We start from the raw sequence: 576716 nt of genomic DNA on the forward strand, positions 1-576716 counted from the left end.
AGAGTTAATGGTTTTAAGCAGCCATCAATCTCCATGTTTTAATCAGAAAACAATAAGAGAAACATGCAGAATGCCATGTGGTAAGCAATGACTGAAAACTGCTTTTAGAAGCTGGTATATTTGGACACACCAATTAAATTTCTGACACCTTAAGTGATTTTATTGTGCATCTTTGTGTCGAAGAAGAAATTTTAAATGGAGACAGGAGGAGGCATAGCTATTTTACATGCAATTGCAGTTTGCTTAATTGCAGGTCTGGCTATGTGCTACAGTCAGCATATTTGTACCTGTCTATGCTCATTTGAATTTTACTGGCGTTAGTGGCTAGAAATGCCCAATTTTCATAAGTAGGTTGGTGCCTTCATTTTGAGCTGCAGAAACGATCTTGGTATGTTCTCACATCTCTTCAGTGTATGAGGTTTGACTTAAGGTGTTTATTGAAGAGTGCCACGAATGCTCGCATCTGCAATGAGCAGGGCAGGGTCCCAGCTACGGCAGGTTATGTTTTAATGCTGAACGTTTAGGAGACTAGATTTTAATCTGGCTCATGGGAGTTAAGGTTCTCTTTAGAATCCTTTGACACATTGTGGGATGCTGGATTCCAAGTCCATGATCGCATTAGCTCGCTCCTGTGGGAGACAGATTCCTTCCAGAGCTGTGGCAGCATTAGTAAGGATGACTGGGCGGTGGAGTAATAGTCTGCTCCTTTCAGCAGATAGACTTGTTTTTCTGAAGCTTTGGGAGGTAGGGGTAGTGGCAATGGTGTGGGAAGGTTGGATCGCCCTAACTCTCTCTCCTCCCCAAGACTGGGGTGTCATAAAACCTCAGCTAAACTGAGTAAACATGCAAACCTCTCAGCCTAGGCCATGATGACCAGGAGCAGAGAGCCTGAGGCATCCCTGGGGTGAACAACCACATGAATTGTGATTTCAGGGACCCCAAATTCTTTGAAACTCCTCTGAGCGAGGGTGAAGTTTCTCGATTACTGTGGGTTTGTGCCCCCTGCAACTAAGCCTAGTGTGGTGGAACAGAGAAGTCACTGACTTCCAGGCCTGGAAACTCTGCCTTGTTCTTTGGGACACCTACTGTCAGGATGTTCCCTCCCAACCCAGTGACACACCATGAGGAAGCTTAGAGGAAGTGGGGAGGCCTCAAGCTAGTGTTCCCAGTGTTTCCAGCCACAGTGAACCCCCAGCCTTGGTGCCATCCCACCCCAGGCTCCAGCCTCAGAGGGCTCTAGCATCAGTTGGGGGTGCCTACAGTGGGGACCAGAATTGGTGTCCATGCTGCTCTTTGCCCAAACTCTGACCCACAGCTCCTTTAGAACATGGCTGATGTTTTTAGTTGGAGCGGTCTGTCACAGTCAGGAACGCCCAGGACCCAGGCAGGTCTTCCTTCTCGCTGGGTGTAAGATCCAAGGCCAAGATAACAGGGGTCACAACAAACAAGCACGGAGCCACGCCCAGGTGCACACCTTCCTCCAAGCTCCTTAACAGCTGCTCACAACAGCCCAAGGCCCAGAGTCGGGGAGCTCTGGCTGCTCACGGTCCAGCTGTCACCATCTCCTTGGATGAAGCCCCATCTGCTGGGAAGGCTGAGCTGCCCTTTTCTGGGGCATGAGGGCTGTGATCAGTGCTTACATGAGGGAAGGAAATGACCACTGAGGAAGGAGTGAGGCTGCTCCATGAGGCCTCGCTGGTGTCCACACGGCCGAGTGTCCTTGTCCTTATTCCCAGTGGATAACCTGCATTTGCCTTGATCCATGTGTGTTTGTAGGAATGTTCTTTGCTCAAGACTTACTGGAGGCTCCTTCTTTGTCATGATAAGGGAGCTGCTGCTACTGTTTGAGGTTGACCCACCAGAGGCAGCAGAGTGGTACAGCAGGCTGTCTTCTGAGAAAAAGAACCGTGCCCAGTTCAGCGGTCAGTGCCAGCCTCCAGCTTTGTATCTACTTTTTCTTTAAATTAAGACTTTATTTTTCTTATAGCAGTTTTAGGTTCCCAGTAAATTGAGGGAAAGGTACAGAGATTTCACATATACCCCCTGCCCTGACACACACATTATCCCCCACTATCAACATCTCCACCAAGAGGGTACATTGTTATAATTGATGGCACATCATCATCATCCAGAGTCCGTAGCTTACATTAGGTTCACTCTTGCTGTTGTACATTCTATGGTTTTGGACAAATAAATAATGACATGTATCCACCATTATAGTATCATACAGAGTAGTTTCACTGCCCTAAAAACCTTCTGTGCTCCTCTTATCCACCTTTGGTGCAGTATTGATTCCGAGGTTACGCTAACCTTCCTGACCCGCCCTGCCCTTCAGACTGCTCCCATCTCTGCTTTTTTGGTGGTCAAACTTTTGAAAAATGTAGTGCACACGAATGTTTCTAACCTTTTTGGATCCATGGACCACTCTAAGAATCGAGAAAAGCTACAGAAACTCTTCTGTAAAAACAAACAAACAAACAAACAAAAACCATGCATACAGGCATATGCACGATTTCGTAGATAGCCTCCAAAGTTTGTAGGGATTCTGGGGGTACTTGTTCTACCTCTGTTTTCTCATCCCCAAACATTCTTCCCAGGTATCCCATTTTCCCAGTTACTTTAATATTCTTTTGACTTATTTTTTTTATCATAAACATAATACAATGCAGAAAAATATAATAAAAGAGAAAGTCTTAATTTGCCCACTTCCACTTGTATAATCCTCCCTCAGGAATTACTACTTACAGTCTGATATGGGTTCCCCTAGCTGTTTTCAATACCTTCAAAATTACGTGGGTGCACATGTGGGTGCGGGTGACTTCATGGAAGCATACATATATGCAAATAAATAATCACATGTTCACACTCTTTTTTAAAGCATATTTTGGATCATAACATACATCTTCTGCAATTTGTTTTTTCATGTGATAAATCATTGACATCTCATTAACTCACACATATTTTCCACATTGGTTTAGTCCATTCCACCATATTCCTTAGCATGAGCATACTTTAATTAAATAATGCCTTATTGATGGCCATTTAAGTTGTTTCAATAAGTGTCATTTCTACAAACAATACCACAATGAAAATATATATATATATATATATATATATTCAGTAGGACTGTATCTACCTTTCTAAATAATAGCAATATGTATATATTATATTCATCTATTATCGATCTGCCTAAGTGGGAGTATGTCTGTAGAATGGACTCTTAGAAGTAGAATTACTAGCTCAAAGGTATGTGTATTTAAATTTTTATAGTTATTGCCAAATTATTCTCCAACAAGACTGTACTAATTTACGCTTCCACCAATAGGGTCTTAGAGTGCTCATTTCCCCATGTCCTCTCTAATACTGGGTGTCAGCAATATTTTAAAAATATTACGAATGGAACAAAAAGAGCATATCATGGTTGCTTTATATTTAATGCTAGTGATCACTAGTGGAGTGAATGTTTTTTCACGTTTTTATTGCTAATGTTTTAATGCCAGTTATTTTCTATATTAGTCAGGCAGATTAAAACTAATTGCTCCAATAGACAGACTCTAAAATCCAGGGGCCTCACAAGATCTGGTTTATTTTCTACTTACTCAAAGCCGGCTCCATCTGGAAGCCAGGCTGGTGCGACGCCCCCTGCAGAGGGAAGGCACATGGGCCTTTAGCTCCTTCAGCTGGGAAGCAAGCCTGCCCTCCTTGGTGTCCCTGATCAGACTGGAGGTCTGTCAACAGCAGGGAGGCTGACAATACAGGGACCGCTCTGGCTGCTACCAGTAGTTTGTCTTTGTTGTACAAAGTTTTGCTTTACCCAGATTTTACTGGGCTTTTCACCTTTTTCTTATTTGTAAAAGCTTTTGATACATTATATATATCTACCCTTGTCATGGAAGTTTTAAACATTTTCTCCCGCTTAGCAGTTTTATTTTAAGACTGAGTTCTCATTCAACCTACAAATGCCTTTTGGTTCGTGGGCTCCTGAGTCTGCCTTCCTCTGAGGGCTTCCGGCTCTCTGGTTTTGCCTAGGAAGGTTATCCCTGTGCCAAGCTTATAACTATCTCCTCCCACATTGTGTATTAAATTCACAATTTTTAAAGCACATTTATGTATTTAATCCACAGGCGTTTATTTTCATGTGTGCATTGTGAGAACTTGGTTGTTTCCACTCTGCTCAACTGGCTGCAGGTGAGGGCACCTGGCTTCTGAGGACCCAGTCCAGAAGCTGCTGCAGTCTCTCAGCAGGGAGGCTGACAATAGAGGGACTGCTCTGGATGCGTCCATTCCTCCCTCACATGTCTGGGGCTTCATCCTCCCCTAATGGCTCTTCCCAAGAGTCCTCTCCTGGCTCCTCTGCTGCCCCTTCTGGCTTGTGCAAATCTCTGCTTGGCCCACTTTATCCTCTCTCCTCGGGCTCTAAGAACTCCTCTCTCGGGAGTCCCAGAGTCCCCTCTATCTTTCCTCCTCCTGCCTGCTCCCCGCATAGATGCCCACAGACCTTTCTTCCCCAACACCCGCCTCTTCTCTATACATGAGAGACCCCAGGGTTTCTGCATGCCATAATGACAAGTGCCTTCAGTCCTGACCTTGCTGGGTGTGACTTTCCAACTTCTGCCCCTACCAGTCCTCCCAGAGTGTCCCCTCTTCCCTTGGTCTGATTTTTACACCTTTGTGCCTTTGTAGAGGTATTCCATCTGCTCAGAACCCCCTTCCTCTATACCCCTGTCTGACAGAAGCCCGTGAGTCCTTCAGCCCCCAGTCTAACCCCATTCCCTTGCACGTATCTTCTGAGTTACCTGAGCACTAAACCTTCCTTTCTGTTCTCTTCTCCATTGGTCAGAGCCCCTGCATACCAGGCCTGGTCGTCGTACCCTGTGATACCGTTCCCAGTCTCTTGGTTAATAGGCCTTGAGGTCCCAGAGGCCAGAGACCAAATCCCGCCTTGGGGCCCCAGTGCCTGGAGCTCACAGGGCCAGGGCCTCCATGTGAACCAAGTGGTGGAGCAGATCATCTCTGGCAGGTACAGAGCTCAAGTACTTTGCCTGCAATAGGACAGGTGAGAATTTGGACCCAAGGAAGGAGAGATGCCTGTGCGGCCAGCCAAGGGACTCTAGCCAGCGGCTGGCTGGCCTACCCACTGTGAGTCTTGCTGTGGCTGGGAGAAGGTCGTGCTACCCTTGCACAGCCTTTATCAGTTCAGCTCAAGGGATTCAACAAATAAACTGTGATGGGATGCTGTCTGCCTATGTGCAATTTATTTTTAAAAGAATGCATGTTGTTCTTCAAATCTCAAAGCCTCGTGCAGCCCTGAAAAGACACTAGCTGTGAGTGGTCTGCCCAGCACCCTTCAAAGGAAAGGACAGGGCTAGATGTTGTCTCAGGACTGCAGTCTCTGGGCTGCATCTGACGCACAGTGTCACTCCGACACACATGCACATTTCTACATTTTCCCTTTGTCTCTGGAACGAAAACAGCACCGCGGCTCCTGCTCCTGCATGAGCTTTTGATTTTTGGGTCCTCTGAGGCTAGGGAGTTATCAGAGGGCTGGTCACTTGGCCAGAACACATGCCCTGGCTTGGTGAGAGGCACAGGTCTCTGCAGGCAGGGTCACTGTGGTCTTTTGTCCTTTCAGGGCAAAGTGACTGAGGAGGACCAGCTGTTTTTCAGCCTCAGATGTTAGCTAGAGCCCTGGTGGAAGTACTGCTTTCAATCTCTGGGACGTTTCCTATAATGTCTCTGCCTGTCCATCTGGAAGTCTTGCCCCATCCTTGACTTTCTATAAATGTAAATCTGGGATGGCCAAGTGTCAACCACACAAGCCACCATCACTGCCTCCTTCCACTTTGGCATATGTCTCCTAGGTAATCACAGTGGTGTCTGAATGTAGCCTAAGAGTCCTTCTCAATACTTGCCCAAAGCTGCTATGTCACATGAACTTTCTAGACCATTCATGTGGCTGGCTCAGTGAGGAGACGTCTTCTAAGTCAACTATTGGTGCTCAGCTATAAACATTAGCACGTGTCCACAATGACAACCACAGAAATCACCTAGCAGGGACTCTAGGGGCTTCTAGTTCACCTCTGGGACTGGGCTGAGATATGTGAGTGGAGGATGGCTGACTCACACCTGTATGAGTGGCGGGAGGTATGGGCCCATTTTGGAACGCTGGATTTTCGGTTTCCTTATGGGAATTATGTATAAGATGGATGTCGAAGGCTCCAACCAGTGTGACGGTGAGGAGCTTGGTGGCCTGGGTGTAGCCCCAAGTTTCTGAAGGCAGAGCACATGCTAGGAGCACTGCATGTGTGCAGGTGTACGTGTCCACGCTGGTCCTTGAGTCTGTTTCCCAGCAGAAGACACTGGAGCTCAGAAGGGTTAGAGGCTTGTCCAGGGCCCCTGGTCGGTAAATGCAGAGCAGGGCTAAGGCCAACTCTTCTGTTCCTTCCACGGGGATGTCTCTAATGGTGCTGAGTGTCAGTTGGTTTCTTTGAATCTGCTTTATCACCTTTGGGGCATTTCTACTTCTTAGAAAGAATGTCACAGTCTCAGGATCGAGGCTGAGGCCAGCGAGGTCACCCCCATGGGGTACAATAATGAAGACGGACCATCTAGTTGGAGTGGAAAATGGTTCCCCACTGAGGGCAACCCTGAAGCCTCAGACCTGTTAAACTCTGGTCCCTGCTAAAGCCTCAACAAGTGTTCGCTGAAATTCAACTATAACTAGTTAAAGTCAGATGTTTGCTAATAATACCTTTTTGCCTGGCTCGAGTCTTACACACATGTGAGTGTGTGAGCTGCATATATGCACATCAGACTTGTCACTGCAGCAGGGAGCTTTCCTTTCACAAGGCCTCATGTCCCTGATGCAGCATGGTAAGCCTGGCCCTGGTGTCACTGTCACCTCCTTGACTGTGCTTGGTGTCCATGGCAGATAGGGATGAGTTCATAGAGGGAGACTGAAAGTGAGACAAAGATTTCTGTACTGGAAATGCATTGCTGCGTACCCAGTACCCTGCGTTGAGAGGTTTAGAGCAGCCATCATTTTATTGTATGTCCTAATTTTGTGGGTCAGGAATTTGGGCAGGTTGAGACTTGGTGGGTCCCCAGCTCCTCTTGGAGCTGACTGAGGTCACTTGGTGATACCCGTCTGGTGGTGGGCTGGTCTAAGGCTTCACCGCTGCTTCACCCCCAAGCCCAGGGCATCAGTGGGGGCTGCCTGACTAGAGAACCCGGGTGTGGTCTTTCCATCATGGTTCTTGCAGGCTCCTCAGATTTCTGCCATGGCCGCTGGCCTTTCTCAGAGTGAGAAGATTCTGACAGGAAATGGAAGCTGCGAGGATGCTATGATCTAGTCCCAGACATACCAGAAAGTCTCTGCTGCTACATCCCATCATGAGGAAGTCACTTAAGGCAGCTTGGTTCCAGTGTGGGCAAACCCACTGCCATTTGCAATGGAGGAGCAGTAAATACTGTAGTCATCTTTCATGCTCCCCGGCATGTGTTTAGCCATCTGGAGTGCTGGGCACTGAGATAGATGTAGTGGACATCAGGAAAGGAGTGAGTCAACAGGCTGCATGGTCTCCTGTGTGGCCCCCAGAATCACTGCCTGACCTTCTCTGTGCCTGAGAGGCTGAGCCTGTTAGCAGTATCACCTGGGCCCTTGTACACCAGGAGGAGATGGGGGCCAGGAACTTATCTGCCTGGCCCCTTGCCCGGACCCTTCCCTGCCCTCTTGTGGTTTAGGAGTAGCTTGTCCCACTCCCATTTCCTGGCCACTTCCTGTACCCCTTCCCCATAGGACATTCCTGGACATTGGGCCTGCACACTGCACACTCCCTGCTGGTTCTCACCAGCTTCCTCTGGACATGTCTCCTCACTAATCCTTTTCTCCTTTGCTCTTTGCATTGCCATGTGTTTCCCAACAGGCGCCTGATCCATATGGCACATTTAACAACCATTTATTTGATCATATATTCATAATAAAAGAATGTGATAAAAATTTTATAACCTGTTAGTAATAAAACAACAAATACCTTGTGAGACTTGCCCTTTTTGGGAGTTCCTAAGAGGTTGCAGGGACCTTTGGGAAACTGAAGTCTATATACAGGTGGCTGGTTACTAATCCCACAGACATGGGCTGTTCCCGAGCCAAGTGCTCTTCACCGGCCTCAGAACTGTCGCCCTGGGTGTGGCTGGCGGGCAGTGGCTTCCGTTCAGGTGTCCTGGCGCCTGAAACCCATCCCCTTCCTTAAGATGAGGGGAGGATCTGAGTCCCACATTAGGAGAGGACCGTGAGGGTGGAGGGACCTAGTGGCCAGACCTGGTCGTTACTTCATGCTGCTGCACCCATTGTTCTGACTTGAACCTGTCAGAGGCCAGGCACAGGGCTGCCTGACCGCCTGCACCTCCAGTTCGCGGATCTGGCCCCTGAGATGAGGGTGTGAGGCTTCTTGCTCAAGGTCCCGAGGCTGATCTGGAGGTCCTCAGTGCTCACCTGCTGAGCCTTCTCCCCCTCCTTGCCATCCCCTGACCCACCTGCAATCCTGATGATACTGAGATACAGGTGGAGTATCTTGGAATGTGGAGAGGCTTGGGGTCAAGTGTCCTCTAGAGTCATCCTTAAGAAGAGGAAGTGAATGTGAACCCTTGCACCCCCTTCCTCCTTGAGCTTCTGGTGCCTAGGTGGACCACACATCTACAGATGTCCCTCCCGCTATGCTCCCCCAGAGCTGGCGTGGCCGCCCAGCTGCATCCAGCCATGGTGCACAGCCCACTCAGTTTCCTCAGCACTGGTGCTGAGCTGTTCCCAAACTATGAATACTGACATCTGCTGACTCGTCAGCGATGTCTGGAGGCACAGGCTGGGAGCAGGGCCACTGGTCAATGGGTCTGATTAAGATGTGCGAAGGAGCAGGAAGTCTTCTTCACAGAGTCATCTTTTCTAGCACAATCAGAGCTTTCCTCCTTGGAAGGGAATGAAATGGAGGCATTGACACTGTGCCTCAGTGCTGGTCCAGGTACCGGTCCACCCTCTCTAGGGAGTGCTCTACGCTCAGGCCTCTTGGCCTAAGAGCCCAGGTGATGTTGGCTGTGTCCACGTAAAAGTCTCCTCTCTTCAGGCCATGGCATCTGTCTTTTGTTCCTGTCCTGGCATGTCTGTCTCTGCTTTTACTTCTACTTCTCCAAGTATCTGACAAAGACCTGCCATTTACCCTAGAAGTTTCCGTGCCTCTTAGTACCATATCCCCAGGCTGTTTGGTGTGGAACTGAGTCCAGCTGTGTGAAAACTAGGACGAGAAGGCTTGGCCTCGTGTAAGTAACATGGTTGCTCTGGCCCTGGCCCACGCCTTGGGCCCACCTGGGTCTGAGTCAGGGCTTCACAATGGCTGGGCATAGGGATTGTGTGCTTACATAGGCTTCTCCCAACTTTGGCCTGCCACTCATAAGTGGGCAGCTGCCTCCAGAAAACATGATCCCTTCTGTGGGGTTGCCATGTTCTCCCTTCTGAAGAGTCCCCAGGAGGCCCCTGTTGAGTTCTGAGTCCTGTTGGAATCATTCCCTCACTCCTTTCTGACATCAGTTGCTCCTCTTTCGAGCTCTCTGGGCCTCTCACAGGGCAAGGTGGGGGGCGAGGTACAGCGCTCCTTAACCCTCCACACTGCAACTGGTGTTAGGAGATAAACGAAGGTCACTTTGTGTCGCCTCCGCTGGCTGACCTCCAGAAGGGAGAGTGGAGCCCGTGAAGGCAGGGTTAGAGGGGCAAGGAGAAACATCTCAGGATGAGTGTGACACTGAGAAAAGTTTAATGCATTTACATTCCACTTCTAAAAAGACTCCAGTGAGGCCCCCTTAATTCATTCATGTTTTTCAATCAGTTTTAGGCAAATCACATTGGTTATTCCTTTTTTCTTTTCTTTTTTTTTAAGTGAGGCAACCCTTGGTTGACCTCACAAATTGCAAGGACCTTGTCATCTTACAATCCCTTATTTATTTATTTTTTAAATTTTTTGATGCCTATAGCACTTAGTCTTCCTAGGTGGTCTCCCATCCAAGTACTAAGCAGGCCCGATCCTGCTTAGCTTCCGAGGTCAGATGGGATCGAGCGTGTTCAGGGTGGCATGGCTGTAGACTCACATTGGTTATTCTTTAATGAAATTATCCCCCAAATGAGATATTAATTAGATTGTGTTGTGTATCTGCAAAGCCTTGTCCTCTTTACAAAGACAATTTCTTTTTCAATAGAGACCCTTTTCATCCTTCCTGTACAGGAAAGCAAAGGCAGGAATGCTTAAACATCAGAACTACAGCCCGAGAAGATTGTGGCTGAGTGGGAGGCAACCTCTTTGTATTATTTTTTTAACGTCTCTGCAGTGCTTAGTGATGATATTTGGGTTCAAAGTACGTAGTTAATCTGAGCGTGTTCTAAAAGAAATTTCTAAGAGATATACCTCCCTTCTTTGGCAAGAATCCAGTGCCCTTCCTGTGTACCACAGAGGATGCAGGAGAAGGCTGCTTTCTCGGGGATGAGCCCTCTCAGAGGTGCCTGGTCCTGGCCTCTGGCTGCAGAGAAAAGACCTTGTATGTACTTACTGTCTTCTGCTTGTCACTGTGCTGAGGTTACCAAATGCTCTAACTCTGGTGCCCAGGGAGCTTTGCACACACATGCCAGAGGTAGGAAATCAGAACTGAATGAGACGTGTCCCCAAGAGGATGTGTGAGGGATGGAACCTGGCCTGGGTGGCGTGCCAATGCACAGCACGGGCCACTGCACTGGGCGGCATGTGCAGTGTGGAGCTGAGCCAGTCCTGGTCTTTCCTTTTGGTGACTCTCTTGTGTTCTGCAGGGGGAGGGTTGGCTGCTCCCAGGCACTCTTCCTCTCCTTGCCTTGGCTGAGCTAGCAAGCAGGCTCCGTCTGCCCCTGCTCTCGCTGGCAGAACACCATGTAATGACTTGCAGACCCTGATGGGCCTCTCCCTGTCATGACCCTTGTTTATCAGTCCCTGTGCTAAGCCTGATGTTGGCCGTCCAGCCACGGTGCTCACTTTCTGTTGCACATCTCAGCAGCTTGTTCACAAGTACCTGTCTCCTGCGCTCGGCCAGGGATCATCTCTGCTGGGCTAGGGACAACCCTTGAGCACCTCTGGACTTCTGCCCAGGGTGGGGCTGCGTCAGGGGCTGGAGTGCAGCCGAGAAAGACCAAGATCTCAGAAGAGGGACTGTGCCTGCCTGCTGAGTGGCTCCTTCATTGGACAAGAGCTCAGAAACAGCATCAATAACAGAGGGAAAACAGAGTCTCCACAACCCCTGCCCTCCTGTGGGTGGCCACCTCCTCATTAATTGGAAATGGAGAGGAGACAGTTGTGAAATTCAGCTCCTTTGCCATGCGTGCCTCCTGTGGGCTCCTCACTGTGTTTATGGACAAATGGTCACATGCTGTTGTCGGTCCGGCCTTGGAAAGGGTCCAGCAGGAGACAGCAGACGGAGGGAGGCCAGGAGCAAACACACATTGCACAACTCAGCATGGTCATCTGTCCCCTTTGCTGAGGGCTGCCTGGAGGCAGTCAGGTGATGTTGGACTGTAGGCCCCCTGCAAGCTGCCCCACAGAGGCCGAGCACTTTTGGCATGTAACCCAGCCTTGAAGGCGAATTCTGGGCACATCACTCACTGTTGCCAGCCTCAGTTTCCCCATCTGCTTGGAGTGCACGGAGGAAGTCAGCACATACTCTGCTAGGCAGGCCTTGGGTGTGGGATGTAACCCATTGTACAGGTGGGAGAACAGTGGGCTGTGCCTGTCTCACCCTCCTCAGGGCTTGCTCTGACTGGTGGCCTGGCTGCAAGGGAAATGCGGGAGGCCCAGCAGGCAGGGGTAGGGTGGCTGTGGGCAGTTGAGAAACGCATTCCAGGGGTAAGGTAGAGGTACTCGGGGACCTGCTCCTGTGTGGTGAGTTGGAGGGATGTGGCCAGGGCGGCATTGCCTGCTCCTGTTCCACTCGGCTCCCTCCAGCCAAGCGGAATCTGCCCAGGGTTGTGACATCAGGACCCTGTGGGCCCTGTCCCCTCAGCAAATGAACACCTTTAGCTCTGTGGGTGGCGTTTTCAGCTCCTGGTGGGAGGTCATGGCTTGGGGCTCTACATCTGTTAAAGTACTGATGTCACCCACAGAACTGCCACATGTCTGCAACCCAGGGGGTTGGGAAGAAAAAAAGAACTTGTACGGGATTCTTGAGGCAAAGGGAGACTTTCGAAAAAGCTTGAGATAGGCTGGGACTCCAGGACAAAGGACCAGGTCCCCTTCCTTAGAAGCCCGCTCTCCAAGTGGGGAGTGATGCACAGCTGACTTCAGGAAGGGCTTGAGTTGGGTCAAGTTCCCAAGGGTGAGTATCTTGGTGGACTCTGGTGCCACAGACAGGGCCTGGGAGGGGAGCCCCAGGGGCCAGCCTGTGAGGACACAGTAAACATAATAGACAGTGATGGAACAGAGACAGAAAGAGATGGCAAGTCTACATCATTGCATTTTGCTCCAGGACTTGGTTACATTTTAATGGTAAATGGCACAGGATGACATTCACTTGGCTGATGGGAATTTAAAAAGACTCCTCAGGCTTTGTTATGCAATGCTGTGGAGTGGGTAGGCTGAAATTCTGGGCTCCATGGACCAGCAGCTTCGGATTTCCTGGGAACCTCTGATCACCACAGATTCCTGGGACCCCCTGCAGAAATTCTGCTCAGGCCAAGGCCAGGCCATCTGCATTAAAATCCCCTTCCCAGATTTGGAACGCTGCTGCAGACAACTAAGGAAAAGAACAAGGCCAGGAGTTCAGCAATTTACAATCTAATTATTGGAGGCCCTGGTAGTGGGGTGCTCTGTGCAATCTGCACAGCCCTTTCTCAGGTGGAGCAAGTCATGGCTCCCAGATGCTGCTCTCCGAAAACAGGCGCAAAGGAGAAAGCCTCTGGCTTTTCTTCCCAGCCTCTCCTCCCCCTGCTCTGAGAACTTAGCCTGGTTTAACCTCTGCAGAGGCTGACTGTTCTCCTTCTCTGGATACTCCAGGTCATGCATGGGGACGTGCGAAGGATACAACACCCACACACACCTTTGTCAACTTCTGATGGCACACTGAGCTGGATGGTGCAGGCAGCCTGCCAGGATACTAGAGGGACGAAATGTTCTGCCTGCACATTGCTGCGCTCAGCTACCACTGGGAGAACCTGTTTGGCCACTCTCACTCAGGAAGGAGCCAGAGGGAGCTGGTGCAGTACAGCACCCCCTCTGGGTATAGTGGCCCTGCCCTCCACAGGTGAGCTCAGGTGAACCCCAAAGTTGTATTTGTAATGTGTGCCCATGGGAGTCTTACAGCCTGAGGAGGCCACAAGGTCGCAGAGCTTCCTGCCAGCCAGATCACCTCCTGAGTCACCTGATGCCTCCCCTTCTTAGCCTCCTTCCCCTCAGTGGGAAGGCTCCATTCCTGTCTTTCAAGGCTGAGAAACCAGGTCCAGAAGAGATGCAGGCAGGATTTCGCTTCCTCGTGTTCAGGATTCCATCGGCAGGGATTGGAACAGGTGATGAACCCGTAAGCCTGGCCATGAGCTTCAGCCGCTAGACCAGAGAACATGTCAGCTGGATTTCAGAGCCAGTTCTGATGGACCTTGTTTGCTGTAAATGTGTATCTAGAGACTTCAGCCTGATGTTTCTGCTACACATGTTAATATCACCAGCAGGTCGAAAAGGGGCGGTTTCTATGGTTCACTGGTGTAACTTACACTTGGTAGAAAACCCTGTTATCTCAGAATGTGGTGTTCCTGTACACATGGCTGGTCTCGTAGAGAAGTGATTTGAATGAGGTTAGAGAGGACAGAGAATCTTGTTTTGAATCCTGGCTCTCAGAGACGCTGTTTTATTTGTTCACAGCCACAGATAGGGCCCTAGAGCTGTGCCTCTCTCCTTACAAGATGCCGTCTTCACCTGCTAGATGAGACAACCTCTGGTTTCTCCATGACTGGTTGTGCCAGATCTCAGAGGCCATTGGCACATGTGGAGTGGTTTACTCCCGATGGCAGGAGATACTTTATGTCCTCGCCATTATTCAATTTGGGAACTCAAGGGCACCTCTAAGAGAAAGATGCTCAATGCTGAGCCATGTAGGCAGGGAAGTGAGAAAGGTCAGCAGAATTTGGTTAACAGTCCTGGGGAAGGCCCTGTGTCTTTGGGGTCTGACCCTGTAGATGGAAAGATGGATGAGGTCCTACAGAACCGTTAGAGGAAGGTCAAGCAAAGGCTTGGCTCTCGTCCCTTATGCTGTATGAGGGCTTCTCTCTACCCATGAACAACCGATGGGAAAGGCCTAGGAAGGGGGTGGCCCACTTCCATCATGCCCTCCCATATGCCTCGGTCCAGTGTGGCCTGCAGGACACAGATGGACCTTAAAGTCACAGCCCCAGGGAACATGAAGAGCAGGAGACAGAGACAGAGACTTCCATCTGATCCTGATTTGACTTACTGCCTGGTCATGCTTGGGGACACTTGAAGGATATCACGCCCACACATGCCTTTGTCAATTCCTGGGCTGAGTCATATGGCTCTGTCCAGCCTGCTCCATCACCTGTACACAGAGGTGACATTAGCTCACACTTGTCAAAGGCTCTGCCTATTCACTGGGCCTTGCTGTTCTCTGTCTTTACAGAAGCTCTCGAGCTGGGCCTGCATCCCTCCTTTAGTTTCCATGCAGGGAAAGTATGTCCTGCACAGGTTGGGAAAACTCTCCACGCCCATGGCAGGGCAACGGCAGAAGTGGTCTATCTCATCCAAGGACAAGCTTCGATTTGTTGACCCACCCACACCTGAGCTGGTGTAAGGGACGAAGAGTGATTGAGGAGCTGATGCGAAGTCTAGGGGCAGGCTTGGGCTGTTGGGGAAGAAGAACACTTCCTGGTTCAGAGCCCTGTCATCTAATGACTGGTTGTGCCAGATCTCATAGAATGTAACATACAAGGACCCAGGACTAATGTATAATTTACAGATTCTTTGCCAACATGTAAGTGTCCCTGGGCCCACAGGGGAGGGAGAGCATATTGGAGGCAGAGGCTAACAGATGGCCCTATTGGACCCCCACACTCAGAGGGTGTATGAACAGGACTTTTGTGATAGGCCTTCTTGCTGCACCAGTCCAGGCATTGACAAAGGGTGCTCAAAGGGTCCACAGAAGGCCCAGTGACTCAGGCTTCAATGCTCAAAGGACAGAGCCTTAGAAATTGTAATGGGATGTGCATAGAGCAAGGGCTGGACCTGTGGGCTGATTGCTGCCACTGGCACTGGTAGTCACAGTGGGAAGGGATCGGCAGTGGGTCTCTGGGGGCCATCCTGAGAATCTGAAGGGTATGTTATGGTTGAAACAATGATCAGTGGGACTACTGGTATTTTATGGTCAAGACCAGGGACACTGGAGCTTCTTCACAGTGGAGCAAGTCCCAAAACAGACAGAATGGCACTATGGCTTAAACTGTCCCCTCAGTGGCTGGTTTGAGACAAAGATCCACATGGGAAGAGGGTCTGGGTGTGGTACGCATCTCTGTGTTCTGTCAAACACCATGCCTTTCTCAAATGGTTGTGATATACAGGAACTTCTAAGAAATGTACCTACAACATATACTAAGTAAAGGTCAAGACTCCATTTTGCTCAGAGCTTTGTTTATAATTTCAGAAAACCACAGTAGCAACGGCGATGTTGTGCATGGGACTGGACTCAGCAAAGCAACACCCGCTATCAGGCTGGATCACACCTGCTGCTTCCTCAGAAATTTTATGTTAGATGCAAGTCTTGAAGGGCTTGATTGCATCATCTCAGGCAGTTGTGCCTGAATATTTACTATCGAAATAGAGATCATTATAACTTACTTTTCTTTTAGTTTTTTAAAATATTGTCATTAAGGCATTTAAAAATTTATCATCATCATCATCATCATCTTCATCTTCATCATCTATAGTCTGTCTGTCATCCATCCATCCATCCATCCATCCATCCATCTATCCATCCATCCATCCATCATGTGTCTATCATGCTATCACATTGTTGGGTATATGTATTTTATCCAGTAATTTTACTTCAGGGTAGTAAAGAGATTGTTAAAACTAATTGTTATGAAAGGGGATATTTGATTTGACCATCCATGCAGAAATTGCTGAGGAAACTGGACCTGCTGTCCTGCCCCCTTCTGTGAACCCTCCTCTTGGAACTATGCCTGAACCCGCACCAGGGGCCCACATAGATTTATCGCTGAATCTCAGGGGGGCTCATGGGCCCTTGGGTTCTGAGGGGGTCCCCCAGCCAGGGAGATGCATCTGCTCCCTCAGAGCCCCACAGCCAGCAAGTTCCCGGAGGTGGCAGAGTGTTTGTTTCTGGGACTTTTCAGTGGTATTTGAAATGTGTGTTGACATAGAGCGATAAGACGGTAAGATGGGAAATGGGAAAGGTGTGCTGGCACCACCCGGCGGGCAGCCAAAAGGCCTGCTGAATCCTCGGGCTCTTTCCAGTGTTTCAGAGCCACTTCCTGTGTGTTTCGGGGTCCCTCTCTTAGAGACGAAGGCTTTTATGTGTGATAAGAAACTGGCTGGTCTTAACCACTTAACCTCAGCAGTAATTGTTTCAGTTTTCTTACTGTGACAGCTATGGAATAAGTGAGCTTCCCTGCTGACTCTGTACCAGCTTTGAGAACAGTTTTAGGAGAGGGTTCCAATATTGTCTAAAGTAAAATCCTGGAAGTAAGCGTAGGGCCCTTACAGGAGACCCCTTTGCTGGACATCCTGCTGTTGGTTGTGCAAATTCTGGTGGGTTTGGGGAACGATGGGGAGACATGTAGACTCTTTCACTTGTAGTCACATCAGGTTTACCTTCTGGATGATTCTGAGGTGAGCAATGTGAGAACTATCTCTGGTTACCACAAAGTCCAGCAGAGAGTTGTTGTAGAGAAAACCTGCTTAGGAAGGGTGTGTGTATGCACATATGCATGCGTGTTCATGTGCATGTACACAGCATGTGCGGGTGTGCATGTGGGCCATCATTGCATGCATATGTGTGCAAGCATGTGTACTCAAGCATGCACGTATATACATGAGCATGTATGTGTTGTGGTTGTATGCCAGTGTGTGTGTGTGTCCATCCAGAGGATCACCAGATCCTCTAGGATGAGGAAGGTTGGGTCCCCCAGTGACCCTTGGCAGTATGTGACAATCGTCAGGATTTACAGGCCCTACTCCAGCCCTGAGAGGCATGTGGAAGCCTCCATCCATGTCTTCTAGAGTCTTCTGTCAAGCCTGTGGGCACATCTCCTCTTCCTGTTTGAAAGACAGTTTACAGCAAATATGAGTTGACCTGTTCCTGGTTCCCAATTCCCCGGTGGGTTTGCAGCTCTCCACATTGACCAGTGACAAAAATGGGGTGGTTGGGCAGTGAGATTTCCCAATATCTCCTGCTCTGTGCACATGGGCTGAGCTTCAGAACTGAGTTTTTCAGATATGTATATACCATAATCTGCATACAACCCCAGTGAAGTGTGGGGCAGTAAATGTGTTAATATTTGTAGTGAAATTAAGTGGTGTAAACAAAGTTTCAGTCCATTCGTCGGGTAGAACTGTAAATTTAAAAATCTATCATCATCATCATCATCATCATCATCATCATCATCGTCATCATCATCTTCATCATCTATAGTCTATCTGTCATCCATCCATCCATCCATCTATCCATCATGTATCTATCATGCTATCACATTGTTGGGTATATGCATTTTATCCAGTAATTTTACTTCAGGGTAATAAAGAGATTGTTAAAACTAATTGTTATGAAAGGGGATATTTGATTTGACCATCCATGCAGAAATTGCTGATGAAACTGGACCTGCTGTCCAGAACCAACTTTCAGTTCTCAGAGATTTTTGAATTTGGAATAACAGATAAGGAATTACAGACTGGCAAAAATAAACAAGCCCAGTTGACACAACTAAACTTGAAAGTCAGACCCTGGGCTTTTCAGGCACACAGTCTGATGTGTGAGCTTGCTCTAGGCTTTCGGATGGCAGTAAGGTCAAAAGTCACTCCTAGATTAGCCCCTTCCTCGGCCCCTGCTTAAAGCGGCCCAGCTGCCGCCCTGGCTCCTTAAGAGCAGATGGCCGCTTGCCCTGGGCAGGGCCAGGTTGGGGGCAGGGAGGCCAGCGCATGAAGCTCCCAGCTCTCAGGCTGCAGCCTTTTCCTCTCTTTCCTACTCACAACCCTGAGTGCCTGAAATAATCAACAGCTACTGAGAGGCGGCTTGGGGTGTGGGAAGCCCTTAGGTGGGAGGTGAGGTGGAGACAGGGGACATGCTGCAGCTGCTCTAGAGGAAGGAGAACAAGGAGGGGAGCCTTGCAGCTGCTAGGAAGGTGGCTCATCCCTTTGATAATCTGTAGGCAGGGTAAGGGCCGGGTGGGAGTGGGTGAGTGCACCTGTAAGGATGGCAAGGGCTTTGCTCAGAGGTGCTGTGTTGGGACTGGTATGGACACAAAGCTTTTAGGTGGTGTCTGCACAGGAGCGGGCATTGTGTGGGGGGTCAGAGAGGGGAGGCATATTGGTCACAGTGTCGTGCGGTGCTTATTTCCCTGAGGCCCCCAGACTGCCTTCTCCTCTCTGGGGCTGTGTTATCATGGATGATGGGGGCACCCTTGGCCCTGAAATAGGCTGTCCTCTATGCGGGGCCTGGGAAGTGGGGACCCACTGGCCCTGCATCCTGAGCTTGGGTGGGGAGTGGTCTGTAGGGCATCTGAGACATCACTTTTGATACCCCATGGCCCTGTGGGAGGGACCACTCAGGCCTTGGGGCTGCACGAGGCTAGATGAGTCCAAGACTGATTTTTACATCCCCTCAGACAGAGCTGGAGTTAGCTTTCAGTTAAACAAAATAGTGAGATGTGTTATTTTTTCACAAACCGAGATAAACAGTGAACATTACTTTGTAGGCCATTTAACCTGTTCTGAGGAGACAGAGGTGCCAGGGCTCAGAAAGTCATCTCAGGGGCAGGACTTGCTGGAAAAGCTCTGGGTTTAAGACTCCCTTGGGAGCATGGGAGACATGAGGGGGGAGGTTGAGGGGGAAGGGTACCACAGTAAAGGTTCACTGGCTCGGACCAAGAGTCTAGGAACTCCTTATCATTCCATCCTTTTTTTTCCCAGTTGGAGATCAACACGAACTTTTAAGACAATTCTGCAATACACTACACATACAAAAGGGTATATGTAACTAATATGTACCTGAGAGAGAACAGTAATAAAGACACGTTCATGAAGCTCCACCCAGATTAAGACAGACTGATATGCATACCTCTCAACAGTCCTAACACTTTCTCTTTCTTTTTCTCACTTTAACTGATTCTGCATTACTCGTTATCTCATCCTGTTTAAAGTTTTACTGTATATGAATATTTGCTAAGTGATAGATTGCTAAATTTTGTCAGTTTTTGAACTTTCGCAAACAAAATAATATTGTATAAATTCTGGGACTTGCTTTTCTCTCCTTATGAGATTTATGTATGTTGAAGCACAGACTTGTCAGTTAATCACTTTCACTGCTGTGTGGAATTCCACTGTAGGAATTATTTGGGTCATTTCCAGGTTTCTGCTATTGCAAACAAGGCCTATCAGAATACCCTTTAAAGGCACAGACCCCAGAGTATGGCTGCTTTGGTTCAAATCCTGGCTACCCAGTTCCACCTTGTGTGACCTTTAATGAGCCCTCTGTGTTTCAGGTTGCGCACCTGTAAAATGTAGATAATAATTGTATGTGGGCTAAAAGGCTGCATGAAGAATCAAGTGAGCTAATTCAGATAAAACACTTAAAATGGCATCTAGTATGGGGCCAGTTTAAAGGATAGATATGATAATGGTGATGATGATGATGGTGATGGTGATGGTGGTCATAGTAGTGATGAAGGTCTGGAGGGGATGGTGATAATGACAACTCCTTGGGCACATACAGAGAAAATCTTTTATACAATACCCTAGTCCCTCTTTTACAGAAACTTTCTTTGGGTTCTCTTCTTTGAGCAATATTAGCTTGTGACTTCTTTCTTACCCTCTATTTCTTGCCAGAATCTGGTCTTCTTCCTCAGTGCTGCTCCAAGCGAGGTTTTCCCTTGCGGGTATCTCTGGCCGAGCCCAACTGAGACTTGGGAGGGCCTGCGCAATAAGTTCTGGCAGCAAGCTACTCTTGGCATGATGCGGATTAGGTGCACCGAGGGTTTTGCCTGAGACACCAACAGCTTCATCTGCGTAGATGAGAACCTCGAAGTAGCAACTCAGCTGAGACAAACCTATAGGAAGAGGCCCAACAGGGCAGTGGAAGCTAAAGCCTGGAGATGTGATGTTTTGAAAATGGGGGTTTCCAGTGAGACACTTTTCAGAAGAATGGGGTGCATGCCCATCTGGTCGGACTGCTTAAGGCTTCTGCAAGTTTGTGAAGTTGTGGAAGGAAGGCAGGAGGTGGGATGGGCAGCAACACTGGGTGTCCCTCCCTTTAGTTTCCTTGCTAGCCCCACCAGCACCACCCTAGACACCGAGGGGAAAGCCACAGCGGGGTGCCCACATAGAGAGAAGGCCATGTGAAGATGAAGGCAGAGATTGGGGTGAAGCCTCTATAAGCCGAAGAAGAAACAGATTGCTCACCAACCACCTGGAGTGAGGAAAAAGGCCTAGAATAGATTCTCCTTCACAGCCTTAGAAGAAATCAGCCCTGCTGACACCTTGATCTCAAAATTCCAGCCTCTAGGACTTTGAGACAATTAATTTAACTTATTTAAGCTTTCCAGTATGTAGTACATTGTTACAGTAACACTAGGAATCTAATACAGATAATTAAAAAAAAATTCAAATAGAACAGGTTTTTATCCTCTTGAAGAGATTGATTTCTAAGATCTATTCTTTTGTGGTTATTAAATTTTTCTTTAAAGAATCCCTGCTATTTTAATACTCAATGTTGAAAGGGGGAAAACTAGACAAAATCTTTCTAGGCAGAATTTGAGGGCGCCAGCACTACAGAAATTCACGTAGCTTCCGTCAGCTCTGTGTAGCGGCTCTTGCGGTCACCATAATACAGATGAAATCTGCACATAGGACACTGCTCCCTGTTGCTTTGCTGAAGGGACTATGACATTGAAGGGGCACAAACAAGCTGTTTCCAGTACTGCATTTATCACAAAACCGCCCCCAGCATTAGTGGGCATATTGTTATGTGCACATAAGGGCAAGTTTATTGAATGAAAGATTATAAGGATCCCCCTGGAAAAAGCTGTAGTTGTTTAACTGTAACCTAGAAGAACTATCAACTCTGCCTGCAATCCTATGGCAGACCTCAGAGTGTGCTTAATATGTGTATTTATTGTGTATGACTGCTTGTTAAGCAATAGGCCAAATTAAACCTAGAAAATTCGAAGAAATATTTCCTCGAAATAATTTTTTTCCAGAACAGTGATGTGGAAGCTGATGAAGCAGCCAGGCTGGAGTCTTACCTACTTGGGAACAAAAGTGTAAAATGTGTCTCTGATGGGGCGTTTGGTCCTACAGACTCAGCAGACTGTGCTGGATTTTGGCCAAAGAGACTACACCCAAGCAGAAACTCATGAGTGCAACCAAACTACTGCAATTTTAGGAAGCAAAGATTACATTGGAGCCATCTGGCAGCAGGGGCTAACAGGAGGATTAAGGTTTGGTGTAGACAAGCAAGGAAGGGGAGAGGGCATCCCAGTCTTCTACACCGGCCCCAGAACCACTGCCCCCAAACGAGGGGTTTTTCCTAATGCAGGTGTAACATATGCCTTTCTGTGTGGAGCCTGATGCCCATGCCGTCGTCTACAGATGTCACAGGAACTGGAATGAGCACCCTCAGTGCGCACGTTCTCAGCATGCTCATCTTATAGTGTGTGTGTCTTTTGCCTACTTTTGCCAACATTTCCCAACACATCTTAGCAGGCTCTGCCTCTATGTGGACATGAAAATGACTTGGTGAATTGAAAGTACTTGTGTAAAGGTGAAAACAAAGCTTAGGGCAGAAGAATGGGGTACATGCCCTCCTCAGGTATCCTGCTCCTGTGTTTAGAGTGCTCAGTGCAGGGGAGACTCTTCTGGCCAGTGTCAGGGGAACTTAGCTAAGTGAAGATGCCCATGATCATGATGAAGACTCCTAGGAGTGGGCAAGGTGGTGCATGGGTTGATCAGAAACCAACATGTCAAGGACACAGCTTTTTCCTTCACTCCCAGTGCTTTAGGAGGAAGGGCAGCGCTTATGATAGAAGGGGTCTTCAGTGCCCACTGTCAATTCCTGCCTCCACCCCCCTCCCCTGCTAGGCAGCCAGGAGTTCTGCCCAGCAACCAGGCCACCCTCCATCTGCTGTCTGGAATAATGAGCACCCCCCCCCCACCCTCCACCCCCACCCTGCTACTGCTGGCACAAGCCAACTTTCCTTTTTCACTGGATTACCCTTTCAGCTTCCCATTGTTCTCTACTAATGGCCTTACAATGTGCTTGCCTGTTACCTCTCCTCCCCTGCTGGCGTCCAGGGAGGAAAGCCTCAATCTCTCCAGCTTGAAGGGCTGGGTGTGTGGTGGCAGGAATGCGGGCCTGCTGCTGGGGATGCGGGTCTCCCCTCCTGGCCTTCACTGCATCCTGGCCTCAAGTGTCACAATATTTTATGGGATGTTCCCTTCTCTAGTTGGGTCAACACATGGCCAAGAGTCTTCTGTGTCTTTTCAAGCCCCACCTCAATCCAGCACCTGGCTGTCCCTGTGCCTATGGCAGTTGACCCCAGGTGCCTGAGGTGGGTTAGAGGATGCATGGGGGTTCCCAATGCACCCTCAATTTCCTGTCACCCCTAAGAGAAGAGACAACCGGGCAGCAATGGTGAGCGACTGGAGTGCCCTGTGGCTGGATTAATTTTTAACTCTTTCTGGGCTGAGGGCCATGCTCTGCAGGGAGAGGAGCCATTGCATTGACCCTGTGTTCTTGGGCTTCTTATTATCGTCTTGTGCAGCTGGGGTCACAAAAGGTCAAGGGAGAGAGCAAAGCTCTTGTGGGCAGAAAAAGAACCACTTTTTCCTGGGAGCATTTGAAAGCTCAGGCGTGGTGTGCAATCACCACCATCAGGAATGAGGGTCATATATGGTAATGTTGCATATCCACGGCCATTGTCCTTATAGCTTAGCTGTAGAGATGAATCCAAAATAGAGGGATATATATATATATATATATATATATATATATATATATATACACACACACACACACATACATACATATATACATATATATGTGTGTGTATATATATATATACATACATATATATATATATATATATATATATATATATATATATAAAATCTGAGTAGGAGATGTCAAAGCATAGAAACTACTGGGATCCTGTCTTGAGTTATTAAATTGTTGGTAGTTTTCCTAGGGGAGATTCAGCATCTGTATCTGGGGCTGCAGAAAATAGGTCAGTGGCTGAAGTGCCAGCCACTGCCCTCTCAATAGCCAAGCTCTCTGATCTCCACAGGCTTCTAAGCCATGACATATGATTTGTGGGTAGCAGTTTCCTTCGGTGCGTGTGTGAGCACGTGTGCATGTCTGCCCCATGAAGGCCAGAGCACACGTCCCAGACGGCTGCCAGCTTTGTTGTCTGAGCATGTAACTTTCTCCAGATTTGCTGATCTTAAAAGCAGTGACATGACATGTCAGAACCGCCCATAGTCCAGGCACGTGGCCTCATCGAGTATGCAAATGAGTCTGACAGTTGCCTGTGGCCTGGGGCACTCGAGCCAGCCTCCCAGCGCCACTGAGAGGCCCAGCAGGTGCCTCACGAGGCAGGTGTGCAGCTCACCATATGCTCTGGCCAGGGTCGAGTTTCTGCTGGAGGCTTTCAATTCCCTACCAGGTGAGAGAGTGGATGGAGAGGGTCCACACCCCCTGGGGCTGTGCAAGTCACCTCTGGGCGTTGGTTTGCTGTGAACTGACAGTGTTTTATTTGTAACTTTGGAGTAGGACAGTCCTGAAACATCGCACATGGCAGGTAGAGAAGGGACGAAAGTTGAGAGGGGGTGCTGCAGCCGACTGTGAGAAGCCTCTCAACTGGGTAATTCTTCTTAATCCTCTGCATTTTAGAGAGCTCTGTTTATGGCTGAATTAGGAACATGTCTTCCAAATGCACCGTTCATCTCTGCAGAGCCCGGACTCTGGCTGCCAGGCCATTTAAGGCAAGCCTCCTACTTCGTTCTCCTTAGAACACCTTGGGAAGCCTGAAAGATCCCAATACTTAGGCTGTACCCAGAATGCAATGGACCCTCAGGGAGTAGGACCCAGGCATCTGTATTCTGCCTTTCTCATGGGATGTCATGTTTGAGAACCCACAGCTCTACTACTCAAGGCAGTAGCCACTGGCCGCATGTGGTCACTTACATTTAAGTTAATTGAAATAAAATGTAAAAATTAGTTTCTCAGTGCCCTGTGGCTGTAGTGACAGTGAAGAGAGAACATTTCATCATCGCAGGAAGTTTGAACGAACAGTGCTGCTGTGGAGAGTCCCACCAACCCTGCTCTCACAGTGGGGCACTGAGGCCCCAGCGAGGTTACCTGGTAGCTCAGGGCCTGGACAGGTCTCCTGAGCCCTCATTCCTCAGAGCCTCAGGCTGCTGGGGCACTGTGTGCCCAGAGAGAGGCCTCCAGAGAACGGAGCATGCAGAGGTGAGATGCCTTTGCAGAGCCCCTTTTGGAGTGCTGGGCTAGCTTTGGTGGGCCTCGGGGGCATGTGCTTCCAGGTGATCCTCTTTCACTCTGCTTACACATTCATGGGGGAATGTGGCCCCACTTTCGGGGAACCTGGCCCTACTTCAGACTTATTGCAGCGACTCCCAGAAAGCATTAATGTAATGAGCAGCCACGGGGATGCCTGCATGGGGCATGCTCAAAGCGGGCAGCCTCTGTCTGTCATCTGAGTCTCGCCCTGTAATTTATTAGATGATCATTTTTGCAGCAGCAAAGGGATAATGACACATGCCGGAGATCTCTAGAACGGGATGGTTTGGTTCTCATATGAGCCTAAGTGCAAACCAAAGGGTGTGGGGCAGGAACAGGTTTGGACAAAAGCAGAGTTGGGAGGGGGATCTTTCTAGCAGGGCAGCATTTCACAGCACGTGCTGCCAACTGTTGCAAAAAGAGAAACCACCACCCGGGAGAGGAAGAAAGAGAAGGGAGATGTACGTATTCCTGCAGGCTGTGGCCTCCCTTCTTCTCCGTCATTGTTCTCCCAGAGGCAGCAGGTCCACGACAGCTGGGTATCACTAACAGCTGCTTTTTCCTGGAGTGAAATTAAAAGATTAGGGGATATGGGCACGTGCTGGCCTCAGGAGCCCAAACAATGCTTGATTTAGGGTGAAACTTGTCTGGGGACGCTGACAAAGGAGGAGGCTCCGAGTTGGCCAGGGGTCAGAGTGGGGGGCTGGCTCTGCCTGAGACAAAAGGGCCAAGGAGGAGGAGGGGCAGAGGGCTTGGGGTGCCGGGCAGAGTGAAAAGAGGCCTCGGTAGCAGCTGCTCGGCTCCAGAAATTTGAGACGGGTCTTTTCACAAACACAAACGCTGGAGAAGAATAGGGGGCCATGCTTAGCTGAAATGACTCGTTTACAAATGAAAAGGAGATTGAGAGCCCTTGCGTTTTCCAAGTTTTCACCTAAGAGGATGGAAAATGATTAGTGCGCTGGAGAGCACGCGGCAGGCAAGAAGTGTGCCTCGGAGCAGATGGGGAGCCACCCGGCACTGTGCCTCTCTGTTTACATAACAATCGTGGGCCCTGGCGGTGGGTGCGGGAGCCCAGCCCCTCAGTGTCCAGTGCAGACGCCTGGCCATGGACTTCCATGACTGCAGATCCAGCCTGGGCCCCACGGGAGGACTTTATTGAAGCCTGTGTGGATGTGAATTTATGCGCCAGGCTAAATTAAATACCCTCCATAGCCAAAAAGCCACAAATGACTTCCCTGGGAGGCAAAACCCACTGAGGTGGGCACGCCAGTGGTTGTTGTCCCCAGGAGGGACATTTGACTTTCTGCTAGTTGTTTCTTCTGGGTGACTGATGATGGCCAGGATAGCCCATTAGAGGGGCTCCCTGGACTGCCCTGTGTGACGAGAAGTGTTTAAACATGAGAGTGCACACAGCCTAGCCCCAAAGACAAGGCCATGGGAAAGGCTCCTCCACTAGTGCCACCCCAAGAGCCATGTAGCGAGCCGGTGCAACTGCCAGGTGTCCCACACACCTCCAGGGGTCCAAGGGTGGGGCCCTTGGGTTTGGATTGCCTTGCTTCTGGAAGAGTCCTGCCGAACAGGCACAGCTTAGTCTCACTGTAAGGGAACGTCAGACAAACCACACTTGATGTACAGTTTACGAAATACCATGCCTACTCACGTCCAAAGAGAAAGAAATTCCAGAGACATGCTAGAGAAGTGGCTGGCGAGTGTGACCTACCCTGTGTGATTTTGCTATAAATGTATTCTTAAAAGAGCTGGCATAGTCTGAATGAAGGCTTCAGATTAGACATTGGGATTGAATCTGGGTTAATTTTCAGGTTTTTATGATTCTACTGTGGTTACATAAGAGAATCTTTTAGGAAACACATTAGGACAAAGGGCATCATTGCTATGATTCTCATATAGTTCAGAAAAAATATATGTGTGTGTGTGTGTGTATACACACACACACACAAAGAGACAGAAACAGAGACAGAGACAGAGAGAGACAGAGATAGAGACTGAGGGAGAGAGGAATAAAGTAAAATTGGTAAGGTATTCTTAACTGGGAAGTCCCGTTGGAGGTGTTTTGATAACATTGCACTATTGCAACTTTTCTCAAAGTGTGAGATTACATCAAAATACAGATGTTAAAGGGAAAAGACGGGGCAAGGTAGGCATAAAGCCTTGAGGAGTCACTCTTGTATCCTAACTGGGTTCACTTGCAAGTCCACAGTTCTGGGCCCTCTTGGTGCCTCACCTCGCCCAAGAGTCACGGGCCGAGTGTCCTGGGGGAAAGCCTGGCATACTTATCAGCTCCTAGTGCACTTGTGTGAGCACAATTTCTGCCACTTGGTGTCCTGTTGGCAATGCCACTGTTGGGCCAGTCTAGAGGAAGGGTGACTCTGGCTGTGGGAGGCTGTCAGGTCCCCAGTGGGAAGGTTTCCTGTGGGCCCAGGACAGGTGTCTACTGCTGACCTGATCATAGCTTTGGGGGAGGGTGGGGCTTCGCTGGGGGTAAGAGGGAGGAAGACCATTCCAGAGATGTCCCTGTGCACCCCAGGTGGCAGCCACCTACAAGGAGTCATTCCTGGGGATGCATATTTTTCACTCCATCCATTGAGTCATTGTTACATGTCAAATTCTATTAACCGCCCTCCCATTAAGTTTGTTTGAGCCCAGTTTAACTAATTTTGCTGTGTTTGTCCTCACTTCTGCGTACTCATTTGTGTCACCTGGAGAGTTTATTAAGAAATGCCCAGTCCTCCTCCTAGAACACCTCCATCAGAGTTCTAGAGGTTGGGGGAGCTGGGCATTCTTGTACTTTATTTAAAAAGTTACTTTAAGCGGTTCGAATGTGCGCTTAGCGTTGCAAAGGGCTGTGTGAAAGGTTGGCCTCAATGACCTGACTATGTTTTTAAAATGATCAGGGACATGGCTACCTCAGGGGTGATCTTGAGGTCAGACATAGGGTCATGCTGGCAGAGGCTTCATAACACAAAGGCTGATGTTGAGAGCCTGGCGTCGTTTAAATCCCCACCCCAACTCTTGCTCAGAGGCCAATGGAGTTTTCCCTGAGAAGGGCAAAGTGTGAAACCGTGTGATTTCAGACACCAGTGGTAGGAAGACTGGTCATCTATAGGGCACGGATCCTGATGGTGCAAAATCCAGGGTTTCCCCATGAGCCCCACTGGGCATGGCCCGTGGTTAGTGCTGGTGCAGAGCAAGAAGCTGAAAGAAGGCTGCATGGATCCTTTCCTGTCAATTTAAAGGAACTACTAAATTGATTTCAGTAGTCAAATTTTAGCTACTTCTTCCTGTTAGGATTTCTGGGGCATACATGTACTATCTTTGCTTTCATTTTAGCATGTGTCATTCGCTGTGTTTTTACACAATGTCAAAGGCGGTAGGATTGTTTCCACGACACAGAATGGAAGGAACTCAGGGGAATTTAGCTCCCCTATCAACTATTCTGCCCATGCTAATGGCCACGAGAGGTATGTGTGCCAGGCTCCACGGAGAGTGGAGGGGATGTCCAGGGGTGTCCGGAGGAGCCATAAGGCCGTGCCTTGAGGTGAATTATTTAGAGATGAATGCTTCCAAAGGCATCCACACAGGCTATCTGCCTGCTCTTGGACCTGTGGTCCGGCTCTGAAACTCACAGGAATGTGCTCTATCTGCGGGAAGGCAACAGAGGCACTGCCGTGAGATGCACAATGAATGGCAGGATGAGGGTAGAATGAGGTCCCTCGACTGGGCCTCAGGTTCCCTCTCAGTCTCACCATAGAACAGGTGGCTTGAACAGCAAACATTCATTCCTCACAGCTCTGGAAGCTGGAAGTCCGAGCGCAGGGGGCCACCATGGCCAGGTTCTGGTGAGGGCTCTCTTCCTGGCTTGTAGACAGTCGCCTTCTCACTGTCCCCACATGGCGGACAGAGCTCTGGTCTCTTTTTCTTTCTATGAGGCACTAATCCCACCATGGAGCGCCACTCTCATGACCTCATCTATACCTAATCACCTCCCAAAGGCCCCACCTCCAAATATTATACCATCCGGGGTTAGAGCTTCAACTTGTGAATGCATTATCAGTCCAGATGACCAAAAGGAGCTTGCTTTCCCAACGGCATCTCATGCCAAACTTAATCTCATATATATATGAAATACATTTGCAAAGGTTTATGGAGGGGTGAGTGCAGCTGAATGCCACGTCCAGAGATGCAGGGCAAAGTTAGGGAAACTGTTGGTTACCAACCCCCCACCAACCCCCCCAAATTAAGAAAAGTTATCAACTAGAAGAGAGTTATTTTGTTACTTTTTGATAAGGCCATTTTCAATTCTTTGGAGAGACTTCAATCCCTCAGTTCTCAATGCCACAGGACACGTTGCGTTTGTGTTTCTGTCTGTCGCTTCATCATCTCAGCCTCTCCAAACTCTCTTTCTTGCTGAGAGAAGCTGTGTGTCCCTGGCGACTTTAAGAAAAAGGAAGAGCCAGTGCAGAAAACACTTCCCTGCTCTTTCCGCCTCCTGAATGGGGTGGTTTTAGTGATAAGCAGGTTTTGGGGCGGTGCTGGTGGGGCAGCCCTGCTTGGTGGTGTTCCAGGTAACTTGGTACCGGCATCCTTCTCAGGGGTGCAGGGCATCAGGGGCTTTTGTGGGTCACAGAACACCAGGGACCTCCAGGGCAAAGGCCCAGCTGCTGGTGATAACATCTGCTGGAGAAAGGGCCTATTTGAGAGGTGCTGGCTTTTGATCTCCCTGGAGGCAGGTGAGGCAGGCTGGCCCCATGCTTACTGTATCCAGGGGTCTGCATGGAACCCAGTGTGGGGACCTGGGACAGAGCACCTGCCTCAATCCAGACGTGACCCGAAGGATTCTTAGAGGGACACATCCTTTCATTAAGGTCCCTCAGGTGAACTCTATGCATACCATTGTCTGTCTGAGTCCAAACTTTGACTTTGGTGTGCTGATAACCTTGGACTGTTCAAAATAAAAGTAGTAGCTGTAAGTCACAAAAGACAGAACTCATCAGCGGTTTTCATTTGTCCTGCCTAGTCAGCGGGGCAAGTGCCCCGAGGCCCGAGTCAGATTGACTTGGAGTCCTGGAGTTACACAGCCCAGCTCAGTTTCCTTGTCTGAGACCTGAGGATGGGAATTGTCCACCACTCTGCTGGGGCCACAATCCTAGCTGCCTGCTGGGTCCCTGCAACCATGCATGGCTCCCAGAGGCTGGGGGACACCCGTCTCTGCTGAGTATAAGAAAAGACACAAAAGGAATTAAGCTGCTCAGAAATGGTAGTCACCAACATATTGTGATATGCATGTGGTCTAGATGTGGTAAAGCCCTGTGCTCAGGACCCTGTGCAGAGAAGCCCCAAGTAAGCCAAAGTTACGGAGGCAATGTGTCATGTGCCACACCAAACCAGAGTGCAGCCAGCTCTGTGTGGCTTGTGGCTCATGGGCCAAAACTGGGCTCTCCTGCCTCCCACCTTCCCAGGAGATCTTAGAGAGTTGAATTGACAGATGTATTAGGAAGTGTTATCAAGCAGAGGTGGCCGTGGAGACAGAAATGTCTGTGGGGGAGGGCTGCGGAAAGATCATCTTCATCTTAGCATGGTTCCTGCATTTCGCTGTTGGCTCCGTGGATTCAGAGCTGGAAAAGCTGAGGTCTTTGCTCTGGGCCTCAAGTGACGAGAAGTGCTGGGAGAGGCCTTTGTGGGCAGGCAGGCTGGCTCTGGCGTGGTAGGGGGAGGGCTGCTTGCGAGTGTGTTCTGGCTTGGGCTACCTTAGGTACTGGGCCTCGAAGGCTGAGGAAGAGGCCCTAGGGATGTCCAGGGTGGACTGAGGCAGGAGCAGAGGCCTTGGCAGCCCCTAAAGAGGGCATAGACGCCTGGAAGCCCTCATCCGGGCTCTTGAGGAAGTGCAGGCTCATTTCTTTGTATGGTGCCCTCTCCGTACCCACATGGCATGCAGATCTCTTCATTCACCTTCACCCATCATCATACAACATTAAGTCCTCACAAACCAATCTAGCTTCTAAAGGTAATATTTTCCGCTGATTTAGCAAAAAGTATGGGTTTGAGAGTTGGAACTTAGAGCCTATTTTTTTTTTTAAATGAATAAGCACATATTGTGCTTTCCTCTTAGCCTCAGAGCCAGAGGCTAATTATACTCTAGTTTCCCATTGTTCCCAGGAAGGCCAAAGCTAAACAGGCTTCTGGCAGAGAACGAGGCCGCAGAGCCTGTTGGCAATCTCTTTCTCTCTGGTGCAGAGGTTCCAGCCAGCAGCTTGGCATATGCTTGGCCTGAGGGTGAGGGGCTGGTGGGTAAGGTCTGCCTGGCACTTTTTTTTCTCCAGCACTGCCTCTCCATAGAGGCACGCTCTGATGAGCAGCAGATGCTCTGGATAGCAAAAGACAAAATCTGCCTGACACGTGCCTGTCTACCTTCCAGTTATGGTTGGGGCCAGCAGACCTGTGCAGGCAATGGTGGGGGTGCGGCAGCTTTAAGATATGCCCATCTGTTCTGTGGTAGCCCTCCCACGGAGCAGTGAGGTTTCTGTCTGTCCCCTCCTCGAACTTGGGCCCACCTTTAGGCCTAGTGCTCCCTGGAGCCGTGAGCCAATACACAAGAAGTCCTCCCACCTTGCGTTGCCATGGTGAGAGGAACACGTAGTAGCCATTGGCATGAGCACAAGGAGACGCTTGAGAGAGCATGATGGGACACTAGCCAGTCCTCAGTTCTCCAGCCAGCCACTGCCTGGTGACACTGCTAAGGCCCTATACCAGAGCCACACAGCCGAGTGCTCCCCGAAACCATGAGAAATCAGAAAATGACTGTGGTTGATTTAAAATACTAAGTTTTGGGTTGCTGTGTTTGGGGTGCTCAACAGCAGTTGGGAACAGAACTTACGATGCTCCCTACTATGACTCTTTCTCTTCACATCCAGAGACCAAATGCTTCCCTGGACAGCCAGGGGACACTTAGACTAGGTGCCTGACTGCTCCTCTCCTGCCACTCCCCGCTCTCGGCTCTTACCAGGCCTCCTCAGGTGATGGAGCAGGATGCCAGGGCCGGTACTGCTTATTTGCAAGGGCCTCTTCCACAACATTTTATCTCTCCCTTGCTTTCGAGAAGGTTGTAGGTGCCTTGGCAGCTCATGCAAAAAGTTAAAATAAAATCAAGGAAATTGGGCAACTTTACTAGAAAGTGGGGGAAGTGAAATGAATACATCAGGAATCTGAGATAAAGTGGATGCTGGAATTGAGTTAATATTTAACTCTAATTTCTCGGCAGTTGAGGGTTTCCTAAAAGTACCAGTTCTTCATTAAAGGAGAGAAAAAAAACAAAAAACAAAAAACAAAAAACCAGAGCAGCTCTTCAGGAGAGACAAGTTACTTTCCTGGCACATATGTCCAGAAAAATCACATATTTAAACGTAAGGCCTAGGAAATAACATGACATTCAATGTTTCCTGCAGCATTTATTTTTTAAGAAGGAAAGTCTTTATCACGTGGAAGTTATTAGTGTTACATAACAAAGCCCTGGGTGAGAGGAGTAGTTCTCTGCTGAGCAGTGTATCTGTTGACATCTGGATAGGGCCCAGGAAGCCAGGGAGACAATACACCTGGGTGGGCATGTCCCTTGTGGGCCTTGGCAAGGACAGAATGGTATCCAGAATATGTCGGGGGCAGGTCCTCTGTGTTGTTGATTGAGGCCAGACCTCGTGTTTTAGAGCCCATCAGACAAAGCAAAATACTGACGTTCTGTTCTAGAAGTCTTGAAAGAGTACTGGCTCAGGCCAAGAGCAGGGGTAGGAGGGTGTCCTGAGGGCAGCGCTCAGCTTCTGCTTCTCCTTTAGAAGGTCTGAGGGGCTCCCTCTCTAGAGCATGAGACCATCTTAAATGGGCAGCCCCTTTAATCTGTGAGGAACCAAGCTCCTCAAGAGCCTTAGTTCTGCAGGCCCATGGAATAACTCAGACTGCCGCTCTCTTTCTGTAGGAGCTGAGCCAGGCCTCCCTTCTTATGCGCCAAAGAATGGCTTTGTGGTCTCTGTCACAGCAATAATGTGTTCACTCCACATACACATAGTGCACATGATTTTATGTGTTATTTCCCTGCACCAAACCCAATTTTTTGATCTGATCCGACCGGGGGATTTCATTGTGGAGTTAAACACATTTCTGCCTTGGTGACTTCCTTCTTCCTCCACATCTGACTATACCTACAGAAGGCACACGAGGCTCCTCCTGGACACCTGGTGTCTGTAAGGGCTTTGTGTGTCCCCTATCAGATCTTTTCTCTGTCCTTGGATGATACCAGGGGTTTAGGGGCATAGGGTCTAGACATTTTACCTTGGGCCTTCAGCATCCTCAGAATGCTCTGTCCAGCTGGGCAGAGCATTGGACATGGCAAGGGAGCCTGGGGGCCTGTGTATACAGGGACGTGGCGCCCTGTGGAACTCTGAGGGGTTTCTCTGATGACTTGGCCCTGTATGAAACATAAGAGCTCAGCCAAACTCTGGGCAGGGTGGGGAAGCCCTGGGACCACTGAGGTGGAGTTTCCCAGCTACCTGGGTCTAGCTCCTGATCTGCAAGGGAAAAGAGGTGTTCTGTTCTGCTCACTGAGATTCACGCCAGCCAGCCTCAAGAGCATTGTTGCTCTTTGATGCTCTTCCTCCTGCATCTAACTCCATGCAATCATTTTGATTCATACCGAGCCTGCTCTGAGCACAAGTTTATAGAACATCCCTGACTAGAGGCACCTTTTTCTGTGGGAACTCACCCTGGGGAGCAGTCACTCGCACCTGCCCCTTCTCTTCCTGGAAGGACCTTCCGGGAAGACTGGGCAATGGCAGGATGCATCCCAGGTAGGGAAGATGCAAGTTGTTCTGTGGTCTCTCCCTTATTCTTTGGGGACTGATTTATATTTGGAATTTTGATTCATGCCGCCTTTGTAGTCTGTGACTTCTGAATACAGGGTTTCCTTCGGGGAGCTCTTGGCCTTCCTGACTGCCACCTCTGGGGGCTCCTAAGGGCTGCTGCCTCTAGGGGCAGGTGTCAGGTGGGCAAGAGCGAGACACTGGGACTGTGGTTCTGACTGGGCACAGAAATGTATCTCAAGAGTTATTTCCCCCACAAGAGTTTTTCAAACCACTGCGTTTCTTTGAGCCCCACCTCACTTGGAAAATGAGGTCACAGATGCGGAGAACCTGGAACCATTACTATTACTGTATTGACATGTCTGGTACAGGAAACTGCCATGACCCTGGAATGCGCCCAAGGTCCCTCAAAGAGGGACTTGCTGCCACAGCTGCAGGAGAGGTGGTCAGAAACAATCAGCTGTCACTACCATAGCGAGTCTACTGCTGCTTCCATCACGCTCAATCAAGGCCATCCCCTTCTAGGTGTCTAGGCAGTCCTGTGTGGTGACTGGTGGAGGCAGGGGTGTGAGGCCTGACAAGAAAGGGTAGCGGGACGCCCCTGAACCCAACCCTGGGCCAACTCCGCCGCATATGCTGGGAGGAGAGATAGCTGAGTGTGCATTGGCCGGACTGTGGTCCCAGCCCTCTGCCTCTCCAGGGTGTCACTGAGAAAGACCTTGGAGGCACAGGGAGGGCAAGTGCCCTGGAGCCCATGACGTCCTGGAGAAGGAGGCCCCTGCTTATAGAATGAGGATCCTGTGTGCAGATCTCAGGCCCTTCTCTCTCTGCATAGCTCTCTGGAGAAGAGCCACCTTTCTGACCAGAACACAGCCCTGGCAACCCCATCTCCCAGGTAGAGTTCAGTGGAACTATATTCCTAAGGACCCTTGAATGACAAGGCCTGGGAAATAGACTTCCAGGTAAAAGAAGGGCCTGATAGAGGAGAAATTGTGATTCAGAGCCTGGAACAATTTTTGAGACTATAATCAGGTCAAATATCACAAGGAAAAAATAAACCAGGTAACTAAAAACAGAGAAAAACAAGCTCCTTGAGAAAGTTTTGGTGCAAATATAAAACACATTTAAAAGCAGCATTAAGTTAAGCCATAAAGAGCAAGAAGAAAGGAAAAATTGACCTTAGTGCCAGGAATATTGTCCCCAGCTGACAGCGTGTGGGGGGGAATCGTAGAGAAGGATGTCTCCCAAACATAGCACCACTGAGCATAGAACAAGCAATGTTTTATAGTTAAAATAATATAAACGATGCTCGTTTGTTTTCCATTGGTAGAAATAATAAATAAACAAGTGGTTTCTTGTTTGTTACTGAAGTAAAATGGTAACTGTTAACAACTTCGACAAAATTCAAGTAAAAACAGTCCCAAAAGGGGCCCGAGGAGAAGGTGGGAGAAATGTTATTCTCATCCTACATAGTATAATGTCAGGGGTTACTTTTGAAAGTTGATGATAAAAGAATAGATATTTAAGAATATTCTTAGGGTTCCAAAGGTAGCCATTAAAAGAACTAAGCTACTCAATATATAAACCAGACATTGGGACAAGAGGCCAGAACAGTTATAAGATTTTCCTTGAAGTGGGAGGGGTGTAGGACTGTTGACTTTTCATCATAAGCTCTTCTGTTTTTCTGATTATCAAGCGATGTATTACCTTGATAAAAATAAAAATTAAAAAAAATCTGTCTTTGTAGAATACTTAAAAATATAGAAAAGTATAAAGAGAAAAATAAAAAGTATTCATAATTCTAGTAAGAGATAAACTGTTACTATTGTTGGCATGTTTCATATTTTATAATGGTGATTTTTTCTTAGATAATTACTGTATATATATTTTTGATGTTTTCTCTTTTAAGTATTATTAACACTTACTGATGATGTAGATTCCTTTGTAAACAAGATTTTTAACAACTGTATTATACACCATCCTTTTATGTACCATGATTTATATAATAATCCCCTACTGTTGAATATTTGGATTGTTTCCAGCATGTGTTATTATGACAAATTCTGAGGTGAACTTTTAAAAATATAAATCTTATTATGCCCGATGATTTCCTTGGGATATATTTCTAGAGAGGGGATCACAAGGTCAACATATATAAGCATTTTTAAAGCTCTATGTTATAAAATTGCTTTCAAGTAAGATTCTACTTACTTTTTTTTTTTCCTTGGGAGATCTACTAGTCCACCCTTTGTCATCATTTGTGATTAAAGTTAGTCATATATTTATCTGGGATTTGAGATTTGACTGGGAGAAATTCCATGAGTGTGTGACATTGTTAGCATGCTGTAAATATTGACCTCTGTCGCTAGGTGTTAAACCACAGGATTTGTGAATTCAAACCACTAATGAGTTCTGAAAATAGCAACTCCAAGAACTGAGTTCAGGGTTGATACTATTGTGCTGATAATAGGAGGGAAATATTGCTGACTGGGTGGAAACTGTATTGGCTGGGACAAGCCAATGAATGGAGATAGGCCAAGATTAACCATGAATGTTACAAAATTATCTGCTTTCCTCTCCTCTCCTCTTCTCTTTCCTCTTCCTCTTTCCTCCCCCCATTTCTCCTTACCTTTTTTTTCTCTCTCCTCATGTATCCATGCACTCATCCATTCAACCACCCATCCCTCTATCTACCCATCTATCCATCTATTCATCTATATATCTATCCATTCATCCATTCTCCCATCCCCTCTTTCTTCAATCTATCCATCCATCCTACCAAGATTTTTAAAAGCTTCCTCAAATTATTATAGCAGCACATCTTTTTCAGTGCTTCCAACGGTCAGAAAAATTTCATCCTTGAACCCTGCGGGACTAAAGATCTCTACTCATGTAGCCACGAAAGACAGTTGTAGAAAACATGGCTCAGATAACCCAGGCACAGACTAACGGGAGGCTAAGAAACACTCCCCTACTTCTTTTTATCTACAGTGAAGAAAACAGAAAATGACAAAGGATAAAATTCAGATCCTGAGAGTTTAGTAGGTCTATGTAGACCAAACCCATTTTTTTTTTCCCTTTTGTACAGAATTCAAAGGACTCCAGAGTTTCCTGTTACTGCAAGTCAGAACTGACAAAGTGAAAAGACCTGATTGGAGTAGATCTTAAACTGCTTTTGCTAAATACTCTTCTGGTTTCGAACTCTCTCTTGTTTTAATGATGGCTCTACTGAGGCAGCTTCTTTTCTATCTAGAGAAGAGAGCATCTGCACCCTTGATGGTTCTTCTGGATCTTTCATTTCTCTTTGGTTTTGTGGTTCTATCAACCAGATGAGATATCGTGGGAGGATGCTGCCAAGGCCTGGCTTTACAGTAATTTTATGAATCCTCTTGAGTCATCCTCTGAAGTTGGTGTGGGCTCATCAAATATTTATAAAGTCAATACTTAATTCAACAGGCACCTTGCAATTTTACAGTGTGTTCCATGCTGTGCAGGATATGCCATAAATAATATGATTCTGGATGTTAGGATCTTCAAGTTCATCGAGGTGACGATATGCACTTAACAAAGAGTTAAGTAAAAATACGAATGAGTAGTAACATTATTACTTATTCAGCCTTTACTTTGGTAATAGTGGGCCACATTTAATATGAAGTGGCCAGACCACCTGAGGCCAAGGGGTCTAAAATTTTATCCTGGGTCAAATGGATATCACTGGGGCTTTTGTGTTGAAGAATATAATAAAATTTATGTCTAAAACTAGATTTAGAGTCACTTCTTTTCTAGATCGAGGTGTAATATCTGTCACAGAATACTCCCTGGAGAATAATTGATTTTCATCTCAGCAAACCTATTTATTAATACAGTCATATTGGTCATTAAACAAGGAAGACCAACATGTCAGCACTGGGGTGGCAGTTGAAGAATTTCTTTGGTCAGTTTCTTGAGCAGAAATTTATAGACAAAATGGCTGAAAAAAATTGTGACATCGAATGCATGGTGATACAGCTGGTGGCCTGATAACAATGGAGAGAGGAGCTACACTGAAAAACTATGAGTGAATAATGAGAAGCGTGGCTGGATTTTTAAAAAATGGAACAAATAATAGAAAATTGAAAAATGTGATAAATTTCAGTAGTGAAGTTGAAACTGTGCCAACTTCCTCATGATTCAGAGGATTAAGATTGGGAATGAAAGGCCAACCAGACTCTGGAGATGAGCAGAGAACTTAGACAGAAGGAGGACGGTGTGGAGAAAGAAAGTTGGGGGGAGGGAACGAAAGAAGGAAAGGAACAGAGCCAAGGGTGGACATGTGACTACTGAGAAGTGGGCTCTCTTTCACCTGCCCCCAGCTTCCAGGTGTCCAGTTTGAAAAACGTACAAGACAGGAATATGTTAAGTAGGCCCTGGAGGGTCTAACAGGTGGGAGATTAAAGCTGTGTCAGCAGGAGGAGAGAGATTTCTGGGTCCAGACCTGGCATCAGTTTGGGATAGAAAACGGGCCATTGGAAATAGCCACCGCGGCATCAATTTCCCTTTTCTTTTGGTTCTTGGAGGTGGATAGGGTGAGCTGGCACTATGAGCAGACAGTTCCCTTCCATCCTTTCCTATCTCCCATGACAGGGCTGGCGTACTGTTTCCCAGGTAGAAAAGGCTGTGAGCAGGGAGCAGGATGCGAAGGGGCTCGAGGAAAGGACTGTGTGGGGCAGGAGAAAATGTGCTTGCGGACTGAGAGAAGAAGAGCGTCCTTCGGCCGAGCGTGTAAAAAGAATTCAACACACGTGCTAGAGTTGGAGTCAAAAGGAAAGTTTACTAGAAAAGGGGTAACACTCCGCGGACAGAGTGTGGTCTCCTCTCAGAGACGGAGAGCGAGTGGGACAGTGAGGGACAGAGTAAAGGTACCGAAAGGGACAATGACAATAGGGAAATGGGGGCTGTGAGAGAAACAAGAGTAAAGGCACTGAGAGGGACCCAGAGTGTTCAGGGGATTCAGTTTATATGTCATTCTTTAGTTCCCATTTCTTTTGATATGAATATACAGTGAGGAAAGGGTAGAATATGTAGGGTGAAAGGCCTACTAGCAGTTCCCAGCCTTTAATCCTTAGGTTCCCCATGGTTTTAGCCATGTAGGAATGACTCTTGGTTCCTGTTTCTCCTTCACAGGTGTGGAGAATGGGTCATTAGTAATCCAGCAGAAGTCTGCCTTTGTTCTGAAGCTGTCCTCTGGGCCTGGCTGCAGAGCTGATCAATATGTTGCAGTGTCTGAATGTGGCTTGATTAACATTTTTAATTCTCTTGTCTCCTCCCTACATTAAACCTAAGAATCTGCAGATAAGCCAGGCTCCCTGCATTGCTTGCTTCATTCCAAGGTTCCTCACTTCAGAGGGCAAAAGTTACTGGAAGGCGATATGCAAATTTATGTAAACAAGAGGCAAATCAACCTCAGGTCCCAGTCAGGATCCTTTGGCTCTAGACTTTTTTCTATAGGACTCGATTCCTGGGCAGGAGAGAGCAGGCCCTTCCTTGGATTGTCTTAGTTTTTCTAATTTTGGCTATTTGTTAAATTGTGGGTAGGTCTTCCAATCTCCTTGAGACTATTTTGAAGTCACAACCAACCACAATGGGGTACTTAAAAAAAAAGAATTCATCAGATTTTACTTACATTTGTCCTTGAGTTTTATTAGGGTCTTGTGTGACATGTCATGGTGTTCTCTCAGCTCAGAAGAAACCTGTCAACCACTGTCCATATTCTAAATTCCGGGAACCCCGAAGCCTACCTTGTAGGCTTGTAGAGAAATTTGTCTCTTGCTTAGGTGGCTAAGAACCTGAGTCACTCTTCAGTAATGCCCAGCTCCTCAGAGCTGGCTCCTTCCTTTGAGTTGCTCCTTCCTTTCTGTCTCCTTGGTGACCTGTAATGGAACGGAGTGCAAATCTGGGACGTTGAGAGCAGAAGGAGCTGGCATCCTTCGGAGGCTGCAAGATGCCCGAAACTCCCCACTCATCGCTGCTGGAGGCGGGCCCATGTTACAGGGGAAAAGATGCTGAGAGAGAGAGAGCCAGAGAACTGGATCATACCACTGGCACATGGCAGAGAAGGCTAGGATATAACCAAGCTGTACCTCCCTTGCCACCACAGTTACCTGAAAGAAAGGGACCAGCTTCAACAGCTGGTGGTGTTATGGGTAGCAGCCATCAGGCTTCTTTGCCCAAGTTCCAGTCCTGGCTCCCCTGCTGATCAGGTGTATGAATGGTTGTGATAGTTAATTTTGAGTGTCAACTTGACTGGGTCACAGGGTGCCCAGATGTTTAACCAAACATTATTTTGCGTGTTTCTTTGAGGCTGTTTTTGGATGAGATTAATGCTTAAATTAATAGATGAAGTAAAGCAGATGCCCAATGTGGGTGGGCCTCATCTAATCAGTTGAGAGACTGAATAGAACAAAAAGGCTGACCTCTCCTGAGTAAGAGGGAATTCTCCAGTAGACAGTCTTCAGACTCCATCTGCACCAATGGCTCTCCTGGGCCTCCGACCTGCTAGCCTTCAATGCAAATTCTGGATTTCCAGCCTCCATAATTATATGAGCCAATTCCTTATAATACATCTCTTTCTCTCACTGTACATATTTTGGTTCTGTTTCTCTGGAGAATCCTGACTCTGATCCTCAGTTTATTTTCTGTACTCTGGGGTACAAGACACCTGAGTCACAAAAGTATGTGGATGATGAAAGGGACGATGAAAGCTGGTGGTCTTTTCACCTTAGCAAGATTTGCAACTGTTATGAGGCTTGTTAAAACTCAGACACTGGGCCTCAGCACAGGAAGTTCTGATTCAGCAGGTCTGGGGTTGGGCCCAGGAGTTTGCGTGTCTACTTGTCCACAGGTGATGTTGCTGCCCAGGGATACACTTTGAGAACCACTGATGTAGGGGATGGTTTGACTGGGCTTATTGGGTGTGGATGGGGTGCAGCTCACAGATGGTCTAAAATTCATGTGTACCTGGACTGGTTGACTGTGGGATGATTAGAGAAGAGCCTGGTGCCCTCATGCCCACCAACATCAGGATTGTGTGGTCCCGCCCCACCCACCCACAGATCGTAGCACTCAGGAACTGGATCCTCATGGGTGAGGGGGAGACTGCAGTGGCTTGGTTTCCAGAACACAGCACATGAGCAGCCGTCATACACTCTCAACTCCTCCCTCAAAACTCACATGCTCGTAGTCTTGAAATTAAGGGTGAATAAAGTTTAAGTGACTTCAGAGTCTTGGAATTTTTACATTCGGCACTTTAGGATAATCGAGTATACCTTAAAACTCTGGTCAAAAATTGTCACTGGTCTAAGTGATACTAGAATATACAGTTAAGGAAAGCGTGGGGAAATCAAGGAGGTTAATCTGAATTCCCGGGGTTTAGAGACCATGGTCAAAGGTCTCAAGTATGGACTAAATTATTTTGAGATGACATGTGTTATAGTAAAATTGTCTTTATCAAATTCAACAGAGCCCTGGAGCTAGCAACGGTACCCTCCCATCAGAAGCGAGCTGTGCGTGCTACGAGCCATTCAGGGTCCATCCTGTGGATCTGGGCCACCATGGGATCGGACTGACCATCTCCTCTCTCTCCTCTTTGCCTGTGGGTACCCCATTCAGCTGCCTGTGATTGCCAGACACCCACTGCCAGAACATATGTCATCGGTTTGCATTATTAGTCACGTACGTCCCGTCCCCACTGCAAACATAGAAGGGCATCCAGGAGCGGAATGGTAGGAGCATAGCTGACCTTTGCTTCATCACAGTCCACAACTGCCGGAGAGGAGCCTGTGAGTGTGTGGGCCTCCATGCTAGAAAAGGGCTGGCGGGAGCACGGCGTGGGGAGGGAGCTCACAGTGGTGCTAACACCACTGCTCAGGGCAACAGCTTTAACTCAAGGGTGTTCTCATTGAGCCCCAGAGTGGGTACTGCCAGGAGAGCCTTCTCTGCCCTCCCGTAAAGTGCCTGATCAATCGTGAACAGTCTTTGTGGGCGGCTGCATGCCAGCTTGGGAGCTCAGCGAGAGGGCCCTGTGGCAGGTGAAGCTGGACAGCCTTTGGGAGCAGGCACCTGCTTATGCTGTATCAGGTGATGCTGTGTCTACACACCACGCTCTGAGCGTGGTTCTGGTCTAGATGTTCTGGACATAGACAAAAGCCTACTTTTGAATTTTGGATGGAAATTGGAATAGGGAAGATTTCTAACTTGCATGGTTTTTATCCCCACATGGAAGATTCCTTAATGTCACTTGCAGTGTTGTATATGCAAAAATGTTGTAGAGCCATTAATTAATGACCAATTAAATGCATGAGGTCAAGGATGTGCCCATGGAAACATTTGTCACTCTGAGGCAGGCTTTACAAATGTTTGGTAAACGGAGAAGTAATGCTTTCATGTGAGACCACGAGGAGACTTCCAGCTTTCTCCCAGGTATGGGCTCTGGGTTCTTGGAACAGCTGTAGCCGAGGGTCCTATGAGCTTCCATTTCTCAGGGCTGCCCCGTAGGTTCTTCCAATATCTGAATATATCACAGACGTGTTTCATGTCATTTCCTTTAAAGGCATCGCTTGCTTCAGCCACTCACTCTCGATGGAAGCCAATGGTTTTGCTCTCAAATCCACATTTTCTTTCCATTTCCACCCTCTCCTCTCCAGGGACAATCCCATTCCTGCAGAATGGGGACCACTGTGACTGAATACTGTTAGGAGCAGCCTTTTCCTGCTTTTACCTCTCTTTCTTCTTGTGCTCGAAGATGTAATTGGCTCCACTCCCTCCACTTTGAATGACTTGAATCATAGTCTCATCTTTGTACACAGGATTCACCTTGTTCTCACACACAGTGCTTTGGAGTATGAATTGTCTCGTTACCTAACTTCCTCTAGCACTATCTGGTCCAGACTTCTCCTTTATCTAATTCCATTCAAGAGCTGCCATCTCTGGGTGGCCTTTCCAGGTGGCCAACAGTTCAGCTGTGGCACCCTTCTTTCTCTTCCCTGTGAACACCTGTCTTTTCAGTCAGAGCTGGATGTGGCCACTTTCCACATTGCTCTCACAGCTGCTGGGGCACATATCTTTTTACTGCTTTCTTCCTCAGCTGGGAGGTCCTTGGTATGCCCATATCACTCTCCAGAGACCTTCATCTCCTTACTGGCACTCACGGCACCAAGAGCAATCTCACAAAAGTTCTGTATGTTTACCTCTGGCTGTTTCTCCATGTGTGGCCACCTCAGTTCCAGAAATGATTCTTGTTTTGGACCCTGTTATGTCAAGATTTACAATAGAGCACAATTATTCTGTATCATTTACACGTTATATGGGCAAGAGAATATTTAAAAAAATTAAACTCACCTCTGGTTAGAAAACAAAGAGCTGCTCCTTTGTCAGAAAGGTGACCTTTAGAAAGCAATTTTGCAAATGATTGGGGACAAATTGAGGGACAATATTTAGCATTTACACTTTACACTGACTGTTAACTATAGGTCTTCTGCAATGGTGTGAGGATTTCATATCATTTGAAAGGGAATATGAGGCTTAAAATTCTGGAGTTGCTTTAGTAAACCCCTAAGGAGGCTCCCAGTATGTTTCTATCTCCCATAGCTTTGGGCTCTGGGCTAATGAATGGACCTTAGATATTCTGATGGTTGACTTTTACATGCACTGAATTGCATCTGAATGACTTTCTAACTCTTTTTACATATGAAGGTTAGAAATGGAAAGCACCGTTTAGGAGCGTTGGGTGGCCACTGTCTGGGGTCTTGCTTTCTTCTTTCTGCATTTCAGCCAAAGATGAAATGAAAGCAGCATTTTCTTGCTGCTGAAGGGAGCAGGAAGTGGTGAGAGGTGTGTGGTGAGCAGTCGGGATGGGGGGGGGTGCGGGGTGCGGGGTGGGGGGAGAGAAAACGCAAAGCTGTTAAAAGTTAAAAGTCAGTGTCACCCAGGAACTGCTCTGTAATTTCCCCAGGCAAAGCCCACCAGCTTTTCTTGGAAGAACTCTGAGAATGTCACTGCACTCAGGACTTACTTTGAAATTGGGACAGTCCCCATGAGGTTTATGAGGCTGGTTGGGTGGGATGACAGTCAGTCCTGAAGTCTCTAAGGAGGTGGCAGCTGCCCAAGTGCCAGGTGTGGGCGAGCACTGGGCCCTTTCATGCGTAGGTGTTCAGGCCTGATTGCCCATGAACTGTGGTCAAGGCTACCCCTCCAGATTAACCACCTGGAGGTCTAGCTTGTTCCCCCAGAGCTGGTGGGCAGGGGAGGCTAGTGAGGCCTTTGGTGAGATTACATGGGTTTACCTCCAGTGTGGCCACTCAGCTTGTTGCCTAGGTCTTGGACAGCTAAATACGAGCTAGAATTGACCCCACTTGGTGCAAAGTTCTGTCCCTGATTTTGTTGCACGCTGCAGGAATGATTTTGGTTCTAGATTGACCTAATGGATATCTACAAATGGTGACATGTATATGAATATTGTGAGTTCGGTATCAGTGAGTTTTCTATTTGGTTCTTCTTAGACAAAGTGGATGAGTCCAGGTTTTGCGGGCCTGATGTGTATATGATTTGGAGTGGGGGAGGGGAGGAGCTACTAGAGAAAATAATACAAACGTACAATGCAAACTGCCTATGGCACCGGCTAGGAGAGAGGTGGGATATGATGAGTCAGCATGTGTAGCCCGCTGCAGCTAAGACCCCTTATGTTGTCAAATTTAAGCGAAAACACCATGACGATTATCCATAGTTAAGGTTCCTCTAATATGTGGTGCCCTGTGAAGGCGAAGACTCTCAGACTTATTATCATTCAAATTCTGCAAAGTCCACACACAGCCAGTGATGTGGTTCTAGACCATTCCAGAAGCACCTGAAACATGCTCTGACCATAACATTTATTTAAAAATGACATTACCGCATGTGATAACATATGATAATACTAAAAGAGACCCATAATAGAAAAATATTCATAATTCCATCATTCTAACATAAGACTCTTCTCTTCTCAGTATGAATTCATGCTTTTAAATAGTTGTAACAATAAACTTTGAAGGAGGAAGTTTTTTCTGAGAAAGACACAAAACACGAAAATCATAAACAAGAAGATTGACACACATAAAAATAAACAATGAGAGAAATACACAGCATAAGCTAAATCAAAATGAAACACTGGGAAAATCTTTGCAACTCAAATTGTAGATAAAGAACTAATTTTCTTAATTTATAAAGAACTAATACAAATTAACAGCAAAAAGGCCCATAGCCCAAAAGGAAAAGTAGTAAAACACATTGATAAATTGTTCTTAGACAAGGAGTACAGTTTTTAAGCGCATGAAGTAGGACCCCATCTCACTGAAAATAAGAGACATACAAATTAGAGTTATATAGAAATATTTAAAAAGCAATTTTCCTCTCCTCTCCTCTCCTTTCTTTTTCTTTTTGGAACTTAAAAAACTGACTCTAAAATGTAGAAAATTCAAGGGGCCCAAGAAAAGGTCAATGTGATCTTGACGAAGAAGAATAAAACTAGAACAGTCACATCACCAGAGGGAAAGACCTGTGAGGAAGCTGGAGGGGCGAAGGCCGTGTGTCGTCTGCACAGAGATGGCAGACCAATACAACAGAATACATAGTCTCAAAACAGATTTATGCAAAAATAAATACCATAGTACAAAGGAATTCTTCCCCCCCAGAAAGTGGTACTTATTCAATTATACACATACACATGTATTAAAGAGAATTTAAGTTTTACCTTATTTTATACTCATAATGAATTGAAGACGAATTGCAGTTCTAAATGTGAAAGGCAAAAATAATAAGGCTTTAAACAAAAATAGGAGCACATCTTCATGACCTTCAGTAGGCAAATATTTCTTAAATAGGACGCAAAATGTGCAAAAAGAGGAACGTTAATAAATTAGACTCAACTAAGATTATGTATTTCTAGTCTTCGAAAGATAACATTACAAGGGTGAAAAGACTACTCACAAAATGGGAGAAGGTATTTGCAATATGTAGATTGGACAAGGGGTTTGTATCCCAAATGTATTAAGAGCTCCTATAATTCAATATGAAAAAGATCAAAAACTCAATAGAAAAATGGGTATTTTCCAAAATAGGAAACCCAGATGTCCATAAACACATGAAAAGGTGCTCAACTGCGTTAGTCACAGCCACCAAATTGGCAAAGGGAAAAAATCACTGACAAGGCCAAGTATTGGTGAGTGCGGAGCAACTGAACACCCATCAACTACTGATGGGAGTATATGTTGGGACGGCAAGGTAGGAGAACTGTTTTGTGGCAATAGCTAATGCTGAGCACATGCCCACACTAGCATTAGGACAGGGTCAACTTGGACCTGGTGGGCTGGGGGCAGCACTTGGAAGGGAGCAACAGTGTTATACTTTGTGAGTTCACTTTGCAAACACTTCAGCATGTGTGTTATACTTCAATAAAAAGTTAAAAAAATAGCAACATTAAAAATTAGATAACACTGAAGTTCCAGATATGAAAAAAATGTGATAACATTGATAGGGGAAATGAGACATTCCCATAATATTGCTGTTGGGAGTTTAAATTGATGCAAAATCTGAGAAGTCGGTCAGGCATTCTCTATCAAAACAAATGCAATTCTTTTTCTAGCTGCTACAGAGGGACTTGTGCAAAACGATGCCACATTGTATATAAAGCAAAACTTTGGCAACAACTTAGATGTCTCCATTAGACGGTGGTACATGGATCAGTGTGTGTCCACACAAACTGAGCAGGATGTGTGTGGTGTGTGTACACAAACGATCGCCAAGTCAACAGGGGAAGCTCCTTGCATAGTCCCCATGTCCTTCTTTGTCTTTTGCATTTGGAACCACATGACTTTATCACCTGTTGGAATACAGAGAAAATTAAAATAAATAACATTTGTAATCATAGACTAATGTAATTTGGTATATTTTTTTACTTGCAATATTCTGCGTGCTTTTCCAAGTTCATGGCCTTCCTGCTTATATCAAATTGTGGTTTCTTATAATTGTTATGGCATTAAATTGATGTATTGTTATTAACCCAAGTGTCCTTATGCACATGCAGATACTTTTTCACCTTTACTATTTATTTCAACTCGTGATTTATTTTCTGGAGACTGTTTTCTCTTATTAGACCCTGGGAGGCATGATCAAGCTCTGTTCCGGGCCCAGGACAAATTGCCCATGGCTTCCACCAGGGTCCATCCCTTGCTGAGACCTTGGCCAGGATAAGCACTCACAGGTTCAGCAAGCACAGGCCAGCAGCCTTCCCTAGCTCTGCCTTTTAGGGTGGCTGACAGGATCATGGTGATAAGAGGCCGAGTGGCCATTGCTCAGATGAACTTTGTGGGTAGGACAGAGGAGGTGGTACAGATCTTGTGATGCTCACAGGAGACTGGGAAAGGCCCCCCTACCCGGGCTCTGCCACAAGCTGCTCCCAGCAGGGGGCTGCAGGCCAGGCTTTCTTTTTGGCTAGTCCTTTCGGTATTGTAAAAACTTGTTGGAGTACAGGTTATGATAATCCTAACTCATACCACAAACGGCAGTTGAATATGGTAACTCTGTTCTTAACAGGGCAGGCCTGGTCCCTCTCATTCTACATGTGGTTGCTTAGGTCAATGGACTTTACGGTTTATGTAAATGTTAGCTCCCTTCTGAGAAGGAGTTGCTGTGCTGAAAGAGGAAACAATCCCACTGTGGTCTGGGTGAGCATCTCAGGTGCGGCACCTGCATCTCCCAGTCCCCCCACAGATCTCCATCTCCTAACCCCTAAGCTCCCCATCTGCATCATCTGCATCTCCCTTACCCAGGTGCCAGCTCTTCCAAGGACTTGCCATGGGAAACTGAATCCATTCAGCAACTCTTCACTTTGTCCCTTCATCGGGGGAGCACCTGGCCTTGTGTCTGTGTTTACATGTTTTTTGATAGATTTCTTATAATCTTAACTGTCTTTATCCTGAGTCCATCTTTCTTTAAAGTCTAGAGTAAATTTAGTGGAATAAATTTAGTGGAATAACAGCTGTTAGTGCATTAAAAACTTTTTCATGCTAAGAATTATGAAAATAGGTTAGTTTTATAAAAGAAAATATATAAGCCAAACTATTGGAAAGGAAGTATTTGAGAAATTTAACTCGTATGTGTATATTATGTGGTCAAAAAAATTTTTTTTCCTTTTTGTCAAATTAAATAGAGTTTTCAGAGATATAAAATATATTTTTTGAAATTCAAAAATTATTCTTGCATATATTTTGGTTGCAAGAATGTCAATTGTGTTTTGACTTTTTTAAAAGAATATAATCTGGGGAGCAACAGAATATTAGAAATGGCAGAAGAAGATCTGGAAAGCATTTAGCTAACATGCGTTTGCTGAATAGTCCCTGGGGGAAGATTTTGTGGGAAGCATTGCCTATAAATCTAGGAGGCAGTTAGTTTTTGCTGAAAAATTTAGTCTCAGTTGCCACATTGGAAATGTGTCTTTGGTGTTTCCTTATAATTTGAAAGTGGATGATGTTGGGTGAAATGCTCATTTTGCATGTGACAGTTCCCCGGGAAAGGTTGAATCATGAAAGGCAGAATTGAAAGAGACATGGCTCCTGATGTTCTGGGATGGTGGTGGCTCAGGCTTCAAGTGGGGTCAAGTGTGTGAGGTGGTGCAGGCCTCAGGAATCCCACTCTTCGTGCTTTTCCTTTTTGGTTGGACTGTACTGGCGTGTTCACTGGAGGAAGGACAACTCTATCTCCTTACTCCGTCCAGGGCCACAGGAGAGGGGACCATTGTCCCACTGGATAGTGACAGGCAGGTCAGGGCTCTGCAGCTGGGATGGGTCCAGGCTGCCGCCTTGAAGGTAGGAGGACTCCTTTCTCGGCTTCGGTCTTTGTCACTGGGACTTCTGGAACTGGCTTGTAAAACTTGTGGCTGAGAGCCCTGAGTGGGTTGTGATCAGCGTTTACGTTTCAGTGTGTGGAAGCGCAGGGCAGGGAAGCCTGTTCTGGGGACCTCTGGTCCCCGGTTGGGCTCACACGTGCATGGGTTGTCATGTAACACGGATTTCTCCAGGGTCACAGAGAAGTTTGAAAGTTACTATTCCAGAAAGAGGTCTCCAAAGCATTTTATTTAAGGAGATAAGTCCTTCTTGAGTGAACATAAGTGCAACCTCCTCCAGTTGTTGAGACCCTGAAGTCAGCTGTCAGTTTTGGACTTGATGAGCCCTTGGAAAATACAACTTGCTACTGCAGATTCCTCTGAAATCATTGTTTTTGTTTATTTATTTTCTTGCCCATCCCAATGGGTTGGATGCTCCAAGACAAGAGAAAGAGGGCCTCGTTTGATAGCTCACAACAGGGTCCCCGCATCTGACATCTATACTGAATGAAAAAAATGGAAATATTCCCTGTTGCTTCATGTCACTTTGATGAAAGTCCAAGGACACACATTTTCACAAAGAAAAGTAAAGCGCAAGTAACTGGGATTGCTACTAAATATTTAGAAAGTCTTTTACCCTCATTCATTCATTTATTCATTTAAAAAATGAACAGATATGAAAAGACATTTCTACCACATGCCATAAACAGCACTACATTCTAGGTATTGAAAATCATATAAAGGCCGTGCCCCCTGTGCTCTCGGCGAATTTCCATGTGGCCTCCCAGTAGTAATGCTACTTCCCATTGTGTGATTGGGCCCTGATCACCCTGCATGATTGTGTTATTGGCCCTTATTACCCTGTATAATTGTATGATTGGACACTTATCAGCCTATACGATTGTATAATTGGGCCCTGATCACCCTGTAATATTCTGTGATCAGGTCCTGCCCAGGTCACATATTCTTTGCTACCATTCTGGGCCATGCAGGCTATATCATCAGGGCTGGGAGAAAGGAAGTGAGCCAGGCCCAAAGGCTTGCTGGCAGGGTTCTGGAGGTTAGGCGGCCCAAGGAGAGTTCATCTTCTTTCAGTAGAAGAATATGAAAGTGAAGGTGGGCCCAGGACTATGAATTCAGCAGGATTTCAAGGTGTTACTATAGGACTCACCTGCTAAGTGCCAAGTTTGTTTATTCTTGGCTAAAAATGACTTCCTTTTTCTGGGAAGAGGGACCCACAGTAAACATAAAACATTTCTCACAAATAACTTTGAGTTGAGCTCAGGTCCAGCGACTCAAGCTCATTGGATTATGTTTCCTATAAAATGCTCCAGAGGTGAAAAATCAAGGGGAGATGTGTTGGAGAGGAGGATTTTGGGTGTGGGCTGCCCAGTGTAGATGGAGTCTTTTCCCATACTCCTTCCTGTGGAGATGAAGCATGGGCTGGGAGGTGGTCTGGATATGACCTATTTCCAATCAAGGCCAGTCATAGGTACTGGAGGTCGGGACTTGGACATTTTCTTTGGGTGGGGGAGCATAAGTCAACTCATAACAGTGATTGTTTTGAAGTTTTTCCTCTTTACCCAATCTCTTTCTGTTCTCCCCGTCCCCACTAAGAAACTATAGCCAAACGAATAAATCATGATAGGCTGAGCTGCTATAACAGAAGGACCACCCCCCACCAGTGCCTCTGACTAGGAATACCTTCTTTCCCTCACATGGAGTAGTGTAGAGGCAACAACCTGTGTGAGCAGGGAAGTTCACTCCATGGGGTCACCAGGGGACCCAGAATCTTCTGGTCTTTATCTGTCATCTCCTAAAGACATCTGTATCAAACTGCAGCCTGCCTCAGTGTCCCCCAGAGGCTGCCAAAACAGACTCTTGGGCCCCTCTTGACGTTCACATTATGTATTGCACCTATGACCCTTTGCAGAGAGCCAGAAGTTGTGGTCCTGTTACTGCCTCAAATCCTCAGGTCAAAGTTCAGGGGGTGAGCCAGCCTTGGGCTTTCTTTCCTGGCCCTTCCTGGCTACTCATTCTGCTCTAACTGTACTGAGAGAAGCATGGTATGACTGGAGCTTGGTCCTGGACCCCCTGCACGAGCTCACATGTGACAGAGCTACCATGGTGCTCAGTTCCTGGGTGTCTATGTCGCATAGAAGGCAAACGGGCTGGGCCAGGTTACTGGCACCTCTTGCTCTGTGCATTTCTCACTCATGGTCATACAAGTTTGCCATGCGGACTATTGCTTGAGGGCTAACTATGTGCTTAGAAAATGGCCTCAATCATGTCTAGGGAATACAAAGCCTTATCTCCTACTGGAGGCACTTTAGGAACCCTGGAGTGGGCAGAGACCCCTTGGTAGCCTCCAACTCCACAAGATGAAGGTCTGGCCCAGAACCCCAACTGGTTTTTTTAGGGTGCTATCTTGCTGTCTTAATCTCAGAAAACACAGCTTGAGGCCAAAGATCCCTGGTAGCAGAGAGTAGTACCTGCATAGCACAGAATGGTAGCATAGGACCTATGATCTGGGTGGGGCCTGATCATAGGATATTAGCACAAGCTTGGTAAGTGAAGTGAAGGAAGGGGCAGGAGGCAGGTTGGATAGAGAGCAAACATAAGATGAGGAACACACTGGCCTCAGCTTTACCATCAGCCTGTAGTTCCACAATCAGGAGCTGGGGACCACCAGGAGCCACTTCAGAAGCTGCCTGCCCTAGTCTGCTATTTGGTCCCAGTGATTCATGTTCCTCTTATAACATTCCCCACAGTCTCAGCATGTTACTACACCAGTGCAAAGTCAAGCATCTGGGGTGTATGTCTTCTTAGGTGTAGTTGTTTAGGTTTAGCTCCTCTGAATTTGAAGACTCATGAACTAAAGAGACAAGATATTTACACCTACACACCTTGCACACATTGGATGGGTTGTCATAGGGTAAATGGTATAGAGATTCCTGTTCAAAAAGGAGGTAAATGGGAGGCACTGGTCCATAGCAATTCTGAAATCCAGCTGGGCAAATGTTAGAAGTTCCTTGATAAGGTCTCAAGGCCTCGGAACGATCTTTGGCTCTTGGCCTCAACCTATTGGCCCTTGGTTCTGTCCTCTTGGTCATTCTTACTTTTTCATCGAAGACAGAAGGTGTCTACCTTTGAACATCCCTCGGTCTGCTTCCTGACAATAGAATTGTGGGGGTCCAATGTCCTCTTTTTATTTTGTACTCTCTGTCCCTTTTACCTCAAAGTGATAGTTTTTTTTTTTTTTTTTTTTTTTTTTTACTTGTATATTTTTCTCAAACACATTTTGGGGCTTCTGTGAATCTTATGGGGGCAATCTTCATTAGACAAAAGACATAGTCACAAATCTTTTTGAGATAAGCTGTTCTCTTCCTTGAGATTTTCTGAAACAGAAAAAGAACAATGCCCTTCAGCTTTTAAGAGACCCTAATGTTCAGTTGAAAGGAACTGCTGTGAGGTGCACACTTATTTCTTGAAAGGGTCCTTAGTGTGTGTAAATAGTCCTCTAATGCTTTGGTCATTTGGAGGCCTTAACAAAAGATCACACAGTCATGCTATTGGCTTTATTTCTCTCTCTCTCCGCTCACATTCTACTATAAGCAGCAAGAAGAAACCAGGAAGAACCTTCAATATTTTGCTTGAAAATATCCTAAGCTAGACCCTGCAGTTCATTAAATAAAAGCTCCACCTTCCACATAACTGTGGATGTCAGTGTTGCTAAGCTATCTGCCACTGTGTAGTAAGGATCCACCTTTCTCCAGCTGCCTTAAATGTGTCCCACAGTTTCCTTTGCATTCTTACTGGCTATGTCCTTAAAACCCAGATTCGTGCTAACAGTCTGTTCAAGGTAGTTTAGGTTTTTCTATCAAGCTTCCATCCAATGTTCATCTACTGCCCAGTTCTATGCCCACATCCACATTTTTAGGCATTTATTGTAGCAGCACTACACAGGCACTAAATTTTTTCTTAATTATTCATTGTTAAATACATATTAACCCACAATTGTGTCTTAAAACAATAACACTCATTACCTCAGTTTCTGTAGGTCAGGAATCTGGGCAAAACTCACCTGGGTCTCCTCTTCAGGGTCTTTCTCAGGCTTCAAGGCAGGTGTCAGCTGGGCCTTGGTTGTCTCGAGATGACTGGGGAAAGGCCTGCTCCAAGCTCATTTACATGGCTATTGATAGGATCTAGTTCCTCATGGGCTGTTGAACTGAGGCCTCAGTTCCTTGCCATGTGGGTTCTCCATCACAACAGCTTGTTCATCAAAGAAGAAAGCTGAGAAGGCAAGAGACAGTGAGAACAAGACTGAAGTCACAGGCCTCTGTAGCTCAGTCTTGGAAATGGCATCCTCTCATCTTTGTCGCATTTGTTTTCATTAGAAGTAGATCACTAGGTCCACACACACATCCCTGCACACACAGATACACACTCATGAACACACACATGAACACATACATACTCAGAAGCACACAGGCACACACATACAAAGTCACATACACATATACAGGCGTACATACATACAAACACACAAATATGAACACACGCTCACATACATATACATTCACACGTACATACATATATGCATATTCATGTACAAATATGCACACGCATATATACTTACAAACATATACACTCATACAATGCACAAATACACATACCCACACATATACACATACCCACATAATACTGATAATATACAGACACACCCATGTATGCATACATATACACAATGAAAAGCCATGACATTCACACACATGTATACTCACACACTCACATTACATGCACATATACATACTCAACCCCCCCACATAGATACTTACACACCCATATGCATGTACACATACATACACATACTCAAAACCCATAAATACGTACCTGTGCACATGTGCATGCACATGCACACACACAGATGCACACACAGAGGGAGGTATAAGTTCCAGGAGGTGGGAATCACTGAGAGCTGTCTCAGAAGCTGCCTAGCACTGGGACCAAGCCATGAGGAGGCCCTTCTTGACTGTGCACTGGAGTTTCTGAGGCAGGAAGCCTCTGCTTTCTCGGCCCATGTTACTGTGGGGAGCAGAGCTTTCCCCGGGCCTATAGTAACAGCTGGGGGCTTCACTTCCAGGATGGCACACCCCATGGCCACCAAGTTGGTCCTAGTCAAGTGGTCTCTCAGCCAGGTTTGTGGCCCAGGAATTCTCTCCCCATCCCTATCTGTGCTCTGGGCTTCCTCACAGCAGGGTGGCTGGCTTCTCAGAGCAAGCATGTGACAATGAGCCAAGAAAACAAGGTCTGTGAGACCTTGTTTGCTGAACACTTGATGGAGGCAGGCCTGGAGGTTATCTGCCCAGGTCGCGGAATGGACATGGGCAGATAAGTGAGTGGGGCAGGTGGGGGCGGGGGGGGGATGGCGTGTGTGAGATTATAGTAAGAATATCTGGAAGAGGACACTGCAAAGACCTTCTGTGAAAGTTACTCTTTCCTACTAGTCGCTCTGATGGTTTAATCCCACCCAGAGAGGGAGCTGTGAATTTGTTCTCTTTCCTCTCAGAGCATGCACGACCTAAGAGCTGGGCTGCAGACCTGGACTCACTGCAGTCTCTGGGGGCAGGAAGTCTGCTGAGGGAAGTGTCATGGTGGATACTTTCTGTGATATGTCTTTTCACATAGGAAAGTCAGAAGGACTTGGTCACCCCCTGCTCACATTTACCCCATTTCACTGCAGGTTACTGGCTCCCCTCCAAGACTTGCCTTTAGTCAAGATAAAGGGCGGTGGCTGAAATGAGGGGAAGTGCCTCAGGGGACACTTGTACCTCAGGGATAAGTAACCAGGTGGTGCTACCACTGGGCAATCCTGACCTTCCATGTCCTTTCCTGAATCCGGAGGTGGCAAAGCCATGCCCCTGCTGAAGGTGGGTGCTGAGCCTGCCTCTGAGGCCACACCCCTGGAGCATTGGGCACAGTCTCCTCTTGGGTGTGTAAGGAACATGGTTCTGTACCCTTTTTATGTGTTTTCCTCAGTATAGGGTGGTAGCCACATTGCAGGTTTGCAGACTCTATCAGGCATAATGTTGTGCCAGGGAGTCTCCACAGAAGCTCCTCACTGCCTGTAAGAAGCAATGATGACATTGTGATACCAGAGAGACGAGACCTGAGCAGACATTCCCAGACCAGATGTTGCTTCTATCCTAGATTCCCGGTCTGTAAATGAAGGGCTGTATCTCACTTTGGCTCTTTCTAAATTTTCACGGGCATTGGGGCCATTGTCTGGAGTGCAAATTATTAACAAAACATGCTAGGTTGCAAAAAGTTCATTCCTGAGCACTTTCATTGGCTCTGTCTGTGTTTCCCAATGTCTTCTCGCTGACTTCCTGCCTCCATCCCCTCTGTCTCCTCCAGCTCTAAGGGCTCCTTCTGCCACCAGTCTCCGGTGTCCCTCTTGGCAATAGTTCCCTCAAGAAAAACAACCAAACCTTTGTCTGCCATCAGGGAAGTTCAGGAAATTCCTTAAACCGGGTTAAGAGACAATTTTCTAATCATATCCTTTCCCTTAATTAGCTTAGTGTACTTAAATCTTAGAATCTCTCTGTGCTCTATTTTGCTCTCTAGCTATAGAGTTGCATGATCTATACTAAATATTCACTGATGGGTAAGCATTGTGCTAGAAGATTCAGCTATATGAGCCACATAATTCTCATAACAGGGAAACTAAGGCACAGGGAAACTAGCCCACGGTGGGCACTGAGAAATTCTTCCATTGCTCTAGAGTTTTAAAACCTATTTGCAAAAGGATATGCTTGCCACCCAGAGGTGGAGTATAATGTTCCTCCCCTTGAATATGGGCTGGCTTCAGTGATGGAAAGGACAGTGTGTGGCTTTGAGGTTGGATTAGGAAAGGTGACACAGCTTCTTCCTGATTCTCTCTCAGGGCTTCTGTTCTTGGATCCCGGCCACCATGTTGGGAGAAGGCCCAGCTGCCCCAGGAGAGGCCAAGGCAGCAGAGGTCCCAGTTGACAATCAGCATCAACTGGCCACCATGTGAGTGAGCAATCTTTCAGATGCTGAGTCACCCCAAGCTGTCCGCACTGAGCCCTGCCCAAATGGCAGATTTGTGAGCAAAATCATTGTGGTGGTGGTTTTCAGACATGACATTTGAGGTGGTTTGTTACACAAATAGATGACCAGAGTGCCATGTCTGTGTGTCTCCAGGGTCCCTGCCAAGTAGAGGAATAAAGTGAGGGATCTAACCATGTCCCTCTTCTTCTAGATCTGCTGCCCAGTTTTTATTCTGCCCACCCTTGTGAAGCCAGATCCCCAATAACATTGTTGATGAGGGCTGCCCTGGTGTTAACATTGTCATTTCCTGTGTTTGTTGTCATGCAGCCCCTGTGGCTCTCTGATCCCTGGCAGCCCAGGCCAGCCACTGAGCCATTTGGTTCAGTGGGTTTGACCCATCTTGTTAGCGGGGCAGAGGGGGTGGGGATGACTAAGGGCCTCCTGCCACATCTCAGGGCCACTAGGGTGGGTGTCTGGACTTGGAAGATGATGTTTTCTTTCTTGCCTTTGTGCCACTCATCAGAAGTCTTGACCTTCTCACAAGTATTTTGCCCTCATGTCCTCATGAGGGACAGGGCACAGCTGGACCTTGATGATATGCTGTTTCAGCCACGCTCTTTGTGGATGTAGCTGCAGAGACCTGGTTGAGTGCTGAAGACACCACAGACTGTCAGTGCAGAGCCCACTTCCAGTCCTCTTGGCCGTGCTCTGGGACCACCACCACCTAGAAGCTCAGGGACAGACATTTCACAAAATGGCTGAAGGGTGTTCTGGGTGCTGAATTCCACACCATCCGTACCCACATTTACAGAGGTGGAGTTCTTGGAACACGTAGTTTTAATTCTGAGACCCAGTGGACCCCAGGCACTGTTGAAGTCAAATATATACGTAATAAATTTTCAGTATACTTTTTTTTTATTGTGCTAAAAAGCACTTAACATAAAATTTATCATCTTAACCATCTTTAAGTGTACAGTTTAGTTGTGTTAAGTACATTCGTATTGTTGTGAAGCAGAGCTCCAGAACTTTTTCATTTTGTGAGCTGGAAACTGTTCCCATTAAAAAACTACTCCCCATTCTCCTTCCCCCAGCCTCTGGCACCTACCATTCTACTTTTCATCTCTATAAACTTGACTACTTGGGTACCTCACATAAGTGGAATCACACAGTATTTACCTTTTTGTGTCTGGCTTATTTCACTTGGCATGATGTCTTCAAGCTTTAAGCTTCATCCATGTTGTAGCATGTGTCAGAATTCTTTTCCGTTTTAAAGATGAATAATAATACTCTGCTGCAGGTATATACACTATTTTGTTTATCCATTCATCTGGTGGTGAACACTGGGTTGGTTCTACCTCCTGGCTATTGCATACAGTGCTGCTATGAACATGGGGGGTGCAATGCAATGCATCTTTGTGCGACTTGGGTCTGTGGTGATGACTCCTTTCCTTTTGGGGACCATGGAGCTACAGTGATTCATGAGGCCCAGGCTGTAGCTTGCCCTGCAAGTTCATTTACAGTAAAGACACTTATGTGGCCTGGCCTCCCTGGAAGGGTGTATTGCAGCAACCTGGGCAGAAATTGGCTTCAGCAGCTGTCAGATAGCCTCACGTTTAACAGGTCCAGGTGTCACCAGATGCAGCCCATGAATTACTCGTAACTAGTTTCCTGATAGCCATAGTCATAGTCCCACCTGTTGAATAATAAGAAAAAAAAAAGTCTCAGATTTCTTTGGCCAGGTCAGGTCTAAAAGTTTCCAGTGCCAGTGTATGTAAAGGCAATTGCAAGGCCTGTGGCTCTGGGCCCCCTGCTAGATTGTCTGCTGAATCTGCAGGGCAGACCCAGGAAGTTTGAGAAATCCTAATGGAGCAACCCAAGAGAACACTTAATGAAGCCAAGTTTTATTGCAGACAGATATTAAGCTGCCGACTGCTAGTCTGGCTGTGCAGCTGTGTAAAATTGTTCAGCAACCTGGACCAACAGATACTAAGCAGAGTGAAAAACTGGCTGTAAAATTTGATAGGCTGCTGGAGCTTGCAAGACAGATGGGTTGGGTGGGGGGAGGTGGGGGGAGGGAACTGGCCCAAAGGTTATGCTCTGGGTGGCTTTCAGACCTACAGGGCAGTCTAGGCATTAAGACATATGATAGCCACCCAGGAGCTCCTTCCAGAGCAAAAGTAAAAAAAGGACTGATTGCAGGCTGACCTCCATGATAAACGAGAGAGATAAAGGAGAGAGGGCCATAAATCATGGAGTTTAGGAGGTGTCAGGATACAAAGACCAGTGGGGAAGGGGGAAGAATCTGATTGCGTTTCACGTAAAATATTGGTTAGCTTTGAAATCCATCTCACATTGTATGTGATTGCTGCATACTTTTGAATACCAGATTTTGGGCAGTGCTCTGGGAAGGATCAGCAGCCTCAAACAATGATAAACATCTCAGAGACAATGACAATGCTATCAGGGCTAGAGGCCTGGAGACAAGGCGTGGTTCCACCCAGCCTGTGGAGATGTGAAGCTGTGTGAGCGGAGGCAGCTGCTCTCACCACCTCCTGCTCTCTCTACATGTATCTTCTAGCTTGCTTGCTTTGTGATGGCCCCACAGATGCAGATCTAGCTGTGGACTGAAGGCTGGGCACTCTCAGTAAGGATTACCAGGCTCAGCCTGGTGCATCTTAGAGCTAGGTGTCCTAGACAATACCCAAGCCCCGGTCCCATCCTGATGGCTCTGTGGCCACCATTTCCTCTTCTGTGAATACTGGTTTGGATTTAAACTTGTTTCAGCAAGAGAAGAACCAGCAGAGGAGCTGCAGTCCTGGCTTAGTTTCCCCAGAGTGTTGGATTTACACAGGTGATAAAATCAAAGCAAAACACATGATATTTAGAAGTCAACAGAAGGGCAGAACCATATAGCAGAGTTGAGTGTTTGGAGCCAGAGTGGCAATGGGAAGGAGATTTAGAATCTATAATTAATAAATAAGAAACACATATGATTGAGAAAATTTGAACCAAATACTAACCCATGAAGCCAGAAAAAGGCCAGCAAAGAAAACCTAAAGAGAAGGAAGGAAAGAAGGAAAATAAATACAGTACTTTTGGTAACATTAAATAAATGAGAGACAAACCTAGTAGATAAGATCCATGAAATGAAATCCAGATCTTGGAAAATAATCCTTCTATCCCCCAGCACTACACAAGTACTCCCAAAGGTCATACGGATCTGATCAAGTGAGAAAGAGAGTGGATACAGAGGAAGAGGTAGAAAGAAAACAATTAAAAGTGGCTAACATATAAATTTTATATCAACTAAATTGGAAATCCAGGTAAAATTGATGATTTTCTCAGAAAATAAAGCCAAACTACCTCAAGAATCAAAAGAATTCTGATAGATCAAAAATTACAGAAGAAATGGAAATGGAAGATGTCATCATGATTCCACCTTCATGAAAGGCGTCTTACTCACATGGTTTAAGAGACTCATGCATATAATCTTAGAGGGCCAGTCCATTCCCACATGATTTAATATGTTTTCCGGGGGATTGGAAAAAGAGAGAAAGTTTCGCATGTAATTCTACAAAGGTAGAAACGCATTTGATAGTAGAATTGGAGAGAACAAAAAATATATATGAAATAGACATATAGTATCATATTTAATGATGCTGTTTTGGAAGCATCTCCATTATTGTCAGGAAAAAATACTTGCATGGCTACTTTAAATATAGATATCCAACATAGCTAATGAGATCCCAGCAAAAATGGGGAAAAATATAGATATAAATATTTAAAAGGAAGAGATACAATTTTAACTATTTGCATGTAAAAAATTCAAGATAATAAATTGTACTAATTTGAACCAAGATAATTTACAAATTATCATTATTTTCTAAATGCTGGCAACAAGAAACTATAATTTTTTTTAAAAAAAGATTCTGTTTATACTATTATCAAAAACTGATAATATCATGTAATCTACTTAAAAAGATATGGATCCCTATTGTTATGAACTGGATTGTACCCACCTCCCTCCCCCAATATAGTTGTTGAAGTCCTAACAAAGCTACCTCAGAATGTGACTACCGTTAGTTATGACTGCACGAGTATAGTTATTGTAGTTGTAATTAGTTAAGATGAGGTCATACTGGAGAAGGGTGAGGCTCAATCCAAATGACTGGTAACTTTATAAAAAGGAGAAATTTGGAGACATATACACACAACGTGATGCTTCTACAGGCCAAGGAACACCAAACATTTTCAGCAAACCAGCAAAAGCTAGGTGACAGGCCTGGAACAGATTTTCTTTCTCAGACTTAGAAGGAACCCAAACTGCTGATACCTTGATTTTGGACTTCCTGTCTCCAAACCTGTGAGACAGGACACCACCGTTGTTTAAGCCACCTAGCCTGTGGGATTTTGTTTTGGCAGCCCTGACTAACACACCCATATACAGAGCACTAAAAGCCATTACCAAAAAGAGCCCAAAGAAGGCTTGAATGAATGGAGAAATGTATCATATTCTTGGGTGGAAGAAATTGTCTACGGGGAAGATGCCTCGTAGCCTTGGAGTTTCTCTCAGAGAAGGCTGTAGTTTCTTGGAGGATGGAAGAGGGAGCTGAATTGCTCCTGGAACCCTGCAGTGTTTGGGGAAATGGGACATGCTGGCCTCCATGATTCCTGGACCAGGGCAAAGCTGGCTGCTCCTTGCCTCTCTGCTCCTTCCCCCTTCCCATGGTACTCTCTCCAAGTCTTCTCCCTGCAAGGACACCTGCAGAGGAGGGGAGGCCCCTTCCATGCAGCAGGGAACTATCAGCTCATTTCCAGGAGGGGAGAACTGGGTCCACCATTTTGAGACACCCAGGTGATGAACAGACCTTTTGAGGCGTCAGGTGGAGGGAGAGTCTTGTTTGGGGGAGTTTCATTACATCGCCCAAATTATCAATCTCTCCCTTGACATGAGATTTTTGTCCAGTCACGAGGTGGGTCGTATGGGCTGGTGAGGGTCCCCTAGGGCTGTCCCAAGGCCCAGATAAGGCCTGCAGAGCCTTGGCCGGTGCTCAGCATGGACAAGCTTACCACAAAAGGTCCCTGACCTCATTACTGCCCAGCATTTTCCTGGCTTCCGGAATTGCCAAGACTAGTTACACTTTTTTCTCCCTCATTAGGAACCCTGATATTGCTTGAGATGGGAGCATTCTGTAAGTTTGTAATACCTGCATGCTTTGAGGCTCATAGTGAAAATTTCCAGATTAGTAACCTCATGGACCACTGGGAGAATTCAGAGATTGCCTGGCCCATGTAGGAAGCTGTGTGATATGCTCCTTGTTGTAATTGTCTGAAGTCCTTTCTCCCCCCAATCAAAAGAGTTTATAAAGTTTTGAAGCCTGGATCATCTAGAAGTGGCAAGTCTCACACTTCAGGGGTGGTTGTTAAAATACACATTTCTAGGCCCTGGCTCCTAACAATTCCAATACTCAGTGCATGTGTCTGTATCTGTGTGTATGTTTGTGTGCGTTTATGTGTGTGGTGTGTATATGTGCATATATGTGTGTGTACGTGTGGAGTCCGGAGTGTGTGTACGTGTGGTATCTGTAGTATGTGTATGTGCATATATGTGTATATGTGTGAGTCGAGTGTGTTTATGTGTGGTGTGTGTGGTGTGCACAGATGTGAGGAGGAGGCAGGAATCTTCATTTCTAACCAGTGATTTTGCTGTAGATGTTCTGGCAATCATTCTGCCTCCTAACCTGAGGTCAGGGCTTAGCCAACATGAATTTTCATTCATGGGTTTCATATTAAATACATTTAAAAAGTGAGGCAAACTAAAGCAGACTGGGTAGTCTTTAAAAATAAATAAACACCACGCTGGGTGGGATGCAGAGTTTAATAAACTTGGGCCGGTCTTACGTCCTGCAGTCTCCTGAGAAGGCTGAGGACAACCTGATCTCCAGCTTGCATCTGTTTATCCAGCGTACAGGGTTTGCACAGTTTGGTCAAGCAGCGGGAGTCTGCGTTCACACCCGCCCTCTTGGTCAGGGGCCTAGTGAGTGTCAGCGGGAAGGACATTGGTTAACCTGAACCTGCCTTTCTGTCAACACTGGGACATTTGTCTCCTGTTGCCCCTGGGAGCTGTTTACGGGAAGCCTTCCATGTTCCCCGAAGAATGAAACTTCTCGTGGCCCATACTGTGGATAGCTTCAGGGCCCTGCAGCTCCCTGTGGTTCTGCTTCCTCTCTGGCTTTGCTAACAACTCCAAGTCTAGTTTCGTTGAAAGAATATTTCTGGTTAATTTATAAAGCAACAGATTAGTAGTTGGATTATTTTATCTAAGAAAATTCTAATATTGGTGCTTTAAATACTTTAGTCTTTGGAAATCTTTTTAACCTTTATTGTGCAAATATGAATTCGTCGCATTTGGGTCCTAGTTCAAGACCTTCACGTGAGAGATTCTCTTTCATTATGATACATACATATATCTCTGTTTCTATCTCTGTCTCTATCTCTGTATCGTATATACTATGTTACACAACGGATAATGACAGAATAAGCCATTTTCCATCCCACCAGCTCACTCAGCTCATTTTCCCGTGACAATGTTGTCTTCATGTCAAGTGTTAAGAGGTTCTCAGTTGTCTCTCTAATCATGTGATAAGGCCTCAGTCCCCAGCTAGTTTCCTCAGTTTGTGATTGTGTGGCAGACATTGCTCTTGCTTTTTGGTGCTCATTCAGCCTTGTTCCTTGTACACACCCAGTCCACTGTGGGCCCTTGAGACAGGGGTCCCCTCTGGAAGCTGCTTGGCCCTGTAGGTTTGCTTCCTGTCCTCTGCGCCCACCTGCCATGTGGTGGCTTTCCTGACACCTAGCACAGTATCGGCCACATTTCCCACCTCGCGGTGCCTTTCTGGGTCATTTCTTTTGCCAGAATGAGATCGCTACTCATAAACGAAGGATCTGGAAGTTCTTCCCTGCCTTCTTCTGCCTCTAGGTCTCATTAGAACATGATCTTGCAGGCCCTTCTCTGTGGGCAGGCTGGGGCTAAAGGCTGCTCATGGCTGAGGGCGTTATTGTTGCTGCAAGCACCCAGGAGAATGGGAGAGAATGGTTATGTTCCTCTGAAAGCCTGAAGGGCCCCCTTGACCTACAACCTTGTGCCTTTCAAACTCCTGAGTCTCAGAAGAAGCAGCATTTAAATGGCCCAAGATGCACAACAGAGGAAGCCTGAGCCTGCACAGCCGCTGAGGTGAGCTGAGTGAGTCCTCATCTCCCAGGCGAGCTGGAGCAACAGGGAGGAGAGTTGCAGGACTTTGTCTCTAATAATTATACAAAGGGTTCCAGAATTTTCTTCCTTCTGAGGCATAAGGAAGCAACATTTGGATAACTTTTTAGTTGGAGAGGAAAGGATCCCTTTGTTAAAGTCTCTTTTGTACTTGTCTTTTCCTCTTCTCTGTGTTTTCAGGGAAGGTTGAAAAGGAAGAAATGATTCTGCTGTTCTGAGGAGCAGTTTTTGCTGTGTAGCTGGAGGATGGTCACAGCTCAAGAGACAGGCACATGTGTAACCAAAGCCTCTGGTCTACATATCTCCCTCCCCAGGCAGGACGTGGGCCGGGCAGCCGCCCCAGCACTTTGGAGGTTTGCAAATCCCATTTTGGTCATGGAAACATTGCAAAAGCAGCTTGTGATTCTTTCCTCTTTATTCCTACTTGGCCTTTTGAGAGAGAGCGGGCCACGCTTCCTAGGACACTAGTTCACAACTCACATCACTCCTGGATGGATCACCACTGTGTCTGGCCATTCTCGGAAGACAGATGAGGGAATGGAGTCCCTTCCATTAGCAAGTCCAGGCAGCTCGAGATCACATATAAACTGTGACTTTAGGGTTGCAATGTCTAGAAAATAATGCATGGGTGCTCTATACTAGTGGCTGCACAGTTTGGCATGTTTGTGGGCAGATGTGCTCATAACGACAGGAAAATGTTCTTCCCTTTAGAAAACAGTGGTTATTTATGGAGAAAGTGTATGTATACCTGTCTGGAAAGCTTAGGTCGAAGGCAGAAACATAAGAACATCCTTCTGCTCACCCACAAATGCGTTCATGGGAATTTATTTTCCAGATAAATGTGCTTTCCTCGGGGCTTTTGGAACAAGGAAATTCATTTAGTGCCTTCCAGAGACTTCTGTCCTTCCCTGGCTCTTGGCCACGGTCTGTTCACGTTTTCTTCCTCCGGTTCCACTCAGCAAGGATGGGGTGCTGGGAGAGGAGTCACAGAGGGACCCAGGACTTTAATTGTTGTGAGTGGGTGCTCGGGAGGGACTGTCACAGCTGGACTTGAGAAGGGACATGGGTCCTTGTTTTGTGGGGCTTTGTGAATTTTCCCTCTGATGGTACAGTGATGGTTGAGTCTGTCTAAAAGACTTGTCACATGGTCTGGTAGTTGAAAGATTGCATTGGGATTTCTTAATCCTGAGTCCACAGGCCTTTAGGGAACCCACCACGGCAGCATCTCGGGGTTTGTGGACATGGATGAGGAAACACTGCATCTTTAGTTTCGCCAGTGCTCACTGCGCTTCGGCATTTCTGGCAGCTGTGTTGACAGCACCATTGACCGCTCACAGGCAGAATCACAGCTAAAGTTCTTTGGGACAGTTGTTACAGACATGGTAACACTTCACTTATTACTACCTCAGTATGACCAAGCACTAGTTTGTTATTTAGTGTCTTCACGAAGAACATTCCAAATTAAAAGAAAATAGTTTTAAAGCTCTAGTTCACTGACTGGTTTCCTTTGTGAGCCTATGTATTTTATTGATTTAAAAATGCTGTTCTGGAAAGGGGTCCACGGGCCTCACCAGACTGCCTCAAGAATCCACACACAGAAGTTGGTCTAACCCCCGTGGGACAACATGTCCATGAATAGCGGGGGGAGGCATCAGCCACAGTGGGGGAGGATGTTTGGGCCCTGGGCAGGTGAGCCTTCTGCTGCCTTTCAAAGTAGTGTACGGAGTGGGGGTGGGGGCTTGGTTTGCTGTTATTATTGTTTTCCCTTACATACAGAATAAGGATATGATTACATGTGTGGAATGTACACAGAATTTTCGCCTTTCAAAATTAGTTTTCAGAGCAGTTTTCTTATTACTTAAAACTGAAAAGGTGAGTTTTTCACACTCAGGAAGAATAGAGGAAAAGAAACATAAATGGGTAGAAAGACAAACTCTAGTACCAAATAGGCTTTGAAAGTTCCTTTTGCTTTGACCTTCAATGGCAGTGAAGTGTGTAGTAAGTAATTCCTGATATTGTCGCTTTTGGAGCAGTCACTGATACTCAGTTGATGGCACTGCCAGAGAATTGCCATGTTCATGTCACATGCACCAGTGCACCTGTGGGAAGCACCGTGGTTCACAGTGGAGTTCCCCACAGCAGCGCCCCAGTGGACCCCAAGGGTGAGTACTGCGTGGCCACTGCTCACCTCCTGCCAAGTGTAGCCGGCGGCCTGCCAGGAAGCCGGGGCGTGGGCTTCCCGGTGGACTCTGCCCTCATGACAGCTGCAACTTCGGTTCCTGTGAAAAACAACACATCCAATCTTACTTTAGGTATAGATGATTGTACTTTCAAAATGTCATAATCAGAATACAAAATATCAGAAATACCAGAAACTTCCATGGAAACTGCAAGAGCGAAAGCTGTTCTACCTGCCAGTTACTTCTGCCAGCTGAAGCGAAGCTGTTTTGAAAAGAAATTAACATTTTCACTTATTGTTAGTTTCTTATGCTCGCTTTAGTTCCTTTCTGTGACTTTCTGAGCTGGACAGCTTCTTAGGAGGCACATCAGGCAGGTGAGGATTCTGTGGACTGTGCTTGCCTGTCAAACAGCCCCACTGCAAGGCAGTGTGGGACTGCTGCCCTTCACCCACTCCATCTGGGCTGTGGAGATGTGCACGCAGGCTGAGTGCCCCATCTTTCTTACCTTTGCTTCTGGAGATAGTCCTGTCTTTTGCCATCTGCTCAGACAGCTCTGGACAACAGTGGGGTTCACGTTGCCTGGGCAAACATTCACGGATTGTCGATTCTCACCAGGAGGGAAATCAAAAGTGCAGGATCTTACCATGCCTGCGCGTATTTGGTTTCGCGGATATTCTGCCTTATTGTGTATCTGATTGGTTTAATGTTGATGACTATGATGAAGGAGACATAAAGACCCCGTGGGTCAGGCAGTTCCTTACACATCCAAAGTGATGGGGGAAGGAGAGGGCTCTGGGTCTGTTCCCAGGGCCCTGCCTACCTTCTCAGGCAGTGGTGGAGGAAGAATGTGGTAGTGACATCCAGATGGGCTTGGGGGATGCAGGAATCTCTGGCTTGTTCTCCACTTCCTAGGGCACAGGCCCTCGAGTCTGGAGAAGCCGTGCTTCAACAGGGGCCCCCTTGGAGGTGACTGTGGAGCAGTAAAATGATGGGGGGTGGCCAAGGGTGAGCTGGGCAGGTTTGTCTCAAGGCATCTCCAGAGGTCTTCCACATTCTAGAGAGAGTTTTAGTCTCTGCTGGGACAGCAGTCTTTGTGGGGTTGCATGGACAGAAGGGCCCAGACTTGGTATTTGCACTGAATCTACCTAGCCAGGCAGGGACTGAACCTCTCATACATTAGCTTTCTGTTTCTGTATAACAGATGAATCATGTACACCAGCATCCATTTATTACATTACAGTTTTCCAGGGTCAGGAGTTTAGATTGGGCTCATCTGAGTCCTCTGCTTGAGGTCTTTAGCTCTCAGCAGGCTTTAGCTCTCATCTGGAGGCTGGAACGAAGAGTAATTATTTCTGAGGTCATTCATACTGGTGTCAGAGTTCAGCTGCCATCTTAGGACTGAAGTTCTCATGCTCTTGAGTGCTGCCAGGCCCTAGCCCTGCAGGACCCCCCACCCTCATCCCCAACACAGGGCGGTTCCCTTCTTCAAAGCCAGCAATGCAGAGAGGGCTTGTGACTCCAAAGAGGGTCCTTGTCCTTCTCTTAGGGGCTTTCATAGTATTAAGTACGGCCCTTCCAGAACCATCTCCTTTGATTACTCCATCTTTTTGACTTGAAGCCTTAATAACATCTGAACACCTCCTTCACCTTTGCCTTCTGCTAGTTAGAAGCAAATTTTAGGTCCAGCCGCCCTAAAGGGAGGAGATCCATGGGTGTGGACCTTGCAGGCAGAGGGTTATGGAGGCTTTCCTGATATGTCTTCCACACCCTTCTCGGGAGTTGCTAGGTTGGAGTTGTCCCCAATAGAAATTTGTGCAGGATGTGGGAGGTAGCAGTGAAGTTGGAGCCACTGGGCCCCTATAGTCAGTGTGGGCTGCCAGGGGCTGTATGCCATCTTCCAGTCGTGCAGGTCACCGTGAAGGACACCAGCAGCCCCTCTCCAGGTCTCCTGTGTGTTGTCAGGGTTGGAAGAGGTGAGATGGGTGTGGATCTCCATCTCCGTCTCCTCTCTGTAGGTCCTGCTCTCCTCTCCTCAAGCTGGCTGATTGGCCTACACCAGAGGCAGCACTCTTCCTTCCATCAGCCCTGCCCTTATGCAGGTGTGATCCCTCTGTGTCTTGTTCCCTTATTCCCTGCACTCTTGATGGATCTGCTTCTGATGGAATCATGATTGTGTCCAAAGTAAGCACGCATGGCCAGGGACCAGGGTGGCCAGGCCAAACACCGTGTCCTCATCAGACCACTCTGCTGTGGACATCCCGTTTCAAGAGCTGGTTCTTGGTTTGGCTGTTATAAGAGGATGTCAGGAGGCTATGTTTCACATATGGAGAAGCTTGAGAGTAGAGAAGTGAGGCTCCGTCACCCAGGCCAGGCAGGATGATTGGGATTTAGACTCATGGGCTGGTTTTGAAACCCTTTGGTGACCTCTGTGTGCAACACCCTGAAGCACAAATACTCATGGAGGTGCACTTCAAGCTTCCACCTGTGTGGCTGAAGCACCATAGGTCCCCTTCTGTCACCAGTGGAAAGGACCTCAGCATGAGGCTTTGGTAAGTAGCCCGAGGGCTTCCCTGCAAAGGCTCCCTGCCCCCATAGACTCGTGTCCCCTCTTCTCTGTGATCCTTGGTGCCCTGCATATATTGTGCACAAATGTCCATAGAGTCCTCTACACACTTTATGATAATTACTGGTTTGCATACTTATCTCCTGGCTAACCAGTGAGCTCTTTGAAGACAAGTAGCCACATCTTTTCATGTGTGCCCCCCAGCACTAAGTTCGTTTCTCGACATGTCCTGGGCATATGGAATATGTTTGTTAAGTGACTGAATGATGCAGATGGAGACACAGAGGCGTGAGTGGAATACCACTTGGGTCTCACTGTTGACCAAGTGAGTAGAAACTTTGTCACCTGTTACTCTTGGTCACCTCTATAAAAAGAGGGAGGCTCTGTCAGCACCAAATGATGAGAGTGAGCACCTCCCCAAGCCTCTTCTCAGACGTTATAGCTTCTTTCAAGATTCAGTCTAGATTTTTGCCAAAGATACAGGAGATTGTTTGAGCCAAATGCATAGACTGTGGATTTAACAAAACTGAGTCTAAATTCTCTTTTGTCACCAATTAAGCAGATATCGGACCCTAACCTGCCTGTTCCAGTTTCCTCATCTGTAAACGTGATGATAATCCCGGAGTTCAAGGTGGCTGTGAGTTTTAGTTCCCAGAGGACTGATGAGTGCTGCTGTTCTTTCGCTCATTCAGCAGACGTTCACTGCATCCTCACATGTACCTTGTGCTAGGCAGGTTCTCAATTCCGAGGACAAAGGCCTGTGAACGCTCAGCTGTGTAAGGAGGCCAGACATCGAAACAGAAGATTGGGACCCTGATAACAATGCTGCTGCGCCAGAGTGGTGTGGGCCAAGGGCCCACGTTAGGGTGGAAGTGATGGAAGGCTTAAATAAAAAGCAACCAAAAAGCTCGGCTGTAGTTGGGTCTTACAGATGGGGTCAAGGGTAAGGGTTCAATATACATCGGGTTTCTCTCCTTTCATTGTCATTTATTTATTTATGATCAAGTACAGCTAATCCCACACTTATGAAACTGTTCCATTCCAAAAGGTCTTTCTCAACTTGAACTTTGCATAAGAAGATTGCTTTGGATTTAAAGATATAGAACTCTTTATACATGCAGTCCTTTATATGTGTTTAATTCCTAAATACTTCTCCTCGACACAGAAGCAACGTGAGTTTGCATGCAGGGGAAAAAGGAACTCTGCATGTGCTATAGGGAAGAACCTGTGCATTCTCTTCCTTGTGCAGGAGAGTTACAGCACCAGAAAGACGTGGCCCTGTAGGTCCACCTGGCTCTCCAGCCCTGGCTGGGCACCTACTCTAGTCTCTTACCTTCTAGATTGCTCTGCTCACCTCTCTGCCTCTCTTCTCCCAAATGCCACATTTCTCCCTGTTTTGAAACGAATGTGTGTTTCCTGTCTCCAATTCGCATGTTGAAACCCTAACAGTTAATGGGGACGTATTGGGAAGTGGGGCCTCTGGGAGGTCATTGAGGTTTGGTGAGGTCATGAGAGTGGGGCTCTTGTGATGGCATTTGCGCCCTCTTTATGAGAAGAGACCAGAGCTCTCTCTACCATATGAGGACACAGCACTGTCTGCAAGCCAGGAAGAGAATCCTCACCAGAACCCAGCCATGCTGGCCCCATGATCTTGGATTTCCAGCTTACAGAACTGTGAGAAATCAGTGTCTGCTGTCTGAGCCCCAGTCTGTGGTGTTCTGACTGAAACTGCCTTCGCCCACAGCCAGGCTCCCACTTGTGGTTCCCCAGCAAGCCATCACGATGTCTGGCTCCTCCTTTGTTCAGGATCCTGCTCAGGACCACTGTGACTGCCTCTTGGACTCTCTCCATCTTGGGAACTCTGCATCGATGACACCTGCATGCCATTGGTTGGCGCCCTCTTGCATATGCCGTGTACAGCCTCTACTTCCGTATTCCCCAAATCTGTAGCTATTCCCGAAGTGTGTCGTGCAGTCACATTCCTGCTCCCTGGCGGGTATCTGTGACAGCAGAGACCCTTCCACCTTGCTCCCTGATGAATCCTCACAATCAAGGACAGTGTTTAATCTGTAGTGGGTGCTCAACAAGTACTTGCCGAGTGGGTGGCTGACTTTCTGTTTTGCTCCACAACGTCAGGTACTAGGTGACAGAAACCAAGGAGGTGGAAGTGTGCATGAGCTTACGTGAGTTCAGTTTCTCTGAATATGAGAGGTCCCCCCTTTCTCTTTCCTGGTCTTGGTGGCAAGCCCTGAGAAAGGGGAAAAAAGTCTGGTTCGGTGTACTTCTGAAGGGCTGTAGAAGTACCAGAGAGAAACAGAAAGCCAGATGGCTCCTGGCACTCTTGGCCAGACCATGCAGGACGGCAGACTCTTGTCCCATTGCCACTCATAGGACATCTTTCTGTGGGCTCTGGGAAATAGCCGAGTGCTTACATTTCATTCAGTTTGTGTTCCTCGATAATCTCCCAAGTGGAGACCACATCCTTTCTTTATCTGAGCTGTCTGAGAAGTTCATGGTGAGTAGTCTGAGTAGGAAGTCAGGGTTGAGAGGAAGAGCTTCCTGCTGACCTGTGCCCTGTACTGTTTAGTGACTTGCATGTGTCAGTCGGTTGGTATGCAGATTTTGAATCAGATGCGGCTTTCCTCCTCAATTTAGCAGACAGTTATCATGTGCATTGTTAAGAATGAGTGTTGACTCTTTTTTCAAATAAAATGAGAGTACAATTTCGAATTTTTGGTTATAAAAATGATTTGAATGGCCTTTTCTGACCAGGAAGAGCTGACGGTTATGTCTTGTGACTCTGGCTTCTGACAAGACAGCATCATTAAAAGCTCCACAGGCCCAGGGGAGGTAACTGGGGTGCTGGTGCTCACTTTGGAGAAAGGGAGCCTGTGTACTGTGGTTTTGGGGGTGGCGATGCAGAGGAACAGAGAGGGGGCCCTCCACAGAGTGCTAAAGAGACACGGTTTTTTAGGTGTGCCACTAGCCCACAGACCACTTGTCTAATCGAGGATCTGGACACTCAGGTGGGGTCCCAGGACCACAGTATTGGCGTGGCCTGTTACAGATGCAGTCTCAGCCCCACTCCTTGTGTCATCCCCAATTGCAAGTGCAGTACGACTTCTACAGCCATCCCTCCAGCCTCTCTTTCCTTCCCAAGGAAGCCCGAGGCCTGAACAATGAGTCGGTGGGGGTCATAGACACGTCACAGCATTTCCTGTGGTGCTCGTTATCGCTGTATTTCTGCATCTGTCCCTTGTTCTGCTGTGACCATCGCTGCTTGCCATTTGACAAGCATGTGGCTTTAGCAAGCTTCACACTTTCTCCCCCACCTTGGGTGGTAGAGTGGCTTAAATGTTCTGTCATCACACCATCCTGAAATCATCAGTGTCCAAGTTATCCTTCTCAGAAGGCCTGGAGGCATTTATGGCCACTGGTTGTTTAAATTATTGTTGTTATTTGTTGGCTAAATCTTTTGTAACTTAGATTTTTAAATCCAACAATATTTGCAGAATCTCCGACACATGCCACTGAAGCTTGTCTCCCCTACTCCATCTTATGGGAGTCTCTGGAGAAAAGATGTGGCCTTAAACAACAGCTGTTTTCATAATCAGTCCGCAGCCAGGGCTGGTGCATCCTTACAGAGCTGTTTCCAGGTTCAAAATAAAAGGCAGACAGCGTGTATAGTCCTGAGTCTGGCATGCAACCAACTCACAGTAAATGCTTTACATAATTATTCCTGGGTGCTTATTTTAATGATTGCAACATGCCCTCAAATATAAAGATACACTAGCGAGTGCATCCCGTGGTGCCCTGTCCTCAGCACAGCCTCTCAAGCCTCATGGCAATGCCAAAGAATCTGCATTCTAACATGACCACTGGTGACATTATTCAGCCAGTTAAGTGGCGCTTGGGAACAGGGTCTCTAGTCGGATCCACTGTGGGTTTGGCTTCAACGTGCTCATGACAAGTTGGGCAGTGTGTTGCCGACTTGACCTGAAGATAGATGGCTGTTAAGCGGCACCCCAAAATGTCTGACCTCGTCAAATGACCGGTGCTGCTTATGTGCTCCTCATGCTGCTCTCTGCCTTCAAAGAACAAGCGACAAACAGTTCCGGCAAGGACAACAATGGGCCTTCTTCAGGCCAAGAAACCCTTTTCTCAGCTTCCCAAATGTCAGAGGGGCTCAGAGCTGGGGAAGGCCCGAGGGCAGAGTCTTGGGTTGGAGCCTTCTCCCTGCCTCCCGCTCCCTTCTTGGTGTCTGACACTGTCTTTATGGGAGGGAAGTGACTGGCCAGTGGATATTGAAGAAAGCAAGAAAATCATAAAACTAGCCTTAAAAGGCACACTGGTGTCTGTGATCATTCTCACGTCACTGTGAAGGTGGACACCAGGCTTTGTGGTCAAAGGCTAGTTACCTGTTCTTCTTGCCACTAGAGACTGCAGTGCAAGAGGAAAACTCAAAGTGGACAGAGCGAGGACTCTCTGACGGTGTTTTAATCTGTGGCACAGGTGGGGAAGGCGCAGTGCAATCTGGTCTGCACTCACCAGTTCAACCCAGGCACGTGTCCAGGACTCTGATCAGTCTTATGTTTTGGGCATTTGAATAATAATCCTGTGTTAGCACAGGGCTCCAGGATACCACCTGCCCATGGGTCACCAGTGTCCTTAACCAGAGTTGTGCCACTAGACCCAGGTTATTGTCTGCTGTAGAGAAGAGAAGGCTGGGTGGTGGCTACTGGGATAGAAACAGGCTTCATACTCCTTTCAGCTAGGGGTGCCAGAGAAATGGAGCTGCATGAAGTTAGCCTAAACATATTCATCTAGTCGAGACTTTTGTGTTCCAACTCCTGATTTTGGTGTTACCTCCTTCCTCATTTCTGAAGAAAAACAAATTTTAGATTCTAACTGAGCTTAAAAATATATTTAGGCTGCTTGGAACTCAGGCACTTGTGCACCAATGTTCACAGCAGCAATATTTGCATGAGTTCAAAGGTGGAAACAACCAAAGTGTCCCTTGACAGACAAACAGATAAACAAAATGTGGTATGTACATACGTACTAGCCGTGTTTTTTTTATTTTAAGTGTTCTGATGCTTTGACATCTGGGACCTTGCTGAGCCTGGAGGGGACTGCCCCTCCTATTAGCCAATTCCTAGAGACAGTAAATGGCTTCTGCAAGTCCACCTTTCAAACGCAGAGCAACCAGTCGAGAGCCTGCACCCCAGTCATCTCTTGCAACAGGTTCTCACACGTGGGTCACTGTTCACTTGCCCTAGTCATCCCAGGACCATGTACAGATAACCAGGACAGCCCCTCTGCTCAAGGGCCCACTGAAATTATTCACATTGGCCAATCTTAAGCCTGCTTGCCCTGCCTCTCTTGGCCCTTCTCATGGAAACCCCTTGATAGGCTCTTGCCCATGTTTTGCTTTCCACTTCTGCCTTGTGGCTGTCCCTGACACTTGCCTATGTGGCCCTGCTGTCATGCTCTGCTTCCTGCTCTAGAGATCCATGAGGAGAAAGTCTTCCTTCATGACAGTCATTTCCATGTCCGTGTGTCTTAGCATATCTGATTAAAACAAATTCCGGGTGCATTTTAAAACAATGTACAATGGAATGCTATTCAGCCTTGAAAAGGAAGAAAATTCTGACACATGCTACAGCATGGATGGTCTCTGAGGACACTATGCAAAGTGAAATAAGGCAGTCACAAAAGGACAAATAGTGTATGATTCCACTTATATGAGGTCTCTAGAGTAGTCAAAGTCATAGAGACAGAAAGAAGAATGGTGAGCACCGGAAACCGCGGAAAGGGGATTAGGGAGTTAGTGTTTAATGGGGACAGAGTTTCAGTGTGGGGAGATGAACAGATTCAGGAGATGGATGGTGGAGATGGTTCCACAATAATGCGAATACATTTAATGCCACTCAACTGCACACTTGAAATGATTTAAATGGTAATTTTTTTTTATGTATAATTTACCACAACTTAAAAATCTAGGCTGCTGACAGAGGTATTCTTTAGTGCCCATGGATGATGGCTCCCTGAGGGCAGGACATGGTCATCTTATATCTCCCAGCACTTGGAAGGTGCCTGACCTCAGGGTGACCAGGTGTTGTTATCAAAGCAGAGCTCACCTCTCTCCAGTGCCCCACGGCATCCTCATGTCTAATCGGCTTCAGGAGGCTAGGTTGCCCAATGGCCTAGGGTCTTTGTCTTGACACCCTCACCCTGCTCCACTGGCTGAGAGGGTCTTCCTCTTACCAAACCAGGGCAAAAAAGCAACTGCTTAGCAAATTACCCATGAGAAATGGCAAGTTCCATGGGCATAGTACTTCTCTGGCTTGGAGGGGAGAATTTCCTCTGAAAAATGGATTGAGGTGGGAGTCCAGGCCTAGCTTGTTTGGGAGTTCCAAGCAGCCAGACTCTGCTGGTGGTTGTCTGCACCTGGCTTTCTGTCCCCTTTGCATTTTCATTTATCTGGAGGCATCCCTGCCTCACCAGGAACTCCCAGGGAAGAGGGGAAGGTTCAGAGTGGCAGGTGGCCATCACCTGTGATTTGATGCCAGAGCACCTGCCCCTTTGGTTTTGATAATTAGATTTTTAATGGAGTCAAATGAAACCACAGCCCAACCCCCAAGGAAATGCCCCAGCGCTGTGTCAACATCACGCTGATGCTGAGAACCCAGGGTTTTCTGAGGATCCCCCCACATCATAGGCTGGGAATGTGTGGCCTCTAGTCTTAGAGAGACTGTAGATGTGTGTCTGCTCTCTTTCAAGGCTTGAGGCTGCTTTGCCTCCCCTCCCCAGTCTTGCAGTTTCTTTTGAAAAACCCAGACTCTTGCTTTCAACTCTTTCCTCTGGTCTCTGATAAAAGGCAAATTAAGAATCACTTCTAACAGTCTGACTAAAAGCTAACGGGGCTTGTCTGCAAAGACAGAACATCAAAGCACAGAATTCACTGTGCCCCTGGCCTGAGACAATGGGAGGAGGGAGAGTCTGCACTGCCCTGGGTCTCAGCCACCGCTCTGCCTCAGTCCCTGGCCCCAGCTGCAAGGCCATAGCGTCTGTGCATAGACTCCTGACAGGCCTCTGAAATGTGACTACAGGCAAATCTGACTATGTGCAAACCCCACAAATAGCCCAGGTGCCTGAAAACAATGTTGTCAATGCCCCTTGAAGAGCAGTTTGGCTAGAGTCCCTTTCTGTTGATTTGAACTTCCCCCTTGAGATTCCTCCTGCTTTGTGTTTACAGTAGCTCCAAGATAATTTCAAGGTCTTTGGAGAGGAAGTCTGGCCAGGCCTCCTGCCTGCACTCTGGTCCCAGAGCCCAGGGCACCCTGTTTGTGGACAACCCCTCTCCTGCCTCAGATTGGTTCCAGCTCCTTCTTAATGAATCTGTGACCCTATCTCCAGCAAGATCAGAGCATCGACCATGAGACTGGGCTTGGGATCTCTGCTGGACCATGGGCTGCAGGAGGGCAGGGATGAGGGTGCATCTCTTGTTGCACTCAGGGCTGGGTTCTGGGGTGACAGGTTATTGTTGGTTTGTTTCCTTCTCGATTAAGGCTTCTTTGCAGAGAGAGAGGTATAGATTCACTGCTCCTTCCTCCTAAGTCATTAGCTGCCTATTCTTTACACACCAGGCACTCAGGCTTGGCTGCAGAATGTGGGAGGGTATGTGATGTCCTCTGGAGATGAGACACACATGATTCCAATGACCCAATGCTGAATCACCAACTGCCCCATACTTCGTGGCACAAAACAAGCCTTATGTCACTGAGCTCCTGGATCAAGGGTCAGGAGTTCCAGCAGGGGCCTCTGATCTAGAGCCTGGGCAGGGGTGGGGATGCTGACTGGGGTACCTCGTGTGGTGTGAGCTTCTTCCCAGCATGGTAGCTGGAGGGCATCACCCTTCTCCTGGGGTGGCTTGGTGCTTCAGGTGCAGGTGTCCATGTATGGGTAGAAGTTATGTGGCCCTCTGGACATGGCCCAGGCTCTTCCAGGGGAGGTAGGGGAGAACTACGCTCAGTGCCTCAGTGGGACAGGGCAGACAACACGTTGACTTGGGTGCTTCTCTCACAAGGAAAATGTTCCTATGATGAAAGACCTGCATTATGGGGTCTTGAATGAGGGTATGTGGAAGGCCACAAATACTCCAGGCTCAGTCTCTCTACCCTGTAGCCAGGGTGATGTGAGGTGAATGCATATCCACACCAAACCCTTTTCCCCCTGGCCCATGGGGTGCCAGTTGACTCTTCATGGCCCACCCCAGGCTTCTGTGTGCAGCAGAATCACTTCTGATTTCAGGGTGAGGAATGTACCAAGGCCTGGGTGGAGCTGGGGGGCTGCTGTGGAAAGCAGCTGCAGAGAAAGCCAACCCTGGACCTTTTTCAACTATGATGAGAATGTCAGCCTGTTCCTCTTTTGGCTGGAATGAAGAAATAGCCATTTTTAGCAGCCGTGTGGTCCAGCCTGGCCTTTGCCAAGCAGATGCGCTGGGTGGCTCTGGAATTTGCCTCGTTGGCTTGGGCTTCATGGAGAGGCAGGTGAGGGGATGGCTTAGGTTCTGCACATCCCTGAGTGGAGGGAGAACATGCCCTAAAGCCAGGACTCCTTTTGTGCAGTACAGGCAGGGTGGGGCATGTGTGCTTGTTCTGCAGCCATGTCAATCACCTTGAACGACTCCCAGGGTCTGTTCAGAGAGCCCAAGGACTGCAGAATGTGGGACGGCATCTCCATACTGTAGGAGGAAGGCCTGCCGCCCTGCCTACCTCACATACCACTGTCACACACACCTGACTGATGCAGATTGCAAGGACAAGCAGGAGAGGCTTTAAATGTGCAATTGGATGTCTGGCCACACTTCTGGCATGACACGATTTTATTGCTTTCCCTACTGTTGTCTGGGAATGGGCAGTGGAGACCCAGGGTTCTGGGAAAGGCAGCTCAGTGAGAGGGCAGAGCATTGGCTCAGATCCTGGCCAACATTTGTTGGCCACCTGGCAGTGACCCTCAGAGTCCTTACCTATGAATGAAGAGGGGACATCTCAACCCCATCCTCAGTCTGGAACCTTCAAGATGGTAGGATTGTATGTCTGGGGTCACCTGTAGGCCAAGCCCTCGGCAGAGAGAAGACAAGGAGAGACTGACTCCACAGAAAGCATTGCTTTCTTGCTGCCAGGGAAGCAAAGGGTTGACTGACCACTTATTCAGAGCACAAGGGGCTTGTGGGTTCCATAGTTCTCTCCTGAATTGCATAAGGGACACGGCAGCCCTGGGACCTGTGGGCTTTCACACCTCCTGGCCTTAGCATATGTTGACCCTTCTGGAATTCCCCTCACCCCATTCTCTACCTATCACATTATCGCTTTTCCTCCAAAACACCTCAGTAATCTCCATCCCTGAACCCACCCCCTGACCCCCCGCAGGAAGGGCTCCTTGTTGGAGCAGACACCGCAGAGCCCTGCATACCCACCCGGTGACTTGCTGTTCTGCTGTGTCTGCCTGCATTGGAATTTCTCTGCCTGGTGCCTTTTTTCCCAACTGCCAAAGACTGCTCAGTTTGAGATCACGCAGGGGTTAACAGTCGCAGGAACTTGGCACTTGGACTGGTCCAGCCTCTCAGAGTAAAGTGGAGTACTCCAAGTCCTTCACCCTCCTCGGCTGGGGAGACATGTGATTCACACCAGGGCGCCACAAAGCCTGGATGCGAGTGTGCAGAGTGGTGCTGTTACTGGGCCAACAAGAGTGAAGTGCAGAAATCGAGAGTAATTGCAAATTTTTGTCACAATGCGACCTGATGGCCACAATGAAACTCTTGATCTCTGTTCTAATCATTCATTTTACAAAACACATTTCACAAAAGCGCCTGTCTGCAATGATGTGGAATTAGAATAGAAAACATTAGTCCCTTGCCACGACGGGTGTTTGAGAACATTATTTCCTCATGTGTCCAGACGTCCACTCCAGGAGCAAGTGTCTGTGCACTGGCTGCCCTTGGGCCCCTGTGCATTTGCTGTCATGCCATCATCCCCTGGGTCTGGACATGGCTGAGCCCTCTGGGACCAGAACTTCTGTTTCCTTGTTGCCTGGCCTCGTCAGCACTCAGCGTGCCACGTAGTAGAAAGGTCAAGCCGAACGTTCTGAAAATCAATGGGTGCGTTGGTGCCCAGAAGCTTTCCAGGTTGGGCACGGGGCCTGAGGCAGCTGACCCATTCCTACTGCCCCTCAGCCTTCAGGGACTTGGCTGAACCAGGACAGAAGGGCCTGTGGGGTCCAGAAAGGAGAATGACTTGGGGGGAAAAGAGGTGGACACTGATTCTTATTTAGGGAGCAGGCTTCTTGTTTCTCATGGAAAAGTAGATGGAAGCACAGCTCCAGAGGCGAAGCAGATGGCCCACCAGCAGTGAGGTGGGCACTCTGTATGGTCAGGGACCCCCTTTGAGAGCCTGACGAGAGCTGCGTACTCCTTCCCTGGGTAACGCACAAGCACATGATGCACCCCATGTGCGCAATTTCCAAAGTGTGTTGACACCTAGAAGCTTGTTGGCGGTGTCCAGAGTCAAATCCTGTTTTAAAAGGCAAAGGAGTGGGGGATAAAGAAGGCTGCAAGAAAAAAAAGAAGACCACAGGAAGGAAATAAACAAATTTAAAAACTGCTATCGAATTAAAATGACAGGAAGTCTGTTCCACACACTCAATTTGCAAACTTGAGTTGCTGGTGACAGGCATGCTCCTCAGAAAATGACGTAGTCAGGCTGGAAGGAGCTCTCCCCCGATGCTTCCTCTTCAGCTTGAGCACTGAGTGCCTGAGAGTTTAGACTGCAGGCAGCTCAGATTTAGAGAGCATACCCCACACTTCAAGATGATGAACTCTTCTCCCTGTAAAGCAGGGCCTCAAGAAAACCTGCATACCCACCCCATCCTGGGCTGGAGAGACATTAGTCCCCAGAAAGAAAGGCTCATTGCCAGCTGGATCTGACCGTGCCTGGAGGGAAAGAGGTCCAATATTATCTCCCATCTCACCCTTCAAGGATGGAAACCCCAAGAGTCGGAGGGTGCTGTGAGGTATGCCACGGCACCTACTCTGTGTTGGAAGCTTCTTAACGACCATCATAGAGTGGCTGGGCTGAGACACAAAGCCTTTTGGAAGATTCTGGAGCCAGAACTAGGTCTCTGTGCCCCCAGGCCACTGCTGCTACTGCTGCCCGAGGAGGTCAGAAGGGACTCTGGAAAGTGCCTTCAATTTGGGGATCATTAAAAGCCTCTATCTGACCAGGTGGTCAGGGCTCCCTCTGGGCACAGGCTGGGGCACGGCCACATGGAGAGAGTCAGCACCTGTCAGCAGCCTGGGAAACACCTGCTCTGGGAGGCCAGCACTCAGGGGCCACACTTCATTCCCCAGGGTCTGGGAAGGGGGCCAGCTCCATGCCAGGCAAGGTTGGGCACGCTGCATAACCTGTTCTTTCAACCTTAGGAGCGTGGGGACATTCGAATTCTAGACCAGGTGGTCAGGCACCTCCCCATGTCCCTGGCCACCTCTCTGTGCCACTCCCTGAGGACCACCCAGCCCCTGGGTACTGAGGCTTGATGGGTGGAGGCTGGACAAAGTGTGGGGTGCTCATGGACATCTGAGTTACCATGGCCTTTGCTATGGGACCTGGAGCCTGTAGGAGGCTATGTCGAAGGGCTGGGGCTGCCCTAGGCAGGCTTTGGAAAGGATGCCTATCCTCCAGCCGTCTGCTCAGTGAAGGTGGCCGGGCCCTAGTTGCAGGTAGCTGTGGCAAAGGAGGTATCCGGATGAGCTTTATGGAGTCCCTCCATACTGTTGATGGATCAGAAACAGCTTCTCCTGGTAGGATGTGGGGGCTGCTGTGGGCCACGACGTGGGGGGCATGGCAACAAAGCATTATTAAAGGAACTGGCCCTGGGAGAGGGTCATGATGAGGCTGTAGGCTCAGAGGCTAGCCTCCACCCAGGAGATGGTGACCGTGGGCCATCGCCAGGCCTTTCTTGTCCTCCTTCCTTTGTGTGGAGACAGTTGCACATAGCTCTTAGGGTGGTTGTGAGAATTCATGTGTTGGCATGGCACTCAGGAGCCACCAGGAAGAGCTGGCAATTTTCAGAGCTGCTATCTAAAATTTGCCTGAATTTTATGTGGTTAGTGTAGCTGGCCAGTGGGGCATGCTGGGGGAAGGGGTGAGGGTGGAGCCAGGTTGGTTGGTGTTGAAAAAAGGATCTTTCCAAACTTTAGGATGCTGTCTCTCTGCTACCTCCCTTGTGTGGGCAAGAGGTGCTGGTAATGGGGACGTGGTGACCCACCCAGAAACTTTGCGGTTTTGCCCACAGGTCGTGTGGGTGAAAGCTTAGGGATAGCACAGTGGGGTCAACTCCTCTCTGCTCATGGCATCTGGGCGTCAGCTGGGAGACTTGAAGCCAGGGCCTGCACCACCTAAGTAATCATTCACTCACAAGTCTGACAATGTGGCTGCAGGGTGGGGACCACACAGGCTAGTTGGGCTTCTACACAGCATGGCGGCTGAGTGAGTCCTCAGAGAGTCTGAGAAAGCCATGTGCTATTGATGACCTCACCTCGGACATCACAGAGCACTGCTTCTGCCATGTTCTCCACGTATATATTGCCCAGGTTCGAGTGTAAGGGACCAAGACACCCCTCAGTGGGAGGGGAATATGTGGGATGGTTTTGCAGAAAGCTCAAACTATACACACATAGGAAGGCCATCTTTGCACAGTAACCATCTGTGCATTGTTTCTGTGAGGGTTCTTTAAAGATACCAGAACGTCAGCCCAACTATCATTCTTGCAGCTTTTTCTCTAAAGGTCCTCTGAACCAGTTTCACGGGTGTGAGAGTATAGGATTGCAGAAACCTGGAAAGAGGAGTCTCTTAGAATCCAGGCTTGGGATCTTACAAACAAGTTAGGGGAAGACCATGTAGGTGTAAGACAATATGACAAAACACTCACATCGAGACAATGAAAGAACCACATTAAAGTAAGATGCACTGAATTATGAAAATGTAGGGCTTAACATCTATCCAGAGTGTCCTCTTCTAGATCTAAGAGAGCAGTTTCATGCTCATTGAAAGGCAGGGGTGATCCTGGCTATTACTCAGGAATCACCTAGATTGGTTTGTTACTATTGAGTTTCAAAGAAATACCCATACTGTGTATAGAATTTAAAGTGATGATTTAGTTCTTTAATTTGACAAATAGAGCAAGCAAAACTAGACAAAAAAATAAAACATTATCTTTATGATTTTCCTTTTCTTTTTTAAAAATGAAATTCAAAAATTAAAAAAATGAATTATCCCAACAAGTTTAACTTCCTTCAAGGACAGCAGAGTAGGGAGTGAATGACAATAGCTCAGACGATTATGAAGCCGGAAATATCATAGGCCTGGATATACTCCCAGAGACATGGGCTTTTATCATTCTCTGACTTTTCTGTATCTAGTGATAATATTGGAATTTGTACCAGCATTTGTTGAGGGCTCCTGTGAGCAGAGTTATGAGAAATGTGATATGCGCAGAGCCCACTGAGACTTCACCACCACCCAGGGGGAGATGCCATCGTCACCCCACATGAGCTAGCTGAGGCATGCCACAGAGCCAGTAAGTGGAAGCAACTGAGGTCTGGACCCCAGGGACCGACGTCAGAGGTCAGGTGTCCAAGCTCTGGGCTTGTTGTTTCCTTGGAGGAGAATGGGGACTTCTGGGGGCCTTTAGGCCATGGCCATCTTCCAATGGAGCCCTGATATGGCGTCCTTACCTTTGGTCTCTCCTTTTGAAGGTGAGAATTTCCTAAACCCGTTCCATACTCAGTCTCCAGGTTTGAGTTGTTCTGTAGGTTAGCCTGATGGCTCCTTACAGGGCTTTCCCTTCAGTTATCCATGACTGGGGCTGTGGATTGGGTCAGCTGGGACTGCCCACACCCAGCGGGCACTTTGACAGAATACATGTGGGACATATCTGTGGTCCTGGGAGCAGGTGCCCTCCACAAAGACATCTGGAAAAGCACTTCTTTTAAAGAAGCAAAAATATCACATTGGAAAATCATACCAGCATGCAAGCTTTTAAATGCCAGTTGTCTTTGAAGTGGGTTTTCTTCAGACCACGGGTACTTCTTTGGGGATTCTTTTTTACATTTTAGAATTGATTTGCACATTCTCACCTTTGCCACTAAAGAGGAGAAATCTCACAGGGAGCCTAGAACATCTGAATCTACACTCAGTATCCTGGGGACATTTTTATCTTCAAACGACAGGTTAATTTTTCATTCTCTTCCTCCTCCTGAGTTGAACTTGGATTCCAGCCTATCTACTTACTGGGCATGCATCCTGGGTCAGGAGGCCAGGTTCTCCCGGTGGTTTGAACATTGCCTGGCAGGGTGTCCTGACTCGTCTGAAATAACGCGGGCCCTGCTGAGGACAGACAGCATTCCACCCACATGGATCTTGACCAAGAGGGAAGGGAGTACAGATAGTACAAAAGGGCCTTGCAAAAGGTCCTCAGCTGAAGCTGGTTTCAAGGGAAGAGGATGCTGCTTGTGGAGGCAGGAGCATTGTAGGGAGCCCCTGCCAGAAGGGCTCAGGGCAGCAGACAGCTGCGACAATGCCTCTCTTCCCAGCTCTGTCTCCCTGGGCTGTGCCTGGATCTTACAGGAAAAAAGATGCCTGCTTGTGTCCCAGCACTAGGTATTAAATTCCTGAGTGTGCCTTTCTCTTATTGTCTAGTAGATGACCACTAACAAAGCAAGGAGGACTCAAGGGCAGGTCAACTGTCCTATGAGACCCAGAGCTATCATGTCTACTGCTCGGAAGCGTGGTTCATACCTACCAGCAACCAGAAACCAGGCATCACCCTGACTCCCTGCCCTCATCTCCAGGGTACCTACACATTCTGTCTCTTGAAGACACACACATCTCAGTGGCCCTCCTCCTTAATTCGGGGTGTGCTTGGAGTATGGTGACAGTTTGTTAGCTACTGTGTTCTCAACCACTTTGCATGATGCCAGTCTGGCTCTTCATGAACCTTTCTCAACACCAGTGTGATCGAGTTACTCTAACTTTAGGCCCTTCCATGCCCCTGTTGCTGTATGTCAGGTCCTGGCATGGCGTTAGGATTCCTTTTCTCCTTAACATTTTATTGTGGTAACTTTTAAACATGCAGAACATTGACACAGTTTTATAACGAACACCCATCTTCCTACTTTTAGATTCCGCAATTTCCTCTATTGGTTCTCCATCCAGCTTATATTTTTGTGCATTGCACAGAAAGTTTCTGTTATCAATGAAGACTTCAGCATGTGCATCATTAACTAGAGTTCTGTATTTTTTTACAGTTCTTTTTGGGGGTTAAGGTTTACATTCAGTGAAATGTGCAGATGTTAGCAGTACAACTTGATGATCCCCTTGTGTAATCCAAACCCTATCATGATACAGAATGTTGCCATCGCTCTAGAAATTCCCTCATGAGCCTTTCTAGTCAATCCCAGGCCCCGGCTCCCTAAAGGCAACCACTGCCCAGTTTTTGTCACTTATTTTCTCTTCTAGAACTTCATCAAATGGAATCATGTAGCATACACTCTTCTGTGCAAGGCGTATTACAGTCAGCAGGATGTTTTTGAGATTTTTTTTTGTGTGGCTGTTGCATGTGTTAGCTGGTTCCTTTTTATTGCTGAGTTGTGTGCCATCATATGGATGTGCCACAGTGCTTCTGCTGATGGACACCTGGACTTTTTTTACAGGCTGGGCAACAATGACTAACAACAACAAAATCGTTACGTACCTTTCTGTACACGTCCCAGGACAGACATGTGCTTTTGTGATGCCTGGGTGGAACTACAGCATGTGCACTAGTGTCTTTGGAAAAAAACCTTTTCCTACTCCACTCACAGCTGGCTAAGGAGAAGAGCAGGGCCAGTTCTCAAATCCAGCCCACTCTTCCACACTCAGGGACTGAGTGTAGTGGGCCCATGACACGTCTGACACCTGCTCTTCTTTTGGATATTACCTCCTAGACAATTTGGATTCCTGAGTACAGACCTTGGATGGAGAATCTTCTTTTTTGGAGGCTGGTCCTGACAGCAAGTATGCTCCCTGGGGGATGAGGGGACAGGGGAGTGAGGCATTTACCCTTTGACCTCCCTGTTGCCCTCCTTTGACTGAGCTTTGCTCCCCAGGCAGACAGTCAGCTCTGAGCTCTTGGGCCTGCCCCAGGAATAGGCTGAGTGAGCCTGGGACAGCCTCAGGCACAGGGCACCAGCACTGTGCATGTCACCAAGGGCACATGCCCCTCCTCTCAAGAAGCTTTCCCCGACCCCCGCAGGTAGACTTGGCGTGCTCTTCTCCTCTCTGCTTTGATCGCACAGGTGCACACGCCTAATAGTGCTGGATCACAGCTCTTTACAATGGTCTGTTTAAGAGTTTTCTCTTGGTGACAAGAGGACTTCGGGACCCAGAATGGTCTGCATGCATGGATGCTCTACGGCCCCCCTGTTGTGACTCCAGTTGGTCTGACACTTAGATAGACACTACCTGCACTATCACAGGAATCTCTTCCATAATACCAGGTCACAAGGGATTGGCTGGGAGTGTTGGCATACACTCTGGCTCTTTGCCCCTCCTCCCTACCAGGCTGGGCCTGTGTGCTATTGTGTAAGCTCTCCCTAAGTTTGCTGTCTAAAGGTTAGGCTGACTGTGCTGGCTCGGCTGGAGGTGAGGTGAGGACAGTGTATGTTGGTGGCTGGTGGAGTTTTGCCAACTAGAGCAAGCTCAGGTTCACACCTTGGCTGAGCAAAGCTCTGTGAGGAGGCCCTACTTGGACGTGGAGCTTACTCAGAGGCGGGTCTTGGCCAGATGACAGATGCATCATGCCCTCATTAGTACACCTCCCCTAGATTGTCTTGGGTTAGGTGGTGGAGGGGGGTTGGAATCAGCACGGAGCTGGGCACATCCATCTAGACCCCTTAAGTCCTGTTTGCTTAAGGCTGAGAATCTCCTCCAGAGAGATTGTTGCAAGTGGGTCCTATTGGCACTGCCACTGGATCCCTTGGTGACCAATCAGTTATAGAAACTGGACCTATATTTGAAACTCTTAATTGATATAATTTGCCCATATGGACCAACATATGTGGCATAGAGCCATTTAGTTCTTAACTTCCTGGTGACTTCATTCACTCAACCAGGTAAGTCCTTTGAGGCCCTCAGGTGAGGATGGAGGGCAGGGTGTATCAGTCAGCATGATAAGCTTTCACCAACAACCCAGAAACACAGTGGTGTGCCACAATAAAGGAATTTCTTGCTTATATCACTGTCCCCTGAGAAAGGGCTGAGAGCTGGGAAGGGGTATGTGTCCACATAGTCACCCAGAGATTCATGCTCTCTCCATTACATGGCTCTGCCACCTTTGAGGGTTTTGGAGGTTTTCACCAGAGTCTCTGGATCCTGGAGGCAGAAGAGGAGAGCAAAAGAGGGTGGAGGACCCTGTGGAGCTATCAGACTTAAATGGAACATACATTGTTTCTGTCTACATCCTATACTCCAGAACAATCACAGAGCCCCATCTGACTGTTAAGGAGGCTGGGGTATAGAGGAGTGTGGCAATATGCCAAGGAAAAGGGACTTGGTGGAAACATAGCAGTGTTCCCACCACATATGGAAAGAGACAGGTGGTTAGAGAAGCACGTTAGCCACAGGTGGCTTGTGATTTAGTAAGGAAGATCTCCCCATAATGATAATACTACCTCAAAGTTTGAGCTGCCTGCAACACTACGGCTCCAGTTGCTGATACAAAGTTGCACTAATATTTTTTAGGATACATAGTTGGACTAATATTTTTTTCAGGATATATACTTGGACTAATATTTTTTCAGTATAGAAATTCTGATAAAACTCTGAAACTAAACCACCTGGTTTTATACGTGAAATATTTCTTCCCAAGTGGTATCCCATAGCATGATAGCATTGGAGAGCTTCCCAGGTAATTCCCTGCACAGCTGCTGTGTTGCTGAATCTGTCTGAGACACTCAGAGTTGAACAGCTAACCAAGGCTCTGTGCTGTGTCTGTTTACAGGAAGGATCGTAGGAGGCCATGTTTGGGGACAATGAGACATTTAATAAATGGAGTTATTATGTGCAATGTTCCCTAGTGCAGCTTGCAAAAAATATGGTTACAATTCATCTTTAATGAAAAAATCAAAATAATGAAATTGCATCAAGTCTGTCATTGAAAATCTGTGGCTTGAGGTTTCTGTCCCTATAACAGGAGAACATAGGAGGGATACGAGGAAGGAAATACAGGCCCTTTACAGGAGAGGGGCACTGGTCTGGGGTGAAAGAACATGGCAGATAGGGACGGCCTGTCACAGGGCTGTTGAGGACAAGAGCGAGCTCTGATTTAATCTTGAGGTTCAGAGACCTCACATCCTCCTGTCTCCCCTAAGGCTCTCTTATGGAGGAAGAGTTCAACCTCTTTCATATCTGAGGCATTTACTACCCTAGGATTCTCCCACACTTATGAAAATTCTAAGAGAGGTTTTATTAATTTAAATTGTTAATTTATCCAACATGACAAATAATGAAAAAGTGAGCAGAATAAAGGGCAGCAGTATACTGAAGTATTTTTGAGTAAATGACATTTCAGAAATTTCAGGTTGGACTATTTTGCTTCATAATGAAGGGAATTACAGGGAAACTTTAGATATACTAATTTACTAGTAGCTCTAGTTCTAGGCTAATCTCTTGAAAGATTTTATTTGAAAGACATTTGCAGCCTTTCCTGGGAAGTGCATAGGGTCCCTTGGCAAGCTGTTTGGCCTCAAGCTCCTGCTGAACTCACTTGCCTTGAAATCCAGCCTACGAGCATGTACAATCTTTGTAAGAACCTGCTCAGTTTTCACCTGAGGTTGATGTTTGTGCCTAGTCAAAAATCAAATTCTTGATTCACTAGTTATTGGGTTTCCAGCTTGTAGCTCTGCCAGAGTAGGAGATTTTGTTTGGGTGACAATTTCTCTTGTTTACCTGTTAATCACTCTCTCCATCCCTGTGTGCTCAAGGAACCAAAAATAGATCAGTAATAAGAGCAAAACTCCAGGCCAAGCAGACGAAATATTGCCATGTTTTCACAGTGGCGCTGTAATTATTATTTATCCTTCTTGACATTTAAGAAGAGACTGAAAGCTGTGTGTCCTCTTACTACTTTTACATGAGCTAATCGCTGGACTAACAGATAGGACAGAAATTGAAGCAAAGCGACAGTGGACCATCGTTGACATAGAACCATAAATATTTTTATTGCCATGGAGCCCTTTAGGAAACAAGATCTTGTTTATAGTGAAACACACTTGGTTTTATAGACATACAACAGTTTTATGTTGTCAACAAATGTTGAGAACGTAAAGAACCAAAATATTTCTGGAGACATGGATTTAAGGATGGAAATGACTAGGCAAGTCTCAGATAGCAGTGACATCTGAGGTGACCACCAGGCTTGTGTTGGGATCAGGAACAGGAACAGCGTGCTTGGGTGCTGGGTGACTCTTAAAGGCTGTGGAATGAGCAGTAGTGTTATCGATTGGGTAATGGCAACCTCTTTATTACTTACTATTATCTCTGAGGCAATGACAACAAGCCCTCCAGGCTGATAGGTCATCTGGAATTGGGTAACGTTGTGTATTGATTTGGGATCAGCCCAGGTCCAGGTTAATGAGTGTTTTGTTTCTTCCCCAAAGCAGCTGTCTTCATGCTTACGAAATAAAAATAACAGACCACCCTGTACCTGCAGCCTCGGCAGATGGCAGCTGCAAAGGGGTCACCATGATATTAACTCCAGAATTCTATGGTCCTCACAGGGCCCCTTACCTGCCCTGCTCCGCAGAGTTCTTTGTTGAACTAAGACCTCTGAGCTGCTCTTGAGTGTCCCCTCATGGATTTTCCGATCCATCATGCTAAGGGTACAGCCCCAGCTGCTGACTCCCAGTGTCCCTAAATGACAATTCGAACGTTGGTGTGGAGCAATTCTGGCTGAGACGGGGTTGGGGGTAGGTTTTTTTTTTTTTTTATCACACTTGTCCTCTTGTCATGGGGTGTGTGTGTGTGTGTGTGTGTGTATGCATATCGCAGAGTTTTTTTTAGACTTTAACAGAGAGAAATAGATGTTTTATAGATTCAAACTTTAAGAAGCACACACATAGCGACCTACCAAAATACAGTGTGTACAGTAGCTGTTAGACTCTGTATTTAGAAATAATATGGTTAATGTTTCATCCTGTAAACCAGTAAGTTGTTTAAATGTCATAGTTAGAATTTCAAGGGACTGAAATGACAACAATGCTAAGACTCACGGGTACTCGTCATTAAATCTCTTCTGCTCCATGAGATAATGTGCATTGAAACTTGTCCCTTATCTCCTCCATGGGCCAGAGGGCAAAGCCCGGTTTGTTCTCCTGCTGAGAACCTATTTCAAATATGCACAACTCTTTTTAATGAGAACTTTTCATGTAGTTACCTGATCTTGTCATTGCAACAGGTCTATGAGGTTGGTTTTGTTTTGTCCCAAGTGCTCCCCCAAAGCCCACCATAGCTGAGACTATGGAGACTTGAGGAGCTGTGTGCCTGAGCTCACACATCGTTGGCTTTAGGAGGCAGAGCTGGCCTTCACATGTCCATGCGCCTTCTCTTCCTCTCTAGTTTTTAATAAGTGACCACAAGTGGCTCTTTAAATAGAAGTCTTATGTAAGGAAAATATCTACTTCATAGAAAAGGAAATCTTATGTAATGAGAATACCTATTTCCTGGAAGAATTTTTGGCTTGGTCTCCTTTTATACTTCATCATTGTCTTATAGAGAGGAGGCAATAAGCCTTCAGGGTTTGAACAAGTTTTTAACTACTTCGATGGAAGCAGGAAGCCCATTTGTACTTGTGAAGAATCTTTCAAGCCTCTTGAAGGTGTTATATTCGTAAATTTTGAAAATATTAGAAAACAGTTTGTTTACCTACTGACCGTTTCCCTGTCTTTGATCTTGAATTCTAGATTTAGGACTGAGGCTGTTCGAATATTTGAATGTGAGGATGTATCTCTTCTCACTGCTGCTCCTGGAAGCTTAGATGGTAACCCTCTATTTCGTGGAGCCTTATGATGCCTTCCCCGTATGACAATAGTCAACGCCAAGGCCTTTACCTGGTGTCTAAGTAGAGATCCCGATGTTTCTTAGTTTTTATCCACACTCAACATGCACCAGTAAGGTCTGAGGCCCATCCAAATAATCCAACAAATGCTGAGTCCCTACTGAATGCCAGGAACTAGGCAAACACTGCGGTCCAGTTGTCACTGACATAAACACATTGGCGCCCTCCCTGGTGAACCACAGAGTCTGTGCAGAGGATATGTTAGAAGAAACAACATCAATCGACAACAAACATTATAATTTCATAGGTACAGTGAACCCTTGAGCAATGTGGGTTTGAACTGCATGGGTCCACTTATACACAATTTTTTTTTTCAATAAATACCTGTACTATTTTCAATCAGCAGTTGGGAGTTCATGGATGCAGAGCCGACTGACTGTATGCATTGGTCTATGCTATATTATATAGGGGAACTAAGCATCTTCAGATTGGATATTTGTGCGGGGCAGAATGGAGGGCTGGAACAAATCCCTTGCAGATACTGAGAGACAATTATGTAGTTGAATTTTGGGGAAGTCAAAATTATATGTGGATTTTCTACTGCATGGGGGTCAGTGCCCTTATCTCATTGTTCAAGGGTCAACTGTTTTGAGAAGAAACTGACCCAAGGGCTGAGAAGGTCAAGATGGGGGATGAAGAGAGGGACCTTGTTATTGTTGCATGGGGTCAGAGGAGGCCTGTCTGAGGAGCGGCATTGAAACTGAGATAGCAGCCATGTGAGAAATGGGAGGGACATGCTAAGCAGAAGGGACAGCTTGTGCAGAAGGAAGGAAGTGAAGGAAGGGGTCTGTGGTATAAGATGTGGCTGGAGGGCCAGGAGTGGCTTCATCATGTGGGGCTTAGAGGTCATGATAAGGAGTCTGGTTTTATTTAAGGTCAAGAAAAAACCATTGAAGTATTTCAAGTAGGGATGACAAAATATGATGTAAATGTTAAGAGAATCATTAGCTGTTGAGTGGAGAATTGATTGGGGAAAGGAAAGAATAAGAAAGAAGGGAGACAAATTAAGGAGCAATGGACTGTTTCAGGGGAGATGATGGTTGCCTGAGCCAGGCAGCTGCAATGTAGAAATATATTAGGAATGTGTGTCTGTGTGGGGGCAGAGGTAAAGGATTAATGAGAAGAAGGAATCTGGTTTTGAGGCACAATCACCTGGGAGAATAGTGGTTTCATTTACTGAAAGATGGGGTTAATGGGGTTAAACAGGTTTGGAGAGGAAAACCAAGAGATATGATACAGATATCCTATCAGTTATTTATTGCTGCATAAAAAAATATACGCTCAAAACTTATTGGCTTATAACAGCAGCAATTATTTGGATTGACTGGGAAGAACTGGATGGTTTCTTGGCTGTTTTTATCGGGGTCTTTCATGCAACTACAGTCTGCTCGTAGCTGGGGCTGGGACATCCAAGATGGCTTTAGTCACATGTCTGGTGCTTTTGTTGGGACAGCTGGAGACTGAGTTTGGCTGGGACAATGGTGTGTCTGGGTCTGTTTCTCTGTGAAGTCTCAGGACCACTACATATGGTCTCCATTGGAGGGTAGTCGGACTACCTATGTGGTAACTCAGGGCTCCCTAAAGTGACAAGGCAGGAGCTCCAGTTTCACTCCTACACGTTCTATTGGTCAAATTCACTCCCTGGTCCAGCCCAGATTCAATGAGGGAGGAGATAACATAGGGCTGCTTTTGGGGGCTGGCAACCCGGATGCAGATGTTCAGTTGGCATTTGAGTATATGAGTCTGGTGCTTGAGGTGAAGTCTGGACAGAAGATATAAATTTGAAGTTGTCAGTACGTAGATTGCACTTCAAGTTATAGGAACAAGAATTAATGGGATCCCTCAGGCAGAATGTGTAAATGAGGGAGCTCTAAGGAACACCATCATTTTGGAGCTGTGAAGAGCTGAATGAGTTGAAAGGAGAGTTGGACATCCTGCAGTGGGTGCTGAGGATGAAGGACCACTGGGAGAAGGAAAATTCAAGGTAGTATAGTTAAAATCCAAGAGAGAAAAGTCTTCAAGAAGGAAGATGTGGTTGACACTACCTAATGCAAGCAAGGGTCAAATAAGATGAGACGAATAAGACTGAGCCCCCCAACAGGAGTCCTCTTAGAGCGGTGGTAGGCATGCACAACCAGATGATGCAGACAGCAGAAAAGAGTGCCGAATAAGAAAAGACAGCTGATGAGACAATTCTTCCCAGAAGTTTGGCTGTTGGAAAGCCCAGAAAGGACATGCCCCACAATGCCTGTCACAAATGCAGAAGCCATGGAGCGCTTCTCTCAGTTGTTCCCCCTGCTCCCTGCTCTCATTGTTTTTTTTTTTTTTTTTAACATGCACTTGACACTTGACAAATGATACCTTTTGGTGGTATTATTTCTCAGAGACTGGTCTGAGTCCTTGGTACTGCCTTAGTCACCAGCTAACCACGTGTACCTGGGCTGGCAGCTTCTTCGAGGAGGAGGTCAGGAGATGGTCTTGAGTTCTTCCTAGTCTGACAAGTGAGTGCTTGGTCACAGAGGAGGGGAGAAACAAGGCAAGGGCACACTGACGCCAGAGGGCTGAAGAAGCAGAAGGTGGATGGATCGCCAGGGACTTGTATTCTATACGTTGCACTTTTCCAGCTGGATTGTAAATGTTTTATAATGGTGGTGTTGCTATTTTTATCGACAGAACCATTACTTCAGACAAAATTCCATGACAAAGCCTGATAACACGGCAGGTGCAAGTCGGCTGCTCTGCTGAATTGTCCTGGTGAGTGGCGCCAGCCCTGGAAAGGCTGCCTGCAGGTTCTCCAGATTCCAACCTGCTCAGTTGCCCCTGCCCTCCAACATCTAATGCCCAGGCCCTGGGGACCCCGGCCCCTGTGTAGGGAACCTTTACCTTGTTCTTTCTTTATGCTTTCTGAAGAGAAACAGCTCACAGCAGAATAGCTTTCATTCCTTTAATGAATTCTGAAATTCCATAATCAGTAAGGGTTTCTCTGAGTTTAGATGTAGAGATGGAGACCTCTTGGAATGCACCTTCCCACAATGAGCTCTTATACTTGCTTCATTCCAAATCTTCTAAGCTAACCACTTTTACGGCCTGCTGTAATTGTGTTTGTATCATAAATGCCTAGTGATGTTTAGTTTAATGTCCATCAGTAGCTGGGATAGAGATAATATTTCGAACGCCCAAAAAGAATTGGGCATTTTTCAAAACTTAAAATTTATATAAACTTAAATAATAAAAACAGAACAAATTCCATTGAAAGGAAGAGAGAGGAATTAATTTTTATTCTTCCGGACATCCTTCAGTGGTCCCATTAGAATCAGTTCTGGATGTCCTGGTGAGAAGAGAAATGGCTTTTACCTTGTGAATAAATCTATCAGTCCTGCTATCTAATGAAAAATAGAACTTCATGTACAGAAGAACATGTTACTTCTGGGTGGGACTTACTTAAAGCACCTTGAGTAACATGTCTTTATGGTTTTGCAAAAGACATAGAAATATTTAATATTAAAAAATGAATGAATCTTAAAAATGAATGATTCTTAAACAGTCACCCCATAAAAGCCAAGAGAATAATATTAAATATATGTAGAGTGAACCCATTTCTTGGGGTGCCAAGATAATCTGGCTCAGGTATGTAGCTCTCTGAAAATTTAATCCAATATAAGGACAGTTAATGTGTCCTGTAGACTACCCTCTCAGATGTCCTATGTCTTGAGTCATCTCTCAGCAGCGTGAGGTCACAGTACTCACAGTGAGCTCTCAGAGGAGAGCCTAAAGTGCTGGTGTTGAGGGTGGATTATTAGGGGGGACCCCCAGCATCAGACAATGGAAGGGCAGGCAGCAGAATGCACACTCGGGACCAGTTTATGAGTCTGGCTTGTGTTCTCACTGAGAGAGACCATATATTTATTGCTTGTGGCTCTATTGGTTATATAGATCTATATATCTATATAGATCTATATAAAGATATATATATATATATGGATATATATATCTTTAACTTGAGATGTTAAAAAATAGACATATTATATTTATCGAAGTATAATTTGAAACCATAAAGTTTACCCATTTTAAGTGTATGATTCAGTGGTTTTTAGTAAATGTACTAGTTTGGTGAGCATCACAACAATGTTGTCTCAGAAGACTTCTTTCCCTCCATAAAGATCCTTCATGACCTTTCTCAGGCAGTTTCTGCTTCCTCCCTCTCCTACCCCAGACACCCACTAATTTGCTTTGTGTCTCTACAGATTTTCCTGTTCTGGTTATGTCATATAACTGGAGTCATACACACTGTGGTCTTTTGTGTCTGGTTTCTTTTGCTCAGAATGAAATTTTCAAGGTTCATTTGTGTTACCCATGTGTAGGTGCCTCATTGCTTTTTATTGCTGAATACTATTCCATTGTATGTATATATAGCATTTTGTTTGCCTAGTCACTCTTTTATGGACACTTGGGTTGTTTCCACTTTTGGGTTATTGTGATTTATGTTGCTGAATTGGGTTGATATTTATAATTTCTACTTCATGGTTCACCTACTTATCTGTGGCTGCATTTCTTATTGTGGCTCTTAGAAAATTCAAGAGCCGATGGCTAAACTGGAAATACCAGAACTCAGTCCTGTATTTACTCATTTGATCTTGGGACTAATTACTGCCATTTTCCCTGCAGATGCTTCATGTATAGGCACAACTCACAAGGAGAACAGTAGCATCCATTGAATGAGCCAGCTGATGTGTTAATTAGGCTGGATTTTTTTCTTAATTGTAGAAATACATTTTTTTTTTAGCTGTGGTAAAATACACATAACATTAAATTGACCATCTTAGATGTTTCTAAGTGTACAGGTCGATAGCATTAGTACATTTGCATTGTTGTGCAACCATCACCACCCTCCATCTCCAGAACTTATTCATCCTTCAAAACTGAAACTCTGTCTCAATTAAAAATGAACTCCTTTCCCCACCCCGCTGGCACTCACTGTTCTTTCTGTCTCTATGAAACTGACTCCTATAGGTCCCTCATAAAAGTGGAACCACAAGGTATTTGTCCATTTGTGTCTAGCTTATTTCACTTACATAATGTCCTCAAGGTTCATCCATGTTGTAGCATGTGATGGAATTCTCTTCTCTTAAAGTTGAATCATATTCCATTGTACGTATATACCACTTTTTGTTTATTCATTCATCTGGTCAATGCACCCTTGGGTTGTTGTAAATAAAGCTGCTGTGAACATGAGTATTCAATAAATTCTTTGAGACCCTGCTTTCAATTCTTTTGGGTAGTTACCCAGAAGTGGAATTGCTGGTTCATATGGCAATTCCTTTTTTTAATCTTTGGAGGAACTGGGTTAGGACGGATTTTAAATGGGCCTTCATTTCTTTCTTTCTTTTTTTTCTTTTTTGATAATGAAGAGAGGAAGGAGGAAGGAGTACTTCATGAGGAAGGAAGGACGGAGAAGAAAGAAACAAGAAAAAACGAAAGAACAATCCCTCCCTCCTCCACCTCCTTCTTCCTTTTTCTTTTTTTTCTTTCTTTCTTTCTTTCTTTCTTTCTTTCTTTCTTTCTTTCTTTCTTTCTTTCTTTCTTTCTTTTTCTTTCTTTCTTAGGAGAGGCAACCCTTGACTGACCTCACATATGGCAAGGAACGAGTCAGCTTACAGTCCCTTATTTTTTAAAACTTTTTACGCCTATAGCACCTGTTCTTCCTAGGTGGGCTCCCATCCAAGTACTAACCAGGCCTGACCCTGCTTAGCTTCCGAGATCAGGTGGGATCAGGCTTGTTCAGGGTGGCATGGCCGTAGCCTGGGCCTTCATTTCTGATTGCATTTTTCTTTTTAAGTTGTTTCCTTCCTATAGCATGTGTTCATCAGTATAAATATTTAAATTTAATATTTAGAGGGGCAAGGAATCTTTTGACCACTGTTCTTTGTACTGAAAAAGAAATTTTGGCGACAAGGACTGGTGTGATAACTCAGAGTGCCTGACTATTTTGCAACAGAAATTGATTAAGAAATTTCCTTCTTTTGGGGTTAAGAAAACATGAGATTTTTATTGATTGGTCATATTGTCTGCCCTGTGGAGCTTACCAGAGGGAAGTCTAACTTGGGCCTTGGCCTCAGTGGCTCTGGAAATGTTTTAGGTCCTCAGGAGGCATGGGGGGCACAATGGGTACCTCAGTATTTACTTGTGGAGATTGCAATGCTTGGACTTGTCAGAAATGCTTCCTGGAAGTAGAAATTTGGTAGGATACTGAGGCACAAGTTTTTTTTGAAACTGGGTGGGGGAGCTACTAGACAAGATGTCACTACGTCTCAGGCAGCTACCGTGATCGAACAGGAATGATTTCGTGAACCGTTCGTTCCCAGGCAGTTAAGCAATAGCAGCTGATAACATCTTTTCTGTTTTGATGGTGGGAAGAAGCCCAGGAAGAGCACCCCTGGGAAAAGATGAGGTGACAGACCCGCAAGTTTACAGAAGCTGTCTGCCTATGGCCCTTGGCTTCATGAGCAGAAGCAGACATCCTCAGTGTGACCAGAGTGTGGCCATGCATATCGCCTCCATCTGGGGCTGTTCGTGTCCAGGGCTCTGGGGGGTGAAGGTCACCTGTACTATATAAGGAGCAGGCCAGTGTCTCATGCTGTTGATAGCCCTTCTCTTGGATTGCTGTGAGAGTAAAGTGAGGTGAGGTGATAAGGTGCCTGGGACATGGCACCTTTTCCAGAAATGGTATCAGGCATGATTATTCTCTGAGGGTGAAAGCATCCAGGCAGCTGAGCATGGTCGGGTGGGAGGGAGCTGGCACGAGGGAATGGATGTTTTTTTCAGTGACCACTTGACCTCTTCTATCTGGTGGTGGACAATTTAGGATCATTCGGCAGATTCAAAGAGCACCAGTATCACAGAGAAAGGGTGGGAGCTAGGGCTGTTTCAAGCAGGCCCCACTGCTCTGTGGTTGGCTTTTAGGCTCAGGGGTGGCTCTGTTCAGGTGTGTGTGTTGCTGTAGGTTATGCATGTATTTGCCTGCACTATACCTGTGTGTTGGTGTTCATGTGTTATCTGTATGTGTATTTGCATGTGTGTGTATTTGTGCGTGTGTCTTCATTTGGGCTGACTGAGATGAAGGAGTAAGCAGAGGCCACAGGCTCACCATGTCCCTGGATACAGTAAATCTCAGGGGAAGTGTTGAGTGTCTGAGTCAAGGCCAAGTGAAGGACAGGGAGCAGGGCTTGTAGCGGTCAAGCTGTGGTGGAAGATGGGGAGTTGCAGACTGGAGAGGGCTGGTGTGCAGGACCAGGCCTTGCTCCAGGCCTTCCGCTGCTGGGGTAGGGGTGGTACAGGCCTTGAGGGCCTGAGGAGGATAGTGGGGCAAGGGTCAGGCCCACAGCACTTGTGAGTCCCATGGAACTCTCTGGTACAGCATTACTCTGGGGGTGGCCACCCGAGGTGGGTGAGCCTGGGTTTGGTCACCTGAAGGAGTCCACCTTTGTACCTGTGTTCAGCGGGAGACTGTGCAGGGAGCATGTCACTCACTTTAGAAAAGAAACACGTTCACGCAGAGGATAGTTGTAGCCTTGAGAACTGTGTGTTCAAATAGCTCAATTATACTTCCCCCAGATTCATCCACAGGCCCCTTCGCTGTGCGTTTTATGTCGGAGACCTGAAGATCTCATTTTAAAGCTGAAAGCCTTATTGAACTTGAAAGCCAGAGATCACTGCCCAACTTATTTTCGTTGGCACCTGGATTTCAGGAACACGAGTAGCACCATCAGTGACCTGAGCCATCTCAGAGTCTGATTAACTTTAGTTGGGAGGTGAGGAAACTTGTTGGTGTTAAGGAGCTCCTAAAATCCTAAAACAAAAAAGATGTGAACGTCCATAATCTCACCTCCCAGATCACTTCTGTTGAAACAAACTCTAATCCACATGCACAGTTAGAAAGCTCCAACAAAGGCAGCTGTGGTGAGCAGGAACCTTGCTGCCCTCCACTAGACCCTCTTCCCAAGGACGACTGCCTCTATCTATTTCTTCTCATGCCTCCCAGGAGAAAGTACTCCTTCTGCTCTACCCTCATTTGGTCACTCCTCCTCTACAAATTGTTCCTTTGGCCTCTACTCTCTTATTTTTCCTCCTCTGAGCCCTAGAGCTATCCCCTTAGTCCCTTTGCTCAGCTGCCTTCTTTCTTCCCGCACATCTATGCCCTAAACACAGGTAGACATGTCTATTTGCTCCCTCTTCAGCCAGTGGATGTCTAGTCATGCCTAACTCTAAAGAGAGGCAGTAGCTGCTGGGTGCAGAGGCTGCAGCAGCAGCTCTGGTGCAGTGTGCTCCAAGAAGTTCACAGTCCCTTCCAAGGCTTTTGGCCATGTGCCCAAGCCACTCTGCCTGACAAGACTGGTGAGTTCAGCCCAAGTGATGTCATGTGCCTCATGAGCCAGGTTTTATGGGGTCTTGGCAGCATGAGTCTTTGCCCCTGGGCTGCTGCCCTGTTGGTGGGAAAGGCACCCTTAGGGAGATCTGAGATGTGCTGCCCAAGAACCAAAAGCAAAGCCTACGTGTGAGTGGGGCCACTTGGATCCTCCAACCTTAGCTGAGGAGCCCTCCTGGACCCACACGGAGCAGGGACGGCTGTTTAGACAAACTTCATGCCAGGTCTTGTGCCGTAGCACAGTGAGCCAAGAAGCTCCATTTTGGAGTGGTTCGTTATAAAGCAACAGACAACTGAAACAACAGCGCAAAGAATCTATTCAACCATCGGTAGGTAGCCTGATCCTAAACCTCAGACCATGTGTGTAAGTCGCCCATCGTGTAGCAGGCAGGCGACAGCCAGACAGGCCCTGGCAAAAGGAGGTATCATTAGTTCCACTAAGGCTGACATCAGCTAACAGAATTAGTGTCTATCTCTAGTGTCTGTCTATCTCTGCTCTTTGAAGTAACCAAAGACAAGTTCTTACAAGTAAAACATTTCAAAAACATGTTGTGGTGAGTTTACTATTTAGTGTATTCTGCTTAGTCCAGATTAGAGGTAAAAACAGCTAGGGACTGTGCTGGGCAAATCATATTAATCCCCACAACAACCCACTGTAAGTAATGACTGTTCTTCCCACTTTACAGATGAGAAAAATGAGACTTAGGTCAATGAAGTTGTGCTCCATTTTACATAGCTGGGAAGTGGTGGAGGGAACTGTACTCAGATTTCTTACTCTAGATATCTAGCATGCATGCTGTGATCATCATCAAAGATCTGCCAGTTAACTTGCAATTGGTCCTCTACAAAAGAACTGTTTATTCCACTGCCTTAAATTATTCTCTAAACTTACCCAAGTGTCAGTGGGTAGATTTCTCCCTGACTGAAATCTGTGGGCCTAAGGAATTTGATTTTATTATGAGTAAGTTTTTTCTTGGTTTGCTGAAGGGTTTCTATGCCAAGGAGAGATTCGTTCTGTGGAATCATTATTGTGGAATAAGAGAATGCCATTAACATGGTCACTGTTAGGGGAAACATTTGAGTCTCAGTTCTGGGGTTCCACTCAGGATTCCTCATGTGGAGAAGGCATCCTTTCAACTGAATAGAGTTGTGGAACACACACAGAGTTGACAGAGGAAGGGCCTCAACCTGGCCACTTCTGTAGCAGACCAAACTCTGTTGCTCAATTTGGAGACACAGGTCCTCAAAGCCTCAATCCCAACTGATATGATCTAAATGTCATGTCTGGATGCCCCTTACGTCACACTTCCAGAACCTGTCTCTTTCCTATTATGCCAACGTGGATGGCTCTGGTTATTTGGGGAGTTTTCATTCTGATTTCTTCTTTAACTTTCCATTTTAAAAAGACAGGGATGGGTAAAGCAGATGGTTTATTCATCTCTGCTGTGCTCCTTATCTGGATGTCACCGAGTTTGAAATATGTGCTCAAATCTGTATCTGGCGGAAAAACATAGTCATGCAGGGCTCGATCCTGTGGGACCTGGGAGTCGCGGGGAAGACCTGACAGTAGCTGCTGCTGGAGCAGGCCTAGCTGGGAGGCCAAGGAGGGGAGTGAGCACTGACACAGCCAGGCTGTGGCTTTATGACAAATAATGTTTCAAGATCCCATTTCTGAAGGCATTGTTTCAAGTAGGAAGCGATGTAAATCCTGTTGGCTGGCTTGTTATTTGCCAGGGGTAGCTGGAACCCCCCCAGGTATAAGGCTAGAAGAAGATTCCATGCCACAGTGCGGAGCTTGGTGACTGCGAGATCACTGTAAGGAGCTGAGGAACCAAGTCTGAGCCGTGCTGTTCTGAAAGGAAAGGAGTTGTGGTACAGACACCTGTGGATCCCTTCTGGTCTTCTTTGTGGGATCTTGGAGTTCAAGTTCTGGAATTGCCTGCTCTTGAGTTCCCCCTAGCTCTCAGAGATAAGATCTGCTCTTCCTGTCCCCTGACCACACTGCCCAGGCCTGATTCCTTTCTCAAGAGACTGTCTTCCACCTGAAGCTCCCACACCTTCCCCTCAGCCAGCCCTCTGCTCCCAAGGGGATCCCACCTTGATGTGGCACTCACCTCTGTCCAACGGCTCTCCCAGCAGCATAGCACCCAAAAGAAAGAGCATCCAGGTCCTAGGGGCTCCTCATGCAGTTTCTGAATTCCAAATAACAGCAGCCATCCAGGCTGAGCTGCTGGCTGGGGGTGATGGAGCAAGTCAGCAGAAGGGCAGTCTAGAGGTGTTCTGAGGAAGAGGTTAAAATCCTGGGCTCTGGGTTCAAATTCTGGCTCTTCTTAGCCTCTTTAACACTCAGTCTTATCATGGGCACAACAAGAATGATTGCAGTAAGTGTCTTCTCATGGCTCCTCAAAGATACAGCATATTTCCCAGGGGTGGGAAGCTCTCCTCGTGCTCCTGCCCACAATGTAGGGCACCTGTCAGTTTGGGACCGTCAGGTTCCCCTCACCACTGGCCCTCCCCCAACCCCCAGCATGGGCGCCCACTTAGAATGTAATTCCTTATGTTCACATAATTATAGTTCATTCCCATCATATCATTGTCGTGTGAGTCTTGCGGTTTCAAGGAATTCAGCTGTCCGAGCTGCTCCTCAGCAAAGGGTGAGGCCAGCCACTGTTCCATCCCCTCAGAAGGCTATGTGCACAAGATTTTACAGCTCTAAGGATGACTTTGAGCTGGTGACAACAGCCCAGGACTGAAATGGCCCAAGTGAGACCTACACCCATGCTGGCCTGTGTGGCAGCCTCTCTAGTCTTCCCAACAGCATTTGGTCTCTCTCAGACAATGTTCCCTGACAGGCATGGCTTTCTGAAGCTAACCTAATCATAGAGCTGCAGAAGGAGCAGAGGGAGTTGCAGATCTCGCCAAGTCCTTCGAGGACACACTGTGGATGATCCCTGGGGAAGATTTTATCCCCTCATCAGTTCTTTCTCTGTCCCTAGGAACGTAGTGTGTGTGGGAGTGCTAGATAGAAATCCAGCCAGCACATGTCCACAGAGAGTAGCCTTCTCTCAGCTGGCACAAAGCCTAGGAAAGGGCTGACGTGGTGCCCAGTTGGGATCCTTGAAGCTCAGCTCCTGGTGGGAGGGTGGGCCAGTCACTCTTTTAGACGTGAGCTGTTCCTAAACCCTGGTTGATTCTGAGTATTTCAGGAAGCCACTGAGTCTAAAGTTGGTTCTTCTGTCAGTAAGACTGTTCCAAAAGGAGAACTCAGGACATGTGGCCAACCCAGCTAGCAGCTCCATGGACATGATGGGCAGACACCTGGCCTCTGTACTCATACCAGCAGTCCCTGGAACTGACCTGGCACCAGCATCTGCATGTAAAGGCAATTTCTACAGAATGTGCTGAGCCCAATTTGAGTCCCCAGGTTCCTCCCACTCTTCCTAGCCTCTATGGAAGTAAATTAGGCACTTGGAAATAGAAAGTGGCCAATGTATACTGTGTGGTTTTGGGCAACTGAAGCCCTGGACATGCATGGCTTTGACACATGGGACTTGCAGAAAGAGAAGTGAGCACAGTGAACCCCTTGGCCTAGGCCATGCTCAATATGCAGGTAGTCAGCATCATGTCAGGTGTTTTTCTCTTTTCAAGGTTAAGATCAACCCATGGGCTAAGTGTGACAGGCTCACCCAGGTTTCTAGTATGCTGTCATCAGTTGTGACAACAGGAAAGGGGGAAAGGGGCCAGCAAAGGGTCATGAGAGGACAGAATGAAGGTCAAGGGGTGTGGGAAGGAAGACTGAAATAGGGAAATTTAAGCATAATATTTACTTAAAAAAAACCCCAAAAATAACAAAGCCCATTATCATCTAAGAATAAAGGTTGTGAGTTAAACCATCATTGATCATAGTGTCATAATATCACAAGTGATGTGTATCAGTTATGCATGTATACTCAATGAATAATAAATATGCTCAGTAAGTACATAAGTGACATAATGACATCAATAACAGTAACAGAAAGCGTGTGTATGCTGCCCTTGTATGGGCAGGTGCTAGTGATTTTGCATTCTTCAATCCCCCCTGGTCTTCTGGGAGGCCCCCCTGGCTCTAGGGATTCGCTCCACTTGGAACCTTCCTCTCATCTTTGTGTTGCTGACTCCTTCCTGCTGCTTGGTTCTCCCCCAACTCTCAGCCATGCTCTGTTTTAAACTTCTCCTTATTATCCGTGATAAACTTATCAAATATCTTATCAGTCATTCTACCACCTTTTGTCACTCCCACTGAAGTGCAGGCTGTATCATGAACACAGGATCTACCGGCCCCTTCACTTCTGAATCTCCAGAGCCTGGAACAGTGCCTGGCACCTAGTCGGGATAATCCAAAAATCTTCCCTATGGCTCTATTCACATCCCTCCTTAGTGTTCATCTGAGGCTCTGTCTTTCTCTATTTTTTTTTCTCCCTGACATGTTCACTGTGCTGAACTAGTTCATGGTCTCTGACACTCCAATCTTGGCTCCTGACGAAGCCCGCTGGCCTGGGGTGGTCCCACCTGGCCTCCTCCCCACCTTACCTAACTGGATTCTCCTTGGCCTGTTGGTTTTAGCACAGACAACACTGCTTCTGATCTAGGCAGGGTTGGCCACATCCTGGAATGTCACACCCAATACTAGGGAGCATCAGGGTAGACACACAAATCTCTTCCTCCTAGCTCCTGGGACAAGCTGTGCCTGGGCCAGGTGCTGCTGGACACACTGGGTCTGCTCTCTAGGACAGCCAAACAGCCCCTGTTGCTCTCCTGGTTTACAGGGCAAATGAGAGAGCAGCTTTGCCAGGAGGGCAAAAAGAACCTGAGTTTCCACACCCAATGGTATGTACCTAGGTGCTTGTCCTAGGGGAGACTGAGGATGCCCAGGGGAAGAGGAGCCAGAGGTCTCACCTCCAGGTCACTCCACTATGGCTCCTGGTGCAATTCTTCAGGCAACTTGCTTGATGTTATCCTCCTTTCAGCCATTATCATACTGGCTGTTTACTTGTCTCTTCAAGTAGTCTGAGGAATTTTTAAGACTGGAGACTTTATCTTATTGACCATTGTGTCTCCAGCAGTAGCCAGACTTTAGGTACTTCGAAGCCTTTGAATAAGCTCATGAATGAGTGATGTGCTGTCTGAAATTACAGGAGAAGGAGCTGCCCTTTCCCCTTACTTAATAGGCTCCTACTGTTTACATGTGTTGACTGAGCCTCTAAAAGAGGCTCACACACCTCCCTAAGAGCTCAAAGAGAAAAATCTCCTAGTTAGCGAGATTCCTTGGTACTATCGGAATGGAGAAGCATCTTCCTTTCACTCCTTAATTCCCACGTGTGTTTGTGTGTGTGTGCGTGCGCGTGCATGTGTGTGTGTGTGTGTGTGTGTGTGTGTGTGTGTGTGTGTGATTCTGCATGGGTTTGGTCATATCACAAACAAGGAAAAAGCACTTGTATTGGAAATCAAAGTGAAAGCAGATTGGGAGGTGGCACACCGCAAACATAGTCTCCAGAGGTGTAAAGGTAATCTAAAACATTGGTGAACATAATGGAATGAAACTTTGCTCAAATGAGCTCAAAACTCTTTTTGGACTTCCCGCCTTTTAGGGAACATACTTTTGACTTTCAGGATGTTTGCTAAATGAGTGGTAACCATGGCAACAGTGTTTATTTGAGAGCAGCAGCATCAAGATTCTGAACAGTCCTTCCCTCATTATCCTGAAAGTGCCTGCCAGTCCTACTTCCCTTCCTTCTGGGTAGAGCAGAACAGCACACCCCTAAGTGATGCAGAAGGAGTTGCTCTGACCTCTTGCCATTCCCTCTCATTCCTGTGAACTCGAGACCCCTTAATTTGCCAACAGACAATTCAAGGGCTATTTCTGATGAAAAGAAGGATGGATCTACAGTAACCCTTGGTATCTAAACAGTGAGGACTTAAAGTTGTTTCTCAACTGGGGCAAGGGTTGAATGTCAAGGTCCACCTGTAAAAGAGAGATCCAGCCTACTTCCTCTGAATACAGGACCTAAAAGGGAATGTTTGATTTCGTTCTCTCTTGAGAAAGGACGAATTGGATATACTTACAATTGTACTTAGTGGGAAAAACATTCAGTTAAAAAATGAATTAAATTTATATTGTATTTTTTAAAAAGTATGTAATCGCTTCTTGAACTCATTTGCTTTCGAACTGAAAATTAATGTCATTATTCTTCAATCCTAGATGAGTCATTCTCACAGAAATCTCCTGCCTTCATTAGCTGGATGGACTCGCAGTTGCAAAAGGGCTGATTTCCATGATGTGGATCTTAACACCAACCTACCCGAACCACCTGACATCCACTGTTTTCCTTGGGAAAGACACGTGTTATTCATCACAAACATGTGGATGAGATCAAGTTGCCAAGTGTGAGCGCCCTGGACATGAAGGGCTCAGATGGCAATGGCTTGAAGTACTGCTCTATGCGATTTGTTAAATGTCTAAGAAGCTAATGTAGAGGCACATCCAGAGGATATAAAATTATATTGTGGCCTGTGTGTGGGGCATCTGCCTGGCCATGCTCATTCACATTGCCCATTGGGCTGGAGGTGCAGAGAGTGGTTTGACCAGAAAGCTGCTCTTCATCCCAGATATTTGAAAGAGAAGGTGGCCAGAAGTCACTTACTCACAGAATTCTTAGAGTTTAGTCATGCTTCATACAGGTCATTATGAAAAATATCTTCCAGGAAGACTGGTATAACATTTGAACAGCACAGGAATAATTTTGCAACCACAGGAGTTAGACTATTTACATTCCCCCTCCACCCCCCACCCCCAAAATCAGAGAAATGAGACAGGGAAATGAAAACTTGATCATTTTGAAAACAGATCACTTAAGTGTCTCTGCTTTTGGAAAATTAAAGAGTAATTTATCCCCAAAAGAATTAATTTGTCTGTAGATTTTCAAAGCTCCATAGAATCAAGTAGATGAGTCTATGCTAGGATTAATTTTTTGAAATCCAATTGATGTTGATGTTTTCTCTGTTTGGGTCTTTCTGCTAGGAGTATGAATAGGTCATCTGTCTTCTCACAAGAGGGGCAGAGGGGGAATGTGTCCTGTGCTCAGGTTTCCCTTGCTTGAGGAGCAACTAACAGCTTAATGTACTTTAGGGCTGAATAGACAGGGAATTTTCCAAGACCCAGGAAAGGACCCCAAGCAGGGTTTGTTTAAAAGAGCACTGAGAGGCAGGCCAATGCAGACTTGCAGTCTGGCTTACTCTGGGATGGGGTGGTGCTGCTCCTTTAAGGGGAATGGGGTGTGGCGTCTCTACCCATTTTTCTGGACAGTGTTACATTGAACCACACAAGGGATGTGAATGGAGCCTGAGACGGGACTGATGTTAGCCCTCCCCCTGGGTGAGTGAGGGCTTGAAGCCACATCTGATTCACTTTAGAAATGATAAAATATTTCTCTCATGTCAATAGGCTCAGTGCCTTATTTGGGTTTTTTATCCAATGAATGCATTAAAACACATCCCATACCACGCTATGTAACTGACTGGAAACGACAAAGTTTTCTAGATGAAGGGCAGAAGTAGGAAGGGGTTCACCCTGCGGCATCTGCACTTTCCTTCCTTCCCACGAACAGGTCTGGAGTTATTCTGTGTGGCCAGGACCCACTAAGGCATGTTTCCAAGCTGTGCTTGCCGTCCGTGTGGGCCTATGATGGGAGAATAGCTCTATGGCTGGCACTGCAGCAGCCTCTGTGGAACATGAGGTGAGGATAGCAGCCTCAGCTTACTGGAGACTGAAGCAAAGGGCAGCAGCCTGGGTCCCTGATGGCTGTGGAGAACTTGCCTTACTGGAGAACTGTGAGATAAGAATGTGCTTTTGCCTGGGCCTGCCATAAAACAAGCTCAGCTGACCCTAGGGATGACAGAGCCAAGTTGTATCCAGTATGGTGTGACTGCGAATGTATCTGGGTCAAAACAGAATAAATATTCCTTCCCTGAGCTTGCAGAGAGGCACCTCATGGTGTTAGCTCACTGTTTACCCCACCACTGAGCACGGTGCTCCCTGAGAAGAGTAAATCACAGCTCATGGAACAATAAAAGACAATATTTGGGCTTTGGAAAGCTGTTGGTCCTAATGATCTTGGCGCTCATTGTGACTAAGTGGACACTGGATTCCCCTCCCCATTTAAAGAGTGTATAAATACAGCTCAAAGCACAAATTCTGTGTGTGTTGTCTGCAGTTTTGCTGAGCTAGGCTTGCCTTTCTGAGAGAAAACAGAATGGAGCCCATTCAGACCACAATTTATAATGATTTACAAAGCGTTGTTCTCTATCCCCAGAGAATGCTGTTGTCCCTTCTGCTTTTGCCCTCGCCTTCTCCCCGCCCCCCTCCTTGCTATCTTACTCTGTAACCTTCCTCAAATCTTTCCACAATCGTATGAGGTTGTGGTCACACCTCGCAATGACCTTGGCCCCACATCCCTGCCTTGGGCTCCTCTTGGCTGCCTCCCAAGCGCACGGTGAACAGTCATCACGTGGCTCTGGTCTCTTCTCTCCAGTTCCTTGACTGTGTGCATAATGCATCGGTTTGTATCATTCATCTTGTAATTGAAACTCCCCTTGGTTAAATTCAGTCTCTGAGTCTCCTTGAACAGGGCATTCTTTCAGACCCTTTGAAAGAACAGGTGAGTCTCCTTGATCTTTAAGTCTTGTATCATTCCACAACTTCTTTGATCCTTCAAGCTGCTTTCAGATCCGCCAGCTGGGGAGGTGGGGCTGGAGGGCAGATGCTAGGGACTCTGATACATTCTCAGGACAGCTGGGCTGCTAAGGGAGGAGGGACAGTTTCAAGCTGTAAGATGTGGTAACGATGTTATCAGGGTTATACTATTTGATAAAATATAATCAAATAATAGCACTGCTACTAGCTAGCATGTGACAGATTCTGCACTGTAGCCCTTACTCTAGGCCTCACTGGTGATCCCTAAATGAACAGGTGCCCCAAAACATCGACAGTGAGGAAATGGTAAGAAAGGATTGCTTCCTTCTCCTCTTCTGTTTCTCTTCCCAGTGGGAGAATAACATTAACATACCAAAGTTAAGCCGTTGGTGCAGCCAACAGTCCCAGTGAGAACTATTTGCTTTGCACAAAGCCCAGAGCTTATAACACCACTTAGAGTTGATATCTTGGGGGGTGGGGGGCAGTGCTTCTACATGGAAGTCGGGGTGGGGCTAAGTGTAAGACTGAGAAGATAATTTGGAAGTAGAGGAGGGAGGAGGCTGGAGGGAGAAAGAATGTCGTTAAATATGGCTGTTCCTCTCATGAGTTAGCAACTCCTTTCTCCTGTCCTCTCCACAGAAACAATTTCTCAAGATCTGCTCAATTTTTCAGAGATATCTAACTCTTCCCTTCAGCTTGGTACAGAAGGCTCCAGGCAAGCCACCCCAATGCAGTCCAATACACCTCTGGAAGCCCTGTTCCAAAGAGGTTGTTCCATCTCATCTGCTTTTCGAAGTCTTTGTTCAGGAATGCAGGCTCCTGCTGATTAAATGAGGCTCTTTCCCCGTGTTTTACACACCATCCCACTGGAATAGGTAATATAGATTATTATCTCATGTGATTGTCCCAATACTCAGTGAGGTTGACACCAATGAGAAAGCCAAGGCTCAGAGAAATTAATTATTGCGTCTAAACTCACTCAGGTAAACATGGCAGAGCTAGACTTGAAGGATACAACTGAGTCCGATCACCTCTTCCATAGGTTTATCTCTCAATTGACACTGTGGGCTTCACTTTGTTTTCTATGCGCAGAGTTTGTTTTGTACTTAGCACCATCTGGCTATGCGTGTTTTGGGGTCCAATCTCAAATTATACCAACTGAAATTAAAAAATTTCGTGCCATGTGTAGAACATGACTTATTGTAGCAATATACCATTTTGGTGCTATATAGATGAACCAGGACTTTGAGCTGGAAAATGATTTGATTCAATTAGAAAAAAAATTAAGAATCATTTTTACATTCCATCTGTCATCTCAGTCTAGATGCAAATGTGTTTGGGAGGCCCAATAATGCTATGGTTATGGTAATCACTCCCCTTTCCCCCGCCCCATTTTAAAGCACTTTAAAGTTAGTTTTAGCAATGCTTTTGAAGGGAACCAAAATTTTGCCACCCTGAAGCTACCTTTTGGAATATTGATTTTGAGCTGGTTGTTAAGAAACAAGACTAAGAAAGAACCTTTGACCCTCCCTGCTTTCCTGCCTAAGAGATTCAGATGGAAAGGCCTAGCCAGGAAGGGAATCCTAGCACATTCATGTTAGCCTAATCTGAATTGAATATGGTAGATGGGCTGGTGTCAAGCAGGGGCTTTTAGCTAGATTCCCCCTGTGTCTCATTGTTTCTGAGTTGTGTAACAAGAATTTGCCTGTTACATGTGTTCTACTTTTCCATCAACTACCTGTAAATCACCCATTGTCACTTCTGAAATCTAATACTCCTTCCCCCCTCGTCTACGTTCCCCAAAATTCTTATATACCCAATGGCACCTCACTATCTTTGGAATTTTCATTCTTATGTGAATTCCCCATGCACATGTATTAAATTTGATTTTCTCCTGTTAATCTGTCTCTGCTAATTTGATTATTGGCCCAGCTAGAAAAACTTAGACGGTGGGAGGAAAACTATTAATTTTTTTTGTTCCCATACATTCATATGCACTATTTCAAGTTGATTTTGCATCTTGTGGCAACCCTATGACATAGGAAAGTTTGGTACTGCCAGTACCATTTCTACAGCTGACAGTCACACGCATTGAGAAAGCTACTTAATGTCCTAGCAACCAAGAATGCAATCCCAAACTCACAGCTGCATTTGTGTACTTTAACTCCAATACTTTTATTTTTTTTCCATTTATCATACTTTCATGTTTTCTACTGTTTCCAGAGACTGTACTAGGCATCAGTTAAAACAAAGCTGAGTAAGACACAGCCTCATCTTTCAAATAGTTGGCATTCTAGAGAAAAGAAAGACTGGTGGCAAGATGCATAATATAGTATACCAGGGGCCAGGATGGTTATTTGCAAGTAATTGAGGAAGAACAGAACACACATAGCAAGTAACGCAGAAATAGTGAGATACAGGAGATAATCCAGAAAACATACCCCTGCTAGATGCTCTCCCATCCACCCTACTTTATTCAAAGTAGGCTAAGGTGACTACCCCAGAGTTCCTTCCTTGAAGCAGGCCTCTCACCTGAATCTGTTAGCTAGGAGAGGGGAGAGGGCCAAAGTCTCCCTCTGAATCCCCTTTTTCTCAACAATCGGTTTAAAATCAACATTCCAAAAGGCAGCCTAAGGGTGGAAGAACTTTGGTCCCCTTAAGAACACACTTAAATAATTAAGATAAGAATAACAAGAATGATGTGGTATAATTTGGAACAACACTAAAGATGCAAGAATATTATTTTTTCTTAGAAAGAGATGTAATTATTTCTAAGATTTGGAAGCAAGTAAGGGAAACAACAGAGGCTATGATCAGAAGAGTTTTAATACCGAACGATATTTTAGTTAGAGATGGAGTGTTGATGACAATGTGGGCAACACATAGGGAGGGAAGCTGAGGGGCAGGAGACTAGCTAAGAGGCTGACACCGGGGTGAGGCTGGGAGAACACCTACAACTCACAAGCATTTCTGCAACAGAATAGATCACATTTGTGACCGGGTGAGTGTATGGGTGATACTGAGGTAGATGTATTCAGGACTGTAGAGATTTTAAGGTCATCGACTCTCTATATAGCAATATAACTTACCAGGATTGAGAACTGAAAATAGGGCACATGTTAGGTAAAGCTACTAAATATAGTTTTGTACATTTTGTTTTTCCAATAGGATATAGATCTTCTCCTCTCTCTCCTCTCTTCTCTTCTCCTTTCTTCTTATTCTTCTTCTTGTTCTTCTCTCTCTCTCTCTCTCTCTCTCTCTCTCTCTCTCTCTCTCACACACACACACACACACACACACACACACACCCCAAATATCACCTAGTTGAGAAGGTAAGGAGATAAAGAATGATGAAGGATAAATTGGGTGCGCCTAAGTCCTTTTCAGTTCTAACATTCCTTATGTGATTCTGTGTTGTTGAGATAATATTATTAACAGGTTTTCCTCCTTTTGATCATTTGCATGAACAGCATGGTATATTTTCTGTCAGGTCTTTGCTTAAAGTAGTACTTTAATAACTTTCAGTTAAAAGTTAGCCACAAGATAGTTCTGGTTCCAGCTAAGATGGGGGAAAACACACTCTATTCTTTCTTTCCCACTGGATGGAACTAAAATGCCAGACAGAATGTACAGAGCAGATTTCTGAAGATTGTGAAAAGTTAACAGTATCAGGCATACTGGGGATGTGAACCAGATGGTTCTAAGTATAGTTGATCTGGTGTGAGCTTCCTGTTTGTTTTTTGTGTGTGTATGTATGTATGTATGTATGTATGTATGTATGTATGTATGTATTTTTCTCCTGTATCTACCAACCTGGACCTCAAAACAATGTGAATCCTGGAATAATGCACTGGACAGAAACCTCCAAGGGAAGGCTGTCATTCTGGTATGAGGAATGGGAAAAAACAGAGAGACAAAGAAGCCCCTGCTCCCCAGCAGGCCCCGTGCCTGCCGCAGCAGCCCTGTGACAGTGGTGGGGAGGGTGATGGGTAGACTCTGAAACCTCAAGGAAGAGACTTTTCTCTTTCATCGGAGGGATGTGTCTGAAGTGCTGGGTCAGATTGTCATCACGGTCTTCCTTTTTCTACCCTCAGATAGACAGACACTCTTGCAGCAGGTGCCTGGTAGAACAAGACGACGGGTGCTCTGCCTGCCTGTGCCCACCTGGTAAGGAAGGTGAGCTTGGAGGCTGCCTCACTGACACCAGCGGGCCTCCTGGGTGAGTGGACAGGCAAGTGCTCACACAGCTTCTGCAGAAGCTTTTGCTCTAGAACCGGGTAACATACATGCCCACTTTGACCACAGCCAGTCACGTGGGCACAGGTCTGCTCTGGCATGTGAGGACCACAGACTCCAGATTTCTGCGATGTGGAGAAAAAGAAAACCCTAGAAAGGCTGGGCAGGTGTCTGGCAGATCCAAACTCAAGGCCACCAGCCTCCTCGGAATGCTTTACCCAAGGAGGCATTTGCTCAGTGGGTATGCTGGGGAGATATGGGTTTACCCCTCTGGTGTTTTGGGGGCTGAAGACTCCTCACAGGGAGCCAAACTTGGCTTTTCTCTTTGGGAATCTTCATGTTCCTTAGGACAGGGGTCCCCAACCCCTGGGCCATGGCGGTCCATGGCCTGTTAAGAATCAGCCGCATAATCGGTGGTGAATGGCAGGCGGGTGAGCGAAGCTCCATTTGTATATGCAGCCACTCCCCAGCATTAGCATCCCCACCTCAGCTCCACCTCGAATCATCAGATATTAGATTCTCATAGGAGCACCAGTCCCTGGTGCCAAAAAGATGGGGGACTGCTGCCTTAGGATCATACACAGGCTTATTTCATACCAGGGATGTAGGGGTGTTGCCCACAAGGCTGGGATAAAGTTCAAGGGCACGAACCTCCAAATATACTCTGCTTCCACTCCCTAAATGCACTGTGTAATTTTTAAGAGAGAAACATCATTTAGCCTGAGGGAAGTGGACTGGAAGTTGAATAAGCAAAGGGTCAAGGAAAGGAGCCTGTCAGTGTACTGTGGCTCTAAGGCTGTTGGAGGAAGGAGTCTGAGAAGCTGGGAATCTGATACCGCCCTAGGAAGGACTCTGAGTTTCCTCTAGCCTAAGGCTCTAGACAACCCCTGCTGGCTTCCTATCTGCTCAGCACAAGCTGAGAGCAGGGTGGGGCCTCCAGGAAACCCCAGAACTCTCACTATCTTTTGCCACCCTGAATAGGCCTGAGCAACTTGTAGTCCTTCTTGGGGCATCTAGAAAGTAGAGGGTGATGCCAGGAGGTCAGGCCAGTGCTTCTCTAAGTGTGGGCCCTGGACCAGCCGCTTTGCTTTGCACCCTTCCCCCCACCTCCCACCCCCAGAACTGGTTAGAAGTGCAGGCCCTGGGGCACCACTCTGACCTACTGGCGTGCATTAGCAAGCTCTCCCGACCAGCTCTGGGACAGCTGCAGTTTGCGTATCACTTGGTTCAACTTTTGGGGGTCAGTTTGGGCTGGGATTCCTCCCCTAGACTGAGAAGCTGAGCAGTGCAAGACACTCTAGTCCCTCAGCAATTCCTAGCCTGTCTGTCTGCCTCTGCTCCCCATCAGTGCCTGCTGGCATGGCTGTGGGCTGGTCTACGGCCACACTGCCAGACACACCCATTGCAAGAGCACTTTTTTCCAGCTTTGGCCTCCCTGGCTGCCCTACTCAGACTGCCCACCAAAGGAGACACAAGTTACAGTCTGGGATCTGGTGCAATCTCCCAAGAGGTCAGCCACAGCAGAAAACTTTTTTCTTTTTTGAGGTTTTGTTCACTCTCAAGTGTGGGCACATTTCCAATACTCTTTTCCATATATAGGCTTGCATGTTTTGATATAGAAGTAACTCTCTCCTTGATTTATGGTCTTGGGATGGCACTCAGGCCCTGTGCTGCTCTTCTGGAGTAAGGGTGGTCTTGGGAGGGGTGTCCCTTAAGCCAAGCTGATGTCTCCCCCACCCTTACAGAGCCGCTTCTGCTCGGGGGTGTCAGCACCAGCTACTCCTACCAGGATATGGAATGAGTATCTCTGAGGAGTAGATTCCTTCTAAAGACTCTTATATTGGTCAATTCTCAAACTCCCATAAGATTTTCCTCGTTTACAAGTAGGGACCATGCAGAGCTCGGGTGGAACCCTATCTGAGATCCTAGCAAAGAATTCACACTTTACAGGGGACTCAGCTCAGAGTCACAGGCACCATGCCGAGGATCCTCCAGTTGACCTTAACCTGGTCCTTAGGGTGAGTTGCTAGAAAGAGCATGGCATCCCTGTAGAGTGTGTTACAAATCCACATCCTTAGTCTCTTCCCCTAATGAGTCAAGAAATCTGGGGTGGACTGCTAGGGGATTCCCCTGCATGCTCAAGGTTGAGAACCATGGGCTTATACCAAACCCTTCATGTTTACTTTCTCCTGATGTTAACTGTGCAGATGTGTGGCTCTTCTCTCCTTCCAGGGAACAACCCTGCAGGGTTACACTTGGGGCTCCTGATTCACTCAGAAATGGTCTCTTGAACAACCAGACCCCTTCCCATCCAGGGGCTTGTGGTCAGGGCTACCTTTCTAAAAAACCGGGAAAGAAGCACCATATAGAAGTAAGTGTAAGTGATGGAAGAGGAGAAAATAGAACCCCTAAAGCAAGCGAACCTGGAAAAGCATCTTGGGGAAAGTTTTCCAGTCACAGTGGACTGAAAACACGCATTCTGAGGAGCTGTCTTCAGAAAGAGGCTGAGAGCCACACGTAGCACTGGAACTTCAGCTGCAGTTGTCCTCCAAGAAGAGTCCCACCACATCTGTCTGTGCTCCCTGAACTGACATGGCTGCTTCCAACCTGGTGACTGAGCATGTGCACCACACACACGGACACACAGACACACAGACACATGGAAACAGACAGACAGACATGCACAGACACAGAATGACAGACAGACACATACGGACACACAGACACAGACACATAGAAACAGACAGACATGCACAGACAGACAGATACACACAGACACACAGACACCCACAGATACACAGGGATGCATACAGACCCACACAAAGACACACATACAGACACATGCGAGCATGCGCACACTGTAGATACAATAACAGGTGGGCAAAGACTGGCTTTGGCTGCCTTTCCGACTCAGCTGAGCTGCCTTTATCAGAGCGAGTGCTCTATCCCTCTTGTCCTTCAGTCTCTGCCCAGGTTCCCTACCACACAAGGGCAACGTGGGTTCGGGGTCCATAAGGGAAAACCGCCATTGTGTCCACTGTCTCTTGGTGGCCACACACCGCGCAGGTATGATGACAGTGGCCAGCTACTGCTGGGACATAGGAGGTGGTAGGAAAGGTGACTGGTATGGGATAAGGCAATTGAGTCCTTTGGGGAGTGAGAAATCCAACCCTGGGAACTCTGGGCTTCCAAATGGATCCCCAGTGAGAAAAAAGCCACCTAGCTTGAGCTAAAACAAATGGGTTTAATATTAATCGGTGAAACTTAAACTCCCATAACGTTTCTTTGGGGTGCAGTTGTTTGCAGCAAGTGACTATGACAACACTATGATGTAGGATCTGTGTGTAAGAATGCGTCTTCATTTCTGAGAGTTTTGCTCCTCACCCCTTTGGGGCAGGGATCTTGCAGGGGCAGGGCAGGCCCCTGGGCATCACTGTGACCCTGTTGGCATGGCTAGGACTGGTGGGGACCCAGCTGTGAAGGCTGAGGGTTGGTGCACACAGCAAGGCCAAGATTTTGAGGCCAAGGGGTTTTTCTTTCTACTGAAGTGCAGTCTTGGGAGACGTTTCTGGAATGGACAAGAAAGTTTTTAACATCTCCTTAAGCTAGAGAAGACAGTGGAAGAGTAAAGTCTCTCAGCTAAGGAGGTCTTGGTTCTCAGAAACCTAGGATCTCAGTGTGTCCATAGCTGTGCTGCTCCATGTCTGAGACAGCTTCCAGCATCTTCTATTCTCCCACTTTGTGCTCCTACAAACAGCAATGCTCCCAGAAGCCCAACAGCCCCAGCACTTTCTGATGACTTAGTGTGCGTACCACACACACACACACACACACACGCACACATACAAATACACACACACATACAAACACACACACACACATGGAATCACAGAAACATAGAAACAGACAGACATACACAGACAGATAGACATGTACAGACAGACGCACGTGCAGTGTCGGACTGCATGACAGCAGTTCCGGGCCGTCTGGAAGTAGACAGTGATCTTATTCTGGTCTTTTTCCAAAACTTCTTTTCAGACAACTGTCTGAGGAGTTAGGAGTAAGAATGATGACCCTGGAGAGCTCTGGAGTGCCCTGAATTTCAGTTTTTATGGACTCGGGGGATGGTTCCTGCCTCATTCTGTGGTTGGAACATAAACAGTGGATTGTATGAACCTGACTTCTTTGGCTGGAGTCCTCCAGGGTCCGTATGGTGGGGAGCAGGAGGAAGAAGCAGGCTGGCTTCAGAGAGCAGGAATAGTCATTCTTCAAGATGAGGGGATGCTTGACAGCTGACGACCCATCCAGGTGGGTGTCTTGCTGGATGGAACGAAGGACCTCAGGCCCTTTACAGGAGAGGAGGTCCACATGGGGCAGTAGGCCTGGTCTGGGGGTCTCAGAACTAATTCCCCCTTCAGGTCACTTCAAAGTCTAAGGCAGAATTTGATGTCTGTAAACTGCTGAGGAGCAGGCCTGCCAGACACTGTGGGTCTCATTGAGTGGTGGGCAGAGTGTGGGCATCACTCAGTGGGCATTAGGGAATAGTGAAAATGGGGAGGTGTGCTCAGCAGTCCGGTGGAAACCCTGATGGGCGTCCCTAGGCTGGGGTCTGTAGACTGAGAAGCTCGTTCTGTCCTCTCTTTGGAAGCGGGTTTTTCTCTGGCTGCCAGGCCCAGGCTGTCACCCCAGAGACCTCCCTGTGCTGGGCTGGGAAGTTGAGTGTACAAGTCCACTTGGATTGCTGTGACAAGGTACTGCCGACGATGCCTTAAACAACAGAAATGTATTTCCTCAGTTCTGGAGGCTAGAACCCTGAGATCAAGGTGTCAACAGGGCTGGTTTCTCCTGCAGCCTCTTTCCTTGGCTCGTCAATGGTCATCTTCTCTCTGTGTCCTCACATGGGATTTCCTCTGTGCATATCTGTATCCTAATCTCTTATAGTCAGATTGGATTAAGACTCACTACAATCCAATTTTATAATAATGTTACATTAATTTCCTCTTTAAAGGCTTTATCTCCAAAAACAATCCCATTCTGGGGTACTGGAGGTTAGTACTGCAACATGTGAATTTGGGAGGGGGACACCATTCAGCCCTTAAAAGCGAGTAGAGCTGTCTGAGAGGGCTCTTGTCCCCTACCTCCTCCAGCACCCAGCTCTGTCCTCACTTGCATCCACGAGCATTCAGTCCTGCTCTCACAAAGTGCTTGACCTACATTTTCTGAGAGAGAGACAGAGACAGAGAGAGAGATGGAGAGAGGGACAGAGAGAGGCCTCTAGTTTCCACTGCTGTGTGCTCAAGCAGGGAGCCTTTTTAAAAGAAACAGATGCTCCCTGACCTACGGAGCCAACACAGTCTATATAATGTAGTTGACCTTGGATTTGCCTCGGCCAGTGCTGTGCACGCCCACCCTGAGTCACCTGCCTGTGGTAGAGATTCCTACCACTCTGATAGTCCCTCGGAGGGTCCCCATGTGGTGGCTCTAACCTGCTCCTTTACGTCCAATTCACGGCCTTTTGCCATCCCCTCTCACTTTCTTCACTTCTCCACTTTTCCTCCCAGTTAATCCACCAGCATTCAGACTCATGTCTAGGAAGGTTTGGGAAACTCAAACCAAGTGAGAGCTAAACCAGACAGGAATTGTATAATATGCTCACAGCATTTATATGTTTATGAACCCAAAACAAATCAACAAATTAATAGCAAACAAACTTTAAAACAAATGAAACTGAAATTGACAGCTTTAATCTTTGTGACAGATGAGTCATTAGTTGCCACTTGGGGTGGGCAGCAGGGAGGCCTTGGTGCCATTTGCCGTATAGTCCCAAGCTGATGGGGCTGGACTGCAGGTGACTTTCAGCCCTCAGCAATACCATTGCTTGGCCTTTGCTTGGCCTCGCCATGTCACACCCTGCTAAGCATTCCTTTCCATCGAGGGCAGCTAGAGTGGGGCTTCCTGGTACTAACTGGAGCATCAACTCAAATGTGATTCTCAGGGGAACTGCCCAGAAAGGCCCACTCACGAGGTGATCCAGAATGTATTGTTTTTTGTTTTCTAACCTAGTTTTTTTTTTTTTTTTTAAACAGTGATAAAATACACACAGCATAAAATTTATTGTCTTAACCACTTTCAAGTGCAGTTTGGTGGCATTAGGCACATTCATGTTGTTGTGCAGCTATCCCCATCGCCATCTTCAGAACTCTTTATTTTGTGAAACTGAAACTATTCCCATCAAACGCTAACCTCCCAGTGTACCCCCCGGTCCTGGCACCCACCACTCTCCTTTCTGTGTCTCTGAGTTTGACTGCACTAGGGACCTCGTCTAGGTAAAATCACACAGTATTTGTCTTTTTGTGACTGGCTCATTTCACTTAACATAGTGTCCTCAAGATTCATCCATGTTGTAGCGTGTGTCCGGATTTCCTTCCTTTTGAAGGCTGAATAATATTCCTTTGTACATATATAGCACATTTTGTTTATCTGTTTGTATATTGATGAACATTTAACTGTGTCTACCTTTTGGCTATTGGGAATAATGTGACCATGAATCTGGTCATGCAAATATCTCTTTGAGCTTCTGTTTTTAATTTTTGGATAAATATCTAGAAATGGAATTAAAGGGTCATGTAGCAGAATGTGTTTTCGATTATATTTTAAAGATGATCCTAGAGAAGCAAATATTAATGTGAACGATCCCTGTTGGTCTCCACGATACATTTTCAGACCAAAGGATCTGTGTACATCGGCTTGAGGAAAGCCATTGACCTAGTTCGAGTTTCTTACAGAAGCATAACCAAGACTATGATTCGGGTGAAGGAGATTATTTGGGATGTGACGCTGAAAAAGACTTTGAGACATCTCTCATCGTTCTTAGAGGTTCTTTAGGTGCTGGCTGTCACTAACACGTCTTCTATGGCCCCTGAGGTGTAGCTGACCTATGGGATCACAGGCTCTTCCCCCAGTGTGGAGAACTGATCCTCCCTTGCTCCCTTGCAGGTTTCCCTTGGCTTACCAGACCTAGGCCACAATGTCTTGACTGTATGGAACACTTGTCATGCTGTTGGAGGGGACCCTTTCTGCCTGGGGTCCAGCAGCATCACTACCCCCCACCACACACACCTGTATACTCTTCCACAGGCCAAAGCCTTCCAGAGAGATGGCTCCCTGTTTGGAGTGACTGAGGCCGTGTGATGGTTGTGCGCCAGCTTTATTGCTGTACACTTGAGTATTTGGTGTAGGTGGTGGTGTCTTCAAGCCTGGGTGTCTCATATCTGTTCTATCTTGATGTCTGGGTTGAATACTTAGGTTTTAATAACCTCTTGATATTGGAGGGACATGTAGCTATATGTGAACGATCCAGGGTGGATAATGGCTGCTGCCCTGAAGGCATGAGGACAGAGGTGGGAACATCTGGCTGGCCTTGGGGATGGTGGGCCCTGGACACACAGCTGTACAAGGAGGGACTGTCAGACAGATGTAGGAACTGAGAACATTGGAAGCACAAGCACCAGGCCTCTGCGTCTGAGGCTGAGGCGGGTGGCTGCAGAGGGTCCTCAGTGACTCAGGGATGACGGCCCCAGATGGAAAAGGATAAATAGGCAGAGAGAGGCCTGCCTGTCTTCTCCATGTCAATGTTTGGCCGCACATTTCCTAATGGAATGATGTCCATGACCCCAGCTTTCATTTTTTGAAAATTCCCCAAATAGTTGGAGCTCTTTGGAGCAAAGAGGTTACATAAGCCATGAATATAAAATATTTGGTTTTTATTATATGAGTAAAATAGGTTGGAGACATCCATGTGTAGACACTGCAAGGAACATTGGATCTGACTTCCACTATTTTAATAAGGTGAAGCATTTTGGAAAACAAACAAACAAAAAGCTAACCTTGATCTCCCCCTACCCCCCTACATTTTATTCATTTAACATTTCTTTTTTGAAATGGCTTTGAAGTGCCCTAGAGACTGGAGGTGGGAAGGGGGTGGAATTCCTCTGACTGGGAGCAGCAAGCTTCTCTGAAGAGTGCAGATGGGTTTGGGCACGGGCAACAATAGCAACAAATGTAGCGAGTCCTTTCCTTTGATGTAGGAAGATTAAACATCATGTCAAGTGAGCGCCAGGAGCTTGACTGAAATGTGATAATATGGAAGCCTGATACCTTCAAGGCCAAAGCCCTATAAAGATAAAGATCAGATTATTAATGACAGTTTCCAGTTTTTTTTAAAAAGAGAATTTAAGATGTGTTTGATCAGCAGGTCCCATGCAGACACTCCTGCTTGCAAACACATGCAGACCACATGCTTGCAAATGGAAAGACTCCATTTGGAAAGCAAATGTGTCGGGAGCCCCAGATCCTCATAGTCTCAGCAGGAGGCTCTGTATGAAACCAGCCCTGCTCCTCTGGGCTTCTCTCTTTCCGATGCCCTGCTCGGTTTCCAGCTGCTGAGGAACCCCACATGCTGAGGTCCCAGTCCGGTTGCCGCCCCTTGCCCTGGAAGCTGTGGGGGTGGGAAGACTCTCTCAATTGGTGGGAAATGGGCTGCAGAACCAGCTACTCCTCTTGTATTGGGGAAGGAGGCCAGGGGAAGGGGTGCCAGTGCCCTAGCAGACTTATCTGGGGATGGAAGGGAAGAAGGAGATTTGAAGGGTCCCCAAAGGCATTCCACTGGCTTCCCTGGACCCAGAGCTGCTGTCCACAATGCATTGTTGAGAGGCATTGTCCTTTCTTCATACAAGATGGTTTAAGCCAGGTAATATATAAGGCATATAGGAAAATGTCACTCAAACTATTTTGGGTAGGGTGAATCCTAGGCTGGGTGAGGCTCCAGCTGGGCATATGACTAGGGCCTCAGTTTCCTCAACTGTAGTTGTAGAGGGAGGACTCATGTGATGACTGTGAACCCTTGCAGCTCTGATTCCTGCTATCTGTCATTAATACCTCAGCACAAGGTAGTCCATCCGTTCACCTTTGGTGGGGAGTACACTCGGTACAGACACTCAGATTAAAGAAAGGGATGGAAAAGGAAGTTTCCAAGAGCAAGGATCTGCCTGGACTAGGGCTTTTGAAGAACCCTGGTCAGGTAGCAAGAGGAAGTTGGCATAGGGGTAGAGAGGTGCTAGAAGGAAAGTACAGGTGTGTGGAGTGGCAGAGGTGGGCTCCAGGTGTTAGTGTCCCCACCAGCCTCTGTGGGGGTATTTCCTCATTGTAGACATCCCAGAGTCTCAGGGATGTGCAGGCCCATCTCATTGTCTTGAATGAGGCTCACCGAGGATGGATACACTGAATTGAGATTTGAATCCCAGCTTCTTGACTCCAAGCCAGGTCTTCTGACCACCGAACATTTAATTTGTCCCTTGGGTCAATCCAACTGCAAAGCCCACCTCTGGTATTGGCCACTGGCTGCCTCTCTCACCCTTTGTCATGTGCAAAGACAGCCTGGCCAATTGAGGGATTTACCAGGTTCCTGACCAATCCACTCAGTCAGATTAGATGGTGTACACCTGTGAAGGCCATCTGCTGGATGTCAGGGCCCATAATGCTAGTTGAGAATAGAATAGAATGCTAGTGTAGGCATCAGTGGACCAAACTTAGAGCCCAATCCCCGGGGCTCAACCAGGTCTCCACTTCTCTGTCCCTTCACTGCTGACCAGTGGAGGTTGGGGCCACACCTCCTCTGGAGTTACTGGAAGGCTCAAGCCAATATTTGAACACTGTATCATGTCCCTGCACTCAGGATGTGTTCAATTGAATGGTGGCAGTTTGTGTGTGGGCTTCCTGAAAAGCAGAGAGCAGAGCTGTGGGTATTTGATTAAATGCTTCCTGAGCACGAGGGCAGGGCCAAGCCCTTAAAGGTGCTTTATATAGCATTCCATTATTCTCAGGTGAGTCTGATGATGACAGGCGGTAGGTGATGGGTGTACCCACATAGGGTCATCCTTAGGGGCAGAGCAGAGCAGGCTTGTGTAGAAGGGATCTCCAGCCATCGCCTACGCCTATGTGTCACAGGAGGATGGCCTTCTGAGGATGTGGGAGGGCAAGTAGGGAATAGAGTGTCACTAGGCAATGATGACTCATCTGAAGAATAAAAGTACTGGAGGTTTGAGGGCCGGACATGTCTGTCATCTGCTTCCTCCAGGTTTGAAAGTAAGTGATGAGAGTTTGCCTGCTCATGCATTTACAAGTTGTCCTCTTCTGTAAAGTAACCTTGTAGGTGAGAAGAGCAGATCTCAGTGCCCCACAGGGCAATCCCGGTATGAGCAAGCTTGAGAACTTCTGCTTCAAATATTGATATTCCAAGTTATGAAGAAATAAATATTGACTCAGTTCTTCCAGTCACCTATCATACTGAGTCCCCTCATGCCCTTCTATACCTAAAGCCCTCAAGGACTTCAATCCACTTGCAAACTTGAACCTAGGACCTTGAAAAGCCCATCCTTTTCAAAGGTCTGGGGCTCCTACACTGGTCCCCGGCTTGCCCCCACCCCATCCTGCTTCCTTAGGCAGTGTTGCCCATTTCTGGCTAGTGGCGAGATCATACCTTTTTATTTAGGCAGATGGACTGCCCTGCATTTCATGTTAAAGTGAGATTCTGGCTTTGGCTAGGCGAGGCTTTGTTACTGCTCTGTTGTGTGATGTTGACTTATGGGGAGAAAATTTTCTGTATCTTTCTCCAAAGTGTGTTAAGATTGTCCCCACACTCTGATGTTGCCTTATCTCCACAAACACGGAGATTCATGGCTAGGCATCAGCTTTGCAAGACCTGCATCATCCCCTCTACCACCCTGATGCTTTCAAGGAGGTGGGGGTCACAGCCCAGACCCTGGACCACCTTTGAGTAGATAGGGCAGGAGGCATCTCTGACTCTCAGCTCTGCCTGCCTCTGGTTCATCATGTTTAATCTGCAGCCAAGCCTCTTTGTATGTCAAAAAGGACTACAAAATGACAGCTACATTGTCACAACATATGTCTTCCATAGATGTAGGCCAGGCCATGGGGCCAGGTGAGTAGGACTACAAACCAGAGTCACCTCACCCACACTGGTGCAACAACTGCCCCTAGTTGATGGTCACATGCCAAGACTGAATCACCTCCCACCTCACCCTATAGGACACTTCCTCCCATCGAGTTGCTTCCTGCAAGTTACGTTTTTGCCTTGGAAAAATTGTGCCTCATCTAAAAAAGTGAATTCCAAAGTGCAGTTCTGATTGGGGCCATTTTGGACTCAGACATAGTCTAAAAATGTGTTTAAGAATGCATAAAACACTATGTTCCTTGACTAAATCTCTGTCCAGCCAAGCCACCCATAGGATGTCCAAAAATCAGAAGGTGCTTCCTGGGCCAGATCCACACTGAATCCTCTGCAGACATTTTATTCCTACTGTGGTTGTCTCTTCTTCTCTGATATGAACCTGGTGGGTTAGTCTCATGACCAATATCGGCCCCCACTTGTTCCGAAACTGAAATAACACACCTGCCCCCAACTATAAGAAGTCAAGTGGAGTGTCACTTAATTACTACCACCGTAATTCTGGTTTAAAATTTTCTGACTTTGACATGGAATAGTATTTGATATCAGCTATGGAACATACAAAAATAGCAGCATTTATTTTTTCAACCCATGTTTCCAGCCAAATATGGAAAGAGAGGTCTACTTTGCCAAAGCTGGTTTGGACCTTTGAATAAGGCAATTTCCTGTAATGAGCCCTGGTAAGAACACATTCTTCTGTTTGACTGTGTGCCCTATTTCACATCTGCACAAGTCTTTCATCTCTGAGGTCATAGAAGCACTTGGCAAACGTCCTCTACACTGTGATTGCAGTCGGGTTTCCCAGGTGAATGAGAGTCGAGAGAGGGGCTGTCTTGTAGCCAGAGATATCAGACATGGAAGAAGGGGAAAGAAGTGGGACCAGAGTAAGTTTTCTTCCCATTGGCACCATTCTCCCTCTGCCTGGGCTCTTTGGGGTGTCAGGAGGCAGCTTGACTCTGGTGAAGTAGCGTGATACTGGGTGGAGATAGAGGGTAACATCTGGGCTTGAGTGCAGAGTATTGTCTGCCAAGCCTGGGTGGTCACTCTGCATCTCTCTCCACTGGGCAGAGCTTTCTTTCAAAGCTCGTTGAAGACATTGCTCCCTCTGAAAGGCACAGAAACACTTCATGTGCTGTTTTCAGTTTGCCCACGGTGTTACACCAAAGGGCTTGTAACTACCAGAGGGTGTGCTTATGAAATGGGAGGCATCTCCTGGAGTGTGTTTCTGGGGACAGCAGCTCACTGAGTTTGGGATGCAGAAGTTTGGGGTGCAGATGACAGGGCACAGTTTTCAGTTCTCAGCTTGGCTCTGCATCTGAATGCATGTGCACCCTATTCCAGGAGAAGTAGGAAGGTCCATTTCACTATTTTGATGTTGCTTTTAAAAATGGGGGAAATCAAATACAGCCTTCTGAAATATTAACTATCTTGGGTTTTTATTGCATTGTTTTTTGAGTTTTGGAAAGATGGCACGAGAAGCCCTGGGATATGTCTATCCCTCCCTGTAAGATGATTAACATCTCTATTCTCCCCTTTCTCCCTCTTCTCTAGACAGCCAGGCAGGTGTCTCTGCTGCCTTGTGGCTGGGAAGTCCTGGGAGGTGCCACAGCTGTGGCTGTGAGTTCGACTGACCATTGTGATTAATGGAGGCCCCCAGCCTCTCCTCCCCTGAGGCCTTGGTTGAAGAGAGCATTGGGTACTTATGTGAGTGATGGGGGAGCTTCAGGTGTGTCTGCTTACCTTGGCATCCTCACACTCCAGCCTCATCTTGCCTGTGTGAGAACACAAGCTTCTGTCTGTTTTCACTCTCAGTGTTTGCTCCCATCTGCTTACCTCTTTTGGGGAAGCAAGTTCCGCTGTTCGTATTGACCTCATATAGACATCTTTGTGTTGGCTAAGTAGCACAGGGTCCTTCCCATGACCGGCATGTGACTTGGTTTTCTATAAATTGCATCATGATTTGGAGGCACAGGGTGAGCCTGGGACTGAAAGGGGTGATGTCCTGGAAAAAGGTTCATAGCAGTTGCTTCTGCATTAAGATTCTTTTAAGGTCATTCCCAGTTTGCATCAGAAAAAGGCTGTGCCCTAAAGCGGGGGCAGGTGAACTTGCTGAGTGTTATCATCTGTTAGGAAGGTTGTAACCTCCAAGGTGATCACAAAGACTTTGGGTCTTAGGGGACACCAGCTAGGGAGGGTGACTCCAATAACATGCCTCAGGATGTCTATAGGCTGTCGAGTGGACAAGGCAATCAGAATCAGAACACAGGAGCCCAGCACAGAGAAGACCATGGAGCCAGCTACGCAGAAGCACACACAGCATATGGGTTGGACAGATGGACAGACAGACGCCAGTCTCAGCCAAGATGGTGCTCACAGCTGAGCAATGTCACATGGCTGTGCTCTGGGCAGAAAAGGACTTTCTTTTAGTAAAAATAGTCTTAACTAAGATAGCTGCATTTGTTTTAGAAAGACTGCCATTTTTACAGCCCCTATCTCCATATCTGGGCCCTCACCAGAGACCCAGCATCAATGAGAGAAGGCCGTCTCACTCTTGGCTCTTTTGGCACCAGGACAGCTCTTGAGGATCCCCAGACTAGAGACCTGGTATCCTTACCTTGTCTATACCTGCACTTTGACCCCAGAGCCCATGTGTTTCATTGCTCCACTCAACTATCTTATTTATTTCAATGTCTGTGTTGAGTGTGGGACCAGCTGCCCAAGTAATGTGAACAGAGAAGACTGGCTATTTTCATGGAGAAATATGCATTGAAAAATAAATGTTGTCTTTATCAATGGTTATTGTTTCTTTATCTTTACACCGAGTTATGCATTTTGTATTTGTTTCCTTTGATTGTACAGCTGACCTGTGTGTGCAGTAGGCATTTTTATTAAACCTATTTAATTGATAAGGAAAGTGAGACACAGAGAGGTAGGCTTCATCTATGGTCTGTCTCATACCTAGTTCCTGGAAGAATCTGCATTTTAATCAAGTGCCCATTCCACATATCACAGGCTGAGAGGCAAAAAAGAGATACAACTCTAAAATTCTGAATGTCCTTTCAAATGTGCCCTGTAACTGAAAACAAAGTTCAAAGTTTCTCCCTATGCATTTGGTACTTTAATTATAGAACGATATCTCAAGGCCCCGATTCTTGAATTTGCAGCAACACAGAGAGTATAAGAAATCCACCAGCAAGAATCCCAGTGAACTGAGATGACCTGTGTTCAGCCATCATTTTTTGAAAGACAATGAAGAGTAAAGAAGGAAGATGATTCAAGAGACTTATTAAACACAAAGAAGAGAATTTCCAGGGATGTCCCAGTCTGGTCACCCACCCTGTGTCTTCTGGTGCTTCTATGGTTACAGAATGGGGATTTTTTTCTTTTTCTTTTTAATCCAGTGAGGATTTCCTAGGTCATTGATGTCTCAGGAAATGCATTTAGGCTCAGGACACTTCATTCTGGCATATTGGAGAGTTACTTTCAACGACAAAGGTTGAAACAGAAGGGGTTTCTGCATTATTTTTAATTAAAAAGATAATTCATTGCCCAAGTCAGTAATGGTTTATAATTCTAATCAGATCAGTATCGGTTCTTGGAGCACAGCTTTCCGGAGTGAAGTACAGGAATTGCACATATTCTGAGTGTCACTTCTTCCAGAGACTGTCCTGACTGTTGTGCTACTGTTCTATTCCCTGGGAGCCTAGACTACCTGGGACATGGAGGATTCCCCAGGCTGGGTCTGTGTCACTGAAATCTGCTCATGGTAGGTGCCCTGGAAGCAGAGTTGGCTGTGATGCCAAGATTTGCTGGAGAATTTATAAAGCCATATCTCATTTCTGATTGATGATGACAGACTTGAGATGTTGGCACATCTTTTCTATTTCATGTCAAAGATTCATGGTACAAAATATGTTAAAAAGATCTCTCTAAAGGATGGGGGAAGTATCAAAAAAAAAAAAAAAGGAACTTAAACACCCACCAAAATAACTATTAATCGAACTCAAGGATCCCATTATTTGCCCATCCTATTATCTGGTCCTGCATAATGAGGCATGAGGGTCACCTGGTGGGCTGCTCATTGCTAGAAGAAAGTGTTGAGTGAGCTTATAATCACACTCTCAGTTTAAACCCTCAGAGGGTTCAGTCAGACCCTCTGGTTTTTTCAGTAATGGAATGGGATTCTGCTCTCTTGTCTGATGGAGATGCTTAATTGTGACATATGGCAAGACCATAGCCAACTGAGAATAAATTAATCAATACCTCCACAAATGAATACATAGAAAAGACACATAACTCAAACCTTCTGTCAAATCTTATGGGTGAAATCAAGCTTTTATTTTATTTTTTGAAAGTGACCGTAAATTCGTCTACTTTGCATTTATTTATAGGGAGAAATATTCACATGGTTCCAAAAAGACTGGAAGTTTTATGAGAATAAAAAGATGAGATTGTCTATAATGAAAAACCAGCTGCAAATTCAGCACCATCAATATAGAAGGTACTTCTCTAAGAAGGGAGGTTGCAGTGCATGTAAAGTTACCCTTTTGTGCCTACATAGACAGAGTTATACATGAAGCTCAGCCTCCTGTGGAGAGTCCAGGTTGTGAATGAAGACTGCCAAGTGAGTGAGGAAGACCTGTCCCTCAGTGGCTGGGTGAGAGAGGTCCAGAAATTTACCCCGAGGAGAAAGGCACTTGAGAAAGCCTTGAAGAGTGGGTGGGATACAGAGGACCAGAGACAACCCTTTCCAGGAAGAAAGACTACAGGGTGCGGGGGGAGCGGGAGCGGGGAGAGGAAAAGTGACAAATGCATGAGTAGCTGGGTTGTGACTGATCATGAGACTCTCAAAGTGACTAAGACTGAGGGCATGAGTCCCAAGCTGATATTCAGGTAGTAGCAGGCCTGATTCAGGGTTTCATAGATGATCTCAAGGGTGGCTGTAGGAGTAGAAAGTAAGGGACAGGGAGACATAAATGACATTAAAGACAGGTGTCAGGATTGCTGGAACAGCCTCAAAGGCGGCTGGCACCAAGGAAGCGGGGGCAATCCAGGTCGAGGTCTTTCTTCTTAGTGGTCATAGATGGGTCGTAAGCGAAGGAGAAGAGTTTAACATCTGAGATACTGAGTGGAGACTTGAACTTTGTTGTATAACATCCTTTGAAAAGGATGGCCTTTGTCCTTGATTGCTGGGAAGTACCCCCCAAATCCCTGAAATTTCCTGTGTCAGGTGTCTTTGTTTTGCCTAGGTGGGCCTTGTAACCACATCTAAGTTTACGCTAATAAGAGGACTTTAGAGGGAGACTAGTTACACCTGAAAGACCAAAGGTGGGATTAGGGGCTGGGGCATTGAGCCTCATGATAGCAGCCTGACCTCTGGGAGAGGAGGCGAATGGAGACTGGGTTCGACTTTGTGGCCAAAGACTCAATCAATCATGCCTGTGTAAGGAGACTCCAGTAGAAACTGCACACCTGAAACTCGATCATACTCCAAGTGCCAGGGGGATGTGGCATAGTCTGAATCCTGATGAGGTACTGGTTGTCAAATCAGATTGCATGGGAAGCCTGAGCGAGGGAACACACGTTTGTTGCTGGGGCCTCTTGGGGTCAAGCAACCATGGTCAAAATCTGCCTCTTCGAATGGCCTTCATCAGGTTATTAAGTCTATAGGTTAAATTGATAGAGACGGTAAGTACTTACATTAAGAGAAACACAGAGCTGATAGTGTCTATAAGATGTTGGCAAGCCTCTTATTCTAAGATAAGGGCTAGGGGCCCTTGGCACAGAATTTAGCATGTACTTGGCTCTCTGAATTGGATTTTGTTATCTTCCTTCTAGAGCTCCTCCTGCACTTCATTTATTCCTGTGTTAGAACACTTGTCACAAGTTATGTACACATCTTTCTTCTCTCCTAGACTATTCCTGTAGAGGGTGGAGGGCAGCTTTTGTTAATTTTGCAGCCCCTGTAACACTTAGTGCATTGGATGTAGGAAGGTTTGGTCCTGTGAAGACCCCCACCAACAGCCCAGTTTGCCTGGAGAGAAGAAATAAATCTCACTTGGTACCGAAACTAAACACAGTGTCAGGCAGTTTGCTGACCATTAGTGTGTGCTGCTGGGACCCTGCAAGGATCTCAGTACCCACATCCGGGAGCTCAGTGAACTCAAGGCAGGTGGAGTCAGGTCCCGGCAGTCTCCTGCCTCCGTCCCTGGATGACATTTTTCTGCAATTAAGCTGCTTGGTCACTTCCTGACAGAGGAATCACAGGGAGCTTTTTGTCGCTCTGGGTCATTGTTCAAAGTCTTTTAAAGAAAAGAGTGGTTCAGCCTCATCTTTGACTCCCACATTCCTGTCCTCTTTATTTCTGTTCCTAGTCAGCATCCTGCAGAAGCTGACAATTAAGGAAAAGTGATGATTATATAGAAGTGTTTTTTCTGCTAATGCCTCCTGGGAAACGTGCACAAATATCCTCTGCAGGATGACCTCCCTTCTCTTGCTTTTGACTGCTTTCCACTATCAAATGTTCCCCCAGCTGTGGCAGCTGGAGTTCAAAGCTGTCCCCCTGTAATAGAGTGTGTCCTTGGTGGGTTTTCTGTAGAGCTGATATAAGTCTGGCAGCATTTGGTTTCCTTAGGCAGCAGCCCTGTGCTGTGTTCTTCAAGGTAAACAAGAATCTGCCAGAAAGAGTGAGACATCCTCCTCAGCACTGGGTCTTGGAGACATGCTTCTGCAGAGTGAGAGAGTCAAATAATGTGAACGTTTGTGCACCCAGAATCATGCCTTTGTGATAACCTGACCGAGTGCCACGTGCAGTCTGCACTGTTCCAGACAGAGACAGAAAGCCTGCAGCCCAGGGCTCCAACCTTGTATTAGAGCTGGGGGATACCATGTAGCTGTCAGAATGGAATTTTGGAATTGTGGCCAGACTCAGCCATCCAGAAAAACTGCAATTAGTGGGAGAACAGAAAAGCCTTGTCACTTGGAACCAGGCTCTTCCAGGATCAGCTGGGCTGTGCCCAACGCGCATCAAGTATCACAGGATATGGGCCTGGTACCTTCCATCATGCCTTCCATCCAACCCTCCCGATCCATGCTGGGAGGGATGGTGGGTGGCCATCTGAGCTCTGGCTGATGGTGGGGTAGCTGGACAGAATAGCTCAGCCCAGAGCCAGTTCCTGCCCTGCAACAGAGGCCACTCTGGCTGGTCACCACTGGCCTCTCTGGCCCCGAGCTCTTGATGATCATCTTCTCTGAGCAGTCTGGAGTGTGGTAAAGCAACATGCCAGCAGTCACTCATGATAGCTCTTGCCGAGATCTTGCAGGAATTTCAATTTACGGTCAGTAGTCATGAGCCCAGAGATTGTTGGTAATGATTCAGAGGGGCCACCTGGAAGTCTTGATTATTTTTCTTTTTTTAAAAAATTTTTATTCTGGATCTGAATCTTATTGAACACACAAAGGCAGTCCCAGGAGAGCCCAGGAGAAGTGTTCTTAATTAGGTAGATCAGCTATGGGATGTTTTCATAACTCAGAGCTGGGCTCCCTAACTGGACCCTGAGGAGAAACTGAGAAGAGCTGACGGCACTGGGGCCACGTGGCATTGACTGCAGGGGATGACATCCTTGTTAGGTGTCTACTTGGCCATCGCTGTGGTAGATCGTAGTTTCCAGAGATGCTCACACCTGTCTCCCTTACATCCTCCACACCACACCCTTCTTTCAATAGGACACTGGGCTCTGTCACTGGAGGAGGCTCTGTGCTTTCTCTCTCTGGATATAACTGCCTCCCAGTGGAGCATGGCGACAGTGGGGCTGAAACCCGAGCATAAAGGTCATGGCAACCTTGGTCTTGGTCTCTTGGCTCTTATGTTCTCAGACACTGACTTTAGAAATCCAACCACATGTGAGAGGAGGCAGGGGGCACATGCAGAGGCCATATGTGGGTGTTCCAGCTGAAAGCCCAGATGGATCTGTGGCTGACAGCCTGCATGGACCCCTGGGCTTATGATAGGACTGCCTTCTGGTGGTCCTGCTCTACATCGAGTTCCCAGCAGAGGCCTCAGACATCATGGGAAAGACACCAGCCACGCCGATGTTTCCTGTTGGAAATACAATCCACAAAAATGAGGAAGATAATAAAGAATTCTTGTTGTTTAAAGTCACTGGTGTTGGATAACTTGTTAGACTAACTCAACCATCTTATCTAAAGCAGTGGGTGCTGACTGGCCATGGATCCTAGTGTGACCTCTTCTCCTCTGATTTTAAAGGCCAATGATTGAAGCCCAGGATGTGGTGGGAACTCCCAGAGCAGAAATTGCTTGATCATCACCAAGACCAGCAGGGAGACTTTCCCAGGCACTGCTTCTCTCTTCTTGTTTTAGCTCCACAGTGACTTGTCAAAACTGTGTAAGGCAGCTGTTAGGCTGCCTCTAGAAATAACAAAGGAAAAGCAAAGAGCAGGGAGTGGGAAATCTTTGGTGAAACACAGATGCATGAGTTGGTAACGATTCAAAGGAATAAAGGGATCAACAAAACCCCCATCGCTCAATCAACTTTTCTAGGCCCCAAGTATTTCTTGGCTTATTATATCCATTACCACATTTCCAGGCATTATTGTTGTTTTTGCTTCCCCAAGATAAAGATTGGAATGCTCCAGCTTTCCAAGGCAGGGCTTGGCTGCCTGTTCTCGGTGCAGCACGTGGCATGAGCGCGCCAGGGGTTTCCTCGGAGTGCGTCCTGGAAATGTGAGGAAGCATGCAAGGCATCTGACACCCCATTACCTAGAATTGAACATTTTGATGACATTTGCCCAGCTGTACCTTTATATAGTCATAGGGTATAGATATGATGTGGGTTCAAAGAGACTAAGCTTTCTTCCCCAACCAGCTGCTGGGGAATGAGGTCTGGCATATGGATGGTGGATAGAATTACCAACTCTGAAGTATGCTGGAAACCTGTCTTTATTTTAGTTTTTTTTTAGTAAGGAGCTCAGATCATCGGCCATGCATTGGGACGGGATGGCAGGCGTCTGGAAGCAATGCCCCACATGTGGCGCCGTCCAGGCTGATCTGGGAGAAGGGAGTCCGTCTAGTCAGCCACTTTAGTGTCTCCAGCCAGGTGAAGGGCCCCCTGTTCCCCAGAATTGGAGACATAGTTTGAATCCCTATCAGAGACCCATTGCTTTGCTGGAGAGTAACAGAGAGAGCAAAACAGAAGAACCGGTGCAGGGAGCCCTGTGCCTCCCGAGTGTGGAGCCTTGGGCATTCAGACACCTTGCCTGGCCCTAGGTACCCTCCTCTGGGTTGCTCAGTGAAATGTGGAACTCAGGTGTGTTTTCCGATGGGATTGCCACCTGAAAAATCTCAAGTTGCTCCTGTCTACCAGGGTGGGAAAATTGGGGGGTAGACTGTGGGCCTGGTCTCTAGGGAAGGAGGGTTCTGCGGGCACATGGCCTTGCCCTAAAAGGTGGCCAGGAGCTGCGCAGAAGCTGGACCAGGACAGATTTCCAGGTTGGCTTGAGATGTCAGGACCAATTCTAGGCTTTGGGGAAGGGGCGGACAGGGCAAGAGGCCCTTCTTCTGAAGGCAACCAGTGGTGACCGCCACAGAGGTTGGGTGTCCTTCTCACCAGAGTCCTTGACCACAGAGTGCACATGAGTCCTGGCTGCTGGTGACAAGTATCTGAGATGTGGGCATGAGCAGCCTTTATTCTTCAACAGTTCTGCCTTGTGGCTGGTGGTGAACTGAGTAGTATGGGGTGGAGTGGAGTAGATGGGAGGTGGGGGAGATGAGGGTGTGGGGAAAATGGTTGGGGGAGGGGAGATGAAGAGAAATGGCAGAGGGGTTGAGATGGAGGAGGGAGAGTGGGAGGTGAGATGAGACTCAGTGGGGTCTCAGGGCACATGGCTAATGCATTCAGTATTCTCCATCACTGAGACCCATGGCCCTTGTGCCTCCTCCCTACTGGGACTGGGGTTAAAGATGCAAAGCTGCCCCTGTGCTCAGGCATTAGGATGGGACAGGACTGGTTACTCCATAACAGGCAGCAGCTTTGCATGGGCACGCAACGCAGCAGTCAGAGGGAAGGCCGAAATCTGTTCCATATCCAGCTGGATCAAGATGAAAGCCCTGTGCATTTTTGTGCCCCAGACCTGTGGCTTTGCCACCAGTACTCAGAGCAGAGGCCCCATCCTCAGAGTGCCCTCCCATCCTCCCATGGGGGCCCTTCGTTCACTCTCACTGACCAAGAGCTAAAATACCTCCCTTCCTTGAAACATAATGAGAGGGAAGCACGACTTTGGCCTTGGTTATGCCCTTCCGGCTGCTTCCTCTAATCACCGAAAAAGCTTCTATTTCGTGTGGCCGATGGTTCCTGCTGCCAGCTGAGTCCCACTAAATAGTTTATGAGAAATGGCTATTTTTATATGAGGAGAAAAGGCCAGTTCCTGGAAAGCTGGGGCAGCCCTGAATGCCCAGGTGGATGAAACAATCACTCTGGGAGGCTGATGTTCTCCTAGGGCCAGTCCTCACAACATGTTCTCCTGTGTCCACTGAAGCCACTGGACTTATCATCATTCGTATTCATTTTATACATTAACTTCATTGATTCTCCCCTAGAAGTTCATCCCCTAGAAGCTTCCAGGGCAGCAGGGCTCTGTCACTCAGCTGCCAGTATTTGTCTAGTACCCCATATCATGCCAGGCACAGATTGAGGGGCTTACATTTTTGAATATGAATGCACATGTGAACTTTCTTAGTTCTTCATTCAATTTTTGGACATAGAATCTGCTTCAGAGAGCTGTGGACAAGTTGATGAAAGGCAGTGCCTATAAGTCACCTAGCTACTGTCAATATTAGAGATGTCTAAGAGCTCGTGGTCCTCTATTTTATCACAGGCAGAAACAAAAGCAGTGTGAAAAAGAGCAGACTGTATCCCTCAGGGCCCTGTAGTCTTCGTCCCATCCTTAGGGAATTGCAGGCACAAACCTTGGGTTACTGTAAAGCACTGGATTTGCAAGCTCAGAGAAGGAAGTTTTGATCCTTAACCTAGCGCTTCCGAGGTTGCCCCTAGGGTGATTCCGTGAACCACTCTGACCTTCTGTTTTCTCTTTCATGAAACAGGGTAATAAAAATGTCTCCCTCTCTTGGTCATGAAACATAAGCAAAATGTTATGTTAAAGCCACATACCTGTTGGCAGTAAAGGAACATTGGCTCCAAATTATGTGCTACAAAGTGAAAGTGTCAGGATTCTAGAAGGAAGTAGGCCTATAAGCTGACATCCAAGACAGAGCTTGAAGACCAAGGAGGGTTTGGATAAGGGGGGCAGTGAAGAAGAAAAAGGCACAAAACATATAGGAGGAGCAACTTGCACAAAGCCAGAATTTGGCCGGAAGTATGCTGTAGGCAGAGATTGGGCAATAGGAGTGTCAGCCTTCTGGATGACTGGGTACATGTCAGGGAAGTTGGAAAGACACAGGTCTCAGAGGGACACTGGGGCCATGCGTAGTGCTCTACTTTATGGGGAGGGCAGAGATCTGCAGAAGTTTGGTCAAGGGCACCAGTATGATGTGGACCTGCTGCAGAGAGGGGAGACATGCCAGGGAGAGCTATGGGGGATTCGGTCTGGCAGATGCAGTCTTGGTGAAGCAGTGGGAACACTGAAGGAGAGTCATCAGAGAGTCCTTTTAGGGAAATAATGGACAGACCTCAGTGTCTGTGGAAGCAGGAGGAGGAAGGCCAGCTTCAGCAATGTCAGGGACTGCCCGGAATGAAGACCCCAGAGGCTGACCTCAGGCCCTTGGGACGCTGACGATTGGAGCAATTTGGGACTTGTGCCGACATCAAAGGTGGCTGCGTCATTGTCAGCTACCTGCAGATAGTTGGAAATTTGAGATTGAATTACAAGAAAAAATCATGGTTAGTAATGGAGAATTCTGGAATATCTTGCACTGAATACACACTTTAGTTTGGAGGAGAATTGTCGTAGTAACAACATTTGAATCTTCTGGCCCAAGAATCTTGTATATCTCTCCATTTATTTAGATTTTTAAATTTTTTTCTCAGTAATATTTTGTAGTTTCAATGTTAATTTAAAAATACTATGTAATATATTAATTTGATAAAATAAAATGTTACGTGTATTTATACAGATGGAAGCAATAGTGCATATTGTTTTGCGCTCTGCATTTTTTTTTTTATATCACAACATATTCTGGACACGATTCCACATCAGCACATGCAGATTTGCCTAGTTTTTAAAGTGACCACAGTGTATCCCATGGCACAGATTATGATTTAATTACTCAGTCTTCTGTGGCTAGATGGCTACTTGCCTCCAGCAGAAATGTTATATATTTGACAATAAGAGCACAAAGCTACATTGAAGTAAGGAAATTTCATTAGATGGTAACTCAAATTCACAGACACAAATGAAGAAACCAGAAGCGGAAAATAGAAGGTTAATCAAACAAACTCCATTAATATATACTTGTTCTCTATCTTTAGGCCCTTTCCTCATTTGTTAATTGATTGTTTAAACATATGAAGAGACGTTCAACATCATTAGCCAATAGGGACAGGCAAATCAAAAACGTGATGAGATATCACTTCACGCTAACTAGAATGGCTATCATCAAAAAGACAGATAATAACAAATGTAAGTGGGCATAGCGAGAAATTGGACTCCGCACACATACCCTGCTGGTGGGAATGTGAAATTGTGCAGCTGCTTTGAAAACAGTCCGAGAGTTCCTTCAGAGGTTAAACATAGAGTTAATATGTGACAAGTTTACTTCTAGATTATACCCAAGAGAACTAAAAACATACGTCCACACAAGAATGTGTATACTCGTGTTCATGGCAGTATTATTCAAAATAACCAAAAAATGGAAGTGACCCAGATGTCTACCACTGATGAACAAGTAAAATATGATATTCCCATATAATGGAAAATTATTCAACAATAAAAATTAATGAATTACTGACAACATGCTACAGTATGGATGAACCTTGAAATCATCATGCTAAGTGAAAAAAGTCAGCTCAAAAAGGTCACATATTGGATAATTCAGCTTATGCAAAATATCCAGAGTAGGAGAATCTAAAGAGACAGAAAACAGAGTAATGATTGTCCAGGGGTGGGATAAGAGAGTTTGGGGGCAAAATGGGGAGCAGCTGCTGCTCATGGTTATGGAATTTCTCTTTGGGGATGATGAAAATGTTCTAAAGGAAATTGTAATAATATTTGCACAAGTCTGTAAATGGTAAAAACCATCGAATTGTTCAATGAATACGTGTGAATTATTTGGTATGTGAATATCTCAATAAACCAGTATGTATATGTATATATTAATAATAATAAACTGATCTTTCTATCATCTATCATCTACCTAGCTATCTATCCTAAGTCAATATTGGCCTCATGACTAGTTGCTGAAATTAAGACAGTCTCTTGTACATATTTGCTCACTGTTTGGTTGGTTTATATGTATGTATGTTAACCAGTTTTCCTCCCATTTTTGTCATTTTATTGAGGGTTTGCTCTTGGTGGTAAACACTGTGATGTAGCCCTCAGATTATTACAGATTACTGAGCCTGGATTTCTATGGAACATGATGAGGAGTGAACATCACTCAGTGATAGATTTGGGGACAGATGGGTCCGTGGGTCTTCACTTCTGGGGAGATACAGGGAGGGTTGCACTCAGTAGGAGGAGAAGATCAGTGCTATTGTTTGGAGCATGATTGCTGTGGGAATGGCTCATAAGGATGTTGAGAAGCCATGGGTGGCCGGGATAGAGATGATAACTCAATGCTCCGATGCGCCTCCGTATCCATGTACCCACACCCATCCTACAAGTCTGTCCTCCTCCCTAGCAGAGATAGGAGAGCTCAAATGCACACTTCTGAGATTCCTTTCCTTTCTGGCTTCTGCACTCAATTTAGTTTTAAACGTCAACTACCTTGGTGTGAAATTTGCAAGGCAGAGTGTGGTGAAGGCTTCATGTCTGCTGCATACGCTGTTTCTGCTGACAAATAAGCTGGGGAGACACTGACGTGCTGGGAACGGATGAGAGGAGCAGGGTCCTGTCTCCGGGATTATGAAGACTGACAGCAAGGACTCAGGGAACACATTAGACTGGTGACAGCAGGGTAATGTGATCCTAGAGCTGGCCGCAGAAAGTCTTTTGAGTCAGACCATTTCCCAGTTATAGTGGTGTTCTGATGGAGGCATGTTATGGCCACGTTGTTCTCCATCTTGGCAGCGCTAGTGTGGTCCTGAAGACTTTCTGATTGCAGAGGGGTCAGCAGCCCCTCCTCGGCTGAGTCAATGATGCTGCTTTGGGAGCTCTTCCCAAAAGCTCATCCTTGTGTCTGCTTCTTTAGTTCTCACTGAGCTTCTGTGAGCCACTTTATACCCTGCAATTAATTGGTCCCTTTCTGCTTTAGATCAGCTAGAGAGGATTCTGATTTTTGTCACTGAACCCTGATCGATATATTAAATCACCTGAGAGATTTTAACACTGAACCATTTTTGCATTTCTGGAAAAAACTCAACTTGGTTAGAGTGTATTCTCCTTCTAAAATACCACTGAATTATATTTGCTAGTACTTTATTAAGGTTTTGACATTGCTTTCTTATGTAAAATTGTTCTATTTCTATTCAGTTTAGTTAAATTTAAGTATCATTATTTTGCTGGCCTTGAAAAAAAGAATCTGAAAGCTTTCCTTCTTGCTATATTCTAGAAAAGTTTGTTATTCCTTGAAAACGTTCAAGATTTTGCACACTAAATTATCTGAATAAAGAATTTTTTTTGACATCAGTGTAGCTTTTAGATAGCTTCTTTGATTTCTTCCATAGAAAAAACTTAATTTATTAAGTTTTTAACTTTTTTAAAATTTTACAAATATATGTTTACCTAACTAATGTTCTATTCTAGAATAAAATGGTCTATCTCATAAAAATTATTATGTCTTGCTTACTAATATATCTATGAATGAGTTTATCTTACATTTACTGACATAGTTAAATTTGGCCTTAATTTTATCTTATGTTCATTTTTATTTCAACAGTTTGTAGTGAGTTCCTTTGCTTTTTGTCTTTTGTTATTTAATCTTTTTGTTTTTCTTTTAGTTTACTTTGGTAATTTAAAGTACTTTAAAATTTTGCTTATCTCTAAGTATTTAATTGTTGAAATGTCTAAATATTGAATTTTCATTGTCAACAGCAACAATTAACAGTATTAATTGACCCTTCACTAGAAAAAAAATGTGCAAATTCGTTCAGTTTTGCTTCCTCTTGTCTTCATTTCTCTGTCTTCATTTATCACCTTTGTCCCTGTCCAGTGTAGATGTGTATAATGTGGGTAAGTGATTGATTTTTGTGTATTAGCCTTATATCCTACAACTTTGTTGTTTTGACTTGTTCGTTCTAAGAGTTTTTTGTTGTTGTTGTTGGTTCGTTGTGATTTTCTACGTAGTCAATCATTTTATCTGTGAATAAAGACATTTTTATTTCTTTCCTCCAAATCTGTGTACCTTTTCTTCTTTTTTCTTGTCCTATTGCACTAGCTAGGACTTCCCATACAATATAGTGGTAAGAGGGAACACTTTAGCCTTCTCTCAAATCTTAGCAGGGAAGCACTCAGTTTCTCATCATTAAGTATGATGTTAACAGTAAGGTTATATTTTTATTTTTGTAGATGTTCTTTACCAAGTTGAGAAAGTTCCATTCTCTGTCCACTTTGCTGAGTTTTATAATAAATGGATTTTTTTGAAAGTTCTTTTCCTGCATGTACTGATATGATCATCTGATTCTTCTTTTTTTATTGATTTGGTGGGTTAATATTAATTGATTTTCAAATGTTAAACTAATCTTGCATACTTTGTAATCTCACTTGTTCATGGTATATAATTTTTAAATTTTTATCAATTGCTTGAATGATTATTCAAATAGATACTTATATTAGAAAAGATTGCCATGTCTCATAATTCTCTTTTGATCTATAGTTCCTTCTTTACCTTTCTCTCTTGCTCTCTCAAATTCAATTATTTAACTTATAGAACTCCCAACAATTTGGATTTTGTTGACTTCTTTCTCATATTTTTATTTAACCTGTTTCTCTGCCTTCTGTATTTCCCGTAGACTAGTGATTGGATTCAGAGGCTAATTTTGCATTCAGATTTAATTGATTGATTGAATAGTTTGGGGCAAGACTCCTTTACAGAGGGTGTTGTGTACTTCCATCAGACAGTACATAATGTCTGCTTGTCTTACTTTGCAATGTTAGAAGACATTGGTGTTTATTCCCCCCGATACACTAATTCACTGAAGGTGCAAAATTGTAATGTTTTATTTTTAGAATTCCTTCGTCGTTCATTAGCTATATTATTTCTATAAAAATAAAATTTCCTCTCATTAGCTATTTGATACACAGTTAAAGAGTTTTTATAGGAAAGGCAGGATATTCTATTCTTTCCCTTTATTTACCAGTCTTTAAAATAATTAGTTAATTCCTATAATAAGATATTTAAAATACCATTATGTATTTAAGAATTTAAACATCTTGTTGTGTTTTAATCTATTGTCCTTATGAGCCTTGTTGCTCCTCTTATTGTCCTTTCTAGGGCCAATGGGAGCCCATCTTAGGGAGCTTTTTTTCCTTTTGACATGACCCTTGCTGTCAGACATGAGCCATTGTTTTCAATGCTTCTAGTACACTTGTTGCCTCAGACCTGGAATCAGCCATTCCTCAAGGAGACCTGGTTCCTTTGGTGGGAAACACAGAGATTTCAATTTGTGTGCTTAGTAGAGTTTTAACAAGAAAATGGAAGTGGCATGCAGAGACCAAGCCTGAGTACACGCACATGCACACCTAAAGAGGATATGCCACCTGTGGGAGGCCTGCGTCACATGTGTCCTGGGCTGCAAAAATGTTCCCACAGAGTGGTTTTGTTTTCCTTTTGTTGGAGGGCCAGGGTTTCACCTACCCAGGACAAGTTTTTACATTCATTTGTTGGCTCAAGATTCCCTGAACTACATTAATAGTGCAAGTTTAGAGTCTTTACGTGCATGTGGTATACAGCTTGAGGTTTTGATTTCTCACGGGAAAACATTTCCCTCCTATTCAGAGCCCCAGGCAAATGGCAATCTTTCTTGACACATTCCTGGACTGGCAGCTGGAGTTCCTCTAACTTCTTTTTTTCACAGAGTGGGATGGTGTTCTCTAGATTGCCCTTCATTCTCCTAGCTAGATGATGGGGTCTTGGTTCTCTCTGTGGGTCCGTGTTCCATTTACTACCCAGAATGGGGATAAATGCCAGTGCTGTCACTGGGCCTATATCCAGAAGGTGGGGCAATGGGAGCATGGTTTTTGCTCCTGTTTGGGTCTCTGCTTCATTTCTGGCACTGAAGAATCTTCCCTTTTGTCTTCTGAGCTTGCCAGAGGTTTTTAAGACAGTCATATTCAGTGTTTTTTAGTCTGTTCCCTTTTCTGCCTTCTTACCAACTAGGGAACCGTAAAATTATATGTTCTCTGAAACTTTTCTGTTTCTGATGAGGTTAAAAGTTGTCCATGGAAGTGGAGATTGTGGAGCATGTCCTTCTGGATGCTCCTTCCAAACCCGATTTCCTCCAAACTATGTGTTTGGAAGATATCTACAAATTTAGCTTTTAATTTCTGTGGCATTTTAACACATCAGGTGCACGTAGTCTTCTGCCTCTAGAAAGTTGAGTGGGTGCCATGTGTCTGTTCCTCAGATACCTAACTCTGAGGGTGGCTTGGGCTCCTGTTGTGTTGCATCATTTCAAAGAGCGAGAGCTGTGCCCTCACCCAGCACTTGTAAGGTGTCGTAGTCTATGTCTCCTCTGCCATCTCCCCATCCTTTACCAAATAACTTTTTTTTAAAAGGTGTTTTTAGGAACATTACTGCTAAATATCTCATGCTTTCTTTCTGTGTTTTCTTCCAAGAAAACACAGACACTGTCTTCAGAGAGATCAGTGCCAAGCAGTGCCTAGGGCACTTGGAGTAACACTTGACCTACCTGGGAGCCTGGGTGAATGAAGCAATGATGCTCCCTGGGATTATTCCCAAGATATGAACACAAAGGTTTATATTCTTTTCCTTTCAATGCATATTGTTTCTTCTGACTTGTTTTATTACTGATTGGGGACTGATGAGTCCCTATGTTCTTAGTTCAAAGTTGCTGTTTGTAAACATTCCACCTCTGATTTTTTTTTTCTCCAGAATCAAAAAAAGCAGAGACAATGGAGGACTAACTCAAGGTCTCATACCAGGTTCATACTTCCTCCTGGGAGCAAGACCTACTGAAGAAGGACTTTGGTTCATCACATTTTCCTCTAATTTTAATAGTACAGAAGATGTCCACAAGTAGGTGTAATGTAGCAATGGCACAGGCACACCTAGAGAGGATGTTGGTGTTTCCTGCGGCCTCACACAGTGTATGGTTTCTAAGGAGCTAGCTGGGAATGTGCTCATCATGTTTACTTAGAAGGTACCTATGCAAGAAAATGCAAACAACTTTCTGGCTTAGTAACTGTTGCTTAGAGACTATTCACAAGACCTAGAATTCAGGAAAGGACATCAGTGAAATGGAAGAAGTACTAGACCTGGTTACAAAAGTTCTGAGTGAAAGTCCTAGTCCCATTATTGGGGTGTGGTCTCTATAAATTTGTTTTAATTTTGCATAACCTGGCATCCTCAGTAGGCCAAATCAGGATACAGCTATGCCTACTTCCTGGGAATGCTCTAAGGATTATGTGACATCCCTGGGAGAAGAGGTGGGAATGTGCTTAGCATACAGCCCTGGGAGACTTTGATGAACATGACAACAGGCAGACCTCCCAGGATGGCTGTGGAGAAGACACACTCTGTGGCCCCCTGCCCTGTGGTCCTTGAACCACCAGCCCCACCCTACTGGCTCTTTCAGAGACTCATCTTGGCTTCCTCTCTGCCAGCACCCTGTGCAACCCCTGCTGGGTTCTCATGGGCCAGCAGAGGATTTGATGTGAAATAAGACTATGGCTGGCCTGATTTGACCACTTTCTGTTTCATGTAAGAATCATGCTGCATTGGAGCTAAAGATACATTAATCAATGAAGACAAGCAAGCAGACACCTCTGGATTGAATTCTTTTTTCTTCCTGAGCATCCACACCTGTGCTTTTCATTCAATACAGACAGCTGTTTCCCTTAGGGGCCAACCATAGATACTTGGTTCCTGCTTCGATGCTGACATTTTGATGGTGGGGGACATTCTGTACTGACTTTTTACTACTTGCTGGACATTTATCTTGGTGCTGGGAATAGGGAGGAGAACACAAAAGAGAGGTCTCAAGTCTCCTGGAGCTGGAGCTTAAAACTTCCTAGCAATACTCTGGGGGCCCTGCAGGAATATGGGGTGGCAGTCTCCTTTGGAAAGGGATGCACACAACGAATTTATTTTGTGTCAAGCTGGCTTTTTGACCATGATGAAAAGAATGTTGAATTTGGACTCCGAATGAACAAATGATAATTTGTATTAACTGTGTGGCCCAGACAAGCCCCTTAAGTTGTTTGAGCTTCAGCTTCCTCATCTGTGAGCTGAGAATGAAAATGTATCCCTGACAAGACTGCTTGCTGGGTTTACTGAAATGATGGAACTTAGCAAGGGTAGCCCATCTTACCCCTTCTTTCTCCTCCCTTCTGCAGTCGAGTTGACACCATATGGATTTTGCCACAGCTGCCCAGCTTCATCGAAATGCCATTTCTATAGAACAGAAAGCTTGGGCCATCTTTCAAATTTTCCTTTTCAGTTCAGGTCTAAGACACTTAGAGAAATTTTTTTCAGTTCTCATTGTATGGGAACTGAATACAATTTAGTGGAGACTTCATTTATTATATTTGACCAGAAATCTCCCAATTCTCAAATCAAGGATTTGTAGTAAAAACTGTCAAGAGATTTGAACTTCAAATCCAGAAACAGTTAAATCAATAAGCATAATACTGGCTACACTTTATCCCAGAAGTTCGAATGTCACAGGCTTCAGAGTTTGTATGCGTATAGCATGTAACTAAGTCAGCAGAGAAGGAATGTAAGTGCCAGTTAATTGTTTGAATCTTTTTCTCTTTCCTTCTTCTAAATGTACTTCAATGGGCTTTTACCAGGAATTCATTCTCCCCCTCAGAGCACTGGCTATCTGAGATGTTTCTGCAGTGGTCTGTGCATCCATGGGGTATGCAAAGCCCCAGAGCATGCATGCCCTCCCCACCTTTTCCTCTCACCCAGGCTGGAGTATTTGTCCTACAACGGGGATTGACATAAGTGTGGGTTTAACTGCCTGTGAATACAAGGAATTTGCTCCTTGTGGCTTCCTTGGAAACGTGTCCTTCCTGGTAGGACTATGGAGCTACTGTGTCTGTTTACAGCTCTCTCTCTTTTACTAGTTCCTCAGAAATCACGTAGGCAATGCTGACATCGACCAAACAGGGTTGGTGATTTGTTTAGCACTGCTTTGTAAGGGTAGTCTGAATTTAAATCCCGGTTACATGCTTATAAGTGTGAGTTCATTGTATTATATATCAGTACATATTATAAACGCCTTGTAATTTCTTAAAATTCTAGATGAGGCACCCTAATTCATTGAATGTGTGCCTTGCCTCTGGTAGGTACCCGAAATTGAGCCGGCTGGTTCCCTAACAACTGCCCACTTTCTCCTCCTCCTTAACAGCAGGAACCCAAGTTGTAGCTGGGTTCATGAGGGCAGGCAGTGAAAGGCCACATTTTCCTACTTGGCAGCAGGTGTGGCTGTGCACCTGTGTTCCTTCTATGAGAGGCAGTCCAGAGCTTTGCGTGAACTCTAGAGGCACACCAGCTTAGCCTCAGTTTCGCTAGGAAACAGCTGGCAAAGCAGAAATACTGAGGCTTTATTGGGAAATGTCATCCCAGGGCAGCTAGGGGAAGGGAGAGGAACTCTGTGGCAGAGCACAGAATGTAAACATGGGAGATGCCTCACTGAGCTGGGAAACCCTGCAGGTCACTGGGTCACATGGAACTTCTCTCCAACAGCACAGTCCATTGAGGGAAGGAGGGAGAGCAGCGTTATCTACCAGTCCTGTCTCAAACCTCTTTCTGGTCAAATTTTGACCCCTGGTTTATGAACCCCCCACCTACCTCAGTTGTACCATTCAGCCCTGAGGTAGCCTTGAGGAAAGCCAGGTCCCATTCCCTATGGTGCAGGGCTTCATCTGACCCAGAAGTAGGGGAGTTGTCAGAGACTGCATGGATACCAGAGTTGCTATCATCCTTTTTGGTGGGAGCGATAGAGGCTGTGAGGCAGCTTGTACTTTCTCCAGAGATGGTCGAGATAACTGGTTTGTGAGGACTGGTGATAGTGTAGCCACTGAGCTCTAGCGAATCTAGGGAATGGCAAAAACTGGGTTTAGTACAGCTCTTTAAAGGGAGAGAGTGTGCCCTGGAATGCGGATGTAATGGTTGGAGCTCTGGTAGCCATTTTGAAGCTTGCAGAAGAGGGGAAAATGCTAATAGTGATAGAGTGGAATCTAGAACAAAGTATGTGTTCTTGATGGCATTTTAAGGCTGTCATACTAGTTAACTGAACCACTAATCTCAAGACTTCTTTTACTAGTGTTGCTGTCTTTTACATGAAAGAGAAACAAACTTCTATTTCATTTACAACTAATGTTGTATATAAAGCCAAAACTAATTTTAACTACTAAAGCACATAATAATTATTTGTTACATGAATAAAATATACCCTGTTTCACCAAAGCATGTCCTCTATTCAGAAGAGTAGATTTAATGCAATATACTTGACACCAACATTTGTCTTCTGCATCTGAGCCAATACTACCGTCCTTAAGGCTGTGGAAGTTCCTGCCTCTGAGTTCTCCTGACCCAGCACATGTTGATCTTGCCATTCGCTGCATTATAACACTTGATCCCCCCCCCATTTCTATGTTTTCCCACATCCTCTTTCCTTAAAACTAACCTTATCCCTCATTCTGCATCCATTCAGCAAGTTCCTCCTCTTCTTTTAAAGATTCCCTATAGATGTCACTTCCTCATGAAGTCCTCCTGTATCCTGACTAACAGAAAGTTCTTGCCACAAATGTGTTCCTACAGCACTTGGTTACCACTCTGTAGTGTAATGGAAGTTTTGTGTCTGGTATTATCTCTGCTCCCTATTGCCGTCTGCCCCCCAGGATCCAAAGCACACAGAACACGGTCCCCTTGGACATACAAGGCTGCCTGTGATCCCCTTTGCTTTCCTGCCTCATTCATCCCTTCTCTGTCTTCACATCTTTCACCTTTCCCCCTCTTCACTCTATTGGAAACAAGACTTAAAACTTCCCCTAAGAAAATGCATACTTCTAAATGAAAACCTACGCCAGCTCCCCTACCACACCAGCCAAGCTCCATTTATAGCCATGGATGCTGTCCTCTCTTTTAGGTGAGGTCTCAGCCTTCTCTGGGGTGAGGGCAGGCTTCATCATCAGGGTGCACCATCAAGTTCCCACATAAAGGCCAAAGTCTCTATCATCTTTTTAATTGCTTAGTCTCTTTAACTTTGCTGTAGCAATTTTCCCTTTTCTCTTTCATCATCAGTTTCCCTGTCTCTACAGAATCATTCTCATTAGCATATAAACATGCCGTAATAAATCTCTCATCTTAAAAAAAACCCTCCTTTGCACCCCTTTCAGCTGCTGCTTCATTTCTCTACTTCCTTTACATCGAAACTCCTTGAATGATCCTCCTCTGCCTGCACTTCTCTTCCCACTCTCTCTTGAGTCCATTCCAGTGAGATTGATCTTTTCCCCTCCAAGGTCACTGTTGACCTTGACATAGCTAATCCAGTGGTCAATCTTCAGTGCTGACACCAGTTATCTATTCCTACATGACAAGGCATCCCACATTTATATAACCGTATATTGCAATATATCACAATTTTATTGGTTGACTATGCCTAACTGGGTGGTTCTAGAAGGGTTTTTCCTATAGTTGTGGTCAGATGGCAGCTGGGGCTGATGTCACCTGAAGCCTCGACTGGTTGGCATGTTCAAGATAGTACGTTCATACGGTAGCAGTCAGTGCTGCTTGTGGGCTTGGAACTTAGTGTGGACCCTTGACCATACACATGGTCTCTCCATGTGGCTTGGGCTTCTCATCACATGGTATTGGGTCCCACAGAAGAGTATTTGTTCATGAGCATTCCACAAGTTAAGCAGTCAGGCCACTTCTAGGATCCATTCAGAGTAGGCCTAGGATTATTCTGCAGTATTCCAGTGGTCAAAATAATCACAGAATCCATCCAGATTCAGGGGGTGGGTGAGAAATGAACTCCACCTCTCAATGAGTGAATGGCCAGGTGACATTGTATGTGGTGTGGTGGGTCTCTCCCTCCTCTTTTTGGTGCCTTCCCAGATAGCACTTGCTGCATCTCCATTTTCACTAGCTGCTTGTTCTCAGTGCTATTCCTCGATCCTTCTACAGCTGCTCAGTCTCTACACATAAGAGCTCTGCAGGGTGTGATCCTGAGCTTCTTCTTTTCTGTCTATAGCTTTTCCTAGGTCATCTGATTTACACTGTGGCTCAGATTGATGTGTGGCTGTCCAGGCCTGGACAGGTCGGGTTTTGGGCAGAACTGTCATGAGGTATGGTTATAGTGAATGAACCTAGAAGTAACTATCTGGAGTGCAGAAGAATGAGGCTCCTTCCCTAAAAGAGCTCAGAGGATGCTGCACCCCAGTGTGGTGTCTCTAAAGTTAAAGAGCAATGGAATGGCCACGGCAGAGATTCTGTGGTTCACTGACACAGATCTCCGTAGTTGCCTGTGAGAATGGTACCTCCTGGCCCCTTGAGTTAACTGTGAATGAAACAGGAACAGAAGTGATGTGTTCCTTTTAACATACAAGTTAAAAATATGTATTTACCAAATGATTGCCTCCCTGCCTCCCTGATTGAGAAAATATTGTTAACCTAAAAATAAAAAGCCTTTCAAAGTGAGAGGCAACAAGTGTGTGTTTGAGATAAAAAGAATAAGTATTTAGGAAACACTGGTTCAGGCAGAAGCCCAAATGATGTTCCCATTGGGAGACAAAGGCAAGGAGTATTTAAGAGAAAGGGAAGGGGAAAATTACATCAGTAGAAGATAGGCATTTCTATCAGTAGAAATAACACAACATAATGGTGTGTTACTTCTAAAGAATATTTTTAATTTGTATCTAATAGTCATCAGCTGATAGTCATAACATCTGTTTTGTTGTCATCTTTGTAAACAGTTCTTTGGGACACATGATTGCTTTGGGCCCAACTCAAAGGTCATTTTGCCCAGTTTTAATATCCCGAAGGTTGAGGAGTAAGAAGTGCAAGGCAGTTCCTCTGGGATGGCAGCACTAGCTCCATTTTAAAGTGGGTCTGTTTATTACTTTTCTTTTTCTTTTTCTTCTTCTTCTTCTTTTTTTCTTTTTATAGCATATGGTGATATGGAAACTTCGTGCGTGGCTCTGGGAGCCAGCTCCCCATGCAGAGAAATGCCTGGGTCTCTGGCGGATGTGGGATGACTGACGAACTCTGGCTGTGCTAAGCCACTGAAGTTCTACAGTTTGATTAGTCTGTCATGCCCGGTATAACCCTTAAGAAAGTGTTCTGGAAAATAGGGCAAAGATTTTTCCCCCTCAGTCTAAGTAATAGGATCCTCCCCATACTATCACATCCCAGGTCCCTACGTATGGAATGACAGGGAATTAAGATTCTGAGATCCTGACCATTCTGTATGTGCCCTGTAAAGCACTAAAAATTCACTAACGTTTGATTGTGTCTGGCAATATCTAGCGTGCATCTGACATGTTCCTCATCAGGGAGGCTGATTATGGAGATCCAAGGCCCACCCCAGCCCTTCTTCTAGCTGAGCTAAGACAAACTCACCCAAAGCAGTCACATATGCAGTTGTGTAATTGCTGCTCACAAACAAATCCAAGCATTTATGCACTACTCATCCACAGGCTGACCACTTGAATATGAATGAAATAGTGCCTGATTTCTAGGAATTCATGTTATGATGGCTGTGTGAATGGCTGTGTGATGTGTTAGTCATTCATTCATCAGGTGTTCATTACATGCTCCATTCTGGGAACCTGGGAGACCCCGGGCAACAGAATCTATGAAATAAAATCCCCATACTGAGCTCCTACAGTACACAGCATACACTGATGAGAGTTATGAGGAAGAGCAACAAGGGAAAGGAGAATCAGAGATGCCTCGTGACAGGGAGATGTTTGAGAAGAGACCAGAAGTAAAGTGAATGAGACAGCCATATGGGCTTCTTGGGAGGGAGTTTTCCAGGTGAGGGCAGGAGCTCATTTGACATATTGGAGAAACAGAGAGTTTCTCAAAGACTCTAGAAGGAAGCAGAAAGGGTCTGAGGCCACTGTATGGACTTTGGATAACAGTTCAGCTTGTCAACATTGCTCTGCGGACATCCTCTCAGGGGTGCACACGCTGTCTGGTCTATACACTCAGGAGGCCAATGGCAGCAGGCACTGTAATAGGAAAAGTGTTCATCAGTTCTTTGAAAATGTTTGTAATACAGACATCAGAATACCAGGTAAAAATGGAAGAAAAGCTTCCTCTCTTTGAAAGTGTCTCAAAAGTTGCAGTGTTATATCATAATCTCAATTATTTAAACAGAGATTGGAGATTTAAATGTACTTTTTCTTCTTCTTAGAGCATCCAGGATCTGCTAGTTCCTGCTTTGCACAGGTGGAGCTGTTCTGTTGAAATATTTTTTTCTCTGACTTCCTGGAATGGGTTTGCTTAAGGGAATGGGTTTGAGGAGTTTTACCTTTAACCCTGGCCTGCTTGTGGGAACCTCGTGAGGAAAGCAGTATGTCCTATGAGTAGTAGAGCTACCGGGCTGCAATTCTGACCCCAGGACCGCTGGCCTCTCTGAGTGAACCTGGTTTGAGAAGTGCTACGGGCACCCATAGCTACGATCTGGCTCTGAGGGAGGACAGAGGCAAGTATCCAAGGATTCAGAACAAAATAATAATTCGAAAAAGACATATGCACCAGAGACCAGTTCCCAATTCCCGAGGCTATGGCTGTTACTTTAAATTGGATTTTTCTCTGAGGACGTGGTATTTAAGATCAAATCACCATCCTTGTCATTTTTTGTGGGAGCTCCTGGATCCTCCCAGTGATATTTGAACAGATGAAAAAATAGAGTGAGGAGCAGATGGGCCCATTTTCCAATTTGGGTTCACATAGGTCTTAAGGAAAAGTACAAGGACAATGAAACAAGATCTAAAACGTCATCTCCAGAATACGCTCTGGTTTCCATGAAAAGTGCTCACTTTCCTTTGTAATTACATTCTTGGGGTGAAATGGAGCTCAATTTGGGTTGTGGAAAGGTCATGAGGGCATCTCCTGTGGTGCTATGGACTGAATTGTGTCCCCCGTCAATTAGTATTTTGGAGCCCTAATTTGACTAGATTTGGAGGTGGGGCCTGTGAAGAGGTAATATGAGGATTAAATGAGGTCATAAGCTTGGGACCCTGATCCATTAGGACTGGTGGCTTTATTAGAAGAGACAGAGCGTGCTCTCTCTCTCTCTCTCTCTCTCTCTCTCTCTCTCTCTCTTTCTCTGTCTCTGTCTCTCTCTCTTTCTCTCTCTCTCTTTCTGCCTAGGCACAGAGGAAAAGTCAGGTGAGGATACAATGAGAAGGCGGCTGTCTGCAAGCCAGGAAGAGGGCTTTCATCAGGAACCTGCTTTTCTGCTTAACAATAACCCACAACCTTTGGACCAACTAGGAACCTGCTTTTCTGGCATCTTGATCTAGGACTTCCAGCTTCTAGAACTGTGTGAAGTAAACATTTACTGTTTAAGCCCTTGAATCCATATTGTTTTGTCACAGCAAGCTAAGCTAACACTTGGAATCAAATATTGATGTCAAAGAAGAGGAGAGTGGCTATGAGGGGATTCACTGCCACCCCCCACCCCACCCCCTTACCAGTGGCTTGACATCCACAGGAAACAGGTGCTCCTGTTCTGGCCAAGGTGGCCAGGATGCCCAGATGTTGCAAACCTGGTGAACTAGGGCAGAACTGCCCTCTGGGCTCACAATTGATGAAGAACTTACACAACCTGCTCCAGGGTGCAGCAGCAAGCTGCTACTGTTCACCCTGTGTTCTCTCTGCTGTCAGGGCTTTCCTCCTGTGCAAGAAATATTTCCACCCATTCAATTCCCATTCACTTACTTGCTCATGAATCCATTCAAATCAGCCAAGCAGACCTGTTGAGTGCTGCAAAGAGCCAGGACCTAGGTGCCACAAACTGAGTATAAAGGAAATCCATGGTCTGTTGTTTGTTTGGTGTTGGGAGAGAGCAATCAAAGACATTTTAAGGGCTAAAATTATTAACTATTTGAGAAATTAGCCAATACGGTAAGGCACATGGCAGTCAGGATATTGGCATTATAAATGATAAAGCTAAGTAATACCTAGGGCAAGAAATGCTGGTCCCAAACTCCCAGGGATGGACCCACCCATCTGAGACCAAGCCTCACTATGTACAAACTGTCCCTGAAACACTTGTGAAAGGGTGAAGAGCAGGTAATGGGCCCTCTGTGGATGGGGTGGACTCCTGGAAAGAACTGCTCCTAGCTCTTCTTCCAATGAAAGCGCTTCATTTTCCTCTGGAAGGAGTAAGTCCAGGAGAGATAGAAAGTGGCCAAGAACCTTGCACTGATGCATCAGAGAAGGAAATGAAGAGCAGAGAGCAGGTTTGAGGCGTGGTTTGGAGGTAGAGCTGGCAGGCTTTGCTGATCCACTTTGCATATGGAGAAGGAGTGGGTAAGGGCCAGGGAAGAGTGGTGATGGAGTCATGCACATCTGGTTCTGGGAGCCATTCTCATGAACGATGGCCACCACATCTCGAAGATGATCAATGGGGCGCAGAAGAATTACATAGGTAATGACTGCAGGAACTTCCTTTGAAATCCAGAGAGTCTGAAACTGAGGGTTTTTAAAATTTGTTTGAGTGGAGGCTAGTGGCCAGGGTGGTGGGAAGGTCAAATAGAGGGAACCCAAATGGTGTCTCGGTTCCGAGTTCATCTTTTTGGTGTCTCCACTTACTGCTCTGCGTGGATTCAGAGAGTGATTCATGTCTTAGGACCATTACGAAATATTAATAGATATACTATTTTTCCCCCATTTTCTTTTCTGGAAATATCTATTTTAAGGAGGGCTTGAGAGGCTTCCAAGTCCATGGAAATCTGGTCCTTCCTTAATCTGCTGAGCAGGTGCCTTCCGAGCAGCTGCAGAAAAAGTGCTTCCACAGTGCCTGCCAGCTGGTCCTGTCATCGAGGAGATGAGCACTCCGAGGACCTGCTAGAGATTTTTCCCAGTCCATTTTTTGCTTTTTTTTCTCCATGTGGAACATCAAATGCCAGGAGATTAAAGTGCACACTTTTACATCTAGCAGGAGTACATGAAGGTTTTTAAGGAAAATAGTGATTTTCCCCAAAATGTGTAAGTGGATCAAAACCACTTTTTAAAAAATTTGATATCTATCTGGCACAGTTGACTGTATAATTCCCCGTCCCCTAAAAGATGAACATATCCTAATACCTGGAGCATGTGAATACGTTACATTAGCAAAAGTTCCTCTGAAGGTGAAATTAATTTAAGGATCTTGAAATTAATTTAAGAATCTTGGATCTTGAAATTAATTTAAGGATCTTAAGGGATAATTCTGCATTATCTGGGTGAGCCTTAATCACCAGAACCATTATCAGAGAGGGGCAGAAAGTCAAAGCTGGAGCTAGAGAGAAAAGAATAAGGACAGAGGCAGAGGCTGAGTGATGCACTTTGAAGGAGTGCAACCACGGCCAGAATTCGCCTCTGGAAGCTGGAAAAGAAAGGAGACACGTCTTTCTCTGGAGTCTCAGAAGGAACACAGGCCAGTCGGCATCTTGATTTTAGCTGAGCAAAATGGATTTAGGGCTTCTGACTTACAGAGTGATAAGATAATTTGTTATAGCAGCAAGAGCAAACTGAGATGCCTTGCACATTGGGTCTTAATGATCTCACGACAGAGTATGAACGTTTAACCATGAATTCTCATAGAACCCCCTGCTCTGTGTCATCCTATATCTCTCTTTTTGGTTCATTTGGGCTGACTTTGATACTTGCTCAGATTGATGTCCTTTCCTCCAGCAGACTAAGAGGATCTTAGCTGATTTCTGTTGTTTGGAAAAGCCTTGAACTTAGCTTCTAAAATTACCTTGTTACCTAGATATCTACAGGGTGATCATACAGTCTAGAAATAACAATATTATTTTATCTTGAAACATAACATGAATAAACTCTTGAGTATATATTTGTCTATGGTCCCAGAGGTGGTGACCACTTTGTGGAACCCGTGGTCCCAGAGGCTGCTCCACTGCAGTCTATGTATACAAGGCTGAAGATTATTGATGGATTTTATCACTCTACTGAGTCAGTAAATTATATTCATAAGGCATTAATTAGACATCAGTGACTTCTATTGCTGTTGTTAACTGTTTCGATAACCTTATATGAAATTCATTTATTCCTTCCACTCATATTTACTGAATGTCCGGTATATACTGAGCAAGGTATTCAGACCATGGGGAATTTAGAATGATCAAATAGACATAGCTCTTGATCTCATGAGGTTTCTAGTCTAATGGAGTCACACACACAGAGCACACAGCAGCTGGGAGGAGTGACGTGAAGGAGGAAAGAACCAGGTAGCCTAGAATGGGGTTCAGAGCTTCCTAGCAGAGGCAGGAGTCGAGCTGGGATCTGACATGGAGGCACTAACCAGTGGAGGCAGGGTGCTGTCAGCAGAGGGAAAGCCTGTTTGGGCCCCATGCCAGTGAATACAGGACAATCCTGGCAACCGGGCAAGGCTGTGTGATGGTGGTGGTACACGGGATGGCACAGAGAGAGTGATGAGCTTGAATGTCCAACTTTGGCAGGTGTCTCTGTTCATCTTCAGGGCAGGGAGTGTCTGGTTGAAGGCCCAGAAGCAGCCTAAGATGGGGATCCTTGTGAAGGCACCTTCTTGAGGGAGTCTCCTAAGGGGACAGAAGAGGGCAGGGAGGCATGGAGTGAGACATGGCCCTACGGCTGTGGGCTGTGAGCAAGAATGGTACTGGAGTTGCTCATCTTGAGTGAGGAGGGTGGTTTTTCTCCCCTACATCAGACAAAAATTGCTGTGCGGAGCCCCTGGGGACAGGCATATAACCTCCTGTGCCTTCCAAGGCCAGGTAACACCCTTGGCCAAGGGAATGCTGTAGATGTGGCCCTGACAGCAGGGTCATAAGAAGATAGGTTGCACCAGCAACATTGACTGTGGGAAGAGTTTGGGGGCTGGCAGCTGGGTGGTGGACTATCTGTAATTTGAGAAAATACTTCTGGCCAGAGTAAAATGGGTAGAGCAGCCAGATTCATGATGGCAGATGTTATAAGAGGCCTGTCAGGAGCATACTCTGCATTGGGGGAGGTCGAGGTGGGAAGAATGACTTCGAGTAGGTCTCGCGACAGATTGGTTATGTTGGGCGAGGGCAGCAAGTCTCAGAGTGACTCCTAGAGTCTAGACTCACTAAGAGTAAACAGTGTGAATGGACCAGGGAATGAGTCTTGGAAGAAACCGCATGTGTGTGATGGACAGTTTGAATTTTTAGGTATTACTTTATTGCATTGCGAGAGTGTCTCTGTTCTAGGTAGTTGTCAGCTCTGAATATATATCCAGGCCCTGACCTCTTTCCTACTTGCATGGCTACCATCCTGGGCAAGCCGCCTCTATGTCCTGCTTGACTCAGGGTAATGGCCTCCTAACGGGCTCCCAGGTTCCAATCTTGCTCACCTACTGCCAAGTTTTCATGCAGCACTCAGAACGAGCCTTTGGTACCTAAGATAATCATGTCACCCACCTTGGCTCAAAATTCTTCAAGGCCTTCATTTACCTCCAAGCAAAGACACATCCTTACAATTGTTCAGAGTACCTGACTGGGGCTTTCAAATCCTGCCCTTTTTCTTCCTGACCTCACCTGCTGTCACTTTCCTCATGATCACCTAACTCCAGCCACTCTGACCTGCAGGATCTTTTTCCAGCGTGTCAAGCTAAGCCTTGAGCCCTTTGCACTTGCCATTCCCTCTATCTGGGACACACAGCTCCTTCCCACCTCTTTGGATAAAGTGTCAGATCTCTGCTACTCAAAAATGTCTGCTCTAATCATATGATCAAAAACTGTGATCCACCCCCAACCTCCCATTTCCTATCTTCCTCCCTTACATCTCTTTATAGTAGTTGTCACCATACACAGCACTATATGTGTGTCTGTGAATGTATGAATGTGTGAGTGTGAGGGTGTGTCTGGTTCACCCTGTAGAGTATTCCTTCTATGATCTTCAGTTTCTTATCTTTGGTCTATATCTGGTTCACAGCCCCTGGACCCTGGCTCAGGGAATTGACTTTAGGACTCAGCATGTTGGGATTATGGCCCAATGAACAGGAGGGAGGCCTTTACCCAGTCATTAGTGTGAATGGTTTGTCCTCCCATTTTTCAGGTTGTTTTGTCCACTTTTAATTGAAAGGCTTCTCTCCACACCTCTGGTACTCCCAGTGAATCCTGGACAGTCATGTCCAAGCACTGTACACCATGACCACCTCCATCTGCTCCCTTTCTGCTCCTCCAGGCATCATGTCAGGAGGTTACCCAAGACTGTATCTGGTTTCTTAGCTCCTTGGGCACTTTCCCAGCAGATACTCTCCCCCTCCTGGAAGGCGGGCTGTTGCATTGTGATGTCATAAGCCACTAGAATCTAAGCAATTAAGGTTTTTCCACCAGACCACATGCTTCATAAGGATGGAGACAATGTGTGTCTCCCTTACTGCTGTATCTTCACAGTGAAGCCCAATTCTTGGCTGTCCTCCTTATATCCTTGATCATCAAAAATTCTTGGTGGGAGCTGGGCAGAGTGCTTGGCCTGTAGAAGACACAAGCTCACAAGCAGTCTGGGCTGAGACAGAAGCTAGCACAAGGCCCAGGGTGCAAAGAGCCTGGAGTTTTGAGAAGTGGAAAGGAGGCCAGGGTCATGTGGGTGTTGGCTAAAGTGTGCAGAGAATACTTGGAGATGACATAGAAATGGACAGCGGCCAGAGCAGGGGGCTTGGATAGGACAAAGAAGAAAGTGAATTTTATTTTAAATTCAATGAGAGTCCTATGCATGCTACAGTGCAGTGGAGTTTGACTTATATGTGTGAAAGATCTCTTGGTGTGGAGTGGGTGGTGGGCTGTGAACAACCGCTATGGGAGGCTGGAGGCTGGTGAGGAGGTGAGGCTGTGGTCCAGCAAGGAGAGGGCAGAAAAGGGAGATACAGAGGGGTTGGAGTGTATTTTGGAAAGAGAGCAGATGAGACTTGCTAAGGATTAAACAAAAAGTGGAGAAGAATCAAGGGTGCTGTCCGAATTGTTGACGAAAAACCTACAAGAGAAGTGTTTTCAGGGAAAGGTAAACTCGGGTGAGGGATGGGCCATTTTGAGCTGGAACACGAAGCCTCAAAGTTATTAATAATCCTTGTAGCAGCATCGCTATGGGATAGGCTTTCCTTGTATTTGTTTTATTGAAATTAAAATCCAGAAATATTGCATATAATAGGAGCTTGAGGCGATGGCTTCCTGCTCTAAACCCAATATTGGCAAATTAGTTTCAGCAAAATGACATCACCTGTCACATTAAATTAATGCAGTCGATTTGTATTTTATTGGGTCTGCAGTTTCATAGTACTTGATTTGAAAATTATTTTGGTTTATAGTTATATAAGAGCTGTAAACAGGAGATTTAGACTGACTTTTATGTTGCTATATACTTAAGTTGCACTGCAATAATTAAGTCAAGACAGGAGATCCATGATGAATTTATTTTTCTTTTAAAGGGAATGGACATGGTTTTCAGGTTGGTGCCCTGCTGAAAAATGCTGTTGTAGATGTGTTGTGGGTACACAAAGAAAGCTCCACTGGTCTATGTATGTGGAGAGGACTGGCTTTTGCTGAGTGATGTGGATCCCCTGTCTTTGTCCCTATTGAGACCCACTGCACACATTTGTAGGGTGGTGACCATCACTGAGAAAGAGCTGCAGCTCCTGCCTTTGGCTACACACAGTAGTCACCTGGGGAGTTTATGGAATATATGCTAACTGTACAGATTCAGATTTAATTCATTTGGGGTGAGGCCTATGTGTTGGAGGTTTAAAAGCCTGCCCAGGTGTTTGGAATGTGCAGCCAGGTTGGGATACAAGTGAGCAGAGCAAAACTGCCTAGGCCTGTGACGGGGCTGATGGTCACATCTCACTAACAGCAGTTGGTTGCTTTGAAAGAGACAGGTGTCATTAAATTCAGCAGGAGACCATCTCCTGGAAGAGAAGCTGGATATCCCTCTGGTAGTACAGAGACACAATCTCTCCATGGCATGTGTTTTGACTGTGGAAAATGTCATATAAGGAGTTTTAAAACAGACAAGAAATAGGAAATTCACCTTCCTGGCTCTAAAATCTCAGGTCAAGAGTGAACGAAGTGTATTTCTGAGAAGATGACAAAGCAAACAGGCCATTGCCATCCCTTTAGGCCTGAATGCAGATTACCAGTGACACGGAGTGACAGGGTGGCTTCTGAGCTGATGGTGGGGCTCATTCAGAAGTCTTATTGATCAGTATTACCAGCACATTCACATCTGGTCCAGGCTGCAAGTTGGGCTTCCCTAAACATCTTCTATTTCACCTCTTAATGGAATTAAACAGTAATTCCTACTCCTGGTGTCTTGCTTGCATCTTTCACTCTGTGCTCATATTTTCCTGAGCACATTTACTTACATTCTCCCTCCCTCATAGACTAGGGATCCTCAGATCATCATTACTCTCTAAACCTTTAATCTTTTGTCCAGTGCACACCAAACTGTCCAAAGTCTTATTTTTATCCCAGGCAATAGAGAGCTTCTGCTTTGGCTTCCATTCTTCTATGTTAGAGTTGTTAGCATGGGTGATGGTTGACTCTCCTAGAGGATAGTCATGAAAACTGGCCATCTTTGAAGCCATTAGGAGGCTGGAAGATGTGTACAGTTGGGCGGGGCGGGTCCTGCACAAAGAGACTCTGAGCTTTCTGGAACTGGGCACAGCAGATATAGCTGAAATTGGAGGTGGTGGACAAAAAGTGGCTCAGGGTTTTAAGAAGGTTTCCTAATGTCTCATACCCTCTGCTTCAGCAGCTGTCACATGGGTAGCTTGGAGCAGACTATCCTCAGAGTGGGACTCTCTTAAGTGAGGTGGTAGGACCAGCAGCTGATGGCCCCACAGGACCTACTGAATCAGAAATCTTGTCTTTTTAACAAGCTCTCAAGGGGATTTTGATACACACTACAGTTTGAGAACCACTGATCTAGACTTTTTTCCATTCTTATTATTCTATTATCTGCATTTAATTTTGGGGTATGTATTTATTAAGCATCCACTGTGAGAGTGGAACTGTGCTGTTCACAACTCACCACTTTGATGTAAGTGTCATACAGCAGTCTCTGGAGGAGGGGTCAGTTGAGCAGAGCTTTGGAAACTGAAGAGACGTTATCCTGGAGATCCGGGGCAGGGCCAGGAGTGAGTGGCATGGGCGTGGAGGAGTGAGGAAGAGCAAGACTACCAGTGTTTTATTGGGTCACAGGAGACTGTGTGTGAATGTGAAATAAACTTCCATTGTATCTAGCCATAGCGAGTTGGGTGTTGTTTGGTAAAAAGTTAGCTTAGTCTGAAGGTTACAAGTATGTATGAAATACATGTTAGTGTCACTGTGCCCAAGACCGGCTCTTAGAAACTTAAGAACCCAAACTGGTTTCTCTTTTAGATAGAGCCAGAGATCTATCTAAAAGAAGTAGCACATAGATCCATGGAACATTAATTCAGAAGTAAGGTCTGGGGTGAAACCTAGGACTGGAAGTTGTGAGCATCTAGACAGGGAAACTGTCTAGGAAAAAAGAGTTTAGAAATAAGCCTCAAGGTACCTGTGTTTAATGAAACACAAAAACAGAAATAAGAGAAACCAGAGAGCCACACAGTCAGAAAAGCGAGAGCTTTCTGGAGAAGCCTACAGTCAACACTGTTAAATGCTAGGCAAGGAGAATAGGAAGGACTTAAAACTTGCCCTTGGTTTATATATAGGAATGTCTTATGGGTGCATTTTGGGGATAATCAAGGGTAAAGCTAGAAGATGAAGTCAAAGCACGTCTGAAGTGCGGGTGGCTGATGCCAGTTTGTGTGTATGTGTCATGCTGTCTTTGAAGGGACAAGTTGTTAAACATTGAAAGCATAGCTGTGTGACCGGAGCTCAAATCAGGATCCACAACTTAACAGATGTGCAGCCCTAGGATATTGCTTAAACTTTCTATGCCTCAGTAAATTGAATGGTAATCATCAGATGAATCTCACAGGTACATGAAAGATTAAATGAGTTAATATATAACTAGTGCACGGAAGAGTGTCTGGCATGCAGCAAGTGGGAAAGGATGTAGATATTATTCTTTTATCTAGTAGAATTTCGTTAAATGTGGGAGATACTAACATCATCTCTATTTCTTGAAAACTCCAGCGGTAACCCACATATTAAACAGGGGCCTAAGGTACATTATCTTTCAAAGTTGCCTGGTTAAGAATCACCTAGGACACTTGCTAATGACAGAAAATCCTGGGTTCTACCTGAGACATCCTGACCCAGATTCTCAAAGAGATAATTCTGGGAATCTGTTTACAGCAAGTCCCCAGGGATTCTCTTACTCAGTTAAGGAAGAGAAATTTTTCTGAAATAAAATGGGGCATGTATTGGAGACATGCATAAGGCTCTAGGGGTGAGACAGAGAAGACTAAATTTCAGAGGGAGAAATAGGGCAGTATTTGATTTCGTAAAAGTGGAGGCCCATAGGAGTGATATCAGCAAGATATTGGACTAGGAAACTCCAAGTACTTACTTACTTTATGGAAACATCAAATAAATAACAGCATACAGACCAAAGAAACTTTGTGGGAATTCTAGAAACCAGTTAAGAATCTGTAGCAATCAAGAAAACTCTCAATCAAGAAAAAGCCACACTCAAAACAGTAGAAAATGTTGTGCCATTTTTGGTTCATTTTTGTACCATACCCTCCCTGGTACAGCACAATGCAGTTAAGCTGCCCAATTCCTGGTTCCTCCCTTAAAAAGTTGTACTTTGTCTGGGGCCTCAAATGGTTCTGTCTCACCCGGCTTAGAGTATGGCTGGAAATGGTAGTAGAGTTTGGATATCAGGTAGGATACCACTGAAAACAGTGCCAAGTGCCAAGTGCCATGACACAGGGCTGTAACAGTCAGACCATGAATGCCTGTGGCAAGAGGTTATGGGCAAAGAAATACTAGATATCAATACAGATAGACATCAATAGAACATCAAAGTCCCAAGAAGAAGGAAAAATGAAGGAGAAATGAAGACATTTCCAAGCAAACAAAAGTTTAGAGAGTTCATTACCACTAGATCTATGCTACAAGAAATCCTAAAGGGAGTCAAGAGACTCACTTTAGACTTAAGGCCATGCATAGTTTGGAAGTAAAAGGATGGAAAAAGATATTCTATGTAAATACTATCCAAATGAAGTGTGTATGAGGGGAGGCTATACTAATACAGGGCAAAATAGTCTTTAATTCAAAAACTATTATAGGTGACAAAGAAGGACATTATTTAATGACAAAAAGGTTAATTCACCAAAAAGATATAACAATTATAAATGTATGCTCCACACACCTGAATATAGTAACCATTGACAGAATTGAATGGAGAAATAGATAGTTCTATAATAATAGTAAGACACTTCAATCTCCATTTTAAATAATAAAAAGAACCAGAGAGAAGATCAATAAGGAAATGGAGGCACTGGTAACACTCATAGAAAATGTACACGTACAAAACACTTCACCGAAAATAAAGGTGAATTGTCACGCATTTCTTAAGTGCATATGGAACAGTCACTTGGATAGACCATATGTTACCAGCGGTTCCTCACCTTTTTGGCACCAGAGACCGGTGCTCCTATGAGAACCTAATTCCTGACAATCTCAGGTGGGGCTGAGGTGGTGATGCTGGCGCTGGGGAACAGCTGCAAATACAGATGAAACTTTGTTCTCTTGCCCACAGCTCACCTCTTTCTACACAGCCCGGTTCCTAACTGGCCATGAATTGGTACCAGTCTGCAGCCTGGGGCTTGGGCACCCCCGTGTTAGAGCACAGTGGAATGAAACTAAGCATCAGCAGCAGAAGGAAAACTGGAAAATCACAAACGTGTGGAAATTAAACAACATACTCTGAAACAAACAATGGATCAAAGAAGAAATCAAGGGAAAATTAAAAAATATCTTGAGATAAATAAAAATAAAAACACACATACCAAAACTTAAGGAATATGGATAAAACAGTACTAAAAGGAAAATTTATAACTGTAAATTTTAAAAGAAGAAAGATCTCATAGCATACATTTTAAAAGAAGAAAGATCTCATAGCCATGACCTAACTTTACACCCTAAGAAAACAGAAAAAGGGCAAACTAAAGCTAAAGCTAGCAGAAAGAAGGAACTAATAAAGATTAAAGTGGAGAAAACAAGATAAAAAGAAAAGAGAAAAATCGATGAAATCAAGAGCCAGTTATTCAAAGAGATCAACAAAGTTGACAAACTTTTAGCTAGGAAAAAAGAAGACTAAATAACTAAAAATGGGACATTACAATTAATTTTACAAAAATAAAAAAGATTTAAGAGCAAATTATTGTATGGCAACAAACTGGGTAACCTAGATAAAATGGACAAATTCCTAGAAACACACAATCTACCATGATTGAATTAAAAAGAAATAGAAAATCTGAATAAACTGATTGAGTTAGTAATCACAAACCCCCCCACGTAGAAAAGTCCAGGACCAGATGGCTTCACTGGTGAAGTCTGCCAAACATTTAAAGAAGAATTAACACCAATCTTCCTTAAACTCTTCCAAAAAATTCAAGAGAAAAGAACATTTCTATGAGGTCAGAATTACCCAAATATCAAAGCCAGACAAATATTGAAGAGAATATCCTCACCAAAATATTAGTGAACAGAACTCAAAAACACATTAAAGGGATTATACATCATGACCAGGTAGAATTTATTCTTGGAATGGAGAGATACTTTAACTATGAAAATCAATCAATGTAACACACTGCTTTAACAGATGGAGGGAAAGAAAAACATAATTACCTTAACTGATGCAGAACAAGCATTTGACAAAGTTCTACACCCTTTCATGAATTAAACGCACACACACCCATATACGCAGCCACCCACCCTCACACACATATACCCAGCAAACTAAGAATAGAAGAAAACTATCTCAAAATAATAAAGACCCTATATGAAAAGCCCATGACTAATGTATTCAATGATGAAAGACTGAAAGTTTTTTTCTCTAAGATCAGGAACAAGACAAGGATGTCTGCTTTCACCACTTCTGTTCAACATAGTATTAGAAGTTGTGGCCATACCAATCGGACGAGAAAAAGACATAAAAGACATCCAAATTGAAAAGGAAAAAGTAAAATACTGTTCTCAGGTGACTTAGAGGTGTAAAATATTGCACTTATATGTGAAAAATCTTAAAAATTTCACATGAAAAAACTCAGAACTGATAAATTTAGCAAAGTGTAAGGATATAAAATCACACTAAAAAGTCAGCTGTATTTCTAAATACTAACAATAAATAATCTGAAAAGAAAGTTAATAAAACTACATTTTATAACGTTACAAAGAATAAATTATTTTGACTCAACAACAACAAAAAACACCAACTTAAAACATGGGCAAAGGACCTGAATAGACATTTCCTCAAAGAAGATATATAAACGGCAAAATGTTCAACATCTCTAATCATTGTGGACATACAAATCAATGAGATACATGTTATGCCAATTAGGAGGGCTAGTCTTAATAAAAACAAATAGAAAATAAGTGTTGATGAGGATGTGGAAAAACTGAAACCCTTGTGCATTGCTGATGGAGATGAAACTCCTATTGAAAACATTATGATGGGTCCTCAAAAAATTAAAATAGAATTACCACATAATACAGTAATTTCACTTCTGGATATATAACTAAAAGAATTAAAGCAGAATCTCAGTATGATTGTGTTCAAAATAGTATTTTTCATAATAGCCAAAAATTGGAAGCGACCCAAGTGCCCATCATTAGATGAATGGGTAAATAAACTGCGGTCTATACATGCAATGGAGTATTATGCAGCCTAAGAAAGGAAGGAAATCTGACACATGCTACAACATGGATGGACCTTGAGGACACTATACTAAGTGAAACAGCCAGTCACAAGAAGGCATATTGTCTGACTCCACTCATATGAGAGACCTAAAGTCGTCTAATTTATAGAGACAGAAAGTAGCATGGTAGTTGCCAGAGGATGGGGGAGGGGAATGGGGACAGAGTTTCAGCTTCACATGATGAAAGAAGTCCTGGAGATGAATGGTGTCTACAGTTACACAACAATGTGCGTGTACTTACGATTACCTAAGTGAACACTTAAAAATAGTTAAAATGGTAAATTTGTTATGTGTTTTAACCACAATTAAAAAAAAAATGAAAGGCCATGAAAACCACAGGAATGAGGGAATTTATCAAAGAAGCAATGGAAGGGCCTCCAGAACCCTGTGAAAGGGTGACCTGGACGCTGAGATTTTGGAGTGGTGATTCTGTGTGCGTAGAAAACTTAGGTTGAAGGAAGGAATCTCTGGTGACAGGGATCCAGTTAGGATTTAGCCTGGAGCCTGTGGTTCTCTAGCATTCAGGGGCATCAGAATGGCTGGGAGCTGACTAGGGCACAGGTGAAGGGGGTTCCCACAGTGTTGCATTCAGTGGGTCTAGGGAGTACCTGAGAATGTGCCTTTCTAACAAGCTCACAGATGATGCCCATGCTGCTGGCCTGGGACCCCACTTCTAGCATCCCTATTCCACAGAGAAGGCACAGGGTTATCAAGAGGTGCTGGAAGCAAAGTGGGTAGCCATCCTGTGGCAAACAGGGTGATGTCTGTGTCCACTTCCAAGGTCTGGACACCTGGTCTGGTCTGTTTACACTAGGTTTACAAGAACACCGAGGTGGATTTACTACTCACTCACAAGAACAGCATTGTTGCATAAACAATCCCAAATGATTCATTTCCTGGATTTCCTCTCCCCACCTACCCCAGGTTTAACAAGATGAAACCACCTGCCTCTATGAGAAAGACTTCCTATACTTTACTATCCACTTTTATGGGCCTGGTGATACGCATTTTGACCTTGCTGATTGTGCTCTCGTCTATCACGTGACCTGGTAAGGTAGTGGTCTACACACTGTGGGCTCCATGCTTTGATGCTTTTTATAGCTAAATATAAGCTGCTGCTTTTAAAAACACAGAGTTAATGATTTTCTAAGCAGGAGCCAGGATTTTCACTCTGGGAAGGGTTGACTTTGTGTTGGAAAGTCTGCCTCAACATCTGGCCCCTGGCGGAGTTTCCAGAAGATGCAGGCAGCTGCCGCTTCCTTCTTTCCCACTCTGGAAAAATGCTACAGTTCTAATGATCTCCACAGCTGCTGGGAAGATAGTAGAACCCGGGATCTTCTACCCTCAGAGCACACTCTGGACAAGGTATTGGTGTTGGTGTTCTGGGGCCAGCTGTACCTCATCTTTGATCTGGTATCCTGAACATATCAGTTCCCTTCTCTGAGCATCTATCAAGTTTTTAGAGGGAGAGCTCTGGCTCACAGGTTTGTGTGTAGCAGATACTTTTGCCTCTCAGCATTGGGGAACTTGCAGATATAACCTATCTCCCCAGCTGAAGTCATCTTGTTAGTAGCTGATCATGAGGTCTAGACATCCAGACAGCAGTGTAAAGTGCCTTTTGATGCTGGCCAGCAGTGGCCTCCTGGTTCCTATGGACTTGGCTTTGAGCTTCTAGGGGCCCAAGGGACCCTTCTCCCCAGTTTCCTTCTTGTTTTCCCACCCCGTCTGGCTCTCTGTGGCCAATGCCCCTCATGCCATTCCCTGGTGGTGAGTCTTCCTGTTCCTGGTGGCACATTCTCTGCCTGACGAATGTGTCTTCTTTGGTCCTCTGCTGGGTGTGGGCTCCAGCAAGGCAAGAGAATGGATATTGAGTGTGTGAGCTATGGGTGAGGCAGCATGTGAGTGGACCCAGATCTAGGAAGCACCTTAAACATATGACTCTCTTCCTCTGAACAGCATCTCCCCTCTAAGGAAGAGCCCCCAGTGCCTGGATTACTGTAGGCATTCAAAAAAATGTCCATTGTTATCACCATCATGACACCATAGCCTTGGATGTCATGTTCTTCCCATCCTCCTCCCAGATCTTTGCAGGGCTAGAATGTCCTCCATGCCTGTGAGGACATTAGTGGGAGAAACAATGGCCTTGGGTCCTCCAAGGAGAAACCAGGATGCTCCTCATGCTGGATCATTATGGGAATGAAGTTAGGGGCTCAGGAGGAGAGGAGGGTGGCTATACTTCCTGGGAAGAGTTTTCCATTCCCTGACGGCACCAGGAAAACAGTGTTAATACTTCTTGGCAAGAGACAAACAATGTTTAGCCATGGGAAAGTTGGCTGGAAGAGAGGGTGCCTGCTCCAGCGATTGCAATTTGAAAAGAACAGGCTTTCTCAGCTGACACCAAATCAAACATGATGAAATACGATGCTTCTGGCACTGTCTCTGCATGGAAACTGTGCTACTTCTGGGGAGATGGAAAATGGATGACAAAGCCATGGAAAGAGGACTCAGGTGTCCTAAATTCTGGACTCTGTTTCCAGACCCAGAAGTCTCCATGTGGACAAGGACATGCTGTATGGTGCATGGCCTTGGGCACTGTGACAGATGGCACACCACTGCTAACTGCCTCTATCTGAGGTGAACTCGGGACTGACCAGCTTGGGTGGGGAAGTAAAGTCAGGACCATCTCCGGAGTGATGAGGAGGCCAGGTCTCTGAAAGAATTGCCATGGTGATTGAGGGTACATTTCAGGGTGCTCCCTGCCTCTTTTTCCTGGCTGGTGGGGAGGGGCTGCGTAAGGGTGTACGGCAGTATAAGGAACATAGTGAAGAGGAGTTGTCATGTATTGATCACGGCAAATTCAGTCTTCTGTTGTCATTGAGATGGAAACTCCTCAAATGTTTACTAGGGATATAAAAACTGCACACTGGGGATGATGCTTTAATACATGAATGTATAATTATACAGATACGTGTGGAAAGGTATTTTCAATAAATGTATATCCTGGAAATGCTCTATATCTAAATCATGAATACATAAATAATCAATACTGTAAACAAAATCATAAAAATTCTTTTGATGATTTTAGATTATTGAGCAAGGCTCCATTTTTATTTGAAATTTCATAGTTCATTTTGGATCATTTTAGGGTTCACTGTGTAAGTAAATTTTGGGTTTTGAAATCAGCTTTGTATTTATTTCTAAAAGAGGAGTAGCCTGAAAGCAACAAGAGTAGCCTCATTAGTTTAGGTACCTCTGTCTAGAGAACCCCCTATTTAGAAAACCATGGAACCATATCACACAGTGATGGAATGATCAACAAGATTCCTCCTTAAATAATATCCTCAAGTCAGGGATCAAGTTCTGTTCAGCAAATGGTAGATAAGAGAAATTAAGATAAACAAACAGAGGAAATAGCCCCAGAGTTCCACAGAGAGAATCTAGTCTGGCCATTAAGAGCTTTGTGACAATGACGTGTGGAGACTGGCTGATAAAGAATCTGTGACAAGGGTTTGGGCAGCTTTCTCTTGTCCGAACACCGACAAGGACAAACCTGGAGAAGATTGGCATGTGATTGCCCTGCTTGGCTGGCCACCTGCACTGCACTGTCCTTTAGGAGTGTGGCTCAGCTGTCACTTCCCCAGTCTCCTCTGGACCGAGATAGGGAGCCAATATATACTTCCTTCATCTTCTCCATGTAGCCCCACAGCTATGCTTGCATGTGGCACCATGACTTCTTCCTGATGTTCCTGCGTGCATGAGCCTGCGTGACATAGATATTCACTATTTCTTTCTTTTGGCTCCCAGGAGCTGAGGCTTCTCCCTCTCAGCATAGTTCACCAGTAATAAAGGCATAAGTGTTCCTCCACTGCTGGGTAGGTGATGCTACTTGGTTGGGTGTTATATGTCAGATGAAAAAGAAATATTGATGCAAAAGATGTTCCTAAGTTTTTGTTTTCACCACCCAGAGGCAAGTAGAGCTCAGCAAGTTGGTTGGGTGGGGCAGAGGTTCTGGCCTCCATTCCTATGACTGCAGGGTCTGCGGTCCCACCACTTTTAAATGTGATCAGAGTCTCCTTTTAAAATAAAACAATCCCTATTTTCACCTTGCCTGTCCCATGTCTACCCCACCATCTCTTTCTCTCTCGTTACCATTGTTTCCTGAGAGATGGGCCTTTCTCAATGTTCCCTCTCCAGCCCATCCCCACTGTCCCTGCTACACCCCCAAGAGAGGACTCAGCTAATACTCAGGTCATCTGGGACTTCACGCAACTACATCTAAATAGTCATCTTCAGGGTGGTCCCCAGGATACACTTCCTTCTGGGAACTTTCTAGCACCTCCCTGGTGGGTAAATATTTGTCAAACAATCAAATCATTCTCAGGTCCTATAGGTGTTTGCAGCAGGGAGGACAGTTTTTCACAACTTGCATCTACCCAGGACAGGATGGGAACTATTGTTGTTGCTACAAATTTGACCTGTGTGAGCTTGGCATCGTCTGTACTCCCTTTCCTTGATTTCCCCTTCTGAGGAATGGTGACACCAGTCAAGGATTTGCTGAGAGAGAAGGGCCCCAGTTTTTCCCCACCTACATTGGAGTGGTCTCACTGAAAGCACCAAGCATGCACTGCAGCCTGGGAACTGGTAGCACTTGCTCGGAGGCCTGAACATGCCAGCATCTGAGCCGAGGCACTGGTTTTGGTCACTTCCTCTCCCAGCATCTGTGTCCTCACTCACAACTCAAAGGTGCAGGCAGAAAAGAGAAAGGTTTGCAGTGGGTGAGTGTAGGGTACCTCCCTGCCTTGGCTATACTCAGAGTGGAGGACAGGAGGTCACCAGGAATTCCTCTCCCTCTAGGACCACACACAAAAAGGAAATAGATATTAATTGGGCAGATGTTTCCCGAGGCTTCAACAGAAGGAATAAACTGCATGAAATCTGGCTTGCTGCTGTTGCAAATTCTAGTGTCGCGCGCGTGTGTGTGTGTGTGTGTGTGTGTGTGTTGACGGGTGCTTCCTTCTAGTAAAGTCAAACGCCAGAGGGCAGAAGTTCCCAAATTAGCAATTTTGCGCCCAGGGAACATTTGGCTGTATGACGACTCACTTGGTTGTCACAACCAGGAGAGGTTGGTAAATGTCCTACAGTGCACAGGACAGCCCCATGACAGTCACCAGGTTCCAGATGTCCATGGTGCTGAGGTTGGGAAACTTGTCCTGAGCCACCACCTGGAGGGCTGGTTCTCCTTAGTGGACCGGGTGAAGTTCCATGTGACCAGGACCCAAGACAAAGTTTCCTAGGAGGAGAGGAGAAGAGAAGGAGAGCTCTCAGAGTTCCACCAAGAGCCTAGGGGAGGCTCACTGGCCACAGTCACTGCCTTTCTTCTTGCAGCTTCTGACGCTCTCCCCAGGGCTCGAGCCCAAGTGCCAAGTGCCCAGAACTTCAGGCAGTCTGGATGTGCAGGTCTCTATCAGAAGGTGGGGAGGGGGACTCTTCTACTCTAAAATGGGAAATAAAGACCTCATGTTCAGTCCAGTGAGCTGGAAATAGTGTTAGAAAGACATCAAGGTGGAGCATCAGGGTCTCTCTTGCTTCACCTGGTTATCTGATGGATGACATAACCTCAGAACTCAGTGACTTGAGACAATTTGTTAGATCTCACAATTATTGTGGATCAGAGATTTGAGTGGGGCATGGCTGAGCAGTTTTTAGGCTCCAGGGAGCCAGGATGAGCTAACTTGGTGGTAGCAAGTTGATGAATGGGTCTGCAGGTCCAGGCTGTTTATTCTCATATGTGGCACGTTGGCAAGTGGCTACAGATTGGACTTGGCCAGGACTGTGGCCCAGAGAGTTTTAGAGCAGAGCCTGAGTGTGGCAAGCTTCCTGAGGATGCTTCAGGATTCCCTAAGATGATCGCATGAGATGGGAAGAGAATGCACAGTTTGGGCCCAGAATCTGGCATCATGTCTTGTCACTTCTGCCATGCTTCACCGGCCAAAATAAGTGCAGAACCACCCAGATTCAAAGGAGAGGAAAGCAGCTCCCACCCCTCAATGGGGGTTTATGTCAAAGAACCCATAGCCATCTTCGATCCCCCACACTCCAGCCTCATTCCAGAGAGAAAGTTCAGTGTATTGGGGTAGTGAGGCTCAGAAACTGAGCCAGATGTGCTCTCTCCTTTTCTGGGACAGCCTAGCTTTGAGGAAGGTCATGCCAGGACATCCGTAGGGCAGGAGGGTCCCTGGCAAATAAGCAGCTTAGCTCAGCATCAAATGATTGTCCATGGCTGGGTGGTCTAATTGTTCCTTTTTTCTAAGTGGTCACCCTCTTCTCCTCACCCTACATTAGTGCATGATGTCCTGACTACAGAATAGCTAACAAAGCCAGAACTGGTCTTTACATTTCCCCAATAATGTGACTCCCTGGCCCAGACCATGTCCACCAAGTGTGAACTTGGTAGGAATGCCTGCCTGAGTCCCAGATGGAGAGTGTGGAGGAGGAGCCTCTTCGAGAAGAAGTGAGCCCTGAACCTGCAGCTTCTGCTTCCTCGAGCTGGGGGCGTTTCATGGCAAAAGGGTTGTTTAGAAGACTCTTGGGGACTTTGTAATGTGCCTGATGGGAAAGCCAATGGTAACGGGGAGGGCCCTGGAAGAGAGCAGGGTTGGTATCACCATTACCATTATTTTGGTATAAATGTAGATGGGAAGGCCTTCGGTTCCTGTTTAACCCTAAGTGTGGAATGTGCAGCAGAGTTTGAAGGATGTTAATGTGAATGCTCCTTTGAGGAGGGGTCTGCAGCCCTCTTGCTTCTCCCACACCTAAGGTGTCCTTAGGGCTCTGCTGGTGACATAGGTCTCTGCGCTGGGGGCTCCTATCCTTTCTTTTTCCCCTCACCAGCCTTACTTGTGTTCCTATATAATCTGTATTCTCCTTACAGACCCATATTTCTGGCCATTAAAACACTACCAATGACAGCCAATGGACACCTGCTTGCACAGCGGTTGCAGGAAAGGGACCTGCAGAACTAGTTGTAGCTTTCAGAGTTGTTAGCAGTCATTTAGGAGATGCTGAGATGTGTGGGGATGGCTGGAGAAAGGCATCCTTATAGAAGTTATTTCAAATGTAATGATGGTAAAGACTTAATGCTGCACATTGAAAAGAGTCAATACATTTCAGCTATTTTTTTTTAAAAGATATTCTTCATGTTTTCTTTGATGATTGCATTTTGTAACTTTATCAGCAGTTCAGCTTCAGATCTGATCTGTAACATTTGGTTCAGACTTCCACCTGGCACAGGCAACCCTTGAAGAAATGCCCCTGGCCGGGTAAGCAGGTAGCTGGTTTGAAGATTGTCTGTGGCTGAAGACCCTTAATGAATGTTAGCTGGTGCCCAAGAAATGTACTTCTGGTTTGGAAACCAACCTGGTACAATCCTTTAGATGGTTAAAAAGTTAAAGCCAAAAATAAATTATCCTTTCCTTTGCCTTGGATTCATTTTGGAAGAGAGGGAGCCTGGGCTCTGGTATCCTGGACCCCCATTTCCTGCTGTGTTGATCTGAGGCTCAGGAAGTGTTGTTTGAATACCTTTTCTTTAACCAGATCATGAACAGTGGACTGGTGGCATTGGCCTAGGATTATCCACCTCCATCCCACCCTTTACCTTTTTGTAGGTGACAAACTGGTCCCACTTGTGTCTGTTTGCTGGGTGTGTAGGGTTGGTCCTGCATGTGTCAAACATCAAAGAAGGAGAAAACAGTTCTCTAACTGCCTTAAGACCACCCCATGTCCTGTTGCTTTTACATGCAGGCAACATACAGCCCACTTAGTGTTTTCCATGCTGGAGTGACACATGACTGTGATTTGGCAAAAAGTGGTGCATGGACGTGCCTGCCTTACTCCTGAACTTGTATCCTATGGCAGATGCTGTATTTACTCAGCTATTTCTCTCCCCAGTGGAAAGTACACAGGAGGCTGTTAATTTATTTGCTTAAGGTCTACCAAAGAATTGCGTAGAAAACGCCTTGCATTGTGTGCAATCTGGTGTGTTTAGTATGCCTATTTCCTGGGAATATATGTTCTATTGAAAGGGGAATCTGAGAATTGGACCCTCAGGAAATATGAGGAAATGAAAATGACCTGTACATTCTCAAACCTGAACAGAGGGAGGAGGGCTCTTGTTCCTGCAGGACTTCCTCGGGAGGGTCTCGATTGCCCTCACCTGGGTGGGCAGGTGCCTGCCTCTGCTGGCACAGTGCATTACTGTGTGGGTGCACAGTGTGGATGTCCACTGGCTGCCTCAGAGCCACCCCATAAAGCTACACATAGCAAGGGAAAGGCAACGGGAGGTGGTGGAGCCTGTCTAGCCCTCCAGGGTCACATTCGAGTCACCTTTCCCTGGGAAAGGCCTCCTACTACAAGGTGCTGTGCTGAAGGGCAGTCTTTGGAGAGGGCCCTGTAGTAGGCCTGGGAGGTGGACATTAGGCTGATGTGTTGACTCTTCAAGGCTTCGGTGGCAGCGAGTGAGGTTGGCGAAAGCTTTTCTGTTTTCAGGCTTACAGTGGAGAGGCCACCTGCCTGCTTAAAGGATTAATTAAGGATACCAGCAGGATAAGGCCAGCAGGCTAGAGCAAGGGGGGAGTTCAGTGATTCTAAGTCCTGACCATATTAAATTCAATCCCAACCTCCGGACTGAGCCTGGGTGTCCTCATTCAAATTTTCAAAGTGATGCACAAGTGCTTTCAGGCTTAAGGACCTCTGCCTACAGCCTGGGTGCCAGGATGGAGGTGATGTGCATAAGCCCGTGGGTTAAGGCTGTCAGGTTGGCCGTTGGAGACCTCTTCTTGGTCTTTTGGGGGTTGGGTGAGTTCATATCTGACTGGCCACTAAGGAAACACAAGGGGTGACGATGTGGTGGGACTATTTGTGTGTATGTTAATCTGAACTTTGTTCTCCTGTCCCTTCCCACAGAAAAATACAACACAACACAGCACAGCACAATAGCACACAGCACAATAGAATAAAGCATGACACAACACGATACAACATGACTCAACACAACACAGCACAGTACAACACAACAGAATACATAGTACGATACAAGATGGTACAACACAACATAGCATAATACGGTACGGCATGGCATAACACAACACAACATGATGTAAAACAGCACAGCACAACACAGCACAGCACGAAACATGGCACAGTACAACACGACACAACACAACACGGTATAACACAGCACGACACAATTAAATAAACGCGGAGAGAGGGCCGAGGCTTTGCACTCCTCCATCTCCCAGGGTGTGTGTTACTGAGCCCCAGAACAGCCCTGCTCCGCTTTGTCAGGAAAGGTCTGAGCTCTGTAGAGCCCTGCTCATCCATCCTGAAGGAGCCAGGAGAACAGGGGGTGATGACCTCTGCTTTGGGGCAGACTAGGGAGGATAGAGGGGACAGAGAGAGAGCCCAGGGTTAGGAGGGGAGGGTTACTTTTGAAGTCTCATGGGTTTCAAGGACTGTACCCCAAGACACCAAGGGGACCCAGAAGGGGAAGGACTTCAGAAAGTAATAGTTCCATGGGTTCAGGAAGTTCAGGCAGTTGGACTGCAGGCTCCTCACTGGGGCCCATGGCTTTCCCCACCCAGACTTGGACATTAAAATAGGAAAGGGGTCAGCTTACCTAAAAGAAAATGACAAAAAAAATGCATAATTAGAAGTAAGGGGACTAGCAAGCAGATAGAAGCAGAGGAGTGCAACCCTTACTAAGAACAGGACATTATGAGCTTAAATTATAAGAAGAGATTTGCTATAACAAGATAGTGGGCACACTAGGGCTGACTGCACTCGTAGCACCCACCCGTAACCTTCCCAGTTGCTTAGGACCCCAGGAACTGTGTATTCCCGGGGCAAAGCTGTCCGGCTGTGTCTAAGGGTAATGCAACACTAATACAAGCACTCCATGACGCAGCTTCTTGTTCCTTGATACATAACTTGAGAGAAGTGAGCAAACATGTCCTCCAAGGACTAGGAATAAAAAAAAAGTACCTGTAGCAAAACAAATTGTAGTCCATCCACTCAATGGAATAGTGTTCGTCCATGAAAAGGAGTGAAACACTGGTGCATGCTACAATGCAGGTGAACCTTAGAAATATGCCGCTCAGTGGAAGAAGCCAGACATAAAAGGTCACATATTCTATGATTCTATTTATGTGAACTATCTAGAATAGGTAAGTTCATAGAGACAGACATAGATTGGTGGTTGCCAAAGGCTGTGGGGAGTTGGGGGTGGTGGAGAGTGTCGGAGAAACTACTTAATGTGTAGGGGTTTTTATTTAGCATGATGACAATGTTTTGGAGAGAGGTTGTGATTATATAACATTGCAAATGTACTAACTGCCACTGAATTGTTTGCTTTAAAATGATTGGTTCTATGTTATATGAATTTCACCCCAATAAATTTAATTTTTTTTTAAAGGTTTAAACTGCCCATAGCAGCTTTATTCATAGTAGTTCAAAACTGGCAATGATCCAAATGTCCACCAATCTTAGAACAAAGTGTCCTTCATTCACACGCTGGCATTCTGCACAGCGAGGACAATGATGTATATGCCACCATGATGGGGTCTCACAGACCACGTGCTGGGATACAGCTCACTTACACCTTGTATGTTCATTCAGATGAAAGTCAGAATACGCTCAACCAGCCTATGACAGTGGAAGTCAGAGGAGTGGCCATCTCTGGAGGAAATTTCTGGGTGGCAAAATGTCCCATACATTGATGTGGGGGTTGTGACATGGGTGTATACAACTCTCAACTAATCAGACTTCACCCTTAAGATTAGTGGTCTGTGCTATATGTAAATTATGGTTTAACAAAAATAATTCCAAGAAAGGGGAAAGATAGATTTAGAGAAATAGAAATGTTAACCGTTAGTATATGGACCCACCAACCCCAGCTGGCCAGATGCCCATATGGGGCTGGTCACCTGGATTGTCCTTCTCTGTGGGCTGGCAACACCTGAGTCCAGCCTAGTACCGCTGCTTCCACATCGCTTTGTCATTACCTGCTTTGTGCATCTGTCTGCTGCAGGCCCGGGAGCCTTTGAGGAGAGGGCGGGGTCTCACCCCTCGTGGGGCTCCTGGCCTGGGGCAGCAGAGTCTTTATGAAGTGCTGAAGATGGATTTGGGAGTCTCCCTGGGGGTGCAGGGTCAGCAATGCAGGAGGCTCCCCGTGGTCACCTTGACCTCAGGTGTTTCAGCCAGTGATGGTGGACGTCCATGGTACTATTTGTCACCTTCCTACATGCTGATGGGAACCCTGAGGAGGTGTCTGGATCAGACCCTCAGTATCCTCTGTCCAGGGGTGATGACTCCCAGGCTTCATTCAGCCAATGGCATCCATTCTCGGTCCCTTATGACAGCAGAAGTCTCCTCACCGATAGCTTCCCTATGTGCTGAGATGTTGACCTAAGGAAGACTCCCACAGGACTCTCCACTCGGCCCCAGCTTTGGAGTAGGCCTCTTGAAGCCTACAAGCGGGGCTCCTCAGACTTTTCTGACACTTAGGCGGATTACGACTCAGGGTCTGGGGGGTGGGTAATGCTATTGCTCTGGTCCATGGGCTACACTCTGAGTAGGAGAGTTGGAAGGCTTGGCAGGAAAGAAAGCATTTGATCAAATATGATGGATGTGTATATTTATATATGTAGTAAGCCAGCTCATACATACAGGAACATCCCTAAACCTGAATAAAGAATTTAAAGGACCATCAACAGTGAATCCTAGGCTAAATGAGGGAGGCTCATACCCTAAGGCCCAGAGCACTTTCTCCCTGACCACCCATTCCACCTCCCCTGGATTTTTTACATGTCTCTGTCTCTGCAGGTCTCCTGGGGTTCAGATGCAGACAAGGCAGCTTTCCCCTCTGGGGTGGAGGCTACATGGGAAACTTCCTGCCCAGCCAGGCCAGGAACTTTCCCATGCAACTCCCCACAGTTTCCGCAGAGCTATTTTTAGAATCCTATTTTTGCCCTGTTTGAAGTTAATGCTGACTTCACTGCCTAATTAGAAAGGGCACCTCCCTGGAATTGTCTGTCCTGTGCTCCACCCTGTGGACTGTGTACAGAACAGAGGAGATGAAATACACCCCAGTGGGGCCATGTGTGGAGTCCGTTCTCCAGGGCCCACGCAGTGTCCATGGAGACGGTTCTCGGTTTGCAGTCTCACCTATGTTGACCTATTCAGGTCACCAGGTTTCCCCAAATGCCAGGGCGAGGCTGAGGAAGAGGTTTGCGTGAGACCTGAGCTGGCTGCACCTTTCCATTTTAGGAGTGCTCTGCACCCCAGCACAGTGGGGTGTGTTGACTGTCCCTCCAGAGCCTCTGCCCATCTTACCTGGAGAGGTGCCATAGCTATTGCAGAGCTTGAGACCACAGTCTCGAATTTAGTAGGTCTGGTCGAGCCTGGGGTTTACATGCCTCGCCTGATGCTGCAGGACTAGAGGCTATGCTTTCAGAACCACTGTCTGTGCCAGCGGGACTCAGAGTCCATTGGGGAAATTTCAGGTCTCCCAGCAGCCACAGGCCCCACTGTGTCCTCCAGGAGGGCAGAGTGTGAACTATGATCCCAGAGAAGCTTGGACTCTAGTCCCCCATCCAGTCTTTTCAGTGTGATGACAGTTGTTCACTTAATTCCACTAAACCTCAGTTTTCCCCTGTGTAAAATGGGTTAACATTTCTCATGTCATAGGGACCTGGCTGCGTAGAAACCAGAGGACCTCCCAGTGTGTTCCCTGGAGCTCCTTCCTGACTGTGGTGTCAGCCGAGCGTGTCTCTTTGGTCCAGAGCCTTCATGAGCGTGGTTGCGAACCCTTTGGCATGGGCCTCTGAACCTCACCTCTGCCCTGAGCCTCAATTTCTGTGAAATGGGGGGAAATCCTTTTTAGTGCTTGTGCTGCTCAGAAGCCCTGGAGGTGGTAAACTGAGCGACTGTGTGTGAGGGCCTTTCTATGACAGCCCTGAGAAAGCCCATGAAGTCTGATGCCCCTTCCCCAGGCACCGGTACAGCTCTACTCAAACCACAGGAATCAGGACACCCCAGTCCTGCCTGAGTGCTCTGCAGACCTCTGGGAATGAGTCTTGCAGATTGGCCCACTGCTGGCCTGCAGGTGACCAGTTTGAGAACCATCTGAGTTTGCCTTGGCACTTGGGACAGCTTGGGTTGGCTTTGTCTATACTCTTGAGACTGACACCCTGTGTCTTAAGAACACGACATTTCCTGCCTGGCACTGTGCTCCTCTCTCCTCTCACTTCCTTGTAAATTGTGTGAGATTCAGGGCTATGACTCCCATGGAGACAGACCCCAGAGCTCCAACACCTGCCCTTTACAGTCAATGGCTATAATTAACCAGTGCAGGAGGGACAGGTGTCACATCCAGGTCAAGGTCCACACCACCTGCCTACCTAATCCTGTCTCCTGCTGAGGGCTTTCCAGGAACATGCCTCTCCCTCCCCTACTCCTCCGGGAAACACTGGCCTGGGAAAGCCATACCTGGAGTCATCCAACTCTGGGCAGACCTAGTGAGAACCAAAGATAGAGGACATAGAGGCATCGTTGGCACAAAAGTACAGCCAGGAAGGGAAGGGTGTCTCCTCCTGTCCCCTCCCATTGAGTGAGTCAGCCCAGGAGGGTGAGCATTTGGAGCTGATGCCTCGATTCTACAACTGACAAAGTCGGTTTGAAAGGATAGACCAGACGGTCAGGTTTGGGCATGTCCTTTTTATTTGTTGCATAAAGCCCCGGGGTCTAAGTTCCTAAGGCTGAGTGCTCTGACTTCTGACTACCGAGTTTCTGTTAGGACATAGATGTTACCCTTTGTCCTCAGGCTTGTTTGGATTTGTGTTGCGGTTGGAGTCCAAGGATAGAGGCCTGTTGGAGCCACCTGTGTCTAGATGGGTGTGGGCAGCCAGCTCCCAGCCCTGGGTGTCCAGGCAGCTGCCCCTCACCACTACCTGTACCTGTGCCCAGCTCTACACTTGCGCCTGGCTGATTATCTGTGCCCGGGGAGACCAAGAAGTCCTTCATTCTGCCCTATTTCTAATAGAAACCCTTTCCTCTTCTACTTTTGGCAAATATAGAGAAAAAATGCCCATTGATCTCTTTCTGAGTGTCATGCTGCCTACAAAGCCCTCCTACCGCTAGGATACACTTAGATTTCCATTAAGAACTTCAGCTGCATGTACATCCCATCAGCTGTGTCCACACCTATGGCAGGTGAGAAAATTAAGCTGCCTCTTGCAGTTGCTGCTTCTGTGGGTGAAAGCCAAGGTCCTTCCACATTTATGTTGTGTGGTCTCTTTTCCTAGGGGGTTCGCCAGCTTCATGGCAGTAAACATCCATGAGGGATACCTCCTTTTGGTGTGGCTGAGGACAGCAGACATGTTAGGGTAGAGAAGCATGCCCTTGGATGTTCAGGCCCTGGCTGTAGCCACTCATGTTGCTACAATGGGTTTGCTGGGACTGTAGAGCTATGGCCAAGGTGACAGCGCCATAGCCCTGGCTGGGTACAAAGGGCACTCAGTTCCACTGACCAGAGAGCCAGCAGGGCCCCTAAGTACTGATACAACAATAATTAGAGGTGAGCACCAATTCCACAAAAGATGAAAATAAAATAATAAGCATGAGTTAAAAATAACATCAACAATGACAACAACAACAATAACAACAGAAACGAGTAACCTCCAACTGAAAGTAAATTCCCATAGAGAGATTTCTCCTGCTTCCCTGTTCTATCTGGCAGTGTCTGGCCAGGCTCTCCACAGGGGCAGTCAGGTGGGGGCTGCTGTGCCCGTCAGGAGGACCCCTCCTAGCCTGACTGCAGTCACGCTACATGGGTTCAACCCAGCTCCTCTCTCTAGCCACATCAAACTTCTCTGCCTCAGTTTCCCCTACCTTTAAAATCGAATAAAACATGGTAGCTAGCTCCTGGGATCTCTGTGGGCACTAGGTGACTTGGTCTGACAGTGTCAGCATATCCTGGTGTCCAGAGACCCTTGCTTTGTTTGTTAACTGCTAGTAGCTGTCCTTGGGGAGGGAAGACTTCCTCCGGGCTCCTACCCAAAGGCTCACAGGGCCATCTGCCCCCTATTTTCTCCCGTCGTTGATTGCCAAGCTGTTTTGCTGCCCTGCGGGATTACCCTGCCGTGTGCATCTCAGTGAGGTAATCATCACAATTAAAGGACCATTTTGGTAAAAATTGGGTCTCAAGCTGCATGCAGGATCATCAGGTCAGCCTAAAGTTGGAAGAAACTAGAGTGCTGCACAGGCTGGATGTTCAGTGCCTGCCACCTGGGCCCCAAGTGATCAGCGAGCCGGGGACCGTGTGGCCGCATGTGTGCACTGCTCTCCCAGGAGTGATGGGCTCTTGCAGCAGCATTGAGCCTGGCTCATTGGCAGGCTGGTCTCACATTTTAGATAGCTGTCCTTACAGGTCCTAACCAGAGAGAGAGAGAAATATTGGAGTTGAAGCGAAACATCTATTATGGCAGAGAAGAGGGCTAACTGGATGAGAGGACTGGAAATAGTTTTGATTACAGAATGATTTAAGAGCCTACGTATTTACTCTGGAGAAGAGGGTAGGAGGAGATACGATAGGGGTGGGGCTTATGAGCTGTCAGCAGTCAAGGAGGTTGACTTTTCATCGCAACCTTGCACAGTCATGTCCACAGCATAATTATTCACGACCATCCACAAGTGCAAATATCCTAAATATCTACCCACAGATGAATGGATAGACGAGATGCAATATACCCATACAATGCAACATGCAAGAATATCCCGCAATGAAGTACTGACACAGGCTCCATCAGGGAAGAAGCTTGAACACTCTGTGCCAAATGAAAGAAGCCAGACATAGAAGGACAACCATCGTATGATTCTATTTATAGGAAATGTCCGTAGTAGGCAAACCTGCAGGGATAGAAAGTAGATTAGTGGTTGCCTGGGGCTGGGGAAAGGTATTAAGGGTGCTATGGAGTATGGGGTTTCTTTTTGGTATGATAAATATGTTCTAAAATTAGATAATGGTGAAGATTCCACATCTCTATGAATATACTGAAAATCATAGCATTTACTTTAAAAAGGTGAATTGTCTGGTATGTGAATTATGTCTTATAAAGTTGTATGTGAAAGAAAGAAGGAGTGAGACTAGATCAGCATCTGTCCGAGGGCTTGGGGGTGTCTGAAGTGCTAACTCAGGGGATGTTCCGCACAAAGAGGTGTGTCTGTGCTCGGTAACTCTGGGCAGCGAGGCTGGCCACTTCGTTAGTGCATTAGAGGATGAAAAGTTCTGAGATTATGCAGTGAAAAAATTCGTTTACTTCTGTTTAACCCAGTGTTCTCTAAATTTTAGGATTTTTATTAGGGCAACACCTGGGAACACATCACTGAGGTCTGAGTGCTTGCCCTGAGTTCTAGGAGAACTTGAGCCCTTGCCGAGCTGCCCTGACACCACAATGCCACATGCCTGCAGCCGAAGAATTACATCTGCAGCCTGCGTCTGAGGGCGGCTCACAGGGAAGGAGCCCACGAGACCATCCAAGACTCGAGGTTCCTTCCTGCTCTATCTCTGGGACTTCCCACCTGCATGGCTTCTCCATGTTCTTGTGTTTTATTTTAGCGCATGCCTCATGGCAGTCATGGCACCTGGGTGGCCATCAGGGGAGCAGATGGCTTTCCAGTTCTGGAAACCAGTGATGTGGACTGTGAAGTCTGCTTCTAGTCCAGGCAGGCCTCTCACTGAGTGGGACAGGTACCTACTTTTGAAGTGGCTCTGGGACCTGGTGCACACATTCCTTCTGACCTGCTGATCTGATGTGCAGGCCCAGTAGCCCAGTGACTTGGGCTGGGGAGGGGGAGGTTGAGTCAAGACAGATTCTACAAAGTTGTATAGGGGTAAAGTGTAGTTTTTTTTTCCTATGTAGGGAAAACCCAGCTCTTTCCTACTATGCCTCTTTCTTGCGAGTCTCCTTTACTTTCACAAAGGACACTTCACTTCTGACACTTCTGGTCATCAAATGTGTGGAGGTTTTCACCACACTAAGAAATTATCAGATACCAGCTGTGTGTCCTACTACTGAACTCAGTCCTGACGCTATTTATTCAGAGATAGCATCAGATTCCACAGGCGGAACTCAGTCCCAGAAGACTGACTGCCCTCCACATACACACACACTTTATTACAAAGGATATAACTAAGGAACAACCAAGTGAAGAGATACACAATGCAAGGTGTGAGGAAGGGGCACAGAGCCTCCATGTCTACTCTGAGCACACAGCTTTCCTTGCATCTCCACGTGTTCACCAATGAAGAGGCCCCTCAAACCCGTATTTTCAGGATTCTTATGAAGGTTTCTTCATGTAGACACTATTGATCATCAACTTCATTTTTAGCCCTTCTCCCATCACAAGAGAATGGGGGGTGGGGCTGAAAATTCCAAGCTTCTATCATGACTTGTTCTTTCCAGTGACCAACCCGCATGCAGGAGCCCACCTAGAGTCTCAGTAGAACAAAAGACACTCCTATCATCTAGGAAACTGCAAGGGTTTCAGGATCCCTGGTGTCAGGAGCCTGAGTCCAAGATCAAATAATAGAACAAAAGATGCTCTTAGTGCTCTTATCACTTAGGAAAATGCAAAGGTTTCAGGAGCTTTGTGCAGGAACCAGAACAGATCTATCTATCTATCTATCTATCTATCTATCTATCTATCTATCTATCTATCTATCTATTATCTATCTATCTATCTATCTATCTATCTATCTATCTATCTATCTATCTATCATCTATCATCTCTAGTGTTTCACAAAAGTGTAAGAGACCTGGACAGAGCCATTGTGGAATTCCTCTGCCTGGGACCCAATCTGGAACTCGGGAATCCCCCTGACCCTTCTTAGCATCTTGTGTCTGAATCCAGAATGGATGTTTTTCAGAAGCCTGGCCCCCAGTTGTTAGCATGTGACCCCAGTCCTTGAAGCAGGTTCCAGTTGCTGTCACTGGGGGACTGCATCATGGTCTTATTCAAGAGCAGGATGCCTCCAGCATGGCTGGACCCAAAGTGTGCTAGCCTGCACAGCCTCCCAAATGGCAGTCACAGGATGATATATGGCCTTCCCCTTATGGATTAGAAGTTCAACGATAGGATCCCTGTGTGCCTCCTCTCATATCAGGGACATGCGGAGGGCAAGACAGCAGAACCAGTCATTATCACAAGCCTTCCTAAGTCCACAACTCACCCCCAGTGATCCCTGTCCCTAACTAATGGTGTTCATCTCCAGGGCTTCCCTGTCTATTCTTTGGGGAGCTCTTTCCCTCCACAGAGTCCCTCTGCTTCTACTACCACCTTAACACCTCTCCAGATTGTCCTCAGTTTCTCATCCTGAGCTGTCAGTTACTCTACCCTAGCTTTTAAACTTTTTATTTATGTTATTTGTTCTCTTTAAAAAGAGCTGCATAGTATTTCAGACCCATGTATGTCACAAAGAACACAAAGGCCACACCCTAGAGTCCATCAGTCTCTTTCACATCTGAATGTGGCTTTAGCATCAGCTTGGGTCTTCTTAGGTTCAATGAGTCTGACCTTATCTCTCCAGCTTGGACATGTCTAGAAGGTGGTACACTGTAAAAAGAATTCCCGAGAGACAGGGCCATCCCAGCAGGCTGAGCACGATGTGTGGAGCCTGCAGGAAATGGCTCCACCTGGACCAACACAATCTTGCATGCCAGCCTCCTCTGCCCCATGTGCAAAGATCTTCTGGCTTTATCATATAACTGTCTTTGTCTTTCTCTTTTTCCTTGTCGGGTGCCAAGAATGTGGTGTATCATTCAGAGCCTCTCAATGCCTTGCTCTAAATCACAGTCAGGTCCACTTAGGGCAGCAACAGCTGTGATTCTGAGCCTGCCTTGCCCCTGGAGAAGCAAAGCCTACGGACGCACGAGAATAGCCATCCCCTGGGCCCTCTCTTTGCGGGCCTGGCAGCCTGCATGGCACACAGCCCTTCTGGCCACCAGTCCCTCTGCTGTAACGAGTGGGCCACGTGGGCCAGCACTCCTCTACTCAGGGTCATACTTGATACTGTGTTCTTTATTTTGTTGCACTGTGTCTTCACACACTGAGTTCATCAAAGCATTGCAGAGGGGCTACGGGGAGAGCATGAGGAGGTGGGGTGCAGCCATAGTCACTCTGCTGAGCAAACAGAAAGTTTCACCATCCTCTCGTGGCCACTTGCGGTGAGGGGCTCTGGAGGGCTGCTGGGACTACTCACTCCAAGCCACGCATGTGGGGCCAAGACTCACATGTGACATCTCATTTCACTTGAATTATTAAGACACAGACTCTCATAGGGAGACAACTGGGTAGCAGTTTGGAAAGACAGCATGTTCTGGATGCCAGCTGAGAGGAAGTGGACCTAAAGCCACAGAAGCACTATAAGGGGGATGAGTAGAGGCTAAACTGTGAGCGGAGTGGTTTCTGAGGGAAGCCATGTCTGAAGCACCAAAGTGGACAACATGTTCCTGAAGGCGTTGAGGCTGGCCGGCCTCTTAGCCTGATATAGTAATGGCTGAAGAATCTGAAGAAGAGACTGTCCTGCTAGCAGCCTGCTCCCTGGCCTTTCCTAAACATTGGTCACCTCCCAAGACAAGGGTAAGTTGAGTGCTCGATGACAGCTTGAAACTGACGCTGAAGGCCTCAGGCTCCGAGGAGGGCCTGCTGGAAGAGATTGTCAGGGTCAACATGAGACTTTGGGCTGGAAGCTGCAGGTTTTGGGGCCTGAACTGAAGCCCTCCAAGGTTCTCATAAGGGGATGAGGACTATGTTGTTTTGGAAAAGGGATGGTGACGGAGAAGACCTGGTAAGATGTGGCAGGACCTACTTCCATTTCTAGAAAAGACTTTGTAACAGGGTGGGAGACATGGGACAAGTATCCTGACGGGTGCTATGTATCCTGTGAGGAGACTCGTTTCTATTGCTGTCTGCTCTGGGGGTTTAGGCATGATCCTACAGAGCAGCATATGGGGTCCCAGGACATGACTTCTCATGTTCTTTTAATATGCAGGAATTCTGATTAGAAGGCACAGGAAGGAATGCCAACTTGAGATAAGAAGAGCTGCTACAAACCAAGACTCCAGAATTGGAGATGTAGGAGTCATGCTGGAGGAGCATCTTTAGGTCCAGATTTCTCTGCTATGCTGTTGCCTGATAGTGCCAGTCAATGTCCTGCCTTGCAATGTGGCGCTGATGTGAGAGCTGGAACCCAAGATTCTTTAGGCAACTGTAGTTTGTTGAGTGACAGCCTGGTGGATTTGACAGTATGTGGCTTCTTGGGGAACCTGGCAGTCCTACATTACCATTCAAGGGCATTTTGGCCATTTTGGCTTTCTTAGTTATAAAGACAACACACATAAAAGGTCAAACACAGAAGGGTTGTCATTTGATTTCATTTACAAAATCACTTTGCAGTGTAGATAGGACAGTCTACATTGCTAGATCTCTTTCTTTGGGAGGAGGCGGTTATTGAGATATTATTAACATATTATATAGTTTCAAATATATAGCAAAATACTTTGATATATGTATATATTGCAAAATGATAAGTAATAAGTCCAATTACCATCCATCACCACATTTAGTTAAAATTTTATTTTCTTGTGATAATAGATCTCTTTCTTAATTTCTATACTTTGGTAAGAATAATTCAGAAGCAATGGTTACCCACCAAAGCGTGGCTTTCAAACTATATAGTTATAAGTGTATTAACGGGTATGAAATCAATTTAGTGGAGTGTGATTACTATTTTTTTTTTTAAAGGGAAATAGGATGAAATAGAAAAATACCAGAGTGCACCAAGGCTTCTATTTGCTTCTCATTCAATTTAAAATGCAAGGTGTTTTGCTTTCCTACCTGGTTCTGGCACTGGTCCCTGACTACTTCTCTGATGTGAGTGCTCCTCCCATCCCACTTTCTGCCCTTAACCCCCCAGTGACCCCTTGCTTTGTGTTTCACTCATGAGGGCTTTTCCCACATCCTGACTGGCCTCTCCTTCCTTCACTCAGGCCAATGCCTAGATGTCAACTCCTCTTAGAGTCACTCTAGATCCTGCTCCCTACTTGTGGACTCTCTTTAGCTCTGATTTATTTTGATTTGAGATCTTCATCACTGACTGATGTGGTTTATAGCTGTGTGACTTTTGCCCTGGCCTATCCCCCTTGTTCGATTAGCAGCTCCACATGGGAAGAGACATCGTCTGGTTCTCTGCCAACTGCCCAGTGGCTAGAACACTGTCTGGTACACAGAAGGTGCTCAATAAATATTTGTTATTATTGAAGGAATAAATGAAAAATAAAATTGATAACCATACTTATGCCATTGAGTTGTGGTGAGATCAAATAAAATAATCCAGACCCAGTGCCTGGAACATAGTTAGGACTCAATAAACACTAGGTATTATATTGTTTTAATATCTCTGAATGTTAAGCCATTTATTACTTTTGGAATTTTACAATGACTTTCTGGAAAAGAAACATATCCTGTGTTCCCTGATGAGTTTCTGAGATGGACTCATGGTGCTTTTAAAGCTGAAACAGTGAAAGTGCCTGGAGAACACACGCGTTGACTGAAGGTGCTGATGTAGTTTCCACTCCACTTGCCAGGAAGCCTGAGGATTTCAGTGCACTGGGCACTTTCTGTGGTCACGAGAGCTTCATATTTCAGAGTTCACAGTTCTCTTTGAATACCTAAGGCAAAAGGTATTTCGAGTATGCATTGACTATTTTCAAATCCAAAGATTCTTTAGGGTCCCCTTGGTTCAGTTTGAAAGTGCTACAAGTTCCCTATTTGGAAAGGATTTTGGGAAAGGCGTCCCTGGATGCCAGGAACTGCTAAATGTCACCAGAGAAATATTTATCTCTCTTATGTCAGCTTAATAATAGAAACACTTTGCATTCACACATTTGGGCTAAACTTAATTATGTAGTCATGGCACAGTCTTGCAAGATGAGGTATTTTACCTGTGAAGGAGCCTGGTAGAAACCAAGGTATCTGAAGAATGCATTTGAGGTGCCCCAGCACACTCTTGGCAGGAATATTTGGTCCGGTTCGTCATCCAGCCAAATCATATCTTAAAATAAGCTTACTGTGTGGCTCTCTAGGTAAGGTGGGGCCAGACTGAGCAGTCAAGACAGAAAATGTTTCTCAGGGTGATCTCTTGTATATGTATGATAGATAGACCTTATGACAAGATACTGACATAGAATGCATTCCACCAAGAGGACAGTCTATAACTTGTTACTCTGTGCATATTGTGTGTGTGTGTGTGTGTGTGTGTGTGCGTGTGCGTGTGTACACACACGTTAGCTTGAGGGACAAAGTTCAGATATTAGCTTTCACGTTGTTCTGCTAAAACTTTTGAAAAAATATATCTAGGACATTTAGAAAATATGCTTCCTTTCTCTTCCCTTTATTCTTTTGCATTTTTTGTGTGTTTGCCCCTGTTGTCCTAGTCCCTCGTTTTCATGCATGTTCTGTATTGGTTGATCTTCTGTCTACCAGAAGCTACTGTTAAGTGCTTACATTTATAATTGCTGCCAATTCCCTCAGAAGTTCTGTGAGATCAATATTATTAAGTTTATTTTACAAATGTGAAAAGTGAGGCTTTCATATGGTACCATGCCCAGGATGAATGACAACTAGCATTCCCACATAGGTCTTTGAGGCTGGGAGGCTTGCTGGTAGCCTCGCTTCTGTAGGGCCTTCTGGGGAAGTGGATGGGAGGCCCTATGATGACTCAGGTGGCCTCCATAGTCCATGTCCACATCCCTCTTCCCAGAGGCTGAATGTTGACACCCTCAGGGGAGTTGCTTCCTCTAGCCCTTCTCCCCTCTTTTTGTCTCTTGTGTTCAAGTGTATGTGAAAAGGCTCCCAAAACCAGGGCACCTGGGAGTTTATTCTGCAATTGTATCTTGGGGAATTATGGGATGCCTAAGGCTATTTCTGGGAACTGATTTGCAACTGTGCATCAGGCCTGGTGAGCTGACCTGTGGGGACAACTTTGGTATTGCCATGGCATGTCCAGGCTCTGAGCCCACTTGGGGGTTAAGATGGTCAGGATTACTAAAATCTAATGTAGCTATAAGTCGGGTTGAGAGGAACACTGTGTCTCCTAGGCCCTGAGCTTTTTTGGGGTGGTGACAAATTCTAGGATACCATGAGACTGGAATTTTGAGGAGAAAGAAGATCTTACTCCTTACTGTCCAAGCATGGATTCTTAGTGGAAGGAAGGTTGGTCAGGTCCCTTGTTGCAAGTTCTCCATCTTGCTAATCTTTCACACTTGGATTTGGGTCCTAAATATCATCTTAGAACATACCAAGCATAGTCGATATCACTGTGTTGCAGAGGCCAGGAGGGTAAATAGTGCACTTTTGGCTCTGGGGGTTGTGGGGCTTCTACACTTACTGGGATAGAGAGTTTTAATAACAGATCTTGTAGGCAGAAGTCCCTGAGGGCACTAAGGACAGTTGGGGAACGGAAGGACATGGCCAGGCCCTTTCTAACAGGGATCACCTCGCGCTTGCTGGGGATACTGGATCTACATCAGCCTGATATGCATGGGTGCACAACCTCCAAGGAGTAATGCTTTCATTGGAGCATTCAAAGAGTTTCCTGGGCTCTTCCTCACCATACCTTCAGTTTCATATGCACAGGTTCACCCATACATCCACCAAATATTACTTGGGCATCTGCTATGTGCCATCAGAACTGTAGGTGTTGGGGATAAGCTATGAGTAGGCAGCAAAGTCCCTGCTACAGGGAACTGACCTCTGGTATGGGGTCAGCACAAGTTTTCCATAAATATTTTATGCTTTGAGGGCTGTGTGGTTTCTGTAGCAGCCACAAAACTCTGTAGAAGCAGCCACAGACACAGCCTGCACACAGGGGTGAAGCCCTGACCCAGTACAGCATCATCTGAAAGACCAGGCAATTGGCCCCAACTGGGATTTGGCTCAGGCCATAGTGTGTTGATCCCTGCTCCAGTGAGCGAGATTAGGAAAGACTTTCTATATTCAGGTTCTGCCAAGTATATTTTTCTAATGTCTTTTCAGAACATCTCCACCCTTGAGGGTGATTTTAGAGCATCCTGCCCCAGCTTTGTCACTCTGTCACCTTGCAGGAGAGGTCAGGATAGCAGGGTGTGGGGCTGGAAGACTCCCTCTGTTATGGGCTGAGTTGTCCTGTCCCCAAATCCGTCTGTTAGAGTTCTAACCCCAGCACTTCAGAATGTGATTGTATTTATAGATAAGGCCTTTAAAGAGGTTAATTAAGGTAAAATGAGTCCATTAGGGTGGGTCATAATCCAATGTAACTGAAGAGATTAGAACACAGACACGTACTGAGGTAAGACCATGTGAGAACAGTGAAGAGACAGCCATCTACAGGCGAAGCAGGGAGCCCTTAGGAGAAATAGCCCTCTTTACCTGGACTCAGACTTCCAGCCTCCCGGACTGTGAGATAATAAATTCCTGTTTTTCAAGCCACTCAGACTGTCGTGTTTGTTACAGTAGCTCTAGCAAACTAGTAGACTCCCCTGCCCCTGTCCCAAGTGCAGGAGACCACAAACAGGGTAGAGTGAGGGATGAGCCCTTGTCCACCAGACTGCTGTCTCCCAAGTGTTGTAGAAGCTCCAAGCCTTCTTCCTCTTCCTGTTTCCTTCCAGGCTCCCAGATGGGCAGCAGTCTTACTTGCTTATCAACTCCTTCCAGGAAGGTGACACATGGGGTGGTGAACTGAAACAATTTAGAGAAAGAGTGTGTAGAGATAAGGCCGAGAGAATAATATTCTCTCTCAGACTCCTTAAGGTGGAAAATACACGTTAAAACCACTGGGCGAGAGGCCAGCTTACATTTTTCACTGCAGCGACTTTCTCAGGAATGTCCAGGCCTGAGTGAGGCCCTTGGTCCCACTGCCTGAGGGAGAAACACTTGAGCTGGGTCTTCACGTCAGAGAATCCTATTGCCAAAACTCTGGAGTCACTAGAAAAGCAAACAGCTGGCTCCTGAGGTTTCTGCAGTTGCGGGCTTCCAGCCTAGGGGTTCAAGAGAGTGACATGGTCATTTCAAGAACAGATAATCAGAACAGTGCTTCCAGGGGTGATGAAGTTTAGAGATGTGTAAGCTGAGAATTAAAAGCCTCTCAAAGTCCCCATTGTAACAGCTGGGGCCCCTCTGGGCCTCTGTCTCTGAGGCCACTGGGCCCCAGCCCAGAGTTCTTGCTGTGCCTGGGGTGGGGAGCCCTGCTAGCCCTTCCTGCTGCCCTGGCCCCTGACAAGCTAGGCCAAGCCATTGTTCATGTACAGGTAGGATGACAGAAATGTACCCTCCCTCCATCCGACTCTGAGATGTGGAAGAGCAAGTTGGCAGTCCCGATGGCTCTCAAACTTGTTCCACTTACATGCTTTCATACCTCTTAATGCCCTTCAGGCCTCATGGCTCCAGATTCAAGCCCTCTGCCTGGGTGTCTATGGGTCCCATAGCTCCAGAAACAGCATAACAGTGAATGCAGCATGCACAGGTGTTAGGGAGTGGTGTCCACAGTCATGATAGCAGTACTGTTGGAGGCATGACCCATACGATGAGGAGTAGCCTTGCTGATTGTAAAGGAAAGGGGTGACTGCCAAATTCCATGGCTCTTTAAAAATGTTATTAGAATATCTCATTCTGAATTGTAGTGCAAAATTTCATAATTTAAAATTTAGTATTTTAAGTAAAATTATTAGTGAGACTCATAATAGTTTAATTTATTTGGCTTGCCATGATAGCAGGAGTGTTTCAGCATTGTATGGCTCACAGTGATCTGCTGGACCAGGCACCTGAATGGACAAGAAGGAGGGGAAGGGGCTGCAGACATGGCTGAAGCTGAGAAGTGTTGCCCTAGGCCCTTAGCCACTGCCAGGCTGGCCTGGAGCAGGTGGGAAAGGCCCACTAGGTCCATTCTGCTCTCATGTCTCAGGAGCCTTGGTAGGGGCATTGGTTTGTCTGACCATGTGGGTCTCAGGCCTGTCGGGTCCCAAGTCTGGCTGTGATTCAGGCTCATGGATAAGAATAGGACCCCAGATTAGGAATGTTACATTAGTGTTCTAGGGCGCCTACACCTAACATATGTAAACATAATTCAGCTTATTGTATCACACATGTGTAGCAGAATGTCATTATTATTCTCTGTCATATAAAAAGTCCAAGCGGTCCCTTAGCATGGAAGTCCCCACTCCCCACAATAAAGTTGGTGCCTGCTGTTTCATTCTCATGTCAGCTCCTCGTGTGTTCTTCTAATTGGGCTTCTCACTATCGAACCCTTCCCTTCTTGATCAGCTCGTTGCTGAAAGATCAGTTCTAGAGAAGGTTGGAGAAAAGCACTGGGTAGGCATTCAAGGGCCATGCAGCCTTTGGAAAAGGCCTGAGGTTGTGGAGGGTGTGTGCAGGACCCGTTGGCACGATTTCATTATGATCTTCTGGCTCTTAGGGAAAAGTCAGCTAGGGAGACAGTGGGCTGCCAAGGCTTTGGAAGGTTTGTAGCAAGGAAGGGCTCAAGATCCTGATGACCAGGACACAGCCCCTCTGTCCCTCCTGAGGCTTCTTTAGCCGTTATGCAGAATGTGCCTCCCAGTTCTTGGCTAAGAGCTGTGTATGAGGAGACCAAAGCTGAGCACATTTTTTTTTAACTGTCTTTTTCTGCAGGGTTTTGTAGAAATTGCTTTTTACAGACAGGCCTAGCCAGGGATAGGGAGTGTTTTGTGTAGAAACGACGATTGAATTTTCTTTGGGAAACAGCATTGTGTTACTAGGCAACTTGTTCTGGCAGGGTCTCCCATGGGGCAGCCGCCTGCATGGTAGGGCTGTCACTCCAGCACCCTGTCAGTTGGGAAGAAAAATGCTGGGCCAAACTGAGGGCACCTAGTTGGAAGGAGTAGGCTTGGAAGAAGGGTGTGACGCCCTCACTTCTCACTCTGGGGTGCTGGCTGCCCTTAAGAGCCGACCACCGTGGCGGCTTGAGAACAGAGGGCAAGTTGAAGCAGAAGCAGGCCCTGAGACTGTGATGCAGCCAGCTTTCAATTTGTTTGTTTGCATGCCCCGACTCTTTGTTCCTTTTCTCTTTTTCTATTTTTATCAAAGTGTACACCCTCAGGGTGAAAGAGAAAAGAGAACCTTAAAATTAGAGCAGTGCCTTTCTTGCTTGACCCTCCCACCTCTATTCCACCTAGTGGTGACTTCCTGGAAAGTTTCTGGTTTTATTCCTCCTACTGCCCTACGTTTACATAATAGTCTTATGTTATTTTCTCTTCATTTGTAGTTTAAGGTGTTATCATTCTTTTCATTAATCCATGTAGAGGCTTTTCCTGGTTTTACTTTTTATCCCATTTATTTCTAACTTCTTACTCCTATTTCAGTCCACCTTAAAGGGGCACAAGTTTTTACACGCACCTGTCCTGAAGACATATAAAATGTTCTTTGTGTCTTTATGTTTCTTTTGAATCCACATAGAATGTGTGTGCTAGATCCTTGTTCTGTCTCTCACCTTTTATGTAATCAGTGTCTTTGTAAACTCTCTCTGGGTTCTCTGCACATCTGGCTTGTTGCTTATAACTGCTGCAGGTATTGACTGGTCTGCATCCTCCATATTTCACCAATCTCTGACAATGCAGCCATGAAAATCCTCAGCAGAATCCTGATGTGGACTTACTGGTGAAGCCTTTGGGGTGTATTCCTAATAGTGGAATTCCTGGCTTGTCAGTGATGAACATGCTTGGCCTTACTGAGGTGGGCCTGGTTGTGCAAGTTCACATTTGGGCTTGGCACATGAGCGTGAGGGTCCCCATCTCCCCAGATCTTTCATTGGTATTACACAGTTCACTAGTTTTTTGCCAATCCAAGGCAAATATAGATCTAAAGTAGATATAGATAGGCAGAAAGAGAGATAGATAGATAGATGTAGGTATATATAGGTCTCACTGCTTTTGTAATTTGGATGTCTCAGATTTAGAGTGATTTCGAGCATCTCTTCATATACTTGTTGGCCATGTGTTCTTCATTTATGAATTGCCCACTTGGATCGTTTGTCTGTTTATAGAAACCTCTTGTACATTCTAAGTGCATACAGTCAATTTTATCTATTACCAATACCTTATGTCATCTTTTATGCACAGATAGACAATTAGAGTTACTAATGAATTTTGTTTGCACACTGGGTACCAAATGGATAAAAGAAAACTGAGAGAAATATCTCTGTTGTTGTTTATGGTGTATATTCTACATGTAACTATTAGCTTGAGCCTAGTCATCGTATTATTCAATTCACATATCTTTACTTATTTTATGACTCATTATTCTATTTTGAGAAGGATGTTATATTGATTTAAGTATATAGGCATGTATTTTTCGGGCTATATCATTAGATGCCTATATACTCAATTCTCTAATATTTTATTTCGGGATTGTTGACAGATATGCAGTTGTAAGAATTAATACAGAGCTTATATACCCCTCACTCAATTTTCCCTAATAGTAACATTTTGTATAACTCTAGTAGAATATCATGACCAGGAAATTTATATTGAAACAATTATTTGCCCTTATTCAGATTCCATCGGCTTTGCAAGTTGTGTGTGTGTGTGTGTGTGTGTGTGTGTGTGTGTGTTTGTGTATTTAGTGGTGAGGAAATCAGAGCAACATATGCTTCTGCCTGGTGGGGGGTGAAGGATCAGCTGTTTGCTCAGTCCTGTGATGCTACTAGCCTCTAGGGGAATCAAAGTATCACCACTGGGGCCTGGAAGATCAGCTCTCAGCTTGGCTCACTGAAACCACAGCAGTGGGGCTGTGGTTTTGTATGGTAGATGTCTGGAATCCATCAAGCATCTCTCCATTTTAGTTCTGGAATATTAGAAGTAATCTTTTCTGTGTATTCAATTTATTAGAAGTGACAATTTCATTGCTATTTCCTCAATGTTACTCCTCTTTATTTCCAGTTTCTTCTTGGAGTTATTTTTCTTATTGTAAGACCTTTTTCAAGACTGTTTTCAAGGAAGTCTCTTAGTGCTAAGAAGTGAAACACTATGCACAGAATCTAGAATACCTGAGGTTCCAAATAACACTAAAAAATTGGAGGAAAGTAATGATGAAAAATGGGCTTTGTTTATTTGGGCTATTTGGATCATTATTAGCCATGTTGCTTCAATCTTCCGTAGCTCGACAGTGGTCACTGCTCTCAAGAATATTCTCTAAGGGCTCTGAGGAGAAACGGGACATGAAAAGTCAGCGTCTCTGAGTCCTGTTACACACAGCTTACCCATATGAGTGCGGGAGTGCCATATCTATTTAGTGGGTGTCCAATACCAATACTAACATGAATACCTTGATGATTCGAGTGTGAGTATCGATCGAATGAAAAAGAAGCAGTGGAGTTCTGTCCTGACTCCCATCTACCTAGATACTTCTGGAATGTTTTTGCATTTTTTTTTCTCTAAAGGATAGAGTCTCTCCCAGAGTGGGACAGAAGCATACTAACAGGAATGAAGCCTTTTCTCTGCTCCCTCATCAATCATGTGACAGCTGCTTGCTTCTTCCAGCACATACCACAGACGTCAGAGAGTGACAAATGGTGTTCCTAGGCCACTTGAAGTAATGAACCCTCCAGTTCTGGTGAGCATGCTTTTATGAATGGTGCCATCATGCTTTTAATGTCCTCCCCAATTGCACAGCAGTGGGGCAGTTCAGTTTCTGGCAAAGATGGCATAGTATTCAGCTTCTCTACAGTTAATGTAAGTTTATACTATGAAATCTTAGATTATGGTAGGGACGTAATCTCACAGAGACAGTAACAAATGCTAATGTAAAATCAGTGAGAAAGTTTTGAAGATGAATTCATTTATCCATTTAACAAAGATTTAATAATCACAAGGACTTTATTAGACTCCAAGAAGCAGCAGCGAAAAAAAAAACAGACAATGTGTTTACTTTCTAGTGGAAGGGAATTGATAAGTAACATCAAAGGCTGTTAACATAGATGACTATTTCATATAGTTATGAATGCAAAGGAGGAAATAAAATAGATAATATGAGAGAAGGGGTACAAACTGGGGGTTGGTTGCTTATCTAAATTGGTAACTAGGAAAGTCTCTGTTAGAAAGTTACATATGCTCTGAGCTTTGCCAGGCCATAAAAAAGCCAGAGGGAAAAATTCCTGGCAGCAGAAACAGAAAGCACCAGGTTCCTAGACTGTGATCAACCTTGGTCTATCTGAGCAATAGAAAGGGATCAGAGCATTTGGAAATTGTGTTTGGAGGGGTGAACCAAAGATGAGATCTAAGAAGTGGGCAGCAACAAGTCGTACAAGAGGTGTCCGTTTTATTTCTACATGCAATGCAAATCCACTGAAGGGGTTTAACCAAGTTATTGTTCTGCTTTGATTTTAAGATCTCTCTGGGTTAATAGATTATAGGGTGAGAAATGAAAGCAGGGAGACCAGTTAGGAGGTTATTATAGTACTGTAGACAGGAGATGATGTTGGCAGGGACTCTGGTAGCAGCAGTGTAGATGGAACGAAATGGAAAAATTCAAAATATACTCTGGAGCTGTGGTTGAGGAGACTTTACACCGATGAATGAGCTGGAAGCCTCCAGGGTTTGGGGATAAGCTAAGGGAATGATATTATCATTTCCTAAAATGGTGAAGGCCAGGGAAGTAACAGATTTGGTGGTGGAAATCTAAAATTTCTATTCTGTCATATTTGATATGACTATTAGACCTGCAACTGGAAATGGAGGCTGAGTAGAAAACAGCCATCAGTACCCATATCAGTACAGTAGGTGGGTTGATTTGGGATGATGTTAAATAGAGTAAAATAGAGAAAGCAGATCTTAAACTCCTGTTGGACAGAGGAACGATGTGGAGTTGACTAGGGGTAAAGGGTGGAGGAGTATCCTGGATGGAATTAAGAAGAGAAGAGGATAGACATTTTAGAATGTCAACTTTCCAAATGATATTGTGTTAGATAAGGAGTCATAGGGAAAGGGAGGTGTTTTACTTAGTGAGCAAAAGGATACTCATTGAAATAGAGAAGAACTGAAAGGGTCAAGTTTTGAAAGAGCAAACACAAGTTTGAGAGGAGCAAACGCAAGTTAGAGTTCAGATAAGATGAGTGAAAAACATGTCTTCTGGCACTTTTAAGAATTATACATTACTGTGGTACTAAGCTCAAACTTAGGGGTAATGTCTTATTTCTACCAAGTTAAACATCTCGCTCTCTCTTTTAAAAAATAGCACTTATTATTATTTTTCTAAATATAGAAACAATTCATAGTTATTGTAAACATTTAAAAAACCCCAAGAAGAAAAAATTCAAAATCTGACTTCCCAGAAATAATATATGATGTCTTATAAACACATACACATTGTGCATTTTGTTTATAATCTTTAAAATACTTTGTCATAGTTTTAAAGATTGATTTATGTTGTGTATTTTCCCATGCCATTAAAAATTTCTCCATAAAATACCATTTAATGGTGTCACCACCTTTCTTAAAGCTTAGGAAATAGAAACCCAGAATTGTTACCCGCCCCCCCCACCCCCCTTTCACCAGGATGACCCATACTGGTTCCTATTCCTTCCCTATTTTATGAGATGTGACATTTCCTACTTGGGAAGGATATAGGCCTCCTCAAGTATCAAGATCACATGATCAAAGTTACAATTCAAGGAAACTGACGGTCTGAGAAAATTTTCTTGAAAGTAGGTAAGGTCTGTAGGCGAATGGCATATGATTAATGATCGTTGACCAGCAATTTCCTCACTCTGATGTCGACTTCTCTCCCTTCTCATCCTCCTTCTTTACTTTTCTTTTTCACAAAATGTTTATAGGAATAAAAAAAAATGAAAAAAAGTAAAGTGAGCATAGAATAAAAATTCATCTTTCCCAGAAAGTATCAAGCTATTCTATCAGCACCTTGGCTGAATCTTCTTTAGAGTAGGCCTGATTTTTGTTTTTCCTAACCACCTGGGGATGGAGAGCTCTTGTCTGTTTCCAGGTGATGAAAAGGAGCATGCGTGGAGGCAAAGGGCGAGTCCCACTGAGAGCAGTGGTAGGAGTTGGGTGGGCCTGAAACGATGCAGAGAGAGAGCACAGGAGAGTGACTCATTCTTCCCTACTCTCTTATCTTTTGCTTTGGAGGGTGCTCAGATGAACCCTTTGAAGTGTGAAGTCACCCAACCTTACAGCACAGTGGTGAAGGAAATTGGTGTTTCTATGACAGTTGTAAATATAAGTGTGTCCTCTGTTTACAACATGCACAGGAAGGTACTATAAGAATAGTCAGAGCTTTATGATTTAATTGATATATTTTAGAATAACATATGATCTTTATTAGTTATGTTTGATCTGGAAAACAGAATAGCTTCAAATGACATGGGGTAAAGGGCTCTGAGTATGGAGTGTGTGTGTGTGTGTGTGTGTGTGTGTGTGTGTGTGTGTACGCGCGCGCGCACGTGCACGCATGTTTGAGAACATTGGACCTTAAACAATTGTGGGTGAATCCAGGAAAATAATAGTAATGTGGGTGAGTCCAGTTGGTGGATCTGAAAATTAGTCAATGACCATGGAGAGGAAGTCTGTGCTCTGTGTTGCCTCCGTTGCTAGTGGTTGGCCTGAAGTCACTGTAGGTCTTTTAATATAGTCTGTTAATAGAACAACTGCACATATGGTGGGGAGAACAAGACACACTGGAGCCTAAGAGGGAAACTCAGGAACCCCTAAGAACAAATTGGGGCCAAAGAGAGCAAAGGGGATATCCGTGCCTCTCTTTTACTGCATCTGACCCTAGGGACACAGGTGACCTGCCAAAGGAACTGGAGTCCTATGCTGTGAACCAGTCCACTTACATGGCCCCAAACTCTCACATTTTATAAATCAAAAAAGAGTTTGCAGTTGATTATTTAAAGTTATAAATGTGACCACGAGCAAGGGTAAACTCTTAAATTTGAGGAAACACTTGAACGCACACAGGCACACACACTTCATTAGACAATACTAAATTATATCTCCTCAGATTTTCTTTTGGGGCACCAAAATATTGTTAAAAAGAAATGTATATAGCCATTGAATACCTAAAAAGATGCAGATCTAGGTTTAAATTTTAACAACTGGAATTCAAAGACACATAATATGGTGTGAGTGGATATAATCAGTGTAACATTTTTGGAAAAGCATTCTTCAATAGTTATCAACTTTAAGAATGCATACTACTTTCATCTCATGATTCCGCGAGTTAAAATATATTTGAAATATATTTGATTTGTGAAAATCCTTTTGCCCCCAAAACTGTAAGTTTAAGTGTGAAGATGTTACCTCCATAATTATTTAAAAAATTAAATTCTGGAAACCATCAAAGTGTCCATGTCTAAGGGACTGATTAAATAAATTTATATCCATAAAATGAGATATTAGTTACATTTTAAAGAGATGTTATTGATTGAAATTGGAAGTTGAATGATACAGAAGATATATAAACATATACTTATTAAATTGTATAAAGGATATGTGTATATAATAATTTGCATGAATGCATATTTTATAAAAAGACATACAATAAAATGTTAATGATGCTTTTATCTAGAAAGAAAAAAAGAATTTTATCCTTCAATATATAATCTTCTGTACCTTTTGAATTTTTGGCAACCAGTATTTACTGCTTTTAAAAGCAGTAATAGGAAAAATAGTAGGAAAAAATGTAAACTAATGGAAGTGATTAAAATAAGTGATATCTTTACTCTATACCCATTGTCTTTTCTAGTTGCTTATATAAAGAGTGTGATGCATTTTCCTTCCATACCTTTTTCTATGAACATTAAAAATTGTCTGTCTATCATCCATCCTTCCATCCATCCATCTTCTAATGAAATTATGCTTCCCATTCTGTTCTACAAACCTGTTTTGTCAAAGAGCAATATACCTTGAATGTCAGTTTAAGCATGTCTGTCTCATCCATTTTAATGTCTGCCTGGAATTTTCTTTTCTTTTTTCTTTTTATTTTTTAATGCTTACAGCACCTGGTCTTCCTAGGTGGTCTCTCATCTAAGTACTAACCAGGCCCGACCCTGCTTAGCTTCCGAGATCAGATGAGATCGGGCATGTTTAGGGTGGCACGGCCATAGACTTGGGATTTTCAATATGATTGTAGGAAGATACATTCTAGGAAAACCAGAAAACCTCTTCAATGAAAGAACAACACCTCGTGACTTTGAAACTGGTTTCTCAATGCAAAGTAATTGAGCTGGGTGCTGATGGGGTTCCAGGTGAAATTCCGAGAGTGGAAGATTTGTCTGAATTAAACCAGAAGCCATGTTGCCAATGCTTTCCCCACTGCCTGGTGTTGACTTCAGGGAAATACCCTTCTTGCTGCTTTCCAAATATTTCTCTTCACTGTCTCCCCAAGGACTATGTGGGTGTGGGGGTAGAAAGGGGTTGAAATAACTGTTAGCTAAGTGATGGGAAAGGCTTTCTCTGAGTCCTTTCGTCCCATTGAAAGGTGAGGAGGAAGAGCTGGAGAGGGACCCAGAGGAAGGAGACCAGCTCTGCAATCACTGGTGGTTTTTGCTTGATAACAAACTTGAGCCACTTTTGCCAGTTCTGTGTGTTGCTACACAATAGTCCACATAACCACAGCCATAGAATGCTTGGTTATTCCTCCTGTGGGAGGGTGAGAGTCAACAGATTAATTCTTCCCTGGGGCTGAGGCATCCTGGACTAGCCCTGCAAGTCACATATGCCTAGGTAACCTGCACTGCATTAGAAAGTGTCACTTAGACACCTGTAAGCCCTGGGGACAGGGCATATCTCCCCTAGGGAGCACAGTCCTGCCTACCCTTCTCTAGGCAGGGGTCAGCAACAGCCAGATCGAGTCAAGCAGGTCACAGCAGGTCATTGCTTCCTTTGTGTTTGCCGTCCTTCTGTCCACCTTGGTACCTATTCCTATTGGAGCCACTTGGGCACTCTTAGTTTCAGCTTTTATTTTATTTTATTTTTTTTATCTCTGCCAATTTTTATCTTATCTTTATTATCATGTGACAATGGTGACTCCTGATGCCCTCTGCTTACCAACACCAGAAAGTGTCAGCAGATGCCATTCTCTAAGGTTAACATGAGACTTTTATTTTGGCTTGTATGCACATATACCTACCGCTTTGTTTTTCCATCAGTAATATATTTTTATCAGGGAAATGTTTACAAATACATATAGGCAAAAAAAAAAGGAAAAGAGTAATTAACAATCCAACTTGCTAGGTTTTCTTTTCACATGTATCAATGACTACTTTAGTCTAGGAGATAGTTTCTTTCACAGTTTACATCATAAAAAAAGTAATATATGGTTGCAGTAATAGTGAAAGTGACCCAGGCATAATATTAATATCAATATTTATCCATTAATATCAAAAATTAATATCAATAGCTATCCATTTCCTTCTCTTTTTAAAAGGGTGTCAAAGCCAACAGTTTGGTGTAAACCTTCATAGGTTTTCTCTTCTAATGACAAAGAAAGCATTCCTACCTCTCCATACACGTTTTATAGATTTATAGAGAAAGAGAGAGAGAGAGCGCTTTTTATTTCATCATAAAAAGAGAGATCGTCTTACTTCAGCAACACATATATACTAAAATTGGAATGATACGGAAAAGAATAGCATAACCCCTGAGCCAGAGTGACACACAAATTCATGAAGCATTCCATATTTTTAAACCTTTACATATGCCGTCTACAAAAGACTCACTTTAGATCAAAAGACTCACACAGCCTGAAAGTAAGGGTATAGAAAAATATATTTCATGAAAATGGAAATGAAAAAAAATCTGGGGTAGCAATGCTTATACCTGACAAAATAGATTCTAAAACAAAGGCTATAACAAGAGATAAAGAACAACCCAGTAATCCCACTTCTAGGTACTCTTCCAAAGAAACCCAAAACACTACTTCAAAGAAATATGTGCATCCATATATTCGTTGTAACATTATTTACAATAGCCAAGATATGAGGCAACCTGGGTGTCCATCAGTAGATGAATGGATAAAGAAGTGCACATATACAATGGAATATTACTCGGCCATAAAAATAAATAAGTAACTAAGTAAGTAAGTAAATAAATCAAGTCCTGCCATTTGCAACAACATGGATGGACTTGGAGGGTATTATGCTGAGTAGAGTAAGTTAGATGGAGAAATACAAATGCCACCTGGTTTCAGTTACATATAGAATCTAAAAAACAAAATAAACAAAACAGAAACAAACTCATAGATACAGAGGAAATTTTGAGGGTTACCAGATAAGAGGGGGGTTGGAAGGATGGGTGAAAAAGTATACCCATTAAGAAGCATAAATTGGCAGTTAGAAAATAGTCATGGGGATGTAAATTATAGCATAAAGCATAGAGTCAATAACATTGTAATTATTTACGATATCAGATGGGTATTAGATTTGTTGGGTTGATCACTTTGTAAGTTATATAAATGTATAATCACTCTGTTGCACCTCTGAAATAGTATAATATTGTATACCAATTGAGATTGAGAAATAAAAAGAAATTTTAAAAAGAGAGATTTATGGGAAATATTGTTTTGAGACTCTTTTTCCCACTTAAAAATATATTGTGGATTTTTTTTCTATTCAATTCATATAGGTCTTTTTTACTCTTTTTACCGATTAAATAATCTCTCATAACATAGATTGTCGTAATTAATTCAAGCATCATTCCATTGATGGTCATTTAGTTGCTTCCAGTCTTCCTATTGACAATATTAGTGTGATGATCTTATTTATTATAAACAGCAAACTTTGTTTCTAAAACATTATTCTAGAAGTGGAAATATTGTGTCAAAGAATTTTAAAATAATTTTGCCCAGGTATACCTTGGAAAGTTGCAGCAATTGATCTTCCTGCTCAGTATATGAGAGACTTGTTTTCCCACACTCTCACCAATATAAGTTGTTATAATATTGAAAAACCTTGTCAATCTGATTAATGAAAAGTGATACCCCTTTATTGTTTAAACTTGAACTGCTATTGAGACTGGCAAGGTTAATCATCCTTGCACATGATAATTAATATAGTTAATCTATTGGTTACACAATTTTTCTTATTAATTTGTAGGGGTATATGTAATATGCCACTGATTTTGTATTCATTATATAAGAATAGTTTTCAGTCCAGCTTTTTAAGAACATTTTGTTTATTGTGTTTTTTTTTCACGTAAAGAATTATTGACATTTTAAATTATTTTAAATTTAAAAAGTCAACATTTTCCTACATGGCTGTGGATTTCCTACCACATTTATTAAGTCCCTCTGACCATTTATTTTAAAATTTCACATGTAATGCCCATAAGCTGTATCCGTGTTTATGCCGTGTGGCAGAGATCTCACTCTCCTGCTGCTCAGTAGTATATGCATGATCTACACAAGGATGGCTGTGCTCCCAAGGAGGTGATCTGTGGGCCAAATCAAAATGTGATCTCATTCCTTTTGATTTTCTTCCCACAAGGCCAAGTCACTGGGTGTGGCTGCTCTTTCCACTGGTGAATTATTAGTCTTTGCATAAATGAAAGAATTCATGGAACAGGTTTCTGTACTAAGGCTATTTAGAAAATTTATGGACTTATTTGGGAAAGCATTCTTATTTTTTATAAATAAGGAAAAAAATGGCAGAATAATTAATCCAGGCAAGGTCTCACATAATCAGCAGGGTAATTCTTTCAAATTTCTCTTTCATTTGGTAGAAGCATGGATTTGGTGGTAACATGGATTTAAGTCTGTATCCTCTTTGCATCTTGCCACAAGTGGCCCAGGTGAAGTGAGGGGTTTATAGTGGTCCCTTCCACATCCCTTTGGGCACGTGGTAGGACTTATTTCCCACTGGCCTTCCATCTGCAAAGGTGCTTTTGGCAGGGCAGAGGTTTCACCAGTGTTTTCTTTTCAAGGTAACACGCATGATGTAGGAAATCTTCTGTACCTTGATACATGATTGCTGATGCACATATTGATTCTGCTATGTGTTTCTAAGTGGGGCCTGAATTCTCACAGTGGGCCCAGGCTCCATTTCTTGACTCAGTGGCTCTTATATACCTTGAGCAATATTGCTTCCACCAGTCATGGCTTACTGTGCTGAGTATTCATTATTTCCTCCTCCCTGCCTCCAAATTGTATTTCATGTTAGCCATAAAAAGATAAATCAACCAAAAGCACCTAATACAAGAAGTCCAGTTCCAGTGGAGTTCTTCTCCTCATCACTTAATCTCAAGATAATCACCAGTGAGAACAGTTTAGAGTCTTTTCTTGTATCTTACATCTCTTAAAACTTTAATTGTGGGAGGTTCTGGTCAAAGTGGTTGAGTAGGTACACTCTCTGCTTTTCTCCTCCTATGACCATGTCAAAATTACAAGTTAATTATAAAACAATTAACCTGGAGAACCATCTGAAGGCTAGCTAAACAGAAGATGTAAAGAAAAAGCTGCATGGAGGCTGGTAGGAGGGGTAGAGACACAAAATAGGTGGGCCCTACACCCACACATGGTGATTAAAAATTGTGAAGGATATTACAGCTGCAGATGTCTTCCCTGAGGATTGAGAGGTCCCAGCTCCACACCTGGCTCTCCAGCCTAGAGCGCTGGTGCCAACAAGAGGAATCCCCACAACATCCGACTGTGAAAATCAGTGGGGATTCCATCTGTCTAGGTGAGATGAAGAGATGTTGGAAACCCAGGTGATCTCTTAAAGGGCCCACATACAGACTCACTTGCTCACATACACTCACCCAGAGCTCTAGTAGAGGGATATCGATTTGGGAGATGCCAGAGATGTGCAGGGAGAAACTGAGTTGTGTTGCTTCAGGGTGAGGGTTGGAGGGACCATTGTCATTGTCCCTGTGTTGAACTTCCCTCCCACATGGCCAAATCTGAATCTGTATTAGTCTGGTAAACTCTACTCACTCTACCATGATGACTCCCTAAGACTCTGCTCCACTCAAGTTGCACACCACCAAAGGCTCTTTTGGCAGGCCTTGGCTCAAATTGCAGTCTTTCTTTAAAAACTCTCAATGTCTGCAGGTCCCAGGCAGGAAGCAGCTTGCCTTGGTGTGCCCTGTACCTTTTGGCGAGTAGCCCCAGGCTCAGCATTGGTGCCAAATCTAAGTGCATTAACCTAGGGAATACTACTTGCCTCACTTTGGCGACTTCTTGAGATCCCTTTTTACTCAACTTGTTTACCACCCAATAATCTTTTAGCAGCTGACCCTTTCCAGCAGCTTACAGGTGGTGGAAGGACTTGGGGTGCTCTGTGCCTTTTGTTGAACTGCTTCAGGCTTTTTTTCTGATGGCAGCTGGCCTCAGTTTGCAGTGTGGCCTTTCCTACATTTCTCCAGCACAGGTAGCTAACAACCAGGGGTAGCTCTGTAGCTTCTACCAGGTAGCCTTGGGCAAGTCACAGGCAGCAGCTCACCTTGGCCTACACTAGAGACCCTCTTAAGATCCCCAAAATCAACACACTTTGTAGTTGGCTTCAGAACACACTTTAACACTACCCAATTAGTCTCACAAGAGATACACCCAAAGGGTGATCTCAGCAGGTAACCGAGCCGCCTAGGGCAGATCCTGCTCTGTGAGGTTAGTTCCCACCCAACAGCTTTTATGCTGTGATCATGGTTAGTCCTCATAACCAGTCATCCTGAGAGTCAGTTCTACCCACTGACATGCCAACACAATCAAGGCTCAATTACAACAAAACACTCACAATCCATACAAGGAACTCTCTTGGAGCAGTTGGCTTGGGTGATCAGGGAGACTGCCACTGGGCCTCACAAGTTACTTACTACACAGAGCCACTCTGCCAAGACTGGGAGACATAACAGACATACCTAATACATAGACACTAACACAGAGGCAGCCACAATCAGGAGAAAAAGGAAGATGTCCCAAATAAAAGAACAGGAGAAAACTCCAGAAAAAGAACTTAATGAAATGGAGGTAAGCAATCTATCACATACAGAGTTCAAAACATTGGTTATAAGGATGCTCAAGGAACTTAGCGAGAACTTCAATAAAGAGATAGTAAACATTAAAAAAGACATAGAAACCATAAAAAGGAACCAGTCAGAAATTAAGAAGATCGTAACTGAAATGAAGAATATACTTAAAGGAATCAATAGCAGGTTAGATGAAGCAGAGGATCAAATCAGCAATTTGTAAGACAAGATAGTAGAAAATGCTTAATCAGAACAGCAAAAAGAAAAAAGAATTTTTAAAAAAAGGAGAACAGTTTAAGGAACCTCTGGAACAACCACAAGTGTACCAACATTTGCATCATAAGGGTACCAGAAGAAGAAGAGAGAGAAAAAAATTGAGAGTCTATTTTTAAGAAATAATGACTGAAAATTTACCTCACACCTGTCAGAATGGCCGTCATCAATAAATCGACAAATAAAGGTTGGCAAAGATGTGGAGAAAAGGCAACCCTCATGCACTCTTGGTGGGATTGCAAATTGATGCAGGTGCTATAGAGAACAGTATGAAAGTTCCTCCCCCCCCCCCAAAAAATAGAGCTGCTTTATGACCCAGTAATTCCACTTCTGGGTATTTACCAAAAGAAATCCAAAATACTAATTCAAAAAGACATATGCACCCATATGTTCATTGCAGTGTTATTTACAATAGACAAAATATGAATGCAGCCTAAGTGCTGATCAGTAGACAACTGGATAAAGAAGTGGTATGTATGTATGTATGTATGTATGCATGCATGTATGTATGTATGTATGTATGTATAAAACTGAATATTACTCATCTATAAAAATGAATGAAATCTTACTATCTGTGACAACATGGATGGACCTAGAGGGTATTTTGCTAAGTGAAATAAATCAGATAGAGAAAGACAAATACCATATGATTTCAGTTACATGTTGAATTTAAAGAACAAAATAAATGAATGAACAAAACAGAAAAAGACTCATAGATACAGAGAACAAAATGATGGTTGCCAGATGGGAGGGGTTTGGAGGGCTGAGTGAAAAAAGGCGAAGGGATTAAGAAGTACAAATTAGCATTTACAAAATAGTCACGAGGATATAAAATACAGCATAGAGAATACAGCCAATAATATTGTAATGACTATGTATGGTGGCAGGTGGGTACTAGACTAATTGGAAGATCACTTCTTCAATTACATAAATGTTTTACCACTATGCTGTACACTTGAAAATAATATAAAATAATTTTGAATGTCAACTGTAATTGAAAATAATAAGTAATCAAAAACACTTTGTGAAGTATTTGATACAATATAAAGAATATGTATTGTACAAAAGTAATATATGAATATATCTTAGTGACATGTTCCTCTTTGATCCTGGTCCCCTAAAACCTCACATCCATCCCAACCTACTAGTCTACAGTGCTACCATTCCAGTTTCAGCAATGATCACCTAGAATACCAACTGGCAACTAAATGGCTGATCTCTCACCTGCTTCTCTAACTCCTGTTTGTGTTGTATCAAACTTCCAGTGGCTTTCCATCATACTTGGAATAAAATCCAAATTATAAGGACTTGCTAGCACCCCAAAACCACCACTCTGGTCTCTTCTTATCATTTCCCAAGCTCACCTGTCTTCCCTCAACCACTCTTGAAGTTGAAAAATCCCCCTGTAACTTAAGTTGGCCCATCTCATACATGGCTTCCCAACCATGGATGAAAATACAGTTGTCTCTCGAACAATTTGAACCGTGAAGGTCCACTTACCAATGGGCAATTAGAGACAAAGTGACCCATGTCTTCATAAAATCGAATTGTATTTTATTTTAAAAAGCCTTTCAGACATATATACATCAAAATAAGATAAAAACACATATAAACAGTTTAATCAACAGTATCATAGAAGAATGTGTGCTGTGACACTATTTTTTTCATATTCAAAAGTGTACAAAAGTAAACAATAGATACTTTTAGAGATGTATATAGAAGTGTTAACAATTAGAAAAGAAAAACAAGAGAATGATGACAAAACCAAAATTTGGAAAATAAATTGGAAAGAGAGCCAAGGGATTTGACAGATGTGGATGGTGGGGACACATGCTAGGATGGACTTTAGCTAGGAATTAGCTAGAAATTATCTATTCCTAGATAATTTCTACCCATCTTACTGGTTCAGAAACTGAGCATAGGGGTATTGACCTGCCCAAGATTGTGGAGTTTGAAAGTGGCAAAACTGAGATTCGAACAGGTTTGTCTGGCTCCCAGCTCATTCCCTCTAGGCACTAGGAACCAGTCTTCAAGAGAGCCATGTGTAGGATAAACTCATTCGGGTTAGAGTGAAGAATGAGAAAAGGAGATGGCTAATTAGAGAGTTTGGGAAGGATGACCAGTGACTAGGAAGGAAACTGAGCAGTGAGTGGCTGGAGAGGTAAGAAAAAGATAAGAGAGAGTTTCTTCTGTGAAGCCCACTTGTGTGGGGGTAGGGAGTAGAGATTTTGGTTAAAAGTGTCAAATGGAGTAAACATCACGGAATCTCTGCTATGGAATGTATGTCTCTCCCCAAACTCATATTGAAGACTTCATAATATGTCTATATCTGAAGACTGGATCTTTATGAAGTAATTAAAGTTACATGAAATTGTAAGAGTGGGGCTTTGATCTGCTAAGAAAGAGAAATCAGAGCTCGCTCTCTCTGCCATGTGAGGACAGGGTGAGAAGATGGCTGTCTTCAAGTCAGAAAGAGAGTTCTCACCAGAAAACTGACCCCGTGGACGTCTTTATCTTGGACATCTGGTCTCCAGTATTTCACAGAATAAAATTCTGCTGTTTAAGTTACCCAACGTGCAGCATTTTATTGTGGCAGCCTGAGCTGACCAATTCCAGAAATGGTGGAGATATCATGGGTAGAGATGAAATAGATCCTCTTATTTGAACTTCCACTGTCCCAACATTCATTCAAGGAACAGCTTTTGTAAACTTATGAGAGGCAAGCAGTGTGAAAAGAACCCGGGCTGTTTCCAGTAAAGCTGTTACAGCTGGTGGCCATAGTTCTGCTCACATGGCAGCCACATTCATAGACGCCCTTGGTGCAGTGTCCCCCAAACAGGTCTTCTCAACAGGGTTCAGTCCTACTTTTGAAGATGACTGTTATATTGCTTAATGATGGAGCATTTTCATTCCTTCCAAAGCAAGAGAGAAATAAGAGTGTGATTTACCTTTGCAGCTGATCTTTGCTTTTATAAGCATTGTGTGGAGTGGGTATCTGTAGCACTATCTTCAGAAGGTGGGCGGGTGTGCAAAAGGCACTCTTTGTTTTGGAGAATGTGGGGCAGAGATGTGTGTATGATTTTCTTCTTCAAAAACAGCTTCCTTCTGAGAAGACAGAGCAGAGGTCAGAATATAAGCTAGTTCTCAGACTATGGATGAATTATTACATTTTCTTCTGAATGCCAACAGAAAGACTGCCACAAAGAGTGGCATCTACTACCAGTAACAGACCTTGTCAAGTGGGTTTAGTCTGTCCATCATAGAGTCTGATATTACTCAGCCACGTGGGCAGGAGAGAAGTCAGGGTCGTTCCCAGTGAATATTTGAGTCTTTCATGCTCTTTTGTAACAAATGTACTTCAACTGATCTTGGAAGTGTGAAGTGCATTTATTTTGGATTTTTAGATGCAAGATTTCAATTATGGAAACACTACATACTTCCTCTTTTTGGATTTCTCTTTTAAATTAAAAAACTAATCTTTTCCTTGAGAATCTTTTCTGTTTTAAGGTGGCACTATCAAAGCAATATTTTATTTTCAAGTAATGAACTTTTTTTTAAATCAATCATTCGATTAATTAATTAATTAATTTTTTATGGTGACATTTGTTAACGAAATCCAATAAGTTTCAAGTGTACTATTCAACAGTAAGACGTGTGTATACTCCCACACACACATATATGTCTGTATGTGTGTGTGTGTATATATATATTGCACTGTGTGTCCACCACTATTAACTTTATTTTTTAACCTACTTTGTAAATGTATTGCTGTTTTCAGGACATTTGAGTGAAACTGTTGTGCCTTTCCATTCATCCAGGAATTTTTGCTAGTCCTTGAAAGTGATGTTTATAATGATGTACTTTAGGCATTACAGGTATGAATACACTTCTGAATGATACAAAGATTGAATTACCATCAAGATATTTTTTAGTATAATTGGCATTTCATTTTACTAACATTTTGAAAAGTAACCAACATACTCAGTAGCTATATTATCTTCTGATTAACCCAGGAGGTCACTCTCCAAAACATTCCACAAAGGCAGTTTGTAACTAATGAATTAGACACAGTTTTGTCAGCATCCTGAGAAGTGCCATTGTGTCTGCATATCTTCGGCCCTTTCTCCTCCAGACAAGGTGGCTTTGATTCCAGCCTATGTGGTGCAGATGGCCTTGCTATTTATCCTCTCTAGCTCCTTGCTTCAGACAGTGCCTGCCTACTTCGTCCCTAGCTGGGTAATCCCAAGTCCAGCTAGAAGTGGCAGGCAGGCCTTCCTGGAGCACTTATTAGGCCTTTTTCTTGCAGGTCTTGAGGGAGGCTGCAGACTCCTCCCATTTCTCTGGTGAACTCTTCTTTGACTGAAGCCATAGGGGATCCCAGGCAACCATATTGGGGAACACTCTAGATGATGGCTTTGCATCCCACTGTCCTCCCAAGGAACTGGTGCGCTCTCTCTCTCTCTCTCTCTCTCTCACACACACACACACACACACACGCACACACACTATGTAGACATGCCACACACACTATACACATAGATACCACATGCATATACACATGCGTACCATATACACCACAAACATATGCCACACCACACACACTCACACACACCACACACACTACATATACATGCGCCACATGCACATACACACCATACACACCACAGACATATACCATTACCACACACACCACACATATAGTACACCACACATACACTATACTACATGCAAACACATGGTACACAGACACACCACACACACTATGTATACACACCACATACGCATACATACCATACACAACACACACATACATACACACACACCACACACTACATTGTCAAAGTAAGGACTGTCCAAACTTGTAAAGAATTTTTATAAGAGTTTAATTGAGCCCAAACTAAAGACATATGCTGGGGAGCAAGATCTCAAATGCTCCGAAGAATAGTAGTTTTGCAGTTTCTTTTATGTATTTGAAATTAAGAAGGGACTGTCAGGAAGATTAAATGAAGGTTGGAAAAGCTAGGAGGGGATTGGATTACAGGATAGTTAAGAAGATTATGTGCTCTCTTGAAGGTGGTTACAGCTTCCAGGGGTCTAGAAAAGATAATTACTTCTGTCATATGAAAGGTATGTTAACTTAGATGCACAAGAACAAAGGACAGGGCTGGCTTAAAACTTTTCACTAAAGAAGTTGTAGGTCTGGGACTTGACTACCCACCATGATCTGCCCAGTTAGGAATTTATGATTTATTACAGAAAACCTTTTTCATCCATAATACACACACATATCACATGCCCACATACACCATGCAGACATTATGCCACATGCATACACGTACCACACACACACCACACACAGAGATTATACCACCACACTCACCACACACACTCACCACACACTCTACACACCACACATATACCACACCATACTTACAATCCATTCACTGTTTTCTTAGTTGTTTCCCTAACCCCTTCCATCAAAGGAATTCTTAAAGCAAAATCCTAAAAGGGTTTTCTTCCTAGGAAGGGCCCCTTCCTGAGGAGACTGAGAATGAGGGGACACGGAAGTCTCTTTTTTGAGTTTTCTGTGCAGACTGGTGTCCATTCAGCACATTCCCAATTGTCTGTGATACACTGGGAGCTCTTTTGAGTCCTTCAGTGAAGTGGGTGGTGTAGGGGTTCAGGGGAAGCAGGTGAGAAAATGGGTAAAGCTCTTTTTTCATGGAATGAGGGTTTGGGTGGGATGCAGGTGGTGAGAACATACCAGTGACTGAGATGATCACAGGGAAGAGAGACAGGAAGGAGAGGAGACCCAGGGCCTGGAAGGAGATGACATGAATGAGAACTGATGGCAAAAGGAACACCAGCCAGTGGACTGCCCAGAAAGTGGCAGCCAGAGTGGGGGTGTAGTAGGGGTAAGATGGCATGTCCAGGACTAGGGCTGGTCTGTGTGATGCATGGAGGAGTCTGATATTTTGTATATATTTCTTCCAGGAATGTAGGTAGAGATGGGCAATGATATGATGTGGAGAAGGTTCCAGGAAAGTTCAGGATGAGCAAGAAATTAGAGATCCTGGAGCCAAGAAATCTATGGCAGGTACAGTGAGGGGTCTGAAGAGAGAGATTGGAAAGAGATGGAGCTGGGCCTGCACAGGGACCAGCAACTGGGTAAAATAGGGTCAGAATACAGCTGTGCTGTTAATTTCACTTTTTTCTAACTTTATATTTTAAAATAATTTTAGATTTATAGAAGAGTTGCGAAGATAGAGCTTGTATAAACACTTCACGGTTTCCTTTCATGTTAACATCTTACATAACCATGGTTAATTTGTAAAGCTGTGCAATTATCATTGGTAAATATTGTTAGCTCAACTGCAGACTTTGGTAAAATACTGGTCTGCAGACCATGTTTGGGTCCCCGCCTTCTCTCATTAGGATCCAGTCCCGGATACTGCAGTGAATTTAGCTGTCAAGTTTCCTTGGTCTCCTCCAACCTGTGATGGTCTCTCATTCCTTGTCCTTTTTATCTGGACACTTTTGAAGAGTACTAGTAAGTTGTTTTGTAGCATTTCCTTCCAGTCAAGTTTATTTGATGCTTTCTCATTATTGGATTGTGGTTATGGATTCTGAGAAGAATATCATAGAGCCGACGTGCTCTTCTCATTACTTCATATCAGGGCATCTATGACATCAGCTAGATTTATTCTTTATGATGTTAACCTGGGTCTCTCAGTTAAGGTACTGTCTGCCAGGCTTCTTCACTGGTGAGTGAATGTTTTTCCCTTTCTATATTTAAAATAGAAGAAAATCATTAAATCCAGCCCACACTGAAAAGGAGAGACGTGAAAGGCCTTGGGGGGGCACGTGTTCCAGAATTTGTGGGATTATAGCAAAACCATCTAGGTAATTAGGAAAAGTTGTTCACAGCATTCTATTATAATAATTATTAAACTAGTTATGAGTTTGCCACTTCTTTGTATAAGAAAGTGACTTATTATTTGGAACACTTTTGATAGTTTCAAGGAAGACGTCTTCTCGGTCCAGACACAGAATTTGAGAGATTTCTCACCGATAGCTGTGGAACACTTTGCTTTACAAAGGCCCAAGGAAACTTGTGGTTAGAAATAGCAGAATGACTATGTTCCTCTACTTCCTTCTCTCTCCATAGCACCACTAAAACTGACAGGAAAGGAATAAACACCTCATTGACTTGTACAAAGAGAGCAGTTGTTCACTAGAAACTCAGCTGAGTGAATACCAAGAAGAAGAGGTCTTCTTTTTGGCCATTCTGCTGGGGACTGCTGAGAGGTGCCAAGCAGTCAGAAGGCCAGGAGAGTACAGGGCCTACAGTGGGGCCAGAGCAAGGATCTAGGTGAAGAACCTTAGGCATCGTAGGTGCCTCTCCAACTGCAACAGTGACTACTCGGGCCACCATTACCTGCCTGCCACAGGAGGTAGGTATTAGTTTCCTGGGACCATTGTAATGCAGTACCACAGGGTGGATGAGAACAACAGAAGTTTGTTGTCTAACAGCTTTGGAGGCTGCAAGTCCAAGATCTAAGTCTTGGCTGGACCACACTCCCTCTGAAGGTGCCAGGGAAGGATCTGTCTCAGACCTCTCTCCAGCCTCTGGTAGTTCTTTGACTTGTCACAGTTTAGCTCCAAACTTCACTCAGAGTTCTCCCCAAGTGCATGTCTGTGTCCAAACTTTTCTCAATCGTATTCTCTTAGGGCTCACCCTAATGATCTCATCTTAACGAATTATATCCAAAATGACCTATTTCCAAATTCCAATATACTGAGGGCTAAGATTTCAACATACGAATTTTTGGGCGGACACAATTCAACCTATAATGAGGTGGGGAGTTTTCCTGTTGAAAGAAAGGAGATTTCCCATGTTAGTGACATCTGACCAAGCAGAAGGCACAGAGCAAAGGAGCAGAAAAATAGGAATAAGTAAATGTCAGCTATGGAACTCTGCACCTCAGCTCCCTTTCCTCACTTTGTTTTCACAGAGAGAGCAGCTAGGCCTACCCTGCCCTACCTGGAGAGAAAGTTGGACATTCCCAGAGAAAACACCACAAGCTATTGGCATTTGGTGGTTTCTCAGAGAGTCTGGATCATCTACTCCTTGCATCCATCTCCAGGCCATTTCTCACCTGCCCAAGTTCCAACCAGCACATTAATGCCTCACTCTGAAATATCAGTGGACAACCAAGGATGACCAGACACTGGAGAGAATGTCTCTCTATGAAAGACCAGGACTCAGAGGAGCAAAAATAGAAAGCAGGTATAAAGAGAAACAATGGTAAAGGGGATCAAATATATGGTAACAGAAGGAAACTAGACTTAGGGTGGTGAGTATGCAATAATATATACAGATGTCAAATTATAATCTTGTATACCTGAAATTTATGTAATGTTATTAACCAATATTACCTGAATAAATTTAATTGAAAGAAGAAATGACCAGGGAGCTAAAGAGAACTTTAAAATATAGTAGTATCCCCTTTATCCACAGGAGATGTGTTCCTAGACCTGGAACATGTGGATAGTACTGACCCCTGTATATACTGTGTTTTCTCCTGCACATGCACACCTATGATAATGTTTAATTTATAAATTAGGCGCAGTGAGAGGTCAAAAATAGTAACTAATAATAAAATAGAACAATTATAACAATATACTGTAATAAAAGTTATTTGACTGGAATTTCTCTCTTCCTTAAAATATCTTATAACCATCCCTTACTTGCAGTGCCAAATGACTTGTTGTCACTTGTTTCAGGGGTCCCTTACTGAAATCTTTGTATAGGCCCAGTGCTTTCTGGTGCATGTTGCCATCAGTCAGAACATGATTTCTGTTCCCATCTTCCGTCCACAAGTTTAATGCCTTGTCCTTCTTAACTAAGCGTTTATCACGCACTGTGGCCATAACTTTTGCAGTTTGAGATGCAATAGAAAAACTGGCATGAATTTCTCTTTCCTTCTTCACAATTTCAGGGATAGAAGATTCATTCTTACCATAGACCTCAGCAACCTCAGCATACATTTTTTTTCTTTCCTTATTAAGTCAAGAACTTTTTACCTTTTACTTAAAGGCTTCTTTTTGGCATATCTGAATTGCCAGCATCATTACTCTTGCACTTTGGAGCCATTATAAAGTAAAATAAGGGTGATGTGAACACAAACACTGCAATACAGCAACAGTTGAACTGCTAATCGAAATGGCTACTAAGTGAATAATGGGCAGGGAGCATCTACAATGCGGAGACGCTGGACAAAGGAATGATTCACGTCCCAGACTGGACAGAGCGGGACGACATGAGACGTCATGCTATTCAGAACATTACACAATTTAAAACTTATGAATTGTTTATTTTTGGAATTTTCTATTTAATATTTTGGAGCTCGGTTGATGGAGGGTAACTGAAACTACAGAAAGTGAAACCATGGATAAGGATGACTACAGTAAGAGTTAATATTCTTAGAAATCAAAGAAGTTATTACATCTGTAGAAAAAGACCAGTATGTTACGAAAAGAGAATTAATTACTATAGGTAAAGAGGGAACGTAGAATATAGACATTTCAGACATGAAAGCAGATATTGCCTTTCTATCATTATCTATCTATCTATCTATCTATCTATCTATCTATCTATCTATCTATTATCTATCTATCTATCTATCTATCTATCTATCTATCTATCATCTATCTATCTATCATCTATCTATCTATCTATCTATCTATCTATCTATCTATCTATTCATCCATTAATATCTACACCGGTCTATCCATTCATCCATCTATCCATTCATCTATCCTTCCCTCATCTAGCAACCTATCTACCTATCTAGCCATCTGTCGCCTATTTCCTATCTAATCTTTTATCTTCCCCCTGAACGCTTTCTTTGAAAACTACTGGATAATACATTCATTAAAATAAAAACAAAAACTAGGTAAGACAGAATTTTAGAAACAGACTAATTGACCCAGAAGAGAAGTGAGAAAGGCTCAAAAGTCTTTAGGAAACAAAAATCTCTGTGAATATTTGGAAAATTTTTAGGTATTTAACAGATGTGTTAAATTTTTTACAATTGTTACTAAGAAGTACATGGGACATTGAGCAAATAAAAACACAAGGACATTTTTAACTTCTGGAAAAAAAATCTATAAAAGTTGTGTGAGAATGAAGTCATGTTCAGTCCATGCATCAGAGAAGGGTATGTACCCAGAGAATGCTGTAAACTTTGCCTCTTGGAGAGGAGGAGGTGGAGAAAAGGGGCATGGGAGTGATGGGAGAGAACCAACTACTCATCTTCATTAACAGGATGTCAGCATCATACTCTAGAACACTGACTAATTGAGAATAGCAGAATAGTGTGTTACATACATATATTGAAATTACTATAAAAAAATCTTCAGAAGTCAAAAATGCTTTTTGAAGCATTTTTCTAAAGTAGATTTGGGCACAGAGTCCAACACTTTTTAAATATAAGCTACTTAGAACTCTGATTTCACTATTTGGACAGACTGCTAAAAATAGAAAGATAGTTTTACAGAAGAAAAGTAAGTAGAAGAATGTGTACACATGGCTCCCAGAGACTTAAAAAAAGTGAACAGTTTCTGGCAGGGTTTTGTGTTGGCATTTATAAGTGAAATTGATCCATGGAGTTTTACATTTAGGCTGTCACAATTGGGAAAAAACTCTTCCTGTTCCTTGGAGCCACACCACTCCATCTGTCACCCTCTGTTTGACAATGTTTTTGTGGCAGGATGCTTATAGTACTAACATCTTTCCCTACTCATTCTTGAGGTGAGTGACAGCTATGCTACTCCGGCTAGGAGAGGCAGCTCAGAAGACCCTGGGAGCTCCTGCCAATGGTGAGAAAGAAAATATTCATTCTCTATCGGTTCTGATAAGCTGCCACTTTCCACTGAGGGACTTAACTGCTAACAGATAGCAGTTCTCATAAATCTGAGCTCTTAGGCAATTGGCAGTTTGACCATTATTTTCAGTACCTACTGAGAGTCTCATGGCTTCAATCCCTCCCTCTCACATCTGAATTGCTGGTCTGCATGTCTACACCCTATACTTTATTCACCATTCAGGCTTCCTGAAATGGCTCTCTTCAAGTCCTCCCTCTTGACCTAGTCTCAATCACGACACCCTCTGACTGTCTTCCCCACAGAGAAAAGACACTGTGAATTGTGGGAGAGGGGCCTGTAGGGGACTATTTTGTCTTTAGCCTCTAGCTCACCAATAGCCCTTTCCCAAGCCTACCTTAGACAATAGAGCAACCAGGGACACACAATTGAGTCCTTCTGGAGAGAAGAAGTAAATAGAAAGTGAATGCCAATGCTGGCTGATTGGAGTAGCCAGACTGGAGACTGACGCCCAGAGTGAGGGAATCTGGCAGGTCCTGAGCAATTGCTGCAGCTGACCAGGTAAGGAATTGTGCCCTCTTTTCTATGAACAATGAATACGCTTCATAGGATGTTTGTGTGCTGGCTCCTTCAAGGTTTGGGAACTCTGGATTCTTGCCACCTCTCCGCCTTCTCAGACATGACTAACAGAGGACACACTTTGTCTCTACCTGAGTAACTTCGCAGCATTTAATAGCTAGGCAAAAGGAGGCTCAGAGCCTTAGAATGATATTAAACGAAGCGACCTTTAGGCACTTCTGTGCAGACCATGTCATATCAAATGAAATAGAGCTCCAGACATTTGGAACACTCCACACTGTCTAAATTCAAGTTTATTTTTGAAATATAAAACAAAATATTTTTTTAAAGATGGCAAGGAAACTAAGGAGACTGCTTTCTCCAGCAGGTTTCAGGGAGGGGTATGTGTGTTCAAGGGCACAGTGTTCCAGGATGGGAGCTGGCAGGAAGCTTGTGGGTTGCCCATCGGGGAAGGTTGGAGTCTCAGGGGCTCCCCTGGCTGGTAGTGGTATGGACAGCTTTGTGCCCACCAGCTTTGGCTTTAGTGAAATAAAGACATCTCTGGGCCATCTCTAGTCATCTGTATTTGAGCAGAGACTTGATGATATGAAAGTGTGGGCCACATGAGTACATGGTCAAGAGAAGCCCAGATCAGGGGGTCACCACTGCAAAGAGCCTGAGGATTTGGAAATTTGCTTTGGAGTAGGTGGAACAAAGAGAGCACGGGAGATGGTAGAATGCTCTCACCCTGGAGGTCTGGTTTGGGATAATCTAAGCAATTCGAAAAAGTTCCCCCTTGCTCAGCTCTAATGACAGGTAGGGGTCTATATGGTAAGGATGCAATCTAGAAAGCTAAGTCCAATTCATATCATGCATTAATGGTGCTCGTAGGACCTGAAGCTCATACAGGGGAAGGAGATATTATGCACAAAGGGTGCTTGTAGGACATGGAGCTCACATAAGGGAAGAAGTGGGGAAGATGGAGAGTTCAGGGAATCACCAGGCAGAGCCTTGGCAACCATGTCAGAGCTTATAAAGAACTCTAAGTTCGTTCACAAAGGGGCACTGCAGAAGGCAGGTGGGCTATGGCAGCAGTGTAGCTACCACTGCTAGGCAGTATATGTTTGGTTATTGCCTGGGACTGCTGGAAGAAGACCAAATGAGAGTTATGATCCTTTGCATCTGTTCACCAGAGGAGCCTGTGGCCCTCTGCTTCCCAGACCTCAGTCCAGAGTCCACTTTTAGCCAGCTCAACTCCCAAACCATATAGGTAAGAGGAGTCTGGGACACAAGTCTCCAGCCTAATAAGCTGAGCATAAAGCAGCACAGACTCAGGCACTTGGTGAAGGAGGCTGGCCTAACACCCATCTTTCCTTGTGGGCCATGCAGTTTTGCTGTCTTGTCTTAGACTTTCAAGGTCTCACTGAAGGTTCCAGCTTGCACAGTGAACAGAGGCATCGGTTAGAATTCTAGCCTCCCAGAACTCGTCCATGACCCTTGCACCATGTAGCATATTGTTGCTGAATATTCTTTTGGGCTTCTCCTCTAGAGAAAGAAGAAGGCAAAAGTGATGGGTGATCTTCTCCCAGGGGTCTCCACTGCTGGGAGAGTGACTGGGCTGTATAAACACCTCTGAGGAGATCAACATTAAAGTGACCACTGCACTGGAGGGCCACCAGACCAGGAACCAAAGGCTCTGAAATGTGTGTTCTCCAAAGCAAACCCAATTGTTGAAAGACAGCTGTCCCAGTGGCGTAGGCTCAACCAATCAGAACATTTCCCAACCTTATTTACTCATAGGGCCAGGGTCCTCAGGAACCTGCTGTGGAGTGTTAGTGTATGAGGTTGGGGCCAAGGGCCAAGATCTTGCTCTTTACTGAAGATAGTGAAGGAGAGAGGAACAGAGAGTGCTATAAACTCCAGCCTTCAGGCCTTAAGAGCACTGGTCATACTGCTGAGGTCAACACAAGCAAAGGCACCCAAATTTTTGTCTACAAAAAGCTATTGATTTATCATATCCAGGACTCCACTGCCAGCAGGAGTCAACCTAAACAGGAGAGGCAAAGTGAAGAGGGCTGTGTTAACATGAGTCACTGCTCAGCCTTTTCTCAGTTTCCTGCCACTTACCTGTGATCCTACAGTGCCCACTTAGAGACACGTGCTCTCTATTCTGTTATAGCCTTGCAACATTTATTGACTCATCATGATGTTAATTAATTTGCCAAAATACATCATCTTTGGGGAAAGAAAACTAGTCTGTGTGTGGGAAGCATGTACCCAGGTGTTGGCACATCTGACGGCTAGTACTGATTCCCAGAATGGAGAAAATTAGAGAAAATAAAGAACATGAAATGAGATCTTAGAAAAAGAATGGGACAAGGTGTTTAGGGTTGGTCAGAAACATTCAGCTATAGCAACGTCTGTCTGTTCTCCCTTCTATCCCCATGCCTTTCTACCTCTACATCTTCTACTTGTCACACAACACAGGGGAAGTTGGCCCCATGGGAGCCATTTTCACATCTACTTCCTGTCCCTGGCAGTTGCCCTGTGTGATTTCTTGTCTGCCTATGCCCATAAAGAGTGTCCACAGACACCGAATATCTTGGAAAGTATGAAACAAACTTTATATCATTTACCTCAGCACCCAGGGCTTCTCCTCCACCTCTTGGAAATCAGCAGCTATTCCAAGACTACTTCCTTCTCTGTTACTAGGGCCCTGATGTCACTCTATTACTTTTGGTTTAATTAAGTACATATTATGGAGTCCTGGTTTAGGTAGAGGGCTTGTGGAGTTAGATCTGATTGAGAAGGTTCTGGAGAGCTTGCCTTACATTGACGCTGATCTACCGCAATGAATTGTTGTCATTCATTCATGCATTTGATTAATATTTTCTGCCTAATATATGTCAGATATTTTTCTTAGAGGAAAAGCAAGAAGCCGTAAAAGCTTAGCCCCCTGTCTTCACTGAATGTGTGGCTTATCAGGGCAGCCAGTTGGTGAGACTAGCAGGTATAAAATGCCATACAATGAACACAGGGCTGGGGCTTTATAGTATGCAGAGGCCAGGTGGGGCAGAGAGCTTCCAGGGAGGAGACATGTGGGCTGAAAGCTGCAGGGACCCAAGGGAAAGGAGACCACTGGGCAGAGGAAATGGTCAGTCCTGGGCCAGAGATGAGGGCGAAGGCATCCAGTGTGGCCGAGCACAGACTGCGACAAGTCCCTAAGGGAAGCAGGTGCAGGAAGCACACAAAGGCCATATTGATTGGGCCACTTGAAGACAGTGAAGCTGCAGCTGAGGTCTGAGGACTATTTAAGTGTTTAATGGTCTAGTAACCTGGTAAGATTTTTGTCTTAGAAAATCCACCTGGGTGCTCTGCAGAGAATGGACTAGATAATGACAAGCATGGAGCAAGTTAGCCATGTATAAGGCCTTTTGACAGCTGGGCCAGAGTGGAGGGCTGAGGGGAGATGGCTGGAAGGCAGTTCAGGAGGGAAAATGGACAGAGTAACAGCATGGTGACAGGCTAGACACATGGGGGCTTGCATGGGGGCGAAGGAGGGGAGGAGGTTGCTAGTTTGGAGCTTCAGGTTATTTTAATCTTGGGATATGAGTGCTTGAGGTTGTGAGGGCTGATGCTTGTTGTTTTCTGTTCCCTCCCTTTCTCTCTGAGGTTCCAGCTTCCATAGTGCCCTAGGGTCTCACCTTGGATTTGGGGTCTTGGAGTAACAGTGAAGCTGCACTGGTACTGAGTCTGCCCCAACTTGTCTGCAGTTGAGCAAGAGGTCACCCGAGGGATCCTGAAGGGACATGGATTTTGCCTCCTGGGCTTGAGCACTAGATAGCGAGACCCCACACAACTGCTCCTGGAATCAAGGTGTGAGCTCTTTTAAGAAGGGAACAGCATAGATTGCATTAAAAGGTAATTCTTGGAAGCCAAATGTGAAAGAGCACATACTGTATGATTCTATTTATATAAAGCACAAAACAGGCAAAGCCGTTCTGTGCTGTTCAGAGTCAGGAGGGCCATTATTCTGGGCTTGGTGCCTGGAAGGGACACGCTGGGCTCCCAGGGACTGTGAAGGTTATGTTTCCTTATCTGGTGCTGATTTCACAAGTGTGTTCAGTTTGTGACAATTCATTATCATACTTTTACACACACACACACAGACACACACACATTACTTCAATAAAAATGTTTCTCAAAGGGGCAACATTGGGATTTCCCAAAAATGTTCACTTTGCCTTGCGTAAGTGTACGGACAGGAGAACCATCTGAACACAGGTGAGTGGGAGCAACAGAAGCTGAGCCTGTGGTGTGGGGGCTGTGCTCAGAGGAGGCTGGGGCAGAGGTTACCTGGTTTGAACTGGGAGGGGGGCGGCATTCCCATACCTGCTTTGTTGGAAAAGCCTTGACTCAGGATCCAGAGTTTATAGGTTCAAACCTCATAACAAGAGGTTCAGACAGGGTAACTGCTGATATCCAAACAAGTGAAAGAAGCCAGTCTTTCTGAGACAACCGGATGCCTCGGCAAAGTCCTCCTTTCTTAAAACTTAACCGCAAAGGTCCTCAGGGAATCTGGCAAGGAAAGGATTTTCAGTAGCAATGGTCATAATTTCATCTGACTACAACTTAAAAACCATGTCTTTATGGAAAAAATATTTAACCATAAATGCTCGAATCTTCTCTAAAGAGTGAAACTCCAAGTGTTTGCAGTAAAAGTTGCTACAGCACCTCCAGGGAGTGCATGGAGACTGCCCAGGTGGCTGGGGTCCTGGGTGAGGCTGCTTTTGCCAAAAGGAATCTCATTTTAATAGGGAAAAGCACACAAAGGCCTGCTTGACCTGCCAAAACCACGATCTTCATTGGAAGAGTGTGTTCTCAGGAACCAGTGTTCTGTGGCACAGCTGTGATACTGCGAGCGTTTGAGTACTCACAGTGTGAGGGTTCATGGGTGCTGGTCTTGGGGACAAGATGGCCTCCTGGACACCCACACTTACGCCCAGGAATTCAGAGCTTCAGTCTAGGCCCCAGCAGATTCTGTTACCACTGCTTCACAGCAGATCTTGGATCTCCCCACTCCTGGCCTCAGAACCGACACTCAGGCCAAAGGGGTTTCATGAACTCAGTCTCCCGTCCCAGGAAACTTCTATCCTTCAGGATGACCAGCACCTGGGAGTGGAAGACCAACAGATTCTTCACCCTTGCCTGGTGACTGGCCACTCTGTCAACTGTGTCCTAGAGCACAAAGGATACATGGTAGAGTCCTTACTTGACCCCTGAAAGACAGGGTGGACAGCCGATAACCTTGTTATCTCAGCTATCTGTCACCATTCACTCTCATTAATGCCATGTCTTTCTCCTCAATATCCTAGGCAGCACATCATATTTTCAGGTTTTTTTTTTTTTAAATTTTAGTCATTTTAATAGGTATGAAAACTGGCTTCCACAGAGCAACTGATACAAGAGGTCAAGGAAAAATTTGCTATGTCCTTTATGACCTCAGAAGTCACTCACCATCACTTTCACACACCATCACTTCTATAATATTCTGTTGGTCGCATAGGTCAGCTCTGATTTATTGTGGAGGGAACTATATGCATGAGAGTAAAGTATAGGCCATAAGGATCATCAGGGGCCATTGTCAGGTTGGCATCATGTTCACAGAGGTAAATTTTTCTTCCAGATATGGTAAATGTACTATGCCAAAAAATAACTGTTTGCTGTGAGATCTCTCCCAATTGAATTCAAGTTCATGGAGTGTGCATTCTGGGTAGCCGGCATCCATTGACTGTCTTCCTGGGGAGGTGAGAACTAAGCTTGAACTCTGTTACTCACTGCTTCAGGTAATACCAAGTTTCAGTTATGTTTTTCTGACAAAACTAAATGCGGATTTCTGGAATATGATTTTTCCCAGAATATTGTTCTGGGGCCTGGTAATTGACTGGCTTACTAACTCTAGTGGGTGTGAGAACAGATCCTTGATCATCTTTTGTGTCCCATATACTCAACTTTACCAAGGAGTTACATCACAGGTTTGACACTAGAGAAATTCAAATTCTGAGGTCTTCAGGTTCCACATTAATTCATGTGAAAGACAGTCCAGATTGCATAAACATGAACATCATTTGGCTATCCAGAAGCCATGAAGCTTACCCAAAGTAGAATAAAACCCAAATTCCTTACATTTGGGACATTTCTAAATTTCTGCAAATTATTTAGGGGCTTTTAATTTTCCAGTTAATTTTATGGACAACTCTTGGTGAATTATATTGAATGCCATAGGTGGACATAGTTGGTGTAGGGGAAATGGATCAATAGATGTTCTGTCTTGGGTACAGAGTGGTCTTGGAGTTAATTTAATTAATGCATTCTGAGTCATCTCAGACATTTTTTGGGGGTCTGACTTCTATTTTTATCATTTATTGAGGACTTTTTTCCACTGTGATGACTATAGATTATCTTGCTGGTGCTGATTGTCTTCGTGTGAGCTCACTCTTGTCAGCCTTGCACTGCACTCTCTACGTCAGATAATCATTGGGTTGAGATTCAGCAAGACCACCTGACTGCAGACATACATCACTTTCTCAAAGTTAGCTTTATCAATTAAAACATGTGGTGTTTTTGTCTCCAAATGCTGATTCCTCTTACTTATTTCTCCAGGGGCTCAGAACTCATGGTGGAAAATGTGATGGCATTTATTGAGAGCCTTAGCAAGGAGCCCAGCACTGTTCGGTCTCAGTGGATCGCCTCATATCCCCCTTTACAGAGAAGAATAGAAGCCACCAGACAGTAAACCCTTCATCCCCTAAGCATACATTGCTAATACATATCTTCACAGTCTGTCCTCCTTCCCTCCTTTTCTAATGGAGAGCTACCTCTCTTATCGAAAGCCAACCACAGTCCACTCCACCCAGTACTACCTATGTGGTACTATGTGGTTCCTTCTTTTTTTTTTTTTTCACCAAGTTAGCTGAATTCTTGCTGCAAATGTGAAACAGGCTCAAGTTTCTCTTACAAAACAAAAACATGAGCAAAAATACAAAGCGATAACGCTACTGTTATCTCTCACTTTGAATTTATAGAAATTTCTCACAAGAGTTGCCTGTATTTTATGTCTCCACTTTTTTTGCCTCCGAAACACTTCTCAACCTTTCTCCTTACCATGCCATCATGAGGTCTCCAGCTCAGGTAAATAATGACCTCCACGCCCTCTCCTGACCTTTTAGTAGTACTTTGTACAGATGAACAGCCTTCTGTGTGAAATCTAGTCTACTCCAGCTTCAGTAACATTTTCTCCTGGTTCCTTCCTATTTATCTGCACCTTAAACCCTTTTCAGGTTTATCATCCAGGTTCTACCATTAAATATGGGTATTTGTCTACCCTCCTTGTTATGTTAGGGAATGGATGCTTTTATTGTTAATATCATTTTACATTGAGTTTTTAGTTACTTGCAAATATTTCTCCACTGTCTTGACTTTGATTAGCATTGATTTACAAACTATACACACCTCAATATCACCATGCTGGACTAATCCTCAAAGTTTCAAATTCATATAGTTAAGGCTGAGTTGGAATCACTATATAGTTATTTCAAAGATTCCTTAACTCAATATGTTTGAAGCCCAAGTTATGATCTGTCCCCTCAAACTTATTATTCTACATTCTTTACTTCAGTGAGAGGTGTCCATGCGCAATGAGTTATGCAAATAGAAACTTAGTCACCTTCTTTGTTAAATCCTTTTCCTTCATGCTTTTCAGCCAATCCTTTATCAGGACTCTGGGAATATAGAGAGGGGAAAATCCATAAGACTTGCCATCATAGGCAACTGGAACATGGACAGATGAAGACATTAAGTTAGTCTCATATGGTGCAAAACAGGGGCAGTGAGAGTCCAGAGGAAGACTTGCGACTCTCAGGCAGGAGATGGAAGAATGATCAATAGGGAGACTGGAAAGAGGAATTCTGCATAAAAACATGCAGCACGCATCAAGAGCAGAGATAAGACAAGAGAAAGTGTTATTTCGAATAGTTTTCCCAGTAATCCTCAGCTCCTGGGATTCACGGTCGTGTGTGACCCACTTCCCTTGGGTGTGGGTGGGAACTCTGACTTGCTTCTAACAAATATAATACAGCAAAAGTGATGGGTGTCACTTCTCAGATTATGTTATAGAGAGATGGTGACTTTCATTTGCTCTCTCTCTCAGTTTTCACAGGCTGCTTGCTGCATTGAATCATATGACCATGTTGTAAACAGCCTATGTGGCTGTAGCAAGGAGCTGCCATCTCTTGTCTCAGCCAGAAAAAATCTGAGAACCCGCCAACAACAATCTGAGGACCTCTCAGCAACACGAGTGACTGGGAAGCTAATCTTTCCAAAGCAAAACTTGAAAAGATGGCAGCCCTGGCCAACAACTCGATGGCAGCTTGTGAGATATCCCAAGTCAGAGATACTAAAAGAATCATGAAATAATCAATGGTGGTTGTTTTAAATCTCTAAGCTATGGAGGAATATTTTATGCAGCATAACTACTATGGCCCTTTAATGAACTTTTTCTCCCACTTCCCTATAAGCACACTAGATTGTCCTGGGATTTAATTAAAATACACACATTTGATGCTAATCTCAGATTCCAATTGTTGAGTCTAGAATGAAATGCTGAAATATCCCTTTTAAATAAGTATTTTGGGGCTACCGATGGTGGTTCAAGGAGTAAGCATTGAGAAATACTGCCTGAATGCCTCTGGGACTGCTATAACCACAGTTATAAGTCATTGCCACAGATTGTCAAAGGTAAAGATCAGCTTCATTTATGGTCATTCAGTTTATCTATGGAGTAATTTCTTGCCACCTGTTATAGGCTGTATTTTCCAAAGAAGGCTGCAACAGTATCTCCTATCCGACATACTCTTCTGCAAGGTGAACTTGACACCCCCTAGTGCAGATGTCAAGTCTAATCTGGGATGGCCTCATGACTCACTTTTGACTAATAGAGTGTGGTGGAAATGACACTGTATCACTTCCATGACGAGGCCAGCAAAGCCATGCCTGTTGTCGGTTCTTCCGAAACCTAGCTCTAAAGAAAGCCAGCCTCCATGTGAGAAGTTTAATTATCCAAAGACAACCATGTTAGGGTACAATGAGTATATACTTTAGTTGTCACTTAACACCCAGCATTACCTGAGAGCCATGTGAGTGAGCCATCATGAATGGCTGGTCCATCAAGCTGTTCGAGGACATCTGACTTTGATCCTATAAGAGGCACTTTCTTCCCAAAGCCCTGATTTACAAATCATGAGTAAAATAAACTGGTGATTTTAAGCAGACAAATTTTGGGTACTATGTACCACAGCTATAGTTGAATACTACTCAAGTTAGAAATACAGATTAAAAGGTATGTTCTCTGCTCTTAGCTTAATGACTAAAACCATGGAAGAAAGAATTATAATCAAATAATGAAATGATCATGACTTTCTGGGGATCACGTACAAAGACCTAAGGAGTAAAGGACAATAAACCTGGAACAGAAAGGCTTCACGTAGTATTTGAGCTGAGGTTTGAAGGAAGAGTGAAACTTGCCATGTTTTCAAACCACAGGTGGCACATCCAGGTATGGCAACAAGCCCCAAGAGTTACAAGCAATTCAACAGTAGTTTAGAGTTCAAAGGAGGTGTGAGGGGCTGATAAAAGTGTGTGTGGGGGGGTCTGTCATGGACCAAGTAGCTGCCACATGGGGAACCTATTATATCAGGTGAAACAATGTTAATTTTATCCTTGTGCCAGTGGGTCAGCACTAGAGATTTTGGAATATGCCTATCTGGGTGGTGTAAACATCTATTTGTTGGTGAAACAATAAAGCAGCGACTCTTTGTCAATCAACTGAGTAGAAAAAGAACTGAATTGCAACTCAAGCAGTTTCTATCTAAGTCCTTGTGACTCACCTTTTGATTGTGTGGAGATTACTCAAGGCCAGTGCAGTCCCTGTAAACACCTGTCACTACCCTGTTTTGCAGAGATGCTGGGATGTTAACAAGATCACAGGTACATAATGCATGCGAGCTTCTAAGAGAAAGAAACCAGATATAGTTGAGATATTATTACCATTACCTCAGTCATCTGGAAGTCAGCTTTCCAACAAAACAAGGGTCGAAAGTCAGAAACTTAAAAATAAAGGAAAAATAAAGAAAGATATTTGGCCTCAGAGAAAGCAGGAAGTAGATAAGGAAAGGACTGAAGAGTTAGAGATAACACAAAGCAGGATACGCCTGGTTGTGAAGGAAATCCTCACACTACTTAGAGGGAAGGACAATAAAAGCCATTGTGCACAGATATTCAGAAGTAAGTGATACTAAGGGGGTAGGAGATGAGCAGGAAAGGAAGGAAGGATAGCGGACTGGTAGGAAGTGACAGAAATTAGAGGGGCAGGGCAGGCAGTTTTAGAATGAAGAGAGTGGTTGAACCATAGAGAAACGGAAGTTGAAGAAGAGAGTTTGGAATAATAGGCACAGCTCAATGGCTGCACTGTTTTGCAGAATGTCCTGCCGGTTGGGGAGTGAGATCTTCTTTGACAGCGAGAGTGCATATGTTCCTAAGCAGTGGCATAAAAAGCAATCATTCTGTGAGGAGCCTGTGGTGTGGCTGCATGGCAACAGACTTCAATGTGAGTGTGTAAGGAGGCGCCCAGGGCACAATTTAGGAGCAGTTAGAACAGGCCAGTGAGACTAACGGATGACTAACCAAGACAGTAGCTGCCTAGAGGGCTCCTGTCGTACCTGATTTTAACTGCCTACTGGACTTAAAATAGCAGCCACCCCTAAGATCTCCTGAATCAGACTACTCTTCTTTGCTAAACAAAAAACCCCTTATGGAATGCCACAATTTCCATGAGTGCTCTTGCTCTGTCCTGAATGCACTGGATCTAGAGTGAGAAAGGTAAAAAAAGGGGCACAAACCTGGTGGAGGGCCCTCCTTTGGGGATGTGCCTCTGCACCCATCTTAACTTGAAATCCTTGGATGCTCAAGATAGTATGAAGATTGCAAACTCCCAGGGACTCTTGCTGTCATCTCCCACCTGCAGTCCTGACCCTACAAGATTTTCTGGATCTCTGGAAAATGCTTTTATGATCATGTCGTCTCTCCCTGTCCTGAGTGAGAGGACAGTTGTCCTTCTATTCTTGGTCCCCAAGGCCTTGTATCCCCCTCTTTTCACCCACCCCAGTGATCATTTTCTTCTCTCAGTCTGTAGAGTGCTGCCCAAATTTGGCTGCATGTTGAAATCCTTTGGGGGAAACGGTGCTTCACCCCACACCAGTTATGTCAGCATCCCTGAGGTGAGGCCCAGACGTGGCTTCATTTTTACTCACCTCAGGTGACCGGCGAGAGCCACAGTGCTAATGATGCTCTGTGTCTCCATCACAGCTGTAGGCTTGGCTGGAATTGCCTGCTGCAATGTTGGTTGCTGGAGAACCTTCTCCTACCTCCCACCTGAGGTCACACCTCCCAACCTACAGTCCAGGTTATTAAGAAAAATATTTATTCCTCTTATTCCTGGCATTTGTCTTCTTTGCAATTTTACATTTATTTGCATAAATTATTTGATCAATTGATGTTTCTCTCATGTATCTTAAGCTCCAGAGAGGTTTGGACTGGATGTGATTTTGATCAGTCCTGTGTCCTTGGTACCTTCCACAGTGCCTGGCACAGAGTGAGTGGCCCATAAATATTGGAGGAATGAACCAATTAATGAAGGAATATCTAATTTTCTATAATAACTTCTTCCAAATATCTCTGCATACCATTTCCCTTGAGATCTTCACCATCACACATGGAGACAGGCACATGAAAATTGTTGCTGCTGCCTTTTCACGAGAAACCGAATGTATGATTTTCCTTATCAGTGAATGTTCAAGGGAATTTGCTACAAAGACAAGGCTGTGAGAAGGGTGAGGTCTCCAGCCCCTGAGGGTCAGCTCATGTGCACCTCTGTTCCTTTGGGCATCTAGTGCTCATTACTGTGTCGTTCACTGGCAGGGTTGGGTCAGGCACCTCCACTCTCTGGTTACCTTACCCATGAGGTGGGTAGACGGGGCCTGGCCTAGAGGGGTGTCCCTGCACTGGTGTTGAAGGGCTCCACGACTCCTCAGGGTCCACATGTCAGTAAATCACACCCATTCTGTTGGTGGGACTTCACCTTGTCTCCCAACCCTCATGTTTCCCCTTGGAGGCCACTAAAGAACACATTTTAAGTTTCTTGGAGTGTTTCAGGTGGTTTTTTGGGGAGTGTGACATTTGTAGAATCAAGCGAAGGTTTTAAATTATATAGTTTAATTTTATAACTCTTCACTTGTATGTGATATTTGGCTTCTGACACCAACTGATAGTCATTTTTTAAAAGTACTTTTTGTTATTTGGATATAAGACTTCTGAACTTGAAAAGATTGAAATATTGCAAATGCATTTGATTTATTACATTTCTTGAAATCATGTTGGGAAAAATGTTTATCCTTATGATTTCCATTATTTCTTCTGAATAAATTATGTTCAGAAATAACATTAAAATGTAGGCGAGATTGAACCAGCAGGTCACCCTGAGCCTATGGAGGGTGTAGGCACTCTCTTCCTCAGGCTCTGGTAACTAACAGCTAGGTTTTGGCTGCTTCCCCAGTTTCCTGAGCAGAAGGCTGACTCTCCTCCCTTGGGAGCACCTCTCCTACTCCCTGATTAACTCTGTGCTATCGCTTTGTGCCAGGGTCTGGCCCCTGCTGGGAGCAGGAATACAGAGAGTGCACAATTTAGACAGCAAAAGGGCCTTTGTCACACAATGATGCCTGCACAGCCAGAATGACTGTGGTAGCAGAGGAGAGAAAGGCAGTGCTTAATCCAGGGCAAGCCAGAGATGACCTCACTGGGGCCTGGAGATAGGAAGGACACAAAGAGAGGTGCAGGGGCATGGGGCCAGGGGCTGCTCTGTGATGCGTGAGAGGAGTGGTGGAGAGGACAGGGCCAGTCCGTGGACACCCAGCACGTCACATTAGGACTTTGGGTTTTATCTTGCAAGCCAGACATTTTCGACTATTTTTTTCAAAACTAATAGAATTTTGTTTCAAATGAAAGCACGTGCAGAGGTCCACTGTGTAAACTGAGGCCAAGCAGCTCAGATTGGAAGATGGGGTGGGGGTCCTGAGACTTAGTATTCCTCGTCCAGTCTCTCACTGGTTGAGAGTCTCCCTGCTCTAGCACTTTGGGGCCAGAGAATGAAGATAATTGGCTGGTGAGGGTTATCGGATGTGATCTTTCCCGACCTCAGTCACTTGGCTGCTGTTCCCAGATGCCTGCATCATGTTTTCAAAGTGCCAGAGTGAAGAGGATTTTAAGTATTCCAGGACAAAACTGCTTGTGTTATGTGCAGTCTTTTCTCTGTGTACATCACAAAGCATTTCTATGATAACTCAAAACACTTTTCAAGAGAGTTTAATGTGAAGCAGACTTCTTTGTGTAACAGACAGGAAGGATGCTACTTGACAGTTGTTTTTTGAATCCAAGGATCATAGAGGAAATGGGAGACATGGTGTAAGTCCTGTTCTAACCATACATAAAAGGTCTGCCATGTACGGCATAATGGTGATGCACGTATTATTTAATTCTCCAAGGTCTGACAAATTCTGACTCATTAAGTTCAAGTACTTTTTTCATTCATAATTGAATGAATAAAATTATATTTTAAAAAAGTAAAGACTAAACCTTGAAGAATGCGTTCTTGAAAACTGTCATTTTTAATAAAATTGTCATCATTTGAAATAATGGATGAGGGAGCAGAGGTCCATTAACCTTTTTAATACTCCGTGGTATCTAGAGCAGAAACCAGCCTTCCCAGAATCCTCAGTTAAATACAGATATTTCTTCAGGTAAGGAAATGTCTTAGGCTGGAGCTTCCTTGTATTGTTTGCAGAAAAGGAATTGCAGTTGTAGGTGTTTTACCAAGATCATTGTAAATATTTTAGATCAGGGAGTTCCGACTTTAATACACACTTGAATCCTCTGGGTACCTTGTTAAATGCAGACTCACATTCCCTAGGCCTGAGATTCTGTATTCCTAACAAGCTCCCAGGATCCATGGACCACGCCATTCTTAACTTAAATAATTCTCATAACAGAACTAGGAATTATGCACTATTACTCACTTTATTTTCCAGATACTGAAACTGAGGCAGAGACTTAAAGGAATTTGCCTATGATTATATAGGTGTAGGACATAAGGCTGGATTCCAAACCAACTGGTCTACCCATGGGAATGACCATCTACTCCCACTGGGCATGGATGATGAGCCAGGACTGTTTGTGGAAGTGGGACTGGTTGATATTTTCTCTATTCCTCCTCCATCCCATGGGAGCTGCACCTTCGCTTGCTCTCCACTTTCTAAGGAAAAGTGTCAGCAGGATGAGAAGGGAGCTGAATTTCCTCCCTATCCACACACCAGGTGCAGGTCAGAGAGAAGCCGTGTTTACATATCCCTGGCCCTTACACTGCACCTCAGTAGGGGACTGTCTGCAGTAGAAGATTAAAAAGTCTCGTAAAACCACACATGTCCAGGGTCAGGTTGTTTTTTTTTCCCCCCCAAGATAATGGAATACTTTTTTATTAAATAAATTTTAATAGTAGAAAAATAAAACTCTTATAATTCTCTTTGCAACAAATATATAATATCAGTGCTTTGGCTATCTTATGTTAAAGGTTCTTTATCATAAAATATATAATTTTAAACTTTACTCAAATAGAATTTATAATGTCTATGATTTCCATGCATATACATAACAAAAGAGAGTAGTAAAATGATCAAATATTAAACTATATTAATAATTAATAATTCTTAATTTGTGTTGATTAGAGATAATATAAGCACTTAATATATGTCAGTTCCTTGGCTTATTAGTTGCAGTGTACAAAGCAACAAAATACAGACTACATGACTGGTGAACATTTGTTCATATCTATAAGATGGCAACTAAAAATTAGATTTCAATAATGATATTTAAATATATTCTGAGCAATTATCATTATGTCATAATAAATGATTGAGGTAACTTTTTTATACCAGAAAATCTAAATAAAAACTGTTATAGAAGCCCCTACCTTGTCCACAGGGGATATATTCCAAGACCCCTTAGCGAATGTCTGAAACTGCAGATAGTAACAAACCCTAAATATACTAAATTTTTTCCTCTATACACATAAATTTTTATTTAAAGGAAGGGCTTTAAATAATATACAGCTTCTCTCTGGCATATTCGAATTGCTAGCACCATTACTCTAGCACTTTGGGGCCAGAGAAAAATATTAAGTAAAATAAGGGTGACTTGAACTCCAACACCAATGATAGAGAAGGCTACTAAGTGACTAATGCTCTGGGAGTGTGTACAGTGTGGAGATGCTGAGCAAAGGGATGATTCACATCCCAGGCAGGACGAAGCAGGATGGCATGAGATTTCGCCACACTACTCAGAATGGCATGCAGTTTAAAACTTATGAATTGTTTATTTCTGGACTTTTCCATGCAATGTTTTGGGACTGCAGCTGGCCACAGGTAATGGAAACCCCAGAAAGGGAAACTGTGGATAAGGGGGGACTACTATTTGTAAATTTTTATACTAAATGTAGCTCTTCAAGTGGGGATAAAAAGTAAAATGTTTCTATTTATTTATTATTCATACACATGGGATTTCAATTCTTAGTATAGTGAGGAAAAAAACTCTTTTGCGTTGGGAAAGTACAACTGAAAATCATTTGTCATACCAAAAATTAGAAAAACCGTAATGTGAATGAGAAACAACAGTCAACATATACAACACTGAGATGAAGTGGATTTGGAATCATCTGACAAGGATTTTAAAGCAGCTGTCATAAAACTGTTATGACAAGCAGCTATGAATTCTCTTGAAACAAACCAAAACGTTTTGTTAGCAGCAAAATAGATGATATAAAAAAGAATCATGAAAACTACAAAACTATCCTACAATCTCAAAAATAAAGCCAAACAAAACAAAACAAAAGCCCAACAAACTTACTGGATGGGTTCGATAAAAGAAGAGATATGATGAAGATGAGATCATTGAACTTGACAATCATAGAATTTACCCGAGCTGAACAACAGAGAGAAAATACACTAGAGGAGAAAAAAAGACAATAACTATGTCAAGAACCTGTGCAACAATAACACAAGAGATAATGTAGTTATCATTGGAGTCCCAGAAGGAGAAGGAGAGAGAGTGAGACTGAAAAAGTATTGGAAGAAATAATGGCTGACAACTCCCCAAATATGACAAATAGTACAAATGCAGAATAGTCCACTCAGGAAACTGCATATTTAAATATCTAAGATGACATTCACGTCCCAGAGTATGGGAGAGTAGGCTCTTCAATGACACATCCAGGAAAGCCGTGTGACAAGGAGAGGTACGCCACCATGCTCAAGCACAGCCTCCCTGGGACTCCTCCTGAGTCCCTTCTACTATTCAGATCAGGTCCCAGCTTGCCAGAATAGTGGGGGTGGTCCTTGGCCAAGGAAGTCATAGGTTAGCTGGGGAGATGGACTCATTGCCAGTCTACCATGGTGACTATATAATGATTGCTCGGCTCCCAGATGCTCCCATTGGGCCTTTCTTGACTTTAAGAAAGCCCTCTTACTCTACACATCTGTAAACTGGGTGTACAAATTTCTGTGCTCTTTGAGTGTAGGATGCAATGAACCAGTAATTGTTTAAAGCACCTTAAAAAAAAAAGAAAGTATTTTATTAAAGCACTTTAAAAATAACATTTTAAATAGTTGGAGCCTGGGTCTACCTAGTTTTGTGAAGATCTGACTACTGACTCTCGGTGATGACCTGTTTTACTGGTTGATCCCTTTTCTCCTGATATCAGAACTTCATGCTGTGAATGTAAGAGATGCTTCAAGAAAATGATTCTCCGTTTCTATAGCTTGACCCATGCATGGTGGCCAAGCCCATGGAGTGCATTCGGTTTCTCAGCATGTCTGAGAGTATTTGGCAATCTTGTGAAATTATCTGCTGAAGGTGTTTCTTTTTCCTATAAGGACTTTAGAATAATGCCTTCACAAACGTAGTTTCATGGACTATAGAAGTCATTTCCAGTTATGAATACTTTCCTGTATACTTGCTGGAGACTCATAAATTTTATCTAATAAATTTAAAGTCAATAGATGTGTAGACATTAGTGTTTTGGTATACCTGTGAAAGGGTTACATTCACATACAGTCACACCTCGGTGGAATGAAGGACTGTCATGGGGCAATACCCAATCCTCAGGTAGCTCCAGCTCCCAGGAGCAAGCAGAGCGAACTCCAGCAGCCTGCAGGCAGCTCTCCCACAGAGACTCAGATGGGTGCTCAGGTCCACACCAGGAGCTTGGGTGGTACAGGAGGCAAGTGACACTGCGTCTGTTACAGCAACCTGTGTGCCAACTTGAGGGAGTTATCTGACCAACCCAGATTTCCTGGTCTACTATTTGATTATTTTGTACCCTTTCTTCTCTTAGATTGTCTCCTCACCCTCACTTTCCTGAACTTGCAGCCCATGACTTTCCCCTTCCCTCGGCTCCTCATTACCACGTTGTTAATGCTTAATTCCTCAGCATACACCTTCTCTTTTTTCTTTCCTGGGGCAACTAACTTGCCCTTTCTCTTACTCAGTGCAGTTCCCTGGTGTGCACACTGGGTCCTAACTTTTCTTTCTTTAGCTATTATTTCAGATCTTCTCTCTATAGGATCATTATTAACCCCTCAAAAGCCCTTAGTATCTTCCACCCCCCAAATCATAACATTCTCCACCCGTGGCTTCTCCAGCTGCTATATTTTAGTTTGAATGTGCCTTGTGTGAGCCATTTTCTTACTGTACTCACAATTTATTCTATGTCTGTGCCACCGCAAGGGTTTTTTTAAATCATAAATCAATTGTGTTCAAAAACCTTCCATGGTTTCTCCTTGACCTTCAGGTATATAATCTGGAAGCCTATGACTAACCTTTGAGGCATGGCATGACCTATACCATCTTTCCATCATCCTACTCTAGAACCCTTTTCCTGGCATCTGCTTCATTCCAGCTTTCTGACCTCGTGATAGCTTGAAGACTCCAAATTCCTTTCTCTTTTAGGCAACTTGCATGTATGTGCTCTGCAGAAATGCTCTTCCTCATGCTGTTTATATGGATATTACAACTGTGATCTATTTTTAAAGAGGAAGGACATCCAAATCCATTTATATTACCTCCCTGCATGTTTACCCAAGACGGTGTCAGTAGAAATATGTTGCATCTTTTGCCACAGACTGAGTGGGCAATGGGATTAAGAGTTAAGAGCACAAGTCTTTCCTTCCTTTCAAATTTAACTTCTCCCAGCTTTTTGAGAACTTGCTTCTTTGCTATTTGCACTAAGGCACTTTATAGTTCTTTAACATTCTGGCTGCTTTTAAGATCATGTATAAATAAACATTTAAAAAAGTAAAATGAGCCTTTATTGCTCTGACATTGACATCGTTTGTCTGTAATGAGCTTTTTTTAGTTAACCGCTATAATAGACGATCTCAAATCACAGTGGCTTAATGCAGCACAATATATTTCTTCCTCACAGCACAGTCCCGTATGGATTGGAGGGATTCTCTGCTCCATATAGTCCTGCAGGATTCCAGGCTCCTTCTCTCTTGGTTCTTGTAGTCTCTCCATTCACCTAGCGGATAGGAGAGAAGAGCAGGGATCATGTGTAGATTTTTATAAGCAGGTCTGGGAGGCCAAGCATACCTCTTCTGCTCATATGCCATAATCCAGAACTCAGTTATACGGCCCCTATGATTCCAAAGCTAAGCTGGTAAACACCATGTAGGTATGTGTCAGGGAGAAAGGAGAACATTGGAAGAATTAGCCATTTCTGTCACATCAGCCTAGAGTCCCAAATCCAGAAGGCGTGTACAATTCAGATGTGTCAATGAACAGACAGGAAACAGAGACAAATAGAAATACACATAAATTGTCCAAAACCTTTTGGAGAAAACAACAACAACACGCAGCTTTAAAAGTAGTTTTCAAGCTAATCCATGACAGCCAGGGTCTGTTGTGACCACCATTCCAAGCCAGTGCTCAGTCCAGCTACAGACCTCCAGCTGCTCAGCATTGCCAATGAGAGCAGCACCCACAGTAATGCACTTAGTCAAAATTGCAGTTGCTGGCCTTCTTGGGTCAGGTCCATCTGCTCCCAGGCACTGTCACATAATCATGCCTCAGAGTGGGGACAAGTGCCAAGCCAAAAAGGGTTGATTGAGAATCTCAGATTGGACATCTGCTCTTTGAAGTCCTTTGGGTTGGGCCCATGGCCCTGCAGGCCTTCCTTCCTTGTTTTACTTAATAAAAGAGAAAAAGATTATTTCAGATACTTCTGGCTGCCCAAAACCCTGTTGTCTATCTCTCTCTCTGAGGCCAAAGTGGGAGCTGAAGGTGTGTCCTCAGAAAGCTCCACTGGGACTCTCTGGGTGGAAGCCAGGGTTTCCAAAGGGACAAAGTGCCCCAAAAATGAAACTTCCAGATGATGCCCAGATAAATATGGGCCATGCTCTGGAGAGGCCATCTCAGTGGGAGCAGTAGCTCTGGCTAGCAGGCAGAAGCCTTAAAAACAACAACAACAACAACAACAACAACAACAACAACAACAACAACAACAACAACAAAAACCATGAAGCTGACAGGCTTCACTCCAAAGGAGTGGCACAACTGTGGTGATAACGCTGAGGCTAGAATTCTGGACTACAATTCCCCATGCTATCTTCATAAGTTGTGTGATGCTGGGCAAGTGGCCTGATCCCAATCTGCCTCAGTTTCCTCTCCCAAAAAAGGAGGTAATCATCCATAGGATTGTTAAGGCACTACTGAGTTATGTAAAATGCACAAACAGGCACAGTGGGTGCTCTTGGGCATCACTAGCTATTGTCATTTACTAAGCAAGACTTCACACTCAAAGAGCCTGAGGTCACATGCTTTGTGCTCCAAGGAGCCATTGGCCAATGCCCACCTAGACTTATGCTCTCCTACACCATAGTCACTAACCATGTGTTGCCATTTATATGTAAATTTAAATCCATTAAAGTAAAATTACCTGAAGATCGAGTTTCCCCATGCCAAATAACCACATGTAGCTAGTAGCTACTTCGCTGAATGTCACCAAGAGAGAGCATTTCCATCCTCACAGAAAGCCCTTTGGAGAGCGCTGATCCACTCAGCAGCAAACGGACAGGGGCCTGAGTCGGGGTACTGTGGTGGCACAGAGGGTGCTCAGTGGTCTCTATCATATGGTCACAGATGTGGAGGGTCCTTGAAAATACAGACAAATTAGAGACAGATGTGGGACTGCCAAGGGGTGTGCCCTTGCCAATGTTTCAACTGGATGTTGCCTATGGCTCTAGAAGGGACCAGGGAGGTTTCATTGTGTTTTCTGCAATCCCCTGGATATCGAGGGGATCTTGCCTTTGCTGAGAAGAGGCCAAGGTGATGAGATATAATGGTGGAGCTGCAGCTTCCTGGATGGAGTGTGGACTTACAATGTGAGGTTGCAGGTGATTAGAAGGTTCTGTTAGATCTCAGCAAACAGCTGCTCCAGAGGCCTGTTCCATGGAGGGGAGGACCTAGTGGACACTGGAGACTCAGTCCAGACCATGAAGTGTAGCGATGATGCTGCCGTAAAGCTCTGAGCTCCTCTGTGCATGGATGTGGATGGCTCCACATAAAATGAACACGCCCGGACCTTGTACTGGGATGCATGTCTGTCTCAGGTCCTCCCTCCATGAGTTCTCTGACATACTTCGTGTTGGTTGCCTATGGCTCTAGAAGAGACCAGGGAGGTTTTATTGTGTTTTCTGCAATTCTGAGGGAAGGCACACACATATTGCTCTTAGGCGGGTGCAGGCCCCAGCTGGCTTGAGACTGAGATTGTTTCCAATTGAGGGTAGACAGAAGGACTGGAGGATGAGAAAGTTACCTTTAAGTCAAGTATTCCAGTATGCGTGGCACATGTGGGTGTGATCCACTTTCCCACAGAACATTGTTTGCTGTCTAATGCAGGACATAGAACTGAATGTGTGCTCGTTGGCACTTACTTTGGATTCTGGAAGGGCCAGGGGACTAAAGGCTGAGAAAGGCTCCTGTCTAGGTGTAAACGTCTAAAAGGGACATGCTCCAAGTGCTGAGCTCCCAGGCCAGTGTGTCTAAAGATAAGACTGGATGTGGGTGTCCATAGCATTTCATGTGTCCAGAATCTGTCCTGTGTCACAGATATTTGAATACTTTAGTGTGGTCATATTTTGTTTAAGTTAATTGATTAAACTACAAATTAAATAGAAGGAATTCTTGGGTAACATTCTAGATCTTTTTTCCCCCTCAAAATAAGTGACTAAATTGGAAATTGTGAGGGGAAAAACAATCCTAAAAAACAAATGTCCAGTATCAAACAGCTGGGTGAAATATGATTTAACTGGTGATTTATTGTGCTTTCGGCCCTCTCCAACTGCTGGAGTTTACAAAAGGAGGGGAATGTGAGGCCTCTGTCTTCTTAGATATCTAAAGGTAAGAGAAAGCTTGTCATCTCACATTTTCCACAGATATCATTCTGGAAAAGTTAGGAGCCTTAAAGTGGAACATTTGTCACTAGTGTTCAGAACATCTAGTTCCAGAGTGGGGCTCCTGGGTTATGAAGGGGCACCAGCTACATTGTGTCAATGACCATGACCATGCTCACTTCCCTGGGCAACATAATGGCCATGTTGGGGGAGACGAAAGACACCAGTTCTTAGATTTGCAAAAGAGTTGATTGAAGGAGTGTTAGGGAACTCCCAGATAAACTCTTTGTATTGAAGCAGAATGAGAGGCCCGAGATGCTCGAGTTCATCTGAGATTATCAGCTGCTGGCAAACAGTCCTGAGCTCTTGTGGTGGTTAGAACTCAGGTGTTGGCGTGTTGCACTCTAGCATGGTATCCCATTTCCCTTCGTCTAGCTCTCCTGGTCGAGTAAGCTCCACTTGCTTCTGCATGTGGGCTCAGGCCTACAGAGCTACACTGATGGAGCAGCTCAGGCTCTTGCACACCTGGCCTCAGTTATTTCACAGCAAAGTTAGAGGCTGGGAGCAGGTGTCTGTGTCCCATTGTGTTGCAATAATGAGCAGAGAATGAGGAGACCCTAGCCATCATCTTCTTTGCATTCAGCTCCTCAACCCAATTTTCACTCCTTCACCCTGAAGGGTAACAGGTACTTGATGGACTGAGCAATGAGTGGTCCCTAGAGGACTGGCTCACTGTGTGAATCTCCCAGTTTAAGCACCTGCAGCACATTCAGGCAACTTCATTTGCACTGATCTCTATCAGGGTGTCAGAAGGAAGCCACATATCCCACAGGCACCCACTGGCACACTCGCTGTCATCCTTTGCCGTTTGGGGAAATCAAGGCAGCCTTCCTGTTAGAGTAAGGTTGTCTAACTACTAAAGGGATTTGGTCACAAATAGTTTTGTTTCCTCTAACTTGGCCTTGACTAAAGTTAATTTTTCTCTCATGCAAGAAAATTAGATTTGTCTTCAAAGTAAGCCAGCAAGGCAAGCAAATACTGGCAAGAAGCCAGCGGTAAAGAAAGCAAACCCTGTTAACCTGTGAAAGAGGAAAGAGGGAAGAGAGGATGTTTCCATCAGGCCAGCTTATCCACACAAGAGTAACAGCACTCAGAACTGAGGGTACTAATATTTTTCGATATAATTCATACACAGTACAATTCGGCCATTTTAAGTGTGAGATTCATTGGCTTTTACTATATTCAGAGTTGTGTATCTATTATTACAATTAATTTTAGAATATTTGCATTACCTCAAAATGAAACCTGTTAGTTCTCACCTCTCAATTACACTATCTCTCCTCGCCCCCCACCCTGCCACCAGCTTAGACAATCATTAATCTACTTTCTGTCTCTATAAATTTGCCTATTCTGGGAGATTTCACATACGTGGAATCAGTCCTTTGTGTCTAAGTTCTTACTCTGAGTATGATGTTTATAGGTTCATTCTTTGGGGATTAGTATTTCATTACTTTTTTTATACCAAATAATATTCTCTTGTGTGGATTTATCACATTTTACTTATCCACTCATCAGCTGATGGACATTTGAGTTGTTTCTTCTTTCAGCTATTATGAATAATGCTGCTATGAACATTCATGTATAAGTTTTCGTGTGGACATGTATTTTCATTTCTCTTGGTTATAGATGTAGGAATGGAATTCTTGGGTCATATCATAACTCTACATTTAGTCACTTGAGAAATTGTCAGATCATTTTCTAAAGCAGACTGCACCATTTTATATTCTTACCAGTGCTGTGCAAGGGTACCACTTTAAACTGTGCTTAAAATAAAAAGCCACTTTGGAAATAGTGTGGAAATTTCTCAAAATGATAAACATAGTGTTACCATATGACCCAGTAATTCCACTTCTAAGTGTATGTGCAAGAAAAATAAAATATATATATAAATATATATTTCCATCCAAAAACTTGTAAATAAATGTTAATAGAAATGTTATTTATTATAACCAAAATGTGAAAGAAGCTAGTTACAAAGGCCACATATTTTATAATTCCATTTATATAGATGTCCAGAATAAGCATATTTATAGAGACAGAGAGTGGATTAGTGGTTGCCAGGGGCTGGGAGGGTGACACAGGTGGGGAATTAGCAAAGAGACTCCTAATGGGTACAAGGTTTCTTTTTAGGATGATGAAAATGTTCTGAAATTAGAATATGATGATGGTTTTGCAGCTTTGTAAATATACTAAAAACCATTGAACTGTGTGCTTTAAATGGGTGAACTTTATGGCATGTCAATAAAAACGTTTTAAAAAGAGGGAGAGAGACAAAATTAAGCCTCATTACTCTGGGCTCCCAGACTTACACTTTTCCCTAGATGCATCAGGATTTAGTTTCTGTCTCTTTTTCTCTCTCACATACAAACACACATATTATGATCTTTTTAGTTTATTTTCATTTTTCAAAAATATAATCAGATGAAAAAATTTTTTTCCAGCTTAAGGAGACACTGTCAATCTTGTTGAAATTTCAGAGAAACAGGCAGAGAAAGTTGGCCATTAGGGTTTTGGTTTCCAGGACAAAAAGCACATAGAACTCACATGAGCCTTCTTCTTCCCATTATAAATGCTCCAAAAGATAGATAAAATGTAATGCATTTAAAACATATGTAAAATGTCGGTCCAGAAGTAGACAGGGGACTGAGAGCTAGAATGGAGACCTAGACCTGGTATTGTAACAGCCAGTATACACCTCAAAGAGGATCAGGGATACCTTGTCTAGTAACAGGAGACACATCTCCCTAAATAAGAGGCTGTAGACAGCCACCATCTCAGTTATGGGAACTGAAAACCTCTTCCCAACTTGTCAAGAACACCACTACAATGTTTGATTCTGTCTGGTTATCTGTGTGGGACTATAACACAATGCTCAAGGAGAGGGCTAAGATTAGTGATGGTGACAGGCTGACTTCTCAGAGAATATTTCTTCCTTCAAGCACAGAGAAAACAAGCATAAACATGGAAGTCTTCACAAATATCAAGTTGTGACATCATAAAGTCTACATTCTCAAATACATATCATATTATAATAAATTAAAAATGCAGTGTGGTATCTGAAGAGAGCACAATGTTTAAAACTGAGTGACATTGAAAATGTTGCTTTCTTAAAACACTTGGGATGCAGGTAAAATTTTGTTTACTGGAAATTAGAAGAAGAGGAAGAAGAAGGAGGAGGAGAAAGAGAAGAATAAGGAAGAGAAGGAGGAGGAAGAGGAGGAGGAGAAAGGGGGAAGAAGAAGAAGAAGAAGAAGAAGAAGAAGAAGAAGAAGAAGAAGCAGCAGCAGCAGCAGCAGCAGCAGCAGCAGCAGCAGCAGCAGCACCACCACCACCACCACCACCACCACCACCACCACCAGTTCAGGAAATCAGAAAAAGAACAACTAAGAAAACCTGGAAAAGTGGAAGCAAGAAAGTATTGAAGATTTAACTGAAATCTCCAGTAGAGCAAACTCTAGCCAGATGGAATTTAAAAGGAGAAAGTCACAAAATACAATAAGGGTGTCCAGTTCAAGATGACAACATAGGAAACTAAGAAATCACATCATGGATACACAAAATCTACAACTACACATAGAATAATTACCTTTAAAAGAAATCCAGAAACTAGCTGGGAAAGAAAAAAACTCACATGGAAATGAGTTTTGGCCAACTCTCAACTACTGGGAATCACTAAGAAAAAGAAGGTGGTTTGGAAAATCACAAGAGTTTGAGAAACAAACAAGAGCTAGAGTCACGCTAAATTATAAGGTTCATCTTCTATACAAGAACACTTTGTTAAGACTGGGAGAGAAGGTAATCTTATCTAATGCACAAAAACCAACACAGAGAGGCAAAAAAAAAAATGAAGAAACAAAGAAATATGTTCCAAATTAAAAAAAAAAGATAAAGCTCTGGAGCTTAATGAAATAGAGATAAGTGGTTTACCTGATAAATAATTCAGACTAATGATCATAAAGATGCTCACTGAGGTCAGGAGAACAATAAATAAGCAAAGTGAGAATTTCAACAAAGATATAGAAAATATGAGAAAGTACCAAACAGAAATCACAGAGCTGAAGAGTACAATGATTGAACTAAAAATAAATAAACAAATACATAAAAAATAAATAAAAACATAAATAAATAAAAATAAGAATTAATAGATGAGTTCAACAGACTAGAGCAAATGTAAGAAAGGATCAGGAAACTCAGACAGGGCAGTGAAATTCATTGAATGAGAGGAGCAAGCAGATAAAAGAATGAAAAAGAGTAAAGATACCTTAAGGGACTTGCAGGATAACATAAAGTATACAAATATATGCATTATGGGGGTCCCAAAAGGAGAATGGAGAGAAAGGGGCAGAAAGTTTATTCAACAAGATAATGGTTGAACACTTCCCAAACCTGAGGGGAAAAAGACTTCTTGATCTAGGAAGCTCAGAGAGCTCCAAATAAAATGAATCCAAAGAGACCTAAACCAAAACACATTATAATTAAATTATTAAAAGTTAAAGACAAGGAGAGAATCTTAAAAGGAACAAGAGAAGAGAAACTTGTTATGTACAAGGAGACACTCATTTGGCTTAGAGCAGATTTTTCAGCAGAAACTTTGCAGGCCAGAAGGAATGGCATGATATATTCAAATCATTGAAAGGAAAAACTTGCCAGTGAAGAACATTCCACACAGCAAAAGCTGAAGAAATCGGCACCCCCCTTTAGACAAGCCTTACAAAATATGTTAAGAGGACTTCTTTAAGTTGAAATAAAAGGACACTAACTAGTAGCAGGAAAACATATGACAGTATAAATTTCACTGATAGAGGTAAATATGTAGTTAAATTAGTTAAATTCAGGACATTTTAATGTTGTAAAGATGGCAGGTAAATCACATTAGCATAGTATAAAAGTTAAGACAAAAGTAGCATATATATATGACTGAATGAATAAACACAAAAACAAACAACAAGCTAAAACCCAACTATATGTTGCCTAGAAGAGACTTACTTCAGCCTTAAGATCATATATGACAAAAATGAAGAGATGGCAAAAGATACTCTTCAAATGGAAACCAAAAAATGTGGTAGTTATATCAGACAAAATAAACTTTAATCCAAAGAATGTAATAAGAGGCAAATTGGTCATTATGTAATGATAAAGAGGTTAATTCAACAAGAGGATATTACATTTATAAATATATATGCACCCGCCATAAGAACATCTAAATAAATAAAGCAACTATTAACAGACCTAAAAGAAGAAAGAGACAGCAATACAGTAACAGTGGGAAACTTCAATATCAACTTTCATCAAACAGAAAATCAATAACAAGACATCGAATTTAATCTGTACATTATACCAGATGAACTTAATAGACATTTATTTAATGACCATTCCATCCAAACACAGCAGAATACACTTTCTTCTTAAGTGCACAAAAAACATTTCCATAATAGATTACATGTTAGGCCATAAAACAAGTCTTAATAAATTTAAGAAGATTTAAATTTGATCTGCCATCTTTTATGACCACAATTGTATGAAACTAGAAATAAGTTACTAGAAAACTGGAAAATTCACTGAGTAACCAATGGGTCTAATAAATTAAGAGAGAAATAAAAAAATATATCTTTACGTAAATAAAAAAATAGAAATACAACATAACAAAATTTATGGGATGCAGCAAAAGCAGTTCTAAGAGGGAAGCTCACAGCAGTAAATGCCAACATTAAGAAAAAAGAAAGAACTCAAATAAACAACCTAACTTTATACCTAAAGAAACTAGAAAAATGAGAAAAAAATGAAACCCATAGTAGACGAAAGGAAATGAAGAACAAAAAGAAAATAAATGAAATAGAGACTAAAATGACCATAGAAAAACATTAATTAAACTAAGAGCTTTTGCTTTTTGAAAAGATATGCAAAAAGACAAACCTTTATCTATACTTAGCAAGAAAAAAGAGAACTCAACTAAATAAAATTAGAAACGAAAGAGGAGACATTACAACTGACACAATAGAAATACAAAGGATCATAAGAGACTACTATGAACAATTATACACCCCCAAATTATACAACCTAAAAGAAATAGAGATACTCCTAGAAACATACAACCTACCAAGACTGAATCACAAATAAATAGAAAAATCTCAGTAAGCTAATTACTAGAAAAATTTGAAGCAGTAATAAAAAATCTCCCAACAAAGAAAAGTCTAAGACCAAATGGCTTCACTGGTATTTCACAAAATATTTAAAGAAAAATTAATACCAATTCTTCTCAGCTTCTTCCAAAAAATAGAAGAGAAGAGAACACTTTGAAACTCATTTTGCAAGGCCAGCATTACCCTGATATCCAAACCAGACAAGGACATCACCAGAAAAAAAAAAAAATTATAGGCCTATGCCCTGATAAAAATAGATGCAAAAATTCTCAACAAAATATTAGCCAGCAAAATTTAACAATATATTAAAAGGATCCTACACCATAATCAAATAGGATTTGTTCCAGAGATGCAATGATGGTTCAATATCTACAAATTAATCCAAGTGATACACTACATTAACAAAATAAAGGATAAAAATCATCTGATTTTCTCAATAAATGCAGAAAAAGCTTTTGACAAAACTCAACATTCATTCATGGTAAAAACTCTCAATAAACTGAATATAGAGGAAACACACCTCAACATAATAAAAGCCATATATGGCAAGCTCACAACTGACATTAGACTCAATGGTGAAAGCTTTCTCACTATATGAGGAACATGATAAGAATGCCCACTTTCTCCATTTTTATTGAACATCATATTGGAAGTTCTACCAAAGAATTTAGGCAAGAAAAAGAAATAAAAAGCATATAAATCAGAAAGGAAGAAGTTAAGAAGTAAAACTGTCCCTTTGCAGATGATATGATATATCTAAGGAATCCTAAAGAATCCACCAAAAAAAAAAAAAAACAGAAAAAACAAACACTTTTTGAACCAATAAACAAATTTAGTACAGCTTCAGGACACCAAATCTAGATACAACAAACAAACAAACAAACAAACAAAACAATTGTGTTTCTATACAGTAACAACAAACTATCAGAATCCGAAGATTAAAAAAAATACCATTTACAATTGCTTCCAAACAAAAAAATCACTAGGAAAAATTTTAATCAAGGAGGTGAAAAACCTGTACAGTGAAAACAATGACAGTGATGAAAGAAAATGAACAAGAAACAAATAAATTGGAAGATATTCTGTGTTCATGAATTGGAAGAATTAATGTTAAAATGTCTATACTACCTAAAGTAATCTATAGATTTAATGCAATCCCTATCAAAATTTTAATGGCTTTTTTTTCACAGTAATAGGACAATCCTAAAATTTGTAGAAACTACAAAGACCATAAATAGCCAAAGTACCTTGAGAAAGAACAAAGCTGGAGGCATCATTCATCCTGGTTTCAACTATATTACAAAGCTATAGTAATCAAAACAGTATGGCATTGATCACTATAGCATGAAAACAGACTCATAGATCAATGAAACAGAATTGACAGAACAGTAATAAATCTATGCATATATGGTTAAGTAATTTATAACAAAAGAGCTGAGAAAATATAATGGGAAAACACTGTATCTTCAAAAAATGGTGCTAGGAAAATTGGATAACCACCCGCAAAAGAATAAACTGGACTCCTATCTTACATCATACACAAAAATTAAAGATAAATTAAAGACTTAAATGTAAGACCTGGAACTGTAGAATTCCTAGAAGAAAACAATAGGGGTAAGCTCCTTGACATTGGACTTGGCAATGAATTTTTGGATTTGACATCAAAAGCATAGGCAAACCCCCCTCCCCCAAAATAAACAAGTGAGATTACATTGAACTAAAGATTTTCTGTGCCGCAAAGGAAACCATTAACAAGATGAAAAGGCAACCTACAGAATGAGAAAATACTTGCAAATCATGTATTTGATAAGAAGTTAATACTGAAAATATATAAAGAACTCATACAACTCAATAGTAAAACCCCAAACAATCCAATCAAAAGGGCAGAGGAACTGAATAGACACTTTTCCAAAGAAGACATAAAGAAAGCCAAGAGGTACTTGTAAAGATATTTGACACCATTGATCATTAGGGAAATGGAAATCAAAACTATAATGATATATCACCTCACACCTGTTAGAATGAGTATTCAAAAAGACAAAAGATGACAAGTGTTAGTGAGAATGTGGAAAAAAAGGAAGTCTGGTGCACTGTTGATGGGAATGCAAATTGGTGCACCCACTATGGGAAACAATAGAAAGGTTACTCAAAAGTAAAATAGAACTATCATATGACCCAACAATCTTGTCGAGATATCAGGACCCCCGTGATCATTGCAGTGTTATTTACAATAGCCAAGATATGGAAACAATCGATGTAATATATAGCATGGTGACTATAGTTAACAATATTGTATGGTATATTTGAAAGTTGCCAAGAGTAGATCTGTATACCTTAAACAAATACAATTTTATATGTCAATTACATCCCAATAAAACCAAAAAATATATACTCTGTTATTATTATATTTTGAATTTCATAAGCTAAAATTTTGTAGAAAAAATAAATAAAATAAAATCAGTCTTGAAAATGGACAAAATTAAACACATTTCTAGAAAAACATAAATTCTCAATCAATTTAAGCATAAACAGACATCTGAGTAGACCTGAACATCTAGAAGTAAAAAAAAAAAAAAAAATCCATGGTAATTTCTAATTTTTACCTAATTAGATCAAATAATTGTTTCATTCAAAGTTCAAAATTCCAAATGGTTTTTATTTGTCTAAATTTTGCAAATTATTCTCTTTTTAAAACATATTAAGCTTCCATCATATTTGTGCCTCATGTGTGCTGCATGGATCTGAAATCGTCATTTAATTTTTTCTTTTCCTACACTTCTTATGATAAACGATAATTATTTTATACCCCTGAATTTCTTCAAAGATCTTAATAATTATCTGTCTAGAAGAACAACTCCCTCCCTAGTCTCCTTACTTGGTACATAGGATTTGGTAGCTCATGCTAGTTACTTTAACATGTTAGTTTAGCACTTTCTCTCCCTCTCTTTCTTTCTCCCATCCCCTTCTCTGTCTAGTAGCAAATAATGTAATCAAATACCTTTACATGACCACATGGCCCAGTGTGCCCTGGAGAGTTTGTTTATGCCTCTTGTCCCAGGTTAATTAAGAGTACTCCCTGCTTAACACACACATGCTATCAAAAGTGACACCTTCCAATAAACAAGATAGAGACCTACCTGTTAGGGAATCTTTCTCCCTAATCGTGGGGTGAACGTGATTTCAGGGACACCCACAGCTGTTGTCGCCACAGCTATGTTGGCGCTATGTGTAGGCAGTCAAGAGCCTGTATGGAAGTTGTGTTGAGCAGTCACAACATACGTAACTTCAGGTACACAGCCATCCTGAAACTGCCTTTGAAATCGTAGAGTGAGATGTGCATTTTTTAACCCCAGAGCAAAGAAACAAACTCATAAACTCCTCTGTCATGCTGAAATAAATTACCACTGTCCATTTGTTCTAGAGACTCTGTCTTTGAGGTAACATTCTTTTGGAGGAATGAGAGTCATCCTTTCAGTGGGGTGGCATATTAGGTATCTGTGTCTAATGTGGACATTGGGTTCTAATCAGGAAATAGGGTAGAAATAGTTCTCAATCAAAATCCCTGCTCAGGATCATTCTTTAGAATGGGGATTGATACCCAATGAGTCTAACGAAGGTGCCTCTCCCTACAGGGTGAGAGGTCCCCATTTCTTTACTGGATAGTCTCATAAAATGTGTGACCAAAATAGGCATTTTTAGGCCAAGGTATCCTATTCAGAATTGTGAGATGTTCTTGTTATAAAAAATTAGTTTTGAGGAGTTCTTTTTGTGAAGGAGTGAAAGGATCATACTTTAAACCCTGGTATTTTTGCTGCCTTCGTGGTTCTCCCAGGTCCCCATGGGCTCTATGGCTTCGCTGAGGACATTTTTTCTTTTTAAAGCAAGAACCATGTGTATTTGATACTATAATGATTCCAGGAAGGGAAACCGAGAACTTCAGGTAAGCCCTGTCCAGATTTCTCAGATGTGTCTGCTATCTTTACCATAGCAGGATTCAATTCAATCTACTACTTCCTTTTAAAACTTTTCCTGAAAGTTTTCATTATCACAAAAGTAATGCAAACAAGTCGTAATCAGTCCAACAATATAGATAGTTATGAAGAAAAAGTGGAAGATTTCCTCTGGCCTCTTCAAACTTCTCCAGGACACAAGACCTTTGCCTTTCCCTTTGTTTGTACAAACATGTCATATACAGAATATATCTTTCTATATCATTCAATATTTTAAAACATTTGTTTAAAATTTTAAATGTGGTAAAATACACCTAACATTCAATTCGTCATCTTAACCAATTTTAACTATCTAGCTAATATAGTTAAGTACATTCACATTGTTGTTCAACTGTCACCTTCATCCATCTCCATAACTTCTTCATCTTGTAAAACTGAAACCGTCTCCATTAAACAACAACTCCCTACTCTAGCTACCCCAGTTCCTGACACCCATTGTTCTACTTTCTGTTTCTATGAATTTGACTACTCTAGGGACATCATATAATTGGAATGATAAAGTAGTTGTCTTTTTTGTGACTGGATTCTTTTCTTTAATATATATAATTTCTTCAAGGTTCATCTACATTGTAGCATTCCATTGTGTGCATATAACACAGTTTATTTATATGCTTACCTGTTGTTGTACACTGGGGTGCTTCCTCTTTTAGACTATTCACTGAGGACTTCTGAACAGTATTTATGAAAGAAACCTCTACTCAATCCACTAAGCTCTGGAAACAAAAATCATGTTCCTATATGGATCATGCACTGAGCCATATGTTTATTTTGTTAGCGAGTGCCTAGAGTTTGCAAGACAATCTGCTACAGGTAGGGTTAAAACTGATGTGAACCTGCTCTCATGGAGCATGTAATTAAATGATTCAGAAAAAAATACAAAGTGAACAAATAAAACCTAGACAAGCTATGAAAGAAACATGCCAAGCCAATGGTAGTTCCAGAGGGAGGGGCCAACTACAACGGTCAGGATTGCTTGTCTGGAAAGTTGACAGTTAAGTTGAGACTGCTGGGATTCAGAGCCTGACACATAAATGGTATGTTTGAGGCAAAAGAGGACTTCTCACTGGAGGAAACTCCCTGGAATGTAAAAGAGCTTGGTGTGAGGTGGCACAGGGAAGTGGCTGTACAGAAGATATATAGCTAGCTGGAGAGAGAGTGGCAGGAGATGGGAATGGAAGGGGATTGACAAGCCCAGGTGTGACTTTGGAGTGTATTCTACATGCAAAGGAAACTTCTGAAGGCTTTAAGCCAGGGTGTGGTGTGACCATAATTATATTTTTAAAAAATGTAATGTGGCCACTGGGAGAAAAATTGTTTGAAGAGAAACAGGAAGGGAAGTAGGAAGTCCATTAAGGTGGCTACTATAGAAATCCTGGCATAAGATAGAAGAAACTAGACCTGGGGTAGCATCAATGGGACTGGGGAAAAGTGGATAAATTGGTAGACATTTTGGAGCTAAAACGATGATATATGGTTTAGAGCTATGGCTGAGTCAGGTGTTGGAGATGAGAGAGAAGAAGACAACACCTTTCTCTTCAATTTCTTTGACATGAAATATTTTGTAGTATCCCCAAGTACAGTGGACTTGGCAGGCCTGGCATATACAGTGTATTTTACAATGCTTAAATTTTTTTTTTTTTTTTTTATGGAACTGATCCCTTTCCTGCTCCCACTTTCAGCAGCTGCAGAATGCAACCCACTTCAGCACCTTTGATTTTCCCTCAATCACTCTCAGGGTTAAGCAGCTGTCACTGGGGTGGTGACTGAGTGGTAACTTCTTGACCAGCAAAAAGCTTTCTGATGGCAGCACGTGCAAAATAGACAAGAAGCATGACGACATGGTATTTGGTGTTTTCCCCACTGCTTTTCTTAGTATATCGTGAACTCAATCCATTATCTGTCTGAACTATTTCTTTTTCAAAAGTTTCAAGTCAAAAAATATAAAGAGAGAAACAAAGTAAAAACTAGAGAAGTAAAAGAAAAATTCTAGTCTTACTATGCCTATCTTTGGGGGCCAAGTCCTTATCTTAAAAATTAGAAGATTTTATTACATTTTCCAAGTTCCCTTTCAGCTCTACCAATTTATGACTTCTTTTAGTAATTATCTATCTTTAGGGACAATATGATAACCTCAATTTTTCAAAACAGGAACTACCATCCCCTACCAACAAAAATCTGAAAGTGAAAATTAAATACTGTTGCACGAGTGGAACATATAATGTGTTTAGAAATATCACAGTAGTTATAAGATATTTCTTTTCTTTCTTTTCAAAATTGGAATACAGGAGTTTTGCTTCTGAATATTTTGTAGCAGACTAATGTTCTTGCTGAAAACCACTAAAAGCTAAATAAAATGTAAGTGTTGAAATGCAGTAGAATCACAAAGTCACTGCAAAAGAACCATATTTTAAGGGCCCAAATACTGCAGAGGGGACATGCAGGAAATGAGGCAATTTTCCATATACTATGTATTACCCTGGAACATCTTCCAGTTTTTAGTGCAAAGTGAGAAGCTGAGAAGCCAGCAGAGAGTTCAGAAATCTCAGAGACCAGGGACTCGAACATGTCAGAACTGTCAGGGCAGCTGGGATTTGTAGAGGGAAAGGTATAGTAAGAAGGGATATAAGGAAGTAAAGCATTTCCTGAATTGGTAAACTGCAAGGGAAGAAGACTAAGATAAATAGCAAGAAGTTGCTGAAAAGCAAAATAGATTTGAGTGCACAGCAGAGAGTGTTTAAGTTATAAATCCACTCCCTCTGGTATTCTATAGAGTTGGAAAATTATGTGACATGTCCCCCAGAGCTTACTTCATAAATGCAAACTTTGTACACACGCAATTATAATCCATGGCCATTTTGCTCAAAGCGTCCCATCCATAATAATTCTTCTCCAAGCAATGTTATCAGTCTGTTTGTCTGAAAGTCCAGTATCATGTCTTATTTTCTTTCCTCTCGAAACATTCCTCCTGTTTAGTAATTAAAAGAAAAATGCATCACGGCTCAGCTATTTTAACTCTTTTCTCCTTTATATGTAATGGGAAACCAAAAACTAGATTATTTGGGTCCTAAACCTGGTGACCTGTGTGAATTTGGTTGTTACTTAATCTATTTATGCTATGTCTGAAAAAAATCAAAGTAATAACAATACTGAGATGATTACATTTGTTCTGAGCATTAAATGAATTTTGCTATGCCCGGCACTCAATTGATGTTTATTTCCATTATGACTGGCTTATCTGAATTAATAAAAATAGAAAGTAGAACTGGCATAAATGGGTTTGACAAACCTGCCCGAATTGAAGTCTCATTGGTGTAGATGTCGAAATTTGGCCAGAACATAAACCCTCTTAGAATGGTCTTTCACAGATGGAAACTATATATAGTCAGACATGCTCTCCATTCAGATAAATGTTCTCTAAACCCCAACCAGATGCATGAAAGGCAGATGTCAAGTCCTGGAGAATATCATTTTAAGACCATCAGGGATTTATTGTGACTTCTGCTTTACTGACAACTCGTCTGGTGTCATTGGTTGGCAGGAGGTTCTAGCTGTGACCATGGCTCTTCATGGCACCCATTACACCTCTCTACTAACATCTTTTACACGAAGCAAATCATTTGGCTGTTTAAAGTTAGGCGTGTATGAGCCCAACAATTGGGGTGCATGTCGACATCCCAGCTGGTTGGAACAAAAGTGTGTGGACATCTTGAAGAATCAGTACAGTTATCTCAAATACTGGTTGAGTGGAAAGCAATTAGGAGCATGTCTATTGTAGCTGTTTTATTTTCTTTGCATTATATAGTTGACCCATAAACAACATGGTTTGAACCACAAGGTCCACTCACACGCAGATTTTTTTTTCAATAAATACTGTAAATATATTGTCTTTTCCATATAATTTTCTTAATAACATTTTTTCTCTAGCTTACTTTATTGTAAGAATACAGTATATAATACATATAACATACAAAATTGTGTTAATTGACAGTTTATATTATCGATAAGGCTTCTGGTCAAAAGTGGGTTATTAGTAGTTAAGGTTTTGGTGAGTCAGCAATGATATGCATATTTTTGACTGACTGCCCAGGATAGCACCACTAACCCCTGTGTTGTTCAAGGGTCAACTGTACAAGTAAAACATAATCATTGTGAAATAAAATCAGATAATAGAGAAAAACATAAAGAAGTTAAAATTGCCTTTAAGTCTACCACCCAGTGAATATGCTTTTTGATAATGTGACCTATTGCAGTTTATAAATGTATTTGAAACTAAAGTTGTTTTATTTTTGTTTTTCCAAATCATGGCAGAAAAATAAATGGAAATGTCAGCCCCCAAATCCCATAGAGATTTTAATAGTTAAATTTATGAGTCTTGTCTATAACACACTTCATATAAAGCTAATGAAATATTGACAAAGTGACACATTAAATGGCAGATTATAAAAAATAAGTTCAGTGTCATGCTTGTTCATGTTTTCTCAGAGGAATTCTAACACTTGCAGCAACATTGATAAAAGAGAATTTTATCCTCACTCTGGAGAAAATGGAAAAGTTGAGAAGTTGTCTGACTACATAACCCTCCTAGACTAATGAACTTGAGGGCAGTAATAAGCATCTACTCTTTCTCCCCCATTGTCTCATGAGGTTATCTATTTTTTTTTTGTATGTGCCAATTACAAACCCTAGGACTATCTTCAAGGGAAAAGTTGACAGAATGCTTGCTTTCTTAAAAAAAAAAAAGGCAGCCCAATGATGCCCTTCTTTAAGTGTTACGTCTTTTAATGTGAAACATACTGCCTTTTCCAATGGATATTTGCTCTTTGACCACACTGTGGTCTTTTGCAAAGATTAAACTTTGAATTGCAGAAATACTAATTAAGAAGTCAGTTGATACTGTACTATTTCTTTTCCCAAATACTCAGTTTCCTTACACAGTGTAAATTTTGTATAAATTATGTTGTTGAAAGCTCACAGATCTGATACCGAAAGGGGATAAAGTCATGAAAGATCACTTGAGTCACTTCACCTCCTGGAACTTCTAAGTTCTACGCTTTCATAGCAGTCTATGGTAAATTAGATAGCTTCGAGATTCCATTTTCTGCTCTTGCACTGACGAGATTATGGCTGGCCATCCCCTGCTTTGCAGTGGGAAAGCATCTTTTCTCCTATTCAAGACAAGTCCCAGCACTTGAGCTCTGGATCCCTATCTTTTTCTGAATCTTCTGCAGAAATTGCTGTGTCAATATCTTCTCTGCCTAATAGAAGCAGCATTCACCATAGCAGCAAACAGAAAAGCCCCTTTGTGAATGCAAGCCTCTCCATAGATAGCAACCAAGCTCCCTCTTTCCCTTTAAAAAAACCTTCAAAATCTGCCTACTCACTTTTCTTTTCTCTTTCATTTTTATTCTTTATTTCTAGCTCTTTGACATAAGGCTTCTATCCCCACTATTCCACTAAAACAAGGCTTTAAAAAAATGTTGCTAAATCTACACATACATGCACACACACACACACAACTTTACACATTTATATTAGATGACACCCTAAGTTAATTAAAGATGCTGATAATTCTCAAATCTGAAACTACAAACCATTCTTTTATTTGGAGACTTGCCCAGCATCCAATTTCTTAGTCTAGACACTTAAACAAGTCTAGAACTTAACTTGTTATCTCCACTCTTCTAAGCCCTGTTTCTTCTGGAATCCATGTTGATGAGTGGTGCCACACCACACTCACTATTTAACACCACACCTAAGAGTAATCCAGATGCTAACTGTCCCTGGCGTCCCAATTCTATCAGGCATCCAACTCTTTGTCTCTACCTCATAAATATCTCACTATCACTATCTTAGTTCAGATCACCACCACCATGTCATCCCATACACATTTAAAATTCATTTTTAATAATTGTGCAATGTAGCACATAAGAAAATAGTATAAAATTCATATATATAGTGTATCAAAAAACAGCCATGTAACAGGTACTCCGACCAAGGAAAATAAATTTCTAGTATTCTGGTACTAGTATTCTGAGTTGTTTAATTTGGGTAATATCCCCTTTCTCCTTCTAGGGACAACCGCTTTAGGAAGATTACTTCTTCGCTTTTCTCCTTAGTTGTGTCACTGATGCCTATACCTCTAAACAATGGAATTGCGACTTGTTTATTTGTGAGCAGTGTGTATTCTTCTATTTCTTGATTTTCATTTTATTTTACTTTTTCACCAATACAAAGTTCAGATTCTTCCTTATTGTCAATCATATTCAGTGCTGTGTAGTATTCTACAGCATATAGTGTAGTTTCTTCCATCGTTTCTTTGGTAAACAATTGGCGGGGTCTAGTTTATGCTGATCATGGTGACGCCACTGTAGACACACTCATTGTGGCTCCTTTGGTGTTGTGTCCAAGAGTCTTGGGGTGCATCCCTTTGGGGTGGGAGGCGGGGAGTGCATGTCTCTATTACCTAGCCTATTATTACCTGGAGTGGAAGTATGACAAGAACTTTTTTTTGCAATAGTTGTGATTTTTGCATCATTGATTAATTCCTTTCTCTTTCCAAATGACTTCCTTCCTTTTGCTTTTCACAACAAATAACTTTCCAAGAAACATATCTGATGATATCCATGCTCCCCTTGGTCTTGAACAGCATTTAAATTATCTAACAATGGGAGTCAAGGCCTATTATGGTCAGACCTCTGCCCAACTCTATAGACTCCAATTCTGCCATTTGTCCACCTTGACCCCATTTTTCACCCAAAAGTGCTTGCAAATACTGAAACACACAGGTTTTTATCAGAATCTGGCCCTTTACACCCAATTTTTATTTTAAATTAAATCTGCTTCATATCATTTCCTCATCCCAAGCCTTAGTCCCATTCAAGTCCACAGTATTCTAAAGCTACTCTTAGTATATATTTATCATAGCAGCTGTAGAATTATGTTGAAAGTGTCTGTTTAAATTTTATTTATTTATATCCTACCTTCTTATAAAAAGAGTTGATCAGATAAAATATAATAAAGATGCAACCATATGAGTAGATAAAAATTAGAGTAAAGCAAAGTATAGCTAGACAATAAAAAGAGGAACATTGAAATTGGATACACAAGCTATGGGAGTTCATGTGGCTATGTGTCCAAGTAGACATTGAGAATCAGAGATCATAAAGTGGATAAGTGTCTTTACCAGACAGCAAGGGTGGAAGCTCTATATTTCATCTTTGAATTCTCAGTTCTTGGGATTTCCTTGGCATGAGAGAAGCAGGTGGGTGTTGAAGTAGACATCCAGTAATAGTCACCTTTAAGAATTGCAACCTTTGTGTACTGTAGAATAAAATGGTACATATAGCTAGATTCACTGAATCACTTAGAAGGATGAGTGTTATCTGAAAGCTGTCTACACCAACAGTGTGTCAACACAAATTAGTAAGACTAACCAGGGTAGGAAGCATGAGATTCTAGCACACCCCTGGAGACTGTGTGAAATAGGAGCATACCATTGCCGGATTATACAGCTTTCCAAGATTAAACAGATGCTTGGATATTTTATATGTGATGTTTTCTGGCTTTTAAATGTTGACAAGTTGTATTTTTAAAATATCGTTTAAGTCCTCACTGATGGTCTAAACAAATCTCAATGACATACTGTCTGGAGGTGACTGGAAGTGAAAATAATCATAGGGGGTCTTTTCAATTGAATAAACATAAAGAAAAAGAAAAGTTAGCTGAAGTAAATTGTAACATAAATGTTCACATTTTACAGTTTTTCTAAAAAAATTAAAACAATTGTCAGAAGAACACTTGGGGTTTAGTAACTTGTGGCATAATAAAATATATCTATCTATCTATATATATATATTTGTTTTTCATTCTTGATTCTTGGCACACAGTGCCTAAAACCTCTGGAACCTCTAGAGTGATGAGTCTCTTGTTTGCTAATGAGATGACTGGTATCTGAGGAAACCAAGATAGCTTTAAAATGGGGGCTGGGCTCCAAAAATACCAAGACTTGGAACTTTCAGCCCATGCCTCTGATCTCCCTCAAGGGAGGGGAGAAGAGTGGAAATTGGGTTCATTATCAATGGCCAATGACTTACTCATGCCTACGTAGTTCAACCTTCACAAAAACCCTTAAACAATAGGGTTCAGGCATCTCTAGGCTTGATCAACAGATGGAAGTTGTGGGAGGTGGCGCTCACAGAGAGAGAGGGTGCAGAAGCTCTGCACTCTTTCCCTATCCCTTGCCCTGTGCCTCTCTTCACCTGACTGTTTCAAGTTGTATCATTTATAACAAACTCGTAATCTAGTAAGTGAACTATTTTTCTAAGTTCTATGAGCCTTTCTAGAAAATTATCAAACCTGAAAAGGAGGCAATTGTGAGAACTCCTGATTGTAGTTCAGTTGGACACAAGTGTGGATACCTAGGACACCCAATAGTCGTAACTAGCATATGAAGTGAGGACAGTCTGTAAGATTGAACCCTTAAACCTGTGATGTCTATGCTAACTCTGGGTATTTAAGAATTGAATAGACTTGTGGGATACCAGCTGGTGACCGTAGAATTGGAAAACTGGTTGTTAGTGTGAAACAAACCTACGCATTTGGTGTCAGATGTATTATGAGTGAAAATAGACCATTGAAGTATTAGAAGCTATTAATAACTGTTTTCAGTGACCCAGGGAGGGCCAGAAGGTAGAAAATAATTTGTTTTGAGACCAACATCGGATTGGTTCACTGAGACCAACCAGGTTTATTCATGACCATTACCTGAGAGGCTGCCACATACACAGGCTAAACATCAGGGATAACGATTTTACATTCACCTCCTGGAAACCGCACCTCCTCCCTTCAAACTACTCACTAAGTGTTATTCAGGTTATATGGACCAATAGAAAATATATCTTGCTGTTTATTGTACCTTTAATTTGATTTGTGAAATCAGAGAATTTTTACCTCTAGCCAATAAGAGAAGGTTTTAATCTGATTTCTCTTTGAAAAATGCACTAAGATGGAGAATATCAACATTCTTTTTTATTATGTAGTTCAAGATGTTTAATTTACTAATTAACACTTTCAGCTTCCCAATTTCTCCATAGCAGTGTCATGGCTGAGAATAATGTAAATGTTTCTTAGGACATTTATTGTGTATTTAGTCAACCAGACAATTGTCATCCTGTAAGCTTTTAAAATTTTTGATTTTTAGTTAAATTTCTCTAACATTTGATTCTTAAATCCCCAAATTCTTGGAAAATAAAACTTGAGGGAAAGGAAAACATGTTTTACATAATAGCTCATTTAAATGCAGAAAAAAATAAGCCAAAAAATAAATTGGAAACAGAAACATTTCCTTAGAAAATAAAGGAAAATGCCTGGTCAAAAGATGACATAAACAAGGCAGGGGTTGCTTTGGAAAACATTTCCAGGAGACTTCACACCCCAAGTCCCCTGTCCTCATCCCTCATCATTGAGATAAGTTGTAATGAGAAGCCTATGATTGAGCTCAGCTTTCACATAGATTCACCATATCTTTTGCCCATCATGTCTCGTCCCTGTTTGCATTTGTCATAGATAGATGTCTAAGGATCCTTCACTTCTTTGTGTCTTATCCTATTCTGGTCACATTCACAATGGCACTACCAACTTCATGGGTGACTAGAGCAGTCATATCATGGTTTTTTTTTTTTTTTTGAGGAGCCTCAGTTTAGACTTACTGTCCTGTAGTAATTATTATTGACACCTCTTTTATTCTTAAAAGTGTTCCAGTTTGGAAAATACATGACACTTGTCATCTTTTGAATGGCCCACATATCACCCTTCTGTTACTTTTTCATTTTTATCTACTTTCTTCTCTTCTTCACTATGGCCAGTCACTCCATCATATCCTGGACTGTGTGCTCACCAGTTTATAAAATCTTAACTTTGAACACTCCAAGACATGAATACTGATTATATTACTTCAGTTACAAAACAATTTAAACTTCACTGAGAACTTCCATTTAACGATCTCTTCACCTCCCTTCATGGACCCTGATTATAATTAATTCCTTTGTCATCCTGTCACTCATTATAGCTATCTTCAAAAACCTAACCTGCTTCAACTAAAGTATTTTTCTTCTTTCTGTTTGTATCCAAGCAGAACTTTATGGCAAAGCTATCACTCTATTGGACTAACTAGTTTTACTATAAATTATGACCACGAATCTCAAATGGACAGTAATCCTGTGAATTAATCATTTTTAGTTTCATTTATCACCAGTGTGCCAGTGTGCCAGACAACCAACTTGACGACAGTTCAATAGAATTTACCCCATCTGAACAACAGAAATAAAATATATTGGAAAAAAATGAACAGAACTTCATGGACCTATAGGACTATATAACAAAGATCCAACATTCATATTCTTAGGCCTCCAGAACAGAGGCAAGCATAGAAGGGACAGGGCATGTGAAAAAAAAATAGCTGAATACTCCCTAAATTTGTCAAAAGACACAAACCTATAGATTCAAGAGGCTGAACAAATCCCATATTGGATAAACACAAAGAAACACATGTAAGACATCATAATTAAGCTTCTGAAATCTAAATAGAAAGAAAACTAACCATAGAATACATAGTATTACAAATCACATGACAGTGGATGTCTCATCAGAAACCATGGAGGCCAGAAGGAAGTGGCACATTTTTTTCAAGAGCTGAGAGAAAAGAAGTGTCAGCTGAAAAGGCTAAATCCAGTGAAACTATCTTTCAGGAATAAAGGGAAAATAAAGACCTTTTTTAGTAACGGAGAACTAAAAACATTGCCTCTATTAGAAGACCTACCCCTGAAGATGATTAAATGCAGTTCTTCAAATAGAAGGGAAAAGCTAAAAGAAGAAATCTTGGAGCATCAGGAAGGAGGAAGAAATGAGGAAAAAACAGAAATAAGGGCAAACGAACTAAACTCTACATTTCCTTATGAGCTTTTAAAATCTTTCTTGATGAATGAAACAAACGTTCTAACACTATCTAGCTCTCAAGTCAGAAAAAATTAAAAATGGGAAAGATAAAAGGGCCTAAATGGAAATTAGGTTTTTACATTTCACCTGAAGTGATAAAATAGAAGGTTTAATGTTACCCATTCAAAAATCCCCTTCCATACACCATGCGTTCTCCATTGCTTCTCCATTTCTCTTTGTCATTTTACAGCGACACTTCTCAATAGATGTTCTCTCATCTACCCACCACTGTGTTTTCCCCCTTCAACAGCTCCACCGATATTGGTCTTTTCAAGGTCATTTGCAATTCTGTCAAGAGCACACAACAACCGACACTTTCCCGAAGTACCTCAAGTAATCAAAAGCATTTTCCTGTCAGCTGTCTCTGATGTTGGGATTACTCAGAACATTAATTTTCTGAGTCACCCTCCCTCACTGCCTTTGCTGCCTTGACAATGGAGCTATAATAGTTTTACACATTAGAGCACAAACACTCCCAATATCTCAGATCCTGGCTGGCATTTCATCATCTGCAACTGTTTGTCGAAACAGTTAAAACACTTGAAATTAAAACCTGCTCACGTCTACTGAGGTCTAAGCTTTGACACATCCTGTAGTACTGTGGGGAATGACAATGCTGCCCTTGAAATTCAAAAAGTAAAGAACAAACCCACAAATTCTCACTGTATATGGAATCAAGACTTATAAGAGTTAAGTTTTGCCCTATTCTGCCTCTTAAATTTTTTGATGTTACACAAAATAATGGCAATGCTAGATAGAGAGCAAAATTTAGTCTATTTTTTCTCATGTTGACAGCATTTTGAACTGAACTTTGGATATTTTGAGTTCACTTTCAATTTGTAAAGGTACACATCTGAGTACAGAACAATCTCTAGTGGAATGAAAGGTTATCTAAAGCTCAGGAATCTTGTTTTTACCAAGCATTCATTTTTTTAATTTGAAAAGAAGAGGTAGAGGTGAAGAAGTATGTGTACGAAAACTGTGCGTATGTGAGAGTGAGGTGGGGAGAGGAAGAGAGAAGGGCAAGCAAGCAAATAAAAGTGAAAAGACATAATTTTGGAATCCATTGGCCTGAATTCAAATCTTTCCTGCGTAACTCTGGGTAAGTCATGCAGTTCCTCTGAGCCTCATCTATGAAAAGGGAGGAGAACACCAAGTTGCAAGGTGAGGGGGATGTGATAGCTGCCAGTGCTGATCACTGAATCTTGCCGTTCCCTGATTTCCATGTTGAAGAATCGAAGAATAGCTTTGTCTGTCTTCATTGGGTATAGGGGGGCCATGAGTTAGGAGCAGAGTGACTCATGTCATCTCCATGCCCTACTTTTGATTTTCAGTGGGACTCCTTGCAGAGCTCTTCAACTTTCCATATGGTACATGACAGCACTGAAATTGGTATTGTGCCATTGGCCTTGAATCTGAGCAGCAGAGATGAGCAGAGAGCCTTGCTTCTCTGACTTGTCCATTTCCCATGGGCTGGAACTAAACCTTGGATGTCAAAGCACTGAGATATTCAGTTATGTGATGCTGTAGCATTGCCTAGTCTCAGTTGTGTCAAAAGTGTATTAGAGTCACAGAGGTCAGGGTGCTTTTAGGGGCTGAGGACACAAATGCTAATGTTGCTTTTGCTCCTCTATCTTTTGGAGAATGCTGAAAACTCTCTCTTTTTACTGACATTTGCCCTGATATATCCTTCTTTCCTGAAGTCTCTGCTGAACCAAGGCTCGTGTGAGGACAGAGAAGAAAATTGACTTTCTCATAAGAACTGAAAGCCAACATAAGTAATTTGGATATTGGATGGAGACAAGTAAAATTAAGCCCCCATGGTAAGCCTGTGACAATGCAAGTTCAGGTAAAACATGATTGTAAACAGGTTTCTCCTCTTCCTCATCCCTGTTTTTATTTCACTAAATTTACAATAAAATAGCCCCGGGTTCTGTGCTATTAAAGACATGAAAACTTTGGCTTGCACTCCTTATTACCAAATCCACAGAAAGGGTGATGTGCAGGCTAAGAGGATGGATGGCTGTTATGCCAGTAGTATGGTGAGCCATTTTGCATTGTAAGACTTTCTCATTTTAGCTACATGAATCATCAGTGCCAGCACTATCTTGTTCTGGGATGCTCACAGTCCTGCTGGAGAACAAGTAGATGGAACCACACTGGCCGTTCACCATCTGCAAGGATTTGAAGACCTACTACAGCTGATTGTTAAGAGAGCAGCTAGAGGCCATTGTCAACGCCAACCACACTTCATCCATCACTTGTCATATTTCACATGTGTCACATTAATCTTCCCAGAATACAGATTTGTTCATTTATCTTTTTGTTCCAAAGTATTTTGTGGTTCTTCACCTTCTGCAGAACACAGGCAAACTCCCTGTATGAGTTTACTGAGGCTATTGTAACATAGCACTGCAGCCTGTGGGGCTTAAATAATAAATTTATCATCTCCTAATTCTAGAGGCTAGATGTCCAAGATCAGAGTGACAGCAGAACTGGTTCCTTCTAAGGCTGAATCTGTTCCAGGGCTCTCCTCCACAGTTAGGTGGTTTGCTGACAATGTTCATTATTCTGCCTTTAGTATAACATGGGCTTCTCTCTATGTGCATATCTGTCTCTGTGTCCAAATTTTTCCATTTTATAAGGACACTAAGTCATATTGGATTACAGCCCATCCTAGTGATTTCATCGTGACTACATTGGTAAAGACTCTATTTCTAAATAAGGTCATATTTTGTGATATTTGGGTTAGAATTTCAACATAGCTTTTTGAGGGACACAATTCATCCCATAGTACTCCCCTAGTTGAGCAATCAAAGCTGTTTACAACCTTTCCCAACCTTCCTTTACCGTCTTGTATTCAAAATTTAATTCTCTTTCCTACCATGCCTCTTCTAGCCAGCTTGCTCAAATACTATCTTGCCTTGGAGACTCAGGTTCCTTCTAAGGTCTGTCCAACCTTTAAGACCTACCTAAGTCACTTTCATGGAAAGTGTGTTTTGCGATCCAACCCTCAGTGATATGCATGAGTGTCTTGAACTTGCCTTTTGCATGTACCAAGATAGGCAACTACTCACAGACCTTACAATTCTTCTGTCTTGCAGGGCAGTAACCACTCTTAGACTGGGCAAGAGATACCTTTGCTCTAGATCCCCACAAGGTAAGGTGTCCACAGTTCCTAGGAAACAGAGCTGCCCAGAGAATAAATCACCTTCTAGACTACTGTCCCTGTCCAAACAACCCTCAGCTTGCTCCCAACTCCCAGCCAGCATTATCCTCCTGAGTGAGGGTGGACCTCACCACCAGCAACTCCAGCCTCGGTCTGGAGGTGGCAAAGAGTGCCGGATGAGGTGTGCAGAGTCTGAAGGTGCAAGCTGCATAGCCACAGACATGCATAGGAGGCCCCTCATGGTGTGGGACCCAGCCAGTTATCAGGAAAGGAAGGCCATAACTGAACTCCAGGGCTGGGGTCTGGAACTTTCCATGTATATGCCTCCAAGGAGAAGAATTCTAGATACCAGTCTGGCTTTCTACATCGTTATAGGGGTATATTTGTTAAGATGAAGGAATAGAACATGCTTTATTCAGCAGTTTGTAAGCTTAATTAATAACTTTAAAATATTATAGATGGGCCTTCATTTGTACTTTTGCTCTGAGTGTAGCAAAAGTTGGGGGTGGGCTTGCTCTAGGTGATCCCCATCTACCTTGTAACTACTTGTGGATTCCTTAATCTGTTCTTTTTTAAGATGAGTACAAACTGAAGTTGTTTTTTCCTGACCTTCATTTGTTTTAGATGTTTTTGCTTAGTTGTGATATCATTCTGCTCTCCTATTTTGTGCTAATGACAATGAAATGTTTCCTGGGAGTGTGTAGTCATCCCAATAAAAATACAGAGAATGAATCAGTGGGATAAGGATAATGGATCACAAAACACATTTTCAAGTAAAAAACATCTCCTGACAAGGCACGAATAAGAGTACCTTCAAATAAAGCAGGAAATGGGGTGAAACCAAAGGTGTCTCTCCATGAGAAGACTTTGATCTCCCCATATGGACCCACTTGTGCTTGGTGTGAGCATAAATGTGCATGCTTTCTCACAGAGGGCTTTTGGCCACCCGGAGATCTGATGATGATGGGGCAGGTGGGAAATGCCCCACATGGCCCCAGTGGCAAAGCAGCCCTTGCCACTTTTCTGCGAATAGAAGAGAGGATGGCCTGATGAGCAGAGACAGACTACACTGAATCTCTTAGGGAATTTTCAAAGGTAAATGAGATGCCTGAAAGTCAATGCAAAGGGCACATGTTGACAGAAGTCATTTGGTCAGATGTAAACACACCTGGACTTTTGATTTCTCTGTACCAGAAGAGATCTTGGCTTTTCTTTTCTCCTGCCCCACTGCTGCCCTCTCATCTGGGAAAACAGCCAAGTCTTCCTGGTAGTTAATACAACCTTCTGGTGTCCATGGGCATCCTCTGCCTGGAGGCATTCCCCCACTTCCTCTCTTCCCCTTCAGAGATGTAAGGAATGAGTCTTTATCTCTTTCTGTGGCACATCCTTCATTAAATTATTCTAGCTAAATAAACTTCACTCCCTAAAATTCACTTGGGCAAGAATATCCTCTTTCATTCTTTTCTTCTCTCTTGTTTTTGCAGTCTCTTCCAAATGCTTCAACAAAAACTCTCTTATTTTCTCCCCCTATTCTGTTGGCAAATAGAAATATTATTCCTATCATGATTCAAGTAGAAGAGTAACACACCTGATTGATGAATGGTAGAGATGGAAAGAATCTTCTTTTATATATTTGGTAGAAAATATGATCTTGTTCTTTGCATTAAGCAAACTCTGTGCTGTTTAATGATGACTTCATTTCACTGAGGAGAACAGAGAATCCTGGGGGCATTTTAGATGAGAAGTTGTCAGCCCCACTAGTCAATAGCTGAATAAATGTTATGAGTCTTTTTATAATACCACCTTCATTTAAAGAGTTTTGAAATAAAAAATACAAGTCAGGTTATGAATGATCAATTACTGAGTCAAGATGGCTGCAAGATGCCCATCCAGAAGGAGGTGGAAATGGCCCCAGAGCTTCTAGGCCTGGGGTGGGAACCAAGGTCTTGGGCCAGGCATGCAGGCCAGCACCCCAATCCAGCTCCTATGTGTGCCCTAAGCAGCTATGCCTATCTTCTCTTGCCAGTCCCCTCAGGTTCATAAGGGCTCTAACACTGACCTCCACCACTCTGGAGAACCTCCTCAGTCACAACCCCCCTAAAATCAAGGGGTTCCCCCCACATCAAGGCCAGCCTTCTGCCTCTATGCCTTCAAGTTTTTTACTTCCCCCTCCACCTGGAGGACCCCTAATTGTCACACTTGGGAAGCAGGATATCTTGAATTGTAAACAATCCTCTTCCCTGGGGTTAGGGTGAACTGGGCAAAGGAGATGCTCACCCTAAGAAGGGGTGTCTTCACTTGTCCTCTTCATGTGCATGTGAGCCTTTCCTGGGAGATGGCACCACTTTCCCTGGATTCATAAACAGAGAAGGTAAAGCATGTGAAATGGACTCTGAGATTTCCTTCAGAATTTCCATGAATTTCTACATCAACATCTCATGATTAAATTCGATCTTTTATCAACAAAATGTAGTTATGGGGGTTAAAAGCTTAGAAAATTGAAAGACAAAAAAGGGCAGAATGGAAAGTAAAGTAGAAAACCAAAAAGGTTTAAAATGAAAGGAATTTGATCTTATTGTGGGAGAAAGAAGGAAATCAATAACTACTGGGCAGTACACAGCTAATGCCTTGCTCTGTTGGACAACAGTAGCCTGACTTATGAGAGTAATGGTCTGAGTGAAACAACACCTATGCCAGCAACTGACTGTTTGCCTTTTACATCAATAAGTTAAAATTATTGTACATTTCACTATGTTATAATTATATAAAAAGTAGACAGCACATAAACAGATAACTGGACTCTTGCAAACTAAAGTCAGGGATGAAGTAGAGTTTGATGTGGGTAATACATATCTGTCAGTCCTTACAAAAATCTAGCACTGGCCTCTCACTTGAAATTAAGAAAGACATTTTCCTCCCCAAATACTGTACACTATTGCTGAGTCTAGGCATGGGGTGCATCAGTTCCAATTTTTAATCACCCTAATACACAGAAAACTCTGCCTCTGTTTTTCTCATCTGCAAAGTGTGCATTAAATGCCTTGGCCTCCACCCCTACTGAGGTTGAGTTAGCATCTGAGATTCAATGCACGTTGTGCCTGGTGCAGAGGGAGTACCACAGAGGCAGACTTGTTGTTACCCTGTTATAGTAATGATGATTGCCTGGGTGCCTGGGTGTGTGCAAAGGCATGGAGGTCACGTTCAGACAGGCCTGCTTGCTCCCTGGCACTTTTTTTCTGGCATTCATGCTAGGGAATGGGTTATGGAGTTCAGGCCTGTTTGGGTTTGCAGCCTATAATGATAGTTTCACAGCAGCTCCTGTTGTTGAATTTGGAGCTGGGTGCTGGGCGTTCACCACCTGATTAATGCACCCATCTGACTCGCTTGCCTGCCTAGAGAGCTGAGAACCACCTGAAAAACAAGAAACTTGAATCACATTTTTCCCCAGGTAAATCTATCCAAAGGCCTTATTTCTCTCTAAGTGCTATATATTGTTACATCTAAAGAAAGCTCAAGTGGGGTCCCCCTGGGTCGGCTACTTCATCCTTTCATTTCTTCCCAAGCTACTATGTTTCTTCACAAAAAAAAGAAAATTAGTCAATGGAATAAGCTCTCTAACACAATTCACTAGGAGTTTGTAAGAAAAGTCCTGGGTGAGTCAGAGCATTATCTTAAACTTGTGCTTTTTAGATAAGGAAGAAATATATTCAAAGAGAACACACATGATCTCTACAAATTGAGTCTTAGTTCTCTGACTCAGGAGAATGGTTAGTGGCTGGGGCCCTGGATCCTGGAACGTCGTGAGAAGACACATAACAGGTTACAAAGCACCAGGAGATGCCAGGAGAGTCACTTCGCCTGAACCCACACAGTCTTCTTTGTGTTGTCTGCTGTCTTCTGACCATGGGAGTATGCTGAGCTGTAGACCATTTTAACATGAAAGAGTATGTCAAAAGTTGATTTAAAAAAAGAAGTTAGCTTCTTTGGGCTCAGGTCTATAGTGATCTGTAAACCACTTGGTGAATTCTGAGCTTAGTTCTTCCCATCCCACCTGCACAATGTGTTGCCTTTCCTGGGACCACGGGGCACACATTTCCCACAATGAAAAGGGCTGTGCTAGAGTCAGCCAGAAGAGAGCTGAGGCCACTGGGCCAGAGGATGCTAAGGTGTGAATCAGAGCTAAGTGCGCCTCGGTGATGCTGTGAATTAGGCAAACTGTAGATGTTTGCTACATCAGATGGCAGGAGGAATGCTTGTTAGCCAAAGCTGCCAGTGACCACAGCCTCTGACTCTCACCTGGGTTTCTCTGGATGCTAGACCTGGCTTAGCCCACATGTAGAGGAAGCCGGAAGTGCTGGGGAATTAGCATGCATACCGCCCTGGGTACCGGCTTTAGCTGATGAGTGGCGGCAGCTGGGTTGGAATGATGCAAAGACAAGTGTTCTTATAGGCTTCTCCAGCTTGACTGTGTTCCAGGTGCCTTCACAGGCAACCTGTCCAATAATATACCTTCCAACCAAACACATGTTGATAAAGGCTTAACAACTGGCTCTTAAAAAGCACAAATGCCTTTGCAGCATTTGCTGGTTTATGTGGTGCAAATGTGCCCACTCTAGCCAAATTCCAGATGGCAGTGCCAGGTCACCGAATGTGAAGTTGAACCGCACTGCTCTGTGTCAGGACCACACGTAGGGTCAGTGACCTCTGGAGCATGCTGATAGAAAACGCAACAGCCAGGGAGCCAGCAGTGCTAGCAGGACCTTTGTTCTGATATAATTTATTTAATTATGTGTGGTAAAATTCAATTTTTTGTTAGAGCTGGGCTTGACAATCAGCTCACAAAACCCTGACAATTTAACAAGCCACTTCCACTTCCTATTCACTCCGGTCTCTGTCCCTCCTCTTCCCTGGCCTGCATCCCCAGGGTGGCCTCCTTCATGGAGGACAGACTTTCACCCCCTGCTCTGGGGTTTGCTTCAAGGGGAAGCAGATCTTTGACAATTCTCCTTTTCCTAAAATGGGGCTACCCATGGTTGCTTCATTCATACTCAGGTCAACAGGACCTCAGACTTGGGTATAGCCACTGTGTGGCCCCTCTCATCTCCTGAGACACAGCAAACAAGAACCATCCCTACTCTTGTCTGTTTTTTTTTTCTTTCTAGCAATGAGTGGTGCATCTGTAGTCAAGACCTGCAAGTAGACAAGTACCACTCCAGGGCCGCTGGGCTGCCAGCACTGGGCACACCCTTGGTGAGGGTGACAAGCTTCCGGTCATGAGCACTGCCATGGAGCCTTGCATTTGGGTGGCATCAGAGTGTGTTTGCAAGTGCGTATGTGTGTACGCATGTGAGTGAGGGTATGCATGTGAGTGTGTGCAACAGTACCTGTAACTGTGTGAGTATGTGTATTATGAGTATGTGAGTAGATGCATGTGCAAATGCATGTATGAATGTATGTGCATGTGTGTGTGTGTGTGTGTGTGGTCTGAACACCTCTTTCCCCCTTTCCTCTAGCAGTAGCACCCTACACTCTGTTATTAGCTGGGGTACCACCCTCACACCCCATGTGGTCCCTGTAGGGCTGCCAGTTGAGGTGGCCTGGCCTTGTGTGGGCAGAGAAGAAACACTGTGGCTAGGACGGCCAATGAAAGCCTCTGTCTATCATTGAAGAGATTGGTTTGGAGGGAACAAGTGACTTGAGCAAAGTTCCTGCTCAATTGATAGGGGTTATGGGGTGGGGTGCTGTAAGAAATAGTGTCCATGTACAACTTGCTGCTTGCTCAGGAGAGGGAGGAGTGGGGACAGCAGAGATGCACATTTCCCCGCCCAGGGGTAATACAATGTATGCTGTCTGCATCTGACTTGTTAGCATGCAGGTTGCCGGGATCCTGCCCGGCCCCATCTGACCCAGAGAGGCCTTCCCAACCCACTTCCTGCCTGTAGCACCTTCAGGCCTCTCTGGGGCCCTCTTCAGCCTTTGTCTGGAGTCTGTCATCAGAATGTTTGTCTCACACAAGCTGCTGGTTGTATGAGAGCTTTGATGAAATCAGTATGCTCTTGACCATGTAAACAGTTGTCCAGAATCAATTATGATGAACCCAGGGGTGGCTGTGAGAGCCACTCTATTTGGACCCAGGACTCAGAACACTCAGCAGAAAACTGTCAACAGTTGATCACACCATTTGTTTTGTTCCCAAAGTGAAAGGAACAGAACATACAGGTGGATAGAGCTGTAGGGACAGCTATGCCATTTTATACACAAACAAGCTGTTTCTGAAACACTCAAATGTTAGATAACTGTGACTTCCAGGGAATATTTTCCTCTATTTCTGTTTGTAAAAGTCCCCATTTTCTGTTTTGAAAACGTCTTGAGGCCTGCTTCTTCTGGCTGAGGGAATAGCCTAAGGGGAGAAAACGCATTTTAGATGTGCGTTGTATCCCCACTTTTACAGATGTCTCACTACTGCAGGGCTGCAGCCCCTCTCCGGGCTGAAGGCCTCCTCACCTCAGCAAACACTGGGTGCTTTCTTACTCACATGTCCCTCCTCTCTACTTGGGTTGTTCTTAATTTTTTGCACTGTTTCATTTCCAATTTCCTCTTCCAGCTCCCTCTGGCCACTGCTTCTGACTTGCATCTTTAATTGCCCTGGGGTCCCCAGGAAAGGGCAGAGACAGCTAGGGACCTGTGGGTTCCCAGAGGGCTGTCATGTGAGGGTCTCAGCCTTCCCCTGTGGGCCTTGCCTTTCCTGTAATGTGTGCTAATCACCTTTATAAGGGTCTCTCTTGCGGTCCCCTCACTTAATCGTCACAAAAAGGATTTTGTGTTTTCTTTATTTTAAAGAGAACCTGAGAAATCAAGTTACTTGCCTGTGGTTACTTAGCCATTTAGTTGGATTCGGCCTCTGTCTTGATAGTATGGGCTTGAAATCAATCCTGGTTTCATCTTGCTGTCATTCTCCTTCCCCCCAACCCCTTTGATTTAATATTTTCCTTAGGCAACTCTTCCCACTTCCTCCGTAAACAAAGGTCCCTACCAAGAGCTGGGAATGGGGAGGCTGAGCGACACACTTACACATTGATATCCAGAAGCACTCCGGATGGGCCCTCCAACACAGAGATTTTACTGGGAGAGGTGGGTGGAGGTAGAGTAGGTAGTCTCTCTGTCTTTTCTATTGGAACCAGCTGTAACTGGCAGTTCCTGTTGGCTCTGTCTGCAGGTAGAACCTCCTTTACAGATTGACTGCAGGCTTAGGTTTTATTTCTGCCCTAGGCCTACGTCTATGATGCCCATGGCTGTGATCAAGACAAACTTATTGAGAGTTGTCCAGGGGCATAGATGGAAGGGAGAACTACTAGGGAGATGCATCCAAAAGTGTGCTCAGGCTGGGGCTCCGGGCATCATGAGGAGAAGCTCCAGAGCTGAAGTCTGGGCACCTGGAAATGTGGGAGGGACACAAATGAAGGGCATGAAGAGGTGAGCTGCAGCTCTCCGGATCATTGAGCCCAGATGAATGGGAGGGGAAGTTTCCAGGACCTACCAGGCAATGGAGTGGGGTTAGGGGAACTGCCTTCTAGAGAGTCAGGCAGAAGATATGTGGGCTCTCTTGAATGCTTAAAGAATAACAATAAACATACGCATTCTTAGAAAGGACACAGCACTTTCTCTGCCTTTGTACTCTTGTAGTGTTATTCCAGGCAATAATCCTCAATTCTCCAATAGTCACTGTGTGTCCATCGATTTAATTCTGACACTAATTAGAGTTAGCACAGACTTTACAGACTCAGGGCTCAGTGCCACAAGACTGTGCTCACTTCAGAAGCTGGACACAAGTCCCAGGGGCCATCTGCACTTCTGATCAACCCGTTATGAATTTGGAAGCTCATAAGACTGTTACCCAGTTTCAGTAATTTGCAAGAACCACTCACAAAATTCAAGAAAGTACTTTCCTTACTATTACTGGTTTATTACCAAGAATACGACTTGGGAACAGCCAGATGGAAGAGGTGTATAAGGCAAAGTGCAGGGGAGTTGGGTGAATGAAGCCTCCACTTTGATGTGTTCCAGCACATTGATGTGTTCACCAACCCATAAGCTCTCTGAACACTGTAGTTTGATGTTTTTATGGAGGTTTTATCACATAGTCATGATGTTTAAGTCATTGGCCACTGTCTCATGACTTGATATCCAGCCTTTCTCTGTTATACTTATTTCTTATTGTACCATAACTCTACCTCCAAAAGAGATTAGAAGACCAGTAAGTGAGAGGAAGTTTACTGATTTTAGCCCTGGTATAACTTCCTTGTCACCAGGAGTCTGGAGATTGAATCATTCCCAGAACACTGTGTGACTAAGACAGACACACGTCTGATTGGGAGCCCTGGTGACTGGGTAGACCCACCCTCATTTCCAGGGGAAGTAGACTTCGTAAGGAGTGGAGAGTGCCCAAGATAGTCTGGGTGCAAGGAGCTGCCTCTCTGGCCCTCTCAGAAGGGACTTCATCCCCCACCAGCCTAGCCATATCTCGGCCTCTGCTGGTCCTGGACCCAGCTCTGGGCCTGCCCATCATATTTCCCTCTCTCGAGTGATGAATGAGACAGGCTAACTTGGGCGGACCACCCGAGATCTCAAGCTGAGAAAGCTACTTTGAAAAATGCTTGGGTTTCTGTTCTCAATCTTTTAGGCTTGGGGGACAAATCGGTGATGCACTGGTGTTGTGCACTTGTGTGTACGTATGGGGGGTCACCTAGTTTGTGGCATTTAACAGTTTCCATGGCGTAAAGCCTCCACCATGGCAGAGTCTCACTGCCAACATGATGTCTACAAACATGGAGTTGGGAAGGAGTGTGAAGTCGTCACCATCATAAAGTATTTGCACCAGACAGATGCCACAGACAGAACACAAATAATCTGAGGATCGCAGATAACAGGATAGCATGTTAAATAAAAGATGATGAGATATTAGTATTTGTTACTTTGAATTTTGATATTTATTTTATTATAAAATTCATTATAAAATAAATTTAATATAATCTATTTTATTTTAATTTTTAATAATGGCCATGCCTAAGAACTGGTCCCCAAGTTCATTTGGCAATCGACTTGGACAAATGGATATAAGCCAGACCGAACTGCCCCAAGGTCTCTGGCTGGCTGTGCTCTGTGATGTCACAATGGCCTCTGCCCTAAAGGAAATGAGAGATACTCTGGTAGGAGATGGAGACTATTTCCTTGGGGTCCCTTAGGTGAAATGTGCAGGAGCGACAGGAGCCCATGTGGGCATATTGGTAGTTTGGGGGTGGTTTAGTGCTTATTTGGGGAATCGTTGTCAGGAGCTGATCCTTGAGGTCTCGTGCAGTTTTATTTTTTTGAATTATGGTATTAATTTATACTCGTTCATTGCTTGTTCCATTAATGGAATTAAACAGTACAATGCACGGATATGATGGGAAGAGGAGAAGCCTCAATTTTTTTCTAAACATGTTAATGCATTCGTAATTATATTCATACATCTATGTATATATAAATCTATATCTGGTATAGGAGCCCTCAGACTTATAAGGCTTAACCAAGAAGAAGAAAGGCAAAACTAAATTTTGCTATGAAGGAGTATACATTGGTAATAAGACTACAAAGAAGTAAAGAAGTGATGACCATAAAACTCAGCTTTGTGATTCCTCTAGAGAGCAGGAAGGGGGTGACTTGCGGGTGGGCCTGTGGGGTATCTGGGAAGGTCATGGGTGGTAGTTACAAGCATGTTTGTCTAGCAAAACAATTAAGCTTCATGTTTGCTTTGTGTGGCTTTCTGTACTTGTGGTATATTTAACAATAAAAAGTCAAATATGTTCATATATAAATATGTATATATTTATAGATATATGTATATATATTTATGTACACACACACTCGAAATATGTACTATCTCTTTTTAATCTGAGTTGGCAAAAGATTTTGCTGCTGAAACCTGCTGGGGTAACCGGTTTGTCCAGGGTCTTTGTGGCCTTGCCAGGCTGTGCTTAGCTGCTATCTTTGTCTCAGGAGCCCTATGATGCTTGGTGGGGTGTTGCCTGACTAGAACTAGCCCCAGTGCTCCCCTTTTAAAGGGAAATCACTGTTGCTTGGCAGAGAGCCCCAGTGGGCTTCTCAGAAGGGGGATCGGCTCAGAGTTGCTGTGTACCTCCATCCTGCAGTTATCACACCGTGTCTCTGACAAGGTTTCTGAGCCAGCAAACCTGAGGGTGGACTGTCTTCCTGAAAGCAGGTCTCAACTATAGAATGTGCAGGGAGCTGTCACAGCAGCTCCTCAGAAGTGGCCCAGATTTCTGGTCTACCTGTTCCCCCTGCCACCACCACCTCTGCAACCCCTGGACACACACACACACACACACACACACACACACACATACACACACACACACACACACGGGAAGGGCCAGCTGAGTCACTCCTGTCCTACTAATAGAGTACACACCAGAGTCTGAGACACACACACATGCATCTGCAGCCATTTTCCAGTAAAGGCCTCTTTCCTGTAGGTCAGCAGCCTTCCAAAAAGCACACTTTCACTTTCTGGGCCTGGTAGGGTCAGCTGTGTTTGGGAGCTGAGAAACATTCCTGCTCTCCTGCCCAGGAAGTGAAAATGATTGAGAACAGGCATGAGTTACTGGGAAATCAAACAAGAATGAGATGCAGGAGTCGTGTTAGATCCATAGAGGAAGAACACTGGGTGCTCTGGCTGGGTGGGCGTGGCGGCCCTGCAGCCTATCCCAGAGTCCTGGGTACTGCTTGGCCTTCTGGAAAGGTGGTGGCAGAGATCTATTTTAAGCCACATGTAAACTTGTATGAGGCAGTTTCCCTCTTCCCTACTTTCTGTAAAGGGATTCTCTTTTGTGTCACCGGCTTCTCAGGGTATTTGTGAAGGGTAGTAAAGTGTTGTTTTGACTTTTTCTGAAGGCTAAGTAAATTACATCTTTGTTGTTTTAATGGGGCCACAATATTTACAGGTTCATTTTTTTGATTTTTTTTTCTTTTTTTGGCTGGCTTATTTCCTCTGCAGTTCTGAAGGTGAATAATTTCCTGCTATTTCACCATCATTTTGGCCAGATTTTTTTTTTTGGGGGGGGGCTTGCCTTGGTTTTTAAAAGCAAGATAAGAAAACTGTTTTTTTGTTTGTTTGTTTGTTTTATTTTTTTTTTATAGAGTGGCTTCTATTTCCCATGCTATCCTGGGTGTTCTGCCTACACTTGTTTTCTCTAATCACTTTACATGAGAATTTCTACAAAAATAATGAAGAATAAATAATGGTTCTTAATTTCTCTTTTGCAGAAAAAAAGTAATTTCTTACTTGATTTGTGATTACAGTATATATTAGAAGCATTAAGATGTATTAGAATTTTTAGGTCATCTCCAAGCATTGTAGCTGGCATGTATTCTGATTTTTGGAACTTTAAATATTTTGCATGAAAGGAAAATGTAGACAGCAGATTCCTACTTATGAATTCAAAGAATTGTCATGCAATATAGACTGCATTCTTCTTAAATTTTGGTCCCCATAAATAGTATTTGTTGCCTTTCAACTCTACTGGGTTGAAATTCACCTTCCTACATCACACCTTTAGTCAATATTTAAAGGCTTATTTTAGTAACGATCAGGAACTAGTAGAACTCCCTGCAACGGAAAACCTGACCCACTGAATGACATGATAAACAATCACTGGCCAAAAGAACAAATCACCTTCCTGGAACACACTTGCTCAAAACCAGCAAGAAAAGCCCAGAAACGTCAGATTGGCATTTGCCTCCTCATGCGCACGGCCTGACCTTCGAAAATCAAACATTGTTCCAAATTCACTTTTCATCTCGTCATCCTCCTGCTCTCTGTTATCAACAGAGGCCTGTGCCGATTATGGGTCATGTCAAAAGAGGGTGGAGTGCAGTCCCCAGTTATTCCACCCTTGAGTGGATGGTAGAGAACCCTAAGAGCTCTGGCAAGGTGACCTGCTGAGTTTTGCTTGAGTTTGGTTTTGCCAAAGTAATCACGATATGTAGAGCCAGAAGGAAGATAGAGTAATCAGGGGGGATTGTTTCATAAACTATATAAATCTCTAAGCAATGTACTGCATACTTGAAACTAATTATAAAATAAAATGCATAAAAACACATCTCATTTTCCTATGTAGAACTAAAGATACACGGAAAGAAGGAATAACTTGAAAGAACAGGATCCTTTCATTGTTACTATTAGTGAATAGTAATAACAATAAGAAGAATAGGACTGTGTAAGATTGGTGAGGCTGCCCTCCTTATCTCTTGTTCCAGGTGACACATCTCCGACGACATAGAACCTGAAGGAGTGGACACTTGTCTGGAGGGTCCTGGCAGCAGGGTGTATCCCCTGCCATTCTGGATATTAGGGTATCTTTAGTGTTTTACATTAGCCATGAACCTGACAGGCTGCTTTTGGGTTGTCCTTCATGGTTCTCCCAGGGCCACTCTGCAAGGTTTTCTGTGTACACATCGAAGTGACAGATGAGACACTGATAATATGCGCTCGCTTGTATCCTTCACAGAGATTCATTGTCTGTCTCTGCAACACTGCCTTGGATTTGTTTGCGACATGTTCAAAAGTGGCTCCAGGATTCTGTTATAAAAGAAATTCTTTAATAAAACTTTTCATTAGGAAAGTAATCTAACCAAACTGCCAACCATGGTGGAAAGGATAAAAATATTACTCCCAAGACAAGCTAACAGCCAGGTATTCCCATTGATTTGGGTCCAACACCAAGCCCCCGCTCCTCCCCCAGTTCCCCTGGCTGGCTGCCTGGCTCTCTCCATATTTGCACACTCCTTGCTGGGAGGGGCTGTGGCTGCCAAGTGCCAAAACTCTTAGCTATTTCATTCCTGGGTGCATTCCTCCGCTGTGGTCATTGATGCCAGAGTAAAGTGGCAAGGGTAGCTTGCAGCATCTGATGGGGATGTGGTCCGGAGACTGAATCACTAACTGTTCTGCACTTACAATGAACATCGTTACCATAGAAACGCAGAAGAAAGACGACCAAGAGTCTGGCTGACCCAGGCAAATTAATTTTTTCTCTTGTTATTCTCATTACTTATTACTTGATCCTGTTAAATTGTGCTGGTTTCTTTCTGCTGGGCTGGTAGAAGCTGTTAAAAATTCACTTATCACCCTCTCCTCACATGTCAGACTGACAAGGCCCCCTGTGTTTGTTGATACAAGCCTGCTGCATAAGAGCACCCCACAGCTGCAGGCCCAGGGCACCTGCCTGCTGGCAACAGGTGCTGTGTTTTAAGACCCAAACCCTAGAACCTGGATTTACAGAGGGGCCAGCTGCTTAATTTTTCATTGGCTTTCCTCCACGCCCCACGCCCCCACTCTGGAATGGTACTTCTCTGGAAAGATTGGAGCATTTGAAACCTTATCCTCACCCAAAGAATACTATCAGAATTTTCCTTTTTGCTGTGGGCCTCAAGAGCCAGAGAGAAGGATAGGAAAAGGATTTGGGCCACTTGCCTCAGCTTTGAAACCAAAATGCCAAACCAGCCAGGCCAGTGTGTGAGCTACTGACATTTCAGGAATGCACAAGCTAAGAATCCAAGTGCCCAATGCATTTGACTAATAAGTGTGTTTAACCCCAGTTGGTGGAGTTTGGATAACAAAACTGAGTGGTAAACAGAACTTTCGTTTTTCTGCTAAACTTTGCATAAAAGGGTGCTAATGCTTAAAAAATATCAACAGGGAAGTTGACATACAAATGTCCTTTCCAAGAAAAACACTGGGGGCAGTTTCTCTTCTGAGAGAATCTTCTGGGGAGAGCAAAAGCCTCATCCTGAAGCTACTTATCACGATATTTAGATCTAGGGGTAATGTTCTGATAGCAAAAGGTAGTATTTTCTGAAATTTCTATCCACTCTGAGCCCAGAATCTCCCACAAAGTTTTGGATGTTGCCTGTGACCCAGTTTCTCTATGCTTGCTTTTGGGGCTTCATGCACTTGGATGATGCTGAAATATTTGTTTTTTTCTATTTCAAATGTAAAAATACCTCAAACTTACAGAAAACCAGGAAAGTATACAAAACTAATTAAGTATATACATAATTGACAAGTAATTTCTCAACCTAAAAACAATAATTCTGTAAATTCTGGAGTGTTAACTCATCTCAGGGGAGAAACTTAGGTATCACATAGAACCTCCTGGCTGAGTTGTAGGGACAACAAGGAGAAAAGACAGCTTGGCTGGGTGTTTCACAGGCAGCAGAGAGAGAACATGGTGAGTGCTGTAAGAGCCCACTTTTATTAGAGGAGACTAGAAACAGTCGAAACTTAGTCTGTCTGGGAAGAGGTATCTGAGTCCAAGGGAAGTGAGGAGAAAACATGAAAGGACACCGAAATGGGGCCACGGCACCTCCCTCCTCCAAGAGCCACTCCTCCACTTGGAGCTCAAAAACTCTGGAGTTCCACCAGAAACATGGGGTCACTCTCAGTATCCTTTCACATTTTTGGTAGTAGAGACAGGAAGGCAGGAAAGCCTGTGAGAGAGGGCAGTGATGACTCTCACCACCCATGGGCAACCAACCGATAGAACAGCCCCAGTTGAGTTCTGACCACCAACCATGAGAGCGACCACCTTGGACAGCCAATCCCAGTGAGCACTGGATACCTGCAGCACTGGCGAAGGCCCTTGAATTAGAACGGCCTGGCTGAGCCCAGGTGACCAACCTGAATCATGAGTAGTAATAATATTAAGCCATCAAGTTTGGAGTGTTTTTAACACATCAATAGATAATCGATAAGAATACTATGTAATTTACATATATACTGTTTATTGTTTACTACCTGTTCCCCCTGATACCTTCCTCATGTGCCCCACCCCAAGCTAGAATGCCATCTCCACAGAGCAGAGAGCTTTGTTCTGATCACTGGTGTATCCCAAGCACCTACAGTGGTGCCTGAAGCTTAACAATTTATTTATGGAACGAATAAATAAATTGTTAGTTTAAGCTATTTTTTGGTTGTCATTTTAAGAGAAGAGCCCTATAAACATAATTTATTCATTTTTTAACTGATGAGTAATATTCCATTACATGTGTGTACCACAACTTCTTTATTCAATTATCTATCGATGGACACTTAAGTTGCTTCCATATCTTGGCTATTGTAAATAGCTCTGTGCAGTGAAGATATCTTTTGCATATATCTTTTTGAATTAGTGTTTTGGTTTTCTTTGGATAAATACCCAGAATTGGAATTGCTGAGTCATGAGAAATTTTTATTTTTAATTTTTTGAGAAAATGCAAAACCGTTCTCCACAGTGGCTGTACCAATTTACAATCCTACCAACAGTTCACAAGGGTTCCCTTTTCTCCTCATCCTCATCAACACTTGTTGTTTGTTGATGTATTGATGATAGCTATTTTGACAGGTGTGAGGTGATATCTCATTGAGGTTTTAATTTGCATTTTTATGATGATTAGTGACATTGAGCATATTTTCACGTATCTGTTGGCCAGCTGTATGTCCTCTTTGGAGAAATGCCGATTCAGTTCTTTTGCCCATTTTTAATTGGATTTTTTTGCACTTTTTGGTGCTGAGTTGCATGAGTTCTTTAGACTATTGACCTCTTATCAGATGAATCGTTGGCAAATATCTTCTCCCATTCAGTAGGCTGTCTTTTTGTTTTGTTATAGTTTCATTTGACATTCAAACCTTTTTAATTTGACATAGACTCATTTGTTTACTTTTTCTTTTGTTGCCCTTGCCTGAGGAAATATATCAGAAAAAGTATTAAGAGCAATGTTAGAGAGTTTTCTGCTTATGTTTTCTTCTAGGACTTTTATGGTTTTGGGTCTTACATTTAAGTCTTTGAACCCATTTTGAGTTTATTTTTTATTCTTTTGGGTTTTTTTTTGCATGTATCTGTCCCGTTTTTCCAAAACCACTTATTGAATAAACTTTCTTTACTTCATTATGTATTCTTGCCTCCTTTGTCATAGATTAAATGTGGGTTTATTTCTGGGCTCACTATTGTGTTCCATTGATTTATGTGTCTGTTTTTATTCCAGTACTATGATGTTTCGATTACTCTAGCCTTGCATTATAGTTTGATGTCAAGTAGCATGATACCTCCAACTTTGTTCTCCTTTCTTAAGATTGCCGTGGCTATTAGGGATCTTTTATGGTTCCATACTAATTTTAGGATTGTTTATTGTAGTTCTGTGAAAAATTCCATTGGTATTTTGATGGGGATTGCATCGAATCTATACTTTGCTTGGGTAGTATGGACATTTTAAATATGTTCAATATGCCATTTTCTTATTTGTGTGGGGTATTATATGTATGCATTTCCTAACCTTGTATTTCTTTCTAGCACATACCTGATTTAATATCAGGGATTACTCTTATAATGAGCTACATAATTTGACTTCCTTTGTTTGGTGTAGGATTTTTATATGCACATTTTTTATTAAAAAGGGTCTATTTTTTAATCTTTCTTTTTTAAAAATAGTTTTGTTTCTGAGTTTTATATGGTTTATAAAATGAAGTGAGTCAGTTATTTTTATTTTATAGTAGAAAATGTATACATGTAACATTGAAGTAATAATAATAATAATAATAATAATAATAATAATGTGAAGAACAGGAAAAAGAACAAAAAATTCAAGAAGCTTGCCTAGAATCATGCTCCAGAAGTGGCAGAGCTGCAACTTGGATTATTTCTTTGAATGAAGTGTTCTAGGAATAAGGCTTTCCTTGAAGATAATTTTTAAGAAATGTCAATGATATTATAGCCGCTATAAAATTACAGAATAAAACTCATTTCATTCAAAGAATTGCGCAGATACAACACAAACCGTCATATGCGAGAAAGAGTCTCCTTAGCAGTGGCTCACCTTGCCTTTTGCTTTTAGAGTAGGCAATAGTGGAACTTCCCCTGGAATGTTTTTGCATTTGGAAACTGTCTCTCCTGCAATGTGGCTGAGCTGCATGTTTGGTGCTTATACCTAGTGCTTTAGAGCCAGACTGCTGGGAATTAATATTACAACTTACTGATTACGTTATCTTGGAGTGGGAAGAAAATTCAAACCTGATATAGGGAAACACTAAGAAGAGAGCTCGATAACACAGCAGGTGGGCCCAAAGTTAAAGGAAAGGTTGGGAAAGAGCCCAGATTTTCCAGACTAACCCTCCATGACAGCTTGGCTCTCAATGAACTCCTGGACAACCTCGTAAGATGTAAGGACTGACTGTGGTGACACAGGTTCTTTACTGTTTTATGATGACCACAGACTTGGGATAGTAAGATATTTTCTTAGCTGCTTAAGGCACACAAGAAAGAACAGCTGGGTGTTTGGCCATCTAGTCTAGAAGGACGTTCTGTTCATTCTGTTACCTGGAAACAGGCATTGTAAGATAAAAAAGGTTTCTATAATTATAAAAGATTGGCAAATTCTAGGTTAAGGAGAACAAGTTTCTTTACTAAAGTGATTCTCCAATGTCTAAAGGAACATGTGCAATATGAATATCCAAGAAAAAGATCTATTATGCCATGTTTCCAAGTAATCTACCATCAGTCAGTTTTAGCATCTTTGGGAATTCATCTGGTGGGACATGGCTCTGTGTTTCTGGGGCGTCATTTGATAATGGGCTCACAGTTCTGCTCACAGAACTTCTTTAACCCATTTCTTGTTTTCACCCAGAGAATACTCACCAATGGCACTTGCAGCTGCAGCATTTGCCCCGAGATAACCCCAAAGCCTTATCCCCAAAGATTGCCATGAAATATCTTGCTCTTTTACTATTTTCGCATCACTCTAGTACATCAATAGTCTTTGGTAACAAATGACATCATTCTATTCATAGCATTCTGTTTTCAGTAGTAGAATTTCCACTTACAATATAATAATTCTCAATCACTGAAAATGTCAAATCCTAGAAAACAGCATTCCTATGCATGATGTTAACATTGCTCTGTAACAGCTGTTAGCCAAAGATTCATTTCACGAATCTGATTTTTCCTAAATAGATGATTCTGATGGTTTTTCAGATAGTGCTTTGGAAGACTATGTAGTTAAGCCTCCGTCTGGTTCAGAATCTGATGGAAATAGCCCTACATCAACTGACTCAGGTTTCACTCTGAAATGGTCAATTCGTGTTATGATTCCACGTCAAAGGTACGACTTTACTAGCACACTTGGCAGAAAAGTTGATGTTAGTGATACCACTAACCCACTGAAGTATTTTGAGCTGTTCTTTACTGAGGTATTAATTTCAAAAATTACTAGTGAAATGTCTGCCCAAGTTCCCTTGTTGGCTTCAAAGCCACCTGATCCGAAAGGATTTTTGTGAATGGATAATGGAAAGTTACCGGCAATGACAAACTGGAAGTCATTCTTGCAGTAATCTTACTGCAAGGTATTGTGCAGAAACCTGAGCTTAAGATGTTTTGGTTGACAAGAACTCTTTTGGATATACCTTATCTCAGGCAAATTATGACTGGTGAAAAATTTTGACTTTTGCATCGATGCCTGCATCTTGTCAACAATTCTTCTATGTCTCCTGGTCAACAAAGGCCCAGATTTCATTGCAGAAGTTCAAACTCGTGTTTGACTTTCTTTTAAATAAGTTTTCAACTATTTATACTCCAAACAGAATCATTGCAGTTGATGAATCAGTGATGCTTTTCAAGGGGCAGTTAGCTATGAAACAGTACATTCCAATGAAACGAGCACAATTTGGTCTCAAGCTCTATGTACCTTGCGAAAGTCAATCTGGTTACGTGTGGAATGCGCTTGTTCACACGGGGCCCAGTGTGAATTTGAAAGATTGAGCTGATGGTCTGAAATTGACCCACATTGTCCTTACCTTGGTTAATGACCTTCTTTGCCAAAGATATTGTGTCTTCTTCGATAACTTTTAAACATCACTCATGCTTTTCAGAGAATTACATCAAAACAGGACTGATGCAGTTGGGACAGCTCATTTAAACAGAAAAGAGATGCCAAATGATCCAAATAAAGGGATTGCAAAGGGGATGACTGTAGCTGGATTCTGTGGTGAACTTATGGCACTGAATTGGTGTGATAGGAAGAACGTGACAATGTTGTCAACATTCCACAATGATACTGTGATTAAGTAGACAACAGAAATGGCAAGAAAACTAAGAAGCCATGTGTCGTTACGGATTATAATGAGAATATGGGAGCCGTGGACTAGGCTAATGCTTCCAGCCGTGCTGTTTCTCCCACGTGGGTGTGGACTGAACCCTCTGCACATTTTAACCCTGCATTTATGCTTTATTTTATGTTGTTTAGTTTCATGCATGTCGAGAGAAAATTGAAAGAACTTTTTCAAATTTTCCTGCTCTGTAATCATGAATACTTTACATAAACTCTCAATCTTATGTTGTAAACTAAGGTTAGTAACAGATAAGTATCAAGGGTTTTATGAGTATGAGGGTTAATATTGATAAAAATCCATCCCCCCCCGAAGTATCCAGTATGCAGTAAGTGCTTAATAAATCCACTGACATCACTATGTATCATAGGTATCATAATTAGCAATATTTTCTGTGTTAGAATTTATTAAAAATTCTCAAAATAAACACTAATGAAATACCTGATGAATTGAAATAAAAGTTTAGGCAAATTTTTAAGAAGATTTCAATCATGTTATATGCTAATTAAAAGTTCCACAATATAGCTAAGAATCAACAGTGGCAATAATATCTTTAGAGGAACCATAGTGTTTTAACATGAGAGTAGTTAATAAATCACATGGCACAGGAAGCGGGGGGGAGGGGGACCCCTAAACTGAAAGTGCATGTTTCCTCACAGCTAGCCTTTCTCACCTCTGTCCATCAGAACTCCTGGCACAATTGCAGTTGAATACCTATCCAGGACATCCTAGGGTGAGAAGCAGAAGGGGCTAAAAACCACCTCTTCTATCAATTTCTGATTGCATGTCCCTATATGGGCCCCACGGAATTCCACATGCATCATTTCAAAGATGAGCCAGTTTTGGCTTCAACATTCTCAAACCTTCTTCTAATTAAAGGAGCTGAGTTTTTCTTTGTTGTCTATTTGGAGATCCAACATGAAATTTTGTCAGAAAATAGAGTTCAGCTATTAAAACACAAGTTAGAAGTCAAGCAATCAGATCTTCAGATTTACTGGTGCTAAAAGATTGAAACGTTTCTGCCAAGGCTATGTCATTCTGCAGTCAGTGAGCCAGAAACCACTCCTGCCTCTTGGACTCACCTACTCTTGCCTTCACGTTCTTTCATTTTGAGCATCTGCCCCTCCTGTGATGTAGCTGCTAGCTATAGGTACACAGGGGAAGGGGGAAGGAGGTTGAAATTTCAGACCCTAAGGCAATTCTAGAGAAAACTCCTACTGATTAAAAGATTTTCAAGACCCCAGTCCTCCATGATTGTGTCCCACATGCAGGATTTGACTTCTTGGCTGGTGGCATTCCCATTGGAGAAAAACAATAAGATCGGCTACCATAAACTGTCTCATTATTGGAATATTCTGCCTCACTTCATTCATATGAGCATTCACTCTCATACAGTGGCTCTGAACTCCTTCTACTCACAGCACTTCTGACACCAAATGTGTGGGGTTTTCCCTCACACCAAGCTATTCTCAATTGTCTGCAGACGCAACTGGTGTCCAAGAATTCAATTCGATTTTGGCATTAGCTAGCTGGAGTAGTGCAGACCTTGAAGGTGAAGGGATCAGCCCTACAAGAGTGCCCCACTTCAGATGCCACTCACAAGTCCAAGGCTGTCACCTGATTTTCCAATTCGCTATAATGTGGAAGTTTCCATACCCCCTATTCAGGTTTGATAATTTGCTAGAATGGCTCACAGAACTTAGAAAGTGCTTTACTTACTATGGATGGTTTATTCTGAATAATACAATTCAGGAAGAGCCAGATGGAAGAGATTAGTGGAGAAAAAACTGAGGGTGGGGTCAGGAGCTTGCATCCTTGCCCGGTGCAGCACCCTCCCTGCATTTCCATGTGTTCGGCAATCTGGAAGCTCTCCAAACCCTGTCGTTTAGGGCTTTTTATGGTGGCTTCATTATATAGGCATGATTGATTTAATTATTGGCCATTGGCGATGAACTCAATCTCCTCCTTCACTCCCCTTCCTGGAGGGAGGTCAGGGGATTGGGCTGAAAGTTTCAACCTTCTAATTATGTTTTGGTCTTTCTGGCAACTAACCCCCATCATGAAGCCATCCCATTAACAAAGAAGAGACACTTTTATAACTCTAGAACTCCCAGGGGTTTTAGGAACAGTGTGCCAGGAACTGGTGATAATAACTAAATATATATTTGTTATTGTATCGCAGTGGCATTCCATGAAAATACTGAAATCCTCAAGGTCTCTGATATGAAAATACCCTTTGTTAAGTTAGCAGCACCATATTGATGGGCTCATATTTCTGACACTATGAATCCCAGGCGACTTTTTAAAACTACTTAGAAGCCTTTTTGGGTTTACTAATGTGGGTGTCATGGGTTCTCAGGAGGCTAAAGGACAACTGAATTTTGCTGGTCTACACGCCTATGTGAGCTTTTGCTGAGCAATTGACCTGAACATTTGTGGATAATTGCATTTCACTTCTGTCTCTGCCTGGAATGTTGTTTTCCTCCTTGACTCCTTGAACTAGATTGGATTATTGTACACAGGTATCCTGCCCTTCCTCTACCCTTGATGTGGAGGTCACATTTCTTCTAGCTCAGGGACTTTAGGACTGGCCATTCGTATGCTTTGGCCAATAAACTATGAGCAGAGTGACAGTGTGCCAGTTCTGAGCCACCTAAAAAGGCATTGCAGGTTTCTGCATGCCTTTTTGAATACTGCACTATTTTTTTCACAGTAAGAAAATGCTTCATTGAGTCATTGGCCCAAGGAGCATGAGGGACACACAGAACAGACCTGAACTCAAGCCATGACCTCAAGTCAAGGCTAGCAAACCATAGCCCACTTACCCATTAGTGAGGAAGATAAATGCTTATTGTCATTGGCCACTGAGTTTTGGACGATTTTTTTGCAGCATCACTGTGGAAATAGCTGACTGATATCTCCTCTTCTTCCACAATTCTTTAGGTTTCAAGGGGATGGCCTTTCTCTTTACAGTGAGCTCCCATCAGGGCACCTGTTTGATTTGTATCTAGTTTATAGTTGATGTTTGCATTTATTTTAAGATGAGAGAATTTGTTATAGGGTAGATCTTTAATAAATGATTGTGTACTACATGATTATATTATGAATTAGTGGCCTTCAATACTTCTACATTTCTCCACTTTGTTTTGGTGTTTTGAGATTGGATAACTTGTTGGAATCTTTACTAGAAGTGAAGAGAAGAAAGAAATGAGCTCAAACTTATTAGTTCAGAATACAGTGATGAAGATTGGGAAAGCTGTCTTAGCTTGGTTATAAGATTTTTGTATATTCCAATCCCATGATACTACAGAACATTCCCTGTTGGCCTATATAATTCCTTGCACCTAATTTTAACTGAATCAACATTTTGTCACCTGAATAATTGATGCCTCCAGAATATAAAAAAAATACTTTAAGTGGGGCCACTATTATAAAACTGTGAAAATGTACTATCATTACCTTGGGTATGCAAAGCCAATAAGGCTTCTTGTTTTAATAGCATATCTGATGATTCAAATGGGCTGCATTGTACTAGGTAAAAAAGGGATGAGTTTCAATAATTTAAGTTATGTTCCCCAGAAGAAAACCCAGAAACAAAAATATGAGTACAAATAGTTATTTAAGAGGTGATCCCAGAAAGCTGAGATGGTCAGGCCACCAGTGAATGCGTTACGAACACTTTAACCATGGTGGGTGCTAGAGCTTAGCCTCTCTGGGGGCCTCAGAAAGCTGATGTAGGAAGCATGCAAAGAACTTTCCCACCTAGGGGAGGGATTGGGGTATTAACACACTGACTTCCCCCTGTCCTAGCTGAGGGCTGCTCCTATAAGCTGTTGGATTCCTAAAACTTCCCACCTGCTCCACAAGTGCTTGCAGTGGGCTCCCCCATAAGATATGCCCATAGGATGCACATATGGCCTGAGGGAATATGAGCAGGTTGTTAACCTAGTCTATCATACTCAGATGTTACAATGCAAGTCTGAAATATCATTTCTCTTTAGATTTAAATTGTATCGTTTAGATAGTAGAGTCTCTTTTGAGAAAGTGCTTCACTTACCAAATTTCATGCCTTCTCCCTTTTTCTCTCCAATATGACAATGAGGCACATATTTTTGAGGCCTCTTAGTGATAAGGGATACAGGGTATTAAATCTCATGTACTTGAATTTCCATCCGGTTTCTCTTTCTTATGTGGATTGTCCATAGTCTCTGACCCATCTGGCTTCCTGGGGTGTTATATTGACACCTCCCACTAGAGTCATTGGTTCTAGCCTTTTTTGCTGTTCCTCAGGCCCTAGTATCCTTGAACATGACTGGTTGATCTCTGGAGTCTGTTGCCTACAGCTTCCCTGAGCTCAACTGTATCTCCTCTCCAGAGCACGTGGGAACTTTGAGTCCCTTCTAGGACACCAATAGGGAAGCAGAACACTGCTTTAGACTTATTCATACCCATAATCTTCCACCAATATAATGCCATTTCATTTCTGCAATAGCACATGGCTGAACGAGCAGTGTCCTGGGATTCGAAATTCTTTGATTTGAGTTTTGTCTTTTAGCTTCTTACCATGCCTTGTCACATCCCTGAGTACCTCTGGAGGAATGATAGGACACACTTGTTTCTGCTCTCTTCTCTTGTCTTTCCCTTTTCTCTTCAGCTCTATCTTACACAAAACTTGAATGTCACATTGCCCAGGTCTAGCTCTTATTGGAATCTTTAGAAAAAAATGAAAAATTTTTGACTTACAAAAAGAATGTCTTACTGCAGATTTGAAAATCCTTTTCTGGATGTCAGAATGTAGTATTGAATCATTCTTCATTTTGTATAGTAATAAATTTAAATATCTTTGAAGGAAATGAATGTCTCTGGTAGAGTAAGAGTGAGGTCAATACAAACATGCAAAACAGAAAAGAACTTTTTATACATTTAAACAATTTTGCAATATTGTTCCCCATTTAATTATAGTCTTTATTTTTTTTCTTTTTGAAAAACAAGCCATGGTTAGAGAAAATTCAATCAATCTTTCTTATTCCCTTTTCCATTTCCTCCATCCATTACTTGAATTTTCCATAAATATACTTTTGAACATGGATATAGCAGTCACAATATGATCCTCTATAAGAAATAGAAAATCAGTTCAAACTGATTTAAATAGGGTCTTCCAGCTTCAGCAAGATTGATACAGCATCTCAGCGAAATCACAGGACACAGTTTCTCTCTATCTCTGGCATCCTCAGCAGCAACGTGGGTCGAGTTATTCTAGACACTGTATCCAGACATAGCCATTTCCATGGGAAGAAAAGAATCTCTGTTGCACCCTCCTCCAAAGAATGAGAAATTTATAGCAGAAACTGGAGTTATCACCCAGCCACTCCCTTTAAGAATGGAGATCCGACCTTCTAGCCCCCAGGAGAGTTGATTTAGTCCCACCCAGGATTATACTTATCTGAAGGAAATTACCTTGCTCAAGGCCATGTCCTTCCTTGGAATCTAGCCCTGGGGCATCCCATAACCAATGATTGGTCCCTGAGATGGGCTGACATGTTGTGGAGTTTACAGCAGGTTGCAATAAAAGGATCATAACATAGATTCCTTAAGATTCCGGAATAAGGTCTTGCCATCTGCAGCAGAGAACTACATACCATTCACAAACCAACTCCTAATATGCTTGTGGCTCTGGTAGAAGTGGAGACTGGCCAGCACTGCCCATCATGATCTTGGTCTATTAGATTCACAGCACCGAAAGTGAGGTGGGCAAACAACAATCTACTAAGATGAAAGTGATGTTTCTGGAATTGAGCACAAGCTTGTCCAGTGGGCAACATTATGCATGGTGAGCAGGAAGTTCGGGTTCACATATTACCACCACTTCTGCATCCACACCTCTCCCTCAGCTCATACCCATGGCCAAATGGGAGGTTTTGATGATCGGCTTATGGAGAAGGAAGAATTTGATTCATGAATAGGTTCATTTAGTATGTGGGCTCCAGTCCAAAATGGACCACTGCTACACTACAACCTCATCGGAAGTAGCCCTGAAAGACAACAATGAATGATGATTTTCTCAAGAGTCAGAGGTTTGAATAGTGTACTTTGAAATCTAACCATGTGCGGAAAAAGAAATATTTCAATGTAATAATATACATGGGCTCATGGACCATTTTATACGACTTGGCTTTTGATCGAGAATCTCGAGGAAGAGTGATTAGAACACTGGGTACAAGGGGATCTGGAGGACAGACAGGTAGATAGATCTATGGGTGTGAGCACAAAGTGTGAAAATCTCTGAATCATGTGCTAATGCCCACTAGATAGCATTCACCACATAAGAAGCATGAACTATCAATTAGACAGAGGATTAGCCAGTTGACATCAGCCAGCCTCTGAAATGGGCCACCCTATGTCTGCTTTGTGCTATAATAGCAAAGGTGAATAGACACCATATGGCCTGCAAAGCCAAAAATATGTACATCTAGACTTCTACAGACCCAGTTTGCTGACCTTGCTGGCACAAGAAGGTCTGGAGGACAGGCAGGTGGATGTGTTGGCACAATGAGTGTTGGCACACTGAATGCATACAGAGTAGCCATGGTGGTAGGAATGAATTTGTGCATGAGCCTAATTGTATTCCACTTCCCAAGGCTGTCCTAGTTCTGTCACTGACAAAACACCAACCTGGTGTTTGAACGTAGCACATCCCTCAATAGACCAACCAGCCACTTGGTGGCAAGTTGATTACAATAGATCCAGACCACCTTGGAAGTTATCTTGACTGAAACTGATTCATATTCTAGTTAAGAATTTGACTTCTCTGTCTGTAAAACCTCAAGCTCCGGCGACTTACAGGAAATGCTGTACATCTTCTTAAACCAAGAAACCTACTTCGCAGCAAAGGAAGTATGGTGACACTGGGCACACGAACATAGGATGTTCTGGTCTTATCACTTACCACATCTCCCAGAAACTGATAGCCTGATGGAACTGTTAAGAAGACTCGAGAAGACGCGATGGCAGTGCCAGCTTGGAGATGATACTTTTCAAGGCCTGGGCACCATCCTCCAGGATACATGATCATGTTATGAAGGAACACACATGTCTGGGATTCACAGGATGCCTACCATCACTTCTATGGCCCATGTGAGGAATAATCTGTGGATCTCCTCCCAGCAGCTTCAGGTTCTGTGGATCTAAAGAGCTTATTCTCAGAGGGGGATGCTACCACCAGGGCTCATAGTAAGAGTCCTGTTAGACTTCAGCTTTGCTTGCTGCCTGGTCAGTTTGAGTTCTTCATGCCAAGAAACTAGGAGGCAAGGAAAAAAATAACATCCTAGCAGGGTCAACGGAGAAGGTAGGGCTGCTTCACACAATGGGAGCAAGGAAAAAGTGTGTGCACTCAGGCAATTGGTCCACTTGAAAATCACTTGGTCGTCCCTGGCCTCACTTTGATGGTGAATAGACAGATGCTGCACCCATAGTCTGAGAAGTACATGGTGAGCAAAAGCTCAGACCCTCAGGCAGGAAGGTCAGAGTCACCACATAAAGTACGACCCACGAACCAGCAGCATGCTAGTCAAGACCGAGGAGAATCTAGGATGAATAGTGGATTGAGAGATGATAGGTATCAGTTTCAGCCTGAAGACAAGTTCCAGAGGCTGGTGGTATGGTACCTTCCACTAACATTTTTTAAATTGTTTCCCCAGGAAGATCAAACAAAATACCTGAGGAAGCTGCTCCCAGATGGAATGAACTTACCACCCAAAAAAGTGAATCTGAACAATGCAAGGATGTACTGCGGTAGACTGTAGTGTGGCTCCGGAAGCCCCCTCGCTTCTGGTGGTCCTGCTGCTGGAGGCTCACAACTGAGGCCCTCTTAAAAAAGGGGTCACATAGCAGGTGACACCTGCTTTCCAGGGATAACACATACCAATGATCAGATGGAGGAGGAAAATGCCCCACTCCCTGATTTCCATTTGGAAGGGCCTCTGAGAGGCCATTTCAGTTCCACAGAGATCTTTAGGTTGGTTGAGGACTTTGTGAAGACCACCCAGACGTACTTCCCACACTTTCGTAGAGACCTTTTTCTCAAAACTGTTACTCAATTAATTACATGCATATGAACCTCTGGCTCTGAGTTATTTTCGAGGGAATCCCACTGAAGCTATAAATCCCACCCAGAAAAGCCTCTGAGGCAACATCTCCCCATTCTAACTGGATAGAGTTGGGTCATGTGCCTGTTCCTCAGCCAATGACCAATCGGAAGAGGGGGTTTCCTTGCATGGATTCAACCAGTTTGGGGAGGTGGAACGAATGTATGCGGTCAACCAAAGCACCACTCTCCATGGGATGTTGGAAGTCAGTGGCTAGCACATTGACCTCCTCAGATCCCTTTAGAGCTATATTATCACAGAGCCGGGTGGACAGCAGCTGCTCTAGTTCCTTTGGGGCACTGAGGAGGGGAGGTATTGCATGCCTTCCTGACACCTGCCTCTCAGAGGAGCATAGCAGCTGCTGGAGTGGTTTGTATCTAATACAAGGCTTACAGTACCCAGGACTTATTTCACACACACCAAAACATATGTGGGTGAAATACTTAAATTTCTAAGTGCTATGGTCACCCTCTATAAAAATAAACTTCAAATGTTTAGTGCTTCCCTTTAAAAAATTAACAAGATAAAAAAAAATCAGAAGTGAATTCAGGACTCAGGCCTTTCTGCTCACTGTCAACTTTACTATCATGCTAGAATTTTAAGGGTGCAAAGCTGGAAATCTCACATGTATAGCTGGGGACTCTAGTTCAGAGGATGTAAGAAGAGTTTTAGAAAAATAAAAAGAGAGACTCTGTGGCCAAATATGTTTTATAATGCTAGATAACAAGGAAAAAGAGGTTTCTTTACCATGGGGATCTTGAGAGTGCTCCCCGCATCTCACAAGCAACTGTGCGAGACCTGCCAGTGACCTCAGGGTACCTCTAGTTGTATTGTAGTGATGGCTGGGTTTTTTCACTTTGCAAGATCTGCTGGATCAGCAACTCCACAAATGCAGCCTGTTCTGGGCTGTTTAGATCATATTTTAGTGCACAACACGGTTGTTTTTCATATCTAAATGTGACCAGAGCATCCCAGTGTTATATAAACATATACAAAGTACTTCCTGACACGAGACAAGTTTGCAGTTCTAGTGGTTTGTTTTTCTTTTCTACTCAGGACTCAGAATTTAAAAGATTTTTGTTAAATAATATGCCTAGAGGTGTTCTCTACAAAGGAAAGGAGAAATGTAACTGAGTCATATCAGGTATCGGGACTTCTGTCAGTTTGGTTTTAGTGACCTCTGAAATTGGGCTCTCACATGGCACTGTACACACTGCCCTAAAGTCTGCCAGAGTCTCTATTTTAGGTGTGTCTTGTTTTCTTTTCTAGGTACCACATTCGGTCATGAATATTCATAGTAATCTGATGAGTGGTTAAGAAAATCAACAACAGGGCTTCTTTAAAAAAAATTTAAAAATCTACCGATAATGTGTTTATTCAACACAAATGACAATTTTAAACTGTGGACATTATTATAACTAAATGCAATAAAAACTTATATTATGAAGGTTTTGATTGTTTTGATTACCTTCTATGTTTTGTTTCTTTTTATTTATTTATTTTTTGTGAATTTTTGCAGTTTTTAACAGCTTAGGTGGGCAAAGCAATAGAGTATGGAAGCATCAGAGGTACCACCCAACAGTGGGATTTTAGGATGACCACCAGGAAGGTCAACAAAGCAGACTTTTATGGTGGGCATATACAATCGAAATAAATCCAAACTAATCTGGAAACAAAAATATCTTGGAGGAAGAAAAAATCTCCTTTCCTATTGAAGCTTCTCATTGCACCCCTAACCAAGGCATGGGAATAGCCCAAAGAACACACAAGTCTACAAGATGGTTTTGAAACAGCTCATGACCTGAGAACGCACTGTGGTATAGAATGCACTGTGGTATAGAATGTACTGCGGGTACTTCTTGGATCTCATCCCAGGACATTATTTCCAGAAAGGTGTAAACAGTCTTGTTACTCTTCTGCTCAGGACCCTGACCTGGAGGAGAGGCTCCAGTGTGTCTCATGCTCCCAGTTCTCCATCCTGCTGGAGGCTAGTGCTCATTTAAACCGGCCTCCAGGGGGCAGGTTGGGAGGGAAGTTGAGCAAGCTGCTTTCTTCCTCATGTTTAGGGAACGCACGGTGGCTAGCATACAGTAGAGCCACATGGTAAAGTTTCCGGTGTGCTAAGGCCAGGCAGAGCTAGTACTCACAAAACAAAACAAAAGAACAAAATACAATTAAAGGACATTATGTCTTTCTCTGGGTATTCACTCTCAGAAAAATATAATCTTGATGGAAATGAACAAAAAGCAATGGTGAAATATTTTCAAACAGACAGGCATGAGGACCTGAGGATCTATTTATAGAAAGAGCCAGCACATATCTTGTTCAGTCTGCCTCGCCAGGGAAATTTCCAGTTACAGTGAAGAAGTGAGGAACATGGGGCCTGAATGACTGGGTACTGAGTGTCTCAAGGGCTCAGTGCTAGAATATAGGACAGACAATCCCCCTAGTACCTCCTCACTCAAGGGCGCTGACAAGTAGAGCAGAGTCATATCCACAGTCCGTACTCTGTAACCTTGATCTCCAAAAGGAGCCATGAGTTCATTTAAATATTTTTCCCACATATTTTTCCTTATTACCTTTCACAGGTTTAAAAGAAATAGTTGGAATCAAAATCCAGTTGATAGTCTTCCCAGTATTGTATTGTATCTTAAGAATTTCCCAAATAGGACAGATTTTCTTCAACAATAAAGAAAGGTGACATCTATATGGTGACATAAAGATGCCCATCATCGGATTATTTCAGAACAGTGCTCTTGGACTGTGCCTATATGTATAGATTGAATATTTGTGTCCCCCTGTTGATATGTAGGAACTCAACCCCCAATGTGACTGTATCTGGAGATGAGCCTTTAAGGAAGTAGTTAAGCTTAAATGAGGTAGTAAGGGTAGGGCCCTAACCCAATAGAACTAGTGTCCTCATAAGAAAAGACACAACAGAGAGCAAAGAGCTCCCTCCTTCCCTCCCACCATCCTTTCCTCCCTTTCTCTCTCCCTCCCTCTCTCTCTTTCTCTATCTCATGTGAGCACACAGTAAAATTGCAGTTGCCTACAGGCCAAGCAAAAAACTTCATAATGAAATCTACCTTGCCAGCACCTTAATCTTGGACTTCTAGGGTCCAGAACTGTGAAAAATAAATTTCTGTTATTTATGTCCTCCAGCCTGTGGTATTCTGTTATGACATCCTGAGCTCACTAATACATTACATGAACAAGCACACCTCTCCATGTGGTATTGAAGTACTAATGATAATTATAACAACTTCAATAATAGAGTTAATATTTAGTGATCATTTGCTAAATGCCTAGCATTGTTGATCACCTTTAAATTTTATTCATTTCTCCTTTTGTGTAAGTCCCTTTACTTTCATGTTTGTGGTGAGACCTGAGACTTAACTGGTAGAGAATCTTGCTGTGTTCAGACTGGTTGACATGGTGTTGCTTTAGTTAAGGCCCATAACAGAAACCTGGGCTGTAGCCTCGGTTTTATGTATTTCATTTTTTGTTGGATTCATATAAATTTTACAGATTATATTTCTTTTTTATTTCAGCATTGGGGACTTGTGAAATCCTTTTGGTAAAAGCTGATCACATAAGTCTCCTGGGTTCATGACTCTAACTACACTGTGTTTAGAATAAGGCTGTCCCAGTGGAAATTTGTGTAATATGTCCAGTCCGCTTATGCTGTGGGAGTTGAGGGAACAGACAACAGAAAGTGCCATCTGGAGATCTTTCCCCTAGTGATACCACTTCTTTCTTTAACCACTTCACTAATTTGAGCCTAGAAGATTCTAGATTTTGCCTTGAGTAGGTGATGCTTTGCCTCTTTCGCTACCTGCATTTTTCTCAATGGGGAGGTGAATGGTAGCTGGGAACAGGTTGTTGTCACATGGGTCATGGGATCAGTGCCCAGAAACAAATAGAGGTGCCAGGAGCTGAGTCAGAACTGAGAGGAGAGGTGGAAGTGCCAGGGCCTTGCCCCATCAGCTCTTAAAACAAGATTCGGATTGGATAATACCCTTTGCTCACTTTTAAAATGGCCCTCATGCAGTGCTACATCCCTCCCTGCTTCAAATTCACACTTCCCCCTTCCTTGTTTCCCTTGAATTTCAGTTCATTCCAGCTTAGGTCATTCGTGTGACTACTCACTTGAGGGTGGGTGAGGGAGATAGAACATCCATTTTGGTCTCAGAGGGTTTTATCAATAAAGATTGCCAAGCCAAACTTGCTGTTTGTTAAGATGAAGTATCAAGTCAGAAAATTTGATGCATGAGTTCTCACTCTGGTACCCTAAATTCTAAGCCTTGGTTTCAGCTGAAACAAGAAAGCCAAGTCCATTAAGGGCCTTTCTGTGGGAATCATATTTACCCTTCCATGGTCACAGTGACATATTTCCCATTGTGTGTAACTGACTATTAGGACTTCATTACAGCACAGCATTGCTGCTGCAGTCACATCTCTTTACACAAAATGTAAACCCACATCCCATTAGGAGGTTGCTCTCCTGAGCAGATGCCAGCATAGACAAAACTTTTTCCCAGATGTTGCCTGATCATCAAAGTAGAGTCAATTTGTAGGAATGAGCCCTTAATCTTTGAGCACAAACCACTAATTTTCTTTCTTTTCTAAACATAGTCTCAGTGAGCTGATGATTATCTGGAAGACACTGGCACAGACCAGCATCATGTCATTTAAAAAAGCAAGCTCAATAGTCATACCTACCAACCTTAAGTTGTTCTAAAATAAGACTAAGGAGATTTGTGTTCTTTTTTAGAATATGTAACTAATTTGTTTGTTAAATTAAGTCAGCAACTGAACTGGTAGCTTTTTCCCCCTTGATTGGCACCTAGGTAAGAATTAGAGAACTAGACAAGCCTCAAACATTGGGTCTAGAATATGCACAAGAAGAATGGCTTCAAAATCCAATATTAGGGACGATGGAAATTTTCTAGCTGTAACTTTTACCAAATGAACACTTTTTTTCATCTCTATGCCATCTGTCACTTTTTATTTTATCCCTATAACACTCTAACCCTCCCTCTGTAGCTCCTTCCTTTCCTTCTTTTTTTCCTTCCTCCCTCCTTCCTGACTTCCTAACAACCTTCCTTCCTTTATTCAACCAATATGTATTATATGCCAATATTATGCTAGGCCTAATGAAAAACAAAGATAAAAAGTCATGTTTTCTGCCCTCACTGAGTTCCTTGTCTTTTCAAGGAATTTCTATTTGATATGTGAACTATGATAAAGGCTGTGATGGAAGTCTGCATGGAGAATTGCAGGAGCATAGATGAAGGCTGACTAGTGCAGAACTTTTGAGTGTCTCAAAGGCTTCCTCTGGAGTTTAATTATCAAAGGCTAAAGAGGAATCAGACAGACAAAGAATGAGGAGGCAGTCAGGTGTTCCAAGACTATGGACATGGCACACAAAGATGTGGGCCAGAGCCTGAAGAGTTTTGGCAACACAGTAGGTCTAGTTGGATGTGAAGGAAAGGGGCCTACAGATGCAGGCAGAAGCCAGTCTTGGAGGGCCTGATTTCCTCCACTCAAAGGTCTGGGCTTTGTTGCAATGGGAGCCACAAAGGGACTGTAAGAGGAGATGACTGTGTCCAGTGTTGTGTTTAAAGACATGTTCAGAGAAATTAAGCTGCCTAAGAATTGTTAGGAGGCTATTCTGGCAGCCCTGACAGGAAGTGAGAGTGTCAATATCCAGGCAATTCTGGTAGAAGATATTTCAGATGTAGAATCATGACCTTTTTGACCAAATAGGTCAAGAGTGGGAGAGGATTCCACAATTCTTTGGGCATGTACTGAGATTTCTTTTTAAGGTGCTAATAGCTCACATACAATGATGTTAAAGGCTTTCACACAGCCTTCTTTCCACTAAATATCTTACTCATTAGATTCCAAGGCATCTGGACATCCAACATAGGCTTTTCAGGTCTGTGTGTACTTAAACAAAAACATCCTTGAGCATGATCAAAGGCTGTCAGCTCACATAGACAGGGGAGCAGAGCCTTCTGGGAGGAGTTATGGGGCTGCCACACTTGAATGGGCACTAACTTTGGGGGCCACCTTGTATGTGGTCTGAGTCTCACACTTGTATGTGGTCTGAGTCTCACACCCTCCACCCAGCATTCCACAGAATGGATATCTGTGCCCAGATGAGAAGCACAGAAGGGAGAAACTGAGAGAAGTCATCTGGTCTAGAGATGCAAGTGAACTCAAACCCAGAAGATAGTCCAAGTCTAAAAATGAGAAAATGAGGGCCAAGCAACATCAGTCAGGAAACAGAATCTAAGGAGTGGTGGATGGCACCTAGTAAACCTTCAGAAATGCTTCCCTTGCCCTGTTGATGAACTGAAAGATAAGCAGAGTCGCCTGGGACAGAGGGTCTTGCTGGCTCCACAGGACAGTCACTGCAGAATGCTGACTTTGAGTTGTGAGTGAGCAGGAGTCAGGGTAAAAATGTAACAAACATGGAGTCCTACCACCACCTCTAGCAGGTCCGCATGCTGAAATGCAATCACTCATCATTCGGTTAAGGGCAGAAAAATCATTCACAGTAATTGCATGGTATCATTTTGATCAAAACAAAACATAGCAAATGAGCAAAAATGTTCAAGTGCTATAATTGTTTGTTAAGGGCACTGTCAGTTGTCTCTTAGCTTTCTTGGTACAGACATAGCATCCTCTCCTTTAAGTTTTTGGGGCTAACTAACCTCAGAAGATGATGACATAAAAGTGTCAAGCATAGAGGCAGGGCCAAGGTAGATATTAAATTAAATAAGTCAGTAAAAATTAGCTGAATCTGAAAAATGATTTGAGTGCATCTTAGGCACTTTACTTGTATTATTTCCAAATCTCAAGTTTATCCTGAGAGACAAGTGTATCATCTTGATTTAGTGGATGAGGAAGCAGAATCCAGAAAGTGTCGATACCTTGTCCAAACTGCCCAGCTGCTCAGCAGGAGGCTGGGGTTCAAACCCAGAGCTGACTCCAAAAGGTATCCTTTTAAAGAGGAAGTGAGAATGGAAAAAGATGGCCTGCCGCCTGTTAACAATTCTTTTAGTGAGAACCTGTGTCTTTCCCTAAAGGTATCTAAATCTACCTATAGTGTTCTATTTTTCTCCTGGAGTCGAGGGAACTAGGGGTGGGGCAGGAGGGGCCAATCTTAATTTTTTAGTTATAAGTGTCCAGGGGTAGATCCCACAGCCTTCCTTGGCCATCCTGCAGGTTCTACATGTCCATCCTCCCCTCACACTGTCCACAAAACACTCCCATGAACTTCATCATCTATTAACGTCATTATAGTACCTAGTCATAAATTTCTCCTTACTAAATGAAACTCGGTGATTCGGTGTCTGCTTAGAGGTCAGCTTGGTTCAAGGCTTGAAAAGGAAGTAACCCAACCAATCCTGAGAGAGGATCACTCACTGGCATACATCCTGATCTCAGGTTCTCCTGGCCCCGTGTTTGTGAACAAAATTCAGAAGGAGGCAGTTAGGGAATCCAGAATGTACTGAGTGATTTGTAAATGAAACAAGGAAGTTTGAGATCCAGGATCTTTCATATCTCCAAATCACAGCTGTTTTTTTTTGTTGTTGTTGTTGTTGTTGTTTTGTTTTTGTTTTTTTTTTTAAATCCGTATGTGTGCTAAGGGCACCTATAGTGAATTATGGGGGCCAGAAGGTACCGGGTCTTTATCACATACAGTATGCTCAGAATGCTACTCTGGCACATGTGGAAGAAGGAATTGCAGCCTAGTGCGTTTTTAAATTCTTCCTACTAAAATTCAACTAGTACAGGGTAACAAAGAAATATAAATATGTATATTCAAAGAGATAGCTATAGCTTTAAAATATTTTTTTCCAGAGCAGTTGGTTGGTCAGAAGCCTAGCATGTGCTTCTCATAAGGCAGGCAGGCATCTGACTGCTGCCAGTGTTGGACAGACCTATTTGCACTCCCTCAGGCCTGTGCTCGGCCACCAGGGTTGACCCCACTGGTGGCCTCTCCCCTGGGGGCCATGAGCTCACAGAATGGTGGTGGCTGGAGGGCTGTGGATGAGGGGCAGGGAGAATGGGGTGTGTGAACTTTCAAAGGATAAACACAAAAAATTCATCCTCAGCTTTTCCATTGGGGCGTCTGTGTCATTGAGGCCAATTTAAAAGCAACTAGGCCTATATTAGGTATTGTTAACCCACAACTCTCTCACCACTTAAGGCCTCCCAAGGTTTTGCACATGAAGCGATACTGAACTAGATGCAAAGACCACGAGAACTTGCAGTGGGTCAGTGGAGCCTTTGCTGTGTGGGGACATGCCTCCCTGATGGGAAGCCCAGGCTTTCAACTCTGCTACTCAGAGACCGTGGGACCCTGGGGGGATTATCCTCTCAGCTTGATGTCTTCTTGGTTTATTAGATAAATAGCAACACTTTCTGCTAATAGTTTTAATTCTACGTTATTTTTTCTGTTTCATTTTAAAAACTCATTTACTTTTTAAAAATTGTGGTAAAATATACATAACATAAAATTTGCCATTTCAAGCATTTTTAAGTGTACAGTTCATTGGTATTAAGTACATTCACATTGTTATGAAACAATCACCACTACCCATCTAGAACTTTTAGTCTTGCAAAACTGAAACTCTGTTCCCATTTAACACTAATTCTCCATTCCCTTTCCCCTAGCCTTTGGCAATCACATTCTGTTTTTATAAATCTGACTGCTCTGAGGACCTCTTATAAGTAGAATCATTCATTATGTCTTTTTGCAACTGGTTTATTTCACTTAGTATAATGTGCTCAAATTCATCTATGTTGTAACATATGTCAGAATTTCCTTTCTAAGACCGAATCATATTTCATTGTATAGACAGCTATCTAGGTGTTGATGGGCACATGAGGTATTTCCACTTTTTGATTATTGTAAATAACGTTGCTATGAAATGGGTGTAAAATATCTAATGTTCTACATAATTCTACATTATTTTATGCTCTGCTTTGAGACAAGAAAAGTCTGAATTTAGCTAAGCCCTTTCACCTTCTCTGTATAATAACAACAAAAGCAGTTGCTTCTGATCCTGGGTAATAATAATTTACTACTGCTTCCGAGAACTAAGTATGCACTTTCCGTTTTTCAATACCTTAGTAACAAGACAATTTAGCTAGGAGTATTAAAATGCCACAGGCAGATTTTGGCGAGGTACCAAGGATCACTGAAACCATCAAGGAATCCATTTCGCTCACCAAGTTCTTGGGTCTAACCACATCAGAGGAAGTTTTAAACATGAGCCCCATAAATTGTAACTGGACCACACACTTCAATGTGTAGTTCTGACCCTCTGAGACCTGCAGGGAGTGGCCCATATGCTAGTCTGTGTGTAACTAACTCTTGAGGAGTTCATCTTGTATGGGCAAGTTATCCGATACAAGGGTGCAATCTCCAGACCAAGAGGGCAGGTTGACCTGGGTAGCACTCACCTGCCATGCTGGGCAACACAATAAAAAGAAAATAAGGAAAATTGGGTACTACTGGGGTCATAAACCAAGCACATTACTTAACATACAGGCTTCCCGCTGACTCAGGAGGGCTGACCGATATGGATCCTGGCATGGTCCATGTACCTATTTTCTCAGGAAGCCTGAGACTCACCAGAACAGTGGCCCCATGAAGACCAAACCTGGGATCATTGAGAGGTCTCAGCCAGCAAGTCACGGTGGCAGGAAGGAAACCATGTGGTGGGTGAGGCCTATGGGTATAGGAGACCAATGTTGTCTTGGGTTTTGTGCCATTCCATGCTGTTTGCTGAGCCCCCAAAAGAACACTAGAAGGTGCTAAAAGGAGATCCAGGGGTCTGAGAGAGTTAAGAGCTCTTCATCAGCCTTGCCAGCTTTTTACACATCAACCTCCGGTATCTCTCAGTGTAGTAGTGACTATAGGTCAGTGAAAAGGTTCTTTGTTCCCCTAAATGCCCATGTGCAGTGTGATTCTTGAAGCAGTCTCACTTTTCAGTTTGAGGTGTAGCTTAAAATAAACATCTTGAGAGATAAACCCTGGTTTCAAATGAGACCAAATAAATGATTAATGAAATTGGAAAAGGGAGAGAAAGCACGAAAGTTCTGGGTGCTAAAAGGTTAAAATAAAAGTGTCAGGAAAAAAAAAGAGAGCTCAGAAATGGCAGATATGAGTTTTACAGAAGATCAACTTTATGTTTTTCTACTTATATCAAGTGTGAAGCTTACAGTCAGAAGTGCTGGGAGAAGGAGTGGGGTTGATAACCTTGCAAGACAGGTCATACATGGACTAGGTCATCCATTAGTACAGCAGCCACAGTGTTGACACTAAAATACTCGAAAATGGGTACCCTTATTTCAACTACATCTCATGCAATGTCTGGCTAACCATGCCCTTTAGGAGTATCTAGTGATCCCAGATCTATGTACCGCATTGCAGGAGTGAGCCCCAAGGTCAATTGGAGAATCACTTTATCGTGTACATAACAATTGCAGCAATGACAATTGGCCAAGTTAGATTTGTGTGTTTAATAGTCATAACAATGGTAACGACACTAAAATCAAAGAAAGGAGAATGTGATAACAAAATTTATAAAATTTACCTGGAATTAAAGATTGCTAAAATTTCCCTAAGAAAACAACGAAGATTAACTCCTCGAGGATGTTATGTGAGTGTCATTACCCCCTGATATGGTGAGATGAAAATAATACCTCACCTCACCTTTGTGGTATTCCTCCTTGAAAACCATAAACATAGTCTAGTCATGAGGAAAACACCAGACAAACCCCAAATAAGCAATATTCTACAAAATGTATTACCAGCACCTTTCAAAGTTTCCAGGGTCATGAGAAACAAAGACTGACTAGGAAACCACTACAGATGTCAGGAGACAAAGGAGACATGAGGACTAAATGTGATACAGTACTCTGGTTCCTTAAAGGCATTATCTAAATCCACCTAGATTTAGATCTTAGAACAGAAAAGGGTAATAATGAGAAAACTGAACAGAGACTGAACACAGTCTAGAAGTTAGTTAATAGTAATGCATGAATGCTGGTCTCTCAGTTTTGACAAATGAAATACGGTGACAAAAGATGACAATATTAGAGCAAAGGGAAACTGACTGAGGGGTATGTGTGAATTCTCTGCATTCTCTTTGAAACTTTTCTGTAAACCTCCAATTATTCACCCAAATGTTTACTTCAAAAGCAGAGAGATGGAAATTCTAAGAAAGAATAAAAACACCATAACAGATCTAAAGAATGCCTGTGATGGACTTTTTAGTAGACGACATGACTAAGGAAAGAACCTCAGAGTGAGGATATGTCAATAGAAACTATCAAAACTGAAAAAAAAGAGAAAAAAGACTGTGAAAAATGAAACAAAATATCCAAGAGATGAGGGACAACTACACAAGATATAACACATGTAATGGTAATATTTGAAGGGGAAGAAAGAGAGAAAGGAATGGAAGAATTATTTGAAGCAATAATTACTTAGAATTTTCCCAAAATTAATGTCAGACACCAAATCATAGATTAAGAAAGCTCAGAGAACACCAATTAGGATAAAATGCTAAAAACAAACAAACAAACAAACAAACAAACAACAAGAACCACACCCCAACCAAAACCCTGTATGTAGGCATATTATTTTCAAATTATAGAAAATTCAAAGATAAAGAATTCTGAAAGAAGCCAGAATGAAACAATACCTTACCTATAGATTAACAAAAAAAGAACCACATCCTACTTTTTCTCAAAAATCATGCTGTTGCAGAAATGTTTCAAAAATCAGACCGGAGAGAAACCAAGCACCACTCAGAGAGTTGGAGAACTCAGGTTTATTACTCTGGTGGTCCCAGAAGAGCTAGAGCTCTGAAGATCTGGGCCCCTAGCTCAGAGGCAAACTTTCTTTTATAAAGCTTAGTTGGCATGGGCTGATTGGTTAATTTATCCTCAGGTGGTTACAGAGCAAGAAAGTTGCTATGGGTTACAGGCAGTTATATTTGTTATTTAGACAGAACAAGCAAAAGGGAGGATGAATCTTTTGTTAATTTTGAGGTCACCCTGACTGACAGCCTATGAGGCAAGCATATCTACAGAAGCAGAACAAAGAGCTTATTATAAGGTTAGCCTTTTGAGTGAAAATTCCTCTTCATTCTCCCTTTTAATACCCTTTAAATACTTATAGAAAATCAATCTCTTGATTTTCTTGGTCTAGGGGCTGATATAAGGGTGGTTGCAACCATTTGTAACTTTACGGATTGTAGGTGTGAAGAGAGACAGTTCAGGATACAGGGTCCAAAAGAGAGAGCGATGAAGAGCATGAGGAGAGAACCTGCAAGTGGAAGAAGCCAGGACCCCCAACTCCATATTCTGAACCAGGACCCCCATGAGTCTTTCAATCGTTGGCTGATTTTTGAGGCTCTATCTATAAGCCCCTTGGCTGTACATCTAACTATACCAAATTAATTAACATAAAAACAACATTCTTCTTCAAAAATAAGCATAACCCTCCTTTTTCAGCCCTTAGAATATCAAGTCTCCACCGGTTTTGTAAAACTAATCCTGCTAAGGAAACTAATTGGCTTTGTAAAGTGACAATGCTTTTGGATATGTCTGCTAAGCTGTCAAATAGGTCCTTAGATAAGCTTTGGTAATAAGACAGGGATAAGGCTAGGCTGGCTCTGCCAGTGCCTACCCTTGTGGCTATGCCAAGTTCTATAAGAAGGGGAATAAACAGTATTGCTCATTTGGTTCTTGTGTGTGTTAGAGGGATGGTCATAGATTGGTTGTTGGGAGCAAGTAAACTAGGGTACAAGTCCCTGTCCAGTTACCCAGGAGATAGAGATATGAATTGGTTCCACAAAGAAAGAATATACCTGGGGTTCCAAGACAAAAACTCACCTCAATAGTAAAAAGGTGACCATTCAGCCTTTTGCTGTTTGCAGATTCCCAGGCCATAAGTGTCCCTGCTAGAACTGTCCCTGTGAGGGTTTGGAGGGGCCCATCAGAATCATCCTGAGATGCTTTAGAGGTTTTATTTTCCCAATGTAAAAAAATTCTCTTAGTATCTATAAAGACCCATTAAGTGAGGTTTTCATATGCTGGTAAGAGCAGGTATTCTTCTTGGGAGGGTTCAGAGAAGAATTCCCCAGGAAAGATGCTTAAGTAAACATTTGGTTTCCCTTGAACCTGAATTTTTGTTTAGTAACCCTGTAGTCTTTATATTGGGTTTCCATGAGAATTGTACAGGTTTCTTAAATGAAGCAGCCTGTGCTACTTGGAAACTAGATCAATCTTTAGAGGGTTCTATTTCTATAGTATAATTGCAACAAGAATCTTCGAGGGAGCCTAAATTTTGGCTCTGGCTTGGTTTTTGACTTCTCTTGATACAAAGGGGTACCTGAAACTTAAGATTTGTATGACTTGATATTGATCCCAAAATTGGAGGCTCAGGAGGGGCCGCCTGAGTTAAGCTGATTCTATAGGACATTAAGATGTTAACTGCCCATCCTGTCAGTGTACTTTCAGTCATGTCAGTGATTTGAAAATCAAATAAATTTTCTATAGTCATCAGTTTAAATGGCCAGCCTCCCCGATATTTGGGGTGAAGGGTCATATTACTTGTTGCACAATACCAGATGGGGATGGGGACAACTGACTAGCGGGCAGAAGATGGAGATAGGCAGAACCAACAATCTTTAGCCAAGTCACTTTTTGAAGAGTTTAAGAGTCCTATATAAATACTCGGTAACCATAATCCCCTGCCTTGTAGGGTGAGTTAAGAGACGCCATTGCCTGAATATAAAATCCTAGTAGAGTTAGCAAAGGAAAGATCTTCCTCATGATTATAACCAATGTCTGTTAGACAAAGCTTCTAGAAATGTATCGAAGAGGGGTTTAGCCTGAACATGCAAGAATTGAGAGGATCCTGACACAGGCTAAATAAGTTAGGGCTAAAGTATCTCTTTGACTCAGAGTCCAGTCGCCGGGTGCTATGGAAGCCAACACTGAAACAAGCAGCAGGACAAGTATACTAAAGAGGGTTAGGGCTAAAGGATATAACAATATGTCTGGACAGTCTGGATGGTTGATCCTCAAGCTTCTACCATGTGTAGACTAGCCAGCTTCTAGGAATGGCCAGAGCAGGGCCAGAGGTCTCAGGTGGATCTCTGCTTCCTCTGGAACATTACTCGGAATGGCTGATCAGGAAGAGGCTCTGCATTCCATGTCTCCTGTTCTTCCAGAGGTGCTGCTGTCTTTACCCAGGTGTGGTGGATCCATGGGGTGATACCTACAACCTTAATAGCAGTGGCAGTTGCTAATATAACAGTGTGAGGGCCTATCCAGATCGGCTGGAGTGACTCCTTCCAATCCTTAACTAGTACTTCATCTCCTGACTGATAAGGGTAGACCCAATTCCCCGAGGGGATAGGGGCTCTTTTTAGGATTTCCTGGGTGATGTGGTGGAGGATCTACCCTAGGGCCTGAAAGTGTTGGGACATTTCTAGGTCAGCTATCAGTCAAGGGTCTCCTTTTAGCTTCCCTGTCACTTGGGGAGGTCTCCCAGAAAGGATTTCAAAAGGGGAGTAGCCTGAAGGTCTTGGGGTGCACCATGCTCAGAGCAGAGCCAAAGGCAGCAAATCAGATGAAGGGAACTGGGTTTCCTGACAAACCTTAGCTAGAGTGATCTTGAGGGTCTGGTTTGTGCACTCAACTTTCCCTGAATTTTGTGGCCTATAGGCCATGTGGAGCTTCCATTTGATTCCCAGAGCTTTGGACAGAGTCTCGACTATCTCAGACACAAAGGCAGGTACATTGTCAGATCCTATAGAGAGGGGCAGCCCGTATCTTAGAACAATTTCCTTTAATAAGGTTCTAGCTACTTCTCATGCCCATTCAGTGTGTGTAGGGAAAGCTTCAGCCCATTTGGAGTAGGTGCAAACTAACACAAGCAAGTATTGGTGGTCCCAGTAGGGTTTGACCTCAGTAAAGTCCACTTCTGGGTCTTCAAAGGGCATAGTCCCAATTGTTTGCAGCCCTGAATTGGACTTTGGGCTTTGGCTGGCATTGTTTTGTTCACAAATTACACATCTAGCTCTAATCTGGGCACATAGGATTGGGAGTTTGGGTATGAAATAGTAGCAGCCTGACAGACTTTCTAAAGTAATCTTCCCTAGTTGAGTCAACTCATGGTGTCGTGCTACCAGCTGAGCTGCCACCTCAGTGGGAATAAAGATTCTCTGCTCTGGAAGCTCCTACCAGCCTTTCTTTCTCTTGGTTCCTGCTATGCTTAAGGCCCATTGTTCTTCTTTCTTGATGTACATCAGGGACAGAGGCAATTCTGGAGCTAGGAGAACCTTAGAGATTGGCTTAGGAACCATTATGGCACTCGGTTGGTTGGCAGCCTCCTTAGCTGCTTGATCTACCAGTCAGTTTCCCCTACTGACAGGGTCGGTTTCTCTCTGGTGGCCCTCGATGAGTGACTGCCACCTGAAAAGGCTTTCGGACTGCCTCTAGCAGTTGAAGGATTTCTTCTTTGTTTTTGATTTCTTTTCCTCCCACCGTCAGTAGTCCCCTCTCTTTATAAATGGCTCCATGTACCTGCGAAGTAGCGAAGGCATACCTTGAGTCAGTATAGATATTGGCTCATTTTCCTTCAGCCCACTGCAGCACCTGGACGAGTGCCCATAGTTTGGCCCACTGTGCCAACTAGCCCTGTGGCTGAGTCTCAGCTCTGATCACCTCATCTGTGTTTGTTATTGCGTAGGCGGCTTTGCGCTGTCTTTCATGGATGAAGCTGTTCCCATCGGTGCACAATACCAGTTCTGGGTTCTAAAGAGGAATGTCTTTCAGGTCCAGCCTGCTTGAGTAGACTTCATCTGTGACCTCTTCACAATCATGGTCGGGAGGCCCCTCCTCAGTGAGTGGAAAAGTAGCAGGGTTCAAAGTCCACACAGTCTCAAGGCAGACGTGGATTTTCACAAAGCAGTCCCTGATAATGAGTTATTCTGGTATTGGTCAGCCATTTGAGTCTCTGGTTATTCATTAATGCAGTAACAACATGGAGGACCTTTACATTATATTCTGTCCCAGGGTGAGCTTGTCCACTTCTCTGACTAGGACTACTATGGCAGCTAAGGCCCAGAGGCATAGCGGCCATCTTGCGGCCACCAGATCTAACCGTTTGGACAGATATGCAATCGGGTGCTGCCATGGCCCAACTGTTTGTGTGAGGACCCCCAGTGCAGCGTGACTCTTCTCATGTACGAAGAGGTTAAAGTTCCATGTCACATCTGGTAGTCCTAATGCTGGTGCACTGGTCAAAAGTCTCTTTATTTCTGTGAAGGCTTTTTCTTATTTGGAACCCCACTCCAGGAGGACTTTACCAGACCCAGCTGTGACCTTGCACAGTGGCTTGGCAATTTCAGAGAAACCTGGTATCCAGATCCAGCAGAATCTGGCAGCCCCTAGAATCTTGCGGACCTCTTTCTTAGTGTATTGAATAGACAGTCAGTTTCCTTTCATGTCCAAGTGCCTGATGTCCCTCTGAGATGATGAACTCAAGGAATCATACCTCCTGTTTACATATTTGAGACTTCCTCCATGACGCCTTGTATCCCATGGTAGAGAATAGGGTCAACAAGGCTCTAGTATCTTTCCAGCAGTCTTGGGTGGGGCTAGACAGCAAAGGTCATCTCTGTACTGGAGTAGAGTGCAGTTCAAAGTCTCTCTGGGGAAGGCAGCAAGATCTGCTGCCAGCACTTCACCAAACAGACTGGGTGAGTTCTTGAAGCCCCATGGCAGTCTAGTCCAGCTTAGTTGAGTCTTTCTCCTGGTGTATGGGTCTTCTCACTCAGAGACAAACAAAGGCTGTCTGGCTGGTGATAATCGGAGGCAGAAGGCATCTTTGAGATTGAGGCAGGTGAACCAAATTGCTTGGGCAGGTGAGAGATACAGGAGGGTGTATGGGTTTGGGATCACTGCATTGTTGATGGTGCGGAGGTCCTGGATGAGGTGGTAGTTGTTCTCTCTAGGCTTCTTGACTGGTAAGAGTTGGCGTTCTAAGGTGACTGACATTCAACTAGAATTCCAGTATCATGCCAATGCTGGATGTGGTCCCGAATTCCCAAGCATGCTTCCCATGACACTGGATATTGCCTTTGTGTGACAGGAGTGGCTCCTGGCCTTAGGTCCACCATGAGGGGTGTGTGATTCTTGGCTAGATATAAGGGTCCCTTTTCTGCCCAGACAGCAGAGGATTCTTCTAGCAGGCTGGTTGACTTTGTTTATCTTCTTTCTGGAGAATAAATGCGCCATTCATCTTCCCTGGGCACAGTCATAGTCATCATTAGAACAGGTAGGTTCCCCAGGGCGAGATGGGTAGGCTTTCCTGGGGCAAAGGTGATCTGTGCTCCAAGCTTTGTTAATAAGTCTCTACCCCAAAGAGGGATGGGGCACTCTGGTAGGTACAGGAACTCATGAGTCACTAGGTGGCCCCCTAACCGACATGAGTGGGCTTTGCAGAATGAGCAAGCAGCTCAGTCCCCCGTGGCCTCGATGATAGTTGTTGTTCGGTCTCTGAGGGGAGCCATGGGCGTGGTCATCACAGAGTATTCAGCCCCAGTGTCTACCATAAAGGTCATTGGTTGGCCCCCTACTTCTATTTCTATCATAGGCTCCCGGGGGCTTGGGATCAGGGAGCCCGGTAACCCCTAGTCTGACTCTGCTCCAGCCAGGCCTATAAGGTCTTGCATGATTGGCTCAGGCTGGTATTTTCCTTTATGGGGTTTATTGAATTTCTTTGACCCTTCATATGTCCTCCCACAGTGTGGGCACTTGTTTCTCCAATGGCTGGTCTCTTTGCAGTAGACACATTGATTGCAGTGTAGTGGTGGTCTCCTTTTGGTCTCTCCCTTCTCTGGGGGAGCAGTCTGTTGTACTGGGCCTGGGTTCCCTAACATGGATGCCAACAGGGGCACTTTTTGTTCCCCATCCACTTATCAGCTATCTTTTGGGCCTCCTGGTTGTGATTCACAAACACCTTGTTTGCGATCTCCAGCAGCTGGGTTGTGTTCATCCCAGCAAAGCCCTCTAATTTCTGAAGCTTATGGAGGCTATCAGTGTAAGATTGAGCCACAAATGTCACATTGACCAGGCATTGGTTTTCTCATGCTTTGGAGTCAAAAGGAATATACACCTGGAATGCCTCTCATAGTTTCTCATAGAACTCTGTGGGTGACTCATCTGGTTTTTGGAGTACTTTTGCCATTTTAGACATTGTCGGCTTTTTAGACCCAGCTTTCACCCCCTGCAGTATGACCTGCTGGTACCTGTTGAGAGACTCTCTTCCATTCAGGTTGTTGAAGTCCCGATTGGGCCTGGCATCAGGTGCAGCCCCCAAGGCCCATGCTGTGGGGTCTAGTGCACCATCTGGTGCTTGTCCTTGGAGCCATCCCTGTACTTCGACAGAATCTGACATCGTTCTTCGATGTGGAAGAGAGTTAGGAGGAGTTGGCAACAGTCATCCCAGGTAGGCTGATGAATTTGGGAGATGAACTCGAGCAAATCAATCATCGCCTGGGGTTTCTCTGAATAGGACGGGGTGTGCTGCTTCCAGCTGAGGAGGTCAGTTGTGCTGAAAGGCTGATAGTAGAGGACAGGATAGCCCAGCTGGAATGTGCTCTTTGATAACCTCAAAAGGGTCTCATGTCTCTCAGAGAGGCATCTAGAGGGCCGCAGGCTGCTGGACTGGCTGTGTGGCTGAGCAAAGATGCCATGGACTTAGGCTTGGCGACCGCTTAGACTGCTGGGGTGGCGAAGGTACCAATGGGGGAGGGCCGTCTGGTAATTGGGGATAGAGTGGCTGTGCAGGGACTGGTGGAGCTGTTGGGATGAATGGCAATGGGAAGAAAGGTTCTTACTCGGGGTGTTCTTGGTGGATGACTCTTGCTAGCTCCTTCTTGTTCTTTCCCCAGATGATTCGGACCACAAGTACTTTACTCTGTCCATGCTTATTTGCACAGAACTGAGCACAAGGGGGCACTACAATAGCGATTGGCAACCATGAATCTATGTGTGGAAACTGGCATGGATGTCCAGGTGTCCCTGTCACTACCTGGTATGCAGCTTTAACAGTGAGAAGGCCCAGGGTCCCTTCCGAAGGCCATCTTGCCCTAAAGGTGGGTCACTCAAGTTCACAAAGAGAATGAAGTTTCCTGGGGTTAACTTTATCCCGTAATCCTCTGAGAAACTCTTCTTAAAATTTTTCAACATACAATTTAAGACAGTTGGCTTAGAGGAACCTCTACCCATAATGCCTTAGAAAGCTTCATAATGGAGGGGCAGAATAGACCTTAAAATTCCAAGAAAATAATTTAATAGAGGGCCCCTATGTCAAAAGGGCTGTTTGGGGATAGACAATTCTTAAGCCAAATTAGTAATTAATTGCTTCTCCTCCCTGTGAATCTCACCCTCTGTCGGTGATACAAAGACAAACAAGGGTGGGTGCTTCCTCCAAAGAGGAGGCCACTCAGGCACTCATCTGGCTGCATCCCAAAGGAGCTTAGGTGAGACTTGGTTGTAGCAGACTCAGCTCTGTGACTTACAATCAGGCACTAGTCCAATGCTGCCCTGGACCGTAAGCCATGCAGCACCTAATCACAAATGAGTCCACTCAGACTTCATAGCCTTCAGGGGACCTTATGAGTGCCCAGCTGTGGAGCCACAAATTCTCACTTGACCTAGTCAAGCTGGCCAGACCACTCATTCACTTACATATTTATACACCAGAGGTTAAAACATTGCTTCCCCTCTTTTGGGAAGGGCCTGACCTTTGTCTTCTCCTCACTCCCCCCCATCCCGGGAAAACCCTGATGTGTTCCCCTGCTAGGAAGACCCTGACCTGTATCTTCTAACTGAAGACTTTAAGAGGTGACCATCTGAAGACGGAACCTGACTGGGGTGCTGAGACCTGGGGCCTTACCTTATCCTGTGGCCATCCCTGGTGAGTTGGTCCATCTGGAGAGTCAGAGCGCCAGTCCGAAAGAAAACTCAGAATACCATCAGGTGGCATGCCTCCTCATTTGTCTCGGAGCCCCTCTAGTTTGGCCCGGCCGAGCCACTGGTCCAGTGGATCAGTCTTGCTGAGGTCTCCAGAAATGCTGCAGAAATGTTGCAAAAATCAGACTGGAAAGAAACAAAGCACCACTTGGAGTGTTGGAGAACTCAGGTTTATTATGCTGGTGGTGTCAGAAGAGCTAGTGCTCTAAAGATCTGGGCTCAAGTTCAGGGGCAACCTTGCTTTTATGGGGCTTATCTGTGCAGTTACAGTTGGCATGGGCCGATTGGTTAATTTGTCCTCGGGTGGTTTCAGAGCACGGGAGTTGCTATGGGTTACAGGCAGTTACATTTGTTATTTAGACAGAACAAGCAAAAGGGAAGATGAGTCTTTAGTTAATTTGGAGGTAACCCTGCTCCATGGCCTATGCAGCAAGCATATCTACAGAAACAACAAAGAGCTTATTATAAGGTTAACTTTTTGAGTGAAAATTCCTCTTCAATGCAAGCAAGAAGAGAGTGAAATAAAATATTTAAGGTGTTGAGAGAGAGAAAAAAAACCCTAGAATTCTGTACTCTGTGAAATTACCCTTCAAAAGTGAAGAAAAAATGACTTCTTAGACAAACAAAAATTGATGAAATTAGTTGCCAGTAGGTGTGCTCTTTAAGAGATGTTGAAAGAAATTCTTTAGAGAAGAAAATAATATAGGCCAGAAACTCAGATCTGCATAAAGAAAGACATGGACATTGAAGGAGGAATAAGTAAAGGTAAAATAACACTTTACTTTCTAAATTCTTAATTGATCTAACAGATCAGTTTATTCAAAATAATAACAGCAACAATGTATTTGATTATGTTTGCTTTTATATATATCTTATATGCAAGCTTATATATATATATATGAAACAAATGATACAAAGTACTGAAAGAAAGTATTAACCATGAAGCAGTATAGCAGAACTGGGTTTGAATTAGTTGTAAATACATATTTCAAGCTCCAGGGCAACTACTAAAAATATATAATAAAAAAGTATTACTGATATGCTAAGAAAGGGGAAAAAATGGAATCAGATAAAATGCTCAACTAAAACTATAAAAGGCAGAAAACGAGCAGAAGACAAAAATAGAAATGAAGAGCAAAGGCAATAAATAGAAAACAGTAATAAATATGATAGATATTAATTCAACTATTTCAATAATATCTTGAATTTCAGTGGTCTAATTGCACCAGTTAAAAGACTGAGTTTGTCAGAGCAGATTGAAATACATAACCTAACTATATGTTGTCTAGAAGAAATTCACTTTAAATATAAGTTAAAAGTAAAGAGATAAAGATATACCATGTTAACTTAAATCAAAAGAAAATGTCAGTCGCTATATTAATTTCAGACAAAGTAGACTTTAGAGCATGAAAAGTTATCAGAGATAAAGAGGGACATTACATAATAAGATCACTACTCCAAGAAGACATAACAATTTTAAAATATGTATCCACTTAATAACAGATTGTCAAAATATGTGAGGCAAAAACAGAACTATAAGGAGAAATAGATGAATCTATTATTATAGTTAGAGACTAAATGACATACCTGGCAGGCAGAAAATCAGTAACGAGTCAGCTAAATTCAACATCTGCATTAACCATTTGGATATAATTGACATTTATCAACAACTTCATCTAATAGCTGCAGAATATACATTATTCTTAAGATCATATGAACCATTCACTAAGATAGACCACAATATGGAGCATTAAACATACCTTAAGAAATTTAAATAAATAGAAAATGTACAACGCGTGCTCTCAGACCACAATGTTATTAAACTAGCAATTAGAATGTAGCCATAAAATCTGAAAATATGTGGACATTAGATAGTATACTTCTAAATAATACATTGGCCAAGAAGAACTCTCAAGAGAAATTTTAAAAATATTTTGTCTAAATGAAAATACAACTTATCGAAAACTGTGGAATGCAGTGAAAGCATTACTTAGAGGAAAATTTTAGCAGTGATTGCATATAATAGAAAGAAGATCTAAAATCAGTAACATAAGCTTCCATTTTAGGAACCTAGAAAAAAAAGAGAAAATAAAATCCAAAGTAAGTAGAAGAAAAGAAATAATAAAAATGAGAGCAGAAATCAATGAAATCAAAGACAGGATATCAATAGAGGAAATCAACAAAATCAAAATATTCATTAAAAAGATCAATAAAATTGATAAACTTCTAGCTAGGCTAACTAAGAAAAAAATAGAGAGGACATGAATTCCTAACATCAGATATCACTAAGATGCCATGGTCATTCAAAGGCAATCAAGAAATAGTATGAACCACTTTATGCCCTCGAATTTGATAACTTTGATGAAATGGACCAATTCTTTGAAAGATACAATTTGACAAAACTCACACAAGAGGAAATAGACAATCTAAAGAGTCCTATATCTGTTAAATAAATTGAGTCAACAATTAATAAACAGAAATGACCATGCCAAGATGAATTTACCTGTGATTTCTACTAACCATTAAAGGAATAATATAACTAATCTCTGAAATCTCTTGCAGACATTACAAAAGTAAAAAAAATAAGCAAAATCTACAGACCAATATCTCTCATGAACATAGATACAAAGATCTTCAAAAATTGTTAGCAAATCAAATCCAACGATGTATTAAAAGAATTACATACCATGATCAAGTGGGATTTATCCTAAGCATGCAAGTTTGATTTAACAGTTAAAAATCAATTAACATAATACATTACATTAATACCCTAAAGAAAAAAAAGTCACATAATCATATCGATAGATGCAGAAAAAGCATTTGACCAAATCCAACACCTATTCCTGATAAAAACTCCCAGCAAAGAGAAATGGGAGAAACTTCCTCAACTTGATGAATATCTACCAATCCCCCCCCCAAAAAAAAGAAAACTAAAAAAAAAAATCCCACAACTAACTATATATAATGGTGAAAAACTTTAATTCTTTCTGTTAAGATCAGGAACAAGGGGAGGATGTCCCGTCTTACCATTCATTTTCAATACTGTAAGTGTTTATGTAGAAAATGCAAAAGAATTGACCGAAAAAAATAACCCTCCTGGAGCTAATATATAATTATAACAACTTTTAAGACATAAGGTTAATATACAAACATCAATTTTTACTATTTGCCAGATGTGAACAACTAGAATTTAAAATTAAAAGCCCATTACCATTTATATTTGTACCCCCCAAAATGAAACACCTAGGAATAAATCTAACACAAATATGTATAAGATCTATATGAAGAAAACTATAAAACTCTGATAAAAAAAGAAAGACCTAAATAATTGAGAGATATGATATTCCATATTCATGGATAGGAAGTGTCAATATTGTCAAGATGTTTGTTCATCCTGACTTGATCTACAGAGTCAACCCAATCTCAGTCAAACCCCAGGAAGTTATTTTGTGGATATCAACACACCAATTCTAAAGTTTACATGGAAAGGGAAAGACACAGAAGAGCCAATTCAATATTGAAGGACAAGGACAAAATTAGGTAGAACTATAATAAGTCTTGAAGTTAGGTAGAACTGACTCTACCTAACTTCAAGACTTATTATAGTTTTTATAATAATTAAGACAATGTGTATTGGTGACATAATAGATAAACAGAGCTATCGAACAGAATGGAGAATGCAGACGTAGACTCACCAAAATATAGTTAACTGATTATTCACAAAAGAGCAAAGGCAATAGAATGGAGAAAATAAATGTTTTTTTTTTTTTTTTTTTTTTACAAATGGTGCTGGAATAACTGGACATCTACGTGCATAAAAATAAATCAGAACATAAAGCTTATTTTCTTTATAAAAATTAACATAAAGTTAATCCTAGACCTAAATGTAAAATACAAAACTATAAAATTCCTAGAAGATAACATGGGAGAAAATCTAGATGTCTTTAGTATGGTGATGACCTTTTAGATATATCACCAAAGGCACAATCCATGAAAAAAGAAAATAAGCTAGACTTCATCAAATTAAAATTTTTGTACTGCAAATGACCTTGTCAAAAAAAAAAAATGAGATGACAAGCCAAAACCCAGGAGAAAATGTTTGCAAAAGACACGTCCAATAAAGGACTGTTATTCAAATATGTAAAGAAGTCTTAAAAGTTCACGATAAGAAAACAAAAAATCCAATTCAAAAACAAGCAAGAGAACTGAAAAGATACCTCACCAAAGAAGATATACAGATGCAAATAAGCATATAAAAATATGTTCAACAACTTATGCCATTAGGAAATTATAAATTAAAACAACAAAGAGATATCATTACACCTATTTAAAATATCCAAAATCCAAAATGCTGACAACACCAAAGACTGGTAAGGATTTGGAGTAACACAAATGCTCATTTACTGCTGGTGGTAATACAAAATGGTACAACCACTTTGGAAGACAGTTTGGCAATTTCTTACAAAACTGAACACACTCTTATCATATCAATCCAGCAATCACATGCTGGGTATTTAGCTAAATGAGTTGAAGATTTATGTCCACACACGCAAAAAAACTGCATGAGGATGTTTATTGAAGCTTTATCTGTAACTGAAAATACTCGGAAACACCCAATATGTCATTTAGTAGTTGTTATAGACTGAATTGTGTTCCCCAAGGTTCATGAGTTAAAGCTCTAACCTCCAATTTGACTATATTTGGAACTAGGGTTTTTAGGTAGGTAATTACGGTTAAATCAGGTCAGAAGGGTGGGGCCCTAATCCAATAGAGCTGGTGTCCTTATAGAAGAGTAAGAGACACTAGATCTCTCTCTCTCTCTCTCTCTCTCTCTCTCTCTCTCTCTCTCTCTCTCTCTCTCTCTCCATCTCTGGGTACACACAGAATAAAGGCCAGACGAGGACACAGAGAGAAAGCAGGTCATCTACAAGCCAAGAAGAGAGGTCTCTTCAGAAACCACTGCTTCTACTACCTTTATCTTAGACCTCAAGGCTCTGTAGCTATGAGAAAATAAATCTCGGTTATTTAAGCCACTTAGACTATGATGTTCTGTTATGGCAGACCTAGAAAACTAAAATGGTATGTGAATGGATAGATAAACTGTGGTTCGATGAAATATTATTCAGCTCTAAAAAGAAATAGGCTATCAGCCACAAGCTATATGATAATTTTTTTTATTTTAAATTTCATGAAAAACAATAAAATATTCAGGAGTAAATTTAACCAAGGAAGTGAAAGATCTATACACTGAAAACTATAAAATATTGATAAAAGAAAATGAAGACACAAATAAATGAAAGCTACTTTATGCTCATGTATAAGAAGAATTAATATTAATAAAATATCAATACTACTCAATATAATTGACAGAGTCGATGCAATTCTTATCACAATTCCAATGGAATTTTTCACAGAAGTGGAATATATAATCCTAAAACTTGTATGGAACCACAAAAGATCCCGAATAGTCAAAGCAAAGAAGATCAAAGCTGAAACATTATACTTCCTGATTTTGAGCTATGTTGAAAGGCTATAGTAATCAAAATAGTATGGTATTGGCATAAAAACAGACACATAGGTCAATGAAATAGAAGAAAGAATCCAGAAATAAAGTAAAATATATACGGTCAATTAATTTATGACGAAGGACCCAAGAATATACAATGGGGAAAAGACAGTTTCTTGAATAAATGGTGTTAGGAAACTGGGCAGACATATGCAAAATGATGAAACCAGACCTCTATCAAAAGCCATATAAAAAAAGCAACTCGAAATGAATTAACGAATCGAATGTATGATCCAAAATTATAAAACTCTTAGAAGAAAACATAGGCAGTAAGCTCCTTGACATCTATTTTGGCAATTTTTTTGAGATTTGACACCAAGAGTAAAGGCAACAAAAGCAAAAAATCAGTAAGTCAGATTCCACCAAAATAGAAAGCTTCCTGAGTTCAGCAAAGGAAATGATCAACAAAATGAAAAGGCAACCTATGGAGTGGGAGAAAATATTTGCTAACTACGTATCTTATAAGGGGTTAATATTATATATAATACCATATATGTGTGTGTGTGAGTGTGTGTGTGTGTGTGTGCACGTGCATGTATCTTATACGACTTAATAGTAAAATATAAATAATTAAATAACTCAATTAAAAATGGGTAGTGGATCTGAATGTATATTTTTCCAAAGTCATAAAAAAGGCCAACAGGTACATAAAAAGATGTTCAATATTACTAATTGTCAAGGAAATGCAAATCAAAACCACAATAAGATATCACCCCACATTTGTTAGAATGGCTATTATCAAAAAGTCAAACAATAACAAAGGCTGGTGAGCATGTGAAGAAAAGGGAACCCTTGGATAATGGTGGGAATGTAAATTGGTGCAACCACTATGGGAAACAGTATGGAAGTTCTCAAGAAATTATACCATATGATCTAGCAATTCCACTTCTGGGTACATATATCTAAAGGAAACAAAACTACTATGTCAAAAAGATATCTTTTCCCTTTGTTCATTGCAGCATTATTCACAATAGCTGAGGTATGGAAATAACATAAGTGTCTGTCAACAGATAAAATGATTTAAAAATGTGATATATACACACATATATTCCCTTGACGATATTCCCTTGGAGATATACACATATATATATACATATATATGTATATATATATACATATATATATATGTATATATATATATATTAGCCTTGAAAAAAAGAAGGAAATCCTTTCATTTGTAACTACATAGATAAGCCTTGAGGGTATTACGTAAATAAAATAAGCCAGACAAAGAAAGACAAGTGTTGCATGATATCGCTTAGATGTGAAATCTAAAAAAAGAGTGGAACTCATAAAAACAGAAGAAAAGTGGTTGATAGAGGCTGGGCATGAGGGAAGTAGAGTGAGGTTAGTAAAAGTGTATAATCTTTCAGTTATAAGATGAATAACATCTGAGGGTCTAATATATAACATGGTGACCATAGTCAATAACACCATATCACATAATTGAAATTTGCTGAGAGAGTAGAACTGAAATGCTCTCACTGAAAAAAAAAAGAAGTGTAAATATGTGAGGTGAGGTATGATGAACATCTTAATTCAGGGGTCCAGTAAGGGTATGTAGACCAGTACAAGTACGTGGCCTATTAGGAACTAGGCTGCACAGCAGGAGGTGAGTGGCCAGTGAGCAAGGGAAGTTTCATCTGTATTTACAGCCACTCTCCAGAGCTAGCATCACTGCCTCAGCTCCACCTCAGGGATTAGATTCTCATAGGAACCCCTGTCCCTGGTGCCAAAAAGTTTGGGGACCGCTGTAATTAACTCGGTGGGGGGTCCTTTTCACAATCCATACATATATCAAGTCATCAGCTTGTAAACTTTAAATATCTTACACTTTTATCTGTCATTATACCTCAATAAAGCTGAAAAAGTTAATGAAATGAAAGACATGAACTACATATCCATGAAAACACATGGAGAACTTTAACTGAATTTTACCAAGTGAAAGAAACCAATCCAAAAAGCTGCATATGTATGATTCCAAATATATGACATTCTGGAAAAAGTAAAACTATGGAGATAGTAAAAGATCAGTGGTCAGCAGACATTGGAAGAGGGAAGGATGACTAAAAGCAGCACAGGAGATTTTTAGAGCAGTGAGTCTACTATGTACTATACTGCAAGGATTGATACATATCATTTTACACTCGTCAAAACCCACAGGATGTGCAACATGAAGAGTGAACCCTCATGTAAACTGCAGACTTTGGATGATGATGTGTCAATGTAAGATGGTATCTCCGAAGCTCTTTTGCAAGTTATTGATAACCAGACCTCAGTCTAACCTGCAGATGTAACCTGCATTGCAAATTACTATAAACACAGTAACTTAACACTACATGCATTCATATCTTCAGTTTCTGTGGGTCAGGAGTGGAGGCTGAATCTTCTGTTCAGGGTCTCCTGTGGTTGCCCTCAATGTATCAGTTGGCCTGTGATCCTTTCTAGAGCTCAGGGTTCCTTTTTGTGTTAGTGATTGTTGGTAGAATTCAGCTTCTCTCAGTTTTAGGACTAAGGTTCCTGTTCTGTTGTTGACTGTCAACTGGGGGTTTTCCTACAAGATGTCTTCAGGTCCTTGCCACGTGGTCTCTTTCATAGGTTCTTTCCCACTTAGACTTTCTCTTCCTTTGGGATGGGCCCAGTCTTTTTTCAGGTTCATCTGTTTAGGTCAGGTACACATGGATAATCTCCCTTTTGATAAACTCAAAGTCAGCTGATTGATTATCTAATCATGAGCAATGCTCCATCACACTCACAGGTTCTGCTTTCACTTATTGGGAAAGGATTATTCAGAATGCACCTGAGGAGAGTGGAAGTCTTAGAGGTCATTTCAGAATTCTGCCTACCACAGTATGGGTTTCTCACAACCCTACAAGACAAGAAAGTCAGCAGAGCCAAATGAAGGAGGCCATCTAGTCTAGTAGTTTAAATCTCCATCCCTGGAACCAGTCAGCTTTGGCAGGTATTACCAAGGTACCAAAGCGGGTTACCAACCTCCCTGATTGCCCTTTCTGTATGAGGTGAATTTCATGGGGTAGTAGAGAAAACTTAACTGTGCTTATCCTTGTAAAGCATTTGCTTCTGTGGCTGGCACATGTTGACTCAAAGAGAGTGAGCATCTCACTAGTGTTATTCCTACAGTTACTGCAGGGCCTTGGCAGCATGTGCGAGAAGATTATCTTACACATACAAATATCACGATGCTGTTGTCAAAACTGAGTATCGGAGTTGAGCCAAAGGCCTTAGGGAGTGTGGGATAGAAATTTCACAAGCTAGAAACAAGCTTGAATGAGCGCTTGAGGGGTGAGCTGTAGAGAGTATTCAGGGACCCAATAGACACTTGGCTATGACCAGATCTTTAAGTGCACTCACATTTCCCGGGCTGGTTGGAGCTATTCATTATGGAATGAGGGCAATATGGCAGAGCTAACCCATCCATGTGAGGCTGCTAATGTCTCCATTGCTTGCTTTGTGCTTTCTAAAAGGACAGCTAGTATCCCTCTGTAGGTTGTAGGCACTGAAAACTCGGCTACAGATCTCCTGTGTTCTAGTCTTGATTCTAATACCAATCCCCCCTGTGGCCTGATATGAGTCACTTATTTTGCTTTCATTCTGGGAAACAAGTTACATAAACCCAACTCCTTGTAAGGCCCCATGCGAGTTATTTTGCTCCAAGTCAATCAAAACAGGGCCTGCTTGGGAGGGCGTTCATTAGTGAATGCTGGCACAGCAACTTCTGAAGTTAATTATTGTTATTGGGAGGCCTTCATTAAGAATGTTGAGAATCATTATGCAAGAGACAGTGTTAATTAAAATGCAAATTGTCCTATGCCACCCTCGTCCGTTTAAGTTTTGGAAATCAAAAAGGTTTATGTATGCTTTAAGAAAACTTTTCCCACCAGCCTAGTCCTAATGCTCCCAGTTGAAGTCTAGAAGTACTATATACTTTTTGACAGTGAAAACTTTCATTTTGATCTACCTTTGGAATAGAATTGTCAGCAAGTATGGCATTTAGAGAAATTATGGCAAAAATAAGGAATATATATCTCTGATGAATATTGGAGAGTCTAGACCTGTGCTGGCCCACACACCAGCCACCAGCCACATATGTCTATTGAAGCATTGAAATATGACTGGTCTGAAGTGAGTTTTGACTATTTAGTATGAAAAATAACTAATTAATGCTTGCTCTTTACTGATTACATAATGTAATGATAATATTTTGACTATGCTGGGTAAAATTGCTTGTAGTAAAAAATAATTCTACCTATTTCTCTTTACTTTTTAAATGTAGCTTCTAGAAAATTTACAATTATAGATGTGTTTTGTGTACTCTTCCTGTCTATCAGAGCTGTTGAATATGAAACAAGGAGGGTTTCAAAACTTTGCCTCCTTGTTGTAATAGCCACCTTTCTGGGCACACTCTGCCTCCCCAGCAGCTGCCTGTAATCCTCTGGCCCTGGACCAGAGGGCTCTGGCTTGTGCTAGTGTCACCTGTGCTAGTGTCACCTACGCAAGCCCTCGTATAACTAACTGTTCATTGTCAGGTCCAAATCTCCTTACCTGATGCACCTTCTCACCTTCCAGTGACCTTTATGCTCTAACTTCTGAAACATGCCCTGCCTGTGATTCTCTGAAACATGCCTTGTGTGCTTCCAGCATTACTGCTCCTGCAACTCTCATCTCTTCTTAAGACCAAGTCCCCTCATACCTCCCCTATGCATAGACTCAGGATAGACTCCCCATGGATAGACTCAGGATTCCCTCCCTGAGTTCTTCCTGCACCTTGTGTGTGTGTTCATTATGACCCACTGACACTGTGTTGAAATGGTTAGTTCAGTGCCCATCTCTTCATTAACTGCATTCTCCTCAGGGTAAGGACATCACAAGCTTTTGTCTATGTCTCCATGGCACATAGTAAATATTTGTTAAATGTGCATAGAATGAAAGAGCCAGAAGGTAAATAGCACTGGGTTGCTAACATTACCTCTGCAGCAACAGCTGAGGCAATGCAGGCTTTGTTTTTTATTTTTATGTTTAATCATTATTATTTTTTTAGTAACAATTAAAACCACTAGAGGGAGTAAACCCAGTGGCACTCCTTTAGGGTGAGAGGGAGTCAAAGGTGCACTCTCTTCCCTCTCCAGGTGTCCAGCCTCCCCTTGGGTCACCAGCAACCCCAGCCAGGGGTGGAACACTTGATGTTATGGTGAGTTGAACACTGGGAATTGCCACTAAGTGCCAATTAGCCACCTGCTGGGACTGCGAACTTGCTAACATAAAACCCAGAGAGTGATTGGCTGTTAGCCTATGTTCACAGGAGATAAAAATCTCCTTTGTGTCATGCAGATCAGTGTTTGTGTAGTTTAGTTCAAGTCTGTCTGGGGTTGTGGAGGCCATGTTGCTCCATGCCTTGTCCTCCCTTGGCCTCCCTGTGTCAGAGACTCCTGGAAGCAGCTTAGGCCAATTTGCCTTCTGCCTGCTGGACCACTGAGCAAAGAAGGCTCCTCGAGCAGGTCACTGCCCATTCAAAGAGGGTATCACGTTCAAGGATGTCCTGCTTCAAGCAAACTCAACATGCAGAAAGCTAACTGAGTAACATGGTCGATGAGGACTCATTCCCTCCCTGAGAAAGTTGCTTCTTCGGAATTTACTTGGATCCTAATAAGGAGTCAGCCAACATTACTCAATTAAAAATAATCTTTGCTTTATAGTGTGATTTAACTTTTTCAGGAATATACCTTTTGACAGATGAAGACCCAGCTTTTCTTGGTCAGAAGAGAAAAATGTTTTGCCTGTCTAAAACAAAAACAAAAATCCCTCACAAACAAATCTACTCTCATTTACCCACAAGGCTGCAGAGTAAGAAAGAGAAGAATGTGTCAGACGGTTTGAAGTCGTGGTAGGTATGCTGAGTGCTGCAGGCTGCATTTTGGCTCTGGCCAGCCCTGTTCCTCTCCTGTGACTTTGGCTTGCTGGGCCTCACTAAGGCTTCACTGCCAGGTTGCCCAACACCATAATGCAATTCTCTATCATGAAGGCACTTCCCCAGGACCTTCAAGAATTTGCTTTTTGCTCAGTTAGAACAGATCTGAAACTTCAAGACATGTGTTGTTTTTCCCTGAGGGATTCAGGTTGTGGTGAGACTACACATTAGACCATTTGGCAATGTGTTCCAAGTTTCCAGTCCATCTAGACCTCCATGGCCCTAAGTTCAGCTGCCAACATTCCTCCTGCAGCTCCCATGGCAGACGGCATGAGAACCCTAGCTGGCCCAGCAGCCAGGAGCTCAGTCATCCACTGCCCACTTCTCCAGATGAGATGCTGATGGCTGTGAAGACTCAGTGGTCTGAATGTCTGCAGTGGTTTTCGGTGCTCTGGCCTGCCCCAAGAATGCTTGCCATTAGCACAAAGGTTACACAGTAGATTCTGCACCTCCTACCATACCTGCCACTTCAGTTTTGAGTCTTTATGACTCGGGTCTTCCATTCGAAGGTCTCTTGTCTTCAATTTCTTTTTTCTCTTTTTAAAATTCAAATATTGACATTGTACTGATTGAATATTGACCAAGTACAGTCATAAACTCAGAACATAGAAGGGCTGAGCTAAGAGTTGGTGAATGGATCCTGAATCCTTCTTGGCCTTCAGGTTAAGAAGTTACATTACCCTCCCAGGCCTCAGTTTAATAATCTGTAAAATGCGCGCATGGCCCTACATGATCTGTAAGGTCCAACCTCTCAAACAGTTTAAAAGCCCCAAAACAAATGAAATTGCCAAGATGAATCAATTGTCAACACATAGAAAAACCATCTACACTGTTAGGTGGGTGAAGTTGAATAGAGAAAATGTTCTCTCCTTTCCATCTGATTAGTCAGTAGCTACCATTTCATATCTTGCACTGGATATTCTCAATTTGAAATATTATAACTTTGGAAAATCACAATTATGTCTATAATGTTTTTATTGTTATTGAAATTGCATTTTAAACAGAAAGACATTTTTCAGGTCTGTGCCTTTGTGGTACCAAAGTACCCCATTGAAACGTATACGGTCCAGACATATGACCTGTCTGATTTTTTTCCACCCATCTTCTGATTGAGCTGATTATTGTCAGCATGTTGTTGTGTATTCCAAGTTCAGGCAGTAACCTCAGAAGAAAACATAGGCTTTGTTTTGCTTTCACTTCAGGACTAGCAAGGTAGATTCCTTAGCATGTCTGTGTTTACAATTATAGTTGGAAGTTTTGGTGGGAGTTAAGTACATCATGTTTAAAATGTAATGGTTAATATTATCATGACTAATAATATCAAAACCAATAATATTTATAATACATAATATTTGTATATGCCTTACCTCATTAGATTACCCAGAAAACTTGATGGTGTGGGAGGAGATGTTTTTTTTATGAGGATTCTAATTCTCAGAGACATGAAGTGATTTTCTCAAGGTCAGATGTGCTCAGGGTCATAAAGCTTTCAGGCTCATGACTCAAGTGTTCAGATTTTTAAGTCATGTATGCCTTTAAATGCACAACTGTAAGAGTTTTAAGTGGCAAATCAAATAAGTAGGTTGAAATAAAAAAATTGAGTTGTATAAATATTTGAAACTAACAAGTTTATAATATAGCTAATAAAACATTTTAACTTTAAACTAGTATTTGAATAAAGATGGTTAGTGTCGTTATACACTTCTATCAGTCCTAGTCTTTAGTTCTGTGGATTACTGAAGATCACCTATGGCTGTTTAATCATTAAAAATAACCTTTGCATTTCAAACAAATTTTTTCTCTGAGAGCTGTGACACTTATATGACACACCCTTAGTTAATCATAAAGACCACGGTTTCCTGGACTCGCCTTCAAATACTGTACATTACATAAAATAGCTTTCACACATCTTCTTTCCCCATCTCCCCTCCCCCCCAAAAATCCCTATCAGTTGCTTTAATATTCAGCTACCACTGAACCCTGCCTGATTTTATCAGGGTTTACTTTCATATAAAAGGTTTAATGTTTCCGCAACACAAAATGGTATCTGTCAGAAATGACTCAGAGAATTCCACAGATCTGGTTGAAATATAGAGCAATACTTGATTCACAAATACAATTGGAATTTTCTCATTACAATTCTGCAAGGTTATGCTGAGAATATTGTTTACATGTATCTGACTGTCAAAGGGGACCTCTCACCCATGTTCTCCAGGTCGGGGTTTTCAGTTGGGCTTTAATGAAAGAATGAAAGATTGAAGGTCAGAGTGAGAAGTTCTCTCCAGCCTAGGTCCCTTTTTTCAATAGCTGGAACACCAGAATGAAGTGAAATGGGAAAGAAATGAGGTTATAGCAGGCCCAGTAGGCTGGCAGCATTTGTGTACAGCCAATCACTTGTGAAACTTCCAGCAATCCTGCCTGAGGATGCTTACCAGCCGAGGAGACTCATCTGTCTGTACTACACAAAGGGAGCTGGGAGCTTTCTGCTGATAGTGAAGATTCCAGACATTTTGGAGAACTAAGCAGCATCATCAATAATAAAGGGTACTTCTGCACAGGGCACAACAAATTGCATTAAAAGAGGTCTGCTAGATTTTATAGTTTTATTCGAGTTTGTTCTCTCTGTCTCTCTGTCTCTCTCTTTAGAAGTGCTAAATATTTGTGTATTTTATTTATCTTTTTGAAAAACCAGCTCTCTTAGTTCCACTGATCTTTTCTATTGTCTTTTTGATCTCTGCTTGTTTTTTTCTGCTATGATCTTTGTTATTTTACTCTTTTTATTACTTTGGGCTTAGTTCGTTCTTCTTCCAGTTCCCTGAAATGTAAAGGGAACCCTGGTGCACTATTGGTGGGGATCTAAATTAGTGCAGCCACTGTGGAAAACAGTATAGAGGTTCCTCAAGAAATAAAAGTAGAACTACTGTATGATCCATCAATCCCACTTCTGGATATTTGTCCAAAGGAAATGAAGGTTCTGAATATCGAAGAGATATCTGTACTTCTCTGCTCATTGAAATATTATTCACAATAGCCAAGACGTGGGAACAACCTAAGTGTTCAAGGATAGATAAAAAAGATGTGATATGTATATACAATGGAATATTATTCTATCATTAGAAAGAAGGAAATCCTACAATTTTTAATATGGACGGAGCTTGATGGCATTAAACTAAGTGAGATGAGCCAGACAGAGAAAGACAAATACTGTGTGATTTCACTTACATGTGGAATCTGAAAAAAAAAAATCAAACTCATAGTAATAGAGAGAAGAAAAGTGCTTGCCTGGGGCTGAGGAATAGGAAGATGTTGGTTAAAGGGTTCGAACTTTCAGCTCAAAGATGAATAAGGTTTAAGGATTTAATGTAAAACATGGTGACTATAGTTGATAACAATTTGTATAATTGAAATTTTCTGAGAAAGTAGAACTTAAATGTTCTGACCAAAAGAAAAATATATATATATATAAAATTATGTAATTATGTGAGGTGATCGGTGTGTTAATTAACTATATGGGAGGAGTCCTTTCATAACATATATGTATATCAAGTCATTATAAGTATACTTTAAATGTCTTATTTTATGTTAATTATGCCTCAATAAAGTCAAACAAATAAAATAAAATAAAATTTTCATAAACATTTTGAGTATAAGAAATGAATTTTTTAAAAAAGAACAAGAAGAAAGCTGAAGATATTGACTCAGAAAAGAAAACTGAAGTGAATTCTCATTTTCAGTGATCATTTCTCAGGAGATGACTTGGGCAGCACTGCTCAACTTGGACCAGTAAGGAAACTGGTCCAGAAATGATCACTACTAGAGAAAACACACACACACACACACTCATGCACAGAGATATACATATTCACACAGAGAAATACAAGTAGGCCCTGATGTATAGGCCCATGTGTACATTACATACATGTTCATGCACATACAGACACACAATTAGCATTTCTTATTTAAATCTTGGGGAAAAAAACAAAAGGAAAGTGAATTTTATGGTTTTGTTTTTAAATTTTTTAAGTGTTTTATTTAAAATATTTGAATTGTGTGGAGTTTTCATATGTGGATAAATTGATCTACAAGTACCTGGCTGAAGGTACTTGTGCATTTCTTCTGAAGAACTCCAACACTTCAGTCATCGCATCTCATTTTGCTTTACCCAAGAGAAAGAAAGACATTATTATTCTCACTTTATTAGAGGAAACTGGGACACTCTGTGTGAATCAGTCACCCTGAGTTGCAATGCTTGGGCCAGGGAACAGGCCCTGTTCTAACTCACAGCGTATTGCACATTGTCAACTTTATTATCGTGGGCAAAGATTGCAGCCTTACTGGCTGATATACCTCCTGTGTGGAAGCATATGTATTTCTGAGTATAGAAATAGTATAGAAACAGGTCTTTAATATAACAGTATTGTAAATAGTTACTGTGAATCTGCTGGTTCCAATCCCTGTGACTTCCAGCACTTTCCTATGGAAGCTAGGATAACATAGCCCTGAGCCGACTTGCATAAGACCTGAATTGCTGGTATATTTTAATGAACACGGGAGCAGTGGAGTCCCCAGGTCCTTTTAAAGAAGCAGGCTATGTATGTACCACTAATCCTCAAGGCATTATAACTTCAGAGCCACTTTGCCTGCACTGAAGCACCTGTCCCCTTTTGTAATCTTCACAAGAGGGGAGTTCTGTATTTGTCTGCTTGCCACTATAATTCAGAAATCCTTTGCTCCCTGAGGAAGATGACTGCTTCCAAGCCATAAACTAGACTGGAGTCTCATCTCCTTTGATCCTTACCTGCTCCCAACATTGACCGGCAAAGATTGCTCGCATGGTCGTCAGGCCACAAAACAAATGCTGCATCTTCCTCTGGAGAAGTCTGGCCCTGGTAGGGTCTCATATCCCCTAGCCCTTTCCTTCACCCAAGTTTTTGATATGAAGGAGGGGCCCCATGAGGCTCTTGGTCCCAGCTCATTATTCTGGTCTTTACTTGTATCACCAGAATGCCCACCAGCATCAAGGTAGATGGAATTTTCACGGCCAATTTGCTATTTTGTTGGAGCCATTTGTACACATATGAGAGGAATGCTGGAGATGACACCTGAGATATGAGAAGTAAGTATCATTGATGAGCAACAACAAAAAGGCAAAAATATTAGGAAACTCAAGATGATTTTGCCAATGCCAGAACATTTTTTCCACACCAAAGTGATAGTGGAGACAGGGTTTAAGTCCAGGGGTGAGAATGACTGAAAGAAGGTCCAGGCAGAGCCAGGAGCATGGGGAATGTGAGAACATGTCAGAGAGAGCACAGTGAGGTGGGTGGTTCCAGGTCTGCCTGAGAGAGGGACCCATGGACTTTAGTTATGATGGGCTGTACAGATGGAAACACCAGTGAGCTAGGTCTTTCTGCATGTTCTTCCCTTTCCCTCCCTGGCTTTCAGGAGGCAGTGGAACGTAAGAAAACAGGCAGAGAGAAGTTAGGCCAGCTCTAAGGCCATGTCCACTCACTGTAATACCCTGACAGGTCACGAGTCACCGTTCCAGGTCTGTAAGAAGGTGGATGGAGCCTATGATGCCTCTCTCAGCTAAAGAGAGAGTAAAATAACTATCCTTTAACCAGTCACAAATTTTGTCTCTCTCAGGTTTTTTCTTTTAGTGATGCCTGAGCGTATTCCCCTCAGTGAAATACTTCTATATATTTAAACCAACTGTGTGAGGTATAATAATATCCTTTGTATAGGAATATATGAAGTGTGACTACATTTCATAAAATCAATTTTGTGGAGCTAGTAAAATTGAGGAGTTGAGATCATGGTGGGGACTGGTGAATCAGGCACTTTTATGTAAGCTTTTGTGATGAAGAGAAACGGAATTTGCTTCCTATCAGTTGCAGTATAAAAATCTGTGATATATAGACAGATAGATATGCATACAAACACACAGGCACACATACACACACACACACACACACAAGCATACAGACACTATTATTTTACTTTTAAATGAAGCTAAAGATAGCTGCAGCTGGGATTTTTGGAATGATTTTTTACAAGCTTACAATGGCTGTTGGACTATTGAGTGCTGCTAAGCTCACTTATCGCTGAGAGTGGCTTATAGTAGAGCAGGTCTGTGAGTATCACCACCTCTGATAGGCGGTTGGTACACTCAGGGGCCAGTGTGCAGCTCACGTGTTCCTCTTCAATAACACTTTCCATCTCTTAGTAAAAACACCTACCTTATCTCACCCTTCTGATGGCTTGGTGCTTGAAGGGACCTGCTACAGTCGGTTTGGGAAACCTAATGGCACACACAAAGCCCAGAGCACTGGGAAATGGGGGCAGGGGTGGGGTGGGGACAAGCTTAGCTCTGGGCATCATCCCTGTGACTCTGCCAGAGATGAAGCCTCTCCACAGCAGGACTTGATTCTGCGCTATTTATCTGTCACCTTGGAGGGAAGCAGAGACTTCATCTTCCCCCTCATCGTAACTAGCATTTTCCAAGTTTTCTAGGTTGATTATTGAATTCAAGAATTATTCTGAAGAAACTATAACTAAAAAGTTGAATAATAATCTTCTGGAATATGTTTGTGCAGTGCCCAGGAGCCCTGGGCACTAATTGTGGTAAATACATTATATACACACACATATTACAATGGTTTCCTGTCTGCCATTTTGCCTACCCTCCCTGTAATGCCCAGTCACCCTGACACCCACCCACCCTTGGCCCAACCCTGCATGAAAAGAGACATCTGATACATGTGTTAAAGAAAAAAAAATTATTCCTGGCACCTGTTAAATAATGGAAAGGCTGACTTTGTTCAAGGGGGACACTGTAACGAGGTGGTATCTGCAGTTGGGGAGAGACATTGAGCTCTACTCTGAATATAGCAAGAAAAAGTGGGGATTTGAAGAGAAGGGGCCAGGTGGGGTCAGTAGGTAGAAAATCACTAAGAGGACACATAAGCAATAAGGAAAGTTCTGGCTAAACTGACCTACCAAGATCTTTGCTGAAGACAAGCTGAGGTGGTTGGACATCATTGGTGGGGGCGGGGGGAGGAGGGGTGGCAGAGGAGGATGGTGGAAGATGAGGAACCCGATCAGATATTCAAGGTGATCAGATATCAGGGATGGAGGATTTTGGCTAAACTGACACAGCAGGGCTCTTGCTAAAGTCAGACAATGGAAAATCCCCAAGTAGAGCCTGGGTTGCAAAAGAGCTCAGAGGAGCCTGAAGAGTTTGGTCCAAGAGAGAATCTGTCGCCTCCCTGCTATGCGCCTGGCCCCATCCTCTGCCTTGACTTTGGTAATCTCATTTTATATCCATAAGGGAAGGTGTAGCCCTGGGTAACAGATTGTTATAGGGATTCCAGCAACTTCAGGCTGTGGCTAAGAACAAAGGGCCCAAGCCTTTTAAGGAAGGCCAGCTTTCCAGGGGACACCTGCCAAGAGGGTGGCTTAACCTGTTTGGGCCTGAAAGGAAGGCCGGTTCCTGAGGAGAGTGTGGAGTTCTCTTTGAAGAAGTTGCTGGATGCTTTGCCCTTCCTGGAGGTGTTGTCTCCAGTGTGTGCCAAATGGGGGGAGGATTTAAGAGAATCCCTGGAAAGTGGGGTGTGTGTGTAGCTTGGTTGGTGCCTGATCCTGGCTTGGTGAAATCTCAGTCTAGTTGGCTAGAGATTTCCTGAGGGCAGAATGGGAGTGACTGAGTTGCATGGGTCCTAAGAGTAGAGTGAAATCATGGGCATGAGCCCACATGAAGTGTACCAGGTGGGGGTGACCGACAACTGGGGACAGCCCCATGTAGTACTTAACTCTGGTGGGGACATAGGGACATAGGGCCATCTGCTGAGAACCCAATAAGAAAGAGAATAGAAATGAATGCATAAAGACAGAAAAGAGAATGGTGGGTGCCAGGGGCCGGACAGGGTGAGGGAGTTGGGGCGGGGGGATGGAGACTCTTTGTTAAATGGGGACAGAGTTTCAGTTTAGGAAGATGACAAAGTTCTGCACGTGGAGGGTGGTGATGGTTACACAACAATACGAATGTACTAATGCTATTGATCCCCACACTTAAAAATAGTTAACATGGTAAAGGTTATGTTATATGTGTGTGTATATAATATATTTACCACAATTAGAAAAAGAAGAGTCAGAATGTGGTCATCTGCCATCCACTGGTACCAAAGTTCTGACTAAAACATCACCAGTGAGGTCAAGATAAAGTAAGTCATCGCCCTCCCCAATTCCCCCCTCATCCTGCCTATCTCTGGGAGCCTTAAGACACACAAGGAATGTGTAAGAATAGAAGGATCAAACACCTCACATCACTAGGACAGGTTCTGAGGGTCAGTCCTGGAACTGTGGCAATAGGGAACCCTGCCTTGAGTAAGATATTGGGCTGAGATTTGGACGAAATGGAACATTTCGGTTCCTGATCATCAGGCAGATGACTGACACGGGAGATGACCTTAATTGTCTTCATAGTTGCCTGAGATACCTTCTAAAATCTGAGAAGAAAGGAAGGTTTGATATGTGCAGTGTAAGGGAAAAAAATCTATTTCATAATTTTGCCAAAATTACACATATTTGAGTGCAAGATTTCTTTCCTTTTCCTTTTTAAAAAAAGTTTACAACAAAAAAATATCCCAAAGTCAAAAGCGAAGATTAACTGGGGGAAAGCATTACTCTAGCTAAAACAAAGAATTACTATCAGGAACATGTGAAGAACTTTTACAAACTAATAATAAAGTCAAATAGCTTACAGAAAAATGTACAAAATATATTAATAGGTAATTCATAGAGGAGTAAGTGCAAATGGATTGATAAACATCTTTTAAAAAATATACTGGCCTTCATGTGGAGGCATAGAAAAGCAAACAGAATTAAGGAAATTTATCAATTTTTGTCCACATTTTGGCAAAAATTCTATGAATAATATTCACTATTGGTAAGGACATAAAGGTGAGAATAATTTATACAGTGTTCTTTATTGTATATTTACACATCCTCTCCCTTTGACATAGCTGTCTCATTTCTGCTCATCTCCTTTATAGAAGTAAAATCATTTGCACATAGACATCTGTATGATGATATGTATATCAGCACAAAACCACAAGTCTCCCTAAAGAGAAATATCTGAATAAATTGGCTGTACACTTTGTATGAAATATTATTCAGATATTAAACATATTAAGTTAGATTCACATCTATTGAATTGTGGGGATGACCATGCTGTTAGGTAACGAAAGAAGTTACACAGATGTGTATATATCATGGTTCCTGTTTTGCAAAACTCAAGGACAGGCATTAGCCATTGATGTATATGTGTTCAGATGTGAGGACTGGACATACTGAAAGGTGAGTGAGCTATGCACCAGGTCGTCAACATGGCTCTGTAACAGCGTTAGAAAGATGGAGGGCAGAGGGGGAGACAAGACGTTAAAAAATACAAGCAAAACCAAGAAATATAAGCATTTATAATTTGAGTAAAATTGTCAGTTATAATAAGTCTGTTTAGTATTTTTCTTTCCATCATAGAGGAATGAATATCCACAGTAATTAGAATGAAACACAGGAAAAAGAAAAAAAAATATTGATTTGTTTGAAGGATAGTATTGTTGACTTCTGTGACTTCAATTTTTTAAAAATAAACTTTACATATACAATGGAATATCATTTAGCTATTAAAAAATGAAATCCTATCATTTGCAATGACATGGATGGACCTAGATGTTATTATGAGCAGTTAAATAAGTCAGGCAGAGAAAGACAAAAACTATATGATTTCACTTACATGCGAAATCTAAGGAACAAAAAGAACAAACTAATCAGAAACAGACTCACAAATATAGAGGACAATTTGGCGACAGACAGAGGGGAGGGAGGTTAAGGAGCAGGGAGAATGGAGTGAAGGGTTAAAGAAGTACAAATTAGTAGTTGATAAATGGTCATGGGGATGGGTAGCATGGCACAGGGAATGCAGTTAACATTAATGTATTGGCTAAGTGGAGAGCCAGAAGAGAGAAAGAGCAATTAGGGAGACCATTTTATAAAGTATATAAATGTCTAACCAATGTACTATATAATTGAAACTAATAAAATAAAATAAAAATGTTAGAGTTAATGAAAATCGGAGATATTGCAGAGTTCCCTTATACCCTTCACCAAGTTTCCCTCAATGTAATACCTTACATTATCATGATATACTTATTAAAATTAAGAAATAAATCTTGGTACATTACTATGAACTAAACCGGATTTTATCAGTTTTTGCATTAATATCCTCTTTTGGTTCTACAATCCAACCCAGGGCACCGCACTGCATTTAGCTGTCATGTTTATGGCTTTTTAACCTTAAATGGACTGTGATGTCCTACCTGTTTCTCCATTTTCTGAAAGTCTACAGCTTCTGCTTCCACAAAAATTTGCAATGAAGTAAAAAGTATTTTCAGTGATTGGTCATGTTTACATTGGGTGTTTTTTACAGGAAGGTCCTTCTTCATGTGCCCTAATCTCCTTCATAACTGGGTCTGTCTTTCCACCAATAGAAAAAAACATTACTCTAGCTACAACGAAGTATCTTTAGACCCTTGGGGCAAATTACATTGTGCAAATGCCATATTCTCCCCTTCTACCTTACTCATGCTGGTGCCAGTTTGAAGCCCTTGCTTCATTTCCTGTCAAGATTCTAGTGGCCCCTTTACAGATGTGGTTATTTGTCAGTTTCTCGCTGCCCCAAGATAGTTGTATCTTTTCTGCAAAATCCAGCCCCAGGGCCCACCAGCTCACAGGGCACGTGGGGGGTTCTCCTCCCAGTCCGGGAGCGCATGGCACAGGGTGCTGTTGTGTTTATGTCTGTGCCCCTGGTGTGTTGTTCAGTGCCTTGAACCATAGGTGTGTCACAAAAAGAAGGAGGAAGAGAAAAGCCAAAATCTGTCTTCTTGTGATTATTCCTCTGTTGGGTTGAGGGCTAGAGCAGGACTCTGTATCCTTAGAGTACTGCGTGGACCTGAAATATATTTTATTTCTGGTCAAGATGTCTATAAAAATAACCCATATTCATCATGGTATTATTCAAAGTAGTCAAAAGTGGAAGTAACCCAAGTGTCCATTGATGGATGAAAACAAAATATGGTATATACATACCATGTATATGGAATGGAATGGAATATTACTCAATCTTAAGAAGGAAGGAAATTCTGACACGTGCTACAATGTGAATGACCTTGAGCACATTATGCTGGGTGGAATAAGCTAATCTCAAAAGGACAAGTACTGCACTATTTCACTTATATGATGTACCTAGAGTAGTCAGATTCATAAGAAAAAATAAAATGATGGTTGCTAGGGGCTGGGTGGGCAGGAATGGTAAGTTAGTATTTAATAGGGACAGAGCTGCAGTTTGGGAAGATAAAAGAGTTCTAGAGTTGCATAGTGTTAATTGTTACAGAAAATGCGCATGCAATTAATGCCACTGAGCTATGTACTTATATATGATTAAAACTGTTGATTTTATGTTACGTATAGTTTACCACAATTTAAAAAAAAGTAAAAGATAAAGTGTCTGTCAAAATAATCCTTGGGCACTGGTTTGCCAGGTGACTAAGTGCTCTCCTGTCCTCTTTTGTAATTGAAAACAGAAAATTAATCATTTTAAGTCTGTTAGGTGAGGGCCTCCAGGTGGCAGGAGACACAAAAGGCCCCTGGTGACTGGTGCATTTCCATTTGTGTTGTGACAACAAGGAGGAAGTGACAGAAATGACAGCTAACAACGGGATAAAAAAAACTCACGGAAAGGTTAAATTGGAGCGCCTAAGCCTGGAGAAGACAATGAAAGAAAAACCATGACTGTTCCTGTGTGCTTGGCCCCTGGAGACAATAGCTACCCTCTGCCTTGCTGCTGGCGGACAGAGGACACTTTCAATCATTGGCCTGCTGGCACAATAGTTCCCCCGAGGCTTCAGAGAAAGGCAATGGAGTGATTCATCTAGAAACTAGACAGAGTCCTGGGGGTATGCTTACATAAATGTATTGGCACCGGAACCACACATCTAATTCTAATTTATTGACAGCTGGCAATATTGTAAGAGGCACCACTCAATTTTTTTTTTCCCAAAAGCCTGGCCCCATTAACACAGATGAGAAGTAGAAAAGTAGATTAAAGACACAGTAGGATGCCCCATGGGCTACGAATGAAATGCAAACAGTAATGGTTTCATAACTGAGGCACGATGGCAGGTACTTACTCATGATCAGTGCTTAGGCATTAACATTGCATGTCAATTTCTCATGAGCTATTTATTTGTGTTAATGAGAGTACTTCAATGAGAATAAAGGATCAACTTGAGAACGGGTTTTAGGGTGATTTTAGAGCAAACACAATGGTATTAGATGTCTATTGCTGGATAACAAATTTTAGTGGCTTTAAACAACGTAACTTTACTATCTCACAGTTCCTTGGGTGGGAATCTAGGTGCACTTTCGCTGGGCAGTTCTGGCTCAGGGTTTCAGAAGCTACAATCTGGCTGTTGGTGAGTCTGCAATTCTCTCAAGCCTGGAAGGAGGGGGAAGATCTTCCAGGTGAACTCCCTTGGATATGGGAAGGATTCTCTCCTTCGCAGATGTTGAGTTGAAGGCTTCTCTCCTTCACTGGCCATCAGCTGGAGCTGTGAGTCCTTTGCAAGGCGGCTTCTTTTGGGGCAGCTCATAGCAGAGTAGCTGGTGTCCTACAGTGTGAGCAAACAAAAAGCAAAAGAGAGTGAGAAAAGGTGAGAAAGAGTGAGAAAAGATGAGAAAGAGTGAAAGTAGAGACCTTTGTAACCTCATAGTGGAAGTGACATCTCTTTGTGAAAACAAGTCACTAGATCTGGCTCTCACACAAGGAGAGGGGCTATGGATTCCAGCATGTTCCAGGGCTCTTTTGGACAGTGCCAACCATGATCAAGATGAAAAAGGATACCAGCTGACATCATCGAAAACGGAGGCTCCCGTTGAGTTAGAGCAGGTAGAACTTGGGACTTGGCATCCTTCTTTTTCATGAGGAGCCACACCATGAGTATGGTGGTCACATCCTCTAATGGATGGAGGGAAGGTAGTGGGCAGATCTAGGTTCCCTTCAGTGTGGTCATTCTGAGGGAGCCCTGGTTGGGGGAAGCAGGGCGACGGCAAAATCCTCTGCTGGGAGCAGAGAAAAATGCAGGTCTTCATCTTCACCAGCAGCTGGTACCTCTGGTTTCTAAGTATGGCTGGGGAGTGCTCCAGGGGAAAATACATGGGGGTAATGGTGGACAGGCAGAAATGTCCAGAGCCCACAGTGCCTGGAGAGAGGCACCCACTCTCTCATGTTCCGTAACTGGGGTAGCTCAGCCAGAGAAGCCTGGCGGCCTGCTCTGTATGCTTCATTAAGAGGCAGCAGCTGCTGAACGCTCCTGTAAGCCAGGCATGAAGCCAAGTGCTTTCTCTGTGTCACCTCACTTAACCTTCACATGAGCCTTATAGAAGGGGTGCTGTTTAACCTCCAGTTTTAAATCTGGGAAAATTGAGGTTATAGGATTGAATTTTCTGCCAGAGGGCCTGGAGCCAGTGGGTGGCAAAACTCAGACTTCATGGCTGATCTGGACCAACGATCTTCACTTCTTTGCTTAAAAAATTCCAAGGTGCATCCATGAGAGCTAACCAGAAAGGCCATTTTTGAAATAGGCATCACTTAATAATAGCCAGTCAGCCCTGCATACAAGTGGGTATGCAGCTTCTCAGCATTTCTGAGGGCTGCACCCGGCTTCAGCCTATACCTGTAGTCATCATAGCCATGATTCTCGGCTGAAGAAGCCGACAAGATGTAGGGGGCATTTTGGGAGGAGGTGAGAAGTATAAAGCCTGGGGTGGCCCTTCTGGAGTGCTAGAGGGCTCCAAGAGAGGCATCCTTTCGTGGCAAGCTGTTAGCTCCCCACCTCATCCCTGCTTGGTGTGAGTTGGTGCTCTGAGGGCTCTGAAACCCCTTCTTGTGCTCCGTTAGGTATGTCCCACAACACATCACCTACAATGGACAAATGTGAAGCACACAGAGCAATTGTACCTGTGACCTGGATATAGTGTTACAAGAAAGAGTTGCTGAAGATTTAAGGGACGGCTGTGGCTTACAGTTAAATAATAGATAGTGTTCTTTTGTAGGTATCAATTCCTGGTCTTAAAGCATGGCTGAGCAAGGGGCAGGCTTTTCCTTATCATAACTGGGACATCGCATGAGCACTGCTGGAAGGATATAATCAAAATCAACTTTATTTTCATCCCCTGCAATCCCTTTGTAATTTATTCCACGAGGATAGTCCTTCCCTGCCCCTGAATGAAAATCTGGTAGGACCTGCAACCTCTCTGTTCCCTCCTACCTAAGGAACCATCCTAGAGTGAGTTGAACCATGTGCACTGGTTTAGTTCCCACATTGGAGTGTTTAGTCCAGTACTCTACCTCCACCTGTCCACCCGGTACTGTGGCCCTGCTGCTTGCAGAAGGAGCCATACATCTCCTACCCTTCCTACTACTTTTCTCTTTTATCCATCCTACTTTACAGTTTGGGATCCTACAGGCTGAGTGTGGAGAGGGGGAGAAAAGGGAGAAGGCATGGTCTCAGATGTGAGTGTATTCTCCATCTGCTGATGGGCCGCTGGGGCAGGTATCACTGGGATTTCCTCTGAAGGCACCTTCTATGGTTCTCCCAGCAATGTTCCTCTGCTGGGCTCTACAGCTGTGGTCTTCAGGGCGGGGCTGTGCCTCTCCTCGGGTGGCAGCTGCTTGTCCTCAAGCTCTGGTTTGTTAAGGATCTGTTCTACTTACTGACTCTTACCTTTGGATCCTTATGAAAGTGATTTTCTAAGATGACTTACAATATCTCCAGACTGCCATTTTTTCCCCTAAATGTCACGTCACTTCCACCAGAAGCACTCAGACCTTTGACTTGCCACAACAGGGAAGTGGGTACCTAGCAGAGGAGTGTGGTTACCTGCTGTGATGGCCAGCCTTTAGGACAGCCCCACATGATCCTGTGTCCTGGAGCTTGCATCCCTGTGAAGTGTCCTCCCTCTGAATGTGGGCTGGATCTAGTGACTCACTTCTAACAAACAGAACATGATGAAAGTGATAGGATGCTACTTCTTAGGTTATGTTACAAAAAGACTTGACTTCAGTCTTTTTTCACTCATATTTCTCTGGAGGTTCATTCAGGTTGTTACTGTATCTATAGTCCCTTCCTTTTTATTGTTGTATAGTGTTTCATGGTGTGGCAGTACCCCAGTGTATTTAATAATTCACCCGCAGACAGGAACGTTCATATACAAGTATTTGTGTGAACATAAGTTTTCATTTCTCCAGGATAAATGCCCAGATGTGTAATTTCTGGGTAGCTGCATGCTTACTTTTTAAAGAAACTGCCAAAATGTTTTCTAGAGTGGTTGTATCATTTTCCATCCAGTTTCTCTATATCCTAACCTATGTTTGGTGCTGTCACCAATTTTTTTTTTTTTTAATTTTAGCCATCCTCACAGTTGTATAGTGATATCTCATTGTGATTTTAATGTACATTTCCCTAAAAGCTAATGACATTGAATACCTTTTCATGTGGATATTTACCACCTCTATGTTCTCTTTTATGAAATGTCTCTTCATGTCTTTTGCCATTTTCTAATCGTTGTTTTTTTTTAACTTTTGAGATTTGAGAGTTCTTCATTATTCTATACATTAGCCCTTTGCCAGAAATGTGGTTTGCAAACATTTCCTCCCATCCGTGGCTTGTGTTCTCATCCATTTATGAAGCAGGGGATTTAGAACACATCGGACTTGGTGGGAGACAGTGTGTTGGGGTGGGACAGAAGCTTGTTCACTAGAACAGGACAGACCATCAGAAGATGACAAGGGTCATCCAGGCTAGCCCAGGGCCACAGTCAATAGTCCCAAACTATTCAGGGTATCAGGCCCTTTCTTGCAGAAGTCACTGCAGGGAGACTGTTGCAGATAGCCCTGGAGGAGGACACTAGGCAGCCAGGAACCATGAAGATGTGGCAGCTGCAGCAGGGTCTGCGGGACTATGTTCTACTTGGGAAAATCTGGTATTAACGACCTTAGCCCCGAGGCTCTGCCTGTTTCCCAACTTCACCCTGACCACTCACCCTCTCTCTCCTTTCAGCCACGGTGGTTGTCCTGCTCTTAGAATATAGCATGGCTTTCTACTTCCAGACCTCTGCACCTGCTGTTCTTTATACCTGGGTCTCCCCCAAGGCCCCTCCCCCAGGCCTTTGCCTGAGTAACTCCTGTTCAATTTTAATGCTTAGCCTAAAGGCCATGTCTTCAGAAAACCCTTCCATTCTGCCATCTCATATACCTATCACTTTCCCATCAAGTTATTCTGCATTTTGCCCCTAGAAACACCCCCCACCCCTCAATAGGCACTGCTTCTCCCCCAGTGAAGAGAGAGACTACATTCCCTTATAACTGTATGTTGGTCAGGTAATGACTGATGGGTAGAAGAGCCAGGCAGGGGCTAGAACCCTGACTGACCTTCCACATGGGCAAACCTGGAAGATGGGCAGATGATGCTGATGTGACTTCAGGAGAAAAGTGATAAGTGAACAAAGTTTGTTGTAGGAAAGACCCCCACATCCTTTCCTTGCCTTTATTTACTAATGTTGTGAGCTTTGACAAGTTACTAATCCCGCCACCCCACCATCACCACCAACAGGTGCTCGTGTCCCCACCGGAGTGACGACTCTGTGAAACTCCACGCCTGCCTTAGTGAAGTGCCTTGGATCGGGCAGAGTTCCTTTTCCCTCCTCTCCCATGCCTGCCCTGTTACACATCCAGGTGACTAGAGAGTCCAGCAGAATTCCTCTCACTCCACCCTAGTGGTCTCCACGTACACCATGGATTGGGGGAGGAGGATGGATGAACCCATCCTCACAGGCTGTCTGTACATACCCTGTAGGGCCTTGCAGGTAGGGAGCCAGATATAGTGAATAAAAGTACAGGATACCCAGTTAAATATGAATTCAGGTAAAAATTGAATAATATCTTATTACAGATATGACTTATTGACTATTTGAGACATACTTATACCAATAAATTAGTCATTTATCTAGTTTAAACTTTAACGAGGCAGCTTGTATTTTATCAGTAGACCCTCCCAGGAGGCACAGCAACTTGATTTACCTGCTCTTGCTGGTACCAGTCACATCACACAAGTGAACATCCCTTAGGATGGTGACTTGAGCTCTCTATTCTCAAAGTCTTCCAGCCAGACCACTGATGGGACACCTTTATTTCGGGCTCCTGGTGGTTCCTAAAGTCCTTTAACCCCTCATGCTCAGGACTTTAACTCTGCATCTTGATCTCCTCCTTTGGAGAGAGACCAGGACTTGGGACCTCCAAGTCCCACCCAAAGTGACTTATCCTATTAGTTTGCTTTGCAACAGGCCAGGTAATCTGGAGATAAGTTGTTTCCTCTCCCAGGCAGTCTGCAGGCGGTGGGGCCATCCAGTGGCTCACTTTCTCATCTTTTTTAGGGTTATAACTAAACACAGGTATGCACATGCAAACACATACATGTGCAAAGGCATACACACATACAAAGATGCATATACACATACATGTATACACACATGTATACGCAGAGACATGTTTACATATATACACATGCACATACATATACACATATACACAGACATATACAGCTGATTTGAAAACACATAAGAAGGAGATGGCCATTTAAGGAGAGGCAAAGATTGGAGTGATGAAGGCACAAGGGACACAGGGGTTACCAGAAGCTGCAAGAGGCAGAAAGGATTCTACCCTAGAGCTTTTAGAGGGAGCATGGCCCAACTTGCAGCCTTATTTCAGACTTCTGGCATTGATAACAGAGAGACAATGAATTTCTGTTCTTTGAAGTCACCCCGTTTGTGGCACTTTGTTATTGTGGCCCTTGGAAACTAATAATAGCTCCTCAAAAACAAAGCAGTAATGATCAATCAGTAAATGAGGCCCATTATCTAGCTGACCCAGATAATGCAGGGCTAAAATTGGCGAATCTGATAACAAGCATCTGGGAACTAATCTCTTACTCAGACACATTAAACTGGGCAGGAGCTGACCCACAAGCTGGGCAGGAGGCAGCAAGAACCATCTGGGTCACACAACAGATAATTCTTCTGGGTTTTGGAAAACCTAGGGTCCTGTGGTAGTTTAAAAGGACTTTTCTATGGCTTCACTGGAACAAAGCACCAGGCATGCGCTATGGTTCTGCAGGAGCTGGCTCTGGGAAGATCTCCTGCAGGGAGCACTGGGCACCTGCCAGAGATGGACAGGAAGTGGGGCAGGCGGGGCTGAATCAGCCTTGAGAATCAGGGCATTGCAATGTCAGGAAACTAGGTGAAGTTGAAGACAACCATTTTGGAGAGCTATCTGCAGGCTGATATTTTAAGAATGTATAGCCAGAGTCGTTTGTTCTATATTCTGAAGTACATACTCTGATTTAACATAGTTCATCTAAGAAAGGGTCTTCGATTCAATTTCCTTATAAAAAGACATATATTCCTCTTTCGTTTTCACTCAGTTTTTAGTGCTCTTCCTTTAAGTTGGCATCTATTAGTTGTCAGTGCCAACGCTCAGAGCGTGTGGATCTCAGGACACCTTTAGATGAGTTATCTTGTGTGTTTTACCATTGGCTAATATTTATGCAGGGTCTCATCTGTAATCCACAATGAAGACAGGGTGCTTTCTGCCTGGGCAAAAGGTCCTTTGCTCCACCAAAGCGAGACAAAGAGGGCCAACCACTTTGTCTTGACCAGCTAGGACTACCTGAAGAAAACTTGGTGGCATCTGCCAGAGTGGTCAGGGCCCCTTGCCCAGACAGGCAGGTGCCATGAGCTACTTGCTGTGCTATTCACCAGCTTTCCCAGCCTGACTCTGTGTGGGTTGGTTCACATCTCCATCTGAGAGCTTAAGTCTAGAGGCAGTAAATAAATATATGCTTAATGCCCACTCATAAACAATCCTATACTTCCACCATCCCGCACGAACTCCCACCAATTCTCCCCTGCATTCTTTCCCAATCGTCTCTGAAATGCAGTCCGTTAAGCTAATGAAACTTTTGATCCAGATCCTGCTGTAATGATATATAAAAAAAGTTAATCCCCATGTTTATAGAGATTATCTGTTCTGTTCTATATTCTGTCATGGTAAAAATTATCAGTGCTATTAATAAATTCTGGAGTAAAATGAGTCGCTGGCTAATTCAAGAGGAGCCTTTAAGACCATTTAAACAGTAGGTAAAGATTTTGAGGCCATATTAAGAGACTTTCAGAGCTCCTTAAAATATCACATGTGCTTTTTATTATAGTAAGTGCATGTTGTGGCGATTGAGTTGCTTTGCCACTAGCCCCATCACTAAACAACTGTGTGACTATAAATAACTTTACCTTCAACTTTTTAAGACTCAATCATTTTATAATTAAAGTGTAAATAAAAATAACAATAATTACAAATCACTGCTCTGGAAAGCCAGAAAATTAGTGTTAAATTAACTAGTAATTTTTCCTTACCCAAAGAATGTTTGTTTTCAAATGTCAAAAATATCACCTTCCTTTATAAAAGACTTGCATCAACTCTTAATGGCATGTGATTTGCAACCTGTGGATTTGTGTGGAGACTTGGTCCTGAGCTAGATGGACTTGCTCACTGGGCCCATTCTGGTGCTGATTCTCCTGTAAGGCCCCAGCACTGTTCTCAGCGTCAGTGGCCATTCTATAAAACATGCTCAGACTTCCCTGTTCTTTTTTATTTTTACTATCTGGATCCTCATCCGTTCATGTTATTTTCTTTTTGATATTTTTTCTTTGTCTATTTCCTCTCTTGTTCCTCCTATGTGTTACTGCCAAAACAATCTTTTAAAGCTGTTATGCTCATAGTTCTTCCCTCAATCCTTCAGTTTAGTATATTCTGCTCAGATTTTACCAGTGCAGGACTTTCTTATTACCCCACAGCCCTCTGCTTTCATTACACTGACTTTGGGCTGTCAGTTCCAGATGTCAGAGAACCAACAGACTAATTGTGCCTTAGGCAAGAAGACAACTTGCCGAGTCATGGAACCTGTGTCTGGAACTAGATCATTCATTCCAAGTTTGTTTCAGCGACTCAGCAATGGCGTGAAGGTCTCAGGCTTGACCTTCCAGTGTTGGCCTCTTTCCTTTACCACATGAGTGCAAGGGTTTGCAGCTCTCAGCAGGCTGCTGACAACTCATGTCCTGGAACTTCCACTGCATCCGCACTGCCATCTTTCAAAAGATTGACCTTTTGTGCTTTTACCTGACATAGAATATTCTCTTTATCTCTAAAACACACCCCCCTCTAAAGTCAAATCATTGTCACCTCTAAGCCTTCCTGTATTTACACTATTTTATTTTTTGTATTCTTGATGCTCTGGCATCTGAAGCCTTGCTGACCAGGAAAGGACAGCTCCTCCCTGGGTTAGCTAATTCCTGGAGATAGCAAACGACTCTCCTAGGAGTGTGCCTTTCATATGTAAACTAACCAGTCCAGCCCATACCTCCCCTAAGTGGCTCTCACACTCCAGGCCAATATTTCTCTGTCCTAATCAGGCCAGGGCCAGGTACCAAGCAGCTAGGGACAGCTCGTACACCCTAGAAACCTCTGAAATTATTTAAACTGGCCAATCCTAAACCTGCTTACCCTGCTTATTCTACCTCTCTTGTTCCTTCCCAAGGGGGAAAAAAAAACACACAATAAAGACTCATGTCCACACTTGCCCCTCATTTCCTCTTCCTCTTGACCAACCCCAGTGCTTCTTTGTATGTCCCACCACTCGCTTTCCCCCTTCCTCTCCTCGCCACCTCCAGCCACTCCCCGCCCCCCCACCACCACTATGGTGTGGCATGCTCCTTTCTCTTGGATCTATGAATAACAAACTATCTTTTTGATGGCTGTCATCTCCTGATCTGTTGGTCAATAATAAAGTCTACATTCTAAAAGATTTCTTAAGCTAGCTTTAATCTTAATGGGAATCAATGTGATTTTCCTTTTCCAGGCATTCATGTCTTATAAATTCAAATAGTAATGGGAGCTTATATGCACTTTGGCTGGAGGAGGCAAAGAACCCGTGGGAAGACAAGATGGCCAACCAAGATGGCAGCATTATTATTTCTGAGAAGTCCTGTAGAGACAGAAAGATGATGGAGAGGCCCACAGTGTGCTGCTAGATAAAAATTTAAAAAAAGGTGAGAATAACTAATTTAAATCATATTAATGGCAGAAAATGGAAGAGTCCCTAAAAAAGCCATATATCAGATTTGAGAAAGGTAAGAGAAAATGAGCAAGGAACTTGCTCTGATCTGATAGCCCCAAAATGTGGTTCCGGAAACCATAGTTCAACCTTAGGAATTGGATTTCCAAGATTCAGGCTCCTGAAGGAGTGAATTGCTGACTTAAAGGAAGTGGGATGTTAAATCTATTATTCAGATATTACCTGAAGGAGACTGGTGGGTAAAGGTGGTGCAGTCCTCCACTGAAAGATTTGGGCAAAAGCTAATACTCCTTCTCTCTTCCCTAACATAATCATTATATCTACTGGTGGCACAGGCTTCCTGCTTCTCATCTATGTTTTTTAAATATATCGTGTGTTGTTCTTTTTTATTCCAAGAGCCCAAGTATGCACAACACTCCTTTCATTCATTGTTGTATACAGATTTGATCCCACAATGGCAAAAGCAGTTACGATTGGGCTCAGCTGAGAGTAAGAAAGTCCAAAATCATAGCAACTTAACCCAGTGCTTTTCAAATTTTAATGTGCATAGAAATCACCCAATGGTTATGTGAAATGCAAATTTTTATCAATACGCAGATCAGCAGACTTGAGGAAAAATGAGATTTTGATTTCTAATATGGTCTGTTGGTTCAAGGACACACTTTGAGGAAGAAAGATAGCGACAACTTTTCCCACCCGCCCCAACAGAAACTTTTCCCAGGAAAGGGCTTATGTGGAGACTGCTCCATGGACTCCTTGGGAATCCAGGCAACTTCCATGTTGCCACTTCTTTGTGGAGCCTACATTCTGAAAGTCATCTCAGAGTTCAAAGTGGCAGCTGCAGATATCACCATTGTGCCCACATCGAGGCAACAGAGAGGAGGAAAGAGTGAAGAGGCAAAGACAAGGCTGCCATTCAGTTGCCTCTTAAGGAAGACTATAAGCAGCTGTTCCAGCATACTTAGGATTTCGAAACATTGCTTGGAACTGCCAAAGAAAGCCAGGGAATATCATCTTCGTAATAGGAGTTCCATGCCCAGCTAACGACTATTTGTTTTATAACTGTGTAGACTGCGTGAGTGGATATTAGGGGAAAGCCAGGATTTTGTGATTCTTTTTGAGGGTTTAGGATGATGTCAGGTATTTATATAAGAGATATATATTATATTATTACTTAAAAGTATAAACAACACCAATAATGGATAACAATTACATAGTAGGTACTATTTGTCAGGTAATGTTCTAAATGCTTTACATGCTCAATTCATTTAATTCTCAAAATAACCACATAAAAAAAATGAGGCAAGAGATGAAGTAATTGCTCAGGTCACATAGCCGGTTAGTGCCTGAATGAGGCTGCTTCTTGGCCTGTGTCCTTGATCTGCTGGTGTGTTGGTCAACGTTTAACAACCTGCTCTCTAGAGAAAAATGCCCCGGTGTGAAGCGCTTGCCAAATCCTGTGGTGGAAATACTTCCAGCTACCAACATGACATCTCTGAGCTCAGAGTTGGGAAGGGCTCTCTGTGGTTCTGTTGCTACATGGTACTTTACTATGGTATTAAGCAGTATTGCCATAGATGTAGGCAACCTCAAAAGCATAGGTATACAATGTGGCAAAATAACTCAGAAGTGATAACTTTTAAGTATTTGTTACCTTTAAAAAAAAATGTTCAATTTTACTGTGAATTCTTGCTCACAGTAAAATAATTGCTAAATCTAATGACTGGTTTGTAAAAATTCCTGTCAATTTAACAACTGGCTATTGTGACCCAGTACATGTCATGTCAACTCTGGCCATTGTGCCTGTACCAGTATGCTTTACAAACAACTTAAAACTAAATATTCTATATCTGTGTTCCTTAAACATATTGTCTCTTTGCCACTTTAGTCATTTCTGACTTCTCCATCCCCAGCCTCTTAGGAGTAATAAATAAAATTTAAAATACATTTAAAACATCTCATGTTCAAATGGAGAATCATAAAGCAAGATTTGCTTTTCTTTTTTTTGCCAACTCTTCTCCCTCTGACTTATTCGCTAGACATGTGACTTATAAAGGAGATACAGCCCTTCAAAAGGGTACTATGTTGTCAACTACACAGATTTTTTTATACAGTATTCTAGAATGCTCCATCTCATGAGAGTCAGAAGTAAAAATAATTTCCTTTAGCTTACGGAGCTATATCTGCATCATGTGAACTCATGGTGGAGTGGGTCCCTTAGCATGTTATCATGCTATGAAGATTCTCTTTTTAGAAATTGTTCTGCCTCCTTTAAATTTTTTTCTTTGAAAACTATGGATCTAGCAGATGAGATGAAATGTTTCACAAATGCTGCTTTGTATGCTTGAAAGATCTGGTCCCTTTGACTAGTAAAGCTCCATTCTGCACTTCTTAAAGTCCAGCATAGGGACACTCTTGGTAGCTGTAGACCGGGATCAGTGTCCTTCCCATGAGCTGTCATGTCTCTCTGTGCTCTTGTCTCATAGCCTTTATCACATGCATCATAATTACTATTTGTGTGTATTTTTCACTAGGCTGTAAACTTGTGATGATATGGACTGTGATTATAGACTTTTTATATCTCTTAAAATACCTGGCACCAAATAGATGTTCAGTCGCTCATTTAACTAATTTGATGAATAGATAGAGTGATGTGTACCATTTCATTAACTTACAGGGAAAATATTCCACACACACACACAAAACAAAGTTGTCTAAAAGTCAAAGGTAATTGGTCTCTCTTAAATTATGGAATTATATTTCTTCTGGATCTTCTGTGGCGAGTGGGTTTAAATTAGTGCATCAGAAATTCAAGAAGGAAGATTATAGTTCAAGCTAAGTAAAAATTCCTAAATTTAAAGATGTCACAAAATAGTCAGTGGTAGTATGGCTGCATTGAAATATATATATTCTATTTTCCTATATGAATATAAGAATATGGGTAAAATATTTACATTCGCTTAGCTGATGAATCAAAGGAAGGAAATTTCTAGATTCTGGGGTCAAGTGTTAAATTCAAGAGATAAACTTCATTCGGGGTCCCCCAAAGCAGACCCAAGAACAGATTTTAATGCATGTAGCTTATTTGGGTTATGATCTTGAGGTTGGAATATAAAAACTAGAATAAATTCATAGTAATGCTAAGAATGAGGTAAGGATTATGGTAGACTTTTACAAAACTTCTTTCACAGAATCTATATTTGTCAGCAAACTGAAGGCAGAAATACCTGCATAGGAAGAGATAGGGCTCCTAAAATAACAAATGCCTGAGATAGGGTTTTTTGTTTGTTTTGTTTTGTTTTCTTGTGTGTGTGTGTGTGTGTGTGTGTGTGTGTTTTGCATCTGAGCCTTGAGAATGCCTCCCAGTTTTTTTATCAGCATTATTTATATCCTTAAGGAAACCTGATGAGTGACATATCTCACCTATACTCAGGCCTGCAAGAAGTCCTTAAATCTTGGCAAGAGGCCAAAAAAGAATTATGATACAGGAAATCCTTGTAAACTATCTAAATTAATCAATCTTATATTTTACTTATAAGCATACACTTAAAAAATATCAAAGAGGGAAAAGGAAATAAAGGTGTGTGGGGGACGGGGCGTAGAATGAAAAAACAGGATTGACCCCAGAGGAAACAATGGAATCCAGAGAAAAGAAGAAATATTTAAAAATCCATAGTCGGAGTTGGGGGAGGGGGGCGGAATTACATCCATAAATTAAGAATAGATTACTGTTCAAAAAAAAAAAATCAGACGGCAGAATCAATTTATGACATGAAAAACATGGTACCTGAATACAACAATTTAATGGAACAAACTAAAAAAAAAAGTTGATAAAATTTTCCAGTATAAAGAGATGAGAAATAAAAGAAAAAAGCAACAAGAGTAATTTCAGAAAACTAAGAATAAAACAATGATATTAAATGCTTCTAAGAACAAGAGGTATTTTAACTACAATGAGAGAAAACCAAAATTTGCAGAAAAGTTTTCATCAGCAACACTAGTTTTTAGAAAATAATGGAACAATGTTTGAAAGTCCTTGGAAAAAGGATTTAGAACTTAAAATTCTCAGCTAAGCTATTGACCAAATGTAAGTGCAAAATTAAAAACTAAAAAAGATACTTTCAGACATATAAGAAAAGATTGGAAAGTTTACTTCCCATCCATATACCTTTCCGAAAATAAGATTTGATGATAAATTGTACAAAAACAACAAACAAAAATTCCAGTAAAGAAGAACTTTATGGTCTAAACCAATCACTTACTATGTATATTCTGTAGCCAGAAACTTAAATGCTGCACAGCAGAGATATTCTATGATGCTCTGTGATATCTAGGACCGCATCTAGAAAGACTTGAAATATGAGATAGCTTGACTGGCTGGGAACCAGAACCATCGGGAAGCTTCCTCACTCACATATCTGACACCCGGATTGGAATGACTGAAGACTGGACCAAGCATGAGCTCTTGGCCCTTGCTCCCACACATAGCCTCTCCATGTAGTTTGCATTTCTCACAGTGTGGAGTCTGTCTATCTATCTATCTATCTATCTATCTATCTATCTATCTATCTATCATCTATCTATCATCTATCTTTCTTTCTATCCACCTACCTACCTATATAGAGAGAATTTTGATGAGAGATTCTGCTGTTATAAAATAATCCATTTTAAATTTTTAATTCTTCTGCATGAAGATGGGAATCTTATCATGAGTGTTTAGTCTGGTAATGGCTTGATTTCTAAAGAATACACACAGCTCTAGTGTCATTGCATAACAAATAATTCACACTTTATTGTCTGAAAGTGTGACATTGGTGTCTACCTTTCTCCTCTCTTTATTGACACAATGAGGTACACTGAAATCAAATAAATAAAATGTCACAGTATGGCACACACACGCACATGGCAGTATCAGTGTCAATGGGGAAGCCACTGAATTGTGGGGCACAACATAGCAGTACAAAGCAAGGAGAGTGAACAGCTGGTCTTCATTACCACCAGTCCAGTCTGTAGTTGTAGTGTGAAAACAGCCACAGGTGGTATGTACAGGGATGAGCATAGAGTTCCAAGAAAACCAAAATTGGATTTTGTCATAATTTTCACATAGCATGAAATAATGTTCTCTTTTTGATTTTTTAAAAGCCATTTGAAAATGTAAAAGCCATTCTTGGCTGCTGGGAGTATACAAGTAAGCAGTGTGTTGCAGTCTGCCTATGTCTGCTGTGGAGAGATAGCTTCTCCTGCTGGAGATTTGAACAATTATGTCAGCATCAGTTAATACGTATGTTATAATCATTCTACTAAATTGAAATTCACTATTCATTGGACAAAACTCTGTTAGTGTCTGCACACGTTAAGACCTATTGCAATGAGTAAGGTAGGCTGCTTTCATGGAGCTTTTAGTTTACTGTTCGGAGGCACTTATATATGAAGCTCTCAAAAATAAATTACCTATCTTTGGACTTCCACTGAAATTAATGGGCAAGACAGACAAATAAATTGTCAATTACAAAATGATGTGCTAAGAATTGGAATAGAGGTAAGCACCAGATCATACATGTGCACATGAGAAAATCCTAAACTAGAATGAGATAATACATGAAGCATGAAAATAGTCCTAGAAGAAGCAAATATTGTGTTCGCTCTTGAAGTATAAGAAATATTTGTCAAAAAATGGAGATTTTCCAAATCAAAACTACATTAAGATATCACCACACGTCTGTTAGAATGGCTATTATCAAAAAAAGATAAGAAATAACAAGTGTTGGTGAGAATGTAGAGAAAAAGAAACAGGGTATTATGCTAAGTAAAATAAGTCAGACAGAAAAATACAAACACCATTCGATCTAACTTGTATGTGGAATCTAAAACAAAACAACCACAAATGAAATTCAAAGATTCGGAGACTAAATTGATTGGTGGTTGCCAGAGGTTGCAGGCTGGAGATGGGCGAATAGATGAAGGTGGTCAAAAGGTACAAACTCCAGTTGTAAAGTAAGTCTTGGAAATGTAATGTACAGCATGGTAACTACAGTTAACAATACTGCATTGTATATTTGAAAGTTACTAAGAGAGCAGATATTAATATAATATAATATTATATGACAATTATATTTTCATTTTTAAAATAAGGTAAATAAAAAGTGTAGGGTAAAGCATGGTGGGAGATGACATTTATAAAGCGAGATAAACAAGACAGTCAACATCAACCCGAACATTGAATTATAGCATACATTATCATATGGTATTCTTTAGGATCAAATGCAATATCAATCAGAACCCCAATCTCTTATGTTTTTTGGAGGGGAGATGGGGTAGCTCTGAGTAAAAAATAATTTTAGAATAAATATATGAGATTTACTAGGAAGAATAGAAAACAAAATGATGAGCGTGTGTATGTGTGTGTTGCTTAGAGGGAGGTTCTAATTATCCTAACCACCATCTTGGCCTCCTGCTAGTTTATAATCTCAACAAGCCATCTCATTACTAACAGCTGCTAACAGAGGGCAATTCAAATTACAAAGCCAATGGTGAGGACATTGTTACAGCAAGTATAGTTGTAGTTGAATTTAACTTTCCTTTAAGAATAGCTTTCAGATTACTATTTTGAGTGTCATTTTTCATATCTAGGTTTGTTCTTGTTGAAGGAAAATGTTCGTAAAATTATCAAATTATTTGCAACCTTAAACTGCAATACAGTTTTAGCTAACAAGAAATGTCAAAGGGGGTGATAGGATTTGTTGAGAATAAATATCGATGTTCCTAATGACAGTGTGTTCAAGTTTTTCCATTATGCAATTTGAGACATCCTTCCAAAATGAATCTCTGCATTTGCTATTAACTAGGGTTAAACTTATGAAAGTTGATGATTTCTTGATGTAATTACTCTGAGTAAGATTGATAAAATAACATATGTTGAGTGATATTTGGGAAAATGCCATCCAAATTCTATATTTAGAATGACTAAAACATTGACAAAGGCAAGCAAGCTTCAATAAATTAGTTTTATATTAAACATTAGGATATTAGAAACATAGGTCAATTCTTAAGAAGACCACTGATATTTCCAAAGATCTAAATTTGAAGGGTGAGCTGTAAATCCAGTAATTCCCCTAACTTTTTTCCTGTGTCAGGCTATAGTTGACGAGAACCTTCTGTTGTCTGGTTAGAATGTTTGCAAGCCAATAGGGACGCAGCCAACAATAATAATTTGCAGGCTTGGTGGGCTGCAAAAAGCCATTCATGTGTATTTGAAATGCTCTTGTGTGCAGTGAACAGTGCTTCTGGAGGGCCATCTTGCTCCATGGCAGCCTGGGGCCTGGCTTCTCTTCATCATCTGGGCAGTGTACAGTGCCTGGCATGAGATACATACTGCCATTTCTATTGGCTGTCTGAGACTAAGATAAGAGATTTAATAACAGGGCTGGGTGATCTGACCCTACTATTTTTGTTCCCAATATTTCAAACAGTTTTTGCGTGGGCTGTGTTTACTAACTCCAAGTTTATTTTGCCCATTTATTTTTCCCTTAATCTTTTTAATCCATCTGTGTTTTACAAGTAATTAAATCCATGAATGCTTTTGGTTTGCTACTCCTTAAATTTGTCAAAATGTGGTCTTGCTCTCTGAGCAGTGTTTGATGTCAGAGAATGCCCTGAGCCCTTTGATAACCATAAGAATTCATATTGTTGCTTTGCAAAGGGCACCTTTCAACTCAACAACCAAGCTGGGCCCACCACATAGTTCAACAAGCTGGGTTCCTGTGCTTCACATCTGTTCAACTCACTTAAGTTGTTCCAGCCCATATGGAATAGGATGGCAGCATGACCCAGGAGGTTGTTGTGCCTGTGAGGCTCATCCCCCTGAAGTCCCGGTTGTCAGAACTGGGGGTGGGTACCAGAGAGCAAAGCCTTTCACTGCTTGTCCTAGAAGGAGAGAGATAATTAAATTTCAACTGAGCTAATTAAGCAGATTTTCATATTGTAGTTTGCTATAATTAGAGGACTGTCTCTTGTCTTTGAAAAGAAGGAAGGCAGGAGCTGATCATTTAGATTTAGACTTACATTACTCATAGTGAAGTCAGTCTCAGGATATTGTCAGACTGCAATAAACTGACCTATTGGATCAACACACACACACACACACACACACACACACACACACTTCTGTTTTATAAAAGGAATGGCTGTTAACATCATCTGAAAACATTTTATAAATGTTTAGTCAACTTTTACCTTGGGCTTACTGAGAAATTTTAAATAGACAGATCTCTTGAAGTAATCTAATTCCCATTTTGTGTTTGTGTGTGAGTTAGTTTAGCTAGAATGATGCTAGACACTATAATACTCAGTAATATTCTAATTCTGTGTGAAGTCTTGTCACTATTACTAAAATTATACCTGAGATAATAGGATAAAAGCCCTAGAAGTTACTATTTTTCAACTCCCTTCATTAATGAGTGAGAAAATGAGACTGGAAAGATTCAGATATTTATTAAGACACAGTTTTTAGTAAAACTAGGACTAGAGTAAGGTCTCCTGATTACTGCTCCTGGGTTCTTTCTATTGTAAGCATTGATGTTGGTGTTTATGCCTATACTCTAGACACACATACACACACACACACGCACACACACACAGTCATGTATACATTAAAAATCTCTTTGGAGGGAAGAAGATAGATGAAATCCTGCTAAATACCACAATTACCAGTGGGTCTCTTTGAAGATCATAAAATCCATCCTTCTCTTACCCCCAACGCTATTTGCCCTGTCTTCCTCCACAGTCTTCTACAAAATCATAACTATATGAAATTTATATACATAAAACTGATGGTTGGTCTTTAAAATGATCACGGCCGCTACATTAGAGAAACATAAGAGAAGTTTTCTATGCAGTTTTGTTTTCCAGCTTCATGATGAAGTCACCTATGTACCAGCTGACAGAATGCATCTTAGTGCATCTTGGCTATGTGAAAGATCAGTCAGACTGGTGTGTAGAAACTGAGTCAGGGGGAATGAAAATTAAGACATCATGACCAAATTGAAGAACCATGATAGCATTTTCAAGAACCCAGAACCAGCCAGTTTGATTTGAAATCAGCTTAAGTTAGCAGGTATTGCCATATGAGCTGATTCTTCTTCAGACAAAGAAATAATCAGCACATTGCGTTTGGCCCATTGGAATTCACCAGTGGCAGAAGCCATGATTCAGCCATGATTTGGCATTGAGGAATGAAAGAAACCTGCTCTTCAACCTCCATTTCTCTCACCCCTACCAAAGAAACAGTGGTCAGACTTTGTCACTAAGGGTCACCAAAATACAGTCAGGCTTGCCTGGGACTTACAGAAGACCATTCAGAATTGAGCCTTTGTACCATTTTATGTGGAAGGTCTGGGCAAAATTGAGGCAATTACTTACTAATGTTAAACTTTGACATCTGGGGTTCTAGAAGACCAGTGGTCCCTTCTTTTATAACTTAACTTTTTATTTTAAAATAATTTTAAGTTTACAGAAGAGTTGCAAAGAGTACCAAGAATTCCTGTTTTTTCACTCGACTTCCTCTAAAGTCATCTTCTCCCAAAACCATAGTGCATTTATCATGGGTACAATTATAGATACACAATACAACACGATTAGCTAAACTATAGACTACTCAGATTTCACCAGATTTCCCACTAATGGCTTTTTTTTCTTCCACCAGGATCCTACGAAGGATACCATTTTTCATTATGTATTATGTTTCTTCAGTTTCCTTTAATCTGTAACAGTGCCTCAGTGTTTTTCATGACCCTGACACTTGAATAACACTAGTCAAGTATTTGCAGGATTTCTCTCAAATCAGGTTTGTCTGGTGTTTTCTCATGGTTACACTAGAGTTATGAATCTGTGAAAGAAAATTATAGAGGTTATGTGTTGGTGTCATCTCATCATATCCAGGGGGTGCATGATGTCACCGTCACTTGTCACTTGTGATGTTCTTCTTGATCACCTGGTTGAGGGAGCATCTGTCAGGTCTCTCTATGGTAAAGTCACTTACCTTTACCTTGCCTTAAAGGAGGCAAATTCAGCTTTACTTCCCGGAAGGAGAGATGTTGATGAATTTATGAGCATGTGTTAAAACTAACGCTCTAATTAGTAAATATTTTGGGGTAGATATTTTAAGGCTGTGTCAATATCTTGCTTCTCTAAGTTTTGATCTTGCCTGTGACAATTATCACTGTGATGTTATCATGGTGATTGCTATTTCCCTCAGTCCTTCTGCATTTATTGACTGGAATTATTCTGTAAGAAAAATGTGCTCCTCCTCTCACATTTTATTCACTTCTTCAATCATTTATTTATATCAGTATGAAGTTATTGCTATTTATTTTATTTTATGGGTGCATAATCAAATACTATCATTATTTACTTTTGTTGCTAAAATTGTTCTTTCTTTGACTATTAATAGCTCTTTCAGGTTGGTTCCTTTTGACATGCTCCCATCCCTACCCCGTCCCCAAATTTAAAAAAAATATATTTTTTCTTTTATTTTACTTTCTAGCACCACAAGATGCTCCAAACTCATCTTGTACTTTCCCTGTTCCAACCCTAGAATCAGCCGTTTTTCCGAGAAATGTTGATGATGGTTCCTTTTATTGGAAAAGGTGTTAGAATTCAAGTTCTGGTGCTGGGTGTGCTTATTGCTATTGTGTGTGTGTGGGGGGGTGATACTTTCTAGGCCTTCTCAGGAGGCAGAAATAGAAAAAAATGTATATGCATATTTATCCATGTATGCACATACATGCACGTGTGTATCTATTTGCACCCACGTTAAAACAAATACGAGTTCATATTGATATCTCCAACTCTAATCCAGAAGGACAGGAGTCATTCCAGCATCTTCCCTTCTTGCTTATTTGTAACTTCATTCTCTGTGGTGAGAATTCTGTGTCTCATTATCTAAAATGTATTTACCGATTTGTTTAACACTGTTATATAAGTAAAGTAGTTCCAGAATTGCTAACCACTACTCCTGTGAGAAATAAGTTACCACTAGAATACAGTGGTAACTTTATATTCTTTTTTTCTTTAGTTTCATGATATCTGGTCAGAAAGGTCCTTTTAAAAATAGTAATCTCCTCTCATAACCACCCCATTTCTATCCTCTTAATATCCCTTGACTTTGCTCAATTTTTCCATAGCAGTGCCATATTCAGATATAAATTTTACATATTTATTAAATTGTGTTTTTTCCCTTGAGTTGAACAGAAGCTCCATGAAGTCAGAGGACTTCGAAGGTTTTATTCACTGTTGTGGTCCAGCATCTAGCAGAGTGCCTGGCACACAATAGATACCATATCAACATATATGCATTAAGAGAACTGAGCACTAGTAATTGCGTATCCAGGTGAATTTAGATGTCTGTTTAATATAAGTGGATCCCAAAGAGGATCTTAATACTTCTGTAAGTAATGCAGAAAAATAACTTTCAGCATATCTATGTTCAGCACATCAGCTTCTTCAAGATCATCAACCACTTTATTGAACCCTTATAGAGATCTGCTAATGTTCTAGCATTGGAATCACCTAAAGCAGTGATCCCTAACCTTTTTGGCACCAGAGACCAGTTCTCTTATGAGAATGTAATGTCCAATCATCTGAAGTAGAGCTTTGCTGGCTCTCCCACCTCTCACCTCCTGCCGTGTGACCCTGTTCCTAATAGGCTACAGAACTATACTGGTCCGTGGTCCGGGGGTTGGGAACCCTGACATAAAGTACTAGCTCAGTCTGGGCTGCACAAAGGAGCCAGTACCTAGATCTGCTTCCAGGAACACTGATCATATTAGGCTGAGATAGGGTCTAAGCTGTGGGATTTTAAAAATAGGCATAAAATAGACATAAAATTTACCATCTTAATCATTTTTAAGTGTACAGTTCAGTTGTACAGCCATCAATGCCATCCATCTTCAGAACTTTTTTATCTTGAAAAACTGAAACTCTGTACTCATTAAATAACTTCTCATTCCCTTCTTCTCCAGCCCCTGGAAACCACCGTTCTATTTTCTGTCTCCATGACTTTGACTATTCTAGGTACCTCATCTAAGTGGAATTGTACAGTACGTGTGTGTGTGCGCGCGCACATGCATGTGCATGTGCACGTGACTGGCTTATTTCACTTAGCAGAATGTCCTCAAGATTCATCTATGTCGCTGCATGTGTTAGGATTTCCTTCCTTTTTAAAGATGAATAGTATTCCATTGTGCATATATACCATATTTTGTTTTGATGTTTATCTGTCAATGGACATGTGGGTTGTTTTTACCTTTTCCTTATTGTAAATAGTGTTGCTATGAACATGAGTGTGTACAAACGTGATAGAGTCCTTGCTTTCAATTATTTTGAGTAAATAAGCAGAAGTAAGATTGCCCAAACATGGAGATTATTACATGGTTTTCCAGATAGTTTGGATGTGCAGCCAAGGTTGTAAACCCATGTGCTACAGGCTTCATTACATTGCTAAGAGGAGAGGTAGGCTGGAATTTCAGTGGTCAAAGTCACTCCATTCATGTTTGTTGAATGGATGAATTCATAGTGAAGAGATCTTGGATGTCATACAAAAAATATTCATGTTTCATGTTTCTAGGAGAAAAGTGGAGTTGGAAGTCAAAACTGAAGGTATTTTGACAAAGAGTTTCTGGAAGTAGACATAATATCACTGTGCCACTTGAAGCCATAAAAGTAGAGCTTCCTTTTAGCTTTGTCTTCCATCCCAAGGCTTAAGTCAATATACTGTCAATTTAGTCATCACATACTTTGATGAGAGTGAGAAAAGAGAAAATACAAGTTGAAAAAACTCATTCAGATCATTTTTTAAAAAACTGCTTAATCTAAATCTGTCATAGTTTGGTGTCTTTTTTCTCCCTGAAAATACTTCTCAGAATGCTTTTGCAAAGAAAATTTATTGGGTAAGACCTTTGTCTCCATATGAACAGCAGTGTGTTTCTGCTGAACCACAACTGGCCAAAAACAACAATAAAAGAAAAAAAAAATAAAAAGAGAGAAAGGAAACAAGACATGCATTTTCCTCATTTGCTAGACATCTTTCCTCTCCCTGGTTCTGGTGGCAGCTAAAAGGGAGTGATATAGAACCTCTGAAAGTGGCGCCCTGCCCCAGGAAAGAGTAGAAAGGAACTTCTTAGCAGATTCCCACCATTGCCTTCAAAAGGGTACTTGGCAGCAGACCTAAACCATGGCTTGCCCTGAGGTCAGAGCATTTAACCCCCAGGGGCACCTGCCCAGCTACTCACACTCTGTCACTGTCTTGACCCTCAGTAGGGCTTCAGAAGCAGGCCTGACAGCCTCCAGGAGGCAGGCTTCCATCTCAGTATCTTGGGCCAGAACCTACCAGTTCTTGGGAAGGAGGCCTGGGGAATTGCAGCACGGGCCAGCAACGAGTGAGTTGTGAGCACACTTCCTGACCTTTTGCTCTTAGCTCTTCTGCTCAGAAACCCATGTTTCAACAGGAGAGTGGAGGAATGTTTTTTAAATGAAAGGAAACAGGGTGGAGAGGGGAAGGTTCAGGCACTGTGTCCCTGCTGGGCATCTGCCTACAAATGGAGAGAGGGGTGTACCATGTGGTATCTATGTGGCACCTGCTCCAGAAGGACTCAAGGTCATGGTTTAAGAGAATCATGGTCGTTGTGCTGCCATATCTGGACCTGCGTCTTCGCATGTGCATTCCCCATAGCGGCCAGCTACACAAGTGGGTCAGCTTAGCCCAGGCAGTAAGGGGTTAGGTCACTCACATTTTCCTTTCTTCAAACACTAGGATAAGTGCACTCTAGCTGGGAATTTCTCTCCTGCTTCATGTGCATACACACGCATCTCTGTGTCTCTGTCTCTCCTTCTTTCTTTGTCTCTCTGTCTCTATGTCTCATTGTCTCTTTGTTTTTGTTTCTCTTTCAGTCTGTCTTACTCTGCCTCTCTTTGTGTCTGTGTCTTTTTCTGTCTCTGTCTCTGTATCTTTGTCTCTGCCTTTGTTTCTATGTCTCTGTCTCTTTGTCTCTCTTTGTCTCTGTCTCTTCCTCTGTCTCTCACACACACCTACCCCCTCCCTCTTGAAGCTCTGAGTTTTTGACTCTTTTTCTAAACCATGGCAAGATGAGCAAGCAAGGAGAAAATCTGTTCTCTTCTTATTCCACAAACTGCCCACCAGGCCCCAGTTTGTTCCTCTAGGTTCTCGTATGGTCTCATTGTCCCTTCTGAGGCCAGCTGGGTGCATGCAGAGTCCTGCTCCCACCCTAATGGTGCTGGTGCACAGTTTCCCTTCCCCAGAGCAGAGTGGCTGTATCATGTGCTAAAGTAACGATCTGTACCCTGTCCTTCCACTTCGACTTGGTGACCATAAATACTGATACTGTGTGATACTGTGATTTATAATAAGGAAACATATTTGGTTTTTGTTTTATTTCTGGCACAGAGCTCCTAAAACCACTGAAATTTCCTAATGAGAATGAAAATGTCTTTTGTTATGTTAGTGAGGTGACTTTTGGACTTCACCTAGGGATGGGGACTGGTCATCAGAGGAATCTTCCATGTGATTAGAGGGTTGGAACTTTCAGTCCCAAACACTGACCTGTGGATAAGTGAGAGGTTAAATCAATTGCTAATGACCAATGATTTAATCAATCGTGTCTATGTCATAAAAGCTTTATATGAAAAAAGAAAGGGGCTCATAGAGCTTCTGGATTGACGGATAGGGGGAGAGTGGCATCTGGAAAGAGCATGGAAGCCTTGTGCCTCTTCCCTATACCTTGTCCTAGGCATCTCTTTGGTCTGGATGTTCCTGAGTTATATTCCTTTATAATAAACTGGTGAGCAGTAAGTAAAATGTATCTCTGAGTTCTGTGACTCCCCCCCGCTGGCAAATTAATTGAACTCGAGGGAGGAAGTAATGGAAAACTTAAATCTACAGCCTGATGGTCAGAAGAGCAGGTGACAACTTGGACTTGTGATTGGCATCTGAATTGTGTGTGGGGGTGTCAGTCTCATGGGTTTGAGCCTTTAACATATGGGATCTCATGTTATCTCAAGGTAGATAGTGACAGAATTAAGTTATTTGGTGGTGTGTGAAATTCACCCCCCCCACACACACACACATCCAAATGAATCAGAATTGGATGTAGAACCTTTTTTGATAGCCAGAGGATAAAGGTGGTCATTGTGTTTTTCTGAGTGACATTTGGAGGGATGACGGAAGAAGGAGGAAAGTACATATCTATTGATCACCTAAGACAATGTTTTCCAATTTTTTGACTGCAATTTTGAGTGAAAAATATAGAGTAGTCCTCCCTTATCCACAATTTCAGTCACCATGGTCAAGTACTTCATCACTCCTGGGACATGAGTCATCCCTTTGTTCAGCATATTCACACAGTTTATCGTCACTTAATAGCCATCTTGGTTATTAGATTGACTATCAAGGTATCACAGTACTTGTGTTCAAGTAAGTCTTTTTTACTTAATAATGGTCCCAAAGTACATGAGTAGTGATGCTGGCAATTTGAATATGCCAAAGAGAAGCTGTAAAATGCCTCCTTTAAGTGAAAAGGTATGTATGTATAGGAAAAATCATAATATATAAAGGGTCCACTATTATCTTTGGATTCAGGCATCCACTGGGAATCTTGGAACATATTTCCCATAGATAAAGGAGGCAAATGTATTTTACATTGCAAACAATTTTATACATATGATAGATAGGACTGAAACAAAAGTTTCATGAAAAAGCTCACTCTTACTATGTATAATAAAACTTAACAAAGTTAATATCAAATATGACTTTGGGAAGATTTAAGTCAGAGCTCCAGGAAATCATTTAGAATCAACAGCAACCAAAATCATTTAGAATCACATGATACTGAACTGATTTTCCTTCCCTTCAATGGATGGCAGCACTCATTTCAAAATCACTGACAAACCCATGTACAAGATACTAGGTGCTGGCACATCTCATTTAACACCCACAAAGCATATTGGAGGAAGACGTTAATATCTTTATTTTGCTGATAAAGAGACTCAAGCTTCAGCAGTTTAAGCGACTTGGAGAAATTTTTTGCTTAATAAAAGTCCATCCCTGTTCCACTCTCAGTTTCGGTGGCAGGAGTACCCATCTATCTTGCTGGGGGTGATAGGAGTTCTCTGGAGCTGGGTCTGTGCAGGGTCTCTGTGGGCAGTAGTTGCTCTTCCAAAGTCTGGACCAAGGGTGTCTTGTAGTCTCTTAGCAGCTGCTTCTTTGTCCCTGTGGATGCTGGAGTGTTGCTGAAGGAAGTGCCACTAATCCGTGCTGGGGGAAATACCTAATAAGAGCTTCGTCAGTAGCTGCTTCAGTTTGATTTTTTAATTGGCAAAGTCTTCATACTGCAGGCTGAATCTCATTGTTTCAAATGGAATACAGACAGGCCTAGACTTATGATAGTTCAACTTTGGAGTTTTTAACATTACAGTGGTACAAAAGCAATAGGCATTCAGTAGAGTCTGGCTAGGCTAAACTGCGCTGATCAATAGGTTAGTTGTATTAAATGCATTTTCAGCCTATGGTATTTTCAACTTATAATAGATTTATCAGGACATAATAGCATTGTAAGTCAAGGAGTATCTTTATTCCCAAATTCATGACTGGGCTGCCATTAGTCCTTCATTCCTTTACGGAATTCGCTCTTCCAGGGTCTGGTAGGAGCAAGCACCATTCCATCCACTGCATCTTGCTCCTGAGAAGTGTGTGAAACAAATTGTCGCTGGGGTATAATCTTCTTTGGATTTCAGCTTTTCAATCTTAAACCAAGTTTAAGGAGAGAAGTCGAAATTATATCAGAGACCCTTCCTTTTTTCCTTCATTTTCTTCAAAAATATCTATTTAGATTACACTTTGTGACCAATAGTGTGCTGGGCCTATGAAAGAAGGGTGGAAATAACAGAATTCTTGTTCTTAAGTAGATGACAAGCTAGATCAATGGTTTTCGACTTTAGCTTATCTAGGAACTGCGGAGAAGTGTTAAACACAGGCTGTGGGCAATCCCCTGGAGTTTCTAACCCAGCAGTTGTGGAGTGGGTTGAAGTTTGCATTGTTAACAAGTTTCCAGGTGCCACTGTTGCTGCTGGTCCTGGAACCCCACTTTGAGAACCACAGATCTAGTTAAAAGGTGAAACGTTTCCAGACTGATCTGAAGCCTAACTGGGGCTCTCTGGGCTCCTAGAGTGTGGAAAGATCATTGCAATCAGGGTCTTCAGCCTGCACTGAGATGTGATTGAAGCTTTTGTTCAATGCCTCATTCCTTTTCCAAAGGCTTATTCCCTCCCAGAAGTTGGATGTTGGTGATTGGCAGGTCCCTGGAGTGCACCTCCAAACCAGCTGATGTACATCCCATCTGTTATAGCATATGCTCTGAAACCCATAGGCCTCCCACCAGGAACTTGTTATTTACAAATCACTAAGTCAACAGCCGCCAATACCTCCTCTTGGCCACAGCTCTGTCCCTGTGGGCAATGCAAGTCTGACAGGTGCTACCCAGCATCCACTGGGGTCCTTTTCCTCCCCTCTGCCTCACTACCTGTGGACTCTCACCGAGATTTCTGTACAGAAAGGCACTACTGGTCTTAACATACTCTTGGGAAATTTGCACTTATACCTCTCTTTGTTTTTGTGGCAATTGTTAATTATAGTGAGAACTACACCTCGATCAAAGTCAATTTTCTCTTTTAATGTTGAACACTGAATAGAAATGTCTTCAAATCAAGCCAAATCTGTAAGTGTCTTCTGAGTAATTTGGATCTGTGCATATTTCCATGAAGTCTGTACACAACAGCCAGGGCTCTGAAGGCTTCCTAAGGCAGAGGAATCCTGGAGCATCCATAAGGGGGCTGGTAGGCACTCAGCAGCTGCCTTTTCCACCTTTGCTTTGATGGGTTTGCTGTAGTTAAGTCTCATGAACACTATTATTATTAACACATTATCATTATTCGAATGGGCAGAGAAAAGATTGAACAGGAGGGTAGGACACAGTTTCCTTTTCTGTTCAATATTCCAATAAGACTGTCGTGATTTGTCTGAAAGAGAGCACACACTGTTTATAATTTGGCCTGTATGCATCCAGACACCCACAGACACACTCGCCCCAGGTCAGACCTCTCGGAGCTATCGAAAGCTGGATACCTTGCTGTGTTACTCTGAAATCTTACAAGTCTAGCGCATTTCTGATGATTATTCTCCTCTGGCTGAGAAGAGAAATTAAAATGGTCTTTGTCAATAATTTTACCATTGATAGCATCACCTTGAAGGATATGTGAATCCTTGCAACTGAGTATCACCAGGTGTCTTTTCAAGAAGTAAATCCAGTGCTGTCCCTGAGCTTAGAGCTTTGCAGACCTGCTTTTATTTTAGGTCCTGAATGGGGTGAAGAAGTTGAGTGAGTATAGTTTCTGTGGATGAGAGTCTGTCTTAAAGAAAACCTCATGATGACCTGAGTCCAATGCAGCTCACTTGGCAGCCAGGGAGGGGTGGCTGTGGGGCACAAAAAATCAGGACCTGTCTTTCTGGGAAAACAAACTCCTCTTCATTTAAAAATAGTATCAGGTTTTGCAAGAATTCTCCAGTCTATGTATATGTGTCCAGACTGGAGAAACTCACCTGCAGCCTGAGCCTCGGTAAAAAGGAAATTGGATACATACAGACTATGACGCAAATAGTTAAGAACCAAGGTCACATTCACCCAGAGCCGTGGCTTCCCCTCTTTCCAGCCTTGGCTCTGGTTCGAGCAGGGGAGTGGAGAAAGCCAAGTCCTCAGGGCTGAGAAGACTGCACCTTTCACAACCGAAGGAACACTGGCACCAGGAGGCCTGTTTAAGGTAAAGGGGCAATGTGGTACAGTGGCCCCTGCCTAGAATCTGGGTGAGCAAGCACAATGCTACCTCCCAGGCTCTGACGTAAACGAAGGCAGCAGGCAGGGACAGAACACAAGGCCAACATGGGGCAAGTTCCTCCCTGTTACCAACAAAGCATGGTCTGGTCTGGTACTGACACTCAGCCTTGAGCCGCTTGATTTATGCTGTTCCCCTCCAGGAAGCCCACGGCTTCAGCAACTGGAGCCTGCAGAACAGAATGGGCTCCACAGGGACTGTAGGGCTGGGAACCTCACACAGGCTGTGATCTTCCTGTTTCGCTTGCTCCTGGGCAATTCAATGGGAAGAACAAGAACCTCTGGAGTGCAAGCTGAGCTCCTAGCAGCTATCGAAGGGCAAAGAGGAGGAAAGTGTGATGTCAGCCAGCACGAGGGGGCTGGGCCATGTCCTCAGATATTTGTGAGATGTCCACATGGAAATGTCACCCTATCCAGAAACTATCTGTGGCTTTAGTTTACAAAGACTTCCCACGCAGTCTCATTTAATTCTCCCAATACTGCAGGATGTGGTGAGGCAATACGGGCCCATTTTATGGATGAGGGAAGCAGTGGGTAAGGCCTCGTATGTGGAATTCCATGGCTTCTCACTCCATCATGGGATCTGTGTGTGTCTTCACCTATCCTTTCTTTCTCTGCTTTTTTTTTTTTTTTTTTGGTTTGTTTGCAAACCAGATAATATTTTCATCTGGAAGAACAATTATCAGCATCTCCTTCCAAAAGTTTTTTTTTTTTTTTTTTTTTTTTTTTTTTTATAACATGCCCTAAGCAAAAAGATTAGGGCCAGAGTTTACTCTTGTCATTGCAAAAGAAGAGCAGCACAGTAATGACGGCATTCCCCCCACTTCCCCACCCATAATCCCTGTTCTTAGCAAAGCAGGTGTGGGGCAGCTGAGGACAGCTCACGCAGAAGGCATTGAAAAGGATAGAAGCACTTTCACGGGTCCACACCGTGTAGGGAGGCAGTCCTGCTGCACTCTGTAATGACCTGCCCTTTCCCAGACAGCAGGAAGATATATGTAAAGATTTAGAAGGCAAGAGGCACTGCCCCCTTGGATGGTATGATGACAGCAGACAAAGGAGCCTAGTAGAGACAAGCAGATAGTTCTCCACCCCAGAGAAAAGCTTCCACAGAAAGAAAGCACACTCCAGCAAGATGCTTGTCCTCTTAGCCATGCCCCAAGTGGGAACACTTGAACCATCTGCTGGAGTGGAGTGAGAGGTGGTGTTTGTTGTCTCTAGGTGCAAAGTCCTCTCTGCATTGCTGTTGGGATGCAGCCAACACTAGTCAACAGGCAGTTGGAATCCGTGTAATTATCCTTCTCACATGAACAGCACAGAACCTAACATGTTTTCCCAAGAACAGTCCTTAAGGTGGCAACTCTGAGGCGAATGGCCATCTAAAGTAGCTATGCTTCACACACACACACATACACATACACAATCGTATATACACACACAGACAGGCAATATATACACAAACTACACACACCCTATATATACACATACTACATAATACACATGCAAACATCACACAGACACACACTTAACACACACCACACTACACATACCACACACACCCAAACACACACCACAAACATACACGTGTCATACACCTAAACACACACACACACACTCACTCAGTAAATGAAAAGCCTTTCAATTGTGAGTTTCTGCTGCCACCTAGAGGTTCAACTGTGGAAAAAGTAGATGAAAGAATGAAACCACCTTGAGAGCTTAAAACATGACCCTTGCATTTAAGAGCAACTGCATACTTTTCAAAAGGAAGGGCCAGAGAGATTCCAGTTAAGGATAGGAGACATGTGTTATTTGATAAGGAAACTACAACCTTGATTTAGTAGAATCTACTTTCCATTCTTTTGAGCTCCAAAATTCACATTGCATACATATGTTTCTCTGTGTCAATTTGCACATGCATTTGTGCAAAAGACCGTGGGTATTTTGTGTATGCATGTATGTGTACATGCACATGTGTGTATGTGAGAGACCCACATGTTTTGTGGATATATGTGAGCATGTGTGTGTATGGTTCCTGAGAAGACATTCTTATAATAAGAGTTGGGCAGCAGAGATATCTGAAGTCGTGAGGAGGCTTGAGAGAAGGGTGAGGGGAAGAGGATGGCCAGCTTGGAGTTATAAATTCAGAATGAGGTAGGGCCCACTGAATGGTCATGAAATCAATTGGCCCAGGCTTCCCTATTAATCAGTTTGGAAACCCTGACTAGTCAGTGTAAATAAACTCTCTCTGAAAGAACTCAGTCTCAGTTCTTTAAATACCCTCAGCATGGTCCTACTGCCTAGCCAAGGTTTGGAACCACAGTTTACATTCGGATCAGCAAACTTTTTTTCTGTAAAGGGCCAGGCTATACCTATTTTCGGCTTTGTGGGTCACACGGTCTCTGCTGTAACCACTTAGCTCTGCCTGTGGAGTTCAGAAGCAGCCACAGACATGGCCATGAATGAACATGACCGACTCCAACAAAAACTTTATTTAAAGAAACTGACATTTGAATTTCATATATATTTTTGTCATGAAATATAATTTTCCTTTCAAAATATTTTTAAATTCATTTTATAAAGCAAGATCATCCTAAGCAAACAGGCCACGCACTAACAGGCTGCAGCAGATTTGGCCTGAGGGCTATAGTTTGTCGGCCCTGATTTCTGTCACCATCTCTGGGATGAAGTTCAGTATCTATTACAAGGTTATACCAGATTTTTAACCATGATGGGATATCTGTGCTCTGTAATATTATCAATAAGGTTATTGGGATTTTATCACTGATATTTTTATGTACCCACATGATCCATTTTTTATTCTTAATATCTAATAGTGATTCTTTTTTTTTTTCCACCACAGGAATTGGTGAAGTTACAACTTAAGCTTTCTTGATGACCTCATTTATAATTTGAAGCCATAGAACATCCAGACAACAGCATCCTTTAATCTAAGGCTTAGAAAAGGGATTAGAGCGACAATTTGGAGATGAGTCGTTTGTGGTTTTTTTCTTTTTTCTTTTTCTTTTTTCTTTTGCAGTTGAGGATTGTTGCTTTGAAGACTTACAGATCAAGAACATTGCAGAGACATATTTGTGCTGCCGTTTGCCTCCTAAATGAAGTCTGCCACTAATGTAGGACCAATTTTTAGAAATATTTCACATAGTTAGTGAGTAAGGCTGCCAAAGGTTGATAAATGAATGATTGCTCAAGTTTCGGGTTTAAAAACCATGTTATTTTAGCTTTTTTTCCTCTAAGTACTATTAGAATATTCTATTTTGAGGGTTTCAGTCAACTTTTAATGATGATAGTTAATTGTGCCTTTCATGTAACCAACTCAACAATGTGGAAATAAGCAGATAGTTTTAAAACAGTTTTCTTCTAAAATAAAGTTCTGCAGACTATAGTGTGTGGTTCCTGCGGCTGTCACAACTACTTATTTTTTTTCTAAAATATAACAAGAATTTATTTTAAGAAAAATAAATTTTCCTAGATGTATTTTAAATATATCTTTATAACATTCTTCATCTGTAAGACTTCGAAGCAACTATCCTCCACTGCAAAAGAAAAAAAAAACACACAAGCAACCAATCTTTAAATTGTCATTCTAATCCCTTTCCTAAAAGTTTATTTTTCTTAAAATAAATTCTAATTTTTAAAATTGCATGCACATTTTTTAGCTGTTTGTTTAATATATTTGAACGTCCTCATTAATCTTTACTATGGACAAAGGACAATGTTTCCATTTTCAGATGCAATAAGTTTGAGGAGCCACAAAGTAGCTTTGTGAATTTGCTTAGTTTTTTACCAGATGACCTCAGAGTTCCTTCCATTTCGAATATTTTAAAATTCCACAGTTTTGTGAATGTGATGCTGAATACTTTTAAAAAGAAAATGAATCTAACTTTGCGCCTTAAATTTGTGTTATTGTAATAATGAGAGGCAGTTCCCTTCACGTAACTTTTTATTTAATAACACTCATTACTGCCACACATGCTGATATAATTTCAAAGTAGATTACAGAGTTTCTTAGTGATTCTTCCACAATTCAGTCCTGAAGACACATCTTCATTTTTGAAGGTTCTGTGTGTCTTTTCCCAAGGGTCAAATGTTTGCTGGCCTCCTGTTATGGACTGAATTGTTTTCCCCTCAAATTCATATGTTGAAACCCGAACGTCCCAATGTGACTATATTTGGAGATAGGATCTTTAAGGAGGTAATTAAAGTTAAATGAGGCCGTAAGGCTGGGGTTCTAATCCAGTGAGAATTGTGGCCTTATAAGAAGAGACAAGACATTTCTCTTTCTCTCTGCCCACACAGAGAAGAAGCTACACAGCCAAGGAGAGAAGTTTCACCAGAAACAAATGCTGCCAGCAACTTCATCTTGAACTTTCCAGCCCCCAGAACTGTGAGAGAATAAATGTCTGCTGTTTAAGCCACCCAGTATGTGGTATGGTGTTATGATGGCCATAGTACACTTCCTCACTGTTCTCTGCTAGGTATTTCAGTTTGCTCTAAAAAAAAAAAAAAAAAAAAAAAAAAAAATCACTCCCTTCAAGAGCTCAACCTTGAGCAAAGCCCTTACAGATGTACTCTGTCTCCTTGGCAACATATGTCAGCTCTGCACAGGAGTAGCCTTGTCTGCTACTGTTGCTATCTGTCTCCAGGCATTATGCCACCCCCCAAAAGGTGGCGGGGTCACATTTCCATGCACATTAAAATTACTTGAGAAGTTCTGCCATTAAAAAAAAAATGATGTCTATGGAAATCCGTGTGCGTTTCTGGACACATCCTTTCCTCTAAATGTCAGCAAATATCTCGGGGATTCTAGAAGCTTCTCTGGAGACTACCCTGTGTGGTGACTGAGGCTGTCACAACTGCTCCACTCAGGTGGTTTTCAACCTAAGGAGAACATAAGAGTTACATGGGGGAACTCTTAAAAAATGACAGGCTCAGGCCACACCCTTGGATATCCTGATTCTGAAAATGTGGATTGGACACAAACAGGGCATCTGTGATTGTCTGAGGTCCCTGGTGACTTGGATGTACCATTATGTGTTAGCACCCTGCATCCTTTCTGGATAGTTCTCAATCCTGATTGTACCACTTGTTCTTGCTGTGGCTTGGTGAATAATGGCCCCCAAAGATGCCCACGTCCTAATCCCTGGAGCCTGTGACTATGTTACCTCACATGGCTAAAGGTCTTTGCAGATATGATGAAGTTAAGGATCTTGAGATAAGTGATGATCCTGGGTTACTTGGTGGACCTGATGTAATCACAATCATCCTCATAAGAGGAGGGTGGGAGGATTGGAGTCAGAAAAGGAGACATGACAACAGAAGCAAATATCACAGAGATAAAGTTCTATGAGCCGAGAAGTTTAGGAACTGGTAAAAGCAAAGAAATGGATTCCTCCTTAGAACCTCCAAAAGGAATGCAACTTTGCTGATACCTTGATTTTAACCTACTGGAACTAATTTTGGACTTCTGATTTCTGAAACTATGAGATCATAGATCTGTGCTGTTTTACGTCACTAAGTTTATGATAATTTGTTATAGTAACAGGAGAGAACTAATATACCTGAGATAGTGCCACTGCACCTTTAAACCAGAACATCTGTCTCACATCCTTGCTCCCTGCATCCCCTTTTGAGGTAGGTCTTTATTTAGAACATCTAATTTCTGTTAATACCAACTTAATTTGAATAGTATATAAAACTTTGCTACTACATGTCTTTGTTTCTCCTCCAACCTTTATTTTATTATTGTTACAGATTACATCTTTATATTGTGTTCCTATTAATCTAGATTTATAATTATTGTCATGTGGTGTTTTTTTTAAATCAGATAGAAAAAAAAGTTACAAACAAAAGGAACATTTATGCTGTCTTTTATTTTTACCTATGTAGTTAACTTTATCAGGAAAAGTAGATACTTTTTCTTAGTATGCACTGGAGTTACTGTCCAATTTTCTCCCATTTCAGCCTGATGTGCTCCCTTCAGTATCTCTTTTAGAGAGGGTTTGCTAGAGAAAATTATAACAGATTGTTTCTTCTCTCAGCATGCCTTAATGTCCCTTTAATTTTGAGGAAGAGTTTTGCTGGATATAAATCCTTCCTTGATCTTTTTTTCCCCTTCAGGATTTTGAACATGTCATTCCACTGCCCTCTGACTGCCATTGTTTCACATGGAGAATTAGCCTTTGCTCTTATTGAGGCTCCTTTGTACACGATGAGTAGATTCTTTCATGATTTTCTTTCTTTGATTATGTTGGTTTGATTATAATATGCCTAGCTACTTGGGTATATAAATTAATGTTATTCATCAAATTTGGGGAGTTTTGACCATTATTTATTCAAATATTGCTTCCGCCTCTTTCTTTTCACTTCTTATGAATTTTATCATGTGTACATGGGTACACTTAAGGGCATCTCACAGATCTCTGAGGCCCTGTCCATTTTTTATGCTTTTTTTCCCCTTACACAATAGATAAGCTCAAATAACCTATATTCAAGTATACCGATTCTTTCATCTGCTTTTGAAAATATGCTGTTGAAAGCTCCTATAGTGAGCTTTTAATTTTGGTATTATACTTTTCAACTCCAGAATGTCTATTTGGCTCTTTAGTAATTTCTCTTTATCAATGTTCTCTACCAGGTAGAACATCAGTCTCATATGCTACATTAGTTCTCTGGATTTAGTTTTCTTTAGTTCTAGCTATACATTTAAAATAAATAATTTGAAGTTTTTGTCTAGTAGGTTCAATGTTTGGGTTTCCTCATGGATCATTTCTATCAACAACTTTTTCTTACCCTGTATATGAGCCATAATTTCTTGTTCCTTTACCTCTCATGCTGTTTTTTTTTAGTTGCAAATTGGACATTTTAGATATTATGTGGCAACTCTAGGAATCAGATTCATTTCTTTTCTCAGGATTTGTTTTTGTACAATTCATTGCTTTTTTGTTTATTTAGTGACTTTTCTGCAATTATTATGTAAAATCCATGTGTTTTTTTTGTCATGTTTGGCCACTGAGTCTTTCACTAAATCTTTACTTAATTAGTTTTGTAGTCAATTAATGTTTGAACAAAGATTTTATTAAACGCTTAGAACCAGTAAGTCTCCCAATATTCATCAAGGGCTCTGTGTGTCAATTGGCAACTCTGCCTTAATCTTCACTTCCTAGTGGAACAGAGTCCCAAGGTCATACAGAAGTAGAAACTTAGGGCTTTTTAAGGATTTTGATGAGCCTGCGTACAACTCTATGTTCATGACCTTCTAGGCTTCCAGAAATATCTTAGAGCTTCCTAAACCATCCAATGGGCATTTCATTTTCCAGTTTTTATATTTAAGCATTTTGGTTAATCTATTGCTTGCCCAACTATTTTTTACTGCATTAGGTAGGTGATATAGTCAATAATTAATTACCTCTGATTATTTTAGACAAACACTCCTGGGAAAAAGGTTTCTGGTACTGAACAAGTTCTGTGTCAAGTAAAATGGAAAGAAGCCTTGTGAGTGAAGTCTTCAAGGGAATCCCAGATGGGCCTCCATTTTTCCTCCTCTAGTGATGGTTAGGGTGCTGGTTTTCACTATGATCAATCACAGGCTGATGATTTCCAAGGGTTCTGAGCCATGGGAGAGCGAAGAGATAAAATGAAACAAGTCAAAATGTCATAAAACTTGTTGTTCTTACCAGGGTTTTTTTTAAATTTATTTTTTTATTTTTATTTACTTATTTTTTTAAATTGCCCCTTAAATTGTAGAATACTTTGGATAATTTTTGGAGTTCCAAAAAAAGTGGATTCTGACATTTTTGCCAATGATCTCATTGCCTTTATAAAGGAGAAGACTTTCAGAGGTCCTTACTTGTCATTCTCTCTGACTTCAGTAGGTGAAGTTAATTTTAATACTATATTTTATTTATCCCAGTATATCTAAAATATATTTTCAATGTATATTCAAAATAAAAATTAATGATATATTTTACATTGTTATATGAAGTCTTCAAAACCCAATGTGCATTTTACACTAACAAATCATCTCATTTTGGACTAGGCACATTTCAAATGCTCAATAGCCATGCATGACTTCTGGCACTATGTTGAATAACACAGATTTATTTCATAGTCCTGAATATGCAGTTTAATATGTTGTATTCTGTTTGATCAATGTTAAACAGATAATATAGGGAATTATCAGTTAGGTCACAGATGGTCACATTATATAAGTCATAGAAAAATACTTTGAAAGTAGCCTGTATGCAGGTTATAAAGTGTGTGTATTAAGTATACTTAGTTCGACCTGAAAATGGAAAGGGGAAGCAAAACATAAAATAAAAAAAAATCACTCCAGTAAAATATTAGTACCAACTAGTATGATAAATTAGATCATTTTCAGAAATATTTAGTCCCTTATCTTCACCTCCAATGATGTGTACCTGGTCCATTGATGTCAGCTTGGTCATGCAACTTGGGATATTAGTGTTCATGACATAAGCAGAGTCTTGAAAAGTTTTTGCCCAGTTGGGTTTTCATGCCTTGGTAACCTGCTGGTCCAAGAACTGGATGTCAGACATATGGTGCATAATTACTGCAGCCAACTAACCCCAGTCAAGCCCTGCATACTTTAATTTACTCCAGTCAATTCTCAAGTGCATGAGATATCAATATCTATTAATGTATCTACTGAAACTTTATGGTTGTCTGTTATGCAGCATTGTTGTGGCAATAGCTAGCTAATATAACTGTTGAAGATTCATAAAATAAAAAGTATGCTCTGAAATTATATAAGTCAATGAGCAAATAGGTAAGTGTATTAGTCAGCCTTTGCTGAGTCAACAAGCAAATCTCTTTTTCAGTGACTTAAAACCGCCAGTGCTTCTTTATTACTCACTCATGGGTTTGTAGATAGGCTGCGGCAGTTCTACTGTGGGCTGCAGATGGGCAGAGATCTGATTTTCATGCATTTATTAACTAAAGGAAGAGTCAGGATCTGGGACATGTGGTTCCCATGAAGAGAGTAAGAATACATAGAGTGAGTCAAAACAAGCAAGGGTGTTTATGTGTTTGCTCAAACAGGCACATCCACCTCCACTCACATTCCAATAAGCCAGAACAAGTTATTCAGCCAACTGTTTGTGGGACAAAGATGTCTATCTTCCTGGGGTTGGTTGGGAGTGTGACAAGAGAAATAAATATTTCCTGAGCTACAATACGATCTCTCATCAAAAGTCATATAGCTGTTTAGTTAGCAATTTTTCATGAATGGGTTGATGACCTTAAATAATACATTATTATACACATGATTTAATAATAATGTTGTTTTCTAGGAGCGTTGCTGAGGTCCATTTATTCTCAGAAATACTCTTTATGTGAAATGTATTTGTAGGAAAAGGAAAGAGTGAAAGCCATGGTTACATAGTGAGAAGAGCTGGGAATAAGGGTCATCATTCTTTTCTACATACTTAGTTCATAGATTAACAAGTTTGCTTTCTGATTTATAACTGTAACATGTGGTCAGGGCAAACTGTATTGTCATGTTAGCCCATGAAAGCTGCTGTTACCTCATCATGTCTCTGATGGCTTCTCTTGCATATTCCTGGAAGGATGATATTAGCTGTGCTGTTTCACAGGGTGACTTGCATTTGGCTGGCCCTGACTCAGCCTAAGAGTCTCCCTCGCTTCATGGCAAGGGCAGTGGCTGGAAGAGAGGCTGTCAACTCAGCAGCCGTACCTGTCATGTACCTGCCCCAGGGAACCCATGGAAGAGCAGGGCAGAAGGATATGGGGAGAAGAGTTACTTAGGGAGAGATGTATGAGAAAACCAGAGAGCAGTGACTAATATGCCCCTTTGAATATGAAACTGCATTGGTATGTCTCAAAATATGATTCAATATTTATCCATCCTGGCTTTTTACTGTGGTGTCCCATTTAATTTGAAATTACTAGTTTTCTAGTGGTAGTTAAGAAAAATGTCCCACTTTTATTTAGCATTTAAATCAGAACACAATGTTGTTAAAAGCCATTTTCAATCACAGAATATAACTTTAAAACAAGGTACTAAAACAAAATGCACAGCTTATTTTTCTCTTATATGAGTATGTTCTCATGAATGAAAAAAATAATTTGAGAAAGGACTCCAAATTTCTTCTTCCGTTTCTTAGCCCTGCCACTGTAGCACCTCTGTTTTAATGATCTAAACCTTGTATCTAAACATTACTTTGTGAATTATTTATAAATTTATAAGATTTTTGAACACTTGGACCGTAGCCTCAGAAACTATTGTTATCCCTAAAGGCATTTTAAGATCTTCAAATGAAATATATGAAGTTATACGTGTTTTCATCATTTCGATGACTAATTTAATTATGGTTTTATTTATTTAGAATAAAGTGTCCTCGATACAGTTACATTTATATGTTATTTTGTTGTGAAAGAACTTCTTCTGAGATGCTTTTGGTAAAGTGAGTATTTTGCCTTAGAAAACTGGCATGAACTGTGTATTAGTGCACATGTACTAATACCTTGTAAATAAAAAGAAATAAGAAAGGTCTTGGAATCAATCAGATATTCATCTTTTAAAAAGTCTTATTATGATAAAAGCACTTAACATAAGATCTACTCATTCGCAGATTCTAAGGTTACAATGCGGCGTTGTTAGCTATAGGCACGATGTTGTACAGCAGATCTCTATTATTCATTTTCCCTGCATAACTGAAACTGCAACCCACGGAACAGCAGCTCCCCACTTCTCCCTCCTCCAGCCCCAGCAACTATAATCTATCTACTCTCTGTCTCTATGACTTTGAATATTTTAGATTCCTCATATGAGTAGAATCATGCAATATTTGTCCTTTTGTGGTTGGCTTATTTCACATACCGCAATGTCCTCAAAGTTCATGTATGTTGTCGCAAATGGTAGGATTTTTTTTCCTAAGGGTGAATAATAGTTCATTATATGTATATCTCTCCCTCTCTCTCTTTTTGTTTTATCCATAGACAAGATGTAGTAACCTAAATGTCCACTGACAAATGACTGGATAAAAATATATATTTATCAATTAATGTAGAAATTTTCCTTGGAACTCCAGATGGTGCTATTGCTTTCAAGATGAAAAATAACAACCAAACCTATCAGAATCCCCAAACCCCAAATAACTGTTATCCCGGAAAGCCTGGCCCTCCTCCTAGCTTGCTTTTATTCCATTAGGTGTCTCTGCTGCCTAGTCATAGTCCTGGCTGCTAATGGCATGACTCACCCAATGAGCACACCTGCTCCTTCTGGATTGGAGTCAGGAAACACTGGGCATTCTCAGTGGGATCTATATTTATAGGAAAAGAAGGCTGTCAAAGCAGAACTGTTGACAAATGTAACATGGGTCTCCTAGAAAACAAATTTAAAGGCTGTATTTTTCAGGCCTCTGTTTTGCTTTAAGTAAGAATAGCTCATTTCCAATCAACAGGGCAAACATTTCCACGATATAGAGTAGTGTTGATGGCATAAAATCGGTACTGTTATTTTTCTCTCGTTAACATGTATTTACCTATACTCAGCCACAGAGCTGAACCAGGGTTCCTAGCAAAGATTCAAAAACATTCCATGTTCTTATCACCTGCTGCCTGTATGAGACCCAGACTTTTGGAGTCCCTGTGCATTTCCAGCAGCTGGTTGATCCATGTGCTGAATAAAGGGAGGGGCTGGTTTTAGGTTCATAAAGAAAATTTCTATGGGGGCCACTCAAGAGTTCAAATCACCCTGGATTCAGGAAAGAATTTTCTAATGATATTTTCATCCCATGTTTTTCTTAACAATCCTTGGATCCTCATTTAAAAAATGAAAATTAAGACTCTCTTTAAATTTAAAATTTTTTAAACTTAAAAATACAATGCAATGCAGTTTCCTCACTTTGCTCCTTGTGTCTGAATGAACCATCAGTTTAAAGAAGACTTGAGGCTCGAAAGCACATGATAATGACCAAAAGGCCTAAGGTAGGGGCAACATGTTTTGGCGTGTGAGGCAGGGCTCTGTAGGGTGCAGGCTGCCCACTTGCTGAAGCAGAAACCACAATCCAGTCTGAAGATTCCTCTTTTGGGGGCACATGCCAGAGACTTAGCTGTGTCTGAGAAAACTCTGATGGAGAAGAAGAATTGTACTCTCAGAGCTACACGGGACCACCCTGTGTGCACAGAAGAATTTCCTGATAACTCTGAGGCCAATACAGATTTATTTCAGAATGAAACTGTTTTGCTATTAATATTTTAATCCATTCATTTCTAAAATTTGCTCACTTTGTTCATATTTTCTGTTCTTGCTTCCAGGGGAACATCTTTTAAAACACTTGTACCTTAGATAGCCTGAGAAGTTGATCCGATGGGATTATGTTCACTCCATAAACAGTAAGTGTCTGTTTCTTTATCTTGGTTGTCTCTGAATGGCCAGCTCTTGGCACACTTATCACAGATCTGAAAAATTCAGATTATTTTTCAAAGTCTGTTTCAGGGAACGTCATTCCTTTTCAGAAGCTTTGTTTAAAAATTGAATGAAAGAATGTCACGGTTAGATGAATCTATGAAATTTTGTGTGTACCATTGTCAGTCTGTTGGAGAGTTATAAGGTTACCAATAAAGTAACCTATTTTAATGTCATGGAACCTAGTATTTCTCAAAACTGAGCATACATGCCTCCCTGTTCTTATGAAATATCTATTGACTTCATTGACAAAGGGGTAACCTACTTTGAGAATTGCTCATCGAGACTCATTAGCCAGAAGGATCCTCCTTGTGTTTCTATCTCCTCCACTTCCTGGCAGGGAACAGAGTAAAACTGTCTTAGGTGGGTTCTTACCCTAGGTGAAGGTTCTTCATTTGTTCATTGCATCCTGGGACTGGGGATAGCCACGACATTTTCATCTTCAGTGGCTTTTGTTGTTTTGATCCAGAATGAGATTTAGCAAGTCTTAAAAAAAATACATTTGTAGGCAGGAAATTAAAACAACAAACAAACAAATCTCTTAAAGCATTGCCAATTCAATGTGTATTTCTTGTTAGGGATTGCATACTTCTTAGTTACAAGTAGGAAAATCACTTTTAGGGCCTTCTCAAAATTTGGATTGATTTCTAAATGCAAGCGAGTTTACTTTCGAGAATCTGTATTTCTTTACAAAGATGAGACAGAGTTTCAATGTATACTCAGAATTATTCTAGCCATTGAAGAGCTGTAGCCTGGGTCTCAGTAACCTTGGAAATAAGATAAATGTTGAGATTCTGAGTGTATGTGTGTGTGTGTGAGCAGCCAGCTGGGATGCCTTTGTATTAAGTAATACAGCTGGAAACAATAGAACACTGTATGAAAAGCATTCATTTCTAGTTTGAGTTTGGGCATGCCAGATGAGACACTAAGAGACTAATATTCTCCATTTGACTAATAGGAGTTTTGTACTATTGAGATATCTTGTACATTAACAGATCCCACCTCCTGAGTATAGCAGAGAGAGGCAGAAATTTTCTTTTCTAAACTTGCTTCCTCAGGTGACAGTAACCCTGACTGTTATTTCATCTGACTGTATGAGTACAGAGTAAGTTTCTTGGAGCCATAGCAGAATGATACAGCAAGGAACTAAACCAAGACAAGAAACACAATTCCTGAACAGAGAAAATGTGCTGGGCATCACCTCTTTTTCCACCTGAGTACTAGGAGGCTCTCTAGACCCTGGCTCCCTGTCAGGTATGGCCAAGGGGAGGTTTCGTGAGACACTCTGATGGCTGGAGCTCAGTTTGTCCTGCTGTGTCACTACAGGCTGTCCATGTTCCACTCCTGCAAGTCACAATCCCGGTCAGGTAGCTTTCTCTGGGTAACCACCCTTGCTGGGGTCCCAGGTGGTAATAACTCCTCTCTCCTGTTGCCTCTTCAGGTTGGGACTGCCAGCTCCAGGGTACCTGCATGGATTTCCCTACATCCTGCTCACACATATTTTGAAAGTACTTTATTATATTTTCTTTAGTTACAATTTGAGAAGGTAATCTCTTTGCTGCATAGACCCTAAAAGATACAAATAGTAAACACCTTTTTGCTGACACTCTCCCAATCATTTCCTTTGTGACTTGATCCAAGAATATGCCTACCTCTGTTAGTTTGAAGATATGCATGCAGACGTGTATATATTAGAGAGGCAGGAGAGGGAGATAGAGACAAAAAGAGAGAGACTTCATTGTATACCATTTGCCGCTGCAACTGATGTCAAAATGTTGACAGGTCAAAGAGAAATTTTAACAAATTATGAAATCTGCATCACACAAGATAATTGTTAGTATTTCAACCAAATAAGTGGCATTTTCCTAAGTACAGTGAAAGTGTTAGATAAGAAAATGTAAAAGCTGTAAGACAGTGATGGAAGAGCTACGAATAAGAAGGCTGGCATATGTCTTTTTGAATAAAGATGTCAATTGTAAGAAGGATAAATTCAGCAAAACTTAAGCATCTTAATTGATTTGATATGCCTTTATAGTTTCTTTAAGGAATGAGAAAAATGACAAGCTGAATATCATTGAGCATAACTTTTACTTCATGTCTCACAGTTGAATCATCAGTACTCCAGTTGGGCCAGCAGATGTTTCCAGAGTGTTCCAGAGGTTTGAAAGAGCTCTCTGTGACACGAAGGGCTTAGGGAACATGGATTCTAAATGACATTTTACATCATTTAACCAACACAGAGAATATAAGAAAATACTTGAGAGATCTGTTTTCTGACCTGAGAGTGGGGAAAGAGGCTTTTAAAATAATGAACATTTACTCTCTCCAGCCAAGCAGACTTTGGATTATTAGCATCTTGTTTTTATAGATGATAACAGAAAACTGGCCCCTATTTGACTGTAAGCAACTTGAAGGCATGATCCATCATGGTCACATTCTTCGACTTACCAGTTTCCTGGAACAGAAAGGACAGACATGGAGATATGTTGAACTGATAAATGTATACATGATTTCTTGTACTAGGGTAGTTAACATCAGTGGTTCAGGGTGTGGTCTGATGTATAATTGTAGTCCAGAGTGTTCTACGAACAGGGTCCTCATAGATTGGATATCTGAAGCATGGCAGAATCTACCCCTTTATCTATGCCATGACTGGTCATTTGTTGGCCTAGAGATATTACACGCCTGTTCACTCAGCCAGAGTTATCTTGGGACTCCCATTAATTCTGGCCATTTATCATTTTCTCAGCAGTGATGGAAAGGAGACGATTAGCTATAACTTGGGTGAGAGTCATTGGAGTAAAGTGACTTTGGGGCTGGGCATGATTCATATCTATGGTGATACACCTTAAAGGAGAGCTGAGGACAGAAGACTTTAGGGCCAGTCATGTCTCCCAGTAAAAAAGAAGATCGTTGCATCACAAATGTGAAACATTTGACCTATTCTGAGGAATATTCATCATAGAGAACATGCCAGAAGGCATACCTTGTATCACAAGCTGATAATTTCTGTTCACACGTCAGCTGGGCTAGTGTTTCTGTATACTTACAGGCCTCATTTGGGCCTTTTAGCTGAGGAATAGTCTAGGGGTATTGCCACATACCCTCCCCACATGGGCTCCACTGGTTCCCGCTTACTCATTTCAGCCCATCCCCTGGCCAACATACTGCCTACAATGCCTGGTGTCTAAAAATAAGCCATTGTTAGAAATGCTGACCCACATATTCTTAACAGATTAGTAGCGTTAATTCCATAAGGCTCTGCAGCCCTATGCACCTCAGGCCTCATGCCAGGACATACCACATGGTGGTCAGAGGCCTCTCCAACTCCCCCAACTCTCCCAATGGTGCCCCCACAGACACCACGGGCCACATATTTTATTTTCATACTCTGAAAACTATTTCTTTCTTAGGGACACTGTTTTCCTTTGGCATCTCAAGTAGTAGCCACTACCCCAACTCCCATTTCTTTACTCTCCAACTTTGAAATGGGAAATGCACCTTACTATTCCTTACTATGACTTCATGACTGCTGTCCTTCCTCACTAATTACATTCCACTAACTTTGAAGCCCATGCCCTAAGACCATAGCACCTTCTGCCTTTTTTTGGTTGTAATTATGTGCAAAGTACTCCCAGTATTTCCAAAGATCACCAGCTTTCTGTCTTCTCTATATTGCTCTGTCACCATATTTGATGATTTCCGCATTCATGTAGACCAAAGCACCCTATATGCAAGCTCCTGCACTCCTGCACCCTCTATTTGGCAATACTCTTTTCTACACTTCACCTCATAAATCCATTCTCATGATTAAATTCTAGACTGGGTCATTATCAACTGTAGGACTTGCTCTAGTTTGACCACCAGAGCCATTTAAGCCAGTAATCATCACACCTCCATATCCCCACTTTCTTCACAATAATCACTCCCTTGTAAATAACCTCAATGTTATTGCACCTTTCTTCTTTTATGTACTTGTCCTTTAAACACTCAACTTTGGTTAAACAATCTGCTTAATCTGTGACAGACACCTGTGGAAATAAATAAAGAAAAAGTCTCGTTCAAATAGAGTCAGGAAGCCCTCAGGGGGGCGCTCTCATGTAAGTACCAATTGTCACTGCTTTCTCTGCAAACTGAGGCAAGAAGCAGCTTACTTTACATACCCCAACAGGAGTAAGGAAGATTTTCTTCTTCCCTAGCAACAACCCAGACAGTGAAAAGCCACATCAACTTAGCCAACAAGAAGCTACCACAGCCTTGAACTCTTGCTCTCCTCTAATGGACTTTTGCTCATAACCACCCTTCCCAACTTCCTCCTTTTTCTCTATAAAATAATGCTTCTCTTTTTTGTTCTTTGGACTTGCCTCTGGTTTTCCATCATTTCTATGTTCTGAATTGCAATTTCTCTGCTGGTAAAAAAACTGGCTGCTTTATTTTTAAGGCTGACAGACCCAAGCGGCTGAACATGACTGGAGCAAAACATGTAGCTATGACATTTGGCCGCATTTTAATTCGTCTTCTCCAACATTAAGTGGACTGCCCTCCACCTGTCTGCCAGGAATCCTTCATCAATCTTTTCTCCTTCTCTCTGAGACCACTCATTCTTCTTGTTCTCCAGATCCCCAAAGCTCACCTCCCTGCCCTCTATAAGTGTTCTTGTTTTATTTCTAAATCACTAAGTACAAACATATCTACCTTTGCGCACAAAAACATCTGTGATATATTCCATTAAATAAATTACTAAATATAGACCCCTGTAGACCCCAATATTCTTTCTACTCTTCCAGCTACTTCCCTATTTATCAATATATAATTACAAAAAAAAATAATAATAAAGTTGAAAAAGTTGTCCTTTCTTGAACTCACTCCAAGACTTTTAAAAGAGTCACCGTTGCTTAAGAATTGTTAAGTTCACAAACAATTCTACCCCCACATTGTGAAATCCTGAACAAAACAAGTAACTACGTGCTTTTGCTATCCTCTAAATCTCTACAGCCATCTTCCTTATTGAAAGTACTTTAATTTTACTCTTTCTTTAAAACAAACACAATTTTAGTTTTTACTGTATTGAGCTAATTTGATTTTGTAGGTAGGTCTACAAATTCTTTGCTTTTAAGTATTTCTTATGTTCTGCCTATCTCTCTGGATCCTTCCTGTCCATTTTAAGAAAAAAATTTTCAATGGGAAACTACTTTGTCTTTTATTTTTGAAAATGTTTGTGCTTCACTCACATTATTGAATGATAGTATGGCTGAGTGTAGGGTTAATATTCTTTGCTGATTTCTGGGTGACCCCTAACCCTGGGAGAGAAATTAAAACAGCAGAAAAACTTGGATTTATCTGAATCTCATGCAGAGTTCCTGAGAGGGAAGCTGAATTTTCCTAGTTCTAAGCCCTAAGCTGTCTTTTTAGACATGAAAAAGGTGAGCGAGTGTGCCTTCAAGCACTGAAAATGAAATTAACCCTTTTACTGCATAAATTATATTATTTTCTTATTATTTAATTTTGGATATAAAATCTTTCCAAATTTTACTCTAAACCTTTCTCCAGAATGAAGCTTAAGTTCTAATTATTGTTTGATTCATTTACATGTAGACTTACTTATTATAAGGCATTTACACTAAGTCAGGGTGGATGTGTCTAATTTTACTAGGTCAACTTCAATGAGGAGTGAATATGTAATGAGCTTTGTCAGATACAGTTCTGTTGGTGGGATAGAGAGTCAAGGTATCACTATTATGCCTAAGAGAATGCAAACTTCTCCCCAGTTCTGCCCATCTTTTCTCCTTATTTTCTCTATCTTTTCCAAGATCAGTTTCTCTTGAATTTATGTATTTAGCTATCAATTTCTTCTGTCTGACTTTAATGCATTTTTCTTTCTCCTGTTTGACAGGTTCTTCTCTGATTACTTCTTCCTACTCAACATACAGAATCCAAGATTGGAAGTTGTGATTTTAAAACTAAGTTATTTCGTTGTCTTTTGGTATCTTTTGCTATTAATGAAAAATTTGTCTGGTAATTATCAGCCTTTTGTGGATCTGCCTTCTCTGGTAGCTTTTACAATTTTCTTTTCTTTCTTTTTTTTTCTTTGATGATTTTTAGTTTTACCCCAGAATGACTAGGCTAATTTTGATTTAACTGGCTATTCAGTTCTTTCTTCAATCTCAAAATTGCTCCGTGAGTTTTTCAACCACAAACAATATCTTTAATTGTTTTAACTCTTTGTACTCTGTTGTAGGCAGGAACTACTCTTCTGATTTACCCCATTTTCTTACTTTCAAAGAGAGAAAATATAGCATAATGTTTATATTATCCTTCAAGAGTTTTAAAAATTTCGATGGCTGTATTTACCATTTCTAACATTTCAAATTAGTTATTTTTTGTGTGTGTGCACATGACCCTCGTACTTTCATTCATAATTACTTATTTTATGGTGCAGACTCATCCTTCTTTTATCTCTCCAAAGATATCAACATATTTATATGACAACCATTTCAGTATGTTGTAGTACTTCATTAGCCAGGAGAGAGAACATTCTAATTGCTGGATTTTCTTGGTTAGTATTCATTTGGGCTGTGTAATCAAAATTTTGATTTGCAAATAAATCTTGCATGACAAGTTTTTGTTTTTTTTCTCTTTAATCACTGATTTAGCAGTTTTGCCGTTGCTTTTCTTGTCCTATCACCACGGCTTCATAGGGGCCGCAGTTCTCATAGGCACAGCTTGAGGTTCCTTCCCTATAGTGACTTCATGACATCGTGGGTTCATCTAAAATCAAGGTCTTGAGGCAACATGGGTTGGCCAGATCCTGGAATATTGCGTGTGACTGCAGAGCAGCCCAATCCCTCTGGTCCAGGCCCAGTTTATGCAGTAAGTCTGCCTCTCAGCCCTCGATACATACAGAGTGCTTTTGGAGTTGTGATCGCTCAACATGTGGGAAAACACCAAGTCTGTTTCCACTTCTGTGGAAAGAAGCCTGTGACTGCAGCTTTCAGTCTTGCTGCAAACTTCAGACCATGTTTCTGACTCATTTCTGATCCATCAAACTGTGCATGTTCTTACTTTATTTTATTTTTGTGTTACCTATTATTTCTGGGGTGATGGGAAGGATTTAAAGATTGGTGGCACAGTCGTTCTGAGATGGTATTAGTTTCTCTGTTCTGCATGAATGAGAACCACTTACTACTAATGAGAGGAAGGGGTATGCAGCATTCCCTGGGTTGTTGATATCAAGGACTTGGGTTTGATAAATAGCATGATCTGGCCTGTGCCTCAGGTACAGCCCTGGGAAAGGCAAGAAGATGCAACAAGTTCAGTGGGACTTGTCCCTGTGAATTGAGAAACAGCTCCAATTGCCATTCTGCCACATGGGTGAGGAAAGACATGAAGGTCCTTGCTGCCAGTGACAGGGTATTTTGTCCCTGGTATGGAACCACTGTTCTCACCACCCACGTACCTAGTTAGCTGAGAGGTATAAAAAAGAATCCATATAAAGTGACTGCATTGCTTGTTGAGTCTGAAGATTCCTGCTGATTAATGTGAATATGTTTGCCTCCTGCAGCTAGGTGTAGGGATTCAAAAATAGAACATATTCAGTTTTACATTGTTCAGAATACTCTAAAAAAATCCCTTGAAAAAAATGTCTTCAGGTGTGCATTTTAGAGCAAACAATAAACAGCAAATAAAAAGGACAATATTTCCCAGGAAATCAAAGTTGACATACTTGTTATCAGTTGCTATTTATGTCAAGTTAAAAATTTGTTCGTTTTTATTTGTGATTATGTAACTACCCACAATCTGGTTGTTTTCTTACTGTGACCTAATTCCAGAGATCTGCCTCAGAGATGTTCCTACCTTCTGCCACGACCTAGCCTTGATCCACGTGGCTTTCTATTGTAGCCAGGGGGCCATGCAAGGCCATGGGCACTTGTTTTTGTCCATTCCTTAGGATTGCTTGTCCAGAAATGTCAAGGTCTTTCAAACCTGCACTTACAAATTGGATAGGTCCTGTGTCGACTTCCTTCTGAGGTAATAGCTATCAATCATGGAGACACGAGCTGTATGCAAATTGGGATAATCTATGCTCACACATGTGCTAATGCATGTACAGGTTGCTAACATCAGTCAAAGAACACAGGCATCATTCCTCTCCAGGTCAGATATTTAAACTGCAGAGAAAACTTTGATCTGTGCATGTGTATACTGTCTTCAAGCTTCCATATCTATAGGAGAGAGATCAAGTCCAGGAAGCTAAAGATCAGAGGTACATCTAAAAGAGGCCAGTGTCACATGTGTACACCCACTTTGGGTGCTCATAGTGACCCACAGGAGAGGGTATGTGAGTTTTCAGCACTTTGGCAAATGCAGATAATGAAGCCAGTGGCAAAGGCCTGGCTGAGTGCTCAGAGTGAAATTCACAGAGAGGCAATGATTTGCATAATTCCATTCCCGAGGGTTTTCAGGATGTGGTTCCAGAAGGAAAGATGATTGTAGACCATCTAGGAAGAAGGCTGGGGGAGGAAGTGGGTCAGAGAAGGACAGAAAGATGGAGAAGTTTCCCTCTTCACAAAACTCTGGCCACCATGTTTCTCTATGCAACAGCGGCCTATAAAATAGTCACTTTAAAACGAAGCCAGAGCCTCCATCCCGTAGGAACTGGCTTGCATGTCTTACTCCTTTGGAATATTAAAACAAGGCAAAATAACCTTTGGATTGGATCTAAATCAACATCGTGTTCCAAGGAACTGTTTGCAAAGATAATAATAAAGCACATATTGTGACTACGGGGCTGAAAATTAAAAACATCATTTAGATTGATATCACTATGCTATGTCATCTGCACCAATAGAAATGCCTTCCTTCTACTGATCTAATTGTTCCTTTTTTCTTTCTCATAAATACCTCTTGTCTTTGTCTCCTAACAGGAACACTATTTGGACTTCTACTTGAATCAGTGTTCCCTGAATAGCTATTTTTATTGATATCAAATAAATGTTTGTTGCCTCTCACTTTGGCCTTTTATTTTTAGATTAACAAGCCTCAGGTTGATGGGCAAGGACAATGGTAGAGTGCCTCTTCTATTCCCACTTAAGCTCCTTACTTAAGTGTCACACATCTCACCATCAGGTCACTATACCTCAGGTTAAAGCTCCAATCCTTTCCCACACCTTTGATTTTTAGTCTTGCAGCTCATTTATCCTAACAGCTGTACTAGCAGTTCCTAAAGCTAATTTAGATCTCTAATTCATGGACCATCCACTTTCTTTATTAAACGTAGGCCCCCACCAATTATTCACGCCTTCCTTACTCAGATAGTTATGGTGCTGTTTTTAAAACACTCTGCTCTCCTCCTATCATATTCGTTGACAGTCCAGCTATTCTAACTATGTATCCAATAACCTGGACCTATAAGAAAAATCAAATCACTGTAAATTTTTGACTGCGAACCTCAAGTAAGTTCTCAGACTACAGGCCATTCTGTGACAAACCCTAGTGTGCTTGCTGTGACACAGTCCAAAATGACTTTCCAAAGCTCTTGGTTCCTCAGTCTTCCCACATTACCATCTTCTCCCCTCCCTATTCTAGGCTCACGACCTTGGCTTTTCACCTATGAGGAATGTGAAACAATAAGATAAAACTTCTTCAACTTGCACCACTAAATGCACCAGCCACCTGCCTTCTCACCCATTTCCTGGTATGATGCAAAGTCTCTGCTCCCTTCAAAGCCTAACATGTACTCTGTGCACTTCTGTTCCAGTTGCTCTGGCATGCTTATGTTTTCGTTTCTCCAAAACCTCAATTTCTCATGGGAGCCTTTGCTCAAGCAATTATCTCCTTTTCCCCCTGCATCAACTTTCCCTCTTCATCTGGTTAAATATGCACCTTCTTAACAACAAATTTTTCTTGACACTCCTTTCTCTGTCAACTATGTATTAAGTCTTTACATGTATGCTTGGAGCATCCAGATAAAAACAGAACTCTAATTTTATTTATTCTCACATTTTCCTTCCCCAGCTTTCCCAACTCAGCCTTTTTATACACACCATCATACACCTCCTTGACCAAACTAGAGCCTGAAATCATTCCCGATTCCTACATTTGTCTCAATCCCCTCTCTCAATCAACTCATCAGCAAGTATCCTCAACAGTATCTCCAAATTATATTTGTTGATGTAAGAAACATCCAAATCTGTAAAGAATTTTCATAAGATTTTATTTAAGCCAAAACTGATGATAATTCCTGGGAAGCAAGATCTCAAATGCTTTGGAGAATAATAGTTTTGCAGTTTCTTTTATATATTTGAGATAAAGGAGGGAATGGAAGGAAGATTTCATGAAGGTGGGAGAAAGTGAGGCAGGGACTGGATTATAAGATGGTTAGTTAACAAGATTATGTGTTCTCTTGAGGGTGATTATACTTATTTCAAAGATGTGTTAATCCTAGCTGCACAAAAACAAGAGACAGAGCTTGCTTAAGGCAAAGATAAACCTTTTACTAAAGAAGTTATATGCATGGGGTGTGACTACTCACCATCACCTGCCTAATTAGGAATTTATGATCAGATCACCCTGTGTGGTTACTTTCAGTTAGATTTATTACAGCACCTCCTTTTCATGCACAGTTCCCCCCTTTTGGTCACAAATCAGTTTGAAGGATGCGTTGATGACTGAACTTTTGGTATGATAGTGTGGTCACACAGTGTTAGGAAGGCTCACTCCTAGGATGTCTCAGTATTGACATCACCTTGTTGAAACAGTGAACCATTGGGGCTAGGAAAGTACCAAAACCATTGGTTGTGAATTGAGGCTAAATTTTCCCCCAATGGAAGGGCAGGTAAATGGAAGGCAGTCAGGTCTTATGGCCTTTGTTGTAAAAAAATAAAAAAGATGGTGAATAATTTCTATACTATCAACTATCATGATCTGAGTTTTGCCATCTCTCTTATTTTTTTGTATTTTTCATCTAGTACATAAGGTATAAAAAGAGCATTAATAGTTATCTCATGCACCTTCAGTAATAAACAGTTGGGCTATAGAGAAAACCCAAAGAACAAGTAGAACTATTATTATGACTAATACCATTAGCAGACAGGTAAAGACAATCGAACAAAATGGTTTCTGGCTTCAACATCAATCCATACATATACAGTCCTTGTCGATGTTTTGGGATAGCTGTCTACTTCAGATGTCAGCAGCTTTCATTTTAGAAGAATTTTTTTTTTTACTAAATTCATTGGAGTGACATTGGTTAATAAAATTATATATGTTTCAAGTGTGCAATTCAATAATACATTGTGTATTCACCACCCAAAGTTAAATTTTCTGCAATAACTATATTTTTTGATCCTTCCTATCCCTATCTATCTCTCCCTTTCCCCACTTCTCTCTGGTAATCACTAAAATGTTGTTCGTGTCTATGAGTCTTTGTTTGTTTGTCATGTTTGTTTGTCGCTTTCAGTTTTATATCCCATAAATGAGTAAAATTGTATGGTTTCAACTTTTTCTGTTTGACTTATTTTGCTTAGTATGATTATCTCGAGGTCCATTCATGTTGTTGCAAATGGCAGTATTTTACTTTTCTTATGGCTGAGTAGTATTTCGTTACATGTATGCACCACATCTTCTTTATCCAATCATCTATCAATGGACACTTCAGTTGTTCCCATGTCTTGGGCACTGAGAATAATGCTGCTATGAACATAAGGAGCATATATCTTTACAGATAAATGTTTTCAAATTTCTTGGGTAAATACCCAGAAGAGGGATTGCTGGGTCATATAGCAAATCTATTCGTAATTTTTTGAGGAAACTCCATACTGTTCCTCATAGTGTTCCACATACCATAGTGGCTATACCAATTTGTAGGCTCATCAGCAACATGTGAGGGTTCTTATTTCCCCACAACCTCTTCAACACTTGTTATTCCTTGCCCTGTTGATAATAGCCATTCTAATAGATATGAGGTGGTATCTCATTGTGGTTTTGATTTGCATTCTCCTATTAGCTAGTGAAGCTGAGCATCTTTTCATATGTCTGGCAACCAGATGTATGTCTTCTTTGGAGAAGTGTCTGTTCAGGTCCTCTGCCCATTTTTATTTAGATTGTTTTTTTATTACTGAGTTGTATGAGTTCTTTGCATGTTTTGGATATTAGGCCCTGATCAGAGATATTGTTTGCAAATATCTTATCTTATTCAGTTAGTTGCCTCTTTGTCTTATTGCTGATTTCTTTTGTTGTGTAGATTTCAGTTTGTTATAGTACCATTTATTGATTTTCGTTTTTACTTCCCTTATTTTTGAGGTCAAATTTATAAAATCCTCTCTAAATCCAAGATCCATGAGTTTAGTATCTATGTTTTCTTATATGTATTTAAATATTTTAGATCTTATACTTAAGTCTTTGATTCATTTTGAGTTAAGTTTAGTGTATGGTGACAGATAACAGTCTAGTTTCATTCTTTTGCAGGTGGCTTTCCAATTTTCTGAGCACCATTTATTGAAGATGTTTTTCTTTCTCCATTGTATGTTTTTGTCTCCTTTGTTGAGAATTATTTACCCATATACATGAGAGGTTATATCTGAACTCTCTGTTTTGTCCCATTGGTCTGAGTGCCTGTTTTTCTTCCAATAGCATGCTGTTTTGATTATTGTCACTTTGTACTATAATTTGAAGTCAAATAGAATAATATTTCTGGTCTTGTTCTTTTTTTCCTCAGGATTGCTTTAGCTAATTGGTGTCTTTTGTGACTCCATATAAATCTGATGATTTTTTGTTCTATGTCTTTAAAAATGTTGGGATTTTGATGGGGATCACATTAAATCTGTATATTGCTTTGGGTATTAAGGCCATTTCAACTATGTTGATTCTTCCAATCGATGAACATGGAATATCTTTCCATTTCTTTATGTCTTCTTCAACTTATTTTGATAATGTCTTACAGTTTTTCATGTATAGTACCTCCCATGCTTCGTTAGGTTTATTACTAGGAATTTTATTCTTTTTGTTGCAATTGCAAAACAAGTTTTTTTCATTTTTTTCTGAATACTCATTGTTAGTGTATAGGAACACTAAGGATTTTTGTATGTTGATTTCATATCCTGCTACTTGCTGTTTATTGTTTCTAATAGTTTTTTAGTGGAGTCTTTAGGGTTTTTCATATAAAGAATCATGTCATCTGCAAAAAGTGACAATTTGACTTCTTTAATCCCAATTTGGATGTCGTTTATTTCTTTCTCTTGCCTAATTGTTCTAGATAGAATCTCCAATATGATATTAAATAAGACTGGTGATAGGGAACAGCTTTGTCTTGTTCCTGATTTTAGAGGGAAGGTTTTTAGTTTTCACCATTAAGTATGATATTGGCTGAGGGTTTGTCATGTATGGCCTTTTTATGTCAAGGTACTTTCCTTCTATGCCCATTTTATTAAGTATTTTAATCATAAAAAGATGTCATATATTGTCAAATACCTTTTCTGCATCAATTGTATGCTTTTTATTCTTTATTTTGTTTATGTGGTGTGTCACATTAACATTTGCATATATGTTAAACAATTCTTGTGCCCCTGGAATTAAACATACTTGATCATTATATATAATCTTTTTAATGTATTGTTGTAGTTGATTTGCTAGTATTTGTTTACGATTTTTCTCATCTCTATTCATCAGAGATATTGGTCTTTAATTTTCTTTTTGTGTTCTTACCAGGTTTTCAGTATCAGGATAATGTCAGCCTCATAAAGTGAGTTAGGAAGCATTCAATTTTTTGGAAAAGTTTGAGAGGAACAGGCATTAAATCATCTTTGAATGTTTGGTAGCATTCACTAGTGAAGCTATCTGGTTCTGGACTTTTAGTTTTTGGGAGATTTTTGGTGATTGTTTCAATTTCTTTACTGTCAATTGGTCTATTTAGATTTTCCAGTTCTTCGTGATTCAGCCTAGGAAGGTTGGATATTTCCATTAACTTGTCTATTTCTTCTAAGTTATTAATCTGATGATATATTTGGTGGAAAGTATTCTTGTATAATACTTTGTATTTTGATAGTATCTGTCGTAACTTCTCTTTCATTTCTGACTTTATTATTTTTTCTTTGGTGAGTCTAGCTAGGGGTTTGTCAGTTTTATTGATCTTTTCAAAGATCCAGTTCTTTCTTGCATTTCTTTTCTATTGTCTTTTTATTCTCAGTTTCATTTAATTCTTCACTAACTTTTATTATTTCCTTCCTTCTGCTGATTTTGGCCTTCATTTTTCCTTTTTTCCCCTAGTTTTTGAAAGATATAATGTTAGATTTTTTTTATTGGGAATTTTGTTTGTTCATTTGTTTGTTTCTTGAGATAGGCCTAAAGATATGAACTTTCCTCTTATCACTTTTGCTGTATCCAGAAAGTTTTAATATGTTGTATTTTCATTCTCATTTGTTTCTATGTATCTCTTGATCTCTCCATTTATTTCTTCTTTGACCCAATCTTTCTTTAGTAGCATGTTGTTTAATGGTTGTTTAATTTTTGTTTTTTCCAGGTTTTTTTTTTTTTTTTTTTTTTTTTTTTTTTTTTTTTTTTTGCAGTGATCTCCAGGTTCAAAGAATTATGGTTGGAAAATATGCTTGGTATAATTTCAATCTTTTTAAATTTGTTGAGGCTAGTTTTGTGTCTTAAAATATGATCTATTTTCGAGAATGTTCCATGTGCACTTTAGAAGAATGTATACTTTGGTATTTGGAGACAAAAGGCTCTGTAATTGTCGATTATGTCCAGTTGGTCTAATGTGTCATTTAAGGTTAATATTTCCTTATTAATTTTCTGTTAAGATAATTTATCCATAGCTGACAGTGGGGTATTAAGTTCCCTTACTGTAATTGTGTTTTTGTCAATCTCTCTCTTCTGTTAGAAGTTGCTTTATATATTTTGGTGCTCTCTGATAGGGAGCATTTATATTGATAAGTGCTATTTCTTAATGTATTGTCACCTTTATCATTATGAAATGTCTTTCTTTGTCTCTCCTTACTAGAAGTCTCCTTCATCTTGAAGTCTCTTTCATCAGATATAAATATGGCTGCACCTGATTTTTTCTGAAAGCCATTTTCTTGGACTATGGTTATCCACTCTTTCTCTTTGAGTCTATATCTGTCCTTGAAGCCGAGCTGAATCTCGCGGGCAACATATGGTTGGGTTTTATTTTTTGATCCATTCTACTACTCTGTGCCTTTTTATTGGTGAGTGCAGTCTATGTACATTTAGGGTAATTATTGATATATGAGGTTTTCCTAGAATCATTTTATTTTTTGTTTTCTGGTAGCTTGTTTTCTCCATTGTTTCTTTGCCCATGTTTTTCTGTCTGTTATTTTAGTTTGGTGGTGTTTTATATTCCACCCCCCCCCCCTCTGTTTTCTCTTGTTTTATGTTATGTATTTTAATTCTGGATTTTTTTGTGTGTGTGTATGGCTACCAGTAAGTTTAAGTAAAATAAGTTTCATGTATACAGTTGTCCTTTTTCTTCTGCTTGTGTCTTATCTCCGTTCCCCTTTGCAGTATTGAACTTTTACTTCCTCTTTTTTATTTTTATTTTATTTTTTTTGTTGTCTCAAATATTCTTATTTGTACTGTGAGTTCATTTCTAGGTTATAGTAGCCGTTGTTTTTTTCTCTTTGATCTTTACCATTATGTAATATTTAAATTTACAATACCCTGTTTTTACTAAGGGTCACAATTTTCTGTTTCTGTCTATTAGTCATTCTCCTCATAGTTATGTATTTCCTGGCCCTTTTGTTTTTGGTAGAATGACCCCCTTCAGTATTTCCTGTAATGCAGACCTTGTGGTAGGAAATTCCCTTAGCTTTTGTATGTCTAAAAAGGTTTTTATTTCTCCTTCATATCTAAAACAAAACTTTGTTGGATATATTCTTTTTACCTGGCAATTTCTCTCTTTCAATAGTTTGAATATTTGATTCTATTTCCTCCTAGCTTGTAAAGTTTCTGCTTAAAAATTTGATTATAATCGAATGAGTTCCTCTTTATATGTTACCATCTTCTTTTGCCTGGCTGCCTTGAGAATTCTTTCTTTGTCATTATTTTTTGACAGTTTTAATATAATGTGTTTTGGAGAAGGCCTTTTTAGATTGAAGTAAGTAGTGTTCTGTTTGCTTTTTGGATTCAAGGGTCCTGTTCTTTCTGTAGGTTTGGGAATTCTCACCTACTATTTGAATAGACTCTCTGTTCCCTCTTCCTTCTCTTCTCCTACTCATTATGTTTACATTGCTTTTTCTGATGGTGTCATATTTTGTAGAGTTTTTAATTTATTTTTCACTCTCTAGTCTCTCTCTTGTTCCATATGCATCATTTCCAGATTTCTGTCTTCAATATCACTAATTCTTTTCTCCATCTGGTCAGCTCTATTTTCTAAGCTTGCTATTTTATTCTTCATCTCCTTTATTGGGTTCTTCAGCTTCAGAACTTCGATTTGGTTCATTTGAAAGTTTCAATTTCTTTGCAAAGTATTCCTGTTGTTTATTAATTTTGTTTCTGAGTTCATTGAAGTTGATCAGAATTCTTTTGCATCTCATTGAATTTTTTCAGAACTGCAATCTTAATTCTTCATTATTTAAATCACATATTCCTATATCTTTAATTTTATTTCTGGAGATTTTAAATTTTTTTATTGAGCTGCCATGTCACCTTAGTTGTTCACAGTATTTGATGAATTGTTTCTTTCTCCAGGCATTTATGATAATGTACTCTGCTTTAATTTTGTTTTTTCTTATTATTTAGGGTAATCTCTTTTTAACAGGTTGATAAGAAGAGGTTTTTCTTCTGTTTTCCAGTAGGTGGTGCACAAGCCTCCTGCACTGCCCAGGTCTCCTGGATCTCTGCTTTGTGTTAAAGCAAATAATAAATAAATAAATAAATAAATAAATAACCTTTTATTCCCTAGGGAGGTGTGTATCTCCTCTGTGGCAAGGTCACCTTGGTCTCAGGACAACATCCCCATGTGAGAATGTGTTGGTCAATGGAGATCTGAGCCTCTGAAGAGCCCCTGAATTCCTGGTACTGCCCTAGCACCCAGACGCAGTCTTGTGCTGCATCCTCCGGAATCTGCCTTGAAGAATGGGGTGCGGTGGGTTGAGGGAGGCTGCCTGTGTATCTGTGGCTGTTTTCTTTCCAGTAATGCTGGCTGCCAATTTTGGCTGCCTTGCTTTTATGTCTATCCCTGTCGTTGGGACCAGCTGCAGTGTGTGTCTTGGTTCCCTGCTCTGTAGACCGACCCTTGCTGTTGCAGTTTCTTCTGGGGCCTGCTGCTAGCCCTGGGAAGATGTGGGGAGATTTCCTCTGGGAAGGTAGGGGGAAGTGGCCAGGCCCCACAACTCAGCTCTCTGTCTGGCAATGGCAGTTGCAAAAGCACAGCTGTCGCCTCTCTGTATTCCATCTCTGCCCTGGTTTCTGCCCTGATCTCAGGGCTCTGCCGTATGGAATATGCTGATCTCTCAGGCAGGATTGCTCAGAGCTTCAGAATGCAAGCCACCACCTACTTCCTCCACTCTCCTCATGCCCTGCAGGGAGCTCTGGGCTGTGGCCGCAACATCAATATCTGCTCCTTTTCCTCTTCTCATCCCATGCTCCCTCAATTTGCCGACCTTCAAGTTTTCTAGGAACTAGTCAATTTTATCTACCTTTTCAAATTCATTGGTATAAAGTTTTGCATAAAGTCCTTTTATTATCCTATAAGTGTGGTACTATCTCATTTTTAAATTTATGGTGTTGATAACTTTCTCTTGATCAGCTTTGCTCTCTGTATTTTTGGCTTTGTTGATTCTATTGTGTGTGTGTATATGTGTGTAGTTATTTTCTATTTTATTGTTCTTATTTGTATTTTAATTCCTCCTTTCTAGTATCTGTTAGTTTAATCCGACCTCTTTATAACTGCTTCAGTTGCCACCAGCTGCCCAACATGATGTTCTTCTCAGCCTTTTCCTTCTGTCCCCTGGTGTTGTCACAGATCCCTCGCTGCTGGCCCCTCCCCCATGAAATTCACCCATCCTCCTCTAGTTCTCATGTCTACTCCAGGTCTTGTTTCTCCTCCTTCCTCTCTGAACACCTTTCCTCAATTTTCTTCCTCAACAGGAACACATTATTCACACTTCTATCATTGGCTTTCATTTCTTGTCCACCTGCATAAACTTCAGGTGTGAATTAAAAAACAAACAAATGAACAAACAAAAACAAAACAAAACAAAAATCCACTTCTTTGCCAGAGATTTTAGGAACATATCTAGTACTAACTGAAAAATAGCTTTCCAAAAATATCTAATTTACACTCTCAGCAGTAGTATAGCTTCCAATTCTGAACTTGATTAAGTCATTTAATTTCTCTTGCTTTCTATTGTCTTATTTCTAAAATGAGAGATATATTCATATTTAGATATAAATCTCAATCTACATACAGATATACATATAAAATTTAAGTACTAACTGGAAAGATCATTTCTTAGGGCCCCTTCATTATAAAAACCTACATTTCTCGAGATGGTTAGCTTACATAGAGAAAAAGGCATCTGCGAATAAAATTCGTCCAGACTGAAAGTGGGAAAGGTATTCCAGGTAAAAGGAATAGACCTTGGAAAGCCCCAGAAACCTGAAAGGGTGGTGAGATGAAGAATAGAGACTGAAGAGAGATGGACATTTAACAGGAGGCCAAGCTCGGTCATGAGGTGAACCCTATGCCACTGTAAAGGGGTTGGAATTTGAATAGATGGAAAAACAAGATCCAACAGTATGCTATCTATAAGAAACTCACTTTAACTTTTTGTTAAAGATAAAAAAATTCAACCAAGTATATTTTAAAAATATAATTGGCTTTATTGAATGATTCATAAATTGAACAGCATCACAAATAGTAAATAGAAAGGTGCTTCAAGAAACTGTAAAAAATTAAAGGTTTTTACAGGCAGAAAGAAGGTAGGACAAGGAAATTAAAAGAGTGGATTATGTCAGGCAATGTCATTTTCTCCTAGCGGATGACAGGGGTCTTATTATGCAGGTCACCTCACTAGTGTTGACTAGGGAATTCCAGATTATTGATTTAAATTTCCACTCCTGGGAGAGGCTGAGACTGTAGTTAAGTTAGGTATTATATCTTGAAGGGGCTTATTACAAGTGACTCTATTTTGGGTCTATTGTTTCTTTTTAAAAATTTAAAGACACACACCTGTCAGAAAATGCTGAAAATAAAACATGCAGGCAGAGGAGAGGAAACCGTATTTGAAAGAACTGAGGAGATCAGACATCTCAATAAAAGGGCCACAATGATTGCTCAGGACAGGGCCTGGAGGGCATTGCAGTTTGGATATTACTTACTCAGGTCAGGGTTAACTGGGGACAGCCAGTGGGGAGTAGGCTGATGTAGAAGCTGCATAGTGGGAAGCTGTTGGTCATGGATGAAAAAGTAGTGAGACTCTAGTGTCAAATTAGAGAAGCAATGTAAGGGTTCGTTATTTGTACAGAGATTGTGTAATCCACATAAATACTAGGAATGACATTTTTCTTAAAATAACAACTTGTTTTTATGATTTGTATTCAGTCACTGTCTAATGGCTTTTAGTTCTCTTCTGCTCCTCTATCCTCTCATCTGTTCTCCTTACTCTCCCTTCTTGGTTTCTTTTTTAAATGTTTTATTTTTTAAGGAAAATGATTAGATCCTAAGTGCAATTTCTTCTACATCCACTGGGTGGCAGGAAAGCATACAATTTTATTTTCCATTCCATTGTGTTTTCGGTTAAAAACAAGTACTTACATTACATAGGTAATGTCTATTACAAAAGTGAAAGACAGTTAGTTGTATGTATTTTATAAATATATAAAATCAAAACAAGAAACTAAAATTAAACTGTAATCCCTATACTGCATTCATAATTTATTTTAAATCATTTCTTTTAAATTGATATATAAATATGGTTTACACTTATTGAGATAATATTGAAAAATCTTCAGTTTTTGAATTTATTTCATTACTATTTTATCATAAAATTTTTCCATATCATTATTTAAGTTTATATTTGAAAATTATAAGAGTTTCATATTGTATATATGTCTATATCTCTATCTACAAGTAAAGATTTATAAATAAGCCAATATAAGTAGCCATGCCCATGAATGTTTATCTGCCTCTCTGGTCCTTCTAAGGAGGTTTTCAAAGAATTTAAATTCTGTGGTTAAAAGAAATGAACATTTTTTTGTAAACTTTTAGTCTTGAGTACATAGTTACTTATTTACATGGTTGTTAGTCACACCTGTATCTGAGCCGGCCCTTCTTACTGTCCCCTTACCAAATTGAGATAAGTGCTTTTTTACATGTTAAAGAATAATCATTCTCATAATTTTACTTCCAAAGGTATGATGGTAAATCAGTTTGGCCAAAATCTCAGATGGAAGCTGATATACATAATCAAATTGATGTTTCCTGTTTATGAGTTTACCCAGTGTAATTAAACTTGAGTGATAAAAATATAATATAAGAAAGTAACGGACAGCAGATGGCATCCTAGAATTAAAAAAAAAGTAAAAGAAAAATGGTGATATTTTTCTTTCTTGACACCATTTCTCTCTGAGAAATGGCTGATTTTGATTTAAATATTCTGTAAGGAACTGTTGTTAAGTGTGAAAAAAACAAATGCTCGAAGTTAAGAAAACACATCTAGGGCTAAGCAGAAATCCATGTGAACCTAGAAAGTTGATAACATTCAAAATCTAACACTTGGTGCAATGCTATATTCATAGGCTTACTGAGAAATTTCAGTACTTTCTTCGTGAAGACCCTGAGAACAGTGAGTCAAAGTCTCATTTCTTCAGATTTTCTCACTTTCGTGAAACACTGCTCTCTCCTATCAAGAGTTTGTGGCTTATACTTATTCTAGGTAGAAAATCTAAGACATGTGCTTAAGAAACATCTTCTCTGTGGCACAGGCATTAAAATTTTCATTCCTCTTCTTAATGATATGGCAGTATCTAGTAAAATGGGTCAAGGCATCAGGAATCCATGTGAATACAGTAAAAAAGTGGTGCTGATTATTTTGTTTTGGAATGTTTTGGAAACTGCCATTGCTCCAAAGGAACAGAAATGCCATGGAGAGAAGTCGCATTACGAGGGTCCAATAAACTGAAATCCTGCTGTCAGTAAATCTCATATTGATAGGAGTGTGTGGTGATGGGAGTTCTTGGGAGTAGTTGACACATGTTCCCTGGAGCTCAAAGGCTTATACACAAACATAAAGACTAATACCAACATGTTGCCTCGAGATTGCTGAAGTCTGGGCTGCAGATGCAGTCTGTGTTAGAGGTCCTGAAGGATGGTGGATATGCGCCAGGCGAGGATAAGGGTTAGCAGCTCCTCGTCCCATTTAGTTCTGTAAAACCACTAGAGAGTGCAAAGAGACTTTCAGAAGTTTAACTGCCCAACTGAATACACCAACGGCGTTTCAAACTAGGAGAAGGGGTTAGGATGTGTGTGATTCTGATCAGGCCAAAGAGAGTCATGGCTGCATCTCCAAGGGTGTCCTAGAAGTAGAGGAGCCAGCACTGTGCATGTCAGACTTCCGTGCAACAAGGACTTGAGCACTACATGGAGCCCATAGGAACAAGAGTGCAGCCAGGACCACCTCCATATTGCTAGCAGATGAAAAGTCATGTGAAACAGTGCTGCCTAATTTCAGGTTCTCTTCAGCACCAACCTGAAAGAGCTAGCATTTGAAGGGGGAGAGGAAGTTGACCGGAGAGTAAATCAGGGCTCCTGAGACCAGTATCAGGACTACCCATAGGGCTGGGAGGAGAAGATGTGCAACAGAATAGGAGAGTAGTGTTGTGTCTTAGAAACGAATAAGACTGAGTTTTAAATTGTGCAATAAGACAGCTGTAAAACTCAAAAATGATAGAAAATCCATAGATTCCAAGATATTAATAATGGACCATCTGCCTGGAAAAGAAGTACAGTTTGACATATTATGTTTAAAAGTGGTTATTAAAACAAACAAAAACACAAATTCCCTGCTTATAGCCTAAAGTAGTGACACACATCAAGAATTCAGTTGAATTTGTAAGTGGGGAATTTGGTTTACGAATTTTAGTATTTGAGAGTTTAGATTTACAATTTTATATGCTCAGAAGAAGATTGCCTTTTAGGTCTCTAAATAGTACAGGTATAGGCATTGTAGTATCATATATAACATAGTATAGTATAGTATATAATATAGTGGAGGATATAATAGTAAATACAGTACATTGCACAGTATAATATATAGTAATGTAATACAAGGTATTTAGTAATTGAGAGAATCAGATATATTAAATTTATCCATGCGGTATTCTTTTAAATATACTTTCTAATTGAAAGATGGCATGCATACAGAAGAGTACACTAATTAAAGTATGCAGACTTATGAATCATCAGAAAATGAATGTAACTATGCAAGCCCCACCCAAGTCAAAACATAAAATTAGCAATGCTCCAACATCCACTGCAGTGCCCCTTTTCTGTCATACCTGCCACATTTTTTCTAAAACGTAACAACCATTTTGACTAACTATACATTATTTTTGCTTGTTTTTAAATATTATATAAATTGAATTATTTCCTAAGTAGTTTTTCTTTTTTAAATTTATTTTTAATTAAAGTATCTTTGGTCCATTCTGCTATTGGTTACATTAATTTATAACCAAAAAACTAATAGTGATTTGACATTTTTATACCTTACAACGTGGTCACCCCACCAATTCTAGTAATCATCTGTCACCGTGTAGGCTTATCACAATATTATTGACTATATTTCCCTTCCTCTTTTCCCATCCCCCGACCCCTCCCTTCTAATAACCATCCCTTTGGTTTATTGTTTCTATAAGTCTGCTTTCATTTTGTTTGTCTTGTTTTGTTTTAGGTTCCACATATAAGTGAAACCACGTAATATTTGTCTTTCTCTGCCTGATTTATTTCACTTAGTATAATACCCGGTAGCTCCATCTATGTTGAAAATGGAAAGATTTTATTTTTTACTGTTGCATAATATTCCATTGTGTGTGTGTGTGCATGTGTGTGCATGTATGCATATCACATCTTTTTTCATTTATTCATTTATTAATGGACACCTAGGTTGCTTCCATGTTTTGGCTATTATAAATAATTCTGCAATGAACATAAGAGTGCATATATCTTTTTGAATTAATATTTTCATTTTCTTTCGATAAATACTCAGAAATGGAATTGCTGGGTCATATGGCATATTCATTTTTAGTTTTTTGAGGAATCTACATACTGTTTTCCATAGTGGCTGCATCAATATGCAGTCCCACCAACAGCGCACAAAGGTTCTCTTTTCTCTACATGTTTGCCAGCACTTGTTATTTGTTCACTTTTGGATAATAACCATTATGACTAGCGTGAGGTAGTATCTCATTGTGGTTTTGATTTGCATTTCCCTGATGACTAGAGATATTAAGTATCTTTTCTTATGTCTGCTGGCATCTGTACGTTTTCTTTGAAGAAGTGCCTTTTCACATCCTCTACCCATTTTTTGATCAGATTGTTATTTTTTGTTGTTGTTATTGAGTTATTTTTCATTGTTTTCATATTGCACCATATTATGTTTGAAGAATCCATCAATTTTTTTTTCATTGTCACTGCTGTGTGAATTCTATATTATGAGAATATAAAATTTTACTTATCTATTCCACTATTGATGGATGTTTAGGTTGTTTGTGGTTTATAAATTTTTAAAATAATGCTGCCATGAACTTATACATGATTTTGGTACACGTGTACACATTGTTATAAGATATGCACCTAGAAGAATTTCTGGGCCATAGGATTTAAGTATTGATAAACAGCTTTCCTGAGGGGTTGTAGCAATGTATATTCCTACTACGGAATGAGTTCCAGTGGCTTCAGATCTTTGCCAATATGTGACTTTGATACTGAAAAGAGGTATTTTAAAAATCCTTTTGTTCAGTTTTCTAATTATATTAGGGAAGTATAGTATGAAATAAGCTGGTATGCCATTGCTTGGTCAAACTACTCCATACAGTTTTAACATTTTAAGGAAGTTAAAAGATTTTTGTAATCAAGCTTAATTGCTTAGAAAAAGTTAATTTCTTATATAACAATATTAATTAGTTTATCAGAAAATCAATATTGCTGTTTTTAAAACAGCTATTAGTTTCATGAGTAGTAAACAAACATTTTTAAGTGTAACTTAAAAACTTGTGAAAAAATGAATAAATTCAAAAATTAAAAAAATTTTAAATTCAGCATGATGAACTCTGAGAGGACTTTCAGTATAGAAATTCTTTCTATCCCTCCCAGACTTTGAGACAACTCACTCACTTGATGAGCATGTTACCTACCTGTCTCTCTGTCTAGCTATTTCTCTTTGTCCATCCATCTTTCTTTCTTTCGGTTTGTATCTGATTCCATCCTCAGAGATTCTGATTCTGAGTTCTGCATGCTGTAACAAGAACAAAGCGTACATGCATGATTCTTTTGAAAATCTGTAATTGTTTTATTGCTTAGTAAAATAATTTTAAAAAAGCAACAAAAATGTGAATTGTAGGAATTCTGCATTTTTATACTCTGAGAGTTGCTGGGTGATCCAATTGATTTGATTTCCAAAGCACTGCAATAATGAATTTATAGACCTTCCAAAGAATTTTTTTAGCAGGAGGTGGGCAAAAAGAAGTCAATAAGGCTACCTTTAAAACATGGGAGTCTGTAAAGAGTGAGTGATGAGGACAGCACATTGTAGTAACAAACTCTAAACCCACTTCTCATTTGTATGGGGTAATAAACAGCTGCACACCTGCAGATATTTAGGTATTTTTTTCTTGTTCTCTGTATCTATGGGTCTGTTTCTGTTTTGTTTATTTATCTTGTTTTGTTTTAGATTTCACATATAAGAGAAATCATATGGTACTTGTTTTTCTCTGTCTGACTTATTTTATTTAGCATAATACCCTCTAGATACCACATCTTCTTTTTCTATTCAACTATCAATACACACCTAGGTTGCCTTCATATCTTACCTACTGCAAATAATGCTGCAACAATATTGGGGCACATATATCAAATAAGTGTTTTTATTTCCTTTGGATAAATACCCAGAATTGGAACTGTTGAATTGGACAGTAACTTTATTTTTATTTTTATTTTTTTGAGGAACATCTATACTGTTTTTCATAGTGGCTATACCAATTGACATTCTCACCAATAATGCGTGAAGGTTCCATTTTCTTTACAACTTCACCAAAACTTACCTTAAAAAGAAAAAGTCGTTCTAGCAGATATGTGGTGATATTTCATTGTGGTTCTGATTTGCATTTCCCTGATGATGAGTGATGTTGAGTACCTGTCGGCCATTTGTGTGTCTTCTTTAGAAAACTGTTTATGCCCATTTTTAAATCAATTTTTCTTTTGTGCTATTGAGTTGTATGAGTTCCCTGTATATTTGGATATTAATCCCTTATCAAATGGCATACAAATATTTTTCCCCATTCTGTAGGTTGCTTTTTTCTTTTGTTGATTGTTTCACTGTGCAGAAGTTTTTTGTTTAATGTAGTGGTCCCTTGTTGATTTTTTCTTTTGTTGCTTATGCTTTTAGTGTCATATCCAAAAAACCTTTGCCAAAGCCAATATCAAGGAGACTTCCCCTTATGGTTTCTTCTAGGATATTAACAGTTTTATGTTTTACATTGAAGTCCTTAATCCATTTTGAGTTAATTTTTATGAGTATGATATAAGGTCCAATTTTGCTTTTTTGCATCATAATTCTTTTCTTGGAGGAAGTATTTTACAAGACAATATCTTTCCTGCCATTATGTCATCAAGTTCCTGTTGAAAACATGCCCATTTTTGTTTAGGATACCATTTTCTCCCACTGAGGTTAAGTGGATCCCAGGCCTGGCTGGTGCCAGGTCTGTCTGTGATCTAGGCTCATGGCTAGGAATAGAACTCAAGATTCAGACTGTTACACTAATGTAGTAGGGTGCCTGCACCTTACATGTAAACATAATTCAGCTTATTGTATCATGCATGTATGGCTGAATGCCATTATTGTACTCTGATATATGTGAAGCCATGCCATTCCCTGGGGAGCAGAAGGGAAGCACAAGAAGAGCAGTAGCAGAATCATGCTTCACATGGTAAAGTTGGTACCTGCCATTTCATTCTCATGTCGGCCCCTTGTGCATTCTTTCAACTGGACATCTCACCACTGAAGCCTTTCTTTCTCGGTCAGCTTGGTGCTGACCCTTGACATAGTCGGATGGATGAGATGTGTATGGCCCACAGTGCTCTGGCTGGTTCCTGGGTGGAGGAGACCATGGTGGAAGACATGTGGGCTCCTGCCTCCCAGTGGTATCCTGTGGCCATGTGGCTACGTGGATGCCCCTAGAAGATTGAGATGCAGTGAAGCCGAGTCCAGAGGACATCTAGAAAGCTCTGGAGATGTTGGAGCCGAATGTCCTGACAGGTCACCGGGAGGCAGCAGGTTGAGTAGCCTGGATGTTCCTGGCGGTGCTGCGGCAGGCCAGCCTGGAGGTTCAGGATCAAGCTCAGTGGGTGCAGCAGCTATAATGCCAAGAAGAAGTGCTGGAAAGGTGACTGGCAGCAGTGGAATGCATTGCTGCAGCACCCTGAAGTGCTGCTGCCTTGTTCTGCTTTGGGAGCCTGCCAGCGATACTGCAGGCATGGCCAGTTATACGGCAGCAGGTTGAATGAAGTGGAACAGCCTTTGGTCTTGAGGGGACAAGCTGGCAGTGCCCCTCATGCTAAGAAGCAAACTACCTTGATCCAGTACACCCCCACGGAAATCCGGGACCTGATGAAACAGGTACGGCAGAGAGCCAGGGAGATGTTCTGGGGTGGCTGCTGTGACTGTGGGATGATGGGGCAGAAGGGACTGAATTCTCTCTGGAAGAGATGGCTCAGCTGACCTCCATAATGGTGATACCGCCCCTCAGGCATTGCCTCCAGAATGTGGCACATTCAGTGCAGGGCGCAGGCAATCACTCCCTGATTAACTGGCTCAAGTCCGCTGCATGGACAGTGTGGGCCCATCCGAGGGAGCTGCCAGAGACAGTGAGCAGATGGACCACATACTTAGATCTGGTCCAGATAATTCGGGAAATGGGCATGCGACAGATGATGTCTCACATCCAGTATATATGCCCCAATGAAGAAGTATTTACAACCTGTATAAAGGACTTGATTTTGCTTCTGGCCTGGCTGGTATTTTTGGTGCCATGGTGACACTGCTGGCCCCTGCTGGATCCACAAGGTGATGTCTGCTATGGCTAAGTTGGGGATGTGGAAGTGAAACACAAGGAACATTCCACCCAAGTGTGCATTATCCCAGGCGCTGCACTCCCAGACTGGCCAGTGTGCAGATAGAGGTGTGGCCGAAAAGGGGGAGCTGAGCAGCTCCCAGCCCAATCAGCAATGAAAGTGAGCAGCAGGCAAATGTGATTTGATCTCCTTGTGGCAGGGGTTGCTGCAGAAATGATTGAGCAGCAACTCAAAGAAGTGCTGCTGATGCTGAGGAATCAGTTGCACCCTGACTAGGAATTCACTCTTATTCCCAGGAAAGCCATAACCCAGGAGGTGTGGCTGGCCGATTATCTCCTTGATTAGGGATTTGGCTGGGGCATCCAGTTGGTGGTGGAGCCGGTTGACCTGAATAAGGTTACGCCGCTCCTGCATGTTGTCATGCTGAACGTCACGTGCATCGTGGACTGGTTGTCACATGAACTTGGATGATACCATTATGTGATGGGCTTAGCAAATGCCTTTTTCTCTAACCCTACCCTGTGTCATGGTCTCGTGGCTCGAAATTTAGCCACATGGAAACGACTGCCCACAGTGTACTTGTATCATTACATTGATGTTATAATGCTAACCTCTGATTCTCTTACAGAAGAGAACCAGCATGTGAGAAGCTCTCATCGACTGGGGTTAGGGCAGTCAGTGAGAACAAGGTCCAGGGACCTGGGTTCTCTGTTATATTCTTGGGAGTTGTCTGGTCGGGTAAGACAAAATTAATGCCAGAGGCAGTGCTTGATAAAATATACAGCGATATCCCCAACCTGAGACTGTGAAGCAGCTACAAATCTATTTGAGACTGCTGGGATTTTGGAGAGTGTTCATTCCCCATTTGGCCTCCTGGATGTGACCCTTACACTGTCTAGTGCAATGGGGTGCTCAGTGAGATTGAACCCCAAGATAGAAGAGTCCTTTAAGGCTACAAAGCAAGCTATAGATTCGGTGGATGAGTGCAGGTGGATGACAAAGGATTTGGATCGGGCTTGTGGCAGAAACACAGTTCCTGGAAGGTACCAATAGGCTTCTGGTCTCAATTGTGGAAAAGCGTGGAAGCGCGATATTCTCTGATGGAGAAGCAACTGGCTGCCATATTTGCAGCCCTTTGGCCAGGGAGGCCACCACTGACCCTAATCCCACAACCTTGCAGTCTACAAACCCCTGCCATTTCATTCGCATGTCACATGCCCCTTGTGCATTCTTTCAACTGGGCGTCCCAGCATTGAAACCTTCCCTTCTCGATCAGCTTGGCACTGACAAGTCAAAATATAAATTCAGTGTTTGCTCCCTAACTCTCTCTTATTCATAGACTATAATGTGATTTTTAAGTCCTATCGATTATAACCAGCAATTTCTTCAACAGTTGAACATTGCTGCCCACTCCCTTTTGCCCCATTGTCTGCTGATGCTGGCAATGTGGGCATTGCCAGTTCTTCACATACCTACTGTTCTTTGTAAAACACAGTTATGATTATGGAATAGTAAATGTGTCCATAGTTCTGCATAACTTATTGAACTAAGCCTATATTAATTACCCCTTAATCTTACTTCAACCCTTTGTCCCCAAGTAAAGTGTTGGTGTTTAGTGTGTCTGGTGGGGAAAAACAGTCCGGAGCTTGGTCTCAGATTTCTAGGCTGGAGTCAGTCCAGGAAAGACACATTGTCCTGAGTTGGGAAAATATTCTCCCAGGATCAATCTGGCTTTTTGGCTGAAGATCTTCTATAGTGTGACACCTCATTGATAGGAGACATGGCCTGGATTGTATCTTTTTAAACATTTTTTTCTACAGACTAACTCTTTTTTTCTCCCTTCCATTTTCAGGATCTTAAGAGCAAACCAAAAACCTATTACACAGAAATGTGTATAATATTTCTTCCCTAATGAATTGTATTTTTTAAAATAAAAATATGTATTCTTTAAAAAATTGATATAGTCATTGGTATGCTGCCTCAGAGATAGTCTATAGAAATAAATGGGACCTTAAACCATGTGTATGACTTGACTTATTTTGGGGAAAACTTAACTCAAATTCCAAGTCCCAGAAAGTGTAGCTTAGGGCAGGAAGGTGATTTATTGCTATAGGTTTCCTAGCATTGGTTTAGGAGCTTTCTGGTTGTCTGGTGGGGGGTGAAGGTGAGCATCCATCACAGGTGAGGTGGTGAGAGAAGCTGTTCTAACTGGTGATTGTTGTGGTTCCAAGAGCAACCATGAGTTTTGGTTTGCTTTGCCACTAATACCTGCTCATTTCCCAAGACAGATGTGTGTCATGTGCACTGAGACTATGTTTGCTTATTGATAAGGATGGGTGCAGTGGGAGCTGGTACAAAGAAGTACCTAGGAATGTGACTGCTCCTGTGTCTGACTAAGTGCAGCATGGCTAGCTGTGTGGAGAACCCAAATCATAGGTAACTTCTTGGAACGACTATACACACAAAAGGATCTGAAATCTTTTTTTGTGTTTGTATTTTATTTTTCTTATTGTATTTTGGTTTAGTAAACTAAGCTATGATTTACTATAAAATAATTATGAGTTATAAAAGTACATGGCATGCTCATCAGCCTTCAAAAAATGCTATTAAGAAAAATAAACATTTCATTCGTTTATGTGTGAAAAAATAATCTGGCTCCAGCCTCATTTTCTATTCCTTTCCTCTGTCACACCTGTTCTCATCTTACAGCCACCTTCCCCTTTACACAGCAGTAACATGGACCTCATGAATTATTGGAACACACAGCTGTATCTTTCCACCCACAATACACCATTTGTGGAATGCCCTTTAATACTTTTCCCATTTAAACACTGTGAGTAGCCCAGCCCATTTTTTCCCCCTTCATGGAGTCTCCCTGACTACCTATGTCAGAAGAAAGCTTTTCTTGTCTTGTCCAAAACCTATTTTCCATCAATGAAGATGTCCTGCCAGGCAATATCTAATGTGCATTCTCTATTCTCTTAAGCAGAGATTCCTGAAAAAATGCATTTCACTTAACAAATTTATGCAGCACAGTGCCTTGCATATAATTATCAATAATTTCTTGTGGTCATGGTGGTTGAGAAAATGAACTCAACATTCTTAGGAAGCCATGCTTCGATATGTCAACTTTACATGTAAAAACACAGATGTTGATGACAGTTAGTGGGCAAAGGAAAGTTCACCTTGGTCCAGTGGAAACTAATAATCTATCATCTCTGGGTGGGAGTTTCAAGTTTAAAAAGAAATTTCCTCTAATTTAACCAATTGCCAGGATATAAATGATCATCATTGTTTGGTTGGTGAGGCAAGTATAGGACAAAACCAAATAGCAAATTGGATATAAAGCCAAGAGAAGCATCTACATTTAATAGCTCAGTGGTTTGCAAACTTAAATGAAACTGAAAATCACTCTTCTCACAAAACCCAGAAAGTATGATTTAGCAGGTCTAAATTGAAATCCTAGGAATAGCTGAAATACTCTGTGGTAGTAGCTCTTTTTAGTTGGGAGAGCACTTGGAAGGGCTGCTGTCCTGTTTGGAGGACTCCAAGAACCAGACCAGTTTTTTGTGGTGACCGATGTACAGTAGACATTCCTCTGCCCTCTGGCTCCTCTGACCAAAATGATACATCCAAGCAATTGAGCATGCAGGTCATTGAAGAGAGAGAAGGCTGAATCTCTGCTGAACACATCTGGAACTCACCATTAGGATTTTCCTGTGTGTGTTTCTTTCCCACTAGTTTTTAATCTTCTAAAATGCAGCCCCTACTTTCCTAGTCCTATAAGAACTCTTAAATGCTTCTTGACTCCTGGTTTAGTTTATTTTTGGAACTGCTTCTTTTATCTCTCTGGGTCTATGATATCTGTCAGTCCTAATACAACTCACTGATGCCCAGAATTAGGATTCACAGACCTGCTTTTATTCTCGCCTGTCCTTGGCCCTCAGAACCAACCCTGCTCACCTTGCACAGGTAGCCTTCTGAACCACATACACATCTTAGAAGCCTCATTCAGCAACCGCTCCAACCTCACCACTAGCACACAAACATGCTTCAGACTCAGGTTGTCATGATTATGTCTCTGAAACTTCATGGTAGCAAAATAGATCTGCAGATAAACTTGAGCTGAATGGCATCTGCTGAATATCTGGGGGAAATGCTCATTACATAAACGATGAAGATATTGGTTCACAAAAAGGAAATGCTGCTTGTCATAAGCTCTTGGGATGCATCTTAGCAGAAATGGAGCCATCAAGAGGTCATGAAACAAAATACGTGCCTTAGGGAAAGTAACGTAACCATAGATACACAGAGAAGTGGGGAGAAATGTCTGTTACTCAGTGGTTGACTTCATCTAATTATAACAAAGAAAAGTAATGGAAATCTAAGGGGAGGATAAGCAGAGGCAAGGAGTTTTGTTGATATTTATATATTTTTCCCTATAGAATAAGGTTTAGTTTCCTTTCAGAACTTTTACCCTTTTTCTCAAAGCTGCTGGCAAACAATACAACTATGCTGCAGATGAAATTATACAATCTGAATAACCTTTATATTGACTTGGTTGGTTGCTAATGGGTGATGTTTCAACTATTGGCTGTCTTCAATGGGCAGGTCCCAAGTATTCAATGGGGTATGTCATATAGCCACTGGGGTGGTGAGAGACCAGCACACTTATAGTCACTCCAAGAGTCTCCTAAAGAACCATTTCATAAGTTTCTCCTTCTTTCTTATACCTACATAAATGCCATATCATCTGCCTGTTAAATCAGGAAAGGAAATATAGTGTCAAAAAGCATAAGTGGCAAATAACTTGGCATCTGATGGTGAACCAAATCCATTAAGTGAGACTCATCATGAAATATAAGCAATATCTAATATATTGAAGTTGTAAAATACTGCATTTGGACAATCTGTGATGAGCAATGCAAAATGACCCATGAGCCAATTTCCCCTTTATCCTCACAACAGATTAAAGTATTTAAATAGCCCATAGGGAACAGGAAATGCTATGGTTTCCTGTTTGGTTCAGAGTTATACCTCCTTCTAAAAATGCTAGTGCCAAGTTTTCACATTTCCTCATATTCAGTGCACCTGCCTCAATCCTTTTATTAAAACTATTTTATGTCTGACTAAACATTGCCTTTTGTTGACTGTTCCCTTTCTTTTATTGTAACTGGCATGCACACAGATCTAGCATTTATCACTATCTGTGTTGTAATTTAAATGTACAATTTGTAAATGGGTGCTTAATAAATTGAAAAGGCTAATTGGCAATGAGGACTGCTGGAAATCATAAAAGAAAAGAATTATTGATTGTGCTCTAATATTACTGAAACTGGAACTAAGGGCTTTAATTTTTTATATAAAGAAACTATCATTTGTATGATATCTTAGAACTCTCAGAAGTTCTACAGAAGTGTAGATACTGAAGTATGAGTATAATTGCAGTGGAGCATTCATTATTTTTTATCAAAGCTCATATGAATTATACAAATTGTCCTATAATTTTGGTTTATCTTCTGCTATTTTCCAAATGGCCCAATATAGAAAAAAATATGCAAATGTTCCAAGGAAACTTATTTAATTGCTATCTATTTTATTTTAATTTTCTAACAATTCTACTAAAAGTTGTATGTTTATGCTATCGAAGAATCCAGCAGAATGAGTATGGATAGAAAGCTTTTTTTATGGTAAATTATGTAGAATAATTCATAAACAAGGTATTTTAGTTAAGGAATATTTATATCCATAAGAAATAAGACACAGTTGTGGAGTATTAACTGCTCTTTTCTCTTTTCTCCCCTTTTCCCAATACCCTTCTCTATTCAGAAGGGGTTATCACCCATACAGTTTAGTTGTCTCAGCAGAATCAGAAAAAAATTTGAAATCTATAACTTTTCAGTTAAAATAGAAGCTATTGACCAGGTATAACACAGAAGGATTTAAGATGCATATGTTTTCCACAAATCCCAAGAGCATCAGCTTTAAATCTCAACTATGTCCTTAATATGGGCACTAGGCCCCTACTACTGAGAAGCGGGTGAGTTCATCCTGCAGCCCTTGATCAGACCCAGCTGGCAGGTGCTTCCTACTGAGCAAGGAGCATGTGCAGACCCGACTCTCAGCCCTGTCTGAGAGAGGGGAGTGGAACAAGACCAAAGAGTCCGTAACGTGTTTGGGAGGACCCTATTCTCACCCTAGTGAGCCGAAGAGAAGAACTGCTTTCCAAGGACGGATAAAATGGTAAAAAAATTCTGATAGTCTAAATATACTTATAAGCTGTGCACATTACAAGAAAAAAAAGAGCACAATGTAGAAGATAGAAGTATGAAAAACAACATACATCACATCTATCACTAGCTATCGGTGCCTTCTATTCAGAAAATGTATGTCAAGGGTTATAAGTATCCACAGCGCACATATCATGGGCCGGCCTGTGGGATGCAAAGGGATGCAGATGTCAGAAGACAGGTAATATTTGTTTTTCCTCTGGCCTCTCCATCTCCTCTTCTATCTGCTGTGAGAGTGGATAGACATTAACAGTGGTATTAATCATCACTTTTGGGATTTTCATCTGTATAGCTCAAGTGGAGTGGGTTTCATTCCATCATACTTAACTTTTTTTAAATAACTTACTTTTTTCTGCAAAAGGCAATGGACCTTTTCCAGTATTGTGTAAGGGTCCTGCAGGCAATACCCTTCTGTGTTTACACTCACTCAATGAACGGAAATTCACTACTGCACTCCTGATTCTATATACCTGAGTACCAGTCCTGCAACACACGGAGACTTTCACAACAGAATAAACCCACCAAACCTGAAATATGCTGGGAGCACAATAGAGCACCCTTACCAATTGCAGAGATGCAATCATATTAGGAAAAAGTGGGGAAGGGTTGGATATGCCCAACACACCATATTTAAGCAGTAAAGTTTTCAGAGACTTAAAGTCATTTACCAGAATATTATCTGTGGATATTGGCATTTTGTAATACACATGGCAATCTTTTAAATATTAGATAAATGCTGTATCTTGACCTGAGTTCTCTTTAATCATGTATACTGACACTATTCTCTCTTGGCATGGTAGGGTTCACTTCTTCATCCCCTGATAAGTTTTGCAATTGTGTTACCATTTTACTATCTAACCAAAATTCTCTTCTGATTTTTCCCCTGGAGATAAAGAAGCTAATGTGGGCTAGAGTTACATAGTAAAAGTCCTCCTATGGTCCTTTTAATAACTTTAGCCTGTGGTCAAGGTGACATCTACATGTTTTTCGCTGGTGGGGGACCTGATCAGAGACACTGCAGGCTGTCTTGGAGCAGGTGCTACAACGCTTACCTGAACTCTCTCAGCTATGCACCTGCCACGGGGAGGGAGGGGGAGGGAGTGTGACAGTACCTTTTAGGACTCGACAGCAAAAATATCTCTTCAACTCCTCACTCTACTCCTGCTTCCTCGTCCAGGAAAATCTCACTGCCGTGTGCACTGACATTCAAGTTTTAAACCCGAGGATTACCCTAACACCACATAGGTCCTCAGTCTTAACATTTAATGACACTTGACTCCCTGTGAGTGGTTTCCTTAGAGCAGGGCTGCATTATGACTTTCATGGCCCCAAGGTGTTTTGCCTTTGTCATCTTCTTCCTCTATGAAAAACAAAAAAAATGTTTAAAATTCATGACTGTGTTGGTGTAAAGACAGATATATTGTAGGTTAAATTAATTGTTACATACTTATTAGCTTTATGTTTTATATTTTAAAAGAAATTAACATGAAAACATATTTGTGGGTCTCTAAAGTATTATGGGCCACAGGTCTTGTTTGTCCTAGATCTGAGGGCCAGACATCCACTCGGCATGTTCCCTGAAGTCTGCATCCTCTCTGCTCACCATTTTTCCTTAGCACCTACTCTTTTATGTTTTAATCAATCAATCAATCAATTAATTAATTTTATGGTGACATTGGTTAATGAAATCTGGTCAGTTTCAGCTGTACATTTTAACATATATATATATATATATTTACATTGTGTGTTCACCTCCCATAGTTATATTTCTTTCTGTCACCACATATTTGACCCCTTTTATCTTATCTAACTTCCTCCTCCCCCCTCTCCCCTATCCTATGGTAACCACAGTCTATTGTTCATGTCCATGAGTCTCTGTTTGTCCTGTTCATTTGTTGCCTTGTTCCTAATCATAGAGGGAAGATTCTTAGTTTTTCATCATTAAGTATGATGTTGGCTAAGGGTTTGCCATACATGGTCTTTATTATGTTAAGGTACTTTCTTTATATGCCAGTTTTGTTAAGTGTTTTGATCATAAATGGATGCTGTATCTTTTTCTGACATTTCATTATTAGAATATAGGAACACTATAGATTTTTGAACATTGATTTTGTATCCAGAGACTTTACTGTATTTGCTTATTGTTTCTAGTACTGTTTTTGTGGAGTTTTTAGAGTTTTCAATATAGAGAATTATGTCATCTGTAAATAGTGACAGTTTGACTTCTTTGTTTCCTATTTAGATACCTTTTATATCTTTCTCTTGTCTGACTGCAATTGCCAGGACCTCCAATGTTATATTGAATAACACTGGCAATAATGGACAGCCTCGACTTGTTCCTGATCTTAGAGGGAAGGTTTTTAGTTTTTCACCATTAAATATAAAGTTGGCTGAGAGTTTGTCATAGATGACCTTTATTATGTTAAGGTACTTTCCTTCTATACCGATTGTGTTAAGTGTTTTGATCATAAATGGATGCTGCATATTGTTGAAGGCTTTTTCCGCATCTATTGATATGATCATATAATTCTTATTTTTAAATTTGCTTATGTGGTGTATCACAACAATCAATTTGCATGTGTTGAACAATCTCCGTGTCCCTGGGGTGAAACCCACTTGATCGTGATGTATAATCTTTTTAATATGTTACTGTATTCCGTTCGCTAGTATCTTATTTAGGATATTTTATCTGTGTTCATGAGAGATATTGGTCTGTAGTTTTCTTTTTTTGTATTATCTTTACCATGTTTTGCTATCAGGATAATATTGGCCTCATAAAATGAGTTGGGAAGTATTGCCTTCTCTTTGAGTTTTTGGAAGCTTTTGAGGAAAATGGGTATGAAATCTTCTTTGAATGTTTGGTAGAATTCACTGGTGAAGCCATCTGGTCCTGGACTTTTACTTTTTGGTAGGTATTTGATGATTGTTTCAATTTTCATACTGTTAATCAGTCTATTTAGATTTTCCAGTTCTTCTTGATTCAGCCTAGGAAGGTTTTATCTTTATAAGTACTGGTTCATTTCTTCTAGGTTATTAAATTTGGTGTTATATACTTTTTCATAGTATCCTTTGTATTTCTGCAGTGTCTGTTGTAATTTCTCCTCTTTCACCCTCGATTTTGTTTGTGTCCTTTCTCTTTTTTCTTTAATGAATCTAGCCAGGGGTTTGTCAATTTTATTAACCTTCTTAAAGAACCAGCCCTTTGTTGCATTTATTTTTTCTGTTTTTTTTTTTAATTTCATTTATTTTTGCTTCTTTCTTGATGATTTCTCTCCTTCCGCTGACTTTAGGTTTCATTTGTTCTTCCTTTTCTAGATTTTTGAGATGAAGCATTAGGTTGTTTATTTGGGCTCGTTCTTCTTTTTGGAGGAAGGCCTGTAATGATATGAACTTTCCTCATATGACTGCTTTTGCCTTGTCCCAAAAGTTTTGATATGTTGTACTATCATTATCATTCATTTCTATGTATCTCTTGATCTCCCTTTTTATTTCTCCTCTGACCCAGTTATGCTTCAGTAGGATGTTGTTTAATCTCCATGTATTTGTGGTTCTTCCTGCTTTCTTTTTACAGTTGATCTAGCTTCAAAGTATTGTGATCAGAGAATATGTTTGGTAGGATTTCAACCCTCTTATATTTGTTGAGGCTGTCTTTGTGTCCTAGGATGTGGTCAATTCTTGAGAACGTTCCATGTGCACTAGTGAAGAACATATAGGCAGCTGTTTTGCATTAAAGGCTCTGTAAATGTCAATTATGTCCAGTTGGTCTCGTGTGTCATTTAAGGATGTTATTTCCATATTGATTTTCTGTTTGGATGATCTATCCATATCTGACAGTGGGGTATTCAGGTTCCCTATTACGGCAGTGTTTTGGTCTGTTTCTTCCTTTAGTTCTGTTAGTAATTGCTTTATATATTTCAGGGCTCCTTGATTGGGAGCATAGGCATTAAGAATTGTTATGTCTTCTTGGTGCATGATTCCCTTTATCGTTATGAAATGTCCTTCAGTATCTTTCTTTACCTTTTTTATTTCGAAGTCAATGTCTTCTGTTATTAGTACTGCTACTCCTTCTTTTCTCTGAATGACATTTGCTTGAAATATCGTTTTCCATCCTTTTACTTGGAGTCTATATTTGTCTTTGGAACTGAGATGTGTCTCTTGAAGGCAACATATGGTTGGGTTTTGTTTTCTGATCCATTCTGCAATTCTGTGCTTTTTAATTGGTGAGTTTAGTTCATTTACATTTAGGGTGATTATTGAAATATGAGGTCTTTTTATAGCCATTTTTATCTTTTGCTTTCCAGTGTTTCCATTTCTTCCTCGTCCTTGTGTTTCTGTTTTTAAAATTTTGGTTGACTTTTGTGAGTTTTCCTCTGGTCCTTCTTGTTTTATGTTATATACTTCAGTTCTGAATCTTTGGCATGTGGTTACCATTATGAATATGGAGAGGATAGATTACATATATATATATAGTAGTCCATTTTCTGCTGTGTGTGCCTCATCTCCATTTCCCATTGAGAATTTAGATCTTCGATTCCTCCCCTTTTCAGTTATTGTTGTCTCAATTTGTCCCTGTGGATGCTAAACATTCGTTACTATCTTGCTATAGCAAATCTCTTCTTATTGTTTAAGCTTATAATGCCCTGTTCTTAGTAAGGGTTGTACTCCTGTGCTACCAATATAACTTGTATAAAAATTTCTCCCTTCAATTCTGTTCATTTTCTTTATATATTGGGGAACTGTGATGTTAGGTGCATATATATATTTATAATTGTTGTATCTTCTTGGTGAATTGACTCTTTTATCATTATATAATGATATTCTTTGTCTCTTGTAACAGTTTTTGACTTAGTCTTTTTGGTCTGATATAAGTATGGCTATTACTGTTCTCTTTTATTATTATTTGCAAATAATATCTTTTTCAATTCTTTCGCTTTCAGCCTATGTATCCTTAGATCTAAAGTGAGTCTCTTGTACACAGCATATAATTGGATTTTATAAAATCTATTTATTAAATTATATATTTTGATAGGGAATTCAATACATTTACACTTAAAATAATTACTGCTTGGCAAGTACATATCCTCCCCATTTTATATTATTAGTGTTACAAATCACATCTTTTTATCATATGTATCTATTAACATAGATTTACAGTTATTTTTTGTCCTTTTAAAAAAAATTCTATACCAGAGCTAAGAATGATTTTTATACCAACATTGCAATACTAGAGAATTTTATATATTTTTTCTGTATTTTTTCCTTGCCAGAAATCTTTATATTTTTATATGATTTTATGCTGCTGTCTGGGGATCTTTCATTTTAACTTGAAGAATTCCTTTAGTATTTCTTGTAGTGCAGGTCTAGTTTATGAAATACTTCGCCACTGTTTTTCTGGAAATATCTTAACTTCTATTTAATTTTTGAGGAGTAGTATTGTCAGATGTATTTTTTTGGTAGTTTTTTTTTTCTTTCAATACCTCGAATATATCATTCCACTCCTTTCTGGCTTGCAAGTTTTCTGTTGTGAGATCCACTAATAATTTTATAGAAGCTCCCTTCCATGTGATGAGTTACTTTTCTCTTGCTTTAAAAGAGTTTTTACTGTGTCTGGGACTTATGACAGTTTGATTATAATGTGTCTCTGTGGATGTCTTTGAGTTTATTCTAGTTGGGTTTCACTGTGATTCTGGAATTTGCATGTCCATTTTTTTCTTTCCTTCAAGTTCAAGAAGTTTTCAGTCATTATTTCTTAAAATAAGCTTCTGACTCTTTCAGTGTCTTTTCTCCTTCTGAAACTCTCATAACGTGTATATTGGTCTACTTACTTGTGTCATATAAGTCCTTTAAGCTTTCTTCTTTTCTATACTTTTTTACTTCCTCTAACTCAATAATTTTTAATGACCCATCTTTAAGATTTCTGATTGTTTCATATGCTTCTGCTTGATCAAATCTGTTATCGAATCTCTGTAGTAATTTTTCAATTAAGTCACTAAATTCTTCAGCTCCAAATTATCTGCCTTTTTTTTAAAAAAAAATAGTTTGTTGTGGTTGTTGTTGTTGTTGTTGACATTCTCATTTTGTTAATGTATCATTTTCCTGATTTGCTTTAGTTGTCTGTGTCCTCTTTCAGCTTATTGGGCATATTTAAGATTGTTATTTTGTATTCCTTCTCAGGTAATCCATAGATCTTTGATTTTTAGACTTGGTTACTAGAAATTCTTTTCTTTCTTTCTTTTTTTTTTTTAATTGGGATACGTTTCTCTGTTTTATTGTATGCCTTCCTATCTTTGTTGAAATTTGGGCATTTGGTAAAACAGTCACCTCCTCAGTCCTTACAGCCTATTTTCACACATGGGAAAAACTTCACCAATCAGCCTGGTTAGAGATTCTGTGAAACTCAAACGTTTTTGGAAGATGTGTTTTCTCTGGGTTCACGTGTGTAATTTTTCAGTTAAAGAGATTTGCCTATTTTTTTTCTCTGCATCTTCTATTCTCCCCTTGTGTCTATCTGCAGTACTGCAGCCACTCTTGTGCTACAACCAATTGTAGAATTTACATTTGTTCTCATTTGCTCTCAACCTGACATCCAGACCATGCTGGTTCCCAAAAATACTCCAACAAAGGTGGGATAGGGCAGCTCCCTTCTCCATATTTGAAATATTGAATGCATTTTTTGCTTTTCTATGTCCTTCTGTGAGAAAAACTGGGAGCTGGTTTTTCTCTTGATGTAGATACACTGTGCTGGGAAATGGGAGAGGTTAGAGTGGACAAAATGCAATAAATTTTCCTACCTGTTTCTATGAGGCTCTCGTTGACTTTCTATGAGGTTCATTTGTTGTGCTGCAACTTCTTGTCCATGTATTGTTAAGTCTGTGCTTCAGGGAAACATGGCCAGGAAGCTTCCGATCCCATCATGTGGATGACATCCTTCTTTAATATTGAGTTTTGAGAGTCCTTTATATTTTCCAGACACTAATACTTTGTTAAATATTATCATTTACAAATAATTTCTGCCAGTCAGTAGCTTGTCTTTTTATTGTCGTAACAGGGCCTTTTACATAGAAAAAGTTATAAATTTTGGTTAAGTCCGACATCAATTTTTTTCATGGTTTGTTTTATTGGAGTCAAATCTAAAATCTCTCAGGGTCTTGAAGATTTCCTATTTTTTTCTAAAAGTTTTACAGGTTTATATTTTACATTTCAATTCACGATCCATTTTTAGTTTTTTTTAATAAAATGTGAGAATTCGGTTTTTCTCGTCTTCCTCCTCCTCCTCCTCCTCCTCCTCCTCCTCCTCCTCCTCTTCCTCCTCCTCCTCCTCTTCCTCCTCCTTGTCTAGATGTTTAATTGCTATGGCAGCATGTGTTGAAAGGTCATCTTTTCTTTTTCAAATTGTTTTTGCAACTTTTTCAAAAATCGGCTGGGCATATTTCTGCGAGTCTATTTATAGGTTCTTTATTACATTTTATTGAACTATGTATTTATCACTGTCTGTTTATTATTACCACACAATCTTGATTACTGTAGCTATTTAATAAATCTTGGAATTTTGTAGACGAATTTATCTAAGTTTATTCTTCTTTTAAAAAATCTTTTACTATTCTAGTTCTTATTTCTTTCCATATAAATTTCAGAAATGTCTTTATATGCAAAAAATATTGTTGAGATTTTAATAGAAATTGCATAAAAACTGCATATTAATGTGGGGGAGAATTAGCATATTGAATATGTTGAATCATCCAAAACATAAAAATATCTCTATTTATTTAGATATTTCTTTATTTCTTTAATCAACATTATGTTGTTTTCATTACTTAAGTCTTGTACATGTTTTGTTAGATTTGTACTTAGGTATGTTTGTTTTCTTAATCATGGTAATGGTATTGTATTTTTAATTTTAGTGTCTATGTGATCATACCTAGTATAGATAAATCAGTTGATTTTTGTGTTTATATTGTATCCTGAGACTTTGATGAACATGCTTATTAGTCCATGGAGTTTATCTTGTTGATTCCTTAGGATTTTCATGTAGACAATTGTGTCATTGCAAATAGGGACAATTTTATTCTTTCCTTTTAGATGTGTGTATGTTTTTTGTTGTTGTTGTTGTTCATTTGTTTTCCGATGTCTTTGACTGGAGTAGAATGGGTGTTCTCAAAGCTTTCTCCCTTTTCAGAGGGCCTGTCATGTTCCTTTGACTCGAGAGAGCAGGCTATGGTTAGGGCTTTTCTTTTCTATATCTGTTTATGTTTCCAGGTTGTTAGGGTTATATTACCTAGTGCAAGATATATGAGACCAAAAATAAAACCAAAAAAAACAAATCACCACTGTATTTTCTTGAATCCCTATGTCCTTAGTTGGTCTGCCTTATAACATCCCACATTCAGAATATGATTCAGAGTATAATTTCAAGATTTTAAAGTTTGTACTTAATGGGAAGAATAGGAGAAAGTACATGTACTCCATATTCCCAGTGTTTTAAAACATTAATCTTTTGGTATGTATTTTAAAGGTGCATTAAATTAGGACATGCTTTATTAAAGAGTTAAAACAGCCACAATGGAAACAAATTATGATTGTTTAAGAAATGACATCTTAAGAATTGTCTACCATAGATTAGAACTCAATGAGTGAAATAGTGAGGTTGGCTTGCCTAAGATCAATTTGCCTGAAAGACAGATACTTTCTCAGAAGAGAAAGCCATCTTGCCAGAAGAGCTGCAAGCTCAGCTGTATTACAAAATTTAAGTAGCTAGAGGAGATGAGACACTGGTTACATTTGTCTTCCCATCAAGCTCCCAGGTTTCCTGCCTGAGAATTTCAGAGGTTATAGGAAAAACTGGAAGGAATTCTGCTAGTTACAGCTTCGTAAAACCTGTGGCAAAAGGCTTCATGCTTTGGCTTTTCTTTCTTTGTCGTTATCCTTCTTTCTCCTTCATGTGTGGGCTTTGAAAGGACAGCCTGAAGTTGTTGTAGACATTTTGTGACCTTTGGGCAGAAAACACATGATGATGGAGAATGGTGATAGAAAGGGCCTGGTTGGTTAGCGCTCTGTATTTTAGGAATGCTTATATTTATTTTCCTAAATCTTCAACATAATTTCCTACAGTGTCAGTTCAACCTTTGATTGCCTCAGTGTAGATTTTTAATTTGACTGTTGCATTTTTTATTGTCCTACATTATTCCCAATAATGAGTTATCTCACTCATCTCCCTCTTTACATTAGCCTGTTCCAACTTATGGTTTTTGGCTACAATATTTTTAGATATTGCTTTATTGAATACATTAACTGTGCTTTCTAAAACTGTTTTTCCAATATCTATGCATAATTCTTACTCATATTTTAACCATTTCTACATGTGCCTTATCCTCTTCTGCTCTTCATTGTCATTTCAGACATGATTTTTGTCATCTGACAGTGTTGGCACCTGTTTTTATTCCCTTCATCGCATACATTGGGCTGGGTGTATATCCCAGTCTACTTCCTGGTGTCTGGCTGGTGTCATTTTCAGATGCTCTTCTGCAAAAAAAGCAAAGCAAAACAAAACAAAAAAACAGGAATTTTGTTACTCTTTGGGCTGCTCCTTGATGCTCTGAAGAGAGAGATTGCATAAAACTTTGCAGTTAGCTGTTCTTGATACATCGATCAAGGTTCTTCCACTCCTAGCCCTAATCTGAGGGAGCTTTGCTGTAGTTACTGCAGTTTCTAGGGCACAGTCCATCAGTATAATTTTTTTCACTTCCTCTCTGCCTATTTTCTGTTTGGTGCAGTTTCCATGACTATACAGGGCACTTGGTTAGAATGATGGGGAGAGCAAGTGAATGATGCTATGGAAAAACAGCAGTCTGACTTCCTGAAGGGCAGCAGGTAGTTAGAGAGGAATATAATTCATATTTCTACATGACACTGTGAACTTTCCTGGAAGGGAGGTGGAATCATTGTGCCCTGCTTTGGGCTGGGGATGTGCTATATTTTAATTTCCACTTCAGCTATAGCCTGCAGTTTATATTTCTCAATCCATCGCCATTCACCTTGGGCTGTCCTTACATGGCTGTAAATCAGAACCACCTCCAGGTGATCACTGCATAAAACCTCCTTGTGAGTCTCTGATTTACTGCCAGGTTGAGAATTACTGACATTTTGGTTAGTGGAAATGCCTGCCAGATTCTAGCAAAATATTGTCCGCCTGACTTATTTTTTCAGTGTTGCAAATTTTAATTTCTTCTGTGCCTTCTTAAATATTTTAGAGGAAATTTGGGCAGCCTGTATCAGAAAGTGCTAGCCAGTGCCTATTTAGAGCAGAAGTAGTCTTTTTCTTAGGTAGTTACCTATCATCTCCTGCTTGTCTCTTCCAGCATTGAATGCCACACATTTGCATTGCAATTTTGTTGGAGAAAACAAAGAGAAGTGAAGGCTCCACTGGAGGCTGACAGGTGGACAGAATGGGGAAACAGTAAAAGTTGTCCTGAGCCATTTTTCTCTGTATCCATCTCTTTGGCACGCTTTCATAATTTTCGATATTGCACAAGACCAAGAGTAAACTGATTCTCCATTTTTTAACAATTAAATGTCACGGGAGGGCTCAGTATTATCACCCATCATGTTGGTGTCGCATTAGTAGGAAATTATTTTAGAAGATCAACACAGATTTTAGCTATGAGCACAAGCAAAGATCAGAGCCAAGGCTTTGGGAACTGTGAAGCAGGCAAGTCCTCTTCCTTCCAACCAGGGTGTTCTCCACCTGCTCACAGCCACAAGATTTCTTTTTGCCCAGAAGTTATTCTCCTGTGCTAAGGTTCAGTATGGCCCAGAGCGTGGCTTGGATTTTTTGACTTTAAACCATACTTATTATGCAAATGAGTGATCCCTGCTTTATGTTCGTGGTCTCTAAGCATTTAAGGAAGAAACATTCTTTCTGGCTTTTCTCACCTCTTCTAGCCAGGTCTCAGGGTCTGGCACATCTCTATTGCCATTAACAAGGATGATCCTAATGATGTAGGACAGGACAAATTCCTTTGAGTGGGAGGAGAGCAAGCCATGTACTGAGAGAAGATGAGAGTCCTTTGGCAGAGAATGTAGAAAGAATTCAACACTAATGCTAAAGTTGGAGTCAAAGGAAAGTTTACTGGAGGAGGAGTAATACTCCATAGGCAGGAAGTGTGGTCTGGTCTTCTCTCAGAGACAGAGTGCAAGAGCCTAAGAGAGACCCCGAAAGACAGAGACAATAGAGGTGAGGATAGCGAAAGAGACAGAAAAAAGGCACTGAGAGTAAAGGCACTGAGAGGGACAGAAAGACACTGAGTGGGCCCCTCAGTGTTGGGGCAAAGAATTCAGTTTATGTATCATTCTTTAGTGAGTTACAGTTTAATGACTTTGTTTCCACATTTCCTTTGATATGGACATGCAGTGAGGAAGGGGAAGGGGAAGAGTATGTAGCGTGAATAGGTAAGAATGTATAGGGTGAAAGGCATGCTGGCTGTTCCCAGCTTTCAAACCATAGGTTCCTTATGGTTTTAGCCATAGGGAATGAACTATTTTATTTGTGTAGGGCAGACACTTAAAGACTCTGTTTTTCCTTTTTCTCTTTCACAGGTGTGGGAAATGGGCGATTCCAGCAGAAATCTTCCTTTGTTCTGCAGGAGTCCTCCTGACTGGCTGCAGGGCTGGTCAGCACATCGCAGTATCTGAAGGTAGCTTGATTTAACACTTTAGTTCTCCTGCCTCCTCCTGACCTTACTAGGAACAAAATATATGTGAAGTTGACCAAATCTGGTTTTTCTCCTTCCATCCTTCTTTAAAATGTATGAGTATTACGTGCCCTCCTATTAAAAGCTGGTCCTTTGGCATATCACACAAAAATAATTCTAGATATCTCTCTGTGTTCAGGATATTTGCCAATAGTGTCTTCTCTATTATCAGTTGCGAATTTTCACAGTGGACGTTTATCATGAAGGATTTTGGTCATTGGAGAGAATACTTGAGAGTAGATGCAACTTTGTGGTGGGTCTAAGATTACATCTCAATTGGAAATATTTTGTATCTGAAGAAAACTTTTGTCTAAAGGAAGTCGTTATTGTTACTAGTGTTTTAAATTAATAGTCAATTCCTTAAATTTGTGGTACATTTAAAAATATTTTAAATAACATTTACATCCAATGAATACACCTTATTCCCTGAAGACGTGCAAGCACCCACCTAGACTTATAAATTTAACCAACAAAACTTTTCTTGATCACTTAAGCAGCTCTTATAATGCTAAGAAATTACACTTAAAATATAGTGAACTACTTCAAACATCTTAGAAGCAAAGCTTGCGCAAAAAGAGTACCACTGAAGGTGAATTTTCCACTCAAATGGCAAACCTCGTAATCAGCTCTTTGTTCTGCTTCTGTAAACATGCTTGCTGTATTGGCTGCAGGGCAGAGTGATCTCGAAATCAACTGAAGACTCACTCTCCTCTTTGATTGTTCTATCTAGATAACAGATGTATTGCCTAAATTCTTATTTGAAAATCTCATGCTCTGTATCTGCCATAGGCCATAGCAACACCCTGGGTCTGTAACTGACTGAGGACAAATCAACCAATCAGTTCATGGCAACTGTAACTCCTGTAAAAGTGCAAATATAAAAGCAAAATTGCCCCCTAAGCTCAGGGCTCAGATTTTCAGAGCACTAGCTCCTCTGGGACCACCGGCATAATAAATCTGAGTTTTCCAACTCTCCAAGTGCTGCTTTGTTTCTCGCAGATCTTCTTTCACAACATTTCTGTAACACCATCCTTAACAAGCTGTGCTACACTTGAGAATGCATCACATACAATAAGATTGGGACTACAAGCATGCTTCATTTTTTCATCCAGGTTTACAAATTTACTTACCAAGCTAGGGAAAGAGAATTGCCCTTTTAGGCTTCCAGAGCTAGTGAAAGAAGGTATTTAGATAATCAATTGGAAATTTAGATCAGGGCCTGAGACTTGTGGAAAAAAAACCAAAAAAACAAAAAAGCCATTCAGGACTATTTTGCCTCAATTGGCTTTTATTGGCTTTAGCCATTACTTATAATAGAACATTTCAAGCTAACACATCTTGTTGCAACATGATATATCACACACTGTTCCCTACCATTTTTTTTTCCTGAAAGAACTTAAAAACTTTATCATAACCTCTTTCAAAATTTTGTTTCCCGATTAAAATAATATTACTCTGCACTGTAGCAGAGACTAGAGACTGGCTAGCTGGCCTCCAAAATCCATTTTCTATGTTTTCTTAGTATACAGACATTCTACATCCCTTAATTTCTACAATTGGGTGTGGCCATGTGACTAAGTTCCAGCCAATGAAATATGAGCAGAATTGATGTATCTACTTTCAGCTTTTTTCCTTTTGGCTGGATGTAAATGTAATGCATGATGGAAGCAAAGCAGCAATGGCTATGTGCAGAGGAGTTGCCTTATTGACCTGAGATCTACTTTGGATTTACATGTGAGACAGAAATACACTTTCTGTAGTTTATTCTAATCCACTGAAACTTTGGGGGCCATTTCTTACCATGGCATAGCCTACTCTAACTAATACACATACTCTTAACAGAGTTTTACAATTAGTGATTAATTTGCATTGATGGGTTAAATCATTCACCAAAAACTTAATGGCAATATATACATGGTTTATGTTGATTAATATGCAGTATTTCTATAAATCATTATGTAGCTGCTCTTTAGGGTACCTGAGAGTAGCTGATCTTTTAAAATCTCACTATAAGCCCACGGATTTTCATGGCATTATTATTTTCTTTGCATTGTTTAAATGGTTTGACCATGATGAAGGAATCCCTTTTAAGTAGATCCTTTGTTAGTTCCAGCATTATGCTGGATATCTTTCAAATCACTCTTAATTCTGACAATATGAAATTTCTAGTCTCAACTTAATTATTCTGTCTATTAAAAAGCCTAGAGCTCTTTCTAAAGAGTTATTGTTTTCCTTAGGTGGAAACAAACGTCAGACTTCTTTTCTTGACACAGATAGTGGCTGACATCCTTTCTCAGTCATTTTAGAGTGAAAGCTAGAAACAACATATTTTTCAAAGAACATAAGTTCCCATTTATGTTTGTATTTTGAACACTGCATTTTCTAAGCTTTATTTATCTTGTATTTATACAAAAGATTTTCAATGTATTTTTTTTTCTGAGTGTCTACTGCAGGTGACATATTCTTAGTAAATTTATGATAACATACTTTGTGTTTTCATAAGAAACCATGCATTTAAATTACAATACTATTTTAAAGTTTTCATAACATAATCAGACCCCCATTTTCTTGGTTCTTGAATGCCTCATCAAGGGTTTGACTTACTAATTTTTTTTCACAGCCTTATTATTTTTTCAATTCTTATTCTAAAGTCTTTTTTTAAAAAAAATTAGTTTCAAGTATACAGTACATTGGTTAGACATTTATATAGTTTATAAAATGATCCTCCTTATTGCTCCTTCTCTCCTCTGGTGTTCTACCTAGCCAATATATTAATGTTAACTGCATTCCCTAGGCCATGCTTCCCATCCCCACGACCATCTGTCAACTACTAATCTGTACTTCTTTAACCCTTCACCCCCGTCTCCCAGTCCCCTACGCCCCATCCCCTCTGTCTGTTACCAAATTGTTCTTTATATTTGTGAGTCGGTTTTTGATTCGTTTGTTCTTTTTGTTCCTTAGATTCTGCATATAAGTGAAATCATATGGTATTTATCTTTGTCTGACTTATTTCACTCAGCATGGACATCCTGTAGGTCCATCCTTGTCATTTAAAATGGCAGGATTTCATTTTTTTTAATGGTTGAGTAAAATTTCATTGTATAGATGAACCATAACTTCCTTATCCAATCATCTGTTGATGGGCATTTGGGTTGCTTCCATATCTTGACTATTGTGAATTGTGCTGCCATGAATATTGAGGTGCACGGATCTTTACGAATTATTGTTTTGGCTTTCTTTGGATAAGTACCAGAAGTGTAACTGCTGGGTCAAAAAGTATATTCATTTTTAATTTTTTGAGAAACTTCCAAACTGTTTTCCATAGTGGCTGTACCAATTTGCAATCCCATTAACAATGTATGAGGCTTCCTTTTTTCTCTGCATCCTCAAAAAAACTTGTTTTTTGATTTTTTAACATTTGTTGTTTATTGATGATAGCCATTATGACAGGTGTAGGGTGATATCTCATTGTGGTTTTAATGTGCATTTCTCTGATGATTAGTGACCTTGAGCATCTTTTCATATGTCAATTGGCCGTCTGTATTTCCTCTTTGGAGGAGTATCTATTCAGGTCTTCTGCTCATTTTTTAATTGGAATTTTTGATTTTTTTGTTGTTGAGTTATATGAGTTCTTTATATATTTTGGATATCAACCTCTTTTCAGATATATCATTAGCAAATATCTTCTTCCAATTAGTCAGTTGTCTTTTTGCTTTGTTGATGATTTCCTTTGCTGTACAAAACCTTTTTAGTTTGATGTAGTCCCATCTGCTTATTTTTTCCTTTGTTTCCCTTGCCTGGGAAGATATATCCAAAAAGAAATTCCTGTTAGTGATATCAGAGAGTTTAATGCCTATGTTTTCTTCTAGAAGTTTTATGATTTCAGGTCTTACATTTTTGTCTTTAATACATTTTGAGTCTATTTTTGTATCTGTCCAATTTTCTCATCACCATTTATTTAAGAGACTGTCTTTACCTCATTGTATATATTTGCCTCCTTTGTTATATATTAAGTGAGCAGATTTATTTCTGGACTCTCTATTATGTTCCATTGATCGATGTATCTGTTTTGTTGCCAGTACCATATAGCTTTGATTACTGTAGCATTGTAATAGTTAGATATTAGGTAGTGTAATACTTCCAACTTTGTTCTTCTTTCTTAAGATGGCCATGGCTATTCAAGGTCTTTTATGGTTTCATATAAATTTTAGAATTATTTGTTCTAGCTCTCTGAAAAATGCCATTGGTATTTTGATAGAAATTGCATTGAATCTATAGATCGCTTTGGGTAGTATGGCCATTTTAATGTTGATTCTTCCTACCAATGACCACAGTATATGCTTCCATTTATTTGTATTTCCCTCAATTTCTTTTTTCAATGACATAATTTTCTGAGAACAGGTCTTTTACCTCCTTGGTTAATTTGATTCCCAGGTATTTTATAGTTTTCGATGCAATTGTAAATGGGATTGTTTTCTTAATTTTCTTTCTGAAAGTTTATCATTGATGTATAAAAATCCCACTGACTTCTGCATATTTATTTTTTAACATGTTATTTTAAAGAATTCATTGATCAGTTCTAACAGTTTTTTGGTGGAATCTTTAAGGTTCTCTTGATGTCATTGGCAAATAACGAGAGTTTTAATTCTTCTTTTCCAATTCAGCTCCCTTTTATTTCTCTTTCTTGTCTTATTGCTGTGGCTAGGACTTCCAATACAATGTTTAAAGGGAGTGGTGAAAGTGGGCATCCTAGTCTTGTTCCTCATCTTAAGGAAAAAGCTTTTAGCCTTTCCCTATTGTGTACAATGTTAGCTGTAGGTTTGTCATATATGGCCTTTATTTGGTTGACGTATGTTCCCTCTATTCCCACTTTGCTGAGAGTTTTTTTTATCATAACTGGATGCTGGATTTTGTTGAATGATTTTTTCGCATCTATTGATATGATCACATGGTTTTATCTTTCGATCTCTTAATGTGATGTATCACATTAATTGATTTGCAGATATTGTACCAACCTTGCATCCTAGGAATAGATCCAACTTGATCATGGTGTATTATATTTTTAATGAATTTCTGAATTTGGTTTGCTAATATTTTATTGAGGACTTTTGCATCAATGTTCCTAAGAGATATTGGCCTATAGTTTTCTTTTTTTGTAATGTCTTCATCTGGTTTTGGAATCAAAATAATGGTGGCCACATAAAAGGAGTTAAGGAGCCTTCCTTCTTCTTGAATTTTTTGGAATATTTAAGAAAAATAGGTATTAATTCTTCTTGGAATGTTTTGTAAAATTTGCCTATGAAGTTGTCCTAGTCCAGGACTTTTGTTTTTGGGGAGGTTTTTGATTACTGAGTCTATTTCATTGGTGGCAATCGATTGGTTCAGATTTTCTGTTTCTTCTTGACTCAGTCTTGGGAGATCGTATGTTTCTAGGAATGTGTCCATTTCTTTCAGATTGCCCAATTTGTTGGCATAAAATTGCTCGTAGTATTTTCTTATGATCCATTGTATTTCTGTGGAGTCCATGGTTATTTCTCCTCTTTCATTTCTGATTTTATTTATTTGAGTACTCTCTCTTTTTTCCTTGATGAGTCTGGCTAAGGGTCTATCAATTTTGTTTATCCTTTCAAAGAACCAGCCCTTGGTTTCATTAATCTTTTGTATTGTTTTTCTAGACTCTCTACCATTTATATCTGCTCTGATTTTTATTATTTCCTTCCTTCAATTCACTTTGGGCTTTGTTTCCTGTTCCTTTTCTAGTTCTTTTAAGTGTAAGGTTAGATTGTTTATCTGAGCTTTTTCTTGTTTCTTGAGGTAGGCCTGTATTGATATAAATTTCCCTCTTAGGACTGCTTTCACTATGTACCATAGATTTTGTCCCATAGATTTTGCCGTGTCCAATAGATTTTCATTTTCATTTGTCTCTAGATATCTTTTGATTTCTTCATTGATCTGATTCATAATCCATTCATTGTTTGGTAGCATGTTATTTAGCTTTCATGTGTTTGTGTATTTTTCTGTTTTTTTTTTTTTTGTAGTTGATGTCTAATTTCATATCACTGTGATCAGAGAAGATGGCTGATATGATTTCAATCTTCTTAAATTTATTGAGAATTGATTTGTGTCCTAACATGTGATCTATCCTAGACAATGTTCCATATGCAACTGAAAAGAATGTATACCAAAGTCTTTTCTTGATAAGTACAACTGTATGCTTTATTACATTCCCCTGAAAATCATCACCAAAAATACTTCAAATTCTCATTGATAAACAGGGGCAGAATCATCCACACACATTTATGGTAATTTTTATGTGAATAAGAATAAGAATAAAAATATGGAGTGTATTTCTAGATATTTTAAAATCTCATTAGAAATTGAATGGTTGTCATTTTTTATCTCTTTTAAAATTAGAAGTCTTGTTTATGGATTATTGAAAGGAGACAGAGAAAGTGATTTTCCATTCACCAAGGCTGTATAAAATAAGCTTTTGTCTTCCGATTTAGTGCTTTACCACACTAGAATAATAGACCCTTGGTGAGAGTATAGTGTATTACAAAAATTGTTTAGAATATGTTATGAGATTGATGCTCTCATTTAGGGAACTTTACAGGAATATTTGGGAAAAGTTAATAAAAAGAAACTATTGTTCAAAGCTATCAACTCATTTTTGATTTTCTTATTTAGCTTGACAGTAACCATAAATAGAAAACCACAAGAATGTGGAACAAATACATTAATTTTGTCTTTGATCTCTATTTACTGATGCAGAGTGTGTTGTAATAACACAAGATCAACAAGGTAACTCAAAAATGTAAATCTGAGTAAATCTCTGATACTTGATAAAATTGGACCATGTTGTATATTACAATAAAAATTTGGACAACAGAAAAATGCAGTTCTAATAGAAGGGAATAGAAATAGCACTACATATTTGGAATATAGTCTCTTCTATTTAAACCTACTTTTAAGGGTAAAAAGAAAGAGGAATTATTAGAGTAGGATAATGCTTTCTTTACAGATTATAAATTTGACCCAGAAATAGGATTTAATAATGTGGCAAGGAATACTTGAAGAAGAATAATGGCAGAATATTTATTTGGCAGAAAATCTGTCAAACTATTTACTTTCTGTGGTGACAATATTTTTTTTTCCATGCAGAAGTTGAAAAAGGGAAATTTCTATCTGCATGTAAATCTCATATTTAAGAAGAGTTATATAGTATGAATGAACATCTTTATGTCAAAATTATTTTGCATTTTGAATCTTATATCAGAAAAAAATAGGGATATTTTGGACATTCTTTTCATGTACTGTAAATCTTAAGTAAGTAGATTTCAGATATTTCACAGAAATGATTGACATGATCCCATGAGTGGAGTCTGAGAAGTACTACACAGGGCAAATCAAAACCACTTGGTATTTGAAGATTCTCTGAGTCTATTTGGCACGGCATAATGAGTCCTAGACATCACTGCTATTCTATAGGAAGATGCAGTAAATAGGACTGATGCTCATGTAAAGATGGCTATTGGATTATACCCATTATTACGCCACTGGAGTAGATGAATTTCTTTGGTATAGAACAGGTCCAGTATAGAAAAATCAAACATTTCTAACACCAAGGTATTAAAAAAAAATACTGGGAGTTCAGTCATTTGCCACCAGAATTTGTACGTTTCTCATTTCTTCCTCCTGTAGCAGAATGAAACTAAAATTTGTATCTACAGTTTTTGTTATCACTACAAATCCCAAATGCAAATACATTTAAAGACAGCTGTGACTATTATGGAAATAAACCTCAAGCAGCATGAGAATGGATGAAGTCATGGCACTGGTTAGAAGATGCAAATAAAACTATGACCAGGCGATCCTTCCCATGCATGTTTTTTCTGTTCTGCTTCCAACTTTAACTGTACCTAGCATATCTTCCTTTGTAAAGAGGATTCTATTATGTCATGGACCTCTCTTTAGTCTCACCTTCACTGGAAATTTCCCCCACCTCACTGTTCTGCCGACATTTTCATGTAACTGCACATATTGCCTTTGCCATCATAGTTTCCAAGGGTTTGTATATTGTGCCTTCCTGTCATTTCTCACTATTCTGATTCAGACAAATTAGTCATTCAAAGGTCATTTTTCTTTTGGAACAGAGTAAATTATGCAAGTGTATCAAACATGTATATGCTCAGTATTCAAAACATGGAATTTCCAGTATTTTCTCTCATATCTGGCTGCTGAAACACGACAAACTTCTTACATGTATGAGTGCAAACAAATATGCATACCCATGTACTATCTCTTTAATGGGTTTCTGAAAAGCCTGCACTTTTTTCTTGATTTTTAAAATTTATCTCCTTCTCCCCCCAACAGCCTTACTTTGATTTATGTTCATGTTTTTTCTTTTTCTGTAGCCTGGAACTTCCATTAAGAAGATGTTTCTAGCATAAAAAAGTAATTCCTACTGGCAGCAAACTTGAAAGGATTTTAGAATCCCCCACTGAGTTTGATGAAGAATGAATATAAATTAAAGGTTCATTTTCTTCCACTTACTCTTCTGTAAATATAAAGTAATTATCAGCAATCAGGTAACTTGGCAGAGAATTTTCATATTTATTAAATGTTTCAGAGATGTTAGCACCATTCCAGAAAAATATGTGAGAGGAACTCAATTAAGGAGATTTGTTTGGTTTAATTTTATACTTTTCAATAACTTCTCTTCATATTTAATTCCAACTTTTGCAAAAGCTTCACCAACTCTCTGTTTCCGTAGGAAACTTTATGTGTTTTACTTTATTTTAGAAAGGAAGTTTATACCATTTTCCAAAAATAAGTCATGCAATGTAAAGCAATGTGGTCTGAAGCAGGGCTATGAATAATAATAGATCAGGACTTCACCAGTACCTTTGCTCTCTAAAGGAAATGAACCAAAAAGTAATAAAGATGGTTTGTCTAGGAGCTACTAATACATACAACATACAAATATCTCTTTAGACTATAGTACCTAATTTCTAGACTTTGTAATAGTTGATTGCTCTCCTCTCTGTTGGTGATCTGCCTATGGCTTCACTTTGGATCTGATTCTATATAAAGATATTCATCTGAGTAATAGCTAGATGGCTTTTGGTCATAGATTCAATCTCCAAGTGTCAGGAGAGCAGAATGACTGCATTTACTTTTACAGTTGAATAAGTGGTACTGAGTTATAAAAGCTTAGTTCTCTCTTTCATTCATATAAATTTATTTTGACTGTAGCTAGCTGTGAATTTATTCCTCTCATTTCATTTGATGTTTTCTATTTACAATGCTTTCTTGTTCTTTATGTTTTTCCTTTACCGGATTTTACTGAATTTATATATATATTATCAGAGTTATATTTTATTTTTTAAAAGTCTTGGACATTTTATATATTATTTTTAATTTTATAATCATGCCCATCAAATTTTAATATATATTTAACTTATGTTTTTCTTTAAAATCTGAAGCTTTTCAACAGTTGTAATCTTTCCTTGCATGAGATAAGAATCCAAGGATACATTTTCTTCCATCAGGCATCACTCCTCATAAAGATATCTTAAGGATTTTAGTTTCTGGTTGTTATTAATTTGCATACTTATTGTCAGTATTTAAGTTCACATTTACTTAAAATGTAACTAAACTATAGGTTTTTAGCTTCTTTTTTTTCTTCAGTGTTATTACTTGAATTTCACATCTACCTTTGAGATTCATTTTTATTTTGCTAGCATACAGCTTATAATTTGTTCATACAATTCTGACTTCTTGTATATAAAAAAAATTTCTTTTCTTTTTTGTCTTGTAAGTTGATTTGACTGCTCAGAAAAATCTAATTTCAAAAATATTTGCTCTCAGAACTTTGAAGAGTTTTCATTAACATTATTCTATAAAATAGTTTTTATAATATAAAAGCTTCATGGAAATATCATTATATAAAATTTAGCCCTAGAGCTATAACTCATGTCATGTCATGATCACTCCACAATTCCAGCTTTAACCAATATTATGTTTAATTCCCCTTGTCAGATGTAACTACTCTCACCTAATCATTCTTTTAGGTTCTTTTTCTGAGCATTTATAAATTTGGTAATTTATTCATTTGTTCTCTCAATATGTATATATTCATGTGTGTTTAGTATATTAGTTATTATTTTAGACATTGGGAATACAGGCTTATCCTCATATAGTATGTATTTATAGGGTAGGGATAGATATTAAATCCTTATACATACAATATTAAATCTTTATACATATGCGATCTTGCAGTGATAGGAACTATAATGAATATTAAAACAAAATGAGGAGAGAGTGACAGGAGGTCTTCTTTTAGATAGGGTCATTCCAGAAGGCATTTTCGATGGGAGAATCAGGGGTAGAGACACACATTTGCGAATGATGTGATTCTGTTGGTTTTTGAATCCAAATGACTTGATGAGATCACACAAAAAGAAAGAGTAGATAGACAAAAGATCTAAAGACTGAGATCCTGGACTTGACATTTTTTTAGAAGGTAGGAGGAATTAGATGGTAGCAAAGGAAACTGAGGAAAGCCTTTTGATACAGAAGAAATTTGAGAGCCTGTCTTGTTTAAAAAGCCAGCAGGGAAGAGCATTTCAAAAAGAATTATTTAATTTGTGGAGTAATTTAGTAATTTGTTTCAAAGCCTCCTGAGAAGTCAAATAAAATAAGGAGATAGGCTATTCATTGAACTTTAGCAATGTAGAAATTATGATATATCTTGAAAAGAATGGCTGCTGCAGAGTCCTGGGACAGAAACCCAATTATTCCAAGTTTGAGAGAGAATGTGAGCAGGAGAAGTAGAGGCTGCAGATGTAGATGACTCATGAAAAAGGTGTTACTTATACAGAGGTTCCAACGAAGGCATCAATAATTGGTAGGTGATATGGAGACAATGAGCTATTTTACAGAATATATGATCTATTATAGTTCATTTGTATGTTCATGAGAATAATCCTGTAAGGAGAGAAAAAATAATCATGTAGGAGAGAAGGTAGGTGGTAATTGTTGGAGCAAATATTATGAGAATCATAAGAAACTGAGAAAAGATGGGTTCCAGATGGGTCTTACCCTTAGGACAAAGTGAGAAAGTTTATCTATTATTGTTCCAATAGGGAAGGTAGATACATGTGAAACAAAGCTGGGGGATCTCGTCAATAATTTCTCTCTGAATTAGCAGTAAAAAAGAAGGTATTAGAGAGGAGAAGGGGCAAAATGGCATTGGAGACAATGAGGAATACAAAAAGAGCATAGCTGCATCGTGGGGTAGCACTTAGCATGCACTTGAGGTTTAGAGTCAAAAATTTAAATAGAGAAAATTTACATATATATTTCCCACAACTGCATTCAGCTGCTTGAGTGTGAGTGAGTGGAATAGAATAATGGTTTTGCTAGGCAAATATGATAAAAGTCCATTGACTTGATGAGTTAATCAAAACACTCATTATAATTATAATAAAGGATCTCGGAATCTAGAGATGGTATGAAGAGAATGATAATGAGAAGGTGCAATGGTGGTGGACTGTGAGTTGGTGGAGTCTGGGTAATAGAGTGAGCTGGAAAGCATGGAGAAGATGATCAGAAAATGCCAGGTCTAAAGTTGAGATTTATCGAGGTTATTAACTGATTTAGTAGTCTGGAGTTCAAGGTGAGATGAGATAAATTTATTGGAATGGAGGAGATTGAGTTATTGACCAGGTTTGTTGGCTCATTGAATGAATCCTCTACATGCATGTTAAAATGACCATAAATATGAGAGTAGAGCATGTAAAATGAAAAATAATATTATAACCACCTTTGGGAAATATCGTCTGCCACAGGCACTATGAAATTCATAATTTAAATCTACATGCACCCCTGGTGAATGAGTTCCAGTTGTTTGCATGCAAGTTCTGTTTTCCATGCTTACACTTGGAACTGTCAATCCTTCAAATTGTTGCCATTCTAAGAAGTGTAAAGTGGTAACTCACTGTGATTTTAATCATCGTTTTACTGATGACGAATGATGTTGATTATCTTTTGAAAGCTTTGTTCAAGCCTTTTATCCACCTTTCCTCTCTTTTTTGTTGATTGCTTTTCTTTTAATCATTGCTTTGTAAGATTATTCTGAATATGATACCTGATGCATTTATGTTTAGAAATGTTTTCTCTAAGCCTTTGGCTTGTATTTTCATTTTCTTAATTGTGGTTTTTGATGAGCAGTAAAGTGTTAATTTTTTGATGAGCAGTAAAGTGTTAATTTTATTGAAGTCTAATTTAATATTTTTAAATTTTATGATTAATGTTTTTTATGTTCTGTCTGAGAAATCTTTGACTTTTACAAGGTTGCAAAGATACATCTTTTATTTTAAATAATTTTTATCTTTTTAGACTTAACATTTAGTCCTATAAATAATCTAAAGTTAACTTTTTTTTTTAATTTCAAGATTCATTTGTTCCTTGTGGATATCTAGTTTTTCAGCATAAGTTTTTGAAAATCCTTTCCCCATTGAATTATCTTGTAATATTTGTTGAAAAACTAATAATTGCATATGTGTAAATTTATAGGGTGTCCATAAAAACTGGACACCTATATAATATTATCACTTGCAATTATATGATGATGATGATAATAATAATAATAAATCGTTAATTATGCATTTGCCAGTGTTTCCAAGACCTGTTGGCTATCTTGTATATATATCAATTTTTTGTTCTATTTACCTACTTGTCTATCCTTTCCCACTACCCTGATGCCATGATTGCTACAGAATTATAGCAAGTCTCAAATCAGGTAGTATATAGTAGAACTTTACTCTTATTTTTCCAGATTGTCTTGGCTCTTGTAGGTCATTCATAATACAAATACTTAAATCACTTTGTCAATTTCTGCAACAACAAAAAAGAATCTACTTTGATCAATCTACAAATTAATTTGAGGGACTGAATTCTTCACAATGTTGTGTCACCCAAACTAAAAATATGATATATCTTTCCATTTATTTAAGTCTTTAATTTCTCTCAGCGATATTTTTATTTTATAGGCATTGCACATATTTTAAAAATTCATTCTTATTTTTTTGATAGTGTAAATAGTATTTCTAAAATTTCAATTTCAGTTGTTTGTTGCTGGTAGGTTGAAATATAATTATTATTTGTATATAAAACTTTTATCCTGCAAACTTGATAAATTTTCTCATTAATTCTAGTAGCTCTCTTGAAGATTCCTCAGAATTTTCTATATATTCAAGAATATCATGTGCAAATAATATATATTTTTCTTTTTTCCTTTTCAATCTTTTTTCCTTTTCCCTCCTGCTTTATTGCAGTAGGTAGAACTTGTGGTACAATGTTGAACAAAAGCAGTGATAGCCAACAGCCTTGCTTCCTTCTCAACCTTAGGGGAAGGTGTTCAGTCTCTTCCTATAAAGCAGTAGTTTCTAACATTTTTGGCACCAGGTACCAGTGCTCCTATGAGAATCTAATGCCTGATGATCTGATGTGAAGCCAAGGCAGGTGATGTCAGCACTGGGGAGTGGCTGCAAATACAGATGAAATTTCCCTAGCTCCCCCGCCGCTCCCCTCTTGCTGTGCAGCCCAGTTCCTAACTGGCCACAGACCAGTGCCAGTCTGTGTCTAGTGGTTGGGGACTCCTGCTGTAAAGGATGATTTTTAACTTTTGTTTTTTTTGAGAGATGCCTTTTATCAGGTTGAGGACAAACTCTTCTATTCTTAGTTTGTTGAGAATTTTATTATGGATGGGTGTTGAATTGTGCAAAATTGTTTTGTTTAAGGTGATCACATGATTTTTAAAAATTACATTAATGTTGTTAATATTGTTCTTCCTTTTTCACATTTTGGAACTTTCTCACAATGCTCATTTTGTAGTTCAAAAGTGTCTTTGGCAACTACATTGTGGAAATGCGCTTTGGGTTTCAGTAAGTAGACATCTGTGCTAGACTTCCATTTGAGCTGAATTCTCTCAAGCCACAGATAGGCAATGATCATTCCTGCTATCTGAGTGGAGGCTGAGTGAGGGCAGCAGCCCTTTCCCTAAGCCCACTGGCGATGGGCTCTTGAAACCTTTGGGAGCTGCTCGGTTTCTACCTTTGCCTATTGTGCAGTCTGTTTCTGTAGTGCTCTCTGCCTCCCTCATGAGTTCTGTAATATGTATCTCTCTGACTTTTCTGGAAGTTTGACTCTAGTCTGTTTTGAAAAGCCTTCTGTAAGTTCACTTAGCTCATGATACCCTTGAATTTATCTTGTTTCAACAAAAATTATCCAAAGCAGACTCTGTTTCACTTCTACGCATGTGCAAATGTCTGAGTCACATCTTAGTGTGAATGTGCAGGAGTTTGCCAAGTTAAATACTCAAGAGTGGGATCATCATGCTGTGCAAATTTTTTTCTAAAGGGATAAAATCTGTTAACATCTAACCGTAAGGTGCAAATGTTTCCACTGCTTTGTATGTATGATACCCAAACTTATTGACTGGCCTTTAAATCTAGCTGCTTTGATGAATGTGAAATAGCATCTCATTATGATTTTTATTAGTAAGACTGAATAGAAATGAGGTTAAGCATCTTTTGATATGTTTCTTGATCAGTCATATTTACTTTAAAGTGAAATTACTGTTTAAGTTTGTGTAATTTTGGGGGGCTGTTTCTCTTTTCCTTATTGATCGATAGGAACTCTTTTATTTCTTTTCTGAGTTATGTGCTTCACAAACACCTCCTCATGATTTGTGACTTTTCTTTTTTATGTTCTTTATTGTGTCTTTTAATAATATTAGTTTCGAATTAAATTTAATTAATGGTATAAATAGTTTTAATGATTAACATCTTAAGAAATTCTCCCCTGCCCCAGAATAACAAAGTTTTATATATATATATATATATATATATATATATATATATTACAATTTTATACTAAAGTCTTTAAAACAACTATTATTATCATGTTTTTCTTTTTCTCATTTTTCTCTCTTCCCATTTGGAATCTAAAACACTTTTATCTATATTGTATAGTGTTTATCTTTGAAATTAAAACAGACATACTTAACTATTCTAAAATTAATCAGTATCTTAAACCTTGATCTAAAGTACAAGAATAGTAGAGAAAATTGATTTCTACCCCCTACACTCACACATATTATTTTCCAGTGTTTTAGGTGTGTATTTTTATATTCCCACAAATTAGGCATCATTTTAATAATTTTTGTTATTTTTATACAGTTCCTAAGTGTAGGGTTATTGTCTTCAATATCAAAGATATTTCAGTGTAGCTTGACAATGTCTTTTGAGTTTTCATGTGGCTGCTGAGAAATCTGATTCTAACAGGTGCAGCTCCAGATTCAGGGGTGGGGTCTGAATTTATTAGCATTAATAATCCACAGTTTCAACTAATTCTGAAGATCAATATGCCTCACTTTAACTCAACTTTCTTCCTCACAAAACTGGTGTGGCCATTCATCTCATTGCTAAATACATAGTTGATACTGAAAAACTCAGTTTGCAACTATTCCGCATGTGTGACAACTGCAGACATAAAGCAAAAATGTCCTAATTTTTAAAAAATGAATTAAAATATTGTGATTTGGAATATTTTGCATCTTGAATCTGACTGTAAAGTTAGCAAAGCACTTTGGGTTTTTGGCTCAAATGTTATTATTTTTCTCATTTAGTTCACAATTAAAACCTTTATTTTGTAATTATAAGGAATATTGTTTCTAAAAATCAAGCATGAAATTGTATCCTCTATATTTTCCATGGCTTTATTTGCTTGATGGAATCACACTGACAAGCAGAACATGGTGAAATAATGAAGAGGAAGGGGAGGAGGAAGTAGATAGAGCTTGGGCATCTGTTTCCACAGAAATGTTAAAAGTCTGACTTCCTTCCACAAAGAGTACAACAAGATCTTGAGGCTTATGGTCCTGTGAGATACCCTCTGCTGTTTTATACTTATCTAAGATCCTTGACTTATTACTGGCCTTAGATAAACCACAGTCATATTATAAGCAGCTTTATCTGCACTTAACTCACATCAACTAATGTTTATCCATATTATTTATGCAGACAGTATTCATTATGTTTTATTTAGTTATCATCAAAATGCAATACAGTATGCATTTTACTTCTATAACTATATGAAGACCTTCTATATATAGCACTTAGATTTTCTCTTTCATACAGCCATATGTCCAGTGCCTGATAAAACACATCAATTCAACTTTATTTCCTGAATGGACAAAAGTGCTTAAAGGTCTTGATTTCTGTGCTGTTTCATCTGCACACTTTTATAAACACTTGGAACTAAACATTGCCTGGCAGTAAATGTGCATAAATGAAGATGATTTGTGATACCCTCTTAACAATATTGATGATAACTTTTAATTTCTTCTTTGATATATCCTTTCACCAGTTCAGGAAATTGAAGTCTGCTATGGTCTCCTTTTATTTTTCTAAGTTATAGAATCAAATTTCAATGGAGAAAACCGTGATGGTGCAGTCTCATGTAATCATTAGCTGTTGGTTCAATGAAATCAAGAGACTTGACACAAAATCAATTAACATGATAAAATTGCCTTAAAAATATATGTGGGAATAACAATAGCACTCACATTTGGTCACACACCATTTGCAGCTCTTTACATGTAAGAACTTATTTAGTTTTCCAATTTAAGAGTGAGATCCTAACATATGTATATATATTTAATCATTTTACACATGAGGAAAAGGTGATGTGGGTCCAAGGTCACACAGCCTGAAGTGAGAGGAGACAGGACTTGAACCAGACTGTAGCCCTGTCTCCATGGATATGTAAGAGGTTTTTCTTAATATGGACAAGAAATATGTGTTATGAAGATCATATTCATGACCAAAGGCTTCTCAATTTAGTGACATGCTCAACACAGTTTCATTACGTCAAAATAAAGCACGTTTTATTTCTTTCCCCCCTCACTCACTCCAGAACAACAAGCCTATATTCCTTGAAAATACAAAAATTCCTATATTCTCACTGTCTCTCTTAGCTTTTTAGATCCGGTCCCACTGAGAAAAATTTATCTGAACCATCACAAGTGAGAAAGCAATTGAAGTAGTTGTTTAGAGGTAAAGAAGCAAAAATAGAATGTAAACTGCGGAATGAAAGGGTTTACGTTCCAAGATCAGAAATTTGGATTTCACCATCCAATGGAAGGACATTGAGTAGAAGGAGAGCTGTGTTGAGTGACTAAGGAATGTTGACTATAACTGATAAGGAACCTGAACAAAAGTCCCTTGTGCTCCAGTTTGGAACAAAAGAAGTAGAAACCTTGCTTAATTCATTTTTTAAAAAATATATCATTTAGGCTCGAGTGATATCGGTGAACAAAATTACGTACTCAATAGTAGAGAGACTGTCAAGTGTATTGACTATAGAGACATCTTTTCACATCAGCCTCCAATGATGACTAATGTTGGGTATCTTAAATTTTTGCCAGGGGAGTACACAAATCCAGGTTTTACCTGACTAAGGGAGCATGCCATTTTGGAATAGGGCAAGGGATTCATAAGTGATAGGCTTGTACTTTCTACATATTATCTATGTGAATACAAAATATACCAGAGTACTGGAAGCTGATGAAATGAGCTAGGTTAGATAAATCTGATGTGCAGCCCAGTGTAGAATCTGAACATGAGAGTCAGATGGGCTGTTCAAATCCTCTGTCTCTTGTTTTCTGATTTGGGGTAATATATTTATTTTCTGTGAGTTTTAGTTTCCTTACTGCCAAAAATAGAAGAAAAATATGTACAACATTGACTTGTTCCAATAATAACATGGAAGAACATAGAGCACTGAAGGGTATGTAACTAAAGTTGATTAAATTTATTATTGCTATTATTTGAAATATGGAGTAGCAAGAGTACATTTAAAAAGCCATTGCTGTCTTGAATATAACAAGAGCAAAATGTAGTTCTTGAACATCCGGAAAAAGAAAATTTTGATTTTTATATTTGCTTTTGTTTTTTTCTTTGCAGAGATAAAATGTGGAAGAGAGAATTTCGAGCTACTTCACTGTTGATCACTAGCGATGCGGAGGCACTCATCTAAGGTGTGAGCTTCCATCGGTGCTGTCAAAGATGACATAAATTTTAAATTTAAAAGAAAATGGCATGCGGCTTTCCTGATATTTTAGGCTTTCTCTGGGGGTGGATATATGTGATGTGAAGTGGAGAAGAAACTCAGTTAAAGGATGGAGTTATTGTAAAGTCCCATTGCACACTACTGAGATTTCTTATGGACTGTGGAATTCAGCAATGAATAAAGCAGATTGGCTGGAGGAGTCTGGGGTAGGGAGATTTCTGTGTTGGAGTGTGTGTATAATATCACTACAAGAAGGAATCTCTTTTATAAATCTATATAAATATTCATCCAATTAATGTTTATTAATTATTAACTTTGTGTCAGACACTGGGGCACTATTATCACCAACAAATCTCAGGAATACAGCTTTCTAGCTTGTTAGAAGGACTATAAACATTAAACAATTATGTAAGTGCAAAATGCTTATAAGAGAAAATAAACAGTATGCTGGAATAAAGGTTAGTATAAAGTTATCTTAATTACATAAGGAGATCAGGGAAGTTCCTCTAACAAGTGACATACAAGCTGAGAAAAGGTGAAGAGAAACTGGAGAACAAGCAAAATGCACTGGGAAGAGGAAGGAAAGCCAGCAAAGAGCTGACATGGCCAATAGCTTGTTTTGTTCTAGGAAACTGAAGAAGGCTGGCATTAGCCAACTGGGAAAGTTAGAAGAAACAGTCATTGAGGTTCCTCTGATTTTGTCCTTCATAGAGTAGGTGTTCAAAATGGAGGAAAAGAACTATGCATCTGGTCCAGTGAATAGAGGAGGTAAAGGCAACAGCCCTTCCCTGGCCAGCCTCAAAGTGGAGCAGCTAGAAGACAAACCTTTCTATTGCAGGTTTGTTTGCTCTCCTATAACACAGTACCACTGTTATGGTAACCATCTTGCCTCTATTCTCTGTCAAGTATTCCAAACTCCATGAAGTCCCTATTCCATAAGAGGGAAACTATGAGTATTGTCCAGGAATGGGCTACAAAGATGAGTGAGACAACCTCATTCTTGCATATTATCACTTCCATGGTCATGCTATAAATTTTATTATACTCCCGAAGGAATATGTGTAGTGCTTACACTCTGCATGTCAGAACATGGTTCCTGAACACAGAAAACTACCAGTAGAACAAGCAATATTGAGTTGGAAAAGTGCCCACAGAGCCACAGGCAGAAATAAGGAAATACTGAGAACAAGAAAGCCTGTAGGTACTTATGCCAACATTCCAGTGGGGTTTTGGTAGCCGTTTTCATAGAAACTTCAACTCTGCTGTTTTTCTTTTCTTTTCTTTTATCTTTTTCTCTTCTAACCACTGCCTACTTCTAAATAGGGCTTCTATAGGGATTTATTTATTTATTTATTTATTTATGCCTTCTGTACTTGGTCTTCCTAGATGGGCTCCCATCCAAGTACTAAACAGGCCCAACCCTGCTTAGCTTCCCAGATCAGACATCAGGCTTGTTCAGGGGGCCATGGCCATAGATGTATAGGGTTTTAAAAAGTAATTTATTGGTATAAATATCGATTGAGAACCTAGATGATCAAGACACTGTATAACATACACAAATGAATTAGATTTGGATCTTATTCTCAGTGGTCATACAATACAAAAGATTAGTTTCAGGTGTGTGAAGGTAAAGAAGAGGAAACCAAAGTATAAAACCAATATTAGAGAATGAATAAATGAATATATAAGTAAAATTATATATGTTTTTAACAAATAAAAAATTTAGGCTTCCCTGATAAAATGAAAGATGCCCAGCTAAATTTGGATTTTTAATAAAAGTACTTTTTTTTTAGAATAAAAAAATAAAGAATAAGTATAGGACATACTTATTCTAAAAAAAAAAGCTTGTTTTATATTTGAAATTCAAATTTAACTGAGCATTCTATATTTTTATTTGCTAAATTTGGTAACTATAACTTATTGGGTATGCCTTATATATGTTCTAGGCATGGTGAATATGAATATAAATTTGAACAGAAAATAAGCACTTGCCCTTTATTTGCTTATTATTTACTAGATTTATAAGTAACTCTATAGAAGGCTAAATATGCCAAGGGGAAAAGAGAATGAGGCCAGAGGAAGAAAAAAATTTAAATGTAAACCAACAAAATTTTTGTAATCTTATTTAATAGTTTTTTAACCATCAAAAGTCTAAATATAATAGAAATAATTTAGGTGTCTTCATTCTGTCTAATAATTAGGAAATAGACGGTTTGGTCTTAGTGAGAAAAGTGAGGCTGAGAGGTTGCTTGAAGACTGAGCTTATTCCACGACACCATGCTGGCCTTCTCAACACAGTAAGACTCAAATATCAGGGCCATTGTTGCCACAACCCTCTGTCCTTGAAATCTTGGTATGTTGTCCTGTACCCTCAGCTCATCACCTGAGAGCTGCAGTCTGGAAGCATCTGCACTTCTACTTCCTTTCCACTTTCCCTCTTCCATTCAGCTCTGCCACCTTTCCAACAGGAGGCTATGGGGCATCCCTATGGTTGGCACTGGCTGCTCATGCAATGACTGAGGTTAAGGGTACACCTGAGAGAGTATCCAGGTGTGTTCCCCAGGAAAGGCCCTCAGATGAATTTGTAGACCGGCTTTCCTGCCCACTCCTGCTCCTATACTCTTTATCTGTCACAGGTGCCCCCTATCCTTACTCTTCTAGCTCTGCTTATGGTCTCCTTTCTGAAGGACATAGCCAGTACAGATGGGATGTGCATGAGTGCCAAAAACAGACCATTAGGACTGTACAGGGACAGTTCTTTGCCCTGTTTGTAAGGTATTTCATATAACTTGTGGGGGATCCCTGCCCCTTCCACACCTCTGCCCAAATCTCCTATATTGTTGTGGGGAGGAGACTGTTCAATGCTGACACTAAACATGCTTGAAAAAGTGTTCATTTTTAAAGAGATAGTTGTTTCAACTACATTACCTTATCTGAGTAGGTTTTACAACCCAAGAAGTGAGACTAATTTGCAAACCTCAGTCTCTTTTTTCGATTACAGTATAATGCGAAGTTGATAGACATGAGGAAAAGTATCACAGCTCTCTTGACATCCGCTGCATGGAGTGAAATGCAGACTCATAACCGCTGTAGGCTTGCTGTCACTAAATCATTTCTTTTTATTTAGAAAGTTCCATTGGTTATGAATGTGATTTAACTCTCCTGGCAGCTGCATTTGAACTCGGCAAGCAGCTCACACCATCAATTAATTCTTTGAAGGCTATTCCACTGACTGGTTGGAGGCCAACTGGTAAATGAGGCAAAGATAGCATTGGCTGGCATGCTGAGCCTTCAGGTTAGGCATGAACCAATTAACCATGGAAAAAAAAAGTGTAGTCCATTTTTGTGAGATTCTAGTAGATTAGCAAAAATCAACTCTGGAATGTTCAAGTCATTAAAATCTGATTGAAGTGTAGCCCATTTTGTTCTAAAAAAATTATCTTCTCTTTTTGTCACAGCATAGAAATATAAGCATTTCTCCTTAAAATTAGGACTGGCACCACTTCCCTTGTGCCTCCTGTGATTCATTATCAACTGGTGTTACTGGTCCTTATGCTCACACTTGCTTTTCTAGTCACATATGTGCATCTCCTACCATCCCCCTTAATAGTCCAAAGAGTGCAAATTGATGTTTTTGATGAAATTCCACTAATTTTTTCATTCATTTAGGATGTATGGAGAACAAAAGTCTGTGTTGGAAACTGATGGATTTACAAAAATGGCAAGTACTGCCTTCAGAGAGCATAAGATCTCCTTCCTAGAATGGGAGATACTTATGTAAATAAATAATATAAGTAATGCAAATTTTTTACTGTAACAGTACACAAATAATGAATTCTGTTGACTCCAAGGACAAAATTACTTTTGCCTAGAGGGACTCGAGAAGGCTCTCAGGAGGGTCTAGGAGGGTACAGGTTGCCTGTCATCTCAATCAGCTCTCTCTCCATAAAATTTAGCACCCTTTAACTATATTAAGGAATATAGACATTCTGGAGTAATCTCACATCGGTAACACTGAAGCTGGAACTTAACCTATGTCAGAATGTCCCGGGGGATCAAGAAGGAAAAAGTATTGTAAGGAGTGAAAACAACCTGTGCAATGACATAAAAGAGTAAAAAGGCAATTGTAAGTCATTATGTTTTCTATTAGGATTTGAGTACAATAATGTAGACAGCTGATACTGAAGTGTAGTCAAGTGACAGTTGGTAAAGTTCTTTTATTCTATTTATTATATACATAGCAAAAGAGTTCTATAATATGTATACTGTTTTGGAAAACTCATGTCATATATCCCAAAACTCCTTATACCTGTTATGGGGACCACTGATGTTTATTGTCGTAAGAACATTGATGTTTATTTTTAAAAGGACCACTAATGTGAATTGGTGACAAATTATTCACTAGAGTAAATAGTTACTGTCAGAACATATTCTGTAAAAGAATTAGAAGTGTTTTTTCTTTTCTCTCTCAATCATACAAAAGAATTCTTTCATTGGCTTGCCAAGGTATAAAATTCTATTAAGTAGAATCAACTCTTTATGACTTTATTTTATTTCTATAAATGTTCCCTCAATGTCTCTAGCTGGGCTAACAAATCATTAATAGCTAATGGCTTAGGAAATAAGTCGACAACCCCTGAAGGAAAGCCACTAAGCCCTGAGAATAAGGAAGTACCAATGAAGAATAAAATAGAGACATTGGGAACATTCTTCGATTTTACCAAGGGCCACATTCAATTGCCCTTGTTTATGTTGGAAACTGTACCTTTGCACTGAAAATGTATTGTAGTTCTGTTATTTAATAGCATCTTATGTCATTATCCTTAAGTCACACCAGAGTGAAACTGCAGTAAATATAATGATAAAAACTATAATACAAGTCCTTTACTGGACAAAGAGAAGAAAAAACATGATATATCTCAATATTAATGTCTTCTTTGTAATCTCTCATGTTTTAGTCATTTGTTTTACAAAAACTTAAATATTTCCAAATATAGAACCAACCTGTATGAGTCTGGATTCAGTTACAGAAAACAGAGTCTATTCTAGCTAGTTTAAATAAGAAAATACCTACTGTAGGAAAGCAAATAGTTTAAATATTTGTTGGGAGAGCTGGAGAGATAGACCTTAGATGAGAAGTTATCAACCTGTCTTTGCATGGGAAGCAACTTTAAAATATCCACATTCCGAATTTACTCCCTGAAATGACAGTTACTACCCGGGTGCAGGTAGTAATAATTATAGCTCCTGTAGACAATTATCATGTGCAGACAGATTAAAAACCATGGTTACAAGTTGAAGATTCAGAATTCTGAGGACTACAGTACAGAATCAGTCCACTGAGAGAACTACTATTGCTTCTACAACAAGGAAGCTGCTGGCTCTGTGATTTCACTGCTATCATCATGACCATAAACCTCTGATATTACAGCAGGTTCCAGCATGGTCTGCACTAGCAGAACAGATTTCCTGTGCCTTGACATCTTCAAAAGAAAATGATATTGAAACAATTATTTTTAACACAGGAACACACACACACACACACACACACACACACACACACACACAGAAACAAAAACCAAATGCCTCCATGATCAGACCTATAGCAACAAAAGCAAAATGTGTAGAAGTGTGGATTCACTTTTTCCTCCCAGACCTGGAAGAAATGGATATTATTGGTTGAACCTAAATCACATGCAGCACTTTAGTTGCAAGGAAGCCTGGAACATGGCATCTTTAGCTTTCCATTCTCTGCAGGACTATAAGGAAGAATAAAAAGAGAATAAAATGAAAGTCAAATACCAATCTATTTATCCCAACACAGCATGTGCAAGAAATACTTATATTAAATATTTTATTTAGAAATTGTTATTATTTAAATTGTACTTATATGAATAATAGACATAGTTTTTAATTTTGTAATAGGTTTACCTTAATACATCAGGAAGTAGGATTGTTTCAAATTACCACCTTCTTTCCATTTCAACAGGAGCTTAGAAGTTATCACTACCATCCTCACAACAAGAAAAAATAAAAAGCTTGAAAAACAACAACACTTCTTAGATTAACTACAGAATAGAAGGCAAACTGCTATGCCAAAAGATAGAAATAAATGACTAGAGAGAACCTAAATAACCAAGAGCAGAAGCTGCGACTAAAGACAGAAACGGCTAGGAACACTGAAATAGTAACGGACAAATTATGGGAGGCTACATATAAACTAGGTTGGAAGTTAAAAATTCCCGGAGGCCCTTTTTTAAGCATTCTACACACTTCCATGAGTGTGACTAAGTTCTCATGGCCAAGATGGCAGGGGAAGTGGAAAAGTATCCATTTTGAAAAATGGGCAGAGCATTCTGTTCTTCATGACAGAATATTGCTCACAGGAGAAAATACTTTGTTGGAACTATGTATGACCTAGGAGAAGGGCAATTGGATGGCTTAGGTCCCTCTGGCCTTTCTATCTCACATAAGGGGGAAAAACAGAAGGCTAAGAAACTCTTGAAGATCACAGTCCAGGACTTGGGCACACTAAAAAAAAAAAATAAAGGAGAAATTTAATTACAATAATACAGAATGCTCTTTCTCCTCTGCAATACCTTATAACCACATCAACAGAGCTCTAGTACTATAACAGTAGCTCACAACTGAGAAAACTGCAAGATACAGACTCTACTTAAAATGAAATTTCCAGGGAAACCCAAAGATAATAGAAGGTATTAAAACAATAATCCTAGAAGAAATAGAAGCCTTTCACAATGACAGCTACAGACAACATCAAACATAGCCTAACTCCTCTCCAGATAAACATAAAACCTCACACTAAAAGACTATTAATCTCAGCTCCTGCTACTGGATACAACATTTACAGCTTTCAAGAAAAAAAAATTATAAGGCATGAGAATAAACAGGGGGAAATTGATGTGAAGACACAAAGCAAGCATTAAAACCAAACTCAAATATGGCAGAGATTTTGAAATTATAAGACCAGAAATATAAAATAACTATGAATAAAAAGTTAAGGGTTTTAATGGAAAAGTAGGCAACATGCAAGAACAGTTGGATAACTAAACAAAGAGATGAAAACATCAAGAAAAAATCAAAATAATTGTGATGAATTAACAGTACTGTGAAAGAAATAGACAATGCCTTTGAAAGACTTATTAATAGACGAAAAAAAATCCAAAGAAAGAATCATGGAACTTGAAGATATGTTGAATAGAAACTTTCCGAACTGAAATGCAATGAGAAAGAAATAAGAGGAAGAAAAAACATAAAGAGTATCTAAAAACTATAAGAAAATTACAGAATGTGTAACATTTGCATAAGCAGAATATTACAATTGGAGCAGCAAAATTTTTCAAGTAGAATTTTCCAGAATCAATGGCAGACCACAAAATACATATCCAGGATGCTTAGAGAACACCAAGTAAGATGAATTCCAAAAAATCCACATTTAAACTTATTCAGCATATGAAAAACCTAACACAAAGGAAAAATCATGAAAAAAGCCAAGGACAAAAAAAGAAGAGGAACCTTATTTATAGAGGAAAAAGGATAAAAATTATATCAAACTTTTTATCAGAAAGCATGTAAGGAAGAAGAGTGGAATGAAATCTTTAGGTTTTATGGAAAAATCTACCAACCAAGAATTGTATATCTGGCAAATTTGTCTTTCAAAAGTGAATGAGAAACAAGGGAATATTCAGACGATGGAATATTATCTACTACTAAATTAAATGAGTCATTAAGCCATGAAAAGACATGAATTAACCTCAAATGCATATTATTAAGTAAGAAAGCCAATTTGAAATTCTGAAAAAGGCAATGCAGTGGGGATAATGGGTTACTGAAGTAGGGGTGAGATGACTACGTGGAACACAGAGAATTTTGGGGGCAGGGAGTATCTAGGAAATCTCTATATCTTCCTCTTAATTTTGTTGTAAACATAAAACTGCTCTAAAATAGTCTTTTAAAAAGTGAAGAAGAAATATATACTGTCTAAAACAAACAAAGACTGAAACTTGCTTTGTAAGAAATCTTTAAAAGATTTTTGTTGGAAAGAAGGAAAATGAAAATGATATACATTAGAACTTAGATCTACATGAAGAAAAAAGTGTTAAAAAAAGAAATTCAATTATACTAAAAAGCAACAATAATCAAAACAGTATGCTATTGGCAGAAAAACAGAAACACAGACCAATGGAACAGAATTGAGAGCCTAGAAATAAACCCACATATCTATGGGCAAAAAATTTTCCACAAAGGAGTCAAAAATGTAAACTGGAAGAAAGAAAGCCTCTTCGATAAATGATGCTAGGAAAATTGGAAAGCCACATGCAAAAGAATGAAACTAGACTGTTATACTGTCACCATACACCAAAATTAACTCAAAATGGATGAAAGACCTAAATATAAGACATGAAACAATAAATTACATAGAAGAAAATACAGAAACTAAACTCATAGACCCTGATTTTAGAGAGGATTTTCTGAATTTGACCCAAAGGCTAGGGAAATAAAAGCAAAAATAAATAAATGAGACTATATTACTAAAAAGCTCTGCACAAGAAAAGAAACCATAAACTAAACAAAGAGGCAACTAACTTAATGGGAGAAGATATTTGCAAACAATGCCTCCAATAAGGGGTTAATATCCAAAATATATAAAGAACTCATACAATTTAACAACTGAAAAACAAACAATCCGATTGAAAAATGGGCAGTGTTCCTGAACAGATACTTCTCCCAAGAAGACAAAAGTGACTAACAAAGACATGAAAAGAAGCTCAACCTTGCTAGCTATTAGGAAAATGCAAATCAAAACCATGATCAGATACCATCTCACACCTGTTAAAATGGCTATCATCAGCAGGACTGGAATGACAAGTGTTAGAGAGGTTGTGGGGAAATAGGAATCCTCATACACTACTGGTGGGAATGTAAACTGGCACAACCACTATGGAAAACAGTATGGGGTTTCCTCAAAATATTAACTACAATGTGACCCAGCAATCCCTCTTTTGGTTATTTACCTCCAAAATTTAAAAACATGTGTCTGTAAAGGTATATGCACCCTTATGTTCAAAGCAGTATTATTCATAGTGACCAAAACATGGAAACAACTGAAGTGCCCTTCGAAAGATGATTAGATTATTAGATAAAGAAGATATAGTGTGTGTGTGTGTGTGTGTGTGTGTGTGTGTATGCATATAAACAATGGGGTATTACTCAGCCATAAGAAAAGATGAAATACTGACATTTGTAACATTTAGATGGATCTTGAGATAATCGTACTAAGCAAAATAAGTCAGACAGAAAAAGTTGAAAACCATATGCTTTTACTTATATGTTGGATGTAAAACAGAAAGCAACAACCAAACAAGACAAAGAAACAAAAATTCGTAGACATAGACAACAGTTTACCGGTTACCAGAGGGAGAGGGGGAGGGGAGGAGGTAGATAAGGGCAAAGGGGGTCAAATATGTTGTGATGAAAAATTTTTCTTTGGGTGGTGAACACATAATGCAATATACAAACATGTTATTTAATTGTACAATATACATAGTATTTACTTGCACACTTGAAACCTATATAAATTTACTAACCAATGTCATCCCAATTTTCATAAAAAAAGAAAGAAATGAAGATAAAATAAAATCTTCTCTTCTAACTTTTTAGCTGATCTAATAGATAATATTTGTTCAACATAACAGCAACACTGCATTGAGTGATTAAAACTTATGAATAAGTAAAATGAATTACTGAAATGTTATGAAAATTAGGAGGGAGAAGTTAGCAAAACTCTGTTAGAAGTTACTTGCACTACCTGTGAAGCAGGTATTTGATACAACATTTGAAAGTGCACTTAAATCAGTTGTAAATATATATTGCAATATTTAGGATAAACATTTAAAAATAAAAATGCGTATAATTGATATACTAAGAAAGGAGAGAAAATGTAATCAAAACTGGACTAGTCAGAAGAAGAGGGAAGACAAAAAAAGGAGGTAAAGAAAGAAAGAAAAAAGGAAAAGGCCAATGAAAGGGAAACAGTTTAAATATAGTATATGTATCCTCAACTCTATCACCAGTTACTTTAGTGCCAATAGTCTAAATATAAAAACTAAACCACAGAGCATTACAGAGTGGATATATAAAAGAAAACCTCAAAGTAAGAGTATATTTAAACTAGCCAGGATCATCAAACAATTGGATATAAGTGACATTTATAAAATACTTCATTTAACAACAGCAGAATACACACTTTTCTCAAACTCATTTGGACCATTTACCAGGATAAACCACATCTGAGCTACAAAATACACCATATCATTTTTAAAAGAACAGCAATCATACAAAGTGCTCTTTCGACCATAATGGCATTAAACTTGAAAGTGATAACAAAAAGATAGCTGTAAATCCCCCAAATATTTGCAGATTAAACAATACACTTTTTTTAATATATAACATGGGTTAAAGCAGTGTCATGAGAAATTAAAAAAAATATTTGGAACTCAGTGAAAAAAATATATAACATCAAAATTCTGGATCAGAGAAAGCAATACTAAGAAGGAAACATATTGTACACTTGTATTAGAAAACAACAAAGATATAAAATCAATAAGCTTCTATTGCAGGGAGCACGCTTCTGTTGTGCAGAATGCGCTTCTGCTCTATTAGGGGACTGCATGGACTCCATTCTGCCACACATGTGTGGTACAATAAGCTGAATCATGCTTACATATGTTAGGTGCAGGCGCCTTACTACACTAATGTAATGTTCTAAATCCGGAGTCCTATTCCTAGCCTTGAGCCTAGATCATAGCCAGACCTGGGACCAGCCAAGCTTGGGACCCATACTCTGTCCCTGCAGGGCACTACCTTGTGCCTACAATCCACTTGTCATTCCTGGAGTGGCTTAGCCCCATGGGGCACCACTCCTGGGGTACTCGTTACCCTCTGTCTCTCTGGGTGCTGCTCAGCACACTAGGGGCATTGTGACATGGCAACTTGTACTTGTGGTCAGGTTAACTATAGCCCTATTACTTTGTTACCTATTTCATGGCATGGGCCCCTACATGCTCTAGTTTTTGGTGGAGCCAGGAGCCAATGTCATCTGGAACGGGTGGCATCATTGCCCAGGGTCTGAAATAGCAGATGGCCAGGGATATGGTATATGGTGGCCCCCTGCTGAAGGCTCTGCTTCCAAAGGGCTTCCCACAATCCCTGGCCCCATTGCGGGCAGTGACCCATCATCCACTCTTGGGAAGCCCACTGAGGCAGCCACAGAGTTAGACCTCAATACATAGCCCAACTTTCGGTGCAGATATGCACTGGGCCAGTTTCATTCATGAGGACCAACCACACAGCGTGAAGCTCAGCCTATTGGCTGGACTGCCCAGCACCAGTTTCATCCCAGAAGGTTACTGTGGATAGCCCCCACGTCGGGGGCTGTCCGTGGCATGAGCCCTCTGAGTACCAGGAATCCTCAGGGATGAGAGCCTGGCCTTCTACAAAGAGACTAAGTATGTCCCCTGTCTCAACAGGCTCCGCCAGGAGGTCCGCTAGAAATTGCATGGGTCCCAATAGGGAGTGCAGTTGACCTGATAGGGGGCTTTTAGAGAGCTATGCCCACTGCTCCAAGTACACCCCTCCACTTGGGGGTCTGTGCAATTCCTGTGCAGGAAGTCTTCACCCAGGACCACAGCCACCTTTCCACAGGGTATGTGGACTGCATGGTTATGGGATTACGGCCAGTGATGGCCTCACTGGCCAGAAGAGCTGCATATATGGCAGCCAGTTGCTTCTCTATCAGAGAATAGAGTGCTTCTGTGCCTTTTAACAATTGGGACCAGAAGCCTATTGGCACATTCTGGGAACCATGCTTCTGCCACAAGCCCCATCCAAATTCTGCATCATCCACCTGTACTGTAAGCAGGAATGGGAGGGCCAGATCTGCTACACACAGAGTTTAGGCTTGTGCTACAGCTTGCTTTATAGACTTAAAGGCCTCTTCTATCTTAGGGGTCCAATACCACTGGGCACTCCATTGCAGTAGATGGTGCAGGAGTCACAACAAAGAGGCCAGGTAAGAGGTGGACACTCTCCAAAACCCCAGAAGTCCAAATAGGTTTGAAACTGCTTCACAGTCTCAGGTTGAGGATATGCCTGTATCTTATCAATCACCACCTCTGGCATTACTTTTGTCTTATCTGACCAGACAACTCCCAAGAATTTGACAGAGGACCCAGGTCCCTCGACTTTGTTCTCGTTGACTGCCCCAACCCCAGTCAACAAGAGCTTATTGCAGGCTGGTCATTGCTGCTTCTCTTTCTGTAAGAGAATCAGAGGTTAACATTATATTATCAATGTAATGATCCAAGTGCATTGTGGGCAGTTGTTTCCACATGAGCTATGAGACTATGGCACAGGGTATGGCTGTGCAGATAGCCCTGGGGAAGGACGAGGAATGTCCACTGTCGCCCTTCCCAGGTGAAAAAAACTGTTCTTGATTTTCTGGAGCTATGAGTAATAGAGAAAAAGGCATTTGGCAAGTCTACCACCTAATTGTATCATCCAAGTTCATGTGACAACTAGTCCATAGTGTCCGTGACATTCGGGTCGTCAGCATGTAGGGGTGGCGTAATCTTATTCAGCTTCCAATAGTCAACCGTCATGCTCCAGGAGCCAACAGGCTTCTTCACTGGCCACACAGTGGATTTGTATGGGGTATGAGCAGGATAAATAACACCGGCCTTTTCCCATCTCCATTATAGTATGTCCTATTTCCTCACAGCCTCCCAGCAGGCAATACTATTTTATGTTCACTATCTGGTTGTCCTGGGGCAATACCAATGGGGCATGGTGTGGATGTCCCTGCATAACAGATTTTACTACCTGAATACGAAGGCAGAATTTAACAGTAGCGGTATTCATAGTCAAGCCTTGAAAAACACCAATCCCCAAAATGTACTCCTATATGAGGCATATGTATACTTGGTACATCCGAGGAGACAATCTGCCCATACCCAGTGTTACAGGGATCTCCTGCATGAGAACGTTTCGACCCCTATAGCCTTCTATGGTTGAAATGGGTCCAAGAAATTTTTCTTGATTCCCATAAAGCAGGATGCTGTCAGCACTCGTGTCCACAGGGCTAATACCCTTTGTATATTGTAAGGGGACCAATGTATAAGTCAGTTCCACATGCATCCTCAGGTCAACTAGCTATCCTGACAACTGGGTGCCCCGGCCTTATCCCTAATCTGGGAGATAATTGGCCAGCCACATCTCACAGGTCGTGGCTTTCCCAGGAATAGGAGTGAACTGCTGGTCAGGATGCAGCTGATTCCACGGTGCCAGCCACACTTCATTAAGTGCTGCTAAATCTTTTCTTCAGTGGCAACTGCTGCGAGGAGATCAAATCACATCTGCCTGTGGCTCACTCTCATGGCCAAATGGGCTGGGGGATGCTCCACTCCCCCTTTTCGGCCATGCTTCCTGCATCTCTCCTGGAGATAATTCAGTCCCTTCGGCCCCCTCGTCCCACAGCTGCAGCAGCCACCCTGGAACTGTCTTCCTAGCTCTCTGCCATACTTGTTTCGTCAGGTCTTGGAGTTCGGCAGGGGCGTACTGGATCAAGGTGGTATGCTTTTTCACGTGTGTGTGTGTGTAGTCGGGGGCGCCAGCAGCTTGCCCCACCAACCCCCAGGGCCAATGGCTGTGCCACTTCGACCAGCTGCCGTATCACTGGCTGCTCCTGCTGCGGTGTCACCGGCTAGCTCCCAGACCAGGATGATGGCAACAACCCGTCAGGGCCCCTCAAAATGTGTTCTGCTGCTGCCAGCCACCTTTCCAGTGCTCCTTCCTGACATTATAGCTGCTGCATCCACTGAGCTTGATCCTGAACTTCCAGGCTGGCCTGCTACATCACCACCAGGAACATTCAGGCTACCTAATCCGCTGCCTCCTGGGGAGTGGTTGGGATATTCGACTCCAACATCTCCAGGGCTTTCATGACGACCTCCAGACGGGGCTTCACTCCATCCCAATCCTCTGTGGGCATCCATGTAGCCAGATATGCAGCCATGGGATACCACTGGGAAGCGGGGGCTGCAAGTTCTCCACCTGGGTATCCTCCAACCAGGGACTGTCTTGAGCTCTGGGGGCCATACTTACCTCATCCTGTTGGCTATGCCATGTGTCAGAACTGAGCTGATGGAGAAGGGAATGTTTTGGTGGTGAGACATCCAGCTGAAAGAATGTACAAGGGGTAGACATGAGAATGAAACAGTTGGCACAAACTTTATTGTGGGGAGTGTGCATATATTGTGGGGAATGTGCTTCTACTTCATTATATATGTCAGAGAAGAGTAGTGGCATTCCGCCACACATGCATGATACAATAAGCTGAGTCATGCTTACATATGTTAGGTGCAGGCACCCTAATACTAATGTAACATTCTAAATCCAGGGTCCTATTCCTAGCCTTGAGCCTAGATCACAGCCAGACCTGGGACTAGCCAAGCCTGGGATGCACAAATATCAATTAATGTAATCAGTCACATCAATAGGCTAAAGAAGAAAAATTATATAGTGGTATCGATTAATGCAGAAAAAGCATTTGACAAAAATCCAACACTTATTTATGCTAAAGACTCAGCAAAATAAGTATAGAGGGAAAATTCCTCAAAATGATGAACATCTACTAAAAAGCTCCAGCTAATATACTTAATGGTGAAAAACTAGATAATTTTTTTCTTACAACAGTAACAAAGCAAGGATGTCCCATCTTATAACTCCTATTCACACCATACTGGAAGTCCTAGTTAATGCAATAGACAAATAAAATAAATAAAAGATATGCATATATGGAAGAAAAAATAATGCAGTCTTTGTTTGCAGATGCATAATTGTCTATGTAGAAAATCCTGAAGAGCTGACAAAAAATCCCTTTTGGAACTAATAAACTACTATAGCAAGGTTATAAGGTCATACAGATTTCAAAGTTAATATATGAAGCAAAATTGTTTTTTATATGCTAACAGTAAAAAACTAGAATTTGAAATTAAAAACACAACACTATTTATGATAATACAAAAAGAAAAGGTTTAGGTATAAACCTAATGAAATATATGCTAGATTTATGTAAGAAAAACTACAAAACAGTGATATAAGAAATCAAAGTAGATCTAAATAAATGAAAGGATGTTTTATGTTTATGTACAGAAAAATTCAATGTTGTTAAGATATTAGGTTTTACCAACTTGATTTATAGCATTCTAATAAAAATTGTAGTAAGTTATTTTTCTGATACTAACAAAGAGATTCTAAAATGTATGTAAAAAGGAAAAGAGACAGAATATCCAATACAATATTAGAGAAGAAAAATGTTGGACTAACACTACCAGACTTCAACATATACTATAAAGATATGATAGTTAAGACATTGGAGTATTGGTGAACTAATAAATTAATACATAAATGAAATAAAATAAAGAGCCCTGTAATAAAACTATACACATATAGTCAACTGGTCTTTGACAAAGGGACAAAAGCACGACTACGGAGAAAGAACAGATTTTCAGCAAGTGGTGCTGGAACAAGTGGACATCCACAAACAAACAACAAAAATAGAATCTAGCCACTGAAACTAGTCGCTATTCATAAATAATAATTCAAAATAGATCACAAAACCAAACAAAAATGCAAAACTATAAATCATCTAGAAGAAAATATAGTTAAAAATGTAGGTAATATTATGTTTGATGATGAGTTTTATGTATAACACCAAAAACATACTCCATGAAAGAAAAAAATGGTAAATTTACTTCATTAAAATTTAAAACACCTGATCTGCAAAAGTCATTTTTAAGAGAATGAAAAGACAAGCTTCAGACTGGAAAGAAATGCTTGCCAAACACATAACTGTTAAATGACTTAAATCCAAAGTATATAAAGAACTTTTAAACTTAGCAATAAAAAAACAAAACAACCAAATTCAAAATGAGCATTTACCCAAAAAACTTTAAAATATTTATCTGCAAAGCTATATGCACACCAAAGGTATATGTTCATAGCAGCATTATTCATGGTGTTGAAGACATGGAAGCAACCAAAGTGACCTATGATAGATGATTGGAAAAAGATGTGGTACATATATACAATGGAATATTACTCAACCATAAGAAAAGACAAAATATTGCCATTTGGGACAACATGGATGGATCTTGAGATAATTATGCTAAGTGAAATAAGTGGGACATAAAAAGTTGAAAACTATATAATTTCACTCATGTGTGAATTAAAACTGAAAGCAACAAACATGACGAATAAGCAGAAATTCATGGACAGACAGTGGATTAGTACTTACCAGAGGGAAAAAGGAGTAGGGGCACATAGATAGGGGTGAAATGCGTCAAATATTGGTGATGGAAGTTAAATCTAACTTTGAGTGGTGAATACGCAATGCAATGTGTATATGACATATTGTTGAATTGTACACTTGAAACATTTGATTTTATTAATCAATGTCACATTAATAGTTTTAATTTAAAAATGTGCAAAAACTCTGAACAGAGTACTTCCTTCAGCAGCACATATACTAAAATTGGAATGATGTAGAGAAGATTAGCATGGCCCCTGCACAAGAATGACAGATACATTTGTGAAGCTTTCCATATTTTAAAGACATAGATTGGCTGAATGGATAAAATTGTTTAAAAAACATTGTAAAAGGATAAGAATGAATTCATCAGGAAGATAAAATGATACATTTATACATCAATATCAAAGCTCTAAAATGTATGAGTTAAGCGTTGACAAAATTGAAGGGATAAAAAAACAGCTCCGCTATACACACACACATACACACACACACATACACACACACACACACACACGTGAACTACACACACGTGTGTGTGTGTGTGTGTGTGTGTGTGTGTGTATTACCTTCAACAGAAGCAGAATATACATTTTGTGCATATGGAAGAGTCTTCACAGTAGATTATATTTTAGGTCACGAAATATGTCTTAATAAATTTTAAACATTGAAATCGTACAAGGTATTTTTTCTGGTTACAATGGAATAAAACAAGGAATCAATAGTCAGAAGAAAATGGGATAATACAAAATTATATGCAAATTAAATAGGATACTTTTAAGTGAACAATAGGACAACGAAGAAATTGCAAAGGAAATTGGAAAATATCTTGAGACAAATACAAATGAAAACATAATATACCAGAATAGATGCGACATTGTGAAAGCAGGACTAAGAGGGAAATTTATAGCTTTAAATACTTATGTGTATAAAAAGAAGAAAAACTTCAAACCAACAACCCCATTTCATACTTAAAGAAAAAGAAGAACAAGTTAAACTGAAGCTAGCAGAAAAAGTAAAATAATAAAAATTACAGCAGAGGTAAGTAAAATAGTGAATAGAAAAACAATGAAACTAAGAGTTGGTTCTCTGTAAATGTTATCACAATTGACAAACCTTAGATAAATTAAGAAAACAGAAGTGAGAATTCAAATAACTAAAACAAGAAATGAAAAAGAGAATTTTACCACAGATTTTACAGAAATAAAAAGGATTATAAGAGAATACAATGAATAACTACACACCAAACAATTTGATAACTTATATGAAAGGATAAATTTCTACAAACACATAAGCTACCAAGACTAAAATCATAAATAAATAGAAAATCTGAACAGATCTAAAACCAGTAAAGGGATTAAATCAGTAATCAAAAGCCTCTCAGAAAAGAAAATACCAGGATTAGATAGCTTTACTGGAGAATTCTTCTAAACATTTAAAGAATGAATACCAATCCTTTTCAAACTCTTTTTAGAAAGTTAAGAGGAGAGAACACTTCCAGATTCATCCTATGCCATTGCCATTACCCTGATACTATAGCCAGAAAAAACATATTACAAGAAAGGAAAGCTAAAGACCAGTATTCTTGATAAATACTGATGTAAAAAATCCCAGAAAAATACTAGCAAACAAATTCCAATGGCACATTGAACAGATCGTACACAATGATCAACTCATACTTATTGCTGCAAAGCAAGAATGGTTTATCAAATGAAAATTAATCTATGTAATGCATATCATTATTATATAACATCACTAATTATTAGGGAAATGCAAATTCAAATAATAATAAGATAGCACTTCACACCTATTAGTATGGTTACCATGTAAAGAATACTGGTGAGGATATAGAGAAACTGGAACTCTTGTTCACTGTTGGTGAGAATGTACGTAGAGAAATTCGAACCCTCACAGATTACTGGTGGGATCTTAAAATGTTCAGACATTTTGGAAAACAGTTTGGTGTTTCCTAAAAAGACTAAATGTAGAGTTACTATATAATGCAGCTATCCACTCCCAATTATATATCTAAAAGAAATGAAGACATAAATCTACACAAAAATCATTCACAAATATTTAAGCTTGCCTTATTCATAATAACCAAAAGAGGAAGCAACTGAAACATCTATCAACTGATGACTGAAGAAAATATGCTATATTCACATGGTGGAAAATTGTTCATCAATAAGAAAATCAAGTACTGATATGTGCTACAACATGAGCAATGTATATACTTTCATTTATTTGTTGTATCTTCTTAAATTTCTTCAGTGACTTGTAATTTTCTGAGTACAGGTTTTTTACCTTTTTGGTTAAATTTATTCCTAGGTATTTTATTTTTTGATGCCATTGTGAACAGAATTGTTTTCTTCATTTCTCTTTCTGTTAGTTCATTATTGGTATATAAAAATATAACGAATTTCTATTTATTAATTTTGTATCCTGCTACTTTACCAAATTTATTTATCGATTCTAACAGTCTTTTGGTAATATCTTTAGAGTTCTCTATATACGATATTATGTCACCTGCAAATAATGACATTTTTACTTCTTTCTTTCTAATTTGGATATCTTTTATTTCATTTCTTATCTGATTGCTGGTGGCTAGGACTTCCAATACTATGTTTAATAAAAGGGTGAAAGCGGGCATTCTCGTCTTGTTCCTGATCTTAAGGAAAATGATTTTAGCTTTTCACTATTGAGTATGATGTTAGCCATGGGTTAGTCATAAATGGTCTTTATTATGTTAAGAGATATTCCCTCTATTACTACTTTTTTTGTTGTTATTGAGCTAAATGAGTTCTTTGTTTATTTTAGATATTAGGCCCTTATTGGAGGCGTAGCTTGCAAATATATTTTCCCATTCAGAAGGTGATCTTTTTACTTTGTTGATGGTTTCTTTTGCTGAGCAGAAGCTTTTTATTTTGATGTAGTCACATTCATTTATTTTTACTTTTATTTCTCTTGCCTTTGAGGTCAAATTTATTCTTTAAGTCCAAGGTTCTTGAGTTTTGTTCCTATGTTTTCTTCTATGCATTTTATTGTTTCATGTCTTATATTCAAGTCCTTAATCCATTTTGAGTTAATTTTGGTGTGTGGTGATAAACAACAGTCTAGTTTCATTATTTTGCAGGTGGCTTTCCAGTTTTCCTAGCGCCATTTATTGAAGAGGCTTTCCTTTCTCCACTCTATGTTTTTGTTTTTTTGTTGAAAAACATTTGCCCACATAAGTATGGTTTTACTCCTGCATTCTCAATTCCATTCCACTGGTCTGTGTGTCTGTTTTTATGCCAATACCATGTTGTTTTTAGTATTGTCACTTTGTATGTAGTATAATTTGAAGTCGGGCAGAGTGATGCCTCCAGTCTTGTTCTTTTTTCTCAGGAGGGCTTTGGCAGTTTGTGTGTGTGTGTGTGTGTGTGTGTGTGTGTGTGTGTGTGTGTGTGTGTGTGTGCTTCCATACAAATCTGATGATTTTTGTTCTATTTCTTTAAAAAATGTCGAGATTTTGATGGGGAGTGCATCAAATCTGTATACTGCTTTAGGTGATATGGTTATTTTAACTATGTTGATTCTTCCAATCCAAGTACACAGAATATCTTTCTATTTCTTTGTATCTTCTTTGATTTCTTTTAATAGGGTCTTGTAGTTTTTGTTATATAGGTCCTTCACATGTTTTGTTAGATTTATTCTTAGGTATTTTATCATTATTTTTTTGTTGCAATTGCAAAAGGAATTATTTTTTCCACTTCTTTTTCTGACACTTCATTATTAGAGTATAGGAATGCTATGAATTTTTGAACATTGATATTGTATCCAGAAGCTTTATTGTATTTGCTTATAGTTTCTAGTAGTATTCTTGTGAAGTCTTCAGGGTTTTTTATATAGAGGATCATGTCATCAGCAAATAGCGATAATTTGACTTCTTTGTTTCCTATTGGATGCCTTTTATATCGTTCTCTTGTCTGATTGCACTCGCTAGGATCTCCAATGTTATATTGAATAACAGTGGCGACAGTGGACATCCTTGCCTTGTTCCTGATCTTAGAGGAAAGACTTAGTTTTTCATCATTAAATATAATGTTGGCTGAGGGCTTGTTATATATGGCTTTTATTATGTCAAGGTACTTTACTTTTATACCGATTTCGTTAAGTAGTTTGATCACAAATGGATGCTGTATCTTGTCGAAGGCTTTTTCTGCATCTGTTGATATGATCATATGATTCTTCTTTTTAATTTGTTTATGTTGTGTATTATATTAATTGATTTATGTACGTTAAACCATCCTTGTGCTCCTGGGATAAAGCCCACTTGATTGTGGTGTATAATCTTTTTAATACGTTGCTATATTTGATTCACTAGCATCTCATCTTATTTAGGATTTTTGCATCTGTGTTCATAAGAAATATTGGTCTGTAGTTTTCTTTTTTTGTGTGTTATCTTTACCAAGTTTTGTTATCAAGGTAATATTGGTCTCATAAAAGTAGTTGGGAAGTATTGCCTCCTCTTCAATTTTTTGGAAGAGTTCGAGGAAAATAGGTATTCAGTCTTTGAATGTTTGGTAGAATTCACTGGTAAAGCCATCTGGTCCTGGACTTTTACTTTTAGTAGGTTTTTGATGATTGTTTCAATTTCCATAGTGCTGATAGGTCTATTTAGATTTTCCAGTTTTTGATTCCGTTTAGAAGGTTATATCTTTCTAAGTACTGGTCCATTTCTTCTAGGTTATTAAATTTGGTGTTATATACTTTTTCATAATATTCTTTTATCATCCTTTGTATTTATGCAGTGTCTGCCATAATTTCCCCTCTTTCATCCCTGATTTTTTTTATTTGTGTCCTTTCTCTTTTTTCTTTAGTGAGTTTAGCCAAGTGTTTGTCAATTTTATTCAACTTCTCAAAAAACTAGCTCTTTGTTGCATTTATTTATTTTATTTTTTTGGTTGTAATTTCATTTCATTTATTTCTGCTTGAATTTTGATTATGTCTTTTCCTTTTGCTGACTTTAGGCCTCATTTGCTCTTCTTATTCTAGCATTTTAAGATGAAGCATTAGGTTGTTTATATGTTCTTGTTTTCGGAGGTAGGCCTGTAATGGTATGAACTTTTCTCTTATAAATGCTTTTTCCTTGTCCCAAAAGTTTTGATATATTGTACTATCATTATCATTTGTTTCTATGTATCTCTTGAGCTCTCTTTTTCTCCTCTGATCCAGTTTTTCAGTAGTATGTTGTTTAGTCTCCATTTATTTGTGGTTCTTTCCACTTTCTTTTTAGAGTTGATCTCCAGTTTCAAAACATTTTGATCAGAAAATATGTTTGGTATGATTTCAACCCTCTTATATTCATTGAGGCTATCTCTGTGTCCCAGTATGTGGTCAATTCTTGAGAATGTCTCGTGTGTACTAGAGAAGAATATGTAAGCAGCTGTTTTGGGTTTACAGGCTCTGTAAATGTCAATTATGTCCAGTTGGTCTAATGTATCATTTAAAGATGTTATTTCCTTATTGATTTTCTGTTTGGATGATCTTTCCATATCTGACAGCGGGGTATTTATGTCCCCTACTATGATAGTGTTTTGTTCTGTTTCTCCCTTTAGTTCTGTTAGTAATTGCTTTACAAATTTCAGGGCTCCCTGATTGGCAGCATAAATATTAATAATTGTTATGTCTTCTTGGGTGCATGATTCCCTTTATCATTGTCCCTCAGTATCTTTCTTTACCTTTTTTATTCTGAAGTCTATATCATCTAATATTAGTATCGCTACTCCTGCTTTTCTCTAAATGGCATTTGCTTGAAATATCATTTACCACCCTTTCACTTTGAGTCTATATTTGTCTTTGGAGCTGAGATGTGTCTCTTGGAGGCAGCATATGATTGGGTTATGTTTTTTGATCTCTTCTGCAACTCTTTGCCTTTTTATTGATGAGTTCAGTACATTTACATTTAGGGTGACTATTTAAATATGAGGCCTTCTTATAGGCATTTTATACTTTGCTTTCTGGTAACTTGATGTTTCCATTGCTTCCTTGTTCTTGTATTTTTTAAAAAATTTTTGTTGGCTTTTGTGTGTTTTCCCTCTGGTTCTTCTTGCTTTATGCTATATACTTCAGTTCTGAATCTTTGGCATGCAGTTATCATTATGAATATGTATGTATACAGTTGTCCCTTTTCTTCTGTGTGTGCCTTATCTCCATTTTCCTTTGTGAATTTGGATCTTGAATCCTCCTCTTTTCAGTCATTATTATCTCATTTTGTCCCTATGTATGCTGAATGTTCATTACTATCTTGCTATAGCAAATCTCTTCTTATTTTAAGCTTATAATGCCATGTTCTTAGTAAGGGTTGCACTCCTCTGCTTTTATCAGCCTGCTAGTCATCTTACTCCGAATTATGCATTTTTAAAAATCATTTTGTTTTAAGAGAGCTGACCTCTTTCAGTATTTCCTGTATTTAAAGTGAGCTTACCTCTTTCAGTATTTCCTGTAGTGCAAGCTTTGTAGAGGAGAATTCCATCAATTTTGTATGTCTCAAAAGGTCTTTATTTTTCCATCATATCTAAAGGAGAGCTTAGCTGGATACATTATTCTTGGCTGGTAGCTCCTTTCATTTAATAATTTGAATATTTAATTCCACTCCTTTCTGGTTTGTAAGGTTCGAACTGAGAAGTCCAATCATAATCTAATGCATTTTCCATTATAGGTTATTGTCTTTTCCCTGGCTGCCTTGAGAATTCTGTCTTTCTGTTGATTTTTGATAATTTTAATATGATGCGTCTTGGTGATGGCCTTTTTAGGATGAAATAATTGAGTGTTCTGTTGACTTCTTGAATTCCTAGCTCCAGCTCATTCTCTTGATTTGGGAAATTCTTGTCTACTATTTGTTTGAAAATGCTTTCTAATCCCTGCTTCTTTTCCTACCATTCGAGAATTCCCATTATTCTAGTTTCCTCTCCTAAGGGTATCAGCTGGTTCTTGTATTTCTCTTTAATTATTTTTCATTCTTTGGTTTCTCTCTTCTTCTTTCTGATTTATTTCTAGATTTCTGTCTTCGATATCACTGATCATCTCCTCAATTTGGTCAACTCTATTTCCCAAACTTGTTATTTCATTTTTTAACTATCTTCAGAAGGTCTATTGAGTTCTTTTTGAGGGTTTCGATCTCCTTAATAAACAACTCATTCTTCTCATCTAGTTGTTTTTTCAATTCCTGAAACTGTTGATATGATTCATTTGGGATCTCAGTTTTTTCAGAAGTATCATCCTGAATTCTCTGTCATTTAAGTCACATATTTCTATGTCTGTAAAATTATTTTCTGGAGATTTTTCTCTTTCTTTCTGAGATGCCTTGTCACCTTGGCTGTTGATGGTGTTTAATGGACTATTTCTCCACCTGGGTATTAATGGAATTGTGTTCTGCTTTTGTTTATTTTTTCCCCTGAAGGATGATTTATTACATAATGGTCCATAGCCTGTTGCAAATAAGGTGTTTTTCTTTTGGTTTCCAATAGGTGGCAACTAAGTCTCTCGGATCTCTGCTTTCTATAAAGTGTTAATAATGTCCTCTTTTTCCTTACAGATATTTAATCATGCTTGCTACCCTCAGTCCCAGTTCTTGTCAGTGTTAGTGACAGTTTTGGTAGCATTTGCTCAGATTCCCCTGAAGCTCTGCGGCATTCTGTCTCAGAGGGTATGTGGGAAAGTGCCCTCTGGGTTGGGAGTTGAAGGCTGTGGCTCAACCTCAGTTTTACAACTGTGACTGGTAAAAATCAATTGTCATTTTTCTGTCATCCTCGCTTTTCTGGCATCCCTTTTTCTCTGACTTCTGCCCTGATGATTGGGTATTGACGCTGGCTGTGTGGAGCTCAACACTCTCAGGCAGGGCTATTCAGGGAACTCGCCACTCCTTCTCCCTTCCTGCTCCTCCCACTCCTTTCCCCCTCCCTCGCAGCTCTGGCTGCAAGAGGCAGCTTCTTTGTTCCTCCCAGTCCACCCCCGACCAGGGTTCTAACCTGTGGTAGCTCTTATGTGTAGATCCCATGCTCAGACATGCTGGTGTGCTGTTTGGGGTTTTTGTTGTTGTTGTTGAGTTTTAGATTTTCAGTTTATTGTTGTTTATAGGGGAGAGATTTTGGAATGTTTCTCACACTGCCATGTTCAATCTGGGAAGCTCTTTATCTCCCCTATTTTAAATGATAGCCTTTCTGTGTAGAGTAGTCTTGGTTAGAGTTCCTTGTTTTTCATTACTTGGAATATTTCCTGCCAAACCCTTCTGGATTGCAAAGTTTCTGCAGAGAAATTAGCTGACAATCATATGGGAGCTCCCTTGTAAGTCGTTGACTGCTTTTCTCTTGCTGCTTTTAACATTCTCTTTTCATCTTTAATCTTTGGCATTTTGATTATAATGTGTCTTGGTGTGAGTCTCTTAGAGTTCATCTCATTTGGGTCTCTCTGTGCTTTCTGGACATGTGTGTTTATTTATTTATTTTCTCTAGGCTAGGGAATTTTCAGTCATTATTTCATCAGATAGGTTTTATATTTTCAATCCCTTGCACTCTCTCTTCCCCTTCTGGTACTTTTTTTGATACGAATGTTAATAAGCTTGATGTTGTCCCAAAGGTCCCTTAAATTATCCTGTTTTTTAAAAATCATTTTTGCTTGTTGCTGTTCTGATTTTCTTTTCCGTACTTTATATTCCAAGTTGCTGATTTGATCCTCTGCTGCATCTAATCAGCTGTTGATTCCGTCGAGTGTATTTTTTATTTCGCTTATTATATTCTTCATTTCCGACTGTTTTTTTATGATTTCAATGTTCTTTTTTATGTTACTATCTCTTTGTTGAAGTTTTCACTAAATTGATTTATTCTTCCCCCAAGTTCACTGAGCATCCTTATAACCAGTGTTTTGAACTCCATATCTGGTACATTGCTTGCCTCCATTTCTTTCAATTCTTTTTCTAGAGTTTTGTCCTTTTTTTTTTATTTCAGATGTGTTTCCTTGTCTTTTTATTTTGGCTTCCTCTCTGTGTTTGTTTTTATGTATTAGCTAAATCTGCTACGTCTCTCAGTCTTGGCATGGTGGCCTTACATAGTATGTGTCCTGTGAGACCCAGCAACACAGTCTCCCAGGTCACCTGAGTTGAGCATTCCAAGAGAGTCCTTATGTGGATTGTCTGTGCCATCCTGTTGTAGCTGAACCTTGATTGCCATTTGTTCATTAGTGGGTGGGGTTGGCCCTACGTCTGACTGGCTGTGAGGACTGGCCATGACCACAGTGGGGGCTGACTACGTGGAGCCGCATTTGCTTAAACTGGGCTCTGGTGCCCCCTGAGAGCACCCTGTGGATGCATCATTTGTGGAGATAATCAGCTGTTTCTCTGTTGTGGTCTGAGCCTGGTCACCAGGTGTGTTGCTTTTGGGGCCTTTTGGGAGGAGCTTTGGTGCAGGCCAAGGTCAGCTGCTGCCTATTCTTGGTCCAGGTCCACCTAGTAGGAGTTATCAAGTGATTTGCATTTGGCAGTTGCCTGCACTGGGCTCAGAGATGTGTGATAGAGGTCATACTGTGATCCAAGTTTGGATGTCACCATTGCTGAGCCTGGAATCACTCAGCAAAAGGCACAAGGCATACTGAGGCCAGCCATCACCTGTTAACAGACCTTGGGGAGCTTTAAAAGCTTGCAGCCTAGGCTGCAGCTGCCTGTGAAACATAAATAATCAAAGAGCCAATGGCAGTGTGTGAGTTGGGTGGGGGAAGTGGTATTTACCAGGTTAATGCAGACTCAGATTTTGCACCTGCCTATGCTTGCAGGCTGCAATGGAGGGTGGGGGTGATCAACACAAGAACAAAGGTGGCTCTTGCCCTGAAGCCATTCAATTCAGTCTCTCTCCATAGGTCTCTGCTGTCTTTTAAACTGCTGTCCCTTTGCTGGAGCTCAGGGTGAGTGCCTGTGAATGAGTAAATCTGTGCATAAGCCCTTTAAGATTACTGGGTTTCCACCAGCTCTCCCTCTCAGAAGAAATCCCTACTGAACTGAATGTTGTGGGGGTCTCAGGGAGTCACAAGGGTGGGGCAAGTGATATTTTCCTGGTGAATGCGGATTCAGATGTGCCATCTGTCTTCTTCTATAGGCTGTGTGGGTGAAGGGCTCAACAGAGAGACAATGGTGGCCTTAGCCTTGATGCTACACAATTTAGTTTCTCTCCATATGTCTCTGGCACCTTTTGAGCTGCCGTCCTTTTGCTGGAGTTCAGAGTGAAAGCCTTAAACAAGTGAGTCTGTGTGTGAACCCTTTAAGAGGGTATTTGAGTTTCCATTAGCCATTCATCTCATCAGGATGGGAAAAAATTGCCATTGTTAATTACAGTCATCTGTTGTGTGACAACTCTTCCTGGAATTGGATCCTTGGGCTAAGGAGCTTTGTGTGGAGCTGAGACCCATTGCTCTTCAGCGGAGACTTCTGCAGCTGAAATATTCATCCCAATTCTTAATTGCCACATGTGGGTATAAGATCAATTTGTTTTGCATCTCTGCCCCTCTTACCAGTCTTGATGGGGCCTCTTCTTTATCCTTAGTTATAGGAGTTTTGTTCAGCTAGTCTTCAGGTGATTCTCCAGGTTGATTGATTTATAATTTAGTTTTAATTTTGATGCGGTCATGGGAGGAGGTGAACACAGCACTTACTTCTCTGCCACGTTGAGTGGAACCCCTACCTATTAATTTGTAGATTCTGTTGAATTTTCTACATAGTGTCACCTACATGCAGAATAATAACAGTTCTATTACTTTTCTTTCAAGTTTTCTCCACTCCCCTTCTCTGCCACCTGTTACTGCACTGACTTGGAATCTCTACTACAGAGTTGAATGAAAGTGGAGATTGTAGACATTCTTATATTGTTTTTGATCTCAGAGGAAAAAAATTTAAAAACTTTAAAGAATAAGATTGCTTTAACTTTTGTCTGTGTTTGTAGATAACCTTTATCAGATTAAGAAAGTTTTCTCCTATTTCTAGTTTTCTAAGAGTACCTATTAATAACACATATTAATTTTTATCATTTTTGAAAGTATTGAGCTGGTCCTTTGTTTTATCAATGTGGCGTCCTCATTAATGTGCACTGCAGTCTTGTATTTAAGGAATATGTTTTGTAAGCTGTACGTTATCAGATACTTTTATATCTAGCTTGACAATATTTTAGTTTTGATCAGAGTTTTCCATTTTCACTTAATGAGCTATTCTCTTTAGAGTTAATAAAATGACTGATATTTGGGGGTTGAAGTTACCATCTTTCTCTGCCTGTTTTATATTCTCTTGGGACTATAATCTTCATTTTGTAGGTAATTAAAAATTGATTTCAAGTCAAATTGGAAGTTATGAAAACTAGTTATATGAGAGAAAGCTTAATAAATAAAATTGGATCAATATATTTTCTTAGTTTTCTGAAATTAAAGTTAGTCATATAATAAAAAAATATTTAAAATTATTCAGTAGTCATTACCTACTGCATCTTATCCATCTACCATTGTTTATTCACCTGTATTCAGTCAGTTGTTTACCTACTTCAATTTATCCACCTACCACCATCATGTGAAGAAGCACCATAAAATTAGAAAATTACCCTCAAAAGTTTTTATTTTTATTTTTTAATTTAAGTATAGTTGGTATGCAATTTTACATTGGTTAAATTAGTTTCAGGTATACAATATAGTGATTCAACATTTTTGTACCTTATAATGTGGTTATATCACTAATTCTAGTAATCACTTGTCATCGTGTAGACTTATCACAATATTATTGACTATATTCTCTTTCCTCTTTTCACTCATTTCCCCTACCCCTTTCTTGTAACTATCTTTTTGGTCTCTGCTTCTATGGGTCTGTTTTGTTTTGTTTTGATCTGTTTTTAGATTCCACATATAAGCAAAACCATACAGTATTTGTCTGACTTCTTCCACTTAGCATAATACTCTCTGGATCTATTCATAAGTAGCAAGTGGCAAGATTTTATTCTCTTTTTTATTGCTGCATAATATTCCATTGTATATATATCTTATTTACCCATTCATCTATCTATGGATAATATTCTTTATCCATTCATCTACCTATGGACACTGAGGTTGTTTACATGTTTTAGTTATTGTAAATAATAAATACAAGAGGGTATGTATCTTTTCAAGTTAATATTTCACTTTCTTTGGATAAATACACAGAAGTAGAACTGTTAGGTTGTATTGTATACCCATTTTTAGTTTTTTGAAGAATCTTCATACTGTATTCCATACTGGTTTCATCAGTTTGCAGTCCCACCATCAGTGCATGAGGGTTTCCTTTTTTCCACATCCTCACTAACATATGTTATTTTTTGACTTTTTGATAGTAGACATTCTAATGATGTGAAGTGATATATCATTGTGATTTTGATTTACATTTCCCTGGTGATTATTGATGCTGAACATTTTTTTGTATGTCTGTTTGCCATCTGTGTGTTTTCTTTGGAGAAATGCCTTTTTATGTCCTCTGCTCATTTTTCAATAGGATTGTTTATTTCTTTTTTGTTATTGAGCTGTATGAGTTTCTTATTGTTTTGAATATCAACCCCTTATCAAATATATCACTTACAAATATAGTCTTCCATTCAGTGGGTTACCTTTTTATTTTGTTAAAAGTTTCTTTTGTGTGCAGAGCTTTTGCTTCTCAAGATACTGTCTCAACATATTATATATAAAATGTGTGTGTATAAACACACACACTTCCTTTGTACTTATCTACTAAGAAAATAGAATATCCTCACCAATAAAAATAAGTGACTCTATACTGCAGGGTTTCAAACATGGTCGAATGTTAGAATCAAAAGAAATCTTCACAAAGTATATTCTAGATTAAATTTGATTCAATTAGCCTAAGATGAATCTGGCTTTTGGGTGATTCTGACATATGCTCTACTTGGGGAAAAAAATGTCTATAAGGACTATGAAATACATTTAAATGTTAATGGTAACATAAAAGCACACTGTTTGTAATTCATGGAACTTATATCTCAAAGTTTGTCTTGACCAGAAGAGCTAGATGCTGGGTTCTAAAAAGATATATATTTTCCCAAAATGTACTCTTTCATCAGGTAGCTATATATGCATACTTGGGCATAGTTAGTATTGATGAATGAGCATAATTAAAGCAACTATTCAAATATGAAAATTATCAAATTATCAATCTACTTTTGTTCCACCACAGTTTCACCTAAACCTTACATTGGTATGAAGTGGACATCACAAACTGTTTTCAGATTGCTTATGTGCGAGGCAGTGGGGATGATTTTTATATTCTGTGTGAAATAAAGGGCAGCCCCAGTTCACTCACCAGAAATGCTTGGTTTGAAAAAGCAGGACAATTGAAATGTCCTCAGAATACACAAGATCATGTAGCAAACCTGAATATGTGGTCCTTCTTGCTCTCATTTTCTTTCAACTCCATTTTCTTCTGTGAAAAAAAGAAAGAAAGAAAATAATTTGGTTCTTTCTGTGGGAAGATTTTCAAGTATTGCCTTTTAAAGAGCAATTAAAAGTGAATTGTGGGCAGTATTTGAAAAGAGTGCTTCATTTCTAAAGCTATTGAGATAAAAGTTAAATTAAGCCTGCAACAGTTCTCTCAAAAGCAATTTTGGATGGGAGTACTGTGCAAATTATAATCATGAGGGAACTTGAATAAACTCAACACTAAACTCTATTATTTAGCAACTGTGTTGAAGTTATAAGGCTATTCCTATCATTTCAATAATAAAATATCAGAAAAATTTTTATGACAAAATGCAAATCAGAATAGGTCAGAAATCAGAATTGTAAAAAATGTCAGGTTCACATAGCAGGTTGAAACATTTCAACAAGTTAGGGTTACCCAACTCTTTACTCCATTTCTCACATTCAAACTGCTTTTATTAGGTTCTCTACACTAGTGGGATATCCCAATAGGGTCCCATGTCTATGGTCTTCCCATTAGGTTTTCCAGTGGGAAGTTCTGGAAGATCAGAGGGAGAGCAGACAAGTTCTTAGGAGGACTAAGTTCTTTCATTGAACATCACTGTTCTTCTCAAGCCCTATTTTAGTCTCTGTTGACCAGGTCTTCCTCTAATCTTGTTGGGAGCAAGGGTAGTAATAATACTTATGCTATACCATCTCTGTGACAACCCTACAAACTTCTTATATATTATCAAGACTCTTCATGAATAAACTTTCCACAATTAATCCTAATTTGGATCCTGACTGACACATTTTGATATGCCATATTTTGTTTACCAGGTATAGACAGTTAAGAACAAAAATGGATTTTAAAAAATAAAATGAGAAGAATTGGAGGAACCATGGCACGGGGAGAGATATCCCCAGATCTCTCCTCTTAAAACAACAAGCTGAACATCTAAAACTCAACAAAAAACACCAAAACTGCACAATAGCATGTCTGAGCGTGGGATCTACACACAAGAGTTTTCACAGGTCATAACCTCAGGAGTCAGGTGGTGGACTAGGGGAAATAAAGAAGCTGCCTCTGGCAGCCACAAGAGCTCCCTGTAGTGACTTCCTTGAACAGCATTGCCTGGGAGAGTTTGTGAGTTCCATGCAGCCAGCAGCAGGGCTCAGTCATAAGGGCAAATAGCAGAGAAGCAGACAGCAGAGAAATAATAGTTGATTTTTACTGGTCGCAGTTGCAAGACTGAGGCTGAGCAGCACCCCAAACTCCAAACTAGAGGGCCACTCCCTTCATACCCTCTGTGACTTATCATGGAGCTCCAGGGAAATCAGAGCAAACACTACCGAAACTGTTGTGAACACTGACAGGGTCTGAAACTGAGGGTAGCAAGCATGATTAAATACATACAAGAGAAAAAAGTCATTATATAAAGGCATTAATTAAGGCTTTATATAAAGCAGGGATCCAAGAGGCTTAGATGCCACCTACTGGAAACCAAAAGAAAAGCATTTTCTTTGCAACAGGCTAAAGAGAGACCTTTATAACATAAATCTTCTTTCTGGAAAAAAGCAGAATACATTTCTATTAGTACCTAGGTGGAGAAGTGGTCCATTAAACACCACGAACAACCAAGGTGACAAGGCATCTCAGAAAGAAAGAAAAAAGTCTCCAGAAAATAAGACATAGAAATATGCGACTTAATGACAGAATTCAGGATAGTACTTCTGAAAAAACTCAATTCCTAATTGAGTCACATCAACAATTTCAGAAATTGAACAAATGCCTAGATGAGCAGAGCAAAAAGACTGAAACCCTAAAAAAGAACAGAATAGACCTGTAGATAAAAAGCACACACACACACTGCAAGAGTAGAAAAATAAAATAGCAAGCTTGGGAAATAGAGTTGACCAAATGGAGGGAAGGATCAGTGATATCGAAGACAGAAATCTAGAAATAAATCAGAAAGATGAAGAGAGAAACTGAAGAATGAAAAATAATCAAAGAGAAATACAAGAACTAGCTGATACCATTAGAAGAGGAATCATAAGAATAATGGCAATTCTCGAATGGGAGGAAAAGGAACAGGAATTAGAAAGCATTTTCAAACAAATAGTGGAAAAGAATTTCCCAAATCAAAAGAATGAGCTGGAGTTTGGAATTCAAGAAGTCAACAGAACGCCCAATTATTTCAATCCAAAAAAACCATCACCAAGACATAAGAAGATATGAAATACTGTCATTTGCTACAACATGGATGGGCCTTGAGATAATTATGCTAAGCGAAATACGGCAGACTGAAAGAGTTGAAAATCATATGATATCACTTATATGTGGGATATAAACCTAAAAGTAACAAATGAACAGGACGAATGAACAGAGACTCATGGACATGGACTGTAGACTAGTGTGGTTAGTAGAAATGGGAGAGTAAGGCAAAGGTTGATGAGGTAAAGGGGGTCAAACGTAGGGGATAGGGGGTAGGGTGAAGTGGGTAAAGGGGATCAAATATAAGGTAGCTGAAGGAAATTGGACTTTGGGTGGTAAATACACAATGGAATTTACAGATGTCAAATTATAATGTACACTCGAAAATTATATAATTGTATTAACCAACGTTACCCCAGTAAACTTAATTTAAAAAACTTATTAACAAGAAGAGAGAAATAAAATGAATGGAAAAGAGGAGAAAATTATTTTAAAAAAATGTAAAGAGAAGCGAATAAGAACTTGGAATCTCTTTCTTTTCTTTCTTAAAAGGAAAACTTTTCTTCTCACAGTTACGTTTACTGCTGAACTCCAGTAAAAGTCTTCTGTGGAAACAATTGTACTGTCATCAGCAGCTTAATTTTAATTGGCTAAGGGCACTGAACAAATGAGAAACTTTCTTTTAACTCTTCATTCCTATATATGTAGTGTTTCTACTTAATTATTTGTTTATTTGTTGTTCATTATTCAAGTAATACAGAAATACATCATCATTTTAAAAGATTCCAATAATTTCAGATATATAAACTCATATACTCTCCAATTCTCATATCCTCTTCTTCTGCCCACAATTGTACAAAAACAATGTCAGTAACTGCATGTCTTCAATTTTTTAAAGTATTTTTGCACAGATATGAAAAAATAACATACTTTAATTTTAAAATTGGAGTATGATACATATACACTGATATAAAACCAAATTTTCATTTAACAGTGTGTTTTGGAGCTTGCTTCTTATCAATAAGTATACAGAGATCTCTACCATTTTATTTTAGAGGACTGCATGGTATGCCATTAAAAAGATGCTGTTTAATTACTGCTGATAAACATTCTTACTCTTTTTTACTCCATTTTTTTCTCAGTGCTTCTATGAATATTTTTGTACATAAATTTTTATGTAATAATTGATATGTAATTCACAAGCATGTATTTTGCCCATTTAAAGGACTTCTTTCGATAGCTTTAATATACTCACAGAGTTGTGCAATCATCATTATAAACAATTTTAGAACATTTCCATTACCCCCAAAATAAACCTAGTAATCTACTAGCAGTCATGCTTATTTCTTCAAGACTTAAGCAACCATTAATCCAATTTCTATCTTTATAGATTTGCCTATTCTGGACATTTTATATAAATGAGATCAAATAATATAAAGTTTTCTTTACTCTGCATCTTTCACTTACTATAATGTCTTCAAGGTTTATCCATTAATACTTCCATTCTATTGCTGAAAAAACATTTCAGTATGTGGTTATAGCACATTTTATCAACTCATCCTTTGATAAATATTTGGATTACTTCGAGTTTTTGACTGCTGTCAATAAAGCTACTATGAACATACGTGTACAAATGTTTTCAAATGTCTTGGATATAAACCTAGGAATAAAATTCCTGGGTCATATGGTTACCCTATGTTTAATGTTTTGAAGAAATGTGAAACTTAAACAAAAATGACTACACTATTGTATATTTCCACCGCAAGTGCGTGAGGATTCTAATGTTTCCATATCTCATCGCTAGAGGTTATTTCCTTCTTTTTAAAAAATAGCCACCCTAGTGAGTGTGAAGTGTGTCTCATTTTAATTTTGATTTGTATTTGCCTGATGATTAATGATGTTGAACATCTTTTAATGAGTTTATTGGGCATTTGTATATTTTATTTAGAGAAATATTTATTCTGATTCTTTGCTTATTATTAGTTGGGTTATATGTCTTTATATTGACTTGCAAGAGCTATTTATAAATGCTAGGTACAAAAAATTCTAGAAACACTTATCATATATATGATTTTCAAATATTTCCTTCATTTTGTGTATTTTTTGCCCTTTTCTTTATGATATTCTCTACAGCATTAAATTTTTAGCAATTTTGATGAAGTCTAATTTATATTTATTTTCCCTTTTTGCTTTTGATTTCATAACTAAGAAAACTTTCCTAACCTAAGGCGACAAAAATTTACTTCTATACTTTTTACTTAGTTTTATAGATTTAAGTCTATGATCTATTTGCAATACTTTGTGAATATGTAAAATTTTTATTTTTTTTGTAATTTTATTTTATTTGCTGGTTCAAAGGTCACGTGGACTTTTTGCATTTTAAAATACACTGCCAAATAATTCTCCAATACGATTTTATCAATTTCCTCATAAAAAATAAGCAATGAGGTAAAAATTTAGACCATTATTGCCAACAGTAGTTTTCTACTTTTAAGATTCTTCTCAGTGCGATGAATGACAAATTTTATGTCATTTTAATTTGCAATGTGCCAATAACAGATAAGTCAAAATGTATTTTCAATTGCTTCTAAGATATTTGTTTTTATTACTTTTAGTCAGTAAAATTTTCTATTTATGTCATTTGCACTCTTTTCTACCAGAAAATTAGTATCTTGTTCCATTTGTTGCTTATCTTTTAACTTTTTATAAGACCTCATATTAGTAAGACCAAGAAAATAAGATGAATAAAAACTACATACATAGGAAAAATTTAATGCTCAAATATAGAAGGAATTTAGAAAGTTTCCTGAGATAAAGAACAATAATTAAAAAAGGAGAAAGATTCAGATTGACAGTAGAATTTTCAACAGAAATATAGAATATCAAAGAGGAAATAGACTATCGTTGAAAACACCCTTGGGAGAAGTACTTCAGAGAGAAGTTAATACATCTTTAAATTTCAATGAAATCTGAATAATATGATTAAGAGTAAAGATGCATAAATAACCTAAGAAAGTTTATTAATTACTGAGCTTTCTAAAGTAGACTCTATTCTTCCTAGGGTGGCATAGAAAAAGATTTGGAATTTAGGAAGAAAAACATTGAATTCATAGTTATAATCTGACTTTTAGTTTCTACTTGTTTGTGAAAACATTAGTCTAAATATTATGTTATTAAAAGAAGAACCATATATTTTATAAGTAAATGAACATGATTTTTACATTGATAGATATTTACAATCAAAGAAGTTTTGGGATGACTATTCTAAAATGGCAAATTCATCCTGAACTCAAAAATATATCTATAGCAATCTAGAACTAAAAGTTTAGAAAATAGTAATATAGTAATCCGGTGGACAATAGGAGAAAAGGAAGAGATATGGGTATACTAAAGTAATCATTTCATCAGAGTGAAACTAAAGATATTAATAAACTTTTCCAGTTATTAGAAAAAATGTCAGTCTGAATAAATTAGAGATAATTATCAAAATATAATAATAGGATGTTATAAGCGTAGAAAAAATTGATCTATATAGTATACATATGCTGAGTAAAGTAAGTCAGACAGAAAAAGACAACTATTATATAATTTCACTTTTATGTGGAATCTAAAAAATAAAACAAAACAAAACAGAAACAGACTCATAGGTATTAGAGAACAAACCAATGATTGCCAGATGGAATGGGAAGGGCAAAAACAGTAAAGGAGAATAAGAAGTATAAATTTCCAGTTATAAAATAAATAAGTCACAGAGATGTAATATACAGCATAGGAAATATAATTGATACCATCTTAATAAGCTTTGGATGGTGCCAGATTATTACTAGACTTATTGTTATGATTACTTTGTTAGATATATAAATGTTGAATGATTATGTTGTACACTTAAAACTAATATAATATTGTATAACTAAACTTTAAAATATATAATAACCATATACTATAGTATTCCAAGTTCTGCATATATGTTCAAAATAATTGAAAGCAGGGTCTCAAAGAGATATTTGCACATCTATGTTCATTGCAGCATTATTTGTAATAGACAAGAGGTAAAAAAACATGAATACTTATCAACAAATGAATTGATTGAAAAAAACAGTATATATGTATAATAAAATATTATTGAGCCTTAAAATGAAGAAAATCTTGTCACATTTTACAACATAAATAAGTTTTGAAGACATTATGCTAAGTGAAATAAACCAGTCACAAAAACACAAATAATGTACGATTCCATATAAATTATCTGAAGTAATCTAATTCATAGAAAAAGAAGATGGAATGGTTATCAGGGGTTAGGGTCAGAAATACATGGGGAGTTGTTGTTCAATGGCTATAGAGTTTCAGTTTTGCAAGATGAAAAAGCTCTAAAGATCTGTTGTACAACAATGTGAATATACTTAGAACTACTGAAATGTACACTTAAAAATGATTAAGATAGTAAATTTTATCTTTTTTACCACAATTAAAAAAATAAATAATGAGAAAAACCTTAACATTTGAATGTTAACTCAAAGGGAAACACTTAATCTTTGAGGGGTTTTTTTTCCATTTTTGGAAGACAATTTCATATTTACAATTAAACACAAAATTATTACAATATTCCATTGCTGAAAGGATATGAGAAATTGAATTTTAACCTTAGGAGGAAATTCAGGGTTACTTCGCTTGACTTCTAAGCCAATTGATGAATATTTCTCTACAAATTCTGATTATGTAACTTTTATTACAGAACTGGTCTAATATTTAAGGATTAAATTTTTTTGGTATTTAATATTTACCTAATTCTATCCATCGGTTCTAATTCTTCTCCTGTAATTACATAGGAAAAGTTTAATCTCTTTGTTTTGACAATATTTTGTATGTTTGAAGACAGACTTTATATACCTCTATCCCCAACCATCACTATTTTTCTCCTGAGGAACACACCCAGGTTCCTCATTCACATGATTTCCATACATTTTGCCATGGTACTTAAACTCACTTAACTGTCCAGTTTGCCAATATTGACTTTTCTTTCTTTTTTATTACCTCTTTTAAAATATGTAAAAGAGGCTTTCATTTATTACTGATGTTTCTTACTCTGGGCCTGCAGTGAGGTAAAATTAGATGTGTTATTTTTAAAGCAATGACAATTTAACAAAAAAGATAAGAGAATTGCCAATGACAGTATTTTTATTAGACTACTCTGAAATATTCTTTTTTCATGATGAGGTTTACAGAACTTGAGATGCAACAGGAAGAGTAGAGCTCATCAAATCTCATTCCTGATTTTATCAGAAGGAAGCACAGGCCCTTGAAAAATACATCACCAGCTCCAAATGTACACAGCAGAGTCAACTGCAGTCAGGTTTTCTGCAATTTTCTGAGCAAAATACAGTGAAGACAAATCAAACAGCTTTGCAAATATAAATTTGATGTACAAGTTTTATGTGTTATAATTTATTAATATAATAACAGTATGCTAGATTGAGTAGTAAAATTGATCCATTAATAATACTCAACAATTTCTTAATAGATTTCTTCCAAGAAAGTTAGAACATAGCATGTTATATTCATCCCCCAAGCATCTGTGACTATAAATCATCACCGAGGCTAGAATATTCAATTTATACCCAAAATATAATTATAAAAATTTAAAAAAGTGCAATAAATTGCTGACATGACAGACACAATAAGAAAAATCACTTTAAAATTAATTATTTTGATTTATGGTAGGATAATTGGTTATTTTTTCTTTTTGATATGTCCTTCATATTTTTTTCTATTGTTATTTTTGTGATATAAGCAAATTAAATGGAAATAGAATAAAAGTCATTGGTTAAAATGAAACTAAAATATGTCATTGGAGACATTAATTTAGTATTTTATTTATGACAAATTTCCCACAAGCCACATTCAAAAATACATCCAATAGCCAGAAAGAAAAGACTATACATTTCAAAATCCTTATTAGTATTTAATTTGCATATCACTAGCTCAAACCAAAATAGCCTGAACAGTCTCTTCCAAGAAACATGTAAATCAAACATCTTCTAAACTGCATTATTTCCTTTGTTTCTCTCTCTAGTCCTCTCTACCTCCTTTCCCTGTTTTGGATCCTGTGCTGCAGTAAGCTATGAGAGAAGGAGGTTGTCCTGGGAGTCCAGGAGACAGAATAAGGAAGGAGCCTGCATCATGTGTGTCCAGAGTTGTTCACACCATAGAGCTGTCTCTGGGAGACCACCAGCCTGTCTGTCAGTTATAGCCTGGGCTTTTATGCCTCTGCAAAAAGGTAGGCAACTGATGGATAAATATTGAGTAGACTGAGTAATGTCCATGATGTGAAGTGAAATAAGCAAGGTATAGATTAGTGTATAGAACCAAAAAATTAAGAACATTTCCAAATGACAGTATTCTCATTAGCTTGTTTTGAAATATTTTTTTCCACGATGAGGTTTACAGAACTTGAGATGTGACAGGGAGATTAGAGCTTATCAAATCTAGTTCCTCATTATCAGAGGGAACATAGGCCCTTAGAGGGCATGTGACCAGAAATCGCAATATTATAATCATGATATAAGGAAAAAACAAAAAATGAGCTAGTAAACCCAAAACATGTACACATATGTGTGTGTGTGAGTGAGTGTGTGTGTGAGTATGAGAATAGGAAAACCAAAATATGTCTGTGACACTAATCAAACTGTCCAGTAGTGATGTGGATAGATCTGCATCATCTTTACCTTGGGGCAAATGTAGGCTATATCTGTTATTAAGGTAATATCCAGGAAATAAAAGGAAAAGGAACTTGTGAGTCTTAGGCTATAATTTGCAGGTCCAGTTTGGTCCTCACTTAGATTGTGACCTGGGCAATTCTCAGTATCTATGTTTTTGCCTCCTTAAGAGATTCTAATGTGCAGCGGGGTGTGGAAGTTTGATCACTGATGAATATTCACTCACCCGTGTGCTGTCCACAGAAAAGGATCATAACCCTGGTCACATACTGGCATCACTGCCTGGCATCTAAGACATCATCATGTGCCTAGTGGTGCCCTGGAAGAAACTTTTGAAAGGTAGATAAAGATTCTGGTGTCTCCAAAACAATCCTGGGGCCATGTTGGGGGCACATGAGTCTGGACAATCTTAGTCATACTTGCCCTCAAGAGAAAGACATTCTGGGGTAGGGCTTAGAGGTAGCCAAAAGACTAACTGGATTGTTAAGTTGGACTTCAGAACTATTCAAGCATTGATTCTTGAACAATGCCCCGTAAATCACTTGAGGATCATGATACAATGCAGATTCTGAGTCAGTGGGTCTGGGATAGGACCTGAGATTCTAAATTTCCAATGAACTCTCAGTGATACTGATGCTGGTTTGTAGACCACAAGCTCAGTAGCAAGGCATGAATAAACCAAGCTTCAGGGTTGAGCACCAAACTCTGTTCATGGAGTGCCTGGCATTTCCATTTACATGAGGTGCTCAAAGTTAAAAAAAGAATATGTGATATCTGTCCATATGTTGTATCTATTATATTCCACAAAGTCTATGTTGCCACTGATTATAAGATGCAAATCATTTCCAACTTCAGGAACATTGAAATGTCAGGAAATGTTTTTTGGAAAAAAATGAATTTACACACATATACACAAACTCCTAAAGTGTATATATATGTGTTATTATAATATACATAGCATATCCCTACCTATAATTTACACTTCTGTTCTTTGATGAGATTTTTGCGCTTAGAGTTAGCACTTCTCTGTTTTGGGAAATATTAAGTCAAATACAAATTGTGGAAAAAAGAAAAACTTTCTTTTCTCTGCTCTTCTCCCTCCAATATCTTACTCCTGATTAAAACTGAGACCCGGAGAAACAGAACCGTTTAAAGTAAAACAACAGCTGACTAATCTGGACAATATAAATTTATTTTATGAAGGTTTCCCCACTGTCTTTCTTTAACACCTTAAAAGCGTTTGAAGGGATTGAAAACAAAAGAGTGGGGTGCTAAGAGAATTGGTACAAAGGATTATAGAAGCCAAGATTTTACGAATTTTTGTGATTTAATTTGCAGATGAATAAGATATATTCCCTTTGTTCCTAAATTTACATTTCTTTGCAAAACATAGACAAGTTTATGGAAGTAAAAGTTAATCTTCTTCCAAAAACTAGAGAAGACAATGTTAGAATACCATGCTCGGAGATTCAATTTTCATTGCAACTATGTGGAAAATACACTTGAGATAGCAAACAATTTTTTTTTAAGTTTTCTTATGGAACTCATAGTAGATTGATAGCAGCTACAGGGAGAAAAATATCTTGGCTTTTCCCTAGTATTTTTTCATGAAAACACGATTTAGGCCAGTTGAGAAAGGTCTGGCGGAAGAGAAGGATAGGTATGAGAGGTGATGATCTATTCATATGGCCACAGTTCTCTGTTTTTAGAAATTTTCCTTCTCATTTAGGCTTCTATCCTACCCTGGCTGTGGTCCAGGATAGTTAGCAATCTATATTTCCCTGAATAAGCTGAAGAAATCTAAGTACCATCCTGGATGGGAAGGATAATGGGGCTGGGAGGGTGATAATTGCTCTTTCCTTAACTCAGTTTTGAAGAGAGATGAATCTTTTGGAAAGAATCTTCCAAGAATTCAGAGAACTAGTTTTTATGAGTATGTTCCAATGTGTATTTTTCTAGGTAGTGAGTTTATGCTTTTTATGAGATCCTCAAAGCAGTTCTAGATACTACGTGTTAATTCTATATGTCACTTTACTTGATCATTGTTTAAGTTTCCAACATTTTTGAGGTACTGTGCACACATCTGAAAGCTTTAGTTGCTCTTCATGAGGACATAGATAACAAAATTGATACCTACATTTATCCTTATATCTCAATAGACTGTTAGGTTTCATATTTTAGATAATCAAGATCTAATACTTCCTTAGGTATTGATTGCTAAGGTGCCTACTATATGACTACAAACTTCCTTACGTATTGACCGCTAAGGTGCCTATTACATGACTACAACGCAAAATTAATATGTATGTGTGTGAGTGATAGTTAGGTATACATTGCAAGTAATTTCATGGACAAATGTCACTGAATTAAAGAGGCAACTATTTTAAAGACATAATTAGAATGGAATGAATTACAGAGAGAAAGGATATGTAAACTTAGAGTTAAATTGGAGCCTCATTTATATTTCAACTCTTTGAGGTTTTTTTACTTTTTATTGTAAACATTTTTATGAATTCAGAAAAATATGCATATCAAAGAAACATGGAGATTCTCTTAAATAACCACAACAATAAAGTTAATATTATTTCTGTAATTATATCTGAGATAAAATTTACTCAATTATCTCCAAAGTATTTGAATAGTTTGTTCATTTGAATCAAAAGCTAAACAGTATCACACAGTTTTTTCAGATTGTTGCACCAACTCAGAAGCTTAATCCTGAGGGTGCCATGTTTGTGCAGAAAAGGACCAATTTGGTAAAGGCTCCTGGGTGACTGAGGCAGTTGGAGTATATTAATTGGAAGGGATTTCATTAAGGTGCCCTCTCAGGTCTGAAACAGGACAGGCAAAGATCCCCCTCCCCGCCCTGCCCAGAATTACTATCATACTAATTTGTTCATCATCTTGCTTTAGTTAAGGGTTCAGGTATACTTCTTCTCCCCAACCCTTTCCTCTTTCCCTCCCATTGTCTTTCTCATTCCAATATAACCAGCACGCATTAACTCACATTTATATGATTCCTTAGAACACAGATTATCATTTACTTCAATGGTCCCCAGTCTTTTTAGCACCAGGGACCAGAGCTCCTATGAGAATCTAATGCCTGATGATCTGAGTTGTAGCAGAGTTGGTGAGGCTAGTGCTGGTGAGTAGCTGCAAATACAAATGAAGCTTTCCTCGTTAACCCCCTGTTTACCTCCTGCTGTGTGGCCCAGTTCCTAAAAGGCCACAGATTGGGACCAGTACTGATAGGTGCCCTGGTAAGTGGCCCAGGGTTTGGGGACCCCTTATTTACATCTGTCCTATCCCAAATTTTTGCTTACCCTCACCTGAGGTAACTCCTTTCTGAAAACTTGTGTTTATCATTCTGCTACTTTCAAAAAATATAATTTTAATATAATAACATTCTTAAAATCTTTTAAAACACATTTTTTGGTCATTGTTTTACTTCACATTGTACAAATGGTCTAATGCTGAATTTAACCTTCTGAGGCTTGTCCACACAACACTGTGTTGCTAGACTGATCATTATGGCTTTGTGAACCTGTTTTTATTTTATAATGTTCCATTGTGTGACTATACCAGTAAATTTATGCATTCTCCAGCAATAGACATTGTGATTGTTTCCAAGAGGTTTCTAGTAGAAATTGTTGTTGTGAACTTCTTATACATGGTTTATGATGAAAACTTGCAAGAGTTTCTCTTAGGTATGCTCCCAGGAAGAGAATTTCCTTGTCATAGTAAGATATGCAAATCCTCTACTTTATAACATAATTCTAAATTATTTTCCAAAGTGGTTATACCAATTTACTTTCTACATACAATGAATAAGAGATTCTTGATTCCTATCATCTACAAATCTTAGTATTGACAGGTTTCTCAATACCTGGAAGTTTATTTGGTGTTAAATATTATTTCATCAAAATTTCATTTTAATTCCTTGTTACAGGGTTACAGATATATTTAATATATTTACTGACAATGTATGTGTTGTGTTCTCTTTTATAAAATACCACTCTTGTCTTTGGAAACTTTTTTGTTGTTGTTCTTTAAATATTTATTTTTTATTCTTTATTATTTTTAGTATTACTTTTTTATTTGCTCCATAATAAATTAACAACACAGTGGCTTAACGCATCAGAAATTTATTGCCTCACAGTTTCTGTCAGTCAGAAGTCCCGCAGGCCATTCTCTGCTCAGAGTCTCATTGGTGGAAATCCAAGTGTCAGCAGTTTTCAGTTGAGGCACAGGTCCTCTTGGCAGAATTCACGTTGTTGTTGTGTGATGGATGTCCCCATTGTCATGTTAGCTGTAGGCTAGGGACCATTCTCAGGTCCTAGAGGCTGCTCACAGTTGCTTGCCATGTGATGCTTGTCTTCTTTTAAAGAGGCCATGTCTGCCTTACCTCTTCCACAAACAGCTGGGAACTCTGAAATGGCTCACCTGGCTAAATTGGCTCCATTTGGATAATCTCCTCACATTTAGTGACATATGGACCTTTAATAACATTGGAAAACTCCCTTCAAAGTAGTACCATGATTAGTGTTTGAATAAGTAACTGGAAAAGGGATGTGTTCACCAGGGACTGGGAATTTGGGGACCATCTGAAAGCTCTACCTTCCACATTGTCGCAGATACCTCTACCAGTTTTAAATTCATATTTGTTTTTTTCATAAAGTTTCTTATTTTTATTTTGATGAACAGAGGTCCTTTTCTTGTTATTAATTAAGTTAATACTTTATTCACATTTTGCAAGCTTTTTTTCCCCCTAATGACCTTTTTCTGTCCTACTATCCTATCCAGGATACTGTGTTGCATTTAGTCATCATGTCTTGTAAGGCTCCTGTGGGGTGTAACAATTTCTCAGACATTCCTTGTTTTTAATAACCTTGACAGTTTTGAGGACTGCTGGCCAGGTATTTTATAGAATGTCTCTTAATTTGAGTTTATTCAATATTTTTCTTATAATTAGACTAGGATTATGGGTTTTGGGGAGGAAGATCACAGAATTAAGTGTCATTCTCAATATACTCTATCATGGCACAAGATATCACCATGACTTACCATAGATGATGTTGACTTTGATCACTTGGCTAAATTAGTGTTTGCTAGGTTTCTCTACTTTACTTGGTCACAAGGTACTGTGTACTATCATTGTTATACACAGTAGGATTTAGATTGCTAAAATGTTTTTGTAGGACAACTGTATCTATATTTTTGAGTAAAATAAGCCTGTAATGTTCTTTTCTAATACTGTACTTGTCAGATTTTGCTCTGTTATGGTACTGGTCTTGCAAAATAAATTGACAAGTCCCTTCTCTATTCTCTGAAAAAGTCATTATAAATTGGAAAGGTCTATCAGATGAGAATTTTATAAAACTAACCTACAAAACCATATGACAATAGTGTTTTCTTGGCTGATCAAAAAGGTTTTACCATTGTTTAAATTTCTTTAATAATTTTAGGATTATTCATGCAATATAGTTTTACCTGTTAGATTTGTTAAGTTATATAGTGCAAGAACTTTCCATTTTCATCTAAGTTTTAGAATGGGTTTCACTGTTATTCTTTTAGAATATTATGGATGATGCTCTATCTGCGGTTATGTCCCTTTTTAAAATTCATAATATATTATTCATTTGTGTCTTCTTTTTACTTCTCTATCAGTCTTGCCAGATTTTTTTCTCTTTGATATAGGGTGACTGTATAAGTTATCTTTCAAACCAGGAGAGTGAAAGGGGACCCCCAAAATAATTAAAATTACATAAAATATGGAAATATAATAAATTGACATTTTATAGTATACTAAAATAGTTTAAAAAGCTATTTTAAAAATAATTTTTCTTAAAGATATATAATTGCTTAAGCAAATTTAGAAATAAAAATACTTCATAGTAATGATTATCCAAACATGAAAAATACAAAAGAGTAATTATTCTTGATAAATATTTACATACTTTGGTTTCTTAGCTGTAATTTTCTCTAAAACTATGATTGAAATGTTTCAGAATAACATATTTTTAAATATGTGGTCTTACTATTTTTAATTTGAAACATAAAATCTCTAGTCTTCCTCAAAGTCACATTATGTGATTAATATATTTGATCCCTTCAATAATTGAGTATCCTCCATAGACCACTTTTTTTCATAATGAAACTACTATGAGCTGAAGTACCTGGAAAGTTCAGAGCTTGATAGAAGCTATTTTCAATTTTAATTTTTTCTGTATTATAATTGCAAATATTTTAGACAAAATATTTTTACAGGTACTACTTTTTTGCTTTCATTCAGGATACATGTCCTTGAAAAGTATTTTTACAAGACAAAACTTGTCTAATAACCAGTGTATATAATTTTTGGAAAAGTTTTACCAAATTTAGATGCTGAAAAATTATCCCATTTTTATTCTTAGATATTCTTGTATTGCTAAGACTTCTCATTTACTTAGAATAAAATACACAACTAGATTTAGAAGACTAATGAAAGTTTGACATCATTGTTGGTTCACATGGGTTACTTTTTATTTGTTACTTCAAAATTTCTAACATCTACAATATGCTTTGTGATGCATAGAGAAGAGGAATAAAACACATTCTGTTGTGCTATTTTTAAATTTTAAATGCAAAATTTTGTAGGTTAGTACAAATATGTAAATATTTATAAATTTTGAGAATTATATTTTTATTCCAATTGGTTATTTAGACAAGATTATGAAGTATGTTTTCGATAATCGATTTCTAGTATGCTTCTCCTCACAGATTTCTTTTTTTTAACTCTAGAAACAATATTGTTTTTACCACAAAACTTGGCACTACCAAAATTTTCCTTATTAATATCACAAATTCAAATACTTTTAAACTCATGGTTGAACTTCTAAGCTCAAATCCTAGTAACATTCACATAATGTCAGTTGCTTCACATTGAAGAGTATAAACTTCCGAAGGATAACTTTGATTACGTGGTTTACATGTAAAGATCAAAACACTATTGAGATTAAATAATTTTCTGTTTGAAGCATCCAATGTACTGATAGAAATTTGCATAACTTAATCATTGACCACATTCTTTTGCCAACCGAAGCCAAATATTTATAGCTATGCTAGAAAAACTTCAAATTCAAAGTGAAAATTGTTATTTGATCTAAATGAGAAGACTTTCTTCATAGCGTGCTATGCAAACACATGTTCGGCAGATGTGTTCAATTTTTACTTTCAGGTTTAGCCTTACATATTCACTCTTAAATCTATGATTTTCATGTCATTACTTCTCATTTCCATGTGGACACCATGATCCCCATGGTGATGATTAATGCTAACACATATTTTGTGCTAGGTAACTATTCATTATCAGTATTCTTGAGAAATGTGATTTATGTATTTAGTTTTCAATTAAACTTTTAATTTTTAACTCATAAGTCTAAAATAATTGCAAAACAAAACACTTAATTTCAAAATTAAAATGTTGCTAAATAATACAATGAATAGTTATAGATTTATAATACATTATAAATGAGAAAAATGCTATAACAAAAACATCCAGACTATATACACTCCATGGAAGGATTGGTCTACTTCCATTTCTTATACACATTTCACATATACGTACGTTTTAAAAAAATTCTACATCCAGACTATCCAATATGGTAGTGGCTAGTCGGTGTGACTATTGAGCACTTGAATGTGACTAGAATAACTCAATTTTATTTAACTTAAATTTAAATTTAATAAGTGGCATCTGGCCAGTGGCTACTGTATTGAATAATGTAGCTCTAAAATGTCATGGTTTGGTTAATAAGCAAAAATCGAGTTTTCAAGTGGGATCTAAACCTTCTCAACTGTGATAATAGGACCTCATGTTCTTCCCAAATTTCTAATTCTATCTATGTTTTTTTTTTTTGAAATCAATTCTTATCTACCACAGTTCAAATGTTCTATCACTGTGCAAGCTGTTCCTGGTGTTACTAATTAGCATACAGCTGGTAAGGATAGAGAGTGACCTTTTCTTGACTAATTTCTCTTTTTCAATTCAACAAAAGCCCATGAAGTACTGTGTAATTAATAAGAATGTAGAGAGAAGTAAAGGTCTTATTTTATGTTTAAAAAAGGATTAATTTCACAAAGAACAAGCTAGTTATAATTCTAATAGTAGTTCCTATGCACCCTTTAGCACACTATATAATTGAATCATGTCTGTGTTTTACAAGAATAAAAGAAGAAGCAATTGTTTTTTTCTTTTTTGCATTATGTTTAAATGAAGTTATTCATCAATTCATAATTAGAAGACAACATACAGATCTAATTCATTACCATAGCGCCTAGACTTTATTTTTCCATGTTTAATCATTGACCCCACCAATGGCAGCCTGGTGGCCAGGCCACAACCAAATGGATGACAGGAGTGTAGGGTCAGGTATCTCTCGCACCATTAGGAAAAGTGATCTGTGTCTAACCGTTAGTGTCCAGGCATACTTCAATTTATCAGCAAACACTTCATGATGTCCCTCTTACAGAGGCATGAGTCATGTCATATCTGTAGATAATAAAGAGAGAGACAAGTTATCACAGATCATCTTTCAATTTGAACACATGTTTAAATGAGAATCTGTTCAATTGCAAACACTGCTAGGTGAGATCGTGGAAGAAGCTAGAAATACAAAATGGAGGCTTACCAAATTCATTCTGAATTAACAAAATTCAACTATTAATAATTATATTTAATTAACAATAAATAATATGAGACATAAGATATATGGAAAGTGACACCAGACAACAGAGGGAAATGGGCTTCCCGGGTAAGCCAAATATATGATTACCCAAATTTTGTACATATTTTCAAAGAAGCAAGTTTTTGCTTTGTTGATTTTCTATTAATCTTTTTATTTCCTTGGGCACTATCCTTGCTGTCAGTGGAAAAACAGCTCTCATGGGGTCTTTGTAACTTCCTTTCCTGACTTGGGTACAATTGAATGTAAGATGTTCTTCTTAATAAGACAGAACAACACACTTGGTCTCTAATTTCTACCAAATATTGTACTGTGACCTCTTAATGCCTGTCATTAACAAACTTCCTTATGTTCTCAAATACTCTCCTCGAGTTTACCTCCTGGCCTTGATGGGTCTATTCTTCAAGATACATCAATCACCCCTGCAGCCATCTCAGCAGAAACTGATGTAGTCTCCCCCACATCCCCTACTTTTGAAACAGCAAAAAGAGCTGGGGCTTATTTTTCCCCATGGTTCACCCCTCCCTGCTTTCAGGCTCAGGCCATTCTCCTCTACCACTTACTGCCTTAATCCTACTGTCTTCCTGCACACTCCCTGTCATATTCTTCTTGTCACTTGTGCATCAATATTAATAGCATCTAGCATGTGACCACTCTTTCTTGACCTTTACACTGCCAGAGATGGTTGCCTCCACTCCACCTCATTTCCTCTCACAGCCATGCTCCACACAGCCTTGTCGATGGTCTGTGGAGCCAGAGAAGCCAAGTGTGATTGGAGCAGAGTGAACAGGCATGAAGTATGTGGGAGATGTGAGTGATGCAGGGCTTCATAGCCTGGGGCACATGTTTGCATGACATATTCTATGTGCAATAGGAAGGTTTTCAGCAAATAAATGATATAATTGGTTGTGGGTTGTAACAGGATATCTCTGGCTTCTTTGTGAATTATAGAAGGACAAAATAGGATCAGGCTAAACTAGTTTGAAATGTGTTAAGAGTAGCTTCTATAAAAGATAGAACCATCTTGAAGGAGACCAACTATAGTATACAAGCTATGAGTCAACCTTGATTTCTCCTTAGGCTATACCATCCTCAGAGTCACTCCGCTGCCAAGCACTGTGGGTTTCATTTTCAATCTGTTATTCTCCCTTTTTCCCTTGTTATTTTGGTTTTAGTTACTGTCACCTATCACCTAGGTAGTCCTTCTTTCTTCCACTCTTAATTTATTCTGAAATTTAATAATGGAGCATGAAGATTTCCAAAAAAAAAAAAAGTCTTTTTAAGCAAAGCCCTTGATTTAGGATTATCAAATCCTAAATTCCATTGAACTTAAGGTAAAATTCAGTCTCTTCACAGTGGCCCATACTCCTCATTCCCCTACATGTTCTGCCCTTTAACTCCTATCTAACATAATGCAAATTTTTCCTTTTGCATTATTCACTTTAGCCACTCTGCTGTATCTCACCTCTAAAACAAGTTGAGTTCTGAAAACAGGCTTTATCTTTCCTCAGGGACTTTGCATTCATTGCTTTATCAGCAAGGGCTCCTTTTCCCACAGCTCTCAGCAAGCCAACTCCTTTGCAAAATTTGAGTAATCATGTCTTCAGAAAGGCCAGCCCAGTGGCCCCACCTACATTCTTACTTTCTATTACACAATTCCTTTCACAATTTGTGATTAACACAATGATAAGAGCTATGAGCGAAGGGAACACATATGCTGTTCAATGATTTATCTTCAGTCCTCTGTCATGTATGATCCTGAGAAGGCACTCCTTACTCTTCATAAGCAAGTGAATTAGTAAAGAGAAATTGGAGACAAATTTGTATTTCTGATGTTCTGTTCTTTGTCTCAAAGTATAGTGCTTCCTGGACCCTCAGTTCCAATGTGAACACGTAGGGAACGTCGGGATTTCTCTGAACCAAGGGGAATTATAAAATTGGTGTTGCTTTGTACCTCCCAACAATCTGTCTGCTGGAGTCTGACCTATTGGGCTTGGCGTTCAGTTGCCTCTCATATACCTTTCTCCAGCAACTTCCTCATTACTGAAAACAGCTATTGACAATATGGCTGCCCTGGCTGAGCACTCCATCACAGAATTGCAGGAAAGGGATGGTCCTCAGTAACCACTTATGAAGATGTTGAAATGATAGCTGGTGGGGCAGGGAGGGGATAGACATATATTTTTCATGTAGTATTTCCGGAATAGTTACAAGGAACTCTTCTGAATCATGTACAGCAGGATAAGTCCAATCATCACTAAATAAAACTCCAAACAGCACATCTCAGGCCACAGGAGTTGGCTACAGAGAAGAACTTCCTTTCCCAGCATTGGCACTTGGCTGCTAGTATCAGAAATCTTTCCCTGGATTATAAATAGAACCTGGTGGGATGGGGCATGTCCCCAGGACAGATAGCTGAGAGATGCCCCTGGACTCTAGGAGCAGCTGAAGAAACTACCAGCTAAAACTTCCACAGTCAAAAACATCTCACCAAGCCCTCTTACTAACAGCTTCTGAGAAGAATGTTGCATCAAGAGCCCCTTATAAAATGAAAGTTCCACAGAGGTACCCCAAGTGGTTGTTATAGGCTTCAACTATCTAGAAAATTTAAAAAAATACACATCAGGAATTTAAAAAGTTAACCTGGTGGTTAATCAAAAAATATAGTAGCACTCTGGCAGGTGGCCGACAGTCTATATTGCTAGTGGGTCGCATGACTCATCAGTCATTATAACTGACACTCAGAATAACATTTCCACTGTAGACGGAGACTATAAAATGAACTGCAGGCAGAGAATGTGCTTGAAATTATACCTGTGAAGCATGTCTCTGTCTCTCTCTGCAAAGTATTGACTCCCGCACAAAATGTTTACTGGAAACAAAAACGTTTTTAGGTAGAAGAAATGTGTTTTTAGTTTTAAACAAATAAAAATGGCTAGGAATAGATGGAAATGGGTGAAAAATAATTTCTTTGATCTTGTTCCTTTTAGGAGTTTGATCAAGGTAATTTAAAATATGTGTGTCTACATATTTCCCCCTCTGCAAATCCTAGAAATTTTTACTATCTCTATGTGAAGGCTATGAATCTCTACATAAGCAGTGGTCTGAAAATGTAGAATAGATAATTTTGTATAGCCTCGAAAGGAATCTGATATCAAAGAAATTAGACTTACTGCTGGCCCTTGGACTTGGAATGGCACAGGCAAATTTCTTGTAATAAGTAAGTCCTTCTGCAATAATTCCTGTAATAATACATGTATGTGGCTGTACATATATCATATATATACATATCTTACATATGCATATATATACACATATCACACACACACACACACACACACACACACACATACACACACACACACACTATTGATTCCACATCCCTGGTTGAACCCTGGCTGATGCACATAGCAGGAAACACCCAATATGTGTGTGGTATACTTTTCCTATTGAACTATGGTTATCTTTTTCCTTTTTACTCTTATGTTTCTTATATACAGATGTCCTAGTGGAAGTGCAGACCACCTATGGGAATTTGAATTAGTAGTTAGTTCTGTGAAATGGGTTCTCTTGATCCAGAGTTTACAGAGGCCCCATAGTATCCTTTGTAAGTCATATAGTCTCATGACTTCATATGAACTCATAAAAATTCAAGATCTGATTCTTTTTAATTCTGTGGTTTTTGTGAGCCCTTAATTTTTGTTTGATGGAGATAATAACACTGACATGACTCTGTTGTTATGAGTACTAAATGATACAATGTGTATAAAATACCAACAAAATGTATAGCACAAAGTTCTTAGAAGAATAATTGTTGCTGGTGCTGTTATTGATCCTTCAATCCCTGATAGTGATAGAATCCATCCTTCAGTTAGTAATGTTTAATGTTTTAGTTTGACTCCCATAGATTTAAGAAATTGGTGAAAATATTATCTTCAGCATCTATACAGCTGCATTATACATCCCTGTGGGCAGGTTTTCTGGTTAAAAATGTGAGTCAGATATAGTAAAGCTAACAAATCAGGAGACAACTGGCTTGAAAAGATAGTCGATTGCTCACAGTTCTCAAGAGGATGTGGCACACTGTGCTCAGAGGGCCACATGAGAGATACTGGGGCAGTTCAAGGATAGAAAGAGTTGGTGGGAGGAACATACACCAGAGCCTTTATTGTAGTTTCTGCAACAAGCAATCAGGGAGGCAGGGTAAGTAGGTTTAAGATTGACCATTTTGAATAATTTCAGTGGGCTTTGGGGCACAGTTGCTATCCTAGTTGTCTGGTACCTGATCCTGGGGTGATTAAGGCAGGTGATATTAGCCTTGAGTATGAGCCCAATAGAGAAGGCAGGTGGGTCTGTGGGCTCTGGACTGATTGGTTTGCGTATAAAAGGCATGTTCCTGGGCAAGTCTCCACCATTTCTAGGAATTATCTAGTCCTAGGAAAAGCAATTTCTTCAAGATCAGCAAGGCTGCAGATGTCAAAGCATTAAAATGCAGCAAATAAAAAGAGAAAGGAATAAAATCACAATAACTGATGGAACTTCAAGGCCAAAGCACCCATGGAATTAGACCATATCCAGCACATCATGGGGAGCCCATTATGTTCACAGCTGCTGAGTGAACCAGACAATGCTTGTGTACTTGCTATAGCAGAAGAAGTGGTAGATTGACCCCTTTTAGCTGGGTGGTGGCATCTGTGAACACATGGCTTGGTGACAGTGGGTTTACCACTTAGAGGTGGTTCAGATTCCATGAAATCTAATCTGTGAGGACCTAAACTTCTCTTGTCTGGAAGAGAGGGAATAACTGCATTTGGGACATAAATTCAACCAGGACAGAGAATAGATTTAACATTCAAATTTCTCTCTATAGAATAGCTATTTTTTCACTAGGGTCTTCCTCAAATGGAGAACACAGTGATTGCGTTATTTTCTGCAATACTGTTCTCGATTCTGCTGTTACGATTCATAATTTCTTGTTTGTTCCCTGTTAAATTTTGTCCAGCATTGAACAGAGTGAACTGGGTGATTTACTTCAGAATTATCTGCTTTATGTAAAAGCTACATTTACACTTTTGAACAAATTCTGTTCTCTTGTTCTAAGACTAAAAAAGTAGAAGATTGATATTAGAAAATAAAATGTTTCTTCTTTTAGGTGTTAAAATCATTTGCAATAAGCCCAACCTGCATAGAAGCATGAAGAGATTTGGAAAAAATTTTTTATTAATTTTGATTTATGTTTAAAAGTCAAAGCAATGAATGAAATGGTGACTAGTTTAGCAATGTTGATAGTATTTTGCTAATAGATTCTAAGTCTTTTTTTCTAATATCACAGTATATTAGTAAATTTTTGTTCATATCTAATCAGTTTTGTTCACAAATTGTAAAGTCAAATGTTTTAACACGTTCCCAAGCCTGCCCCTTCCAAATAACAACCTTGCTTTTCTTCTTACTCAAGCTCTGTGACTTAGATGATGGGATGAAGAAAGAGTTTGATTCTTAGTTAACTTTGTAAATGTCTCTGTTTCACTATTTCTTATCTTTCAGTTATAGTTATCTGCTGATTCCCTGGCAATAAAACCAAAGATTTGATTTTCCTATACTAGTTACTCCTATGCATTTCAAAACACATAATTTTTCTTTGACTCCACCCATTCTATTTCTAGAGCTTAAGAAATTTAATCATTGTACTGAGTGAGTGGATTCATCTGATGAAAGTAGGGAAAAATTCCTTATACTACCACCACTGTTTGTTCAACTCACACTGAAATTTGCTCCTATCTACTCATTGACAAAATCTAAGTTAATCACAAGATATTACCTGTTATTTTTACTTAATAAAATGAATTCTGGTTACTACTTGGCACCAAACAAAATTCATAATTAAAATGTTTAATTCTATATAGAAGTCAAGACTTTAAATAGTTTTAAAGTTATTACCCTCTTTCCCAGTTTAGCAAGCCTGCAGCGAAAAGGGAAACAGACTCTCACCCTTCATTTTTCTTTTCTCTCTCTTGTGCCCCCAGTATCTCAACCCCAAATCCCCAAAACTAGGGTGAATTTGGCTTGGAGATTAAAGGATTAAGGGGTCATGAGATCATTTGAAGAGCAGATTGAAGTGTGAGGGAAGAGAAGGAGAGGCCTTGCTGGACTGACACTGCTACAAGTAGTAACTGTGATGTGGCCACTTTATAGGACTAGCAAGTCTCCCCACTCTCCCCTCTTTTCTCTTCCTCTTTCTTGAGCTGATCTCCTGGTGGGTCTCCGCATTGAAAATGACTGGCTTAGCTCCAGATCCAGGCAATGTTCTTCCTCCTGCCATCTCCTACCAACCTCCAGCCTCTTCTTCTGCTAAAATAACCTTCCTGAAAACCCCCACTACACTGGCTTCTTCTTAGGTAGCCCAAATCTCATCCATGGGAAACATACACTTATATTAAGAAAAAATATTTCACAGTTGGAAGTTATGTTACTTTAGAAAATGGTAGGCAGCATGTTCTTTCAGTTTTATGTGGGCACATAGTGTCACCCAAGGGATCATTTAGAGGAATGTACTGTGATTAGCTTACTGTTTACTTCTAGGGTCCCAGATCTAGTGAATGCACATGTCAACCCATAGATTTTTGTTCAATAAAGATGCAAATGATTTATGTGGTAAGAAAGGTAATCCCAAAATTTAGAGTTTATTGTCCTGTTGACCATGTTGTAGCTGACCCAGCAGTCTTGCCCACACATTTATCCAGTTCCTTAAACATTCTTTGAGTCAGCCTTATCATCTTACTGGTTTCCTCCATCCTTATATCTCTGACATGTGCTCATCTGTGTATTTGTACAGAACTCATGCTTTCACTTTTTGAAAATTATCCTATGTCACCTATAACTTGCACCCATGGATGTACATGCTGCACATAAAGTCACAGCTTTTCTTTTCATTCCTAAATCAATGAATGGACACAGATCTCATACTGAAAAATTTTAAGTGCAAGCCCAGTACTATCCACAGTCCAAAGAAACCACTAAAAGCCCTCTTACCAGCTCTTCAAACCTTTACTCTATGCTGAGCCAAGTGGAAGAAATACCCTCCTTTCTCCCATGTGAGGGGGACTATTTCAGTCTTCTAAAAACATCTCCAAAAAGTTATTTCCTCAAGACCCTTTATACCTTAGTACCAAGAGACAAAGTTAATAGAACATCATACATTCTTTTTTGTTGTTGTTGCATAAATGTTCAGGAACTATAGTATAAGAACTTTGTAAATGTTATTCACAGCTGTGCTGAGTAATGAGTTATATATATAGTTATGTTGAACTATTGCCTTTTAGAATTGCTGTTGAGGAGTACTACACCATTCAGATTCTCAAAAATTTATCTATGTGATTTTTTTTCCCTTTCTAGGTGGAAGTTTATAACCTAATCATTATTGTAAATTTTCTGAAATTTTATAGTGGGTGCTTTGTTAGAATCTTTTTAATTCTGCATTTTTTAGTGGTACTTTTAAATCTGGAAAAAAATTGAAACTCATATGTTTCAATTATGAAAAACTGACTTTTGTTTATGAAACATTGATTATTTACTTTAGAAGGTCCCTTTAGAAGGATTATTTAATATTATTACCTTTCTCAAATTTTCCCTCTTTCTTTTAACCCTAACTTTTAATATATTTCCTTATGGAAGCTAAAGCTTGCAATCATTCAATTAATTTTTAAAGAACTTTCCTGTTGATAAGAATTAATTGATTCTTTAAATATTTCTCTTTTTTTCAGCCACATGTTCTTACTTCACGAGTTCAATCTGTTCTTATTACTTTAAGGATATTCATTACAGTTTTAAAAAATAATAGCGTTCTGTTTCCTATATAGTTTATTTCTCCAAGTTTCTCTACTCTGTTACTTTGTACTCGCCTGTCTTCATGCTAAACACTCCTCTAAATGTCTAACGATCTGTCATTATGCTCCTGTGCTTACGTGTAAAGCAATGAAAACCTGGTGCTTCCATTGCTAAACCATCCTTTGTTCCATAGCTTGAGTTAGCTTTCTTTCAGGTTTTCTTTGGCAAGTGTAGCCTCAAGTTTTCCATAAACTAAGAAAGTAACCACCCTTCTCGCTGATTTCTAATTTCTAGATGTAGCTGCTTCTCCTATTCTTTGTCTCTGTGTGTGTTTTGCTTCCTCCTACCCCCAGCTTTATCTAAAAAGATTTAGAAGGCAAAGAGTTAGGCTCAAAAATCCAATCTGTCATGTTCAGAGATCTCATCAAACCATTTTCTATCTTCACAATGATTGTCTTGCTACTTTTGTAAAATTTAGACTTCTTGTCTTTTAATACAAATTAACAACAAATCCAAAAGAAATTAATGTCAGAATTACAGTGGTACTAAAACCTCATGATAATTGGCCCCATTATGTCAGTCTTATAATTAAATTACTGAAGATAAATTTTAATTCTGAGGCATTTTCATTGTTTTCACAGCCAATGTGGTGGATTTGTGAGCCACTTTTATCAGCAGATGGTCAATAATGTTTTTGAACTATAATTCTTTTCTCAGAACTGGTCGAGTACCCTTTAAAAGAAATCAGTTTTCTGCTGTGCCCAACGCAGGTAGCATTGCTCTGAAATATCGCTGCCAAATCCTTTATATCACATTGTTTCGCATTCTAAAATATGGATCAAGAGGTTTCTATTTGTTTCTAACAAATTCTCTCTCCTTCCCATGTCATTTTTTTTGTTGTTGTTTCCTAATTTATCAAAATTAGGTTTCCTTTATGTACCTGCAGGCAGAATTCAAAATTTCTCCTATGTTACCAGTCCATCTGTCAGTCAGCTGTGTCTCCTTCCTTCTCTTTGGGCTTCAGAGTGTTCTTCCACCAACTCCTCCTCAAAAGCTGCTCCCTGTCTCCAGGCAGAATATGGTCCCCTTGTGTTTGTTATGTTTTCATTTCTTTCTATACAGGACTTTAAATTAACTACATGCAGGGGTAGTGATTATGACTGAGGTTTCCAAATTTTCACACATTTCTCAATATTTAGCTCCATCACTAAGTGTCCCTGCATTCACAAATTCCTGAGAAATACTCTAAGAAATATTTCTATGCTAGTTATTTAGAATATCTTAACCCAATGATTTCAGATGTAAATTCATTATTGTCAATAATTGTAACAAGACTTCTAACATATTATTTGGCAATAATTTACCCTCTTCAATATCAAAATATCATCACAGGAAACTCAGTAGGCAGTGCACAGGATAACAACCCTCCAACACTAGTTAATTGTCAACAGCCAGAAGGAAACACCACCATTATATTTGTCCTCTCAGTTTGAAATATGCATAATGCCCACCTATACACTTCACATGCTGAAATAGATGGGCTAAAATATACTTGAAGGAAACGAATCATAGTAAAGCATAATACAATATGAGAAACATAACCCCTCCAAGTACTGTAGTATTTTTTTTTTAAATACATGCTTGTTGAAATCGACATAGATAACATTGTGGGAAATTTTTATTTAATGGCCTAGGGAAGATTTTTGCATCTGTTAAGAGTATAGCTTGGCCACACCCACAGGACCCACCTGCTAAACAAAAAAAAAACTCCGGTAGCATGTTACTCTGTTCCTAGGTATATGTGTGTGTGTGTGTATACATGCATATATGTGTGTGTGTGTGTGTGTGTGTGTATAAATTAAAAATGGATTGCATGCACTTATATCTTTTACTAACCCTAAGATAAGGAAAAGTTTTGATCCTTCAAATATATAGTCATCCAGCAATTAATGGAATGACCTATCATAGCTTAATATTCACATTAAAAAAAGACCCAGCCAAAAAATTTTAAGGAATATAGTTAGTTATATCAGTTTTATTTTTAATGCATATTGAAAGAAATTGCATAACTGATTTGAGTGTTAATCATTTTTCTAGTAAGAATGTAAATTCAATTTCCTCGTCTTTTGGGTAAGAACATTGTCTCTTTACTCTGAACAGATACAGTTAGACAGGTGGGATCAGGACACAGTACAGAGTTCTACATACCTATCAAGCTTCCCATGACTGTAGGATGATGTAAGCAGCAGAAAAACTGGTCAGAGTTGGCTTGCCCTGAAGCCAGCAGTCCACAGCAACCCTTGATAAATTTCCTGTGGCCCTTTTGGGCACATTTTGGGGTTCTTGTCCCCTCCTCCTTAGACACTCTAAGGACTTGCTTCTTCCTCTGTAAACTCTAAATTTCTGGCTACCAGGGACCAGGTTTGCTTATTTCAATTTGGTCAGTGAATTCTTTGCACATAGCAGAAGCTCAGAACGTCTGTCTAAGATCGAAGGTCTGCCCTATTTGGCTTTCACACTGGGCTCATTCTCTCCACTATAATCATGACTTGCTAAAAGTAAACCCAGTGTCAGGACCCTTGCTGTCTGAGGTCAGGAAGCAGGTGGGCAGTGTCAGGAAGTGGGAAGCACTGTGCTTCAAGCTCATAAAATGGAGCAGAGCTGGATTGGAAAAGCAGCACACCATCTGGATCCGATGAAACCTTGCTGTCAGCAGGGCCCTGGCTGCTGCCCTTTCGGCTTTGACGTAGATCCCTCCTATTTTTATGACTCATTCATGAAAATAATCGGAGTCATTTCAAAAGATCAAATTATGATATGCATAAAACAGGAGTGCCCTGTGGAGAAGGACTAATCCTGAGGTGGTGTTCTGGAACAGATAGTTCCAGAACACTCGATGCAAAAATCATGAACACAGATGCAACAATAGGTTATTACTTTATCTAATCCATTGCCACAGTGAAAGCTGGACAATGGATGCATTAAAATTTGAGTCAATCACAACGGGAAAAGAATAGAATGACCTTGGAAACTCTTGCTTAATCTTTTTTTTTCAATTTCCATCAACAAATGACAGTTTTCATTATCCTGAAAAGTAGCAACTTGAATTTGTCACTGATCCACTATTCACATGCATTGCAAATACAAACTTGTATCTAAAAACTCAAGAAAATGCAAATTTATAAATAAATTTAAGAATAGATAGATAATAGCATGTAAAGCCTGATTAAAATGTGCTTCTACAAGCTTTTTACTTAAAAGTGGTGACCGTTGTAACCTGACTTGCTTCTTTTTTTTTTTATATATAATTCATAAATTTCCTTTATAATTAAAAAAAAATTCCCTTATATCCTTGTTATTTCTAGTTAACATAGGACAAAACAGGCTTGGAGTGATTCATGAACACACACACATGTATTTATTCACTGCATTTTATCTGTATTGGCAGTGGCTGACTCTCTTGAATAGTTAGTCTATTTAAAACATTCTTAGCTTTTAGGAAACAAACAATAAAAGAATTGTCACTCTAATAAATTTAGCAAAACTAAAAAGGGAAATTTAAGAAAACAAACTGAAGTCCCAAGAGTATCTGAGCCAGATGTACCTCTCTGTGGGTTAGATGGATCCAAGTTAAGAAACATGAGCTCTCTGTCTATAGTCCACAGTAAGCTACGGTTAACCCCTTTTTGATGTTGGGAAAGAAGACATAAGACTATAAATACTCCTTAAACAGACTTTCACCCTATCCTCTTTGTTTTAAGTCCCCCTAAATTCCCATTCCCAAATACATCATTGGTTGGGTACTACTGTGTGAATGAGACTGCCTGTAAAGTTTCTATGAGTGGCCCATTAAGTTAATCCTTACCCATCAGCTTTTCAGTGGCTGAAAATAGTTGTGTGGTCTTTAGTCTTATTTTTTTTGGCCTTATTTACATTTAAAAACACACACTACAACTCTTTACTGCTATTTTAGTGAGTTTTCTGGAGAGTCTGGAAATCAATGCATGTCTTAATCTTACCGTCTTTAGACATTTATTTTATGTGTTGATATGGACATTGTTCTACGTGAATCAGAATTAATCTGATTCTTGACCCTGAAATACTTGGAATACTGCTGAGAATCCTTCTCAAATGGAATAATCTAGGACAGGTTGCCACTAAAAATGATAGGTTACCACTCTGCTTATCCCACCACAAGACTAGCAGCTCATTATCTGTAGGGGCAAAGCAGAGATTTTTGGACTAGGATCCACCTGGCACATGAGTGCAGAGACTTGTAGCAATTAAATGAAAAATTACACACAGAATGATAAAATATCAAGCCCTATTTTTCCAAATCAAATCACTACAGGCACTGGGATTATATGGGTGAACAAGGGCCTGAAAGATCTTTCATGGCAGTGCTCACTGGTCTAAGAGAAGAGATTAAATATATGGACAATAGGGGCCTAACCAGATGGCTAATTTACACTTTAGAATCTAAAGAGAAGCCCACAGTTGGATAGCCATCAATCACAACATATTTTCAGAGAGCTCTCATTTGAAATATGGAAGCTAAAACAAACCAATAGAGATAAAATAAACTTGGAGAAACCAAGACTATCAAAAAACAAAAAGCCTAAAATATACACAGTTAATAATCTTAAATAAAAAGACACATATTGCAAACAAAAAGCAAAGACCTATAAGCTATGAAAAAAAAATCTATGTTGATAAAAATAACTTTAGAGAATAAAAAAATAATATATTATAAATGAAAACCCCCAGAGGATTAGAAGATAAAGTTGAGTACAGCTTCCAAAACAAATATGAAAAACAGAAAAGATTAAAAGTTAGACAGCCAATTCAGAAGTTCCCAAATGTGAACCATAAGAGTTCCCTGCAGTTGTCTCCAAAATGTTAGAGTTACAGAGGAAGATTGAAAACTTCCAGAGGATTAGGAGGAAGATGGCAGTCTAGGTAAAAGCAGGGTTTGCCTCCTCTCAGGTTCTCATTGAAATTACAACCAGATTATAAAATAATCAACATGGAGAATCACTTGAAGTATAGCTGATTATAACACGTACATCTGATAATATAGAGAAGCGGCCACATCGAAGATAATAAGATGGGTGAAGTTGTGAATTGGGCTGGGCCCACACCCGTGGGTGGTAGAGAAACAGGAGGGAGAGCAAGGCTGCTGAGTCTCTCCTGAAGAAAGGGGTCATAGCCTCATTTGGGGGTTCCCCAGCACAGTGTCCCAACCCAGAAAGAGGAGTTCACAAAGAGTCTGTAAAAATCAGAGGGTATTCTGGCAGTCTGGGTGAGACAGAAGGAGACTGAAATCCTAGATTCCCCTTTAAAGGGCCCAAGCACAGGCTCTCTCACTTTGTGGACACTTACTCGGGACACCAGTGGTGGGTCAGAGGCTTGCACAAGATTCATATGGGAAAAGACTGCATTATCCGGCACCAGAACAAGGGCTAGACAAGCAACCACCATTATGCCTTGGGGAAATTGGGACCCCTACAGGGCAATCTACGTACAGATCATTCCAGCTTGCCTGTGCAGATCCCTCCCACATGGCCTATATGAAACCACTGGCTCGAGGAGATTAGCCAACACCACCTAATCTGTAGATTGCCCAGAGCTTTCGTTGCTGGGTGGCTGCGATGCCCTGCACCTGTTCAGAGTCAAAATTTGCAGGAGGCAACCAGCACTGTGAGCACCCATTTCAGAGAGAGTTTCAGGCAGATCACTGCTGCCAACCTGAAATTGGGTGAATCTTGGGGCTCCGTGGGCCAATCCCAGATAGATACTGGTCTTGCTGTGATCTGTGACTTTTGGGGAACATGCAGTTACCAAAGTTGCAGCAAGACCGAAACTGTATTGACCTGACTGCCATTGTCTCCCTGAGACCCCATCCCATCTAACACACAAATTGTCCCAGGTGGCCCATTGACGGACAACCACCACTGCCCTGCCCGTCTCCCGGTTCTCTCATTCTGCACAGGCAAAAAACTTTGGCTAGCATAGTGCAGGCATTGCAGGGAAATTAGTTGCAAGGAGACCTCTGTTTCCTGCAAGAGCTGCAATATCATGTAGGGGATTGCAGGGGGTCCGCGGGACAGGCCCAGATGGCAGCTTGTCTCACTGTGATGTGTGACTACAACAGGAATGTGAGGGCACCGAAGTTGCATCAAAACTGAGGATGTATTGGCCCAATGGCCCTTGTGTCCCTGAGATCCCACTTCACTTAAGCCACAGAGTGACTGCAGCCCATTGACAGGCAGCCTCCTCTGTCCTGCTTATTTCTGGGATTGCACATTCTGCACAGTCAACAGACCTTAGGTGGCTCAGTGAGCACATTTTGGGGAAAACAATTGTAGGCAGACCACTGCTGCCTGTACGAGCTACAATATCTCTTGGAGGGGTTGCAGGGGTCTGTAGGACCACCTCGGACAACAGTTTATCTCCCTGTGATCTTTGACCCTTGTGGGAATGCACAAACACAAAAGTTGCAGAAAACAGGCTGCATTGGCCTGATGGCCCTTGACTCCCTGAGATCCTGCCCCATCCAATTCACAAAGTGCCCACATGCATTGTCAGGAAGCTGCCCCTGCCCTACCCATCTGGGGTGGAGTGTTCTGTGCAGTCAATAGACCTAGGTCAGTGAAGTGAGCAAAGTTTAGGGAATACAGTGACAGGAAGATCACTATTGTCAGCATGAGATACAATATCGCTTGGGCAGATCTCAGGGGTTTTGTGGGCCCATCACAGATGGCATAGGTCTCACAATGGTATGTTCTTTGGTGGGGACCTACAGTCCCAGAGCTGGCAGCTAGTCTGGTGCTATGTAGGCCTGACAGTCTTGCGTTTCACTGAGATGGCACCCCACCTAACCCACAAATTATCCATTACATTCCTGATCCCAGGCAACCCAGTCCCATCCTGTGCTTTCATTGGGTCACAAATTCAACAGCAAACAACAGCATTTAGTGTGGCCTATGCAAAGCCCATTCATCTTGGAGAAGCTTTCAGTGGTGGGCCAATATCTCTTATCAACATTGATACAAAAATTCTCAACAAAATATTAGCAAATCAACTTCAGCAATATATGAAAAATATACACCATGATCAACTAAGATTTATTCCTGGGATGCAAGGTTGGTACAATATCTGCAAATCAATAAATGTGACATACCACATTAACGAATTGAAAGATAAAACCATATGATTATATCGATAGATGCAGAAAAAGTGTTTGACAAAATCCAGCATCCATTTATGATAAAAACTCTCATCAAAATGGAAATAGAGGGAACATACCTCAGCAAAATAAATGTCTTATATGACAAACCTATAGCTAACATCATACTTAATGGAGAAAGGCTAAAAGTGTTTGCCTTAAGATCAGGGACAAGACAAGGATGCCTGCTTTCACCACTCCTCTTCAACATTGTATTGGAAGTCCTAGCCACAGCAATAAAACAAGAAAGAGAAATAAAAGGTATCCAAATTAGAAAGGAAGAAGTAAAAACTCTCTTTATTTGCCAATGACATGATACTATAGACAGAGAACCCTAAAGATTCCACCAAAAAACTGTTAGAACTGATCAATGAATATGGTAAAGTAGCAGGATAGAAAATTAATATTCAGAAGTTGATAGCATTTTTATACACCAATGATAGACTTTCAGAAAGGAGAATTAAGGAAACAATCCCAATTATGATTGCATTGAAAACAATGCAATCAAATTAACCAAGGAAGTAAAAGACCTGTTCTCAGAAAATTATGTCATTGAAAAAAGAAATTGAAGATACAAACAAATGGAAACATATACCATACTCATGGGTAGGAAGAATCAACATCATTAAAATGGCCATACTACCTAAAGCAATCTATAGATTCAATGCAATCCCTATGAAAATACCAATGGCATTTTTTTTTTCAGAGAGCTAGAACAAATAATTCTAAAATTTATATGGAACCATAAAAGACCCTGAATAGCCACCGCCATCTTGAGAAAGAATAAAGTTGGAGGTATCACATCACCTGATATTAAACTATACTACAAGGCTGCAGGAATTAAAAACAGCATGGTACTGACCTGAAAACAGATACATTGATCAATTGAACAGAATAGAGAGCCTGGAAATAAATCCAAGCCTATACACTCACCTAATAGATGACAAAGGAAGCAAGAAAATACCATGGAATAAAGACAATTTCTTCAATAAATGGTATTGGGAAAATATGTCAGATATATTAAAAAAAAAAAAAGAAAAAGACACTGGAACACTTTCTTACACCATATACTAGAATAGGCTTAAAATGGATTAAAGACTGAAATGTAAGACCTGAAACCATAAAACTTCTAGAAGAAAACATAGGCAGTAATGTCTCTGATATTGCTACTAGTAATTTTTTTTTCATACATATCTCCTCAGGCAAGAAAAACAAAAGAAAAAGTAAACAAATGTGACTGCATCAAACTAAAAAGTTTTGCACAGTGAAGAGAACAATCAACAAAATGAAAGACAACTGATTGGATGGGCAAGATATTCACTTATGATACATCTGATAAGAAGTTAATATCTAAAATATATAAAGAACTTGTATATATATAAATATATACAAGTGTATATACATATATATACACACACACACACAACTTGACAACAACAACAACAACAACAACAACAACAAAAACCCCAAAAAATCCAATTAAATTGAGCAGAAGACCTGACAGATATTTCTCTGAAGAGGAAATATAGATGGCCAATAAACATATGAAAAGATGCTCAAGGTCATTAATTGTGAGAGAAATTCAAATTAAAACCACAATGAGATATCACCTGACATCTGTCAGAATGCCTATCATCAATAATTCAAAGAACAAGTGTTGATGAGAATGTGGAGAAAAGGATACCCTTATACACTGTTGATAGGATTGCAAATTGGTTCAGCCACTATGGAGCTTTCTTGAAAAATTAAAAATGGATATACCTTATGACCCAGCAATTGCATTTCTTGGTATTTATCCAAAGAAAACCAAAACAATAATTCATAAAGATCTATGCACCCCTATTTTTATGGCTGCATAATTTACAATAGCCAAGATAAGGAAGCAACCTAAATGCCCATCGACAGATGATTGGATAAAGAAGTTATGGTTCATATACACAATGGACTTATTTAGCCATTAAAAAAATAAAATCTTACCATTTGCGATGACATGGATGGACCTAGAGATTATTATGCTGAGTGAAATAAGTCAGATAGGGAAAGATAAATACCATATGATTTCACTTATATGTGGAATCTAAAGAACAAAAAAACTAATCTAAAACAGACTTAAAAATATAGTGGAAAATCTGGTAATGGCCAGAGGAGAGGTGTTTTGAGGGGCCGAGTGAAAGGGGTAAAGGGTTAAAGAAGTACAAATTAGTAGCTAATAGATGGTCAGGAGGATGGTGAGAACAGCAGAGGGAATGCAGTTAGCATTAATGTAATAGCTAGGTGTAGAGTCAGAGGAGAGAAAGAGCAATCAAGGTGATCATTTTATAAGACATATGGATGTCTAACTAATGTACTGTATACTTGAATCTAATAATAAAATAAAATTTTAAAAAAATAATAAAAAAGAAAACTTCTAAAAAATGGGAAAGGTTCTATGCAAAGTCTCAAGAATTTTAATAGTGTTTAACGTCTAAACAAAATCACTGGAAACTAGAAGATAATAGAGCAGTGCCTTCAGATTACAAGGAGAAATGATTTCTAATCTAGAATTGCATGCTTATTTGAAATATTAATTAAGAATGAGAGGAAAATTACAAAATGTATGCTATCAACTGTTTGTATTCCTTCAAAATTCATTTTTTAAATCCTACCCCCTGATGTGATGGTGGTAGGAGGCGATGCTTTTGGGAGGTTATCACATCATGAAGGTAGAGCCCTCATAAATGATATTAGTGCCCTTATAAAAAGGATAAAAAAGACCCCAGAGAACTCCATTGCCCCTTCTGCCTTATAAAGACACAGTAAAGAGATGGCCATCAGCAGACCAAGGAGCAGGCTCTCACTAGACTCTGAATCTGCTTGTGCCTTGATTTTGCTTTTCCAGCCTCCAGAACTGTGAGAAATAAATTTCTGTTGTTCATAAGCCACCCAGTCAATGATATTCCATTATAGTGTTCCAAGCAGACTTAAACAATACTCAAATAATTAATCCTCTTATATACTCTTTGTTTCATAATTTATTAAAGAATGCGTTTCTCCAAACAATAGAGTAAATTGACATTAATATTTATCGAGTGCTTACTATGCATTTCCCCAACCAATTTACATATATTACACATCTATTATATAATTAATTCTTATAACAGCCCAAGACATATGTACAGTGATTAATCTCCTATTACATTGAGGATACTGAAGCCCAGAGAGGGTAAGTAAATGAAGTGCAATTGAGACATTTTCCTCCACTCTACTCCCTTGCAACACATGAAAAAATATTTTTTTAAAAAATAACAGGCATTCAAGCTCAAACCTGTAAGTTTAAAGAAAAAAGGAGTAGGTCACAAACAACCATTTGTGAATGATACTTACCAAGAGCTGTGAAATCCAGGCTAAGACAAAGGAGAACACTAAGAGCTAGAACATGCACTCTTGGATCTCAAAGAGAACATACATTTCCCTCTCTATAAGTGTCACAGTCCTTAGTGCCATATTCAATGATTTTGGATTAAAAGGATGAGACCCACAGCAAGGCCAGGCCAAGAGAAGGCCCGTGGTTGCACCAGGTGTGATCTCTCTTGTTTTCTGTTCTTTAGTGGCCCCTTATGAACAGCTTTGCTCCTGTCACCTGCTCTACTTGTCTCTAAATGCTGAAGGTATTTGATGTTCAATCCTAAACCCCCTTCTCCACTTTTTCTAAATTCTCTTCTTACATGTCACTCCCATGACTTCTAACACAGTATACATTGACATTTCTTCAGCCCTGTTTCCTCAGAGCTCTAGTTTTGTGTGCCTAATGGTCCACTTAACAGTCCTGATGTGGATTTAATGTCTGTGCCCCTACCTCCCTCAAAATTATATACTGAAGCCTTAGCCCCATTGTAGATGTATTTGGATATGGGGCCTGGAGGGGTATCCCTGGATATGGGGTAAATGAGGTTAATGAAGTCGTAAGAGCAAGGTCCTCATCTTATAGGATTAGTATCCTTATAAGAAGAGACACCAGAGAGCTCATACTCTTTCTGTGTGCATACACTGAGGAAAGGTCATGTAAGCACACAGCAAGAAAGTGGCCCTTTGCAAATCAAGAAGAGAGTCCTCACAAAAAACTGACCATGCTGGCACCTTAATAGTTGACTTCTGGCCTCAAGAACTATGAGGAAATATATTTGTTGTTTTAGTCACCCAGTCTGAATAGACTTACACAATCTTCTCACGAAGAACCATGATTATTTCAAATTTCATATATTGAAAACTGAACTCTTGATTTTCCATAAAAAACTGTTTTTCCACATCTAAGTTTTTAAGGTGGAAATCTGGGAGCCATTCTGATATTGAATTGTCTAATTCCCCACATCTGCTCTATCAGGAAGTCCTGTTAATGATGCTATCCTGGATTAAGTATGTCCACCTCTCTCCATCTTCGCTTCCATTGCTTAGTCTGAGACATCATTCTGGTGTCCTTGATCTATTTCAATGACAACAAAATAGTTTCTTGTTTTCCCTTCGTGCCAATTTGATCTATCTTTATACAGAAGTCAGAGTAATCTTTGCAAAACAAAGCAGATTTCCTGCTTAAAACCCTCCAATTACCTCCTATTATTCTTTTTGACCAGAATCCCTCTTCTTTGCCCCCCAAATAATTTGAATATATTATATTTTGAGTCCTTGCATTTTGGAAAATGTCTTGCTTGTGCATCTACACTTAAATAAAAGTAATTGGGCTTGAGGTAGAAAATAAGGTCAAAATAAACTTTCTGAAGAACTATGGATCTTACTACATTATCCTCTAGTGACCAATATTGAATAATGAAAAATCTGATTGATTCATTTATTCAACAAATATTAATAAGTATATATCATAGGCCAGGATTTTCTAGACCGTGTTCTTTATCACTGAACAAAAGAAGTAACATTACTATTCTTATGGAGATTGCATTGTAGGGTTAGATAGATAATGGATAATAAGTGATTAAAATTTATAGAATGTACTTCCACTTCCAGGAAGGTGGAGCAGTTGTACTTTAATCTCTCTTGTGAGTACAGCCAAAGACCCTGTGCATTATATATAAAGCAAACATAAAAAAGGTAGAGAGAAAAAAAAAAACAGATGGACTAACAATATTAGAACCCAAGAAATGACACAGTATTCTTATATATCACAGACTGAATACTGGAGAATCAGGGAACCCAAAGATATTTTATGCAGACAAAAAAAAATTTTCCTAAGTAAAGAATACTGTCTTTAACCAAAATATAGGAAACTTTTAGACAATAATAGGTCTATTCTAGCTAAACACTACAGGAAAAATGTGTTCCCATCACCACCCCTTGCAGAAAAGTCTCATGGGGAGTCTAGATGCCCACCATTGTCAAGCGATAACAAGACACCTCTCCCCTTCTAGCAGAACCTGGGAGGAGCCTGAAATCTCACTCACAGCCCCATAAGTAAAAAGCACCTACTGCCTCTCTTTGGTGATAAGTGAAGCCCTGAATTTTTACCCTGCCAGGCAAAAGTGAAGTGGAGAGCTTCCCTTACTAGCCATAACAATGTCAAAAGTGGCCTGCTAAAATATAAAAAGTAAATAATTCCCAGATACTTATAACATAATACAAAATGACAAGGTTTCAAACAAAATCACTTTTTATACTAAAAATCAGGAAGATCTCTAACCAAGACAAAAAAATCAACAGATGCTATCACTACAATAACACAGATGTTAAAATCATCTGACTAGGATTCTAAAGCTCCATCATCAAAATGAGCAATTATAAACACAACTAAAACAAAGGAAAAAATAGAAGAATCAAATGGAACTTTTAGAGCTCAAAAATACATAACTGCCAAAACACAAAACTCAAAGGTTGAACTCAAAAGCAGAATGTAGTGGACAAAGGAAAGAAATAGTGAACTCAAAGATAAAACAACAGAAATTACCCAATCCAAAGAATAAAAAACTAAAAAAAATATTGATCAGATAATCAAGGAAGATGTAGAGCTATGACAGAAGATCTAATATTCATATTCATATAAATTTCCCATAAAAGAGAAGGGGATGGAACTGAAAAGTATTCAAACAAATTATGGCTGAACATTCTCTCAAATTACAGATAAAGAAAAACAATTTGAATAACTATATATTTCTCATCAAAACCATGAATACTAGAAGCAATACAACATTTTTCAAGTATTGAAACAAATTCTCTTAACCGAGAATTCTATTTTTGGTGAAAATATTTTTCAGAAATGAAGAGGAAGTCAAGACATTCTCAGAAAAAGAAAACTCAAAGAATTGTTACTAGCAGACATGTTACAGACAATATAAATACAAATGCTAAAGAAATGAAATTTTTAATTAAAAACCTCCAAAAAAGTCTCCAAGGCCAGATAGAGAATTCTACCAAATAAGAAAGAATTAAAACAAATTTTACACAATCTTATCTGAAAAAATGGAGGAGGAAGAAACACTTCTCAAGAAAACTCTTGCTTTAGTGTATAAAGCAAGTATTACTCTATAACAAAATCATCGAGTACTACAAACAAAGAAAAAGACAACTGTAGGCCAATACCCTTGATAAATATAGTTGTAAATCTCATCTAACAGGACCATGATTATTCCAGAGGTGCAAAACTTGTTCAATATTTGAAAGTAAATCAACATAATTATCGCATTAACAGGTAAAAAATAATAATATTGACTTAGAAAAAGCATTTGACAAAATTCAAATTTATCCATAATAAAATCTCTCATCAAACTATGAATAAAAGAGAAAACCCTCAACTTCATAAAGAAGATTAACAAAAAACTACACCTAACACAGTACTTTTTAGTGAAGACTAAATGAATGCTTTTCCCCTAAAATCAGCAACAAGACTTGATTATTCACTTTCTACACTGCTATTTCATATAGCACTGGACATTCTAGCTACTACAATAAAGTAAAAAAACAAAACAAAACAAAACAAAATCATGCAGATCGGAAACAAAAAAAAAATGGTTCTTATTTGCAGATAACAGTGATGTACACAGAAGGCTGCAGGAATCTACAAAAAAACTACAAGAAATAAGCAAAGCAATTTTACAAGGTACAAGATCAGAACATAAGATCAATGAGAAATGTATTTTTCTGATATAGGTAAGATTACTTAAAAGTTACAGAAAAGGCAAGAGAACTAGAATATCTAAAGTAATTATGAAAGAGAAGAATCAGATGTGAGAAGTCAGTCTACATAATTTAAAGATTTATTGTATAGCTTCAAAAATCAAGAGTGACTGGTATTGATAGAAGAACAGACACAGAGATCAACAGTACAAAATAGAGAACCAAGAAATAGGGTAACACAAGTATGGCCAACTGATTTTTGACAGAGTTGCAAAGATAATTTAATAGAAGAAAAGTATTTTCAACAAATAGTGCCAGAGGGAAAAAATGAATTCAAAATTGATCATATACCTAAAGGCCATATGTAAAACTATAAAACTTTTAGAAGACAATATGGGTCTTCTAGACCTAGTGTTTAATAAAGGATATTTAGAGATGACACCAAAAGAACATGGTCTATTAAAAAATTTTAAAAAATATGTATATTTAACATCTTTAGATTAAAAAGAGAGAGAGAGAGAGAGAGAGAGAGAGAGAAACTTCTGCTCTAAGAAAGACCTTCTCAAGGGAATGAAAAGACAAGCTACAGAATAGAAAGAAATATTTGCAAACTACATATCTAACAAAGAGTTTATATTTAGAATATATAAAGATTCTCAAAACTCAACCTTTAAAAAATGAACCCTCCAATGAAAAGATAGACAAAAGATATGAACATGGATTTCACCAGAAAGAATACATAGATAACAAATAAGCACATAAAAATATGTCCAACATCATAGCCATTAGAAAAATGCAAATTTAAACCATATGAGATATTACTACGTAGGTTATAGAACACCTAAAGTAAAAAAAGGACAATCCTCAATACTGATGAGTATGAAGAGAAACTGGATTTCTTACACACTGCTGTGGGAATGTAAAATGATGCATAGACTCTAGAAAACAGTTTGTCATCTTCTTAAAAAAAAGCATATGCTTAACCATAAAACCCAATAATCACACTCTTGGATATTCATGCCAGAGAAATGAAAATATGGTGGCAAAAGGACATTTTACCATATTTATTTGTAATAAACAAAACTAAAGACAATCCAGATACTCGTCAATGGATTAATGGTTAAACAAACTGTGGTACAATGTTTGTATAGTTTAGGATACTACTCAGCAATAAAAAGGACAAACTATAGATACACAATACCACTTAAATGGATCTCAAGAGCATTATGTTGAGTGAAAAAGAATCAGTCACTGAAGGTCACATATTTTATGATTTCATTTATATATTATTCAGTAAGAGACAAAGTTACAGACGTGGAGGACAGATTAATGGTGCCAGGTGTTAAGGATTGTGGGAGAGAAGCAGATGGATATATAATATATACATAAAGGGAGAGGGAGGTCTTTGTGGAGAGGAAATTGCTCTGTATCCTGATTGGGGTGGTAGTTATATAAATCTACACATGTAATAAAATGGCATACATATTGTATCAAAGTCAAATATAGTTTTTTGATATTTCGCTATAATAAGATAGGAAATACCTATGAGGGGAAATGGGTTAATGGTACATGTGACCTGTTTCTATTATCTTTGCAACTTCCAGTGTATCTATAATAATTTCAAAATTTAATTTAAACATTTACAGAATATTACTACAATTAAGCATCATGAGAGTCAAGTGCAGGGAATGTTTTTATTTTAAACAGAGCAGTCAGCAATGACCTCACCAATAATACCATGACCTAAAGCCTGTGATGATCTGAGTCTTTTTTCAAAGTAGCTTACTCCCAATTACTCCAATTGCTCCTGTTTTAGGATTTTGCCATTGGAGACAAGAAAATTTACAAATATGAATCTAGATCTTGAATTTTTTTTTATATTTGGCAAAAAGGAAGAATCATGTTTTAGCCCAAGGATTACATTTTTTCTTTTATTATTCTCTTTTAAACTTATTTTCTTTTTCTTTTCAAAAAAACTTTTAAATAAATACTAAATTTGAATGTTTGTAAGCCCATATATCTTGTGCATTTTACCACTTGTTTTTGTAAATATTAATTAAATATTAACTACTTATTTAATTATATTTAACTATATTATTTATTTTATTAATGTTATTGTTTTATTTTTTAATATTCAATAACTTTTTAATTATTTTCTGATGACTCTTATATTAATCTTCTCAGGCTATAAAAATAAAATGCCACAGACTGGGTGGTTTAAACTATAGAAATTTATTTTCTCAGAGTTCTGCAGGCTAGAAGTCCAAGATCAAGGTGCCGGCAAATTCAGTTGCTAGTGAGAGCTCTCTTCCTAGTTTGCCATCAGTCAACTTGCTGTGTCCTCATGTGGAAAAGAGAGAGAGAGAGAGAGAGAGAGAGAGAGAGAGAGAGAGAGAGAGAGACAGAGAGAGAGAGGGAGAGTGAGTGAGGGAGCTCTGGTGTTTCTTCTTAAAAGAGCGTCAGTCTTATAGGATTAGGGCCCCGCCCTTACAACTTCATTTAACCTTTGTCACTTCCTGATAGGCCCCATCTTCAAACACAGTCATTTTGGGGGTTATAATTTAAACATATGAATTTAAAGGAAATATAGTTCAGTCTTTAGCAACTCTATAGCATGTTTTTCTTTCTTAAACATCACAATTTTTTTTAAGGGTTATTATTTAGGTTAGGTTTAGAAGCTATGTTACGGTTTTGGTTAGGGTTAGAAATAGGGTTGGGTTAGTGTTAGCATTAGGGGTAGTGTTAAAGTTAGAGTTAAGATTAGGATTAGAAAGTTAAGATTATGTTTGACATTATAGTAAGGGTTAGGATTAGGTTTAAGTTTAGTGTTAAGGTTAAAGTAAAGATTAGGTTTGAAATTCAAGTTAAGTTTAGATTTATGTATGAGTTTAGGGATAATTTAAAGGTTAGTTTAGGGTTTGGTTTAGGAATAGGGTAGGATTAGGTTTAGGATAAAGTTTAAGGTTAGGAAGTTAAGGTTGGGGTTAAGTTTAGGTTTAGAGCTAGGATTAGGTTTAGAGTTAGTGTTAGCTTTAATGTTATAATTATAGGTTAGGATTAAGGCTGAGGTTAAAATTAGGGTTAGATTTAGAAACACCACTTCTTAATCTATCTTAACTTCCAAGTTTTCCTGTCCTTTGCCTTTTCTTTTTTTGTTGTTGTCGATCTTTCTTCATCTATGCTTTTTGTGGTCACTTGATCACTTTATTCATTTAGATGTCTTTATTTCATGTTAATTTTTTTCTTTTTTTGATTTAATTTAAATTTTTCAATTATACTTGGCACATAATATTACATTACTTTCAGGCATACAACATGGTTATTAGACATTTATATAACTTACAAAATAATCACTTGATAAATATAATAACCATTTGACACCATACATAGTTATTACAGTATTATTGACTGTATTCCTTATGCTATATTTTATATCCCTATCACTATTTTGTAACTAACCAATTCATACTTCTTAATCTCCTTACCTTTGTTATCCACTTCCCCAACCTCCTCCCATCTGGCAACCATCAAAATGTTCTCTGTATCTAGCAATTTGTTCATTTTGTTTGTTTATTTTGTTCTTTAGATTATACATATAAGTGAAATCACACAGCATTTATCTTTCTCTTTCTGACTTCTTCCGCTCAGCACAATACCCTCTAGGTCCATCCATGTGGTTGCAGGTGGCAAGATTTCAATTTTTTTGGCTGAATAATATTCCATTGTATGTACCATCTCTTCTTTACCCATTTATCCCCTGATGGACGCCCAGGTTGCCTCTATATCTTGACTATTATAAAGAATGCTGCAATGAACATATAGATTTATATGACTCTTTAAAGTAATGTTTTGGTATTTGGGGAGGGGGGTAAATACCCAGAAGTGGGATTACTTGGTCCTTTTTTGTCTCTCGTTATAGTCTTTTTTAAAAAATCTATTTTAACTGTTGTCCTAGCCTTTTTTTTTCATTTTTAATTCATAAAATAAGTTTTTCCATTCCTTTACTTTCAATCCGTGTATATCTTTCAACCCAAAGTGAGTCTCTTGTAGGAGCATATGTGAAGGTCTTGTTTTCTTATCCATGCAGCCATCCTATCATTTAATTGAAATATTTGATACATTTACTTTTAAAATAATCATTGATAAATACTAATTATTGTCATTTCATTATTCATACTTTTAATATTCTCCTTCTTAAAAAAATTCCTTTAACATTTCTTATAATACTGGTTTGGTATTGATGAAATCCTTTAGCTTTTCTTGCCTGGGAAGCTCTTTACCTGTCCTTTGATTCTAAATGACAGCTTTACTGGGTAGAGTTACCTTAGTTGTAGTCCTTGCTTTTCATTCCTTTCAATATTTCATGTCAATCTCTTCTGGCCTGCAAAGTTTCTATTGAGAAATAAGCTGACAGTTTTATGGGAGCTCCTTTGTAGGTAACTGATTATTTTTCTCTTGCTGCTTTTAAGATTCTCTCTTTGTCTTTAACTTTTGGCATTTTTAATGATGATGTGCCTTGGTGTGGACCTCTTTGGGTTCATCTTGTTTGATATTCTCTGTGCTTCCTGGGATTGTACGTCTATTCTCTTCACTAGATTAGGTAAGTTTTCTGTCATTATTTCTTGAAATAGGTTTTCAATTCCTTGTTCTCTCTCTTCTCCTTCTGGTACCCCTATGATGCAAATGTTGTTACACTTGATGTTGTCCCAGAGGCCCTTTAAACTATCACATTTTTTTTGATTATTCTTTTTTTTTGTTGGTGTTCTGATTGAGGGTTTCTGCCATCTTCTTTACTAAATCCCTGATTTGGCCCTCTGCTTCATCTGATTGACTGTTTATGCCTTCTAATGTATTCTTCATTTCTGATTAGTTCTTTTTTATATTTTCTATATTTTTGTTAAAGTTTTCACTGAGTTCATCTACTTTCCCCCTAAGTTCTTTGAGCATCCTTATAGCCAGTATTATGAACTGAATCTGGTAGATTGCTTGTCTTTATTTTGTCTAGTTCTTTTTCTGGAGCTTTGTTCTTTCATTTGACATGTTTCTTTGTTTTGTTTTCCTGTTTCGACTACCCACTTCTGTCCCCCCCCCCCCGGGTCCCCACCCTGTGTATCAGGGCTGCTATGTCTCCTAGTTTTAGTAGAGAGGTCTTATATAGTCTTATATAGTAGATGTCCTATGGGGCACAGTGGTGCAGGCTTTCCTGGTCACCTGAGCTGGGTGCTCCAGATGTGTCCCTCATATGGATTTTGTGTGCTCTCCTATTTTAGTTGAGCCTTGGTTGCTGTTTGCATATCAGTTAAAGGGACTGTGCCCTGCCTCAAGCCATGTGGGATGAGCCATCAAGCAATCTGAATATAGTTACCACCCATGCTGAGTTTTGAGGGTCCTTGAGAGGCCAAGGCACAAAGTGAGGCCAGCTGCTGCTAATGCTGGACTAGGGGCTGCTCAGCAAGAGGTATGGGATATGCCGAGGCCAGATGCTGTTTGTTTGGGTTTTGCGAAACTTTGAGAGGTTTAGGAGTCAGAAGCCTGTGTTAAGACAAGCCATTTATGTGGAAAATCCACCGGAAGTGGCTCGCGTGGATCCACAGATTGGGTGGAATGCGGTCTCAGGGAGTTACCTGAGCCGGGCAACCAGAGTTATCCTGGTTGATGGAAACTCAGATATGGCTGCTACCTGTGTCTGGATGGAAAAGGGCTCAACAGGAAATAATAGATTCTGCCAGTACTTATGTCTGGGGGACTGCTACCCCTTCAGCCCTTGCCCTGATCCAGGCAATCCGGTTTCTCCCCTTAGGTCTCTGAAGCTTTTCAAGCCACAGCCTCAGAGCTGGAGCTCAGAGTGAGTGAGTCCATTAGCAGTAAGTCCCTGTGCAAGATTCTTAAGAGGAATACCTGTGACTCCAGCCACCCTTCATGTCACTCAGCCATAATTTCCACTGGTTTTCAGGGCCAGAAGTTTTGAAGACTTCTCTTCCTGGCACTGAAACCCTGGGCTGCAGAGCCAAGTGTCAAGCCAGTACCCCTTTTTAAACTGGGGGGACCTTTGTAGCCAAGATATCCTTTTCATTTTTTAACTGACATATATGGGTGTGGGAGCACACCCACGTCTCTGCCTCTCTTACCAGTCTCTAGGTGGCCTCTTCTGTATGTTCCCAGTTGTAGGACTTCTGTTCATCTAGACTTAAGGTGATTCCCAATGATGGCTGTTCTGTAGTTTAGTTGTAATTTTGATGTGGAGGTAAGTACAGTGCTTACCTGCTCTGCCATCTTTACCAGAACTCCATGCTGATGTGTGTTTTAAGGTTTGTTGATCCTTGGGTTTCTGCAATCATATTACTCTATTGTACAAATATTATTCCCTTAGAGTAAGAAGAATGGGGTGTGTTAAAGTACATATAAGGTGGTATTTTTCTCAGTTTTATACGAAGAAAGACACTGTTAAGTATCTTTTATATCTACCCCATGGTATCTTTTTTTTTTTTTTTAATTCCTTACAATTTTGCCTGTTGGTTGTGTAAGTCTGAAAGTATCTTAGGCTTTGCTTAGCTTCTATACTAACCTTGATATGCACATTGGAATGCTATAGATTATCCTATTTAGTCAAAAAATCTGCTGTCACATTTCTACCTGTTATTCATACCAATGGCAGGCACTGTATAGAGGGAGGACAATTCAGTAGTTTGACTTTGAACCAGTAATTCTGAAGTCATTCTGTCACTTATTTACTTTAATTGCTCCATACCCTTTCTCAATGATCTTGCTAGATTTTTTTTTTGGCTTAGGTCCATGCTATTGGTTTTCTTTCAATTGCTAACTTTTGAAAAGCAACTTTATTAAAGTGTTATTTGTGTTCTATAAAATTTACTCATGTTAAGTGCACAATTCAATAATTTTTCATTTAAAGAGTTGTATAATCCTGATTAAATTCCAATTTTAGACTATTTTTATCATTTCACAAAAACATTCTGTGTCCATTAGCAGTTACTCCCTATTCCTACCTCTTGGCCCCATCAATAACTATTTTATTTTTTTCTCTATAGATTTCTTTTCTCATAAATTTTACATGAATGGAATCATATAATATATGTGATCTTTTATATCTGACTTTTTAAACTTAAGATAATGGTTTTAAGATTTTTTTTACATTTTACTATATACATATATTATTATTATTATTAATAAACAGTATTCAATCATATAGATATACCACATTTGTTTATCCATTTAACAGTTGATAGACATTTGAATTTTTTCCAGTTTAGGACAATTATAAATAACGTAACTATAAACATTCATACACACCTCTTTTTATAACCCTATACTTTAATTTCTTTTTTGATAAGTCCTAGAAATGGACTTATTGGTTTGTATGGTTAATTTATGTTTACCCTTTTAAGAAACTGCTAAACTGTTTTCCACGTAATTCTAAGTCCTCTCTGTCAATGGATAATGTAACTATATGTCCTCGTCAGCAGAAAATGTAATATATGTACTCCATGACAATGGCAAACATAACTATATGTCATCCATAGCAATGACTAATGTAACTATATGTCCTCTATTATAATGATGTAACTTTACGTCCTCCATAACAGTGGATAACATAATTATATGTCCTCTATGACCTTACAATGTAACTGTAAGTCTTCTGTGACAATGGCTAATGTAATCAGATGTTCTCTATAACAAGGGCAAATGTAACTATATGGCCTCCCTGAAAATGGCTAATGCTTTTGAGTGGAGAAGTCCAAGTTTATCAAAGAATATAAGCCAACCTAAACCTCTATTATTGAATTTTTTATGACAATCATTAAAAGCCAAATTAATTTATTTAATTTTCATCATTGTACTGCCCATTGTTTGGCATAATACTTTTGTTGTACAACTGAGACACTGAAGGTATTGGAATAGAAAGGATTTTTTAAATTCCCAAAGTGGATAAACCATGAAATAATTAAAAATTCTTAAGAAATGCTCTTAACTTAAAAAATGAAGTAAGCAGAAGATAGATGAATTTTAAATGGTCGCATTTTTCTCTTTTTTTTTCTTGTTTCTCTGAAAGACAAAACTGCTCATATCTGACTCAGCTAATAATGTGCCTTTATTTCTTTTAACTATGCTACCCATTTGATGAAAACAAAAGAAAACTTCTACTTATTTTATTGCGATATAATTCACATAACAAAGTTCACTCATTTAATGTATACATTTCAGTGGTTTGGATATTCACTATACATCTATCACTGTCTAATTAAGGAACATTTCATCACCACAAAAAGATACACAAACTCTTCTTCTTCTGACAACCACTAATCTGCTTTTCGTTTCTGAGGATTTGACTCTTCTGAATACTTCATATAAATGGTATTATAAAATATGTGGCTTTTTTGCCTTGATTCTTTTACTTAGCATATATTTTTGAAATTTATTTACATTATACTCAATGTTCAGCATGTAACAATACCTTCATTAATTTTTATGGATGAATAATATTTCTTCATATGGACAAAAGACTCTTTTATTTGCTTTGTTTTGTCATCAAAATCTTTTCATGTACTTATTTAGCATCCATAAATGCTCTTTGGCAAAATATTCATGATTTTTGAGAATTTTATATTTTTCTGTTATGTTTGAGAATTTTTATATTACATACATATGTAACCTACACATATCATAATAAAACAAAACCAAACCCTTATGTGCTACACAGACACTATTCTCCTGTGAATTTAGGAAGCCAAGTCATGTGTTAAAATAAATAGGCCACTCGGAAATGTATTCTTCAGTATTTACCATCAAGACCCAGGAAATATTCAACTGCCAGATAAATGAAGATACCATGGGGCGGGGCAGTGGTGATCTCATTAACTTATTAAAATGATTTTTTAGCATTTACCCAACAACACTATAATATATGATTTGTAATTAGTCAAAAATATTATTTAGGAACACAATGGAGTTGGCGTTCTGTTTTTTTCAGGGAAAACAAGTCTTAAATTTTATCTTTTTGCAACCGTATGAGGGCAAAGAAAACTATTTAAATTGCCCAAAAGCACCATAAGACCATAAAGAATATAAAAAAATAAAATATCAAGGAGATATATATTTACAAAACTGTCCATAAACCATAGGTTTCTTTGAGCAGTAAAAATAAACCTAGGAAGAAAAGTTCATAAATCTAAAGTAGATTATACATATGGTTTCTCAAAAACCCAGTGAATTTGGTTCAGTTATGTAAAATGCCTTGTGTAAATGAGATGGCCATGAATAATGCAGATCCCATGCAGAGAAAGATTTTAATATCAAGCTACCTGAAGGAAATGTTGGTACACTAATAGAGTCTAGTGTCAAAGACATAAGTACTCAGAAAAGATAGATATTTGCCTCAAATGCTGCAACACAGTATTATCAAGAGAATCTTAGAAGAGTAAAGAAAGGCACCTGGACAACTGGACAATCAAAGGCTCTGACTCATTTTCTTAATATGTCCATAACTGTGAAGTATCCTTGCAGCAAATGAAGACACAAATGCATATTTTGAGGACTTGAAGTCATGTGGGAAAAAGTTATCTTTGGAGATAAAATTCATAGCAATTGCTATTCTTACAGACCTTCATAATTCAGCTGAGAAAATGATGAACTGCATTACTTGCATCCCCCTTGATAGTGTTACTGGAAAGGCCATGGTTCTATTTTACTACTCAGTTGAAATGTTTTTGTTTTTAAATGTAAACATCTGACCTCATTCAATTTAAATAACAAACTTCCATTTGCTGAGCACCTTCCACAAGCACCTCAAAAAGTGCTTCTTCTTTCTGTCAATCACTTAACTCTCATAGCCGTGCCATGAGGCAGGTCTTATTATATCTACTTTACAAAGGAAGCTTAAGGCAATCAAAAAACCTCTCTCAGAGTTACATTGCTCAATGTCCCAAGCTAATCAATGTACAATATAGACTTAAACTCAGGCCAGTTGGACTCTAAAGAGTTAGATTCAAACTCACTCTTCCCAGAATTTTTATTCTTCTTTATAGAACCAGGGGCATACTGAGAATGAATCAAATTTGCTGAAAAACCTTTATGCAAGTTAATACTTTCACATTAAAGTAAAATTCTTTTCTCTATTTAAACATACACTTATGCATGACTGTATGCCTTTCTGTACATAGTTCAAGATCTGGGAAGTTCAGACTTGTTCATCATCGACTTGCTATAAAAATGATAAACTATTGAATTTTGCATTAAAGTAAAGGGCAAAAACAAAATACAATTAATTAATTTGTAAATAAACTAATGAAAATATTTTTCTCCCACTACTCTTGTTTAACGAATAGCACATACAAATTATAAGAGTATAGCAAGATTGCTGGAGATCTAGAAGGTACTTCTCAATGAGCTTTCAAGATTGATGATACAGGGTCTCACAGCTTTTCTTTTACTTTGTTCAGTGTTGTAACCAATGCTGTTCTATGCTTACGAGTGTTTGTGAGAATTACATATAAAATGAAAGTTGGAAAGAAAGGAAATGAAGTTTAATGGTGTTTACTAGGCTACTACCAGGAGCAAGATGAAAGTGGAGAGTTAGTGTGCCCAGAATGTAATGATCTTAATTGCCAATAGTAAAAGAAAAATATAATGTGGGGTCCCAAATAGATGAGAACAATAGTGAGTTGTGGATATGGTATATGAATTTTTCATTTTTGGCTTAAGCTGTTCCATGGCAACAATTATGTATCATTTTTCTGTACTCTTCTCTAGAAGCACAGTGGCTGGCATTTAGGATGCCTTCAGTAAGTGTCTGTAGACTGTTTAAGACAATTCCTCATGCAGGCAATGGCAAAGTGAGGTTGATTATCTGGGCTGAGTGAAGAAGGGCCAAGCAGTGTGGAACAGCTGCAGACTGGATTCTAGAAAGAAGTTCCTAAAATAGGGAGTCCTAGTGCAGGAAATTTCTTGGGAGATAATCTTGAGAAAAAAAGAAGCAGAATTAAGCAGAGGGGCAAGATCATTGTGATCTATTTCACAGAGGCCTTAGCCAGCTATTTGAGAAGCGCTGAAACTGGAATGACATCTCAGGTGCCCCAGACTGGGTCTTAGGCCTTGTTGTGCCCACAGTGACTTCTGGAAAGGAGACTGTGGCCAAAAGCATAGAGGCTTTCTTCAGTGGAGTCATTTCCTGAAAAGGCTGCCAGGGGCCCGGAAATAAGTCTCTGTCCTGAAGGAGGCTTTGAGCTGTGTTGCACAGAGCTCACTACAGGCAGCAGCCCTTTAGCCCATCAGGTTGTTTTTCAAATTTTCTGTAGCTCAGGGTATCCTCCATGAGTTAATCTTTATTTTTCACAGAATACTTAGGGAGAACTTAGCAAAATCTTCATTATATTATTGTAAACAAATTACATGTTTTTTCAGCTCTCAGGGTACAATGTTAATAATTGCTGACTAAACAAACACCTATTTGAGAATTTTGCAAAGACATAAGAAAGCTGTGTCCAACATTTAACAATATGAAACCAAGTTTCATCAGGTAGAGCCAAAATGCAAATCATCAGTAAAAATACTATTTTGGAATTGAAAATATATACAGAAGAATGATGGAGCAAGAGTTTATTAATCATTCTGACCTATAATAAAATGATTATTTTTGAAATTGCTATAAGCATTGTTTAAGCACATTGTTAAGGATAAATAAAAATATATATGAATATGTGATAGCAGATAAAATATTATGTGTATAAATTTCTTTTAATTGCTGTGTACTAATCAATTGACCATAATTTTACCTCTAATATCTGATAACGGGTGTTAAATTTCAGTAGTGTTTTCATGCATTCATCATTATACTGGAAACTGATCACTCTATATTATAAAAGGATTAGAAACTTTATGAAGTATTAATATTTTCACTCTTTTCCTTCTCTAATTCCAAGGGTTTCAATGACCCATGGGTACATTAACCAGTATTTTCTCAAAAGGTATGCATAGGAGTAAGGGTAAAAGTGGAGAGCATGTGGGCTGCTCCCCACTGGTCAACTATCTAAGACCACGTGAACTTTGTTAGGTTTCTGGGGTGGTTATGGTGGACTCACATCAATAAACATAGTCTAGTTCATTGGTAAGGCCACTAATCCATTATTTGGTCTTAGGGCAAAATATGGGAATAGTAAGGTTGGTGAAAACCACTAACCCGTAATCTTAGAATCAGCCATTTGAATAAGAATTCTGGCTCATTTAATCTGTGCATTCTTGGCAAAGTTCCTCACCTTCTCCTGTTCCTATCAGGTATAATCACTCACCTTACAGAGTTCTTGTGAAAATAAATAAGGATGAATTAAAGTAAATTTGTGACCAATACATCTCTTTTATAGTTCAGTAAAAAAACCAAAGAAGCCATTTCTAAATCTTTATTATATCTCATCATCATTCTGTTTGCATACTTTCCAGAGGCTTTTATGTTCTCATCTATGTAATCCCAGTGAATTATGCCTTTCCTCCAGGGCCTTATTTTGATTAACTGCTCATAATTAAAATGAAATTTGATGAACTGGAACCAAACCTTTTAGTTGGCTTCTCTTTAACACCTTGCACCCTTCGTTTAGTGAAACTCAGAAAATAGAAAGAATATAATTTTTTCTAATTAAAGGGAGGTTGACAAATAGAGTAATTTTCTGGGTAAAAGAAACAAGCTCTTAATTCTAAATTTTTATATCTGTATTTATTCTAAAAATAAAATATCTACAATGTATAGATAAGCCCAGGTTGTCAAATTTACTGAGAAAGTTGCAAGAAAAGTACTTTACATTATTTTATGCCCTTCATTCTTCAACTTACATTATAATGGAAATGAATGTGTCTATAAAACTTCCAAAAAGTAGAAAATCATGAATATATAGATACAAAAACTCAACTATCTAAAGGAATTAAGTAAAATTTACAAATATATGTTTTATTTTTTTGTCATCTTAACCACTTTAAAGTTTAAAATGCAGTATTGTTAATTATATGTGCACTGTTGCATATATAATTAACATTTTTATATGTCAAAACATTTTTATATGTCAAAACAAAAACTCCATATTCATTGAACGGTATTCCCCTATTCCTCTTCCCCTTCCACCCTCTTGCAATCAACATTCTACTTTCTTTTTCTAAGAATTTAAATATTTAAGTACTCAAATACTTAGAATTCTTAGAATGAGATGCCTCATATGAGTTGGATCATACATTTTTTTGTGATGTATTTATTTCATGTAGTATATTGTCTTTCAAATTCATCCATGTTGTAATACTGATGGCATTTTCCTAGTTTCTGAAGACTAAATAATATTCTGTTGTGTGTATATATAACATTTGTTTATCAATACACCTGTTGATGAATACTTGGGTTGCTTCTACCTCTTAGCTATTGCGAATAATGCTGTAACGAACATATGTATGCAAAATATATCTTCAAGATCCTGTTTTTAAATCTTTTGGGCATAAATCCAAAAGTAGTATTTCTGTATTACATGGTAATTCTATATTTGATTTTTTTGAGAAACCTCCATATTGTTTTCTATATTGGTTACACCATTTTACAACGTTACCAATAAAGTGCAAGCTCTCCAATTTCTCCACATCCTCACAATCACGTGTAATGTTCTATTTTTTTCTTTTTCTTTTTTTGATAGTGGTAATCTTAAAAGGTATGAGATACTATTTCATTGTGGTTTTGATTTGCATTTCCCTTATGGCTGGTAATGTTGAGCATCTTTTCATATGCTTTCTGGCCATTCATATATCTTCTTTGGAGAAATGTCTATTAATGTTTTATCCCCATTTTTTAATTGCACTTGGATTTTGTTGTTGCATTGTAGAAGTTCTTTATATATTCTGGAAATTAACTCCTTCTCAGATATATGATTTGCAAATATTGTCTTTCACTCTATAGGTTTTCTTTCCACTCTGTTGATTGTTTCCTTTACTATTTTGAAATTTAAAAGTTTGATATACTCTCATTTGTCTATTTTTATTCTTATTGCCTATGATTTTGGTGTTTTAGCCAAGAAATTATTGCCAAATGCAATGCCATGAAGAAACTATTTTCTCGTGTTTTCCTTCAGAAATTTTATAGTTTCAGATCTTACATTTAGATTTTAATCCATTGTAAGTCAATTTTTACATATGATATAAATTAAGAGTCCAATTTCATTCCTTTGCATGGAGATATATAATTTTTACACTGTTAGTTTCTATAATTAATTTAAAATATTAAATATATATATGTATATATATGAAAGAGACTAGGTTTGTGATGAATAGAAAGTAGGATGTGAAAGATAGAGGATGTCTGACAAGAGATTGAGAACTGGAAGGAAAATAAAAAATTTGAGCTTATAGAAAAAATGAAGATCACCTGGCATATGTAAAGATATCAAGGACTCTGAGGAGGTACAGAACTCCATTAAGGAATGGATAGCCTGTTAGGGGTGCTTCTCCAATCAATACTCGTTTCTTTTTCTGTGCATTACACATACTACAATCATGCTATTATAATTTCTTATGTAATAATCACCTTGTTCACAACTAAATTTTAGAAAGCAGATCTAAGTCTAAATTATTTAACACTTTATTCTTATGGCTTAACACATGACTGGCACATAGTGTATGCTTAATACACATCTGTGGAAGAATGAATAGAGGAACTTTCACTTCCAGTACAATTATGGACTAGATAAGATGAAAACCTCTTTCTACAAAATATCTAGAAACGTTCCTTAAAATGTAGAAAAATATTCTCAAACATAAAAAAAGCAAAGAAAACTCATTTTGCAACTCTGGCAGTGGGGAGAAAAAGAATAACCATTGTGAAATATGCCCAGAGCTTTTTCTATAATAAAGACCTACTCTTTATGGGAAAAGACACTCAGAGAATTTTCCTAAGAGAAAAGCACTTACCTGATTTCAGATCCCAAACAGCCTATCTCACTTGAAAAAAAGCTAAAATACATATGTAAAGGTTGCAGACCAGGGACATGGGCCAACTAAAGAAATGAGACTTAATCATGAAATTTTAAAGTGTTTCCCATCCCCTATATCTTTCTAACTCGGCAACCTCAGCAACAGTGGGTTTCAGCTGAAAGAGCTGCAAAAAATATACTATCTCAGAAGAGTACTTAGGGAAACCCAAAGGTAACAAAAGAGACAATGACAAGGACACTGAAGGAATTTGAAAAGTCTGGCCCCTACAACTAGAGCACATATTAAACATAGCCCAACTCTTAGTCAGATTAACATAATACCTCATGGTAAATCTCTTGTTATCTCAGTTTTTATTATTTATAAATTAGGTACAGATTTTAACAAAAAATTACAAAGCATGTTAAAAGGCAAGAAAAAAAAATGCAGTCTGAAGAGAATAAGCAAGCAACAACAGGCAGACTCACATATGATACAGACATTAGAATTAGAAGAGATGGAATTGGAGTAACTACGATTGATTATGTTAAAGACTCTAATGGAAAAAATAGACAGCATGTAGGAAGAAATGGATAATGTAAGCAGGGAAAAGAAATATGTTAAAAAATAAAAAAGAAATGCTACCAATTGAGTTCACTCTAACCAGAAAAAAAGATGCCTTTGATATGTTCATTAGCATATGAAAACTGCCAAGAAAATAATTAGTGAGCATGAAGAAAGATAAGTAAAAAAACCCTAAATTGAAAGGTAAAGAGAAAAAAAGAAACTCAAAGATCCAAGAATTGTAGGACAATTTAAAAAAGATATGATATATGCATAACTGGAATATCAGAATAAGAGAAAAAGGAAAACACAAGAGAAGAAATATTTGAAGTATTAATCACTGTGAATTTTTTGAAAATAAATGTCAGACACCAAAATATAGATACAAGAAGCTCAGAGAAAACCAAGTAGAATAAATACCAAAAAAATCATTGATAAGTATATCATACTTGATCTTCAGGAAATTAAAGGCAAATAAAATCTGTAAAGAAGCCTAGAGAAATAAGACACAACAACTTTATAGGAACAAGATAAGTATTTCAGTAGACTTCTTATCAGAGACCATGCAAAGAAGAAATTGGAGTGAATATTTAAAATATTGGAAGAGAAAAATCACCAACCTAAAATTCTTTACTCTGAGCAATTATCCTCAAAAAGGGAAAGAAAAATAAAGACTTTCTCAGAAACACAAAACTTAGAAAATTCATTCCCAGTAGTACAGAACATGTTGATACTTCTTCAGGAAAAAGGAAAATTATATTTTAAAGCAATTCTGATATATACAAAAAAATGAAGATTATCAGGAAATAACAAATGGAATCAAATAAGTTTTTTTTCTTATTCATACTGGTTTAATAGATCATTGCTTGTTTAAAGTAATAATAGTAATAATATATTGGGTTATTATTGCATCTGTCCATGTGAAATGACTGATAATGCCATAAGGGAGGAGAAGAAGCAACCGTGGAAACTAATACAAGATACTTGGACTACATTTTAAGAACGATAATAAAAATACATGTTTCATTTCTAAGCAAACCACTTTTTTAATATATATGTATATATAATTAATATAATAAAGGAAGATAGAATGAAATCACATAAAATATTCCATTAAAATGAGAGAAGGAAGAAAAAGAGAGGAAAATAAAGAAAAAATGAATATAAAAGTGATAAAATGATAGAAATTAATCCATTTGTATTTATATGTGAATATATAGTCAGAGTGGATAAAAACCAAAACTGTGTTGTCTATAATAAACCTGCTTTATATATATGAAAACTCAGATAGCTTAAAAGTAAAAGGATAGAAAATATTTCACTCTGCTAAAACAAATCAAAGGAAAGCCAGAGTAGCTATATTGAATTCAGACAAAGAAGGCTTCATAACACAAAAAAATATCAGAGATAAAGATAAGTATTACATACTGAAAAATGGTCAATTTTCTGAAAATAGATAACAATCTTAAGCATGTACAACCTAACAACAGAGCATCAAAATATATGAGGCAAAAACTGATAGAAATTTAAAGAGAAATAGACAAATTCACTGTTATCATTAGAGACTGTTTCAGTAATTGATAGATCAAGCAAGCAGAAAATAACTTAAAATGTCATTGACCTGCATAGCACTACCAATTAACTTGATCAAATTGACATTTATAAAGTACTTCATTAAATAACAGCAGAATACACATTCATCTTAAGCTCACATAAAACATTCATCAAGATAAGGATGTTCTGGGCCATAAAACACATCATAACAAATTTTAAGTAATGAAGATCATATAAAGTGTGTTTCAAGACTGCAATAGAATTAAAAATACATAATAGAAAGATAGCTGGAAAAGTCACAAATATTTGGGAATTTTAAAAAATCTTTAACTTTTGTGTCAAAGAAGTAGTATGGATATAAATTAGAAATATTTGAACTAAATGAATATAAAAATACAATTTACCAAAATGTTGAGGATTCAACGAAAGCAAGGATAGAGTACATATATTTGAAATCAGTTAAGATCTAAAACAATATAATAAGCTTCTATTTAGCAAACAAAAGGAACAAGATTATTTAAGCCTAAAGAAAACAGAACCAAAGGAATAAAAATTAAAGCAGAAATCCATAAAATTGAAAACAGGAACTAATAGAGAAAATCAAAGTAACCAAAAGGTAGTTCTCTGAAAAATCAGTGAAATTAATAAAATCTGACCAGACTAACAAAGGACAAAGAAAGAAGACCAAAAGTAGCAACCTAAGAAATAAAGAAGCAGTCATTACTATTGATGCCATGGGCTTTAAAAAGAAAAGTAAAGGAACAATATGAATAATCCCATGCCCACAAATTTAGCAACTTAATCAATTCCATGAAACATAAAAAATGTCAAAGTTCGCACAAAGAGAAATAGATATCTGGATAGCCCTATATTTAAAAAAATTGGATCAATAATTTATAACCTTCTATAAAAGAAAAGTACCATGCCCAAATGATTTCTCTGGTGAATCTTACCAAACAATGAAGGAAGAAACTATACAGATTCTTTACAGACTCTTCCAGAAAGCAGAAGCACAGAGATCACCTTTTAACTCATTCTAAAAATCCAATGTTGCTCTGATATTAAAATCAGATAAAGATAGAAAACAGGCCAAGCTGCAAATCAATATCTCTCATGAACATAGTCACAAAAATGCTCAACAACAAAATATTAGCAAATCAAATACAACAATGTATAAAAAAATTGCGTGGTATGGTAAAGAGAAATTTATTCTAGGTGTCCTAGATATTTTCATTATTTCAATATCAAATAATTTAATCCACTATACTGACAGGCTAAAAGAAAAAAAAAACAAGATTATATCAATGAATGCAGGAAAAGCATTCGAAAATATTTAATACCCATTTATGATCATAAAAATAAAAAATAAACAAACACCTCTCAGCAAACTAAGAGTAGAGGAAAAGTTTATTCAATTCGATCAAAAACATTTACAAATATTGTACTGCTAACATGATATTTAATGGTGAAAAACAAGATGCTTTCCCCCCAAAATTAGAAACAGGTTGACTGTCTTCTTTCACCATTCTTATTCAACCTCTTACTGTAAGTTCTAGTAATGTAGTGAAACAAAAAGAGGAACTAAAGTCATACAGATTGGGATTGAAAAAAATAAAGCTGCTTTCATTCACAGATTATGTGAATATATATACTGATCATTCCAAAGATTCAACAAAATGTTTCCAAATCTAATAAGTGATTATAGCAAGGTCTCAAGATACAGAGTTAACATACCAAAGACAATTGCTTCTCTGTATACCAATGATAAATAACTGAAGCTAGAATTTAGATATATATCATTTACAACAGCATCAAAACCCATTAACTACCTAGATATAAATCTAAGTACTTTTATATAAGAAAAATTTTAAACTGATGAAAAAAAATCAAAGGTCTAAATAAATGGAAACATTATATGTCCTTTAATCTTTAAAAAACCTCAATATTGTTAAGATATGAATTGTTTTCATTTGGTTAATAAATTTGCAAATTCCTAATCAAAATGCCAACAAACTATTGGTAGTTTTTGAGGATTCACAAAACCCATTCAGAGCTTATTATAAAGCTGCAGTAATCAAGACAGCATAGTATTGGTGAAGGAATGCACAGATAGATTGATGAAGCAGATTTAAGTATCTATAAATGGACCCATACAAATATAGCTAACTTATCTGTGACAAAGGAGCTAAGGTAAGTCAATATAGAAAAGACTGTCTTTTCAACAAGTGGTCCTGGAACAATAAGACATCCATATCGGGGGAAAGAGAGAGAGAGGGAGAGAGATATTACACCTCTGGCAAAAATTAATTCAAAAGATATCATAGACATATATGTAAAATGCAAATTTATAAAACTTCTAGAATAAAACAATAGAGAAAATCTTGATTACTTTGGGTTTGGTCGTGGTCATTTAGATACTACCCCAAAAGCACAATCTTTGAAAGAAATTTGATATTTTCTCTTAAAATTTAAAGCTTTTGTTCTATGAAAGACATCATTAAGTAATTTTAAAGGCAAGGTACAAACTGGGAGTCAATATTTGCAAAATACATATTTCATAAAGAAATGTATTCAAAATATTTAACGAGCTCTTAAACTCAGTAAGTTAACAAAATTTTCAACCAAAAAGTAGGCAAAAATCTGAACAGACACACTTCACCAAAAAAGATATATAAGTAGCAAATGAGCATATGTAAATATGTTTAACATCATATTCATTAGGGAATAGTGAATTTAAATAACAATAAAATAATCCACACACCTATCAATCAAAATGTCTAAAATGCAAAAACACTGACACTAGGGGCTGCTAGTGAAGATGTGAAGCAGCAAGAACTCTCATTTATGCTTACTGGGATACAAAATGCCCAAGTAGAACAGCCATTTTGGAAGATAGTTTGGCAGTTTTTTATAAAGCTAAGTAGTTTTACCATACAACCCAGCATTCTCCTTGATATTTACCTAATCGAGTTGAAAATATATCTGCATAAAAACCTACACACGAATGTTTAGAGCAGTTTTATCCACAATTGTCCAAATCTGGAAGCAATCAAGATGCCCTTCAATAAATAAAAGGGTAAACAAATTGTTGTATATTCATATAATGTAAAATTTTTTCAGTAATGAAAAGAGAAGCTGTCTTAAACTACATAAAGACAGAGGTAAAAAAAAAGACATAGTGCCAAGTGAAAGAAGCCTATCTGAAAGAGTATACACTCTTTGAGTTTAATTATAAGATCTGAGGGAAAAAAAGCAGAACTATAGTAATAGTAAAATTGCAAGAGGTTCAGGGACGAGGGGTAGGGATGATTGTATATGTGTGATAGCAACTGTAATTAGTATTGTTTGGCTACTCATTTTGAACAGGTACCCCACTCATTTCTTTATATGCATTATTTCATTTAATTGTCAAAACTCTGTAAGGTAAATGTTATTGTTTTAGATAAAATTCTCCCCAGTGGGGAGCTTAGGGTGTGAACGGTTTATTTGAAAGGTGATCATAAAAAGAATTTTGAGTGGCTCAGAAAGTAGGACAGGGAAGAAAAGGAAAGGGTGAACTTTTTATTGTTGTGGACTACAGAGGCTCAATTGGAATGCATCATTTCTCAATAGTTCCAAGAATTTAAGAATATACTAATAATACCATTTTGGAATTTCAGATGTTCTAAAATGATGAATTTTAGTCTTCAGTTTTAATTCACTCTGAAATATTGGATTTTGAAAATTGAAAGTTTATTTTGATTTTTATTTCAATTTGAAAAATACCCTTTTGTCTAAGGAGGCAATGCAAATTTTTATTCAACACTCATTCATTCTTCTACCTCATTAATTCATTTATTTTTTGATGTTCAGAAACCTCCTTTGTTCACTTAACGTCTTTTTCCTCCAGTCAATACTCATCCATAGTATCATTTCTGAGGGCCACAGAGCCCATTTAGGTTGCTTCCAAGTTTCCAGTTACATAATTCCTTTACTTTTTCATAAGGATATTTAGAACAAATGTAACAGGAAAGCATGTCTATGAAGAGAAAAGGCATAAAAACAAAGGTGATGTTTACTTACTTTTTAATTTGCTTTTCTGTAAATGTTCCTGCAAATTGTTGCTACAGCTTGTACAAGAAATTCCCAAAATGTTGCTCCTCAACCCCAAGTATCTGGAGGCTCTGTTATCTGTCCTTCTTTCCATGTATCCTACAGGGAACTGGTACAAATAAGAGAGATACAGCAGCATTAGTTTACTGAGGAACTAGGAAATTCAAGTTTATTATCCTTGAAATTCTACATTTGAAGTAAATTTTTAAAGGCTTAAAGATGTACAAACAATTCCCTTAGTGGGTTTCTCTTACCAGGTATACCAAAATGATTCCTGCTTTCTAAAGTACACCACAGTCTGACTCATTAACATTCAGATAGAGATGAGAAAAGTAAATAAAATTTATAACCGCAACACAGAAAGAATATCTCATAATGATGGAATGACAGGCATTGTACTCTGAAAGAACTGATGGGCCCAGTAATGTTCAAGAAATCACATTCTTAGAAATTCTCTATGATTTCTATTGAAATTGGGAAACCAAAGCACAACACAAGACATATGTTGAGGGCACACATCAAAATAATGAGGTAACTGGAATGTAATGAAATAGGCTCATTGCTAGCCACTCCAGAGTGTCCTGTATTCTGCCCTTGATTAAGCATGCTTCTGGACCCCCAACCTTCTTCCATATCCTATCTTCTCCCTACACTAAAGCATTGTATATAAAGAACAGTCATGGTGAAAGGAAGTTAAATTAGGCTTCAGTAGTAGAACTGAGTCCAACTCTAGTTTGAAGCTCTAGTAAGCTGACCTGAGGAACAGTTATTTATCTCTAAGTAAGTGAATTTTTATTAGTTCTGATAACCACTAATCTTAGATCTTTCAATAATTATAGAAGTAGTTAGATTTAATATTCTACTGTCATCAACATGGGTCTTTAACTCAGAGTAAAAGAGAACGTGGTGGCCCCTAGTGCCTTGACCTGAGTTGGCAAGCCACCACACGAAGCTCCTGAGAGACCTGAGACATTCTCCAAAAGAGTCAACCATGCCAGTGCACCACTCCAGCTGAGCAGAAAAGAGAGATGGAAATGACAATGGCAGACATGCTCATGGGACTTTTATTCCTTTGGTGAAGGTGAGAAAGATCTGGAAAAAGACAAAGAGGCCTCCAAATTTTGTCCCTGGAGACAGTGCCTAGAAAGGTATGTCTTGCATTTTATGAACTGTTCTTATAATTTATTTGCTACCCTGATGGCATTGTGTGTGAGGTAAGAACATTTCTATAACATGTCAAGAAAATAGGCTGGTACTATGGAGGCTTAACTATCACATTCAAATATGACAACTTATGTGCCAGGTATGAGAATTTTTGTCATCGCTCTTGGTGCCTCCCGTTTAAAATAAGAGGCTGGCCTAGATTATTGGCATCAATTTACAACAGAGGATACCTTCGAGGATAAACCATGTATCTGAAATTGTATAGAGAATTATTAATAAAACATACCTGGTTTTTAAATGCATATTCCAGTATTAATTCCTTTTAAAATCTATGTTACCTTTTTTTTTTTACACACTCTAATTTAATTTGGGTAAATGTATTTCCTTGATAAGGACCCTTGAGAAAAATATGTTGGGTTGGAATCCCAGATCTGGCTATTTCTAGCCATATAACTTTGGATAAGTTGCATAAACTGCACCTCGGTTTCCACTATATAAAACGGAGAATATAATTAGTCATTTACACAGTTATTATAAGGTTTAAAAATTGTTATAGTACCTTCAACTCACACATTATTAATTTATACTAATGCCTACACATAGTTGTAATTTAATTATATTTATAATGTTTTGGTATGAAAATATACAGTTTTTCCTGAATCTTTTTTTAATATGTCAGTTTTACATGGTTCAAAGAAATTCAAATGAAGTTGAATTAAGAAAAAGAATTATTGGCTCACCTTTTTGAAAGGTTAGGACACTGGGGGCTTCAGAAAGAGTTAGCCCCAGAGGCCTGCAACATGTGGTCTTGATAAAGAACTGCTTAGCCCTCTGATTCAATTTGCCCAAGGTCACATGGAAACTTTTTGGTGAATCCTGACTTCTGTGGGCCTGGCACAAAAAGTCAGAATGCCACCAGCACTTGCCATAATCAAACACATGTGAAGTGCCCACTGGAGCCTAAAAGGATGGTTGGCGAAAGCTGTTTTTCATAGCTTTAATGGTAACTCCTTTCTTGCTTACTTTGTGTCTGGCCACTAAGATGGAAGTTTTGCATGATGCCTTATGTCAATGGACATTGGCTTTTTCCTCAGACCGAAGGGTGGTGACTTAGTGCTGCCGAGGATGTCTCTCAGAGGTAACACTGTTCCAACTGCTCCACAAGTCCAATACAAACCCTTTCCTCATATTTGCTCAGGAAGTTGAAGATCATCACAGATTTTTAATCTTTGGTTATAGACTGAGATTAAAAATGTTCTTTGGCACGGCTTTCTGTAAGATTTGTTTTGCCGCCTTCATCAGTGGAGGCCTCTGAGGTTGAGAGAGGTTAGTTTTATGTTTTATCTTTCATTCAAAAGAAAAATGAGTCTTAACACAGAAATTTTGGGATTTCCAAGGTTTTTGATGATGCTTGTTAGTAAATTTGATTCCTCTGAGAATTTAATTCAGGTGACTTAAGTTATCCATTATATTCCAAACTCAAAGTTAAGAATATACCAAGAAATTTAGAAATAGACATCAAAATATATTTTTATATATATGGAAAAAGTGTTAATCTCATCTTAAGTACACGCTGAGGGAGGTCTTCACTTGAGAAGTAACTGCTCAATAGAAATGTATGGAACGAATCAATTTGAACAGCCCTAGTATATAATAGTACTATATAAATGGTTGATTTTATTTTTTCTTAAGATACAGCTAAACAGTCCCTTATAGTAACATACCAGCATTTAATTCCAAGGTTCAATATCAAATAATCTGTGTGCAAATCAATACTGATTATCATCACATTCCAGTAGGGGAATTAGTTTAAATTCCTTTGAAATCTAAATGCTTTGGAGAAAAAATCTAACACCTAGCTACTATTTAATAGAGCTCCACACAAAGTTCAGTATATTGATGTTCAATAGGAACTGGACAAAATTAACAACAGAGAAATCAACAATAGATGTCACATAAATTCATTAGTGACTTGGAATAATTTATATAATTAAAAGCCTTAATATTAAAAACAGGAAACAGAATTCTCTGAAAAAATTTAAAGGAAACATTATGAAGGATGCTGAGAAATAAAAAAAGACATGTTTACAGTGAGAAACTGAGGACTTGATGGAGCAGAGCCCTGGCAGGAAATTCTGTCCTGAAGATAAGAAAGGCTCCCTAGATCTAGAATCCAAAATAGAGATAATTCTCTGGAGCTAGAGGAGGAACCAGAACCCCAGCAGCCTGAAGAAATAACTAGCATGGCATGGAAAACTAAACCAATCTCATTTTTTCAAGGCTTCTAGCAGTCAAAGATGGAAGAAAGCAGAAATTATACTGGGCCTAGCCATTTCCAGCATTGTCTATGTTACTCATAGTTTAAGTTTCATTATTGTTCATTTGAGTCTTTCTGTTTTTCCTGGAAAACGTAGTGGATGCTGTGGTGCATAACCCAGACAGAGGCATGCATTACCCTATTGGTGACAGATTGTTCATTAGCAGAGACCCTCCCTGAGAATTACCCCCGGCTAAAGGCAGCTGTGTTACCAAGGTAATGCTCCATCTCTGAGGTAGCTGACCTCTAATGACTGCTGGATATGTGGATCAACATTCTGGCCCCATTGCCTCTATATGGGACACTCTGAAGCAGGGGTCCCCAACACCCAGGCTGCAGATCAGTATGGGTCAATGGCCTGTTAGGAACCAGGCCACACAGCAGGAGGTGAGCAGCTAAGGAGGGAGCTAAGCTTCATCTGTATTTATAGCTGCTCCCCGGCGTTAGCATCACTGCCTCAGATCCACCTCAGATTGTCAGGCAATAGATTCTCATAGGAGCACTGGTCCCTGGTGCCAAAAAGGTTGTGGACCACTGCTCTAAAAGAGACTCCCAGCTCCAGTGCCCCCTATGGGATCAACTCTTTCTCCATGTATTAAAGTCTTACTTTTCTCTGTGCCCAACTCTATGTACTCCCCTTCCCTCCTCTTCTCTCCCCATTTCATCCCTTCTGTAGTTGTCCATCCTAGGGACACTCTCCAATAAACTCTGCATTCAGATCCCCATCTGTTTCCTGGAAAATCAAACCTAAGATGTAAGGCTGTTCTAAATATCTTTACATATTTAAGAGTAAGGCATTAAAAGGCTAAACAGATACTTTTCCTCTCAACTTTTAGGATTCACTCTAGAGTTATTGAAGGAAGAGGTGATTCTTTGGAGAGTGTTCAATTATCAGGATTCAATGTTCTATCTGGTAGATATATCCCAATCAACAGCATTCTCAAAACTGGGCAGGAGATGCAAGGTTGATTCTCTGAAGAAATTGGGAAAAGGAGTGTGTAGACATGAGGATACCGGGAGTAGTGGAGAGCAGCAGTGAGGTAGAGTGCTAAAAGGAGACTAGTGAAATACGGATCTGCATTGGAAGTCATTGGACCTCATGTTCCCACACCCTGATTCATATCCCAGACATCTGCACCCTGGCCTCTCAGGCCTCCTGTAGCCTCCTTCTGGGTAGTTATGGAGTGGTAGTACACAGGGATGTCCTTTGAATTGATTTACTTCTAATCAGTTTCTTTGTTTTTAGTCAAATGTCTGAACTCAACACCTGAGAATTTCAGAGGATCTCTAGACTTAAATAGTTAGAGCCATTACTGTCCTTCTCTGCATACAATTACTTTTGTCTTCCCTGATCACCGAACTGGTTACGGATCCTCTCTTTTAGCATCTCTCCTGACCTCTCCTATGTTGCTGTCTGATGTCTTGAGCTTTCTGCCTCTTTCAACCTTTTTAATTTTTTACTATCTCCTTAAATCTTCTCTGTTCCCACTCCACCTCTAACCAAACCAAATTCTAAGCTCTCATAGTATGTTTTTAGGAAAATAATAGTGTTCAACAAACCTTTCTTTTAAAAAACATTTCCACTCTTTTCCACCTTCATAAATAAAATATCAAAATTTAATTTTAACCAAAAAAAAGTTCTGCTGCTTCTTTTCTGTCTTTCTCCCCATCATGATTCATGCAGAGAGCCATTTGCAGCAAGATTATCACATTTTATTTTCCTAGGAGCAGACTGACTATGGAGAAGATATGGAGCACTGAGTTCCACCAAGGCCTCAGGAACCATGCCATTTGTCTTCTGTCTCTGAAGCCTAAATCAGTTACCAGGGTATGCTGTGTATATGCAAATGATCTCTGTTCCACCCCCACGGCCACCTTTTGGTGCTGTAGAAGTGGGTTGTTCTGAAACAGCTCCGCTTTCTTTTACTTCACTGATTCGTGCTGCACCAGCCCAGAAAACTAGTGCTGACACATCCCACACTTCCATCTTTCCCCCACAAACAGAAGAGCCAGGATTCAGAAATAAAAAAAAAAACATTCCTGCACAAAGGATATTCTCATTTTATGTGTTCTTTTCCTCCCCTCTTTATAGCTAGTACTGTTCTCTTCAGCTATCAAGGAATTCTGTGGAAAAGTTTGAGATTAACTGTGTTTTCCCCTTGTAAGCAACTGAGACTTTAGCTGAAGACCAAAAGAATTCCTATATTTATTTCTTGCTTCTTTCAGTTCAATAAATTTTTTGGAAGATGACTTGATGTTGATAATCCTAAACCATTGTGTGCTTTTCACATATTCATATCAAGGTGATCCTTTACCTAAGAAAGTTTTATTTTATCTTTGAAAAAAAGGATTATATTTTTTTCCTTATTTAGTTTTCTTTAGGAAATACTAATCATACGGGATTAGCTTTCTTTGCAAGTCTTTTGTATCTATCAGCTTCTCCCAAGTATTTTATTTCTGTGTTCTTTCCCATCACCATTTCCTTTTATACTATTAATTTGAGCCTCATCTCAACACCCTGACTGAGGCTTTAATGGAATTCTGATTTTTGTAATGGTTTAAGTTTTCTTTTCTTTTTCTTTTGCTAACTTCCATGCTATCTTCTATTGGAAGAATTTCTCTTCTTGATTTCATATTTTTTCCCCCACATAAAGTCATTTGATTTCTTTACTCGCCTCAAGAGAGTGGATAAATATTTATTTTTAAATTTCTTCTGTTTCCTATGGTTAGTCTTCAGAATAGCATTCTACACATTAGTTGACATCTCCAACCCCTTGCAGAATTGTCATTTTTGTGTGTGTATTGGGATAACATTTAAGATCTATTCTTTTCATTCTCAAGTATATAATGTTAATTATAGTCACCATACTGAAAATTATGTCTCCAGAATTCAGTTAATCTTATACGTAGATGTTTTTACCTTTAGCTATCTCCTCTTCACCCCACTTCTCAGACTATTCTACTCTTTAGTTCTCTAAATTCAGTTTTTTAAAATTTCACATGTAAGTGAGAACATATAGTACTTGTCTTTGTCTGACTTATTTTACTTAGTATAAACCCCTCAAAGTTCATCTATGTTGTCTCAAATGACAGATTCCCTCCTTTTTCTTATGGCTGAAGAATAGAACACACCATTCTCTATTTACTTATTGATGGATGCCTAGGTTGTTTCCATGTCTTGGCTTTTGTGAATAATGGTGTAGTGAACACGCAGGAGCACTTATCTCTTCAAGATAATGACTTAAAAAAAAAAAAATAACCTTTGGATATATACCCAAAAGTAGAATTGCTGGATCATATGGTAGTTACATTTTAATTTAATTTTATTTTTTGAGGCAACTCCATACTATTTTTCATTGTGGTTGCACCAATTTACATTCCCACCAACAGTATTTAAGGGTTCTGCTTTCTTTACATCCTCTCAACACTTATTATCTCTTGTCTTTGGCAATTGCTATTCTGACGTGTGAAATGAGGTCTCATTGTGGTTTTGATTTGCATTTCCTTGATGATTAGTGATACTGAGTAGCTTTTCATGTACCTCTTGATAATTCATATGTCTTCTTTGAAAAAAAAATCTATTTATCTGTCCATATTTTTAAAAAATCAGATCTCTCTCTCTCTCTTTTTTGCTATTGAGTTGTATGAATTTCTCATATTTTGGGTATTAAGCCCTCATCAGATAAACAACATTCCCACATTTTCTCCCATTTTGTAGGTTGCCTTTTTTATTTTGTTGATTATAATAACCTCAAGTTAATAAAAGAAAAACATAGGTTAACTATATAAAGTGACAGGTAAATATATACTGTGTGAATGTTAATCAAAATAAAGGTAGAATGATTATATTAACACCACAAAGTAGTATTGTGTACAAAAACTTGCTGGGGGTAAATCTAGACAGTCCCTAATAATACAGATCAATGCAATAGAGATATTAATCCTAAAATGCACATTTGGAAATACTTGAAATTTTATCTGCTTTTTTTCAGTAATAGATAAAGCAAATACATAGATAATGAGTAAGGATATAGAAAAACTGAACATTATCAACTAACTGGATTTAATTAACATCAATAGAACACTCTAATCAACAATGACTGAACATAGGTTCTTTTCAAAGCACATATTATTCTCTATGATGGAGTATATTATTTACAGACATAAAACAGATCTTAACAAATTTAGAAATATCAGAATCATACAAATATGATCCTCTGGCCATAACAGAATTTAAAAGGAAATGACATATATCTAGAAAATACCCAAATATTTGGAATTTAAAAATAACACATCTAAATAATTCAGGGGTCAAAAAGGAAACAACAACAAAAATTAGAAAATATTCTCAAGTTAAAATGAAAACAGAACATATCAATATTTGTTAAACAGTACTAATGCAAGCTTAGAAGTACATGTATAGAAATAAATGCTTAAATTAGAAAGGCATAAATGTTTTTAAAAAATGATATAAACCTCCACCATGAGCAACTAGAAAAAGAAAGCAAATTAAAAGAGAAATAAGAAGAGGAAAAAAAAATAGCAGAAATAGCAAAATTGAAGAGATAGATAAATAGAGATGATCAATAATACCAATAGCTAATTCTTTTAAAAGATTAACAAAATTGGTAAAAACAAACAAACAAACAAACAAACTAGACTGACCTTTGAAAAGAGGCAAGGTGGCAGAGTAGGGGGAGAAATTACCAATATAAGGATAAAAGAGGAGACCACCACAGTCCTGAGACAATTAAAAAATAATAAGAGTATATTAAGTATAATCTTATGCCCCCAAAATCAAAAACTTGGATGAAATAAAGTTTTATTCAAAGTTACCTACTACCAAAGCTTACTTAAGAAGAAATAGATATTCTGGACATGACTCTATCAATTAAAAAAATTGAATTCATTGTTAAAAGCCTTCCAATGAAAAAAATTCCAGACCTAAATGGCTTCGCTCACAAATTACATATAATATTTAAGAAATAAATAGTAACTATTCTACATTTATTCTTTGAATAAATAAATGAAGGGAATATATCTCAAACTATATAAAGAAGTCAATATTGTTTTGATAGTAAAACTAGACAAATGAATTATAAGAAAAGTGCCGACTAATAGCTTTCACGAATATAGATAAAAAGCTTTTGGTAATACTAGCAAATCAAACCCAACAATATATACAAATGGTAATATGTTGTGAGAAAATTTATTCCTAAAATGCAAGATTTGTTTGATAATTAAAAAAATTTAATGTGAGTGACTACATCTACAGATTAAAGAAACACATATTATTATCTGAATAAATATAGAAAATGCTTATTATTGAATTAAAATCTACTCATGATAAAAAGCTCTCAGCAAACCTGGATTAGAAGAGAATTTCTTTAATCTGAGAAGAACGTCTACACAGACTTACATACAACATCATAATTATTGGTATAAATCTGAATGTTTTTCACTTAAGAATGAGAAGAATGTCTGCTTTTAGCACTTATTCTTGACATTGTATTCAATAGCCGAGCCAGTGCAAAAGGAAACAAAAAAAAATTAAAAACACATACAGTTTAGAAAAGACAAAAGTAAATCTCTATTTATATAAAGTATAATTATATATTGTGAAAATACCAAGAAATCCTTTTTATAAAAGCTACTGAAAGTGATAAATGAATTTAGTAAGTTTGCAAAATACACTGTCAATATATAAATATCAGTGATGTTTCTATATTCTAGTAATGAACTTATTTTTTTTAAGTCACATTAACAACAGCATGAATAAAATTAAATAATAAGGTATAAATCTAAGAAAATATTTGCAAGATATGCAGGCTAAAATATTTGCAAGATATGCAAATGTTAATGAAAGTCGTCAAAAAATATTTTAAAAATTGAGAGAAATATCATGTTCATGGATTGGAGAACTCAATATCATTAAGATCTCAATTAGGTTAAACTGAGCTATAGATTCAACAAAAATCATAAAATTCTAGTAGTAATTTATAAAAATAAAAGTTTATTATAAAATTCATTTTAAAAAGGCAAAGGAACTAGAATAGCAAAAGTAATTTTTACAAAGAGTAACACTGGAAGACTCACTAAGTCTTACTTTAAAATGCATTATCAAGATGTAGTAATCGTGACTGTGATATTTTTGAAGGGTAAGCAAACAGAACAGAGGGACTACACATAGATCTACACTTCTGTGATCAATCGATATTACCAAATTGCAAAGGCAATCTAGTAGAAATATTTTTTCAAAAAATTTAAATATAACTATAAAAAAGAAACTTGAACCATGCCTCACAGTATATAAAAAAAATAACTAAAAGTAGATCATAGATATCAATATATATCCCCAAACAACAAAACTTCTAAAAGAAAACAAGGGAGAAATGTTTGCGATCTTGGGTTGGGAAACTACTGACCAGAGACACATTAAAATCATGACTTAGAAGAGAAAATAGTAAGTTGGACTCATTCAAAATTTAAACCTTTTTTTCTTTGAAAGGCATTGCTAAGAATATAAAATTAAGTCATAGTCATAGACTGAGCAAGAATATTAGAAAATACATGTCTAATAGAATATATCTAGAATAAGAACTCAAAATTAATAATATGAGAATAAACAATCCAATTATAAAATTTTTATCCAAAAATTTGAACAGACTTTATGAAAAAAGATATATGGATGTCAAAAAAATATGGAAAATAATATGCAAATTAAAACACAATAAATACCATTATACACGTTTTAGAGTGGCAAAAACCTGACACTATCAAATGTTGCCCATATTGAAAAAAAGTTGATGGAGCAATTGGAACCCTCATACATTGCTGTTGTGAATGTAAAATGGTAGAGCTAATTTGGAAAATAGTTTGACAGTTTCATATGAACTTAAATGTATACTTACAAATGTGACTCAGCAAAATCATTATTAAGTATTTTCTCAAGAGAAATTAAAACTTGTTTACTCAAAACCTATATGGAAATATTTGTATTGGCTATATTCATCTTGCCAAAAGCGAGGAGCACTGGAAATGTCTTTAAACTAGTGAATAAATTGCTGCAATACATACAAAGTAATATTACTCAGTACTAAAAAGAACAATTGATACACACTACTTCACAGATAAATCTCAAGTTCATTATACCAAGGCTACATAGTATAGGATTCTATTTATGTGACATTCTAAAAAGAAAATACTGTATAAATAGAAAGAGTAATTGCTGACAGGGGCTGGAAGTGGGAAGTGGTATTATTAAAAGGAGCACAAGAGAAGTTTGCCTATGAATTCATGTGTCCACAACATTCTTATTTCGACATATTAAGTTTGGTTGTACTAAGCAATTACTTAGAGCTTTGTTTCCCTGGCTCACAAAAGCAAGAATAAATTTCATTTTGAAGATACCTACACCTGTGTAAGTATTGTACAGATGGCATTACTTGAAATATGAAGAAAACCTTGTATGTGTGTTAGTTTTCTGTTAAATGTCTATGAATATCTATGTATGAGAAGTAGGAGTGAAGAAAAAGGAGGTATGTGAGAATATGAGAAATCCCATCTTCCTTCACTCCATCTGCCAAACTTTTTTAAAGAACGCTTTTATCTTTAGTCCTCATATGTTATTATTTTTGTTGTGATGAACTCAAGAATCTCTTTTAAATTATTTTAAAAGTCAAAAGTAAACCTGTTAGGATTTATACTTCATGGAGGTGTTAAAAATATCACACCAGAGATATAAAATTAATTGTCCTGTTTTAGTATCTTGTGATTCTACTTTTTACAGTGCTCAGAGTTAGAACTTTTAGCCAAGCAGTATTTATTAAAAACATTTTTATATGAAGAGTCCTTAACTTACCTCCTTGTATATGTCTAGGAAGTATTCCTTATTCTTTCCTTTAAACTGATAGTCATAGAAAGAAACTTCCAATCTGAATATAATGTATTCTAGATGACTGAAGGATGAGTTGAGATCACAGAGACCCCCAGAAATACATACCTGTCTACTGAGGGATTGAGTCATGTTCCTTCTCACTGATAACCTAGCTCATGGGACAGAAAATAGATTCAGTTGATTCCTAGGTGATTACAAATTTGGTAATAGGTAGCAGCACAAGAAATAGTAAAATTTATTTAACTTGAAAAATCAGAAAAGCGGAGACAGTAAAGAACATGGAATGGAACAGAATATATGATATTTTTAAGATAGCTTAATTATTCAAAAATATTTATCATATGTATCTTTAAACAATTGAAAATGATTAAATTTAATTACAGTGCTATATATTCAAAAATTACAATCTTTGAGGATCTATACAACTAGAGATGAAAAAGACAACAAAATAGATCCTCATAACTGATGATAGAAAGACAATGGGAAGAGGAGGGGGTATTCCCAGTAAGATGATCAAGTAAAGTTTCAGGAGGAATAAGATTTGGCATTCACACAGAATTTTAAACATGGGAGGATAATAGGTATACAGAGATGAGGGGGTGGTTTTCCAAATCTTTAGATCTCTTCTCAAAACAAAAATGTGGAGGCTATGGCAAAGGAAAAAAGAACAAATAATAAGGTAGATTATATATAGTTTAGAGATGGAAATGTTGATTTAAGATTCCTGAACCTAAGTTCTAGTTGTCAGTTTTCCAGTACCTTTTGCTTTGATCTTAGACATGCTCATTGATTTTTGTTCTTCAGTTTCTTCATTTGTAATATTAAGGGAAAAAATGAATTATCTCTGACGTCCTTTTTCATTCCACAATATATACTCTTTTAAATCCAATATTTATTGTTGATTGTGCATGCGAAAATACTCCATCACAAGAATCCTTTGTATCAACACTGCAGTAATCCCCTCTCTGTGGCTATCGTATTCATCCATGAGGTCTCATCATCTCTGCCACCTAAGACCAAATACTCTAGAGTACCCTAGGAAGGATATAAGGATGAATGTGTTCAGGCCATTGAAACTGAAAGAGGATTCTGGGGAAAACATCCCTACTGATTGACAGAAATGAAATCCCCATTAAAGGGGTTATTGTTTCGTTCACTTTTTTTTTTTAATTAAACTTTGTATGTTTAGATAAAGGTAAATTTGCACAGAGTTGTAATAAATAATATAAAGTGGTTCTATTGACTATTTACACAAATGAAAACATTTTGCAAAACTATAGCACAAAATCACAACTGAGATATTAACATTTATACAGACAAGGTACAGAATATTTATATCGCCAGAAGGATTTCTTGTGTTGCTCTTTAATAGCGAACCACCCCTTAGTTTGTCTTTGACCCCGGAAACCTTTACTCTAAACTCCATTTCTAAATTTTGTCATTTCAAAAATTTTAAATCAGTAGAATATATTATATAGCCTTTTTGAAATAATGGTTTTTACCCACCAGGGTTCATTGGAGATTCATCCAAACTGTTGCATATATCAGTAATTCATTCCATGGTATAGATCAGCAACAGTTTGTCTAACCATTCATCCACTAAATGACATTTGGGCTGTTTCCAGTTTTTGAGTATTATGCATAAAGCTTCTATAAATATTTGTGTACAGACCTTTATGAGAACATAAGCCTTAATTTTTCCAAGACAATTGCAAGGTTATATGGTAATTGCATATTCTAATTTATAAGAAAATATCAGATTATTTTCTAGAATGGCTGTATGGTTTTACATACCTACCAGCAACGTCTGAGTGGTCCAGTTCCTTTGCACTCTTGCCAGAAATGGGCATTTTCACATTTTTTAAAAGCCATTCTTGTAGATGTATAGTGATATTTTATTGTGGTTTAAATTAGCATTTCCCTGAAGGTTAATAATGGTAAACATCTTTTCATATGCTATTTGCCATCTGCGTATCCTCTTCACTTCATTTTTCGTTTTCAAGGTTGTTTTAGCTATTTTAGGACCTCTGCTTTTCTATATAAATTTTAGAATAAGTTTGTGTCTACAAAAATTCTGGCTGGGATTTTAATGAAACATTAAATTCATTTGGAGAAAAGTTACATTATTTCTCTGCATTTATTTAGGTGTCCTTTGATTTCTTTCAATAGCATTTTGTTATATTCAATGTAAGATCTGCCCTTGTCTTTTTTTATGTGCGTGTTTAACTATTTCATTAAATTCAGAGTAGTTGTAAATGGTTCTGTGTTTTTAATTTCAGTTTTCACATATTCATTGTTAGTCTATAGACAATCAATTTATTTTTATTTTTGTGTGTTGATCTTGTCCAGTGACCTTGTTGAAATCACTTCTCAGTTCTAGAAGATATTTTTTTTAGATTACTTGGGATTTTTTACATAGATTGTTATGTCACTTGCAGAGAGGAAAAGTTTTACTTCTTTTCCAATTTGTATAAACATTTTTCCTCTCCCGACTCACTGTGCTACCTAGAATTTTTAGTACTATGTTGAATAAAAGCAGTGAGAGTAAAATTCATCCTTTGATTCTGTTTTTAATATGTAAGCTTTAATATTTCACCATTAATAATGATGCTACTACAGGGATTTTTTCTAGATGCTTTTTATTAATTTGAGATAATTCCACCTTCGTTCCTAAGTGCTATGAGTTTTATTATGAATAAATATTGAATTTGGTCAATTTTTTTTTTTTTTTTTGCGTTAGTGAATATGATCATATGATTGTTCTTTAGTCTGCTGATCTGGTGGATTATATTGATTGACTTTTGAATGTTGAACTAGGCTTGCATGGTGGGATCACTTGGTTATGGTGTATACCTTTTTTTACATATACATTGCTAGACTCAGCAATTTTGTTAAGGATTTTTGCATACATTCATAAAAATATTAATCCTTTTTTTGGTACTGTTTTGTTATCTTTTTGTTCTGGGGTAATGCTGGCATAATATGAATTGGTAAGTGATTTTTTTTTCTTCTGTCTTCTGGAATGGATTGTGTAAAATTCATGTTCTTTAATTTTTGGAACCACTTGGTTGAAGATTTCTTTTAGGGGAAGTATTTAAAGTATGAATTTAATTTTTTATTAGTTTTTGGGAGATGAAAATCTTTTTCATATTTGGTGAATTGTGATAGTTTTTGCTTTTTGAGTTATTCTATTTCATCGAAGTTGTTGAATTTATGTGTGTTGAATTTGGAGAGTATTCCCTCATCCTTTTGATATTTGCCTGTATTGATATTCCCTGTTTCATCCTGAAATCGGTAATTTATATCTTTTCTTTTCTCCCTTTCTCTCTCTCTTTCCTTTTTGTCAGTCTTGCTAAATATTTGTTGATTTTGTGGATTTTTTTTTCAAACAGCCAGCTTTTTGTTTCATTGATTTACTCTATGGTTTTCTATTTTCAACTTCATTGATTCCTACTTTTTTCCTTATTATTTCCTCTTTTTTATGTGTTTTGGACTTATTTTGCTTTTTTTTTCTAGTTTATTACATTAGGAACTTACATGATTGATCGAAGATCTGCTTTTGCACTTAAGGAATGTGGTACTATAAATCTTCCTCTCATCCTTGATTTAGCTGTACTTACATATTTGAAAATGTTATACTTTAATTTTAATTCAGTTTTATTTTAAACATTTTTTTGAGACATCTTCTTTGACTGATGTATTATTTACAAATGTAGTTTTTACTTTCAAAGTTTTGAGTTTGTATATTTTTTTTCCATTGATTTCTAATGAGATTCAAATATAATCATAGGACATATGCTATACAAGATATAATATCTGTACTCTCACTCTTTATAAATTTGTTGTGCTTTTTTTTTTATTTACTAAGGTATGAGCTATCTTGCTGAGTGTTGGGCCCTGAAACAGACACACACACACACACATGTGCATACACACACTATCGCTATTGGGTACAATGTTTTATATATATCAATTAGGTGTTTTTGACTGAGTGTGTTGTTCAATCCTTCTGTATTCTTCTTGTTAAATATTGCTATTAATTACAATTACTATGGAACAAGTCTCCACCCATGATTGTGAGTGTGTTTATTTCTCCTCTCTGCTGCATCAGTGTTTCCTTCTTTTATTTTGAGGCTTTATTGTTTGGTATCTATATATTTAGGATATATTGATATAGATGTAATGTATAATGTAATGAGCCTGTTTATCTGTAGTATTTTTCTTTGTTCTGAAATCTATTTGGTATTAACATAACTACTTCTATCTGTTTTTTGTTAATGTATCCATAGTAAATTTTTTTTTCATCTTTTTACTTTCAATTGTATTTAAGTAAGTTTTTTTTGTAAGTACATATTGTTAAATCATTTTTATATACTCAATTAATCCTTTAATTGGTATATTTATCCTATTCATACATAGGGCAATAATTGATATGTTATGATTTCAGTCTGCCGTTTTCTCATGTTTCTTCTTTGTTACCTGTCTCTGTTTCCCTCTTCCTGCCTTTCTGTGGGTCACCTGAATATTTTATAGATGTTTATCTTAATTTATTTATAGTGTTTTTGTGTGTATCTCTTTGAATAGTTTTGTATCATTTATCCTGAATATGTTCTATGTATCTATATCTACACACACACACACAGATATCAACATTTTATTACTTTAAGTGAAGTGTGAAAACTTTACTCCATTTAGGTCCTCCTTTTGCTCTCCACGATTTTTAAATATTATCGGTCATCTTAAGTACTTTTTTTACATTCATTGAGCACCACATCAGATTATATAATTTTTGCTTCAACCATTAAATATAAATTAAGAAACGCATGAGAAAGACTTTCTTTTATATTTATCTCTATATTTACCCATGCTAATGTTTTTCTTTTCTTTCTGAGTTTTCATTATGATATTCTGTTGAGAGATGTTCTAGCCATTCTTTACAGGTTGGTTGGCCAACAACACACTCTCTTAAATTTTCCTTAATCAGAGAATGTCTTTATTTCCCTTTCATTCCTAAAAGATATACTCACCAGATACAGAATTCATGATTAACAGTCCTTTTTCTTCAGAACTTAAAGACTATGCTATTTCCTTCTGGCATCCATGATTTCAGATGAGAAATTGACTAGCATTTGAATTGTTGTTCCCATAAAAGTACTGTGTCATTTTTCTCTGGCTGTTTTCAAAAGTGTTTGTTTGTTTGTTTGTTTTTAGTTTTCAAGATTTTAATTATGATGTCTCTTTGTGTAGATCTTGGAGATATCACATCTGGCCAGTAATTCTTGGCTCTATAGGTTTATGGCTTTCCAAATTTGGGAATATTTTAGCCATCATTTCTTAGCGTACTTTTTCAATTCCTATCTCTCATTCTTGGCTTCTGATAATACAAATATTAACTCTTGTTATTGTTCCACAGATACTCAATACCGTTCATTTTTTTTTCAGGCTATTTTCTCACTTCTTAGATTTGATAAATGTTATGGATCTGTTCTCAAATTTTATCCCCTTGTCATTTCTCCACCCTACTATTAATACCATCCAGTGAATTTTTCACTTTGGTGCTTGTATTTTTCAGTTCTATAATTAACTTTAGTTCTTTTTCACAGCTTCTATTTCTATGTTAACATTTTCTATTTTTTCGCTTGTCTCAAGAGAATTCATAATCGTTTGTTGAAGCATTTGTATGATTGTTGTTTTAAATTTCTCATCAGATAATACCAACATTTGATTCATCTCAGTGTTGTATGTATGTTAATTTTTTTCTCATTCATGTTGTAATTTTCCTGGTTCTTGGTATAATAAGAGATTTTTACAACATATTCAACACATTTTGGACATTATATTAAAACTCTGTTTTATCATCAAATATTTTAAGTGGCTGACTGGTTGAAGTATAGACATAGGACATCATGGTATGTAGATTTAGCTTCCTTTTGGCCTTTGTGGAAAGCACCTCAGTGAAAGAGGGTTACTGAGTTACACTATCTCAGTTCATAAGGTGGAGTGGAAGTTTAGCTTCTATCAGTGGGCCCCATTGACATAAGGGAAGAACAGAAAAGGAATGTCAACCACTCCACCTGCTTCGCACTCCCTACCCTGACTACTTGGTGCAGAGTTGGGATGGAGGCTTAGTTTACCACTGGTGCCCGCTGACATCAAACTGAAAAGAACTGTAGTGCAGTCTGGCAGGCTTTGTTCCAGATGGCCTGATTCAGTCTTGTCTCCACCCAGTATGCATGGAATTTCTGCTCCCAATGGACCTTATTCATACCAGTAGTGGGGAGAAAGTGGACTATTTATTAACCCTAAATTATACTACCTTGTCAGTCTTATTAATAGAAAGAAGGATTAGAAGCTCAACAATCAACTGGTTCCAGGAACTGTGGGCATTGTGGTGGGTTGTGAATCCTAGCGGGGAATAGTCTTGCCATTTTGTCTTGATAAATCCATTTGCTGGTGGATGAAATGGGAGCTCAGCTTATCCCTGGACCCCAGTGACACTTCCCTGCTGGAGGAAAGTGAGTACCACATGCCTGTGCTGCATGGGAGATAAATGATCAGGTCTTTGCTCCACCTTCAGATATCACTGGATACCTGGAAGAGGGATGTGAACATCACCTGCTTTCATGTGACCCACCTGGGGTGAAAGATCAACTTAATGAAAGATCAATTCTGTGAAACCATGGATCTAGGGGGTGGCTTTTCACGGGCGGGGGTGGGGGGGTCGTTGACTGGAGTTGGACTGATATTTCAAAGAAGTTTTCTGTTATTAGGCCATCCTTTTCCAAGTCCTTTGGCTGAGGGTAGCATGCCTTTCTTGGAGCTTTATTGTTTATGCCTTTTGATAATTCTAGGTCAGAGGTTCTCCAGAACCCTATCTGGGATATATGGGAGGCAATAAGGAAGCTCAGAGAACTCATTATTATGTTTTTCTTCAAGTCTAGAAGTTCTCAGGCTTTGCACCTTCTTCTCTCCCCTTTTAGGATCTTCCAGTGCTTGTTGTTTTAAGTCTAGGATTTTATAGCTGCAAAAGGGAAGACCTGAGAGGAATGGGGCTACACTAACTAATAGAATTAGAAATATTTTTTTTCCAATTAGGCCATGAGGAGAAAAGACATCATTATTTTTTTGTGAATAAAAAGAAATCCACAATGACTCTAGAGAAAAATTATTGTTAGCTAATTCCTAACATTGATCACTAATCAGAATATAAGAGGAAAAGAATCATGTCTAGAGTAATTGGTTATCACTACTAATTTTAATTTTGATCACATTTCCTCAATTAGCATGTTACTAAAAACACTTTTAGCTTTTGTAGTGCAGAATGGATTATACCATTATATTCTGAATCCTGCCTAAATGCACAAAACAGTGTGATTCACAATTCCAACACAAATAATTCTGTCATCCAAAATTAAATTTAAATCTTCACCTATTATTGGCCTCTTTCTTCGTACTCTCTTGGTTTTAATAAAACTCTAAGCTCAACCATTTAAACGTTTAGAATACTTCTCATATCTTTTTTTTTTTTTAAATTTCCATTACTCTAACTCCCCAGGAGTTTAAACTTCATCAAGCAGCAAATATTGTCACTCTATCTACTCTGTTGGTGCAGGTGGGGGTAGAGACAAAGGTAAATTTTTTTCAATATGTTAAACTTTTTTGAGAAATTACTTTATTCCAGGCAGTGTTCTAGGAGCTGGAGATTCAGCAAAGATAATACATGAAAGGCTTCTTGATCTTATAGACCTTTAATTTAATTAGTGAGATGAGACCAAAATAAATAAATAAAAAGAAAATGGTCAGATATTTCTAAGTGTACAAAGTGTTAATATAGGAGAATGTGTTAGAGATCCATCAGAGTGTTTACTTTAAATTGAACAGACAAGTAAGAACTTTTTAAGGAACCGTGATCCAAGTTGAGATCTGAATGGCAAGAAGGTAATTATAACTGAGAGAGCATTCAAAGTGAATGCAGGGCTAGTACAAAGGCTCCAAGACAGAGAGGAGTTTGGTGTGCTCAATGGTGTTAAAGGAGGCCAGTGTTTCTTAGGAAAAAGAGATGAGGTTGTGTAATGAGATCGAAGAAAAGTCAGGCACCAATTCACGCAGAGGAAGAATATAAAAAATAAGAATATGTAATTGGATTTTATTTAAAAGCAGTTGACAGCCACTGAAGAACTTTGACTAGGGAAGTTATATCATCTAGCTATTTTAAAAGTTCTCTTTGGCTACATTGTAGGTAATATGCGTGGGAAATTGTTATTCCAAGAGCTCAGGTGAGAGAAAACAACAGCTGAGAACAGAATGGTAGTAATGCGATTGGAGACAAGTGTAATGGGATGGACTTTCTGCTGAACTGGGTGTGTAGAATGAAAGGAGGAGGAATAAAGTGTATCATATGTCACAGGGAGATTCTGCAGGTGTTCTTTTTATGACTCTATGCCTGTCTAGGATAGCACTAATTTTATTTCCTCATGCATCAAAGAGGGAATGGATTCACACTACACTCTAAGGGAGGAACACCAACTTCTCTCCACTTTCTCTCAGGAGGAAGAGGATTGATTTGATTAGTGAGTTGAGAAAGAACACCATTGGTTCAGGACCTCTTGGGGTCTTTGCCCTGAGAGCCAGCCTATTCTCTGCTGCCTTACTCTGCAGCAAGTATGACCCATGGTTCTCCATCTGTGTTGTGATCGACTGCGTATGTTTTAGTCCAACTTGTTTGAAAATAAAAAAGCCACTCTCTTTTTTTAAACAGTATGTTTATTGGTAATACGACATATTTTGAGTTCAAGGTGTGTCTCTCTCTTGTGCTCTATATTTCAATTGTATACAACTCAGAAGGGGCACACCTAATTATTATTTATTATTTCCCCAATTTAATGCATTAGTTTTCTGTCCAAGATTATTGATGAATTGGGGAGAACTCACATCTGGGCAGAAAATAACATATTAATATATTACAGATTCTTAAAAGGAAGGTTATTTTTGCTTGGCTAACAGTATGTGGAGAATTCTTTTTCTAATCAGTAATGCTTTCAGGAAAAATAAAGAGCGTATGATTAGAAAGGTTACAACTATCTTGCTTTTGAACCAATGCACTTCCTTATAATAAAATGTAGTATAAATTTCTTTATTCTTATGTTTAAAAAATAATATATAAACAATATAAAAATAAAAAATTTGGAAGATTACCTTTAAATTTTATCACTTTAATGCAATATTTTCCCAATCTCTTTATTTTTTTATCCATATAAATGTTTTTCTAGGTACTTCTAAGAAAAATAATTGAGAATGGGGAAATAATCCAAGCAGTCTGAGGATAATGACCCATACAACATCTTATTAACCTAGAGAGCATCATAAAATAGAATTTATAATAATTATATAATGATAATGCACACAAAAAATAATATCATATTCTAAAATGATGTTGACTAATGTTGAGTCAAAAAGCATAGACAGTATAACAATAAATTGGATATTGTAACATTCCACTAAGAATATGAAAATCATTCTATTTCTTGAATATTAATTGTACCACGGTTGGTAAGTCAGAAAAAGTCCAATTTCTGCAAATATTCCTGGACTAGTCTGAATATAAGAGTTCTTTTATCTCATAAAGCATGTGGTATGGGGACGCTAAACAACTTTGGCTCCACGGATGAGGGAGGGGGTTTGGGTATCTGTCTGTAACACCTGCTTCATCTTCAGACACATGGTCTCAGTAAATTTCTTCTAGGATAGTTCAGCGCAGCATACCTAGGTCACTCATGCTCCTCTGTTGCCGTAATTTCTCTCGTGCAACATTGTCCACAGTTAATGATGTTCTAATTTTTCCTTTGTACATATAAGCTTACATGTTTAAATAAAGGTGTGACTATACTATACATTTTCTCCAAGATTTGCTTTTTACACTTAACATTAGAAACCATACTCTGTCATTTTCTGCCTATAACTTTCCTTTTAATGACCACATAAAGATTTCATAATATGTATTGAACATGATTTGAACATATTCTATTGATAAATGTTTAGGTTGTTTCAAATTTTTTAAATTTCAAATTATGCTTTTGTAAGCATGCTTGAATAATGGAGCTTCATCATAAGTGTACATTCAACTCATTTTATTTTAGCTGTATGCCCCTCAGCAAGAGGTGCGGGAAGGGAGTGGTGGTGGGAAGAGAGAGGAGGGAGAGAATAAGGGAGAGAGAGAGAGAGGGAGAGACAGAGAGAGAGAGAGAGAGAGACAGAGAGAGAGAGACAGAGAGAGAGAGAGACAGAGAGACAGAGAGACAGAGAGACAGAGAGACAGAGAAATGAAAGACATATGAAAAAAAAGAATAAAGAAAAATTGGGGGAAATTCTGGTTACCATTCAACTCATTAAATTTATTCCTTTAATGAAAATATGAAGATTAGTTAAACTGATCCTTCTTTCTGTCTCAGAGTTTCCATGTGCATTATGAATTTGGATCATCTCATCTCACCGAATGTATGTTATAGGAAAGACTTGGCTACTCACAGTGCTCATATACAATGAAAATATAACATTTAATGTTTTGAGAAAACTTGGCATGATACTTCACTTCTCATTATCCCACAGAGTGGTACGTGAGGGCCTAATATGTCTGGCCACACCTTAGAAAGGGCTCCAGCGGTGACACCTGCTTTGTGTTACTATGTTTACAAGGATGTTGAGTGGAGGTCTCTGGCTGGAGAGATCCCTTGTTGGCCTGAAGTTTACCTAAGAGATTGCATGCCAAGACTTGTAGGTAGGTTCAGTTGAACCAGCCCTGTGCCAGAAGATAAAGTAGGCATTCTCCTCAGCATGAGTTAGCATTTAAATACATTTAATACATCATAATAGCATAACCCTTAATGATAGTGACAGTTTCATTTGGGCTCAACAAAAAACATGGAGCTCTATTTTCTGATTATCTTTTACTAATTAAGACATGGCAACATTCATTAGTTACTGGCAATTTAATGGTTTTTAAGAAGCAAGTTTTCCTCTAAATGACTTTTTACTCAACATACTGAGTCTGGACCCAAACTCATTATAAAATGTAATGAATCCTTTGTATATGCGTATCTGTACACATGTATGAATATTTTTAACATGCACTTCTAAAAGTAGAATTGTTCTAAGGTCATATGTGTGTGTGTGTGTGTGTGTATACACACAACACATACTTTACACACATATAACATTTGTATATAATATTCATTATTATAGATGTGTATTTATTAATATATGTGTATTTATTCATTTATCATTTATATATGTATAAAATGGTAACTTTTTAAAGATATAGCCATCTTAAAATGTTATCATTTTATACTCTCACCAATTTCCATTCTTATCAATTTTAAAAAATAGTGTAATCTCATCAGTCTATTAGACCATAATTAACTAAATTTTGTTTTAAAATTTACTTGCTTATGAATTATTTTTGCACATCTTTATGTGCCATTTGTATTCCTTCTCTAAAAGATCTTTTCATATATTTTATCTGTATTTTATTGAGATCTTGTATTTGTAGAGATGTCGAAAGATTTTTTTAAATATGTATGTGATTTCTGACAAGGATCTAATTTTATTTTTTATACAGTTAAACATTTAGTTATTCTAACATTATTTACTAAAGTGTCCTCTGTTTCTCTCATTGATTCCAATGTTGATTAAATCAGAAACTAAATTCTTTCGTCATTTATATATATTTCTAGATTCTATTTTATAACAATGAATTATTTGTATGAAACCAATAACCACTATTTTAATTATAACTGTTTTTTGGTATACTTGGAAAAATTTGTCTTATTGTTTTCTTTTATATAATTTTCTTAATAAGTATGTGTGCATTTCACTTTCCATGTTAATTTTCACGATCAATTAAATTAGTCTTCGAGGTCCATTAAGAAATTCTGTTGGGTAAATAAATACTCAGAAGTACAGTTGTTGGGCCAAAAGTTAGATCCATTTTAAATTCTTTGAGGAGCTCTAAATTGTTTTCCAGTGTGGCTGTACCAATTTGCAATTCCACCAACAGTGTACAAGTGTTCCTTTTTCCCCACATCCTCACCAACAATTATTGTTTTTGGTTTATTGATGATAACCTTCTAGACAGGTGAGGTAAAAATCTCATTTTGGCTTTAACTTTCATTTCTTCAATGATTAATTAACTTGAGCATTTTTTCACATGTCTATTGACTATCTGTATTTCCTCTTTGGAGAAATACTTATTTATGTCTTTTGTTCATTTTTAAATTGGATTGTTTATTTTTATGTTGCTGAGTTATATGAGTTCTTTATACATTTTAGATATTAACTCCTTAGATGTATATAGGCAAATATTTTCTCTGATTCTGTTGGTTTTGTCGATGGTTTCCTTTGCTGTGCAAAAACTTTTTAGTTTGATGTAGTCTCATTTGTTTACTTTCTCTTTTGATCCTCTTGCCCAAGGGGACAGATTCAAAAAAATTACTAATAGCAATATTCTGGGTATTTATCCAAAAAACCCCCAAACACTAGTTTGTAATGATCTATGCACTCCTATGTTTAGAGCAGCACTATTTACAATTGCCAAGATATGGAAGCTACTTAAACTCCCATCAACAGATAATTGGATAAAAAAGTTATAGTTCATATATATAATGGAATGTTACTCAGCCATAAAAAATGAAATTCTACCGTTTGCAGTGACATGGATAGACCTAAAGGTTATTATGCTGAGTGAAATAAGTCAGACAGAGAAAGGTAAATACCATATGATTTTACTTATATGTGTAATCTAAGGAACAAAAAGAGCACACTAAATGAAAACAGAGTTACAAATACAGAGGACATTCTAGTGACTGCCAGAGGGGAGGTGGGTTGGGGACTGGGAGAAAGGGTGAAAAGTTAAAGAGGAACATAGTAGTTGGAAGATGGTCATGGGGATGGGAAGTATGGCATAAGGAATGTAGTCAGTAGTAATGTAATGGCTATGTGTAGAGCAAGATGGGTGATAGAGTATTTGGGAGATTGTTTCATAAACTGTATAAATGTGTAATCAATGTACTGTATACCTGAAACTAATATTTAAAAAGAAGAGTTTAATTCTGTCGAGATTTTTGTAAGAATTGCATTAACTTAAACAATATAAGGGAAATTCTCACCTTCCAAAACAAGTGTTTGGTGTTTCTAGATTGACTTAAATTTTATCACAGGTTGTTTAGTATAATTTCATAATTTTCTCCATACATTCATTGGTTAAGTTAATTTCCAGGTACCTTAGTTTTTTTGTTGTTGTTATTGCTAATTTACATATAGTCTATTAGTCTTACGTTAGTATATTTTGAAATTTGTTACTCTTGAGTTGTAAGAAAGCTATGGGACATTACATATTGCTTGTGTATCTAACCATCTTGTGGAACTAGTTCATTTTCCGTTACTTCTCTGAGTTTTTTCTCATATAATATTCTATTCTCTATTACTAATGACAGTTCTGTCTTTTATATCCAATATTCACCCTCTTATATGTGTTTCTTGTCTTATTGTCACAGTTACAATCTCTAGTATCTTGTATGTCGATCATTAGCTGAGATAGAAGTCATCCTTTACTTGTTCCTTTTTATTAGAAATATTTCTAATACTTTATTTTAACATTTTATTTATGATAAGTGTCTAGTATAAACATTTTTGAGGTTTAGGAAATTTCCATCTCTAATTATTTTTAATTCATTCTTATTATTTTTTGTTCACAAAATTGAAACTCTTCACATAGACCTATTTTCCCAGATTTAGATATGTGTATATAAATATAAATATATATAATTAACTGATGAATGCCTTAGAAGCAGTTAAAACTTGAAGATAGGGCTCCATATTTTCCTTCCAAGTGTAACTTTTCTTTATACTTTCCATTGGCATCAGTGGAACTACCATCTTTCTGTCACACATACCAATTTCTGGAAATTATCTGATTTTTTGCTCATTCAAAAACAAAGACAGACATAAAATTGTAAATAAAAACTTGGTTAACCTATATAGATTTGTGTATGTGTGTGTGTGTGTGTGTGTGTGTGCGTGCGCATGTTGTGTGTGTGTGTATGTATACAGATATACATAGAGAAAAGAATACATATCAAATTTATGATGTTGATTTTTTTTTCTGGGAAGAGAAATTGAACTGTAGACAAAAATAAAACTATTTTATAGTGTATCTATTATACCATATTTCTTTTGTAAAGATCTAAAACAAATACTTCTGCGTGATACAGGTAAGGATGATTGCAATAATATTCTCTGTACTTTAATCTATTAAATGTTTCTAAAGAAACATTCCAAACCAAAGGCCACAGTGGACAGTGAATAAAAAATGGGAATATTGAAAGAAAATAATCATGCATATTTGAAATAGGAATGTGAGCCAGGGTGCTTACATCATTGAAATGTAATATACAACATGACTTCAACTTTCACAAAGTTCTTAGTAATTTTGCTTACCCCTTCTGGAATTCTTCGTTCTCTTTTTCCTTAAAGGGTATTTCCCTGCTAACCTCAGTTTTTCACAAAACATGTAGATTCTAGCCAAATAATTCATTCTAGCTGTTTACAGATCTTACCTGTCATTCTTCACCTACACCCATGCTTGTATTTGCATTGCCTCATGGAGCGGATTCTCATTTAATGAGTCTTATTATGCACAGCATGAGCTACAAGAATTTTCTAATTATGTTTAGTATCAAGTCAACTATATCTATAAGCAAATAAATGTCAAAGTGTAGACCCCTCCTTTTATAGATTAAAAACACTTATTTACAGAAGACAACTTACATGACAGTATGAAGAACTTCATGGCCTTTCCCCCAACCGAATCAACTGTAATGAGTGGGAATATTTTTTAAAAGAAAAAATGACTTCAAGCGTCTGGAAATTGTCCTAAAGTCAGCATAAAAAAAAAAATCATTTATTCAAGAAAATTTACCAGATTTCAATAGGAAGAGCAATAGTCTGTGGCAATTTAACCATAATGCTTTCTTACTTTTTCACCTTCAGCTCAGCATAATGAAAGCTTCACTCTGAATAGGTGTGACCGAAAAGACAGGGCACCTTCTCCTGCTAGTTTTGAGCCAAGGACTGCAGTGTCTTCTTGGAAGGTCAGGCTAATGTCATTTCTTATTTTTTCTAGCTACATGTTAGATGGCTAAATTTCAAGCTATATATCTGAGAGGATGGGCTTCCTTCCTACCCCCAACCTTGCAAAATTTGGAGGCTCTATCCAGAATGATAAACCAAGAGCACTAGGGACTTGTTCATCCTAATCTTCGCTTACTTGTAAAGTGGAGATTCCATACTGGGAGAGGCAAATTGAGAAGATAAGAAGCTGTCACTCCAGTTTAATACATTACTTTTAAAGCAGTGGGTCACTCTAAAGAAGTGTAGCATTATTTAAACAGGGACTCAGAGATCTTGCCAAGTGGGGAAGCAGAGTGTACAAACACGATCACATAAAACTAAAATTTAAATACGAAAAGAAACTGGTAAATTCGCAAATATGTGGAAATTAAACAACATGCTACTGGCCAACCAATGGATCAAAGGAGAAATCAAACTATATCTTGACACAAGTGAAAATGGCAATACAACATACTAAAATGTATGGAATACAGCAGAAGCAGTTAGTTCTAAGAGATATGTTTATAGGGATAAATACCTCTATTAAGAAATAAAATAAGATCTCAAAAAACTAATTTTACACTTCAAAAAACTAGAAAAAGAACAAACTAAGCCTGGAGTTAGTAGAGGAAAGAAAAAAGAAAAGGAAACTAAAAAAAAAAAAAAAAACAATAGAAAAGAACAATAGAACTAAGCTTGTTTTTATGAAAAGAAACAAAGCAAACTTTTATCTAGACTCATCAAAAATAAAAAGAGAAGACTTAAATAAATAAAATTAGATACATAAGAAGAGAAATTAAAATGAAACATAAGAGATTTCTATGAACAATCATATCCAAATAAATTTAACAACTTAGAAGAAATGGATAAATTCTTAGAAGTGTACAAACTATCAGCATTGAGTCAGGAAGAAATAGAAAATTTGAACAGACCAATTATTAGTAAGAATATTAAATTAGTAATCAAAAACTTCCTAAAAAACAAAAGGCTGAGACCAGATGACTTTCCTGCAGAACTCTAACAAATATTATAAGAATCAATACCACTTCTTCTTCAACTCTTCCAAAAATAGAAGGAAAAAAAACACTTCCAAACTCATTTTACAAGGCCAGCATTATGCTGATACAGACAAGGACTCCACAAGAAAAAGAAATTACAGTTCAATATCCCTGTTGAAGAATATACTTAACAAAATAGTGGCAAACCAAATTCAATGATATATTAAAAGGATTGTATAATAGGTACAAGTGGTAGTTATTCCAGGAATAAAAGGATGATTCAACATCTGCAAATCAATCCGTGTGATATACCACATTCCCACAATAAAGGATAAAAATCCTATGATCATCTCAGCAGATGCAGAAAAAGTATTTGACAAAATTCAAAATTTATTTATGATAAAGACTCTCAACAAGTGGGTGTAGAGGAAATGAACCTCAACATAGTAAAGACCCCATATGGCATAATCTCACAGCTAACATCATACACAAATATTACTATTTTCAGTAACAAAAAAGAAGGAAATTTTTCCATTTGCCACAACATGGTTGGACTTTGAGGGCGTTGCACTAAGTGAAATAAATTACACAGAGAAAGACAAATATTGTATGCTTTCACTTATATATGGAATCTAAAAGGACAAATTTCATAAATATAGAAACCAGATTTGTGGTTAAAACAGGTGGTGATAGTAGGGTTTGGCTAAATGGATAGAGGAGATCAAAAGGTAAAAACTTCAAGTTATAAGATGAATAATTTCTGGGGATTTGTTTTCTTCTTTTTGGTTTTTAATTTTTTATTTATTTTTATTATAGTGATATTGGTTAACAAAATACAGTAAGTTTCAGGTGTACAAGTTAACAGTAAGGTGTACATATATGTATATGTATATACACACTGCATTGTGTGTTCACTGCCCATAGTTAGATTTCTTTCTGTCACCAGAAATTTGACCTCTTTTACACCATCTACTTCCTCCTTCTCTCCCCATCCCCTCTGGTAACCACTAGCCTATAGTCTATGTCCATGAGTTTCTGTTTGTTGTCTCATTTGTTTGTTGCTTTTAGGTTTATATCCCACATATAAATGATGTCATGTGGTTTTCAACTTTTTCTGTCTAGCTTATTTCACTTAGCATAATCATCTCAAAGTCTATCCATGTTGTCACAAATGGAAGTGTTTCATCTTCTCTTATGGCTGAGTAATATTCCATTATATATATATAAGGTACAGTATGGTAATAATAGTTAATAATATTCTGTCATATATTAGAAAGTTACTAAGAGAGGTGATAGATGCTAACTAAACTTATTGTGGTGATAATTTCATAGTATAGACATATAGCAAACCATTGCATTATACACTTTGGATGAATATACTGTTACATGGCAGTTTAACTCAATAACACTGGGGGGGGGGCAAATATGTATACTATAAGCCCAAAGCAACTACTAAGAAATTAAGTAAAAAATATAGTAAAAAAAATTACTAAAAGACTTAAAATGTTACACTAGATAATATTCACTTCATGCTAAAAAGCTGTCAAGGAGGAACAGAAAAACACACACATAAGAGTTATAAAAAAATAAATTAAAATGACAAATGTAATAAACTATATTGAGAATAACATTAAAGGTGAATGAATTGGGGAAGATTATTGAGTAGGAAGAACAAGGAATCTGCCTCATCACCTGCCCAAAATTATACTAGCAGGGTCTGTTTCATATAACTATTTTAAAACTCTGTAGTCTAATGAAGATTTACAATATCCAGGTGAAGGCTTAAATGATAAATTGGCAATTAATTTGGTCAATTTTCACTTTAAACACAGTAGCAGCTACACATCCTCCACCCCCAGTCATGTGGCAGGCAGCTGGACACGTGTTCCTGAACAACCTTGCAAATAGCTTATGGGAGCCAGAGTCAGAAAAAAAAAAGAATCACCTGCCCTCCAAATTTGGCAGATTTGTACTATGATTGTTAATTGCTGCATCTGATCACATAGGTGCAGACCAAAAGGAGGGTGGACATTGTTACTGCACCTATCTTGTTGTTGCAAACCTCTCCCCCTCTAGCTGATGTGAATTTTAGGGGATTTAAAGAGCCAATTTCTTTTTTTCTCTTCTTTCTTTTACTCCCCTCACCCCCTGCCAGGAGCCAGACATTAAAGACTAAGAAATTCATAAACAACTATATATCCAGAAAAAATGAAAAAATGGATACTGTTACATAGGAAAAGACATAGGATCAGAAGAAACCTAAGACCTATGGTTTATACCACAGGCTGGTCCTTGACACAGAGACAGCTTACAATTTTTTTGTTCCAACCACATAAAAAAAAACCTGGAGAGAGGTGAGCATCTGATTTCTGGAGATACTACATTAGATTTAAATGACCACTTTTCGAAAACAACAACAAAAAACCACTCACAAGGCATACAAGAAAGCAAGAAAGTAAGGTCTGTTCAAAGCAAATAAAGAAATCAACAGACTGTGTCCTGAAAAAAATCTTTATGGCAGATCAACCAGACAAAAGCTCTAGAACAACTCTTAAGGATGCTCAAAGAATTAAACAAAGATGTGGAGAAGCTTAATAAAGCAATATATAAGCAAAATGAAAATAATAATACAACGCAGAAAACCCAAAATGAAACCAAAAAGAAATTCTATAGTTAAAAGGCATAATAATCATGCAATTTTCACTATAGTCATTCAGAGGCAGATTTGAGAGGGCAGAAGAAAGAATCAGCGACTTGAAAATAAAACAATTTTTGAGTCTGAGGAACAGAAAGAAAAAGATAGAGATGAAAAGTGAATGGAGCCTAAGAGACCTATAGGACATCATCTAGTGCGCCAATATATTAGGGTTCCAGAAAAAGAAGAGAGAAAGAAGAGAATATTTGAAGAAATAACTTCTGAAAACTTCCCGAATTTGATGAAAGATGTGATAATAAACATCCAAGAAGCTCAGTGAACTCCAAGTCAGATAAATCCAAAGGAACTCATGCAAAAAGAAAGTATAATCACATTGTTAAAAGTCAAAGCCAAAGACAGAATCTTGAAAGAGCAAGATAGAAGTGACTAGTCACATTCAAGAATCACCAATAAAATTAACAGCAAAATTCTCAATGGAAATTTAGGAGGTCAGAAAGCAGTGGGTGAATGTATTCAAAGTGAAATTTGAAATTAAAAACACAATGCCATTTACATTAGCAATCAAAAATTAAATACTTAGCTACAAATCTATCAAAATATGTTCAAAATATATATGAGAAAAACTACAAAACTCTAATGAATATAATCAAAGCATAACTAAATAAATGGAGAGTTGTTTCATGTTTATGGATAAGAAGATAGAATATTGTCAAAATGTCGGTTATTTCCAACTTGACATATAGATTCAACATGATTACAATAAAAATCCTAGCAAGTTATTTGTGTATCAACAAAATGATTCTAAAGTTTATATGGAATGGAAAAAGATCCAGAATAGCCAAGACAATATTGAAAGGGAACAGAAAAGTTTGAGGACTGCCACAATCTGACTTAAAGACTTACTACAATAATCAAGACAGTACAGTATTGGCAAAAGAATTATAAAAAAAAAATAGATCAACAGAACAGAATAGAGAGTGCAGAAATAAACTTAAATATAATAACTTATCTTTGACAGTGGAGTAAAAGAAATACAATGGAGTAAAGACAATTGTTTCTACAAGTGATGCTGGAACAATTGGACTTCTACATGCAAAAACATGAATCTAGAAATAAACCTTCATAAAAATTACCTCGAAATGGATCGTAGACCTAAATGAGAAAACCTAGATGATCTCAAGTACGGTGCCAACTTTTTAGATAGAAAATCAAAGGCATAATTCATGAAAGAAATTATCGATATGCTGGACTTCATTAAAATTAAAAACTTTTCTGGGCCTCACAGGACATCTACTATATAAAGCCAATCTACTAATACCAGGAGAAATAATAGCCCTACCTAATACATAGAAACAAACACAAGAGGCAACTAAAATGGGGAGATAAAGTCACTCGTCCTACATTAAAGAACAGAACAAAGCTCCAGAAAAAGAAATTAACAAAATAGAGACAAGTAATCAATCAGATGCTGAATTTAAGACACTGGTTAAAAGGATACTTAATGAATTTAGGGGAAGAGTAGATGAGCTCAGTGAGAACTTTAACAAAGAGATATAAAGCATAAAAATAAAGATAGAAAACATAAAAAAATCAGGAATTAAGAATATGATAACTGAAATAAAGAATATATTAGAAGGAATCAACAGTAGATTAGATGAAGTAAAGGATCAAATTGATGATTTAGAAGATAATGTAGCAAAAAACATCCAATCAGGACAGCAATGAGAAAAAGATAATTTAAAGAATGTGAGAATAGTTTAAGGGGCCTTTTGGACAGCATCAAGCATACCATTGCATCATAGGGATACCAGAAGGGGAAGAGAAAGAGCAAGGAATTGAAAACCTATTTAAAGATAAAATATTGGAAAACTTTCCTAACCTGGTGACAGAAATAGAAATACAAGCCCAGGAAGTGCAGAAAGTCCAAACAAAATGAACTCAAAGAGGTTTACACAAAGATACATCATCACTGAAATACCGAAGGCTAACAACAAAGAGAATTTAAAAGCAGAAAGAGAAAAGTAATTAGTTGCCTGCAAGGAAGCTTAGCTGATTTATCAACAGAAATTTTTCGGGTCAGAAAAGGTTGGCGCAAAATATTCGAAATGATAAAAAGAAAGGATGCACAATTAAGATTACTCTACCCAGCAAAGCTATCATTTAGAATGAAAGGACAGTTAAAGAACTTCTCAGAGAAGAAAAATCTAAGAGACTTCACCACCAAACCTATATTACAAGAAATGTTAGAGAGCCTTTTTTAAGAAGAAGAAAAAGAAGGAAAAAAATGACGAAAATGTGAATAATAACATAGCAATAACTTTATATTTATCGATAATTACTTTAGATGTAAATGAATGAAATGCTCCAGTCAAAATATAGGGTTTGCCAAATGGATAAGAAAACAACACCCTTACATATGCTGCCTACAAGAGATTCACTTCAAAGAAGACACACATAGACTGAAAGAACACACAAATACACACATACACACACACACACACTAAAAAGATCTTACATGAAAATGAAAACAAACAAACAAAAAAGCCGGGGTAGCAATACTTCTACCATACAAAATAGACTTTAAAATAAAGTTTATAACAAGAGACAAAGAAGGACCCAGTAATTCTACTTCTGTGTGTTTATCTAAAGAAACCCAAAACATTACTTTGAAGAGATATGTAAATCTATATGTTCATTCAGCATTGTTTACAATAGTCAAGATATGGAGGCAACCTGGGTGTCTATCAATGGATAAATAGGCAAAGAAGAGGTGATACATATATACAGTGGAATATTACTCAGCCACACACACACACACAAATGAAATCTTGCCATCTCCAACAATGTGGATGGACCTAGAGGGTATTGTGCTGAGTGGAGTAAGTCAGACAGAGAAGAACAAATGCCATATGATTTTACTTACACGTGGAATTTAAAAAAACAAAATAGAAACAAATGCATACATGCAGAAAACAAAACTGAAACAAATTCATAGATACAGAGAACATTTTGATGGTTGCCAGATAGGAGGAGGTTGGGGGGTTGGGTCAAAAGTTGAAGGGATTAAGAAGTGCAAATTAGTAGTTACCATATAGTCATGAGGATGTAAGTATCGCATAAGGAATGCCATCAATAATATTGTAGTAACTATGTGTGGTGTCAGATTGATACTAGGTTTATCAGGATGATCACTTCAAAAGTTACATAAATGTCTAATCACAATGCTGAATACCTGAAATGAATATAATAGTGCATGCCAACTATAATTGAAAAAAATATATTTTTTTAAAAAAAAAGATGTCCATGAGAAGACAGACATGTAAAGTAGAATGCCAAATGGTAATGAAGACAGATTGAAGTTATGGAGCCGCAAGGCAAAGAACACCAAATATTGCCAGTAAACCAACAGAAGACAATAAGATTCAAGGAAGAATTCCTCTATAGGTTTCAGGTGAAGGGTGTCCCTGTCAACACTTTGATTTTAGACTTCTAGCTTCCAGAACTTTGAGACAATAATTTCTGCTATTTTAAGCCACTAATTTTGTGGTACTTTGTTTTGGAAGCTCTGGGATACTAAGACACAGTACATATCACTGCCTTAAGCTATATCATAGGTGTTTCTGTCTGTAGTCTCTCTCCATGACTTGAGTGCAAGTTCTGATTGTAAGGATATAGGTTCTTTGGGGCACCATATAGAACAAGGCCAGGATCACAATAATAATGTCCAACATTATTCAATATTTACTGTGTGCCAGACTCTAACTCTAAGGGCATTAATGTATTAAATTATTAATTAAAAGCACAATTCCATGAGAAAAGTACCATTTTAACCCTACTTTTTGGATGGAAACACTTAGACTGAGAGTTTAAGTAACTTTCTTATAATTACATAACCAGTGAAAAATAAAGCTAGGATTCAAACACAGGCATTTGATTCCTTGGCACTTAAACTGATGGATAGGGTTCTCAGACACAACCTTCCTATCCCTGTCCAGGCTCAGAGACAATCTTTATTTCTCCACCTTCTTTGTGGGCTCCTTTGCTTCATTAGAAGGTGCTTCATTTAGCATTTCTTCATTATTCAACAGTTCTCTTCATTTCCATCTTATTATAGGCTAGAAAGGGTTTCATCTCCTAAGAAACAGAAATTAGTTCTGTGTGGTTTCATTAATTCTTTACATTGTTGAATTTTATCATTTTTCTCATTTTGCATTGTTAATTCTGGGTACCAACCTGTTCCTGATGAACACTTATCTTTAGAGTGTGGCACTCCTTCTTATACCTATCTTCTTATACCTTTTATAACCTCTAAAATAATAATTTTATTAGAGTCATACATGACCTTTATTGTTATTGTATTAATGTATGTAACCAAAATACATAATACATACTGTAAGGATAATTTTATAGATCATTAACCCATCTGGATCTCAGTTTCAAGATTTTATGAAACAAATGTGTCTGTGCACCATCTTTCCTGTCTTCTTAGAGATGAAGGTCTTCGAAGCAAGGTGATATTTTCTAATTCTGCATATTCTGCACAATGAGTAGTAGGAGGCCACACATGCAAGAGGCTGCCAAATAACTAGATATAGAAACAGTATCTAATACTCTGAACCTCTAGTTAATCTGTCTGCTTTGGAACTGGATTTTTATTTTCTGAAAGAAAGTTTTCCCCCCATTTTCCTGTGTTCCTGTATCATCTTACAAAATAAGGATTTATATCTGCCCACTAGTAGAGGGGGGAGGGGCAGCATCTGCCATTCCCTGTGTGGATTTTCACTTCTTCTGATGCGGAAGGAATTGATGTGGGGTCACTGGGGTCCCTGGCCTCTCCAACCCCTCCCAATGGAAATTCTTCGATCTGCTATTGCTGAGTAGCTGGTTCACCCAGCAGGATATCTGCTCTGTAAGTCTAGTGCAGGTGGAAAATAGAAAGAATCTCAGTTTTTATTGGATCCAAGATGAGTTCTCCAACACAGCTCTATCAGTAATGAATGATATATTTTAATCCTTGGCATTTGCATCTGTTTTTTTAACTGTTAGAATCTGGAGAGAGAAGTGAATAAGGAACTCCAACAAATGTCATAGAACTTTTCAAAATATCTTGATTATAGTAGGATAAAAAAAACATTGTTTCAAACATGCTTGCAGTGGTATTTGTTCACAATTTAGATTCTGTATAATTCCTTCTCAGCATAACTACCACCTAAAGCAATATTTTTGAACCAGTATCTGGGATAAGCATTTTTTCCTTCTAATATATGGCAGACCCAGAATTTCCATTCTATATCCTAACTAATCACAAAGTGTCATTGCTAATTGCACAGATGCAGCTCCTCACATGCACACAATTTACCTCAATATAATGTCAGATTTTGTATTAGCTAGTCTTTGTCAAGTTCATGGCAAAGCAGAAATAATGCTGGCTGTAGATAAAAAAAATGTCCTTTTGAAAAGATGTCTCACTTTAAAATCTCTACATCTCTGACACATACACTTGGTTTTACAAAGCATCCACTGCAAATAAAAATGTGTTATATGAAATTAGAGCTTTGTCTCTTTGCAAGTGAAGCTGTGCCCTCTGATGTGATGAATGTTTTCTGGACTAATATTCTGAGTCTTCATTGTTTTATCTGTTAAAATAGTGCTTGTTTCAGGACACTTGAGGTCTAATGATTTCACACAAGTCTTTCTTGGGGCATATGCCCCTGGAATGGAATCCAAGATCTGCTAGTTATTATCTGTGTGACCTTGGACAAAACTGCTTAACCTCTCTGAGCCTCAATATCTTCCTCTATAGAATAGAAATAATATAACAAATTTTCATATATGTATCATGAGAGTTAAAAGTAAAGCCCTCCACAAATTGCCTAATACACTGTGCATACTAAATTAATAACAGTTGTGTTGCTTGCTGCTTTTGCTTGTCGTGAAAATCTGTTTTCCCCCAGAAAACTATATATCTTTTGACAAGTCTCTAGATACAGACTCCCCAAGTATTCATTGACCTGGCTCATTTTATCAATTTATTAACATAAAATTATTCTCCAACTCTTAATTACAGCAGTCATAACAATGTCAACTAATCCATCAATGCAGAGCTTTTTAAATCATTATTGTAATTGTGAAACTCTCATTGTTCTAAGTTTTATTTTTATCTTCAATTTACAGTTGTTATTAATAACTCAGGGAGTGCTGGCAGCCAGTGCTCAGTGTCCCACATGAGGAGCTACAATTATGAGAAAAATTCACTAATATGAATTATTAGTGAAATCATCCAGGAAATCATCCCAGAGGCCTGTTTCCTGCATCTCAAAATGGGTTTTAATTATCACTGTTCTTGAATTGTGTAGGTACTCACCAGTTTCAGTAAAATCATCTTAAAGAAAGTTGTAGCAAGATTCTTCAAAATTCAGTGTTGTTGAGTCTTTCCAAGAAATAAAAGCCCAAATTTAAGTATTTCTGTTAGGCATTTCGTTTATTTTACTGGGAATATTTTAATGTTTGCCTATTAAGACAAAGCTGTCTGCATGCTTTTCAAAATGTCTCTTTCTATCACCTGATTGATGTGTTTATCATAAGGTAATGCTGAATTTTACCAAATGGTTTTTGCATCTTTGTAGGAACTCATACGGCTTTTTAAAACTCTAGATGGAGTTGAGAGTGGGACAACATATGAGGAATAATGACAGAGTCCCTGCCCTCCCAAAACAAGAACTGTCAACATTTTGTCATATTGCCCCCAATGTTTCATTTTAAAGACAATACAATTAGTGTGGATGAAGTTCCACTTCACAAACCTCCACACCAGTTCCTCTTTCCACAGGGAATATTTGCTTAGCCTTTCTTTTGTTCTTTATTACACTGTGGACTTCAACGGCATTGACTATTTGATATTTAAATTAATTATTTCATTCATATGGCTATTGAGTCATTCATTTTTTCTATCTTTAATTTGGATAGCATACTTTGTTAGAAACCATATATTTCACATAGATTTGCAAGATTATTTCAATACTGTAGTTATACCAAAAAACTCATTTTATAATTCTACTTATCTATAAAAAATGAACTTTATTATTTCTAAAGTATATTTCCTCTTATTTTAAGTGATTCATCAAAGATTTTCTTTTTGTAATTGATTATTTCAAACAAATAAAACTTGTGTTTTTAAATAAAACTACCATCACTTTCCCTACTAGTTCATTATTTTTCATCTTCATCTATATTAAGTACTCCTTCTACTTTTTTCTGTTTATTTTATTTTCCTGATTTCTTCCTACTGGCCTTGTTTAGTGCTAGAAGATCATGGAACTCCAAATATCCTGATCCCTAGCAGGTGCTCCCTCACCTATCCCAAGGTGCAGGTGATACCTTCTGGGGACAGTGACGCCTATAGCCCCATTGTCCTCTAGCAGTAGACAAGGCTAATGAGAAAAAATCAGAGGTCTGTGACCACTACTGGCTGAAAAAAATTTGGATAATAAAATGTAAATAGTAAATGGATACACTAAATAGTAACTTACATATCCCCAAAGGAAGAATTAGTAGAATGTAAAATGGAACTGTGAAAATTACTCATGATTCATCACAGATACAACAAATTAATTGTAAATAATAGAAAAAAAAGTTAAGAGGCATAGAGGATAGAATTAAAAAGTGCAATATAGTTCTATTTTAGAGAAAGTAATATTTTAACCAATAATATGTGAGAATGTTCCAGAACTAATGAACAACATGAATCCTGTTTGAAAATTCTGCATCCTCTATCTGGATTTTAGTGATAAAAAATATTTTATTATTAGCATCTATGTGAGAACATACAACTACAATGTTCTTTTAAATTCCTGATAAGAATGTAAAATAAAAAGCAGAAGAAGTTCATCAGTGTTTATTGTTTCTGAAAGTAAACTTTTATGTTCATCCTCTTGGACATAATGGTTGTGCAGGCAAAGAGAAAGCTAGATGGAGCTCACATCTTACCAGCTGGAGTGTTCTGTCAGGGCCTGATTTAGAGCAGCAGCAGTTTCCTTTGTTGAAAGCTTTATGTGCAATTCAGGAAGATGTTTATAATTATCCAGTGTTAGGGCAACAGCAGCTTCATTCCACTTCATGATAGAGTATTGGGGCCAAGCTTTTATTGGACTTCATATTTTTGGCATATTTCAATTAAGAACACTGAGAAAAGATTGTTCTCCACTGTGATTAAATGTATCCCTAATTAACAAATATTTGTCAAGGAAAATTACAGTTTTTTTAATATACAGCTTTTACACTTCAGTCATATGATTATGTGTACATCCCCTTATAAAAATACCTTAACTCCAAAATTACATTAAGCCTCATTCTTTCTCAAAACAAGATTTACCTATTAAATATTAAAAACTTACAAACACGTGAATGAATAAGGATAGCTAGGGACAATGGTTAAAGCTGAGTATAATAAAGCAGAAGTATCTGATCTGTGTTATTTCATTACCAATATTACTAAAACAATCTTGTTTAGCCAGTGGTTCCCAGACCCAGTTGACTATTAGAGGTAACTAGAGTTTATTTGTCCCTACTTCAAACCATCTAAATCAGAATCTCCTAATGATGAGAAGCAAGAATTTTTATTTGTAATGAGGCCTACTTATCTCAAAGGTTGGCAGTGGCTCTCAAGCTTGATTCTTACCTGGAGAGTACTTAAAAATATTAATGTTCAAGCCACACATCAAATCAATTAAAGTAGAATTTCGGGGAACAGAGTCCAGGCCATTAGCATTTCAAAAGTTCTTCAGGCAATTCCAGTGTCTCAGAGATTAAGAACCATTATATAGAGTAGAGCTATCGGTTCAAAATACGTTTAAGACGCTCAGCTATTGTTTGAGTGGCAATGACAAGAAGTCTCATCTATCTCCCAAAGCAGAACAAATGAATTTCTGAAACTAAAGTATTTAAATTATCTTTTTAAAAAAGTATGTTTTCAACTTTTTAGTCTATCTACTAATTCCACCAACAGGATGTTTTGCAATTTCTTGTGACTTTTAAAAAGCTACTACTTATTTTCTGTTGAATATATATTTATAACTGCATGGTCAATAACCAGACTTCTCCTAGGAGCAATCAAATACACTTCTTTTAAAGTAAAGAATTTTACTTCAGCTGAAAAATAAAACTGCTAAAAAATTAATTGTCTAAGCATTTGCAAAATCTTTTTTAGGCGACGTTTCTAAGGAGAGTCAAAGAAACACAAATATCCAAGTACTATTTGATATTTTGATCTAAAGTATAACTTTTGAAAATGAAAACATAAATGGCCATTATGCAACTATAAAATAAATGCATATCAAAGATTTTATTCACCTGGCTAATTAATGAGGAAACTAGTAAGACTGCAAAGCTGGTTCAAAGAACCAGCTTCCTCTTTGAAGAAGAGGCTTTTTATAGGCAGTTAAAGAAATGTTAGTCTAAGATGGTTAAATATAAAATGGGCTAATCTGAGTCATGTAGACCTAGGTAGAGTGTGGGTCCTAGCAGCCCTCCCAGAGAGAATGGTTGCCTGGAGGCTTGGCTGCTGAGAGCTTTGTATCTCCTGCTGCCATGCTCCAGGCTCCCTTGGAGACATTTTTTTTTTTTTTTTTAAGAGTAGAAATCCAGTTATTTGAGATTTGGTTAGGAAGTTACTCAGTTCATTGTCTTCTTTATATGTCATTTGTGTGTCAATTTCATTTTGTGTATATTTTGTTTATTGGCTTGGAAGTAAGAAGTAAAATAAATGGTGGATGAAGCTTTTACTTCCCCTGCCCCATCGTTTTCTCTATACATGTGCCATCTGCTACCTTGTGCTCAGGCTCCATCCCATCTCATTTCCTCTAGGAAAATCTGCCACTTTAAATACAGGCAATTTGAAGCCACCCTTTTTACTTTTTGAGTTTTCCAATGTTCTTGTGTACACTCACTTTCCATTTACTGTTGTTTGTATTTGTTGACAAGTCCATCTTAAGGGGTACCTTTGAAGGAGAGGATCTCAGGCCTTTTGGAGACAATAGAATGTATTCTTTGATTATAATTTTAACACTACTTTAAAGAAATTCTTACAGCATGCAAAAGCTTTGATCATCAAGTCTTAACTTGGTCTATCTGCCATACACATAATTTGGAATCAGTTTTTTTCTGAGTTTTGCCTTGTACCTGGGACACAAAAGCTAGTGTTTTAAAATAAAAGCTATGAGATTTCTGTCTATGTTTATCTGTATGTTTATGTATGTCTATATATGTATGTTCTAGATATAGCTTATTTCTAGCACCGAATGGTATTGCTAATTTATAATGTGAAATATTGGCTTAAACAAGCTCTTAAACGAGAATTTTAAAAAATGTAACAGACTAACTCAAATGCTTTTCAGAATCATGTGATCTGGGGAAATATTTAATATTAAAGCTGGTTTTAAGTTTAGTTTGGTTAGTCATATTTTTAGAATCATCAGCATTAAATAATACTTCTATTTTACCTGGGTTTACTAGTCAAATAAGTTCATGTTAGTGCTGTTGCAAAATTTGTCAGCAAGAAAAATAATTTAATATGATAAATTTTTTACATGTAGGATAAAATTAATAGTTAGAAGCAAGTAAAAAATGTGAATAGGGTAAAAATTTTCATCTAGGTTAAGTCTTTAGCAATAATTATTGTATATGTATATTTAAAAATGGTTTTCCTAAATTTCTTTGGTAACTTGAAACTTTAAAGTATTGTTATCTAAATTAGATGATGGATATTCATTGAATATCTAAGCCATTACCAAATAAGAATGTTGATTGCTTACTTTTTTTAGCTGTTGTTAGAAATTAAGTTTCTAAGTTTTAAGAATCTAATTAACGTGGAAGAAAATAATGTTTTCAGTAAAGGAGATATAAATATAGAGATTTTTTTTTTGAAAAAGTAATTTCGTTCTGAGGTGAGGACAAAACAGGACAAAATTTGAATATAAAAAGGATTGTTGTAGAAGGTTTGTGAAATAAGAATCCTGAGGGAAAAAATTGTATGTGTAGTCAAGCTGAGTAAAATCAAAATAAATTTAATAAAGTTATTTTAAATATCAAAAGTAAGTTGATACAGAACTAGACTTTGTTTTCCTTTCACACTGTTAAAAGGGCAAAGTTTTTCTGCATAATTTTGTTTAGTTAAGATATTATGAGATATTTTCTACCTAGAAAGCAAAAGTTGTGTTTTATTAAAATAGTTTTCTTTGTTTTACGTGGTCCTTGATTCCTCAAGAAAACAATCTTCCCAATCCTAAAATCAACCCTCAGATCTAAGATTGATAATAACTAGGTAACCTGTATTTACGTGTGATGCCTTTTACTTTCACTAAGAATAAATGAGTAATTTAATATTGTTTTATAATGATATATGATCCTTTTGGTCAAGTATGTTTGACAAACTTCCCATGGTTCAGAATGTAAAAGAAGACTTTCCTTAACTTGGAAATGGATTAGGGTTATTCCTGTGGATCCCTGAAATTTCTCAAAGATCTGTTCTTTTGCTTCACAAAAGAGAAAATTTACTAATTAGGCTTATTTGATATACACTAAAATTACTTGTCAAATAAATAAATAATAATTATGTTGTATTTGTAGGCACAAATTCTTCTTACTAAAATGGATTTTCAGGAAATTATAATCTCCAAGATTCTACAATATCCTGATATATTTTCATTTGTAATTTTAGTAAGTATATTAAAATGTTTTATGTTACAGAGAAGAGCAAATTTCCTTGTCAACTGCATTATAATCAGACCTATAACTGTGTCATTTTAAGTTTTTTTGTTATTTACAGACATTGTTTTGCTCTGATACTTTGTAAATATGTTTCATCTTCAGAAAGATCCTGAAGAGGACTCTAACTTCTTATAAAATATTGGTCTCTGAGAATAAGTTTTCAGATCAGACCATTAAAATAGATAAAGATTTATAGAATTCTAAGGAATAACTGTATCTATGAAATGTTGACAAGTGATCAAGATAACTAAGAATTGATTGTAAAGGACTGAGTAAACTGAGGATGATCATAACTTTTATAAATTTTTATTTAAAATATTGCTGATTTTAAAATGTTTTTGTATTTCAAATATAAGGAAACGTGTTTCTCTTAAAATACCTTAGAAGCAATTCGATAAATTATTCCTTTGTAAACTGTATTGAAACATGATTTTTTATTCCTACTGGATGGCTACAGAATTCAGGAACTTTTAATGTCTTTTTATTTTTATGGCAATGTGATTATTTACATAAGTTCAATAAGAATCTGTTCTCCTTATAACAGGTCATAATTGGAAACTGGTTTGATCACCAAGACTTTGACTGGAATGTCATGTTTGGGAGAGACATGCATAGACTTGGATATGACCAGAAAGCTTAAGGAGTTAAGATTGACTTTGACAGCCAATAATAGCCTCTTTGGCAAAATAGCCTGGTACCTTGTTTACATGATTCACAGCAGTCTTTCCAGGCGAGAAATAGATTGCTTCCTGGAAGATGCAAAGAACGATCCTCAGGATATGTTGGAGACCTCAAGAAGGGAGGAATTCACCCAAATCTATAGGTATTGCAGGCAAAGCAAATTTAAAGGTACCTATATGGTTAATTACTATTCTTGCGGGACTTATACAAGTAATTGAGCCAAATTTTTTGAAGCTAGGTTTATTTTGCAGACAGATAAGTTTTAATTTGCCTATCTTGGGTAAAACTGGGAGTGATTTGAGAGAGGAAATTATGTTTCAATAAGAACTATAATATGGAGTTGTGAATATTAAATTCTAGTTCAGTTAATTGTCTTTGAAGTTTTATTTTTCACCTATAAGTGGACCGGATCCCCAATTTTTCAGTTTTCTTAAATATTTTGTTACAATCCTCCTAATTTATCATTATTCTTCCATCTTTTGAGTTGGAATTATTTAGACCTAAATATTTTTTTTCTGAGCCTTGTAATTACAAATTATAGCTAAATGACATGATGCAAACTTTAGAGAAAAATTCACGACAGCTGATGCTTAAATAATCTCAGTGACTGATGCTGTGAAAGCCATGCAGAGAGTCTGCCTGAGCACCTGATGATGTCATCAGAGACATTCAAACTACAACATATGCTTCCAGCCTTACATCTAAAAGTTATCTCTACTCAGAAACTGGTTTATAATTTTCTCTGATCACTAATCTTCCTTTTTCTGTTGTTTTAATAAATATGCCTACGACTGAACACTTGATGTTATGGAATTTAACCTGTATAGTCAGTCTTTGGCTCATTCTACTTCTCAAGCTCTAAGACTCCACAGACCATCTCAGAGTTCTTGGGGCATGGGTCCTAGATAATAGGAATGCTTTAGATTACTTGTTAGCTGAACAAGGATTTGTTTGTACAGTGGCCAATTCACTTTATTGTGTTTATATAAACACTTCTTCAGAACTTGAAAACCCTTCTAGGTAAAATTAGACAGGAAGCCACCTGCTTCCAAAAAGTATCTGACAAAAAATCAGAATTTGACCTCCTCCATGATTTTTTCAGTTGCCTTCCCCACAATATTGGATCCTACTTCCAATCTGGGCTATAATTTTTTCTGCTTATCCTGTTTCAAATATACATTATAAGAATAATGTTTAAGCTGCTCATTCTCTGCTATTTGAAATAACTTTTCCTCAGAATAGATACAAACAACTCCTTTTAAAACATAATCTGGGTAACGGGGAACGCTTAAAGCTAGGAACAAAGGAAGTAGCTATCAAACTCCAAACTTTCTTTCTCTCCAGTGATCATCACGATGATATTCATCATGGTTGGATCCTGGGAGGACATAATAACGAAAGTTATTTTTTATTCTTTGTCTCATGTTAGGGTACAGGTATCCTGGCCTGCTGCTATCTCAATCATTGCTGTGGTCTTTGCTTGTAAACTGAACACCCAGAATGCTTCCTCAAAAGCCCAGGGACCACTGCAGAAGCGGTGGGCATGTGAGATTGTGTGTTGCTTCAGATTTCAGGTTCTGAGGTAAGGAAGAGGTACGATGCTCAGGCAGTTGAAATAAAATGCGGAGAGCCATAGGCAACTGCCACATACCTCTTTATTCCAACAAGTGTTCAGCCTGCCTCGCATGGTGGCAGCACCTTTATATACACAGGTTAAACAACAGTGGCACACCCCAAGTTATAGGAGTCCATGCATACATATGGGGCACATAGTTATATAAGGGGATAAGTGCTGACTCACTTCCACTCCCAAGTTGTACAGGTGTCAGGAGGAAGCTTGACTACAGCCAGCTTTCTCTCTCCACACGGATCGCAAGAGCAGATAAGGATGGAATAGGTGATAAAACCTAACTCCATCTTGAAGCTAATCTTCCATCTTGATTGAACCTGGACCTCATTGCCTTATTTCTCTCAAGACTGAGGACTAAACAACAAAAATCTGGAATTTGTAATCACAGAACCAGCTCAAAATTATCCTATCCTGTTTAACAAGATACTGAGTTGCTTTTTAGAGACAACAGATGGAAACCGCAAGTCATTTAGCCAAAGCATATGCAGAGGAGAAAACTTTGACCTCCAACTGCACATGAAACCAAACTCTTGCTTCCTACCCCACCATGGATCCAAAGGACCAGAACATAACCAGAACTCGAACACTGAATTTTTTTCAAAAGCAGAAGGTTCATTGTCCAGGAAGATCCGGTGTTGACATCCCTTACCATAAATAGCCAATTTTCAAGGTCCTCTAATTAAAAATTGGCCCACTAGCACTTCCACATATGTCTTCCTTTTAACTCCTTAAAAACTTTTAATCTAGTCCAGGAGCAAGATGAATTTGAGGCACCATTAGGTCTTTTATCTTCTTGGTTGACACCTTCTCAATTAATAAACCTTTCCTCAAAAAGAAAAAAAAAGAGAGGGATTAATATCTTGTTGGTCAGTAATCTATCTTTTATAGCATAGGGACCCCAATCCTTGGGCCGCACAGTAAGAGGTGAGTGGTGGGTAAGCGAGTGAAGCTCCACCTGTATTTGCAGCCACTCCCCAGGGCTAGCATCACTGTCTCAGCTCCACCTTAGATCATCAGGCATTAGATTTTCATAGGAGCACAGGTCCTGGTGAAAAAAAGGCTGGGGACTGCTGCTCTAGCAGACAGGCTATTTGGATTTCTGTGGGTCAAAAATCTATGAGTTAATTGTGATTTAATTTAGTTGGTGACCTTAAGCTGGCAGTTATTAGATCCCATTTCTCTAATACTTGGCTGAGCCTGTTAAAACTGTCTCCAAATGGTATTGAGAGACAAGCCAATCATGTTTATGTCTTAGGTTCAATTTTAAATAAGTTTTCTTATACTCATTATACATATCAGCCTTGAGGTAATTTTATTATCCTTGAGCTACTTTAACTGGAAACATTTTACAAAGTTAAGATAAATACACAGCTGTCTTGGTGCTTAGCATAAAGCCCATAATACATGTAATTGACTGATAACCACACTCCCCAATCGGTTTTAAACTTCTCAACATAGTCCAAGGAAGATACTATCTGCCAACTGTCAGGCTTGGTTGAGGTGACCAAACCTCCTTTCCAGGTGAGATTTTGCTGCTTAAGATCTTGGGGTAATTAGCACTCTCTGGTATTACATGAAGTTAAACACAGTCCACTCAGGTTTCTTTCTTCTGCCAATTTGATTAGAGAAAACTTTTATTTTTAAGAGTAATTAGTGTAGTCAGACTCTAGGCTTCCCTTCTCCATTCACTAGGTTGCCTCCTCTTTATAGTTGTTCAAATGACTGAAGAAAAGGAAAGGAAACACACGAGTGCTTAAGAGAATTGGCTCAAAGCAAACCTTCAGTTCTCCACTAATCACTTTTTCTTCATGCTAGGTTTCAATCATCTTGATGGGTATTTGAGAATCCCAAACAAATAAGTTTCTTAGTAACATTTAAAAACAACCAACTAAAATGCTGCATTATTAATTAAGTAGGCTTTGCTTATATATTCCTTATGAATTAAAGATAATTTATTTTTGAAACTTAAGACGATAATAGATTTATTTTTCCTTTATCCAACCTACTCTTTCAAACTATTTTTATGCTTTATCTCTCCTGATTTAAGACATCTTAGGGTTATATTATTTTTTCCCCAGAATCAACATTAAATTATAAAGGGGACTCAGTAAAAGCTAAAAGTAAGGCAGTTGTTTCTCAGTATGAGGTGTGCTTAAAGAGGATATTCCAACAGCAGCCAAAATTTCCTCTGACGCTTCCTCATGACCATCACCTCTTTCATTATATTCATCATCCTTAATCACTCCTTTCCCTGCCTCATACTTCTTTCCTTATCTGCACTCTTCCCTTTCTCATTCCAATTCCTCACTATGTTAGCTTTCCTGCCCTCATTTTCACCCCCCCTCTCACTCCCCAGTCTTCCCTTTCTATGACTCTCCTTCCGGATGGTATTTTGTCTTCCTCCAATCCTGTGTCTCTTCATCTCACTCCAGCAATTTTGGTCATATCTATCCCTTTCAGCTCTCCCTTCTGGATGAGCTCCTACCCGTACCTACTCCTCTCTCTAGTATCTCCTTTTGGAACTTTTTCCTCTCTGCCTTATTATCCTGCATCTTTCCTAGCTTTGCTGCAGGCAACAAGATTCACTCAGCTCTCTGATCCAGACTGGATTTACTCAGAAATCCAGTTCGATTTATTAAGATGCTAGAGAGCATCTGAGAAACACCTTGCTACTACAGAAAAAATTGTAAATTTACAGATTTCTCTATTAACCAAAAGGTGAAAGATAATTGATCCCTATTTTAGGCCTAGTTTTGATGAATGATAAAAATTAATAACAAAACGGATAAATAGTAACAATACTGGGTAAGCCATTAGCCTAGAAGGGGCAATGATAAAAGTAGTCATAATAGTCAGTGATGAAGAATTGAGTTCAGACTTCCACGAAGGATACTGGCACAAATTTTCATTTACAAATCTTCTTCAATGAATTTTGAAGAAGACAGCTTTCACAACTTTAACAATATGCATTGAAGTCTTACTCATGACTTCAATGCATATTGCACCTGCTGTAATAACATTTTGGAACAAATTGCAAGAAACTGTTTGGAAGTGATTAAATCCTTGTGATGACAAGTATGTTTTGACATGGTAGGAATAAACTTAATGAATCTCTGCCGGCACCACTCCCCTTCTCACAGCAATGGGAGCACAGATGTTATGTATGAGCAGGGAGCAGGACTAGAAAATACTCCTGAGTTTAAATTGGCAATGAGGGAGCTCAGGGGAAGGACCAGGCAAGGAGCTATTTTAAGTCTGCCCTGTCTCCTTAAATTAAAAAAAAAGAAAGAAAAAAAGAAAAGAAATTGGAGCCAAGTCAACAATCCAGCTGCTGACCAAAGGCAGCCCTATGGAAGAAAGCACTCACTGACCTAGTAAGTAAAAATCCTATGAACTGTGAGGAATTGCTCTGAACCAAATTTTAACAATTCAACTTGCTCAACTGGAAGTGGGGAACAAAAGGCAACCTACATCCAAATGCAAATGAGTCTATAAATGGATGCTCAGTTTCACTGGTGCTTGGAGAAGAAAATGCAGACTAAATCAGAAGTTGTTCTACACCCATCCTATTGGCAAAAAAAAAAAAAAAATCATTACTGAATTCTAATGACAAGGAATAGACATTGCACTCTCTTTAAAAAGCATTGTAATTCTGTAAATGGTGGAAACCTCATTGAAAAGCTCTGTGCATCAAATTTTAAAAGAGTTGTTATTTGATAAAGTAATTTCATGTCCAAGGTTACTCTTAAAAAATAATTGCACATAAGTATATAGAAACATATACATGAATACTTATTGCATCTATCCATAAGGAAATGCCTATAGAGAATGCACCGTATGCCATCTATGAAATATAGCATTAGGTAGCTGTTAAATATCTCTTTGTATTGAACTGAATATCTTGTTAAGACATGCTGTAAAGTAAAACTAGGAAGTTACAGATCAATATCTAGTTGTATAAAATGTACCCAAAGATGTATAAATACAACAGCATGTGTACACTTGTATAAATATACAAAGGAAGAATGCAAACCAAATCTGTAGATCTGACAAACTACAGGGAGTGAGAGTGAGAGTTGAAGGGGAAATTTCCATTTTTTTCTGTATTTTGTGCTTATTTTATAAAATTTGAATGCATTTATGAATTATATACATAATTCAGTTATACACATTATAACTATATATTGTATATACTCAAAAAGTAAGAAGAAACTAGCAGAAATTAATTAAAGACCATAGAATAAGAGATTTGATTAAGTAAGTCATGACTTCCTTACAAACTTTATAATATAATTAAATGAATAGCAATACTATTTGGAATAAAAGAGAGATAACATACATATCAAAAAAATGAATGAGAATTTAATAATAACCAAAGTTCAAAGCTACTAAATTAATTCTAACAGAATATTTTGTAGAAAGTTATATTAGCAAACACTTATCTCACATCTATTATGTATCGAACACTGTTTATAAGTTTTACAAATATTAATTCATGAAAACCTCATCAGGTACGGGTCATTGTCCTCATTTTACAGATGAGGAAATTGAGGCACAGAGAGATTAGGTAATTTCTGTGATGTCATAGATTTTAAGTAATAGAGCTTGAATTTGAATATTGTAAATATGGTTCAGTTTGTGATCTTGAATTCTCTGTTCTACTGCTTCTCATAGCTTATTAAGATAGGAATAGAACAATCTAGTTGTAACACGCTTTTAAAAACATATCAGAGTAAACCAACAGCCAGCACTATACTTAATTATAAAATATTAAATGTTTTTTTACTGTCATTTATAACAACACAGATTTTCTAACCACATGCCAATGAAATTTAGCAATAAAATAAAATGGAATGATATTAGAAAGAAGGTTGTAAAATGACCATTATTTACAAATGATAGGATAGAATAATTTAAAAAGAAATCCAAGACAGATAACTGAGTATGCTATAAACCAGAAGTTACTTTATATACATGACAAAACTGATACGTAAAATTCATTTTCTTATATATTACCAATATCATTAGAAAAAAATTTTAAACATTTAAAAGAAAAAAAGAAAAAATCTAGAAAGAAATTTAACTGTGCAGAAACTATTAGCAACAATGACTATATGAATGAATGAAGTGATATAAATACATAAAATATAAAAAATGAATAAGCATGAGTTTTCTTTTGATAGAAAGATTTATTATTCATATGATGTCAATACTCCCTAAATTAGTCTAAATATCTATTTTAATTCCAATCAAGTCTCAAAGAGGTTTTTTTGTTTGTTTGTTTGTTTGTTTTGCTGCTTGGATAATATTCATTCTAAAGTTCATCCCGATGATAAAACCAGGAGTGGGGACAGGATAAGCTTGGGGAAAATATAGAAAAATATTAAAAATGAAGAGTAATAAGAGGAGATTTTTTCCCTCTACCACTTAATAAAATTTAATGTGAAGCTAGTGTGGTGCTACTACAAAAATCTCCAGGCAGAACAGTGAAAGATAATTAAAGACCAAAGAGAATAGTAGAATAAAAAGGCAGACATAGACCCAGTTAAATATAATGAAAGTAGTAATTCTAATAAATGGGAAAACATAGTTCTATAAGTGATTTTTAGACAACAGTCTCATCATTACACTGGATTCCTAACTTTAATCTAATATCAAAACTAGATTTTAGGTTGATCAAATATATAAATATTAAGAAAACAGAAACAGAAAACATGAAAGTATAATTTCATAATCTAAATGGGAAAAACTTAAGTAGCATGCCATAAAATCGATAAATTTTATTCATAAGAATTAAAATATTTTCATGGCTGAAAAAAAATCCAGTAAAGAAACCCATCATAAATAAGATTGAAAGAAAATAGGAGAACAAAATATACCATCCATGAGACTAGAAGTAAAATGCTTAACATCTGTAATCCAGTGGTTGGAGGGTGTCAAATGCAACTACACTGTTTTAAGTTTTTTACAGTATTTGGGAAGTGGCATAATAATATTTGAAAGTAGATATTAATAAGTTAAAGATAATATTGTAAACTGTAGAGCACCCACTAATAAAAGCAAAAGATTTTGATAATCCAATAGGGAGATAAAAGGATTTTTTAAAAATTTAAAAAGAGGAGAAAAGAGGAAAAATACAAAAAGTACAGTTTGGGACAAATAAAAACACATAGCATAAAGGTGAACTTAAACTCATTATTATCAAAAATACATAAAATGTAAACATTCCACAAACTCCAATTGAAAATTAGAATGTTAGATTGGTTAAAAAAGCAAGACCCAACTATACGGTGCTTAAAAGGAACCCACTTAAATATGAAGATGTTTATGTTAAAAGTAAAAGGATGGTGAACATATACAGATATAATCAAAAGAATGCTGGAGTAGCTAACATTAGTATATTTAAGAGCAAATATTAATAACAAGTATAATGAGTTATTTCATAATTATAAGAGAGATGAGTTCATCAAAAGGACATAACAACCCTAAATGTGTATGTACCTAATAATAGATCTACAAAGTAGATCTATAAGCAGATACTTTATTTGTATACACTTAAAGTATATGCTATAACTGATAAGGAAAATAGAAAAAGAAATCTACACTTCTTCTGGGTTTTCAACACCTCTATCTCTAAATAATTAATAGAAAAAATAGACAGGAATAAGCAAGGATATAGAAGACTTTCATTCATACTATCAACCATTTAGCCCTAACTGGCTTATAGAGCACTCCACTCAAAAACATCACAAAATTGTTGATGAGTGTGTGAGCCCTTTCTCTCTAAAAAACTTTGAGAATTATTTTTTTCATCTCTGGAATATTTTCTTCTATTATGTCTTTGAATAGTTTCTCTATAATATTTTCTCTCTTTTCTCTTTCTGAAACACCTGCTATTGCATCTTAATTCTCCAGAAATAATTCTCTATTTCTATCTCTGATGTATGTTTCATTTGCTTTATTTTCACCCTAATGTTGTAGAATATCACCTCGACCTTTATTTCAGCCCTCCTTTCAGTATTTATTGAAGAAATACTTCTTAATTTCTATGAACTCTTTTTTGTTCTCTGTTCTATTCTCTCATTGTTCACTAATAACAGTCTGTTTTTTAAAAGAATATAGTGTCTACTCAATTCTCTCTAATATAAATTAAGATTCCTTTGTAGATCTCATATTTAATTTTGTATTGTTTTGTTTTGTTTTTCTGCAGCTTACTTTACTCACATGTCCCTTGATCCTGCAATGTCCACCCATTTGTGAATAAATGCTCTATTGGACAGTAGGAGTACCTGGTGTGCTTTTCTAAGATATCATTGACTTCTCTTCTGAATGAAGAGACTAGGAGCCTGACAGAAAGCTCTCTCTATATGGTCAGGGCATATTGACTGGCAGATTCCAGCTACAGTCTTGGGTAAGAGAGGCTGGCCCATATAGCTGTTCTGTATTGAGTTCATTATGAATGCCAAGGTTGCTGGCTCTTCTCCCACTCTGGCTTTCCATTATGTGGATGACATTTTTCACCCTGACACATCTGCTTAGAGTGCCCTGGGCACCTAGTCCCTCTGTTGTGGGTTTTCCGTCATGGTTATCCCATCTGCCTCTGAGTTTAAGAAGTTCACCCAAATCTTTGGCCAGTAGATACCTTATTTGCATACATTTAAATGAACTTTCTCTTTTGTACACTTTTTTATGCCTTTTGCTAAGCTGTGAAGGATAAACAGAAAAATAGGAGCCAAACAAAATCTCAAACTTAGTACCCTTTTCTGAAATAATAAGCAATGACCATCTCTTCAGGGTTAGTATCACACTTCCATGCCTGCCTCCTACAACTGTTTATTAGCTGCAGGTCATCACCAATCTCCTAACTGTAACTTTCTTTTTAAAAATATTTCTGCTAAACTTAGAGAATATTATAACTTTAACTAGAACAGTTAATCAGATTCAAAAAGATTTTTTATAAATTATGTTCTCTGAGAGCACTTTTGTCTGAACATTTTGTGTTTCTTCCCTAAATCATGTTTTGGGG

General features: G+C 40.2%; 2 non-coding genes and 3 pseudogenes across 2 annotated transcripts; 2 read left to right on the forward strand and 3 right to left on the reverse strand.

Moving 5' to 3' along the window:
• Positions 1-10011: 10011 nt before the first annotated feature.
• LOC118601186 lies at positions 10012-10130 on the reverse strand (annotated as a pseudogene).
• An 84406-nt stretch (positions 10131-94536) lies between these two features.
• Positions 94537-94655, reverse strand: LOC118601387 (annotated as a pseudogene).
• Positions 94656-194800: 100145 nt separating this feature from the next.
• On the reverse strand, positions 194801-194919 carry LOC118600998 (annotated as a pseudogene).
• A 1470-nt stretch (positions 194920-196389) lies between these two features.
• LOC118601080 lies at positions 196390-196497 on the forward strand. Its single transcript, XR_004950182.1, has one exon. It is a non-coding gene; the product is annotated as a U6 spliceosomal RNA (small nuclear RNA).
• Positions 196498-450226: 253729 nt separating this feature from the next.
• Positions 450227-450333, forward strand: LOC118601054. The gene has a single exon (XR_004950157.1). It is a non-coding gene; the product is annotated as a U6 spliceosomal RNA (small nuclear RNA).
• The last annotated feature ends 126383 nt before the right edge of the window (positions 450334-576716 follow it).

This window comes from Rousettus aegyptiacus, unplaced genomic scaffold, assembly GCF_014176215.1.
Source record: "Rousettus aegyptiacus isolate mRouAeg1 unplaced genomic scaffold, mRouAeg1.p scaffold_m13_p_3, whole genome shotgun sequence".
Lineage (NCBI taxonomy): Eukaryota > Metazoa > Chordata > Mammalia > Chiroptera > Pteropodidae > Rousettus > Rousettus aegyptiacus.